Raw genomic sequence first — 518,084 nt, 5'->3', positions numbered from 1 at the left:
ATATCTTATAAATACTATTTAACTACTTTACTTTACTACTAATAGATAACTACTTTAATCTTATTATTAGTTATATTTACTTAATATTATTAATAAGCTAGTATTAGGATTATAATATAAATTATAGTTAAAAGTAATTATATATATTATTATATATTATAAATTTAAATATAAATAACTTTTAAAAATATTTTAGATTAGCTATAGGTTAGGAAAAAGATTTAAAATTATTTAAAGTTATTAAAAATTAAAAGTTTTTAATTAATTAGTAAGTTAGCTTAAGTAGAACTAATAATAGTTAAAAAGTTATTTATATAGAGTAATTTTATATAAGGGCTTATATATAATTATATTATAATTATTACTAAATAATACTTAGAACTTCTTAGACTATAAGGTTTATTAGTTCTTAATTTACTTTAATACTGCTGTTTAGGTAGGGGGGAGGGTGGGATAGTAGGCTGCTTATACTATTAAAAGTATAGTAGTATATAGCTTTATTATAATAATTCTTGAAGAGCGAGTGTTTAATATAGCTCCTATTTTTGTGCAGGCACACCCCTGTAGTTAGAGGTGGAGGTTAATCTGGTACTTGGGATAGAAGAAGTAATAAATAAAGTAGATAAAAGAATGGAAATTGCGGGTCTGCAGCTATGCCCGGCCACACCCCGCCTACTGATATCTATACTCTTAGCCTAACTAGTCAGCTAACTTGGTCTAAATTACTCCTCTTACATATTGAACGCATCTACCTCCTCCGAAGTAACAACCGTCAGTGAGGCCGTCACGCTAACATCATTCTTCAACAAGATCTGGGCGGCGGTCTTCTGCTCCAGCGCGCCCGCCTCGATGGCCCTCTTAGCAGACTGGTCGATGGAAAGACCGTATTTGAGGATCTCGCCTTCGATCATCTTAGACTCTGTCTCGGCCCTGCGCGCGCGGTCCCTCAGCGTGCGGAGTATCTCCTGCTGCTTCTCTCTGACCATGTTGGCAACCTTCGTGGCTGCCTTGTCCGTGTAGGCAGCGAGCTCCGCCTGCAGCCCGGGCATCGGGTCGTTGCTTGCGGTGCCCTTGGACAGCTTATAACACAGCTCTACACCCCCGAGAATGTGGTCACGGTGCACGATTGAATACATCTGCGCGATGTCCTGGAGCAGGGAGAAGTATGCCTTGATCTGCAGGGTGGATGTGTAAATGGTCTGTTTGGCGATGTCGTCGATCCGGAGGACGCCGGATTTCATGGCACGCAGGGCCGCCTTGCCCATCTCCCTTTCGAAAGTCATGGCCCGCGGCATCACTACGTGCTCTATGACGGTGTTCAGCATGATGAAGAACTGCTCCAGCTTCTGGACCTCGACGATTAGGTCAACCAGAACCAAGATGCAGTCTCGCAGGACCTTCTTTATCTCCTCGAGCGTCTTGCCCGTGGTCTGCAGCTTGTGGAGCTTGCTCTGGATGCTAGCCATAGCCTTTGCCGTCTTCTCCTGCTTATCGACTGCACCTTCGTACGCCTTCTCGGCATTGTCCAGGGCGGTCTGCGCAATCTGCACCCCCTGCATGGCCGTATCCAGCTGTGCCCGCTGAGCTGACAGATCGGGTGTTGAAATCTGGACGTTGCCAAACGGCTGTGGGACGCTCGTCGAGCCCATGGCTTTGGCTGAGGCCGCGAGCTCGAGCACGTCGTCCCGCGCAGTCTTGGTCTTCACCTTCCACTCCTTCACCACCGTTCCCTCGGGCTCGGTCTTTGCCGTCATCTGAGTTTGCTTCCGGAGGTGTTCCTGCAGCTCTGTGGCCACTTTAATGAGGGCATCGTACGCAGACAACAGCTTCTTGTTTGGTGCCGTGTTGGTCACGTCAATGTTTGTCTTTTGTCCCTTGAGGGTACCCAGAATATATGCCAGACCTTGGGGGGCACCGGCGTCGGCGTCGGCGTCTTTGCCCGTCTTTGTTGTGGTTTCCTTGAATTTATCCCAGTCGATGGAGCCCGTGTCGCCGCCCATGTATTCCCAAAAATGGTTGACGAATACGAGGAAGGCTGCGGCGGTAGCATAGGCTGGGTCATCAAGTTGCGGCTTCACCTGAGGCTTGGAGCTGGGGGCGGACGTGTTTGCGGCCGTACCCGCCTGCCCACCGTTGGCATTGATGCCAGCTAGAGCTGCGGCAGCAGCAAGGGGGGCGGTCTTCATCATGACCGCACCGCCTATTATCGAGGGTAGGGCCTGCGCGAAGCTCGTGACGGCCGACTGGAGCACCGACGCCCAGGGGCTCGGGACCTTGTCAATCATGGTATCGAGGTTCTTTTGTTGCTTGTCGACGTTCTTGGCCGCCCGAGTGACCCGCTTCTTGGCGTTTTCAAATGCCTCGCTGGCGTGTTTCTCTTCAATCTTAGCCACGGCCTCGTCTATCCGAGTCCTATCAGCCTTGATGGCCGTTTGCCCCGATTGGTTCTCGGTGGCCACATGCAGCTCGTTAATCATCTGTCCCCACTTGGCAAAGGCAAGGCGCATCTCGGACGAGAGTCTCGCACACGTCTTAGCATCGCTGGAGAAGTCGTCAAGGGCGTCCTTGAAGTCTTCATACGCGTCTGGGTTGCCAGTGCTGGGGCCCAGCCGCTTGAAGACGAGAGGAATCCTCTCATCACAAATGCGCCTGCTCGTGATTTGGAGAGCATCCATGTTCGCGCCGGCAACGGTGAAGGCATTTCTGCCCCCGTTGTTGCACACTGCCAAGGAAGCGCTGCTATCAACCCTCCATTCTCCTCCCAGGGCACGAGGGAATGTACGTACCGTCAACGAGGCATGACCTGAGCGTTGGGTTGGGCACATTGGTCATGTACTTGAAGCCACCCTCCGGCTTGGACTCGGACAGCGAGATCTGCTCAGCCGTTGGGTTTGCAGCCGCCAGCCAGCAGGAGCCCATCAGCGACAAGGCAGTTGGTGCGGCGCTCAGGAGCTCTCCCCAGTTGTACTGGAAGAGCGTAGTGCCCTTGAGCTCCTCGACAAACTTGTTCGACATCTTGGCTCCATACTGCTCCCGGATGGTGGCTGTCTGCACCTGGCTGATGTGCTGGAGAGCGCTGGATACCATTGTGACGTGACCTGTGAGATCTCTGCTCGAAGATGGCGAAGTGGAGGAATCAAAAAGGCAGGATGTACTAGTAGAGCTTCTTGGAGATGCGTGTTGTTGTGAGAGGCAGGTTGGTATCAGGTAGGTTGTGGTAATGGTGGTGGCGAAGAGCCTCCTTCATATGCGCGAAATTGGCCGTCAACCTCGCACCTGTCTGTCCTCATATGCCCCCTTCTCTTCTCCTCCCACTCTTTTCCGCTCCCCGCGACTTTGATCGCGGCATGGGCGCTTATGAGGGAATTCATCACCGCATAGCTAGAAGTTATGTGACTGGCTGAATTTCTGTGCTTGCAGGACGCATTACGAATTCATGACGGACCAGTCAAGGCAGTGCGTCCATTTGGAAGGTATCACCGCCAGAGCAGGTTTAAGCAAAGTTTGGCGTGTGCAGGTCCTCGGAGTTGTCTCCGCCTACCTGCAGCATCATGGGTGCCCAGCGGCTCCCATCAAGCCACACCCGCTAGACCGAGGACACTCTCCCCCTCACTTAGGTACAGTTGCAGCATCGGGTCGACCAAGTTGGTCGTATTGATTCCTAACCATCGGAAGCAGAGCCGAGATCGCCCGCACTTACAGCATCAGCATTCAATCTGAGACCATCTATGACCAAGACACATCGTCATCCCCTGGCCAGCGGTGTTAGCCGCCGCATGCGATTGGCGACCCCGTAACTGCACTGCAGTCTGATTCCAGCTGTTGACCAATCCTCCCCATAGGGGGCAAGATGATTTGAGCGTCTTGCAGTTGCTGAAGTGGGCGGGTTGCGCAAGTTGTCTCCACGCCGACATGCACCAAGGTTAATCGAGATGGGGCACCCTTTGTCTCCGGCCCACCGTGCCAACAAGGTCAGATGAGTACTTCTGTGTAATGGAAAACCCAGCATGTCTCTACCTTACAGGGTACGCTTCAAAAATGAAAGACTGTCCGCCGTGCTTACGTGCCCGTCGCTGATTCCACTCCACTTGATCTCACCATCATCGAAACCGCTGCTTGCTACCTGCTACCTGCCTGAAGTTCAGTCATGGCTGAGAAGATAACCGAATTCCTCTTGGACACAGCCCTCACCCTGGGCGAGGGCATCATAAAGGTGGCCGCTCCCGAGATCATCAAGGCCATCGATGCAACAAACGATTCGATATCGAGCCAAACCCTTGATTTGGCCAAGGCCCTTGATCTCAGCGGGGCCTTTATCCCGGGCAATCCTCTCGCGTTCGGCCCCGCCCTCAAGCTGGCAAAGTCCCTCACATCGGTCATCGCGGGAGATGACCAAAAGGAGGTCATTGACGCGATAGGTGCGCGAGACACCTTATTAAGTTTGCTCCCTCATGAGAATCCATTCGCTGACCAACCCAACCCGCACGCCCAGAGTGGATGGAGAAACAGGCAGCACCTTTCATGAATCAGGCCGACGATGTCCTACAGCAGATGGACGTCATCATAAAGACTAGCGAGCAGCTCGAGCGTGAGACCCACGATAAAGTCCACGAGGCCGCTATCTCAGCCTACCAGGCTCTCGACGATGCCGTAGCAGGTCTCCTGGCCATCCAACGGGGCACAGCTCGTCTTCAACGCGTCGACCCTGGCATCATCAGCAAACTGGACTTGGCCGCGGAGCGCTTCGGCTACCTGCACAAGGTCGGCGACACCAACGCGTGGAAACTTGGCAAGGATGCCTCTGCGCTCATGTCTTTCGGTGACAGCACCAAAACCTTCGCCGAAACGCTTCAGCAGGAGAGGAACAAGCTACAGCGGCAACTCAAGGAACACAATGACACCAGGGGGCGTCACAAGGAGCAGCTGAATGCCCTCAGAGAATCTGAGGAGTCCTTGAGGGTGAGAAGGAGGAAGGCGGTCGCTGAATTGGAGGACGGCTGGAACCAACTCGCCTATATCTTCGATTCGTCTCCTAAAAAGAGATACGAGAGGATGATATCGGAAGCCGATCAAGGCTTGGAGAAAAACGCGTCCTCCCAGAGAGAGGTTAACAGCAAGATCCAGGGGCTGCACCTGCTCGACACGCTGATCGGGTGGGCTATGAGAGCGCTGGATGTCCTCACCGCATCGGTCGCCCGCATCGCCCAAGACTTCCAGGCTAAGTTTCGCCGCATCCTAATGGCCCAGCAGATTTCGGACCGCCTGTTTGCGGGCCTGCTCGGCATTTCCAACGCGATTCACGATACCAACTTCCGCACTTCGCGGGACAACTCACTGCACGTGGTGGTGAATGTTTTACGTCGCTACCACGAGCTCCGGGCCGACCATGGCGCTCTGGATATCCCGGGCATAGCTGAGCGGCGAATCCAGCGGGCCATCTGCGTGAAGCTTGGGGAGGGCGGTGTGAGGAAACTGATGGAACCGCCCGCACCCGTTGACGTGAACGATCCCATAAATGACATGTAGGGGCCTGAGGATTATGTATTATTAGCTTAGCTGCGTAACGTACTTGGTACCTAGGTAGGGACGTCAAGATTATTCAAAAGGATTTATACCACGAGTTAATATAATCCTGAATTATACATGTAGTCCACCACTCAATCAAGGCCCGCTTGAGCATTGCTAAGCACCCGAAAATCAATTTTACAAGATGCGACTGATGTTGACAGCTGAAACCAAGTGGACAGGCGACTTTTCAGCGCGATTTGCTGCGAGACTCGCCGATCCTAAGTCATCTCCGCAGGTATTACTTTACTCTGCAGAGGTGATTGCTTACTTTGGCACCATACCTGCGATAATAGCACTCGCTAATAATAATACGCAGCTACTCAGTGCCGCAATTGTATACTATTGGTTCCACTTACAGCGAATATTTTCTCAATGTTCGCTAGGTCGCTAGACACTTGAGCCTGGTGATCAAGTGACATAACCTCGGCGTCAGATGGTCCTAAAACTTGGAGGGATGGATTGTTATGCTCCTTTTCAATTATATCTGAATTTCACGTAACGAGGGTAACGCGCAGGGCAAAACGTGCTAGGGTAGAAAGCGAGTAGCGAGCTCGCGACAGACACTAAGGCTGATGTGAGATAAGAGTTCCGGGGCGATGATACATGTCAAATGTCATTCTTTGTTTGTGGACTGTGCGGGTACCAACCCGCCTAAATATCTAAAGAGAGTCAGGACGATCTAGGCATCCCTACAAAGGGAAAATGTGTAATAAAACACGACAGGGAAATCCTCACATACCTCCCCACTATTTGCTATCCCTAGCACGGGGCGCGCCAGCACGTCGAATTCCCACAGAACCTCAACAGCAAGTTACTACCTATCTATAGTACGCCGCCCGTGTGGGTAGCATGACGCACGGTCTGCCCGCGATGACTGGTGCCCCACTTAGCGTCCTTGGCAACCTCTCTACCCTGTTCATGGACCTATATGGAAAGGGGGCACGACTCCCCTCCCGTACTGTAGCTGTAATGTTTAGTATTTCGTGAGGCAGCGGTAATAAAGCGTCGCCACTTAGCTGATCGGCTCGTTCGGCTGCTGGACTCGTGGCTTGTTCGACTAGTGGGCCGCTAGAAGTCAGGAACTCGGGAGTCTCAAAGTTAAAATCGCCATGCAGCCAGTCACCCTGGTTGACGAACTTTTACATTTAGGCAGCAATCATTACTCGCCTGCCGATGCTAGATAGCATGTAGCCACTTCTCACAGAGTTTCAATAGGTTTTTAAAGGCTTCTTTGAGAGTCTATCGTGCCTTAGTCAGCCTTCCTAATAAACATCCACGTTAGTAATATATACTAGATAAAGTTCTCCTAGTATATATTGCTAGCACCCGGCATCACCCGCACAGACCCCATCAAGTGCGACCGCATACTCATTTCCCAGGACTACAGCTGCCATGAGACGTGACCCCGCTTTCACTGGGCGGGTGTGCCTAATCAAGACCAGAGCGCAGAGGACGCAACCATGACCCAGATCCACCGGATTGGGTTCACTCGACGAGCCGACGGCTGCGACAAGGGGGGCGGGCCGGACTGAGACAAGTAGGTGATGTGGGGTCAGTGAGGAAAATAACTGCAGCTCCAGGCGATACTGATCCGTTGCAAGGCTCTCATTTTTCGTTCCCTTCCCTGAGAACAAGCAGTTTGTAGGCCGCGAAACTATGCTCATAGGCCTACGAGACGCACTGTTCGACGATGGCGGTTATCGGACTCGGTGGGGTGGGGAAGACGCAAGTTGCGCTGCAGATGGTATTCTGCACCAAAGACAAGCCTGGCTGGTCGGTGTTGTAGCTGCCGGCACTGAGCATAGCCGGATTCAAGCAGGCGTGCACGCAGATAGCCGGGAAGCTGTCCATCCTAACGTCTAGCTAGGAGGATGCGAAAGAGTTAATGCGAAGCTACCTTGATTCAAATCGATCCGGCCATTAGCTTCTTATCGTTGATAATGCCGATGACACGCACACGGTATTCGGGGCGGGGGGCACGGGAGGGATCTTCCGCGGAACACCAACGGCCGCATCCTGTTCACCACGCGCTCGAGGGATGTAGCGTAGGCCATCGCAGATGACGCTAGAGATAAAATACGTTAATGGATTACGGTAATGAATGGTAAGCTGTCAGAATGTAATAAATAACTAGAGTATAAAAGCAAGAAAGAAAATTATGAAGAAAAGAATACAGCTATCAGCAAATCACTAACTACATCCCAGATAGCCAAGGCTGCTGGCTGTAACAAGCATTTGATAATTAATGTTCACTCTAACCTGCAACTTGGACCTCTACCAGGCCTAGAGCCTTCATTACCTAGCAGATTAACGGTAAATTATTCTAGTCCCCCGTCCAACCCAGCCGCATCAACCTCTTAAATTATCAATACCCTTGCACCTGCATTGTAGGAAACCATGTTGTATCTTCATGATTCTCTGTTTCGCGATTGATATTTGCATGGCATGTCTTCTGCCACAACCTCCCCTCGTTATCCTGCCAGCGCCAGTCGATTGTGATATGGTAGCTGCCGTTGTGCTCGTGCGGATTTCCATCATTATTACTATTCTCCAGTTAGTTTCTTGTAGGACGATGAATTAATTAAGCTCCATACCGGTAATGTGGCCTTGCTGTGTCAGGAAACCAACCTGCCCGAAGGGCGATCTCTTTAATATTCCAGAGCCCTTGACGGTCTAGAACCATATTGTATTGGGGTACAGTGGAATGAAGTATATGAATGGAAAAGGCGCCAAAGGTGAATGGGCACTGTGAAGCTGAAAATGCCTTCTGCTAGGAGTGTTGATATCTAGTTCAACCTGAACCTTGCAAGGCATGAAAAGCTTCTATAGCTAAGCTTATAAGCTTTCCTGTCGGCGACGGGAGTACTGCTCCTCGAATGCAACAAGAAATCGCTGTGCTCTCTTTAAAATACAGAACAACCCTTCCATTATGTTCTAAAACAGCGCATAAATGCGGAGACTATAGATTTCAATTGGTAGTACCTATATTAGGCACGTTAATAAAATGCTCAGGCTTGATCGAGATTGGGCCGCATGAAGCTGAGCGCCTTGTATCGGTAATTCCGGTTTGCATGTTTCACTCAGGCTGCTGAAGATCCTGATCAACTGTGTCTCCGGGAGTGTGAGATGCGTAGATGAAGGTGGGAGGGATGACAGCCCATCCTGCTTGACAGGTCAGTCCTCAGGACATTCATGGCCCCCTACAGCAAACAAATCAAACTAGAAGGGGCCTAGCAACTACCTACACCCCTCAACTACCTAACCAAAATCGCCCATTAACAACTTCAAATATTAAATAAAAACTAACTGCTAAAATGAATCCCCAATTTAAATCTATATTACGTATTAAATTTTATTTCTTCGTCTTGTGTCTGCAAAGCCTTCCACGTAACCTTAAATGCGTTGTTGACATCGCTGTCGCGAGCGCAAATTCACTGCCAATATGATTTTGGTGGGGCTACTGGGTAGTTACCGGGCGTGGGTAGTAGCCCAGTAAACCCTTCTAGCCGTAAAATTAGTGGAACATCGAATACGTGGAGGGTGCTTGTTGCTGAATAGATCAAGATGCAGCCATGAGTTGCGCCAGTCGCCAGGTTGGACCGCAAGCTAATGGACATGTGGACCAATGGAGCACTCTTATCTTCCCCCCTCCTAGTCCAAGTTGCATGCTACTCTGTCACAAAAATTTGACCGAGGGAGAATCGAGGACCCTCACTTCTTGCCAGCATCATGATTTCCCGACCTTGGTGTAGTTGGTGTACTTGGTGTATTGATGCCTTGCCTCCTGGGCCCAAACACCACGTCATCCCAACCATCCATTGATGCGGAGTGAAGACAAAGGGCTTTTCTTGTCCTCACTCCAGTTCTCTCTCGGCCTCTTAGAATGTGCCCCCCCTTTGTCTGGCGGTGGGATGGTCAACACTCCATCATGAAGCTTTTCAGGTTTCGAGCTGGTGTCAAACGGGATTGGGTGGCTGCCACCATGTTGTAAAAGAAAGGAAGGGTCGATTCGTGCCCGCAGTTAGGTTCGTACGCTGCGTTCCTACCCAACAGACCCCCCCCCCCCCCCCCCCCCCCCCCCCCGGGAATGTATTCCTCCTACACTCCATTTCTGGGCTGCTTATCGTGTGTCCCCGAATATTGATGGGTGTGTGGCCCCCCTTTTGTGTTGGGTCAAATTTCAGGCAAATTTATACCTAACAAGAGACCGTGGCACGCGGACGGTACGGGAAGCGAGACAACCGCAGGCAAACGGTTGAAACGCGTGGACTTGGGAATGCAGGAGGATACTATGGCGGCCAAGGAGATTTTCGACTAGCGCAACTCATCACTGGGCGGAGAGCTATGCTCCGGAGCGAAAGTACTCCGGCATTTGGCGATGTGACCTGGGTTCCCTGCACCTGCTTCCAGAGCGGCCAGAGTGCTACATTGCCTGTGTTGATGGTCGGTCGAGACGAACATGGGCAGCGAGCAATGAGCCCTAGCAGCTCAATCGTAACTCGCCAATCCCCTCTGGTTATTCGTCCGTTCGGCCTTCATGCTTGGATAGCTTACACATGCATCTTCCTGACATAGACGAAGTAGTAAGGCACAGAGTATGGTTGGGATGAACCTTCCTCATCATATCCATGTCACCCTAGCAGCTCTAGTATTACATCGCTCTCCGTGTTCTCCAGGGCCTCTCTTAACGAATCCAAACACCCCTTCGTTGGGGCATGAGGAACGTGATATATGGCAATCGAAGGCAGCGCCAGCGATCGTCTGCATGAGCATCTCTAGACCAGTTTGACAATTCTTCGTTAGCTTCCGCTACGCTTCTCGGACCAGGATCTGAGACTGGTAATCACGGTGTACAGTGATGTTCCGTTGGAAAAGCGACTCGCTATTCAATCCCGGGAATATCCAATATCGTCAACGGGTAATTCTGTTGGATTCATGTGTACCTGGATTTGGCCCTTCTAAGTTAGGCTCCAGTTAGTGTCAGACTCCAATTAGTAGTCGGGCTCCAGTTAGTGGTCGGCTCTAGTGGGTAGGCTGGAGATGTAAAAATTATCCGCTAGAAGGGCGAGTTTCGGATCAGTGGTGTGTCCGACAGGAGAAGCTATAAGAGTGAATGGTCGCCTTAGAAGCATTGTCTATATTATTATTTCTGCACGCAGCTGTGCCTCTCCCAGGAGATATTCGGCTCCAATTGAGTTTCCACTGGAGCTATAGTCACAATGGCAGATGATCAAGCGGCTATGGGTGATAACTCGTCTGGCGCTCTTCTCCCTGCTGAGGGAACCTTCACGGCTTCTGCACAAACTGGAGATCCCGCGCCACCGCGCCTGGTTCGCGTCCATCAATATGACCCATCTACAAAAAAGATTAAGCCGGAATGTACAATTAAGCTACCTCCTGACTCTGATAGCTTAACTCTCGCCTCTATACGCACAGAGCTGGTAAAGGCTAAGAAATTCAAATCAAACGAGTAAGAATCCAGAAACACGACTGGGTGCCACTTTCAAGAGGACCGAAGCTTCTAACACCAAGTGATCAGTACGAAGCCGTCATTCTGCTCTGAAACAGGAAGTATACTTCCCGACGACATGAGTATCGACGACTACCTTACTTCAATGGGTGAGAGGTTCAAAACTGTAGAGAATAACGACTCGTTATGGTGTTTGAATCTTGTTACCTTTCGGCATGACACTTATATACCCGTTTCAGAGTCTATCTGGATTAGGCGCCAAGAAAACTGTGTGCCTGGATGTGTACTTTAGTGAAAGGGAAGCAATCGTAACTCCTCTTGACGACAAAGTCAAGGAAACTCTCCACAAACCCTTAGTCCTGAAGCCTGCGGTAAGACCAAGTGCCTTATTCAGTAATGAGAGATCTGACCAGAAATAGGAAACACCTCGTCTGCTGGAAGCAAACCCCGCCAAACACCTCGCTCCTTCATACCAACTCATCGAAGGAGGGTCGAAGACTCCATCTGGGCCCGTATCGTAAGTAGAGTGGGTCCCAAATACTAAAGCATTCTCTACTCTCCCCCCCCCCCCCCCCCCCCCCAAAGCAATTCTCTGACCTGCTGTAGATACGTCTCCCAGCTCACTGAGAGTGATTGGCAGTTCATCATCGCCGAAAATCATCTGATGAGGGGATATAGCATTGCCACAGTATCGTCCAGCGGTAGCCACACAAACAAAGTCGCACACGACGGTATGTACTTGCCTATCAGTGAAATAATTATATGACATAAATATCTGGAACGAAGTGGATAACTGTTGTACAGCTTTCAAATTGAAGGAACGCGGGTTCAGACCAGATCAGATTCCTGATGCATGGGGCCGGGGAACCGTTTCCGACGCAAACAGCAATTCATCTAACCAGAAAGTACGTACAACGCCATTCGTTCCGAGTTGCAATGGATTTTAGCGTAGCTAAGTGCTGTCTTCGCAGATGTTCAGAGTTCCTCTATACAGCGTAGATAAAAACTCCAACTTCACCGCTTTCGAGACCAAGAATGCGTTGGAGGAATCAATGGCGGAAAGCTCCTTCTCTATGAAGTCCATAGAGATAGCATTGTAGGTATTCCTGGATCATTGCCGGAAGTTTTTTGAAGGGAAAACTAACATGTAACCGGCGAGCAGGGGTGGTAGCTTACTTGATGTCTCTGCGGGTGTGAGGCTTGGTCTTGACAAAAGCCACACAAATCAGACCGCGAAAACGGACTCAGAGCAGAGGGCAAAAATACATGTGGCTTTTCTTGTGCGATATATTACCCAGTTTTTACCATTCCCATCCCATACTACAGGCACTGACTGGTAACAGTATCCTCGAGTTACGGTTCATTTGGACCCAACCATCCTTGACGTCACGGAAGAATGCAAGGAAGATATTTCTCAAGTGCACGACAGTGAAAGCTGGCAGAAATTCTCCAAAAAATATGGTGCGAATCCAGTTCCCACAGTTAAAACGGGCGTCTAACACTTGGATAGGAGACATCTTCGCCTCTGAAATTCAGCTTGGCGGCAAGCTCCATTCAAAAAGAGAGTCTAAATCAGTCAGTGGAGAAACAATAGAACAGAAATCAGAAGCACTGAAAGCGGGCTTTACGGCGTCGCTCGCATCTCATGGTTTCTTTTCTTCGTCGACCGGAAGCTATGAGGATCAGAAAAACAGCAAGAGTAGCGGGTTGAAATCAGACCTGGAGAACTCGATGAGCTGGAAAGCCACGGGCGGAAACACGTTATTGGGCGATACGTGAGTCACATTACATGACTTTCTGGCAGTTACTTGGAGACATAAAAAAGCTAACCAGCGTATCCCATAGTCCTACACAATGGTGCCGGAGCGTGGGCGAATATCGAAACTGGAGCGTGATCAATGTATGTGATTTCAAGCCTTTGAAACTGTTAAGATGTTAACGGCCCCTCTGGGGAGCGATAGAAAGATGGCGTTCTTCCCCTCTACAAGGTCATCAGTCAAATCCCGGGCTTCGGGGATGTTAAGGAGAGATTCGAACTGAGTGCGACGAGCCGATACCGACCAGCAAGAAAGATCAAGGTCAAGTATAAATTGCTGCAAGTAAAGACCGGGGCGCCTTTGTGTATTCGCAGGAATGACGACGCCCTTTGTACGTAGAGCCCCTTGCTGTGTCTCAAGAATCGGCCGCGTTTGCTAACTCTGGGGGGAAACAGTTCAAGAGATGTCAGATGTCCTCCTATCTCATCATAACTTTCCGTCCTCCGAACGAGAGCAAAAGATTTTGGGCGAAGTCAAATCCTCGAAGTCTTTCTTGTGGTGCGACCAAAAAGCAAATCTCAATGATGAGGGTAATCTGTGGACCAGCATAGCGTATGTACCTAGAGGATCAGAGGATGCGGTGAGTCTTACTTCTCCTCTCCTCCTTTTCCTTCTCGCTTGCCCTGACAGCTGATATTAGTTGTATTATGACGAGCGATATCCCATGGCCATCGCAGACGGAAATGAAGAGGTTGTTACCACACCGTGGTGGTTTTCCAAGTATTTTCTCCACCTGACAGGTCCAGGCAAAGGGTGTGAGATCAAGTTTCTCAAGCAAGGTTATACGGGTAAACGGACACCTATCAAATGTAGAGACAAGGTATACCTTTTATTTCCAACCACACGATTTCCCCTATGCGAGAGTGGATGGAAGAGGGTTTGCGGCTCACATCGTTCAACGGGCTTGGCTATGCGGATTGTAATGATGACGGCGACCTCCAAGAGTTCGAATTTAGGTTGGAAGAGATTGATGAGTGTTGAACGTGGCAATGATTTCGAGGATGAGATGAACATGTCAGAATTAGATTCAGGATTCTTAGGGAACGGGGAAGCGTGAATGCAAACTGCTCTAATAGCAAGAGTGATATCGTTAGATTGGAAAATCTGGACTGGGAGTGGATTTGGCGTACTTAACCTTTGTCCTCCATCTGGCGGCTAGGTATCGGTTTTGAGAAGACGTTTGTCCTGTCGGAAGGGGTGCGAGTACCGATGTGGGTGGCAACGTTGCTTATCGGCCTCGGCGTTTAAAAACTATTATTACTTCTACTCGAGATGAAGGTGCCAGAAGCGGATGTCCTTTTCTTTCTTTTCTTCTTTCCTAGACTTTTTTCAAGCCTTTTGTGTAATAAAAGTTCGAAGTCAGTTCCAGCAATACAACAATTTAGTTTTGTTTTTTCAGTCTCCTCAAATATTCCATAGGTCTGGCCAGATCTGATTCTAGGGAACTAGAGCTTATTCGTTGACCAGCCTAATGTTCCATTGGAAGACCCCCCCATTTGTGTATTCGCCATTGTTTCTGGTTGATCAACTATCGACGGTTCTGTCAGGCAACTTGTAGCCAGGCGACTTCTCTAAGGGTCATGGCTGATTACCATCGGCCCTCTCATTCTGTTCTGTATTAGCCCGTTAAAATTACTACATCTCTCTTATATTTGAACGTGTGTGTTTGCAGACACTGCCGATGTTACTGCTTAACTGCCTTCATATCAGAGACCTCATGACATTTACACGAACTAGGCCTGTACTGATTTAGTGTTAGGATCTTAATACGGGCAGAGCAAGTATTAACTTACAAGTAAATAGAAGATATTTGCGTAGTAAAATATCTAACCTGACCACTTAAGTCTTGCTAACAATAGCTTGATGATGATGTTAATTGCGTCTACTTGGACTGGGAAGGGTGAATGCTTCAAATTGTTTCTGCCGAAGTTAAAACAGCGCCAATACTTTACGGGAAGAAATTAATAGCAATGGTCAAACCTCAGTAAAGCATCGGATGTTCATGAGAGCTAATAGTTGAATTTTACTACACAAGGCGAGGCAAAAACTGGCTAAATATGTGAACCTGGACAAGTGATCAAAAGCAAAAAGCAGCTTCAAAAACTGAAACTGTTCAATCGAGTGCGTGCATGAGCATCTAATGTGTCTCTGGGAAAAAACTGACACGAACGACCTTTCCTGAAACCAATCAGAGATCTTCTTCGACTTCTCGCATTTTGACGCCATTAACAAAGTCGTTCGTCGCAGACCGGCTCCTCATATGTGAACCACTGCTTTCAAGATGTCAGTGTATGCATGACTCCAGAGACAGTTGCGAAAGTACATTACCTCCTCTGGCTTTGCCACCGGTATGTTTGGCACCTTTCAAGCCCTTTCTCCAACCTTGTCTTCTCCCCCTCAAGCCTTTCCCGTTTTCGCGGAATCTCGGGAGGCTCTCCAGCCAAGGCCTTGATGGAGGCATCGTCCATCCTGCTGAAATGTAGCTTCCAGTCGAGGATCTTGGGAATGTCGCGGATAAGCTGCTTTTCCGCTGCAAGAATAATTACGTTTTCGGTAAAGTGTTTAAGGTGGTGCTGCCAGTGTATATATTGTTAGCCTCAGCAGGTCCTGGGTGGGGTTCAGGCCGAGACTTACGTCGTAATACACGATCATATTGTCAATTGTCTTTTCGAGAGCAAAATAACTACCATCATTGCCATCCTTTCTTAGGACATTCTTGAGGTACCTAACATACTTCCGACCATATTCTGGTTTGGCGTGGATCTCTCGCTTCATATCAGCGGAAGCAAGAGACATCTCAGGGTTGGGCTTCTTCGAATATTACTCCACTTCCAACTTCGAGATCTGGTTGTTAAGTCGAGTTCTGTATCGAGTGTTGGTATCATGCTCGATTTCGTCCTCCATCGCGATCTCGTATTCACTAGAGGAAGGCAAAATCTCCTCGAGCTTCCTTCTCAGAACTTGCTCCTTTTGCGCGAAGAATAGAGTGACGTAGTTAGCCATTATTCTATCAAATGTGGCAGGATCCGACCCTAGAATATGACGGAGGAGCTGTTCGGTGAAGATTGTTGCCACATGAACCAAGAGATGAAGATGATCGGTCGCCAGGCCCTTCCACGCGGTCGATTGTTCTGAGAACCTCCCCAGTATGGCAAAGGGGTTCGTCTCCCCTGGAAATTCCTGGCCGCGGTTCTCCACTACTTTGGATGCCCAGTGCTGCTTCAACAAGGGTTCTGTAATTTCTTCTGGGTCTTTGAGATGAATGTAGAACTTTTCGATCAGATCCGAGTTAATATCTCCAGCCGGTGAGTAGTAATACCCATTCGACGTTGGCTTTCCGTCATCCCATAGAATAGAGAATTTGTGTCCTTTTTGTATGCATCACCGCAGTGAATGCTCGGTTTAATTCGCGGACAAGCGCGCGCAGTTTCCTCACGTCCAGGCTCCCACTATCTGGATGGTCAGTCTGTTGAGTTGGAATTTGGAAGAAATCCCTGTTCAAGTAGCTGCCTTGAACCGCCTGCTCGGGGGTGCGTTCGAAACTCGTCACGTCGTGGAGATAGTCTCGGGTATCCAAAACGTCGACTGGTGATGGTCCAAGTTGCTCAAGTGCCGCAGTTCTGTTCGCGATCGCTTCCTCAATGTCGCTGATTACGCCTGGGATCGAGAGGGAGATGTGCTCGAGGAGGAGTCGGTTGAGCTTCTTGCGAAAGTTGTCGATGCCTTTGTGTTCAGCAGAGTACTCTCTCCAGGCGCTGTTGCTCAGGAATTCGGACTCCTTCCGATCCCTATCATCGTCTGAGCAGCCTAGTCTGGCTTCCTCCTCTGACAAGTTCCTGAGGACATGCCAGCCGAGTTTGAGGATGAGCATTTTGTCCTCTCCTTTCGCAAGTTGCAAGTATAATTGTGTTGCTGTATGGTCGTTCTCGATGCGGTCTGCTTGAGTGACAACACCAAGGACTCGCGACAGACTGGGGTCAACATTTTTCTTGGCCAACACGATAGCCCCGTCCATCTCGACGTTTGTATTAGCAGATACGACGGCAAGGATAATGCTTCTCTTCTGACTCATGTACCTCTCAGCCAGTTGGAACGCAACCCGCCCTCCTTCTCGAGACTGCCTTAGACTCTCGCCGGTATACAGCCCCGGAAGGTCGACTAAGGTAAGATTGGGAACATTAGGAGCGAATATCTCTATTCTGAGGACATGGTTGTAAATTTCTCGTGTGTTCTCGTTTATCCCAATCTCTTTCTTGGCCTCTTCAATTGCCTGTGGGGTCTCATCCTTGTTGGATCGAGTGGGGAGCTTTTTCTTTTTCACATCCTCCGGAATGATGGAAACCTCTATCCTCGTCTCCTGGTCGGTGCGGAGTGCCAATTCCATTGGGAATCTGGTACAGACAGCAGAGCTCGTGGGGAACGGGACATGGGAGAGAGCCGAGAGCACTGAGCTCTTCTCTGAGGATTGGTTTCCGGCTACAATTATTTGGGGGAGATCGACGATCCTACCAATGTGGAGGGAATGGAGATCGTCAATAGTATCGAAAAGCCCCTTTTGCTCTAGATGAAGTTCCTGAAGTGCCGGAACTGTTGAGCTTGGCACGGGTCCTGGGGACTCTAGGGCTGTCAGAGAGAGTGGAACAGGGCTCGAAAGGGTAGAATATACAGGTAGTAACTGTATTTGTGCGAGATCGACGATCAAAAATGTGAACGAATAATAGAGAAGGAGAGAGATTCTAGAGGATTCAGAGCTCACGGATGAACAGGACAAATATACCTTTTTGAGAGTAGCATTTGAATCTTTGATCAATCCTCTATCTCTGCGGGCATCCATTTGCAATGAGCACAACTATCCACCCCGTGCTCGACTGGGCTGTGAAGCCAATCACTGTGTGGCAGAGGCCAACAGAGCGAGCAGAGACAATACCCTACTTCTTTTGCAACACAAGGGGCTGCGTTTACATCCGGTCTTGGCCAGGCCCACTCGCCCTTCCAGGACACCCGCATGAGTGGCATTGCTGCGAGGAGGAGGAGCATCAATCTCACGAAGCGCCGGCTAGGGGAATTTCCAGAATTCCTAGTCACAAATGGAGGATATTCTAGGGCCATTCAATAAATTAATTTATTCCTCGTCTATGACGCTCTGAGCATAGGTCACCCATGACGGCCGGGCCAGACCGGGCAGAACGGTGCATGCGCTGCGCCTTGTTTCAGGTCATGCATGTTGGTTCTCCTGTCACGTCGACGCGGACAGCGTGCCAGTGGTTGAATCGCTCTATCAATACAGTCGGCAATGAGTTGCGCTTACAGAATAAGAGGTTGATATGGGGATCTTATTCTAGGAGACCTGGCTCACATGTATAGGGTTAATAGCTTGTAAGTAATGAATAAGGAGTTCACGGCGAGGCCAAGGCTGTTCAGGATGAACAGGGCTGCGCTCGGTAAGGACATAACATCTAGTGAACAGCAGCGTGAAGCGGCCGGTCAGTACCCGGATTATGATATTCACGGCACCAGCTTCCAGGCGTGGCCGCCCCATGCCCTCCCCAAATCGCCAGTCTCACCTCTCTGAGTGCTTACACTCGTTCGACCACACTCTCACAGCAGTTTCTCCAACGAGGCCACCTCACCCGCGCTTTAGCCTTGCCTGGCAAGGGATCGCCGAGAACAGGCAGTGGGTATCACACCGCACGTTGGAGGTCATGCCATGTACACCTCTCTCGTCAACAATTTGCTCGATCATTTCAAAGAGAAAGAGAAGAGGATAATCTGATACTGCCTTTCATTTTTACCCCGTTAAGTCGCTGGACCAGAGGACAAGAAAAGCGCGCAAGATGAGAAGAAACCTTTGACCGGAGAAACTTAGCCTACTTCGCAATATTTCAACGCTTCAGATTGTTTGACTCATCTGATACGAGTGGTTACATATGATTTGAGTTTTCATAGGTGCTTACGCGGTTGCTAGTGTACCCGGCTCGAAACTTTTGTCACTAATCCTAATGGCGTATCTCTCGCCCAACGTGAGCCCGTTCAAGTTGGATCACTATTGCGGGGGAGGGCAGCCCTATTCGAAGGCAAAGAGAATCTTTAGACGACTGTTCAGGCCACCAGAGATGTAATCCAGAATAGGCTCAATGTAACCATCTTCGTCGTAAACAACAACGGCTATACTACCATAGCTTCGATAGAGGCTGCAACGACATGCAGCCGTAGCAGTATCTAAAGATGATATATTATAAGTTTATAAATTTTAATGTTATAAACCTAAAGTCCAGAACAAATACTATTCACCTAGGTTCAGCGAAGTCTTCTTTCATTGTCGATCTTTCCTCGTCGGCAGTACGACTAATAAGATATTTAATAGAGGTGACCTGGCTGGCCATACTGCAAAATTTATTACCGCTTTCTCATGGCCGCATTAATCGCAGCTAGATTATAGTATCAATCCTCTCCTGTCAGGTCGATGACGTCGCCGTCAGTGACTTTTCGCTTTACTCCTATGATAGGAGGTAAACTGATAGAGCTTGACCTCGGAAGCTGCCCCGAGGACGACGGCAAATCCCTAGACATCGGGTCTAAGGAGTTAGGCACGAGAAGCCTCGAAGGAGACACCTTTGGGCGTTTTGTGCTAACTGTAGAACAAGCTTGGGTGAGCACTTCGAATCTTCTGATGCTATTATAGCTATCGCCAAGGAGCATCCTCAACTTGGTCTGGTTGAACGTCTTGAGCATCTGCTCTGCCTTCCCCTTCCGGCTGGTCCACATCCGCCGCTCTTGGTCGTTCTTGGCGAAGGTTTTAGTGACGACGAGGGTATATGGTGATCCCCGCCGCTCCGTATTAGTCGAGCATTCTCCGCTGCATAACTTCGAGCTGAGATGGTTACGGCGCATCTCATTCATAGTAAATCGGCCAACCTTCTGATTGGGATCGCAAAGGAACCTGTTCAGAGAAACACAGTCGGCACAGCGTGGTTGGCTACACCTCACGGCGGGCCGGACGAGGTTGGTCTCTTTTGAAGGTTGAGCCCCCACGTACTTTGTAATGTACGAAGTCAGAATCGCCGTAAACATCTGCTGGAACATTGGTGTCGAAAGGGGGATTGATCCAGTTTCGAGCAAAGGGACAAGATCTTGTAAGAATGGGACCCAGAGCTCGTGCATCTCCTCGGCTGGGATCAGTTCTGTAGTTTCCAGTCCGAACTTAAGGCAAAAGTGCTGAGCAATATCAACTCCCATTTCTGGCATCACTAGATGACTTACAAAGTCGACGAGAGAGCAAAGAGTGATGCTGTTGCTGTTCGAGACAGATCTTGGGAGCGGCGTGCCGAAGTTGTATGTATAGGAACTATCCATCTTCGGGACTTTCAGAGCAGGCGGGTTGCCCGAGTTGTACAAATTGCACACGTTCATGTCGTTGATCATCTTCGAGGCAATGGCTTTCCAGTTTTCCAACATTGATGTGCGCAAGGGCCATCCTGCCTCCATGTGATGATAGAGCTCATTCAGAAATGTAATCGTGAATGGAACGTCTGTCGATTTGGTCTCGACCAGAGGGATGACGCTAGTTTTGCACAAAAAAAGAAAAATTAGCTTCCGAAAGACCAGTTGACTTCGTTCAGGAAAGGGAGATGCCACCTAAGGGCACCTGACATACCTTTGATACATAATGGAATCGCTTGATTGACAATAGGCTTTCACGCATTTCATGACGTGCTTGCCATCGTCTTCGCAAAGAATGGTTGACCGCGCGTCATACAATGCTTGGCGCAATACACCACACGCCCACTGCCGAACCGGGACAGCCAGCGAGGCAGCAGATGGTGGCGGCGCGACGACCATGAGGGACGAAAGCCGAGATTCGAGCTGTGGGTTAGATAGGATGGCGTAAGCAAGGCTACGAGACATTAGCGAGATCCACTGGTAGGCGGCGCTTGGTAAGGATTCATACCCGTCCTTGAGCCGGTCAAAGGAACCTGGCGCTATCTCGATGCGATGACGCACCGATTCAAAGAAAGTCGGAGGGACGCCGTCCAAGTGCGAACTCGACAAACAACGCGCAATATCCTCGAACATCCCCCATTCCTCAAGCTGAATCGCAATCATTAGAATCGTCATCATAGATGCTCCACTAATACGACGCATAGACATCTCTTTCAAGGCATCAAGACCCCATTGTTTTGAAGTCGGTTTCTTCGCGGCCCTTGCAAAGTACGAAATAGTCGAGTGAGTGTTATTACCAAGCTCAATACGGTGGTGGTTGGTAGTACAGCCCCAGAGGAAGCTGAAGGTAGCCGCACGACGGACGATGACCACAGCCTTTGGAGACGTAAGTCTATGCCCGGGTTGCCAGATGATGGGGCGGAGACGATAGAACTTACCGCTCTTCGATACCAGTTAGTCTCCGTAGCTCCCTTTTTAATGATTGTAAGTCACATGGTTACTAAATCCCTGGAGCTGCGCTTCCGTACTTACCTCGTTACCAGTGAAGCCGGACTCCTCGACATCGTCAGGCTCGTCCCCAAAGAAGTCGGTTTGTAGCGCAGAATCCTCGACCATCTTGACACCAGACAATACTTGGTTTCCCGATAAATCCACGAGCTTCTTGATGGAATATATAGACTCGATGTGATCTGTTGTACGATCGGGAGGGTTCGCGTATGCCTCAGAGTCGTCGGAGTCATCATCGTCGCGCTCCTCGAAGGCATATCTGTAATGGTAATCATCATAATCCCCATAAACCCCGTTACGCTCCTCTTTCTCGAGAACGGCGAGGAATATGTCAACAGGAAGAGATTTAGATACAGTGGAAAGAGCGTGGACTCGTGCCCTGTCTACCAACTTCATCGCAGCAAAAGATATGCTTTCTTCCGTGTATTCATGCTCCAAACCATAGTAGAAGTGGTCAGAGTCGCGGTCAGGGTCTAAGCTGAGGTTGAAGGAGTCATCTTCACACGCCATATCCCCAGCGTGCAGGAGCCACCGCCGTATTGCATGGCGGAGTGCTCTTTCTTCTCCAACGGCGAGTCCGGCCGTTGGCCGCGCTGCCTCTGGGGGTAAGGTGAGATTGTACGTCAGAACCCATCGATATCCAGAGACGACCGAGAGCACTTCGTGGGACACGTCGGAATACCAACAAGCAAAGGACTGTCGTGCGCTGGAGGAGCTGAACGTCATTGTCTGGCCCGCATGCTTCACGACGATCCGGCCACCCCGATGAGTAGATGGAAGACAGATAACAAGGGTCCCGAACATGCCCGTTGCTTTAATGGTGCTTCAGAGGGCCCATATTAGTTCGGGTGGGTGAGGTTGAGTGTAGTCAACTTCCGAGGACGATTACTCACTCAGTGTGCCGCTTAAACATGGCTCCAGTCTCGTAGATTAGCATCTTATATAGCTGAGCTTCGATCGGGGACTTGATGCCGAGCATCTGCTGAATAGTGCAGCTTAGTCGCAGCAGAAAGCGGCCCCACGAAGGATTCTTGAACTTGACCATAGCTGCATCCAACTCCCAGGTATTTCGCACGGAAGTGTCGACAATTGTCTCGGTGCCCTTACCGAACGGCGCCTGGCGTGCCTGGGCAATCAGCTGTCGGGCCTGTCCCTCGTCAAGCGGGAGGTCAATGGCGCCGACACCTTCCACCTCCAACTCGGGGTCCTCAAAGTCGTGATCAGGGATGGCCCCAAACGCAGCAAAGTTTCCGGGAGCCTTGATGTCATCTAACGCGTCGAGGAGGTCGGTTTTGAGCCCACCGTAGAAGCTTAATGTGCTCAAGTCGCTAGTGGCGCTTCCCCGACGGGATCGTTGTCCAGCGCCGGAGTCCGCAGCTACTTCGCAACCGATTGCAGAGTCCCCCGGACCGCCGGAATGAGGCAACGACATTCTGTACAGCCTGCGTGCTATTGTTTACACTTTGTTTAGGAGATTGCAGTTGCAGAAAGTAATCGATAGTGATTTTTACCTAAACGGAACGACTTATTGATCCTTACGCGTTCTAATACGCGTCGATTTTCAGGGGTCCCTGGTGAAATGTTATCTCGATGAAACTTAAAATAGTTAGCGCTGGTATAGGTTAAGTGGTGTCTGGACTAACCTCATCCAATACCTGTGTATTACCTAATACGTCCTTATTCTATTTCTTGTCTGCTTCCTCACGGCGGTTGTGCTTGTGAGAGTAAAAGTATATCTAATAAATGAATGGCTATGAAAGAAGAGACGATAGGTTACTTCTCGACTTAAATCTAACTGGTTTCGGGAAAGTAGCCCTCTAGAGATTTAAAACCTAGATAATATAGAACATTTGTCATTAGATCCCTGTGTACTGACCATGAAGGCCGACATGCTAGCTAGGAGCCAGATATTATATGAAGTTAGTAAAGATAGTTATATAGCTCCAAGAGTGTAATATATTGTAGCTATATAAATTAACTAATAGATGACTGGCTTCAAAAAGAAGGAAGAGTATCAACTTAAATACTAGACGTTTGCAAATATTAGATCCAGGTTCCCCGGAGTCTGAGGTTGACGCTGGAAGTCTGTACTTACATTCTTATTCGAAATTCGGGCTCTTGGTTAGACGTGTATGTAATGCGCATGGTTTTAAAGCATAGTCCAATCCCCATATGTTAATAGTGGACGGACAGATAACTATAATACAAGATCAAAATACGGTTACAATTTCACAGCAACTATCTTTTCCCTGCTCCTTTAGTAGGCACCTGCGTTGTTGGACCGCTTACAATTATCCTCTCTGGGAATGGCTTCCCCACATCTGCTTCTAAGCAAAAGTCCTCGCTAATGTTTTTTGCGTGCGTCAAATTCCACTGTAGCGCCAACCGAATAGACCTAATTTTGCTCGCGACTTGTTTAATATAACTCCTCGCTGCGGCGAGATATTACCCCATCCATCATTGGCATTCTATCATTTGTCAAGGGAGTGCCTTTTCGTGATGACCGACTTTAGTTTAGACGGTTTACTGACTATTTCTGGTTGTTTTATATATAGTCATCTTCCTGATGCTGTCCTTGAGGAGATAGTAGCCAGGTGAGTCGTGGTAATAGTATTCCTCCGATAACCACAGCCCTTACCCTGACTTTTGCTTTTCCTGCTCCGCTTCTACTTTCTATTTTCCATTTCTTCCAGAGTTATTATAAAAATATCTTGAATATTTTTCGCTGGAGGATTTTCGATGATAAATAGTAGAGATAATTAACAATCTGAGAAAGCGGCTTAGAAGTAAACTTGATGAGAAGGCCTCACCGCAACGTATTTAACCCTCCAATGTACCACTACAAGTGGCGAGTAGGCCAACGAACCACAGGATCAGGTATTATTTTAGCCATCTAAATTCTAAAGAACTCTCTCGGCCCGGTCTACTCCTTCGCAACAACTAGGATATCCAATGTTACGGCTTCAGCTTGCTTTTTCTTTCCGTGTAAGATAGTATATAAAGGAATAAAGACACTACCTTATCCTAGCATAGTTCCATTTCTTCCTGGATGGATTTTCCAAGATGGGCTCAATGAGACAGACTCACATGAAGTCATCTATTTGTGTGGTGGCCTCCTTAATTTCAACCTCACGTGTCTCCTTGTCCAACTGGTCTTTCTCACAACCCTCGAAAATGCCTCCCTGCACGCGTTCCTCGCCACCGCCCCAGAAAGCGTCGACTTCCCCAGGCACTTCTTCTCCAAGTATTTTCTTCCTATCCCTCGTCTCCCATAGCACAGGGTCATCAAACAAATCCGGCTCTCTTTCTGCCATCTTATCCACGATCTTCTTTGCCTTCTTCTTCTGCTTCTTTTTAGAGTTCGAAGTCTTACTGACCGGCTTTGACGTGGGCAAGAGAGCCGTGTCAGTGGCTGCGCCGCCAGTTGGGAGTGGACCGGTCTTGGCTGTGCGGGGTGGAATAATCTTCGTTTGCTGCGTCTTGTTGATTTCGTTGCTCTTTAGTTTGGACGCCCCTTTCTTCAAATTTTTGTTACTCCCACAATGAGGCTTGGCGAAGATATCGTCGAGGAATGGCTCGTCGTAGTCTACATCTTCGTCATAGTCGCCCGAGAAATTGGCTTCAATATCGAAGACATCTGAGTCGTGCCAAGACTTCATGTTGTAGACCGCGTGCAATGAAGACCTGAACTTTCCGGATTTAGATAAAAGACTGGGTTTCGATAGCGAGGAAATCCTCCTCGATAGTGTCAAGCTGACCCTTGAGCTTGGCTGTGCTCACTTACCTTTTCAGAGTCGGGGGATTAATAGAATAGACTGTTACTACAAAATGACGGGGTATTCTTGAGTTCTAGGAACTTACACAGAGTAGTCCGCATGTCGTCACCCTGTTGTCTTCTTCTCCCTCTTCCGATGTCGGAGCGCTGCAGCTTCGCATAGGATTGAATTGCTTTCTTCTCCGACGCCGCGCCGAGAGAGTGGTCAGGTGCCGGTTAACGCCGGCGAACTGCTTGGGAAGCAGTCCTTGGGGTACCAGAAGCGACCCGCGCGCACAGGTGAGGCAAGACAGGCGTTCCTCAACGGGAATCATAATGTCGGCCATTGAGTTTGGCCAGACCGCACAGCAGGAAGTCTACTGCTTTGAGGGCTTTTATATTAAAAGTCCACATGTTTTGAGGTTATTGACCAGCGGTCAGCGTGGGCAGCTCTTGAGAGTAGTAGACTGGCAGTAAAAAAAGGATGTGTGCACTCTGGTGTTCTGGGCCAGGTGGCTGGAAGCCAAGATTCTAGTTTGTGGTGTCTCAGATGAGCAGGTGTCAGACAACAACTCGAAGCAACTGGCCTTCCTGTGGAAGATCTATTATGTGGCGGTGGCTGCACGTGCCTTCAAAGGCGGACAGTTCTAGAAGTTGAAGGCCACATTCAGACGACACTTACTAAATTACTGTACTTCATCGATGAGCTCGTCTATTTGAAGCTTTTCTATTCGTACGACGCTGGACTGTTTCGTATCTTATGTATTCACATTCAGTATATTTATAGATACTTATCACTGTACATCGCGCCATTATTTTCTAAGAAGGATATGATAGCCTCCAAAGGTATCCCTCTCCGCATCCCGGTTTCGTCATCCCACGACGAATGCAATCCGACCAAGTTTCCAGAATTCCAATCGACTAGAGGTGCTCCCGAATGCCCCCAATACGTCCAGCAATCATGCATCAACGCCCCTATTTCCGAGTTGTCTTGAAGGTCCTGTTGGGCGTATCCCCGAAAGCGACCGGCGCTCACGTGTAGGACGTCATAATTCGTCTGGATCCCCGGTTCTGAAGCTTCGAGGTCTTCACTTCCTGGATGGCCTATGCAGGCTAGCCGAGAATTCTTGGTGGGCTGTACGGCGCTGATGGGAATGAAGGGGAAGAGGATGTCATCGTTCTCTCCCAAACACGCAGAACCGTCCATCTGGGCAGCGACGACATTTAGCAAGGCAAGGTCTCGTCGGGAATCCCACGCCACGCAGGTCGCCTTAACTACGCCCCCTGACTTGAATAAGAGCCAGTGGGGCTTGGAGGAATCTAGCTCTTCGGGTGTCTCGGCTACGCAATGGGAGCACGTTAGGAGCAGGCCCCCGGACGTGATGCAAACTGCCGTACCGCCTTCTTCTTGGGCGAAAACAAGCGTTGCATCAACTATCCGCGAATGTCTTTCGAAGCCTTTTGGTATAAGGAGGTCATTTGTTTTTAACCACGACTGTTTCTTGAGCAGGAGACGATGGTCGTCGGTGGAGAGCTTCGTGATAGTACCCGTGAGTTTAGAGGCGAGCGGAGTTACTATGCATCCTTGGGTTGTTGTTGGTAGTCGGGAATCTCGGCTTTGGTCACTGTGAGTCTCTACGGGGGCTGGCTCACTGGATTCTTTTGCCGCTTCCTTTGTCTGAGATCTTGTTCGCCTCGGGGAGAACACTGATTCGACCGACGTTCGTGTCATTTCTTTACAGCCTGTCGGGGAGTGTAGTCCAGGACTGCGGGGGCAACGACGCGAGATTGCTAATTGCCTCTTCAAGGGTATTTCTGAGTATTTTAAACGCATACCTTCGTATATCGCATACGGCTTAACTACATGTTGCCTTTCGCTAAAAAAGTTCCGAGGAACACCTTACAGTAAGATGCTGTCCAGACAGACGCTAGAACCTCTAATTAATTGATATCAGTATCGAGAATATTAAAGCGGGATACTACCCGCCCTGAAGAATGGCCAATAGTCGGCACTCCCAGAAAACTGTCCAAAGCTCCTTGGCAGAATAAAGAAAAGCAAAGGACACCCTCTTCTATCTCCTTGATCTGGAAGTTCTCCAGTCCCCACGACTTTAAGTCGATGTTTTAATTAGGGAAGAACCGCCCTGTGAACCACCCCAGACCAAAAAAAAAAAAAAAAAAAAAAAAAAAAAAAAAATGGTGACCGAAAAAATGCCAGGACTGGAAGACCCCTCCATTTCTTCTTCTCCTCCTTCTTCTTCTTTCTCTTCTTCATCTTTTTTTCTAATTAGCCTGTGCTCATCCTCACTGCCCCTTGCATCTTTTGCTCCTCCCATCAATTCGCACGCAATTGGTACCTTTTCGTCAACCATGAAGACCGACCATTGAGACACTCTCCCTTGACAACTACACAACAATGTCGCCAGATTGTCAGCCACTGCAGGACAAGCCCCCAGTATCTCCCGGTGATGGCGACCAGTGGCGCTTCAATTTTGCCCTGGAGATGGCTCCCTGGAGATTGAGCACATCTACGACTACGAGCCTGGTGGACACCACCCTGTGCGCCTTGGCGATACGTTTGGCGATGCTGGTCGATACCGAGTCATCCACAAGCTGGGGAGCGGCGGCTTCGCCACAGTCTGGCTGTGTCAGGACATGACGGTGACAGAGACGCCGGGATATTGGGCTTTGAAAATTGTTGTCGCCGCGCGCCGACGCATCTAAAGAAGACTCCCCGGAACTACGCATGGGTAAATCAATTAAAACCCTGCTCGGCACTCCGGACATTCACGATAACAAAATATCATCCATTCTCTGCCTTCCCTTTGACCATTTCGAGTTTAGTGGGCCCAATGGCTCTCGCTATTGCTTCGTCTACCCCGTCCTCGGCCCAAAAGCGTCGCTCGGGATGTTCCAGTCTCCGAGGGAGAAGAGGGATCGCACGATAAAAAACATCTATTATCAACTTGTCCAGGTTGTGGACTTTCTTCATCGTCGAGGAATATGCCATGGAGGTAGGTTGCAACTCGACCCGCCCTACTCGGCGTGTTGGCTAGGAACTAATTGTCAATAGACATTACCCCGAGAAATGTCCTTCAGTACATTCCAAGCCTCAATGGTTTATCGAAGTAGAGGTGCTTCAGATTTTGGGCCAGCCTTCCCGCAATCCTGTCGTCAAAATAGACGAATCTGGAGAGGATGACTCTTCACCTCCGGAGTATCTTGAATACCCTGTCGACTGGAATCGTGTAGATGTGCGATACATCACTTCTCAACCCGGTCTCATCGACTTTGGCGAGTCTTTTCGCGTATCCAAAGCCTCCTCAGTCTCTCGGTACCCCACGGCCATATCGCTCCCCTGAGTTAATGCTGGACATCAAAGCTAGCATTGGCTCGGACGTATGGGCCCTAGCTTGTACACTTTTCCAGATCGGCACAGGCCGCAAACTATTCGAGGCCTTTGATAATGAAGACGACGACTACCTCGATAGATCGTCATGGTTCTCGGAGTTATGCCTGAGCCTTGGTGGTCATCGACCTGGAGTAAACGAAAAGGCTATTTAAAGACGAGGGTGGCGAGTTTGGCCGTGTCATTCCGCTAGTGGAGGAGCCCGAACTCCCGCCGAATGTCTCCATCCACCCATCAGTGGCTCCTGGCGCCCGGTCATTGCATGACAAGCTTGCGCCTGGTGTTTGGTATATGGACTCGTTCTTTCCTGATGACGATTGCCACCGCGATATTCCGCAGCGGGAAATTGAACTTTTCGCCGACTTGCTAGGGAAGATGCTGCAATACAGGCCCGAGGACCGGATTAGCGCAGCAGATGCACTGAACCACGAATGGTTTATGATGTAATGCATGTTAGGGTATAGCGTGTTAATTCGCCACAAATATGTTAAGCATTTCACAACTAGGAGAAATGAAGAAAAAACTATGCTCGAGCCCCATTTGCCCACGACTGGAGTACAGTTGACACATGTGCAATAAAATGGAAAGCCAACAGGAGTGATAGCATTGTTTTACCCTTGGCTAATCCGCGATCGAAATGAATAGAGAAGATCAAAGACGGAGCCAGGCTAGAAGAGGCTAAAGTCAACATTGAATTATTATTAGCAAAGACTAAACAGCGCAACATCTAAAACTCTACCAATACCAGAGGAGAATGTATAAAGGAAAGGGTAAGCATAAACATTGTAAATAAAAAGAAACGGAAGAGAGAAAGCAAATGAAGAAAAAAGGGGAAGGGCGTGCCAAAATTCCAATCACCCAAGCCTCCTCAGAACCATCCAAACCCTTAATCCACTGCTCCCACTCAGCTCCTCGGCACATCTCTGGAATGCTCTCACAATTCGCCTCGCTCCCGCCTCGCTCAAGGCGTCTGTCCAGTAAGCGAATCCGGCCTTGATATCGATGTTGGTTTTGCCGTTTCCACTTCCGTTATTTATGATCTGCACTCCCACGCTCATGTCGTACTCGTTCGGATCGCGGTAGCCGAGCAAGCGGAGCGAAATTTGCTTGTCCTCGCTACGGAGTGTATCTTTTCGCGGCTTCCGGGGGACGAGATTTGCGTTTTTCTTTGTGTTGTTGATGCGAAGTGGTGCATTGTCGGCCCTTTTCATTCTTGGTGGTGCCGTGGCCGCTCTGCGATCTTCGCCGATACTCGGCCCTGCTTCCAAGTACTGCAGGCTCATGACGGAATTGCAAAGCGCCAATTTCCCATTTCTCGACTGAATGGTCTCAGAATCATTTATTTCCATCTCTTGCAGGGCCTCCGCCAACCCCGAGTGATGCTGCATTGCCTCCAAGACTTCGCCCTGTGTCCTTCGCAAGAGTTCACCCACCCGCGTGGTCGGGTCGAACTTAGTCCGACATAACAGCATGCTCGTCATCGGCCCGACCATGTCTTCGGCTCCGGGTACTGCGGCGTCCCGGTTCGCTGTCATGTACCCGAAGAGTGGCACCTCTTCCGAGCGCATGACACACTGCCGCAGCACGAGACCCCAAACAGTCTGGAAGAAGGTCGCGATCGTGACGCCATGGAGCCGGCAGAAGATTGGGATTGCTGCGATGAGGGCGGGATTGAGAGTAATGTTGAGCGACCTATGTTCACCTCGAGGTCTGGACACGGTGCAAAACAGGCGTGATGAGGAGCTAGCGAGCAAGTTGCGCCAGTAACTTACAGAGGCGGGCGTGCTTTGCTTCTCTAGCCAGGCGACGTAATCACCAAAGTATGGGGCAGGGCCCGATTTGGCGGAAAGTCGTCCGCCATACGCGCGGACCAGATCGCGGAACAGGATTGTGGTTGACATGCCGTCCACGAGCGCGTGGCTAATCTCGAGCTTGCACGCGACTTTCCTGCCGTCCGCCGTGACGAAGAGCGTAAAACGCTGGTGAGGTCTCTGCTCGCTAGTATTTCTAGCACTGGAGTGATTGCCGAGAGATTTGTAGCTCTTGATGCGGTCCCGTAGATCGCCTTCATCGGCGCAGGTGATGACGGGAATGTCAGGGTCATAGGATGAGAGTACGACTTGATCATAGCAATCAGGTCGCGAAGCGCTAGGGATAAAGACGGTGCGCATGATGGCGTGATGATTCACTACCTTTCGCCACGCCTGCTGTAGTGATTTGACATCAATTGCGGCTTTGAAGGGGCCTGTTTGTCCGGCTAGGATCTGTTGAAATACGTCGACTTCGTACAGGCCTCGCTTCGGACTCTCTTCTTGACTGGCGAGCATGTGTTGTTGGAGGGGCGTGCAAGGGTAGATATCTTGCACATTGTTCATATTAATTCCGCCCTCAGCGAGGGTCTTCTCGACCGTGGCCAGCCTCGCCTCGTCCAAGCCTGGGAGCAGGGGAAAGTCGCTGACGGTCCGCCTCCGGCTCATGCAGTTCAGAGTTTCGGTAGCCCGAATTATGGCGTCCTGCGCTAAGGTAATCCACTGGTGGATCTTGTCCTGGTGGCTCATGTTCTTGTTGTAGGTAAAGACGACGCGGCCCCGACCATGAGCGACAACCACGCTTATGTCGATAAGAGCAAACCGCTCCAGCTTACCACCAACTTGATTTAGAGCAGCCGAATCTCCGGCCAAATCAACCTGGCTGAAGAATGCATCCTTCGTTTCCAACTGTTGATACTGTCCCAGGTAGTTGAATAACAGCTCGAGGCGAGAATCATCTCCGAACTCCTGTCGACCGTCTTCTGTCAGAAAGCGGGAGCTGAAGTACGGCATTCCGTTACCAGGTATCTTGTGCCGCAGGTCTTTGATCATTCGCACATTTTCGACAATTTGCGGCGAAGGCGAACTTAGGTAAACAGGGCTTATCGTCGTGAACCAGCCCACAGTACCATTCGGATCAACGTCGTTGTTCCATGGCTCGCGTCCATGGCCCTCGCAGAACACTGGGGGCATCTGCCGATCAGAGAATACGTCATGGAACGAATGAACGATGGCGGCCAGGATAATGTCCACTGGCTTGGTGTTGAGCGCCAAGTTGCTAGACCCAAATAACTTCGTTGTTAAGGTCTCGTCCAAAGTGAAATCTTTTGTGGTGACATCGCCAAATACGTTAGGCCGACCCTCCATTCCCCAGTATACAAAATCGGCAGCCGGGGCCTTGAAGGGCAAGACCTCATTCGTCTTGAGTGACGTGGCGTGCTCCTGCTGTAGACGCAGCCACGTCTGGAAGGAAAGCGGGGGCGCCGACGACAAGGTTCCGGTGGTAAGAAGTTCTTGGAGATCATTCAATATAATCCGCCATGATACCAAATCGATTACCAGGTGGTGAGCACCGATAAATAGTAACTGCTCGTTCTTCTCTTGGGTGATTTGGAACAGGTGGGCAGCAAAAAGAGGCCCGTTTCGAATATCCATGTCAAGATCGTTGCGTTTCTCCAGGATTTGAGGCACCTGGCTCCGTCCATTGACCTCGTCCACTCGGAAGCTGTATGACCCTTCAATCTCAGATATGATCGTTTGAACCCATGTACCGTCGGAAGCCTGGCTAAATCGAGCACGCAGCATTGAATGGCGGGACACGAGAGATCCGATGGCTGTCTGGAGGTGCTGTGCTGTTACTTTTTGGTTTATCCTCAAGACAAAGCTCTGGGTGAAGTGTTTTGTTGACTGAGCTGTGTTAAAGAATAGCTTCTGGATGGGGGACAGTCCAAATGGCGCTCCAGCAGGCTCCGGCGAGTGCGTAGCTAAGTCGGGACTGGTAGCCTGGGCTCTTGCGGCTAGAGCCATCAAGCTCTTTGATTTAAGAATATCCTGGATGGTCAGATTAATTCCCTGTACTCGAGCCCTGACTCGGAGCTGCATGGCAGTAATAGAGTCACCCCCTAGACTCAGAAAAGAGCGCCCAAGACTGGGGCTTTGAAGGTTCAAGACCGAGCTGACCAAGCCTTGCAAGACTTGCTCCTCCTGGGTCGATGGGTGCGTGCGAACATCCCCATCTGCATTACCTTGGAGTAAGAGCTCATAAGTTTGCTGGCCCAGTCCTTCCAGCCATTCATTGACAGTTTTCCTATTAATTTTCCCGTTCATGTTCAATGGGATGGCCTCGACACTGATCCATACAGAAGGGACCATGTAGCTGGGAAGGCGATCTTCCAAATCTTGGCGAATGTTGGAAACATCAACGTCTCCGGCTCCTCCCTCGAGACTTCTCAATGGAACCAGTTTTGTGATACTGCCATCGAAATGCTCGTTGTCGGTGTCGGTACTGTTGGGTTGTGTTAAGAGGCGATGGAAGCTTAAGGTGGCCACGAGCTTGTCCTTCAATGGTCCGGCACGAGGAATCCGAGCCACAGCGTGACGAACATGCGAATGTTTTAGGATAAGATGCTCGACCTCCCCTAGTTCAAGGCGTTGACCATGTAGCTTGACCTGATTGTCCTTCCTGCTGACATACCGCAGGACGCCATCCTCATCATAGCGGGCGAGGTCACCTGTCTTGTACATGCGACGAGGCTTGTCGCCACTATCGCCCAACCCCTTTTTGGTGATCCACTCGGGGTCCAGGATGTACGAGGCGGCTGTCTTGACTTTATCATTCAAATAGCCGCGGGATACCAAACCGCCTTCGACGACGATTTCTCCCACACACCCAAGAGGAGTAAGCTTGTTGTGGTCTTGAGGTTCGCAGAGCCACACGTGGCACGCCATGGTGTTTCCAAGTCGCGCTGGCGATGTCTCCATAGTTGTGGGAGGTGTTCCAGTGGCGTATATGGTAGTTTCTGCCGGGCCCCAGATGAGAATAAGTCTCAACTTGTCAGACCATGTCTTGATATTTTCTTCGGTCGGTGCCTCTCCACCCAGAACAAGGGTGCGGAGTGTAGGGACCGAACCGGGAGAAACCATTTGCGCAACCGTAGGTGTTAAAAACATCCAGTCCGCCTTATATTTCGTGACTGCGCCGGAAAGATCGTTGATCCGTTCTTCTTCCGAAGGAATGCAGACCGTTGCCCCGCGCTGTAAAGTGGTGAAGATGTCGGCGCAGCTGATGTCAAAGGTGTAGGCGGCAAATTGGAAAACTCTAGTGCCCCGGTTGATACCTAAATGGACTCCATGGGCTCTGGAGCTGGTACAAAGGTTCCGGTGTTCGACTACTATGCCCTTGGAGCGGCCAGTGCTGCCAGAAGTGAAGAGCACATACACCGCGTTCGAAGGCGTGACCTCTGGTAGTTTCGCCTCCCCCTGACACATATGATCACGGATGGCCTGTTCATCGACAACCACCGTATCGATAACACCGTTGAATGACGTTTGTTGTTGTCGTGACGTGATCACAAATTTAGCGTTGGTGTCTTCCAAAACCTCCCGACTCCGGCTCAGTGGTTGGGATATACCTAGCTGAGCTACGGCTCCTCCGGCCTTGACAACGCCCATCGCCGCAACAATGGCCCACTTTGACTTTTCAAAGCAGACGGGAATGATATCTTCTTTCCTGACGCCCCGTAATACCAAAGACTTGGCGAGATTCGTGGAAAGATCGTCGAGTTCCTGATATGTCATATCGCCATCCCAGCCCGAAATGGCCGTATCCTGAGGGTGAAGGCGGACCTGCTCAGCAAATACTTCATGAACAGTTGACTCGACACACTGCATGTCGTCCTTCTCATTCCAAGATTGGATCTTTGAAACATCTTCGGGACAGATCATGTCAATGTCGGAGAGCAGCATAGTAGCGTTCCCCGTGCAGAGTTGCCGGGCGACGTGGCTGAACTGACGGTATAATCTCTCCATCTGCCAGGCGTTTAAAACAGTGTCATCGTATCGAGCTTCAACAGTAACTGTTTCATCATCCCCAATGACGCACTCCATTATGACAGCATACGAATCAAAGAAACCCTTCAGGAGTTGCTTGTCTTGAACCTCAACAAGGAAATCGTCTTGGTTCTTCTTGGAGCCCTCCTGGACCTCAAAGAGGTTATTGAACTCCAATGAGCCATATACTTCGGAGCCTAGGCGCCTGAGGGATTGAAGGCCATGATGTTGAAAAGGAATTAGGGCCGCAGAATCTTCTTGGACGCGGTTCAAAAACTGTCCCACAGATTCGCTATGATCAAGCTGTATCCGGATGGGCACGGTGGTGAAGGTTGGTGCCATCATGTCCTCGATCCCTGTAACAGGGACATTGCGGCCTGAGAGTGTTTCTCCGTAGACGATATCATTGCTTTCCATGTATCTCGCAGTCTGCCGATCTGAAATTAGAATCACAAAGGACAAAGATAGAGGGAGAATTGATGCCAACTTACAACCAAGCCCCATGCAGCTCTCAGTATGGTTGCTTTTAAAATGCCGGTTGCCTTATTGTGTGGCATGGTGAATGAGTCGATGAACTCTGAGTTCGGTTGGGCTTGATACGCAGCCGATGGGAGATGTGGGAAACTAGAGAGCGAGCCACTGCTCAGCTTTTCACGCCAGAAAGCATCAGACTGGCTTGCATCGATGTTTGCGAGATAGTGGATGAATTTGGTGAAGGTCGGACCAACTGGGACCGGCTCCCCACGGTAGAGCTTTTCGACCGTAGAGAGCAGCCGCGCGGCGCTGAATCCATCGTACAAGGCGTGGTGAGAGATCCAGACGAACTTGCGTGATCGAGTGGAGATGGCGTATGAGGCGAGCGGCTGTCCGTACTCGACACGAGATAGACCGAATTGAGCCAAATAGGTCTTGACGGAACCGTTAATTTCACCCCAGCCCAATGGTTCACTGAGGACTACTTGGAGAGATTCCAAATGTGGTCCTAAAATTATTCTTGTCCTCAGTATCGGGAACATGTCCACTGCCTTCTCCCAGGCTCGTTTAAACGCATCTAAATCGACACATTTGGGAAGAGTGAATATTCGAGTCGCAATATAAGCGCCAGGAACGCGCGTTGAAATCGCCATCAACCCTTCTTGAAGAGGCGTGCAAGGATAAACATCCTGGATCATGTCCTTCTGGACACCGCACTCTTCGGCAGCATGATTGACTATCGTGGCAGCGTCTTCGCGGACGAGGGAGAATGGAAGGATTGGCTGGTCCACATCAGTTCCATCACGTTCCAAACGCGTTGCCATTTGGTGCAGACACGGGTATCGGAAGATGTCTCCGACCGTAAGGCACCTCCTAGCCCGGCGAGCTGCCGATGAGAGCGCAATGGCTCGAATGGAGTCACCGCCCTTTTGTAAAAAGTTGTCATTTGCCCGGATAGACTCTGGGGAAAGACCAAGTACTTCACCCCAGAGAGCCCGTAGTAGCAGTTCCGATTCCGTCGAGCAAACTGTCCCGTGGTGGTCTTCTTCGACACCTGCGCCCACAAGGCGATATTGTTCAAGCTGGCTTGGAGAAAGATGGGCGCCCGCTTGCCGAAGCGTCTTGCGGTCTCTCTTGCCAGTCTGTGTGAGCGGCATTTCTCTCAGGGCGATGAAGAGAGATGGCACCATGTAAGGCTGCAGGACGTTGCACAGAGCCAGACGCAGGTCGAGTAGGCGACGCTTCTCTTCGGCCGAAAGCTCAGTGGACAGCTGAAAGTCTTCCTTTTTCTTTTCCTTGCTGTCACTAGAGCCCAGATTAATAAAGGCTGCTAAAGCGGACTTGTCCTCGTCCCCGCCTTCATAGACTCTTTCCACGACAACAGCATCAACTGGGAAGCCATTCGCCACAATGTGGTGTTCGACCTCGCCGCACTCGATTCTTTGGCCGTGAATCTTGACTTGGCCGTCTTTGCGTCCAATATAGAACAAAGTGCCGTCAGACTCGTAACGAACTAGGTCCCCGGTCTTGTATATGCGCATGTCGTCAATGCCTAGCCGTTTCGCGAATTCCGGATTGCCAATGTAGGCCTGAGCCGTGATGGTGGTATTGTTGTGATATCCTCTTGTAACAATGGGTCCCTCCACGCAGAGCTCTCCGATGCAGCCAATGGACACTAGTCGGTTGTGATCGCTCTGATCAGTAATCCACGTTCGGCAGCCTAGGCCTACTCCTATGTTCTGAGGTGAGACACCGGGCACCAGGCTTCCCATGGTCGTCAAGACACTGCACTCGGCCGGTCCGTAGGACTTTTGATAATGTTAGCGTTGTACCCTTTACAGAGAAGGGGTGGGGTGGATGGACTCACATTCATCAATACTACGCGGCGACTCCACCGTTCGTACAGGTCGGGGCGTATGGCCTCCCCACCAAGGGATAGGTGCGTAAGGTTAGGAACCTCATCCGGCCTGAGTATTGCGGCGGCGGTTGGCACCATGGTAGCCCAATTGACCTTATACTTGTTAATAGCCCCGGCAAGATTACTGAGTCTTTCTTCCTCCGAAGGAACGCAAACGCACCCTCCTCTCATCAGGGTGATGAAGGTGTCTGCGTTAGATATATCGAACCAGTGGGCCGCAAACTGGAGCGTCCTTGTCTTCTCCCCTATTGTCAATCGTGGTGCTTGATAATGCTGCATGGAGCAGAAACCGCGGTGCTCAACCGTTACACCCTTTGGCTTTCCTGTTGAGCCGGAGGTGAAGACGACGAAGGCTGAATTATCAGGGCGTGTGGAGGATCTGACAGGATCTGCAGGAATTGGAAGTCGGTCAATGGTGTTCTGATCTACAATCACAACGTCCGGAACGACTCCTGCTAGTAGCGGGGCATGCTGAGGCGAACAGACGACAATTCTCGCGCCGAGATCACCCAAAATTCCCTCCATCATAGAAGCGGGATATGAGGGATTTAAGTGGGTGTATGCGCCACCTGCCTTCAACACAGACAGCATGGCGACGACGTTCCACTTAGACTTCTCGAAGCAGAGGCCGATCTTGGTTTCGGGGCCTACTCCCAGGCTTTGAAGGTGAGATGCAAGCTTAACAGAGACATGATCTAGCTCCTTGTATGTGAAGTTACCATCCCAGGCACACACGGCGTGAGCACCTGGTCTCTTCTCGGTGCGGGCGGCGACGACGTGGTGGATGCAAGCGTTGATTGTCTCTGGAAGCGCGCCGTTCCATCTCATGATTTCGTTCAAATCCCCTGGGTTAACCACACCAATCTCTCTGAGTCTTGTGTTCAGACTGCTACTACACATCTGCCGAAGTGTAAAGTCGAACTGACGGATGATTCGCTGCATCTGTGTTCTCGGGATGATCGACTGGTCATATTTGACCTCCAAGTCGGTGGTACCGTCGTCGCTCATGCAACATGACATTACCAACGGGTAACTGTCAAATTCGTCGAGGTTTCTGGGGACGACTTCCATACCATCGAAATTTTCTTCATTACTATCCGAAGTTGAAGGTTGTATGACGAGCAAGTTTGCAATATTGTCGATCGCGGCGCGCGCGGTTTCCCCTTGTGATCGAATGTTCTGTAACCCAACCTGCTCGAAGGGCATGATAGATGTGGCCTGGCTATGCAAGGTAGAGAGGAATTGCTGGATAGTTGTTTCGCCGGTGACGTCGAGTTCAACTCTGACGGGGACCGTGGTGATGGTAGGTCCATTCATACTGGAGATGCCGGGCACTGGCGCGGTGCGACCAGACAAAGTCACTGCGAAAACAATGTCATTGGCTTGGCCGTATCTCGAGATGACGGAGGCCCAAGCCGCGCGAAGGACGGTTGAGGCAGTAATATTCCCCCCCTCGGGAGTAAGGCCCTTCACCTTGGCTGAAACTCGGCTTCTCAGTGTTTCATGAGTTTTGGGGATATACCCCATAGGGACCGCCGGGAAGCTTGTTGGAATGCCCTTCTCATCTGGGAACTGAGACTCCCAAAAGGCCCTCTGCTCACTCGAATTCCTCTCGGAGAAGTACTTGATAAACTCCTTGTACGGGACGTGCTTGGGTAGACGTAGGTCATCGGCCAAAGCACGTTGAACTTGGTCAAACGTGATCGCAGCACTCCACCCATCATATACAGCATGATGGGCAGACCACACGAAGTAGCGCTCCTTGGGGTTATTGACCAGAGCAAGTCTCAAAAGTGGACCACCGTACGTAATTGGAGTTTTCATGTCCTTGTCGAGATACGTGTCGAGGCTCTCATCCGTTTCACACCACTCGAGATCTCCATCGAGAACCGCTTGCAGTGTCCCGGCGTCATTAGTGTTGACAATCCGCGTGCGGAGGATCGCTTCTGACGCAGCAACCCTGTTCCATGCATTCTTGAAGCGAGAGGTATCAAAATCGTTACTCGTCAAGCGGAACACCTTTTGTGCCTTGTATGCACCCCGGCCGAGGCGAGTAGAAAGAGCCATAAGGCCTTCCTGTAACGGCGTGCAGGGGTAAATGTCGATAACTTGATCATCATTTACGCCACATTGTTGCGCGACCTCTCTCTTGACACGATGCAGTGACTCGGGGCTTAGATGGGAGAGAAGATCAAAAGGCTTGGCCTCTGTTGGGTCTGCGCCTAGGATTCCATTCTCCCCTCCCTTGACAAGGGTTAAGGCCATATCCGACAGCTTCGAGGACTTGAAAATGTCGGGGACGGTGATTGTCAGATTGCGCATGCGAGCTGCGGCAACCAGCTTCATAGCGCCGAATGAGTCACCGCCGATATGGAAGAAATCGTCGTTTGCTCCAATATTTTCGATGGGCCTGCGTAGAACTTCACTCCAGAGTGCCTGAAGAACCATCTCAGCTTCCGTCTCGGGCTCTCTCTTCACGATATCCTGAAGCGAGTAGCGCGCAATTTGGCTTTCAGAGAGGTTCAAGACCACTTCGCGGATCCGACGGCGGTCAAGCTTTCCGTTTCTAGTTGGGGGGATTGTGGAAACTGGGATATACATGGAGGGAATCATGTACTTTGGTAGCCGGCTTTGCAGGGAGCTGCGTAGTGTCGCATGCTGGAGTGATAGCTCGTCACTGACGTCTAGTATCAGAGACTGGGGATCGGCCGGGGACGCTGAAGCCAGCGTTGATTGCGGGTAACATAAAAACGCAGCGAGTGTCAGGCTCTTGGAGTCGGCCTTGAGCGGAAACCCATCAACAACCACTGCTGCCTTCTTGCCAAGATGAGATTGAACTTGATAATTGATCTCGTCAAGCTCTACACGCTGTCCATTCACCTTTATCATCGTGTCCCGTCGACCTTTTTCTCGAAAGTTAGCAAGGAACTTAAGAGGAAACACCCTGCCCCGCGGGAAGGGGAAACAAAAGGAAAAAGTAAAGAAATAGAACGCACCCATGATGCTCAGGGTACCGTCAGAGTTAAAGCGACAGATATCGCCGGTTCTATAGAATCGACGGTTTAAACCAGGAGTCATCGCTTGCGCCCACTTGGGGTTGTGAACGAAAGCTTTCGATGTACCTTCCGGGTTGTTTAGGTAGCACCTTGCCAGTTGGGGGCCCTCAAGTAGAAGTTCTCCAGCGGCCCCGAGAGGTACCAATTTGTTGTAGTTGCTCACATCTACAACCCAGGCTCGACTGCCATACGGCCTCCCGATGTTGGAGGAGCTGGAATTAACAGTCAATGGCGTGCTGACAGTCACCGTGACGGCGGTTTCAGCTGGGCCATAGCCTGAAAGGGGGAGGTAGAAGAATAACTGATTAGCATCTAGCGCGCATAAATAAGTGGGAGGGAAGCAATGAGCTCAGTCGCCATACCATTCACCAGATCCCCAGCTCCGGCCCAAGTTTCAACCGTCTCTCTGTCCATGGGCTCCCCGCCGCAACTAATGAACTTCAAGGATGGAACCCGTTTGGGATGCAATAACTTGAGAACAGTCGTTGTCAGGGCTGCCCAGTTAGCGCGCAATCGCTGTATGGCACTTCCCGGGTCATTGATCCGTTCGTCTTCCGATGGAATGCACACGCACCCCCCACGCTGCAAGGTTACCAGAACATCGTGATTCGAGACGTCATAGGGATAGGCTGCAAACTGGAAGACGCGGGAGTTTTGATCCAACATGAAGGGAGGACCCAACAAGTCTGCCATAGTTGACATGGACGAATGCTCAAGGGCAATAGTCTTAGGTTTCGCAGTTGTCCCCGAGGAAAAGACGACGCATGATAGATTGTACGGCCTCACCTCGGGGCATGGAGGCCCATCCTTGGTTGGCAACCGACGAGCAAAATCCGCGTCGATAACCACAAGCTTTTTCACTCGGTCCATCCCCTTGACGAGGTCAGCTGTCTCGGGGCTAACGCAGATCACCGTTGCGTTGACATCAGCCACGAGATTCTCCAGACGATGACGCGGGTGAGTCGGGTCGAGACCGACGAATGCCCCTCCAGCCTTTGTGATGGAAATCATGGCTATAGCGGCCCAAGCCGATTTGTAGAACACATAAGGAACGATAACTTCTGGACCAACGCCTACGCTTCGAAGGTGGTGCCCAAGACGAGTCGTAACATCGTCAAGATCTTTGTAGGTCCATGAGCCATCCCATGCACAGATAGCTTCAGCTTCCGGTTGGATGCGTGCATTTTTCTCAATGTCGGTGAACACGAGACGGTTAGACGTGGGGAGAGGCTCCCCGTTGCCGTTGAATTGCAGCATTTTGTCGACGTGAAACTGGCTTACCAGCTCTGCCTCTCCAATATCGATGTCGGGATGGTGAACGATTGTGCTGAGTGCCTTGTCCAATGCGCTAGCAATACTGCGAACTTGTTCCCTCGTCAAATGATCTGTCCAGAATTGCATCGTGACAGCGAGGGTACTCTTGAGAAGCCCAACGTCCAGACTCAATGCATACTCGGTCGGGTCGTGAGCTTTAAGGCTCTTAATTGCAATCCCTGAAGCATTCAGCTCGGGAACATCATCATCCCGATGGAAAGACAAGATAGTATTGAATAAGGGACTGTTTCCCAAGTCAAGAGAGCGTTGTATATTGGCCAGTCCGCAATATTGGTGAGGCAGGCTCTTGATAAAATCTTCAGCGGTTTTCTGGAGCACGTCGGAGAGCTTGCATTCGGAAAGGTCGAGACCGCACACCAGCATGGTCATAAAGGCACCTACTCCGTTCTCGATACCGGGCAAACTGGCATCTCGGCCGGATGATAGGTATCCAAAGGAGACCTTACTTGACTCGGTGTATACTTTCAAGACCATTCCCCAGGCTACTTGAAAGAGACTAAGTGGCGTAATATTAGATCGTTCACAGAAGGCCTTCACTTCTTCCGCAGAAAGACTAATGTCAACTTCGAATTGGCCCACTGCCTTCCCACCGACGGGGCCTTCGAGGGGGGCCAGTGCTGGAAATAGACACGGTAATTGGCCTTTGAGCTGTTGTCGCCAGAAATCCCTTGCCCCAACGTCGGGTTTGCTCTTGATATACGCGATGTAGTCGCTAAATTTGAAGCGTGGCTGTATAGTCAACCCCCCTTCGTAGGCTAGACATAGATCGCGGACGATATTTGCAATAGAGCTCCCATCAACTATTGCGTGATTGATCTCCAGTTGGCAGACGAGCTTGTCAACAGCGACGCGGCAAATAGTTAGACGATGCGGTGGTTGCTGGCTGCGGAAAGAAATCGGCTTTTGGCTCTGGAAAGCATGGGCAACATCCCGTTCATCGCAATCCACAACAACAACGTTGGCAGAAACGGATCTGAGAACAAGTTGATCGAAGACACCATCCTGGGCCGAGCTCTCGACGAAAACGGTCCGAAGAGAAGAGTGCCACTGTACCACTCGCGTCCAAGCTTCGGCGACGTGCTCAGCATCGATAAGGTTGTTCGAGCTGTCACGGGGCACGATTTCCATTTGATGCCGGTATTCATAAACGCCGTCACCAGACAGGCTCTGACTAACCAGGAGCCCGTGCTGCATGGGTGAGCAGGGGTATATGTCCTCGATGTTCTCTAGATCCTGGAAGCCGGACTGAGGAAGTCGATGTTCCAGGAGATTGCTCAGGCCGTCGTAAGTCATCGACAAGAGGGGAAAGTCAGCTAGGGTGAAATCGATGGGAGCAGTGAGCATTCCCACAACAAGTTTGTTTAATGCCTGTTTCGTAGCCTCGATCCACGCTTGGATCCTGTTTTGATTCCTCATGTGCCTGTTGTAGACGAAAGTGTACCGCATCTCTCCGTCTATCACTTCCGCTGTAATCTCGATCAGAGACAATCTGTCGACGTTCTTACCGATGTCGTCAGATTGCGGGAGGAACGAAGGGCGGACCTCCTGTCTCAATATCGCCTCCGGGCGATCAAGGGCTTGGAACTGTCCGAGATAATCGAAGGAAATCTCGATTGAGTTGTGATCCTGGAACTTCTCGGCGGTGCGTTCGTTGTAGAACCGCGAGGCAAAGTATGGACGTCCATTACCGGGCACTCTGTGGCGGACATCCTTGACCTTTTTCAGTGTAGCAACCAGGGCATCCTCTGCACCTGTTGTTGCGGTTATGGCTAGAGGATACATCGTTGTAAACCAGCCGACAGTTTCGGACACGTCCAATGCCGGATCCCAGGGTTCTCTCCCGTGACCCTCGCGAAAGATGGCGGGGAGCTCTCTATCATCAAAAACTTGAGCAAAAGAGTAGAACAAGCTTGCCAATAAGAAATCCAGAGTCTCGGTACGTAAAGCTCTATGCGGCTCGCCGCCGAGGAGCAGGGCCGTCGACTCCTTGTCTAACGTGAAGATCCCTTCACTGGTTTCAGACAGAGGATTAGGCTTCCCGTCCATTCCCCAATATTGGAAGTCTGGCGAGGGAACTTCGAAAGGCAGTGCTTCATCCGGATCGCCGTGTTTAGAAGCATGATCGGCTTGCAGGTCGATCCAATTCTGGAATGGGAACGGGCGCTCCGGCCCAAGAGAACCAGTGGCGAAGAAAGTCTCTAGATCGCGAAGGAGAATCCTCCACGACACCCAGTCGATGATGGCGTGGTGCCCTACCATGAAAAGGTATTGCTGGTTGTCCACATCTAGCAAATCGACGGAAAATACAGGCCCTTTAAGCCCCAATGTTCGCTGAGATAACATGCCAACAGATCCCGCATCCTCGATTGATCTGAGATCATGAAATTTGAAGCGGTAGGATCCTTCTGCTTGAGATAGAACCCTCTGGGTCCAAACCCCTGATTCCGACGAGAAACGGGCTCTAAGCATCGAGTGCCTCGAGACAACGGCATTCAGCCCGGCTTTGATGACTGACCGAGGGATGGTTTTGGTAAGACGGATGAAGAAGCTTTGGTTAAAATGGACCTCCGGTAGCTCCTCGTGTACCGAGCGGAGTTTGCTGGCATACATACGCTGGATAGGAGATAGTTGGAATGGGTGATCGAACTTTTCGTCATATGAGAAGGTTGATTTCGTCACACGACCTGCGCTCAGCGCAAGTTCTGGAATGTTTCTGCTTCTCAGGATGTCTTTGACTGTCACAGAAATTCCAGAGTTCCTGCACTGGGCCATGACTTGCATAGCACTTATGCTATCCCCGCCTAGGCCGAGGAATGGTTTGTCAAGTGGAATAAGGTCAGCCGATATGTTTAAAACGCGGCCGAAGATGTTGCGAAGTGTATGGCCAACCGGAGAGAGTTGTGCATCATTCGTCTGGATGTCGTCCAATCCAATTAGACTGTGATAGACATCATCATTCATATCCGCTAACCAGCTCTGAACATATTTGCGGTCCAACTTGGCTGAGGCCAGGAGAGGCCAGGTTTCAACGACGATCCACATCGACGGAATCATATATTCAGGTACGCATTGCGCCAGATGGTTCCGAATAGCCTCCGTCTGAGACTTGACCCTCGAACCGGTCAAGATGTTAAGAGGAGGGTTGGCAGCGCCCGGTTTGGCCTCCTTGGAGAAGTCTCGGAGTGACAAGACAGCGACGAGTCTGTCTTTGCACGGGCCATGCTTTGGTAGGCTTACGGCGATGTGCTTGGCATGTTGGTGCTTAGATATGCTGTGCTCAATCTCCCCTAACTCGATCCTTAATCCTCGAAGTTTAACCTGCCCCACGGGATGTATTAGTCTCCGTTGCCGAAGTCGTATCCCCGATATGCCAGGGCATACTATGTGTCACGGCGCAAAATACGTACCTGGGTGTCTTTGCGGCCAATGAAATGGATCGTGCCATCCGAGTTAAACCTGGCCAAATCACCAGTCTTGTAGAAATGGCTAACACTGGCGTGTCCTTTGGCCCAGTGCTGCGTCCAGCCGGGATCCTTGATGAAGTGCTTCGCCGTCTGCTCCGGATTGTTCAGGTACCCACGAGCGAGGATGGGCCCAGATATGAGGAGTTCACCCACAGCACCAATTGGGACGAGTCTGTTATGATTATCGGGTTGGACAATCCAGGCAAGCCCGCCAACACTCCGGCCAATATTTGCAGGATCGCTATCGGGGGTAAGATGGGGATCACCAGCTGCGGCGATAGAACACTCTGATGGGCCATATCCTGCATTGGGAATTAGCAAGGGTAACACGCGGCAATGAGAGCCGAGTTGATTGTTCTCGCAACATACCGTTAACCAGCTGCAAATGTGCAGCCCACTTCTCGATGTCGGCCTTGTGAAGTTTCTCTCCTCCCAAAATCAATGTCTTAAGGCTAGGAACTTCGTAGGGTTTGACGAGTTTGACCAGCGATGGCGTGAGGAACGCCCAAGTGATCTGGTAGCTGTTTATGATAGAGGCGAGCCCCTGTGTCATTGCCGCGCTATCGGGAGTGCAAACGCACGCACCGGAGATCAAAGAAGTCAGAATCTCCAACACGCTCACATCAAAACTGTAAGATGCTAGCTGCATGACTCGAGTTCGCGGGCCCAGATTCGACTTAGCAGCATGCTGTAGTGCTCCGGAAAGGAAGGCTTTGTGGGTGATCAGGCAACCTTTGGGTTTACCGGTGGTCCCAGAGGTGAAGACGACGTAGAGGAGATTCTCGGGCGAAACACCAGTACGTGGTGAGGCGCCAAATTCTCGCAGACAGTCGATCAATTTGCCATCGATGATGATGGGTCTTACACCCATGCTCTCCCAGGATGCCGCGTGGTTCGAGTTGGTGAGGATATAGTCGCCGTTGAGTTGGCTCATAATTTCTCGCCTGCGGTTGGCGGGATTTGCCGGATCAATAAATACCATTGCCCCGCCGGCTTTGATGACGCCCATCAGCGCGGCGATGGCCCAGCATGACTTGTCGAAGCAGAGGGGTACCATGGACTCTGGGCCGACACCTTGGGCAACCAGGTGGTGTGCAATCAGAGTAGAGATACGGTCAAGTGCTTCGTAAGTGAAAGACCCATCCCAGGCGTCCACGGCCGTCTCAGTCGGCTGCATAGCAACCTGGCGCTGGAAGAGTATATGGGCACAACTATTGATAGCCTCTGGTGCTTGGGCCTTATTCCAAGTCCATAGCTATTTATTTGATATCCATGGTCAGCTATAAGCCAGTATGTTGTAACTTGATGGGCGTGATTTATATTGGAACGGAGTTGGGGGATGGAACGGTCATGGATATTATATATACCTCTGCTTTGTCGTGGTCGCTGACGATATCAACCGAGGCCAGCATCTTGTCTGGCGTTGACAAGATAAGATCCATAACATGGGCAAACGCAGCGGCCAATCTCTCTGCCTGCTTTCTGTCGACAACGCCTTGGTCGAATTCCACAGCGCAGTCGAGGGATATTTCTGGAAGACCGCAGACTAATCCGGTCAAGTGAGGACCACCTATGGAGGTTGTGCAACACGGATCACCGCTCTTGAACACGGTTACCGTATTCAGGAGAGGAGAGCGCTGCAAATGCAAGGGATCAGCATCGACGGTTGAGGTTGAAGTACTTACCTGCTTCGTGCCACTCTGTACGCGTTGAAGCACTGAGGAAATCTTCGATGTCCAGTCAACGGATGCTTCGCAATGCTGCCATTTCTGGCTGTCATCGGTGATACTCAGCGATGGGAAAGCGATACGTTCCTCTCCCGTATAGCTCCAAAGCACAATGGCCCAGGCGGTGTTTACAGTGACCATGAGATCGAGGCCTTTGCTTCGACAGAAGCTGTAAACATGGCCAATTGGCCAAGTGCGAGGCGATCGACAGGTACTATACTCCATGATGAAGTGGTTTGGATGTATTGGGAGCTATGCTGATTGGAAGAATGAGCTGTAAATGCCCGAGTAATTGTAAGCTGTAATAGCGATGGAACGGTCTTAATAATTTAGTGATGAGAGCAAATGCGTTATATTCACAATTACCAGCGTCAGGGCTTTCGGATGCTATAAGAAGCTTCTTGAGGGATTGAAAGGAGACATGTTGCAACGTCAAGCTCTTATCAGGACAATATAATTCTTCACAGTCCAGCCTTCCCCATAATAATGTCAATTCGCTCGTTGTCGCTGGCTATATTTAGATTAACTAGATGCATGCTCGTAGGATTTAATTTAGTAACCACAGCCCGTATCATTTCTAGTACGAGCTGCCGTCGGCCTTGAGGGATTCTGGAAGGATCAAGACAGCTCGCATTTGATTTGAGGTGCGGTTGTCAGTGGCTGGGAAGGTGGTGCATGATGCCTTGCATATCTTTATCTTCACATCGTTGGTTAGCATCAATCCCGTAAGATCTGCGCCTCTGTCATGAGTGGCATCTAAGCTTGTTGGGCCCGTTGTGGCAGTCGGCCCGTGGGGATGGGGCTTGGGTTTTAAGCCCTGGTGCAGCTTCATCCCTCACAATGCAACCCGAGCTCTCAGAAAGTCAGAGCCTTCTGGTTTTCCAGGGTCCCGCCACATTCTTTTCCACATTAAGACACCTGAAACAACATAAGAATTAGGGCTGACAACAGAGCCCGGGCGCATTTCCGGCCCCCAACATCACGTAAATGTGCCGATTCGGAGCTGAAACGGAAAATAGTAGTAACGAATCCTTGAATCCTCTCGTATTGTCGAATCCAATAGCCCGTAACAGGAATCAAGAGACGTTCGGATGCTGAATCCTCCATCTGCCAGATCACGGCATTGCCACAACGCCGCAGCGGTTGACGTGAGGTGGATAGAGGTTGGCATCTCACAGATGACGTTCAGACATTGATAGATATAGATTACTTGATATGCACGATTTCAAGGTCTAGACTTCCCTGCCTGCTCCCGAAAGGCAAGCATTAGATCTCATGCATACCATGCAGTCGCCTACTGAATTTGTCCTTACAAGAAATTCTCGAGAACTAGCAAATATGGACACACTTCAATCCCCCAAATCCGCGATATCACAAATGAGTCCAAGCCCGCCGGCTAGCAATAAGAAATCTGGACGTCCACCCAACGAGGCTTACATCAAGCTCATGAGACCCGACGAAGACTGGAGAACAATGGCCGACGCTGCTGAGCGGAGAAGGATACAAAATCGCCTAGCCCAGAGAGCGTATCGTACGCGATCACCTCCTTGGTAAATTTATCCGTTTTCGTCAGTCACATGAAATCTAACATTTGTAATAAGGGCGCAATCTACGCGAAAAGAATAGGGAGGTGGAAAAGCTAAAGAAGCAACTCCACAAACTTCAGGGGACGACAAAGCCCCAGAGGAGGGATTCCGCAAAATCAGATTCTACGGGGCCTGTTTTGTTTGAGTTAGACATGGACAACGGCGCAGATAGTGCAGAGTCTGGCTCGTCAGCGGGTTCAGAGGCGGCGGGCTGGGGGAGTTACTCACTGTCCACGGCTATCGATCTGGTTGAGCCGAATGCACCCAGCGATATGAATTTCATGTTTTTCGACTTTGCCACCGACTTGGATGGTTCGAGGTCACAATCGTCGGGAATCCAGTCTAGCATCGATGCTATGGAATCGGAAGCAGCCAAAGTGACCAGTCGGAGCAACACGCCAAGAGGACATTCGCCTCATACCGCGTCATTCGAATCGGAGCCAGAATTAATTACATCCTATCTTAGCACGCATCTTGGCACGGAGATCCAAGGGCCCCTCAGCTATTCCGGATCAAATTCAGGCTCAGTCGGCGAGTGCTTCTCGCTGGCATATGCAAGCCCTGGACTTGCGCCTCTACCATCGCCACCTTTCCCATCATTACCCAGCATAGGGTCTCAATCTCCAGACCCTGACGCATCCATGAACCTGAGTTCGTTGGGCATCGAAACTCTGGGGGCAGACGCAGGCCCGCTCTGGTCGCCTGACGCGGATGCTTCCCTGCTCCATTTTGCCGTGGCCGGGGGCGATATTGAAACCCTACGACTTCTGCTCAAGCACCAGCCTAACATGATAGAAATACGCGACTCTGGTGGATATACGCCAATTCAACGCGCTATCATGATCAGACGTCCGGACATGGTGGCACTTCTCTTAGAACATCGGGAGGCTCTCGTTGATGGTGGCAGAAGTTTGCTGGTGTGTACATAGAGAGGAGAGGGAACGCTGAAAGAGTAGGATTTCGATGTTATTGGCAGGGTAGTAATGATATTAAAGGGAAGGTAGTTGAGCTCAGATAGGCAATGACTGGCGGGCATGTAGGGAGAAGAGAATTAAGGTATTATATCTGGCGGACTAATATTTTCAATTTTCTACAGCTTAGGTAATATATCCTGCCGTTCGTGTATTTTCGTATGGATGACGAGTATCCCCAACATTGTCACACCCTTTTGTTCCTCTTTTCTTATTCTACATGTTCGACTTCTTCGTCCTTGGGATTTTTTTTTTTTTTTTTTTTTTTTTTTTTTTTTGGGTGCAAATATCAAGTATGGCACCTGGAGAATAACAATAACTCCTCATGTCACTAAATACATAGGTAACTGCTCTCTAGTTATAAGGTTAGACAAGGAAGATAGTGTGCGTATGAGAGGCAAAGGAGAAAAGTGCATTGAGAGTATATCGTGTTTGAGTTTCAAATACAAAGCTCAACGATCAAGTGTATATAATGCGTGGATTCTACTATCAAAACCGAGGGAGTGGGCAAGGCGAAATCTGATGTCTCAACAAACCACCACCCACATCCTGTTGAAACGTGCTCGTCTGCCAAAAGACAACTATAAAGCCCGCCCCCTCCCTTGTTCCTATCATCCTGGGGGCGGGTGCAGATACGAAGGTATGGGGCTGTGTATCCCGCATTCCTCCACGAAGAGATCTCGACTTTGTCAGTCCGAGACTCCGACACACATCAAACTAGGAGCCCGGATTTGAGGGCTGAAAATCATGTGCATCCTCCTCCAGCACGCCGAATCTCTTCCTATTTTTAGATCAAAAGTCACGTGTTCCTGATACTCTCTCTGTTCTCTGTGAGATTTAAAGGATGGTCTTGAGAATCTATTTCGCACCCCTAATTTCATATTATGAAATTCTGGCTCAATTTTCCAGTTACTAAAATTTTCCTAAATTTTGCTTGATATTTTGGTTCCTATAGACCTACGGTTTAATACCGCGTGTACTTCAGAGGACGGGATCGACTCTACTAACGAAGATGCACTAAAACACTAGAAGCTCCAATTATTTTCAAGACGCGTTGTTTTCCATCTCATTTGACAAAATCGGCGGAACCTATCCTACCCCTGCCAAGATGTAAGGTGCGCAGAAGGGTCAACGCTACCCAACCGCTGCTTTGTGAGACGCTGACTTGTATTTTTCGGACCTAAACCCTTTGATCCCAGCGGAACTGGTGAGCCCCATCGAACCAACACTCCCTCCAGATCCAATTTCCCCCTTGTCCTACCAAGCAGTGGATGAAGCCGTGCACGACGAAAGCAATCCAGATCGGCGACGCCACAAGGTATGACGCCCCAATCTTCTTTCGCCCGCAGTATCACAGTCCTCCTTTTCCACGACCGGGATCCTGACTGCATGGTCTTTCTACATCGGAAGCGCTGTTTTCCCCCGCAATGCCACGCCATTTACGAAGTACGAAGTACGAGGCTCATGGAGTGGAGTCCGTGAGGACGTAAGTGCACCGTAATTTCAGGCTGGATTGCTGTTTGCTGCATGGAGGCGCAGGCTCCCTTGTTGGTTTGACGATCATGCTCACTCCACCAAATCGAGATTTCATTGGTTGTATTACTGTGTTGTCTGATCCCGAAGGATTCGGGCTCATCTACGCCTCAAACATAGGTCGGGGCTGGACTGTAGATATGGGGGTGGCGGGCGGCTCGCATTTCATTACTACAGTTACCAAGTTTGTGTTGAGTTAAATGTGACAGAGGTCAAAGGTGGTGTAGATTTTTTCGCCGATCGAATCCTAACATATATCTTCTCATCCTGCAAAATTCCTATTCCTCCATTGTTGTTAGTTCCCTCGTCTCTTTTCTTCTTCGACTCTGCCCAACGGTCGGACTTCCCATTCTCAAATCCGGTTGCTTCTGTTCTGTGCTGCTTCGAAACTCACGCCGCCCAATTCTCGAACGCAATCACATTTCTCTTTGAAGCCTCCATCCGCTCTTACGCCCGCCATGGTCGATCTATCATATTTACCCGAGCCTCTCCGCGACCCCAACAACTGCCAGAAGGATCTTATCCCCGGCTGGTCATACTCATATGGTTATCGACCAAGCTTGATTGCCGGAATCATTTTTTGTGCCCTCTTTGGTATCGCGTTGTTGGGTCATGGTGTGCAAGTCGTTCGTTTTCGACGATGGACGTCGATTCTTCTTGCAATCGGAGCTTTGAGTACGCTTGTTCTTGCCTGACGTGCCAGTTGACCACCCATCCAAGATGACGCCGCTAACACGTGTGTTAACCATTCGTAGCCGAATTGATCGGATGGGGAGGCCGCACTTGGTCTGCCGAATGCCCATATAACCAAAATGCCTATCTCATCCAAATCACCACGCTTATTATCGCGCCGGTGTTTTTCACGGCTGCTCTATATGTTTTGCTTGGCATCCTAATCAAACTATTTGGGAGACGGTCGAGTCTTCTTTCGGCAAGGATGTATACCATTATATTTTTGACGTGCGATGTCATCTCCCTTGTGGTTCAAGTGAGTTGTTTCCTTACAAAACATTTTTCTTCGTCTGTATCCTCAGAGCTGGCGACTAACGTGTGAATCCAAACTAATAGGCCGTCGGTGGCGCAATGGCATCCATGGCTTCAGGTGACAGAAAGGACCCCCAAGTAGGCACCAATATTATGATCGCAGGTGTAATCTTCCAACTAGCCGCCATGACTGCCTTTGCCGGTCTTGCGCTGGACTTCGTGCGCCGATCGTACCCGATGGGAATCACAAGGCAATATCAACTTGCTCTCGTCGGTTTATTCATCTCTCTTGGAGCCATATACGCCCGTAGCATATTCAGGGCAGTTGAGTTGTGCGAAGGGTGGACGGGATACCTGATGCAGAACGAAAGGTTCTTTATTGGTTTAGATGGCTCTCTTATGGTCATCGCTGTTGGCGTCTTCTTGGTCCTCGATCCTTCTCGGCTAGTCCCCAAGGACGCCACCAAGCTCTCGAGGTCCAGTTCGATGGAACTCAAAGCTCCAGAGGCATTTTAGCTCGTCTAAATATCGTTACAGAATCGGACCGGAGTTCATATACTGAAATTTCGGTTTGAAGCAGCACATTGGACTTATGGACTCCACGGGCTCTGTCGTATTTGGTAAATTGTGGCGCTTTGGTTCTTTTTATTTTCACTCCAGTTAATATCAATATTTATTAAGGGCCGGCATTGAGAAGCACTCCGGAACAGGCGATAGTACGTGATGTTCTCAAGAAACAGTAAACGAAGATAGTGTGAATGCTTAGAAAGGAAAGAAATACGAAGGTAGAAGAAGAATGCATATATGAAAAGTCCCCAGTAGAAGGACCTATTTACGGAAGTGAAACGTCAATACGGCTACAACACAGCACTCAGCGGTGCACCATGCAATTTTCTTCCACCCGAAAGTCTATAAAATCGTCTCTCTTTGTCCTTTAAGCCTCTATTTAAATGATAAAAACATCCAGAGGTGTTCGCAAATAGTCCAAATGATTGGGAGCCGCGGAGGTACGAAAATAGCATCATGTCTCTTCAACCTATCTTCCTGCTACGACCAAAGAGTGGAGAGATAAGGGAGAAACGAAAAAAAAAAAAGAAAAAAAGAAATTAACGGAGAACCAACCCAGAGGGGAGAAAAAAATCTAAAAAGACCAGAAACATCAATCCCTAAAACCCCGAACCGTTCGACTAGTAACTCTCACGCCTGGAAAACTGTAGCCAAGGCCCATTCTTCTGGCCTGCAATGTGGTCTCTGAGCTGATACTCATTCTCACGGTGTCGTCCATATTCGCCACCCTCGGTGCCCCGCCCGAGACGTCCAAGCGGGCCATCAGCAAACTTGAAATCGCCCAAAAACATCAATGTCGCCATCACGAGCGTTATTTCGGTGTAGGCAAGCCCCTTTCCAAGGCAACTTCGGATGCCGGTGGAAAAGGGGATAAGAACGGACCTTGCGCGGTCGATGCTCTCGCGCGCGGCATGGGTCTCCAACCACCTCTCCGGTCTGTATGTGAACGGGTCTGAGAAGCACTGAGAATTATGGTGGATGGCATAGGTACCAACACCAACCTCCATTCCGGCCGGAAGGAACTGCCCGTCGACGGTAGTGCCTGCGGATGATACGACCTCACGCACAAGGGCTGAACCGACAGCTGGAGACATGCGTAAGGCCTCGTCGATGCAGGCACGAAGGTAGACGCATGACGACAGATTAGCGGCCGTGATATCGCTACGCGAAGATACCTTAGCTCGCACTTCCTCGGCAACCTTGGCGTATGCCACGGGGTTATCGGCGAGGTAGAACAGAACAGAGGCGATAGTGCAGGCCGAGGTGTCCGACCCCGCGACGACGAGTGTCGTACTCTCACTCGCAATCTCATGAGGTTGGAACTCGCCCCCGGTCTCAGGGTCCCTGGCCAGTTCGAGCCTGGAGTATACGTCCGAAAGCTTTTGCGGGGCTGTAGAGGTGGCACTGCGGGTTGCTGTCCTCTTTCCGTAGATACCACAGACATTACCTTTGCTCAATTCCATGCGGTCCTTCACCAGGCGCATGACGAAATTCAGAAAGCGGTTGCGCGCCCATATGGCTTCGGGAAATAGGTGTTTGTCTAACCTGAGCCATGACAAGCCGGGAAACTGAACGAGAGCCGCCATGCGCACGTTGTTCTTTTCGATCATCTCGGGCACGTAGCGGAAGCGCTCATTTCCAAGAAGATCGTAGTGGGCACCAAAGATGATGTCGGCCATCATGTCAAAGGATAGATAGTTGCACCACTTGGACATGTTGAGAGGTTCACTCCACGCCCCGTGATCCTCCGGCAGGACAATACGGCAAAATTTGTCGACGTGGGCGGCAATCCTTGGTTCGTACTCGCGCTGAGCTTGGCCGGAGAAGCCCTGAGCCATGATGCGACGACGACGCAAATGGTCCTTGCCCCCACGGTGGGTGAATGTGTTGGCGGCCTGGTGGCTCATGATGTCGTAGTGCTTGCTCTTGAGAAATTTAGAATGAGACCTGGCACCGTAGATGTCCCGTACGCCAGCCGGTGTATTGACCAAGAGCTGGTTTGGGCCATAACGAACGTAGTCGCCTAATCACGTCTGTCAGCCACCACCGTGAAACAGATTTGCGTAGCAAAGTCACCGACCATATTTCTCATGACATTTCCACATGTCAAGGTGGATGTCTCCCTTCCAAGCATGGTAGGAAGCGCGAGCAAATGTAAATTTGGAAATAAAAGGGCCGGGATACTTGGCGAGAGGATGGAAAAAGGCCGAGTAGATTGCCTTGACAAGTATCTAAGTGATGAGCGACGATTAGCATACTGGCTTCTCGATTATCACTACTTATATTAGCATTCTAATAAGGTGCATCTTCTTTCACTTACATAGAGTAATGCGGCGGTCGCCGGCCCGAGAAGAATGAAGTACATGGTGGCTTCACGATGCCGTGCTCTCAGTATTAGAGGTGAAGGTGAATTATTAATGCCAGATTAGAATCCTTGCTTGATCAAATATGTGTTATTTGGTACTTGGTGTTTAACGTTGTGTTTTGACAGTGGCCTTTGTGCATTTATCAACAATTCAAATGTCCATCCGAGGGAGAGAAATGACGGCAAGTATTACAGTAAGACTTCGCATTCTTGCAAACCAAACCGCCAAGCCCCCGAGCTCCGTGAGCTTCATGGAACGAGGTTTCTGGCTGCTGTGGCGCATGCGGTTTGATTGAAATATTCCTGTCATGCATTCTTACTACTATTATACACGATCCTACGCTACCGTAGGGTCACCCGCTTGATGTCATTCAGATACGGCAATCGGAAGGAATAAACTCGTCCGATGCTGTATTGCGGCTCTGGGTTAAAGATGCAAGAAAGTCCTGGACTGACGCACATGTTGTCGAGTTTTATTGGAATAGTAAGCACCATCACAAAGTAATTCCCAGTTTGATTGTAAGTACCCCGCCTTGTTGGCTTTGAGGTCCTCTTGGGCGCATCAAAGTGTCCCTTGTGGAAACACTGTTAGTGCGAGAGGTGGCGCAGAGAAAGGGGAAAGAGAATAATAGAGGATAACGAGGAGAGGAACTGGATAGTAGAACGAAACCACGCCCCGCCACGTAACCTTCGCCGCTACCACCCGATCAATCTGGACTGCCAGAATGATACCCCGAGTTTTGGTGACAGTGCTGCATCGACCACCTAGAAAATCTTCTCAGACAAGCGTTCAACCTTCCTCCGCACATAGGCCAGTGTCGTGATTATTATAGATCCTATTACTACTGCAATTATCGATTTCTTTCGAGCGAGGCAGTGTTAAAGGAACGAGATGATTATGGGGCTCTTCGTCTTGATCTGCGAGGGATTTGTGGGTATTATTTATACTTGTAGTAAGATAAGTCTACAGAACCTGGAGCTGGGCTGTGCTAACTACAAGGCAACAGGACTTTCCATGAATAGCAACGGCAGTTTTCAATATAAAGTATGCCATCTAAATTTGATGTTTGAATTCGGTGTATCGGCCTTGTCGTTCAAGTCTCTCTTAATTTGTCTCGGAATCAAACTCAAAACTGTCGCCATCTTCAATGTACTTCCCTTCACCGCAAGACTCTACAGCTTTCTACATCAGCCTCCTCCTTCGCAAGTACCAGTCGAAGTCTTCAAAATGGTTCCACCGAGTCCCCAAAAGAGTATAGGTAAGTAGGCCGTTGCAACAATCGCCAGCACGGACAGTGCTGATGGGAACTATCAATGTAGATTGGGCCAACCTGTCGCCAAAGCAATACCTTCCCCTCAATGGTCATATTGAAGCTCGCTTCCGAGCATCCACTGGCCAGTGGACTGCTCCCACACTAGTCGCCGGCACTGAAATTTCAGTATCTGGTCTCAGCCCTGGGTTGAACTATGGCCAGCAGTGCTACGAAGGTCTCAAGGCATTTCGCACCATCGATGGGCGCATAAACGTGTTCCGACCCCAGTTCCACGCCTCGCGAATTCGGCGTTCGGCCGGATCCGTGTGCCTCCCACCACCGCCCGAGGATCTATTCCTAGAATGTATCCGACGTGCGGTGGCCGAGAATGCGGAGTACGTGCCACCATCCGAATCGGACGCTTTTCTCTACATCCGCCCGGTTCTTTTCGGTGCCTCGACGGGCCTTTGGGGTCCATGTGACGAGATCATCCTGGCGGTCTTTGTTCATCCCGCAAAGCCTCAGCACGGCGCGGATGCGGTCGCAGGCGTTGTTTGCGATGAGTTTGACCGGTGTGCTCCGCGAGGCACGGGCAGCTTTAAGGTCGGGGGTAATTACGCACCAGTGGGTTACCCTCAAACTGTCTGTTTCTCCCTCTCTTCCTCACTGACAATACTTGAAAGGTCTGGAGGCATGTGGCAAAGGCCGCATCGCTGGGATATGGTATTATGCTGCACCTTGACAGCGCGACGCATTCGTTCGTTGAAGAATTCTCGACAAGTGGCTTCCTTGGTCACAGGATCGGGGAAGATGGCCAGCACATCCTTGTCATCCCTGCAACTGAAAATGCCATTCAGAGCACCACGAGCGATAGTTTGGTGAAGATCGCTGAACAGGCAGGATGGACTATTGAGAAAACCAGGGTGAGTAGCGAACCTTTTAGAACCTCCGTACCGACAAAAAAGTTGTGCTCTTCGAAAATAGGGGGAAAGAAAATGAATTACGCTGACGAATGGTTCTCAGCTTCCCTTCTCCTCGATCCGCGACCTTGACGAGGTTATATCCTGTGGCACTGCTGCCGCCGCGACTCCGATCAAGTGTCTTGAGAGGCCATCTACAGGAGAGAAATACGAGTTTGGGCCCTCATATGAGAATTGGAAGCTCATGCAGCTCGCGAACACTTTGACCAGCATCCAGCGCGGGAGGGCAGAAGACAGAGAAGGCTGGTGTTGGGAGATCACCGGATTCCCCAGTCAAACAGAGGCTGGGGATGAAAATGCTCAGTTAACTTCCACCAGCTGGTCCGGCCTCAAGTGGGACTTGATTTCGCCGATCAAAATGCTGCTCCCTGTTGCGGGACTTCTTGGGCTGCATCAAGGGATCAGTGCAGATCTGCGTCGCTTTTGGAAGTAATGGGGTTTGGGAAGGGTCGCTTGGGTTGGCTTATCTATCGAGCTTTCATTGAGGTTTTCTTTGTTTTCATGCGGTCGATGTACTTCTTCTAGTTGATAATACATTTGAGAAAGGTTGATTCTACGAGTACCAGACAAGACGCGTCCACCAACCACTGAGGACAGATGAGGTGATAAACGAAGACGGAATAGAAACCAAGAGGGAGGGAAAAAAATAGATAAGGATAAAGGAAAGGACATATACGGCATTCACAATCCACCTGTGATTCTCTTCCAGGTCGGGCCTCTGATCTTCTCTCTTGGCGGTCATCCGCGGCAATTGCAGGAATCTGCGCCCTTCAGCAGGCCCCGAAAATCCGACCTCACACGACCATCCTCACTTAAATCGAGCTCGAGACAGTTCAACGTAACATCACACCGACCGTTTGTTCCCTTAATCTTCCTTTAATTACCAGCCACAGGCTGCCCCCAAGAGAAGAAGTGAATTCAAATGAAACGCTCATGGCCTTCCGCATCCACTTTCCACAACCCCGAACACATCGATTGTAATCTACAATCCGCTAAAGCCTACGAAGTACTTCTATTCCAATTACATTCAGCTTAGCCACCCTCGGAATTCAGGAACATCGATTCACACATTTCGCGACCGCAATGCTCATTGTTCCAAATTAGTCTCGGCGTCCTTCGGGTAGGATTCTACAAAGCCTCAGGCGCAAGCAGTTACCCAATGACCAATCCAACGAGGTCAGCCGTAGGATTTGGTGTAAGGATCGTCGGTCCGGCCTTTTGATTACATTCTTCCTATATAAGTCACCCCTTTCTTTAGTAAGGAATTGTTGAGCACAGCCTTGGGTGAATGTGTGTCTGTCCAGACACGCATTGGCAGACTAATTCAACATTTGGAATTTGATCCAAGGATGCTTTATTTGAGCTCAAGTGGCAGACAATCAATACCGAATTTCAGATTCTATGAAGCAACTTATGACTTCTTTTTTTCCTTCGCCCGGTTGGTGATTATTGTCTCAATGGCCGCCGATTCTACCAAGTGCTCGATCACCACTTTGGATGGGTTCGGTCCCGCAACAAAATGCCCTGGTGCCTTCGATTTCACGTTGTTGTTCGAAGAATCTATCCTTACGATTGCACCTGCTGTAATAATTGTTGTAATAACGAGCATCTTCTACCTAAAACCGCTATTATTGAGCGACCGGAAACTATCGTGGACATGGCATCTCAAGATCAAACAGGTGAGGCAATTTTTTCGTCTGCGAAACTCCCTACCTAGCCCCTCATAGCGCGTCGGTTAGGATCCAGGTCAGGCTTAAGACTAATAGTTCCTTAGATTTCATGGACGCTGTTAATTTTGACGAACGCTGTTCAGCTGGGTAATACCGCAAACCCAGCGACACCACGGACCAAAGTGTCGATACCTGCCTGCGTTCTTGTTCTTGCCGCCCACATAAATCTCGCAATACTGTCCCATCTGGCACATTTACGCAGCGTCAGACCTTGCTCACCGATTCTACTCTTTTTGCTCCTGACCTTGGTGTTCGATGTTGCTCGCTGCAGGACGCTATGGTCTGCGGAATCCAGCCAGCAGACGGTGGCCATCCTCGCCACCAGTGCGGCGGTCATGAAGGGGGTCCTCCTCACGATCGAATCGGTAGAGAAACGGAATTTGCTACTCCCGTCCCGCCGAAACGTCCCACCAGAGGCTACGGCGGGAATCTTCAATCAGTGGTTTTGCTGGTGGATGAATCCTCTCCTTCTCTTCGGTTATCGCGGCGTGCACTCGTTGGAGACGCTTTTCGAAGTCGACCAGGACTTGTCTGCCGAGGGGAATTCGGGCCTGTTTGGTCGATGGAACTCATGTTCGTCTGCCCCATCAAATTCTTCGTTTCGTGGATCAACTGTCTCCGGTTCCAGTTTTTGTTAACTCTGTACGACAGGGAAATCAAAGCAAAAGGCTCACTCGCTGCTGCTGATCACCTTGCTTGACAACAAACGGACCATGGGCAAGGCCATCATTCCACGATTATTTCAGACAGGGTTCACTTTTGCTCAGCCATTCCTTGTTCGACGAGTCATTGAGTATATCGAGGATCCGAATGGCTCCAACACCTCGACCGTTGGGACTGGTCTCATATTCTCATATTTAATAGTCTATGTCGGGATCGCCTTGGCAACATCGTTGACGCAGAACTGGACTGTTAGGCTGGTTACACGGATGAGGGCCGGTCTTGTTGGCCTAATCTACTGTCGCACACTCGAGATTAGATCCCTCGCCGTGGACGAGGCGGATGCAGTCACACTCATGAACGCCGATGTGCAGCGGATTACCACGGGTTTCCAATCTTTTCGTACGTGTTTGCACGCCCTGTGAATTTTCCAGAGGTTAGTATCGAATTCGCTAACGGCTTTAAAACCCATAGATGAATTATGGGCGTGCCCCATAGAAATAGCGCTGTCCATCTGGCTGCTTTCAAGCCAGTTACGGCTTGCGGCACTCGCACCTGCGGTGGTCACAGTGGTCTTCACAGGCGCTGCCATCAGTGTGGCCTCCAAGGCCGGGATCACTCAAAAGGCGTGGCTAGATAAGATCCAGTTGCGAGTTGCTGTGACCGCTTCTCTTCTACGCGTGATGAGCTCTGTCAAGATGACAGGTCTAACGGAAACACTCAAGCGAAAGGTCGATAAGCTCAGGGATGCAGAAATCGACGCATCGTTTAGTTTCCGAGTGGTCCTGGTTAAGATCGTCTCTCTCACGTTCGCCTCCACTGCTATGACGCCGGTTGCGTCCTTTGGCATGTATGTCCTCCTGCAAAAATACCGTGGTTATGCGATATTAGACACCGCCGGCGCCCTGACGACACTTGCTCTACTGCAACTTTTACTGGCACCCGTTTCCATACTCATTGATACGCTTGCTGGCATCATGGGTGCGGTTGGTTGTTTCGAACGAATTCGGAATTATCTCAACACAGAGACGAGGGTGGACAGCCGGGTCTATGGGAGCTGTCAAGGAACATGGACCAATTACAACTACTCGGGTCGTTTGATGCGATCTCTCTCATCAAGAAGACAGGGCACCATGGAAATGGACGGGATTTATTCGTCCTACGACCCTTCTATACGAGACTCTGCAGTTAATGACATTTATGCGCTGGGCTGTTCCTTGCAGCGCCGAGGTGCTGTTACATCTCGGAATCGAAGCTCGATTCAAGTTCACCAGGCCTCAGCCAGTTGGAAAGACACTGCCCAACCCGTCTTGAAAGACCTAAACTTCAAGATTCCCGATGGAAAGCTGACCATGATTATTGGCCCCGTGGGGAGTGGGAAATCGACTTTATTGCATACGCTGCTCGGAGAGACTCGGAGTAACGGGGGTTACATCCACGTTACATTTGAAGATGCAGCGTACTGCTCGCAGCGCCCGTGGATCTCGAACACCACCGTACGCCAGAACATCCTTGGTGGCTATGAGTTTGATCCTGGATGGTATTCCAGCGTGGTTCACGCGTGCTGCCTCGTGAAGGATCTGGATCAGCTGCCAGATGGCGACCTTACATCTGTCGGAAGCAACGGTACTGGCCTCAGCGGCGGCCAACAGATGCGTGTAGCGTTGGCACGCGCCATCTACTCAAAGAAGAATACCATAATTATGGACGACGTGCTGAGCGGCCTAGATTCGACGACCGAGGAAGCCGTGTTCTCGTCAGTGTTTTCAGCCAGCGGTTTGCTGAAGAAACACAATATAACCGTCATCCTGGCGACGAACGCCGTGCATCGACTGCCAGACTCGGACCATATAATCGTACTAGACCAGAATGGAACCATAGCACAGCAAGGCTCGTTCAGAAGACTTTCGTCGCGGCCAGGCTACGTCTCCAGGCTCGACCTTCAAAAACGGCCTGATAATCTCTTTCAACAGCAAGAAAAATTCGTTTTCCCCGGTGAAGTGCAAAAGGCTTTGGGCAAGTCCCTCCCGGAGATACCTACGAGGGACGCTTTAACCGGGGACATGAGTATTTACAAGTACTATATCGAGAGTTTTGGTTGGGCACGATGGTGGATACTCATCACGATCTGCTCATTCTACGGATTTGGCGTTGTCTTCCCTCAAGCTTGGGTTCAGTGGTGGGCAGCGTACAACGTACGCCATCCAGGCGAGAAGATTGGTTACTACGTCGGAGTATATTTCTTGCTGGGAGCTCTGGCAATAGTGTCTCTCGCGGCGAGTTGCGGGTATGTACTATGATTTATCGTATCTGCTGGACGGCTTATTATGATTTGCACCAGATTTGCTAAACTGAAAAGCAGGTTCCTCGTCATCAGCATTGCCCCCCGGGTGGCAAAAGCGATGCATTCACGCGTATTAAACACCATCATGAATGCACCGGTCGCTTTTTTCACTCAAACTGACGCCGGTTCGATCACGAATCGGTTCAGCCAAGACTTGGACCTCATAGACATGGAGTTACCGGTTTCCTTAATTCACACACTGCTTACCGGATTCATATTGATCGCACAGTCTCTGGTTATTGTATCCACTGCAAAATACGCCGGCGCGGCCTTGCCAGTCTGTGCTCTGGCCGCGTATATGACCCAGAAGTTCTACCTGAGAACCTCGAGGGTGTTGCGCCTGCTAGATATAGAGGCCAAGTCTTTGTTGTTCTCCCATTTCTTGGAAACACTTAGCGGGTTGGTGACCATTCGCGCCTTTGGATGGGGAGATGGTTATCTCAAGACCAACGAGCATTTCATTGACATCTCCCAGCGTCCCTTTTACCTTCTTCTATGCGTCCAGAGATGGCTAGGGCTCGTCTTAGATCTCCTAGTGAGCGGTATTGCCGTAGTGTTGGCTATCATCGCTGTGAAATCCCGAGGCGAGGTCAATCCCGGCCTTATGGGTCTGGCTCTTCTTAACATCGTCGGCTTCAGTTCCATCCTGAAGCAGCTCATTGCCAACTGGACTTTGCTGGAAACGTCGACAGGGGCCGTGAGCCGAGTCAAGAGTTTCACGAAGAGCGTTGCCTCCGAGAACGCCGAAAGTTGTGAAGGAGGTGGGGACCTGCTTTGGAACTGGCCATCATACGGACGCATCGAATTTAACGACGTTACCGCCACCTACAACATTCAATCGGAACCAGTCCTGAAAGGGGCATCTCTTAGAGTCGAGCCTGGGCAGCGTATTGGTATCTGCGGTCGGAGCGGGAGCGGTAAGAGCTCACTAGTCGCCACACTCTTCCGTATGACCGAGATCACTCGTGGATCCATCGTCATTGACGGTCTAGATATATCCACCTTGTCCCGCAATGACGTTCGGCAGCGCCTCAACGCACTGCCCCAGGAACCCTTTCTCCTACCCGGTACGATACGCGAGAATATCGACCCTCTTGGTGAGCATGATTCCAGCTCCATTATAGAGATACTTCGGGAAGTTGGAATCTGGGAATTGCTCTCAGATGTCCCTGGCGGTTTGGACGCGACAATGCCTAGCAATCTGTTATCACATGGACAAAAACAGCTCCTCTGTCTGGCGCGGGCTATGATGCGACGATCGAGCATCATCGTGTTAGACGAGACTACATCTTCTGTCGACGTCGAGACTGAAGCTCTGATCCAACGCCTAATCGATCGGCGGTTCCAAAACCATACCATCATCGCGGTCGCTCACCGCCTAGATACGATCCTCAACTTTGACCGTGTGGCAGTAGTGGATAAAGGCCGAGTCATGGAGTGGGATGAGCCGTGGACGCTACTGCAGAGCGACTCTATGTTCCGACGGCTTTATATGGATATGAAAGGAATAAGAGACGAGGAAGATGTTTCTTTCTTGGATTAGGCAACGCAGTGCTGATAATACGGCAGTCGGTCATACCAGGGAGTCCGTGTCCAGACCGGACTGCCTTAGTATAAGACCCAAAAGAGTGTGGAGTTCCTCCTTAACAGGCCAACAACAGACAATGAAATGCCGCACATCTATAATTAAAAGAGTATAATTATCGCATTTTAAACCGGGACCCTGGTATCTTTAAATTTCAAATTGTTCTCATCTATATAGAACCGGTAAAAATATAAATCGTCTTAAAGCACTACCCCCAGGAGGAAAGTGGTAGCTGGACGAGAGGTGCAGCGAAAAACAAGGGGCTCTGACTCTCTCGTAACGGCCGCCGTCTCTATTCGTGTCGCGTTAGGATCACGATACCCATTTTGCCGCCATCCTTTCGTTCAAAAAGGGGCATAAAGTATTGGAGTGAAGTGGTGATGATAAACTACCCAAGCCCGGATTACCACATGACCGCGCCCTTGAACTGCTCCATCTTCTTGACGTTGATGCTCTCCCACATCAACGTGCTGGCCCAAGTGATGCTGTAGAGGGAAGTGGCGGCAATCAACATCAACTTCTGTGTGGCGCCGTAAGCTTTGTTGATTCCGTCACGTGTAGGGGTTCCGACTGGGTAAGATGCTTGGACGTCGATGCTGCCGTAAATGGTAGTCAGATCAGGTTGGGCCTCAGCAGGCAGATATTTGGCTAGCTTCTTGGGGAAGATACCGGTCCACATGGCCGCCGCAACTGTGGAGCCGATGCTCTGCCCCATAGCCGCCACCATGCCCTCCATGGCGAGGATAGCTGGAATGTCGGAGTGCTTGGATACGGCCATGACGGTCATCTGCTCACAAATGACGAGAGTGCCACCGCCGAAGGCGATGAAGATGAGGCACATGACGGCGTATCCGATATTCACATCAGGTTGGCGGAAGTGAATCATGAGACCCACGCCGAGAATGGTCATGGGCACTCCGAAGAATACAGCAGGCCACTTTAGGCGACCGTTGTATCGGATGAAAACACCAAACAAAAGAGACCAGAAGGTGCTGCCGACGGTGTAAACGTTCATTATGTATGTGGCATCCTGGACATCGGTGCTGAACAAAACGATGAGAACCGAGAAGAAGTAGTTATCCCAAAGATACCATGCGGTGTAAAGAGAAGCCATCATAGTGTAAGTGAAGAAGACGGTCCTGTTCTTGATCAAGCGCCAAGGAATGAAAGTAATGGGCGCAAAGAACTTTTCCCAAATGATGAAAAGGATGATCAGGAGGCCGCCAAAGATGATAAAGCAGATGATCAAAGGTGACTTCCATTCCTTTTCCTGGTATGAGAACAAGCTGAAGGACAGAAGAAACAACCCGATGCCCGCAGCAGCGAGGATAATGCCGATGATATCGAACTCCTTGGCATAAAAGATGATGTTGGCGATGGGCCCGCGACCATGAGGTTTGACGTTAACGAGGCCTTGCTTCACGGCCTTTCGCTGATTCGCGTAGAAGAGATACCAGAGAGGTGCACAGACGACGGGCATAATGATGGCGAAGATGCCGTACGCCCATCTCCAGCCGATGCCACCAGGGGCAATGATCTTCTCACAGGCCAGACCGTAGACCCACACCGTAATGAGCCAGGGAGACGAAGCGTATGCGATCATGAAGGCTCGGTTCCTGAGTTTTGACGTGTCTGCAATGAAGATGGTAATGGTAAAGTCGAGCCAAGAGTATCCGGTATAATAGAAAACGGTGGCTGCCGCATAAGTTTCGACGTTTTTGCAGGCAGCCATCATGATGAGACCAAGAGTCATGGAGCCAACGGCAAGGACGAAACCCTGCGGCCGTCCAATGTTGTCGATGAACTTGGCATAGGCCAGTTTAGTCAAACCAGGAATAAGGCCGGAGATGATACCCGTCGTGGAAACTAGCGAGTGTGCGCCGAAGGAGCTGGTGACGTAGGTGGTCAAGGTACCAGCGATGCCAGACGAGAAAGCGTTGAGAAAGTTGATCAACCAGATACTGTTTTTGCGAGAAGTTAGCAACTGTTACGGCGCCCAGAGCTCCACGAACAGAACATCTTGATAAATGAAATCTAAGACAATAATAGTCCAAGGGCTCGAGAAAGGCAAGCGGACAACTCACAAGAGATAGGCGGCAATCAGATGGTTCCTCGTCCATACCTGAAGCGTCGCTTCGGCAGCCTGGACACCAAACTGCAGATCCCGCTTCTCGCTGGTAGTGGAAGTATCCGAAGTCTCGCCGCTGTCTACATTCTGGCTAGCATTCTTTTCGCCGTCAAAAGCGGTCGATTGGCCTTCAAAATCAGTTTGTTTGTCGGCAATCTCGGGCTTGTCGCTCCCTGCGAGCTTCGGCCCAATAATGCCACGGAACTTCAGACCCATTGTCGAGTGTTCTCCTGTGTATACCAGTGATTGACAATAGGGGATGGGAGGATAAGAGTGTGAGAGGTGATAACCACAGGAAACAAAAGGACAAGAGGATGGGATGATCGTCGAGAGACACTGACCCTAATAAATGCATCGAAAATCAAGGGTCGTCGATCTGCACCCACCGCCACCCCAACCAAACGCTGCCCCCCAAGAGGTTTTTACCACACATTGGCTATGTCGCATTTCTACTACTAGTTCACGCTCACCACGGTGGTCTTTCCCAGTCTGGAATTCAGAGCCACTTGCCGGAAATCCGGCACTCTGACCCACCGTGGGGGCAAAGACCGATCAAGTGGGTTCCAGTGGGATGAACATGCTGCAAGCGACCCTCTTTCTAGAAGACGCCGGGCTGGCCAAGACAGGAGGAACAGATGCAGTGGCCCAATGGTCGGGCAGACGTTGTGGATCAATACTTCGAGTGGACGTGGACACGCTCTGCGAGTGAAAAGATGGCCGGACCCAGCAAAATGGGTTACACTGACCGAGAATGCAGCGGGCTCATCCATGATTCCCTCTGCGTAAGGAAGGAAAAGAAAAGGAGAAAGAGCAAGAAAAATACCTGTTAACGCCGCGTGGCGTGGTTCCGATGGTCGGAGCCATTTCAGATGATCAGGGTCAGAGATGGATCTAATCAGATTGATTGAACACAAGAAAATGTTTTCATGGCCTAATTTCTCGAGTTCTTGCGGGCAAGACCCCTCTTCGGGCAGGGCAGCTAGGGTAAGTGGTGGAGTTGGTGGAGTTGGTGGAATCGACGACGTTACATAGTACGACTACACAACTCTACATTATTGATCAAAATCTCGTGCACTCCGTAGGGTAGTGCACGAAGTAGTGAAATGTAGTGAAGCGTACACTACCAGGCGTGATAGTAAGGGCATCTGGTGGTGCTGTAGTGGAGGGTAATGCCGTTAAATGCACTATTATAGGGTAGTGTCCACCTCACTAACTTGGCTAACTTGGTCACTTCAGGGCATTTGATCTTGAAATCTGATAAGATAATCAGTACTACGTGTCCCCCGCAAGGACTCAAGTTGTGAAATTTGGTACCCACAACGACACGGGACCGGTCTTTTGATGACAAGTACATGTGTACTTTTTGGCAGAATGCTCATAATAATTGTACCTCGGTACCTTTGTACAATTCCGCGCAACACAATTTGAACAGAGGCCAATCGATCTCTTCGTTGTCGCACGTCAGCGGACTCAAAAGACGGATAAGCAGTTCACTACTGCACCCCCACGTTTCATTTCCGCGAACGTAACGAGATCGCGTCCAAATCACTCAACAGCGGCGTTTTCGGCATTCGATCGGGAGTCCTGGGGTCTCTGGGAACACGCTGCCCAACTCGGCCCGGCGGAAATGCACCAAGAGACGAGCCAGTCTTGGGTCTCGCCTTGCTAGTTTATTTCCCGCAAAGTGCTGCGTCACACCAGTACACTCAAATTTGACCAAGTTGATGAAGCTCCGGCATCTCTTGGAACCCAGCAATATTGTCCGTTCCCAGCGCAGATAGAGATACCCTTCTGGAAGGGAGGGGGAGCGTCAATAGGATGTGCTTTTTATTAATACAAAACATTAGGTCACGGGGCCGTTGGCATCTGCGAGGTCCAGCTCTGGAACTACGCAAAATGGAATTTTGAACCTAACATAGGTATTACCCCTCTCTTAATTGGTCTGATTTGTTCGAAATCGATCCATATTATGTTGAAGACGCGTATCGCAAGGGTTTTCCCCGGGCGCTTCATTCGATACATGGTGCAGGGGGCCAGGGATCGCCAATGCAGGCCAAGAGCTTACCTATATACATGTAAACGCAAGTGGTTTCGCGATCGGGCCTTACCACTTGCACTCGACTGCTGAGAAAGTCAAGATGATATACGCGTCAAATCTCTCGCCATTACCTCTCCGGTTTCTTGAAGCGGCAGTATATTCGGGATTTGTGGCTTTCCTATACTTTGTCGGGACAAATGTTTGCTACTGTTTTAAGATGTGCTTCGCCTTAGGCTAAGGATCTGGATCGATCTCTGCCAAGCAAGCCCTCATACTTTATTACGACCTCCTAAACTGGTCTAGTATTCCTGAAGTCGTCATCATCTCGTAGCTAGCCCCAATTGTATGATTGTGTGCCGCGCGGAGCCATCAATCGTATCTCTATCCTTATGTCCGAAGAATCACTGTCCACAAGGATCTGTGTTCCAATCCCAATAGCCCCCCACATATTTTTTTCATCTTTTTCCGCCCCTCTTTTTTCTTTCGTTCCACCCGGTATATCAACTCCTGGAACAGGAAACAAATCTTTGAAGGCGGAACCGTAAGGGGTTAGGGGAGTCGCTGTTTCCGGTTTGTGCAGAACCCGGTTAACAACGAGATCCCATTGGGCTATAGTCTATGAGGTGTTAGAAGCAGTCTAGAAATTCAAAGACAAATTGATGTCGTTTTTGATCTGGGCCCTGAGCTTATAAAGAGCGCCGAGGTGGCTAGTAAGATGGTGTTATGCTATGGCCCTGGCCATACGATTTCAGGAAGCCGATTGCCGCTTTAGAGAGATGATCGGGGATGAGATAAATTTTAAGCACTTTGACATCACTCTACGAATTTATCTCCATTGGAAACACAGCAGTATATTCAGTGCACGGTTAAGTGAAGCATCATGAGAGCCGAGTCGCCCATGGTTCATTCAAGCCGAGAAATCCGTCAAACCGACGTGACCTGACCAGTACCATTGCAAATCTCTTCATGTTAAATAGGGATGTCCAAGATTCACAGGTGGGAATGAGGGAGGCTCGGCTGCAAGAGAGTTTGGATCCGCTGGTGGTATAGCTGCCTGAAATTATGTTTCGTATAACACGCTTTGAAAGCGCAAAGCTTTGTCGATGTGTCAACAATATCTAACTCTGTCAGTCCACGTGGGCTAGCAGGAATCCAAGCAACCGTTACAAAGGTACGATATCTACCAAAGAGGCTATTGAGTCTCGAGATAGGTTGCGTATGCATCGAAGGCTATTTTTCATCTAACGACCGTCTGTTTTGATGGACTGTCTCCTGCTCTTACTTGTTTGGTGCACTAATACCGCTTTTGATTGGCCACCTCAACTCGGGACATCAGGACATACCGTTCCGGTATAAAGTTCACTAGACGAGGTGCCAGAGCGAATCTTGCGCGCACATGTTTGTCTGTTGAGATTTATTCGCTTAATAGACGAACTGATGGGACCGCCCATCCCCAAACACCATGTTGAGGGCACGGAAGAGAGATATCATTGAAATAAATCCCCGCATCAGCTTCCTTACCTGGTCCGCTTTCATCAACACAGAGATACCTAATACGAAACTCAAACACCTGGTCATTCTACCTTTCCCGCTACGATGGTCACGATCTTTACCCCCGTCATGGGCTTAATATGCGCGTCCAGCGTTTTGATTCTGATAGGTGCCCGTGCCGAAATCCACCCTCTTGTTGCCGCCAATCGATATAGTCCAGAGCAATTACACCTTATCGAGTTCGATGACGAGGCCGACACCCTTAGTCTCTCGAGGACCGTGGATGCGGGAAATACGCATGTCTGGATGTCCTTGAAGGTAAGACGTCTGGTGCTCGACGTACCTTACAAGGGCCGTATCCGACGTCTGGATGGACATGCCTACAATGACAACACCCGAGGCTTGATGTGATTGCTAATTAGAGTTACGCGTAGCACGATGGGCAAACGCTCTACGGTTCTTCAATGGAAAATGGGCGACTGGTTAGCTACAACTCATCCTCACTCGAAGCCACAGGAATCGTTGAGACTTGTGGAGCATGCCAAGGAAGGAACTCTGCGTACAATATCCCCAGTCCCAGACACCCCTACCCTGTCTTTTCTGGGTCCCATGGAAAATCACCAGGGTGCGCGATGTCCTTTTCAACTCAAGACGACGGATCGCTTGCTGGGCATATCGACTCATGGCCCTACGAGATTGCCTCTAGTGCCCATGGATTGGCTCTTCATGAGGCAGACGGGAGACAGCTTCTCTACACAGCAGACATGGGCACGGATTCCATATGGATACACTCAGTTGACGAATTCGGACGCCCGACCTTGGTATCGCAAGTCAAACTCCCTTGGCCAGGAAGCAAGCCACGGCATTTAATAGTTCACCCTCAGGGGACATTTGCCTATGTCGTTTTGGAAATTGACAACAGTCTCCTGGCTATGGAATTGGACAGGTCTGGCTTTCCCGTAAAAGACATCGAGTGTGAACCTTCTTCTCTTATTCCCGAGGGTGAGTTTCCGTGTCCAGAAATTACGTTCATCTTCGAATACCTGACGCTCGGTTCCTATCAAAGATGCACTCAGCTCTAGATATTGGTCTGCGGGTGTGAGCTTATCGCCGAATAACAGGTACCTGTGGACCACCACTCGCGGCCGAAATGGCACTATGGGCTACGTATCGTGCTTTCTTCTGGATTCTAGAGGTGGGCTTTTGAAAAGAATGTTTACGGTCTCTTCAGGGACCGCAGGTACCATCTCCAGTGCCATATCGGCGGCTCCATGGAGTAATGAGTACGCCGTCGTATCTGATGCACCCGGGGGTTATGTCGAAGTGTGGAAACTGGAAGACCCAAAGCAGACTGACCTTGGAATTGAATATGAGGCGGGACGTCCAGTCGCTAGAATAGATATCCAGTCTTGCTGCGGGCATGCGTTGTGGCTTCCATGATTAGATCTTGGGAATAGTCCGACACTAAGAGAGATTCCATGTCGGTGAATTGTGTCTTATTTCGATTCGCGGAAGCCAGTGGCTTTTGCTGTGATGAATCAATTACGAGGAAGACTAGGCCCTGACGAAGTTGGTGGGCTTTCCGATCTTAAAACAAAATTCAGCCCCCATAATGCAATTCCATTCTTTAACATTAATATCATCTTTTTTTGCGTCATCGTTTCATCCATAACTTCACATTTCGAAATTAGAAAGGCACCGCGTTGAGGCGGTCTTCGCCCGTCTAGGCTGACCGACATCCAAGCATTAGTAGTTTTCGGCCGGGACAATACCACTCGAAGAATTTAAATAGTGATCAAATTATTTTCGATAGAGCTAATGGAGTATGAAAGTTGGGACAGTTCGCCAATAGTGCTTCACTTCGGGATCAGCCCCAAGGTGCATGTAGCCGCTAGGCTATCACACCCTCCCTGAATATAACCAATCTAACCTCCGACATCAAGATGTCCCTGACCTCATCCGTGCACCCAGTTCATGTGCATGTAGTATTCAAGGTAATGCATGACCGCTTCTTTCCAGGCCTGTAGCCTCCATGGAAGCTTAGGCATAGTTCCCTTGTGCAAATGGAACTTGACTGCCGTTATCGTCATCCTTCTTGGTCTCGAGTTGTGGTAACTCTGTTCCCACCATGGCGGTAGATGAATAGTCATCCTCGCCGCTCAACTCTTCCAAGGTCCTGCGCGCGGTTTCGGGAATGAGGAGCGTAGTAAGGCAGCCGAGGAGCATAAATAGGGCGTAAATCTCGAGGACATGATCCATCCAGGGATTGGGGTTCTCCGGGGTACCGCCATGGGTGCGGAGGACGGAGATGGCGCCTTGGCCGATAATGGAGCCAATCTTCCCGGAGGCGGCAGATATACCGTGTGAAGTGGATCGGTAGCGGGTCGGGAACACTTCACCGGGGACGATGAAGGTTGTCGTATTAGGCCCTAGATGAAAGTTATCAATTAGCACGGGAACTTAGACACTCATCTATGGGATTGGGTTCGTAATGAGCGGAGGCTAACCGAAGTTGAAGAAGAATTGTGCGAGGACGTAGATGGCAAGCAAGCCATTCGACGAAATGTGGTAGTAAGCAAAGCCCATAATGATGAAAAGGACTGTGAGAATCAAAAATCCACCCATCTGGATCTTCTTTCGTCCCAGGGTATCAATCGTTGCGACAGAGACCCAGTATCCAGGAACAGCGCCGGCTAAGACGATGATGACGTTTCCGACTGCCGTGTTGTATAAATACTGGTACACGTTATGCGCGTGGCTGGTCGAATAACCAATAACGCTGAGAATGGTACCGTTATTCAAAGAGAGTCCGTAGAAAGCAACGTCAAGGCAGAACCATGAGCCGGCGGTCCCGAGAAGGAGAAGGTAGTTCTTGCGTTGGCTATAGTGGCGGACGAAATCAGACCAACTGGCTTGAGGGATCTCGAGGGTTTCTTTTGCGGCCTTGTGCGTTGTCGCACGAGCAACCTCATCTGAGTAGCCCTCGCGTTTGCCGCTTATATAGGCCTTGACGTCTTCATTTGCCTTTTCCACGTCACGGGCGACATCAAACGTGTAGCGAGGCGTTTCCGGAATAGTAAGACGATCTAGTTCATGGTAGTTAGTAGCAAATCAATAGCAAGGGAAAATCTCAGGTCCACCTAACGCACAGTAGAGGGCGATGCAAGCAGGGACAGCGCCGAAACCAATCAGCGTTCTCCACATCTTGTCTACAGCGACTTGACAAGAGCCAGTACAATCGATAGTCTTGGCAGCAGTTTCCAGCTGAGACTTGAAGCCAAGGGTTACGAACAGCATCACTAGAGCAGCGACGAGCTGTCCAAATCCCTGCATGGCGAAAACAGCAGCCATCATAGCTCCTCGCCATTTAGTGGTGGCAAACCTAGAATGTAATGGGATATTCTTAGAGTCGTTGTCATAGATGGAACCCGTTACATTTTCTACTCGGCAGGCACTTACTCCGAGGTGATGATGGAAGACAGAGGATAGTCACCGCCAATGCCCACACCCATTATGACTCTCCAGAAGATGATGAGGCCGATGATATTGCAGGAGGGTGAGCCGCTTGTCAAAGCCTGAGCTAGTGTTGCAAAGATGATGATGATGAGTTCCAAGCCGTACATGCGTTTACGACCAACCACATCGGCAAGCCAACCGAAAAGCAGCTGGCCGACGACAGTACCGGCGGACGTCGATAGCTTAATTGCATTGTCTGAAGAGGTAGGCATGCTACCCTTCCCGGGGAAATAGACAATCCCAAGCATGATGGTCAACATGGACACAGCAAAGATGTCATATGAGTCGGTAAAGAAGCCAACGCCTGCGACCACACAAGCGCGGACATGGTACCAGCCAAACGGAGCTCTGTCGACTTCTGCGAGCGCAAGTCGACGGCGTTCGTTCAGGTCGGCAACGTGGGCGAAATCGTTATGGAAGTTGTGAAATGCATTGTTTCCACCAGAGGTCTTGGCCACAGCTGGCTTAGCCTTTGTGGACATTGCGCATGTGCCTAAATGGAATGAATAGAGGGCTAATGAGACAATGAGGTAAAACTAATAATAAAAAGTCTCACTGGGGAAGAAGCAGAAGGAGAAGAATGAGAAGGATATTAAGGAGACCCTAAAGCATCAGGTCAGATATAGAATCGAAGTGATATGAGAGATTGCCAGGCAAGGCGAGGGAGGTAGACCCGTTTTTTTGTACGAGGAGGCCTTTCAGTGATTGCCTGGATGTATATATCTTCACCATCTCCTCTTCAAATTCCCCTTTACCCTTGAAAAGCGCACAAACCCACGTTGGATTGGAAAAGCCCTTCGTCTTGGCTGAGGCATGCTGAGCCAGCATTGCTATGTTGGTACAAGTGGATGGTGTGAGAGTGACCACCATCTTAGGCCTCAGATGTTGCTTGCTAACCAAATGAGTCCACCGAGAGCCTATTAAAATTGGGTCCAGTTGACAGTGAATGGGATTTCGTCTCAATCATAGATGGATGGGCGAACATGGTTTCGGAAACCGGCACCGAGGAATACATTTCGAGATCTTCCTCTCGCCAAGCATTCGCCAAGCATTTTAAGGCTCTGGCAGCACGTGTGTCCTTGCCGTGCCTGGAAAGAATATCTCAACTAGCTCTCCGCAGGAAGGATGGGGGAGGATGCAGTGCCGCCTCGTGCCGCCTCTGCCGAGTTGCCCAAATGTTTTGCTCTCCAATAAACGTGGGCACATGAACCCCTACCATTGGCTGGTTTAGCAGTGGAAGCGCTCACCAGAAAGCTTGTTTTTTTCCCAATTGCATGGCGAGTGGATCACTAATTATCTGGTGTTCGCACCAACCCCAGAACCACGCGTCGCTAGTCCAGACCAATACGAGCATGGGTCCCCCGAGCAAATTGATCGCAAGATCAAGTACCCAATTCAGCCACCGAGCTGCCACAATATCCCTCGCCGAAATGAGGAAGTTTTAAATCTCGTACCCGGGTAATGACGAAATTCAAGTCTAAGCGAATCGTACAAGTCGAGGCTGTGTGCCTCCTCCGAGACCTCTCTATGGACAAGCACGGATATCGGCTTTTTATTGTTTTTTGTTCTCGTCAGCACAGGCATCTTGGTTTCTCACCCTTTCTCGTCCTCCCTCTTTCGTTCTCCCTCTCCCTCTGTTAATTTTTTTTTTAAAAAAAAAAAGATTTCCTTTTGAGCATACAAAATCACCAGAAAGAGAGTAATGGCCATCTTCGAGTCGATAGGCACTTCCCAGACGGCAGCAACTTCACTGGATGGAGCGAACGACATCAACAAGATTCCCCCATTGTCTTTCCAGATCATCACCGACGAGGATGAAATGATAGCGGCCCTACATCTGGTTGCGGACAGTATCGCAGAGCAGCGACAGGTAGCCGCCTCGGCGATCATATTTCATCCTGTTTGCGTGACGATACTCCTCGTGGTATACACCGCCGTCTTCGGTCGGGATTACTTTCGGCGCGATCTTGGGACACTGGTACTTGTGTCCAGTGGCATCTTGATGACGTACTTCCTGGCGGCCAGGTATATGGCCGGTTCATACATTCATCTTGCCGAGAATTTTAAATGGAGAAGCTGGCTCATGGGCCCCGATGGCATGGACACTGTTATCACTGCGAGGTTCGGCAATGAAGTGATCGGGACTGTGGTCATTCGGTTAGACCCACAGGGGTATATGGATGAGAGAGGAAATCGCAAAGGCAGGGGAAAAGGCATCATTCGAGCATGGACTGTCAAAATGCGGTATCGACGGCGAGGCATCGGCACAGATTTACTCACCACGGCCATTCAAGTAGTCGAGGGCAGATACGGATGTCACAGCATTGTCGAGCTTGCGAAGGACCACGCAAATAGCGATATCCCCATTCCGGGCCTATTTTCCGGACCGTTCATAGCACGGGAGGCCAAAGCCGCCCTGATGCTGGAGCGCCTACAGGCAGTTTCGAAGGTTATCCAGGTGCCGACAACCTGAAGAACACCTGAGACACATGGAAACTTTGAGCGCATTCTTACTCTCCGTCCTACCTACTCAGATTCGACAATGGGAAAAGCGAATTCGAAACATGGGAACAAGAGAGGGCCGTTTATCAGGTAAGCTAAGCTCCGGAAACTCCCAAAGCCGTCGAGACTTGGGACTTCTTCTGCCCGAACTAACTAGCATTGGCTAGCGATCTTAACTAGATTCTCCTTTACTGAGAATCCATTCTAAGTATTACGTGCGACCACCATTACCCTCGTCGAATTACCTTCATATTGTGTATACGTATTAGTCAACGATGGAAGAGTACGACACCTTTCTATTATTAGTGCATACTAGGAGTTATACCATATAGTATTGGTGGTGTTAACACTCGCCTCAGTTGGTCATATTGTTCTATCCCTTCTTTGATGGTAGAATTTAATATAGATACTCCGAAATATACATCTATTTATAGGATAGAGCGTGACACACGGGCTTTTGGTCACGGCTTCCCTGTAGCAGGCCGTTAGTAACCAATAGTCTCCCCCTAAAGTGTGATATTACGGTCAGAGCTGCACGGATCTGACTCAATACTTTGAAGATAGCATGTGTTAAAAGGGTGGAGTGAGATTTTCAAGTCGCTAAGACCGGGGTTATAATATGCGTTTGTTGTCATGTTATAACTATACGATATAAATCCCTCCCTCGCTCGCTTTGCCTGCAGACACATCTTCTGCTTCTCTTGAGTCCGATTTCTATCTTACTCGCGCTGCAGTGTCAGCACGCCAGGCCGATATGGCAGTTTGCCATAGTCGCCGCCACCAGAGCTAGGGGATCGCCCTTGGTAGAGCAACTCAAGGTTACATGGATCAACCGTCATTGTCTGGTCAGGGTTTCGGCGAAGTAAATCACCGTGACTGATGTCGTTGGTCCAGGTAGCCCCGCTGTTAGCCTTGCCGGCGAAGGGCTGGCTCTCCGATGTGGCCTGCGGTGTCCACTCCCCGCCGAGTCGATCGGCCGTGAAGGAGCGGAAATACCGCCCTTGTCCTCCAATAGACTCGACGATCATCAGATATTTCTGCTGTCCTTGTAGCGTGTAGACCTGAACTGCCTCGAACAAGTTGTTCGTCGTGTCGCTCAGGATCACTTTCGATTCTCTGCCAAAGTCGCCAGGGAAATTTTCGATGGGCATGCTAGCTCGGTAGATCTTGCCATTGTCCCCTGCAAAGAATAGATACATGGTTGTGTTGTCACCAATAACTGTCTGGTCGATGCAACCGGTACTGGATCCGGTGATGGTTCCAGAGAAGAGAGGTTTCACCGCTGACCACCCATTCGCATCGGTTGGGTCGTTTGACGTCTTGTAAGAGAATGCGGTTGGGCCCCATTGATAGGCGAGCACCCAAATATCCTTTGGGGAAAAGTAGAAGAGTGTTGGCGCGACTGTAGCCCCAGTCATCGCGTTTTGTGGCGCCGTGGCCATGTCAGACCAGTTGCCGAAGAGGCCAAAGTTCATGGAGCCCCAGATCGATCCCGTGTCGTGGAAGGTTGCATATACGAGTATCTGGTCGTTGTAGCCGACGGCGGTAAAGTCTTTCAGCGAAGCCCATCCCGTCTTCGGCTCGCTGAGAACTTCGGTCGATGTCCAACGGTATGTCGACGGAAGATCGCAAGTTGTCTGGGCCGCGACGACGGCCGCCGATACTATCAGCCAGAGGCTGGCTGATAGCAGATTGACCCTGGATTTCATACCAAACATTATGCTGCAAGGCTTTCCTCTCTTGTCAGAAGGGCACCCGGAAAGAGAGGGGCTAGCTATGACGGAGAGGGGTGTGCGTCGGCCGGGGTGGAGACCCGCGAAGTTTATATATACGTCTGAAGCTAGTTGCCTCCGAAAAGATGCCGCACACACAGCTCTCGGCTTGGGCAAGAGTTAGTTCAACACAGACACATTAGATCAATAGAAGCTGAGCTCTAGTCCTCTTTCTTGTCTGGTCGACCAGCTCTTAGCAACTCGGCGGATGTTTTTTCGGACTTAATACATTAATGAAATATGCTCCAACGACAATTCCATATGCGCACCAATCCGATATCTACATACACTAATTCAATTCCACCGTTGTGCCGGGATTTCGTTTAAACTATCGCCGTGGAAATTGTCAAGAAACACATGCAGAGCGCAATTTCCTATCGGGATGGTTCTGCTCGAACATTTGTCAAGTAATTTCTATCTAATCATGTCGATTCTCGACCAATAATGTAATAGTCCCCAAAATAATAATATCCGCATCCTGTATCTAACTGGAGCGGGTTTGACCGTTTGACAGCCGTAATAGTTCCACGAACTGGATTCATTTGCAATGTATGGGTATGGAGTAATGCGGGGAATTGCTACCCAGGTTCGGGCTCTTGTTTGTAAAGTTACCTCAGGGAGGAGGAAGTTGACCAGTTTGACTCCCGGGCCTGCGTAAACTCTGCCGTTGTATTGCCATCGGTGTAGAATATGGAACTCTAGCTGGTGGCTGGAAATGATGAAGAGGGTTCGAGTCTATCCCGCCTCCCAAAACCGTTCCAGGTGGCAAGAGGTCGGAATACATCACGGAATTCAAGACTTCGTTTTCCAGTCAATCTGGCATTCAGAAGATGCGTCATCCGTAGTCGGAGCTGGTACCCAAGAGTAAACATGATACAGATCCGATGTTACTGTTCACGGAAAAAAATATCCCTTAAATATTAATTAAATCTAGCCTTTACTGTAGTGTCGAGATCTATTCTGATATGGTTACGGACCGCTTTCAACACGCCCAGAGTGGGAGCTAAATGCAACTTCATTTCCCCCAGTATCCGTCAATCAAGCCCTTCTCGACGGCTGCGATTTCCAATGCAACAACGGAAGAGTACTGCCGCGACCAAGAAAAGGTACCACACATATACCAAAATCCCGGAATACCTGTCGGTCGCCACCACTGCAGAGAAAAACTCGGTTAGCATGCGATGAGTATTTTATGATAGAAAGGAAAAGTTAAAACTTACGCCAAGGCGTTCCAACTCCTCGTCAAACTCCCCAAACTTGGATGCCTTCTCCCATACCTTGTCCCCCATGAGTTGCTTGAGTTGTACAGTGGCTGGCTCAAATCCCGTGGCTAGAACAACCACGTCGGCATCGACTTTCCGCCCGTCTCCGAGAAGTAGGCCCTCTGGACAGAATTCCCTGACACCTCCTTCGCACATATAGACCTTGATTCGGCCGTCGAGAATCATGGGCGTAGCACCCTGGTCAACGTAAAAGTGCCCACCCTTGAAGAACAGGTAATCGATAAAACTCGAGCCGTCCTCGCCGCGTTTCAGAGACATCCCTGTAGCTTCAAGCTTGTCCAAGAGCTCTGTGTCGTGCTTAATCATCATTTGCGTCATCTCGTAACCAAAGACTCGGGCGACGGCGGTAGGGATGGAGCTGAGGATGAGGTCTGCTTCTTCGGTGCTGACGCCAGGGGTGGTAAAGTGGGACAGGTGGTACTTCTGAATGGCCTCCGAGGAGAAAGACCATGTTGGCTGACGCTGGATCATAGATACGCTCTTGGCACCATGGTTTACAAAGTCCTGGGCCATGTCATGGGCAGTCGTGGCGCATCCAATGACGGTGACGTTCTTTTTGTTAAGATCCGGGATGTTGCTCGCAGACTTGTGTATGCCAGCATGGTACGCCAGACCCTTAAACGAATCGCGACCTGGGAATTCGGGAATGACGGGCTCCTGGCCGAACATGCCGAGGCACATCACCACATGGTTCGCTTGTATCACACGCTTGCCCTCCTTGTCCTGGACGTGAACAGACCACTGGCGGCTCGATTCGTCATATTCGGCCTTTTCGGCAGCCGTGTTGAGCTGAACCTCGATACCCATGAGCTTCTCGTAATGCTCCATCCATCTAGTGATGTGTTCCTTGTCTTGCCAGTGAGGCCAGTTGCTGGGGTACTTTAGGAAGGGGAAGTGGTCTCCATGCATTGTTGTATGAGTGCGGACACTGTCGTATCGCTCCAGCCACGCGTTACCTACTCGAGGACCCTTCTCCACGATCATGCTCCGCACCCCTAAATGTTTGAGATGTGCGGCGAGCGAGAGTCCACTTTGGCCTATACAATTGAAATGAATGTTAGCGCCACGGAGGGCCAAAATGAACGGAAAGAAAACAATGAGAAGGGGGGGAAGGGGAAGAAGAATAACAAAAGCTGATTCCAGCTCCTTTTCTCAAATTCTTACCTCCGCCAACAATCAAGACTTGTAGGTTGTCCTTCGCAGGCGTCGCAGGTCCATTGCCATTTGTCGCGCCGTTAATCTGAGACTGTACAGGCGCTTCCTGGCTCTTCAGTTGCTCCAGCTGGGTCATAACGGTCCAAGCTCTCCATATCGATGGGGCAATATTTGCTAGTCGGACGAGTCCTTGACCACTGCCATATTTAGTGTCGAAAGTAAAACCTGCTTGTATCCATTGCATTCCACCCTCTTCTTCCAGCTTAGGCGCCAGGCCGCCAGTTTTGATAGCTTTCAGATGGCCAAGGTCCGTCTCGGACTCTTTCAGAAACTTAGTAATGGCCTCTAAGCCGCTCTTGCTGTGGAAGTCCCACGACAGAGCGAGGACGTCCCTCCACCAGGACTCCTCAACGAAGAGATCCGAAATATCAGAAAGGTTCTTTTTCTCCAGTCGGTGCTGCAGGGACGCCAGCCAGATGTCGACAATCACGGGAACGGCCTTCTCGTCAGGCCTGACCCCTTCAGAGAGGGATAGGGACGGAAGGGCCGCCGCAGGAGGGAATTCGGACATTGTCGAAAACAAAAAGTAAAGGCAACAAGGGAGGGAACTTTAATCTCGGAGTCGAAGGTTTGCGTGCTTCGATGGCGCGACGATAGAAAGTAAGAAGCTGTTCATGCGGTGTATATAGCTGCATGCATGTCGGCTAGCGGTAATATTCGGCAAGATTAAGTAGATAAGTGCCGGAAAAAGAAGAGATGATATCCAACATAAATGAGCATCGTAATGTAAAGTCTCTTAACAGATTCATACCCTCTGCCGACTTAAGCCTCCTCTTTGGTACGGAGCACGGGGAATGTTCCCCGCTGCGGGGTTGGCCGAGCGCAGTTGGAGCATCGGCAGAGCACTCGAACCGTTTACAATATTACTATTATTCGCGGCTTACTCAATCATCAGTCAGTCCGATTGCGAATACAACGTGAGACAAATGGTACGACTGGCATGTATTCCGAGGGTTACTCCGAAGCGAGCTTCCAAGACATATCGATAATCCGATGGGGGGAAAGTTATAAAACGACGCTAGACTCCCTCGAGTGGTCGAATTTCCAGTTCAAACTCCGAATCCAATTCCACGGACTGGGAATTATAGGAGGCCAATCAGGGAGATTGAATTCTACCCCGGATTTCAAATTTAGGAGCCGAAGCGTGGGTCGATCAGAGCTGGCTGAGCCCAAGCTCCATGGGAGTGGGCTGGAGCTGTCCTGAAGTTGTGGAGTGCACGGAACTAAACCCGTACTGGCATGGCACACGGACACGAACCCCGCAACCAATAAACCCAATCAAGTAAGGCTGTCTTTGACCCCGGATTATAGGAGCCGACCAGGGTCTGAGTGTCAGATCTTACATTGAGGAGGGTTGAAATAAATACCCGGGACATGTTGCATTTCCTTTACGAAGGAGCTTCTTCACGCGAGTCGATGGATCTCACTTGATTCATCAACTTTTTCTAGTTGCCATCCGGCGGTATTGCCATTAACCACGCTCAAGATGCATCCTGACGAATCCCCTGGTAGGCATTTGGTGCACAGGTAGATGCTTATTACTCAACTCTTCATTATTCGGGAATCGGGGGCTAATTGGTAACCCAAGCCATGCTACTGAGGGCGATGTGCCCGGTACCGTGAATTTGAAGGCGGCCGGTAAGTGCATAGTAGCCCAACACTAACACCAACTCTTGAAGGCAGAAAAGCTGACCCGACTTGGTTCTAGAGGGCGATGACACTGCCTATGGGCAGGCCCTTTTCCCCGTCCCTGCGAATGATCCAAACGACCCTCTCCAATGGCCCTCGTCCAAGAAGCTCGCCATCCTAATCACCTGCTCTCTATACTCGTTTCTCTCGAACTCGGCGTTGCTTGGGCCTTCGGTCTATCTAGGCATATATGCTGAAGAGTTTGGCATAACACCAAATAAAGCCGCCGGTCTTATCAACTATCCTAACCTGGCTTTTGGTTTTGGTTCGTGAAAACACAGCAGATTCGGAGTGTTAAAGGGTTTTGCTAACGTCATCCAGGGTCCCTTATTTTGGTCCCACTCTATCACAAGATCGGGCGTCGACCCGTTATGCTTCTCTCTCTCGTCTGCGTATGTGGAGTCGCCTGTGATGCCCTGTATCTCATAGTCCGGCTAACCGTCCTTCCCAGTACTGCGCTGGCCTCATCGCGGCCTCCCAAGCCACGACCTACGCTGGGTTGATGGCTGCTCGTGTTGTTCATGCTTTAGGCTCCGGAGTCTGCGAAGCTTTACCCGTGCAGCTTGTCAATGACATTTTCTTCCTGCACGAACGCGGAACCCGCCTCGGCATCTACACCGGTGAGGAATATGAGCAACTAAGACAAGAGTCCATCCACATCTCGCATATGCTAACGGCCCTGTCCTCACAGTGTGCCTTTGCTTAGGCTCAACAGGCCCGCTCTATGCAGGCTATATGCTGGCGGGTGGTTACGAGTGGCGCCTATTTTTCTACGTCGAATTTGCCTTCGCCGCAGCCCTCTTGATCTTCGCCTTCTTCGTGGTGGAGGAGACCACGTACCATCGCAAAACTCCCCAGGATTCGTCGTCCTCCGATTCGCAAACAGGACAGATGGTGGAAGACAAACCAGCCGCCATCGTGACCGAGGATGTTTCCGAAATCCCTCCACGAAAGACTTTCATCCAAACCCTCAAGTTCTGGGGCACATGGGAGAAGGACTCGCCGTTTTTCGTCATGATGATCCGCGCATTTTCTTACTTCCTCATCCCTCACGTCCTCTGGGTTGTAACAACCTACGGTATCTACATCGGCCTTGGTGCCCTAACCTTCAACTTCACCTTTCCTCTTAAGATCACCGCTCCGCCCTACAACTGGTCTCAACTCAACTCTGGCCTCATTACCATCTCTACCGTCATCGGTTATGGGCTCGCCTTCCTCTTCACATCTTCCTCTGATCGCTTAGCCGCTCGCCTCACACGCCGCAACAACGGTATCCGCGAAGCAGAGATGCGACTGGGCGTAATGCTCCCGGCCATGCTTCTCGCTCCAGCGGGACTCATCCTCTACGGCTTTAGTGCCCAACGCAACCTGCATTGGATCGGCTATTTCATCGGAGTGGCCATGAATCAGTTCGCCAGCTACTTCTACTTCACGTTTACTTTAGCCTACGCCATCGACAGCTACAACTCCAACATCAGTGAGATGCTCATCGCTATGAACCTTGGTAAGCAGGCGATTAGCTTCGGCATGGGTATCAACTTGTTGGAGTGGATCTTGCAGCATGGCTATGTTGTTATGATATCGGGCGTGTTTTGCGGGATCGTGCTTGCAAATAACTTGGCCGTGATTCCATTTATGCTTTTTGGAAAGAGGATTCGCAAATTTATGCACTCGACATTCTTGGCCAGGATGCACCGGGAAAGCATTCGCGAGATTGCCACGCACTAAGCGAGGGACTAGCAGTGGCCTTGTACAAAGTAATACTCCACTGGCGGGAGATTGATAACTACTACCAAATCGAGTTTAATAATGTTAATATAATATCAATGGCGCTTCCTTGCTCAAGTGAAATAGAGGAAGGATTTGCATGTAGGCGTTTCCTTCGCATTCGTAGATGTCAGGCCCAAACATAGAGCAGGGACGGTCATGATGATCCAATACTTCATCATACCTTCAAAGGGACCAACTCTCCCGAAAGGAATAATACGCTACCATACAGTACCCTTGCAACCCCCGAGCTAATTTGTATCTCATAGTCTTTTCAGTCTTTATTTAGAATATATAATGTTCAATCCTAACCTCACGTTCGTGACGTTTTCTCTCACGTCGCGTTATTGTTGGACATGGTTGTCGCTAGCCGCGGACGAAGTATGGTTCACGCCTCACCAATAGCCTGGGGATTTTGAATTTCCAAATGTGCAGGCGCGAATTTTGCAGTAGTTCGAGCCGAGACTGGTACATACGAACACAAAGAATTAGGTCAGTATCTAGAAGATCACTGTCCAAACTCGTCACTCCAGCCCAAAGCACCTCTCACTACTCCTCTTGTCATTACCCCACCAATGTGGCATCGACACGACCTTGCCAGCGCCAAAGAATAAGAAGATGAGCAGCATGTTGAAGTTGAAGCCAGCGTCGAAGGCCGCGGCGAGGATGTAGTTCCAGCGGGCCCATAGAGGATAACGGTACCGGTAGGCCCAGAACATGACGACGAAGCCGCCGATGAAGCTGCTGAGGAAGCCGGTGCTGATATTTCCGTACCAGCGAGACATGCACGAGAAGAAAATCGGAGTGTTCCACAGATGGAACTTGTACCGAGGGAAGGTCCGGTGCAGGGCGAAGACGAGAAGGGGTGCGAGGAGGCCAACAAGGAAACCGTATGGGACAACCTTATAAATTGGCTCCTTGAACAGGCGAATGGGTCCCTATATACGATGATCACTATTAGAACCATAATACAATCTAAAGTGTGCCGGCCGGTTGGAGTCTAATACAGTGAAAGACAACGGCGACGCGCTTGACAGGTTTTATGATATTATTTGGTTAGGAGGAGAGAGTGAGGGCTTACCAATAAAACATATTGGACTGCCATGGTCAAGTTGCTAGCGAGACTTTGCCCCGTCCATTGGTGCGTGGGGTCGACAAGCTCCCCGGTCAAGTAATCCCTCTTTGTATTCAGGACCCATCTAACTACTGCATAGTTTATTGGGATTCCCAACAGACTGCCAAACCACTGGGCGAAAAAAACGGTCTTTGGAGGGCAATGCTGTACCAGAGTCAGTATGCTTAGTGGCGTTGTCCGGAGAGTTTCCATCGTTGGAAAACCTAAAGCTTACCATGTAATGCCCGAGCTTTTGGTCCTAAGATTTAGTAAATTTGACGTTAGCCGACTCCATACAGAGATAGATGTGCTCACCTGGGTGTTCTGCATGGCAATTCCGACTTGGCGCCTGCCAAGTATCCTGATCACATCACACCAGTCCCTGACCGCATCAAACGTCTGAGTGGAATGCACCAGACACTTAACGTAGGATTACACATACCTGGAGAAACCATTGAGCACGATACCAAGCGTTGCCTGCTATGCTTCCGTAAACAGAGGCCCCGGTAGGGTTCTTATGACCATGTACTGCATTAACCATCAAACCATAGAGGAGCTCATTCGTTGTCCCAACTTCGATCTGAAAATTGCTCAACGCGTAGAGCCAACCCATGGGCAGAACGATGACAGCGCCGGTCCCAACGGCAACAAGCAGCGTCCACCATGGGATAAATAAACTGTTGGTAGCGACGATGACAAGAAGAGAAATAAATGCGGCCGAGAAAAGAGTCAGATACCACCAGAGTGGGACGTCATCATAAGCGCGCTGCAGAATGCTGAGCTGGTCATTGTACTGGTGGGCAATAGACCTGGACTTGCCCCGTGACCGCGCCCGGAGTTTGATAACCGCATCTTTGATTTGTTTGTAACCGAAAAGGCCAATCCAGACAAGCGCAGAGGTGTAGCTGGCATAATCGAAGAACATGCTGCCTTTTGGTCAGCAGGTGACAACTCAGGGTGGGTAAGGGGTTGGACTCACTTCCATCGAAGCTGCAGACTCGCGTACGGCGGCCCCAGTTCCTGGTAAGCTGTTTCGTTGAATGAGACGTCGGGAGTCAAAAGTTGGGTCATGGGATAAGAAGTCCCATTCTCTATCCCAGTGTTAGCGGCACTCGTAAGGCTAGGATCAAGGCATAACCACTGTCATCCACCCACTGTCATCTCCGGAATCAGAGAGAATGAAATAAGGAAGGCAGCTAAAAAAAAAAAAAAAAAAAAAAAAAAAAAAAAAGAAAAAGAAAAAGAAAAAGACCACACACCTAGGAACAACCGATTGGACATCAATTTCTTGTCCCACTCTCCAAGTCCCTTGAATTTAGCAATTGGGAGCAGAATCCAGCAGTTGACGACGAAAGCGAGGAACATCACCACCTGCGTCCACCACGGCGTGAGGAACAGAGAAATGTACGCGGCGACGCTAGACCAGTCCAAGGAGAAGTTGAGAACGCCCATGCCACCAAAGCCAGCGCCGACAAAATTGGCAGTCGGGTTATTTGGGGCGAACCAGCAAATGACAGCGAGACTGCCCAGCATCGGGAAAACATATTCGGGAAGGAATTGCCAGAGGATGACAGCGAGTAACACCCACCAAAAGACGCGAGTCTGCTTTCTGGATAAAGCTGTCGGGTGCGTGCGCTGCTTTTTCTGGGTCTCGAAGAGGGCGGTTTGACAAAGACTGTTATACCGGTTTGTTTGTCAACCTGGTGATCTATCCTCCGATCGGATGATAACCAAAATACTCACGCCTGGAACCACGGGTAGATGGGGTCGTAAATTAGGAATTGGCGGGCAATCGCCGCAAAAGAGTATCCTGTCCAGACGATACCCCACATGAAGAAGATAGCCACTGCAGGGTTGATCCGCTGGCCAAAGTACAACTCGGCAATCGAGACAGGCGTATAGCCCAAGTTATAGGTGGCACCAGACGCTGCAGTGATGGTGATGAGGACGTGCTCCTTGACGCTGAAGGGACCCGGGTTCGTGTTGAAGCCCCACTGGGTGAAGGGGATACGGACCTGCCGAGAAGGCAGCGCTTTCGCCCACCAGTCGCCGACGTAGCTCGAGGCGAGTTGTACAAAAAAGATTGAATAGGGAGCATAAGTAGTACGGTAGTGGCTCATCTGACTGAGAAAGGCGCCGGGGACAACAAAGATGATTGATAGAATAAAATAGCGGAAGGTAAGGGTCGGCAGCGTTGGGTCATCATGTAAACTCACTACGCGGCGCACATAGGGCGGGATATCGCGAACACGAGGGTCGTCCTCAGAGAACGCAGTTTCTCCAGAGGAGTCGTTATCATCGGTAGTTGTGAATAAGAATGGGGGCTTCTCGGACATAGGAATATCGTCTGCGCTGTTCTTCTCATCATCCCTGTTGGCGGCGGAGGCGTCGCTGCCGATCGGCGACGTCACCTCCCGCGGGTCGGTCGAGATTTCTTTGCTGTGAGTCGCAGTCATGGCGAAGCGTGGTCCCCACAAAAATTAAAGAAGCTTTTGCTAACGTCCAGGCAAGGCCTGCCAAGACGGAAGGCTCGCATGGCCCTTTTATTATTTCGCAAAAGTTACCGATACTACAATTATCATCGGTTACAACCGCAACTCTTGGTCCCGCCCTGGCACGAAGGGCTACCAGAAAGGGCAGGTGGTTATTTTGACAACCCCATGCACGCTGCAAGGAGCGATGATGTGATCAGAACCGCGATCCTATTATTACTCTGTCTGACCATTGATTCGGGCTGTTCTCACGCAACCACCCGGATATTGTGCCGAGCGGCTAGAACCACCGACCACACCATTGATCAACGTGAAAACACTGCCTGTCGCCAGAGAGGATCTCGATAACGTCATTTGTCCAAAAGGGCCCGGGAAAGAACTTTTGGTGCCGAGAAGAACTTTTGGGGTCTATTTAACCAGGGAACTGGCGCGGAAAGAAGAAATATTGACGGATCGGTCCACATGGTCAAGTCCCGGAGCGACTAAAACATTAGCAGTCCCGCCCTGTCAATACTGCATTAGTAATAATTCTAATTTTATAATGTAATAGCGGACTCCAGCTATTATTCGATGTTACTCGACTGGCACGAAAAGGCTGACTGGCATCACGAATGGAAAAGGGATCATAAGAGGAAAAGTTGGGGATGCTAGTTTCGGACGAAAAGCTATCCGCTAGTTTGTTCGGTTTGCGAGGGCTGATCAGAGTAAGGAATGGGTTTCGAGGTGGATACGCTCGTTCCGCCGAGTTAGTTAAGGAACTTCAGCACAGAGAGGATCCCTTTGGCTTCGTTCCCGACTAGCTTCCAACAGAACCAGCGCTCCTTTAGCTCCCAGCACTCGGGCTAGGCTTCAACAGGCCTGCTTCGATTTCAGACTAAGACGTGGTCCACCACGGCGAGAAAAGGTAGAGACGTTATCCAGCCAAGGCCAGGGGGCCGGGTGATGATATTGGCAACTTGCCAAAGCGGAATTTTACTAATTTTACTAATTATCTCATAAGAAAAAAGCACGATTTTCATGTTATCGTCGAACGGATGATCGAGTTAATGGCATTATCGAGCCCCTTGACGTCTGGTATTGACTTCATATTCGACCACCTACGAGAAATGCCAATAGATTCGGGCGCGTCCAAGCTGACAGATCAGCTCAAAGTTACTCCTTTCCCACGCCCCCACCCGGCTTTTGTGCATACCAGAAATAATAGTTAAAGTATCGATGTACCTCCGTGTCCTCAAGGGCCTTCCTCGCCATCGCCAAGACCACTTGACTTTCAACTTGCGACATTCCCAGGGCCTCAAAGGGCCGCCCAGCAAAGGTTGGCATAATGTCGACTACGGCAAGCTTCTGATACATCCCAACGAGACGGAGAGTCTTGTCCTTAGCCCACACGCCGATAGGTACTTTCTTCACGTGGCACTGTATGTTTTCAAAGCCGGCGGCGCGCAGGAGAGGTTCGAGATTCGCGGGAAGCGTCGTGTTCATCCCAAAGGTGGAAAAGGCCTCGCCGGCAAGATCATACATTCTTTTCACGGGATCATTGGGTAGCATGGTACCGTCGTCGCAGAAGGGGGCGCCGTGGAGCTCTTGAAGTTCGATCCAACCACCGGGCTTCAGAGCACTAGAGAAGAATTAACGCGCCGGATATTATTTCAGGAGGAAAGCGGGCTACGTTACTCAAAAGCATTCTTCAAAACTCTGGGCACATCTCTCAGGATGATGACCATGAACCTGAAATGAACAAGGTCGCAATCGCGTATCAACCAGTCCAGTTCACAGTCATCTACAATGAAGTCCACATTCGGAGGGACCCATAGAGGTTGGATAGGCGATAGGTCGATGCCACGCACACGAGCACTGGGATACCTATCCCCGGCTTTTCTCGGGTGGTGCTGGTTATTATTATGGATAAGAAGCGGATGGCGGGGACCGTTTCAGCTGTCACATACCATCGATTGCCCATATCCCTTTACCACCGTCAAAGGTTAGCAAAAGTTACAATCCCCTCACCAGGAAACAGGAGGGGGAGACGATTGAAGAAAGGGTTAATCCTATACCAGTACCAGTGCCAATATCTAATATCAGTTGTGGATCATCACCGATCGGGGCATAATGCAAGACCCCGTCCGTAAGCTCAAGCATCATTACATGTTTCATGTCTTCCCGATTCTGCTCAATATCGTCGTTCGGTACTGGATACCGACTGTTCTTGAAGGAATGGTAGCGTCGCCCATGTTCGTACGTATGCGCATAGACGGTTGAAGTAACTGACGTTGTCGCAACAGATGAGACATCGTAGCCTTCAGCCAAAAATTCGTCTTCTTCCCCAGGCTCACTCGCAGCCTCGATTGGGGGAAGATCCCGTGAGGAGTGGATTGACTCTCTGGCAGGGCTATCGTCTCTCTCTGCGACTTCAGAATCGGCAGGCATCGCGTTAGTGTCGACGCTAGCAAATTTAGCGTCTCTTTCGGGGTTTTGGTTCGACAGGGGTTGATGCTAGGGCGGGCCGCCAGGTCGTTTGGAAGGGGCCAGGCCTGTGGGATGGAGTACTTGGTCGTAGTGTCGAAGTACTCTCAACAGAGACTATGACGAGTTCTTGTAGATCAAACGCAACGAGAAGAGCTGAATATCGTATATTTCAAGACTACGCGGTCTTTCTTGTGCATCAAGCGTGGGTAGGATTTCGTCCCAAGTTTATGCCCCTCCTCCTTGATGGGCAGATTTGAAGGGCTGGGTTGAAGCAGCCTCGGTTGTATTCATTGTATTCACGTGATATATCACGTGCATCTTCTCAACTCAGTGTTGAAAACAAGGTTAATCTAGTGACTACATTCCGAGAGCTCTACTAATTCTTCTCTAGTACATCCCGGCCTATGCGACCGATCCAACGATGCGATATGAGTTAGGCCAATTTCCCGTGTCCCTTCGTGGCCATCAGCATTTTCCCGACAGTCTCGATGTTAAATGAGCGCTCAGCTTCTTGCAAAGACTGCTCCACTGCCTTTGCACCCCGCTCAATTAACTCGGCATCGAACGCCGACATAACCTTCTCTCTCGCGGCTGGATCTGCGCACTCAGACAGTTGGAGGAGGGCCTGAACGTAATTCTTGACGTCCTCGATCGCGTGCTGTAATCCTTGGCCGCGGTCTTCTCGCCCCACAAGACCAACCCATCAGCGACGCACTCGAGAATTGTCCCTACATATTATTGTCCAACTTACATGGTAGCATTGGGTGGGCAGCATCGCCCGCCAAGGTCACTCTACCGGACCGATTGTCCCAAGGAATAGGAACCCAGTACTTCATCTCATCAATATTGCACGGGCTGTGATCAGGGGTCCCATCGATTGCCGACTGGAACGGCTCGCAGAGATCACTGGTGTTCGCCTTGATATAGTCAATGGCCTCCTGGTCTCGTAAATCAACGGGTTCACCTCGCCATATCTTGACCCAGAAGGTAGCCCAGGTCGACATATCGGCAGGATCATCAACGTACATGACTGTTGTAAACTTGCATGTCAGAGTTAATGTCTCGGAATAATGTGCTAGCACGGCGCCACCGCCAACGCAACAATAAAACGCGGAATATCAGGGTGAAAGAGCAGGCTTGCCTCCGCATCCAGCAACTGCATCTGTGCCCATCATTATTGCTGCCACTGGGTGCGCATCCACAATTCGCTTTATCTTCGCGACGTCACCATCGTTAATGATGCCGGTCGCGAACATCAAACCCGAGCGCTGAGAGCGAGCAGCGTCATGCCCCAAGAGTAACTCGCGAACTGTTGATGACGTGCCGTCTGCGCCAAATACGAAGTCCACATCGACGCTATCTCCATCGTGAAAGGCAAGTTGCACGGAATCCGCAGTCGACGATAGTTTTGTCAGCTCCTTGCCCCATCGAATGTCAATTCCTGTCATGAAAACTTCACGAAGTCTTTGACGTGTAATGCGTCTCGCCCCCGGCGTCGGACTCCTAAATAAAATGTCACCCGTGACGCCGTTGAAACAGGGCAGACACTCGATCTCTTCGTTGAAATCCAAGTGTGGGTTGCAGACTGCGCGAGGGAAACTCTGCCAAACTTCGTCGGGAAGGAGATTTCGCAAGATGGGCAGGGCCCAGTGGATGAGGATGGTCCAGTCACGGCTGCGGATGTTGGAGTTTACCTCTCGTTCGAAGACGACAACGTTGGTAAAGCCATTCTACTTGACGTATATTCCTGTAAGCTTCTGTTTTGTTCCAGGACACATAATACAAGCGAGCGGGGTACGATCTTGGGGCTCTAGGACCTTTTTCAATGCCTGCGCGGCGAGTAGTCCGGTGATACCGGCGCCGATAATTGCAACTGGAGAGCTCATTTTATGACCCTAAGAGAGCTGTTCTGTAGAAATGATACTCACGGGGCAAGCAGTCTAAGAGAGTATGATCATTTGCGGCATTAGGGGGGAACTAATTCTAGCGCCAGCGCGAGTTTTCCTCCATTTTTCCCCACCTTTTGTGCCAAGCAGAAAATATGCATTGGGGTATCAAGCTAACCCAACGAAGCGCATCGTCGTTGCGACTTCTGCAAGTCGTTTCGGGTGAGAGGGACCACGTGATGTGTTGAAGAATCACATGAAGAGCTTGATGAAGAATGCAGTGCAATGCAGAATCTGTGAAACCCACATCCAACTCGACAATAGAAATAGCACGTTTTTGTTTCGTCAGTCACAAATGTTCCAAATTACAAGGGACAGCATATTAAACTCGGAAGATGCTTGGCCTCGTGCTCATTCACCCTTGCACGTATCATCAGTGAGACATCGATCGATATCCTGCCCGATGTCTTCCTACGTCCACATCGTCGTATTCCGGCGAACAATCCAATTGATAACCCCAACTGCAAAATCACCCCTCTTCCGCATCACTGGCTCGATCCTCTCTTTAAACTTCTCATCGGTCACGTACCTGGAGGCTGTGAGCCGGCACACGATCTCGCGAAGGGCAATATCCCCCTCAACAACCTTCTCGTAGAGTTCATCCACCGCGTCGGGGAAACCCTCGCTAGTGGCGTAACACATCTCTGCCGCGCGGTAGAATCGATCACGGGCTAGTAGGCGGAGGGAGGGGACGTCGTAGACATGGGCCATGATGTAGACGCGGAGGTGGATAAGGAGCTCCGCGTCGAGATCTCTAATGTAGACCTTCGCATCGATGGGATCACCGGGAGAATTAGGTAGCGGGGTATCGCTGGGACCAAAGTCTTCTGACTCCTCTGCTGGCTCGTCGGCGTCTTCCTCTTCCTCTTCCTCCTCGCCTTCCTCATCCCACTCTTTTCCGTCCCCTTCGTTATCGTAGACCCCGGGTTCTTCATCGAGGTTTTCGGCGACCTCCTCAGGGGTCATCTTAGATGTTTCCGATGGCTTTTCTGGGTTTGGAGTGACCCCGTCATCGTAGTTGCCTGTGTACAGAAACTGGAGGAAGCGGCGCAGGGTTTCCGGATCATCCTCTGGAAGCTGTATTACCCCCGTTGAAGCTTCCTATCATGCTATTACTTAGCCTGCACGTTCACTCAATTAGGAGTCTATGGGTGGGGCATGGTACTTGGAATTGGCCCGACAGCGCACGATCAAAAAAAGGTGACTGAGGACATACGATGGCCCTGTGTGCTGAGAAGGTTGTCTCGCCGCAGACAATCTTCATGTCAGAGAATTTCCCAGAGAGGTACAGCTTCGAAAGAGCCGCAAAAATGCACGTCGTGCGTAGGTGATCAACCGGGTCGTCATCAGGATCGCGATGCTCCGCACCCGTGGAAGATGGTGCCTGTGGAGATGGGGGCCGAGGCATCCTATATCGGGACACTTCAAGGTTGGAGCTTGACACTGGATTGATGAGTTATGATATAAAATGCAGAGAAGGGCCTGAAAACGCGGCCAGATGAAATATCCTGAAGAAGCTGTTCGGGATTGAGTCTGGCGCTGGAGTCGCGTCGCGTTTCGAGAGCCTTCAGGTGCTGCCCAATCGGGCTTAAAACGATTCCCCCCCCGCATTCCAACGGTGGCCCCGGCCAGGCTTCACTCCTCACTCTCCGCGATTAAAGGTTGGAGGAAAAAAAGGTAATAATTCCAAGGTATTTAATTATTTAAGTAATTTGAAGGCTTGGTATCAAACGACCGATCATTTTACCTTCTTCCTTGCTTCCAGCGGATGCCAAATATGCAGTTTCAAAGGGAATTGCCTGGGTATGAAAAGGTAAAGTCAAGAAGAATTTGTTCCCACAAAAAGCACTGAATGAAAATAAGATCTAGGGACTGGAGTACGCTGCGCGCTTCTCGATCCGCAACCAAAATTTCTCGATCATCCATATTCCCTAAGTCGTCCAAGATACGCACATTAGCTGTCGAAAGTTTAAATCACCAGTATCCCATGTTTAGGGAATCTGAACCTACAAAATTCGTTATTTCTGCCGGTTTCTGCGCGTTGGCAATAGAAAAGTCGAATCGCCGAAATAGCTGTGGCGCAAGTCAGCACTCGTCGGAGGATCAGGGAAGTCTAAACGCCGGATCCTTACCTCGACAAAAATCTTGTTGAACTCCATCAAGGCAACAGGCCTCCCCAAACACTGATACTTGCCGTAGTGGAAGACGAGATCAACCGTGCTAGTCATTTTCGCCAGTCGAGCCTGATCCGTCTCCTCTAGCCAGCGTTCCGGTCTGAAGACATCGGCATCCTCGCCGAAGATGGTTTTCGAATGATGGATGCTAAAGGCTGACGAGCCGATCTGGGTGCCAGCTGGAACGAAAATGCCATGAATAACGTCGCCTCCAGGAGGCACCTGCTTAAAAAATGGACCCGAAGCGGGAGGGTTCATACGTAACGCCTCCTTAATCACGGCTTGGAGATATACGAGGTCCTTCCCCTCCGAGTTCTTGATGGGTGACGAAATCTTCGCGGCTGCTATGGCGTCGTCAATTTCCTTCTGTAGCCTTTGATAGGCGCGGGGGATCGTAAGGAGGTTGAGTAGCACAATTCGGATAGTTGTCGCTGATGTGTCGCTGCCCGCCATCACTTGGAGGAGCGCCTCTCCTGATGCTTCTTCCTGCGTAAGTCCGTGGCGGATGAACGAGCCAAGCATGTCGAATTTCTGCTCGGCGCCAGGCTTGTAACGTTCCGCTACGGCCTTGTTTGTCACACTATATCCAGAGACAAGATTGGTCAGATTGGCTTGTTAAAACAGTTTGTGGGATATTCCAAGGAAGAAAGGGGGGAACGTAGCAGAAGAAATGATAACGTGGGGATACACGTACCCTATGAATGCCCCGAATCCAACCTTATCACTGGCCTTGGGAAACAACCCCCGAAGAAGTCGTGAGTGAACTATCCTAGCGAGCCAAGGTACGTGGATGATAACTATCATCGGAGGAATAAAGGCCTTCGTGATCTTGATGTAGTCAAATACGTCATCATCCTTCTCTAGGAAGCCAAAGGCCTGCCCGAAGGCGAGGTCGCTGATGACATCGAGGGTGAAATACTGTCCTTTCTCGCCAAAGTCCATTGGACGATATTCTGTACCGGTTGAGATGTACTTCTTCTCGATGAGCTCGATGAATTTGGCAATCTGGGTATCAATGGTTCCTTCCATCGAAAGGTTTTCCTTGCCAGAGTACTAATGTATTTTTTGGACCCTGTTAGCTTCCACGGGTAGTTCCGCATTCTGTCAAAGGGGTTGGCAAGAGTTGAAGTTACCCCGGCAGCCATTTTGGCACGCAGTTCTCGGTGCGCGACTTCGTCCCGCATGGAGACTAGGTTATCCCGGCTAGGATCTAACTTTTGGGCACCATGCCCTAATGAATGATTGTTAGATCCAAAAGAGCACGAATGCCGCATGACGTCGATATAAACTTACAAGGCCCTCGTGTGTAGGGCGACCTCACAGCCATCATCTTCCGTAGCACCTCGGGATCGTCTGTGAGTAGTTCATTTGGTCCGATCCGAGCCAGCGATCCTGTCAGCCATTAGCGACCATTCCGAAAAGCGTGATAGGGTCTCGGCCGAGATTGGCTGCACTCACCGTATTTATCCGTCACTTCCTTGAAAGAATCAGGCGCCGCCCCGTCGAGAGTCACCTTGATCATCCAATAACTAGATAAGCTGGCCCAGAATGGGCCTGGGATATGCGATAGGCGGTACCATTGATAGACCACGCGGGCGGAATACGCCGCGACCAGCAACCCCAAGAGCCCACCAGTAGCTGTCGCCTTCGGCAGCTCCCGCAGTGAGGAGAGCGCCGATAGGACGGACGTGCTAATGGACGACTGGATATTCATGCTTGTGTTCTTCTTTCTCTCTCCTGTCGTTTTCACGCTGTCCCGTCCTGTCTCCTCCCCCAGACAATGGGTTGGAGGTTGATTTTGAAGCAGCTCAAATCCACAAAGCTTCGGTTTTTGAAGCAAAAGTGGAGACGAGAAAGGAGACAAGATGAGGGAGGGGTGGGGTTAAAGACGTTGGCTGGGCTACTCCATTGTCTCATTTGATCTGTCCGCGCGCGGAGGACGAGTTGGCCCGTCCCGCTGGGCCTTCGACTTTTGGCGCCATTCTACAGACTCAAAGAGGAATGTATTGATAGGCTAGCGGTGTACCCGTACCTTGTCCTCGGAGGCAAAGGATGGAGTTGGCAGTAGTGCCGAATTCCGTGGTGAGGATGTAACTTAGAATCTTACGTAAATATTCTCATTCGACGTATTCATTCAACGAATGGGCAGGTTTCTTCGTATCCATGGAAGGAAGGAAGCCAGGCCGCAAGGGTCCTGGATGACATTCATGTTCTGTCGAGAGTATCCTAAACACTATCCTGTTCTAGGATTAGTTCGGCCACATTCGGGTGGTCTTGGTCCCGCCTCATCCTTGTCATTTTCAAACTAAGGACTTGGCACCTATCAAAGGCGTTGATAACAATCTATTTTCGTCGATCTACCCGCGGACGAAAAAACACCCCAAGCCAAGAATGGAACCGACTTGGTCTTGAGGTGCCAAATCGCATATTCTGAATGGAATTTGAGAAATCGTGTCTTTCACGCAAAGGTTTGGTAAAATAGCATTATCGACATCCGATATGACTCGGGAGAACCGTAATACATTCCTTGTGCTTCTGTTGAAACGCCGTGACGCTTTCCGTTGACGTCCGCCAGATCCACGGTCAACAGCTCCAACATGGAGTGGCACTTCGCAACCCCTGCTTCATTTCAGATCCCAGAGCTCCGTATCCGGGTTGCCATGTCAGAGGACGCATGCCATGCCTCAGCCAGTGGTGTATTTCTATAACCGCTACCCGATAATAGCAGTCACGAGACAGTCAATCAGTTCAGTCTACTTCCAGAAAGATCACGACCACGAAGGGCCCGCAAAACTCGCTCTCAAGTCAAGCATGGCCTTCGGGGATTGCTACTTTCAAGAGCAGAGACGATGGGGATACCGGGTGTGAAAAGAGTTGAGGTTGCCGCCTTGAAGATCGGAACTCGCTTATTAAGGAGGAGAGGGATGTATTGCTGCAGTGACTCCAGAGCGCTCTCTGGATCATTTAGAGACTCGACAGTCTCCTGCATGCCTTTTCCTTAAAATTACCTTGTATTTATTTGTGGACCAGGTAGGCTATAGCTTACTCACGGTTACTACTAGGGATGAAGATACCAAGATGCAGTTGAAAGTACCAAAACGCTGCTCTTCATGTCGTCGCTACCATTATTTAGAAGTTGATGTACACGATCAAGCCGCACCACGTCGAAGGGCCGTCATATTTGCATAGATGATGACACGCAACAGCCAATATTTCCAACGGCTGAGGGCGCCAACATAAATCTTCAAGGCGTATTATTCTCCAAATTCTTCCAACTAGATCCCGGCCATGACTGGCACTGGAACAGAGGTCATCTGTCGGTCAATATAGCCTGGGAATCTTCACCTGTTTCCAAATCATTTTGTTCTTAGGAAGATTGGATTAAGACTATGAGTTAGCATCCTCCTCCTGCGGTATTCCGCTCGACTTATAGATCTTCAAATTCCTTCTTCAACTGTCTTTCCAACTTTTCCCATTGGCCCCTTACTTTGTAAGCCGAGGTCCAGTAGTTGCTTTTACTGTCCTTGCCAAAGACGAAAAACCCATCCGCGGGCTTGACAGGCCCGTGGTTTTCTTGAACATATCAAGGCCTGCAAGGAACATTGCCGCCCTTGGGACCTTGCGTGCTGGTGCAAAATCAAGATTGAACAGACCAGCTTTAGACCAGTTGGAACTGCCGATCTGGGCCATGCCGCCATCGCCAAAGATAATGATTGGCAGGCCAGTGCCAGATGTCCGCACCATCGAGTAGTAAGCTTCGTGCTGAGCCCGCGTCCCCTGTTGATTAATTGCCCGCCGCACCTGGCATGCAAGCCAACTCAGTGGCTTGCTAGCGACGTCCCCTGCGCTTACAAGGATGTTGGCCCAGCCAAAGGCATTGCCAACATATGGGTTTGTAGCAGAGTTGGGAATGAGATCACCCTCAAACGCCTTGCGAAGGGACATGGCGATGGATGCAGCAACCTGAGAGTGACAAGGCGGGGTTAGAGTGTCCTGGGACCAAATGAGTTCTTAGTTGTCAATACATACCGTCCTACTAGGGGTCATGCCCATGGATGTGACGACGGAGCGTATTGTCCAAGCTGTTAAGATATCATTTCCAGTTAGGAAAACCTTGGAGGCGTCCTCACCGTTCTGGATGGCCGAGGAGCGAAGCTCCTCAAGTGCTTTTTCCAGCTGTGGTCGCCAGTATGTCTCAGGAACGCAAACCATGCGGTTCTCCTTGGCTCGGAGGAGCATATCAATCCCATATCCCAAGCCCCACTTAATGATCCACCCACTCCAACTCGGCGATCAGTAAGGACATGTGGCTCTGTGGCGGGCCGCGTTCCTTGGGCCAGTACGTCAAACGGATCCGAATCGGGATTGCACGGCGTGGGGATCTCGTCTTCCCTACCCCAGAGCATAGCGCTCTAGCCCTCAACAATGTACTGCATACCGAGTGCATCAAAGGCAACATGCTACCATTGCAGCACCACGATGGTCTTATCGGTGAAGGAATTGACACGCAGTCCCAACACTAGCTTGTCGGAGGCGAGGTAGTCCTTGATGCCGCCCGGTTGATAACCAGACTCCCATGCCAAGTCCGCGAGGTCATCTGGATCACCAACAACAGCCGGGCGGCTACTTGGTTTTGGAATTCGAGAGGCCGCTGGACGTGATGCCGCAGATACGCCGTGGTCGACATGAGTAAATGTTATTGCGGGTCTCTCAGCTGTGAACTCTACAGGAATGTGCCATTCGATCTTGCCGGAAGCCTGGTACATACGGCGGTTCTCGGTTAGGAAGGGCGCTGCCAACGGTAGTTTTGAAAAGAAACGTGAACCCCAGGAGAGCTTACATTCTTCTTCAGCCGCCCTCCCAATCTCTCCCATCCTTTTCGTCTAACTAAACCTTCGAGTGACAGCCGGAGCTTTTCCGGGTCAAGCACATTGTCAAACACGAGCGATACAGCCATGTTATTGCCTTGAACGAGAAGACTGTTCTCGAAAAAGTGGAGCGGTACCACCCTGTCACCAGGTCGCGGCTCCACGACTTGCCGACGCCTAAGGAGAGTATCCATTGCAATGCTCAGTTGTTCGGAAGGTGGTATTGGTCTGTGCCTGCCAGCACGAATGAAGGATTCAATGGAAAATAACCACGGAGGATCACCAGATTGCCAGCACAAGCGCGGGTGGAAAACCATCAATATAAAAGTGCAGACCCGATACCTCGCCGCTGAAAGCATATTCCCGTCACACAACAACAGCCTGAGCCCAATTACTTACCGACTTACCGAAGTCATTACTCCCTTAGTAACCCCTGCCCCAGTGGGCCGGCTCAGAGGAAATTCCTCCGGACGAAACATATCTTTCAAGGTTGTACCTCAGTAGAAACAGACTTATCCAACATTGGTTTCGAACATTAATTCGTACTTGTAGTTTGCAAAGGATGCCTGGCCAGGGGCGTCGTGCTGCAGCATGTTTTGTTGATATGTAAGTAGTGCCATCATACCATGCGCTGTGTATGACTTGTCGTTTTCAGTTCAGGAATTCCCCTTTTTAATTCACGATATCGTCCTCCCTCCTACCTCGGTTTACTAAGGTAACCCATGCACCGTAGTATGTTACAGATGATCTCGCGAGCAGTGACTAGGGGGGTTGCATAGAGAAGGAGCATACTCTGGTAAGTCACTAGACAATTCGGACATGGTCTGCACCTTTAATTTGTTTTCTGCGCAAATTCCCCGTCCACGAGAGACTAGTATATAGTGGGTGTTAGGTACTATTAGATGTTGTTTTACTTTTGCCAGTAGTAACGCGAATATAAGAAGATATCACTACTTCCCATTTGACTCAAGAGCATTACTCTTAAGTACATAGGTTTGGTTTTTCCGATGACTTTGCTGCGCGAAGCCGCATCACATCACCGACCATGGATCAGCTCGCGATGTCCCCCACCTAGAACCTATAACTCTATATAGATTAGTACGGCGATCGCATTCTACGTCACCTATTTTGTAGCTACTATTCTCCCTAGACTTCGTCATTTCCAAGCTACAAAGCTCGTTAAGAAAGTAGAAGTTGCTCTAAGTAAGTTTCTTAGGAGTTAACTTCTAAAACTTTAAAGGCGATACTCACAACTATATCCATTCGTTAATATAGTCATTCTAACACTCTCTTACGGGTGTACTCTAATATATTTCGTAACCCTAATCAATCGTGAGTTCCACGGCGCTGCTTAAGACAATTCAAGATACTAAATTACACTAGTAATAAGCCATAGCTAAAGAAGGCATATTAGTTAACTAACTATAGGAGATCTCATTAAGTTCAAAAAAGCAAGCCGCCCGGAAAATAATACGGCAAGTGTCCTCATAGTAAGACAGCAGACTAACAGCAAACAGGGCTTACTTCCCAACACCTTAACGTACTTAATAATACTATCTATCACCAAGACGGCCATACTATATATCTTATATTATATCGACCCCTCCCTTATTTATCGCTCCACTGTTATAGTTATCAGCATCGCTATTTTTAACTATACTCTCGTCTTAACTATTATTACCAGAGGTCTATACAGCCCACTAAAGCAGAGAATATTAAAGTATTTAGAAAACATAGCCCTCTCCTAGGCTATTACAATCCTAATACTAGCCTATTAATAGTATTAGGTAGATATAACTAGTAATAAGATTAAGATATTATCTATTAGTAGTAGAGTAAAGTAGTTAAGTAGTATTTATAAGATATAAGTAAGAAGTATATATTTAAGTATAGAGGTATAGTTATATTTAAATTAACTACTAGAAAGTCTTAAAAGATAAACTAGATATATAAAGTAAACTATAGCTTATATAGACATTTCCCTTCTAAGCTCTCCTATATAAGTTAGTTTTTAAGTTAATTAATTAGTTACTTAGGTTTATAATCAATTAGTTACTTATTAAGTTAACTAATTAGTTACTTTTTAGTAAAAGCAACTATATAACTTATAATTCTACTATACTATACTACTTCCTTATAACCTAGTTATAGCTATATTATAATATAATCTCCCCTCTCCCTTAGTCTTTATCTTTAAAGACCTATTAATTCTTAATTTCTTTTCTCTTCTATAAATATACTTATACCTATTCCTCCCTTATTTCCTTAACTATATAGAATTATATTTTTAAATCTTATTTCTCTAGAATAGTTATATTTAAAATTAATTAAGAGTATCTAATATAGGCTATTAATAATATTCTCTCCTAATAATATCTTTTTAAAATACCTAAATACTTATTTTACTTTAATTCCTATACTCCCTATAAGTATATAGTCTAAGAAAAGTAGTCTTATTATAAATACTATATCTCTTTTTATTAAATTAACTATAATACTAGGGGAGTTATAGATTCTACTTATAAATTTTCTCCTTCTTTTAAGTTTTAGTATTTTATTAACCTATTTTTTAATTAATTAGCTAGAGTAGGAGTAGTTCTACCTAAAGTAAAAAGAGAAGGAGGCTAAAGTAGATATTACCTACTACCTTATTATTCTTAATACTACTATATCTTATACTAGTTATCTTAAAAAGGAAAAAGAACTTTATAAGAAAAGGGTATTAGAAGTTATTTATCTAAGGATAGAATAAGTTACTAAAGAGGATATTACTAAGAATGTTATATCTATTATTCCTAAATTAAAGATTAACTAAAGCTTCCCTTTAGATCTAGTATTATTAGATCCTTTAGTTTCTTTAGGTATTTCTAGTAAAATATAATAAGAAGTTACTAGCTCCCTATTAAATATTTAATAGGCTTTTAAGTATTTTTACTATATTTAAAGTTTTTCTATTTAATTAAATATTTAACTTCTTTATTATCTTCTATAGAATTAAAAATTTTCTCTAGCTTCCTATTAAATACTTAACTTTCCTATTATTATTTATTAAATTAAGGATTTTCTTAGCTTTTTAAATATAATAAAAATATTTAGTTAAATAAAAAGTTTTAGAAGTTAATTATAAACTAGAACTACTAGAAAAAATAAAGAAGAACTAAATATTTTTATTATATTTAAAATTTTTTTATTTAATTAAAAATAAATTAAAACTATATAACTAAGTAATAAGTTAGATTATAAGAAATTAGGACTATTTTAAGTTAAATATTAAGTACTTCTTTATTTTTCCTTTTTTTTTTGGTTTCCCCATTTCCCCTTTTAAGGGTTAGTTCTTTAATTTATTTTTAATTTAGGGGTCTCTAGTTTCTAGTTTTTTTAGGTATTTTTAGTAGAATATAGTAAGAAGTTACTAGTTCCTTATTAAATATTTAATAAGGAACTAGTAACTTCTTACTATATTCTACTAAAAATACCTAAAAAAACTTTATAAATAATTAGTAGAAGAGCTATAGTTTATCTAGTAATAAATAAAATATTATATAGAAAATTAGATATCTTTTTATTCTTTTTAATAGTTCTAGTTTATAATTAACTTCTAAAACTTTTTATTTAACTAGAAATAGTTTTAATTTCTTATAATCTAATTTATTACTTAGTTATATAGTTTTAATTTAGTGGTTTTTAGTTTTTAGTTTCTTTTATAGTAATTAGACCTTACTTCTTTTTTTAAGAGTTAGTTTTTTAACTTATTTTTAGTTTATATAGTATTTTATTTATTACTAGATAAATTATAATTCCTCTATTAATTATTTATAAAATTTTTTTATTTTATCTACTATAAGGATAGTTTATTTAGCCTAAGTTTTAATTTCTATTAGTTTAAATCTAACTTAGAGTTTAATATTATAGTTTATATAAAATAATAATATTTTTATACTTTCTAATATATTAGTATTATAGGCTTTCTAGGTTAAAAGTAATAGTAATATTTAATTATTTTATTCTTAGTTAATATAGTACTTTAAGTATATTTCTAATATCTAGTTTATTTACTTAATTTACCCTTATATTTCTAGGTAATATATTATAGACAGCTTATAATTAATTCCTATTCTATCTACTAGGCTTTACTAGAACTTTAAGATAAATAGTAGTCCTCTATTAGAGTTGATTTCCTCTAGTAGATTATAGTTTACTATTACTATTTATAGGAATAGTTTAGCAAACTATAGTACTTATATTACTTCCTTATAAGGTATAAAGTAGGTATACTTTATAAGTTAATCTACTACTATTATAATATTATTATATTTAATTTTTATAGTAAGGTCTTTTAATAGTAGTAGTTTAATAATAAAGTTAATTGTAATCTTTTACTATAGTACTTTTAAAACTAGTATTAGCTATAGTAGTCTATATAGCTTATACTATAATATTTTATTTTATATATACTGTTTATATATATTAGTAAAGTATTAAAGGTTTTTAGTATTTTAATTTATCTAGTAATTTCTTTTAAAAATCTAAAGGGTTCTTTTAAAGTTTAGGTAGCTATATAATATAGACTTATATATTCCTTTAAAGATATGATTAGTAAGGCTATTAGTTACTATTATTTTTCTATTTTTATATTATAGCTTATTCTTCTTTTTTATATTAAAATAGTTTAAAAAGTCCTTATAGTAATATATTTTATATCTTTTCTATTTTTCTTTAATTATCTTAAAAAGCTCTAGGTCTTATTTTATCTAATAGCTAATTATAATTTACTATAAATTACTTTACTTATTATAGTATAATATTATTTAAGCTTCCTTAAGTATTTTCTAGAAATAGTTAAAGTATTAGCTAAGTATATTAGCTTATCTATTCTCCTTTCCTTTAATATATATAATCTTAAAGTTATATTCTAATAGTTTTTTAGTTTATTATATTTATTATTAATTAAATTCCTTAGTTATAGTAAATCTTATAAGATTTTTATAGTCTAAATAGACTATAATAGGGTATTTAGTACCTATTAGGTAATACTTCTATTCTTTAAATACTTTAATAATAGCTATTAATTTCTTATTAGGTATTTTATAGTATAGCTTAGGTCTACTAAGTTTTTTTAATATAAATACTATAGGGTAGAGTTTACTATTTTTATCTTACTATCCTAGTTATACTCTTAGACTATAATCTAATATATCTATTTCTAATTTAAAAGGTTTTAAGGAATCTATTTAATAAAATATAAGTTATTTATATATAGCTTACTTAACTTTTTAGAATACTTTCTATTTTTTAAATCCCTATTTAAATAGATTATCTTTTTTAGTAAGTTCTATAAGGACTTATATATTAGTATTATAGCTTTTTAAGAATCTCCTATAGAAGTTAAAGAATTTAAGGAATCTTCTAACTTTAGTAATATTTATTAATATTAGCTATTCTAAGATAGCTTTAACTTTTAATTTTTATATTTAGATCTTTCCTAGCTAGATTATATATTTTAGGAAATCTATTTATTATTTATAGAACTTATATTTAAATAGTTCTATTAATAAGTTTACTTCCTATAACTTTTAAAAAACTTTATATATATATTCCTTATATTCTTTAAGAGTATTTAAATAGATAAGGATATTATTAAAATATATTATTATAAAGTTATTTAAATATTTTTATAGTATATAGTTAATTATTATTTAGAAGTTTATAGAAATATTAGTAAGTTTAAAAAGTATAATTAAGTATTTAAAGTATTTTAGGTATATCCTAAAAGTAGTTTTCTACTTATTACTTTTTTTAATATAGATTAAATTATATATTCCTTTTAAGTTTAAAGTTATAAATTACTATATTCCCTAAAGTCTATCTTATAATTTAGAAATTAGAGGTAGTAGATATTAGTTTTTAATAGTAATATTATTTAGCTATTAATAGTCTATATATATTTATAATTTACTATTCTTCTTAAGTATAAAGAAGATAGGGTATCTAGCTAGTAATATTAATAATTAGATATATCTTTTCTTTAGTATTTTTTTAATATACTCTTTTAAAGTTTAGAATTATATCTTATTAAAATTATAGATAGGTATAAACCTTAGTTATATACCTTCTTTTAAAAGTATCTTATAATCTTACTAGCTATATTCTAGTAGTCTAGTATCTAATTCTTTAGTAAATACTTTACTATATTTCTAGTATTTTTTTAATATATACTATAGTATTTTATCTATTATTAGTTTAATTTTAAAGTTTATAATAGTTTTTATTATATATATTTATTTATATTTTCTTTCTTTTAATAAGTAATTTAAATCTTTTATAGTAAGTATTTTAAAATAGATTATTATTCTAAAAGCTCTTAGCTTACTTAAAGATAACTTTTCTAGTTAATATTTTTTAGAGGCTAAGTTATTTCCTAGGCCTTGCTTAGTCTTATCCTAAGTAAACTAATTAGTTACTTAATTAATCTATAAATTTCTTATTTATAGTTATAGTATTCCTAGTATAATAAAATAGTTTACTATCCTAGTAATATTAAAAGAGATATTATTAGTTTTTCTAGTAATAATAATATAGAGGTATATAGTCTTAGTACTTATAACTTTACTTTTATATTTAACTAGTATTTTATTATATATATTTAGGGTATATAGTTAGTTCTTTATAATCTATAGGAGTTCTAATTTATTAATAATTATAAGTAAGATAAAGTTTCTTTATACTCTACTATCTATTAGGGCTATAAGTTTTTAGCTTACTAGAGTAACTAGTACTTTTAGATAGTAGATCTATTATCCTTTTATAATATTTATTTTTTATATATCTTTTAGGGATCTTAATCTTATTATTTAGGTAACTTCTTTAGTAACTAATAGTATATTACTATATTATTATCTTTATAAGTTAACTAGTTATTATTATAATTTCCTAATTTCCTTATATTATAATTATAGTTCCCTTCTAAGTTTAGCTACTTCTTCTTTACTATTAATTAGGTCCTAGGCTAGCTCTAGCTACTTATTAGTTTCTTTATTAAGTTTTTTCTTAAGTTAATTAAGCTAGTTAGATATATTATCTAGTAACTTTGTTTTATATCTTAACTTAGGGTCTTTTAGGGTTTATATATAGTAAGTCTACTATTTAGTAGTATTTTATAAGTTTATTAAATACTATATAGTTTTTTATTCTAGTTGCTTTAGGTTTAATTCTTCTTTTATTACTTTAAAAACTCATTAAAATACTTCTTTTTCTAGGTTTTTAATAATTCTTTAGAAGATTTTCCTTTTTTCTTTCTTTTTAAGTATATTATAGTAGCTAACTAGTAAAATAGTAAACTATTTCTCTTATTCCTAATTTATTTACCTAGATCTTTCCTAGGACTTAGTTAATTTTTTTAATTTAATAAGCTTTTCTTTATTAAAACTAATATATTCTTCTAAGTTATTAATTTACTATTAGAATTCTACTTGTAGGTCTTTACTATAGAATATCTTTTCTAACTAGTTAATATAATCTAAGATATTAAAAATAACTTTTTATTGCTTTTTGGTCTATTTTTAGATATTGTAGACGTCCTTTTCTTTTATATTTTACTATAGGTTAGCAATTTGGAGGGTGTAGTGTAGTTAGTTAACTTATTTCTATAGGTTAATTAAGTTACTTTTAATATCTACATTTTACTCTATTTAGGTAAAGCTTTTTTTACTTATTTCCTCTTTACTTTCTTTCTATACCTATTCTCTTTTTTCTATAGCTTTAGATTATTATTATTTTCTTTATTATTAAACCTATTATTTATAGTCTTCTTATCTATTATTATAGATTTTATATCCTATTAGTAGTTCTAATATATTCTTCTATACCTATACCTATAGATCTTCTAATTTAAATCTATTTAGGCTAAGTTATTTAATAAGTTTAATATATAAAGTTATTTTTCCTTTAGACTTTATAAGTTCCTTTAGTTTTAATTTATATATAGGCTATTATAGTAAATATAGTATTTAGTAGTGGTAATAGTATATTTTATTAAAATGTTACTTATAGGATAGGTCTCCTAGTACTAGGGTTTTATATTTTTCTAATAGGTCTTTTATTATTTCTTTAATATAATTTTTAATTTTAGGGATTTTAGTAGTTTCTTCCTATTTTATTATTTTAAATATTTATAGTTTCTTAAGGTACTATCCTACTCTTTCTTTCTTACTTTAGTAGATAATATACTTATTATTATAATATATAGTCTATAATAGGGATTTATAATTAACTATATTAGTTCTAAATTATTATATCTTCTTTTTTAGTACTAGCTTAAATCTAACTTTTTTTTTATTAGGCTTCTTATAATTTAGTTTAGGCTTATACTTTATTTAATATTCCCTTATATAATATCTAAATTATCTATATTTATAATATTTACTAATTTTATTTTTAAAGGATTTAAAAATAATATTCTTATTATTAGCTTCTAATTCTATAGGCTTTAAATAGGTTTTTTATAATATATTACTATTATTTCTCTTTTACTTACTATTAGTAGGGGCCTATAGCTTATAGGCCTTTATTATAGTTATATAGCTATATTTTTACTATTATTATTTATATAGTTAATTATTAATTTTAATAGCCTTTTCTATATATTTATTTAACTAAGTAAGTTTTTCTTTTTTATAAAGTTTATTCTTAATATCTTCTTTAAGTTTATTATAGAAGTAAATTATTAGGGGTTTATTTCTTTAGTTAAGGTAAGTAGTGATCTACTTAAACTTAATTATATACTTAGTAATAGATCTTTTCTAGTTTAATTTTTTAAGTTATTAAATTATAGTTTATTATTTATCTAATTCTCTAAAAGCTTTCTTTAGGGTTTCTTTAAATATTTTATAGTTTTTAAAAATTTTAATAGTTTTAGCTTATTATCTAATTTTGTTGTTTTCTAGATAGTTTTAGAGGGTTAGTTTAAACTAAGTAAGTATATTACCTATAAAGTACTAGGCTATAATAGTAACCTTATTAGCCTTAGTATAGAATTATTCCTTATAATATTATAGAAAGGTTTTTATTTAAATTAAAAACTTTTATAGTTCTTATTAGTTCTTTTTATATTTCTTAAGTATAGTAATCTTAAGTTTAGGTATTATAGATATAGTAGGTATAGGAAAAGTACTTTTTCTTCTAGTTATAATATTAGCATTTAACTATTAGATTATCTAATCTAACTAGATAATTTACTACTTAATTTAAATATTAATATCTTATTACTAGATAGTAAAGCCCTTAATATCTTTTATCTTAGTAATCTATTTTTTAACTTTAGTATATACTTCTTTAATAGTAATAGTATAATTATAGTTATTATTAAAGTCTTTATTAATTTCTATAGTAAATCTAGTTACCTTATATATCTTAACCTTATTATCTAATTTAGAAAAAGTCTTTTCCTTTATAAGTATTATAATTTCTAGATATTAATATTATTTAATAGAATTACTTACTAAATAGGAATAGTTAATATATTATAATCCTAATACTAGCTTATTAATAGTATTAGGTAAATATAATTAGTAATAGGATTAAGGTAGTTATCTATTAATAGTAGAGTAAGGTAGTTAAGTAATATTTATAAAATATAGATAAGAAGTATATATTTAAGTATAGGGGTATAATTATATTTAAATTAATTACTAGAGAGTCTTAAAAGATAAATTAGATATATAGTAGAACCTATAGTTTATATAGACATTTCCCTTCTAAGCTCTCCTTAGATTATTCTAGCTTACTATAATCCTATATAACCTAGATCACTTATAAATTACTATAAGTATAGGTAATCTATTATTTCCTATAATCCTAGTATAGTTCTATAGTTTACTTTTTTCTACTAGTCTTAACTACTTAGCCTTCTATCCTAACTAGATATAGCTATAATATAATACTTCTCCTTTTTTAATCTTTATTTTTAAAGACTTATAAGTAAGCCTTTTAATTATTAGTTTCTTATTTTATAAGTTTTCTTTTTTTACTTCTTTAAAATATTTTATAATTATTACTATACCTAATTATACTTATAGATCTCTTTCTAAATCTTCTTATAACTATTTAAACTTAGCTAATATAATTAAATTATTAGATACTAAAACTAAAATACTATATATATATTATTTTAAAAATAATAAAGTATATATTTAAGTATAGGGGTATAGTTATATTTAAATTAATTATTTATAAGTTTAATTTAGAAATTAGTTTTTAAAATCTTTTATAGGAAACTTATTTAATTTTTTAATATAATACCTTTTCTTAGATTAGATTATATAAAATTATAGTAAGCTAAGGTAATCTAGGGAAAGCTTAGAAGGGAAATATCTATATAAATTATAAATTTTATTATATATCTAATTTATTTTTTAAAACTTTCTAATAGTTAATTTAAATATATACTTTTTACTTATATTTTATAAATATTATAATTCCTAGATATTAATATTATTAAAATTAATTAAAAGCTTTTAATTAATTTTAATAATATCTAAGCTATTTTAAAATAGCTTAGATATTATTAAAATTAATTAAAAGCTTTTAAGATTAAAAAGCTTTTATATAAAGCTAGTATTTTTAAATACTATTTTAAAATAAGTTATATAACTTCTTTAAAAATATATTTTAATATATAAAACTAAAGAAATAGGAAAATTTATAATAGCTTTCTTTTTAGTTTTTAATTTTAAATAGTACTAGCTATTTAAGTTTATATAGTAATTTCTAAAGCTTAGGAGAAGTTAATAATATCTAGCTATCTTTACTATAAGATATATAATATAGAAAAAGTTAATAATATTATTATTAAGTAAATTAGTAATATATTAAGTAAATAAGTAAAATTAAAAATAAAATTACCTAATTCTATAAGACTTTTTTTAAAAGTTAGTAATTACTTCCTATAAAAACTATAGAAATTTTATAATAAAGCCTTATAATAAATCTTAATATATATAAAACTAATTTAACTAGGCTAGTAATACTTTAGTATTAGTAATATTATAATTTACAAGTTTTTAATCTAATAGAAGTAAAACTATATAAGTTTACTATTAAAATTTTTTTTTATATTTAAAAAATTAGAGCTTAAATAATATAATAATATTAAATAATATTAAATTTTATTTAACTAAAAGTATAAGTATTTATATAGATAATATATATATATAGAGGGGTCAAGGTCGAAAAATTTCAAAAGTTACAAATTCACTACAGGCTTCCATACCCGACCAAGACACAAACCCAAACCCAAGGGCCTATAAATAAGATAACCTATAAGCAGCCCACCTATTCGTTCATAATTTTTTCTAACTAAGATAGATAAAGCACTAATTCATCTAAATAACTATAATCTACAAGCAAGTAAAACACCCTTCCTTTTATATTTCCCTTAATATCTATCCTCTAATATATCTCCTAAGTACGGAATTCAGTTATCTATATAAATATTACTATCTTATCTAAGTTTTATAACCCTTCTCCACAAATCTACCTCCCATCTCCCACAAGTAAGAAATATAATTATTTATCTAATCTATAAACTATAAAATAAAATCCTACTTATAAATTTTCTTTAAGCTTTTTTTAAGTTTAAAGAAGTAAATAAAATAAATTAAGCTTTTAATAACTTTATTAAGAGAATAATTAGGAAGAAGCCTATAACTATAAGAAACTAGATATTAAAATATAAAGATAAGATCCTAAAGGGAATCTTAAATATAGTATAGGCTAAGTGCTAAATATAGAAAATTATTAGTTAATAGATATATAGCTAGTAATTTTACGTCTTATTACATTTAAACTAGTACTAGATTAAAATTTTATAATAAAAAAAAATAGTTTTACTATAAAACTAGTACATTATAATTAAGAGTACCTTTACTACTTCTCAGGCAGGGGTAACTATTATTAACCCCCAGTATTACAATCCTAATACTAGCCTATTAATAGTATTAGGTAGATATAACTAGTAATAAGATTAAAGTAGTTATCTATTAGTAGTAAAATAAAATAGTTAAATAATATTTATAAGATATAAATAAAAAATATATATTTAAATATAGGGATATAATTATACTTAAATTAACTACTAAAAAATCTTAAAAGATAAACTAAATATATAGTAGAACTTATAGTTTATATAGACATTTCCCTTCTAAGCTCTCCCTAGATTACCTTAGCTTATTATAATCCTATATAATCTAGATTACTCCTAAATTACTATAAGTATAAGTAATCTATATTTCCTATAATCTAATATATTCCTATAGTTTATCCTTTTCTACTAACTATAACTACCCAGCCTTCCTTTCTAGTTATATATAGTTATAATATAATACTTCCCTTTTTTTAGTCTTTATCCCTAAAGACTTATAAGTAAACCTTCTACTTATTAATTCCTTATTTTATAAGTTTCTTCTTAATTCCTAAAATATTTTTATTATAATTATTACTATACTTAATTACAATTACAAATCTTTTTCTAAATCTTCCTATAATTATTTAAACCTAGCTAATATAATTAAGTTATTAAATACTAAAACTAAGATACTATATATATATTACTTTAAAAATAATAAGATATATATAATAAATAAAAGATCTTCTTATTATATAGAATATATATAGTAAAGTAGATTATATAATAGGGTTTTTATAACTTCTACTTATAAGTTCTTTATTCTCTCCTACTTCTTCCTAATTACTAACTATTTTTCCTAATTACTTATTTCCTATAAGAGTAAAGGAAACTAAAGAAGGAGGAGGCTAAGGTAAAGGAGGTATTATTTATTCTTTAGATATAATTATTAATAATAGTAAACTATCTAGTATATATCTATTAGATAAAGAAGAATATTAAAGTAAAAAACTCTAAGATATTTAAAAAAGAGATTTAGAATTTAGATAAGGAGGATAATATCTACCTTTCTATCTAAAAGTCTTATATAGTAGAGGATCTTTAGTTTTTTAGAGTTTCTAATTTTATTAACTAGTCTTTATTAGGTTTAGGGGATAATTTTATAGATTTAAGTTTTTTAGTTAATCTAGGTTCTTCTAGTAGAATATAGTAAGAAGTTACTAGCTCCCTACTAAGTATTTAATAAGTTCCTAAATATTTTTACTATATTTAAAATTCTTCTATTTAACTAAATACTTAACTTTTCTATTATTATCATTTATTAAATTAAGAATTTTCTTAATATCCTAAATATCTTCTTTAAATTTAATTATAATAGACTCTTTTATAAATATATTATTATATACTAATTTAAAGAATATTATATAGAAAATTAGATATTTCTTTATTCCTTCTAATAATTCTAATTTATAGTTAACTTCTAAAACTTTTTACTTAACTAGAAATAATCTTAATTTTTTATAATCTAACTTATTACTTAATTATATAATTTTAATTTAGAAGTCTCTAATCCCTAATTTCTTTTATAGTAACTAGACCTTACTTCTCCTCTTAAAGGTTAGTCCTTTAACTTATTTCTAATCTATATAATATTTTATTTATTACTAAATAAATTATAATTCTTTTATTAATTACTTATAAAATTCCTTTATTTTATCTACTATAAAAATAGCTTATTTAGCTTAAGTTTTAATTTCTATTAGTTTAAATCTTACTTAAGGTTTAATATTATAGTTAGTATAAAATAGTAATATTTTTATACTTTCTAATATATTAATATTATAGGCTTTCTAAGCTAAGGGTAATAGTAATATTTAATTATCTTATTCTTAGTTAATATAGTATTTTAAATATATCTCTAATATCTAGTTTATTTATTTAACCTACCCTTATATTTCTAGGTAATATATTATAGATAATTTATAATTAATTCTTATTCTATCTAATAAGCTTTACTAAAACTTTAAAATAAATATTAATCCTCTATTAAAGTTAATTTCTTCTAATAAGTTATAATTTATTACTATAGTTTATAGGAATAGTTTAGTAAACTAAAGTACTATTATTACTTTATTATAGGGTATAAAGTAAGTATACTTTATAAGTTAATTTACTATTACTATAATACTATTATATATAACTTTTATAGTAAAGTTCTTAGATAGTAGTAGTTTAATAATAAAGTTAATAGTAATCTTCTACTAAAATATTTTAGATACTAGTATTAATTATAGCTTTCTATATAGCTTATACTATAATACTTTATTTTTAGTATAGTATATATACTATTTAAAGATATCTTCTATTATTATAGAACTTATTTTATAGTAATAGAGTTATTTGAAAATTTATTATATTTACTTTAGGTTAGGGTACTTATATAAGGGTAACTTATAGATTCCCTTAAAGATATCTTTAGCTAGTTATCTAAATACTATAATTTTTCTATTATATTTTTATATTCTATATTTCTTTTTAATATCTAGATAGTTTATAAGCAACTTCTAGTATCCTAGGTCTAGGCCTTAATAGTAGTCTTTAATTTTCTAAAGTAATTTAGGTTCTATCTTAATTTAGTAAATAATTATAATTTATTATAAGTTTTCTTACTTATTATAATAAAAAATAGTATTTACTTCCTTAGGTATTTTCTAGAAGTAATTAGGTTTATAGCTAAGTATATTAGCTTAGCTATTTTCTTTCCCTTTAATATATATAATCTTAAAGTTATATTCTAATAGTTCTTTAGCTTAATATACTTATTATTAGTTAAATTCTTTAGTTATAGTAAACTTTATAAGGTTTTTATAATCTAAATAGATAGTAATAGGGTATTTAGCACCTATTAAATAGTATTTCTATTTCTTAAATACTTTAATAATAGCTATTAGCTTTTTATTAGGTATTTTATAGTATAACTTTAGTCTATTAAGTTTCTTTAATATAAATACTATAGGATAGAACCTACTATACTTATCTTGTTACCCTAGTTATACTCCTAAGCTATAGTCTAATATATTTATTTCTAATTTAAATAATTTTAAGAGGTCTACTTAGTAGAATATAGGTTATTTATATATAGCTTACTTAACTTTTTAAAATACCTCCTATTCTTTAAGTCTCTATTTAAATAGATTATCTTTTTTAGTAAATTCTATAAGGGCTTATATATTAATATTATATCTTCTTAAAAATCTTCTATAAAAATTAAGGAATCTAAGGAATTCTCTAACTTTAATAATATTTATTAATATTAGCTATTCTAGAATAACTTTAACTTTTAATTCTTATATTTAGATTTTTCCTAGTTAGATTATATATTTAAGAAAATCTACTTATTACTTATAGAATTTATATTTAGATAGTTTTACTAATAAGTTTATTTTTTATAATTTTTAGAGGACTTTATATATATACTTCTTATATTTTTTAAGAGTATTTAAGTAGATAAAGATATTATTAAAATATATTACTATAAAGTTATCTAAATACTCTTATAAAATATAGTTAATTATAGTTTAGAAACTTATAAGGGTATTAGTAAGTTTAAAAGGTATAATTAAGTATTTAAAATATTTAAAATATATCTTAAAAATAGTCTTCTACTTATTACTTTCTTTAATATAGACTAGGTTATATATTTTCTTTAAATTTAAAATTATAAATTACTAAACTTTTTAAAGCCTATCTTATAATTTAGAAATTAAAAGTAGTAGGTATTAGTTCTTTATAATAATATCATTTAGCTATTAATAGTCTATATATATCTATAATTTACTATTTTTCTTAAATATAAAGAAGATAAAATATCTAGCTAATAATATTAATAATTAGATATATCTTTTCTTTAATATTTCTTTAATATATTCCCTTAGAGTTTAGAATTATATTTTATTAAGATTATAGATAAATATAAACTTTAATTATATACCTTCTTTTAGGGGTATTTTATAGTCCTACTAACTATATTCTAGTAGTCTAATATCCAATTCTTTAGTAAATATCTTACTATATTTCTAATATTCCTTTAATATATACTATAGTATTTTATTTACTATTAGTTTAATTTTAAAGCTTATAATAGCTTTTATTATATATACTTATTTATATTTTCTTCTTTTTAATAAATAATTTAAATCTTTAATAGTAAGTACTTTAAAGTAGATTATTATTCTAAAGGCTTTTAACTTACTTAAAGATAACTTTTCTAGTTAATACTTTTTAGAAGCTAAGTTATTCCCTAGGCTTTACTTAGCTTTATTCTAAATAAACTAATTAGTTACTTAATTAATTTATAGGTTTCTTATTTATAATTATAGTATTCTTAGTATAATAAGGTAGTTTACTATTCTAGTAATATTAAAGGAGATATTATTAATTTTTCTAGTAATAGTAATATAGAAGTATATAGTTTTAATACTTATAACTCTACCTTTATATTTAACTAGTATTCTATTATATATATTTAAAATATATAGCTAGTTCTTTATAATCTATAGGAGTTCTAACTTATTAATAATTATAAGTAAAATAAAATTCCTTTATATTCTACTATCTACTAGGGCTATAAGTTTTTAACTTACTAAAGTAACTAGTATTTTTAGATAGTAGATCTATTATCTTTCTATAATATTTATTTTTTATATATCTTCTTAAAATCCTAATTTTATTACTTAGATAACTTCTTTAGTAATTAAAAGTATATTATTATATTACTATCTTTATAAGTTAGTTAATTATTATTATAGCTTTTTTATTTCTTTATATTATAATTATAGTTCTTTTTTTAATTTAGCTATCTTTTCTTTATTATTAATTAGGTCCTAAACTAATTTTAGCTATCTATAGGTTTTTTCTTATAAGTTTTATTTAATTTATTTAATTTATCTTACTAAGTTTTTTAATTTAAAGTCTTTTAGAATCTATAAGTAGTAGGTTTACTATTTAATAGTACTCTCTAGGTCTAATAGGTATTATATTATCTCTTATTTAAGTTGTTTTAGGTTTAGCTCTTTTCTAATTATTTTTAAAAGTTACTAAAGTATTTCTTCTTTTAAGTTTTTAATAATTTCTTAGAGGATTTTTTTCTCCTTTTCTTTTTTAAATATAATATAATAACTAATTAATAAGTTAGTAAACTATTTTTCTTATTTTTAATTTATTTATTTAGACTTTTTTTAGAATTTAGTTAATTTTTCTAATTTAGTAAGTCTATTTTTATTAAAATTAATTTATTTATCTAAATTATTAATTTATTATTAGAATTTTATTTATAGGTCTTTACTATAGAATATCTTTTCTAGCTAATTAATATAATTTAAGGTATTAAAGATTATTTTTTATTATCTTTAGTTTTACTTTTATATATTATAGATACTTTCTTTCTTTATATTCTATTATAAGTTAATATCTTAAAGAATATAGTAGAGTTAGTTAATTTGTCCTTATAAGTTAATTAAGTTACTTTCTATATCTATATTTTATTTAGCTTATATAGGGTTCTTTTTACTTATTTCCCCTTTACTTCCTTTTTATATTTATTCTCCTCTTTTAGTAGCTTTAGACTACTACTATTTTCTTTATTATTAAATTTATTACTTATAGTCTTCCTATTTATTATTATAAAGTTAATATCTTATTAGTAGTTTTAGTATATTTTTCTATATTATTTATTATTTTTCTAGATAGGGAATATTCTTTAAATCTTCTAACTTAAGTTTACTTATACTAAGTTATTTAATAAGTCTAATATATAAAATTATTTCCCCTTTAGATTTTATAAGTTTTTCTAGTTCTAATTTATATATAGGCTATTATATTAAATATAGTATTTAATAGTAATAGTAATATACTTCTTTATAATATTACTTATAAGATAAGTTTTTTAATATTAAAGTTTTAAACTTTCCTAATAATTCCTATTAAGTTTCCTTTATCTATTCCCTAATCTCTAAAATATTAGTAATTTCTTCCTATTTTATTATTTTAAAAGTTTATAGTTTTTTAGGATATTATCCTATTCTATTTTTCTTACTTTAGTAGATAGTATAGCTATTATTATAATATATAATCTATAATAGGGACTTATAATTAATTATATTAGCTTTAAACTATTATATCTTTCCTTTAGGTATAGGCTTCTAATCCTTCTTTCTTTTATCTTAAGATTATATTTTACTTTTATTTTAGTATTTCTATATTTAATATTTATACTTATTATATAGATAATATTTACTAATCTTATTTTCTAGTAACTTAGAAATAATTCCCTTATTATTAGCCCTAAGTTCTATAAGTTTTAAGTAAGTTCTCTATAATATATTACTATTACTTTTTTTCTATTTATTATTAGTAGAGGCTTATAGCTTATAAGCTTTTATTATAATAGTATAGCTATATTTCTATTATTATTATTTATATAGTTAGTTATTAATCTTAATAGCTTTTTTTATATACTTACTTAGTTAAGTAGATTTCTCTTCTTTATAAAATTTATTTTTAATATTTTCTTTAAATTTATTATAAAAGTAAGTTATTAGGGGCTTATCTTTTTAGTTAAGGTAAGTAGTAATCTATTTAAACTTAGTTATATATTTAATAATAGATCTTTTCTAGCTTAACTTTTTAAGTTATTAAAATATTAGTTAAGTTCTCTATTTTTTTTATATTAATAACCTATAAAGTCTTTAACTATCTTTATTTTAATAATTTATTTTTTAATTTTAATATATATTTCTTTAATAATAGTAATATAATTATAATTATATTATTACTATTAAAAAAGTATATATTTAAGTGTAGGGGTATAGTTATATTTAAATTAACTATTAGAGAATTTTAAAAGATAAATTAGATATATAGTAGAATTTATAGTTTATATAGATATTTCTCTTCTAAGCTCTCTTTAGATTACTTTAGCTTACTATAATCCTATATAATCTAGATTATTCCTAGATTACTATAAGTATAGGTAATCTATATTTCCTATAATCTAATATATTCTTATAGTTTATCCTTTTCTGCTAGCTATGACTGCCTGGCCTTCTTTTCTAGCTATGTGTAGCTGTGATACCTAAGAGGGCTTTATTTTTATAAAAATATTCTAATTTCCTTCTTTTAAGGGAGAAATTTTACAGCCTACCCTATGCTAAGGGAGTATGTTACGAGTTTCTACTGTATCTGCTGTTTTGTGACTGTGGCTGTACGTATGTTGTATTAGCGGCTATGAAGAATATCTTATTGCTTGTTGATATGCTTAGTCTCGGCGCTGAAGTTCAAGACCGGTAATTTCTCGGTTGTTTTGCTGCTCGGGACGCCTGGGCATTTGCTTATTCAAAAATACCCTACCTGATAAATTCTTTAGACTATTAATGTTTCTGATCGGCGGAGCAGCTATTGTTCAAGTGGAAAATTGGTATTGTGGGCCCATGGGTGGGTTGCTGTTCCGGGGATAGAGCTCGGTGTGGTGGGTAAATACAATTGCAGTTTCAAGAGTGGTGGAATTAATGGGAAAGTGAACCTGCGTTAGCCTAGGACAGAATGTTCTGTAATTAGCCCTAGTTGAGAATGTGGGGTATATAACCCGCTATCAGTTGTAGGTTATATACCTACAGAGAGTAAACTTCATTTTACGCTCAGATCTCAATACTTTGTCCTCGTCCGGAACCTGATAAAAATTACTCAAGTTGCCCATCATTTTTCACTCGACGACGATTTTTGGTCAACCGAGCCAGAGTTCTGTGCGCTAAACCACAGTTCCAAGCGATGACGCGATCCCGAACGGCCCAAGATAGCAGTCTTAATAATGGTGCAGTCGTAGTCGACTGTGTGATTATAGGAACAGGTCCAGCGGGAGGGGCATTAGCAGCTTTCTTGGGACATTATGGTTCGTAAAGATCACAGAATGTTGAAATTTGTAGCCGCTATATTAACGAGATAACTAGGAATCAAAGGTCTTATATTCAGCAACACTTCTTCGACAACAGAGGCGCCTAGAGCCCACATAACCAACATGGCCACCATGGGTGAGAAAACTTTTACCAAGGTGCCGAGCTTGGTTTGCTAACAAAGGAACCAGAGTGTATGCGGGACATCGGGCTTGAAGAAGAGTGCCGCAAAGCGGGGCTTTCACAGGAATTCATGACTTATTGCCACTGGTCTGAGAGCCTTTCTGGGGAGGAGTATGCTCGAGCGCCATCTTGGGGCACTGGTCCAGCAGCGGAGGTGAGAAAGACGCCCACCACCCTTCCGGGATGTAGGTCTGTCGGCCGCAATATTGACAAATCTGCAGGCAAAATATCATGCCGCAAGTCCATGTGCGCCAATGGACCTGGCACAGACACTTCTTGAGCCTATTTTGAATAGGAAGGCGGTTTCAAGTGGCTTTATCTGTCGCTTCAACACCGAATTCATTGGTTTTGAGCAAGACGAATCAAGCGACTTGGTGCACGTATTGGTCAGGGACAAAGTTTTTAGTACCGAGCACACAGTTCATTGCAAATATCTGTTCGGGGCAGATGGTGCACGCAGCAGGATTGTGCGACAGCTTGAACTCCCTTTAGAGCATGGCCATGGAGCCGGAGTCGAGGTATGGAACTTGCTCGTTGACGCGGACCTGTCAGACCAGATCAAACATCGGTATGGCAATTTACATTGGACCTTCCAAGAAGATCACCTCACTCCAGGGCTTGTTTGGATTGTCCATCCTAGGATGGTGAAACCATGGAATCAATGGGTGGTTGGGTTCTTTGTTGCCCCCGGTTCTTCTGCTAAAGCCAGCGCCCCAGCTACTGAAGAAGACTGGAAGTTGAGGGTGTCAAAAGCTTTCAATGCTTCTGTGCCCGTCACGATCCGTGATGTTTCCAGGTGGCAGCTCAATCATGCGGTGGCAAGCCAGTACTCCAAGGGGAGAATTTTCTGCTTAGGCGACGCTGTCCACCGCCATACCCCTGGCGGGGGTTTGGGTTCAAATACATCCATTCAGGATGCATATAATCTCGCATGGAAGGTTGCCCACGTTCTTCAAGGCAAGTACTTTATCCAGTCATTTGGCCACTGCATGTCACAAATTAATATCGAGAATAGGCAAAGCCAGTCCAAAACTGTTAGAGACATACTCGCAAGAAAGACAGCCAGTAGGAAAACATGTTGCCAATAGGTAGGAGTCAGAAATGAATCTCTTCTTGACCGTTAGCTAATTCTGCAAAGAGCCATGATGGCCGTGGATTACCATATGGAAATATGGAAAGTTTTAGGCTTAGATCTCAAACCTGATCTCACCGGGTTGAAAGAGAGGATCCAGCTATTGCGAGACGAGAGCAAAAAAGGCCACGAGTTGCGGGCTAGATTTCGGAAGGCTATTAAAGAGACGGGATATGAGCTTCAGGGCATCGGTATTGAGATGAACCATCGCTATACGTCTGACGCGATTTACATTGACGGGCAACAAGCGCCGCCAGATTTCGACGATGTTCTTCGCGAGTACAATATGACGACGTTTCCAGGAAGCCGCCTGCCTCATGCATGGCTGAACAAGGCGATACCGACAGAGCCTATCTCGACTCATGATCTCGCCGGGAAAGGCCGCTTCACGTTATTGACAGGCATAGGTGGAAGCGAATGGAAAGCAGCTGCAGAATCTGTTGCGACATCCTTGGGTGTAGAGATAGTTGCATTCTCAATTGGTTTTGGACAGGACTACGAAGATCCTCTTTTTGATTGGGAAAGTCTTCGCGAGGTGGAGGAATCTGGCTGTATTCTGGTCAGGCCAGACAGGTACATCGCGTGGAGGTCTGAGCAACTGAAACCAGATTGTACTTCGGCCCTTAAGGAAGCTATGAGACACGTGCTCTTGTTGGAAGATTCAGGGGAGTAGCATAATACGGTTCAGAATGCCCGAAGCGATGCTTTTAATTACATAGTCAGCTTCGGTCGGTTCTCTCACTCAGCGTTTATTTATTAATTGATCGATCAATCGATAGTCCACCTTATCCCATGTTCTATAGCACATTTTTGCCCAGTCCACATGCGATGTGGACTCATCCAGGAGGAAGAGCAGCATAGGTTGTTCTATTGTTACGACATTCTGGCCATTCAATTCAAGAGGTTTAAGCATCAAGAGCCCATCCGCATGGGCCTATTGCGCAGCCGCGTCAATTCCATACCGCAAAGCTCTGCAGGCTCTTTCCGAGGGCTATACTCATGTGGATGAGTGGGATAAGCAAGTTGACCAGAGTGTTGGGTTTCAGTAAGAGAATAGAAACTAAACTTTCTGCGTCTTAATCGTTGCCAAAGATGATTATTGGAAATACTTCTATTCAGTTGCTATGAAACGACTGAAAGTCCTTGGTGCTCACGAATTCTCCTTGCCAACAACGATCGCGGACCGTGTGGGCATGCCGGTCGCCAAGTCCGGCATAGTGCATCTTCGCCCACGCTTCAAAGACAAACGGTCAAAAGTGTTCTCTCAATCCGCACTAGACTGACTAGTTATTGGGGGTATATCGGATCTCGTCCCAAGCATCAACCACTGATTTAGTCCCAGCCTCGACAGCCCAGAACTTTCCAATTCGCTTAGTCTCATCTAAGAGGTAGAATACGATGTACTGCGCGTTGATAGCCTGGCCTAGCTTGGCAGCGGGGAATTCTTCGCTAGCCTGAAATATATTGGGTCAACTTACAAACGAATGACATCCTAGGGGCGAGGGTAAGGGGCAGCAGGAAAGAAACGAGGGCGTAACTGAATCCACAAACCCAGGTAGATAGGGGTATACTTACAGGCCAGTCGTGTTTCGGCACAAAATAAATGGTCACGTGGGCTGCAAGACCACCTTCGTCCAGAACCACGTGGTTGGGATAGATGTGTTCGTTCACGTGTTTCCTTCCCTCGACAAAGAAGCCAGTGACTGGCCCTTTGCCCACCACATCCAATTTTTTACCTGGAATGATCATGCAGACTTCGTCGCCATACCACTGGGAATACAGTTCAATGTTCTGGGTGTTGAAGTCCTTGATGTACCGGTCGAAGTCTGAGCGCGTCTTGATTTCGAACCCCATGATTGCGTGTATAGGAAGTGAGGGATGAAGACGGGTCAGTAAGCGGTTGGCTGGGACATAAGTGATAGGCAGGGAAGTGCGTGCACTGGGATTTAAATTGGCGGTCTCATTTTGATGTTCCTTCGTCCCCAGCCGTCGTTCAAGTGGCATGGCGACATCGACAGGCGTTTCTTAGAGCGGAGACGCTTCTGGCCGAGGTAGATAGCCGTCACTTCGGTGGGGAACGGTGGGAGACCAGACTAAGTGGTAATTGAATAGGCGGTCTGCTGTTGAATGGTTCGCAACCGTATATTACAATGACTACGCAAAAGTCCACTCCTCGACCCCCACCTCATCACATCGCCCGCGCCAAGGCTCTACCGCCTATCAAACCACAGGCCAAGTCATAATATAGGACGCCCACAATAACTTTAAAAAAAAAAAAAAAAGTTGAACATCTGCTTTGGAACTTTGGAGGTGATCAACTAGTTAGTGGTTCTTTTTGGTATAATAAATCTGGTCAACAGTTACGTGGCTATATTGTGGGACGAGCCATGCCAGGGAGCGGAGGTTGATCTAGTGTTCATAAGGGTCTTTTACTCCCGCGGTGCCAGTTGACTATGTGTGAACACTATAAATCAATTGAGATTATGAAGACGGAGACAGAGATCGTGGTGGAAAATGAGCAAGGCGCTAGTCTCCCTTCGTCTACGTGACCATCATCTAGATTCTGGTTCCGTTCGAGCTTTCTGGTACGTACAGTTAGTTACTCGTGTTACGCACCCACCAAAGGGGGGTCCCCACCCAAACGCAAATTTATTTTCGAGGTCACTTTACAAAAAAGACATCTATAAAAAATATTATAAATAAAAAATAGAAATAGTTAAAATATTTTAATAAGTACTTAAGTAATTATCTTAAATATATTTTTATTTTATTTTACTATATATATTTATAATATAATATTTTTAAAGAATATTATTTTAAAATTTATAGGGGGAGGGTAGCACGAGTACTAAAAGATAAAAATAGCTTTAGGACTAGGTTAATGTGATCTTTTTAATAATACTCATCCAGTGCGCCAGTGTTGCAGCTACCGGCTACCGTTCGTTAACGTAATTATATATGTCTTGCCAATTTTTCATTTGGCTTTGACCTCGCCTGTCACGGCCACACATGGCCAGACAGAACGGCCGAGCGGTCAAGGCCGGCAGAAAAGGGTAAACTACGGGAATACGCCAGGTCACGGGAGTAGCAGATCACCCGTACTCACGGTGATCCGGGAGTGATCCGGATCGTACAGGATCACGGTGAGCTAAGGTGATCCAGGGAGAGCTTGGAAGGGAAATGTCTATATAAACTACAGTCTCTACCATGTATCTAGTTTGTCCTTCGAGACTCTCCAGTAGTCAATTCAAGTACAACTACACCCCTACACTTGAATACGCACTTCTCACCCATATCTCGTGAACACTGCTTGACTGCCTCACTCTACCACCAACAGACAACCACCTCAATCCTGTCACCAGTTGTATCTACCTGATACCGTCAACGGGCTAGTGTTAGGATTGTAACATCGCCCACAAGCATCCCATTGATAGCCCAACTTTTAAACACCCACCCATGGGGGAGGAAATTGTCTCCACCGCCCACTTTTGCGCTTTCCGGCGGGTGGATAGAGGCCAAACCCACAGTGGGACGGACATCCACAGTGGGACACCCACAGTAGGACAACCACAGTGGGATGTAGGTGGAACCAAAAAAGTTCCCCATGGGTGTGTTGCTAATTTGAATTGTTCAACCATCCTCGGCGAATACCAGATTTTCCCCGGGGTCATCGCAGGACCTTTACTACCTATCAGGATAACACCACTTAGTTTCTTTGCGGGTGAATAAAGATTATTATTGTGAAAAGCGCAGGTCACGACATTTTATATGCTTGCTCTCCCATCAGCCAGCCGCATGATCAGACGACACCACGAAAAAGTCTCCGGATATTTTAATCAAGACATGATTGCTGTTCCGAAACCGCCATCGTTTCCGTTAAGGGTTGTCGTCGTCGGCGCAGGCCTTGGAGGGTTAACCTGTGCGGTTGTGTGTAAAAAACATGATTTAGATGTGGTTGTTTTGGAAAGGGCGCCGCAAATTGCTGCCGTGAGTTCAACAATAGCGGGCCATTTGGCAGTTCACCACTTCTGCAGCGCTTAGGACATTCTTCTAACTGACAGAGAGTCGCATGTAACTACAGGTAGGAGCAGGGATTCAAATTCCACCGAATGCGTCTCGGATCATGAAACACCTGGGCCTCTTAGAGGAATTATTGAAAGATGCTGTCAGAGTTGATAACCTAGAACTCCGTCGATACTCGAATGGGGAACTTCTCTTGAGCCGTGAATGCGGTGAGAAGGTGGAGCGAGAGTACGGGGCTCCTTGGCTGTATGTGACAAGGCTTTATACTTTCGGATAACTGGACGCTGATCATGATAATGAAACATAGGGTCGCACACCGCGAAGACTACCACCGGATATTATTGGAGCAGGCTAGAGATTTGGGGGTTGAGATCCGCCTTGGGGCGGAAGTGAAAGACGTCGATTTTGAGCAAACTAAAGTCGTTTTAGTGGATGGGGAGATTGTGTCTGGAGATGTAATTGTGGGCGCGGATGGTGAGTACCTCTGATGGATCAGGATTGGGGCGATGAACTAAGACATTTGGCAGGGCTGTGGTCTCGTTTTCGCGACCTTATTCTTGGGCGACCCTCACCACCTGTAGAGACAGGAGATCTAGCTTACAGAGCCACATTTCCGACCGCAATGCTTCAATCCTTAGGTAACAAGCGTGTTAATGAGTTCATTGGGCGCAACATACCCTGTGTCTGGATAGGACCGGACAAACACTGCGTCCTATACCCGGTTCGAGGAGGACGGGAGTACAACTTGGTGCTTCTACGCCCTGACAACCTTCCTTCAGGTACCCGGCAGGCCAATGGAGATTTGGAAGAAATGAGGCAAACCTTCCACGGATGGGATGAAGTTCTGACAACCATGATTTCCTGTGTTCCCCGTGTGTTGAAGTGGAAGCTTTGCCACCATGAAGAACTTGATAGTTGGTGCCGAAACAATGTTGCTATTCTGGGCGACGCCTGCCATCCTACCTTGCCATATCAAGCGCAGGGTGCCGCAATGGCCGTCGAAGACGGCGCGGTATTGGGTTACTTGTTAACAAGGCTATCGGATGACTTCAGCCACCATGAAGTTTTGCAGAAGATACCCTCAATACTTCAACTATATGAAAGCCTCCGCAAGCCTCGGACTACTTTGAACGTACAAGGGGCTGTGGCCAACCGAAAAATGTACCATATGAAGGATGGTCCGGAACAACGTGCGCGAGACGCCGACCTTCGCGCCGTCAACTGGGTCGACCCCTCTCGATGGCAATGGGCGGATACTGCATATCAATCGCAGCTATTGGGGTTTGATGTCATGGCGGATAGTGCGCGGGAGTACGGGAAATGGAAAAGTAGCTTCGTGTAGTATAAATGAGTGCAAGAACTTCATATCGGAAGAGAATATTATATTGAGATCAAAGCGAATAGTCCAGGCATGCTCTATAATTTTGATTTGGCGTGGTATCGATCTTTCTACATAAAGCGCATTGTACACATTATGGTGAAGGGCTGAAGGCAGACGTATATTCAATCCCACTGGGCCACGGACAGTCGACAAGATGCTCGGAGAAGAGAAGGAACGGAACAATCAAACAACCATGGGAACAACAAGCGGGGCGGCGGGCCGGTGGTAGAGCGGAGCATGCGGGGTGTAGGAGGAGGGATTGAGGGGTTAAACTACGACAAGAACACTTTCATGATGAACCTTCCCGCTGCGATATTTTTCCCTATTCTAATATGATCTTTTAAAGATGGAGGAGGAAGAATGCGGGTGACGCAATCGTGGCGTGTAATTAAAAAGTGATCGAAACTTTTTGGGCCCCACTGTAGCATTCCGGGGATGTTTGAGGTTTCTCAGGTGGATCCCGCTCTTAACTATATATATAGTTAGCATCTCTCAGCAGGAATTACATAGGCAAATAGTGTGCACACGAGAGATTTGCTAACATTAAAATTTAACTCTACCAGGAATCATCATGACGGTTTCCACCTTCATTCGCTTCCAAGATGACAGGGGCATAATTCACTACGGAGAGCCCTCCCAGAGAGACCTTGCCGTCGACCTTATAGGTGCAACGGTCAAGCTCCTGGAAGGAGATCCCTTTGATGGCGGTTTACGTCCATCTACTGCAGTGGCAAAAGTAGCCAAGGTAGGTGAACACGACGCGGGAATTCCACTGATACCGACGGTGTCATACTGACAACGGATGGCCGAAGGTTCTGTGCCCTCTTGAGTCTACACCAGCCATTCTATGCATCGGCCTCAATTACAAGGAGCACGCGAAAGAAGCTAATCTGACAATCGCCCCGTATCCCGTGGTTTTCATGAAACTCCCGACTGCGCTCGCCGGTAAGCTATTTATACAGAATAATACACAGAGCGAATGCGCTGATAGGCACGAACAAAAGGTCCGTATGATGATGTTCACGTCCACCCTGATGCCACGCCCATGCTGGACTATGAGGGTGAGCTGGTGATCGTGATAGGGAAGGACGTTAAGAACGTCTCTGAGGCTGACGGTCTCGACTACGTACTTGGCTATACGATTGGGAACGACATCAGTGCACGGAACTTCCAGCTTCCCGACGTCAGCGGGGGTCAGTTCTGCTACGCTAAATCTTTTGATGGTTTTGCGCCCATTGGCCCAGCAATTTGCACCAGAAAAGCAGTCCCGGATCCTCAGGCCTTATTCTATACTACCCGTGTTAACGGGGTGAAGCGGCAAGAAACCTCGACAGATGACATGATTTGGACTGTCAAGCAGATTGTTCATCATTTGAGCCGGGGAACGATGCTCAGAAGGGGAACAATTATCATGACGGGGACCCCTAGTGGTGAGTAATATAAGGCTGTTTTACAGTGAGCCAACTAACCAACCCATTCAGGAGTGGGGCTGTTCCTGGAGCCTAAAGGCTTTGTCCAGCACAATGATATCATGGAGGTGGAGCTTCACGGATTTGGAACACTGAAGAACAAGGTCATTTTCGAGTAGGGTGCTTCTGCGAAGGCTTGGTCCTACGTCTCGTCCGAGATTAGGCGAAGGAGTGTAATAGAAAAAAAATAAAATAAAATAGCAACATCAGAAGCTCTGAATAAATGCCTCTTTCAGAGCTAGAACTGCGTAGCACCTTATCACTCGCTGCACGACTGTAGAATCGGAACGCCACTACACGTATTCATCTTCGAACTGGTTACCTACAAAACACGTTAAAGTGATAATGAAACGTGTAAATGGCACGAACGGTTTGCTGACCACCTCCTATTGGCAAATATGAACGCCACCTAACTCACCTGGATCGCGCCTCGTCGCGCTGCCTGGCCTTTGCCCCTCCCCCTCCTCTTTTCTACAAGTACATTGTCTTCCATTCTCTTTTAGCATGTGATGGTGTTTCTGCAAGTGTGCAAGTTCAGCGGGGTTAATAAAAGTAATCACCGCTCCTGATTCCCGACTGCTTAGAACGCAATAGTGGGCGTTTAGTTCCAGGTGGAACGGAGCTGAACAATCTTCTACATCCTCTGTACCTCGATCACAACGCTCAGTCCGGACTCTGGAGGTAGTAGCCAGGCGAAGGGCCGAGGGCCGAACCGTAATTGCGATCCCCGGATATAAAAAGAAGCTAGACGCGGTGAGGGGATGCATACCGTATAGGAGAATAGCAAGGCCCTTGCCCTTGCCAGGAATAATGTCATTCACCTCCAGCTCTTCTTCGTCATCCTCCTCCTTGTTCTGTGGCAGTAGCGACAACTCTGAGATGAGTCCCTATCGGTTATTAAGAAAGAATTGCATGGAGCTGGTAGTACGTGGCAATCAACTGCCGTCCCGCTTTCTTAGCTCACCCGAGGGTTCCTCGCCTACCCGGCATTCTCCTGCGGCCCAAAATTAAAAGTTGACAGGCCCTCACGTCGTGTGGGCTCCCGGATGACATATCGGCCGGAGATGGGCCTGTGGAATACCGGCCTTTGCGCGGCTGTGACGTCGCTAACCCTCTGACATTCTTGGTATGCACCTGTGGAAAGTCTTCTGGTGCCCAAGTTCGCTTTTTCCGACAGACTTCATGGAAGGAAACCTTGGGAATTGACATGATGATACTAGGTGGACACTAAGAGAATTCGAGTTATATTGCGGGCATGGTTAAGTCTGGACAAACTTGAGCGGCAGCAATCTAGGGACTCTTCAATTACAATTGCTACCCAGGCTTGATCTCGGCCCAAGATCGGTCCCGAGAAGCCGCCTGGAAGACCTTCCCAAGCCCAACGCGCTCCCAGACACCCCTCTCTATATCTCGTTGCAACAGCAGCACAAAATACAAATCCCACTCAGACTCATCTCGCTCCTTAGGGATGTAGTACGTCCAGACCGGGCACTCTTCCTGCGTGAAGCACTCCGCACCCGATAGAGCAATAAACTGGAAGACGTTACCCTGGCGATCGCGAATCCACTCCTCATCGAGAACGATGGCACCGCACCAGTCGCTCGGCTTGTCGAGGATGTCGCACTGGCACAGCCCTGTGTTTGTTGGTCTGACGCTACTCTCGAAGTTGCCGTCACGGATGGTGACGTGGAGCTCGGTGCGCCAGGTTTTAAACTGGAGAATAGGCATGTATGTCATCCGAGACCCCTTGCCCATTCTATTAGGGCTTCTACAGCGGTCCGTGGGCGGATCCCGAGCCTTGTCGCGTATAACCCCAAAAGGGTTATCGGGAAGAATCGCCTGAAACATGGGCGTTTTCTCATCATGCATCGCAGAGACGTCCGCTCGAATGTGTCGGCCGTATTTGTCGTGTCCGCCATGGATGTCTTCAGGGGGATCGACCAGGGTGACACGGCGCTGCCTCTTAAAATCAGCTTCCCTTTCATTCCTTGACATGGTCGTTCCATTATTCACGTATGCCGAATTAGTCACACGCTCAAAATCCATATTGCTTCTATCACTGGGGGGCCCTCTCCAGGAGGTTGTGTTCCAGCGGTTATCTATACTGAGTGTTAACAGGGCTGTGCTACTCTGGATTTCTAGGGCAAGGGAGACGAACGATCTGGTGGAGACATGCGGGGACGGCGGGTTATATGTTCGCGATCAACATGTTGAACGACACGGCCGCTGCTAGAGTGACTGCGGGAGCGATTGCGAGAGTGACTGCGAGTGCGACTGCGACTACGAGAGTGAAAATGGGGTCAGTTTCCGCCTTTCCACAACCACCACCAGAACCGGAAGACACCAAGGACTTCTAGGACTCTGACCAATAAGTCTCCGAGCCGCATTAGGCGTCTATCGGGTGGAGACTCTAGCCCTCTAGGTCGGGGCGGGGATACATCACGATAGTGGTAGCGCAGCTCGCCAAGGTCGGGAGGCGGAGGCGGAGGCGGAGGCGGAGACAGTGGACGGATGAACAGTGGCTGGGCATCTTCTATGCCTGGGTAGCCCATCCATCGCTCATCCTCCTTCGTGCCGGCGCGGTGGTTAATTATGTATTCGTTAGTCTTGTGAGAAATCATACCCCACAAAGGCCGCAAGTGTCCTGTCTCGTCGCGAATATGCCACTGGATCCAGGTATGGTGAGTGAGCCAGTCGCGCACATCGACCAAGCACCCTTCAAGCATGCTCGACTGATACTCGCTCTTGCCGTTCATCCAGCCTGACCAGGACCACGACGGGAAGTCATTCCCCCCAAAGGACTCCTGCTCGACCTTGCAGATGCAGTTTCCCAGGGCGTCTTGCACGCATGATGTGCCAGATCCCGACGGCGTTCTGGGCTGTCTTCGTCGGACCGCCTCCAGAGGGCTCCAGAGGACGGCCAGGTCGAAGTGGGAAGTCGGCAGACCGAACAGCGCCGGAGCTTCCATATATTCCTCCAGAAGCCATTCTACGCCTTTAAAGGCGGCTAGGACATCCCGTGGCTTCGTCAGCTGGCGCCCTGTGTACATGCGAATGTACATCAAATAGAGCCAAAGCGGGCGCTGCTGTAGTTCGCGAAGCGTTCTAAGCGGTGAGTTGGCTTGATCCAGCGACCAGCCTTTCCTGTTCCCGTCCGAGTAGATGTCCTGGGACATGCAGGTGGTGCGACACTGGAAGAAGACACGCCCCTCAGCGAAGATGAGACAGCGGCGAGAAAGGATTCGCTCCTGGAACGTCCACGCGCGTGTATCCCATTCCGAGTCGCTAATCATGGCTTCAAGCGGCCGCGTTACCATGAGGCGCAAACCTTTGCCAACATCGGCGCATATTGGCCGTGGATCGTCAAAATCTCTTGATGCTTCCTGGCTGCCGCCAAATGGACCTGGATCCAAGGCTCGCAAGATTGGCTGCGCCGCACGTAGACCTGACGAGCAATCGCGTCCATCAGCTGCACAGATTGTGAACAGAGCATGACCATAGACTAAATGCATAGCTTGGGCGTTGAGTTGCCACGAGCTGTCGCTGTCCTGAACAATACACAGCGAGTCAATCCACAAGTAGCGATAGCCAAGTCGGCTCACTAAGAGGATGCTGTCCTGGATTGTCCGCGGTAGCTTCTCCCACGCCGTCTCAAGACCACCATGTAGGATATGGGTCACGATGTTTGCCCGCTTCGTAACGTATGGCGGATCATCGTGCGGTTTCCGACCCCACACATAGCTTAGCGCAACATAAGGCTCTGGTTCTCCGTTGGCGCTGATAGGTAGGGACTTGAGCTGCATGTCGGCCACATCAATGATGCCAAAGTAGGTCTCTTCGATCAGCTTCCGGAACTCATCTTGACTGTCATGCGTGTGACGACACTCATCGCGATGGTCGTGGATGCAGAGATCAAGCCAACTCTTGATGAGGGCCTGCTTCTCCTTTTGATCACCGAAATCGCGTCCAAGGAAGAGCGTCTCCCGCTCCCATCTCGAAATGGCGTCCGAATTCGGCCGCAGGGCGTCCCTCGGCGCGACATAGATCACATAGACCTCCTGCGTATGACCCAGCTTCTCGTTCCAGGTGAACCGGATCCGCCTCGTGCTGTTAACAGCAAAGGCAGACCGCGAGTCGGCCTCCCGGCCGTGGACCTCCCAGCGCAGGGAGCACGAAGTGGTGTCATCGACTGCTGTGCTTCCACTGTAGCGCTCGATCGCGCGGAAAACAAGGTCGCAGAACGCGCAGTTAACTCGGCTCTCCTGGAGTTCCCGCAAGGTTGCAAAGTTCTTCAGGCTGGCGCCCGAGTTGAGGCGAAAATTATCATTCGACTTCCGTGGCTCGTAGCCGTAGCGATTCTGGACTATATCCACGACAACTGTTGGCTTGCTAACAATGAATTTGTCCAAGCTGAAGCCGACGCTTATGCACCGGTCGCAGAGCGACCTCTACTCGATGAGGTAACTTATTATTAGTGTGCCGGTACGGGGTATGATGAAGCAATCCTAAAGGTCAGTTCTTACCTCGCCATTCTGTGTACTGTCGACACCGACAAGTGTCAGGCTGGATTTGTCTTCAGTGTCTGCCATGTTGGTCAGATGAAGTGAGAGGAAAGATTTAGACTCAGCCTGCAGGTGAGAAGCTGAGCTATTTAAATGCAGGCTGGCTGCCAGTGTGTAACGAGGACCCCGGCCAAGAGTCCTCTCCCACACCCTGTCCAACTACTTGGTAAGGCAATTTTTATTCGTATAACAGGAAAGCCCAACTTGTACTTTTCAAACATCACTGTAAAGAGCGGAGTTTGCGGGTGTGTGGCTGAGTCTATCAGAGGAATCATCTCAGTGCATGGCACCACTAGGAATCGTAACCAGTTCGGGTAGCAATATTGATTTGACTCCCAGCTCCTGGTGGTTGATTGGTAGCCTGCCTGCCTGCCTGCATCTGCACGTCTGTAGCCACGACGCTTCTCCATCCTTGGCGGGCGATATTCTGCGCCACTTTTCCGTATTGGAGTTTTCTTTGCGGCATGGCGCATTCTTTCCGACTCTTTAGCCCTGTCCTAGGCATTCGCTCTGAATCCTCATCCCTCATCCCGCCGAAATAGTCCCAAGTCTAGTCTTGTCACGATTCTATCTACTACGCTTTCGGACAAAAAGTATACTGAGGTCGAAGGACCTCGCGTTATGTGTCGCCACTTCCGCGCATAGACAGATCGTACCGTTAAGGTTTCTTACACGGCCCTTGCTTTTTCCCCTCCCTGCTTCTGATTCTCCGTTTAATCATTGGGGCCAGCTCTTGATACCCCCTACCAGCCATGCGTCTATTGGATACCGATCGCATCGAGCTCACAGAGTTCGCAGATGACAGTACCTCCCCGTACGCTATCTTGTCCCATACCTGGGAGCAAGAAGAGGTTATATTCCAGGATATGGAACAGGGCAGAGCAGCGAATATGAAAGGTTACGACAAAGTCAAGAACTCGTGCTCTGTGGCTCGTGAGAACGGGTACGACTACATCTGGATAGACGGATGCTGCATTGACAAGTCGAGCAGCGCAGAGTTGTCTGAGGCCATCAACTCTATGTATCGATGGTGTCAAGAAGCCGAGGTCTGCTATGCGTACCTTGCTGATATCTCATCAGTGTCACAATTCACGCAGAGCAAATGGTTCACTCGCGGATGGACGCTGCAGGAGCTCGTCGCACCCTCCAACATGGTATTTTTCAACAAGGACTGGAAAGGATTGGGCACCAAGACAAGCCTCGGAAAGAGCATATCAGAGCGCACTAGAATCCCCCAAGCCATTCTGGATGGCACCAAACACCTCAAGACCGCCAGCGTCGCGCAGAGGACGTCGTGGGCGGCGGGTCGAAAAACTTCAAGGATAGAGGACCAAGCCTATTGTTTGATGGGCATATTCGGCATCAACATGCCTTTGCTCTACGGAGAGGGCGTGAAAGCCTTCCTCAGGCTCCACGAGGAAATTATGAAAGTCTCGGATGACCACAGCCTTTTTGCGTGGAGACACCCTAAGCCTGCCAATGGCTCCGGTGGACTTCTCGCTGTTAGCCCTGATGCCTTCAAGCACTCGGGGAGCATCATCTCGTGGAATCGTCTCACCCCATAAAACAGTCCGCTCACCATAACGAACAAGGGGATTCACATGGACGCGCCTTTCATTGCGGAAGGTCCGCGTGGAATGGGCCTCATTATTCTAAACTGTACCGAGATTGGCATGCAAGATTACTTGATTGGGATCTACCTCCAGGATTCGTTCCTCACCATGGAATATTTTGAAAGGTGTATTATGCCTGAAGAGCTTAGGCTGATCAATCTCAAACAGTTCAGCCCGTCGCAATATCCGACAAGAAACCTCTGCATCAGGTTACGAGACCAGGCTTCGCTATGGAGAGCTGTTTCCCCAAGCCAAGAATTACAGCCAATGCATCTAGAAAATAAACTGCTAAGGAGCGTCATCTCCGGGAATAAAGAAGATATTATATCCCCTGAACAGAGGCTCTCCCATGCCGCGTCAAAGGGTGATGATGACGGTGTAAGACGACTCCTAGCTCTCCCCAACATACAAGTTGATTTCAAAGACGGCGAAGGGCGGACTCCGCTTTCATTTGCTGCAGAAGCTGGGAGTGGACGTATTGTCAAGTTGTTACTAAATTTTCGTGAGGTCGACATCAACTCGAAAGACAGCAATGGATACTCACCCCTCGCATATGCGTCGGCTCGAGGTCATGAAGACGTTGTTTGGCTTCTACTAGGTCGAAGCGACATTGCGATAAACACTACGGATATTTCGGGACGAACAGTGCTGTCTCTTGCTGCCCGTGGCGGACATGTCGCATTGGTTAGCCAGCTGCTGTCCCGAAGAGATACTCGAACGTATCTGAGAGATGGCAAGGGCCAATCAGTGCTTTCCCATGCAGCAGAGGAAGGCCATGCAGTCATTTTTAGAATGCTTCTTAGCTCGGGTAAAATTCACCCTGATCTAAAGGATCAAGAAGGGAGGTCCGCTTTGTGGTACGCATCCAAGAATGGCCATGAGAGCATTGTCAGCATGTTACTTGAAACTGGCTGGGTTGATCCTACGTCGAAGGACAAAGACGGAATCTCGCCGATCTGGCATGCGGCTTCCAACGGGCATGGCTCAGTCGTCAAGCTTCTGCTTGCAAACCACGCCGATGTCGAGGGATGCAAACATGGCCGAACACTTCTCTGTCAAGCTTCCGCCCATGGACATGTGGACGTCGTTCGGCAGCTACTCAATAGTGGTGCAAATCCTAACACCCCTGATGGTGATGGTGGAACTGGGCTCTGGTACTCTACTGTGGGAGGCCATGAAGCCATCGTCGAGCTGCTTCTTGAGTTCGGTGCAGACCCGGACCCCATATTCCACTCAGGCCAGAGTCACCCGTCGGTTCTATGCCATGCAGTCAAAAGGGGAGACGATACTATTGTCAAGCTACTGCTTGACAGGGGTGCAAACTCGGTCATAAGAGGCCACTGGATACGCAGGGCTCTCGAGCTTGCAAGCCAGAAGGGATTTGATACTATCGTTAAGATGCTACTTGACAAGGTTGCGGACGTGGGCCTGGGCTCCCGGGCCCGCCGGGAAGCCCTCAGGCTTGCAGCGTTAGGGAGACATGAAACAACAGTCAGGTTATTGCGTGAAAAAGCCTCGAGCTGCGAGAAAAGAGATTGCGCTATTGTCCACGCGCTGCCAATTTCCCGCTAAGATAGCCACGGAGCTATCGATAACTTACTGGTCGAGTCGGCCGACAAGCCAAAAAAAAAAGCCTATCAGACGCGATGCACTCATTCGGGCTTCCAGGAACAGGGATGAGCCTGTGGCAAGACTGCTGATGGACAATGGACAACGTGGACGAGATATTTGATGGCTGGTACGTCTTAGCAAGTACTGTGGGGCCGGACTGCTGGGCAAGTATCAAAACTCTGATCGGAGTGCTTCATGGGTACACTGATATGGTCGACGAGATCCGCAATCAGATGTCAGTTGGGGGGATCGGAAAGCTCGATCAGCTGTCCAGAAGCAAAAGATCAACGCTCTCTGGTGCGTCGTCAGTGATGATGACGATATCTTGGTCTAACTATTCCTCGACCGTGGTACTGACGCAAGGGATAATGAAGGGTGACAATTATCTGCTGAGCTATGCCGCTTCGAAGGGCCGTGACCCGATCGTTCAGCAGCTCGTATCGAAGGGCACTAATGGGGAGGCTAAGGACACGTTTGGCAAACACCGACTGAGAAGTGGAAATCCTACAAGAGGCAGGTTCTGATTTTAGTAGTATTAGACAAGACCTATTAGCTCTCTCTGACCATTTTGGTGTAGCGAAAAGAAAGAAGGAAAAGTTCAGAGTTGTACAGCATCTAGAGTTACTCCCCCAGATCGCTCGGCAGGAGTTGTCGGGGATTCTTTGACGGACACATTCCGCATTGTGAAAGGCAGCTCGGCGCAGTGGCTACGTAAGACTCAACAGTCAAGTGACGCTAGCCGCGACACTTAAAGCAATTGATGCATTTGATATCTTTTGGTTCGGCTGTAGCGATCAGGCGGGTTACTTATATTCGCATCAGGGACAGGGTACACGCGTCCTCCATCTTTTATTTTGATGGGCCGGGGACGTTCTCTAGAAAGAGAAAACAGTCTATTTACAATCCATTCTTCTCGCCCTTGCCCCAACTCGATCACAGTCAGGGCTTCACCACCCTTGGGCGAACCATTACCCTAAAATTCTTCGGCTTCACAAACCAGTAATTCTGCGTTTGCCATCGTCCCTTGTCGCATATTTCCATTTCAAAGTCCCGAATGAGTCTCGGCACTAGCTTTGACATCTCCAACATCGAAATATGGCGTCCAATGCAGGTTCGGGATCCTAGACCAAACTGAGCGAGAGCTGTTAGACACCAAAGAAAAATACTAGATATTCTCGTGCGGTGTGTCTGGGGTTGGAGAGACCTACCGGCATCCAGTGACGAGTCATTGCGGCTACCCTCTCCTTGTCTTCTTGGAGCCACCTATCGGGGTTAAAGACATCTGCGTCCTCGCCGAATATGGACTTATTGTTGTGCTCGACCCAACTGTTAATTCCCACAGTGACCTACAGAATCATCCAGGCATCAGCGACGACAGAAACTTTCAAAAGAGCAAGGGTGTATGGTACATACCCCCTCGGGGAAAAACACTCCGCTAATGGTTACACCGCCCTCTGGGACAATCCGTTCAAGCGGCAAGCCGGTCGCCGGGTGCATTCGCAGAGCCTCTTTGATAACTGCCTGCAGATACGGCATGTCCTGACTTTGGCTAAAGGTAATGTGAGGTGAGGACTTGTCCTGTGGGCAGTGCTCGTCGACCTCTTGCTGGAGCCTCTTTAGAACGTCCGGGTTGCGCAGGACGTAGTACAAGATTGCGCTCAGGCTGATGGAGGTGGTATCGGACCCGGCAACCATGTTCGAAGTGCATCCGGCCAGCGCGTGGTAGCTAGTGAAGACTTCGGGGTTTTCTGCGTGCTTCTGCATAAACTTCGAGAGGAAGTCGAGGGTCCCTCCCTGATCCCCGTCCCTGGTCTTCAAGCCCTCTTCTGCTATTTGAGCTTTGGGCTTAGCTTGGTGAGCAGCCATGCAATCCTGAGTAAAGTTTAGGATGAACTGCCTTCCTTTTCCTCGGGAACCGGCAAGCCAATTGCGGATGTTGAAAATGATGGGATGTAGCCAGGGATACACGCCCACGAGAGTGGCGTAGGCGAGATGATCCTCGAGGTTCCGCATCACATCTCCGACATCCTCTCCGAAGTCCAAAAAGCCCATTCGCTTCGAGTAGGTAATCATCCCGATGACATCAAAGGCGTAGCATTGAAGCCAGTGTCCCATGTTGACGGCCCCAGCCCCATCCGAGCCGTCTTTAGCACTCATCTCCTCGAGCCTCTGGCAGAGTAGGTCCGCGCAGTCATCGACGTACGATTCATAGTTGACGAGGGAAGACATACTATAGGTATTCTGGTACTGACGACGGTTGAGGGCATAGCGCTTTGGATCGCGGTCTCCGAAGATGTTCCAGGCATCTGGGTGGGGATTTGACCATGTTTCGTACCACGAAGACTTGGTGAATTTGCTTCCGGTGCCGTAGATGACCTTGGCTGCCATGGGATCGGAGATGCTGTACCTATTCACGCCATATCTAACAATGGCACCTTTGACAAACCGACAGCATTAGCACGGAATCGAGTCATGATTATAGAGATGGATAATCGTAGCAGAACGCACCGTGCTTCTTGTGAAGCTCGAGGCTATCCTTTTCGAAATGACCACAGTAGATACGGAAGGTGTACCAGAGGTCTGTAAACCTCGCGAGGAGTGGCCCAGGAACAGACGCTAGACCAGAAAAGAAGGCGCGCCAGATGGACACCACAAACGCACCGGCCCCCAGGAGCCCTGGCACTATGACTGACAAAGGAAGATTCTGCATGATGATAGACTCTGGCTGGGTTGAAATCCTGTCCCAATTTAGACTCCTCAACCTTTCTACCGGAGCGGCGAGAGGGGACCTCTCGTTTAAAATGCCAAAAATCCTTTCCTTGCTCGGCGTTTCCAATGTGCCGTCCCGAATTTTCGCCGGAAATCTTAACGACCGGTTGCGACGCAAATCCTCAAAAGAGTTTGCGGGGAAGCAATCAGATGCCCGCATCTACCGAAATCCACCTCCTCTGTGTGGGTTACAAGGCTACAACTGTACATCCGCCCTCTTCGGGTTCGGGTCCGAGTGGGGCCGCCATGGCAAGACGAGCGGGGAGATAAGGGGAAGGCGCTAGGGGAGTTTGGGGAGTTAACGGATGCTTCGTCTGCCACCCACCTCGAAATATTGGGTTTGTGCAGTCTCGGCAAATGTTCAGCAAACCGAGTTTAGATTTAAGATGTGGGGAAAATGCCGAAGGATATCCAAAAATGGTCAAGTCGTTGACGCTAGCTGCTGCTTAAGGTGCGGAGCTGGGGTATCGCTGGCGACGTGCCCAGACATGGAGTAATCTGTAGTAACAATCTGGGGTAACTCTGGGGAAGCGATGTCTACTCCACAACTAGGAAGATGACCGCACACCTAGAGGGATAGGAGGGATAAGGCTCAACATCCAACTACCGAAAGGGATCCTGGGCGAAGGAAGCTGGTGCAACCATGCATCCGACCCTTTGCGACGGAATGTGAGTCGCAGGAGATTTGACTGGTTAGGATTTCAAGCTAAGGACGACCCTAATCCTTGCAAGTAGTGGGGGGGAAACGATACTCATGGGGTTTCGTGGTGAATACCTTCGAGCTCAGACGTAGGATGAATGAAGTATATAAACTTGGAGATGAAAGCTGCTTTCCTCCAAAATGTGGAATACCCTCATCGGGCTTCCAATTTGCAAGCAAAGGCTTTGATTTCTCCATCTTGACCAAATTTTTGCATCAACTTTGAGACGTCCCGTTGCCTAGTCCAATGATGGAGAAAGAGTCGAACCCGGCCGTTGAGCAGTACGAGTCGGTGCTTGCCGTGTCCGCTGCTGGGAGCGCCAAAGAGGCAGAATCGTGAGGAAACCTCAATGACCACACGCCACCATCCACACAGCTGTACTAACGAACCATCCACCTCCCTCTAGAGCCGTGTCGCCGTATTTGGACCCCGAGAAAGAGAAGAAACTTCGGCGAAAGATCGACTGCTACGTTGTACCGCCGGTGGCCTTGTTGTATCTCTTCTGTTTTATCGACCGTGCAAATATCGGTGAGCAGCTTGCTCCCGTAAGACTCTGCGACGTCCGCCATGCTAACCACCTTTTTGTTCCTCCACCCTAGGCAATGCACGACTTGCGAACTTCGAAAAGGACCTTGGCCTCAAGGGACAAGACTACAATATGGTTCTATCGATATTCTACATCTCCTACGCGCTCTGCGAGATGCCGAGTGTATTACTTTGCAAATACGTGGGACCTGGCTGGTTCTTACCCCTGACAACGTTGTTTTTCGGTATCGTTACCATTGGCACGGCCTTCTGCGAAACCAAGGGGCAAATCATCGCATGTCGATTCCTCCTTGGAATATTCGAGGCCGGCATGCTTCCAGGCGTCGCCTACTATCTCTCACGTTGGTACCGTCATGCTGAGCTCTCATTCCGACTAGGCATGTACATGCTCATGACTCCCACTGCCGGAGCCTTCGGCGGCCTTCTCGCCTCGGCTATCCTTAGTCTCGACCACTTCGGATCTCTCACCGCCTGGCGCATGATCTTCGGAATTGAAGGCATCATCACCACCGGCCTCGGTTTCATCCTCCTCTTCCTCATGACCGACAATCCCTCGACGGCCCGCTGGCTCACTGCCGAGGAAAAAGAACTCGCCCTCGCCAGAGTGGTGAGCGAGCGCGTGGGCCAGGAAGAGGTCGTCGACAAGATGAACTTCGCGAAGCTCAAGAACGGCATTTCGAACCCCATCACCCTGGTTACGGCCTTCATCTTCCTTTGCGGCAACGTGGTCGTCTTGGGAATCTCCTTCTTCTTGCCCACGATCATCCGCGCCATCTACCCTGGTCGAACAACAGTCCAGCAACAGCTCCTCACTGTGCCGCCCTATGTCGTGGGCGCGTTCTGCCTTCTGACGTTTTCGTGGATGGCCACAAAGTACAATACGCGTCAGATCTTCTTGTTCATGAGCGCTCCCACTGTCATGGCAGGCTATGCCATTTTGCTCGGCAGCCAGAATCCAAACGTGCGCTATGCGGGCGTGTTTTTGGCCGCCAGCTGCGCATTCCTCGGTGGCTCCTTGTCAAACGCTCAAGTTAGCGCCAACACGGTTTCCGATACAGCGCGAAGCGTGGCGATTGGAACCAATGGTAAGGAGAATCCGATCTCTTGCACCTTCCCTGCCCTCCCTCAAAGTACTTCGTCCATTGTGCTAACAGAATTCACTAGTCATGATGGGCTATTTTGGCGGTCTGATTGCTACATGGACCTACCTTCCTTGGGATGGCCCGATGTACCCAATTGGAAATGGTCTCAACTTGGCTGTGTCGGGTTGTATTGGTATTGCTTCCATAGCAGGACTCGTCTGGATGAAGGCAGATAACAAGAAGCGTGATCAGATGGCGCCGGCTGAACGGGAGGAGCTTCTGGCTGGGTTAACCCACGAGCAGATTGCGGATCTCGATTGGAGACACCCCGATTTTAGGTGGAATCCTTAAGCACGCAGGCAACAAGGCGGATGACTTGCTGTCAAGGATATGTATTATTCGGAAACAGTGGATTGATGGCGGCAGCCTGTAGTTATCATGGAGATTATCCTGGTTTTTTAAGTTATCAATTTCTTCGATCCAGCCAGGAGGTGGGACTCAGACAAGATGATCAATATCCTCGACAAGTGACAAGACTCATACGTGAATCGTGAGGTCACAGGGCTACCACGAGGTTGGGAGTTACTGCTTATGATTCCAAAGGAGCGGCCAAAAGAGCTGACCCTCGTGCGTGGTAGTCTCAATACTTGAAAAACAGGCCATGCAGGAAAGGCTCTCTAGCACGACAAAGCAATCTACAGTCTACGACAGTCTAGGCGTCCGGTCTGCGACTCGATCAGGATGCAAGTGACAGATATGATATCAATTATGATGAGCTTGCCGACCAACACCAGCAACAGTTTGGGGTGATATTTGAATAAAATGGTAAACACTGACTCAGTCTCGAACTAGTGGGACAGTGGGACAGTGTTTGAATTGGCCTCGTAGGAGGCCTTCGCCTCACTGCTCTACTGATGTAATTTATTTCAAAGAAAACATGTACCCTGGTCATTTCTGCCTGTACTGGCGCTGTCGCTCACTTCTTCTCCTCGGCCTTGGCGGTAATAAGGGTCAATTCCGAGAGCTCCGGGCCAGCCTTGGTGTATACAAACTTGGAACCAACGATTGGCGAGTCATCCGTCTTCCTCACATACGTCGCCAGATCAGCATCCCCGACCTTTTCTGCCTTGGTCATGCCGTCGCCGAGGTAGTCAAACCTATTCCCGAAGGACTTGATTTTGAAGTCCTCGTAGCGCACTTCCTTCATCGTCTCGAGGTAATGCAGAGTGCTTCCAGGCCAGAGCGCCACGATCTTACCCCCAATGGTATTGCCCTTGTACCACGATCGACAATCTTGCTGCCATACGGTGCGCTCCATGTATTCATCTTTGTAGGCGATGAAATCGTCGACGGCCTCTTGGGTCACTTCGATGGCCTTGATCGCCTGCTGCTGGATTCGCGTGATGATGCGGCAGATGTAATCGGCTTGGGCTGAAACGGCCTTCTGTTAGTCGCAGAAACTATTGTCTGAAAATCTGATTCCTTCTCGAAATTGCATCGTACCTTCAATCCCTACCAGTACCGGTCCGTTTCCAATGGGGCTGTTAGGCCCGAGGAACATGAAGTAGTTTGGATACCCAGGCGCGCTGACGCCAAGATATCCCTTGGGTTCGTTCACCCAATCGTCCGCGAGATTACGGCCGTGGGGTCCGATCAGAGGGAAGCGAGGCTTGAAAGTGGTATCGAATCCGGTCTAGAAACGTTTTGGTTCAGTATATATTAGAATTTTGGAAACATCGGCCATGTGCTGTATTAACGCGGCCAAGGGTCAAAACTGACTGCGCAGATGAGAACATCAACTGGATGCTCCTTTCCATCTTCTGTGACACAGCCGTTTTCGGTGATCTTCTCAATCTCTCCGTAGATGACCTTGGTTTTTTCGTGTTTGAGAGACTCCAAGTATCCAATGCCAGGAGTGAGTCTATGTAGAGCGCCCTGTCAATATTCAGTCCGGTCAACAATGATCCTTAGTGGATGCTTACCGACGACAGCCAACTCCCCACTCAGGGATCAACTTGTCCTCGAGGTACTCGTCCTGCAGCTTCTCCTTCATGGCGGCAATGAACGACTCATGGGCAAACTTCTGTGCCGGAGTGTTGTCGATGAACAGCGGGAACGTCTTGTTGGCGTTATGCTCGAGCCACCGCCTAAACGTCTGAAGCTTGTCGGGGTCGTTCTCGAATTCGGCCCTCTCCTCTTCGGTGAACTTTCGAGCTTCAAATCCAGCAAAGCCCGCCACGGCGACCCAGGTCGGCTCGCGGATAAAGGTCGTACACTTGGCGACGTCGGGGAGAATCGCTGGCAAGATCTGAATTCCCGATGACCTACAAGATACTTGTCAATGCAGGGTAAAATGGATAAAAATAATAGTTATGCCACATAGGGAACTATAAATACCTACCCGTTTCCAATGAGACCGACATGCTTTCCCTTAAGGTCGAGCTTCCCATCCCATGCAGCGCTGTGCACCAAGGGACCCTTGAATGATTTAAGGCCAGGAATTCCGGGCCATCGCCAAGCATTAAGGATACCTCCGGCGTTGACGAGGACGTCGCATGAATCGTGGATGAGTTCATGCGTAGTCGTATCTTCTATCTTAACCTTCCACTTGCCCGATGCCTCATTCCACCGTGCACCGACGACCTAGTATTCACAATTAGCCACCAACTCTCCATGTTGCGGTAGCAGTGCGGGAAGAGGCGATGTTGAGGTCTCACCTGGTGGTTAACCTTGGTAACCTCGCCCAAATTGTAGCGATATTGGAATTTCTTAAAGTAATCAAAGATCTCGGAAGAGGAAGCGTACGAGCTCGACCACGTGGGATTGGGGTCAAAGGACTGTTTTGGTGCCGCAAGTTAACATTATTAGTCCGCGCCATATTTAAAGTTTCGACGACCCGGAACACACCCAGACGTATGTATGAGAAGGATTATCGCAAGCGCAACCCGGATAACGATTCTCGTACCACGTGCCACCGACATCAGAATTCTTCTCGTATATCTGGAAGGTGACGTCGTCGAAGTTCCGTTGAAGCTTGTAGGCCATCAGCAGACCGCTTGCACCAGCACCAATGATGATAACCCGGATTGGGCGATTAGAGTTGATAGGGCCGGACATGTTTCGTTATTCTCGACTACTCAGACGAATCAAATTGTTTTTTAAGGTGGATCAATGCAAGATTAAGTCACTGACGATGGGAATACTGGAAAGATCGCTGAGCGAGGAAGTGATTGATATTATATCCAAAAGCTCAGTTCGGATTGGAGATCAGAGAGCGACGCCGAGACACGGCCCGGCGACGGATATCGCGTTCTTAGCTCCCTTACCTCAACTATGGTTTGACGTTATTCAATTTCTGCTAGGAAGTGCATTGAGACCAGACACTTCACACAACGGGCTAATCTGGAATGCGCTGACTCGTACACTCCCACAATTGCTCGACTTGCCACGGGACTTTCCCATCGGCGCTAGATGCATCTGAGCGTAGAAGGATATTGGCATTTCGATGAGCGGTCTGCTGACGAAGACGAGTAGTCCAGTCTGGGCTATCAGGGAACCGCCGCATTTCTGAGAGCGCTGCAGTTTAGAGTCTTGCTAAACCCCGAATGTGGCTGAAGTGGACGACGTCGTCCACCCCAGATATCATTTCCGAGCTAGTTCTCCGCATAACGTGGCCCTACAGCACGCATGGTCTAAGAGGGTGATTTCAGGGAACTGTAGCTTCTGTATTTTATTCTGCTTGGACTGTCATGACTCGCCTTGTTCTTGTGTAAAGCCCAAAATCCCCAGACGGCGTCTTGCATCTGGAAGAGGCACATCTGAGCTCTACGGACAGTAAGAGAAGAATTAACACCACGCCCTGCTTAAACATAGTAGACCCAGGCTAAGATGTGATGGGTCTCCCAAGGGGATGCTTGAATTCGGAGTTAAGCTTCCCGATGACTAGAAACTGGTCACAACCACGCGCCCATGGAAAAGATTTGCCCGCTCGCATCAGGTCCAGCTTTGCGAAGTCATGTATAGAATATTAAGTAGTCTCTGGTAGGATACTGTGCTTGTAACGAAAGGCGATGCACTCTGCCATCTCATCAGGCCATCCCGGAGATGCCCCTTGCCTCCTCCCCGACTACATCCCACCTATCCCTTCCCCACCAGGTTTACCTGCGAGGCAGCTGGCTAACAATACAAACTAGCATCGTCAGGTGCTACCACGGTCGATGAAAAAGTAGTCCTTCATGTCGAATATCTTCCAGGCACCAGCAACGTCATCATCCTCGCTTCTCCTCTCCTTTCTCCACGACTGCACGGACACACCCACGAGCCGGACTGACTGACCCTTGACGATTCCGATCGATTCAATATCCCCACCAGACCGGAACTCGATAGTCATCTCATGGGCAACGAACTCGCGTGATCCGGTTACACCCCGTGTGTAGAAAGTGACATTCTCGTTATCTGTGACGAACCCGCCGAAGAACGGCCGTGTACCAGCCTTGTCGAGATCGATCGCACGCATCACTGGCGCGAATGTGTAAGTTGGCTATTTGTAGAAGATGCCTCGCATACCCACTCACAAAAGTCGCTGACTTTAACATCCTCGGCAAACAGATCCATTATTACTTCGATATTGCCAGAGTTGTATGACTTGATAAGGGCTGAAGCCCGCTCCTCAATAATGGACGGCATCGAACAGTGAATGTTAGGTTGGTCGCGAGGGGAATAGGCAATAGATTGCAAGGTGGTGGGAATATTTAGCTTTAGGTACTGTTGTTCTAGAGGGTTGAGGTGTTAACAGATCGACACTAGCATCATTATATATATAGGGAAAGGGCTATCTAAGTACTCGTTCACCGAGGTTTGTAGTCCCTCATCGACGCGTAAGGCCGACTGTCGTTCGCCCAGTGTCTCCCTTGTTGGCAGCCTATGCTCACGCGGGGCCGGCGGGGCCCGAGCCTGGATTTCTAATCCACCACCGAAAGATGCTTCGGCCCAGACGATTTCGCGAATGAAAATCCACGGTATCTTGTGACTCATAGTTTACCAAGCTTGTAGTAAGTCTGCAAGAAGAGTGATCACCTTCCCCCCCTGGCAACTTCAAATATGTCCTCAGTACTGCTTTCAGTGATTAGAAATCAAAGAAGGAATCGTGGATCAGATATGAGGCTCATTGGATAATGAAGGCCGGATGTTGCTCTACACCAGCAACAGAACTGCCAAGGTAGAAATTCATTCACTCAAGGTAGAATAGGCAGCCACAGACATGTGGCACGAGTTCCGGACTCGACTATCCCGACTGGAATTTCCCATTCAACAGGTGGCAGCAGGCATACCGAACCGCGTCATACAGGCAGGCTTTCTCCTATCCGCCCAAGAGAGTCTGCGACAACTTGAGACGGACAGCAGACTGGACATTAAGCCCCTAGATCAGAATGAGGGTGGCAATACCATATTCACCAATATTGGCACTCTAGATTCCATCGAAAGCTTTCCTTCGGGGCCAGGGCATAGGAAAACTGTCAAAACCTGGTATATTAACAGGGAGACGCGATCTAGATGATTCGTGATGATATGGAAGTTAGCGACCATAACCACAGGCTACCGACCATCCGGAAAAACTGGGTTTAACATCAAGTACATCACCAAACTAGGGAGTCAATTAGGGAGTCAGATGGAGTCTTTCTCTCCTCTTCACCCAGTCCTATAGCGGTTGGTTTAGGCGGTGCTCGGGATCTGATTTCCAAAAGTCGTGCATCCGTACATGATACTGGCCGGTATGCAATAATGCTATTGAATGTTAGTCCAAAACAAGTTGTCGCAGCTCCAACATTCGCTAGTACAAATGAAAGTCTAGAATCTGAAAATGGATTATGTTTTTACCCGCCTTTCGTCTTTCATTTTGTCAGGATATGCAACTTCGGTCCACCCTAAGCCGCCGAATATGACAGGCACCGACCCTGGCTTATGTATTGAACAGCATGAGTCCATTCGAAGGGGGCCGGGAGCAGGAAGGGGGGGACTGTACCAAATCCTAGAGCGCTGGCGCGTGGAGGCTTGCCTAACTCCGAATGTGGGGAAGTGGACGACGTCGTCCTCGCTTTGATCTAGCCCTTGAGCTAGTTTCCCCGCATAACGGAGATCTGTGGCACACGCCCTCTAAGAAATGATATGGGAGAACTCAAGTTTCTGTCTTCTACTCCGCTTGGGCTGTCCTGACTCGCCCCTGTCTTCTGGAAAGCCCGACATGACATCCTGGAACACCATCTTCCATCAGGAGGACGCACACCTAAGTTTTAGGCAGTCAAAGAGGAATTGGTCCCCCGATGGACTCGGACTTAAGGCCCACTACGATGGTCCCGAGCTGACATTCTCCAAAGCTACTCGCAACTCATTTAAGACACGCATTTTCACAGTTCGAAAACTTTCAATTTGTACATATTTACGCTACAACGAAAGGAGACTTGAAGGACATCCACTGCTGCCATCCCATCTACAATCGTAGTCCATCAAATCCAAGACACTGATCAACAAGCACAATGGCCGGAAGAACGCCCCAGAAATTCCAAATCCCGACTCAGCTCTTCATCAATGGCAAGGTACCTGCATTTTTCCCAGTTATAACGGCGAGGAAGCTACGCTAGCCTTCTTTCCGCTAATAACCATCCCCTTTTAGCTTGTTGATAGCCACTCCACAGAGCGACACGGTCTCTACAACCCGATCGACGAGACGCTTATCACCGATCAAATCCAATATGCGGTTGCCGAAGACGTAGATGCTGCTGTGGCCGCTGCCCAGGCTGCCCTCCAGGGACCTTGGAAGAAGTTCACGGCCGCCGCGCGAGGAGACTGCCTCTTGAAGCTAGCCGAGTTGCTGCTCGAGCACAAGGAAGAATTGGCCTGGCTCGATGCCACACCCATAGGAAAGCCCGAGGCGTTTTCCAAAATGGAGGTTGATATGGGCGTCTCAATCTTCAAGTGTAAGCAAAGGCGTACACATCCTCACGCATAAATTATTGATCCGAACGCGATTCTAACCGAGCATTGGGTCTAAAGACTATGCCGGCTGGGCGGACAAGTACGTCGGAGAATCCGCACCCGCCCACGACGGATTCATGAAGATCGTCAGACACGAACCGCTTGGTGTGACTTGCGGAATTAACCCGTGGAATGGACCCATCAGCACCATGTGCCTTAAGCTGGCCCCGGCCTTGGCAACCGGAAACGTCATGATTCTCAAACCTAGCGAAAAGACTCCGTTCGGCACCATCCGATTCGCCGCCCTCGCCACAGAAGCTGGCATCGTCCCGCCCGGAGTCATTCAGACCTTGCCTGGCGACGGGAAGACCGGTGCTTTGCTTTCAAGCCACATGGGAATCCGCAAGATCAGCTTCACCGGATCCGTCGCAACGGGTAAGCGGATCCAACAGGCCGCGGCCGCCAGTAACCTCAAGAGAGTCACCTTGGAGCTCGGTGGGAAGTCCCCGTCGGCCATATTTGATGACTGTAACTTTGAAAATGCCGTTTTCTGGAGCACATTAGCGATAACCCAAAATACCGGCCAGGCCTGCTTTGCCGCCAGCCGGCTTTACGTCCAAGAATCGATTGCCGGAAAATTCATCGCGGCGTTCACGGAGGCGATGAAAAAGAAGATCGAGGGCCTCGGTACCGAGCTCGGTCCCCTTGCCGATGCGTCCCAGCTACAGCGCGTTGCGTCGTTTTTCGAGCGTGACGCTGGAAAGACGCAGGTTCTTGTCGGAGGCAAGAGGCACGGCGACAAGGGATGCTTCTGGGAGCCTACCATTCTCTTCAACCCGGACCTAAACGCCGAACTGTACCGGGAGGAGATTTTCGGTCCTGTCGTCTGCGTGCGGACTTTTAAGGACGAGGCTGAATTCCTGCGGTTGGCGAATGATAGCGAGTTTGGCCTCATGGCTGGTGTCTTTACTCAGGATATTAACCGGGCGATGAGGTTGGCTGCTGAGCTTGACAGCGGTGTCGTAGGTATCAACTGCGTAAGCTACATTAACCTGGAGGCACCGTTTGGAGGGACTAAACAATCGGGAGTTGGGCGAGAAATGAGCCATTATGCTTTGAGAGCGTATACCGAACCGAAGACTGTCCTGATCAAGTAAGTCTCTCTTCAACTTCTTCCTTGGCTTCTCTCCCCACCCACCAGTGTAAACGTTGGCTTTGATGACTGAGTACGATGGCATTTTCTAGTATGAACTATTAAAGACTACGCCTTGGAGGAGATTGAGGATAACGGATCTGCCTGTCCCTCGGTAGTTAAAGTTTTGATAGCGACTTGAATGCATTCTTGTATGTGTGAGAAAATGCCGTTCATGAATTAAATGTGAATTAATATGCGAGAATGAAAATAATAGTAATAGTAGCAGTCGAATTGCCTCTCCTTTACCAGAATTCTCACATCTGACGATGGCCAAACGGGTGAAATTGAGCTTCGCAGACGATCGGACTCGGATCATCGGGATAGTGTCACGGCACGGAGTGACCGCAAGGCAATGGCAGAGCAAGTGGAGCACCGGGATCACTATAGAATGCCGAAACCAGCATGAGATGCAGCCAGCATCCGAGCCAGGAGTGGCTTGAGGTAGAGAACAGGCCAACCAGAGCATGCCTATAGAGCTGAAGACTTGCCGAGTTGACGCGTAAGATAAGTATAAGACAGGTCTAGACCAAGCAAGCTGAACGGGAAAGGAAACTTCTTTAGGAAAGAGAGAGATTGACGGGAGGTCTAGGAGGAACTCGGTCAGGATATAAGAGGGAGACTTTCTGTAGGAAAGAAGGGGGGAAGGAATCAGCGATTAGTGACACTTTAATACTAGGGCTGCACTTTTACCTCTACTAGTCCTACAACTCCCCTTCAGTCTGTCTCACGAGGAACCTTACAGATAGGTAACAGGTACACGATATCCCGTAGTAGATTATTTAGCTTCACCATGTTTCACAAGGCACAGGTTCTCATAAACTAGTAATATGCTAAAGAGGCAAGACTGCCCCTCGTTCGAGACGCGATCTGCTAATCTACTCTCGACATAGAATTGGAATAGTTGACTAGAAACTGGTCACAACCATGCGTCCATGAAAATTCCCCGCTCGCATCAGGTCGATCATCTTTGGGAAATCATCCAGCGAATACTCGGTAGTCTTGGGCAGAATATTATGCCTGTGAGAAAAGGTGATGCACTCCGCCATCTCGTCAGGCCGCCCTGACGATGCTCCTTGTACTCGGATGAGGCCCATGGCAACCTGCATCGAAGTGACTGGCAAGTCGCCATTCGCCTGTATGTTGTTATTTCGAGTTTAATTGCGAACAAGATGATGTTATTGTGGTGGAATGGGAAGAAATACTTACCATGCCCACAGCCATCAACAGACCGCCGATCGCCAAACACTGCACTGCTGAGGCGTACGCAGCGGTCACACCACTAAAGACACATACCGCAGGAAGGCCGCCCCCAGTGACCTTACGAATCTCGTTGGAAAACTCGGGATCACGAGTGTTGAAAGCAGCTACCGCACCAAGGTTTAGGGCATCTGTTAGTCGCGCATTGTCGATATCGATAGCGATTGGCTTGAGGCCTAGCTTCTCGGCATACTGAATGGCTAAAGCACCCAAAAAGAGCGGCGGTTAGCAACAAGTCTCCCTTCTCGTATACCGCGAGGCGTATTAAACATTGGATTGAGAGGATTTACACACCAAGGTGACCCAAACCACCCACTCCCATGATTCCAATGTAATTCCCTGCCTGCAGGTTGCATTTCTTCACGCCATGGTACGCCGTTAGGCCAGCACAAAACAAAGGGGCGGCAGAGACAAGATCCATGCCATCAGGGAGCTTAAGCGCAGAACGGGCGTCGACGGCAGCGTACTCGGCAAAGTATCCATCGACCGAAAAGCCTTGAAGTGAACCCTTAGGGCAGGCCATCTGTATCACGCTGCAGGCCGGGCAGGAGTCTAGGTATATATGTGAGGCCGAATATCGTTACTCTCGTGTGAGGCAGAGACTATTTTCCCACTTACTGCAATAGTCTCGATAGAGCAGGAATCCGACGGCGTCACCTGGCGCGAAGCCGGTTACATCACTTCCCACCGACTCCACAACGCCGGTGGCTATGTAAAGCGCGTTAGTAGTAGTATATCTCCTGACGTCTTGTGTTTTGACACTCACCTTCGTGCCCGGGAACGATGGGATAACTGGGGGCTGGTCGCTCATTGTCAAGGAGAGTAAAATCGGAGTGGCAGAGACTAGAAGCCTTGATCTTGACGAGGATGTGGTTCGGAGCTGGCACAGGTTTTGTTGTGTAGCCAATCTCGAGACCCTTCTCAGGGCCATAGAACAATGCAGCCTTCATTTGCGTCATGATTTTGGAATTTATATCATTTTCCTTCCGGCTCGTGTTGATGCTGTCTTGCTTAGAACCACATAAAGAAAGGTGTCTGTAGGGATATTAAACACCACAAAAGAAACTCGTCAAGATGTAAGTCTATCCTTGGGAAACCGCGCATTAATTATGATATTTACTGCTGCCCCAACGATTAATGGATAGGGGTCCAGATATCACGGTTTGGCTTCTGCCGAGGCGAGAATGGCTTGGCCAGCTATTGGGCGAGTCAACGGTCTCTCCAGATTCCGGATCAACGGCTCTACGAATTAGACTCTAAATGCCGTTTGTGGTGGTGGTCAATCGAAGATCCATGCTGGTTGACTCACCTCGCCCAGCCCGTCTTTCCTCGTCTGGTTCAGGTCAATTAGACTGTCGGCCTTGCTGAGTGATGAGAGATCTTGCTCCGAGTTATCCGGACAGGGGGGTGACGCACGAAACGAGGGACCGTGTGGTGTGGCGTGCCTGTTCAAATGCTGGACGACGTCGTCCACAATTAGCCTTGCGTGCGCATGATCCAAATCGGCAGGCGGGGCGGCACTTCGGCATGACGACGGATCCCCGCAGGTTCCCCGGATTTTGCAATGCGGATTTAGCACATCACTTAATATTGAAAGCCAGCCCTCCCTACACGGTGTCAACTTTCTATTCTCTCAGACTTATTCCGAAGCGCAGCGGGTGCATGTAGGCAGAATGTGTATGGGCCGGTCATGGCAGGCCAATAGGGTCTACACTGTCACCGGTCGTCGTTTCTTCCGAATTCCTGTCACGATTACATTCTTGAGGCGGACGCACCTAACTTGACGTTCATGTGCAGCGTTGCCATATTTACAACCTCGAGAACTCACGCATCCACCCTGATATTTGTACGATAGTTAAGGGCAGTAAGTCACAAATGTTTTCTTCCGCAGCCTTTGCGGCTTGTCAACTCTTTCCTCAGACGAAGGGCTCGGTCGACGGGAGGAGAGACCCCAAGAGGCAGACGTCCGTCCTCATTCTGTGTATCCTCACCTTAAATCCTCAGCCCGACACATAAATCAATCTTTAAGTATTCGCACCCTTACGCACTGGGTCAGAGACGACGCTCGGCCAAATTTGACTAATAGCCCTATTACCGAGGCTATTTGACAAGCTCGAACTCAAGATGCGTATTCCACATCCACGGACCTCACGACGTTAGGAGATATCGAACGCCTTGCCGAAAGGCCTCATATTACTCTCCAGGCCTATCTTCGGGATAGCCGCTACTTAGCCGGAGCTGGAGATCCGAAGATCTAGCACACGTCTGATTAAATGAGAGGAACTCTCGCATTAGCACCTGTGACCAGTCCACTGCGTGCAACTTGATTACGATCAGTTGAGAAGGCCCGCGTCCGGTTATGATTGCAACACTGTCTATTGGGCCGGCTAGTAGCTGGCCGGTACTAGCTGACATTAGTGGTTGATATTAGACAGAGTATTGAGGATATCTCAGAGAAGATTGATTCATCACAGGTCATTTGAATATCGAAGTTCCGAAAGGAAGGATACCCGGCCGCGCCGGATTTTTTTTTTTTTTTTTTTTTTTCCTTCTTTATAAACACAAAGAGAACTTAGGTGAGCGGCAGGTACAACTTGCAAAGACACTCTACAGGACCTTTCCACTTGCCCATGAATCCTGAATCCATGACCCATAACTTCAGTTCCGTGTCCGCACAATAAGTGCGCCCACAATGGGTTGAAGTATAATATCCAATCGATACAGCCCTTCTAAATGTCGTCATCGACGTGTGAGGTGGCTCACAGAGCTCCGCCTCAAGGTCTGTGGCAATGTCGGATTTCGGAAGTCCATTTGTTAAAAAAAAAATAATAAATAAATAAATAAAAAAAATAATAAAAAAAATAGAAAATAAAAAAATAAAGACTCATGGGAGGACAAAGTCATGTGCCGGGATCCGGGATATGGCCGGAGTCCCAGCAGTTGGTGGGTCTGTGCGGTATCCGATTTCATAGAGGTGAACGAGGTAGAGATGGTGTATTGATTCAGTGGAAGTTCGGGATGAGAGATTCTTGTTGGGCGAATCCAACAGCAGATTTCATAATGCAAGAAGGAATGGTGTGTGGATTGAGTAAGAAATCGGGGGGCGAAAAAGACTTCCCTCGGCGGGATGTTTTTCGCTTCAGCATGGAATTTCAGGGATCAACGGTTCTAACAAACTGACATATCCCGTGCGTCGCCGAGACGGAAGGTATTCACAGATGGATAGAAAACCTCCAGATTTGCCCATCCTCAAGTGTTCAAGCTCCACTTACATAGGCAAGGACGCACACATAAATCAAACAACTGCTTTTAGTACGCTCTTACACGACAAACTGTATTTATACCGCATGCAACCTGATATGACACAACAACTTCAGTCCCATCCCAAACCACCGAGTGAGCGGAGGTAACGGGCACTGACAGCTAAGGCATTGAATGGCATGCCGGGTCTCAGCATCATCAACACTATCAGAGATGGTGGGGGTTATTTGACCCGGTCGAACGGAGCCGGATATTATCTCACCTCGCGCTTTGGAGATGGCGCTGCGTACATTGAGTGTCAGTGAGAGACAGATGTGCTGGTCAGTCGCAACGACGCGCACGTCCTTCCACGAATAAACCCGAGGCCCAGGGAGCTGGGTTATTTCGCCTTCCCCGAACCATCCGGTTAGGGGCTAGCAGGGGGAGCGTTCCATTTTCGGCTTAACCTCAGAAGCTTCCCCGCACTCTAAAGCCCTAAATAGTGCAGTGCATTCAGGCAACTAGGGTTCTCCGACCACTCAGACTCGATTACCCCGGAGTTGTGTCGAGTTTATTTGTATCCCCACAAATCGTCGAGCTCAACCTTCATTCTACGACCCCACCTTATAACTCGAGACCGACTCTCGACACTCTCGACAATCCTCCATTCTGATCGACAAAGCACACCCAGCCATGACGGATCCGCAGACTGGACTAAGCCCAACACCCAAGAAGAGGGTTCGCACCAAGGCGCAGCTGGAAAGGAAGCGTGCCAGGGATAGGGAGAGCCAAAGGGCCAGCCGAGAGAAGAATCGACAGCGCATGACCGTGATTGAGAACGAACTTGCAGCATTAAGGGCTAGATATGATGCGTTAAAGACTATGACAGAAAACCTAGTTGGCCGACCCATTGACGAGTCGACGCAACCGCTGTTACATCCCCTACAATTAACACCAGACTCAGACTCGAGCGCATTTCCGGTCGTGGCCGAATCGGTGGCGTCCAGTGGAAGTAGTACGGGCTTCGAATATGAATTCTCTACTGCAGCGGCTTCCCAATCAGGGACGTTAGAGGAGGAAGTTCAGCTCCCCTATTATCCGGATATCGCGGATATACTGAGCCCCGAAGCACCAGAAACGACACTGCAGACGATAGATTTTGGAGAGGCCAAAGGAAGCGGCAGTGGCCGTGACGATGGCGACGGTCTTGATAACACTATGACATATGAAGAAACCTATATACCGGGTGACTTTACGAGCGACGTAATACCCAACGACTACATCCATCATGTGCTGGACGCGTCTTTAATGATACACGCATCATACCCTCTCCCTCCCGCACACGCCGACGCCTTGGCTCTGGACAAGCTGGTTGCTGATCCTCCCCTCTTCCTATCCCCCACCATCTCTAGCACAACGCAGTTCAACTGTCTGTGCTGCTTCCTCAATCACGTTCACACGGAATGCTTCGAGCGCGAGGTGTCTCAGCTCCTGTTCGAAGCCCACATCTCGCGGCTCGGACAGGCTCGCAACGTGCCGAAATATCCTCGGTCACCGTCTCTGGCCAATCTATTATTGATTGACGTGGATTCCAACCCAATTGTCCGGGTGCTTGGCAGGCTCATGCGACGGACGAGCCCTATATCATTACCAGATTCTATAGCTATTTACTTTATTCTTTACAGGCTACTTCGAGTATGTGAAGCCCACCTAATTTCCTATCTTTGGCCCCGACCCTTTTCCTCCGCGATTGGAAAATTCACAGGCTGACATCCTCGATCTCACGTATCCAGTGGCATATCGATCCTATGATAGAAACATGGCATGATATCCCCGAGTGGTTCCGACCCTCCGAGCTCCAACGGACTCGGCCACATCCCGTCAGCGTAGACTTCATCGCCTGGCCGCTCCTCCGGGACTTCCTCGTCTCATACCACAGCCAGGTCGACAAGGGCGGACTCGGACGGGATATTTCCGACGCCTTGACGGTGAACTGGCCAGATGAGGAACAACTCATCGTTAAAGACCCCGAAACGAACATTGCTGTGCTGAATCCCAAGTTTATTGAGCATATCTGGCAGTTTTCAAGTTGGCGTATGAGGAGGCTTTGGGCTCAGAGACAGCCGAGATTTATCGAGTTTGTGCGACTAGTGGAGGAGTGAAAACGGGATGTGCAATGCTAGTTTGGGACGGTTGGCGATATCGATATCTTGGGTTATTAGCTGCGTTGGCGTATCTAGTGTTCATTTGCCTTCTTCCTGGGAAGGTGTGTACGTACGTCCAGTATAGTTTGGTCGTGAATCCTACGATAACTTGGTGATGAAGTTCCCAATTTTTTAAGAATTGGAACCTAGATAACCTGCAAGATAGGGTTGGAGTAGTTGGGTAGCGTTACCCTATTATTTTGCCCTAGCGGTAGTCTGACAGTAAGGCGGCCATTCCTCGTGGCAGACTCTAGTATCGTCGGACCACAATACGGTTTGCCTAAACCCAACACTCCACTACTGGTGGGGGAAGGCCTATTTCGTGCCCGAACCCGTTGGCCAACCTCTCTAATGAGGTCAGAATGCGTCTCCGATGACTTAAGAAAAACAGTGTCACCGTCCATCACAAATTGTCCGCCCTTGCCAATGACCGCCGAGAGAAGTTGACCTGGCCCGAGGAGGAGAGTGTCGTCGCCGTGAGGAATCTAGTGTCCGGTAATCCCCTCCTCGGTGGGTCTCTTTTCGACACCACCTCTGATAACCCCGCAGCCGTAATCTCGGACGATCTTCTGAAGCTACAATGGGACTTGTTGAGAATAGCATCGCTCTGTGGAGCTGCAGGCTGCGGAGGCAGTTGATGATCCATCCTGGAATCCAGACCAATTCGGCGGTCCAGGTCTATATGGTTTGCCGGTGTTCGAGGCGGATGTACTCTCATGCGAGAGCTACAAAGTGGGCGTTGAAACCTTAATTTGGTCGTACATGGGGGGATATATTCCGGGAATACCTGATACTAATCTGTCGCCGGATCCGTATCATACATGCTCAACTGGTACAGCTTCTCCACTAGCTCCAACGAGAGGGTTCGCCCCTGAGACCTGGCAATGGAATGAGCCGTCCTCGCCAGATTTGTGATTTCCCTCCCGTTAAGCTCGTACTTCTCCGCCAGGGCCTCGCACGCTCCGTCGTCCAGCTGGTCCAGATCAGCACCCCCGGCGGCGGCGGTCTGCAACGCCGTCTGCCAGATTTTTGCCCGCGTCGGCGCGTCGAGGGCCGGGTACTTGATGCGCAGATGGATGCGCGACATGAAAGCTGCGTCGAAGGCGTTGATACGGTTGGTGGTGAGGAAGATGACGCCCTCGTGGTACTCGAGTACGCGCAGGAAGACGGACACGAGGCCATTGCGCTCGACATCGTCGAGGTTGCGCTTAGTGAGGAAGACGTCGGCCTCGTCGATGAGGACGATGGCCCTCCAGGCTCGAGCGAGGTCGAGTACGCGCTGCAGTTTGCGCTCCGTATCCATGAGGTTACGCTCGAGCTCGCCGGCCCCGACGTAATAGAGAGGCAAATGAGCTGCCTCGGCAATCGTTTCTGTAAGGATGGGTTCAGCCCAGATAGTAAGCCTCTGCAAGACAACACTGGCTTGGGAGTTGAGCGAGGTTGGGGCGTACCTGCAGTTAACGTCTTGCCTGTTCCTGCCGTTCCGTACAAAAGAATGACCAACCCCTTGCCTTTTCTCGATATCATGTCCCGCTCTTTCTCAGATCGATAGTGATGAGACACCAGAGACTCAATCGTACTCTTGGTCGACTGCTTGAGCTGGAGTTGATGGAGAGGATTCTGGATCCACTTGATTGGCGTCACCTTATCTACGAGGAAGAAGGCCCACATCTTGTGGTTGAGAGAAAAGCCCCTCAACCGAGCTGGAGTTAGCAAAGCCTGGTCATCTGTGATTTCGTAGTCCTCGCTATTAGTATAGCACTTCGTTAGGCTCAGAAACTCGGCGCTCGCTTCGTGCAACGGGTCAGGGCTCGGGCTACGTGAACGCCTCCGAAGTTGGGATGCCTGCCAGGTCCGCAGCGACGGGCTTGACGAACGCCTGTGGATTTGTGGTTGAATCGGACCGTTCGTGCCGTATAGAACCGTCGCAAGTGCATAATTCTCTTCCGCATGGGAATTGTAGTCTAGAACAACCCTTCCGTCTACCTTAAACCAGCCTAGGTGTTAGAAAAAAAAACGACAGAGACAACATATAGTGGACCATACATGGATGGGTACAAGTTCGCTCATATCTGCGGCTGCCCTAAAACTACTTGTCGTTTCTTTGTCCATCCATGCGAGTCCTGTTTTCGGATCGAGTCAGCCTATGGCTCCTGCTCAGACAGGATAATACCTGGCACAGGGTAGGGTAAATATACCACAATAATCCCGATGGGAAAGGTGAACGCACTCGCGCCACTTCTGCCCTCTTTCAATAAGAGTTCGAGAGATGGCTTCAGCGTCTGGTATCAAGTCGAGAGGAAAGACTTCCAGTTCGGTGAGCTTACAGGCCCCTGGAAACTCGTCGATTCGCAAACTTGACCTCGACGGTCCGAATGAAATGCCATTATAATCCCAAGACCATGTCCAGATTTCAAAGACCCTGCGACCTTTTTCCACCACTTTCGTCTCCGTCGTAATGACGCGGCGACATTCCCTGAAATGGTCCGTCTGGTGAACCACCAAAGTCCCTGGCCGGAAAAAAGCCCAAAGGAGGTCAAAAGTCGACAAACTTGACGGCGCATAGATTTGGTACTCCCTCTCCAGCTTGGCGAGGTTAACATTCATAAATTGCACCAGCTGGGTCATGTGGGCCTTTTGGTCCGGGCCTTGCGTCTTCGACTTCGCGTACTCTCGAATCTCCTCACGGTGTTGAAAGAGTGCCGCGTACGGCTCACGGATAACAATCGGTGTGGTGGCAAGATTGATGTAGCTATAGTTGACCAGGAGCTTCTGCAGAGCCTTTTGGATGAACTTGGACCGTATCTCGAGCTGGTTGTAGCGCCGTTGGCCATCCTCCTGGAGTTTCCGGCGCAGAAGGAGTGCGTAAGTTCTATAGGGCTTGTCTCTATCACCTCCTTTGGCATAAAAGCTGGTTGGTGTGACGACAGGCTCTCCGTAGGATCGCTCTCGCTCTGTTATATCGATGAAAGCCGCCTTGGAGCCTTCGTTATCTGCGGGTGTCATTGGGCCGAAAGCCCCCTCATCGTCGGATGTATCGGCCTGCTCGTCCGAAATGCTTGGGGTTGGTTGGCTATCGGAATCATCTACATGGCTCCTGATAGAGAGGAGTTTATTGTAATCGGAAATAGACATATTGGACTTCAGGTATCCTGCGCTTGTAAGTTTTAGCTACTCAAAAAAATTGCGAAGTGATGCTTCTGTCGTGAGTGTCGCGGTTTCCGCAATTGTGACATCCTCCAAGAGGATTACCTTATGAGATCTTCTAATCATTTGAGGGAAGCCAAGCCCCCGGGCAACTTTCAATACAGGCTTGGCGACGGCTTCGTCCGTCTCAAGTTGCGTGTCCTCGATGAGTTGGTGGCCTCTTCATTGGATCAGTCGGCCGCGATAACCATCCTAATCGAGGACGGTGACAAGCTGTCGGCAGGTTATTGGCCATCTAAGGGGTTCCGCCTGATTACGAAGTATGTGGCGCAGCGCTCTCGCCGGAGAACTGGCATAATGGCGGCACCAGACGTCCCCCCCGGCGAGAGCGTACTAAGATGAGCTGCACTTGTCCAATCAAGCCCTGTCGCGATGAGTATATGATGGGCAGGGCTACGTCTGTCCGGCGTTGTGTTAGCCACACACTAAACAAAGCTGGTTCCCTCCCCGGCTCTGTCTAGTCCGGTGAGTTGGCCTCAGGAGGTAGTTTCAACCCAGCATAAAACGGTCCGTCATAAGGAAAAGAAAAGAAAAGAAGGGAGAAAACCCGCCGCCTACAAAATCATATTTCTTCAGCATGAATAAGTTGTTTAGAGCAACGCGACTTGGAGATCCAGAGAAAGCGGCGATCGATGGAGGGGTGGTGGATGCATTTGGGTCTCAGTTCCACCTGGCCTCACGCCATGCCAGCTCTCCGCGGAGAGGTTCGAAGCATGTTCGAAGGAATTTGGTCTCCAGAAGCGACAGGCCTTTCGACTTCAATGAGGAAAGAATCTTCAACATAACACAAAACTATAAAAGATACGAGATGGGGACCTGCACGCTCAAGGACCTCAAAAAATTCGACGACTGCGAACCGTATGGCGTCCCAAATGAGGAATACGTCAAACTTCTCCGCAAGGAGATCCGAAAGCTAGTTGAATCGGCATCTCGAGAGGAGCCTTACCTCTTTGACAGTAACGGCCACCTCCAGGGAGTATCTTCAGGCGACTTCCACGATATATCCAATATTGTTGACCAGGTCCAGTGTAACTTTGCCATCATTTCCCATGACAACTCTCAGATTGCTGTTGAAAAAATGGGGGCCAACAGTCTGGCGGATTCTATCAAACAGTTCAAATTTTCAAGGAAGGTGCTGCTGCGCCGATACGCTGCGGATGAAGATCAAATCGAGGGTAACCAACCCATCCTGCTTGAGCCGCCGTCCCGGAATCGAGAATTGTACCACGCCATGGTGGACTACGTTTTAGGCACAATTGCGAGATACTGGGTCCGCTGTGCAGTTGGGAGATACTGGCAGCAAGACATGTTTGCCGTTTTGGCAGCTTGGGCAGTAAAGCTCAAAGTAACGGCATACGACCCAGTTGAAAACGCCCGGATATCTTTGGCCACCGGAGAAGATATCCTTGACGAGTTTGTGTCGGGCGGACTTGTGCCAAACGCAGTATCCGTGAAAGTGAAAAAGGCTGCCAAGGGAAAGAAAGGCTGGGAAGAAGAGATTTTAGCGCTCAACGAAAGGGACGACCTTACGTCCCACTACTACATGGAAAAGGAGTTTTTCCGGGGGGAACTTGAGGCCCTGTTCTACTCAGTCGTCGATGGATTGGCCGAGGACAAGAGCCGGCGGTTCAAGGGTCCCGTTGGGGGGTTCGAGAGCTGTCAATTGGTCTACCGAACCGGATTAAGCGGCTTCACAACCTCAGTCAGCAACAATCGGCGAGGCCACCTCAGTTGTACCAGCGAGCGCATGCAGATTTCATTCATTTACAGCGGTGTGCTGCTAATGATGACGAATCTAAGGGGTGTTATGCAGCGGGAAGCGATCGGTCTCGCTCGACGCGAGGTCGGGGCTAGATTCACATGGAAATGGTACGACGAGGGGGAGACATCGATACAGCCTGAAGGAGCCTACGATCTTACGAACATGGATGATATTGTAACCCTCGTCGTCGCGCAGACGCTCGCTACGCCAAGCTCAGCTGTAACAATGGCTTCGGCGGTATATCTTGTCTCGACCTTGTTCGAACTCGGGGCAGAAGACGACGAGCCCATCCTACAATTCGAGCCTCCACCGCGACAATTCCAAGCCGTCTTTCAACTTGCGACCGAGGAGTTCCGGCGCAATCAGCAATCCTTCGGGAAAAGAAAGTACCAAGATCCATTCTGCCGCTCCCTGTTTGAGGGCCCATTGAAGCATGGAATTCGAGGTAAGGTCCTACCCCCCAAACCATATACCCCTCAATCTTACTACTGTGACGTGCGTGTGACTTCGTCCATCTGCTAATGCCACCGGAGCAGCCGGGACCAACACGCTGCTCCCAACTGATTCTGATGCGGCCAAAGATAGTCGGGACGTCCTCGGTGAATACAGGCGGGAACAAGAAATTATGAAAAACTGGGTCATTGACGAGTTTTCCATCACAATCAACTGCCGGTCTTACGTCGTCAGCGTCATACTCGGTGCCGCTTTACTTGTCTGCGGCGCCATGGCAGTCCCGTTCTCGGTCGGGGCGAAAATCAACGGCGTAGACCCTTTCCAGATCACGTCCTTCAGCTGGCTTCTCGCAGCATTCCTCGTCGTGCTGGCCAAATCGCGCTTCGTCAACCAGTGGCCGTGGCACGACTTTCTCCGCGGCCGTATCGTGTGCTCTAGCATCAAGGAGGTGCAAGACGTAAGCGGAATCCCCCCACAAACTATCCTCCTGTACCTTCTCCATGGCGAGAGCGAGACCATACTCAAGACTAGAGGCCCGTACAACGCCCTGTTTCGACAGGCTGATGAGGGGAGCGGCGGATTTTCTATCGACGTGCCAACCACTCTGTCGACTGTGCTGGCTAGCGGCTTTATCGTCCTCAAAGTCGTTAATGAGAACGGCGAACACCTGGTCTGCATAGATATTAGAAAAGATGCCGATGCGCAGGCGGTATTTCAGGATTCTGAGGAGACGGACAAATATCTCTGCTACAAATCAGTGGATGAGGATGAGGCAGAGGTCGAGGAGCAACACGTCGAAGAGGAAGAGGAGCAAGAGAGGACTGAAAGGGGAAATTCAAAGGGGAGAACAACAGGAAGTTCTCTTAACCGAATGGAAAGGCCAACATTGCTACTTTTCAGGGAAGTGATTGGGTGGAGAAAAATCTTGGGGCTTTATGTACGTGATGTTCAGTTCGGCTAATAATCTCGAAGGTTACTCTAGGCCTGTAGGGAGTGCCACTGGAGAGTATTCTTGTAATAATCAAAAGTTCTCGAGTAGATCACATCAATAACGTCGGCAACTAACAGCAAAGTCACAATCAAATGCCAACTACAGCGGATTACAGAAGCTAGTATAACCTCTTAAAGCAGTTGTCGACACCCAACAGGCTGGGTGAGGCGGTTGTAGGCGGTAGGTAATAGAAAACTTCCCTGAGACAGGCTATCAGTAGTAAATAGTCAGGCTAGATTAATTTACCTGCCGCGGCCTGCTTTTGAGCCGGTGAACCCGGCTCGGTTGACTGCTGCCATGTTGCACGAGTGTCTACATAACAAGGCTCCATCTCGACCACCAGCACTTGCTACCCATTCAACGACGCACGTGACAGACCGAAAGAATGCTTTTACCTCTTTCATTTGTGCCTCCGGCGTTGTCTGCCTTTTCCTCTGTGTTCGAAGGGGGCGTCAAGGAGCGGGGTAACTGTTAGGCATCAACAAATCTCTAAGGAACGCTCTTGGACCTGGAGTGCCGGTCTCCTTCATCATCACCGATGAGCTCGATCCAGAACATCAAGCGCGATCACCACGTCCTGTCCTCTAGTTCCTACAAGATACGCTCTTGTGATGGCCAGGCCATCCACCCATCTCCCGACCGGGGGTAATGTGTCACGGGAACACAAGTTGGCTTCGAGAAATCTACACAGCCTCGGACCCGGAGCTAGAGTATGCCCCCGGTCGCCACTTCTAGAGCGAATCTCATCCTGATGTCTTACTCTTCTGGAATAGCATAGTTGCTGTAAACGGGATGAACACGGTGAATAACAGCAACCATGGAGACAACTCCTGGACCGACCTGGAATCCAAAACTCATTGGCTGAGGGATATACTCCCACATGAACTCCCAAACGCGAGAATACTGTTGTATGAATACAATGCCAACGTTGTGCTGGAAGCATCCACGGCCGGAGTCGAACAGCAGGCAATGAACTTGCTCAATTGCCTGAAGGCGGAACGCAAGGTCGGTTATTGTCCATTTTAGTTATGAATGGTTTGGTCTATCCCCCCTCAAGATACCCTGGCTGACGTTATTGCTTCCCACACGGTAGGGTAATGCCATGACCCGTCCCATAATATTCATCGCTCATTGCCTCGGCGGTATCATTGTCAAAAGCGCTCTAGCGTTGGCATACCATGGCGACGGCACCTACGCTACCACTTGGGTGTTTACCTACGGCATTCTCTTCTTTGGAGTACCTCATCGCGGAACAAAGGCAGCTACGTGGGGAAGGATCGCCGCCGATATTCTTCGCCTCTACACAGGAAGTTACAACGCATCCTTCTTGACCAGCATAGAGGAGGGGTCTGCCTACAATGAGAAGCTCAACGAAGCATTCAAACCACTGCTTGGTGCCTACATGTTCTGTAGTGTCTGCGAGACGATTGGTGAGCCAGGTGTCGGCATAGTAAGTCCCCGTCCACTGGCCCGAAAGCGATGGTGAGCAGTATCATATAACATGTAGCCAGGTTGTTGAAAAAGACTCTTCCATTCTCGGGCTACCCGACGGACAAGAATGGAAAGTTCTATCCGAACCGAAGCCATACTAGGATCTGCAAGTTCTCGAGTTCTGAAGATCAAGAGTTCAAAAAGGTCATGGAACCACTCCGGATTGCTGCGAAAGCGGCTACTTCATCGTTCGACTACAGCCCGACGCGTAACGTGCGGGAAAGACTGTTGGGCGAAGAGCTACTTGGCTCAGAGGGTACGCTTATTCCCCATCAAAATACAACCCTTACCAGAATAGGCCATATGTATGGTAGCGCCAACACTGTATAGAATTTCCCGAAACCACCTCATCCTTAGAGGCCACTGCAAGCTAGGTGGAGCAAGCCCTCATGAATACCGACCATCTGGAAAATGACCTACAGATGCTGGAAAGGTCAATGGACAATGAGAAGTCCGTAATATACACGATCCTGAGTTGGTTTGTGCCCATCGCTAGGCTTCTTCTCAGCCCCTTTTTCTTTAGTGCAATAGCACTACCCACCTTCCTAGCCTTCGGCGGTGCACGCACATTCATGGAGAAGCATGAAGAGGGGCTGCAATCCCAAAGGCGAGTTGTGAGGCTCCAAGAAAAGGCTATTACTCTTCTCGACGATAGGCGGGCCTGCGCTCTACAGGCCATCGCCATGACACGATCAACAAGGCATAGCGTGCCTTCTCTGACGGTGGAGATACCAGATCCATATCTTGGAGCACGCCTTAACAATCTTGAGATGAGGCTTCTCAAACGCGTGGAGTGGATTCTTCGAGAATTACAGAGCCGAAACCAAAAGCTCATTGAAAAACAGCAGGATCTGAGAGAGGCCGAAAAGTTCAGAGATAACGCAGAGGGTAAAACTGATGAAGAGATATTGAACATGGCCAAAGAGCAAGTGCAGCAGTTTCAAGCTCGCCAAAATAGTTTACCGAGCCCCGAGAAACCGCCGCGCGAGGGCTCGAGCTGCCCATGTATAATTCTTTGAAGGAATGGGAAAATGTATTGACGCTTGTTCTATCTTTTTTCACCACGCAATGAGGCAAATTGATGGTCCTCTTTTGAAGGTTATTAAAACTGTATTTTACCATGTTCCCTCCATTGCCCGGACGCCACCTGTGTAATGATTCCCACATCGTACAGGAACTCTGATGCTCCTCTTCGAGGATCCATGTGTTTACTAGCCTATCTTCGAAACCATTGACGGCACCGTGACCTCTGGTCTCAGCGTAAGCTTCTCAAATGATCCACAGCCACTTGGCGTGTTTGCGGGTTATGTACTCGAACCCTTGGGTTTCACCACCATCTAGCTAGGCCGACCCTGATCATGAACCTAAAAAATCTCGGGGAGAACAGTTAGAACCTCACGCGGATCTCCGAACGGACCTTCACCACAGTACCGAACCCATCTAAAGATGCTATTATTCTTAGTGTTCGATAGGAAACTTCCTGCACCATCCCACTAGTGTGATTGCGCCGATTTTCAGTGGGACACTTGCCAGGACGGATACATATACACAATTTTATCTCGAGAGGCTACTTCTGGGTGATGAAATTGTCAAGATGCTAGCCCACGATCCTGCGGCAAGGAGACGGGAGCTTGAAGAACAAGGTGTTCTCTGGGTTCACCGGAGGAGCGGCGCAGTGCGTTTCATCACTTCGTTAAGCAGCCTCCGGTTCCCGCCCTGATCGAAATAGCGTCCGGGCTTCTTGCACTCGATGGTGGCGGTGAAGTCCTTGATACAATGGAAATGGGGCGCCGTATGGGTCGCAATGCTGTTAAGATTCTTTACGATAGGCGGCAGGCGGCCACGCTTGCAGAGGTGGATGTGATGTCTCTTCCCTTGAAGGTAGATTGAAGTTTTAAGGTTGTGCCAAGGTGCCAACCGCAGCCGAGGAAAGCAAAATTGCAAACAGGATCGTACTGGTGGTGTTCTCCCAGGGTGGGGCGCCCTGCGCTGGCTGCAGCTGCTCCCGGAGTGGAGGATGAATCAAGTTTAGAAGCTGTCGTCAATTTCCCGCTCTTATGACAGATGTGAATTTTGCAATACAAAATAGTCCCGGATCCGGAGGTAAAAGGTGGCAGACAGGATGCCTCAACTTGTCGTTTCTAGGGCAGACTATTCTTGACAAGGTGCGAAATGAACTTTGTTCAAGCGAGCTAAGCCAGAAACGTAGCATCAAACATCTTCCTTGGTCTAGTGGTCAGGATACCTGCTTGTCATAGAACAATTCGCAGGTGGCCGGGGTTCGATTCCCCGAGGGAGAGTCTTTTTTCTTTTCGTTTTTTTTTTCTTTTTTTTCTCTCTTTTTTCTCTTTTTTCTTCCTTACCTCCCAATTCCTCTCTCCTGAAGCACGAACGACACGATCCACAAGCCCAGTAAATACGATATACGATTGAATTATTCAGATGACAACTCTTGTCTTGCTCTTGAGCCGTTCCCCACGAATGGTTCAATTTCTTCCCCGTGGATCGTCTACAATAGGCGAGTTTTGCTCCAGTGGACCTAGCTTCCAGTTGTCATGAGTCCTGAGGTCTGGAGTTCCCCTGTTCCGTCAACTCCAGCGGTCTGTCAGAATATTAGAAACACTCTAACACTGAAGGCACTGCCTCTGACACTTGTGGAACTGGTCTGAAGGAGAGCGGCGCAAGAGAGGTACTGGCCAAACGACGGGTTCTTGTGATTGCCCCTAACATTTTCAATCCCGTTGGTTGCCGCGATATGATCCCACTCGGGTTTCTCAACAGACTGGGATGAAGTAACCCTTTGAGCTGATCATCGTCAAAAGTGGGGAAGGCCCAAGCCAACATCGGGCTAACCCTGGCCGAGAGTCATGCTCCGGAGTGGAACCTGAAGCAACCGACTGGTATACAACTGTACACGAGTACTGCGGGAGACGTGGTTTTTAGAACCAGGGGATCGACGCTTTCAAGGCGAAAGGGGATGGTGCCGGTGTCGTCCAAGGCTAGACTCGCAAAGAAAGGACATTTCTAGGATTCCCAGGGTAAAGGCGTGCTTTCAGTTTATCAATTTTGCAGGCGGCTTATTGAGGTGAGAATTCTAAATGCGTTAAGGATATTATTATGTTGTGCCTCTGGAATCGGATATGGTGTCAGATTCGGATTCTTCGTCATCCCGACGGACACATTGGGAACGCAACTGGATCAAGAATTCACTCGAGCACGAACATGGTCGAGTAAGTATCGTAATAGCTGTATACATACGAAACGCGAGGGGTTCCTTTCCAGTGGAAAATACTAAAAATAATAGCATGTGGCTAGCTGTGGATGTGAGCAGTCTCCACCAGGTGGTCGATCAGTTCTTGTTTATATCCCAAGCCCAACATATGGACAGAGCGGAGAACACAGCATGATTCTTTTCGCACAGAAGTAGCTTTCGGGAGCAATAAAACAGTGACGAAGTTTATAGTTTCGTCAACTAGTACTGCATTGTTTTCTCCACACTCACAGCCGTTGACGGGAGCAGACATGTCAGTTATGATGCGAGTAGCAAAGGGATAATCACCCACCGATTCACCAATGACGAACTACCAAAGACAGTCCTCGAAAGCAAGGGTCGGTTCCTAATAATACGTGCTCTGAGCGAAATCTTCTTCATTGGCCTCGGTTCAGCAGTTTGGCCGTTTGGCCGCATATCAGCTCGCCTCTATTTGCTGCCGTCAGCAATAATCAGCTGCAGCATAACTGCATCGGCACTCGATTACTCGCAACTCCAAGTGAAAGCAATCAACTCGCACGAGCTTAAAAGGGCGGGAGTTACGCTGCAACATTCCATTGCAATATATTAGTTTGAGCGCTGTGACGACGACCTTCAGCTCGCCGCCACAAGCCATGGCATCGCTTTTTGGCTAATGATCATCAGCCTGGGCTCCATGACGGAAGCGACCACATTCCTCATCAAGAAGTATAGGATGATATTTGCTGAAATTACGAAGGGTGATCGACTTCGGGGTGGAGAGAAGAGCAGAAGACGACAGCTCGAGAAATATGGTCTCATCAGTCAGAGTAAGTGTCACATCGAGGGAGAGAGCGTGAAAGCGGAGGAGAGAAACTGAAGGTGGCCTAGATGATGCTCGAAGAATGGACGGCTTCAATCGGGTGTCGATGACCTCAATAGAGAAAGAGACGAGAGCTCGAATATAAATATGCCACCAGTTCCCCTCGATGGTTCTGATATCCTGACCTCCCCAAGGCAACAACCTCGAGCAGCTCAAGACACAAGTTCTGCCAAATCAAACTACTCTTCTGAATCCCTCTCTCCTCAAAACCAACAACTCGCAATGTCTGGTGTACTTCAGATTTCTTTCCCCGCGGGCATCGCTGCCATCAGGAACAACTCCAGCCTCCGCGTCTATGAGGCGGCCCTGGACGGCGGTGTCCGTGAGGCCCAGTATGAGGGCCGCTGGGCCGGCGGAAAGCCCGACAACGTGATCGCCACCGGCAAGATTGGTACTCCTATCGCGGCCACCTCTGTTGGCTTCCAGTACATCCGCGTGTATTATGTCGGAGCCGACAACAAGGCACGCGAAGCCTGTTGGGACGGAAAAGGATGGTACACTGGCGCCTTCGTCAAGGACGTGGCTCCGTACTCGTCCATTGGTGCCGTTTTTCTTGGCAAGAACATTGTCGTCCGCGTTTACACGCAGAATCACGACAATACTATCCAGGAGTGGGTTTGTAAGTGTTCCTTCACTTAGTTTCGGTTCCACTCAGATTCCTAGACGTCTCAATGCTAACAGACTCTTTTGCTGTTTTTAGGGGATAGCCCTAGCACTGGATGGACTGCCGGAGCCAATTTTGGTGCCGCCCTGCCTGGCACTGCCATTGCTGCTACTAGCTGGGGCGCTGGCCCCTACCACATTCGGTAAGTGTCTGTTGCGTTCACACAAGAGTGACCATATATACAATTTGAGCAACATACTGACCTTGACTCGTCTTAGTGTCTACTTCCAAGACACCAACCGCAATGTCATCGAAAGCGGGTGGGATGGGTCAGGATGGTACACCGGCGGCCTGAAGATTTCCAACCAATCCCCGCGGGCCTCCCTTGGCGCGACTTCGTGGGGCGAGAGCGGAAGCAGCCTCGGTATCCGCCTGTACTACGCCACGCAGGATAACTTGATTAAGGAGAAGGCGTGGGACGGAGGCGGAGGCTGGTACGATGGCGGCTTCCAGCAGCGTTCTATTCCGGGATCTCGCGTGGCGGCGATTCCCCTCCCTGTCCTGCGCGTCTACTTGCAGAACGGAACTGAGGTTTCCGGAATCACCGAGTATGCTTGGAACTCTGGCTGGGTCGTTGGGCAGGCTGTTCTGCCCCCTGCTTAAACCAGCTGTGGTCTAGATTCCAGAGCTTTGATACACCTTCATTTCAGGTTGGACGGTGACGGGGATATATATTGATTCAATGATTTGAATAGTGTGTTATACAAATTATATAGCACAATGATCATCAATTCGCTTGTACGAAGCGACACTAGCTCGCAGGAGCAACGCTCAAACTACAATTCATCGTGAAATGCAAGGCGAATACATGAAGTCCAGGCCACGACTTCATGACTCCGCCCCCAGCTCGTCACAAAAAAAGACGCCCGGTACCTATATCTCATCTATCCAAGGTGAATTATAGGCAACAATAAAAACAAGCTAACCGCGTTGAAGGGCAGAAGAGACTTAAGCAAAAAGAGAAAGAGGAAAAAAGAAGACTTCATGCACTAGCCCGGAATCGAACCGGGGGCTAGTCGAAGCTGCACGTCAGATGGCAACGACCAATTTTACCACTAAACCACTAGTGCCTTCGATGTGTTTCGGCCCCATATGAGTGCTGAGAAAGGGTTGAGGGCCGGATGGGAACACAAGGGCACAAGAAGAGAGATGAAGTAGGAAAGTGGGAGCGAAGGGAGGAACGTTACCGGTGTCAGTCTGCTTTACCCTCGCGTGCTCCCAGCTCCCAAGCGCTCTCCTTTTCTTCCTCCCCATCATCTTAGCCACTGCTAAGGTTACCTTAGTTTGTGGTTGGCTGGCATTATAAGGACGAAAGTCTGCGCTTACGCTTGTATTCTTTGGGTTCTTTTTCTACATTTCAGTTGGGCATTGCTGCGAAAATTGTGAAATACCGATACCATGGTCCATGGGCACCCGGGGATGCTGCATTTGGAAATCATGCGATCCATGTCTAATCCACAGGCGCTAGGATACATAACTAATATACATGGTATTGTACGCACTCCAAGGCCGCCTTCAAGCGAGTAAAGCACAAACCTAGCTCTCTTCGCTCTCCCACTCATCGTGACTCTCTGTCTCCCTCACTCGTGCTTCGTTAAGCATGAATCCTTCAACCTCATTGCTCACAATCTACCAACATAACATTGGATCCAGTCAAACAGAAGCAGTTACTGACTCGCTGCCTTGCACTGATCCTTATGTTCCCCCGAACCCTCTCTCTAGTAGTCGCGGGAACAGTACATCGCCTGCTGACACTTTGCACATCTCCTCAACTTCCCCCAACTCTTCACCTTCGTCTCATGACAAACAAAGCCCCGCTCTCAGACAGGACCACCGAGGTCCTCGACGAGAGCACTGAAAAAAACTGGAGAGATTGCGGCTCGCACGGCGAGTCTAGACACACGATCCCATTTAAGTGGATCAACTTTGAAATCCGGAGGAAACACACCGTTCCCGCATGTGCACAGCGTAGGTTTCCCCGGATCGACGGATAGTGGAGCTCGATTCCCCGCGGCGATATACTCGCAGCTGCCTCGATGACTCCAAGTCCTGCAGCGTTCAACAAATGCGGGGAGGAGCTGTTTCCAGAGGTGCATCACTTCCGCATTCACCATGATCTTGCATAACCTGCTTGACTTCACCATAGCCAAAGCCTCACGGATAACCGGCACCAACTTGCCGGACAGCGCGATAACGCCCAAATCAAGAACGACAGATCGGTTTGCAATATCCAGGCGCATCGCGGACACAAACAGGAGGATGTGCACGTCACCGTTACCTGAGTCGCAGATCCCAAACAAATGAGCCTTTCTGCCTCGGAGCCCGGTAAACTGCATTAGGAGTGAGTAGAGAGAGTCCTTGAAGCTCACTCGGATCCGTTCGCCTTTCAGGGCTTCGAGTTCCTGGTTCTTCCACAAGCGGCGCTCTCTTGCCGAGAACATCGTGAACGTATGACCAATCAGCCATTCGAGCTTGTCACGTTGGGAAATGTCGATGACGGGGAGTGCTTGTAGATTGACGTAATGAATGTTGCGAAGGACGGGTGTTCCGCCTTCAAAGGCGATGGGGTATACATAAGCCGGTGAATAGAATCGAGAAGGCTCAGTCACGACCGGGCAAATCACCTCGATGCAGTAACATCTTCGCAGAACCCGGCCCTTAGAATTCTTCCAGATGACGGGCAACGGGAACGTAATGTTGATAAGTTCGCTGTCGAGAGAAACCTGAAGCTGAACAGGAGAAGTAGCTGCAAGCTTGACAACACACCCAGAGTCGAACAAGTCCATGAGACGGTCTGAGATGACGCAAATACCTGCCATGAAAGATGAGAGTGCTCTGGATTTATCGTCGATATTGACTAGTATGGAGGTCACAGCACCGGGATTTAGGCACACCGAAATCATGTCGTTTCGGTTTAGACCCGGGATAACTGGCGATCCGTTCTGGTTTGGAGGGTTGCAAGTGATGTAGGCACGGTTCGCGTTGCCTATAGCAGTCGCAAAAACAGCCAGAGAGGTTGTCTTCAGACGGTCTAGAGGCTTGTCCCCAGTCGTCACGGTACTCCGCAAATCGAGCGATACCATAGTACTCTCAGCTTCATCGAGTAATAACGAGCGGGTCGGCACCATGAACGACACGAATAAAGACGATTTTCCATGCCAACCGTCAGGGTCATTGGCGATGTGGATAGCAAAGTCGTTGCTGTTCCTTTTGCCGGTGGTAGACAGCGTTCCAAACCCGAGCTGAACGGCCGCAAAAGCATCGTGCCATCCCTTAGCCACCGAAGGACCCGGGCTGTGGAGGGAGCCATGGACAGGCACGCTCCCGATATCGACGGGGTCGTCATGGGTGGAGAGTGGTAGAAAGGTACGGGGTATTTCCAGCGTGACCTAAACCGTTGGCGGTATATCGACCCAGCCTCTAAGCTACCTGGCCCCTCGCAAAGGCTCCTTGCCGACGATGGGGTAGACTCCAGGGGTATACAACTGCGCCGAAAGCTCCTGCAGATACTTCGAGGCTAATAGGGGGCACTTTGAGCTGTCTTTGATCCGCTCAGTCAAAAAATCCACGAAGTTCCCCCAGCCAACGATAATAATAATCCTGGATTGTATGAAACGGAGAAGCGAAACGTAGCTTGCCCGGTGGTAAGAGGGTTTAGACAGGGATTGAGATTTGTCTAGGTTCATCTTTCCCGACATGTCAGCCAGGTTTTCGTCGGGTAACATTCGAAGGTAGACATCGTGGAGCAAGTCGGCAAGTACGGGTGCATCAAATTTTAGATATTCAATCGACGGGGAGGATAACGGGAGATGGCTCGGTGTATCGGGTCTCTTCCAGCTAAGTCTGCTCTGCAACTGGTGGGACTTGGAGTCAGAAGAGTCAGCACCGGCCATGACCCTCATCCGGCCCTCATACGCCGCAGACGTTGGTGACGTGTTCGTCCAATACTCTACGGGAGATAGTCCCAAAAGGAGTGGCAGCATCGGGAAGTGGCCGCAGAAGAGAGAGTCGTAGAGATCCCGCAGCGAGTCTGCCTGCCGGGTCAGGGTCTCCGTATAGAGAGTAGCCGTCGAATCTCCACGAAGGAGCGGAGAGGTGGCGATCAACAAGTTAATGGCCCCGATGTCGTCGATGAGGGTTGAAGTATCGATGATATCGAATAAGAGCGGAGCGGAGCCCAAAGGGCCGTAAGTTGCTTGATCGAGACTGGTCGGCGTCATGCCTAGACGGGTACGATATAAGTTGCCCTGTTCGGTGCGTCCGGTGGCGCGGAGGGATTTGAGTGTATGGCAAAAGTCAATAGCCTCTCCCGCAAAGAACCGTAGGGTGGTGGTGTTGGCGGCGCGCTTCCTAAAGGAGCGGCACCACGACGCAAACTCCGCGCGAGCACCTTCCACGACCTGTTGCAGATGAGAGGTCTGACGGGGCACCATTGAAGACTCGGCGAGTGGGGTTTCTGCGAGTGCAATGTGGAAACCAAGGACAGGATTGAGGGAGTAGTGCGGGATCACAGAGGGATTGGGAGTCGTAAACGAAGGGTTGGCGATGGTTGCCTTGGAAGCAATCTCGGCATCCAGGTCGGTTGTACCGTGACCCCAGAAATACGCATGGAACTTAGCCACGTCGTGGTCGGTCCCCCCAACAGTAAGGTCGGACGAGCTCTCTGCGCTCGGATTTTGGAGGATGCCTTCCTTTTCCGCCAGCTTCCTACTCTGCTCAAGACTGGTCTTGAAGAAATCCTCGAATGCCGATCGATTCTCGGGAAGACTCTGGGAGGCGTAAAACTTCCATACATTGGTCACGCCATCGAGCGTTTCAATGTCACAAAATATTATCTGCTCTCCATATTTGGAGGATCTCCATGTCTCCACGGAACTAGAAAGACCTAGAAGCTTTTGTACTTGGGCTCGGAGTCGGTCGTGGGATTGATGGTCGAGGTAGAAGTGGTAATAGATGTTCCAAATGTCACCACTGCTTTCGTCTTTGACATCATCGATGATAAGCGACAGGAGAAGGATGGTCCTTGCTGCAGGATAGAGCAACATTGTTAGAGTGGTGACAGTGTATTGTGGAAGGGAACAGGAGTGGAAACAAACCGATGATCGAATCCTCAGCATCACAGCAAGTGATATCCAACGGGCGGTCTATGGTTAGAGTAAGCAGAAGCCCATACTCGATCTTCCAATAGGAATAAGTTGGCTGACGTACCATCAAGGCGGGAGGTGAAAAGGATATTGCGAGCATCACCGCATCCAAGAAGTAGGATATCAGCAGACTTTCCCAGAGGTAAACTCTGCGTCAAACTGACAGCAGGTGTGTTGCCAATGGGGTAGAAAGAAGAAATGAGGTGGGCATAGGCTGGAATCGACATTGTCGAAATAGCTCTTTGCAGAGCAGGAGATGGAAAAGCGGAGGGCGAGGATTTGGAGATGGTGAGATTCGGTGGAAAGAGATGGTTGGGATGGTTTGAGAGAGATTCTTGCGTTTGAAAGAAGTAAAACGTTCAGGACCCAATATCAACATGAACTTTTGGAATGTGCTGTTGAATTTGGATGGAGAAAGAGTCTAGTGGAGCAAAGGAGACTTGGATGGATGCTTTAATGCTTGATAGCTTGAACCCCTTGTGCACTTTCACATTTCAAGATCGCTGCTTCCAAGGATAGACAATGAATCATGAATACATATATAGGATATTCCTTTGCTGGAAAGGAAAGAGATACCCTAGACAGTAAAGATGTCTTTACTGAGATAGAGGGTGACCACTGTGACCAGTGTTAAGTGACCATTAGAACTGACAATGCTTCTAATATCAGATTGAACATTGACCACCGAACTACAGCAAACAATAGTTTCCCTTTATCCCCCCTTACTGCATCAAACATACCCGAGAATGAACCGTGGTTGTTGTCGTTCTCTCCATCCGGTCCTCGTGAATTCGTTTCTGCATGATTACGTCTCATTTCCCAGCATCATGTTTCCTCGACGACAGAGTCATGAAGTACGTAGTTCGGTCGCACAGCGGGGAGCGCCAGCTGCATTCCTGTAAGCACAGCTGAGCGCAATGGCCATATAATGGCAGTTGCCGTTCCCGTCAAGCGACGCTGCTCACGGCCCCCAGAGCGTCTTTTTGAGATGATTTAACTCAATCGTAAGTGCGCCAAACGGGAGTGCCAGAAGTCACCGCAGCCGTATCTCTCGAGGCTAATGATCGATATGAACGTTCCCTGTCCACCTTCGCGGAGCTTTCTGACGATCCAACTGACGGGCCATGCCTTGCCCATCAGAACGACCGGCCCCTTCCACCGTGGGTGACTACTCGTTTTCAGATGTATGCTCACTCAGCCTCGTAAACACCTCAAATTCCATCCTCTCGGCCGGCTTTGGACCACTCATAATATCCCTAATCATATCACTGCCGGGTGGATAGTGACCTCGAATACGTGTTCACCAGCCCCTCTCATGTTTGCCAGAACAGCTCGGTGGAAATGCCATCGAAGAAGTTCGTCAACGGGCCGTCGTGGGTCGTCTAGCAATCGGCGGTCTAAGCTGGTCCCGGCGATTCCCCACATATCTGCCTCGAAACACGTTGCGGTCGATTGCCCTCGACGTTGTGCGAGATTTGACAGGGGAGACCCCAGAATCAAGAGGGGTAGCTGTTGGTGATTTCTTGCCTATTCCCTGGTTGTTTTGCTGAGATCAGGATGGTTGTTCAGTTAACTTCTCGCGGACATGAAGGGTAAATTCGGGGAAAAACAGAGAAATGGCAACTAAAGGAATGGAAGTCGCAATTGAGGGCTGGTAAGAAGGGGGAAAGAGCACCTTCCTAAGTTTTGAACTCTAAACTCTTGGGGGGATAAACTCTTGGAAGCGGGGAAGGAGAAGGGGTTGGGAAGGGGCAACGGGGAGTGGACTACGTCGACTCTGAAGGAACTCACCAAGATAATACCGATAAGATGAGAAGAAGGTAGCACAATACTGGATATCAAATTATCAATAAATCAAATCTATCTATGTGAAAGCCGTTCCTTCCTGCCATTCCGTTATCGACTGATCTATCCCTCCCGATAACACCTGCCGAGGTACCCTTTTTATAAAACGAGCTGAATCGACGCAATAACTGTAATTAAAGCTGATATAAATGTTGCTGGAAGAGAGTAGCCTGTTAGCATCCCTTTGTTCACGACTGTCGTAAGAGCAGGGCCTCCTTCTTCTTTTGGAATAGGTATCGGTATGGCACACGAGCAACTTCAATTGAATAGAAAGAGAAAGGAGCTTACCAGCTTCCAAAGTCCTCGAACCCCCATTCCCAAATATGCGGTCAAGATCCGACTCATCCGAGTCATCAGATCCACCTTCATCGCTATTTCCCCCTCGCGCCGTCGAGGTTGGCGCAGTTGCGCTCGCAGTCGCTGTGATCGAACCCGAGGATTGTTCAACCGCCTTAGCCCCAGGAATGAGGTCGGGGCCGGGGATGTCGTAACTGCTAAACGAAGTGTAGAGGTTGAACTTGATGCCGGGATCCTCGCTGGTGTAGAGTTCCGTGCCACGCACACCTTTGGGAAGGTCTGTCCCAGAGCCAGTGATGCGGAGGTTGACGCACTGGGGATAAGCCTGGGCACCATTTGTTTGTCCGGCGGTATGCAGAGCGATAATTTCGTGTCTGAGGACGTATTCCCCGGCGGGGATGCTATCCGGGATCTGAACTAGCCAGCTGTTGTTGTTCTCGACGAGCTGGTCTGATCCCCATTTCCCCGGGTTGCTTCCGGACACGAGGCCAACTTCGTCAATCTTGAAAAATTCAAGCTTGGTCTTGTCAGCGTTCGCACAGCCGCTCGAGCCGCAGGATGCCAGGTAGTCAATCACGGGCCCATGATGGGATTCTGGCCAGGTGTTCCAGGTGATCAGTATCTTGTCGCCTGCCGCGACGGTGGCGAAACCCTTAGCGGGCTCGGCACTCTTATGGCAGATGATATCTGATGAGCCGAAAGCCGAAGGTTCGATAAAGCCGTTGTCCGTCTGCTTTGTGGCCCAGCCTACTACAACTGGTGGATCTTTCCGGTAGGGAAAGCTTGTCGGATCATAGCCTTCGAATGAGACGCCGTCGACGACGATGTTGGTGACATGTCCATGACCGAAAACTCTGGTAGCTAGCACGGCCGCCAGTAGGGCGCGATGTAGGGTAAGAGACATGATGATCCGCTTCGATTAGACTCCTTCGGGGAATGTGGGACAGAATCAACGGGTAAGATGCCTTGGTCAAGCGAGGAGGAAAAACATCCTCTTATGGAGGGGATCTCGAACCCATTTTCCGGGTAAGGTGATTAAGGCTTAAAAGTAAATGCATAAGAATATTTTTCTCCCATTCCCTTCCCGTGACGCAAATTCAGGAGGTCCAAGGCAGGTGGGTGGAAATTATTGGACGAAGAAATTCATGCTTAATTCTGACGATATCACAGATATTATATACCAAATACTGGGAATGTCGGGCCACGTCGATCTACTGAACCGTTGACAACGACAGTGGGGGGCTTATTTGTCGCATCGCATGAACAAAAAATAAGGAATCATGAAGAATTACTTGCCACGTTGGCTTGGCATTTTAAACGGTGGGAGTGGATATTCGGCAGTGACGGAAGGGGAACGGCGCTGTTATAGGATCTCCAAATTCATGCAGAATCTGCATAAAGTCCGGGACCATGGTTCCATTTGATGCCCAGCCACAATAGCAGAGACCGCGTACCTATTTTCAGAGGGATTTCAATCTAATGGACTCTTTATGTGCCACTTAAATGCGGTCAGAAGAAGCTTATTCGATGCAAGGGCTTCGCAATGGCGATGAGTGCATGTCTGGAGTTGTGTGCCTCAGGGACAACCGCGCATAGCCAATTGTCCCATCACAGTCCCGGGGCATCTGATATTCTGGGGACTCCTTCCATTGGTGGCAATGGTACAACGATGGCACCTTTGGGAGTTTTACATTAAGTGCACACTCCCCTGCTGGGGAATAACATCTTAACTATTTTCGGGGTATCTGCGCATGCACCTAGGGGGTTTCCGTACGGGCCACTAGAGCGATATCCATACTCGTTCTATCCATAGGTTTTGTGAGCTAAACTCTGATAGACATCGACAGCGATGGCAAAATCAAGTTGACTGTTCGTACGTCACCTCTCCCTGTAGGCGTTCAGTCGATCGCCCTCCTCCTACGTCACTTTTCGGCATTGCTCGATGGCTCGCGCATCAACGGGGTGCAATGCCATTCGCTAGATACTGAACCTGCCTACCTCAGCACCCAGACCCAGCATACCAGCGCCCAATAATGGGCGGCTGAATTTCCTGATCCATCGTGCCGAATGCCAAATGGCCGGGATCCTCAGCCGTCCCGTTCCCGGGCGATACGATGCCCCATTTCAATTCCTGGATAGACATATTATACAACATCCGTGTCCGCCTGTCCTCCTCCGCGTCGCTATCATCTCGGGGCTCACTTTCAAGCAGCCTCTCGCTCGAAGATGGGTCAATGTCGGCCAACTCCACCGACTCTGTCGGAATGCAATGACAAGCCGCCGACATGACCGCAGAGCTACTCGCTGCTACGACCATGTTGCCGGGAATTTCAAACATGCCGAGGATTGGCGGTATTAGTGCCAGGAATGTCCCTATCCCGAAGGAAATTAGCGTCGCCCTGGTAGAAATTCCCACTCCGGCGTTGGCAGAATCGCTGCCGTGGTATGGGGGGATTGCGTTCCAGCCTATTTCACAAAATTAATATTCAGCTCATCGTTCTCTCAGTCCCCAAACCCTACTTATGGATGCAGTTACGTACTAGAATAAGTCTGCTTATAACTAGCATTTGACACTAGCCAATGCAATGTTCCGCTAACGACAATGAGAGGAATAGACCATCGGTAAGGTAGTTGCAGTCTATAAGTCGACTTTTGGGACCCCTGGGGACGTGAAACTCGGAGTGGTCGGAACGAAATGCTAAAGTTGGCCCACTCCCGTTCAGATATCATCCGCGTAAACAAACCGTTAAACGAGAAATACGCAATCGAAAGTCCTATCTGCGGCAGATTCACGACGATCGTTGAACCTAGGGGCGTGTCGCTCCAGGGAAGGAACGACCGGTAATTCCCGTTGGCGGCGTTGGGGCCGAAGACTGAAGTGGCCCTAATCACCAGAGCAAGGAACAATAAAAAGTCAGCTTGGATCTCATGGGTGTTCACTGCTCACGCGAGTAGAATACTTACCACGGTTGGTAACTCCACGCGACTAATGCCTGCTGAAGTGCCACGCCCAACATGAAGCATATGCAAAAATAAGAGAATGCCCAAATACCCCATGGGACAGCAGATCCCAGTCGGCGTCTCTCTGACTTCCATTGTCGCGGTCCTCTAACCCATATCCGCCGTTCATCTAGAAGAGTCTTGGAGGACAGCGGTCTCTTACTGGCCCAACACATGTTTTCGGTATTCCGATCCGGCTCTTTGATGAAAGACGCTATCGCATCTCCTGGAGTGACGAGGGGTTCCTGTCGCCAAAAAGATGTCAACGTGACTACGCAAGTTAACGACTTGACAAGACAGAAAATGCAAACGAAGAGAAGAGCAGCGTTTTGCACCTGCACCTCACAAGGGGCAATGAACGGCTCCATCAGACAGTACTCGACCTTAAGTCGGGGTTGACCGTCCTTGATACGCAAAGGATCCGGAGTTATCAGACTTGTGTCTGGGTCTAGCCGGGTCCTATTGTGAACCCAATTCCACGAGTCCCATATCTCGAAATCCTCTGCGCCTCGTGCGCTCCTCTCTTTATGCCGTTCACCAACCGACTGATCTGTACGCTCGAACAACTCTATGGACCACAGGGGGTTCAGGGAATGAGGCGGCCATATCACGTCCGAGTTTTTCCATCGATGGAAGTCAACTCGGATTTCTGACGCATTCCAACCCGTTGTCTCGGCATCACCTTCGTCATGCGCGATCATCAGGACGTGGCGATACGCTATTAACGCTTTCCTCGGGTCGTCATAAACGGACAAGCAAGAGCTCAGGTTCCTTTTCTCCCAAGTAGAAGAGTTAAAAGCTACTTCGGACAGAAAATCCGTCGTTCTCAAGCCAAAGGGGACATCTGTGTTGAGCTGATGATAGTAATCGTCTGCGGTTGCGGGATACGACCAACTTCCACCACTGAGGAATGAATCCGATGCTATGATGAGCAAAAAGTTTGTCGAGGCTCTAGACTCCGTAACGACGCCGTTGAAGAATAGGTGGAGCGGGACTGAGCTGGCGCAGAGGAGTAGCCAGAACAATAGCTTCGGCACGGGGATGAAGGGAAGGTTCCTGACGGATTGGACGCCAATCTCAAGGAATCGAGCGCGACGGTGTGCCTTGTCGATGTCCTCTCGTGTAGGTGAACATAGGATCTGCATGAAGAAGTTTGATGAAGCCAGGACGAGGGTGGCAAGGGCGTTAAGACCAACGTGAAAGATGATGTTTTTCCGGTTTGCTGTTGGGCAGTAACCCGAGAAGTATAATACCGAGTCGAAGATTGAGGGCCATCCTGAGCCTAGGCGGAAGGCGGAGATGAATAACAGGGTGATCAAGATGATAGAAAGAGCACAAATCAGTGTTGTGTTTATGACACCCGCATTCCGCCATCCGGAGGGCAACCGTATATTAGGAATAGACGTTGGCTTGGCCATCATCAAACAGCACAAAAGATTCTCCTGAACGCCGACCAGAGAAAATGGGGCACCTCCGCGGAGAACTACGAGCGATACACTTAGCAGGACTCCGTTGCATCTGCTGGGGTCCCTATCCTTTATTATAGACTTGTCGATAAATGCCAAGAAGTTGCGCTAGTGTAGCTTTGCCTTCATACACACTCACAGGGCAACGTCCGCCAAGAACAGGCAGGCTTTTCACATCCAATCAACAACCAGCAGCGTCATTCTCCAAAGCCAAGCTGAGCTCAACATGTCACTTGCACAAACCAAGACGAATCGGCCATGTGCTGTGCAGTAGAAGGAATTACGAATCCGCGCAAATCCAGCCGGCTTGGCAAAAGCCCACCAGCATAGGGCTAGGTGGCATGATCTCTATCAGGGTGAAGACGACAGAAATACGGTATAATAAGACCTGAGGGACAGTAAATGAGGCAGGCTCCAATCACCCAAAGCTCCTGGATCTGTTTGACCTCGGTTCGGAGGTTGGTTGTGCCTGTGTGACCGGTCAAGGAGAGTCCGTTAAATGGCGTCCAAAAACCATGCCACGTCTGTTTCTAACATCACTCTATTCTTTTTCCTTTCTAATTGCACCCTTTTTCGGATTTCATAATTATGTGTCTTCTTATTGTGATTATTCCTTGGTATGTATATTCCTTTAATCAGTCTAAAATATCTCGATCTCTAATGTCGTACAGACTGAGATAGCGTCAGCGGTGATCTCCACTTTGATCTTTATCACTCTTTCGTAGATACACAACCAGCAAGATCATCCCCGGATCGTTATTCAAGAAGGTATGTATGAGTACAGTTTCCACTTCGCGTAGGCACTATCCAAACTGAGCTTTAACGACACGAACCCGAACTTGATGCAAAGCGAACCCTTCAGATGAAGAGGCCAAGTGCGACAACCGCGGCGACTCCCGGCCACGACGCAGCGACTTTCCAACCCGAGTTCTCGGTGCTGGGTGCGCTAGCGCTAGCGCTGGTCTCTGCGCTCTTTTCTCCCGTGGCGGACGGCGTGGTACTAGCTGCGGGCTGCGAGTCGCACTGAATCGAATCTGCCTCGGGAAGAGGCGTAGCGAGAGCAATGGGACGGAACCGCAACAATTCCGTATCGAGAGGTAAAGATGTGGTTACGAGATTAGTTTCGCTGTTGGCATGCCCGGCGTTAATTACCACACTGCAGGCTCCCGTCGTGGCGGTAGGACATCCCGTCAACTTGCAGTCGATTACATCCGGCAGTCCCCCGTAACTGATTAATCCAAGTTAGTTAGCTCTCCGAGTACTAGCGCAAGGGGGTGATGATATGCGTGGGCCGCTACTTTACCCTATACTATCCGTCACCGCTGCCGAGGTGAATCTGAATGCTGCGGAGGGCGGGCGGTTAACATGACGGACAAATGTTGATATTTTCTTACGGGGCGGTCGGGGTTCTCCTTACTGCTCTGGCCGATCGTGAAGGGGACGACAACACACTCGGTGTTATCTTTATCCTTACACCGCATTTCAACAACTGTCTCTTGGTTGACCTGCAGCTCGTTGTGTCGGAATTAGCAAGCCGCATCCGAAGTTGAATCATCATCCCTAGGCGGCGGGCGGGCGGGGTAATAATTATACTGACAATCGTTTTAATGACTAGTTCCTGGTCTGCGTAAATATCCTCGGTAGCGGCGGGGTCCATCATGGGAAACCACAGTTGCTACGGGTGAATGTTAGCAATGCGGGTCGTCGCGCGATTCCTCCTCGACCGCGATTCGCGTCTGGTGCTAATGAAAGTTTTGTACCATTGTCGTTTGCTGGGCGAGTACCACAGGTGCGACCAGTGCGCTGAGAGCCGCAAGAGCGGCGGCGGAATTGTGCATGCGCATTTTCGGGGTCGAGTTTCGGTCGTGGGAAAGCGAGTGGATCGGAGATTCTTTCGTTCACGGGAATGAAAGAGTAGTACGAAGTAAGGGGGGAAGAGGGACTCGAAGGCTTTTATTCAAAAACCCATCCATCGTGCGACGCCCCAGAATTATCAAATTAACAATTTACCACGCCGTCGGGACCCGTGTTACATTGGATCATTAATCCACTAAACACCAGAGAACAACGCCTAAAAACGAAGCATAATTCCACTTATCGTACTGGTTGTGTGGCGTGTGTGGCTGGTTGCGGCACCATCCAAGTTGCTGTCTGGTGCATTGTGGCTTGCCAGGGGTAAACAATTAAGTTTACGAATATTACGTAACTACCTCGGCACATTAACGAAGCTGTGGCACAAGCGAATTTTTGTTGCCCGCCAGACATTTGATGCTGTAGTGCTGTGGTGCAGCTTTTCAGGCGGTCCGCCGCTGAAGATGCCCCCTACAAACCCCGAGTTGTAGTTCATTGTAGAGGATGAGAGGTTCTACTCTAGTACTTAAACAAGGGAACAGTGAACCCTTAAACAACATTGAACCCGTCCCGTCCCTTCCAATCCCCAAGTGACATCAAATGTTTCATCCGCTATGCACCTTGGCTAAGGCTGACACGAAACAACTGGATGGTACACAAAGAGAACCGTCAAGCTAGAGGGGTGTATAATGCAGATGCAGGTGTAAAGCATGCCAATTAGGCAATCGAGTCGGGTCTACGAATGGAAATGTGAAGACCCAATCAATTCCTTTCATGCCCAAAAAGGGATTTTTTTTCTTGGGGGGAGGGACGTGCATCCAATCGAGGAGCAGGGCAATTGGGCAATCTAACCGTCACGAAGAGTCCACGATGCAGATGAGAGGGCCGTTTCAAAGACACGTAGTTAGGCTGGGCAAGTTGCCACCCAATCTCCCTGATGGCGGCGAGAGTGGAAAGTTTCCCTCTTCCTTTTCTCTCTTTGGGGAAGAGTTAAACTTCAAAATCAAGTAACCTGGTCGATTCTCGCCAGTCGGCACTCAACATATCGACATCTCTTCTTCTTGAAAAAAAAAAAAAAAAAAAAAAAAAAAAAAAAATGCAGCAATTCAGCACTGCCTGGATCTTTAGTCGTGAGGCCCAGGAACCGATCCACCCTCACCTCAACATCACAAAACGCGAATTCCTAGTCCTGGTTACCGCAGGACTTGTGGTTTTCCGATTCTGCCCCGAACAGCTCAAGATATATCGCGACATCCTTGCCATCATATGCTCCATTTACTTATCGTCCCTTTGGTACGACTTTTCCGCGGATATTCCTCCGTGGCTGCTCAGGATCGCCGGGATTGTGCAACAGAGCTCTGGCACGTCTCCCGAAGTTCAGCCATGGGATAACTGGTGGAGAGATATCCGGAAGGCTGGAAGTGAAAGGACCAAACATTGGAGGTACCAGCTCCAGCATGTTGCGTCTCGCCTCATTGCCGCTATTCGGATCTGGATGGACTACTTAGTTCGCTGGGCCTTTTCTTTCGCTGATCCGCAACTTCGACGAGGTATTATGCCCCCCCCCTTTCTCCTTCTCCTTAACATAGTACCTGTGAGAAAGCCAGCATTAGTTCCTAATTTAATCCAACGTTCGCGATAGCAGGGCACTCCGAGAAACCACTCCGACCCGATGCGTATTACGGGATACTCATCCGATCACCGCCAGTCCATATGTATGGGCCAATTAGCGACGGTTTTCAAGTTCCAACCGCCGTGATCCCAGAGCCCATATCGTGGGACACGAGCGACACATCCCAGATTCCCTCCATGGATTCGTCTTTGGCTTTCCGAACACACCTCACGTTTGCGCTAGTAGAGGCGTCGGTGTGGACCTCGTCTAGAATGACATTATCCCAAAAGTTGATGTCTGCAAGTTGTTGGGACATCTCCGGAGGATTCAAACAGAAACAGCAATTTACCTGGACTCGAGATAGAGTCAAAACCACCATTGGTATTAAGGATCTCGGGCTTGTCAACGATGGGACAGACCCCATCAGCAGATGCCAACAATGTACGTATTTATTCTGCGTGCTAGCCTACAACTCGCCCCATCTGCATCTGTCCCGGAGTGTCCACCGAAGCTAACACGTCTTGAAACTTCCCTCAAAGACTCTGACGTCATATGGAAGGACTTTCAAGGAAACTACATGTGGATCTGGTGGAACGACGTAGACTACGCGCTAATTCTAGCAGCATTGGTCATCGGGCCCCGATCCTATTTCCCGATTAAACAGCTGTTCAAGACGTTCGACAGACTTCGCAAGACTGAATTGACCGGTCCTAGGCAGGATAGATGTGCCACGGCTACCGCGGCTGGCGCGGGGATGTCAGAACTTGGTACGTTTGTATCAATGGCATCAGCAGGGATTCTTGCTCCCGTTGCGCTGCCGCTGATGGCTGCCGGGACGGCCACCTTTGCATTCTCTTCTTTGATCAAGTCTTCTATTTCCTCGGGCGAACGCGGGAAACAGCAGAGGCGCGACGAGGCATGTCGTCGTCTTATCCAACATTATCCCCAACTGGAAGCGGTTTTGGAACGAGGGTCCTGCAGTTGAATTAAGAGCAGGCTGGGGTTGTGCAAGGGGGAACTGGGTTACTCGAAAACTCAAGGCGCATGGGGGACATCGGCCTAGTTATGTTTACAGCTCTCAAATGACAGGCCCCAGAATACATCATAATACATCATACATAGGAAGAAAGACAGCCCGATTTGCACAAAGGTCTAACTTACGCAAAGTAACTTAACAGGGTATTATCATTTCATGTCTCAACTCCACTCCCCAGGCCTGACATCAATCTTTGATGTAGGAAACAACTAAAGACAATAATACAATAAAAGAAGAGAAGAGAAAAACAAAGGGGAAGAAGAGACACACAAACCCTGGAGACATCCTTCTGCATTTTTCCTCAAAAAAGCAAACAGTCAACAGAGGACATAGCCGCTACACCCTGCCTGGCCCATTTCTAAAGGCTCAAGTGCTGCTAAGAGCTTCAAAATAGTGTATGAGTCTAATGCTCACACGACATGGGATCCGAATCACCCTCTCGAATGCAGATCAGACAGAGTCGGCTATCCTTTCGGAGACGCTCCAGTGCCTGGTAGATGGTGAATGCGATTGGCGCTCCAACAGGCTGGTATGTATCGAATGCAACCTTGGGATCCTGTCCATCATAAACAATCTGGAGTATATCCCTGATGATGTCTAAAATTGAGACTTGCTGGATTCGGGGAAAGGTATATTGCTCCTGGAGTGCTTTCAGGGCATCTGCTTTGAGTTTGTCACAGGGGCAGTTTTCCCTCCTGTCCACCAAGGTTATGAGGAGTTGGTGGAGGTCGATTTGGAGCTGGGCTCGCCTTTCCTCAAGACCGTCTGCCATTGTCGTCAGAATCGAGCAGGAAAGATGGGAAACAAAAAAAGAGGAAAAAAAAAAAAAATAACGAGGGGGAAGACAGAATTGCAAAGAGGGAATCAACCAAGCTTGTCGATAACCAGGAAATGACTCGAGGATCTTACTTACGGACGACTTGCCAGGGGAGATGTACATCCAGGACTTTGAAATCGACAATGCCATGATAATGATGCGCATATTCTAAGATCAACTCCGAGGAAATAGTTTCAAACGCTTCGGAATCGTTGAAGATATATGCCGCTGCTAATAGCTCCATGCGAGCCCTGGGGTGCATGGAGCCAGCGCCGCGGCTCCTCAGCCATTGCCGCGACGCCGGCGACAAGGCGTTTCCCATTTGATATTTGTGGGCGACAATGGCCGCTTCGAGGATATCGGCCGCACTTGGCGCGCGATGTCGGTTCCTAAAATGGATCACGTCGAAAATGAGGCGAAAGCCGGCAGGGTTATCATCGTGAAGTATGTATTCGCCGTGGTCAGACGCGGAGACGTTCCATCCGTCGTGAAGCATGTCGCGGAAGACTTCGGAGGTCATTTCCAGTGTGGCCGAGTGGGCGCGAAAACGAAGCCGGCCCGGGCCCACCACCAAGACCACATCACCGGTAGGAGAGGACTCGGCTACCTCGACCATCTTGGCAGTCTCATAAATGAACGGCATTGTGATTATGAGTGACGATGTTGTAGTGGCTTCGGGGATCGTTGTTGACTTGATTTGTTTTTTTGGGTGATGATCAATAGATCGAGAGATGTGGAAAGGATAACCAAATTGGGAAATATGAGTTGCAGGGGGAGAAGTAGTTTGGGAGTCTGGATGAAACAGAGAGTTGGGAAGAAGAAGAGATAGGAAGACTTGGGAGACTTCGCGAGGATTTATATGTGTTCTCTCCACGCGGCGATTCACAAGATGTCTTCCATTCTGGACTCTGGAGCAAGGATTCAATAGAAATCTAAGATCTGAGCAGGGAAGGAACGGGTTGAAGGTGAATACTCTGGAGCTAGCTATGGGTTCCTAATTAAGAGAAGAGCACACTGGAATCTTGAATACGTTAGTCGCTGGATCCGTCCGGCGTCTGTATCGTCAAGGGCCTCCGATCTCGCATGTGCTAGTAACACCGCACCTATTCATTTACCTTTCTACCAGTAATAACCCATCAATGCCAATGAACCATGTCCTAGTGCCAGTGCCGTCTGGAATCGACGTGCCTCCCTCTGCCAGTTGCTGAGGTAAATCCTTCATCTAGGGCCACAAGCGGAACCCCAGTAATCCCCAAATCTCTGGTCTCGCCTTCCATTTCTCTAAGTCCTAGTTCCAAGTTCCATCTAAATATTACAGGTTCCGTTGGAGCTACAGTTTGCAGTTAGCAGTATCGAAGAAAGAGAACGATTTCTACGCGTAGCACAATCCCGGAATCACAATCTGACGCGGCTTCCTCGGCACAACTCCAAGCTTTGAGATAGCCAGGTAAAGAAATGAAACCGTCAGTCAGGTTAAGCCACACGCAAACAGCACTTAGAATATAAATTACCGTTACCCCAACTTTCCCTATCAAGCTGATTCGCGTTTATTTTCTTTAATTTACTCAATTGCTTTTCTAAGCAACCCTTCGAGGCGTTCAATGTCCTCTCGCTTCGTGGTCTGGCTCGCCATCATGTACAAAACATTCCCCAGCACCCTGCTATGAACGTTCCAGGAGCCATCTCCACTCGAAGAAACTCCCTTCGACAACGCCTCTTGTACTCTAGCCGCAGAGTTGCTGGTATATCCCGATACGGCATCCTTCATGTATATCGCGAGCACCGAGCCGAGGGCCCAAACTCCAGATACTTGAGGTTGCTTGGAAACCTCGCTGACAAAACTCTCGGACCAGGCGGACCAGACCACCGGTTGGCGATGTCCACTCTGTCCTTTCTTGGAGGCTTGCCCCGAGGCCTCCTTCCATGATTGCTTCGCCCAGTCCCAGGTACTCCCCTCTTCGATCCTCCGCAGCTCTTTTACGGACTCCAGTGCGACCTGACACCCGATAGGATGCGCGGTATAACTATGGCCGTGGAGAAGCGCGTCGGTCTTGTCAGTGCTCTCGAATGCCTTGAAAATGCTTGTCGAGGCGAGCGTAGCGCATAGAGGGACCAATCCACCGGTCAATAGCTTAGCGTGGACAGATATATCGGGGCCGACACCGAGAAACGAGGAGCTCGAGAGCGGACCAAGGCGAGTGAGGCCCGTGAAAACTTCGTCGAAGATGACTGGAAGGCCCGTCCAGGCTTGAGGGTCTGGGTCCTCGGAAGTCGGACCTCCTTCGCTGAAGATATCGGCCGAGTTTCGAACCACGTCGACGAATGCCCGTTGGAAGAGAGGATCCCTGGATCGAACGTGGCGTAAGTCTGGGAGTGCGGAGGAGATGGCAGGAGAACTTGGAAGCATTACTTACACCATAATCATCCCCCCGGCGCCAAGAACCAATGGCTCCATCACGAGCGCACCAAATCTACGTCCCTCTCTAACCAGCCTCTCCAGAGAGGTACGGATGTAGCTCTCATAGCTTCGGTATACTTCAGACTGCCTTCGTCGATTAATGTCAAAGATCTCCGACATTGAGCCATACTCCTGGGTTGCTCCCAGATGTCCTTCGAGGGACCTCGGCACTTGCACCTGCCAGCTACCATTGTCACATATCACGGTGGGATAGTCGAACCAATAACCCTTTCCGTCGTACCACTCCACCTTTTCGTTATACACAGAAGGCTCAGTCGAATCCATGGCGCCCATCGTGTCACCATGATAGCTACCCCTCAAACCAAGGACGTGGAGTTTGTCGCCAGATTCCAAGTTGTACCTCTCTCGCGTGGCTCGTAGCGCCATCTTCACGGCGACTTCCATGCCCGTACTTCCGTTATCCGAGTAAAAGACCCTCGAGAACCTGGGATTGTTCATGGTCTCCAGAAGCGTTTTCGCGAGCTCGAGCGCGGGTTCGTGGATCGTTTCGGCAAACATGACGTGTCCGTACCGACCGGCGGCGTACGAGGCTGCAAGCGTGAGCTTTGGATTGGCGTGACCGAGGCCTTGCGTCCACCAAGAAGCGGAACCATCGAATGTAGGTTGCAATAACGACTGGCTTGACGGGTTACTGGAGCTGTTGGGTACAAGAGTCTGGAAGTAGTCGCCATGGGCGGAGGTTATTGTTGTAATGCGCGAAGGCGAGAGACGACCGTGTTGAGTAAACGGGTACCATATCGTGTCGTAAGCCTCGCTCGCCATCGCCTCGATGCGTGAGATCCGGTCTTTGTGACGGCTTTCGAGATTGTCGACGACGGAGCGGGCCTTTTCCGTAGAGCTTGCTTTCTCGTAGTACTCGATCATAGCAGCGATGTCTGAATCCCTATCCGATACTCTGAGCGGTGGAGGTAGGAAAGCCTCCACGGAGATTCCATGTTCGCCGGCAAAGTACTCAGAAAGATACGAATGGTTGTCGTAGTGGCCGTTCTCAAAAAGCAATACAGATTCGATGTCGTAGCCGCGGATCCGTAACGACTCGAATGCTGAGATGGTTTGCGAAATACCTCCGAGCTTGGAGTCGCCAATGAGGACGACGGGTAACCGAAGTGGCGCGTAGAGATCGGCTTGTGTGGTTCCTGAAGGACCCGGGGAATGAACACCGCCGGCTGTTTCGAGGAATAACCAGCCAGGGCCGTCTAAGGCGCGACTTGCGGCATGATGGCGGATTGTCTCGAGGACGACATGATCGGCGGGAGTGGACTACGGGAGAGAATGAGAAGGGGTGCGATTCAGAGAGGAGAGGGGCATCTGGGGGGTTAAGATACCTGCTTTGATATCGTAGCGGCAAGATGGGGACTAACGGGATCTTCAAACTGAAATAGGGTTTTTGTCGAGGTCTGCGAAGCAAACTTCTTGATATGGCTAGGTCAAGTTAGGGAGAAGAGCGTAATTATTATCATCACGAACATTGGTAAAAAGGAAAGAAGTTCTTCTAGCACGGTCATTGTCAGTCGCATGAATGTTCAGAGACGGGGCAACATGAGATGGCGGCGCTTACACCCGTCATCCGCCTCGTCTACTGAACCGGTGGAAACCGGCTTTAGAAAAGAGATTTGTTCATCAGGTCGGAATCTCCGGCTGGCATTGCACAGCAATGTAGTAAAGATAGTTTTGCCAACGTCGGTGTTGGCACCAAAGACCTGGTAAGCCTTGAGGGAGCGCCACAAAAGCACTCCAACGGGGGCCATTCTCGCTATACGTCAGTGCGTCCTCCGTCCGGTTGTGCACCCCGAACAAAAAGCATTGTTCAGTTGACGAACGATGGAGAGAAGCAGTTCGCTCTCCACGGGTTAAGTGAAACGGGGGCGGGGTTAAATCGGCATTAAAATCTCTGTTCCTGCGTCGAGTCACATTAATCCGCTTTCAGACTAGCTCGTTTCTCCCCCACGCTTTACGCTTTACCACCGTTTCTTTCCAGACCGACCTGAGCCGCGGATAGGAATATTGAAAGCTTATTTTACCCCCGCCTACCTCGGAACAGGGTCAGCAATAGAGCCTCAACCTATTTTCCAACCATGTCTCAAGTGAAAGGGCTGGAGAAGACCTTTCAAGAGATCCTGGCACGCCGGGAGGCGAAGAGCCGACTTCGCCGTCTTACGGTGGTTCCCCCCAATTCCGCGGACTTTTCGTCAAACTCATATCTCTCCCTGTCAACCTCCGAGGATGTCCAGCGCGAATATCTCCAAAGGCTACAAAGCGAAGTCGACGCCGCCACGGCATCCAGCAGTCATGGCCAGTCTGCATCCTTGCTTGGATCGGGAGGATCGCGCCTACTGGATGGAAACTCATCTCTTTCGGAGTCACTGGAGCGTGAGATAGCTGCGTTCCACGGGGCAAAGGCCGGTCTCTTGTTCAGTTCGGGGTTCGATGCGAACGTTGGTCTCTTTAGCTCTGCTCCTCAGCCAGGAGATGTCATTGTCTATGATGAGTTGATACACGCCAGTGTGCATGACGGAATGAAGTTGAGTCGCGCATCGAAGAGAATCCCCTTCTTGCATAATACTGCCTACCCACGAGAGACGGCGGGTGGTGTACAGGCGGCATCGTCAACCACCAACTTAGCCTTATCAAGCATTCTAGACACTCTGGTGCGAGAGAACGAGGGTATCAGATCTGGGACAAGAAACGTCTTTATTGGGGTAGAGGGCGTGTACAGCATGGATGGAGACGTCACCCCCCTAAAAGAAATTGTCGAGTGTGTCGAAAAGCTACTTCCCAAAGGCAACGGATACATCATCGTCGATGAAGCACATTCGACGGGTATTATCGGTGAACGAGGTCGAGGGCTAGTTTGCTCCCTGGGGCTTGAGGACAGGGTCTGGGCGCGGTTGCACACATTCGGCAAGGCGATGAGTTGTGCAGGGGGTAAGTTCAAGTTCGGAGCTATGAAGTGTCGCCCTTATCCTCTGATATTGGAACGTAACTAACTGTCCACATCAACTTGCAGCAATTGTGCTATGTTCCCCTGCCACGAGAGAGTACCTGGTTAATTACGCTCGCACCTTCATCTACACCACTGCTCCTCCCTTTACTACCCTCGCCAGCATCGAAACGACGTACCAGTATCTCATGAGCGGCAAAGCTGAGCCTCGTCTCAAACACCTGTGGGATATAGTCGAGCAAGCTCACACATTACTTCTGTCCCTCTGCGAACGCTATAACCCCGACCCAAGGATCCTCTACGTCAACCCCAGGAAACCCGAGTCGCCCATTATTCCTGTGCTGACATCCCGTCCGCGAAGTCTAGCCAAGTATTGCCAGGATCGCGGCTACATGATACGCCCTATAGTTGCGCCTACTGTTCCCCTTGGAAAGGAACGCGTGAGAGTTTGTCTTCACGCGGGAAATACGTTGGAAGAGGTGAGGGGGTTATCAGAGGCTATCGGGGCTTGGCTCGTTCTGGAAATCGCCAAAAAAGGTGGACGCGGGAATGATTCGGCCAAGAACAGAGAAACCACATTTAAGCCACGCATATAACTGTCAAATACGTACATGAATTGATTTCTTGGGGTCTACAGATCTCGGCTATCTTGAGAGCCATGGCCCATGAGGATCACTTTCAAGATACCTTCCTGCTGATAATCCAGAACGTCCGCCCCTTTTCGCAACCCCTTTTTTTCTTTTTCTTTTTTTTTTTTTTTTCTATGCCCGCCCTTTTTTTGTTTCTTGTCTTGTTTTAAAAGTCCATTCTTAACTCAACCTAGAGCTTTTCTTCCCTTAGGAACGCCGACGCGGAAAAGGCAAACAACGAGGAACCGATGGAAACTAAATGTGACCATTCGAGACCGAGAATGTAAGACTCGACGATGGCATCATAAACGCCCCCGGAAACTTGATCAAGGTAATCAATATTCGAGGCCGCGTTTTCGATAATCTAAAGAAGAGGGGATGTGAGCATTTTCTGTCATACGTAACCGCGGCATGTGGGAACTTCCTACCTCGGCTCGGACAGCCTCGGAAATATCCAGCGAGATGAGCAGCTTGTCCAATTTCCACCGCACTGTCTCCATCACAACGGCACTGACTATCGCCAGTCCCAGAATCATGCCGAGCTGCGAAGTGAGGTACATCCCAGCTATCGCGGGCGCCTTCTTCCTGTGGTCGACGGAGGCTTGAATGGCCGTGAAGATGGCGGTCTGGGTGATGCCCATGCCGAACCCGCTAGGGATGATGTACAGGGATTCGAGGGTATTGGTGTCGCCGTGCCAGCGTACGAACAGGAGAAAGTAGGAGAATGCCGACGCGAATGTTCCCATCATGAGGGTTTTTTTATAATGTCCGGTTTTCTTGATTATTATTCCTGCGACGATTGCTCCTAGAGCGTTGCCCATTACAGCTGGGAAAAGATGTGCCCCAGCTTTGGCGTTCGACACCCTCTGGGTGACTTGAAAGTAGATCGGAACCGAGAACATGAGGCCTAATACTCGTTCGTTAGTAGGTGGCAGGCTCGTTTGGGGTGGCGTCGGCCCCAAGGTGAAGAAGACAGACCCAACTGTGCCGCGGTCATTGCGCCGGTGATAAAGTAAGAGTTCACTATACTACGCTTCTGCAACAGCTCCAAGGGGAAAACTGGCTCAGGAGCCCATTTCGATTCCACCGCAAAGAAAAGTAAGCCGGCGATGAGAGACGTAGTGAAAATGAGGAGGATGACAGGATGCGTCCAGGCGTATGATTTCCCGCCAATATCAAGCGGGATCAAGATAGCTAGGATCGTGATGGCTAGGAGGAATGCACCGAGGAAATCGATCCGTGCCAATGAACTGCGACTCTCCTGTTGTGGAACTGTTGAAGGGGGAAGGTCGCCGTTTATGGCATTGGCTTCTGAATCATCATCAATGGGCACGGTGTCTTCAACGATGTCCTTCACATGGACGGTTGGATGCCCCCGTGGGAGGAACAACCAACTCAGCAAGGTGGCGAGGAGAAAGATTGGCGCCTGTCCGGTAAAGGACCACCGCCAGCCTATCGTGTCGGCGAGAAATCCGCCTACGGGTCCTCCCAGACTTCGACCAGTAGTGGCGGCGAGGTTGAGCCCGGCCTGCCATGCTGCGACATCTCGAAGTGGGACAAGATCTAGTCTCAAGTTAGAAGAGGGTGCAAGCGAAACACGGATGTATAGATGGGAACCACAAACCTGAAATCAGAAGTGCTGCTACTACACCCATGGCAGAGCCCCCTGCACCCGAGATTGATCGCCCCAAGACCACTTGCCACATGGACTGACCAACGCCGACAAGAGCACTTAAATGCAACTATTAGCGAGCTGCCGCGTTCCATTCAGACTAGGTGGGAAATACTTACCAACCCACGGCAAATAGCGTATACGACAGAGCCAAAATTGGCCGGCGCCCAAAGATGTCGCTGAGCTGGCCGCTCTATTTGGACCTTGTTAGTGATATGTCCCTGTAGGGTTCGGCCCATAGTTCATAAAGGTGTTTAAAATGAGTATGACTGACGATGCTCTGGCATGACGCGCCAGCAAGAGCGAACGAGGTGAGAAGCCAGCTCGACGCCTCCAAGTTATTAAACTCGGACGCTATTGTCGAGTGCGTCGCAAGCACCAGAGACCCATCGGCGTTCGCAGTAAACATTCCCAGTATCAAGATGGCAATAACCTTCTTGATAGGGTTCAGACTCGTCCCATCATCCTTCTGGAGGGCCTCATCGTCTTCAGGATACTCCGGGGGGTCTGTATCGGGAGTAGGCGGTGTGACTTCAACGTCGTTAGATTCGGCCCAGTACCAGGGGATGAAGGCACTGCTTTCCGAGCTGTCGAGGCTGGATATTGTAAGGGAGCTCTCACTTGATGAAGATGACCGGAAAGACCATAGGCGATTACGGGTCTCATAGGAAGGCAGAAGAGGCGTCCTCTCACCTGCGCCTGTTGCACTCGGCCCCGGTTGAGGGTTGAGACTCCCTCTACGCTCTCCCATGTTGTCACTCGGTAGCAGATGTCCGATTCACAATGCAGCAAGGGAAGAGAAGGCGAGAAATTCCAAAAATCAGCACATTGGGAGGACGCTAGGGGGGGCATGCCAGGTAGGGGAGCAGACCTTGACTAGGCGACAGGAATGACTCTCATTGCTGGGTCCCGCTGACCGGTGCTTCGTAGTCATCAACTCCAACTGGTTGGTGGGATCCGAAATGCGGACTCTCTAGCACCATCACCCTTGTTCAATTAGTTCAATTGGCTTGCCAGGATATAGAGGAGCGGAATCAGATTTCCTTCATAGCTCCATTCTAAGTGAGTCAGTGTCCCAGTGAACAAGACTAGTCGTATCCAGCAACAGCGGCTCCTCTCGTCCCGTAGCATTGGATTTCCCTGCCTCGGCCTCGCAAATCCCGGTGCATGTCTTGGCGAATGCAATCCTTATCCTGGCGAACCGGGGTCCGGTCCATCGCGCCGGTTGCGCAATATGGCGACATATCTTGGCCCCACTCTCGTCCGAAATGTCGTCTTGGGCGGCACGGCAGGCGTGATTTTCTGATCACATATTATCATCTTCTTGAGAATGGATTTGTAATTGTTCGGCGTAGTATTGATTACAATTCAGTTTATTGTTGGTCGCGGGCGTGCGGCCTGCATTGGTGCGTTGGGGAAGCACAGCAGCATGCCTTCGTTGTCCTTGCCCACCTACTTCCATGCGGTAGATCATGGACGGGAAGTCAATGGCCTCCGGAGATAACCCCCACGTCATCTTCACGGCAGTTGGCGACATATCTGGTTCGACATGCCGATGTCTGGGGGTGGAACATAGAGGGGAGGGGAGACACGCGAAGTCCAATCTCGGGGCGATGAAGGGGACGAGAAGGTTTCGGGATATCTGCATATCAGTCTATTCATATAACCAGTCATGTATTAATTGAAGCTCAAGGCTAGGGAAAGTGTCAAGCGTAAGTCCCAGCTACGACAGCCGTTGGGCCCTCAAGACCTTTTCAAATGCTGAAAGAAATCTTTCAGGAAATATGCCGAGCGCTTTGCATGGCGAGTCTTCTCGGGGCTGTCAAAATCCACCCAAGTGACCCCGAATCTGGCCGTGTACCCTAGAGCCCATTCCCAATTGTCCAGCAAAGACCAGGCGAAATACGATTTGATGATAATTCCTTCTTGACACGCCTTGGCCACCTCGGCGAGATAAGATCGGTAAAATTCTATGCGGTGGGGATCCTCGAGGATGTCGTCCGGGCTCCTTGGTCGAAACTCAAGCTCCCCTTTGGCCGTAGTTCCATTCTCCGTAATGTAGATAGGGACGTGATAGCGGTTCCAGATCCATCGTAGCAGGTTTGCCCAACCCCACGGGGCAGTCCGCAGCCAGGGCGTATCGCTCTCGATCCCTCGCTCAACTCCCGCCTTGTTCTGGTCAAGCCTGATAACATTGCCGCGGAAATCTCCCTCCTCGGGGGATTCGTTGCGGTGTTTTACGAAGTAGGAGGTGTACGAGTTCATCCCATAGAATTCCGAGCTTCCTCGCACTAATATTTTTTCCTCTGGTGTAAAATGAGGCAGGCAGTCGCCGAGCTGAGCTCTCATTGATGCCGGGTAATCGCATTCGCCACTTCCGAAGAGCGGGTCGGCGAACCATGCAATTTCGAATTCGGTTGCTCGTTGCGCGGCTTCGACGTCTCGCGGGTCATCTGCATCCCAGGGCTCAGACCAGCCGCCGTCTAGCGTGATCATAATGTGGCCGTTTTGCGTTGGCTGAAATTCACGTTTATACATTGCACACACGTGGCCGTGGGATACTAGCTGGGTATGTGCGACGATGAAGGGCTCCGTTGGGCTTATATGCCCGGGAGCGTGTCTGCCTTCGCCGTGTCCCGCACGAGCAACCAATGCCGGCTCATTGTACGTGATCCAGTGCTTCACCCTGTCTCCGAAGCGCTCGAAACAGACTTGGGCATAACGAACAAAGTCTGGTGCGTATTGAGCTTGATCAAGCATGCCACGATATCGCTCGTATAGGCTGCTGGGTAAATCCCAATGGAATAGTGTAACGAACGGGGTGATTCCGTTCCGCAAGAGTGTGTCTATGAGCGTATTGTAGAATGCGATTCCTTCTTCATTTACTGGGTCGTCCTTTCCACCGAGCGGGATGATGCGCGACCAAGACAGGGAGAAGCGGTAGGCAGTGACTCCGTATTCCTTCATGCGAGCGATGTCTTGCTCATGGAGCTGGTACGATAAACATGCATCGTCAGCGGTGCTGTTGTCCTTGATACGTCCGGGGCTGTGACAAAACGTGTCCCATATCGATTGGCCTTTGCCTCCTTGGTTCCAGGCGCCTTCGATCTGGACTGCGGAGGTCGCATAGCCCCAATGAAAACCTGATGGAAGAGATCCCTTGATGGACGGATCAAATTGTGATTCTGAAAGCGGCTGCATTTTGTTGTATATCTTGGCTTGATGGTTGGTTCTTTGAAAAAGGTCTTTTGAATCCAAGAAAGCAGAGAGATAGAAGGAATCAAGCGCCCATGCTGAAACGCTTTCAATTTATATAACGAAGAACTATGAAACAAGTATTTGACAGATCATTTTCATTCGTCTTTGATCTCGGTCATCACTCTCCCGAAGCCGCAACAAGACGTAAAAACAGTCCCGAGCCAAACGGGATTTTACGCCAAGTTTCCTTCTTCGACCATTCCGGGACGAGAAAGAGGTTTCATCGCCCTCCCTCCTCACCGCTTACACCCAGTCACTCCAAGACGAACCCCTCCTATAAACAAGGCCATCTTTCTCAAACTGCGGTCCCTCGGATTCAACAATATATCCCAACTCACAACGAGAGTAAGAGACCTTCGCCTGCTGCTTCTCGTAAAAGGTATCAAAGCGCGGCGAAAGCGCGTCCCAGAGAGACGCGACGTTGCCCTGCGGGTGAAGCGCATCCCACGGCTTGGAGCAGGTGATGCCCTTGCAGGACTTGGTGACGAGGAGTAGCGAGTCGAGGCGAGCTACGATTTTGCCGATTGGCAAGCCCAAGAGAGTTGTCACCTTGGAGTCAGGCCTGAGCAGGTTTTGTATTTGTTCGGGATCCGTCTTCGAGGATTAGCTTTCCTGTTCCTCAGGTGCTTAGTCAGGACAGTGCAAAAACTTACATTCAAGTCATAGAGCTCATGCTCGTTCGTGCACCACACAGAGTAGTACAGATTATACTCCTCCGACACGATACGAATCGCCTTGTATGTGTTGTTCAGGACGAGGGATTGGTTACGCCCAAAGAAGCCGAATTTGCCTTCCGCGGCAGCAATTCCCCAGAATTCTACCCCAATGTGATCATGGCGAGTCTTGGCTGCGTCAGTAAGTCCCTCCTCCGTAAGGGGGATGGGGATGCCGTCAAAGTCGGCACGGGAGGGTCCTTGGGCTAGTTTGACGATGGTGGGCGTCAAATCGGCGTGCTGAGTCACAATCTCGGATACTTGGCCCTTGGGGACTCCGGGTCCGCGGACGATTAAAGGAATGTTAATGTCTTCTTCGAAGCCGCACTCCTTTCCGGGCTGCAGCCGGTGGTAGCCAATATGGAAGCCATTATCAGTTGTGTAAAAGATGTACGTATCGTCCAAGATACCGTGGGCGTCAAGCTTCTCGACGACGGAGTCGACGAGCTCGTCAACGGCTTGGAGAGCCCTCAATCGACTACGGTAGTAGTGGTCGTTGAAGGCGACGTTCTCCGGGCTCTGCTTTGGCTGCTGATAGATCCAGTTGGCGCCGGACGGGAAGTCGGGATTGAAGTTGGCCCTTCGGGGAACGACGGCGTCAGGGAACAAGTGAGCGTGGCGCTCAGCGGGAATGGGTGGTGAAAAGTAGGCAGATACATCGGGTTGGTCAATGGGAAGAGAGAAGGAGTCGTTTTCGTTGACCAACTTGCCCAAATTAACATTTGAATGAGGCGCTACAGGTGCGATCTGTAAAGTTTAAAATTCAGTACTTGTTCTAAATAACTAGACTCTTTTACGCTTTGATAAGTTACTCTACTTACTCCGAGGAAGAACGGCTTGCCGCCAGCCACGGCCTCATCTAGAAAGCCCAGAGCTTTGCCGGCAAGGACATCCGTGCTGTATTGGCCTTCGTAGCTCACCGGCGGATCCTGGTTGCGCTGGAAGGTGGCATTAAGGTACATATACGTGAACGGATCGAGAAGGAAGTCGGAGCCAGTCCATGCCGCTGGATACGGGTTGTTGTAGTTGTTGACGTCGTGAGCATTGAAGAGCTTGCCCGTATAATACGTCGCATATCCCTGATCTTGGAGGAAGGTGGGCAAGTAGTGGTCATTGAGACCCTGCGCGACGAACTTGGGGAATCCGCCTGTAAGAGGGGTGAGTCGATTGATATTCTTTTAAATTGAAAGATTTAAAGAATAGGGCGAGGAGAAGACCAAATACCTACCGTGAGGAGGCGAAACGTCGGTAACATTGGTATTATGAGCAAGCTTTCCAGTCCAGAGGGTCACTCGAGCAGGACAGCAAATTGCTGTCGTGCAAAAGTGCTTCTTGAAGAGTGTGCCTTGATCAGTGAGGTGCTTCTTGATGAGAGGCAAGTAGTCTAAGGAGTCCATGTGTAAGTCCTGGTCATCAGTCAGGATGAAAACGATGTTGGGTCCCTTTCCACTCGGACCGAACGTTGATCCTTCCTGGCCCAGGAGGATCTGGTCGCTCTGGGCACTGACACCCGGCAAAAGTGAAGGGATGGTGGCCTGCAGCAGCAGCAGGCCACATGAGAGGAGTGTAGATTTGATTGCCATGGCAGATTAGCTCAAGGAGAGGAGTGAATGAATCACTGGGTGATGAGGCGTGAAGTGGGATCAAGGTCGTGCTTGGAGCTCCCCCTCAAGGTTCCAGTAGATTTTATAGAAGGTGCCCATATGCAACAAAGCGTCAATGCTGAAGAGCGACATGTCGAACGGAGCCAGGGTGCTTCTTCCGGGATAGTCTTAGTGTTTGGCTGATGGTGGGGCGCTCTTGCCTTCCTCTCCTCAGGGTTGGTCGAGAAATACTGGATTGTTACATATATCCCATTACTGAATTTCAAGCCACTCTCGCTGGGACAAGGGAGTTTTAACACACCAAGTATCCTAGGGGACCCAGACTGGCGGAGCCATCCCATCCTGCCATCCTTCCACCCGTCCCAATTCATCGGTTCTGTCCTTGAATCTACAGACCCGCCGAGGAGATGCTGTATTCTGAATAGCCACATGCAAAGGTCAAACTCTCCGCGTTCAGACGGTTACCTTCCCCTCGTCAGCCAGGCGCCTTGAAGAAGCAAACACACATGATCACTAAATCCGTCGCGCCTTGCGTTATCCTGCCATCCCCCTTGGCGTTAAGGACACACCCCTCTTTCTCAAGGCTTTGACGACGGCAGGATCTACGGGGCCCGATGATCATCGGAAAGGTGGTGTCTACCGGATATTTTAGAGCCGACGTGAGACACGTTACCGACAGAACGGGTCAGGCGGTTCCGACAAACACAATTTAAGTTAATTCCTTCCGTGGAGAGTCTCGTGGACATGGATGGATGCGAAAGTGAGATTGGAATATATAATCAATCGTAGTTTCCCTTGATGTTGGGTGGAGCTCTCCACGACCACAGAATCCTACCTCATGGAACATTCCCAGGAGTCGTGTGGGTTGCTGAAAGAGTTTTGCAAACTACACATATCATTATAGCTGGATTGAATGTGAGTATCGTCTTGGACCTTTCGTCTCTCGAGAAAGGAAACGCAAAGTGATGATATTGATTCAGAGTTCATTCAAAATTGCACCACTACCCCGGCTGTCGAATAATCTAGATAAAGGCACAGACTTCGATACTTGAATGGCATTCCCATTAGAACAAGGACTTGTTCACCGGTGTCGGCCGTCAACTCGGAGAGCATTCGAAGTTGGGAACAGGGGCCCGAAGTCTCCAAAGGTGGGGCCGATGGCGTGCTCTACCGCTGCCGCTAACCAGCGGCGGTAATCTCGAACGACATTGTTGACAGAGACATGGGGAAAGTCCACGCATGCTATTGGAGAGACTCTGGGCTCATTTTATGGCAAGAAATAGACCCATCGGGCACCCTGGGGCCGAAGAAGCGATGAACGCGAGGTATTCGATCATTCTTGCCTACCATCGAGATGCGGAAGGGTGCTGGGGATGAAGTGAATACGAGAAGATAATTTTCAATAATGATTATTTACTGTTATTATCAATAATTCAATAGACATTCTTTGGCCCGACTTATTGAACATGGGGTACTGAGTGAGGCCTTTCTAACGAGTTCATTTTCAGTTGCTGAAGGTAAACTACCATTCATGGCGAACCTGCATGTTTCGCTACCACCTGGTTGTCATGATACATAGTTCCATACCGCCTATGCTAGCCTCAATTCAGTCTTTCCCTCCCCACGTTTTCCCTTCTGCCCTTCCCACCCTTTTCTTCACACATGTGCCGCTCCTCCTAGCCACGGGGCGCGATAGGCGTGGCATTGGAATGTCGTAGCCACGCATCCGGCAAGGTCTCGTCATTTTGTTGTCTCCTTTCTCATCGTAGAGAACAGGGCACAGAGCCGGGAAAAATACTCTGGCCCGAGGAAAAAGATGACTGGGATAAGCCCAAGTAAGCTCCACCAGATATCTTTGCCCATCGGGGAGAAAAGTAGTACTGCCGAGACGGCAAACAAAATACCACCAAGCCCAACAGATAACATACAAACCGGTGGTAACCCCTGCCTATTGGGGGTACCGCTCGGCCGCAGGTCGGCTGTCGAAGACGGCGTTCAGGTGACCCTGGATAGACGGGTAACTGGGCCGATGTATAGAAGCAAAGCAACTTTTGCTAAGATGATCCTCGTCTTTACTGCTACCTGAGCGTCCGCCCCTGTTGTCTCAGGCCGGAAGAAGAGACACGCGCCGGTTCCGGCAAGTACAGTAAGCCAAGCCGTTGAAAAACACCAGACAGTTTATCTGGGGGCGGGGTCATGGCAGGGGACGGGGTGGGAGGAAAAGATTCGCGAAGGAGAAACAATGGCGGGCAGCCTTCCTCAATTTGTCGGGTTTTGGAAGCGTTCGGGGCCCGGGGATTCGTGTGATCGGGGTTCAGAGGAGCACAAAGTGAGAATGTTGTGTTCGAGCCGGACGAGTTCGGATCGGATGTCTCGGGGTCTTAAGGGCGGCGTCTTCTTGCCCGGCCCCGGAGCTTTTGGGAGCGTGTCTAGGAGGATCTCCTCGTTGGCCGCGGGGTCACCGTTCTCCTGTCTGATGGTCAGTAGGTAGCAGACGAAGTGGAAGAGCACTGAGGCATCTTGGAATCACAAACGGGCGAATCAATATTAGGGACGGCAGAGCGGAACGATAGATATCATCGATTCAAAATTGGGTTTGCAGCGATACATAGCAGAGCGAATGCTGGAAATTGGGCGCGTTTGATTTTGTCTTTGGTAAATGTTGCGTAGAAGATTGAAGCTCCCATTGAAAGGGAACCGAAAAGACGGGTGGATCAGTGCAGCCTACCTACACACTACACAACATTTGTTGGTCATGACAGCTCCTGCTCAAGTCCGGAATTCATAGACGTAACTCCTTCTCCCAACGCTCGCCTCAACCCAGCTCTTTCCCTCTCCTTCCCATCATTTGCCTCCCACATGTGCAGATACCGCCACATTGAAATGGGACCCACGCCCGAGGCAGGCGTGACATAGGAATATTACAGCCATGGCATTTCGTGGCTGCCCGTTAAATATCACGTTCGCGCGGAGGAAGGCGAAAAGGGGACCTGGATAATGCCTCTTTCCTCCGCAACTCGATGAAGACCCGATGAGATTAATATCTTAGAGCACCTTCCACTTACGGTACACACTTGATGAGCTTGGTTGACTTGCATATGAAGTACCTTGCAGCAAACTTGGGTGGGAGAAGTAAGAGGACGGACTGAGCTAGTCCCGTGAGGTATCGTGCCTCGATTGGGGTATTCTAAACTTCTTCGGGGATAGACAACATTGAATTCAACCAATTCAACCTTTTTTTCTGCCGCCAGCTGGAAAGTACTCCAGCTCGAAGCTCGCCCGTGCCCCCAGCAGTCAAGCACTCAGAATTTGTAGTCGTATGAACCAAAAGTGCACTCCTCCCCCTCGTATTGGGACAAAAGAGAGCCAACGCGCCAGTCTTCTCGGATTCCCCAATAACCGGGAGAAACGTTTACCCTCCATCTTTCATCGTTGGCTCTCTTGCCATCACCAAAATCCTGCCACCGAATCAACACCACCGATTGTCCCCCGAGTTCAGGTGTTTCAACTTTCCACACCATGGATTCTGTAAAGCAATACTGACAACTCTTGATAGGTATGCGACCATCTCCCCACCCACACTCCGTGGAAATACATCCCATCTCATGAGACCAGAGGCATAGATGCCGCTTGAGAGTGTCACCTGCTCGCTGTTCCGCCCTGTCACGGTACATATGGGGATGTATTGTGGACCATTCGGCATGCGGACATATGTTCCAGAGGGGGTAGTACCCTTGTAATACGTTTTGAAAGTCCCTAGCCACACTTGCAGGTTCCCCTGGGGGTTCCTGGGGTTTAGAAAATAGGTATATAGACGTTCGGAGCATGAGGTGCGCGTTGACTAGCTTGGGTTCTTGGCGAACCGCGACCCCAATATCTGGTGCACCAGGAAAACTATAGGAATACTTCATGGTACCACGAAGCATATCCAGGGGATAGTTATTCCATCCGTGCCGTGAAGATCTTGTGATTGCCGCCAATGTGCCCCACGGGAAAGATAATGGGTACTGCCTTGGCACAGCTTCAGAGGCGAGCCTCGCGTGTTCCTCAACCCCAGCGGCCCGGCATCCCTTCTTCTGCCCAGTTCGAATCCGATGTTTGGGGAGACTGGGAAGATGGAAGATCTTGCAGCTGGAGCAGAGTATATGATCGGGTAGGACTCCATCTCTCTCCAGCCGCTCTAGAAGATTCCACTTAGCGTCGGCGTTTAAACGGAGAGAGTCGAGACCGAGCATTCGCAGGGTTGTGCGACTAGCAAGTGCCAGCGCTGCTTGGTCCTGACGACAAAGATGTTCTGTGATGGCTAGTATGAGTTCGAGAGGAAGCCTGTCGAGGGTAGGAACACCTCGTAAGGTATGTAGTAGTCGCGGAAGACCGGACTCTTCGTCGGCCGGGGGACTTTCATGGGGCTCTGAGACACTGGAAGACATAATGTCTGACATGGGTTGGTTCCCTCCCGAGCGAATTCGTTCTGCTAGTTGTTCCTCCAGGTCTGGCTCAGTGTCGGCCCCTTTGTCCTTTTGCTGTCGGCGCTGGCGCCGAATACGGCCATCCAGCAACCGGAGTAGCAAGGAATCCCGTGCTTTGGTGACAATGCGATCGAACATTTTATGGGATATTCCCGGCGAAGGAAAGCCTCAGTGGGATGAACTTGTGCCGTGGATTCAGAGGCGTGGGGTCAATATTTCCTGGTCTGGGTCGTCATATTAATCGATGCTGAGCGTTTCGAGCCCATTGATCCTGAGAAAAACAAATAGGTTTTAGACTTCAATGAATCAGAAAGCATTGGTGTAATATATACTCTAGTCGGCCATCGCTTCATCACATGCAGTGTTAACCTTTGAGGCCGCGTCGAGGCCTCCTAGCCGCCCAATTGAGGCACTGAATCAAGAGATATTGGGATAATTAACTCCTTGATTCACTTCCTCCTTGAGTGCGGTACAATTCTTTTTCTATACAACTTACAATATTCATACAATCAAACAATCCCCTCGATTCACCGTGAACTTCCTCGTCCATGTAGAGACACAGAGATTGAGTAAATGAGCTTAAAACTCATGTGAATGCCCGTGATGGCCTCTTATTCTCCGTTCCGCGCTTGCTCTCATAAAGAGCAACCGCCAGAAGTCAATTAAAGGCTTAAGCCCCCCGACCCGGACGACGGACTTGTGTCGCGGCGTCCACTTTCGGCTCCGACTCCGGGAGAACCCCACCGCGGTGTGGTGGGGCCGCTTTCGGAATTAGGAGCCGCGATCTTCAGTTCATTCCGCTTCTGCCAGCATCAGTTTAGTCACGCCACCCGGGAGAACTTCGTATTGCATCAAAAATTTGCTGGCTGCTGTACTTTGTATGCTGCGCCCATCGCCAAATCGTCTGTCCTGAAAATTCCGTCCTAAACTCCGGAAATTAAGCAACAACAAGGGTCCAGAATCCCCAGAGGCGGGGTTCGAATGACGTGCTCGCCAATAAACGCGCCTGTCGTTTCGATTACTGCCAACCACCTTTCGACGGCCTCATTTGCCATTGGTTCCGCATTCTAAGCTTAGTAGAAGATAAAGGCTAGAGTCTTAGCTCTCGACTATGGGTCCCTGGATCCACTCCCCATAGCAGGTCCGTATCGGGAACGGGGTGCAAACGCCATCAACGCTAGGTATTAACACCCCGTTTACCATCCGGATTCGGAGGATGCTCCGACCCCAGAACTGGATTCAGGTGTCCTACTCCTGCTCAACTGTCCATGCTCGCCAATCTCGGCTTTGCGTCTCGTCACCACCTTGCCGTCTCTTCCAATGAAGATGCCACATTCGGAGATAACAGATATGTGCCTCACTAGTTCCATGTTGACTATTCCTGGGTTGCATGGAGTGGGGGTTGCCTGCCCTCCCCTGTCCCTGTCCCTAGTCCCGACCCTTGACGAGCGACCTGTCGTAAACACCTCCCCACGATGGCCCGCGAGTTGGAGGAATATCCCGACCAACACCACACCACAGGCTCTTCCAAAGGGAGAAATCGAACGAGTCTCGCTAATAAGACACATCTTCGCCCATGTTCCCTCTCGAGCACACAATCTGCCCGCACACTGGCGTCAGGTTGCCACCCAAGTCTCTTCCGGGAGAACGGGGCGTAAGGCTCTCCCGGTACCCATACCCCTGGGATGTCCTATTTGTAAACACTTATCCATGCATGGGTACATTATGTTCGAATCTTAGATATCACCTCTATCTGCATATCTTCCAAACGGGGCCCGTAGGCATGTGTATGTGCCGCTCGTCCTTCAACGGCGCCAAAACCCATCATCTCGGCTACAACAAGATGCATTTCATTTGTATGGACAAAAATGGCGTCATCGAGCAACTTCCCAAATCACGAACTGGGTTTTCCCATGGATCTGGATCCCGCCATTTTGGCTCGGTTGACTTTTGCAGGCTGAATTGATCGAAAGAATGCCGATAACGCTTTTCTGTCTCTCGGGAATATGCGTGTGGACCCTGAGCTTTTGTCTTTCCCCTCCGAATCTGTCTTCGCTGCTGGCAATAGATAATATCAGTCATATATCTTTATTATAAGGGAGATTTCCAAATTTTACCTTACGAGAATCTTATCGATTCTACCTTCCTACGTCTCAAGGCCTGACAAAAGAGGGATGTGCTCCCGGCCTTAAAGCTTCTTTATCTGTCACTATTATTATAGCTTACGGCCGACTACTCCTTTCTCTATTGGCTTACACAAAAAAGGACCAATATGGCGACCGTCATCTCATCGATCAAGTACGGTGACTCTTTGTCCGACGCGGAATCAGTCGAGAAGAAGAACGACTCTACCGTTGAGGTCGCTCCCCTCGGGAAGCCGTTCAATGACACACGGCGATTTTTCTGGGAGAAGAAGATCAAGAGTGAGGATCTAAATGCCATTGCAACGCAGCCAAGTGTCTATGACAACCCCGTCTTGGCAGAAAAGTATCAGCCTCGTGCGGACTGGTACGGATATCTTGACCTTTACAACCATTCGGCCAATCTTTCTAACTTCGTTTTAGGGAGAATATCCATCGTTTTGATCCCTCTGCGCGATGGACCTGGGGAGAGGAGACTAAGCTCGTGCGAAAGATTGACTGGAAGATCATGATATGGGCGTGTATCATGTTTGTTGGCCTGGAGATTGATCGTGCAAACCTTGGTCAAGCGGTCTCTGACAATCTCCTCGACGACTTGAAGCTAACGACGAATGGTGAGTGAGATGTGGTCAATTTTAGAGCTACGGCAGCTGTCCCGTGAGTGAAGATCATACTGACTTAGTCCTTCTCTAGACTACAACCTTGGTAACACAGTCTTCTTTGCCTCCTTCTTGTCGGCTGAGTTGCCGTCTCAGCTTATATCTAAGAAGCTTGGTCCGGATCGCTGGATTCCAGCACAGTTGACGCTCTGGTCCATTGTTGCCGCCTGTCAATTCAAGCTCTCCGGCAGGACATCGTTCCTTGCCTGTCGTGCCCTGCTAGGTCTCCTCCAGGGCGGTTTTATCCCCGATGTAAGTCAAGCTTCCGCGCAACGGTATCTACGACTAAACCCATACTGACCACTTCTGAAGATCATCCTCTATCTCTCATATTTCTATAAACACCATGAGATGACTCTCAGACTTGGATTTTTCTGGCTGTCCATGACCGTCGCCGACATCATCGCCGCTCTTGCGGCTGCTGGTCTGCTCCAGATGCGCGGTGTTCTCGGGCATGAGGGATGGAGATGGTTGTTCTTGATCGAGGGTCTCTTTACTTTGGTAATCGGCCTGATCTCGTTCATTCTGATGCCACCCAGCCCTACCCAGACCGCCAGTCGGCTTCGCGGCAAGAAGGGCTGGTTCAATGAGAGGTAGGCAGCCGAAAGACCGGCTATTCCCCTAATTATGAGTCGAAAATTAACGTGTCTGATACAGGGAGGAGGTCATCATGGTCAACCGCATTATCAGGGATGATCCCACCAAGGGCAGCATGCATAATCGACAGGCCATTACCCCCAAGCTGCTGTTCAAGAGCATCTTGGATTTCGATCTGTGGCCCATATACCTCATTGGTCTCACTTTCTTGGTACCTGGAATGCCACCAAGGCAATACCTCACTCTGTCGCTAAGGTAAAGTGATATCCAATCCAACTTATTAAACTATAAAGATGCTAACAGATGCATGAAGACAAATGGGCTTCAATGTCTTCCAGACGAACTTGCTCACCATCCCCGCGCAGGTCCTCGGAAGTAAGTAGCAGCTTCTTATATATCTCTAGATATCATGGTTTTTCTTTGGCATTTCCAGCGCTAACACCAACTTAGTCATTACAATGATGGCTCTGTTATGGGTCGCCGAACGCTCCAAGCAGCTTCTACTCTGGTCTGTTCTACCCCAGATTTGGAGTCTTCCGCTCTTGATCTGGCTGCGCGTGGCATACGATCCCATAAAGTCGAGGTGGACGACGTGGGGAATCCTCACTCTCCTCATTGGAAAGCCACTATGTAAGTTTTGCGGAAGTCGCAGTACCTTCGTAGAGTCGGAAATCTAACGCGCTGCATTTTCTAGCACACGCCATCCAAGTTGGCCTCGCTTCCAGGAACTCCAACAGTGTACGCGGCCGAACGGTCTCTGCGGCCATGTACAATATCTTTGTTCAGATCGCACAGGTGATAGCCAGCAATATTTACAGAGCCGACGACGCTCCTCTGTACCGGCGGGGAAATTCGATTCTGCTGGGATTGGTGGCGTACAACACCGTTCTATACATAGCTGCTAAACTGTACTACGTGTGGAGGAACAAGTCTCGAGATAAGAAGTGGACGGCGCTCAGTGATGACGAGAAACTCAAGTATCTTGAGAAGGAAGCGGACGGTGGAAGTAGGAGGTTAGATTTCCGCTTTGCCAGCTAGATAGAGTAGGATAAGGATGTGCCGAGCTGGGAGCCCAATTCGAGGAGAACTGTGGCAAGGGTGAATGATCAGATTAGTCTGTTGATGAATGCAACTGCAGTCTAGAGAACCTTGATTACAATTTAACCAAAGCTACACCTGCACGTTGGTAGTTGAGCAGGATACTGCGCGTTATAATGATCGCGGCGAGTGGCTTTCAATTTGGAGATTGCCATGCTTTGTCTCTTAGAGAACGATAGCGTCATAGGTCTCCCTAATGCCCCCCTCATTTGGACGATAATAGATGCAATATCCTTCTGTGACAGCTCTCGTATCAACTTGCAGTTGCCATACCCCCGTGTTCGCAACGCCAAGATCCCTTTATCAGATCTCATTACAAACCGGTTGATAATAGTGTGCCTGCCAGGGGGACCTTGAGGTGGTAGGCACATGGTGACATATCTATTATTAACCTCACTTCCATCACCGATGGCAGAAGATATCCCGGAAGAGTGTGGGGTCGACGCCGTGTGTGTGTTAGCTAGCCGGTGGCGTCATCAATAATGAGGGTGAGAACATACCTCTACACCCCTCCATCTCGCCAATGGAGGGGGTTACATTAACCTCCCCCATTGATTAGTTTCTCGGCGGGTAACTGTAACCGGGGCAGTGGGAGAGGGAGCATCTCGGGATTTCGACATCTTGCGCAGATATTAGTGCTCTTGGGTGGACGGATACAGGAGTTAGAAACATGCCTAAGTCCGACAGAAGATGGTGCCTGGCTCTATTTTAACTGCGCTGGAGATCCCGCTTCCTGATTCCTGTGTGTTGCTTGTGCAAGTTCAACATCACTCCTGATCCAGATCACCGACGTGAGCAAGAAATCCCCAGCGAGCGAAACACTTAAAAACGGAAAAATGGCTCCCACTGCTGTTGAGACGACCCCCGACACCCTCCCCACGGTCGTCAAGACCCTCAAGGAGGAGGCCAGCAAGCCGCAGCCCCTCAGAACCACTGGCGTCCTCGACCAGTATGAGCACTTTGATGTCACCACTGTCATTGGCCGTGAATTTCCGAAAGCCAATCTCGTTGAGTGGCTGGAAGCTCCCAACTCTGATGAGCTTATCCGTGACCTCGCCATTACCAGTAAGCCATAGCACAACCCCTCATTTGACGGCCTTTGGCCGGGACGCGTATCCACTAACACCACGCAGTCTCCGAGCGAGGAGTCGTCTTCTTCCGCGCTCAAGATAATCTCACCAACGAGCTGCAGAAGAAGCTCATCCTCCGACTCGGTGAGCTCACCGGTCGACCAAAGACCAATGGTCTTCATATCCACCCCCTTCTGAACTCCGAGCGTGAAATCCTCGGCGGCGACGACCTCGAAATCAGTACCATCAGCTCCGTTCAGCAAAAGAAGTACTACAAGGCCAACTTCAAAGAGCATTCGAGCCCGAAACGGCAAGCCCGTGCGCAGTGGCATAGTGACATTGCTTTTGAGCCCGTCCCTGCGGACTACAGTTCTCTTCGCCTCGTCCAACTACCAAAGACGGGCGGTGGTATGTGGTCATCGTTACTGCGCCGATCCTCTGTATATAAACTAACCTGATGATCGTTAGACACCCTTTGGGCTAGCGGGTACGACCTTTATGATATCCTCAGCGAGCCTTTCCAAAAGTTCATCGAGACCCTTGACGTGACGTTCGAGCAGCCCGGCTTCGCAGCGGCCGCTGAGCGTAACGGCTTCAAGCTCTATGACAAGCCTCGTGGTGCCCCCGAGAACGTCGGCTCAATCCTCAAGGCCATCCATCCCGTTGTGAGGACCAACCCCGTGACAGGATGGAAAAGTATTTTCCCGGTAGGAGGTCACGTCAGCCACATCAACGGCGTCACTGAGGAGGAGAGCCAGAAGCTCCTCGACTGGTTCCTTGACCTTCTTCACAAGAACCACGACCTCCAAGTCAGGCTCAAGTGGCAAAACCCCAATGATATCGGTACGTCTTAGAATGCCAAAATTACTTCTATGACTAGAGAGCTAACACGTTTGAAGCCATCTGGGATAACCGCAGTGTGTTCCACACTGCTACTTTCGATTACGACGAGCAAGGCGATCGCTTCGGCAACAGGGCGGTTGGGTTGGGCGAGAAGCCTTACTTTGACCCTAACAGCAAATCTCGCAGGGAGGACTTGGAGGCTAGGAAGGCCAGCGCTTGAATAAATTGATGGGGTGGGCAGAGGGTGCTCTGCATGGAGTTTGGAGTGTGAGCGAATACCCAGGGAAGTACTGGGCGTGACGCATATGTGAGCGTAGTTTCCCCATAAATGGTCTTCAATAAAACGAGATTGGCATTCCATATGATGGTAGTACTCTTGTTATTGCCATGCATGTCGTCTCAGTCTGCCATTACAAGTAGATAAGGTTGAAGCATTCCCATCGCGTAGTCATTTCTAATCTCCACTCGTATAGAGAGTCTCGGTTGCCTTTGTCTTGTTTTCTTTTCATTGGTCAAATACACAAATAAAGGATGGCGTATGCGAAACCTGGCGGCAGTAGTCTAGCCGGATATTCAGGACGGCGAATAGTCCGAACTTTTTCAAGAAAACTCCTATAATGGCTTACACTTCTTCTCCAGAACTAAAGTGGTTCCCAACATTTTGCAGCATTGACCTTCGAACTGGTGCTAAAGCTGCGCAAAGGCGGCATCGCCCAAGCAAGGATAAGCAGACAGAAGGACGGCAGAACTTGTCAGCCAATCTGTGGCACAGTTGTCTAGATTTTCCACATATATTGCCATATGTATACACCATCGCCTATGAAATATCTCCTTCCAAAAAGTCTATATATCGATCGAACAGGGTAGAAAATCTGCGATGGTTTGACCGATGGGAATAGATTTCACAGTTTCCGTCTGGACACCACAAGACGTGGCAACTCGCATCATCCATATTCAAACCGTACGAATCTGGGTCTAAAAGACCGTACCACTCCACCGGCACCTTATGCGCTGATGCGTACTCGGATATTCGGAACCCGATCGACTGCTCGTGAGAAATGTGCAGAGCCGGACATTCCACACACTTTTGGCACCTCTCCACCGAAAAGCCGAATCTTCGCATCGGAGAAAGGGAGCTCCCGCTCGAGACGGAGTGCGGGGGACGGGCGGCGCCGCTGGGAACACCCTTGGGGCCGGGCGTAAAGAGATTCAATCTCGGTTCAACTCTGCAACTTCTCCAGCCGATGTCAGTTGTGGGCAAAAGCTTCCAATTGAAGCGCTCCCGGCCACGGTATCGAAGGCAGGCGCAGACGTTGGGATCAAAAGCCGACATTCGAATGGGTAAATACGCATTGGGCTCGGGAATTATGTATTGGCCGGCATCGACGTACAAAGTCTCGATAATCTGCCTCATTTGCGTCGTGGAAAACCCCTCTTCTTCAAAGGTTGGCATCCTGAACGGTTCCAGGGAGACGTGGGCGTTCCATGTGATTGTGAAGGTGGTCGTCCCGAAGTCCTTTTCGAGAATGGCGTGAATTCCGTTGTACTCGTCCAACCCGCCACTGTCGCATGTGAAGCAATGGCTCGGATCGCTGCACAGGGTGACGCGGAAACACTTTTGTTCACTTCTCGCCTGCTCGTCAATCCATCCCCTGATATCCGCCCATCGGAGAACTGCATGTTGGCAGATGCGCATGTACCCTTCGTGGGCGAGGCAGACGCGTTTCTTTCTCCCCGTGAAATTCGTGAACCTCTGGGAGGCTGAGAAGAAGAGGGCTGATCGTTTCATCTCGCAGGTGTTGCAGTAGAGCATGCGGGTCATCAGAGTCTTGAGCTTCGAATTCCTGTCGCCTTGAATCCGTGCATTCAGACAGTCGGGGCAGAATTTGTCCTTGTCGATGAGAGACCGGAATCTTTCGCATTCGGCTGACGACAGGATGCACGGCGGCGTCCAGCTCGAGAGGTCGTCCTCGGCCCACGGAGGGTGGTATTTTCGAAAGCTGGGGGAAGAAAAGAGGATCAAAAAGATGCGAGAGGTCTGGCGAAGACACATGAGGCTGGGAAGATCCAGATATTCCATAATGTCGAGGAGTACTTCGTCAGGTAGTCGGCAAAGCGGGGACTGGGTTAGATTATAGTACGCGGGAGCTACGATGGGATCCATCCTCCGGGGAGACGAATAGCCGCCTCCCTCGCTTCCGACTCTCAAGTGAATTGGACGGCAATCATGTCCAGCATCGGTGCTCTCGGTCGCAGCCGGGGCACGCGGCAGAGCTCTGCGTGGCGGTTAGGATTCGTGAACATGCTGTCAAATGGTAATCAGCTGGCGGGGAGCCTGACTTACCTAGAATCATTACGGTCTCCAGCTTGCCCTCTTGTTCTTGCCGATGAGAGAAAGGCTTTGAGATCCCGAGCCCAGTGCGATGCCATTTTCGTTTCGCCTCGAAACATCCATTTCGGTGATTAATTTAGAAATTCCAAAATAAGACCCGGAGGCTCTCTCGATTTTGCGTTCTGTTTCCCCCCTTTTACACAGCCCCCTACATGTACGAGAGGCGCTCCACTCCTCGAAGGATCCCAGCTGCAGCGTTTCCTTGGCCAACTGAAGTGGTCTGAACGTACAGTACGAACAACGCACACGAGATCCGACCAAACAGACGATGTCGCCAGCTGCAAGTTGGAAGGCTTGCAATCCCTCACGTCTCACGTGATTAGTTACTCCCCGTCTGTTCTTGGCGTCTCCACCGAGAGCTCTTGCAACACGAGAATGTGGCTATTTTAGTGCTCCCCACAAGTCTGGCTGAAACAGACAGAAATTCGAGGTCTCAGGTACAATGACGTCAACTCTCGGAACATTTCATTGTTCCGATCCGGTAAAGGTCCCAAGCTCCAAATTATGTAACCGATCCACTCAACACAACAGTAGAATCGGCGCCAGATGGCAAGACTCAGGGCCAGGTGCATTCAATTGCAGGCGAACAACCTCCCCCAGCTTCTGACACACGACATGTATCGAGATGTCGTCAAGCCAGGTCGGGTGCCAGTTTAGCGGGCCACGCTGGGGAAATGAGACTCAGGGGAAGACGATCAGATTGCCGATCGCCGCAGCTCTTTTCACAGTTCTGCGCACCAAATGATTAAAAATCTGACGGGCTCGGTCACTGTTGCCGAGATCAGGGGGAAGCAAAGTAGTCCGTGGCATGAAATATGGCAATCCCCCCGCTTGTTCTTACCTGCCATTGCCAAGTTTTCGCCTGTTGTTGATGCGCGGGCGGTAACTTCTTGCGTCTGATGTTGGCGGGAGAGTTGACGCATTGATGGGTCTCATCCCAATTTGTGACAGGATCCATTGACCCTGGGTTGAAGGATAGACCTGGTTCAAGCAACGATCTGTTGATGAATCCGATGAATAATCACTTGCGACTGTGAATACAAAAGAGCCGTGTCGTCCACGATGTTGAGTTGTCTGCCTCTTCTTTCTCACCAGCCCAGTCTCAAAATCACGTCCCATCATTTAAACTCTACTCACGGCCCGGTGTCGTTCAGTCTTTTCCCTTCCATTCAAACAGACCAGGAGTCCTTCTTTTTAATTAACTATTCAAAATGGTTCGCATCACTCTCTTCGCTACTCTCGCTTGTAAGTTACCTTTTGACCCAGGCTCCTTCGTCCTTCGGTCTTCCATTACTAAGCGTCACGTGTAGTCGCCGCCACCGCCCTCGCACAGGCCATCCCCAACAACGCGGGCGCCAGAAACGTAGGAAACGGGCAAGGACAGCAATTCACCACCGGCGGCTGCGTCGCCGACGCCGACTGTCAGGTAAATACAGGACTCCCAAATCCGCTCTCGTTCCTATCTAGATGCTGAACAGCGCCGAAGGAAGGGTGTTGCGCAAATAACGGTCAGGGAACTGGCATTTGCTCTGGTATTGGCGCCGAGTTCCAGAATGGCAAGCAGGGTTGTGGCTTCGTCGATCCTAACGCCGCTGCTACGATTGAAGCTGCCCAGGCCCAGGTTGAAGCCCAGGGCTTTTAAGTGATTTCTCGAGGCTTGAACCTTAAAAGGAGGAGGGCCGTCATCATTAGGGATTGGACCGAGGAGTGGGACACAGGAGACACAACATAACACTCAAAGCAGCGTACATTTTTGGGGGGGAAAAGCTCTTTATTGAGATGAATTACATATTTCCCTAATCCTGTTTTACGAACCCGTCTTAATAGGGTGTAAATGAATGTAACGTGTCTGTCAGGTAAGCTGTTAAACACCTGTCAAGGCGTCGACCTCCTGAAGAACCACGAACCACGTATCTTTGCCGAGTTAAGGAAGACACATACGCAGCCTTCCTCATATCCCTCAATCCTTGGTGACCTTGCCCAAAACTCTAACCACCGATCCTGCCGGCTAAACCAGGTAGATAAATTGTATGTCGGGGATGGACCGCCGGTTGGGCGACAGCTTGTCGCTGGACCTGAATGGCGTAGTGCAAACGGCATCGGCCATCATGACGATGTCCTCGATTAGGCCCATCACAAGCTGGAAGGGCGTGTCATTTAGCGTGCCCTCGGGAGTGGAAGGCTCGATCTCGCTAAAAGGAGATGTCGCCGGGGGCAAACTTCCGAAGACCTTCGTACGATGTACTTCTGCTGAAGCCCCCTCTTGGCGTCGCATCCCGGATCGTTGTCGTCGACAATCGTCCTGGCCGGACTCCATTAAAAAATACACTCCAAGTCTCGGTACTGTCCACGGTAGCCCATTTTAGATTGCACCCCGTTTTCATGCGCGATCGCCGCTCCTCCATCAGCGCATATGCCTGGCGTCGGTCCCCAAACTCGGGTATTGTCGCGGAGTGGGCGAAGTATGGGCATCCTCCAGGTCTTGGTAGTCGAACCCCTATCCATGCTTCAATCTCCTTTAATTATCTTAGGGATGCGCACCCAAGACTTCGACCACCCGTCCTAGGGGCCGAAACTGGTATGCCCACGATAGCCCGGTAATGGACTGCCGGAATGGATCTTTCCGGCACCCATTCCTCTTGTAGTACCGGAATTGCTCTGCACTAAGCCGCAGCGCCAATCGAGCCCGGATGGTCCACGGCAATTTGTTCCGGATGTAAGCAAACCGAGAACAAGCAGCAATAAATTGCTGTTGTAGCCGTTGAACTTCTTGGATGGCGCCAACGTCGCCGACACGAGATTGTTCCACGAGAGGCCAAACTTGACGACAGTACTCGGCGACTGTTTCCAGGAAGATCGGCAGATGCGCGTGCTTGCACGAGTTGAGGGCATGTGGCACCAGGCCAATATTATCAACCCAGTGAATCATTGTCTTGCCCTCGTTGCCAATGGAAATCGGGAACACAGCATCGCAGGTGATCTGGGTGGGATGACGCATCTCGGGCACCTGTTGGATCACCGCGCCCGAGTAGGCGTTCCGGTACCTGTATCGATATTGGCCTTCCAGCTGCCGCGGAATCCATTCCCCGCCAATGGCGACCAATGATCGGACGTCTGCCAGTCTCTCTGGTGCGATGGATTGCCTTTCCCGCCTCGCAGCGCGCTCTAGGCTGAGAATGGCTCGTCGTTGATTTCCAGAGACAAACGACTTTTGCAGGCATTGCTCACATGCCCGAAACCCGTCTAAATCCACTGCCAAGAGTGAACAGAGGGTATTTATGCCGCATCTGCTGCACGGATGGCTTCTGGGCGCGGCCATACTCGGCGTGCAGTCGCAGTGGCCCGGGGATTGTGCGCCGGTGCGGATTCTCTCATTAACTTCGTCGATAACCCTGGCCACGGCCACGCAGGTCTTTAGGAGATCACTAGTCTCCGACCACATCGAAAGACAACAGTCTACAACAGGCTTTGTCCACGCGTAATCAGGGGATCGGATCCGCACCTGGGGCAAAGGATGTGATATGTCGGCGCTCGGTGCCTTGCCAAGTTTTAGATTGATTGCGCTTCTAGACACCTTCTCTTCGAGGATGATGAGAATCTTGCCGTCATACTCCTTGCGTTCGGTCATGTTGCATAATCCGAGCATCTTGACCTCGCGGGCGATGCGTGCCCGCGCTTCCTCGGCAGACATCACTGGGCATTCATGAGGCCATACGCCGCACAGGTACCACAGGAACCTCTCCTCTCGCTGGAGTTGGCTGCGCCGACGTTGATCCATGTCGATTTCCGGGAGGATGACAGACGTGAAATACCCGTCTGGACCAGGGCTTTCTGTAATATTGCCCCCATTCCTTGCGATAATCAGGTTTCGAGGCTTGGGCGGGTCGCTCCGGATTTGGCTCTGTTGGATATCACACTGCACCTTCTGAAAAGACTAGGTGGCAGGGTCGATACGTCCTAAGACAGCCCTAACACACCTTGTGTTTCGCCTTTTATCGCTGACCAGGGTAATTTGGGGGCCTCGGACAGGCTTTTGTGGTAATATGCTATATTGGGCCGCGTTGAGTAGGAGATTCAGGGTTGGCCGTGCTCTCTTGATATTTTGCGGACATGAAATGGTGTCAATATACTGTTAAGAGCATCGACCAGCTTGCAGCAGACGGCGAAAGCTTCTTCCCGAGTGTAAGCTTCCGGATTGCCATCATTTGGCTGTCGCATGGGAACTCGGCAAAACATTCGAGATGTTCCGGGTTTCTTCGCCCGCAACTCCCATGCCCGCGGCGCGCATTTCGATTGCCATGCCACAGATGCGACATCCGGTTCGTAGTTGCGTCCTGGCTGTATGGGAAGCTTGTTGTCGTCGTATGCAAAGGCAAAGGGATCATGATTATCGTATTCGACCGACTGCTCGGGTGCGGCTGCGGTTACACGCCTTAGGATTGTTGCTTTCTCCACAGCTTTTGCGACACGGCTCTCGTAATATCCCACAGGGCGAGGTGGTCGGAGTGAGCGCATTCAGACGAAACGCGCCCTTTTCCGAGGACTGCCTCTCTCGGGGTTGGTAAATGGAAGAAGAAGAAGAAGAAATGAGAGCGGCCGGGATGCTTCAGTGGTATTTATAGGAGAAGAAATCAATTGATGAGTAAGATTCTGCACCTTCCCTCACGGATGGAACTTGAATGTGAATCATACTAGACATGAGCTCCTCCCTCAGTCGGCAGAGCATATGATCTTGGGGTCAATATCAGACAATAAATGTCCAATTTGAAATCATCGAAGAGGAAACGACAAAGGGAGTCTGAGGACACAAGGGGAAGGATCTTTGCTCTAATTAGATCCGAGGCAGGAGCGACTTCGAGTGTGGACTCGAGAGTCGAGGGCATTCACAAAATTCACGAAGGACAGTGACTTCCCTTTTGGCACTCTGCTTGTTGTCACGTCTTGTTGTCACGTCTTGTTGTCACTTCCCTTTTTAGAAAGAAATCAAGTATTTAATTAGTATATCACCCGGACCTTCCTGATGCCACGCTCCAGGGTCCACATGTGAATCGGAGAGACAACACCCTCGCCGAAGCTCCTTCCCTCCGCATCCCCCGGCAGAATCCTGAGCCAACGGGTTTTCCTCTCTTCTCGTGTCTAGAGATATTTACTCTCTTATCCCTCGAGCTCTCTTTTTCTTCTCCCCCGCAACATATCTCGCCTTCGACATTGTTAACAGGAGGACCAGATATTTCTATCTATATATAATCCGTCTCGTTCAGGTGTGCCAATTCTTTTGCCGCGATGTACTTTGTTTTTCTCACGCATCTCTCCGCTTCTTAGAGACAAAATGTCTGACATAAAGAAAAAGAAAAGCCGCCTAAGCCTGGCACGCACGACTGTGCGCTAGTCTTCCAGGATGGTAACAACGTTCGCATCGTCGGTGGCCAGGAAATCGGATACCCGACGAACCACCGTACGCAGTTCTGTTGGTCAAACCAAGCGAACAGGCGGTCTTCTGTTGGCATCCGAATCCAGTTCCCAAGATTGCCCAGCAGCGCTGTTGCCTTCGCCAACGTGGATGGTAAGCCAAGCGAGTCTCTCATCGATGTCATCATTGAGGTCAGGCTCCATGTTGGCACTTGGGCCTCCACCGGGGAGGTGGTATCGGATAAGCTGCTCGCGGCACTCCCGGCCTGAGAAACCACCAAGGCCGCGAAGATGTGCATCTTGAAGTTGAAGCTCAACGACGGTGAAAAGCCATCTGTTGAAGGCTTCGGCTTCACGTTCATTGGCAATCACGAGAACAAATGTGAATCATACCAGACATGAGATCCCCCCGTGGATTGGCAGAGTCTGTGATATCGCGGTCAATTAATAATATCAGATTGTCTAAATTGTCCTGGTTGAGGAAACGATAACGGGTGCTTCAGTCCTTAAGTGGAAGGCTATCTAGGCTCGTGAGTCGTCAGATACGAAATAGGAGCTCGAGATCGGGATTCGAGTGTCGACTCTCGAGACATTTACAACAAACATTAACTCGCTTTGGAAACGGTGCTCCTTTGTGACTTCCTTATTTGAATGTAATTAAAGATTTGATTGGTGCTGTCTGTCGGACCTTCCTCCGGGTCGCGTCTAGTACCTCGCGCGTTAATGGCCACGTGATTCTCGCGGCGTCGCGCTTCTCGTGCTTTTCATGCTCAGGGCATGATCAGTTTTCGAGGGATTGGTTTTCTTCTGTTTCTTTCTTCCCAGTTTTCAGAAATCGTGAGCTCGCCTGGCCCTGTCGCTGCTGTCCCTCTTCGCGATCAAGAACTTTCCCGCCCCCCAACATCTCTGGCCCATCACTGTACGCGAACCCAGCTTCTCTTTTCCTTCCAGCCCATTTGCGGTGCGAAGCTGTATTCGTTCTTCCGGTTGCTAATTCGCTGAATTCACAGCTCACTCTTCGGCGTGCTTGGGTTTCTGCCAAGCGACGTAAAGACAGTGTACAATCGGGTGCCGCCCTCCCTCTTCGACACGACATTCCCACCCATTCCTGTTTGGGTGAGCACCAACGGGTGCCGCCCGCGCTCGATAACTGGCCAAGTTCTGCCCTCTCTCTTCGACACTCCCACCCCTCCCCGTTTGAGTGAGTACCAGCTGGTACCGCTCGCGCTCAACAACTGGCCGTGTTCTGCGAAGGACCGGCCGTGTTCATTCAGGTCAGTCTCTTTTACTGTACGATCAACTTGAATAGTGCCCCTCTAACTTCTACAGTATTCTAGATCCGTGTCCCTTCCACCCCTCCCCGTTTGAGTGAGTACCTACTGGTACCGCTCGCGCTCAACAACTGGCCGTGTTCGTTCAGGTCAGTCTCTTCTACTGTAAGATCAACATAGTGCCCCTCTAACTGTTATTCTAGATCCGTGTCCCTTCCTCTCCCGCCCCGCTCAAAACACCAAGCGGAGTCCTAACTAGGACCTGCACCATTCATTTAGGTTGGTCAATTCACTATCGTCGCTATTTGATCTGTTGCGCTAACGCATATCTCCGCCTTTTTTAGCCGATATGCCGCCCAGCATGACTAGGCAAAAGGCCAAGTCGCAAGAATGCGCCCTACTCTACGACACCGACTCGGGATTACGTCTCATAGGGGGCCAGAAGATTGGATATCCCGCCAACCATCGGACGCAGTTCTATCATGTGCACCAGGCGAACAGGCGGCATGGAGTCGGCATCCGAATCCTGTTCCCCAGGTCACCGGACAGCGCTGCTACGTTTGCTAGGGTGGATGGCAGCCCCTGCGCGGCTCTCAGCATTGAGATTAGATTGCCCATTGGTACCTGGACCTCTACTGCCGATGTGGCGTCTGACGAGCTACTCGCTGCACTCCCACCCCGCTCAACCACCAAGCCTGCAGAGATGTGTGTGTTGAAGTTCAAGCTCCACGATGGCGAGCAAGCTGCTGTCGATGGCCTCGGCATTCCTTTCATTGGCAATGACGAGGATGATGGAATTGTCAACCATGGCCATCTAATGGGAGGCGTCATGTCACTACGGGACATATGTGCGCAGACAGAGTTCACGCTTCTGTTCCCTGGGCTTTTCCTTCTCCCGAAAGGTCGTACCAGTTTCTCGAAAGACTTCCCCAATCCCATCCAAGATGTCTTCCCCTACAGCGCAGGGTACGTTTATCTCGCCTTTCCTCGTCTTTCACCACTAACGTGTTTGCAGTAACTGGTGTATGCCCCGGTATCGACAAGAGGTGCCCAAGTTTACCAGAGACCACCCTTACGCTGCGACATACAAGTTTGACAAACATCGTGATTGCATGATAAGCGTATCCCAGGGCGCGGTTCAAGAGGTGTTCTACTTGTCTGAAGACGTTAGGGAGATCAGGGAGAAGGAGGTCCGATGCATGTTCCTTCGCACGGGTAATACGCCGGACAGTACGGCTCCAGAGTTTAACGTACTTGTGTGGCACAATATCCATGTATGTCGCCATATCATACCTCTTCCTGTATTCGGTTTGCTAACTAGACTCTAGGACAACCACCAGCTCGCTCCCTCCCTTCTACGGCTTCTGTCTCATGACTCCCCTCTGGCTCTTGCCTTCGCGCCCCCACCGCCTAACATGATTGACGATGATGAGGAGCAAGGACCTCTGGACACAATGTTCTGGGAAGCTAGAAAATTGCCCCTTGAGGACTGGAAGTTTACCCGCTGCGATCTGGCGCTGAGGATACGTCGGCCCCGAAGGAAAGACACCAACTTTGCGGCAACGAACATCACCATCCCGGCGTACGACACCTTTTCGGAAGCGAAAAGATTCGAACATCGTGTGGATGGCAAATACTACCTCAAATTCGATGCCGGCTTGCATATCGCTCGCCGTCGGGTCGAAGGAGTGTACAAAGCCCTGGAGCAGGACGAGATGTTCGAGAACTACATCCCGCATCTCCTCAAACGGGACTTCCAGTCCGGCTCTGGTTTCCAAACCTTGTTGAGCGATCACGCCTAGGGAGCGGACGCTCGTCGTGACGACCCAGACACTGCCTCGCGGCCACTAACCCTCCCCCACGTCGACTTCATCAACCATCTCGACGAAAAGACCCGCACTGCCATATCCACGAGGATAAGCGACGAAGCTCGCGAGCGGTTTGCAAGATACCTCGAGGTCACCCGCTTGGGCATCATTGCCATCATCGGGTTCGCTGGATCAGGCAAGACTGAGATGCTTGCTCTTACGGCGTGCTTGTTCATGGCGCATCCTGACATTGGCAAGATCCATTGCAGCGCCCCGACGCACGTGGCAACAACCAACTTCGCCGAGCGCCTTCACCAACTTGGAATGGCCATTGCTAGCGAGACTGGTTGCTCCCCTCCTCTTGTGGTTCGGGGATATGCCGTTCAAACAGAGGTTTCGGCCTTCGTTAAGATAGCCTCGGGCAAGTCTTGTGGAGCTGGTGAGGACATCGTAGACCCCTACCGTACTGGGAGGTGGTCTCTGAAGCTGTCGCCCTGCGAGTGGTTGCTCAAGGTCATGGGTGCCCGTGATTTCCAGCTTACGGCTGATGATCCCAAGTGCCTACATGACCTTCGAGAGCAGGTCGTCGCCGACGCACTATACGAAGGCCTTCGGAAGTTTGCAGCGGGTGAAATCTCCTACGACGAGTTCCAGTCTTCTACGCCAGCGGCATCCCAGCTCATCCTAGACCTGGTGAAGACCATCATCATGATGGCCGACGCGGTGTGCACCACGCCCTTCTGTTCCAGCCAGGATCCCTACTCAAAGTTCAACTCGAACGTGGCTAAGGGTATTATCCTCGATGAAGCTGGCGCAATGTGGCAAGCAGACGCTCTTCTGGTCTGGGGCCGTGGGTGTCGCCCCTGCGCCATGGCTGGAGATCCACGCCAGCTCCCTCCAGTGGTGATGTCTCACAACGAATTCCGCAAGGGAAAATGCGAAAATGCATTTTCGGACCTGGCAAGGGTGTCCCAACTGGAGCAGGTGAGGCGAAGCGGCTGGCCGTGCTTCGTACTCAACGTCCAGTTCCGGATTGTTGAGGGCTGTTTCGACCTGGCCCGGGATGTGATCTACCCCGATGTCGAGGGGTTTGCCTACGCCAGCCAAGTTGCCGTGAGGGCCAATCCTCTCTTTATGGGGGTCGAAACGTGGGTGCGAAGCACCTTCAAGGCGCCGGCTTGCCCACCGAACAAGATTCTGCCCTTGTTCTTCGACTGCGCCGAGTCGAGATGCCGACAAGATGACGACACTCGCTCTCGGTACAATTTGGGCCAGAACAGGGTCGCTGTCGCCCTCGTCGAGGCCTTGCTGACGGCTAACCTGGGTCTGACCAGCTCCGACGTGGTCGTGGTTACGCCCTACAGGGCGAACCTGCACCAGCTCCAGAAGAAACTCAACGCCCACGACAACGCCGCCTGCAGGGACGTGGCGGTGAACACGGCCGACTCCTTACAGGGTAGAGAGGCCATGGTGGTCATCTTCGTGTTGTGCGTGACGGCGGAGACGGGTCCGTGCTTCGTGGCTGACCAGCACCGGATCTGCGTCGGGGCTACTCGGCAAATTGGCGCCTTGTTCGTCGTCGGAGACCTCCGGACACTCCCAGGCCGAGCATACAAAGACCCGAAGAAGGAGATCTTCTGTCGTTTCCTGGAGTACTTCCGCCGGACGAAGCGGGTGGTCGAACTTGACTCTTCTGGAAACTTCGTCGGCTCGGGGCTGCGTCTCGGGAGGTCGGGGATTGAATCGGGCTGATCGGGAAGTTGCGGCCGTGGGGGTTGACTTTGCGGGGTGGTACAGGTTCGAGGTGTTGTAGTTTAGCTGAATTGATGCGTTTTCATTTATTGATCCCGTTGTAACAAGTGTCTTGGCCTACGGTATGGTCTTGAAATAGAAGAATGATCTGTTTGGTAAGTTGGTAGAATGTTTGCTCGAGACCCGCAGGTTTGTATGACACTTCCTCGATGACCCCCTCCGCTAAACTCTCTGACCGACGCTCTCTCCAACACTCTCTACTTCCTACGATTTCATACTTTGTCCCTAGCCTCCAACCCCGAATTAGTGTGCCCTTTATCCTGTCTAGCAGAAGCTTGGGGGTTTTACCGCGTCTAAACAGGGTCCCCCCTTTACCACACTCTCAGGCCAGAAGATAAATCGCCAAACCCAAAATTCGCCGGCCCGATGTATGTACCGCTCCATTTTCTCGTCAAGAAGATAATAAGAGATTAAATTCAGTTCCGCGGAATCAGAACTGACGGTAGGGGGGTTATAAAAACAGTCTCGATCTTTTATTTCAGCCGCTCAATGTTCTCCTCCCTTTCGCTTCTCGTAGTAGCTTCTCATAGGTGTCTTTAGCCTTCTTTGCGAATTTAGTTAGGTTATCCCCGTACTTCTTTTCGAACCGCCCATCGAAGACCTCAATGCTAAACCAGCCCCTGAGACCCGTTTCTAGGACCGCCTCCACTACCTGTGCAATCGGCAGGTACCCTCCGTCGTAGGGTAACGGCCGGTAGGAGCGGCTCCATCCCGCCCGTGATGGTAGCCCTGATTCATCGAAGTCATTCTTCATCGGTGGTGAGATCCGATACGCATCGCTGATCTGCACGAAATAGATCTTATCTGCAGGCACCTCGCGGGAGAGCTCTTGCAAGCTCTTGTTGTATCTCGTATCGATTGTCTGCGAGGATATCCCGGACATTTCAATTTGACCAGATCCTGTCCTCGGATCACCCCATTCCCCTCCCGCCGTCTGGAACGTGTTGAGGCAAAGACCGATATTAGGCCGGTCCGCCTGCAGGATGAGGTTCCATGCTTCCTTCCAGGTCGACGCGTGCGTTGCCCAGCACAAATTCCCATATGCTAATTTGAACCCTTTTTCGTGCAGCATATCTGCTAGCTGCGCTAGGTCCGAAGCAAGCTGTTCGATGGACGACACAATGCCCCCTGCATCAGATGAGCCAACCAGAAGCATATCTGTGTCCACGGCATCCATGATGCGGATCCAACCGCGAGCGCGAGCAAAGGCTTCCTCCCTTTCCTTACTTCTCTCGGGCCATCCTTCAAAGTTTCTGAATGACTGCAGAACCATTATCTTCAAGTTATGGTGTCTAACCAGATCCCCCAACTGCTGGCCAGCTTCGCAAAGCGCGTCATAGTCATTACTGGCGATGTCACGGTTCGCGTGAGATTGGGCAAAGGCGAGCAGGTCTGGGAAGGTGAGCTCTATCCCGTAAAACCCTGCCTGTGAGAGTGCTTCTATTTTCTGATGGAAGGTATGTTTGGACAGGCCGATGGAGCTTGACGCCATTGAGAGGCGCCTGTTCAAGGTAGGTACCATGATGACTTAGGATCCCCAGAAAAGTAGATGTTTCAATCACAATTTTTTATCAACGGACAATACAAGAAGTTCCCTCTCGGAGTAGTGTACGGAATGAAGTAATTTGGGAAACTCAATCTTGCGTCCTCTCTTCCAACGCGGCGTTTAGTCTTTATGATCTGATATAAATCGGTGATGTGATGTAACATGTAGCAATGTGGCTTGTGGATGGTTCCACTTAAGCACTACGGTGATCGGGCGAGGTAAGCGTGAAGGAAGAACGGCCATGAGAAGGAATATAAAGAGTTGAGTTCGACGCTGTTCCAGATGTTATGAGGTATTGACACGACTAATTGAAGTGTTGTTTATTAAAGCAGACCTCTTGCGCAAATGATCGTGTTCATGTTAGATATCCAGGAAGCAAAACATTAAGCCGCGATGATGCTACGTAGACTACTAATAGAAGAACTGGAATGGGACATATGGGAAACATTGGCGTATCGACACCCCTCATGTTCGCCTGAAACATGGTTCACTTGAACCTGCACACAGCGATGGCAACCAGCAGATCAAAAACGCCTATGCAAGGAAGCAAGCGAATTGGCAAGCTCAGTATCTCTGCGGATGCAAGAGTTTTACTACTCTGACCTGGGACAAGAAAGAGTGACCAAGAGGGTAATATTCAGGTTAATACAGGAGACCTAACACTAAAACGGTTCAGAAAAGACAGACCCCATGAATATAAGAACAGACGACCGTCATATCATCCCCGTATTCATATTTCACCTCCCGTATCCTAATTCCAATCTCATTATCTATCGCACCGAGACCAACTTGAGGAATTCCATCAAATAGTAGGTCCATAGACGAAGACCACTAAGTAAACAGGCCGCTTAACTGCTGTGGTGTATCTAGTGTCACCATAGATTTTTCGAGAAAACAGGGGGCTGGGGGAAGGGGAGGCTAAAAACTCACAGCAAGCCAATTGTGACATCACCCTTCACACGAGCATAGAGGTTGATCTCAGCCTCCAAGTCTAACTCAATCTTTATCTTCAGGCTGCTTTCTTCGGCATCAGACTTCCCGCGGTCCTTGATACGGGTCTTGCGAACACGCTCTCGGCCGGGCTTGCCGGCGGCAGGGTCGGTGTAGTGCATAGGAGGATCGTTTTCCTTCTTGCCCTTCGTAAGGGCCTGGGGCTGGGCCCCCTGAGACGAAGTCTCGTCGTCGGAGGCTTCCGAGACTTGCAGGTTCTCTGGTTGCTTTTCGTCGCTGGACATTGCGGAATTTGACTTTATGATTTGTTTCAAATGCTAAATGGAAAAAGCATTGCACGGAAGCTGGGGTTCGATCGATCGAATAAATATGACCTTTCTAACCCATGCAACAACCCTCCACTATGCTCTCTCTGGGCGGACGGATGCGAACAATGTCGATTGCAAGTATGACTCTTCCACAACGCGTCAATGACGCCAAGTGGTAGTGGTAGACGGACGAAATCTAGCCGCCTACGGCTTCCCATCCTGCAGCTAACATCAGGATCGGCGAGGATCTCTTTACAAGGTTCGCATCGAATTTTGATCGGACGACGAAATACCCACGTACGAGGATACTTTTGTCCTGTTGATTGAGTTTCATCTTGTTACGGAACTGCAAAGTGATGGTGTGAATGATGTCATGTAATCCCCTGCGATGCACAAACCAGAACAGCTAACTGGGCAATGGCGGAACGACCGGAGAGGAGTCGTAAGGCTTTCGTTAGGCGTCCCTGAAGATCATTGCTATGACGGAGCTGCGGCACTGTGATCCTCTCATAGCGTCAGTATGAAAAGGTGGCAGAGCACCCAGGTTCCCATTGACTCCCCCTCAGGGGGTCCTCACGGAAGACGTTGGTGCTACCTTACCAGGATGTGACGTCAGCGATTCTAATAGATCGGAGGAGATTCCCCGGGTTTAAGGGTCCGACGGGTATGAACTCAAATATTGCGTCGCCCTACACGTAGCTTGGAATGTTACATTCGGGAGCTTCCGCACTTTATTCCCTGGTACAGATCTATTGGAGATTACACGATGCTGTCCTCTTAAGAGGTCAGGGCATCTCCATCACGACTGAAAAAGCCATGCTTTCACCCCAATTAGCTCTCCTTCTCTTCTTCTAGGAACTAAGACGGTATCTTCTAGTGACAGGACGCGTTGTTAAAACTATGACCGAAAGAATACTCAGCTGTCCTACTCAGTGGCAGCTTCTCTGCTCACCCCTTTACCTCAGAAGACCACCCCCAATCCTGAGTGAACGCGTGTGAGAGACACGAGAGCCCTTAGATACGCGTTTAAAGACGTGTTTTTACTTTCGAGGTCGCGTCATCAAGTCGTACCTGCCGTTCTGTCTCGATGATCTAATGTGAACCCTGAGATCATGTGATGAAGAAGATGTCAAAAAATAAAGCTTTGGTGCGAATTCCTCACCTATTCCATCGTCTGTCAAGGCATTCTACGATATCCTGGCAGCATCACCGTCGATTTTGGAATCGCCGTCGCCTGCTAGAAAGTGTCTTTATCCCATCCCCTTCGCAGCCATTCCTCCTAGTTTCCAGAATGAACATGGCCTCTTCGAGCCAACAGATTCCCTTCTCAAAGGAGGTTAAGCAAGCCCACCGCCGAAACCCGCGTCTGATCGAGGATGCCCTTCGCTCTCTCTCCCAGGACCAAGTCGAAGAGGAACAGACGCTGGACTACATCACCGACTTGGACATGAGACGAGATCTGTTTGAGGAGGTCCAAGCTTTTCAGAAAACGAATCATCACCTTTCTCCCCTCAACTGTGCCGCATTCGCAATTTTAATGGTTGCTCCCATTCAATACCTACGAACGAGGTGGGATAGTTTGAAAACCAGTCCAGACCCTCAAGCCTGCATGCAAGTGTGGGTAGAGGACCTATTGAAGTTCTCCCCGGATGCAATTAAAGACTGTATGTCATACTACTCAAGCTATTAGGATATAGATATGTTCAGTATTAACTCACTTTCCCTTCTTTAGTTGTGGTACGCGGCGGGCAGACTCCAGGCGGAGCTCCACACGGGCCCGCTGGTGCTGGGGGTCGCAGTGCTGCCGCTGCAAAAGAGGCATGCCTCCCAAGTCGCCGAATCGTGTGCCATTCGCTGATCTAGAAGCTATTAATAGTGCAAAGACAGGGACGATAATCGGTGTATCTTCTCCGGCGCGCCTGACCCCGAGGCGGCGCACATTTTCCCCCACGCCATCTTAGAGAAACGGAAATTCGAGAATATACAGAGGCTACTGACCATGTTCTGGGGCTTTCACGAAGCCCGGAGATGGTCGCAAGCGTACGAAAGCCGAAACATCGCCGAATCCGCTCGCAATCTTCTTTCCCTCACACCAACGCTACATAAATGGTTCGACGATGCAAAAATGGCCATCAAACCCCTTCGCCAGACCAATGACTCGATTGTTCTTCAAATACATTGGATGAAGGAAACAACCTTTAAGCCGTCAGATAGCCTGCCAAGACGCAGCATCAATCGGATCTTGGAGCAAGAAGGTCTCTTGGACAGGCCAAGCTGGGGTTCGAGGCGATTTTTCCGCCCAAGTGGTCTCCCACTGATGACGGGGCAAACTTTTACGATCACGTCCGAGGACTCCGACCTTCCGGATTTTGATCTGCTCGAGCTGTCTTGGAATCTTTTGCGTGTAGGCGCCTTATGTGGCGCTGCGGAGGAGAGAGACGGAGGAGACGAGGAACAGTTCCCTGGTGGCGATGCGGCGGAAGTCCCTGGCAGTGACTGGGGAGAGGGCTTGGAGATGGAGGGAGAAGATGAAGCGTGGGACGACGTAGGAGCAAGCTTTAAACGGTCGCGGTAGAACGGTAACCGTGGGCTCGAACCTGGCCGTGGCACCAGAATGGAGGTCTAGGGCGTATTTTATTTCTTTTTATTCTTTTGTTTTCTACTCATTAACAGGGAGATTCCCTGAATGGCATGCAGCTGAAGATTCTTCGTTTCGTCTCTCCAACTGGTAAATCTCTCCTCAGATCATCAGAAGAAACGCTTCGGCCCCTAATTAATAGCTCTTCTTCTCTTCTTGCAAAAGTGGAGTGAACAGTAGACTGATAATAGATTCTGGTAGTAAGTATCATAAAACGGAGAATCAATGTTTTTCCAAAGTAGGAATATACTCACCGAGACACGCAAGCCAATGTGTGTCTAGGCAATCAGGAGCGGCTCGTTCGATGATAGTCTTGATTCGTCTCCAGTCTAAAATTGGTCGAGGTACCATTGCTATCCTCAACCGGGCTCACCAATACCGAGCCACCCGATCGAGGAAGATCTCCCGCTCACTATTGCGTAATGAACGCTGGAGTAGCAGAACTATGCTGCCCTCCATTACTATCACCATAACTGCTTGTTGCCTTTACAAATCACAGTCCCGATCTACAGTTGGGAAAGACGCATAAAATCATTCAACTATTAACCTACCAGTTCCGTAGCGTTGGATGGGTGGAATTTTGGCATCAGCCACTGATGCAACATTACCGTTATTATGCCCCAATACTTCATTCCTTTCCCTGCCTTGGTCTCCTCAAGCCTATTTTTAGACACCAGATCAAAGAAACCCAATGGCAAACGAAAATGGGAATCAATCCTCTATACCGAAGTTCTTATCCCTACCGCTCATTCATCATTTCCATTGAACAAGAGTCGAAATGGTCTTAGGAATTCTTACTGCTATTGCTGCCTGTCCGGCAATCGTTGGGACAAACGAAGCTATTCAGATGACCCAGCGCAACCAAATGAAGCAGATGCACCGCGAGCGAAAGACTAATTTGGTTGTATCGTGCAACGACCAGTCGCCCCAAGCTGGCGAGGTAGACGGTCATCTCGTCGTCCTAAGAGACCACAAGGCAAGCAACTTGATCACCTCTTCTCTTTCGTTTCTAATCCTTTATAGCTATGGATAGCCACCCGACACGAAGACGATAATCATGACAAGCCAGAAGGACATCCCTTTGCGGGCTACTATCTTCCTCACCCCGTTCACAAATGGGGTCGCAAAGGTGACGGCTACGTCTCGACAATCATGGACAACCCTCCAATACTCAACTGGATATACGTGGACAAGGACACGCATGAGGTCAAGTACGGGACCAAGTCCGAGTCTGACGGTCACAAGCTAGGGCCTTGGAGCTGCACTCCTGTTGACCATCGGGTTACGTTTGACGAGTGGGAAGGATTCTGTGCCGTCGAAGAGTCTCCGGGACACTGGGCGCTGTATTTCGATGTCGATGATGATGGTTTAGATGGGAGGGTGTCATTGACGAAGGATGTGTTGGAGGTCGAGCTGGTAAGGAGGGAGATGAGGATACCTCCGACGAGAGAGAAGGATATCGGGCCACAGTAACAGGGAGGCACACTGTCCGTGCCAGTGAGGATGTGTTAAAAATGAGTGATGTTAGATTGATATCCAGTTCGTCAGAATGACATTTGTATCGAGACATGAGTTGGCAACAAGTGGGCAACGCACAAGTGAACTTCATTGTGGAGATTGAGGATTAAACGTGGAATACGACTCCGTATTACTTACGAAGTACGGACGGTTACAGGACGCCGAAACCGAACCCTTGTCTTGGCGGAGTCGATGATGTGGGGGCACCCGGGAATGCAACCATGGCGAGAGTGAACCTATTCCCAACTTGGGCAAATGGCCCGCGAAATGGCATATTTATTGGCTAATAAGCCGAATGCCAAGGGATGAAGATTTATAAATATCAGTCATATGCTTCCGAAATCCCGCCATCCCAACCTTTTCCGATTTGTTCCAGTTTTTGCCTCGAATCTTTACCATAACACACGAGTGAGCGAAATTACTCAACTCGTGCGCGAGCTCACGAGATAATTGCGTTGATATATACATGACCATCGCCTCGAGTCATGCAGAGGACACCTGCCTAAAAAACCGCCTCTCATCCGACGAGCCCGAAGCAAAGCTTCCACGCGATCCTAAGAACGAAAATGAAGCCGTAGAGATCAAGAAACCGTCGGCTTCCGCCGACACCCCCTCTTCCCCCTCCGCAGACGCCACGCACGAAGAAGAACGGGAGACATACCCCGAAGGCGGCCTGCAGGCATGGCTCGTCGTATTCGGCTCCTTTTGCGCCATGGGCGCCATCTTTGGGCTCGTTAACTCGGCCGGCGTATTCGAGTCGTACTTCCAACGCAACCAGCTCAGCAACTATAGCCATGCGAACATTGGATGGATTTTCAGCTTGTACCTCTTCCTCGTATTCTTCATCGGGGTTCAGGTCGGGCCTGTCTTTGATACCTACGGACCCCGGGCTTTGGTTGCCGCTGGAAGTTTGGTAACTGTTACGAGTTTGATGCTGCTGAGTCTTTCAAAGTGTGAGTGATATACGAATTGTAAAAGACCACAAAAATTGCTTGAATTCGCCTTCTAAATGACTTCACCGAGGTATAGCATACTACCAGATCATGTTAACCTATTCCGTCCTGGGTGGCATCGGTGGCGCTCTCCTCAATGCCCCAGCCTACGGTGCCGTCGCGCACTTCTTCAACGAACGGCGGGGTCTAGCCACCGGCATCGCATCAACAGCTGGCGGTATCGGTGGGATCGTCTTCCCCCTCCTGCTTCAATTCCTCCTCGGCGACAACGGCGTGGGTTTCCCCTGGGCCTGTCGGATCCTCGGCTTCATCTTCCTCGGTCTCTGCGTGCCGGCCAACTTATTCATCTGCAGCCGACTTCCTCCCAAACTCGGTCCTGATGGGCGCCCCAAGGTGCAGTCGGTCTGGCCGGATTTTACCATCTTTCGAGATCGGGGTTTCGCCATGGCTACACTGGCCATCTTCTTCATGGAATGGGGCCTCTTCGTGCCGTTGACCTACATCGTGTCGTACGCGGTCGCACACGGCCATTCCGAGTCCGACAGCTCCAAGTTGTTGTCCGTCCTGAACGCTGGCTCGGTCGTAGGTCGGTTCCTCCCAGGCCTCTTGGCCGACAAGTTCGGCCGGTTCAACATCATCATCCTCACCAACGCAATGTGCGCTGTTAGCGCCTTTGCTCTCTGGCTACCCTCGGCGCATTCTGGAGCCGTCTTGATCGTGTTTTGCGTCTTCTTCGGGTTCGTGAGTGGGAGCAACCTCGGTTTGTACCCTGTCTGTCTGGGCCAGTTTTGCGAGTCACAGGCGTACGGTCGGTATTTCGCCACGGCGTCTATGATGGCGAGCTTTGGGACGCTGACGAGCCTGCCCATCGGTGGATCTCTACTCGGACTTGGGGGTGCGCGGGGATGGAACGCGTTGATTGCCTTTTCTGGCTCTGCTTACCTTGGTGCCTTGGCTTGCTATATCTCTGCGAGGGTCGGTGTGGTTGGGTGGGATGTTAGAAGGAAGTTCTAATGCGATCTGATGACCTCACCAGAGCCACGGAGTCGGGTTAAGCCTATGTCCGAGTATAAATCTCGATTGTATATATCGACGACGCAGTATATTAAACTCTGAGAAATACATATGCCTCCGTCCCGATATCTCCAGAGAGCCAAGTGAAGCGATCGGTCCCCTCAAAGTTGAAGAGGAACGTATCGGCTTGATAGAAACATAAAAATCGACCTCGCCTGGCGGATTCATTCAAGGATATCCACCTAGACGTAGACAACCTCAAAGTAAGCATGGAAAAGTGTTCTGTTTTTCTGGGGTGAAGGGAAACTTACCACGTAAATGTATCATAATGGTAATGCCGCAGCTCGTAAGTCTCGACTTCGTACCCCATGAATGTAATGGTTAGGCCGTCCTTCTCTTTGTCAAGCCGGATGTCAATCTTGAACGGCGTCCTGTCGTGAATAAACAACCCCGTGTACGCTTCAAGTGGGAAAGAGGGCTTCGTATCGGACACACGTCTTTCCTCAAGTTCTCTTCCCAACGAGGGTATATGATTCAACATTTTGGATGCGACTTTTTCAGCATACTCCTCAAAATTGTGTCTGGTCGGCGGGTCGAAAATTTCCTCTATGATCATCTGCGACATCCAATCCGTACCGTCTCCGAGCGGCGACGCGTTAGCTAACAGGGATACCACTGTGTCCGTTTCCGGGATCAAAGCGATGTTGGAGGTAGAGCCAACCATCATGCCCATGTGGTAGAGACATAGATGCGAGGGCCCCCCTTCTAGTACATGAGGCATTTCGCCAAAGTCGTTATTCATGCCAATCATACCCAGGGGCCCTGGAAGCTGACAACGGATCCAGCCACAGCCGTACGACTGCTCCCGAAGAATGGACGACTTTGCTGGCAGGAAGTTATGAGGCGCCACAAGGGTGGTGCAGCGAACGAAAGGGTTACCGGGCGTAGTCGTTTTGCCTGACAGGGGCTGGTCTTTGATAGCCTCGAGGTATTTGCGGTAGAGGACTAGCATGTCGTCGATGGTCGAGAGCACGCCCGAACCGCCCTCGGTGAAGATTCCGGCGCCAATGGTGGGCTCCGGGACGCGCACTGGAGATCTATCTTCCAGCATGGCGTACGAGAGAGCGCTGTTGTCAAACGGGATGGAGTCTTGCATTTTCGTACGCTTTAGGCCCAACGGGTCGAATATCCGCTGTTGGAAGAACTGGTGCAGAGGTTGTCCCGACAGCTTCTCAATCACCAGAGTAATGACTCCGTATCCCCAGTTATTATAACTGAAGAAGCTCCGAAAACTTCCCGCGCGAGGTGTCGAATTCCAGAATTTGATGGTATCGCGCTTATCGAGAAGCACGATGTTATTCCCCTGCCAGGGAAGACAGCCTAGAGACTGATGTCCTGAGCGCATGGACAGTAGGTCTATGGCATTGATGTCCCGGTCCATCTCGTCGGATCCCTCGGCAAACTCTGGAAGGATGGACCTGATGGGTGTCTCCCAGGTAATTTTGCCATCCTGCACCAGACAAGCAAAAGCGGCTGCAGTGACGCTTTTCGTCAGCGAGTTGAGGTGAAATACGGTGTCGGACTCAGGTAGTAACTTCTTCTCAACATCGCGGTAGCCCAAGTTGATTTTCCACACCTCGACTCCTTTGTGAATGACCCCGATCGAACAGCCGGGTAGGCCGGTGATGGCCACAATCTTGCGCAATCGGGGTTCTAGCTTCTGGAGCCTTTCGACCAGAGGCGTCGACCCTTTGGTGGATGGATGATGGATCTCGTGCTCCGCTCTCATAGTTCTTAGCAATACTTAAGCTCCCACTTCGGACTGCAGTGAATGACGATACGGTGAATATGGCAAATGTCTACTCCGTGTTGATTGTCGTTGTTCGGGATCAGTGGCTGCAGAGATATCTCGCGGGCGGCAACCGAGAGTCAGAGAGAAGAAAGTGCACTCTTTGCCCTTTTAAAGGCTTCGGTACTTATCAGCTCGAGTTCGTGTGATCAAAACCGGAGTAAGGGGGGAAGGGACAGAATCTAGTGATGGAATTCAGACCCCGCACGGGACCTTCTCCCTTGGATTGAATATGGCGCACGAGTACCTCGATCCTATGAGCGACTACCTGCCAAATCTCCCTGCATTCACAGGATTTTTGGCAGTTCTATCCAGGTCCAACTCATATCCTATTGCCCGTGCTACCCAGAAAGTTTCGACTCTAAGAGTACGCCGGACTCAGGACGTCGCCATGTGCACCTGGAGCCCCGTGCTCGTTCTCCACCTCAGACGTGTTCCCGGCGCGATAAAGAATATGTGCCCTTCATTTACAGAAACCTCTCTTCCGTCGCCAGTTAGGATTCCTCGTCCCTGAGTTACGATGGCAACACTAGGGCCCTCCTGTCCTCGGATACACTCTTCCGAGTTTCCCCCCAAATCTGCTCTGAGCATGGAAAATTCCCTGATCGGAGGCTCATAGATAACTGTGTGTCCCTCAGCACCATCCTCGCAGCGCTTCGGGCGGAGGGTGATATCCTTCTCTGACAGCGAGGAGAAGGCCAACGTCTCGACGAATAGATCAATGTTATCACGATCAGCCCGCGGATAGAACCCGCTATTTAAGACATTGTTGGACCGTGCCATGCACTCAATGATGTCACCAGACAAATACGCATGAATCCCATCAACAGGGATAAAAAGCGCATCTCCAGGCTCAAGAACCATATAATTCATACACAGAAGGGCGACCAGGCTCCCCGGATCGGTAGACCCGTACTGTTCTTGCAGGCGCGGAAGCAAGTCTAGTATGTAACCCTGTTGATGGACATGCTCCAGCTCGCTCCTCGGATGTCGCTTCAGATTTTCTTCGACTTCCCGCACCAACTTTTCGTCTGCCTTTAGGAGCCCGCGCACTACTTCTCTCAGCGTGTTGTTTGTCCAGGACGTGGTACCTTCTGGTATAAATTGGCGAAGAGCGGGAATGTTGAGGAGTACGGAAATAACAGAAAGCGGTTTCCAGCCGGCGAATACTTCGAACTTGGAGAGTGCGATGGCTATTTCGGGTTTGTGGTTCGGGTCGGTGAATCTCTTGGGGTCGCACTTGTGAAGTTTCTCTGCGAGAGCTTTGTGTGGATGAATTTGGAGTGGGAGCGCTTGAGCAATTGAAAGTATCTGGGAGTGCAAACAATTAACCCCTACTGCTATCCAGGATTATCATACCGTAATAGGGCACCAGCATCGTGGCCTACTCACCTTTGGGAGAAACGGGAGTTGCCCATCAAACTCTTGCGCCACATGCTTGCCCAGAAGTCCGTCGGGGTCCGTCCTTAGAATATCCGCCAGCGGCACACCAGACTCAACCCACTTGGCCGGAAAGTCAGGATAATCACCGAACCACATCTCTGAGTACACTTCACCATCGTCAATTTCGAATCCTGTGTCGGGTGTGTTTGCGCAGAGTCTCGCGGCCAAGGAATCTGTTCCTTTCTTGCCCCACGGATAGTGGTTGCATGAGCCGGCAAGTTGGAAGATGCGTGGCGCCATGATGAGAATAATTGTGCGGCAAGGGCATGAGCTGGGGGTTGAGAAGGTGAGAAGGTGAAAAGGTTTCGAATATTTGTTTAAGCATTATGTTATTATTCCTCCTTTTCAACGGTCTTCCGCATCAGTCGATATGGACGTCATAAGTACGAGGCTTCTAGTTGTCCTGTTCGGACGCGACGTCATTATCCGATCAGCACCCGGAGCTCATCCCCCTTAAGTCGTTGGCCTTCTTCCGACGTCGCTGCCGGGCTAACCCTGCTCCCCAAGGCCGAAAGATCTAATCTTCCGTCTTTGCCTCATTCCACTGGGCATAGCCACCAAGCACCAAGGCCTCGGAGTGTGGATTTCATTTACCCGCAGCAAGAAGATTTGCACGTTGCTCTTGCAGTTACATCGTAACCGTGAACAGCCCTTGGCATCTCCTTTCAACTCCGCAATCCAATCACATGGATGGATATTTATCCATGATTGGCCCCATGGCTCCCGAATCATTGAAATATAAACGGCACATATTAAATATTCCGAACTCTCCGCATTTACTTCTTCAACGTCAGGAAATCTACACGCTAATAATTTCCGGGCTTAATGTTAGGATCGCATTGTCATCCATAACTGAATCGCCTTTTAGACAAGCAATTAGTATCCTCGCAGTGGCTCTTATGCAGCTGCGTCGATTCGGTACCAAGATGCGAGTCGGTCACGTCTTAAATGCTGCAGCGATCGTTTTACAAGTCGTCTGTGCCGAGGAGCTGGGCTTGCGACTCGTCTCCTTTAACATCCGCTACGCGGCGACGTCGCTGTCCACAGGCGAGCGCCCTTGGTCGATCCGGCGACCCCTATTAGTCGCTCAGCTCTCGGGCACTATCGTTGGTGCTCCCAACAACGCCCCGACCGTCATCGGCTTGCAGGAAGTCCTCCATCAACAGCTCCTCGACGTTAAAAGCGGACTCGGCCCCGAATGGGCTCATATCGGGGTTGCCCGCGATGACGGGAAGCAAAGCGGAGAGTATTCTCCAATCCTCTACGACGCTACGGTTCTCCGGCTCCTCTACACAGAAACTAAGTGGCTGTCACCCACGCCGGATGTTCCTTCATTCGGGTGGAACGCGGGCAGTCGCCGAGTCATCACCGTGGGTGTCTTTGAGGCCATTGAGACCGGCTCAAAGTTTATAGCCAGCAACACCCACCTTGACAATGCGAGCTCCGAAGCGAGGTCCAAGGGTATTCGTGTAGCGTTGGACTTGATAAACCGGATTCAAGCAGAATGGGGACCCCTCGCCGTTTATCTGACAGGCGATTTCAACTCCCCTCCGGGCGGGGATGCCTATAGCGTGGTGCAGAACGATGGGTACCTCACAGAGCTATACACTCTGGCCAACGACTCAACGAGGTTTGGGCCATATGATACGTATACGGGCTTCACGAGCCAGACGGGGAGCAGAATTGATTTTATATGGGTGGGGCCTGCTCCCGAGAGCCTCTGGGCCGTCGACAGGTACGAGGTACTGCAGAATGTCAAGGATAATGTATACATAAGTGACCACAGAGCCGTTGTGGGGGATGTACGGCTCAGTACCTAGTTGGTAGTATCAATGGTCAGACGTGAATTCGAGTTGTCGGGGGCCGAGCACCTCCGGGGCGAGTTCTTCACCTTCACCAGATTGTTCGTACCGAATGTTCCACGATGTAGGATCCCTTCCAGTCGCAATATTAAGACGATGATCAACTTGGCCAGAATACTACGATCCATGCCCAAGTATTCACAGCCTTGGCGCAGTTTGGGGCATACCATGGAGCCTAGGTGGTATATGTAAAAGTTGGGTATTATTAAACAAATCCGAACACTAAATTCATCTTGCCACTTCTGCCTCCCCCCCCACGCATAACGTATTTCCTGCGAGCAGAATGGGGCCCCGTCTCGCCTCCAAGTTCCCGTCCGGCATCATCACGAATATGTGGCGCCTTTGTTATCTCCCCCGACAGAGACGACCTGAGCCGACTTTTAGTGGAGGAAGATCACTTCTTCTTCGCATTCGTCACCAATTCGTCATATCCTTCCTTGACCTGTTCGGGCGTGAATTTTTTAGTGTGGACCGCGATGACAAAGTACCACTGATACAGGGACAAGATCCTGTGCACGATGAATTAGCTTTGCACAAGTCTTGCAGGAACGAACTAGGACACGTACAAAGCGCTAAGACCGAAGCACCCGGCTGCGATGCAGATGCTCTCCGTGCCGGACCTCGCAATTGAGGTAATCTCGCCCACCAAGCCACCCAGGCGACGACGCTCGAGATAGGAAACGCCTTCCTTGTCGTTGCCGTAGAGCATGGCGAACATGAGGACGGGCCCCACTATCCACATGGCGGTCGAGATGCCCAGGATGATGATGTACCATTTTGGCGTTCGAGGGTTGGTCGCCGAGATAGGGTCGACGGGCGGGCCAAGGAGGAAGAAATGGGACGTGGCCTAGAAGAGAAAATGGGAGGAATTTTATCGCGTCAGTTATCGGCGGCAGCTTCGTCGTTATCTAGACAAAGGGCGAGGCAGAACATACGAACGCGAGATTAACGATGGCGGCAGGGCGGACAGGACCCTCTTTCACCTTTGCGACAGCGGCGGCGGACAAGCCCAGGATCACGATTGCGCAAATCCACTTGCCCGCAGCGGCGTTCAAGCCATTGTCGTATAGCTTTTTGATTGGGTTCTTGGACTTCGGCTTCTCGGCAGACATACTCGTAGGGTGATTTGCGCGAATGGAAAGAAATTTGCGACGCGATTGTGTCTCCACAGTCCACACAGAATCGAGAGCGTGGGGGAATGTGCCCAAGACGCCAAACTTTGGGGACTCGGCAATTCTCTTGCAAAAGAGAAGCCGGCTGCCCTTTTAATTTTAAAGTTGGTGGCACGATGCTAGAGCAAGGATGCATGTCAGACGGACAACGAATACTCCGATTGCCCAGTGAGGAGGGTTGCATCGGATACGAGATTTGGCTTAGGTGTGTCTGTGAGGCAGCCTCCTGAACGTCGATCAATCGGTCAACCGCACAGTCTGCTCCATTCCGGCAGTGGCATTCCTGAGGGTTGTTGTCGAGATCCCCGGTGCTGATGTCGTGGACTCTGATATCTCCACTTGGCACAGAACGTCACAAGTTCACAATCGGAAAATAGTTTCTAAAATGATATTTAACGATTTCATGGGATTATTTGCTTTCTTGGACATCATATACTGGACATTGCACGGAACTTTGGCGACCGCTCAAATATATTATAAAACACATGGACGCAATCCTCTAAAGCCTAGGATTTCTCCAGCTTGAACCCGTTGTGTTCTAATCATATGTTCCGAGGGAGAAGAGCAGATATTACGCAACAGGAAAGGGGGCGAAAAAAAAACTCTTTATCTCACATAATTCACCTTTGAATCGATCGAGATGGGGCTCGTGATTTAAACCGTCTTTAAGATATTTCTCAATGAGTCTCTGCTAACTCCACCCAACCGCCCAGAGCAGACCCCACAAGCCTCGAAATTTCACGTTGCGTTACAGCCCCCCACGAATCTATCAACATCTCTTTAAACCTTATGATATCTGCTTCTCCTGCGCCCAGGATATGAAAGTCAAAGTGCCTTTTAGATAATTTCCCTTTAAAAGCCTTCTAAACATATTCTATCGGGTTCAAATCAGGTGAAGGCACAGGCCATGGGATTGGGCGAATTCCGTTTTCACAAAGCCAAGTCTTCGTATAGTTCGCTAAATATATCTTCGTGTTATCTTGTTGAAACTGTTCCTCGCTGTCATATATTGGTAAAAGTCCTTCTTGTAGAGCTTTTATATAGCTTTTCGAACTGTAGCCCTTTTTCTTGGCTTCTTGGTTGCGTTCTATAAAGATAAGGTCGGATTTCTTATCCCTTGCAATTGCAGCCCACACCATGATCGAGATACGCGGTTTTCCATAGGTTTTAATATTGATAAACCTTCTTTGGAACTTCTGGTATGGCTGTCGGAAAATGTAAATGTTGGGTGCGTTCGGACTGTTCTGTATTGAACACTCATCTGAAAAAATAACCTACATTACTTTAGTATAGAAAATACCCCTATTTCAACTTTATATACCTTCTTCAATTCTTCAATATGCGACTTCCAATAGTGTACAAAAGTAAGCCTTTCCTTTACATCTCTTTTCGTAAGGGAAATCTTATATATAGCCTTCCATTTGCGTGTGTAGTACTTCGGTAAACTACGACGTAAGGTCGAGACTGATACAGAGAGGCCAGACTCAGCGCGAACTTCATTCCATGTGAGAGAAGGATTCCGCTTCACAGTAATAAGAGCCTTCCGCTTATTGGAAGGTGTAAGAACCTGAGGATGGCCTTTTCGAGCTTGTGACTTTAAGGTGTGGTGGGTATTCCAGTGGTTTATCGTGTATGTGATACTGGAAGGAGATGCGTTGAAGTCTCGTGCAACTGACTGCTAACTTTTACCGGAGGATACTGCAGCGAGTATTTCAGCGCGATCCTCAGGACTTAGTTCTTCTTTTCTTCTGCGATTTCCGCTTATTGCAAGCCCGAATTGGCGTATTTCGGGCATCGCAATGGTAGCTAATAGCCATTTGAAAAGGATGGGCTGGGAAAGAGGTTGGGGAGACGTGACGCGGAAGTGGGGCAGTGTTCGAATACTTCTGATTGGTGATTGTACTATACGGCGACCCCAGAGATCTGCCTCCGTTGCGTAATTCCTTCATCCTGCAAGGGACAGGGACAAGTCCGCGTATCCATCTTGATTGATAGCTGTCAACAATTCAGTGATAGCCTCCGGTTGGATTGGGAATAGTACCGTATTGCAGTTCTTGCGCGTGGAAATTGAAGGCCCCAAAGGACAAGATTTTCATATTGGATGTTTTGGATTTATGGTAATCGTTATGACAGTGCTTCTACGTATAAAATTAAATGAAACCTCCGCCTGACCCAATCACAGCTGGGCCTATCAGTTGGATAATCATCGATCAGGTCGCCACGGATTGGTTAACAGCTGATGGCCCGCTCCAGGAACTCGCGGCACAAAGTACCCAGCCAGACAAATCGTGGAGGTGAGCCACAGCCTCCGCCCTCACTAATTCTCCAGGCGCGGTTCCGTGACTCCACCATTTACATCTCATGCTTTTCCTCCCAGGCCGTTATCTCGTCAAACGCCGTGTGGCGCTCCGGCACGTTACGGCCTTTCTCGAAGCCAGGGCGTTTCAAGAGCTTAAACAACCACTTTTCCAGGTGAGGGAACTCATCGAGAGGGACGCCGTCCTTGTCTAGAGGTGATAGCGTCACCATGATTAGTTTAACAGAATAACCTAAATGATGTGGGTAACAAAGGGGAAATGGCCTACTGTGAGAGGAAACCCAGCCCCAGCAGGCTATATCGGCAATGGTGAGGCGGTCACCGACGAGGAACCCGTGAGGAGACTTAGCCAGGTGGGTATCCATGGTGCGATAGAGGCGACGGGTCTCATTGTCGTAGCGGTTAATGGGGTACTCAATCTTCTCCGCTGCGTATCCTGGAAGCATCCAGTCAGCATCTGAATAGTCAAATGATCAACACTTTCTCAGTAACCAACTCCTAAAATGCTCCAGCTGTCCTTGCATAGGGCCTAAGCCACCCATCTGCCACATGAGCTAAACAACAGTGTTAATCCCGAGGCGTAGTGAGGCATACAGATGTCCACAAACATACCCAACTTGTTGTCTCCCAGTGTTCACGGGAGTCTTTTGGATACGAGACCTTGTGATCCTTGTCGTAGCGGTCAACAAGGTACTGCATGACGGCTCCGCTTTCAAAGACACGGATCTGCTTCCCATCGTCGTATGTATCCGTGATTGCCGGGATCCGGCCATTAGGGTTGATGTTGTCCAGGTACCATGCCTCTTTCTGCTCATTCTCTCTCAACTTCATATGGTGCAACTACCCGAAGGAAAAAAGCGTGTGTCAGCTTCTTGACGTTCTGTTTCCACCCATTATAGAGCACGGTCTCCTCGCACCTTGTACTCAAGCCCAAGCTCCGCAAGCAGGATCGGAACCTTGATCCCATTTGGGGTTCCCGCGGTGTAAAGCGTAATGTCAGTCTTCGTGCTCATACTGAATGGTTGGGTTCTCTGCCGTGTAGAAAAACGTGTTGTATTGACAAGGGTAAGTGTACGAGGCGCAAACTGCAGTCGACTGCGGATGGGGCTATTACTTATAGATAGCATTGTCTGTTAGGCTATTCGCTTATTCGCTTAGTGATGATGCCGCACCACCACCTTGTGATAATATTTGTAATCGGCATCAGCACAACCCAATAACTTACGTTTCAGGATCAGGACAATATCGTATGAGGGACCAAGCCGGGCCGTGACTGTGTAAGGGCTGAGTTGCTAACTTATCAAGGCAGGTATTTGCGGGTGGACTGGACTGAAGTGGCGGCCTACAGCAGGGAGAGCAGGGGGGAATGGAATACCGACGGCTTTGAACGGGACTGTAAAACCGGCACGGGTGATCTAGACTTAATGCAGGATTTCATTACATAAGGCCAAGACAATTATTAAGCAGGAACGACTCGAACGAGGAAAAAAGATTCCAAACCACTCAAACCATTCAAACCAGTCGGTGATTCCAAACCACTCGGTGATTCCAAACCACTCAGCTGTTGAGGAATTAATCCACTGCCGTAGACGGTGGAAGCGGCAATTAGTAACATATGACGCAGTTTAGACCTTCATCCAGTTAAATGCGAACCAGTACTTAACCTGGCCACGGTCCGTACGATAGCTATCAACTTCACTTACATCAATCAGCACAGTACCCTCCAACTTACTTCAATCAGCACAGCACTCCCCCATTCGAAGAATATTCACCATTCATACAATCCATTGATCGCATCATGGCTACTCCCCAGGTATGGGAAGTAATTCCGAAGTCTCTCTTCGTAGACCCTGACACGCAATAGTTCACCCTTTACACCGACTCTGCCTCTCAGTGGGCTTATGTTGCGCATCTCGCAATTGACGAGAAGGGATACGCGCCTAGCGAATACGAAGCCAAGCAAGTGGGCCTCCGTAAGTGAATCTTGGGAAACGCATATACACAGTCCATTCCTAATATATGGCGGTAGTCGATGGCGAGAATTTCTCTCCTTCATATGTCAAAATAAATCCGAACGGCACCATTCCATCCCTAACCTCGGCTTCTCTCGAAAAGCCTCTGATTGAAAGTGCGGACATTGCGAAATATGTGGACGCTAATCGACCCAGCGGCCCTTCTCTATTCCCAACGGATCCCGCGCAGCTTGCCAAGGTCGAGGAGCTCATTGCGCATGTTCATCAGGACAAACTTTCGACAAACCTTGTCCTTCTACAGGCCTGCGATGCGCAAGAATGGGAGGCAAAGAAAGCAAGTGTGGTGAAAGATTTCCTTGGAAATCGACAAGAAAAACTCGTCAAGTACGGTGCCGCGAATCCGGACGTGCCATTATATGCTATGCGCACGCCTATGAACGGACACATTCATGGTCTCTACACTGCCTCCGAGATTGGACCCGAACATGAACAGTTCTTCAAAGCTACGGAGAAAGGCTACAAGGACTACGCAGCGGGGCTCAAGGAACTTGATTCCATGCTGGTACTGCCCTTCGCAGCTGGCGATCAAGTTACGGCTGCGGATTTGCACATTGTGCCTTGGTTGGCTCATGCCATGTGGGCTGCTGGTGGGAAAGGAGTTGGCGAGTTTGAACCTCTCAGGACTCTTATCAGGAAATCTGCCCCCAATTTTGATTTTGGCGAGAAGACCAAGATATGGTGGGCCAATATCTCGGCGAGGGAGAGCTTCAAGAAGAATTATCCCAACTTGCACTAAGCAGTATGTTTTTACAGGTCTAACATATTTAGTAGATGCTAATGAAATATTTTCTTCTTTTGCTATTCAAATTAGCAAATGCGAATAAAAGTATCTTTGCGAAAATTTAGTCTTTAGATCTCCTGGGTCATACTTGTCCCTAGAGCGACCTCTCAAGTTAAGGCGCACACAGCGCAACAGAGGCTATCTAGCGAGGAAGGAGATAAGATAACTAGCTGGGCCATTGCACAAGAAGCTCCAAGACTTGAGATCTTACAGGATTGCTCAGTTCGACTCCGATTTCCTCAACCCGAGCTCGCGGAGGCACTGGTGCCTTTCGCCGACACACGGCAACTCGACTTCAAACTATAGTAGTGTCGTGTCCATCTTTATGCTTCATTACATTCTTGCAGCGTCGTACTCTCACAGGTGGGCCGCAGCTCTATATGCTGGCATGTAAGGCTTGCGAATAGTAAAGGCACCTCGGCGTTGGATGGTGGCAGGTGAATCACTTTACGATGCAATAGGCCCGAGAGAACGCAACGCGCGGGCCAGGTTTTGGTTGGCGCTACACCAGCCAAACAAGGCCCTCAGCATCCCGCGACCCCTGAAAAGACGCGCCTCTATCGTTTCCAAAGAGCCTCCCCGTCCCCAACCTCTTAGTAGGATATAGTTGAAATAAGTGCGACTGATTGGAGATACAACGCTCTAAGCCCAATGCCAAGAGATCCAATCCGGACTTCAGTTCCTGCCAGAATTCCGAGTTCAAGGACTGCCCAGACTTAGGATGGGTGAGAAGAATCTCCGCTACTGCCTGGAGTGTTGACAAGTGAATCCTCGACTCTCCCCAGTATACCGTCGATGTCGTAGGGCTGACCGCTAGCTCCTGGATAATCCACAACCGGGACCAGTATTCCTTCCGAAACAGCGGCCACAACTCTATGTGAATCATGTCGCGCAAATGCTCCTTGCCAAATCCGAGTTCATCCTCATCATCGGAATCTGTCCAGTGATACTGTTCAAACACTAGGTCATCGATATCCTCGACCAGTTTCATAAGCTGCTCATCTTCGTCCTCCGCCGCTGCCCAGTTACGACTTCGGACCCCAAGAAGCTCCTCTAAAACTTGTTTCCCATACTGTCTCAAGACCTCCTCGCAGTGAATAAGGCGTTCCCCCGGTTGCCGAAGCCCAAGAACCTCCAGGTCCTCGCGTTCCTTCGTCCAGACAGTCACAGCGAAAGATCGGCCGAATATCTCCTTTACACGCAAGACATGGGCATTCCGGTCAACGACGTCGGCCTGGTTGATGCACAGGGCGTCCACCCAGAGTTTTATACCCAGCCGGCACTCGAAGCTTTCTCGCAAGTCTCGTAGAGCCACTCCCAGATGTTTATTAACAGCCGTGGCAACACCGTCCAAGAAGACTGTGGTTTTCTCTCCCGTACAGTCTCCCCACGTATAGCTTAGGCAGATGTAGTCACCCCAAGTGAACCTTGTGACGATGTCGTAGATCTCGCGCTCGGCTGTGGCCAGCGTGAATTCGACCCGGTCGTTCCAGGCTTCAGAGAGCTTGGAGATGTTCATGGTCGGTGCATTCTAGCCGCGAAAGGAGACATATTCGTGCTTCCAGTCATTTAGAGATGCGTGGTGTAGCCTGAGACGTATTGGGCCAGGTTCGGCGGTGTTTTCGAAGGACGGCACGCGAATTTCGTTCTTGGAGATGTCGATGGGACGGTATTGATTCTTTGCTTTCGCAGTCTGCCCCAATTGCTCATTGCTTCATTGCTGGTGGACATCGTGACGAAGGGCCGATTCCCCGAACTGTGATGCATCGGCGAGCCAAATCATACCTTAGGAGCTTCTCGTGATGATTGTTATTAAGTGGACTTTTGATTAGAAGACGCTGTGCGGCATCAAGTTGGGCGCCATGATCGTGGCTAGCACAAATGTGCGACTCTGGTGGGGATGGAAAAAGTGGAAGAAAAATGGAAGGAGGGACGGGAGGGCAGGTGGGTTGAATGACACCTTTCGAACTTTTGTTAGGTATTACTCCCTCAGTACCTCGCCAGTACAAGGCAACCCACAACAGGATACAGGAAACAGGCCTACTCCGCAGTACTAAAAGAGTTAACTCAAAAATTTAGCGACACCCATTTCGCCTTCTACTGATATGCTTAGAGTTTGACACGTAGCCTTCCTCAGGTCGTTCAGAGCCACTTGGGAATTGAAGGAAACCTCTCTCTATTGAACCTTTTGTTGAGAAAAAAACTGCCGGCTGTCGCCATCCTCTGCCATGTTGATACGCCTAAGTTATCCCAAGCTGGTGTCCCATGACACGGTTGGCCTAGATATTCCTTGGTTTAGAGAAAACCGCGATCTTTTGCTTCATCTTGTACCTAGAGCCGACAACCGGACGAGTCCAAGAGTTAAGATTCTGGCAACAATCTACATAAAGAGAAATTAATCCGAGAATGCCGGGTTTCGGTAGCAGGAGCCAAGTGTGAACTGTAGCCAATTACTTCGTCACTGTAGAATAGAATTCTGTGGCATTGGTCCTCGAATGGCTCACGCATTCCGGATCCTCTTGTGAGCTTCTACTCTGCTCTCTGGATGAGATCTAATGTGGCAATATAGGAGGGTTTTGTCTGAGGCGATGCAACCTTCTTTCCCTATTATGACCAACATCTAGACGAACAATGTCGCACTCGTCTCTAACGGTCGAACGAGGGCAGTCACAGTCGCAGAATGACACCAAGTTGCGAGTTGCTGCGAATACATCGTCAATTGCCGGCGGTACCCCTTCAACGGAGTTGGAATTCCCAATTTCTAAGGCCAAAGCACCGCTTAACTCGGTATCAGTCAACGGCCGTGTAGAAAATAGGAGCCATGATAAGGCCCTGATCGCCAGTTGGATGAGTTGGGATGATTGGGCTGCTATTGACCGCAAGATGTTGTCAAACTGGGTCTCGTCGATTTCGAACTCAGATGTGTCCGAGTGACCGCAGAAGCAGTCGTCTAGCGAGAAATCGCGATAAGAATCCATTTTCTACGCCCCAAACAGAATTATTTGGCCTTATGGGGGAAATGGGAAGACTAGTCCAGTGCCTCGAGTCCGCACTTTGAGGGACCAAAAGGAAAACGACGACAATAGTGGCCACCCAGCCTGGTACCGTAGCAGAAAAAAAATCGTTCATGTTACACAGGCTTCAAATCTGCCCTTCTAAGCCATTGCTGTCCAATCAATCCTATCACATTGCCCAACTCAATGCTTGGAGACACTTCATCGGCGACGGTTTTGAGGATAGATTCGGGGAGCTCCGCCGCGAATGTTTTGGTGCGATCGAGTGCAAGGAAGTATGCAAACTAGGGCGTAAAATCATCCTGTAAAAATGACTCGGAGACTCAGTTTAGGGAAGAGTTAAGACTTCAGAGCAGCGTCTAATCTCCGCTGTGCTTTCTCTACCATCGTCTGTCTTCCCGGAAGCAAGAGGCGGAGCGCCTTTACGACTTCGCTAGCCCGGGATTCGGTTGCACACTCATGATTTCGTTTGTATTTCCATGACATGTGAAATGTGCGCACCAGCAAGAGCTCAACCTGATCTGCGACAACGATAAAAGCTCGACTTGATTTGCGCAAAGTATGTACGGAGTGGCGGCGGGGGGACGAACGCCGGCACCTGTAGTTCACGGAGTAATGCAAGTCACGTGCCTCATGTTGCAACGAGCCGGAGCTCTCCGAAAAGATCATTGGTTTGTGGATATTTATTTCGGGCGGGCGATGATTCAAGCACGACTTCATCTCTAGCCCTTCCCTCTGCCCAAGGCTTTAAGCTCTTAGACTTGCTCAACGTTCTGAGTCGGTGGCCACCTATGTAAGCAACAGCTCAAATTTTGTATTTTAACTCTAGAAACTCCAATGCATTACTTTTCAAATTTGTGCCTAGAGCTTGAGAGGAGCTGCAGAGGAAGGGGCAGTGGAATATATTTCCTCGGATGACAAACTGAAGGGAACAAAATAATTTACGATCTAGAAGCTCCAGACACTATTGTTACTGGTAAACCAATGGTCAATGGTCTCCCTAGGCATAATGTTCCTCTGCTTTCTCGAGATGGCCACCTCCTCCGCCCTCACTAGAACACACCTTTCCAATGATTCCACCCCTAAGCTCATTCTAGCTGACTCTTGTCCTTAGCAACTTCTCCCTGTCCAAACTCCCCGTCTAGCAGGTGCTGCAGCTCTTGTCACAGCAAGCATAGCACGACTTATAGCGGGCCCCTTCGCAGGCAATGAGGCAGCTGCTGTTGCCGTTGCAAGACTTGCAAGCCTTGGTAACAACTGACTTGCAGGCTTGCTCGCAAGCAACTTGGGAAGGACCGTTTGGGCATCCCTTGGCTGTAAGCGTGAAAGAGTCAGCTTAACGGCAGCATAGGTTTGACGTTCAGGCGATATCTGAGACAGCAATCGAGGACGTACCGGCAACAATGGTTGCGAGACCGAGGATGGAGAGGATGGCACCGGGCTTCATTTTGGTAGGTTGGTTAGGGTTTTTTTTTTCGGTTTGATTGAGGTTCTAATAACTTGAAGAGAAAGGAGCTATCCGAGGCGGCGTTTGTTGATGGACGGGACGATTTCTATCTTGTCGGTCGGGAGGTCTTGAACCTTTTATATGCGCTTCCAAGTCGCTCTCCCTTCTCGGCCTTCGAATTTTGAACCTGCCGGTGTCCTGTTCCTGATTAACCGGCTCACACCTCTCTCTCACGCCATTTTTCTTCTCGTTGAAGCAGTTCAATATGTTCTCTTGTCGTTAACCACAGGCGAGATGTGGAGCGCGTGTGTAGTCAATAACATCAAAGGTCCTTGATGAGACGCTCCAACCCCGCGAGGTCGCATTGCCCGAGCCCTGCAGCTTGCCATTGCATCCCAGTAATACCGGGCCGTGTCACCGATCGAATTAACGCAAGGAGATAGGATGAGAAGAGTGGAAAATAGAATGCGGGGAACGGAGTGGAAGCCGGGGTAGTTTAGCTGGGAGGTAATCATTTGAAACGACCGAGTAAGAAGGTGGGCTTAGAATCTCTCCGTCTGACGGGACACGGGAGCTTCTCCACGGCTCGGTTCCATGACCAGCAGACACCATGAAGATCCCGGATTTTCACTGCAACTCAACTCAACCAGTGAATCCCAAGATAGTGAATCGCCGACGGACCCTGGATCTTACAAGGTCTTCCGGGTGTCCTTTTGCTTTCCGCATGGACATGATCGCGGGATGGATTACTTATTGGTGGAAATTAACGCATGCGAACTCGAAGGAAGTCCTCCTTGCGCCTATTTGGCCTCGACCAACAGCATGCTTATTCTTATGGTGGCCACGAGCCCCACGGCGACGCGGGACGGAATTCCTGTGATTTAAAAAATGACCAACTGGTTGGCTGGCGCAAGGGCTTCTGAACATGCCCATTTCCGTCGCAGCTATTCGGCAGACATAGACATTTCAGATTAGTGATATGAGCCCATGTTGATGCATGAACTCCCACCCAGAAGGCGTTATGTTCAAACATGAATTTCGGATCGCAGATAGAGTTGAAAATCATGCACGTTTACCCTCCTAGTCCACGTCTCTAGATGTGTATCAACCTGACAGCCAGCTTTCTTGTTGCCCTTCCAAGGGCCGCAACACGTGCAGGGTAGATCGTTCTCGCCTTTGCGGTCCGGGGCCCACCTTTACCGCACCATCGTAAATTCGAGTATTTGGGGGATTTCGCTCGTGCTCATTAAGGTTGCGGGAAGCAGCCTGACCACTCGGTGCATAGCGAGTTGTGCGTCGGTGTTTGGGACTTGATGCTTCGGAAGCGGTGCCCTCGGGCCACTTGGTACGTTTCCGCGACGAGCTCGCCGCCGGGTATTGCGCGTCTATGAGTAGTAGATATCTTTGTCATTTAGCTGGCGCTCTAACAGTCAGTACGTTGTTACATAGTCACAGACTAGAGGATTACTATGAAACTACTAGCAAATTCTGTTGGAACCAAGGAGAATATCGAGACTGCCAAGTCCAGTGCTAGAATGGCCTCTTCGGGTAGTGCCCGCCGCCAAGTAGCCAGTCTGTGTGCCTTCAAAGAGCAAAATGTTCGTTGGGTTATCATATACAAACACCAGGTACCGTTCAAGCAGTGGGGCCTTGTTTGTTTGCCGGGGAAGTGTGAGGCTGTGCAGATTACATTGGATAACAAGAAAGGCTGAGCGAAGAAGAAGTGCAGACGGAGCACATCACATGTAGAGTTATTATCGCTGTATCATGCAACACTATAGGCTCGAGATCTTTGCATTAGATCTCGCAGGAAAGTTGCAGTTCATAAAGAGGTGGAGAAACAAGGGAAGACGGCAAGGGAAGGCAGGAGAGATGACATGGGAGCAGACGCCAATGTAAGCTTTAGGAGCATAACCAAAGCACTCGACCTTTACCTAAAACTCTCATCCCAACTCTTTATCCATGAAATTAGTACGTGTATGAGATGTTACTCTGCAATTTCAGATGCAGGGAATCTATCTTGCCAACAGGTGCTACATCGACCCAAACAACATCTCCTATGGTGTCATTTTTGGCGGTAAATTCAACATCAACCAGTGTAGAGACCCACGTTACTCACAGATCCCAACATAGAGATCACAAGCAAGTCCCATACTTCGTATTCAGCAGTCAGCATAAGTTGTTTTAGTTCCTCGGGGCTCACGGCGGCGGTGATGTGTTCCTGAATATCACCCTTGCAACCAGCTTTACGCGCGAAAGTTAAGCCAAAGTTTATTGGTAAAGCAACTAGTCTCGTATATGGAGTGGCTGGCCTTCAAAATAGCCGCTGAGCATTCGATAGGCCCTATTCCTCCTGGACTTTGACAACCAGTTTCTTGGAGACCTTTCCGTCTTCCAGCTGTTGGATGCCAGCAATTAGCTTGTCCCAACCCAAGCCATCAACTAGCTCGTACTCGAGCGGCTTGATAGTCCCTGCTTCAAAATGCCCTTCCAACTGGGGTATCCAGGCGGCGATCTGGCTGGAAATAGTTGAGCCGAGATCATCGTCGAATTTACCAAGACGCCCAAGTTGAGTGCGGTACTCCTTGATTGACGGCGGTGTCTTGAAAGGCGACCTAGAAACGGCGGGTTAGCAGATAACCAATGCGATATATTAGGGCTAGCGAAACTCACCAGTCATCAACCGAGGAGAAGTATTTTACTGGCTCGGTCGAGGCCGACGAAAGAGCAGCGATGGCGACGTCGTAGCCATGGGCAGAAGCATCGAATACACGAGCGAAGGAGCCTCCCGTAATCTTTTTGATTTCGGCAACTTGCTCGTCTAAAGACGCTCGGCCATCGAACGTTGCTGCTCCATGGCTAGCGGGGATCTGTGAGGGTTTCGTAAGCACCATGGCCATAATGGAGGTCTGGGATCTGCACTCATACCGATGCCTTTGACGGACTACAGGAAGCTAGGACTCGGTAGCCACAGATACTGGCTAACTGTTCCACCTTATTGTCAGGAACAATTGGAACCGCCCTGGGGAGGTGGCCGGACTCACTTGGACTCCGAATTGCCCAACGCTTCCACTACCCCCCAGTACCACGATCCATTCATCCCGCCCTGGCGATCGAGTTCCGGGTGGAGGCAGGCTTAAGTCGAACCCTGCGAGGAGAGCCAGGCTTGCCGTCTTGAGCCCAAATGTCAGCATGTTTAGAACGGCACGCGAATCGGGATACTGCGTACCAACAACCCCGCTCCGATTGTACTGGCTTCCTCATGCGAAAATTTTTCGCCCTTCTTGAAGACGATATCTTCGTCGACTATGAACGTCTCTTGAAACGGTGTATAGTCATTCCTACCGATCAGTGCGCAGCCATACACATAGTCGCCTTTTTTCAACCTGGTGCTGTCTTCCCCGACCTCTGTTACGGCTCCGCTGAAATCGCTACCTAGGACGGCGGGCCAGCTCTCCACCAAAATCCCAAACTTCTGCTGCATATTCTCGCTGAGAGAGAATTAGCGTGTGTTATGATGGCTTGAGTGGTACTGACGCTCACATGGGATTGAGGCTGACGACCAGGCTCTTTACGAGCACTTGCTTCTTGCCGGGTGTAGGTTTAGGAACGCTACCTACTACAGCAAAGGGCTTCCCGATCGCCTCGACTGTGACACCTGCTTGAGTCGCCATGATTATATCGTCTCAGTAAGGTGCGTTGAGAGGTGGTGAAGACGGAAGTTTTTCTCGTCGACACGAGAGCGAAAGGAACCCCTTATTTACCTTGCGTCAACGAGCCTACTGCTCCAACATGCTAAGTCGTGCAACCCACCAGTTTCTGAATATGGTGTCCGTCTCAGCCAATACCGTGGTTAACCCCATAGTTTCGCTGGCACCATGACATCTCTGCAGGCAGTTGCTCCATTACGTGGGCTTCCGACGCCAATCAGAACAGAAGGTTCGGACTGAAAATCACCCGGTGATGACGATTGAGGACTTTAGGATGTATCTTGATAGGCTCGTGAAGTGTCAATATGTGCTTACATTGCGTTAGACCATTCCGGCGGGTTCAGTACGACGCACACACACGGGGACCGCATCTTTTATTGGCCGGGCCGAAAGCTTCATGGCCGTGACAATATTGCTAGGTCGTTCCCTTGCGCCAATAACGAGTGATGTTAGCTACACTAGATTAGGACCTGTGAAGAACGCGAAGAGCGTATCACAAGGAACATCTTCTAGGCGGCCGAGAGAGGTGCTCGCGGGATTCTACGGCACGCAACTTCATTCTTGGCTCTACTTGCCCTGGCGTAGCCATAATTACCCAATCAAGCGGTTGATATCATAGCACGGGCTCTGCCCCACCAACTCTGCGCGGGAAGCAGGCCCCATTCTCTCTAGGCCTTAGCAGCCTTTGCCTGGTTTCTCAGGGCCATAATCTTGGGATGTCTCCATCGATCGGGCAGTGTTTCCTCCTAGTCTGCTTGCTTCCGCTTCAGCAGACGCTAGGATTAGCAGTTACCGCTTTCGTTTATCACCTTGAGCCTCTCGGGTTGGGGAAAAAAAAAAGAAGTGCTTAAATAGAACCTGTAATAAATCAACTTTTTAATCGTCTGCCCTAAGTGGGAAAAAAAAAAAAAAAAATTAAATACGAAGTACGAAGTAGTTTTACTCTCTTTGTCTACCATTTGCATTGATACACCCCAAGACGACTGCATAGCCACAGGGCCTTGGCACCTCTCGCAGCTCGGCAGTGACATCTTCACTCAGGGCGGATCCAATAACGATACTTGTTTAGCGCCACACAACCCGATGCGGAAAAACGAACTCTTCCCGCATTGACACCTGAGAAAACGATGACATTGGCAGCCTGTTCTGAGCTGAGTTCTTTCTACCTTAGCTCGTCGGATGATGCATAACTCAAGTTACGACCCGGTCTAAGATGATAATTGTCCTCGGCAGGCAGGAAGATAAAACCCCAGGCACGATGCCATGACTTGACTCGCAATCAAGGCTATCCTCCACAGACTAAACGACAACTTACACGACGCTATGGATTTCGTGCCCGATTTCTTGGCAAGAGGCGCCTGGGTCAGCCCTCTCCTCAAGGCGATTCTGGTGGGTTTTGTCTGGCCGAACGACCTCCTCTTCGGCATACTCCAATTCCCTGTATGCTCGCCGAAAGCCTTCGCGAACATTATTGCGAATGTCTTCGACAAAGTGTCTACCGGTTTCGTGGACCAGTTATACCTTAAGTACGACCCGGAGTACAACTCCTCTGTTGCCAGCTTTGGTATCTACGCCGGGACTCTGCTTGCTCGCCGGCTGGTGACCCTCGCCTGGCGTATCACGAAATGTGTAGTCTACTACTCGTGGGACTATTTTCCAGTGTTAACCCTGACCGGCCTATTCATTGGGATGTCATGGCGTTACAATCCATTAGCTTTGAGGGGAATGACTAAGGCTCTATTTGACGCGATTACCATTTGGCCCATTACAGGTCTGACGGCGCTGGTGTACGCTGCTGGCATAGCCGCAGCGTGGGCATGGAGGTACACTGTAGCCGCTGTGAGGTCCATTAACGAAGTCATCTGGACCTCAGCCGCACCCTATCAAAAAGAATTCGCCGGCGTGCCGCCCCTGGCGGCGTTCAACTATTCGTCAGCACCAGATTTCGATCCCGCCACTGAGATACGCCTCTTGAAACTTCACCGAAAGTTCCCTTTTCTCCAACTCTCCGCCGAGCTCGTCTCGTGCCCTCTGCGCTCTGCGCCTCCCTACCACGCCATATCGTACGTTTGGCGCCATGGACCCCAAGGTATGCGCCACATGTCGCTCAACGGAATGTTGTTTCGTGTCCGCGGAAACGTCCATGACATCCTCGTGAACTGCAGCTCCTTCTTTGGCCCCCAGCTAGTCTGGATCGACTCCATCTGCATCAACCAGGAAAACATGGCCGAGAAGACACTGCAGGTGCGAGCCATGCAGGAAATCTACTCCAGAGCCGCTCACGTGCTGATCTGCCTCGGCGGTATTTGGGCCTCTCCCGCGCTCTCTCTGGTTATGGAGCTGCAGATGCTGAACCGTGTCTGGGGCAAGGACTACGTTGTCGGCCATGTGGCGGGCTTTTACCAGCGGCGGAACGTCGACCCTTACCTGTGCACACGGGTGAAGGCCCTCACGGACCTCCTGCAACATCCTTGGTTTTCAAGGGTCTGGGTGGTACAAGAGGCGGCCGTGGCTTCGCGAGTCACCTTCTTCTACGGCGGGCAGCCAATCCCGTGGATGGATCTGTACGGGTGGCAGGAGATTCTCTGCCATGGCCCAGTACTTTCGTTGCTAGCGGCATTCGTCTCAGGCTCTGGAGAAGCGATGATATCCGCAGCGCCAAAATTTCTAGGATTTCTCAGCCTGTCCTTTATCGTGGCCTATAGGATAGAGCTCTCCACGTTCGGTCCGGCGCGCCTAAGCCACGTCCTCCGCCTCTTTGGCGAGAAGGAGGCGACGTGGGACAGGGACAAGGCATTCGCTTTGATAGGAATGGCAAGGGAGAGCGCGGATCCAAACTTGAAACAGCTTATCGACTACGACCGCTCGGTGGAAGATGTGCTGTTTGATTTGGGTAACTACTTGCTTGATGTTGGGCAAGCCCTCGAGGTGCTCGACCTAGCTGGGCTTCGCCAGCGCGACCGCAGCCACAACTTACCCTCGTGGGCGGTCGATTGGACGGCAATACGGGCCGGCATGCCCCTGAACTCGACATTCAACTCACCAAACCTGCAGTATCACGCTGCAACAAAAATGCCTGCGAGGGTCCGACGGGGCAGCTCGCGGCATGAGATGGCGGTTCGCGGACAGTGTCTCGACCGGATCGCCTGGCTCGCACCACTGCCAGAGACATGGAGCAGCTATTCTACGGGGGTAAGGTTATTCACCTATTCCGAGGAAGCCCTCTCCCTGGCTAAGAAGCACGCTCTGGACCCCTATCCTCACTGGAGAAGTGGGCAGCCTCTGGCGGAGGCAGTCTGGCGCACTATGATCGGTGACAAAACCCACTCAGCACGCCCCGCACCAGCGTCGTGCCGTCAAACTATGAGCAGGCTTTCAGAGCTTATGCGAGACGTATATGGCCACTTCGGTCTAGACTTTTTAAGCTTCAGCGCGGAAGAGCTGAAAACCGGCCTTGGAGTGACAAAGGAGCAGCAGGCGGAGATTTCGAATGCCCTCGATGAGTTTCAGGGAATTGACTTCCTCTGGGACAGCGGCAAGGGCTCTAGCCCGCTCGTGTTTTGTGTGACTGAGAAGGGATATATCGGTATGGTCCCACATGTGAGCAAGGTTAGGGACAGCCTGTGTCTAATATACGGCGTCCCTGTCCCTTGCATATTGAGAGTCTTTGAAGAGGGGTGTGGGGTACTGGCAAAGACGAAGTATCAACTGCTTGGGGACTCGTATGTTCATGGTATCATGGATGGAGAAGCTCTAGGCTGCAGTGAAGAGACCGACTTCATCTTGGTTTGAACTGTCAGTTGTACTTTCATCTTCCATTAGTATTTCTATCCTCCACCTATATCTGGAATTATATGCCCGCTTGCGATAGCGTCAAGCATATCCTAAATATTCCACCAGTTGAAGAAGTGCAAACGGGTAGCGGAGCAGTTAAGGTGTAAGTATTGTGTCCTTTGCCGCTGGAAGTCTGGCTAGACTTTGCCCCGAGGTAGAGTTCGGGGAAAAAGTGGGCGCGAGATCGACCGAAATAAAACGGCGTTGGGAGTTGATTTGATGGAGAGCAAGAACTGCAGCGATCAAGATGTTCTCTGTATCCATCTCAAGGGAAGGAAATATAGTGTGCACGAATTTCCAAGACCTTGCAAGTAGCGGATATTCTAGGATCTATGTGCAGTGCTCACCCAAACCTTTTATTTCCCTTACTAAATCCAGCAATTCGATATCCTTGTACAACTTCCTCCTTTCCAGGAATTATAAGATGGATGTACGTGTTGGTCCCATCATTGCTCTCCGTTGGTTCGACTCTCACGTCCTCACGTCGTCGTCGGGAAAGGGGCCCGCCTATGGAGAGAACGAACTTTTGATAGTAAAAACCATGTAGATAGGCCTTCCATCCTGCTTCAAATTTTACTGCTTTGAGCTTATTCCATGGATCTCAAGCAGGACATGGAGGGCTTGGATCCACCGCGCCCGCAAGATCGAGTCATACTTGTATCGATTGCCCTCTCTCCCCCCTAGTCACACAGCTTTGCTCAGTCTCTGTTCAGGGAATTCCCAGGGAAGCAGCTAAATCTGGTTAGGTAGTGCTTCGCAAAATTCAAACCTGTCCACTTTTCATGAGGGAACAGTCTTAGAATTAGGATCCTAGAAATAGTGCCTCCAACCCTTCCGCTTCCACCCACTTGTTCTCATAAACACTAGCTCACGCTAGACAGGCCTCGTACCCCGGAAAAGACGCGCCACGGTCGCGATAGTGCCAGCTCCCAACCTGGCCCACATAAAAGCCTTTTCTGGCTCCTCCGCCGTCGTCGAAAGGAGAACGAGATCCTACAAAGTAGTAGTAGGTAAGCCAGTCCACCTCTCATAGTCACTAGCGTAGACTGTAGAAGGCGCAATTGTGGGTATTTTTGTTAACTCCGGTACAGTTCCACATCAGTCCACATCGGGGGCTCGTGTCGTACCCAGAAAGACACCCAGGATTCCTTTCTGTCAAGGCCAACGGGGCCAATTTTATGGTCGAGGGCCTGGTTTAGCCTCGAATAGAGCCCCCGTGATGTGGGTCTGAAGAGTCCCCGGCGGTTTCCTCGCCAAACTTAAAGGTACCATCACAAGATCTCTGCCACTCCAGTTCCTTGCACAGTAAGCAGAAAGCTATGGTGTCACCCCTCACTACTTCGTACCGACAATGCAATTATACCTAGAGGTACGGCGAAGCTTATAAAAGGACATAGCATGAAGGTATCCCAGGACGCCTTTCCAGGATCCTGACCGAAGCTATACACGATAAAAATCTAGAGTCGTTAGGTTGTGTTGACAAGCCGATAGAAGCCTAAGGAGAAGAGCTTCCTCTAGATGGACAAATTCCAAGCCAAGAGCTTCAAGGGGTGGCGCGAAATCTGAAAACTTGTTGAGATGCCGACCTATCAGCGATCCGGCAGGGTGGGCCTTGACTGATATACCATTCCACATGAGACGAAGTGTCCTTAGCTTGGAGGCCGAAGTGAGGAGATTTAGCATATTTGCAACGTTGTTGTCGCCGCCGTTAGCAGCGAATTGAAGAACAAGCTCCCGTAGATGGGCTGTCCAGTTACTCTGTACTGAAGCGAGGGGGTGCGCGAAATCCCCCCCGGTGGATACCAATCAAGCTGCGAGTGATATGTATCCGGAAACATTGAATACGGGGAGCATTAGGGACCGAAAAGGCATGGAGAATAAGCTCTACCGCGTCTGCCGAGGTTAAGCTCTGCTTATAGCCTCCGCTGTTCTGAGGAAGATACGAGATCCTAGCCCTGTTGTCCGTAACAGTGAGTGTCGCTAGTGCAGTTTGGGAACCGTGATAGCAGATCAGCGAATTGTTTAATAAGTTCGGAATCGGTATCCAGGCATCTACTTGCTTGGCGTGGCTGGTGTTCGTCATCGCGAAGGGCGATTTCACGCGAAAGTTTCCACGCGTTGCCCCTGCCCTCCCAATGGCCTACCTGCCACTCGCGTGCAGCGAGCCGGAAGGCTTCGTGGCTCGCCATGTCGGTCATCCATTCCAGATTAGCCCTGCTAAAATCAACCCTGAGCTTAGGGAATGCGGTGGCCCCAAACGCTGCTCTGGATCTCTGTTCGAGCTGCCCACACGTGAGGCGCAACGGGTGGAAGTTGGGCACATCAAGCAGGCTGAATATTATGTGAAGGACATCAGGGATCAGATCGGCCAACATCCTCGGCGGGGGCTTAAAGTTGATGGTTGAGGCTCCGGCATCACCAATATGTGGCAAAGACGCTCCTGCTAGATCGGCAGTGTACGGTGAAGTTGTCGACTGATCTAAGGTGTTGGAACCTAGAGGACATGCAAGGAGGGAAAGTAGTTGGGTAGCGTTATCCTTTATTTTGCCCTAGCGGTAATCTAACATAAGGTAATGTATATGAATCTTGTGCAACCATACTCACTCGGCTCTAATCGTAGGACGACTCTGTCCGAAGCGCGAAGCCATGACGCGAGCCCCGACCTGCACACGATTCATTCCAACCATTCCCAACTGTCACGCAGCATTGGCCTGGGTTCCCAGCATTTCCTTTTCTCGTCGCCGATCTTCCAGAGAACCAAAATATAGGTCGGCATATGTCTCCAGGTTTTAACGCGGTCCGCGTTAATCAGTTCAAGGTCTTTCCTAGAGGAGTGGAACCCGGAGATTTTCCAGGCAACTCCGAACATTCCAAGAATGTAACGTTCTGTATACACGGATTTCCCATTAGCCCTCGTACAGTCTCCGTATCTGGTATTAACCTTTTCCTTGTCGAGGAGGTCGTCTCAGTAAGCTGCTGGATACCTTTGACGCAGCTCTCGTCAGTCGATACCTTGCCGCGCTTTTCTTCCCGTGAATGTTAATAAAGGTGGAAGCACTTCCTCCAGCCTACGCAGCGGTTTTGGCATCCTTCACATCCCCAGTCCCTGGAAAAGAGTATAACGCTTTGCTGTGCTCTTCATCGGAGAACGCGATAGACGTCGGCATCGGAGTCATCGGAGCTGTCGGAATAAGAGCCTAGTTCGCTCTCCTCCTCAGAGAAAAGGTTTTCCCCATTAAACTCATCGCCATCAGGCACCACGACTACCTTCTTTCCCGTCTTCTTTCTTTCGGCTTCTCTTCCTTCTCATTGGGCTCGATAGGCCCGACTACCTTGTTCTCCCTCCCCCCCCCCCTTTTGTTCTCACCCTCCCCGTCTCCTGGGCCATAGTCTGCCACCTAGATATCCAAATCCTGGAGCTGCCCTGTCCTTGCATCTGCTTCCCTCTCTTCATCTCTTTTATTCAGCGTCTCCTCCAACCGCCCGATCAGTTCCTTGTTTTGCTCATTTTCCTTCTATTGTCGCAGGAGTTGCAACTTATGTTGTATCTGCTGTTTGGCGGTAGAGATTGGTGCGACATCATCAGGCTCCCTAAAATCGAGCTTGCTGCTAGGAGTAGATCTCCCGTCTGATCCAGGCTATGGCAAATCAACTGCCAGGACGCTTCCTTTCATCGGCAGAGGTCTCTAGGTGACGGAGCTCGGCCACGGCCCCGTCTTCAAGTACATCAAACTCGGCCATTGTGGCGATTTGATGACCTACGATGACTGTTGAGTCTTGGAGCGCCTCTCGGAGGGTCATTTGTAAAGAGATGTCAGCTCCTGCATCTACCGCGCTGGTGGTTTCATCCATTCGTCGGGAAAAGAAAGCTTTGGTCATGCAGAGCATTTGCCGTTAGCCTTGGGAAATATTGGTACCTCCGTCCGTGTTTTCGATCACTAACTCCGTTCGTGGGGAGTGTTCTGTAGTCAAGGCTGTGAAGGACATAGACAGAACTTTAGAAGTCCGTGGCGAGAGGTAAGACAGCATATCGTTGCTGCATACGTGATTAGGACCCTACCTGTGCCAAACACCCCACCGAGAGGAGCTGCTGTGAGTAATTCCTATTCTCTAGTCGCGCATCGTTCCTTCATAATTCGCTTTAGGCTTTTTTTTTTTTTTTTTTTTTTTTTTTTTTTTTGGTGGAAGAACGCCCACCGCCAGTTAACGCTACCTCTCTGTCTGCCCGTTTTGGAATGACAGGGAAATCATTCACGGTGACTGTGCGTCCACTCGCTGTTAAAGAATTCCTAAAAGGCTACTGTAATTCAAACGTTGTCCGATGTGCTCTTGAAATGGCGCCGTTTGTCTAGGCCACCGTAACGTAGAGCCTTTTGGGCGGGGTCAAGGACGGTAATATTTTGATTCCATCCCAAGATATAAGGCATCAACTTTCCGAGCTATTTTAGCTCTCCAGGTCAAGATGCTTCGTTTCCCTCCCAAAATAGTTAACAAGCTTCTCCGAATATCTGATGTGTACTCCAAAATGGACACGGGCCTGCCATCCCGCAAGCGTTTGCGACGGACTACTAGAAGCTGCTACCAATGTACGCATTACCACTCTGGATGATATCTGGATGGGGCCTGGAAAGTTCTTTCACTCTGACTTTCTGTGCTAACCCATGGTCACAACCCTACCAGGTAGGAAACGCAAAGTCAAGTGTCAGCTCACCGACGAGAATGTCGAAACCTGCGCTGAATGCTTAAAGAGTGGAACGCAGTGCACTCTTCGACCGCTTCATGCGGAGCCGGATAGCGAAAGCCCTCCACAGGAGCTTGAGGTGAGGCTTGAGCGTATTGAATCTCTCCTTAGAAAGCTGGTTCAGACCCACGAAGGATCCCAGCTGGCTGCAGTTCCTGATTTACTCTGGAACGAGTTTGTATGTTCCCCAAGTAAATTTCCATTGTGAGAGTCTAATTCCCGAGACAACGGCAGTTGCTTCATCCGCCAGTCGATGATGGGACTCTTCCTCCCCCTCCTCTCGTCGACGACCATGGTGTTCCCATGCCCATGCCGGCGGATGAGACGGATGCGAAGCAGTCGCTAGTGGCGCTTCTGCCATCTGCACAAGATGCGGTTGCTATTGTCACGAATACTACCGCTTGGCTCTGGGGACCGGAAAATCCTCGTGGGAGCGTTTTGACGCCGAACGATACCTCCCAGCTCCTCGAGCATGCCACCATTTCGAAAGGCAGCGGAATACACATCGCCAAAACCTTACTATTGTTTGCTCTGTATATGCAACAACTCCCTGCGAATTTCGATGTACAGTTTCTAGAGTCCCAGAACGTCGAAGGGGCGATTAAATTGATTGTCGAGAGAGTCAAGTTATTCATCGCATCCCACGAAGAAGAAGTCTGCTCGGTAGACGGTATAGAATGCTTGACTCTGCTAAGTTCGATTCAACTCAACGATGGTGCAATTCGACATGCGTGGATGTCATTTAGGAGAATCCTGGACGTCTGCAGATTAGTAGGGCTTCAGAACAGCTTCTCTATCTCTGCCCGCAACTCATCTTGCGCAGGCCTTCACCGACGCCTGTGGCTCTCGACTGTCTGTGGCGACGTCTATTGCAGTCTTCTCCTCGGCCTTGAGCCCGGGCTTGGCGTCACACCGTTTGGTCCTGACAACGAGGCCTGGGAGGATCCCCTTGCTGACTGTGAAGCAAACATCCAGCGCCGTATTTGCCTAATCGTGGCGCGCATCGCACAAAGAAATGCAGTTGGACATCATCAAGATCGCCGCTCCCTCCGAGAGATAGATGACTCTCTGGACAAATTACAGGAGTCTATGCCGTCATCTTGGTGGAGAGCCCCATCATTCCGTCAAGATCGCTCTCTTGACTCAGGGAAGGAGCCGAATCGCCTTATATGCCAGCTGTGGTTTTTCCAAGCGCGAATCTATGCGCACATGCCCATTGCCTTTGGCAACACTACGAACGACCCATTGAACAACCTTGAAAGCTGCATGGAAGCATCCAGGATTACTCTCCATCGGTACCTTGGAGTACAGCACGCCAAAGATCACCTCTCTCGATGCAGATCTGTCGATCAGTCGGCATTTGTAGCGGCAGTAGTTCTTCTTCTTGCTAAAGTACACAAAATGCACTTGACAGGTTCCACGGCGAGATACGATTCGGACCGTGCTCTCCTTGAGCAGGTCATTGACTCATTTGATGCCACCGGAAAAATGTGCAGAAGAGAGCATGTAGCAAGGCAGATCTCCGAGATTCTCTCCTCCATGCTGGGCATTGTGGATGCCGACTCCCTGGATGCCCTCTTCACAGCGAGTAACCCTCCTGATCCTGACACTTCCTTCAATCCTGGGCTCGAAATTGAAGGGACTTTGGGCACGGCCAGGATTGGGATGGAAGATATCCTTGTGTCTTCCATCCGGCCTGCAATTGACGCGCAGAGTCCAGCCGCGCGACTAATCGACCTATGTTTCCCGGTGAAGAAACCGGCCCCAGGCATATTAAACACAATTTAGAGCCAAACATATGACATTTAATGGGTCCAACTATCCGGCTATAAGATTATTCAATTTTCCAAACCCAGTTGCTATCTCGATTGGGAGACTAGCTTGGGGGGGGAAACAACCTTATCCTCGTCCCTCATGCACATCTGCTTGGGCCCAGACTTAGCTATGTTGAGACTTTAATAGCTCCCTCCCCTTTCTCACAATGCGCGCGTTTTCAATAATGGAATCCTCGCCCTCACCATCGATGGCAAGATACGTCATGAACGCACCCAATTCATCACATCGGACGGACCAATTCTCGCCCAACACGACTCCCATCCCGGTAACCATGCCCATCGCACTGTTAATTTTCTTAGGGACAACCCCTCCAGGCTTAACGATGAATGTTTGCCATATACTGGCATGACTCTCTGCGAATGCCAGAGCTCTTGTCTCGCATAATCCCTAAGACAAAGTTAGAATTGGAAAGTCCACGATAGATCGGAACCATACCTTGATCTTGCGCGGCTTTTCCAGAAACAGCAACTTCTTCTCTTGGTCCTGACGGACAAATTTGCCGCTTAAATGTACGTATCTAAATCGAGATCGAGATGTACTGGATTTTGTCTGCAATACTCGCCCCATACTTTCCAGGAAGGCGAGCGGATACTCCAAGTCGGCAGTGATGCTCCCTGTGTACGTTCCCATGGACCTTCAGATCCAATTAGTAAACAAAGTGCCCAGCTTTGATCTTTGAAAGCCTCCCTCCCAATGCAAGCACTTACCAAATCATTCCAGCTGCGTCTGCGTGCGTCTGCAATACATCCTCCGACCACACGGCGAAATCCTTCACCAAGACGCACTCAAGCTTCGGATGACCAGAGATGTCGGCGGGCAGATCCCGACGAACAAATGCAACGACACGGGAGATACTTGGGTGGGCCAGACATTGAATGAGGGCTTCGCCTCCAATCATTCCGCTGGCGCCGACAATGAGCATTTTCATGGTGAATAAACTTACGGGTTAATAATAAATGTCGATAAAGACTTCAAATTGAAGGTGGTGCCCGAGTTATATGTGATTCGCGGACTTTGGACGATGACCCTGACGGAATCTGATGTTTATAACTGATCATTGTCGGCCGAGTCGGCCGAGAGATCCATTACGACAGAACTAGCCAGGGCAAATTATTACCTTTATTATTATATATCCATGCACATTGCTATACTCCGCAGTATCGACAAGTGTGATCAGCGAGCACCTAGCGTTTGCCAGACTGAGGTTGGACCTATGTTCTATCACTTTTTCCTGTTCCTGCTAATAGAAAACTTTGTGCCACGCACATCGAGGCTTGTTCTGGTGTGTTTGAACCCTATGCTTTCCACGCCTGCCTCCATGGCCATCTCAGCCAGTCGTAGAAGTTGCTCGTCGGTGCAAGGTGGTTGCGGAGTAAAGTCATTTCCATTCCGCTCCTCAATCGTGATCATGCCGGAGAATCCGTGGTGCCGTCTCTGTGTCTCCAGGGTAACTTGCAACAACGTTTCTGATTGAGAGTCACCTAGTGGGAGTTTCCACGAGGCCAAACTCGTCAAAAACCTGTTGTCCTTGTACCGGAATTCATAGTACTTCTTTTCCACCGCGGCTTGGCTCCCTGTAACGATCTCCCAGGCGCTCTCGAAATCAGTCTCTCCGAGGAAAATGCCAAAAGCAGAGTCAGCATTAGTGTGAGAGTAGACAACGCCCACTCGATTTCCGTTCCATAACTTGGCAGAGATGGTACCTTCGACCTCAACCGTGGTGTTGCCAAATATGTGCGTCAATACGTACCCAGACTCGGGACCGGGGAGACCACGTATACCAAAGAAAGTTGGTCTCAGTTTCCCCCCAAGAGAAAAGTCATTGACAGGATCGTAAGGCTTAACCAGGATTCTCTTCGTCTCTGTATTTCTTTGCCACTGCTCTGCCCGAAGCAACAAGAGTCCGAGGCCTGCATTGGTACGGTGGAATTGATCGCTGCCTTCGGAGTGATCTAATGCGAGCGTTATCCTCTTTCCAGTGCTGTCCTGGCAGCTGAGAACGGCGATTAAACTCTCTGGAGGCGTCACCGTTACCCTAGGTCCTAGATCAGCGGAAGCCATAGGCTCGTATAAAAGCAGGCCGTATTCTGGACTCAATGTTAGGATCGGTAAAGTAATTTGAATCCCTTTATTCGTGAGGAAGAACGGCGATTCGTGTGTCCTGTCTTCGACCCTCCTCACATCCCTAGAGCCCTCAAAACAGCTCGGCGAGGGTGCCAATAAGCCGGATTTAGCTGTGTTTTTCATAGACCACACGAAGATAGAGTGGTCGTCAGATCGCCGCATTATCTCCTCTTGAAGCCGGATAAATGCCATCTTCCCCTCTCCGTATAGCAAGGGCATGTTCACGCTAAAGAGTCCCAGCAAACAGTATGCCTCGTCCTCGATCCGGGTGGTCTGGCGTTTTGCAGCCCATGACATACGCTGAGCAACACTATATTTCGATAATTTGCCATCGAAGAATACGTCGCGGTCAATGCCAGTACCTGCAGAGATCTCGGCGACAAGATCATCCCGACTTCCGAGTTCATCCCATTTAGAGCCGAAAAAGACTACGAGTGCGGGGGCGATGAGCTCTTGAAGTGTCCAGCCGCGGGTAAACCACCGACTCCGACAGAGAAGAGATGGATCTTCCTTGACTGATGTCGCACTCAAGTCTTCGAGATATGCGTAGCAGACAACCGATTTATGGTACCAAGTGAACATGGAATTTATCGCCTCGGCAAGCTCTGTCGAGCTGGTTTTGTCGATACAACAAGTGTCGATCCACTGAAGAAGGTGTCAGACCTACAGGAAGAAAAAAAAAAAAAAAAAAAACTAAAAAGGAAAAAAAAAAAAAAAAAAAAAAACTAAGAATGGGACCGAGACTGAGACGGCCACAGCTCCTCGGTCCCAACCAAGCGGAGCTGAGACGACTTACAACGTATTCTAAGCCATCGTTCTTTGCTTGTTCGCAACACCCTGCGATCTTGGAGTAACCGTTGAGAGACCGAGCCCTGCCGCCCTCTATATCCTGCAGCAGGACCTCTTCCTCACCCCATGTGTGCGACAGGATTGCGTATGAGGGAGTTTCTCGGTCACTGAATTCTTTAATCTGCAAGGTACGCACGTTGAGTAACCTCATTTTTTTGCTGGGGGAGGGAGTCGTTGGGAAGAACAGGTCGGAAAAGAAATTATCGCGGGAGTCGAGATGCGGGGTTTTGAGGCGCAGGGGCAGAGAGACCTGGCCAGGCTACATCTCCATCCCACGAGTGGCAGCGACCCGAGAATGCCCTGCAAATAGAGGGAGGTTGGCTGTTGAAAGCTCGGAGGCTTGATCGTCTTGCCTTTATTTCGATGATATTCAACTTCAGTGGAAGGGACCTAGGATAGCGGGCCAAATCCAGGTCCTCTGTCAGGTAATGCTGTATTGATGCAACGAAGGATTGTGCAGCAAATGTCTCTCCTCAAAACTGAGGGCCTCTAGGAAAAAGAATGGTATACTTAGGTGTTACTGCTTTCTAGGAAATGTGCGCAGTGACATCGTGTTCGTACGACGCCATTTATCTGCAACGTCCATCAATGAAAGGGGTTTTCTTTTGATGCCGTGGAGACAGGGCAATGAATGGGCGCCAAATCTATTGACAGACTGGTCAGGTCCCTGAAGGGTATCACGACGTTGAATGGAGATTAATGAATGGTTTCATTGTAACTTTTCAATCGTTCTTCGAACCTCCACGTTGCCTTCCACCGTTCATGGGCGGCGGGGCCTCGGTTGTCGGCCCAGGTCTTGGTTCGACTCGGGCCACTAGGGATGGGATTCCGAGAGGAAGAGAAAGATCGAAGAACTCCTAGAGGAAAATGTCCAGTGATGTTGTGTGTGGTTGTGACGATTGGAAGAAATGAGGACCAGACCGGACTTACTCCCCAGGATTTGAGAGTGGAATTGCACAAATGAAGATATCTATTAATTCCTGAAACCTGTGAGATCCCAATTCGTAAAAGTTCTCCCGCTGGCCATATTTAACGCTAAAATACAATATACAGCTAATAAAATCAGCCTCCGTGGTCCAAACAGAGCACACGCCTACATACACACTCGCTCTTCCTACCACCTTTGCGTCTGCCGCGCATGTAGCTCTGCCTCGTCTTCTTCCTTCCTTCTCTTCCAAGACTTCATCCCTATAGTGATGAATACGAGCCCGTTCCAGAATCCCCTCAGAGAACCAGATATCGCGACGGCGAGCAGGAGGGGGTAGGACCCAAACGTGGGATCGATAAAAGCGGCCACACGGTTCGTCGATGGCGCGACCCAGACCGACAGGAGGGCCAAGAAGAAGAATAGAGGCATGAGAACGTACTGTCTGAAGGATAGGGAAGATCGTTGCGGGATAAAGTGTCGGGTGGGGGTGGTGCTCGAAACGGAACATAAGGAAGTCGGCTGCAGCGACTCGTCGAAAGATTGGGGGGTATATACGCGCTGCGGACCGGCGTGGACGTCGACATCGACGGTGACAGCCACGCCGATACTGGAATCATCGTATGTGGTGTCGGACTTTGGTAGGACGGTATTGTCCATGTCAAACTGAACGAGGTCGGTGGTCAGTGACCGCAAGGCTAGTCTTCGCTTGGCGATCTCGACGCCGACCATGATATAGAGGACCATCGTAACGAGGATTGACGACCTAGAGGGATGGGTTTTGCCACTGTTAGCGAGGTATCACCTACGTGAGATGCGGGAGGAGAGGAGAACACAATCACATACCATATAGTTCCGTAGTAGCAGACAATTCGGAATAACACCCACTTCGGGGCAATTGCACACCAAAGCTATCAAGGGAAATGCCGTCAGCTCCATGGCCACCACCAGGTTTTTTGGGGGGGAAGGGCATACCGTAACACTACCATACATTGGACCCTTCTCGTCTGTCCGGATGAAGAGGAAGACAAGGGCGGGAACAAAGGTAATAATTGTAATGCCAACCATGTATTTCCATTCGAGCCTCTTTAGAGAATCGGTATCATATCGATGGAAGACGATCAGATAGACGTCTATGGCCATAACGAGGGTCCATAGCACGTCTGCAACAGGGAACCTTGGGCACGTGGGTGTTAGCAACAAGCCAAGCCGCCAAGAGGGTTAGGTTAAAGAAGAAGAAAATAACACGAAAAAAAAAAGCTTGGCTGCCCTGGACTACGCCTGGCGCCTCGGGAATGGAGTTTCACAACATGGCCAAGAAATATACGTACATCTGATTCAGAAAACCCTGGAACTGGCACAACGCCGAAGAATTCCCATCCTTGTACCCGCTCGTAGAAATCATCGTGCACGTCACGTCGAAGGCGTTGAAAAAGGCGTTGATGAAGATGAGGCGATGCATCGGGTTGCGAAAGTGACGCGACATGTAGAACACGGCGATGATGGTGATGACGCCTATCGCGGACATGGTAGAAGCCGTGCGCATGACGATCATAAGATCGCGCAACTGCTTCGGGGTGAGGTCGACCTCACCGCGTGTCTCGAGCATCGTATCGTTTATTGCTTGTCGTCTTGTCTTGGCGGTTACGGAGGCTCTGTTGTTGTAGTTACTGCCTCGCGGCTAAACTGCCGGGGCTGAATTCCCATTGTCATCGATCGATCGAAGGAAGGGAAGAGCAAAGCAAAAGAGAGGCGAAAACAGTGGCATGCAAATGTGAGGACATGTAGAAGCCGTAATAACATGTCAGAGTGGATAGTATTGGTGGCCATTCGTGGATTTGCAAAAGTTGGTGGTGGATTGCGTGCTGCCTCCTATTTCGTGGGGGAGCGTCGGGAACTGGGGCCCAGAAGCCACAAAGGAGCAAAGAGGCGTGGGGGTTGATCTTCCCCCGGTCTTCTCTCGCATGGAAATGGAGAACACAGGAGCATCTTGGTTTCACAAAGATGCTGTGGCACTGGCCAAGACAAGGCCGCTTTTTTTTAACGTTGGAACCCTCTTGCGCCCTTGCCATGCTTCGAGATTGTCTGAAGGCAAGGAAAGGCCTGGCTCAGAGAGAAGCCCGCCGTTGGTGGATCGGACTTACACTAGTCCCAGAGGCTTCAATGTGCCGCCGTGGCTAATCATCATCATCAATCACGTCGATCGATCGCTGATCCCGTACCTAGCTGGTCCGCATAGCTTTGAAAATCCGGCTGTCGAATTGCTCATTTCTTGCATTTCAGCTGGTGATCGACAATCCTAGCGGGCATCACGCGAGCTCTCCCCACCAACGTGCCAACGAGACTGGACTCGGCATACCCACAGGAACGCATCGCGACGTCGACCCATTTTTGTCCCATTGCTACGGATCCGACGGGCAATATTCGGTGGGGGCAAGACCAATAAGCGTGTGGGGAGCCATTAATGCGTCATGAGGGCTGAAAGTGAATGGTCCATCGAAGGTGTTGCGTCTTCCAAGTTCCAGCAGGGATCGGATTTCCCGTGGATCTTGGCATCGATCCGCTTCAACGCATTGCGCCAGTTGGGGGCAGGTGCAATTTTAGCTTTTCCATAATTAGGCAAGGATCCGAATCCCTCGAATAGGCTCGAACAGGCTCGAGCAGGGGGGGTTCGGGTGGTACCGAGGTTTTCAGGCGTATTAGGGTTGAGGTTTCCATCCACCAAGACGAAAGCAGAAGGACAACGGTTTCAGGCATTTTCATACGAAGTACTAAAGAAGTCTGTGTGGCAAGATCCTGCACGGTCATGATCACTACATCTTTCCCTAAGATGGCGCACAACACGAGTTACGTGCTCAGCCTCAACACCCGATAGACCTGCGCATTTCACGGCGGGTGAAAAAAATTAATTTCGCTGTTTCGCTGTTAGCTCATAGTGACAGGGAGTGTTCACGACTTATCAGCCAATACTCCTTGCTCATACAGCACTGAGCCAGCCAAAAAAGGCCAGGAAGAGCCACTGACAGCACTTCCCTTTCGAACCAGCCTGTTGCCCTTCGCTCTCAATGGGCAGCTTCTTGTGACTTGGGAGCCTGCCACTGCATCACGCATCGGGGATGTGAAAGGAGCTAACAATGTTGCCAGCGCTCCATGAAGTCAAAGCCTCCGCCTCCTCGTCCTTGCCATATCCCTCCGAAGGTTGCAAGTGGACCATTTTCTCAAGTATGGATTCAGCTTTTGACGTTGCATCCAGCCGTGTGACTCTAAGGATGCAAGGGGGATAGCTTGGCTGCGAAGGGCAATACAACCTCTGAGCATGCACGGAAGCCCCGAAGACTGCTTCCTTTGTGGGTCCATGAGTCTCTTGGTCCTGTGCTCAAAAGGTTAACATCCTCCTTGGCCTCGTCAGGAAGGTTAGGCTCAGGCCCGCTCGGAATGGCCGAATTTGGTTAAACTTGGGGGAAATTTTTGGACAGCTCATTTCCAGGTTGCGTCAAAAAAGTCCGATAAGGCAGCCTTCATGGACTCTTTGGCTTTCGGCAAACAGACGTTGGTATACGGCTCATACCAACGATCTATTGATGCAGTCTGCCAAGTTACTCCCACGCCGAAACTCTTCGTGGGGTATGATGCCCAGAGCGTGAGGAATCGAGAACTCTATGGGAGTGTGCTCCTACTCGGTAGGTGGTAGATGGCATCCCGTAAGGGGTATTCTTTCCCCGTCTCTGACCTATGACTTTGCTTCTGAGGGTTAGGGTTACCATCGCGGCTCCACATACGAACGCTCTCCGACACATTTTATCCTGCCAATATTTTCGAACGTTGCATCAATGTACTTCATATTCAAAGTATATACGGGAAGATGTCGAATTCCACTTTCGCTATGCCGTACCCACGCTATGCCCTCGCGCATTGCCTCCTGCCTTCCCACCTCTCACATTCTCCTGCCTCTCAAGGGAGACACTGGCTATACCAGTCGTTGGACTTGGTGCAGGTTCCCTGCGCACACGTCGTTGGTCCAGTCCAGCCAATTCCACCACACTGTCCATACAGAGCGGCGCCGCTGCCACCACCGGTTCCGCTCGTCGGGGTAGGCGTCACGGCAGTGCTCAAGGTCGTTGGGGTCGGGTTGCCGCCGCCGTTGTCGCCGCCACCAGAGCAAGTAATGGGCCTGGGTCCAGGGATAGAATAGGCCCTGCCTCCATTCGTGGGCTTGCCCGTCGCATCGTAGATGCTCAACAAGATACCGGGGTCGGTGGCCGAGTAGGCACCGGGGAAGCTGACGGTGTTGCCCGCGCCGGTGTTGGTGCCGGATCCGGTGACGCGGATCTGGGCGCATTCCATATAGAACTGGGCACCGTTGCGGCCGGTAGCACTGTGGAGGGCGAGAAGCTCGACGCGCATCAGGTAGTCGCCCGGCGCGACGCAGGATGGCATGGTGAAGTAGTGCCAGCCGTCGTTGGCGATGAGGCGGTCAACGGCCCAGGTGGTTCCAGTGAGGCCATCCTCTGCGACCTTGAACCAGCTTAGGCCCGTGGTTCCAGCGGTGGCAGCGTTGTCGACCTTGGCAAGGTAGACCATGATGGGGCCTAAGAAAAGGATATTAACATCGACCGTGACAAGATAATCCTAGGTTGTATGGATTTGTTTGACATACCCTTGTGCGAAGATGCAATGGGGTTATCCGGATCATTGCTTCCTTGAGGCCCACCGATGATATGCTGATAACGGGCACCAACCTGAGCTCCAGCGGGGATGGTGATGACATTGTTGTCCTTGTATTGGAGGTTCTTGTTGCAGGCAAAGGCTGCATCATTCACATCCTCGATCGGGAAGTTGGATGAAGGAGCCCTGATACCGTAGAGTAGACCCTGATCGGCTCCGTTGACTTTGACATTCTGGAAGATGGCATGGGCGGAGGCCGCGCCTACGAAGCTAAGGATGGTTGCGACCCTCATGTTGGCGAGGTTGATCTGCGGCGGGGTGGACGGAGATGGTGATGGCGGCAGCAATAGGAGGCAGACTCGTGGTTTCTACAAGACAAGATTGTCGTGCCGAGCAGCGGAGAAAACATTCTTAAATAGTAATCGTAGGGAGGAATCAACGAACCCCGGATTTTGATCTCGATCTCCATTTGAAAATAGCCATCTGCATGCCTTTTCATCTTGAACCCTTTTCCACCAATGGATCCTCACCAGCAAAATCTCGAGGCTTTCACCAACCAGTTCCAGACCAACTTTGGCAGATGAAAAGCCGGCTCTTGGCGCGACTCCAAGAGCCGGGATTGGCGGCTTCGGAAATGTTCCGTGTTTCAAGCCCCGGACGGACATGAGCACTCCACAAAATCCCACCTCCCAAATACCGCTCGAGCGGGCCGATTTCTCCATCCCCTTCAACAGAGTATGGAAGTGATCCTCGTTCATTCGTGGGGCAAGTTGGAGAGAACTTCCAGAGAGACGCGCTTTCAACCCATCGCTCCTGTCCCTTATTTAGAATATGATCGGCATTTGTCTTTAGAATGAAACCCGAACGACACTTGATCCCATGATTATTTTATTTTATTTTTTTTTTTACCCTTTTCTTTTCGAATTTTATTTCAGCTCTCACCTTTTGGGAACTTGTCAAATCTAGTTGCAATCTATTGCGAACGATGCATCGGTTGACTTGCCCATGCTTGCATTTGTCCCTCCATACCTTCGTCAACATAGACTGTGATTTTCATGTCAGCTTTTTCGATGGGAACTGATGAACTTCCAACGTTATAATTGTCATCAAGATTGCTTCCGTTCATTGCGTCTACTTCGTAGTATCTGCTTGATCCTGGTGACCCTCTTCGACTGTGTTGTACTAGAATTTATTCAGATAGGCGTGGTGTCCATTTCCACTTGGGACGGAGCCAAGGCGTCAGAGGCTCAAAATCAGTGGGAACCATCAATCTCTCTATGAAGAGAGGATAAGAGCATGAAAGATGCCGCCGCCACAACCAATCGGCAACTCCCGATGTCACCTGTTCGATCCAAGGATTCGACGCTCGGGATTCATCATAACTCCCTTTTCTGCTCTCACCGCTGCATCTTTCCCCGCTTTTAGTTTGCGTCTTTTCCATCTAGATTTTCTTCGTTGTTATCGATAATATTCCTACTCTTTTTTCCTTTCTCTCGGACTTCATTTCCACTCCTTCTCCACTCCATGCCGGGTCCGGGTCCAGCGTTCATCGGGACAAACAACTCTTCAATACATCCCACCACAAAATGCCGGCCCATAGACAGTTCTTCGCAAATCTGGACGAAATCTGCTCGGCTGCATCATTCGTCACTGACCGCCCCAAAGGTAGTCGCCACCCACGTGTGCCCGAGGCAATCTACCCAGTGGATTACGGCTTTCTCCAAAATACGGCGGGAGGAGACGGGGAGGGCATTGACGTTTTCTGCGGGAGTGCAAAGGACAGCGGAGTAGTCGGTGTCTTTTTGACGGCCGACGTAGGGAAGCGGGATGTGGAAGTAAAGGTCATCCTCAACTGTACCCAGAGCGAAATCGCAGAGATTCAACACCTGTTACATGACGTTTTAAACATTGGAGGCTGCCTGATTCCGCGATACCGGTAATGACCAACGCGGCAGGCACTCTTGCATTCAGCTTGCCGCTTGGCTTCCGTGTCCTTCGGAAATACCTGGACACGTCTCCGCCCGTTGGCGTCAACTTCTGGATCTGTTGTTGACTGGGCGACATTGCCTTGACCTTTTCTCTCTCGGTACTAGATATATTAATTAAATAGACACTTGCGCATTTCTCCAATCCACGAACTTCATTCAGTGGTATTTTCCTTGAATGTATGTTGCAGTTGTGGTACGTATGATCTCGTATTTCGTTCCCGGTGCTGACGCGCTTCGATGTTAGGTCCCTCAAGCATCAGGATCAGCATGGCCCTTATAATCACCCGGACCTCCCGGAATCTCTCAAGGGCCACCCCCCCAACCCCAAGGGTCTCGTCCTTCACCACCAAATCACACCAGTTTACCCTCCGGTTATAGTCATGACATCACTGAGAGTCCTCATCTGCGGAGCAGGCATCGCCGGACCCGCGCTAGCCTTCTGGCTCAGCAAAATCGGCTGCGCCGTCACGGTCATCGAGCGCACATCCACAGCCCGACATGTGGGCCAGCAGATTGATATCCGCGCTCAAGGCGTAACCGTGATGCGAAGGATGGGCATCGAGGCCGCGGTGCGCGCCCGCGTTGTCGACGAGCGGGGTACGCAGATTGTTGATCGCAACGGCAAGCGCAAGGCCTTCTTCGCCGCCAACAAGTCAGGCAAAGGCAGGCAAACAATATCCTCAGAGTTTGAAATTATGCGTCGCGACCTATCAGTTATCCTTTTCGACATTACCAAAGATAAGACGAAATATGTCTATGGCATACGGGTTCAGTCTTTTGAGCAACTGGGCGGCGACAAGGGGGTGCATGTGAAGTTCTCAGATGGCACGGAAGACATCTTCGACCTGGTAGTAGGCGCAGACGGTCAAAATTCCGAGTTGCGAAAGTTGCTCCTTGGTCCTGATACGCCAGACCCTTTTTATCCATCGGGCACGTTGATGGCATGGGTAACTATTCCATCAGTCGAAGGCGATCCAGATACTTTCACCGGCTGCATCGCTCCAGGTCGGAGAGCAATCGGGACCCGTGTCGGTCGACCTGGATGTCAGCAACTGTACCTTATGGCCGTGGCCGACGACCTACCGGAAGGCCATCCGTTGAAAGCCACGTTGAGAAATGGCAGCACTGTGGCGAGCCAAAAGAAGGCTTGGGCCGACTACTTCGAGGATGCGGGTTGGGAGGCGTCCCGGTTCACCCGCGACATGGTGTCGTCACCTTTGGCAGACGATTGGCATGCCTGCGATGTTGGGCAGGTGAGGATGGATTCTTGGTTCAAAGGGAGGGTCGCCCTGGTCGGGGACGCCGGCTTTTGCCCCTCGCCAGCTACCGGCATGGGAACCGCTTGTGCCTTTGTCGGGGCATATGTTCTGGCTGGAGAGATTGCCCGAACCTGCGGTCTCACCGCCGAGGGAAATGCCGACGACGTGGACGTCGAAAAGGCCCGTCAGCGTGTCCCGGCTGCCTTGCAAGCCTACGACCAGAGACTGAGGCCTTTTATCACCAAGGTCCACAAACGAGCACACCGTGGAAAATTGCCGAGCTCAGCGCTGGGAATTTCCTTCTGGTACTTTGCTTTAAGCTGCATCGAGACTCTCAAGCTCGACAAGATCGCCAGTCGCATGCTTCCAGACGATGTTATTGGGTGGAACCTACCTGAATACCCCGAGCTTGGAACAAGCAGATGAAGAGCTTGTTTTGCTCGTTGTACATTAGAACCACCAAGATGGAACCCTCCCCCACCCCTTTCCCTTGACACCACTCGCCAACTAGATGATATCCCTACTCATAATAAACACGAGTTCATTACTAATTCTTTATATAAACCTATAACAGTTGAATAAACATATTCGTTAATTGTTGCAGCGCGGTTTAACGGGCTGAGCCGCATAGAGGGCTTGGCTTCAGCAAGAGCCCAAGCTAGGGACGCAAGCCACTTGCTGCTACGATCACCAGCGGCGCAGCAACAGCTCAAGGGTATACGTGTAGGTGTAATAGAATACCAAGAAATGGCTGGCTTCGCCGCGAAAGAGAGCTGAGGGTACTTAAGTAGATTCAAGGAGCAATTCTAGACAGGCACGTGGCGCTGGAACTGACATCTTTTGGTCTATTAGGCTAAATGCTTGACATGACTCAAAGACTCGCGATTGATTTTCCAGGCGCACCGCCACTGTAGAAATGACCCTGCGGCAAATTGTGGTAGAATGCTTGATGAGGGGTAAGAAAAGAAAAGGTATCCATCCTCAGAATTAGGAGTCTACCACCGAATCCAGGCTGATTTGGACAGACATCGAGGGTCCTTGCAAGTATCAGAAGTCTGCATTACAGCCATGGCAGTTGTGAGTTTCCTTATTTCAGACCCCAAGACCTATATAACAATCCTTGTAGGGTGATCAAACGCTAAGAGGCGAATATGAACCGATTACCTCCCACCTCTTCCCACCAGTCTCCTCTAGCCATGTTATTTACTGGACAAGGTCTCCTTTTGGTAGAGGGCTGATCGAAATAGGAGATGATAAGAAAATCGAGCGTGAGGAGGTAACAATTGCTGGATACTATGATGTCCCAGTAAGCATGGCAGTGGAAGTTTAGGAGATGGAGGTTAAATTCGTGAAGCTGGATGATGGATCATATCTGCACGAACACATTCCAGAAACGCCCATGCCCACGATCTTCGAGGTGGATAATAACCTCAAGCTTGGAGAGACTTCGGAAATTGAGAGTAGCATTAAGTACCACCCTTTGTATATCCCTTGTTATAGCTTCCTCCTCACCTTTACCAGTATCCACAAGAATGAAATGGTAACGAACATTCTCCCTAATCTTTAAAGCACTCACGGCTGTGGTGTAACGTTTACGCCAAGACGATCCCTTAATCCTTCACCCTCCTCCAATCTCTTGCCCCTTGCGATTGTGAAACATGACTCTCTCAATCTCAGACTTGGGTTACATAATCAACCAAGCTATCTTTGAGTCCTCACGGGCATCAACACAACAACCCAACCCTCGAGTAACAAAACTCTACCCTTTGACTCTATGATACTCATTCCATCATGACTGAAATGCCTGATGACCAGCTACTCACCTTGCCAGACGGACGCCGTCTTTCATATGCCGTCATTGGTTCGCCGGGCTCTCGCCTATCTCCCATATTCTACTTTCATGGATTCCCCGGCACACACTGCGAGGCATTCACACTCCATGACGCGGCTTCCCGAAGAGGTATCCAAATCATTTCTATAACGCGCCCCGGTTACGGAGGATCAACATACCAGGACGGCCGAACGATACCATCCTTCGCCGACGATGTGCTCGCAATTGCCGACCACCTTGATGCCCATCGGTTTGCCTTGGCCGGCATGTCTGGTGGAAGCCCATACGTTCTCGCTTGCCTGCGCGCTATTCCACGAGAGCGGCTGCTTGGAGCTGCTATCGTCTCAGGCATGTACCCAACAAAGTTGGGCACAGAGGGGATGATGCTTGTGAATCGTGTGCTGCTAGCTGTTGCGCCCTGGGCCACAGGCTTCGTATCCATCGTATTCGACGCAGCAGTAGGGCGGATGACTCGAGGTGACCCCGAAGACTATAAACGGGCTATGGTGGACTCCTTCAAAAGTCGCCCGGCGGAAGATCTCAAGGCACTTGAGGCGAATGACGGCAGAATGTTAAAGGTGCTAATGAAAAGCACGCGGGATGCGCTCCAGGATGGGGGCAAAGGTTCGGCTTGGGAGGCTCGGCTTCTTGGAAGTGACTGGGGATTTGAGCTTGGGGACTTGAAGGTTGATCAAGGCAAAGTAGTGCTGTGGCATGGCGGGAAAGATATCAACTGTCCCCTGGCTATGGCGAGGAAGGCAGCAACCATGATTGCTGGCGCTGAACTGCGTGTTTATGAGGAAGAAGCCCATGCTAGCCTTCTTGTTAATCGGATGGACGAAATCATGGATACCCTCGAATCGTTTTTAGGACCGGCCTGATTTTTTTCTCTCTCCCTCTCTCCCTCTCTCTCGTTATATTTGCCTATGTCTCACACCTTCCACGCCACCCTTGTCCCTGTCCCCCCGAAAATCATACTTTCTTTTTTATTCTTTTTCGGCCGGCCCCATTCGGAAACTACGATTTATACCTGTTAAACAAGAGCCAGGTAGAGCTCAGGCACGACTCGTCTTTCCAATCCGGGTAGTCACGTGTATCTGCGGAGGGGGACTTGGGAGTTTCCATTCGCCATCTCTTCGTTTTCTGAGGCTAGAGCTTTGTCAAGAATTATAAAATCATCCATTTCCAGGTCTCCTTCAAGGGCTCGTGTATACAGATGTTCCAACTCGGCCTGGATTCTGATAGACTAGTAGTTGAGTCGATAGCAACCAGCGAGTCCCTGGTGTCGTATGTCTTTTTTTTGCCTCCCTCTTTTTTACTACAGCCTCAATTTAGAAACACTTTTTGTTTCTCCTTCGGAGAGTGAAAAGTAATTTAGATATCTAAGATAATAGCCAAGTGGGTTAACAAATTCGGTCGCACGACGAAGACCTCCGTCGTATGGCTGGGCTCCTCGTTGGGCTTCATATCCGCCATCATCAACCACCGCAGGCTCCAATCCGAGGAAAGAAAGGAAGTCTTCCGCCTCCAAAGATGGAGCGCGCTCTGGAAATGTATGAGGCATGCACCAGGTCTTTGTGTCACCGGCGTGTTGCTAGCTCTCAACTTTGGCCGCGTTTTCTGGGACGCCAGGGGCATTTCCGAAGACGACCTCAAGTTCCGATACCTGCTTCTTCGAGGCGGTGCCATCGCGTTTGGTGGAGTCTTTGCCAGTTTCCAGCTCACGGATCTGTCTTTGCTCTGGAAACCGCCGCTCTGGGCTGTGGCCTTCTCTGGTGGAGCACTGATATAACGGGCGCCATTCCTGTTGTTACTGCTCCTGGCGCTTCTTATTAGTGCAACATGTGGTCCATCTTCAGCTGTCTTATTGCTGCCATCTCTGGACTGGGTAGATGATCCCCTGCCGAATCGGCCTGCGGTTGGCGGCGAACCGCAGCGAGATATAGACAAATTTGGGTTCTTCAGGTCGCCAAAGAGGATAGACTTTGGTCACCGTCGCTAACGACGTCTCGAGCTACTGCACCCGGGCCGATCTCCCGAGGGAGGAAAGGGAGTGCCCCACCGTCGGGATTTTCGAGATTGAAAACTGGTGCAGGACGTCTTCAGGTCTTCAGATAACGAACATATCCATAGAGGTGGGTTCTGGTAACTTCAGACGTCTCGAAGATCTCAATGGAGCTTGACGGAGTGCGCCCGCATGGACGTAGATGACACTCTAGATATGTTGCGACCGTACTTTGGTGAGCCAAAAGTTCAATGCATCCCTTTTGGCCCCAGAGTCAGATCATTAATCGCGTTACCGGGAGGACGAGATTTCCCATCGCGCCAACTATTCGCGGCATGCAAGGACGATTAGAAATCCACTTTATTCGTCGATGTCAGTGACAGCCTTGACAACTCGTTAGCGTGGCATATCCTAAAGTTCCCCTTGAAGCAGCCCACTCCGGTTTATGAGAGCTCTGGAGCGGAAGGAGAGCCGTACTGGATCGGGAGCGTTCGCATTCCTGATAACATTACGATCGGTGATGTTCAGTTGAGACCAAATGGACTCAATATGGAGTGTGTTCAACCTCCAGATCTCGGCGAGGCTACACCATCGATTGCGGCCGTGATTATGTCCCCGGTAGCGGGGAATCCCACCGACATGGAAGCGACTACGGCCACTTGGTGCTGTGCTATCTACGCTGGGTGGAGGCCATTGTCTTCCTACGTCAGCGCCGACGATCGGCTCTTCCATACACCGGACGTTTTAGATTAGACATTGGTCATCGCTCGATGGGTGAAGGCATCTCGCATTAGCGACTTCCGCAGACATATCCGGTTGACCTCGATTGGGGGAAGCGGGTAATGCCTCCTGACACCGCCCTAGACGCGCCGTTGAATGCAGCGGTCGAGGGCCTCGATAGGACTGCAGGGCCGGAGAGTCCTGGATTGATGAGCTACTCGCGATCGCGATCGCTGACGCACTATCTCGTATCGGTACGGGCAGCGCCACCAGTTGTCGTAGGAGAATATCTTCCCCGCGGAACCAAGGCAGGCCGTACGACGCATGCATGGGCCACTCTAAGAACCGGCTTGCCCAAGGCCACTCTCGACACGCAGGCAAGCCTGGACGACCTGGTCTCGAATCCGGAAAACCATAACCGAATTTGAGTACCGTCGCCAACGCTATGGCTACGTCTATTCCATGGAAAGCGTAGGAAGGCGGCTGGCTGCGACCCTTCTCCTGGGACACGCACTACTCGCCATAGGCTACACTGTCATCCGAGTTTGGACGGGATGGGACTCTCTTCCCTCCACGAGATCTTTGCCGCTGCGATTAACACGACGCCGACACGTACACTGGAAAACTGACGGCATTGAGCCATTGCCTTTCTGCTGTGTCTTACCGCTCTGGGCCTGCACAAAGGTCGGCCCGTGATACGCAGTTTCGGCCCTGGGCAGCAGCCAAGGGACAGAACACCATCACGACACACTTGAGGGTGGGTAGTCTTGTTCTCTGCAGTCCCTAGTAAGGATAGACAATTGTGATTAAAGCAATCTACCTTCTCGTGATTGTCTATTTTTTTTTCCTGTTTTTGCTCCTATGTCATCCTAGTAACCTCCGTTCTTATCTTCATCCGAGGGATGGATGGATCCAGGAATTTCTCCGTACGACTCAATTTCATCCATGACATTGGTCAAAATCTTCAGTCCTTTCTCCAGCTCCTCATCACTGATGGTAAGCGCCATGTGGACACGAATGGCAGCCTTGGTAGGGTAGATGAACAGGCCCTTCTGCCAGGCAAGCCGGGCAATGCGACGAGGCGTCACAGTTCCATACTTTGCCTCGGTAGCAATACTCATATCAGCACCACGAGAAGTGACGAACTTGATCCAGGGGTAGTTCCATTTAGATGTGGTTTCCTTCCACTTGGCCTCAATGGCAAAAGCTTTCTCTGCCAACTTTTCTTCGTCGTAAATTTTCAGAGCTGCAGACGTGGCGGCAATAGCTGCGGGGGCCATGGTGAATGTACCACCAGTCTGGAATGCATGAACAAGTGACATGGCCTCGTTATTCCCAAGAACGTAGGAAGCTGGAAAGGCTCCTCCGGTGATAGATTTGCCCAGGGTGATCATATCGGGCTTGTTCTCGGGGCCCATCCAATCGCTGCAGAGGAACTTTCCAGTCTTTGCGCAGCCCATCCGAATTTCGTCCGAGATGAAGAGGATGTTGTACTTTTTGCACAACTTGCGGACGCCAGTGGCAAACTGGATCTCTTCCTCAAAAGTCCTGACCACTCATCAGTCAGTAAAATGTCAAGAAATAGGCTGCGCGTAAGGTAATTGCTAAACCAAAACTCGCGGGGATCACGGCGACATGTCCGTAGGTTACGAAATTCTCGGGGAACTAACGGTAGCTTTCCATGGATACACTCCATAATGACGGCACACACTCGGCCGTGGAACTCGCTCAAGACGGCTTCAAAATCTTCTACATGACCGTAGCGAAGCAACTCTCCCGTCCGAGGGTGGCGGTTGGTGACAGTCTTGTTGAATGCGGCGTATCCTGGCTCATATTAGCACCTGACCCATGAATATGGCCCTCAAACTTTATTACCTGCTTGGCTACCGGGGTTCATAATAGGCCAGATGCCTGATGTCAGGCCATGGTAATTGTCTGAAGTTCCGAGAACGAGCACGTCCTCGGGGGAGATTCCCTTGTGGGTAATTCCCCATTTCCTGGCGATCTTGCAGGCAGTGTCAGCTGCTTCAGCACCTGAGACCATGGCAGTAACTTTGTCGTATCCAAACCGCTGGCATAGATCCTTAGCTAAGGTTGGCCATCCGACGTAGTGAGTAGACATGTTCACAAGAGTAACTAGACAATTGGGACGTAATTAGATCCATGGGCTGAAATGAGATACCTGGTGACTGTAAATACGTGCCTTTTCGCATAGTGTCCACAACAGCCTCGATAAGCTTAGGATGGCCGTGGCCTATATTGGTTGCGCTGAACATGGTGACGAAGTCGATGATTTCTTTGCCATCAACATCCTGCCAGACAGCAGTAGGAGCTTGATCATTAGGTAACGAAACAGACAGCATGAGCCTCGGGGATGTACTTTGGTTCGACTTACAATGAGCGTGGAACCCTTGCCAGAGACAATAAAGCCCGGTGTAGGTGCGAAACCTCCCACGGAATACTGATCCTCGAGCTGTAAGAGCTCTTGGCTCGAGCTAGACAAAGGCTCGCCGGTCTTGATGGACATTTTCCTGACTTGGGCGGGCCGCCTTCTTTGGCAGTAATGCAAGACGGAAACAGAATGGGCATGTCAATGGTTGGTTTTTGGGCCTATGAGAGGTTGGGAATCGTTAGCAGCTGTTCTATTACTTATATAGATTCCTTCCGCCATGCTACTTACTAAAATAGATGTACTCTCTCGAGGAATGGTCGGACGATGGTCCCCTGACCCATGGAATATAGCGCGGTTATCTAGCCGCGTGAACCAATATGCAGCAAATCAAAACGAAGATGCAATATTGAGCGACACGGACCCACTGATAAGAGCGCTTGTTAGGCAATCTCGCTTCCCCTGTATCCAGGATCGAAGGGCCGAAGCGGGGAAGCAGATGCTCCCCAAGCCATGACGGCAAGAGAGTTGAATCCAATTAGACAAAATTTAGTGAAGTCCTTCTTCGGGAATAGGCCCGGAAAGGAAGTAACTCTCCGACATGTAGACAGCACAGACTAATCGCTCGAGTCCATCTCAGCTTATTGCAATCTTCACCCTACGGAAATCGCACCGAGTGGTAGTTTCGAGTAGAGGATAGTCTTCAAATCAAGTCCGTTTGTTGCCTGCTTCTTACCATTCAAACTGTGCTCTTGGCGACTCGGCTGCACAATTCATGTTGATGGAAATGAGTAATGATTTCCTCGAGTCGGAATCTTCTCAATGCTGTTTACTTCATGACTGGCAATACAGCTTGATGTATGCCTGAGTATGGCGCCGTAGGGCCCCCCTGAGTTTACCGCGGTTAAAGAGCGGCTTGGACCCGCCGCAGTTAACAGATATCCTTCGCCTTGACGGCTATTTAGGCTAAATATGAAATACAGGGGCATTCGCTTGGTTATCATTGACATATATAGGTGGCATACGTGCCTAACCGCGCTAACCGCCCGCTAACCGCCCCCTCCTTTTATCCCCCTGGTATAGCCTCCAGATATGCAGGATGGCCCATCCTTAGCCTTATCTGTCTCTAGGCAGTGGATCCCCGAGTGAGACGCTAAACTAGCAGGGTTCGTCGATTCAGTTATGGTTGTTGAGGTGAGATTCGGCTGAACCATGATCGTGGCGATGTTGCTGGCGATGATAAAGAGGAGCAGTGGACCAATTCAAGAATCAAACCTTTGAACGGTTGGCTGTCGTAGCATTCTTTCTAGAGGTTGGCTTTCTTTTACTCTTTCCTACTACGGCCTCGGAGTTTTCCCACAGGCTCCTCCAACATGTCATCTATCAAGATTTGTGATGTCTCTACGACAGAAGGTCTTACGGCCATCGAAAATCCTCATGAAGTGGTCACAAGACTCGTGAATGAGGACAAAACACGATGGTACCGTAAGGAGAATCTTAGACGCCTCTACTTGTTCCTGGTCCCCTCTGCAGTTGGCATTGAGATGACTTCAGGCTTCGACGCTAGCGTCCTAAACCGTCTCCAGGCGGTGGAGAAATGGAATGAATGTAAGCACCTCTGGTCCTTCCTCCTTTCAACCTACTGGTACTGATCACTTAACTATCCTCGCGGGGCCATCCTTGGCATAATTATGGCCATTATGGCTGTTGGATATGTAGTAGGAATCCCATTCGTTCCATTCTGCAATGACCGCTGGGGTCGTAAGTTTTATATCATTCTGGGATCTGCTATTGTTGCACTCGGTGTAGTCTTGCAGACGGGCGCTAAAAATCGTAAGTTATGGATTGCTATTTAAAACTCGGCCCGCCTACCCAGCACGAAAAAGAGATGCTAATCCGTGTACCCTTCTCTCAAGGTGCCATGCTGATCGTAGCGAGGTTCTTCGGGCATACCATTTGCCATTACTGGTGCCTCTTCGCTTCTCGCCGAGATCTCGTACCCGAAAGAGAGAGCAGTGGTTGTGGACTTGTTCCACGAGACTTGGTACGCAGTGCGAATTATCGCGGCGGGCATCACTCTGGGAACCTTCAACCTGCCTAACCACTGGAGCTGGCGGATCCCCACGCTGCTACAAATCTTTCCGTCGGCGTTGCAGGCCACGTTCTCTGGTAGGACAACTCCTAAATCTCAATTCTCCCAAATGCCTAAAATGCGTATGAGGACCCAGTTAACGGTTTTTCGTCGTTTAGGTTCGTTCCCGAGTCACCCCGCTGGCTGATCGCAAAGGAGCGCTACGACGAAGCCCTCAAGATCCTCGCTACTTACCACGCCGAAGGTGACTAAAGCTCCCCTCTCCTAGCCGCAGAGTTCCAAGAAATCCGAGCCGCGAATTCGACTTGAAAAGGAGGCAACCGAACAGCCATGGATGGAGCCCTTCACGACAAAAGCTAATACCCAACGCGTCTTCATCGCTATCGGCGTCGGTCTCTTCGCCCAATGGTCAGGCAACGGCCTCACATCGTACTACCTAGCCAAAATCCTCGCGAGCATCGGAATCACCAGCCGCCTCGCCCAGAGTCAGATCAACCTCGGCCTCATGTGCTGGAATCTCATCACAGGCGTCGCCGGCAGCATGGTCCAGCATTAGGCGCCACGTCGCACGCAGCTCCTAGCTTCGTTTGGTGGCATGACTATCGTTTTTGCCCGCTGGACCGCCGCATCGGCCATGTACGGCCAGGACAACACGAACACTACTGCAAGCAGAGCCGTGGTAGCATTGATTTTCGTCTACTACATGTGTTACGATATGATTATGCCCTGGCTTATCTCTACACCATGGAGGTATTCCCGTACCTGCAGCGGAGCAAAGGTATGGCCGTTATGCTCATTGTCAACCGCGTAACGTTTGCGAAGTAGCGATTGGGTAGAGTCAGTAGAGAAGCGGAGAAGATCAGAAAATACTGCAATTGACTGCCAGTATTTATATACATGTATCGAGAGGATCCTGGAGCTTGCGCATTTTGACATACATGTGGTTGAAAGGTATAATGTAACAGGCAGATAAAAAGGTTACGTATGAGAGTCAATGGTGTGTGCATAGAATTGATAGGGCGTAATGGTAAAGGGTTGGAAGAAGCATTTTCTCTAGATCTACTTCGTGCCCCGGGCATCAAGGACCTCTCTTTATCTTCTGTGACATCGAAATGGGTCTATACATCATGGGAAAATGGCTATTTACAAGCACGTAAATAGGAAGGTGGCCCAGGGAGCCCTAGACGACGATCACCGGGTTTGAGTCAGATATGATAATGTAATGGCATACCATTCGTCCACCGGACTCCCGCCGTCGGCGTTAGGAGCTCTTATGAATCAAGTAGTGGAAGATGTGGATTCGGACATCTTGGAAAGCATTTCAGTATTAATACTAAGCCAGTGATATACCTAAATTGTGCCCTTGAAATATTCTTGACAACGCCCACGGCCCCTGGCCGCTCTCATTACTACCTCGCAATAGAGCCAACGCATTCATGATCCCCTCGATGTTTCTAAAGCCGATCGTGTTGGCCATGACTATAAGTCGATTTTGGACCACATCGTACTGATCCTCGTCAGTGATACACGACCCAATTACCGCGATCGGCCAGGGGAGAATCGTATCCAGCGGTCTCCCAGGCGGCAACTTGTGCAGAAGTGCTAACCCTTCCTGGACAGCTGCAGACACTAGTCCTTGGTAGTAGCTCTGAGCATTCGGCGCAGACTCGACGAGGCGTGTGTACAGATGAAGCAAAAGCGCCTGCTGATATAGACGACCAGCCGTGGCCTGCTCCGGCGTGGCCTCTGAGGTTGGTCTCCAAGACAGAACATCGACTTGAAGTTTGGCAAAATTGGCAAATACCTCGTGGGGAAAGCCCACGCCGCCATTGGCTTCCTGGTCGGCATGAAGGACCGCGTCAAAATGTATGATGTCCGGAATAAGAAGAAGGAGCTCTAACCAGCAACCGCATAGATTCCCAGTATAACGCGACTCTGCTAATCTTCTAGCCTCATCCTTAATCGCAGTGGGCAACTCAAACTGCGCCCTGCCTTCGGGGTTCATGCAGAGTACGGCTACAGTTGATGCGTAGACGTAGTACTCGACAATGAAATCCCGAAAGGCACCAGATATCTGTTGTCTAGCATATCTTAATGCCAAGGGTAAAAACTTGTGTGCAGCCTCAAGATGACTGAGGCTGATACCTTCTTTATCCCCTTTAATCGCCTACGGACGAACAGATCAGTCTTAGGATTTGGCAAAGGCAATGAGGGTAGAATTAAGAGCCGCAGACCTCTGTAAAACATAATACCAATGCAGATATTCCAACTGTATGAAGAGTTTCGCTCCCAGATTCAGGGCTATGCATATACGCTGCTCTTCGAAAGAGGGACAGGGACTTGTAGTAGTGCTTTTGAGCAGTCGTAGCAAGTTCTACGCCGGCAGTTATTGCTCTGTGCAGGGCGCTCTGCGTAAGGATGAGATTCAGGAGAAGGTCGTCGGATAGGGCGAGTGGCACGAGGAAAGTCAGGAAAGGGTTCGATGAGGTGAACCCAGACCACATGCTGGCAGAGGTCTTGACGAGGTAATGCCCAAAGTCATGGAAATCCTGGTCGGCCCAAGACGACATGTGGTTCGGGAAGAACGAAGGAGAGGCCCTGGGCTCCCCGAGCGGAGTGTCTTCGAGGGCTTGTAGAGGTTGCGATACCATGAGTGCATGGTTGGCAGATGCATCGGGCACATGGCCAGCCAGCGCCGGATCAGGTATTGTTTGTGGTGAGCGAGTTGGACAACGGATAAAGGAACCGTCGCTGTGGTCGTCGACTATTATGTGGGAAGATGCAGGGGTTGTCAAGTCCAGATTGAAGACAGCCGCATCCCACGGGGATGGGTTCTGGCCTAATGGCGAGTTAGAAGCAAGTGGAAATGATATGAGGTCGTGTTGCCAGTCGGGTGGGACTTGGGGACTGGGCTGGCCATGCTCCCCTTCGGAGCCTCTGTCTCTGAACTGGAAACTAGAGCCGCCAAGGCCGATGGAGACTGGGTGGGAATTGGTGTTTGGCCATGTGCATTCCAAGAAATTGCGCTCGCAGCCGCGGCAGACGGGTTTCGTCTCATCGCACTTCTTCTTCCGCGATCGGCACTTGAGGCAGCCCGTTTTTACTCGTACGTGCTTTGGCATTTTTGCACAGATTGGGGTAGCATTTGACGCGGCAATATCAAGGGCAGAATTCGACGCAGCAACATCAATGAATCAATGGATCAATGGCCGAGAAGACTTTCGACTGGAGGTTCATAGCGTAGGTGGCGAAGATTCTCTGGTCCATCCACGCAAGATAACGGGGCAGTGGGGAAACATCAACAAATGCGTGCGTGAAGTACATAGGTACATGAGCAGGGTCAATTGACAACGGCACTTTTCAGTGGGGGTGAACCTTGTCGGCCTCGAACCCTTGCCAACACGAGCTGACACAACACCAAACACCTTCGGCATAAAAAGTCATTAGCGCCACATGTTCCCACCTGTCCAGTTCCATTCATGACCTCTGTCTCCATTGATCTTTTCTACTGCGCAGTCCACTACCACAGGCTAGCACAGTCTCCGAAGACCGAATCCAATTAGCATCGATTTCTATCCCCATCTCCGGCGCCGTCCTAGGCACGTATTGCTAACCCCAGATGCCAAGATCATGCCAGTGACACTTTTTTGGGGGAATACAAAGGAAACTCCTCTGAATATGGGTCCTTGTACGAAAGTAGATGTCTTCCGTTTCGGTGTGCCAAATGCCTTACGATAGGCTGGACGAGAAAATTAGGGTGGCATCAATGGATACAATAAATCCTCGGCTGGAAGGTCAAGCTAAGACGGCTCTTAAATGCAACACCACCATCGGGAGATGGTCGGTGAGCCGATCTCTTCACTGGGAATTGGATCTAGCAGCACCTCGCCATGATAACAAACAGTACGAAGTACATAGCGTGGTAGGACCACTGCATTACTCAGTATACGCACTGCATTATATGGCACGTCCATCAATGCGAGTGGTCGATGGGGTCAGAGGTGGATATGAAGCGGGGTCTCCGATTGCTCATTCCCAGTGCCCAGTGGTTCCATTAGTTTTCTCTGGCTGAATTCGTAACCGCGGTGCGGGCTAGCGTCGTTCGTCCATCGCCATATCTAGCGGAGTCCATCATCGACTCGGATGTACTGGCCAGGCATAGTGCTCGTAAGCTAACCCTGAATGCTACGCTCAAGAAGGGAAGGGCTCAAAATTAGTGTGTATTACTTTACACGTCCGAATTTGGTCCTACGAAGTAGCTTATATGGAAAGGTTGTAGTTGTGATGTGATGTGATGTGGTGTGGTGTGAAGGAACTGGGCATTGACACGTTGCAGTTCTTTCCCAAACTGTCGAAGCAGAGCTACTGACAAACCGAGGTCGAAGGATTTATGGCGATATTCTGCAGAACTACCAGGAACAGAGCAACGAGGACCAATTCAAATTCCGTATTATGAGCAAGAAAGCCCGCGATTGTTGCATAATATATGGTTTGTTTCATGTCACTCAACGCTGATGCCTTGTTGATGCCTAGACTTGGTCCGACATTAGATATCGACAGGTCGTGAATCTGGGTTACTCCAGTATCTTTGTTTGCAACTTGTACCGTTGTTTACAACTTGTACCGGAAGCTAATAATTTCCTTATAAGTAAGATCACGGAACCCGTCTGCTTCTTCATCCACCTCGCTTGTACCCAGATTCCGGCCCGCGGCTGCAGCTATCTTGTTTAACCAATGCTAATATGAACCATTAGATTCTCCCATTGTCCAAACTAATGATTCTCCGTCCTGACGTTCTTTAAGGCTGACTACTCGTCGATACTCTTGTTAAGATCGGGCTGCAGTCTCTGGAATGGAAGTTTTCTACCTTCTATGCGGCTTGGCGGTGCGCCGAAACTCCTTTTTCCTGGGAAGTTGGAGGGACGCCATGAGGCGGCTACTCGTGTTGCTGACGACGCCGTTACCATCGGCACAGACACATCGAGTATGGGCAAGCAGAATAATAGGGAAATGTAAAGGAGAGCGGAAACGGCTTGAATGCGGTAATTGCTACCCTCAAAAACCCAACTTAGAACGCAAGCTATGGGTTCCGGGTGTGGCGTAGTTTCATGGCCGTCCTTGAGGCATGTAAAAGAAGCCCGCCCCGTTCAGATTCGATTTCGGCTCGGAAAAGATCGGTTCGTCGTGGAATTGTATGTGCCCTCGTATGCATTTACTTGTCGGCTGCGCCGGTTTGGAGATACGTATTGCGATATTAACTGGAGGTGTGAGAGGTGATTCAGGTGGGGTACATCTAGTCCTATCCCAGCTACAACGACAGCAAGCATAGTCGTAATATTTTGGATACTTGATATTCTCGGTACCCACGGTAATATCACTGTGGCTAACTCCATAATAACCGGAAATCACCGTGACTCCTTAGCATTGACCTGGATCTGGGGCTATCCTTCCCTTATCTGTCGCCACCTTCGCTCTTCCTAGAAGGTAGCCTAGCCTCGACACGAGTATGAACCGCCATCTTCTACCTACCCGAGGCCAGAAGCTAACGCCCCGTTCATCGGCAATTAGTCGGAACTGTGGCTTACACTTTGGGCTATATCTTTAAGCGCGCTTATCATGAGCCACCCGTCCCTAGTGCGGTAAAGTAGATAAGTAGACCTAGATAAGACAGTCCTGGCTCGTTGATATCTGGGAAATGAAATGATAACAAGAAAATTTCTAGGAGACTCTTTAAGCGCCCTTATCTCTCTGTTATTTCTTCGGAATAAAGCTGGTGTGTCTTTCACACGCTTCAACTCCTGGCTGACTTATCTAGCCGCTAGCGTATCGCTTCAAGCAGCCTCGTGTAGGCGCGGTTATCACATTCGATCTGACAATTGGCAGCCGATATCCGCGTAAAAAGCCAAGCATAGCTAGGTTACGTAGGGCCGAACGAAAGTGGATGAAAATACAAAATCCAATGAGTATAAATAAATGAATCGGCCATCACCACGTGCTGCAGATGAAGTGAAAAACAGCTAACCCAGAACTCAGACCCTGGAACACGACTGACAGCCCCACTTCCACGCTCCAAACCTGCAACAACAGCCAAACCTGCTTGCACAACCAAGTCCCATATACCTCTATTTAAAGCACCCTTCTATTGGCGACTATGCCTCCCACGGTCAGTCTTCAAGACTCGCCGCAGCCGGCCGTCATCAAAGAGACGGACGACGATCGGTGCCGGACGGTACCCACGGTGCGTGTCTTTGAAGCTAAAACCGCCCACATCGATGATGTAGTTGCAGCTATAATCGTGGCAGGCGGGTGTATCATCCGCGGAGCCGCCACACCCGAGGAACTCGCTGATATCGAGCGTGATACTCGCCAATTCATACTCGGAGATGGGGATTGGAGCGGAGAGTTCTTTCCAAAGGAGACGAAGCGCGTCATGGGTCTTTCAGGAAAGTCCAAGCCCTTCATGACAACCGTTGTACGGAACCCACTAGCACGAGCGGTCTGCGATCGCCTCCTAACTTCGACCTTTAAATGTTGGATCGGGTCGGAATACAAAACTTTTGTCAGCAAGCCACAGCTCAACAACACCATTATCTTCAGCATTGGCCCCGGAGCACGGGCTCAAGAATTACACCGGGACGACATGATTCATCATAACGTCGTGAAACGCCGAACGCCGGCGGAGTATGAAATCGGACAGGATACCGGGATAGGATATTTCGTCGCCGGCAAGAAGAGTACACGAGCGAACGGCGCAACCCGCTTCATTCCTGGATCACACCTCTGGGATCACACCACGCCTCCCGATGAGAGCCTCGCATTCCATGCAGAGTTGGAGCCAGGCGATGCTTTCATTTTCCTCTCTAGTTGTTTCCATGGGGGCTCTGCAAACACTACGCCCAATGAGGAGCGTCTGTTGTACAGCTGCTTCTTTACCAAAGGCTTCCTACGCCAGGAGGAGAATCAGTATTTGGCATCAAATTACGAAGAGCTCGCGTCAATGTATGATGACGAAATGTTGGAATTGATTGGCTATAATCTGAGCCCGCCATTCCTTGGATGGGTCGATCTCAAGCATCCACTCGAACATCTTAGGGGTTCATCCGGATTGAAAGATCTGTACTAGTATAAGATACAATAGCGCTTTAAGTGGTTAATACATTCTATCTCATTTAGCACTGGTTCCGAAATTAACTGATGAAGTTCGCGATAGCAAGCGTGGTTGGGGCGGTTTAGCAAATGCACAGATCCAGTGCAAGGCATGACCACCAGGAGGCTTGGACTTGCTTCCATGGCTGCATTCCTAAAAGTGAACCGGGTCGCATACACAGGGTCGATAGTGGAGCGAGTATTTCAACTTGTAGTTAGGTACGCAGTACCTCTATAATCTCTATTACATCGAACATTCCATGAAGGACGATCGACTGGTAGGTTCGAGAGTCTCGAATATTTGCTGCGGTTGCACAACGCGTTGAACTTCCGTTTTGGCCAGTAGGTCGGGAACGCTCGCCGCAGGGCAGGATAGGCCCATACCACATCAGTCACCTGGAGCCCGCCGGAAGTAAAATGGAGCTTTTAAAGAATTCCTCAGTCGAAGATGGCGTGATAGAAGGGGCAGCGAAGGGGAGCCAGGTCCAACCGTTCTCCAACTTTCATTACGCATTTGCTGCTGTCTCATCGAACAAATGGCTGCACGAATGTCAACGCAGCTATCAGGCTCTATCGAGGAGGAGATGCCCAAGGATACGAATAAGGGCATTGGTACAGATTATACCCACCCTCATTCCTTGAACAGCGGCGTTCCCGTGGACAGCATCCAGCCGCCAAAGGTCGGCGGAGAGGTTTCCGTTGACGAAGCCGTCCTTGAAAGGTATCTCTCAGCTGAAAACCAACGACGTTAGCAGCTGGGGAATCTATTAACCATTGTAGCCTTTCCGATCCTTGGGACGAGGTTGAAGTCGGCACATCATTGCGGCTCCTCTGTTTGGGCGTTAACTATGAAGCTGGTTACTGAGCTTCCGGATGGGTCGACAAGACCTTACTTTCTGAAGGCATGACTCGTCTAAAACCTCGGACGGTTGATATGTCCCCTTGTGACCGCAAATTAATGCCGTGGTAATCTACTAGGTTATCCCCAATGACGATCCTGGGAAGCACATGAGCGAAGGCGAATTCGAATTGCTCCGCGAGATTCATAGAGTGGTCCCATCATTCGTTCCGCAGGTCTATCATTGGGATCATGTCAAGAAGGGTGAAGGATACTTCCTCTTTGCTGAGTTTAAACAAGTTGGGAAACAACCGCCGGATCCTCCCAAGCCGTGTCGAAGACTTGCAGAACTGCACAAGAATTCCAACTCCACGACCGGCAAATTTGGCTTCCACGCCTACCGCAGGATATTGGCTAGGAGGACGCATGGACGGTGATGTTTTCAAAGGTTCTTGCGCGAGCTACTGACGTAGACGAGAAGAAACATGGGACTTGGCCCGAGCTCAATAGCTATCGGAAACTGCTCTTCGGCCGAGTTATCCCGCGCTTATTGCTTCCATTAGAGAGCGAAGGATGGTCTGTAGAGCCGTGTCTAGTTCACGGGGACATGTGGGATGAAAATTGTGCTGACGATATCAACGCTGGTGAACCCTTTACATTCGACGCCGGGCCACTCTATGCCCACAACGAATACGAGATCGGAGATTGGAACCCGCCAAGGCATCGCCTCAGCAAGAGGACCTACATCCAAGAATACCAGAAACACTTCCCGGTCTCCGAGCCAGGTAACGTTTTCCTTTCCGCGCCTCATTATGCAGTCTAACTGTTATGCAGTTGAGGATTGGGACGATAGAAACCTGCTATACTCGATGCGTTGGAACATCTCTTGTTCGACATTGATCCCCTCGAGCGGCCAGAGACTTATGTAAGCTTTCATATTTTTTTCCCCCGCCAGATTGAACGCCTGCAGTTATCAGCTCTTGTCACTAACACCCTCACAGCGTCTTTGAGGACATGAAAACTCTGTGCAAGAAATTTTGCCCAGGAGAATTTCAAATGGTCGAGGCGAAGTTCAATCTCTTGGAATGGGCAGACCACAATCTAGTGTGACACATGGGTTGGGAACTGAGGAGCCTGACGAGCAACACGAGAAGGAATCGTTCTGGCATTGGCAAGATTTCTTGTAGTAGTAGACTGGCGCGATGTTATAGCCTCTGATTCTATCCTCTATTTGGGCCCGTCGCTGGCCACGTTCAACAACAAATTATGTCCACCTCATTTCCCCGCCACATTCCACAGTGTCACGGCCCGGCCCGAACAATTGTCTCAAGTTGAAGGGTTCAAGTTACTTTTCTGATATTATTAGCCATCATGAGGGACAAGTACCTGATCGGATCAAATCATATATGACTGTTTTATTCTGCCCCGAGCGGGGTTCGCAGGTCCCAATTATCATCCCATCCACTTCAGATTTATTAAGTTTCATCTAAACACCTCGTTTCGTATCCATCCTGTTCGATTATGGAGGAGAATTCATCTCAATTTTCGTTCCCCCCGTTCTCGGATCTGCCCCTGGACCCTACTGGCCCACCAGGAAACGCCTGGGGCCGCTTCGGCCGGGATGATCGTCTGGGAATGTTGAACCTACTGACGCCTTCAACCGTAGCCCAGGCGGCGGCGGAGATAAGGACTGGGATACGGGTGTCCCTAGACTGGCCACTGTCTAAACCGAAATATCCCGGCTATGGGCGGCCGCAATTCAGACACGAGATAGTCAACCGACCGAGGGGCCCAGGCTTGAGGGTGGTGAATGATGACATCTTGACCTTTAATACCCAGACGAGTACCCAATGGGATGGGTTCCGCCATTTCGGTACGGTATCTCCATTTTACATGAACTTTCATTAAGGAATAGGAACTAATGCAGTATTCACATGTGTCAAGGCTATCTTGATCAGAAACGTTATTTCAACAATGTAACCCACGACGACGTGATGTCAAGCCAAGTACTGGGAACTGATGGTAGGTCTAGAAGTACTTTCTTCCGCCCTCTCATTGTGGAACTGACCATTTGTAGCTTGGTCGGAGTCTGGGGGAATTGTGGGACGCGGTGTGCTAGTAGATTACGCCTCGTGGGCAGAGGAGAAATCCATCCCCCTGAAGCCATTCCAGTCATTTCAGATCCCCTTTGCGCATATACAAGATCTAATCATAGACCGCGGTATCACATTCCAACGGGGAGATATCCTCTTCCTTCGAACGGGCTTCACATCGGCCTATAACGTCCTCACCGAAGAAGAGCAAAAAGCAATCCTCCAAACTACAAATTTCAGTGGAATAGAGTCGTCAGAGGCGACTCTCCGCTTCTTGTGGGACCACCAATTTGCTGCTGTTGCTGGGGATGCTCCCGCATTTGAGAGGAGCCCACCAGTCGGTCCGGACACGGACTACAAGTATATTCTCCATGAATGGCTGCTTGGAGGCTGGGGAATGCCAATTGGTGAGCTATTCGATTTGGAAAAGCTGAGCGAAACTTGCAAGAGTCTCCGAAGATTCTCGTTTTTCCTCAGTAGTATGCCTCTAAAGGTAAATCGCGTCTGCTGACTCTCAAGGTGTTGAAGTGGGAAAGGGAAAAGCTGACTTGATCTTAGGTTCCTGGGGGAGTCGCTAGCCCTGCCAACGCCGTCGCGATTTTTTAATCATCTCGGTCAAGTCATTTGTCTCCTGTTCGAGGAACGACTGTCATCAGGAGGAAAGATCAAGTTGTTGGAAGAGGTAATTGAAGAGAAATGGGGTCAAAGTGGAAGAAGATAGCATTCCGTCCGATGTTGAAGCTCTGTACAAAGGTACCTTGGTGATATTACGACATTTTCCCAACCATGGATGCTCTGATCCTGAGGCTCCCTTGTTCAATGATAACGTCGACAATTTTCGCTTTGACTTTTCACTTCACCTTGGTGATTTAAAACGATCGGCATGATTCTGATCGGCCTTGCAGGATCCCCATCATTCGTGGCTTTGGCAGAGACGAGATCAGAGTGAGACTTGTCAGCGAGAGAAAGAGTTGGGCTCTCCTCGTACGACTCATCATCTCCCTCCGCTTTCTTCAACGCATGAACTCTTCGATTCCTATCTCGATTCCCAGGGTATATCTAGAGAACGGATTCCCGGGATCAACACGAGATGGAGCCCCAGAACGAAGCCCGCTGCTTTCCCTGCCGCTGATGCCCAACGTGTCTTACGCCTTCGCCACCACAAGCAGTGCCGCTGCCAATTCAAGTTCAACTGAGTCTATTCAGGCCTGTCAAAACCCCAAACCAATTAATTCAATTCACATATGCTGAAAACTTGCAAGTTTCTCTGGGTGGCCGTGGCAGGGTATCGATCAAGTTATGGGAAGCTGACATAGATGCTTCAAACCGGAGGACGAAAGTGGGCTCATCTCGAACTGAAACAGAATTGATTCACAGTAACACTATGCAAGCTATGTGCCATTTTATGCATATCTATAAACCATCGGTGGAGGTCTTGGCACTTGCCCACCTGCGACGAATCCATAGTTAGACGGGCCATATCCCGGCAGATTGTTACTCTGTATCCGCCTCCCACCCCGTCTGCGCCTCTTCACATATGACTTGATTCCACAAACCGCAATGAGTGCAATGATAAGGCCCCCGATAGAGGAGGAGAGGCCAATGACAAGGGCCCTGTTCTCGTCAAGCCAACTGCCCCCCGAGTCTGCTCCTCCGCTCCAGTCGTCTCCATTATCGGAAGAGTCTTGATCATCTGCGGGACACTGGCTTGACGACCCATCACAGACCTCCTGCTGGTCGCCAGACCCGGTACTAGCTCTGCAGACTCGCCCACTCTCGGCAATCTGGCACTGATCAGTACAGCAGCCATCTGATGCCGGATCGCACACCGCGCCGCTCCGAAGCTGGCACGTTGAGGGATTGCAGCAAGAGTTTTCAGGACATCCTTCTTCGCCCCCACAGTCGCATGCCTCGCCTGCTTCAACTATTCCATTGCCGCATTGGCTGTCGTTGATGTCAGGTACGTCGGCCTCACTGACAAGACAGCTTGTATCTATCAGATTTCGCCCGATAGCTGTGCAGATGGACCCGATTGTGCAGGGTGAGAAATTCCGAACGCTCCGTCCGGTACTAGGATTCATGAGATACTGCCCTCCTGCATCACAGGTAGACTCGCTAAGGGGGCAGCAATCAGACGCGGTGCCGCCGCTGCATGTGCTAGATGTGCAGTCGTGGTTTGCGCCAAAGTTATGTGCCAGTTCGTGCGCAATAACCTGCCACTCAGCATTGGTTCGGACGACGACGTTGGTGGACGCTTCTCTGCCTCTGCGAGAGGAGCTCGACCCAGAACCGCAGGTGTTGCCAATCCAGGCTATTCCAACGGTTGAACCACTGTTGCAGGCGGTCAACAGGGTCCATGCGGCGTTGCTGTCCCGGTATTGAGCCCTCCATTGGGTGAACAGGCCGAGTCGCTGTGAAACATCAACACTTGCTGAGCAAGGAACGTTCCAAGGATTGGCGCTGGATGAACTTGACGGACAAGAAGCGTCGCTGATGGTCAAGTTTCGAATTGCTAGCGCGATGTTGAACGTATCTTCGTAGACTTGGGAGGCGACGTTGATTTGCGAGATGATGTTCTCCCGAGCATCGTTCACCGATTCGAACTCTGCCGTGTATGTGCAATCTGTTGCGACTCCGATCATCGCCACCAGTCTTTCAGAAGGACACCCATCCGTCGATCCAATAACGTCTACCGGATCAAACCAGCCATTCTGTCGGCGGAGATGAGCATGAAGGCCGTCGTGCGTGTGTTTGTCCACAAATCTCGAGTCGAGCGGGAAGGAGGGCTGACGGAGACTGTAATTCTCCGATAGGCAGAGCGAATCGTTGGTAGCCGATCGTGGAAGCATTCTTCCGTCATTCATAACCTCTGATTCCTTCCAGACTATCATATGCGGCGAATCGATCTTGGGGAGGACATAATCCGGTGAAAGCTGTGAAGTTCGAAAATTGGAGTTGAGTGCAACGTGGTGATAATCACCGTCGATGCTGAAGACGCCCTCGAGTAGATACTTGCCTTGTCGGGGTTTGACCATGACTCGGGCCCAACCTGCCTTTCTCCACCGTCCAGCTTCGCCTCTGCGGATAAGTGTCTCCCCTTTGTAAACAAGTGGCAAGCCACCTTGGCTCACGAGTGCGTTGGATAATCCGTCGGGTCCAACATGCTGAACGTCTGTCTGATGGAGGATGAGGTTGCGAGTTGGCTGCAAATTTAACCGGATCTTTTGCTGTTCATCGGGTAGGTTAAACTCGACTTCGAAAGTCGAGGCGGCGTCGAGCCTTTGCGGGTTCCGAGAAAACTGTAGATCTACGACGACTGAGGCTTGTTGGATGGCGTTTCTAGCGATGGATAGCGCTGAAAGTTCTGACATTAGATACATGTAGTCCTCTTTGCCAGTAGTCTCGCAACTTTACCTTGTACCTGCAGTTGCGGGAGAAGTAGACAGTAGAACAATATTAAGAGCTTCATCGCAAGGTGCGTCTGTACGACCGACGAGACTCCGTTTGCATGGCTGCAGGCACTCGTGCCACCAGGAATATCGGGTAGTTTTTAAATATCTCCGACTCTGTTCAAAAAGCATCTTGAAGAGAATGAAATGCTGGACATGTCCATAATCGAGTGTTTGCGCCATGACGCACCAGTCGGCCGGTCGTCTTGGCGTCTTGCACTGAGTTGTACCAAGAAAATGCTGAGCCACCTAGGCCTCGTCACAGCTGCAGGTACCGCCCGACGGACTTAAATGTGAAAGCCATTCGACGAGACATTCATCACTTTGATAACGCTTCATGACCTCTATGTCCTCGTTGTTGATACCCAGAAAACCCTACCTTACGGGGATTTATAAACTACAATTTACTAGTCATTATTCTTTCTACCTAGCGGGGGGGGAAGAAAAAGGAATATATGTAACTACGCAAATTCCCTGAAAGGTGGATGGCCCTACGTTGACCTCAACTCTCTCCCGCATTACTGACCAGACCATGATATTCCACCCTAGAAGCCGGTCTCGATTTTCGATCAGATGCTGACTGACCAAGCATTATAAATCCGATATCCGATATGTCGGTGTCGCCAGCGCTGACGTCTGCTCGTTCTTGGACACGTGATATGTCTGCGTCGCCAAGGCTGGACACCGACCGAATTCCCCTCCCATTTGGATGGACTCGGCCAATTGACTTATATCTGGGGAACTGTGGTAGGACTGCAAGCTTCTTGAAAATCGGTCAGTCAATGTAAGTGAAGATGGTGCCAAGGGTCTAGGTCAAGGAGCATTGAGGGTGTATTAGATCAGAGTGAGGCCTCCCTCCCATCCTGCTAGCTCAGATTGGTCGGACTGGAAGTCTTCGTGACAGTCTCTTAGTTTAGTTTAGTTATTCCCCGCACCCAAAATCTGGAAAGCGATGCCGCGTCATCACGATGCTGCCATGTCTCGTCATCGAAGTGGCTGAGCCTTGACAAACCCCGCATGATGCCTCAAATACCAGGCATAAAACAACATGACATCCCCAACGATGCATCAACTGATCGGAGTGGAAGTGAAGTCTCCTTAGCAGACCTGTTATTGCGCGAGATAGTACGGGAAAGGACTTTGTGAAAAGAGCGAGCATCTTACCAAGGCGCTAGGTTGTTTTCTTAAGATGGATCTATCAGCTTTATCTAATTTTTACTTGCTCTCCTCCAAACACTTCAACTTTAATAAGATCGATGAAAAATATCATCAGGGTCTTAACTCAGAGATGTCTCATACTTAGAAGGATTTTATCGATTACTTCTTCTACTATAAATATATAGCAACTGTCACAGGCCGACTCTTGTGCAGACCCAAAATGTAAGGATATACTGTGTATAGCTCGAGGAAAAACCAGTGTCACTAAGAATCGAATTCAACCAGAAGTCAATTAATGATGAAAACTTCAACTTGCCCTAAGAATGACTTGTGTGCTGTGAGGACCTCTTTTTCTCCGACCGGGCTCCGACCAGGCGGGGAATGGGCGATCGACTTTTTGTGAAGATTTTATTATGTTTATGGTTAGTAAGTTTATGCTCTGGAAATTTGCATCTTGAGTAGTAACTATTAAGCTTGGCTTACGCCTGAGTTATGATATGACGTCGGACTACCTTTCTCGTAGGGACTCCGGCTCCGATTTATATTTGATGTGAAGTGGGGAGGAAAACATCCGAGAAATCGAATGGGGTTGTTGGAGCTGGGAGACGCGGAAACTCCTAGTCATATCTCATTTGCAGTCCGAGGAGTTCGTGCAATCCCATGCTTCATCCCACAGCCAAGCCTGCTCCATCACATATCGATGTAACCCGTATGCACAAAACGGGAATAGATTCAAGCCACCATCAAAACTTTAACTTCGAAGTCCTGAGGCACAACTCGATCCACGTCTCCACTCGCTGCGGCCTGGAATCTTAGGCAGAATAACTGGGATATGTTCCGACGACCGCGGCTTAGATTGTGGCTGTTGTGGCTTGGTGTCAGACGCGCTGGATTGGGATGACCACAATCGCGACAAGGGGAGTCGATCTCTCCCCGACGGAGAGTAGCTCCTCTCCCAAACCAATCTTCCCCGTTCCTGCCTCCAAATGGCGTCCAAGGCCAACAATTCAGCCGGCCTGCGAGCCGTTCGCTCCTGCACGGAATGTAAACAAGCCAAGGTCCGTCATGGCACTAATTCTTCCCCGCAAACAGCTAAGGATCCTGAAGCTCAATCGGTATTAGCTCCGGTGCGATTCCAAGATAAAGTTTCCCAATCCCTGCACGAGATGTCAGTCCCGGCAGCTGTTCTGCAGAGTCGATGCGACATTCCAAAGGACGCCTGCCCGCAAGTAAGACGTACATGTGTGCCCAGTCAGCTACTTGAATAACGGACACAGACTTCTGACACATTTTTGTTTTGGTTATCGATGTAGGAAGCTCGAGGCTATGAGCAGAGAGCTCGAGGAGCTCCGGAGCAAGCGTGACAAAAATGAGTCGGCGACAAAGACTGAATCAGGTTTCGAGACGAGCCCTTATGCCGACGAAAGCGTATCACCGGAGAGCTCCCCGAATGACTTTGAGCTAAGTGTAGAGACTGTAGTTCTATTCGATACCTTTATTGAGTCGTCATTCGCCATTGATTGCTTTCAAGGGTATGCCTGCCTCCCATCCCCACCTATCTATATCCGATTTGTCGTTTTGTCAACCAGCTTAACCGATGACTATTAGATTCGCAGAACTGTTTCTGCCCCAATTTCCGCTCATTAGTCCCATTTCTATCGAGCATATTTATACACATCAGCCTTTTCTATTCTGGACCGTCCTCATCATCGTCTGTTCACACTTACCGGGCAGTCCGTACGACACGCTATTCGCAAAGCTCCACAACCCCTATCGGCGATTGCTGAACCAAGAGATTCTGGATACCCCTCTGCCTCTCCACAAAATCCAGGCCCTCTTATTTCTGTGCGTTTGGCCTCTGCCAGTCGACTCGCAGCCCAAGGACCCCAGCTGGTTGTATGTCGGAATAGCGATCCAGGCGGCTCGCTTTATGGGTCTCGACCGCGAACAGCCCACGCCTTCCCTCCGAAGTGTTGGAGTGGCTTCTGGCACGGCGACTGCGCGCATGAATACGTGGATCGGGTGTTTCTATGTTGGAACTGCGTAAGTATATGATTCCGTGATCATGAGAAGGAGCTCCTCTAACACAACCTCCATCCTAGCCTAGCCTTGCACCTAGGGTTACGCCCGCCCATTGATTCCGAGTTGGACTTTGTTACCATCCAAGCTTACCTCGATAAGAAAATTGTGTCTCACCGATTCGCGGCGCATGTCAAGATTCAGATTATAGTATCAAAGTTCTCAAACTTGTTGGTGCACGACGTTGACGAGGCTACATCCACTTCGCTAATGCGACTGATGGATACGGAGTTGGATTCGCTGAACTCGTCTTTGACTGAGGAGGATAACGAGGACGGATATAAATTAGAGCGCCACATTCTGGTCGTCAAGCTGCACTTTTATGCGTTTCTGATCACTAAATTTCGACGAGAAAGTGTTGCCCGCGAAATTATGCTGAAAACCGGGCTTTCCACTGCCATCCGAATTATTGACATTTCGACGCAGCCATTGCCTGGGAGTGGCTGGGGCAAAGGTGACCCAGAATGGATACGGAGGAGGAGGACACTACCCAAACACTATTATCTCGGCCTTGCTTTCGCCACCATCTTCCTCATTAAGTTCTTCCATCTTAACAGCGCCGCTTCCAAAGAAGAACGACAGTCGGCAGCGTGTCATATTGGGTTGGCTCAAAACGTTTTCAAGACTTGCTCCATAGACCCCATGGACGAGTATGGCAGAGCGGCGAGGGTGTTCGAACTGCTCGCCCAGCTGACAGCCGATCGTGTTGATGCCGCGAAAGTCCGACTGACGAATCGCATGGGCGTGTCAATTGTGTTGGATGCCATCACTACGGCCTCGGAGATCCGAGGCCAGCCCACCGAGATTGGAGAAAACCAGACTCTGGACGAGGTAAAGTCGGGTATATCCGGCCAAGTTGGAAATATCGATCCGCTGCAGGGAGTTGAATCTTTCATGAATGACCAGGATTTCATTGGGGGTTTTTGGGACGATCCTCTTATGGGTATGCTAGATATTCAGTCGATACTTCCATTCTCTGAGTAGCAGTCATCCTTATTAAAAAGAGAGAGAAAAGAAAGGGAAAACGCCGCTCCCACCTAGTATAATGCGGTAAAGATGGTGTGAACTTGATGTGATGTTGACGGTTAACCCACGCAAGAACAAAGCCTGCCCAAACTATTATTACACTCAACAACTATCTTAACATTTGTCAGTTTCTTCGAGGCTACCAACCGAACCATTTCCGCCATGATGGGAAGGCCTTCGCGGCAGCCAAAACCGTCAGGCCCCAGAGGGGCAACAGCAATTTGTTCCGAGAAACACCGAGGACAGAATTCCTGGACGGTTCACTCATTGTCTGCGGATGTAACTTTAGATTAGCTAGACCCAAGTGCTGTTGTGACCCGTGGACATCATTCTCCATAAAGCTACCAGCGGGTGCCTTTCTCCCACATCGCACGCGTGGTATAGTAACCTTGAACGCGAGTGCCGCGTCCATGAATCCAAGCCATATTATGTCTTTCGTTGGGATTCCGAGGGCTTTGGCGACGTTTTCTGGAGATAGTAGTGAGGAGTTTTTCACAGTTTGATATGCCTCTTCGGAGGTGAAGAGAGCGTCGATGGTGATTTCGTAAGGGCCAGCGTTCTTCGACCGGAAGACATATGTTAGGTCGGAAAGTGTTCGTGGTGAATTTCTCGACACGATTAGGTCGCTCGCTAACTGCTTCTTTACCGGAATCGGCGGGGGATTGGAGAGGGATTCCAGACGTCGAGCAATGCCGGCTCTGAAATCCTCGTCGGATGGTACTCTTCTTCCCTTTCCGATGATAGCCACGCTGCAATGAATCAACGGACGATGTGCAGCGGCTTTTGTAGCCTTCAGGCGCTCTTCTCCTGGTTGGAGGTCCATGAGGTGGTATACAGAAAACTTAGCACATGGACCAGTTTCAATCTCCATCTTTCCTCCGATGCCAAAGGCAAAGTTTCCTGCTGTTGCTTTCTGCCCCGGATATGGTCCGTGCTGCATGCTGCATCTTAGACATATATCAAATTGAATTTGGCAAGAGGTAACGACTTACGATCATGCCCACTCGTGCCTTAGCAGCAATACTAGTTGCTAGTTGCTGGGTTGGCGCGACAGCTTCGGCGACGACGAAGACCTCACCTGGACCGTCTGCTGTCCTCTGTCCTTTCCCGTACAGGTGGAAGTCGAGGTCCCATTCTCCGATAATGTCTGGATGCTGTTGGGATACGTATTTCCGGACATTGGCTAGCAATTTGTCGATCTGGTTGATTAAAATGTCTAAGTCGTACGCATAAGTAGGGAGCAATATATTGTCGTATAGCGTCTAAACAGAGACTTACAATCCCGAACACTACCCAGAAATATAGTTCGATATCCCACCACACGAGCAGCCTCGAGTTTGAATTGGTAGGGCAGACCCTGTGATTGCAGGGACCTGAACTGGCTGCCACGAACTCGAACGGTTCTTTGGTCTTCCAGTTGCTCATATTTGGACTCGTTCAGATGAAGTGCACCACCTGGGCCACGCAGAATATCCGGCCGTCCGTTCTCGTACAGGGCATGTGCCGCGACTGAGTAGGGCGTGCATCTCGATTCGGGGGCAGTTGGCCGCACATCAAAGACTCCGGTCGGGTACACCGTTGCTACGGCGCCGTGGGACTTGGGCGTCGAGCATAAACCTCCACATTCCATAATCTTCCCCATATGAAGGAAGCCACCATATCGGGAGTGAATCTCCTCGGCGTTAAGATTGGGGTATTGCCTCTTCAGCTGAAAGAGCGAATAGGCAACATATGGCGCTGGATCATAGGCTCGGCCGCCGATGATGACGTCAAAGTCAGGGTCGGCTTCCATGACGTCCAGGAAGGGCTCTGGTCCTATCTGTGCTACAACTCGAGGTGAGGTTTCGATGTCCGCTTCTGTCAAGGCTGGGACACAGGTTCCACATCCTGTGATCTTCCCAGTGTCGAGCCTCTCTCGGATGATAGCCTTATCGATGGAGGAGAATATCGAGATGGTCTTGAAACAGTAGCATCTACAATACTCGCAATGTTAGGATGCCGCGCTGAAACAGAAAGGACCTTTCAAGTGCAAATTCTCTTAACTGACTCGTTTTCTACCGCAATCCTATCGACTATCTGTCCCATCAGCCGAACGTGTTCGTCTGAGCCGTCCCCACCAGCAGAGCTAAAGATCAGAGGCACTCGATACGTGTGGACAAGCCTCAACAATTTCGTCAAGTCTTCGACGTAAGCAGATTCCGGACATGTCATGCTTCCGAGGGCAAGCTTTTCGGGACCGCTGTCGGTCGACCCTGAGTCGAGGATGATGGCCGTCGGAATTCCTGTGGCAACCAGTCGGGCGAGTTCGCGTTCGGTGATGTCCTCGTGGAAACCGTAGCCCATGTTGCCAACGGGGGCTATGATATGGCACAGGGGTCGTAATTCAACATCTTTGCTAGACAATGAGCTGGACATTTTAACGCCACAATGGAAATTTGAGAGAAAGGCGAGAAGGCGAAAGACGGTAAGAGTAATATCGGAAGGAGTCTATATGATGGAGGGAGATGCGGTTAGATGCGATATCTGAGATTCAATTCTTACTTAGGGAAGGGTGAGGGATATGCTTTTATGTGTTGGTGCCGCGAGGGAGGACCGTTGAAGCGGCGGGACTGGCGGAACTCCCTGACGTTTGTCCGAAGCAGATCTTGGCCTTCTCAGAGCTGGTGCCGCTCTCCGACGTGAGGTATCTGAGTGGTGGAGTGAACCATTCCGCAGCCTAGGATGAAGAGTCTCGTGTTGACGTGGTTCGAGCTTCATAGTACATGAAATGCCTTGGCTTGATGATCGAAATTCGCATCCTGAGCCGAAAAGCGCGTTTGGTTAACGAACAGTTGGCGTAGGAGCTTGTCGGCACGCAAAGGCGCATTTCGCTCCGAAGGCCGAAAAGCGCTCTAGGCACAGAACTAGTCTAAGGATTGCCAGGCTACGCTGTAACTGTCTTGGCGTTATAGTACCGGATATATGAATGGAGATGTCAAGTTCTGTATCGTCAAAAGGGCCGGCTCCTCTTGGGCCTCCCCCGCGTCTGACTACTGTCTAGCTCCTATTACAGGGTCTATCACTCGAAGCCGCGTGTGCTTGACGCGGACTTCACTCGCAATTCGGTCTCTAAGATTGTCCTTTATTGTAAAAAAACAGTTCCAGTTAAAGGGGAGGATTGTCATTAATAGTTCTCTAGAAACCGTACCAAGATTTCTTGTGAGAATTACCCGGAGACAGCCACAGTACTAGAGTCTAAATAGAACGTGTGAAAAAAGGAGATATAATGGCCCTCAGAAAGTGCCGCTTGCTGTTCTGCCTCGGAAAGTATTGAGCATTGTTCGAAATGCAAGGGCGGCCGAGACTGCGGTCGGGCAGGATGCGTCAGACTTATAATATGAAATCCATGCGAGACGTCAGCTTTACCCGCGCAGGTCCCGACGACCTGCGAAATCCGCAAATTAGCCCACTTTTCAGCGGCCACCGCCGCAGTGGCTTAGCCCCAGAGCCTGAGCACTTTTGCAAAGTTTCATTTGTATTGACGATCCAAGCCGAACGAAGTTATGGGACGCAAAGTTTCCTGGCGGTCACGGTCGTCAACATGCCTAGTGATGCGACATTGAGTCGTGTCGTGTCGTATACTGAGGCCGCGTGCGGTGAAGAATGCGAGGTTCGCCCGAGAAGCTGTCTGGAGTCCTGATTTAAGCCCGTTCTAGATCTACTAGGCTAACTTTTACGGTTGTCTGGGTTTTTGCTCTATCATGATCTTGTCCTTGTACGACATTCCGCAAAGCCGCAATCAGGGGGCTGACTCGGACTTTTGCTGACCGCAGCCAAAGGTTGACTTCCGGAGGCGAATGCCCCTACCCAATTCCGCGCAAGATCTCTCCTCGGATCTAGAAGATATAAGAGTCCCTTGTGGATAGAGAGAGTCTCGGAGTCTCTTAGTTCATCGATCAAACCCACTCTATTTTCCGGCACGTTATCTCTCCTTCATTGAATCAAACGACGAACTCTACGGGCGCACGCAGCTCCAGGAATTTCCACAACTCCCACCACGCCGACATGGATAGAATCAGTACCCGAGACATGGAGTTGACAGACACGCACCTGTGTCAAGCTGACACGAAGACCGCCTTGCTCACCTCAACCACCCCCTTGGATGAAGAAACCCTTACCAATGCTCATGCCACCTCATCCACAACTGGCGAAGAGAACCTGCCTCTCGGCCAGGCCATCCGAAGATATCCCAAGGTTGTGGGCTACTGCTTAGCCCTCACCATCATCGTTGTCGGGTGGGGATATGACCTAGTGCTCATCGGTGCTATCGTTGCCGTGGACCCTTTTCAGCGGGATTACGGGGAGATTTTTGAGGGTAAACAGATTATCCCATATCTATGGCTATCCCTTTGGAATGCTGCCAATCCGATGGGCATGGCCATCGGGTCTCTCTTTGGTGGATGGCTTCAAGACCGGATCGGCCGTCGTCTGAGTCTCATGGTTGGAAGTTTCATCTGTGCAGCTGGTGTCACCGTCATATTCTTCTCACATCTCGCGACCACTATCACGGCTATGCGAGCCGTATTCTTCATCGGCAAGGTTGTCCAGGGTGTTTCCATTGGCAGCCTCAAGATTACCGCGTTGGCGTACATGTCCGAAATATCGCCGACTGCTCTTCGCGGCTCAATCATGGCTCTGATCCCCACTGGCAACCTTTTGGGCCAGCTACTCGGAGCCATCGTTGCATATGTCATCAACGATGTGGAGGGGAACAAAGGTTACCTCGCAGCCTTCGGCTCTCAGTGGGTTCTGGCCGTCGTTCCTTTTGTTCTATTCTTCTTCATACCCGAAAGCCCAGTTTATCTTGAGGAGAAATGTCGGTCGGAGCTGGCTCTCAAATCAGCTACTCGACTATACGCCCCCAAGGCCGATGCAATAACAGCGCTAGATGCCATCCGACACAACATTATCGAGGAGAAGGCCGCTAGTGCTGATGCAAGCTACATCACCTGCTTCCGCGGCGCAAATGCGCGGCGTACTTGGATTGTCATCCTCGCAAACCTCCTTCCCGCTCTCTTTGGACTGGACCTCCTAGGCAAGTCAAGTTACTTCCTCCAAGTCATCGGTATGGACTCGGGCCGCAGTTTGATGATTCTTATTGGAGGCATCGTAGCCGGGACCGTCGCAAACGGTATCGGTATTTGGATCCTATCGAGAGTCGGGCGGCGAAAGGTGACCATCATCTCCCTCGGCGGTGCAGCTATTCTCTGGGGCTCTGCTGGCGTCTCTGGATTCTGGAACACCCCTGCCGTCCCGTATGTTGTCGCCGGCCTTCTCATTGCTGTCATCGTGGCCTGCGGTATGGGTTGCTGGCCAGCGGCATACGCCATCATGGGCGAGGCGAGTTCCCTGCGGTTACGTGCAAAGACACAGGGTCTTGGTGGCGTTGCCCAGCAAGCCTCATCTGTGGCGATGAGCTTCGCTATCCCCTACGCTTTCAATCCGGATGCCGGAGATCTTGGCGCCAAGTCAGCTTTTGTCTACACCGGCACTTGTTTGATTGCCGTCGCGTTGTGCTGGTTCGCGCTGCCGGAGATGAAGGGGAGGACGCCTGCGGAAATCGACACAATGTTTAGCATTCGGCTCCCTACGAGGAAATTCAAGGGCTGGAGGGGAGGTGAGGAGGAATCTAGGTAGTATTAGTTTCCCCGACACTGATTTAATGACGAAATTGATTTCCATATTCTCATCCTCTCGCCATCACGAACTTGGTTAGATCGGATTCATTGGTGAAGTTTTTGGACACAAAGCGAGATCAATCTGACTAAGCATCAGCCTCAAGACTCAGGGGGACCTTGATTCAACTCGAGTTCCCCCCCGTGAGACTCGGAAAATTTCACTCATTCACTCAATCACTAGACTCATTCTCGAAGATGGCTAATCTACCTACGCTCGTCTTTATCCCCGGCTCGTGGCATAAGCCCATATGCTATGACAAGATCATTAAACTCCTCCGAGAGAAGCACAAGTTGAGATGCGTCGCGATCACTCTCCCTTCGACGACAGGGAACCCAGACGCGACCTTCAAAGATGATATCGATGCTGCCCGCGCCGCAATTTCCAGCGAAACGTCCCGGGGACGCGACGTGGTAGTCATTGCTCACTCCTTTGGCGGCATGATTGGAAACAGCGCGGTCAAGGGTTTCACGCGACCAAAGGATACCCCAGCGAGCAGCGCTGCTCCGACATCAGGCTCGAACAGCGCTCAACAGGTTGAGCAATCTCAATCGCCGCCAACAACGGGCTATGTCGTCGGAATCATCCTCATAGCCTCTGGCTATACCATGACAGGGGTAGCCTTTATGGACCCCGCCTTCGGCCATCCGCCTCCAGCCTGGCGCGTCAACAAGGAGACTGGATTTGCCGATATCGTCACTCCTCCCCGTGAGCTATTCTATCACGATCTGCCAGATGATGAGGCGAATTACTGGGTCTCTCAGCTCACCCCCCAGAGCCTTAAAACGTTATTTGAGGGGAGAGAATACGCATATGCCGGTTGGCTCGATGTACCCTCATGGTACATTGGCACCATCGAAGATCGGGGTTTGCCAGTGGTGTTACAGCGGGTCCAGCTAGCCATGGCGAGGGAAATGGGGGGCAAGATAGTGCATAGGGAGATGCAGACAAGTCATTCGCCATTTTTGAGTCAGCCCGAGCAGACGGTAGGGCTGATAGTTGACGCTGTCGAGGCGTTTACCGGGGAGACGGTGGCAAAAGAACCTGCGGGTGTACGAAATGAGGTTGCCCTGCCGGAGATCAGAGTCCTGCAGCCTCTTACCTGGTTTAAATATGGGCTGCCCTACTTTTTTGGCCGCATCATAGGAAGAAGCATTCTTATCGTTGGCTGGGTTAGGAGGTTGTTTAGATCTGCATAATGGAGACAGGGGGATGCTGGTGGATTCTATTATGACGTTGTATGCAAACATGTACCAAAAGATACCAAACTCCTCTCGCATTTAATAAATATATCACCATCTTCGCTCAACCCCAGACACCCCTACAAACCCAGCGGAACCTAAAATATACATAGACATGAGTCTTATTTTCAGGAAATTCATATACACTTCAAACAAAACCAAACGACAACGAATAAAATACAGAAGAAACGCCCATGAAAAATTCCAACCTCACCACCCCATAAAAGCGAATACAGAATTACAACTTTGAAGAACACACCTGCCGCGTCATTGTGTAGACACGCGTCCCTTACAATCCACCCAATCTTCACGATCCCACCTTCCTCTAGCTGAGTTCATGCGCCGCGCGGAACTGGAGTTTGGGTACAGTTCTCTCAGGACGAGAAACTTGGCCTGCTATCGCCAGTGTCTGCATACCGAGGGTTGGGAAGTCGAGAATATCTTGCAAAGTGAGTTGCAACCCTGCCTTCTCGCACAGCATTCCCAGCTCTGCGGCCTTGATGGAATCCCCTCCCATGTTGAAGAACGAGTCATTAGAGTGAATGTCACGCGGTGGGTTGAGCAATTGCTTCCAGAAGGCTTTGACTTGCGATTCGAGAGATTGCAATGCCGGGGGAGTTTCAACTCTAGCTGGAGAGGGGATTTCGGAAGTGCTTGGCGGGTCGACGAGCTTGAGGCGCTTAAGGCTGGGCTCAAGGGCCCTAATATAACCGGAAGGGTCATCATTCATATCTCGGAGGAAATCCAAGTAGATCGTCATGACGGCCTCGGCTCCAGCTGGAGACAGGGTTTCAGGGCTGTAAGTGAAACGGAACGACGAGAATCCCTCTTTGTTCGGCCATGCCATCATCCAGCAAGCCCCAGACTGCAGTAGGCCACCGCCATACACGGCGCCTCCCTTAACAGACCAGGGCAAGTGGGAATCATCTGAGGGAGGCTTCGGATCCGGGATATTCTGGTACTGGAAGATTGTACCGAAATTGGCCAAGGAATTGGACCACACTGACTGCTTGATAATACGGCTGGTTGGAGTAGCTTCGTACGGCATGCAATCTATCATCTGACTCTGCATGTCCTCCACAAGATCAGAGACGACCTTATCGGGAATAATTGGAATTCGGGTGGGTATAAAATTGATACAGGGTCCAACTACGTCTTGGGCGCCGCCAAAGGGTGCGAAGCGTCCCGAGACGAGGTTCCAGAACGTTACGTAGGAACAGTCTGGCAGGTGAGAGTGGGTGAGGAAGTTCAATGTCAGAGCCCACGCGGATTTCACGAGTGCACCGTAGTTGTAATTAGACAGTTCGCGATCCTTGTACTTGAATGGGATCGTCCGCATGATGCTCTCGCTCATCACTGGTTGTCGTGTCGTGGGCACTCGGTCGCAAATTGTGTTCATTGGCGAACACTCAATCGTCTTTCGCCAAAAGTTGTCGGTCTCCTCTTCCGAAATCTTGAGAGAGTACTCGATGAAAGGACGAAGGCCGGGTGGCTTTGTGGCCTGGTTGAGGATGCCTAGGTAAGCTAACCGGAGATCGTTGAATATTGTTGCCAGACAGAATCCATCATATTGAGCATGGGAGAGACCGAGCATTAGTGTTCGTGCACCACTAACTGGGTCGATGAAGAGCCGGAAACGGGTCAGGATCTCGCCGAACTTGACGGGGTGAAGAACCTCCCGATCGATAATGTCGCACTGCTCGCTCGGTACATTACGGCAAACGAGGACTTTGGAATCGATCGATGGGCTTGGTGCGTGAACAACCTGGAAACATTTGCCACCCTTGAGATGGAAGCTCGTTCTCAGGATGGAATGACGAGCGACAAGAGCACAGCAAGCTTCTCGTACCTCGTCAATACCGACGCAATCGCTCAGCTCAAAGAAGAACCATCCGTAGTAGGAACGAGGCCACTTTAGACCCTCGATAAGGAACGTCGTCTGAGTGTCTGAAGCTGGGTAAGCGTCTTCAAACTTTGCTCTTTCTACCCAATTGACGAGCTGCTTGAAGTCTGAGTTTGCGGTACCAGAGTCCCCATCAGATTCGACGGGTTCTGAGACCAGACTCCGTGTGAGCCCATTTCCATTTGTTGCCGTCGAGTCGGTTGTTCCTAACAAACAGCATCGTCCGGCAATCCCACGCACTGATCTTTCTGCGAAGATGTCGTGAGCAGAAACGTGGATTCCTCGTTTGCGAAGTGCAATGACTAGCATGATCGCTGTAAGCGAGTCTCCTCCAAGTTGGAAAAAGTCGGTTTCAGGTTCGATCTTGCAATCCGGATCTTTGTGAAGAACTTGGATGATAGCCTCTTTGACACCTCCCTCCGCGTTTCCCATTACCTGATCTGCTGCTGCTGCTGACGGTGCCTTGCCGTTGGTGCCGTTGATTCTACCGTTGGCCGTACTATTGATAGCCACGACTCGTTGATACTCGTCTACTTGGCTGCGGTCCAGATTTTCGGCAGATAGGGTAAGCAGTTTGCGGTTTGTCTTGCTAGACGCTGAAATGGGCCAGTCAGAAACGGGAAGCCAAAGTTGTGGCACCATGTAAGAAGGGAGTTGCTTGTCAATGCACTTCTTGACGTCTGCAACAAAGGCCTTGAAGCCATCTGAGGGTTGACAAAAGATGGATCCTTCCTTTCGAGGAGTATGGTAGGTATCGTTGGCCGAGAATTGAATAAAGGAGGCGAGAATTGGGATCTCATCCCGCTGGATCATGGCCACGGCAACGCGCTTCAAACGGCTCGCCCATTGCGGTAGAGCCTCTATCGCCGTCTCGATTTCTCCGAGCTCAATTCTGAGCCCCCGGAATTTGACTTGCGTGTCCTCCCTCCTTCCCACGAGTTCTACGTGTCCATTGATGTTGAACCTGGCGAGATCTCCTGTCTTATACAGACGTCGTTCACCCGTATTGGCCAGCCAGGGTACATCTGTTAGGAATGCACGGCGAGTTTCTTCTGCCCTGTTGAGATATCCTTGCGCAAGTGTCTCTCCGGTTACTATCAGTTCCCCGACACATCCGATGGGGACAAGGCGATTGTGATCACGGGCGTCGACGATCCATAGTCCAGCGGCTAATGGTGTTCCCACATCACCGACGGCAGATGCTTGGGTAAGCTCGCCCATGGCGCATGCAATACCAGCCTCGGTCGGCCCGTAGGCATTAACCATGTATTTCACAGGCGAGTCCTTGCCTCCCCATTTGCGTAGCAACTCACGGTTGGCCATTTCGCCACCAATCGCGAGTGTGGTCAAGCTCGGCACTTGGGCCGGATCTAGCAAATTGGCCACGGTAGGCGTCAAGTCTGCGAAGTTGATCCCATTTTCCCGGATGTAGTCTTCAAGATCGCCCACTCCCAGCGTCTCAGATGGGACATGCACACAGCCGCCGGAGGCGAGGACAGCGAAAATGTCGACCACGCTTGCGTCGAAGACATAGGAGCTGAACTGAAGGGAGTGCCGTGTATTGTCATGTCTGTAGCGCCTCGCGTGTTCTAGGATGGACCAGCTGGCGGCTTTGTGTTGCATCACCACGCCCTTGGGAGTTCCAGATGTCCCCGAGGTAAATATAACGTAGGCAACGTCGTTGGGGGATGACTTTCGTAGTTGTTCGCGATAAGTGTTGGTTGCCAGTGAGAGCCTCTCCGTGGTTAGCACAAGCTTCTGAACTGGGAACTGCCTCCGGTCTTCCTGTAAAGGCGATGCGACGACGACACGTGCATTAACTTCGTTGATAATCCATTGCATACGAGCGTCAGGGTGATTTGTGTCAAGCGGGACGTAGCCCGCGCCGGCCTTCATAATCCCCAAGATGCCGATGATCATTAATTGGGATTTTTCGGTACAGATGGGCACGAAATCCCCTGGCCTGACACCGTAATCACGTTGCAAGATACAGGCCAGGCGGTCTGCAGCTTCAACCAACTTCGTGTAGGACATTTGGCCATCATGGCAGTCGATAGCAAGCTGATCCGGATACTTCTCCGCGGCCCTCTCCACTAAATCATGAAGCTGCATGGGAGCACCTTGGTCTCGAGAATTCCATTCGACGACGCGTTGGAGGTCTGCTCCTAAGGCAAGCTGCCACAATACCGATTGAACAGATCCCTGCCCGCCTGCGTACTGATGAAGGGCGCTTATCATTTGTTGGAAATGTTCAAGGATGTGGGTGACCTCGAGCTTCGATAAAAGTACCTCGTCGTAGGCCGCCGAGACAGAAATCTCGTCTTTCGCCTTGTTCTGCACGCACTCGACAACGAGACCAAAGGGCTCTTTAAAGTCATCCTGGATCTCAGAATCCGTTAGGCGCTGTAAGCCCAGAGGTAGGGAGTCGCTTCCGATCTGGTCCGGTTGGATAACGAGAAGGTTTGCAGATGCGCAAGCGTCACGGGCGGATTGGTTGATCTCTCGAATTCGGCCCAGGCCGAGGTGCTCAAATGGGAGCATATCGAGCGCTTGATCTTGGACTTTTTGGAGAAGGCTAGTCACGTCGGCATCAACGTCGAACTGTATCCGCACGGGCACGGTAGCGATCGTCGGGCCAATAATGGCGTCAATCCCAGCCAGGGGAGCAGTGCGGCCAGATAACGTTGTCGCGAAACAGACGTCCTTTTCAATCCCGGACGAGCGACTTCTCATGGCAAGAATCACGGCCCAAGCCGCGCGAACAATGGTTGAGAAGGTGAAGGGACTCGTCGAGTCCCATATGAGAGAACCGCTCAATGTTTGGCTGGTCTTGGAGCTGGCCTGGGGAACGTAGTCTGGTGAGGGAAGTACGGGGAAAGGCTCGGGTTGATGTCCGTTTAATTGGTCTTCCCAGAAGGAGATGGCTTCAGAGCTTTCAATACGCTGTATGAAATCGACAAACGCCCTGTACGGCGGTCGAGCTCTTGGGAGGATCGCCGTTTCGAATGCATGCTGTAGGTCATCCCAGAGCGCCGCAGAGGAAAAGCCGTCAAATACGGCATGGTGTCTCCACGTTTCAAAGACGAATCTCTCACCCGAGGGCCGGAGCCTGTATCGAACAAGAGGTGCACCAAGCTCCATCCGCATAGCCGAGTCCGGTTCACTATCATCATCTATCCACTCGCTCGGACAGTTCGTAACCACTTGCATCAGGCGCATGCCCTTGGGGGTCGAGACTGCGCAGATCCGGGTGCGCATGATAGGATTGGCTTCGTGGACGAGCTGCCAGGCATTCCGGAATCGAGAAATATCAGCAGATTGGGGGATAGTAAATTTGCTGTGGTCGATGTAGGACCCAGGTTGCCTCAGGGTCGAAGCCATTAATGACTCTTGAATCGGGGCACAAGGGTAAACTTCCTCAATGTCGTCAGGGGACAGGCCGCAGGCTTCGGCGGCTTGGAGTCGCAGCTTCTCGGTTAGGGGCGCGTCGTTCGTGATGGCCGTCTTGATATTGCCATTTTGATTCTCTAGTTTGGCCACGCGCCGGTTCTCCTCGACGTGGCGAGCCATGGCTTCCAATTGAGGGATGCGCAAGATATCCGCCACCTCGAATTTGAACCCGAGTTCACGACACAAGGACGCCAGACCGATGGCATTAAGAGAATCACCACCAACGCGAGTGAATTGAGTGTCCAATCCGATAAGTTTGGGGTCGATCTTGAGAACCTGCGCCCAGAGTCCCTGCAGAATCCGTTCGGTAACGCTTGCGGGCTGTCGTAGAACTGCTGGCGCAGCCTGATATGGCAGGATCTGTTCCGGTGTCAACTTTTCCCAAAGGGTTTTCAACGCTTTCCGGTCGGTTTTGTTACTGAGCGTGAGAGGAATCCTGGCCAACGGAAGGTAAACTCGCGGAACCATGTACGGCGGAAGAACACCATCGATGCGAGCTTGTACGCCTTCGATAATGTCGCAGATATCGCCGGATGGAGATAAGAGTGGACTACCGTTGTCGGACTGGGCCTGCTGAGTGATCCTAAGGAAGGCAACGAGTTGATCGGAGCCGCCTTCTCGAGAGGCAACCTTGTCTACCACAGCTGACACCACAGCTGGGCATTGTTCGAGGTTGTATTCAACCTCGCCCAGCTCAATACGGAAACCATTTAACTTGACTTGGAGGTCACGCCTTCCAATGTACGTTATGGACCCGTCGGCGTTTCTGGTAACAATGTCACCGGTGGCGTATAATCGTTCTTCGCCCGGCCTGACCCACTGATACTGGATCCCGTCGATGAAGCAGGCTCGGGTGCGGGCTTCGTCCTTAAAGTATCCCCTCGCGAGAGTAGGTCCCGAGATCAGTAACTCTCCAGGGCAACCAACAGGTGCGAGAGATTCGTAGTTTCCTCGCTCCACGACCCAAAGATGCGTTCCGATGGCGAATCCGATGTTGTTCGGGTCGCAGTCGGTCTTCATATCAGGGTTTCGGCATGCATCAACGCAGGTCTCTGTTGGACCGTATGAGTTGATCAAGCACACGCTTGGGCTCCATTCACGCAAAATCGACTTTGATAAAGGCTCTCCACCCGAGCGGAGGGTCTTGAGTGATGGCACCAGGCTCGGGGACCCAAGGAGATTCTGGATAGTTGTCGGCGTTAAGAACGCTAACTCAATTCGACAGTCGTTGATGAAGCCAGACAGATCTCCGAGCCTTCTCTCAGCAGAGGGTATGTAGAGGCATCCGCCGTGGAGGAGTGTCAGATAAATTTCTATAACATTGACGTCGAAGGTATATGCGGCGAATGACAAGGTGCGGGTTCCGACTTGATAATTCATTTTGATGCCATTCACCAGCGCAGTTGTGGCTAGAGCAGAGTGTTCAATCATGACACCCTTTGGGGTTCCTGTGCTTCCAGAGGTGAAAAGAATGTAGGCAAGGTCCGAGGGCGACCGCGAATCTCCATGTGAGCTTCCCATCAAGGCATTCTCAGTTTCACCAGATGTCGAGGGCGCCGATTCGTAAAGCTGCTCGACGTCCCAAAAAGCAGCCTCGATCTCAAGCGATTGTGCTAGTTCGTAATGATCGAATGTGCACAACACGATCCGAGCTTCGGTTTCCTTGATGAGGAAGTGGAGTCGTTCTCGGGGCGCATCCGTGGGTAGGGGGACATAGGCGGCTCCCGCCTTTAGAATCGCTAGCATAGAAGCGATCATAACCGAGCTCTTGGTCATCAAAAGAGGCACCAGATCACCACGGCGAACTCCGAGTTCAGATCGGAGAATCTGTGCTCCAGCTGAGGATAATGCATCCAGTTGTGCGTATGTCAGACTTGCATCTGGACCGTGGACAGCGGGTAGACCACTCCATTGAGATACATTGGTGGTGAAGATCTCGTCTACAAGTCGATGTGAGGCCTCAATATCTGTGCTGTTCCACTCTTGTTCCTGGCTAAGCCTGTCCGAGCCAGAGATACGCAAATTCCCAAGCTTCACAGCGCCGCTGCTACTTAGCTGGGCCAAAGTTTGAGAAAAGTGATACGCCATCCAGTGTGCGTCGTCTTTAGAAGTGACACGGTCGTCGTAAATAATAGACACGGTAATCTCGTCCTTAGCTGTAGCTTGAACATCGACTATGAGACAATCGGAATTGATGAAACCCTTTGCTAGCTCAGCCTGGGAAGTGAGGAGAGCGGCCGGATTGTCCGCTGTCTCATTGGCCGCTGGGGGTTGAACGACGAGCATAGAGTGGAACTTGCATGCTTGGCTGGCACTCTTGCTCACCTTGCGGATATTAGACAAGCCGTATTGTTCCCATTGTGTGGCCTCAAAAATCTCGCGCTGAACTTGTTGGAGATATGCTTGCACACTCTGCTCTTTGGTCGGGCGTAATCGACGAGGTATGCTCGCTATAGTTGGGCCCATTAGTGTATCAATGCCAGGGATGGGTACGGTCCGACCAGATCGGATGACGCCAAACAAGACATCTTCGCAGTCGAGATACCGTCCGAGTAGTGTGCCCCATGCAGCCTCGGCAAGAACTGCCAAAGAGTAGTCGGTATTGTTCACAGAGGCGGTAGTGAAGGCGTATTTCTGGTTAGTAGAGGAGTCCATGCTTGACTGGGCCTGGGGAAGAGGTGCGGTTTGGGCATCTGCTAGCTGGTTCTGCCAATATTGCCGCGCATCTGGGCAGTTGTAAATCTGCAATGAGTGGCGTACAAAGCTCGCGTAAGGTTGTGTTAGCGTGAAGTTTGAGTCGCCTTCGAAGTAGAGCGCGCGGAGATCATCTTTGAGTATGTTCATGGACCAACCGTCGAATACGGCGTGGTGTTGCGTCAGGACCAGATACGTGTTGCCTTGGGCGCTGAGAAGTGCACACCTAGAGAGCCTAGTCCCGTACTCTAAAGGAACAAGGCTGTCTCGAAGCAAAAACTGCTGCAAATCATCCGTGGAAGTTTCTTGCGGGGCTGCGTCCTCCCGAAGGACAACTTGTAACGCTCGATAATCCTGATCCAGTATTATTCGGGCACGGAGAATGTCATGTCGTTTCCATAATGCGTCAATAGAACGAGACACTTTGGAGACGGATACCTGCGCTGGTAGACGGAACACTTCTTGGTTGAGGAAGGCACCCGGCGTTTTGGCAGAGGCAACCATCAGGTCCTCTTGAATAGCAGTACAGGGATACGCGTCAATGATGCGGTCCACAGGAACATTACATGCAGCGGCCATGCGGGATAGCTGGTGAGGGTCTTTGCTTGATGCTGGAAGCAGAGAAAATGGCGCAAGGGGGCCATGGTGACCGTTGACAGCCACTGGAGAAGCCTTAGTTGGCGGACCCTCCGCGCTTGCCGCGAGATTCTCGAGAGTTGTAGACCGGAACGCTTTGGTAGCATCGATGTTTAACTTGCGCTGGCGGGCAACTGCCAAGAGGCGTATCATAATGATTGAGTCGCCGCCCAGCGATAGGACCGAGTCATCGAGGCTAATTTGATCCTGCGGGATGGACATGACTTCTTCAATGCTATCAAACAGCTTCTTTTGGGATTGAGTCTGCGCTGGGCGTCTTTGAAGCTTCTGCCGGATTCTGTATTGGTCAATGGAAGACTCTACGGAAGCTCGAAGTCGGCGGCGATCAGTCTTTCCCGATGTTGTCATCGGCCAGCTGGAGCAAGGGACGTAGACGGACGGAATCATGTAGTCTGGAAGAACCGATCGAAGTCGGCTCTGAGATTCAGTCACGGCAGATGCGTCAATCTGGCTTGGGGCTAGCGGACCCGCGTATGGCTCGGTGCTGCCCTGGGACATGAGAATGAAAGCCACGAGGGTGGATTCTTGCAGGACTTCCACTACGCAGTCAGAAACCCCACCGCACCTCCTGATATGCCATTCAATCTCAGAAACGTCAAGCCGTTGGCCATGGATCTTAGCTTGGAGGTCTTTCCGACCCAAGTACACCATTGACCCGTCATGGCAGTAACACGCCAGATCTCCTGTTTGATAGTAGCGGACTGGCGACGTGAGGCCGGGCCAAGGAGCCCATGGGGGATTAACGCCAAAGACGTGTCTTGTCAGGTCTGGTTGGTTGAGGTAGCCGCCGGAAACGGTTTCGCCACAGATGACTAGCTCTCCGACGGTGCCCACTGGAGCTAGTCGGTTCGGATCGTCGGGAAGGACTAAGAACATAGCGCATGCGGTTGCCTTGCCGATATTTCGGGGACCAATTTCGCTCAGGTCAAAGTTTGTGGACGAGTGTACAGCTGCTTCCGTCGGGCCATAGCCATTCATGATCTGAACACGGCGTGATACGTCTCGGGAGGTCCACTTTTCGATGACCTGGGTCGAGGGCGGCTCTCCAACGAGCATCAAACATTGGACTGACGGTAGCTGTGCAGGCTGAAGAAGCGAGGCCACCGTTGGGGTAAGAATCATGTGAGTGACTTGAAGCGAGTTTGCGGCGTGGCCTAGAGTGCCGTCGATGCGTTGATTCCGGGTCGGAATGCAAACACAGCCACCGGTGATGAGGGTGGCAAATATTTCCATGAGGCTGGTATCGAAGGAACAGGATGCGAATTGGAGCATTCTCGTGTTCGTGTTCAATCCCATGTTCTCGCTTACATCTGAGAGGGACAGGGCAATGGCGCTGTGAGGCACCACCACTCCCTTTGGCGTGCCTGAGCTCCCAGAGGTGAAGAACACGTACGCAATGTCCGACGATACGGGTACCTCGCTGATGACGGACGAAGATTGATTTGGCATGCCGTCTACATCATGGAGCATCCCGTCGAGCACATGGACTTGAAAATTAACAAAGGTTTGGACTTCAGAAGCCTCTGTCAAAATGAGCGCATCCCCAAGTTCTGCGAGGAGAGTGTGCCGCCTATCAGCTGGCACCGTTGGGTCGATTGTCACAACGGCTTTGCCGGCCTTCCACGTTGCTAGCGTAGCCATGACCACAGACGCAGGATCTCGGTGACAGAGAACGACCCATCGCTTGTCCCACGCATGTCTTTGGATAGCACCGGATAACATCGTAGACTCGGTATCTAGCTGCCTATACGTTAGTTGTCGGCGAGGAGCATCACCATCTCGTCCCATCAGCGATTCCACGGCGGGAGAATCTGGTTGTCGGAGCGCCTTTTCCTGGAACATCTGACAGATGTTCCGACCCGGGGCTTTGGGCGGTTTAGGATTCCACATCGAAATCTGCTCCTTGTCGAAAGCGGTAATCAGATTTAGTTTGGACACTGCCCTATGCGGCTGTGAAAGCTCCGCAATAGCCTGGCTCAACTGCTGAATGAACCGTGTCGCCTCAACTGAGGAGAGGCAGGCCGGGTCGAATTCTACTTTTAGGTCCACGCTTCCTGTTGCGGGGTTGGCGTGTGCGATAATCACAAGCGGATACTCAACGTGCATGGAAGACTCGTCGTCTATGAGGTTTCCGATGATATCGCTTCCCTGCTCAGTACTGGCGAGCTCATCAGATCCCTGTTGGAGCACAAGTAGAGTCCGGAATCGGGCGGCATTGCGAGGGCCTTGCGCTGGCAATTGGGCAATATTCTGTAGACCGTAGTGCTGATGTTGGCGCATATCGACTACCAGATTTTGGACTTGTTCCAGGAAACCCGATGCCTCTTGCTCCCGAAGTATGGCAACGCAGATGGGCACGGTCGACAGCGTAGGTCCGGCAATATTCTCCAGCTCGGGTATATCACGGCCAGAAAAGGTCATTCCGAAGCAGACCTGATCCGCGAAGCTGTAGGCCCCGAGGAGAAGGGCTGTGGCACCAGCGACCAGGGTGCCGGCGGAAATACCGCACTTTTTCGTGGCTTCGAGAGTAATAGTTGTAGTCAGGCGGACATGTTGAGTTGCCCCGACCCGAGCTTCGTCTTCGCAGGGTGGGAAAGTAGCCAGAGGAGCGTCATGGAGAGTCTTTTCCCAAAATTCGCGAGCCGCCTCCGAGTCTGTAGATTCAAGATAATCCACAAACTTTCGGTAAGGCACAGCTGAATTCGCTGCATAACCGGGATGGGCATAGCGAGAATTCACATCTCGGAGCAGGATCTCTATTGTGGGGCCATCATATAACGAGTGATGCATCTCAATCCGCAACCGTGGCCGGCCAGGTGCCGATGTCGTGTCGATTTGATATTGGAAGGGACCCGTTGTTTTCGCGTCGCTGGTCGAAAAGGATCCCTTGCGTACGACCTGCATCAGGCCCTGGGTGGAAGAGACGAGGCTGGTTCGTAGAATTGGGGTGTCTAATACGACGCCTTCAACGGCCCGAGTAAGTCGAGAGACATCGACACTCTCTCCCAATTCAAAGGCCATCTTAGCGCTGTAAGTGCCTTTGCCCTGCATTGACACTGCCATGAGGCCTTGTTGGAACGGAGTTGCGGGATAGACGTCCTCAATCTCGTCCAAACCCAAACCAAATTGCTCTGCGACTTCATTCCACACATCCTCAGACACTAGAACACGAGTCATATTTGCCGGTTGAGTTTGCCCATCGACACTGCTGCGTTTGTCTCCATTGCCATTTTTTCCTAGCTTATACCGAGCAACGGCAGCCAGGTCCTTTAGTCGCGGATGACGGTAGATCTGCTGGACGGTTATTTCCAAGTTGTGCTCCTTCGCCGCGCTCACAAGCTTCATCGCAGAAAACGAGTCGCCACCGAGCCGGAAGAAGTCCGCCGTCACTCCAAACTCTCCACCGGTAGGGAAAACCTTCTTGAAGACGGCACTCATGATTCTCTCCATTGGCGTGCTCGGTTCGATGGCTTCCGTATCATCCTCAACCTCCGCCTCTTCGTCGTCAGACATGGCGAGATTCTCCAGGGGGACTTTCCGCAACTCATCCCTGAGTCGCTTGTAGTCAACCTTATCCGACATCGTCGAGGGGATGTAACTGACGGGGATGAAAAGGCTTGGAACGTACGCCCTAGGCAGCAGCTCCAGCAACTGTCGTCGGCCATCGCCACACATCTTGCGGAATTCCGAGGTCCAGGAATCGACGAGAATTAAGCGCTCTTTGGACTCGGGAACGGCGCTAGCCGGGACAAAGGCTGCGAGTTTAGAGATGCCATTTTGGTCGACAATGCACTGGACCACAGCCGAGGCAAAACTATCACCCAGTTTCCGCAAGCGATGTTCTGCCTCTCCTGGGTCGACGCGAATGCCGTTAATCTTGATCATGCGATCTCGACGACCTAGAATACGGACGGACCCATCTAGTTCGTACCGTCCGATGTCTCCCGTGAGATATACGCGAGATGGCAGAGGCGATCCTTCCAGGAGAGGCAGATCAACGAATTGCTGGGCTGTGAGGGAGGGATTGTTGAGATAGCCTCTGGCGAGACTGTGCCCGGCAATAGCGATCTCGCCGGCACAGCCAAACGGTGCCTCGTACAGGCGGCCCGAGTCGTCGCGTCGGAGAATCAGGTGCCACCCCGTGACATTGCGGCCAATGACGCCGGGATCAGAATCGATGTCTTGAGGTTCCGTAACCGTTGTTGTGATAGCTGCCTCTGTCGGCCCATATGCGTTGAGAAGGCGGATCCTGGGCGCCCAAGTCCGAATAAGTCCCCGGTTCGTCATCTCCCCTCCCGTCATGATCGTCTTCAAGCTCTCGCCATCTTCTAATCGGATCAGTCCCGCCATTGACGGCGTCAGGATGGCTGAGTTAATTTTCATTTTCCGGACGGCTTCGGATAGCCCGTTGAGACGCTCATCCTCGGTTGGGATGCAAATGCAAGCCCCCGATATTAGGGGAATAAAGATGTCTGAGATGCTAACGTCATAGACAAAAGCTGAAAACTGCAGGTGGCGATAGCCAGGCTGGAGGCCAAAGACTCGCGCGAGATGGGTAAGACTGGTGCTCATGGCTCGGTGTTCTAACATGACGCCTTTGGGTGTTCCTGTGCTGCCGGATGTGTACATTAAAACTGCCAGGTCCGATGGGCGACCTTTCCTTGTAATTTTCACACTCGACGTGCGAGTACCCGAATCCCTGGGATTTAGGTGGGTTTCATCAAGCGCAATGAGCTGCTTCCCAAGGCTTTCGTACTGACTCTTCAAGCTGGTCGAGCAAATCAGGGCAGAGGCTCCAGCATCGTCGACAATTCGCCGGACACGCTCAAGTGGCCAACTCGGGTCTATCGGCAGGTAAGCTGATCCAGTTTTGAGGATAGCAAAGATGGCTACGACGGCCAGAGCACTCTTCTCCATAGCAATCGGAACCACTGCGCCTTCAGGAACATGGCAAGACTGAAGGAGAAAAGCCGCCAGTCTCGTGGAAGCGTCGTTTAGTTCTTTGAAGGACAAAGTCTTTCCCGTGGAACTTTGATACACAGCATTGCTGTCAGCAAACTTGTTTGCACTCATCTCCAGCAAATTGTGTAGACAGACATCGACTGGAGGTCCGTAAGCATCCGCCCACTGCCGCAAGCGGGAAGAATGATTTTCGGGTGTCATTTGGATTTCCTGGACTGTTGCCTTAGCGGATAGGTTCGTTAGGCTCAGGAGCGCCTGGTTCAAGTGCTCCATGATGATCTGCGCATGCTGGCGGACGATGCAGGCAGGATCGGAATTGCAGTTAATCAAGACCCCCTTGTCTCCGGGAATCAGCTCAAGAGAAAATGGAATGCTGTCTGCTAACCCGGACGTTTGCCCGTGGACTTCTTCCCAAAGACCAGTACCGGCCAGACGTTCGTCCTCGGGCTGTACAACCACGAGTGTCTCTAGATTGCAGGCGGCCTTAGCTCCCGGGCCACAATTCTTGATGCGCTCAAGGCCAAACTGCTGATGGGGGCCGATGGCGAGAATTTGGGCGTGAATTTGCTGGAAGAAGTCTGCAAGGCTTCTTTGGCGATCCACTTCAGTCCTGAAAGGCACGCACGCAAATACAGGCCCGATCATTTGGTACACTCCATCGACCGGCGCCTCACGTCCAGCCCGGATCAAACCCAGAGAAACGTCATCGACGTCGCTATGGGTGGCGAAAATCAACGCCGTGATACCATATAGGATGACCGCTGGGGTGACTCCGAATCGGGTCGCAAGTTCCTTCAGGTCTAGGGTCACCATGTATGTCTGGTGATCCGTAGCGTGGACTTGGCGATGCGAATCCTGCGGCTTGGACAAGAATGAGTCGGAACCGCTCTCGCCGAAGCCTTGGAGGTAGTCAGTCCAGAATTCATGCGACGATTTCTCTAGGCGTTGCTGTTCTGTGAGGTAATGGCGCACGTAGTGTGCATAGGGAGGAGAGTCTGCTGCGTTGACGGGTTCGTCAAAGTAGAGCTTCTTAAGCTGGTTGAGCATCAACGAAAGCGACCATCCATCGATGATGCTATGGTGAATCTTGAGGTGGAACGTCCACCGCCCTCTCTTCTCATCCCAGCGAGCCAGACCTCGGCACAAATCAGAGCCCAGTGTCATCGGCGCCTCGTAAAGCGATTCGCTCCAGTCGCGATGATCGCGTCGAACTTGGACTTGCAGAAGCTGCTGTGCACTAGCGTCCCAGATGAGGCGATTCCGAAGCGCGGGATTGAAGTCTAGCATATCATTCCAAGCCCGCTGCAAACGGCTGATTTCGATATCCCTGAGCAACGTCCAGCTGAAAATACAGAGATAAGATCCCGGGCATTTGATGTCCAAGGCCATGAGTGCTGATTGATACGGGGTACAGGGGTAAATGTCTTCAACCGATGCAAGAGCTACCCCACAACTGGAGGCCGCTTCCTCTATCAGAGGGGCCAGAGGTCTGCCGGGAGGCGTCAGTTCGAAAGGACGATAGGGGGCAGGCGACAGCGACTGAGCTTCGGACACCGTCAATCCGCTGGCTACGTGGCGACGGACAACTTCCTGAATGGTTTTGGCGGCAAAGATATCAGCCGCGTTGACAGGGATATTGGCTTTTCGCGCGCCGTTGGCCATTCGAATGACGTCTAGAGAGTCGGCTCCGAGGTCCGCCAAGGAATCAGTGACCTCAATGGTAGCAACGGAGCGCAGAAGAACCTCGGCCCATACTGACTGCAGACACCGTTCTTCCGCGCTACCAGCGCCACGACGGTCGTCTTGCGAAACGGCTCTATATTGGTCTATGAGAGTACGGAACATGTCTTCGCCCAGCTCTTCCAGCCAGGATTGCAAATGCAATCGATCAATTTTTCCACTGGACGTCAGAGGTATTTCATCGATAGGCCACCAAGTCTTGGGTATAGCCATAGGCGGGAGTTGAGCTGACGTCGTACTCTGGACTCGATGGAGGACAGACGAAATCTCCCTCGACGGCTCAAGAAGCCGAAACCGTGGCTTGTTGGGAGGTAAGAGAGTGTTGTTGGAGTCGGCGTCTAGAACGAGAAAGGCGCAGAGGCGACCAGACGACAACCCCTGTCGTGGCATGAGAACCACGCATTTCCTTGCGTCCGAGCAAGATATAATAGAGGCTTCTACATCGGCAAGGTCCAGCCGTATACCACGAATCTTGACCTCTGTATCCTTTCGACCAATGAGTTTGATGGTGGAGACGCCTGTCGGGGAGACATGAGAGAAGCCCAAGTCTCCCGTTCGATAGAACCTGACACCATCGATGGAGAGCGTCCGCTCTTCGGTGGCTGCGCTTTTGGATAAGTAGCCGCGGAGGATCTGGGGACCAGCCACACAGATTTCTCCGACTTCGCCGGCTGAGACGGAACGGGTCTCACCATCAGCCAAAATCCGTACGTCCAATCCCGGAACGGCACGACCTACACACCCAGCATCGATGTCTGTATTCGTACTCAGGTCTTCGACGGTACAAACAATGGTCTCAGTAGGGCCATAAGCATTGAACAGGTGGACGGCATGTCTCCATTTGTCGGCAAGTTGCTGGGGCAAAATCTCACCGGAGCTCGCCAGTACACGGAGATCTGGCACTCCGCTTGGATCGATTGTTTGAATGACCGTCGGCGTCAGCTGCGCGTAAGTCACGCGTTTCCTTTTCAGGAAGGCCGTCATATCCTCCATCATGGCCTCTCGCGGCGCCATGATGAGACAACCGCCGCACGCAAAAGTCATGAATAGATCCAGACCAAAAATATCGAAGGTTGGCGCTGCGAACTGCAGCGTGCGCGTTTGTGAATCAAGGCCAAACATTTTTGTGAGCTCCAGGGCGTTGTGCCTCACAGCACGGTGCTCAATCATGACGCCCTTTGGCGTACCAGTCGAGCCAGAGGTGAAGAGAATATGGCAGAGATCGTGTTCCGACCGACCGGCATCAATAGTAGCATGGTCGGGGTCTTCGGTGGAATAAGCACGGAGCTGTCCGTGTTGTAGCAGCTTATCCAGTGACGTGAATGGAATGTCGGCCCCCGCATGTAGGGCGCTTGAGGAGGCGGAGCCTAGGAGGAGACCGGCATTGGATGACTGCAGGATGTATTGGATCCGATCTGCAGACGCATCATCCGGCAGCGGGATCCATATCATGCCCGCTTTCAAAACAGCCAGTACGGCTATGACGAGTAAGGGAGATTTCTCCAGGGAGAGTGCCACAACACCCCGCCCAGGAGATAAAGTCTCGCGCAAGTACCATGACAGTGAGTTGGACTGCTCGTTGAGCTCGCGATAAGTGAGACGACCATGGGGGTGTTCTAAAGCACAGCTCTCTGGGCTCTTACGAGCTTGATTTTGGAAAATCTCATGCAATAGCATATTGGTAGGTTCGTCCATATTGGGTCTGTAGTAGAAATAGTTGAAGTAGGAGGAATAATTGATATAAAATTCAACGTCGATGCTCTGGTCATTCTAGTTCCGACATCAGAATCAAGCAACTCAATCTCTAGAGCTGCCCTCGATAATAAGGATGTGAGATCTTGGTGTTTTTGACATGTACGAAGTACATCGAGTCCACATGAACTCCGCAGGCCTTGCAGACCAGGAGAAAGGAATTCATCAGCTCGCCTTTCCCGGTTTCTATTATGGGATCTACCATTAGTTTTCCGACTGAGCCGGATCAGGCAAGCTAAGTTGATGAGAAAAGCAAACCGCAGGAGACCCGTCGCATGCATTGCAGATCCAGGGTAGCGACGCCGTCGTGATTTCAGGCCAATATTGTCAAGAGAGGCGGAACATGGCGTAAGAATACCCGGGCCAAGCTCTCTCTCCCTCTCGGTGCAACCAATGATGTTGATAAATAACGGTGTTATTCGCCGAGTGCCTCCGTCTACCAACATCATTTTACTTCACGAGCTTAACTCCTACAACAAACAAACACTTTATTGAAATTGTGCGTCCGCCAAGTAGAGAACCCTTGGCTCCATTCACTATGCTCGACCATCTCTCAACTCACCTGAACGTACCACTGAGTATCGTGCTAATCGGCTTGATATTCGTCCTCAAACGTCTCTATTTTCACCCCCTAAGCAAATTCCCGGGACCTACGCTCCCATCATTGTCTAGCTTTTACCAGTTTTACATTTTCTGGACCCGCCGGGAGGGTGACTGGTACAGCGAGCTTCACGAGAAATACGGTACTTTAGCCCACTTCTAGCACCAGCCATGCCATAACCCGCCCCTATCCTTCCAAAAGGTCTGTCCCTGTGCTAACTTGGGTTCGTTTTACCTTGTAGGCCCAGTAGTGCGATGCGGGCCGAACCACCTATCATTTAATGATCCTTCTCTAGTTTCGATCGTCTATCACAGCAAGGTCGACAAAACAGGGTTCCACCAAGAGTTTTCCTGTCCTGGTGCTGTCTTTAACCAAAAGTCCCATGCAGATCATGCAGCTGCCAAGCGTCGCTTCGGACATGCCGTAAGTGGCGACTGAATATCCAAACAGAAATAAACAGACTAACCACTTCTTTGGATGGCAGTATTCCCTGCCGCGAGTTCGAACTCTTGAAAGTGCGTTCGACGATCAAATTGCCAAGTTCATCTCGAATCTCAGCGTCGCGGCCAACGAAACGCCAGTGGTCAATGTGGGCCTGTGGATCATGTAGGCGATCCGCTCCGCTTGTAGGCGTTTCAGCTACGCCACGGCCAGAAGCTAACGTCGGTTCGTCCCGCAGGTACTTCTCCTTCGACATAATCACAGCTGTTGCCCTCGGTACCCCAGTGGGCTTTATGGACGCCAAGGGGGACGTTCGTGATCTTATTGCGAACATGGAGGAGACAGCGGGTTTCCAGCAGCGGCTCTCCCTCTACCCGCCAATCGGGGCATTCGCACGAAACAATCCATTGGGACGCCGCCTGTTCGTTTCGACTGTGGATGATCAGCGGGGACTAGGAAAATTCATGGCGGTGAGACAGCCAGCCACAACACTAATAGATCTCGGCCGACGTACCTGAACTAACGGGAGATTACACAATTCTGCATTCACTAGGAAATACGAACCGTTGTTGAGCAGCGCCAATCAGGTTCTGGCAAACCTCAATATGCGAACTCACTGCTTGATCAATGGCTCGCGTCAGCAGGGACGGATGGCCAGGGAATCCCGCGGCAGGAGATCGAAGACGAACTCCTCATGGGCATGTAAGTAAACAAGACCAAATGACTGTCCCTGTAGTTAACTTCATTACTGAGCCCATGTCGTCGAGGACATGGGTAAAGGAATTTGAATGTTATTGACTCGTCGGCTCCAGGATGGCCGGACCCGACTCCATTGCCCTCATGACGACGAATCTGATTTTTCTTATTGCCAATGACCCCTCGGTTTTCTCCAGGGCCCAAGCAGAGATCGACAATGCATACACCCAAGGCCGCCTTTCTGGGCCCGTCCCCACCTATGACGAATGTCGTAACCTACCTTTTGTGACTGCCTGTGTTAACGAAGGTCTGCGCTACATTGCCTCCACTTTCCCCCGTCGGAGAAGTTCTACACGACCCCTGCTCCTCGATGGCAAGTACGTACCTGCTGGGACTTCCATCTCATCAAGCGCTGCTTCTATTGGACGCCACCCGGCCATCTATGGAGATCAAGCGGACCAATTTCTCCCGGACCGATGGCTGGACGCCTCGCCCGAGCAGCTGCAAGAATGGGCCCGACTCGACGTCCATTGGGGAGTGGGCGTGCGTAAATGCCTCGGAAAGCACGTCGGGCTGATGGCCCTGTACAAAACTATCATCATGGTATGTCTTGGTCCCCCGCTCCATTTACTACTTTGAGACTTTGTCGCCGTTGTCGTTGGACGATTAAACTAATATTCCCCGCCCTTGCTCTCTTTTAGCTCATTCGGGCGTTCGACCTGCGGCTAGAAGCCTCGACGTCGATCAACCGGTGGAGCTATCCGTCATCAGAGAAACTTCTCATTACGCAACGTATCAATTAGAAGGATGGCAGTGGTAGAATCTGGAATTAGACCGACCAGCACCGGGCCTCTCATAATCTAGGATCATCATTCATTGAGAGGATGAGGGGCAATTCCAGGTACTGATGGGTCTAGACGCTGACATTGGAAGCTGAAGGTGAACCAACTAAGCTGGATAAACTACTCAATATCAATATATTACGTCTAAGCGAAGTACGGACCCGGCGTGGACCCTCAAAGGGGACTCCATGGGGGGCTACACTGGAATGGAAGTTTTAGGGCAATTTAAAATGGAGAGAATCTAGGGACTAATGTATAGCCAATAGTATAGCCTAGAGTTGAGGTCTATCAACCCTACAGTATCTCTACGCCCCCAACTAACGAGAGGTCAGAGCTGTTGCTATCCTGGGACGTTGGACAAGACGTGAAATACTAGTCACAAAGTGAGGTAGGAGTTAAGAGCTCTCCGTTACTATTTCTGTATCCTGAACCTTGCATCTCGGCGCAGCTAAGCTAAGACATGTTGTCGATCGACCCTCTAATGAGGAACAAGTACCACCCCAGCTAGCCACACGAGTGAGTTGAAGATGAGACATGGAGTAATTAGTCCCCGTGCCCGTACAAGGTATCCCAAATCAGCATGCCAATCGGGACTTTAAGTGACAACAAGTACGAAGGTACAGTTCCAGGACGAGGAAATAGGTCAAGATGCAGTCAAAGCCTGGAAGCTGAGCACAGCCCAGCTTAAACATTATTATTGGTCCTTTAAACCTAAATCTGGCATCGTACACTCAGAGCTTAACACAAGTCCCTGGCTGCTCAGGCCAACATGATCCGTACTACAGTTTGTTTGGTAATTCGGCCACCCTCGCGATATCTAATATATAAGATATTGTATGTTTTCCTATGGCATTGATTGTTTCTAAATCTCCTCCTGATTAGATTCGCAGTGGGCTTTTTCAGCGACCACAGCATTGCCATGCCGTCGTCTACTATCACCCGCCGGCTCTACACGGCCGAGATGAGACCAGACCTTTGGCAATTCCTCGACGACCCCGGCCATCCCTTGAACAAGGCATGGCCTTATTTCCTCGACCAGGACGGCACCCAGAAACATCTCTCAACTAGACTCTGCGACTTTGTTAGCCTTCGAAAGTTCCAATGTGTTGTTGTGGAGTACAACACGGAAACGGGAGAAGAAGAATTGATCGCATGCAGCCGGTCCATCCCTTTCTACTGGGACGAACTCGACGAACTCGGTCCATCCAATGGACTTGATACTCACCCCGGCATTGCGCACACTCTACCAGACGGCGGCTGGGACACAATTGTGGCGCGGGGAATCCGCCAGTACATGGAGACTCATCCGGATGAGGCATCTTCATGGCCCTGGTCCTCACCCCCTGTCATGACCCTGGACCAGAAACTAGACCGGCTCCGATCATCGAACTCAAAACCACCAAACACACTTTGCGCTCTGTCCATTACCCTGCGAGCGGACCGAAGACAGATGGGTCTTGCGGAGCGCATGATAGAAGAGATGAAACAAACTGCGCGGAGGGAAAAACTGAGGGTCGTCGTTGTGCCGCTTAGGCCGACCAGGAAGTCGGCTCACCCAAACGTTCCGATGGAGGAGTACGTGACTTGGACTCAGGCGACCAAAACAGAAATGCCATACGGCCATGATCCACTGAGGCTAGCCTTTCCCAGTTCTGAATGGGAGACTATCGGGGATGCGTGCGGTGACAACGCCCTGCCGTTCGACCCCTGGTTGCGGAAGCACGTGCGTCTAGGGGGCAAAATAGTGAAGATCGCTCCGAGGAGCATGGTCGTCGAGGGAACCTTGGAGGACTGGAAGAATTGGACAGGAATAGATTTTACGTTGTTCTCCAAAGACGCTAATTATGCTCAGGGGCGTTCGAAGCGAGGATGTCTGGAGATACACGTCCCCGGTGGACTGGTTGGCGTAAAGATTTACCCACGGAAGCAGAAAGCAGTTTATATGGAACCTAACATTTGGGTTTACCACGAAATAGATTAGACTATGGTCGCTGATGGATAGTGACAGAGTTGTTTTGGTTTGGATTCGAGGCGAATCATTGTTACTTATGGATCAGCATTCCGTTCCCATTTGGCAAGGGCAAGAATAACTGGAGTTTCCCTTTATGCGGGAAATTTATAGGTAGACTTACTGAAGGAAGCCCCTCACGTCTTCGAGTCCGGTGATCACCCCCATCGCGGGCGCTGCTGCTGAGGAATACCATGGAGTCTTTATAGCCCAAATTGTTTATTTTAACAGATTTGAGGGGGGACTTTTCAGCGTCTCACAACTCACAGAGCTCTATATTCTGTATGAGTACTCTCCTCGCTGCGTATGGGACTGCTAGTGATCCAACTAGGACTGCGCCGGAAATGACAACCTTCTCACATTGGCACATAGTCTTGGAGAGGTTAACATGAAATGGAGAGTGCTCAACTGCTTCTGTTAGAGAGAGTGAGTGCTACAAAGGGCAATTGGCACGCCCCCTGGGGCTATCGAAGGGTCACAGACAAGCGGTCATAGTCTACGGACATTTGCCATGGACCTTCCCAGCATCGGTCGTCGCTTCCTTTGTACTAGGCCATATTATTCAGTAAGTTCATGTCCAATGGAAGCAAAAATTCCCATCCAATGTTGGGGGAAAGACTACGTGCTGGGATATTTCTTTCATCCAGTTGCGGAGTGGGTGGGTTTTGTCTAGATCGATGGCACTGGATGGATCGAGAAAAATCCGGGCGCCTTCTTGCCAGCACATTAGAGAAACATGAGTAATAGGGATGTTATTGAAACTACAAGATGACGGATACATGCTTGGGTGGCTCTCGGAAGACCTGATCACAACTGTTGGTCATCGGCATTTCGTTTTGTGGTAATACAGACTCGGCTTTGGATTTGAGTCAACAAGTGTCAGCCGCTCTCCTCTCCTGTCTGCCCAGCATAAATTAGACGACGACGATTATAATCCTTCATATGGTGCGATTCGTCAGCCGTGCAGCCAGAGTAAGGCAAGATGGGGTTTAGGGGGTGAAAGTGAATGTAACATCCTCTGGAGGAGGCGGGAAATATGATGGAGCCTTGCCGGAGGAGCCGTACACGAACCAATGATCGGCCAAAGCTTGCACAATTTGCACACGGCATTGGATCGACGCGGGCCCATCCGTACTTATTAGCCAGCTAGAACCAGTGGAAGATGGGGACGACGCATAGGCTGTAATAGCGTCGCGATGTTGCATCAAGGATTTTGGGATTCTCCGGAACCCCCGCTCCGCGAGCTCAACCGAGGCAATTTCCCGTTGCACGCCAGCAACCGCTTTGACACCGAGTTTCTTCACCAGCTTTGCTTCGCATTCTTTGAGGAAACGGCCTGGGCAACCCGACTAACAGAACGAGTATAGGACTCTCGGTTAATAGTAATTCCTCGTCCGGCTCACTCAATCCGGCCCCAATCCGAGATAATGACAATTTGTCATCTGTCGCCATCCTCCTTCTCCTCTGGTTCTAGCGTAGTTGCTCCATCCTGTGCCCTTCTTCAAAAGGCGCTCATGGCCGTGTCGCTAGTTTTGCTTTTTTGCTAGATGCAAGTAACAGACGGGCACTTATCCACCCAGGCAATATGACAGCCAGTCGAGGACAAGAACAATTTGGTATCGAGCTCGAGCTCATTACTCAAGAAAATAGCTCCACAAAATCCCGGGAAAAGATACCAAAGACGGGAGGTCAACCCAGCATCTCAGAGCCCGACGGGTCAGTGCAAGTCCCCATTTCTTCCGACGATGCGTGTTCCACAACGGTAACAACCATGAGTGCGACCAAAATCCGGGGCATCACCGTGATCACAACTCTGGCTGGTGTATCGTTCCTCAATACCATGGGCTCGGGTATCCTAATCGCCGCTCTACCGCGCATCTCCCGCGATGTCGGTCTCCCGCAGGCACTGATCCTTTGGCCTGCTGTCGTGTATGCCCTTGCCGCGGGTTGCCTGCTCCTCATTTTCGGTGCCGTGGCCGACGTCATTGGTGCAAAGCTCATGTGGATTGTTGGGAGTTTCTTATACTGCGGCTTTACCGTCGCCGTTGGTCTGTCCCAGACCGGGATACAGATCATTTTGTTTCGGACTTTCTTGGGCATTGCCATCGCCATGTGTCTTCCCACGACCATGGGGCTTATTTCGCATACCTTTCCCAAGGGTACGTGGCGGAATGTTGCGTTTGCAATGAATGGGATGGGGCAGCCCCTGGGGTATGCATTGGGTCTTGTCCTTGGTGGGATATTCACCGATACGATCGGGTGGAGGTGGTCCTACTATATGATGGCCATTATTAACTTCGCACTATCTGTAGCGTCTATCTGGTCGCTACCAGCTGTTCACCACCGCACGGAAAAGAAATGGACCCGCAGGCTTGCCGAGGATATCGACTGGGTAGGAGCTGTTCTCGTGAGTGCCGGCCTCGGCTTGTTGCTTTATATCTTAGCAGTAACAACGAGCTCGTATACTAGTATCACCAACCCGCGAACTGCTAGTTTACTGTCTGTCTCGATCATCCTCTTGATACTGTTCCCACTCTGGATGGATTGGCAGGTGAAACATAGCCGACCGGCTCTCATCCCGAACAAGCTCTGGAGGAATCCTGCTTTCACTTCGATTTGCGTATCCGTTTTCTTCTGTTGGGCCTCCTTGAATGGCATCGAGTACTTCTGCACACTTTAGTAAGTCTCCCCTAGTTTAGATTCATGGTCTTGGAGACGTTGGGAGTTTGAATACCGAAATACTGACTCTTTCTGTCAGCTTCCAGGAGGTAGAAAGCATCACCGCTCTCCAGAGCTCACTACGATTCATTCCTCATCCAATTGTAGGAACGATTGTCAATATCGCGACAGCCTACTTAATTTCTCGCGTCAAGGTTCAAACTCTGGGTGTCGTATCAGCAGTGGTAACAATGATCGCGCCTATACTGATGGCGACCATCAACGTTGGCGAAAATTACTGGTTTGCTCCTTTCTGGGCATTGGTCCTCTCCCCAGTCAATCCTGATGGTGCGTATTTCAATCGCAGCTTTCCTAGGACATAGTATCCGCAAAGGCGCAAGCAGCTAACTCACGCGTTTTCCCTCCAGTTCTCTTTACCGCCTCCAATCTCGTCATTTCTGACGCCTTCCCCTCCCACGTGCAGTCCCTGGCAGGAGGCGTATTCAACGAGGTTGCGCAATTCGGTAATTCGGTCGGATTGGCCGTCACCGCGGCGATAGCTGCTTCAGTAACGGAGCATTCGTCGCCAGGTGGAGATGATAAGGCGGCACTGATGAAAGGCTATCGTGCGGCGTTCTGGACTATCTTCGCGAGCACGGCTGTCGTAGTAGTGGTCACATTCTTTGGATTGAAGAGGGGAGGTACTGTCGGAAAGAAGGACGACTAGGGTTGGTGTTTGACACTTGATCGATTCAAGCCTTGTAATTTCCCTACCTTTGATTTGGTCCAAAAATCTCTTACCATCAATCCTTATCTCAAAGTTACTTCAAGAAGCATGGGTTGACATCGTGCAGATGCATGGACACACGTGGAGCCTCCCTGCATTCGCCTGCTCCACTTCATGGGTCGTCCATCCTCGTGAATGGACTCAAATTCACGTTACGATCATTGCGGAGTATTCCGCACCGAGAATGAGCTCAATGGTCGGCCGGAAACATCAGTGGGGCTGTGGCAGTGACCTTCGGCGATGCGGAGCATATTGAAACACGAATTTTGAACGACGGAGCGTGCTCATTTGATCGGTTGGTTGAACATCGGGAGCCTCCCGAGAGAACGTCTCGTATCTCGTATCCTGCAAGCATTATTCCCGATCGAGACTAGAGCCGTAGTCAGAAGGACGTCCGGGTTTTTTGCGACTTCGGCGTGCGTTCTACGGACCCAGTCCCGAGTCGGACCGACTCTAACCTCCCTGGCCTGAGATCCATCCTATCGAATCCAACTACGCAGTACACCGTACCCTACTTGTGGAACTATCGTGAGTCTTGCAGTGGCTTATAAATCGTAGTTGAGGGGTCTGAGATAAGAATAACCTGATACGCAGTGTGGCCCCAGTTTGGCTTTCGCTTGTTTTCCTCTTCTCTCACGCCGCACATTTGAATGTAAATCATGTTCGAGCAACGACAGCAAACTCGCCAGGATGATCTTTTCCAACCGCCAGTGCAGCTAGATCTTCTCCGTCCCGAGCCCGCCTTACAATCCCAGGACCCTTACGATCATGATGCTGGCAATCCGCCCGAGGGAACCCAGACTTTCAGTCCACGGACTGCGGCCAGCTTTCCCAAGGCAAAATTCTTAGCATCATTCTGGGCTTTTGTGGTAGCTGGAATGAATGGTACTATTTTTCATGCTTCTGATTTTCGTTTTTATTTGTCCGCCTCTCATACTGTAATGCGAAGGTATTTGTTTATATCTCAATCTCGACTCTGAGCTAACAACCGGCAAAACTAAACACTAGATGCCGCAACTGGAGCCTTGATCCCATATATTCAGGCCACCTACAATATTGGTACCCTCTTTGTTGCCGTCGTGTATCTTGTGAACTTCTCCGGTTGGCTTGTAGCCGCTTTTACAGTTGCCTATGTCGCCACCCGCCTCGGCATGGGTGGGACTTTTATTGTCGGAGTAGCCTGCCAGCTTGTCGCATATGCCTTGAATTTCTGGAAGCCTCCTTTCCCATTATTCGCGTGCTCCTTCTTCTTCTCCGGCTTGGGCGTCGCGTTCCAGGGCGCTCAGGTGAACACTTTCGTCGCCGGCCTTGACAACGCGCATAGATGGCTCGGACTTGTCCACGCGGCTTTCGGGTTGGGTGCCTTCATTACGCCACTTGCAGCTACGGCCCTTGCGTCGAGGACTGCCCACTGGCATTATTATTATCTCGTCCTGTTGGGATGCTCCTTTGCGAATCTTACCCTGCAGTTCTGGGCTTTCCGCAAGGAGTTATTTAAGCCGACCGGTATTAGTGCATCGGGAGCCACTCGTCAGCTGAAGAAAGCACTTTCGCAGAGAAGTGTGTGGATGTTGAGTTTGTTCTTCTTCCTCTACGTCGGGGGCGAGGTTACTGTTGGAGGTAAGTAGTCAAGTTGTATTGGACCCCTCATAGGCAACTCCGTGGTTTCCCTTTCCTTGTCGTATTAGCTCCCCTGTCACCTCCGACTCCACGAAAAAAAAAGCCCCTGCGGCTGGCTGCTGATTCTTTTAAAGGGTGGGTTGTATCCTTCCTTATATCTGTTCGGAACGGTGTCCCCAGCAAAGTTGGCTACGTTGCCTCGGGGTTTTGGGGCGGTCTCGCTCTCGGGCGAATTGTCCTCGCCGATATCACCAGCAAACTGGGCGAGCGCAACATGATCTTCGTCTACATCCTCATCGGCCTGATAATGCAGCTCATGTTTTGGTTCATCCCCGACGTGGTGGCCAATGCTATAGTCGTTAGTTTGCTTGGCTTCATCATCGGGCCGTTCTTCCCGGCTGGTGTGTCGGTCATCACGAAGCTGTTGCCAAAGGACTTGCATATAGCGTCCATCGGTAAGTTAGCATGTGTCAGGAAGGAAAACACTCCTACCTCCCAGACATTTCGGAGCTTCCGGGGGCTGACATTGTCTATACAGGCTTTAGCTCCAGCTTCGGGCAAGCTGGCAGTGCTGCGTTTCCATTTCTCACGGGAGCGATTGCCTCCAAGGCTGGCGTTGTGGTCTTACAACCCATGATGGTAGGGCTTCTGATTGGTATGTTCATCTTCTGGGCTCTCATCCCTGGTGTATGGAGGCCGGCAGAGTAATACGCGGTATGTATGGTATAGGTTTCTCTTTGCTATAAATACCCTTTTCTCGTCGCCCAGGGCTAGCACGTTGGAACAAGCTATTTGAGTTCTAAGGAATGCAGAATAATACACAAATTCTATTCCATGGCTATAGGTAGTAAACCTGTGGTGATTGATTCTTGGTTAAACTGAATAAATGCATCTAAATCTAAAATAAATATAACCAATATTTAGATGGTCTTCCTGGAAAAACACGACGTCTGACACGCTTCAAGATCATCCCTTATCCTACACCTTTGGATCATTGGCAAAGAGCGGAAGGTCAGGCTCGCAGACAGTGCCAGGCTTGGGAAGCTCGCCATTGTCGAAGAAGTTTTGAATAATCTCATTTGTGCACTTCGACGGCTGGGTAAGAGAGAGGTGCTGTATTCAAGTGTCAGTAGACGTTTGTCCCGTCGCAGGCCATAATAATTGGAAACTCACGCCGAAACCGTTGTGTTGGAGGACAACACTACCCTCAAATCCTGAGCTCATGTTTTGAGCCGAGCGAAGAGGCGTGATCGGATCATAGGTATTGCCAATGAAAAGGATGGGATTCTTGGTCTTCACGTGGAAATCTCCTTCGTACCGCTCCTTCGCCTCGAATGGCCACTGCGCGCAAGCGTAGACGTACCATCCACGGCCGAAACCTGGGAACCACTTGCTCGTCTCGTGGAATTGCTCTTCAATGGGGTCAAGCTCCACTAAGCTAGACGCCCGCGGGATCTTGTCACCACACCTAATGCCGAGGATGGCCTCGGCTTCCTGGGGTATGCTCGGAGCGTCGGGGCTTAGGAAGATATCGACGGCGGGTGCACCATCGCCTTGAAGCAGACCAGTCAGTGCGATTGAGAGATTCTGGTATTGCCCAGGCCGGTACAAGGTGCTCAGGACCAACTGGTTGAGAATCGAGTAGTCGATAACGAAAGGGGGAATAGGGGCCGGCGGATATAGGGGAATCGGGTTGTACTTGAGGTCCTCAAAAAATGTGGCGAGGCCTTCTTTGAGGGCTTCGGCACTGTCGAACTGGCGAGCAAGAGGGCACTTTTCTTGCTCCTCGAAGCAAGCCTCCAGGAACGCTTCAAAGGTTGCATCGGACGAAGACAACATCTCCGGTTCACTAAGCGTTTGAGTGTTAGTTTCAGCTGAGTCTAACAAGAAAAAGCCGAGATGAATTTGCCATACCCGGATGAATGGTAGTACTCGTGAGAGTTCATGACACCGTCGAGAATAATTTTGTCAACTCTATCAGGGAACATTGCAGCAACAGTCGCGCCCAACGCAGTGCCTCCCGAGATGCCTTGGAGATTGTCAGTCAACTTCATACCTGACGGTTCGTGGGTAATTCACTTACCCCAATACCGCAAGCCATCCTCGCCCAGGGCGTCGACGATCTGAATCATGTCCCTCACGGTAAACGCCATGCCGACGAGGCCACCGTTGGTCTTTTGAGTCTCGCCACATGTTTTGGCCAGAATGGAAGCTTCAGCCCACACTCTTCCGGGACTGACATCCGAAGCGTCGGGGAGGCCCTGAGCAAAGGTGGCGCCGAGGGTCTCCGGCTCGAAACAGGCGAACCTGAGGGTGTTTCCCGTTCCCCTACACCGACATGTTAACCCTGATCAGAGAAATTCTTCTATTTAAATCCTCATCCTCTTTACCTTGGATCCCAACTGACAAGATCATGGTGTCCCCCAGTAATGCTTGGTTTATAGGTCAGCTACATATCGAACACCTGAAAGCCGGTGGGTTATTGATGCATGTACTTACGCGCTCTGGATAGGAGCATATGAAATCATGCTATTGAGGCCATCTTGACCCGGCCCGCCAAAGTTGAGCAGAATGGTGCCTTTGGATGGCCCGTTCTGGGCGGGGTACTTTATAAGATCGAGCTCAAGAGTCTGGTTGGAAGATTTGTCGGTGTAATCGAGAGGCACTGCTAATTTGGCACATGTAACGGGCAGGCCTTGTGTTTCGATATTGCATGGTCCCCATTCGAGCTTAGTGGCCCTTTTACAAGGAGGAGTACGAGGGGTTGCCAGGGCACTTGCGAAGAAGGGTGCCGTCAGTCCGAGGAGGACAGAGGCTTTGATTGAGGTAGTCATTCCCAATTAGGCAGAATGGCTCAAGGCGGGAAAGGAAGGGACGTGACGACAAAAAGTGATAATTAATAGGGTTATAGATGAAGGGAATGAAAGCCTGGGCGTTTGGGAACAGAGGAGGAGCTGTCCATCCGTGGGCCGACATGGAAAAACGACTAGAAACGAATCTGTTTTATATCCATAGCTTCCTTGAATACCAGGACTCGACTTGACATTTTCAACTTCCTTGTACTCGGCTCACGCCAAGGTCTGACCACAGGCAGTGAGATTATACTCTTCGTTCATTGGGTCCAACTCCGACTGCACTGCCAAATGCGGCCTTGGAATCTTGGGTCGGCGTTTGCGCAAGGTGTAAGCCGGGGAATAATGCCTTGCCCTATTATGCACCTCGCGATTTTGATGGAGGTGATAATCACAGAAACCAAGCTAACCGAAAAGGGCCAGATGTGCCGCTCACCAAATCTCTAGCACCGCCCCAATCCCGGACTTCATCTAAAATCGCCCCACCACCACAGCCATCCTTCAATATCAAATGACGATGACCTTCGGGGAGGAAACTGCCAGTGGCTGTAACTGGCTGGACACCGACTCAGCCCTAAATTCCAGTGAACCTTCGATCCTATTCTTACACAATGTGGCGTCACGTTCCTATTCATTGGTTCGCGAGATCATGTTTTCATCGACCGTAATCTGTAGACCACAAGATCGGCGAACTTTATAATATTCACCCAATGCAGGAAAACGCGCCGCCAGGCTCTGTTTACTCTACGTAAGTACAGAGCTTCCAGCGAGTAGCACATCGAATCTATCATTCACCTCACCGGACACGCATGAAGCAATGAATCCCACGCATCGTAATCCATGATTTTTAGTCCTGTACGTGTGGAAGGGAAAAAAAAAAACATACGATTTGTTCTTTTCAGCTTTTATATTTCTGCGCCTTCTTTTTTTTCTTCGTCCGATTTGATACAAGCGAGACAGCTATTATTCGGAAGCTAGCTCACGTCGATATAATAATAATAACGCCAGCTCCGCAAAATCTGGTCTATTGAATGTCTCGTTTTCCCTCTCTTCTTGCCTTCCACACAGCACAATTACCTAGCCGCACGAGTTCAGCCACGAAATTATTCATCTCCTGTATATATTCGATTTCTTCAGGGCTTAGTGATCTCGTGGATGTGTTCTGGAATATACTGACCGCCGAAGCGAGTATTTCCTGGTCTATCTGTGTTTGCGGTAATAGAGGGTGGATAACTATGTTGACGAATAACGATAAGGCGGCCACGGAAGGATAAAATGCTACCCGCCTTTTAATAACACAGTTAGCTTCTAGTAACCAGGGACCAAGGCAGTGAATCCGTGTATATCTTAGTTCATAAACAGCAGTAAGCTGACCAGACTTACCAGAATGCTTCCTGCTCAAGGATGTCAGGGTTTTTGAGCAAAAGCAAGGTTGAGCGACTACCCTCTAAAGCAAGGTCAAGGCTCGAGTGAAAAACGCTATGAAGGTCATCAGGTATAGAGACGCCTTCGGCGTAAGCTGAGCCACATCTCCTGACCGCTGTGTGGATAGCCATGATAAGGTAATGATATTCCAACTGCAATTTAATACAGCATCTGCGCTGCAAGGTGTTCATGGTGGGTAAAAATAGTGTGGAACCGGAGGACACTGCAAGTTTAGGACGAAAATCTACCGGGATAGATAATCGCCAATCTTCAAGTTCGCCATCCAGCTGGCGAATACGAAGTAGACGCTGGCTATCATCTACTCTGAAGGAGTTAGATGAATACAAAAGTCGACATACTTTCTCCTTTACACGGCTCAGGTGAATGTCTTCGACAAGAGAATTGAGTCCGAACCCCCCATCAACAGAATTGCTCATCATGGAGTCTTCATCTAAGCTCGGCAAGTACTCGTATAGATGAGAATGGTTATCTGGGGGAGTCAAATCGCAGTAGTCCTCCGTGAGGAGGGGCAGTTGCCCGGAGCGAAGTGAAACATCCTTATCGAAGATGTAGCATTGCCAAAAGAGAAGTCTAGTGTGATGAGTCTGGCGTTCGCTAGAGGAGATGGTAGAGTCATATGGTTTCGTAGGCTGGTGTAGGTGTCCATTGAGGCCGCAGACAACACGACAAGCAGCGGATAGCAACGCAGTAGCATTCTCCCATTGACCGGTGGATGTCCGATATAGGTACTGTTCTTGATGTGAGCCATTTCCCAAAAATTGCACAGAAGAGAAAAAGGGAGAACAGAACAAAGAAATAAGAAGAACAGGGAGACCTTACTAGCATGAGTACTGCCTGGAGGGTTTCCAAATTTTCTTCCCCGACGACATATCCTAATAGGCGTTGCGCATTATCCGGACACACGGGGCTACTACTAGAATCGGAGTTTTCGTCAGAGCCCGCCAAACGAGGCATTATGGCAAGGGCTGCCAGAACACATGTCCTGGCCGTGACTTGAGAGTGTGACAAAGGCGAACCATCGGGTACGTCATATGCTCTTCTCATAGTCTCCTCGAATAGGACAGGGTCGACGAGAGGGTAAAGGAACCGTGAGGTCGAGGCGAAGAAGGTGTCGAGAATGGTTCGCGCCAGGTGCTTGTCCGGTAGTCTACAAAGCTCCTGGAATGAGATCTGAGGGGAAGACATCGCAGAAACCGGCACTGACTTGGACCCGAACAGTTCAAACCTGCCTAGAGAAGCATCGCTGCCTGTTCGAGACTCAATCCATTTGTGGCCGTTGTCAGAGAGAATTGGCATCCCCCTGTGGTACCAATTACGCCCTAAATAACGGCCTACATCACGAAGCTGTCGGCAAGACGGATTTAGTGGAGCATCGATATTATGCAGCGGTATGCTAGGAGCAGGCGAAGACTCCGAGAGGGATTGTGGGCGATTAACGAGGCTTGTTGGAGTTGGGCCTTGGAGACAGTCTTCTTGTTCGATTGTAGCAGTCGCCGGTCTGCGAGAGTCGTTTGAGGCTTCACTCTGAGATCGATGAGATGCCAAAGCACGACTTAGAGCGTCCTCGAGGGCCTCGACCCGACGAGATAACTCCTGCACGTCACTCGACAGGATATTACTGACAACACCAGGTAAGTTGCGTATTTCTTACGGGCCACACTTCGCACGAGAGTATGAGCTTACATGTTCGTCGTATTCTTTCGTGTCTCCCTAGTGAAGGTGCAAGCTAGGTCGTGATGAGTACACCATTCACAAGGACTCGCTGGATTGGAGATGTAACATTGAATCTTGTTGGCGACGACGCATTAGGTGATTAGTTCTAATTGTTTGGTTGACTCGGATGGTTTGAATCGTATGACCGAACCTTTCTTTTGTAACAGACGTCGCATGCTCGCTTGGGGGGCATGGCGATAGCCTGATGAGTCCGTAAACTCGGTCACACAATGCCAATCGTGAGAAGAGTCCTGTACGGCCTGTCCTTAGGACTCCCGAGTCCCGATCAGAGTCAGTGAGATTTGATCAGGGAAGGCACGTTCTGTCAGCAAACGGAGATCGGAGTGGAATATCCCGCTTACATAAGAACAATTGTCTCCATATTGAATTAAAATGCATAAATTGCTCAAAAACTTCCATTGCGCATCATTTCAGGGAAGACAATCGATCTTATGTAAGCGGGATAGCTTCCTCCGAAAGCTCCCCAAAAATTCGTGGCGATCCAAACGCCGATGCCCACTGACGCAGTTCCTCGTTGCCGGATATGAGCCCATTGCCATGCATGAGCAGATTCCGGTTCTCGGGGGAATTTCTCAGGTATTTTCGTAGAATTTATATATAAAGCATGATGTGACCGCCCTGCCTGTCTATCCTCCCTCGAGGCAGATTATCACCGCTCTGTATTTTCACTTTGGTTCTTCCACTGCAAATATCAAATCTCTCCGAGGATGGCGTCTATTTCGAAGTTACCCGTCGCGAGATGGACCCGTATTGCCGCGAGCGTACGTCTCTATCGCTCATCTCAGGCTGTTTCTGTAATCCACCAGAAGGCGTATATCTTCGGTGGTGAGCTCCTCCCCAGGGAGCCCGTCGACAACAGAATCGATATTGTAGAGCTTGCCGAGGGAAAGGGTAAGTCAATTGGCTTATTTTTCTTTTGACCGACGCTAACATAGGAAGAGCTAACGCAGTCCAAGGATTCGGTGTTCAGACTCTCCCGGAACCAAGCGAAGGTCCTACCCCTCGAGTTGGGACCCCGAGCACGACTATCGGCCAAGGGATATACTTGTTCTCAGGTCGTGGCGGCATTGAAATGAAGCCTATAGAGGAAAACGGCAGCGTCTGGCGCTACGATGTCTCCACTGCCGCGTGGGAGCTGATCACGCCGGCGGACCCCTCTGCACCCTTCCCGGCTGGGCGGAGTTACCATTGCATTTCCTCCAATGGATCGGATACCGTCTACATCCACTCCGGCTGCCCAGAGCAGGGTCGGCTTAGTGACCTATGGGCTTTTGACATCTCCAACAGAACTTGGAGAGAACTGCCGTCAGCCCCAGCACCACCGAGGGGCGGCGCTTCGATCGCCTTTGCGAACGAAAAGCTCTACCGTATCAATGGGTTCGATGGGAAAACCGAACAAGGTGGCTCCATAGATGTCTTTGACGTGGCTGCAAGTGCCTGGAGTAGCATCAACTACAAGCCAGATGGTACCGACGGCCCGGAGCCTAGAAGCGTCTCAATCCTGGTACCTGTCGTCGTACAAGGCCGTGTGTACCTGGTCACCATGTTCGGTGAACGAGATCCCAGTTCGCTCGGACATGCCGGTGCGGGCAAGATGCTATCTGATGCGTGGGCCTTCGATATTGAAAAGGCAGTGTGGCAGAAGCTTGAGATGGGGAAGGATGGTCCTGTTGCACGGGGATGGTTTGATGCCGATGTGGCAAAGGATGAAGAGGGCAGTGATACAATCGTTATTCATGGCGGCCTCGGCGAGGACAACAAGAGACTTGGAGATGTTTGGACGTTGTCATTTTCTGGGAATTAACGTTGTATCTCAAAAGCCTGATAGGCCAACTCTAATCTTACCGTTGGAGCTTTTAATTTGACCCATTACTAGCTCTTGGAAGTGTGCTCATTCCCATAATGTAGTCTCCCAATCATCTGAATGCTGGAAAATACGCTGTATCCCATCTGAGCGGGGTGGGTTATGAAAGAGAAGAAGAAAACATGCGATGACACCCGTTTTATCTTCGGAACTCCGAGTTCTCGCCGTTCCATCCATGAGCTTCGGACAGGGGCAGTATCAATCCAGAGGCAAAAAAAAAAAAAAAAAAAAAAAAAAAAAAAAAGGAAAATAAGAAACGCAATATGTCCTTTGCACGCACTTTTTGTTCTTTGTCCAAGAGATTCGATGCTCTGGGCAGCGCAACGATGAGAAGAGATATTTCTAGCAAGAGGCTGTCCAAGAAACCGAAAGGCTCAAATTTCGTTGGCAGGCATCTATTGGATGCCACCCGGAACGCGCCGATGTCGATAAGTCTCTCGACGAGGAAGTGAAAAGGCTCAAAGGCCTGAATCAGACTCGGTGGATCATAGATCATCCGGACGTGGTTAATGCTTCATGGCTAGCGTGGGCTGTGCAGTCCGAGAAATAAGGTTTTAAATGGTCCCGGGTACGGCAGAGAGTGCACCTCTCCAGGAAAACGTGTCATTCTAACTCGACAATCGGAAGAAATCGAGAAGGCTGGACATGGAAAGGCTTCCTCGGCTCAGGTCTGAGCCCTCATCGACTCTCGGGTCCCAGATCTCGCGATGCCTCCAGATCTCTCCACTCCGATGCCATCCACCTCCCGAAACCCTCAACTTCTCATCCTGCCGTCATACTTCCGGAAGTTCCGAGTGCGGAACGGTCCTTTCCTCCCAATCCACACTCGCCTAGGCATCCCCCAATTGCCTTTCGAGAGAGGTCTACGGTCTAAATACTTCGTGTGTTCATGAGAGTCTTCATGTTTTCCAAATGTACGGGTCGACACAAAGCTGGGCCCAATTCTACATCCCAATCGAAGCTTAAATCTCCTCGACGCTTTAGAAACTATAATCCGTTCCTATGCTTTTGGATCGCATCTACACTCATCCATGCTCCACAGTACGTCACTGCTAGTTGGTTCCTGGTGAAGAGACCTCTGATAGAAACAAGGATCGGACGGTGATGTGTGACAAATGGGGATAAAATGGGTCATATGCCTCGGTATTTGGAATGATTACAATTTTAATCCAGACGACGTCTTGGAAGGTATCATCCTGCGATTGCAGGTAGACAGCCTTAGCAAAGCTCATATAATGTGACTTTTCCCATGTTTCACTCTACCTTTTCTCTGCTAACCCAGAGCATCTCTAGTTTGTGGGTCCAGGCACGAAAGGGGATCAAAACTCACGTTGCAGGCTCAGCGTCGAAATCTCCCGGCAGGTTGGAGTAAATGTTCCGCCCCTAGCTTAGTTCTGCATCAGCTCCTGCCCCTAGTTGGGGTAGATTGACAAGAAAACTGGTTCATGTTGGCAAGCACGAGCCTGGGTTCGCAGCCTTTTTCTTTCCTCCATCCCATCCCACATCCATCCAGGTGGTAAGCCTAGTTGCCAAGCTAGTAAGTTGGCGCAGATCTTCAACGGAATAACTTCGTGAGCTCCACCAAACGCATGCAACCCCCATCTTTGTCCGTCTGTTTTGCGACGTGGGGCGGTGGACCTAATCCCAAGAGGGCAATGTTGCAGCGTTAGTGGTACGGGGCTGGCTCTTTCACCATTTGGTTCCCGAAAGACGCAATAGTTATTAGCTAAAAAGAATATGAGTTGAAACGTGCTAGAAATATTACCTGCAAAAAGAATATAAAACTGGTAATGGGAGTTGGGTCGATTCCAGCAGAAATCGGCACTTGAACCTGCCTGTTGGTTACATTGCGTCACGTCCTCTCGTCTCCCGATTTGCCCAATCACCATCTCACTCTCACGCTTCAGCCATGATTCCCGCCCGTGCCACTCAGCTTGCCCGAGGGTGTCTCGCTTCTCAGAGGCGCCTCTGCACCAGCAAGACCATCTCCGGCCTCCGCCAATTCTCCGCAACCGCAGCCGCCCGCCAAAGCATCACTCTCCAAGTTACTGGTCGAGGCTCTGGCACCCAGCAGACCGTGAGCGTCAAGGACAAGCCTTATACCTTCCCCACCGATACTTACGCCGTCCTCGGCGGCAAGGACGAGGCTCCTTCTCCCGTCGCGTACTCCCTTGCCAGTCTGGGCTCGTGCAACCAAGTGACCGGTTTCGTCGTCGCCAAGGATCATGGCATCAAGCTCGGAGAGTGGGAGGTCACCGTCCAGGGTGTCCTTCCTACGGCGGTACTGGCTACCGGCGCGCAGGGAAACCCTAACTGGGAGAGCGTCACCCTGAAAGTGAAGGTCCAGACTGATATCACGGGCGGAAACGAGGATCCCAAGTTTAAGCACTTCGTCTCCGAGGTTGACCGCCGCTGTCCTATTTCGCAGCTCTTTAAGCGAAGCGGCGTTGTTTTCAACAGTGAATGGACCAACTTGCCATTGTAAGGGGTTGTTAATTGGGGTTCGAATGGGAGGTGGGATTGGGAATATTGGTGATTGCATGAGCGGAATTGGTTTGGGACTCTGGGGTGGGGAATCATTGAATTTCATGTATTATTATTTATACGCCGTACAACCTCTGCATCAAATCGGAGATAATTATTCGTATGCCTTGTGTTCCCTAGATGACATTGGATCACGCGCCAAAACTCGTTTCTTTTCGGACAGCTGAATTGCAGCTGAATTGAGCTAAACTCGGTCGCGATGAGTCTGGTTGAGCATGATTGGAGGCGCGCGAGACGAGTCCGGTCCATGTTTGGCATTCTACTCCTGGACTATTTATTTACTTCATTGCGCTTGTGTTTCCTCGTCTATTTCGGCCAGACGACACGGGCTTCATGCCCAACCGGGTTCTGATAAAGTATTCTTCATCTGCGCCTCTTCGTTCTCTACTCTGTTCCCATCAATTTTCCGAACCAGCTCTTCGAACGAACGGAGCCTACCATCACCGAAATACCCTAGCTTTGTGATATCAGCTTCTCATGCGATGAGCGTATCGCCGCTATCCGCAGTTACTACCAGTTCCTCACTAAGATGTATCTCGATGAATCTATAGTTATATACTTACTACTAGAGGGGTGGCCCTTTGATGTAGAGGCCCTTCGAGATTTGGGCAAGTTAGATGAGGTTATCATACTTCTTCGCCACCTGCTGTACATGCGCGAAGGTCCCGACGCTGCCCATGCAGATGCTGCACCCCAATGTCGTTTCGCTGACTGGCAAGATTTGGCCCAGTGTCTGATGAGAGGGCACATCAGTGCCAAGGATATTAGATTAATATCTGAGGGATCTGACCACTATAAAATTATACCTCCCTACGTCGTCAGTCTGATATGTGGGGGTTGCGACAACTGTGTTTTTCTTCTTGATACTAAACGAGGGACTGTCGTGTGGTACGAATGTCCTCAAGAAGTTTGGCAAAACTCTTCATGGGAGGGCGTCTTGGGTTTCCCCTCGGGCTACTACGAAGACACAGACGAGGACGAGGACCAGGATAAAGTAGAGGATGAAAAAGAAGAGAACGATGAGGACAGTGATGGCGAACAACCCGATAATGAGGAATGGCTTGGGTGTTCCAAAGCCTGGGCCGTGGCCGACTTCTTTAACCTTCTCCAGAATTTGTTCCGCGACCTCAAGTTCGTACCAACCGACTCCCTCAATGTACGGGACGTTTTCACTATCTACCCTCCCAGCTTCGACGGAGTGTTACCCATGATTCAGGAAATCCACTGCCAGCACGGATGGCCAGATCTCTAATCTATTTAGAAATAGAATTGCCTTAAGGCCATTTCGAAAGCAATGAAGGGGCGGTTTCCTTGATTGTATTATCAACCTATGGTGTTCTGCATACTGCTGAATTTCCAGCTTGGGTAATAGATTTTGTGAATATTCTGTCAACCCCTGCAGGGATATTTATTCATTCAGCGCATCAGTTTGTTGGGAGACGGTGTCCTCATTCATATTCGGATCACCCGGATACTTAAACGCTTCCACCCTAAATTCATTTGCTAAATATTTGAATATTGTTTCTTTCTTTGCCATCCACTCGTCTTTGAGTAACCCCATCAAAACTCGCCACCTGATAACCCCTCGTTGCGGGTGGGATCGACCCAAGAAGCAAGGGTGGCCGAACTATTCGTTTACGTGAGAACCCCTTTCGATTTCCAGTAATGCAGCCGGGAACATGACTAGATGATCATGGCTTCTCTGCTGTCAACTCTGACGTGGCTTAAACTGAACGAGGAGGGGTCTGAGCTGCCACAGATGAAAGATCTTCATATCCTTATCCCATTCTATGCACGAACTGTCGAGGGAGATGTCGAAGTGGAACAGAATTTTCGCCATCAACAGCTGAATTTCTCCCAATGCGATGCTATAGGTAAAAAGATTTTGCCTTGGTCAGCTGGAGCTCAACGGGGTGGTACAAGTGTCCGAGTCTAGGAGCGATACCTTTTCCCAGCACAGGCTCTTGGGCCAAGCTGGAATGGGTGAAACGCCCGACGTTGGTCAGATGCGAAGTTCGGGTCACCTGTCCATCGTTCGGGAAGAAAGGCCTCGGGGTCTTGGAAAAAGTCGGGATGGTGGTTTACGGCATAGGGTGGCACTCCTACCCTAGTCTTATTACGCCGTTAGTTCTCGAGTAGCGCAAGCATATCCGAAAAAAAAAAGGAGAGAGATCTTACTCCCTCAGGTATCATGATTCCCGAAATAACAATGCCCCCTTCAGGTACGACTCTTGACTGCGTTGTTGGGGCAGCAGGGTGAAGACGCATGGACTCGTTGACAACGCCGGTCAGGTACTTCATCGCACCAACTGAGACAAAGGTGATGTCCTTGTCATCCTGGCAAGCGCTTCGCACCTCCTCGGTGGCCTTGCGAAGAGCGGTGGGATTCTTGAGCAAGTGATATATAGTAAAGGACGCCGTGGTGGATACGTTCTCGCTTCCGGCAATCATGAGTGTGCCGTAAGTTGCACGCACCTCGGCCATACTCATCTGCGTTGTAGCTTCGTCATATGGGAGTATGTAGCTCATGAAGTCGCGACCGGTAGGAGGCTTGTCTTCCTGCACCTGCAACCTCGCACCGACGCTCTCCCGTGTGAAGCTAGCATGCTTGACTTGCTGATCTGTCAAAGCCTTTGGAAAGAAAGGCTTTATGCAGGACGTGAGATGCGGAAACTGTCGTGCTGCGTTGAAATACGTGATGAGGCGCATCGTGCTTCCGAACAAGCCGTCGAGCCACGGATGCGGGCGGCCGTTTTGCACACTGCCAAGCTGCCGGCCGAAGATCAGGTCCGCAGTGATGTCAAAGTATAGCATGGCAGGCCATTTCACCATGTCCTGGGGCCCCTCATTATTGCGAAGCTTCTCAATTAGCTCACCGACGTGTGCCATGATGAGGGGTTCTTGCTCCTGAAGAGCCCTCGTTGAAAAGGCTGGATTCAAACGTCGGCGAAACCTTGCATGCTCGGCCGGCTCAAAGCTTGTGATGATATTGTATGCGCCCTCGCTTCCAGGAGACATCGCATATGGGTCTTTGGTGAGAAGCTTCTGCTTGGGCCGGATCTGGTAAATGTCTCTCCAAGCATCGGCATCGCGGAAGGAGAGCATATAGGGGAGCACCCGGACCACGTTGCCATATTTGTCGTGTAGGTCTGCGAACACGAATGGCAGGCGGCCAGTAAGTTGGTACCACACGTATGGAATAGGTGTTGCGCCCCACCAGAACGGACCGGGGAAACGGGCAAGTGGGTGAAAGAAGGCGTTGTACACGACGAGGAAAAGCAGGTAGCATGCGTACTTCACGTCCCGTTAGAACTGATTTTAGTGTAGCTTTTGGTTCACTTACAGATGCCAAAAGAATGGACAAAGCGCCTGTAAGTAGGTTGATGTTAAGTTTGGCTGTCTTAAATTGATCCATGATGGCGATTGCGAATCCTCTCAGCTGCCGCCGGTTGTGTGTCATACATAGTAACGATATCTACATTTCGTGCAGTTTATGATGGCATCCCCGGAGTGATGGCGTCCCCTTTTCTAATGTACCAGTACAGGTAGTCTGACAAGCCAAGTACGTTAATAGCCATGCCTTACACTACCGAGTGTCGAAAATACCTGACGAGCCTTGGTAGGTAAGGTGTAACCCTACCTGCGTATCGGCTGTATGGAGTCAGATTGGGGTCAGCCCTACACCAAATAACCGGAAGCTGGTCAGAAAATTGCAGCATTACTCAGGGCAAGTAAGGCGTCTGACATGACGAACCAACAACAGAACACGCTGCTCTCGCAGCTGGATAAGTATAGGTACGTGTACACCCGACAAAATCGGCAGATAATGGCACCACTGCACGGAAAGACACTCAAAAAATGGCGGGGAAAACAGTGTATTTGGTTACTGGCGCAAATCGAGGTACAAGTCCACCACTACTACACCTCGCCGGGGTGCGAGAGTGCCTGTGGAGAAGACTGACATGACCGCACAGGGCTCGGCTACGCATTGGTATCGGACCTCCTCCTACGCGAACACCATGTTGTCATCGCTTCGACTCGTCATCCTACCATTCCTAACGCCCTTGAACTTCTTCCACGGCATCCATCATCCTCCATCGTACATTTGACGGCCGAGGAGACTTCTCCTAGCAGCGATGCGTCAGCGGCGGACGCCGCGGCCGGCGCTACGAAACTGTTGGCTTCCCTTTCGCTAGCTGGACACCCACAGATCGACCATATCGACGTCGTAGTCGCGAATGCTGGTACCTCGGGAATTCGCCAGTCCATTCTCGAGACCAGCCATGCCAATCTCCTGGAGTGCCTCCAAGTTAATGCTCTGGCACCTCTCCGCCTGCTACAAACTGCCTGGCCATTGCTGCAACGTGCCAAAACGCCCAAATTTATCTTTATTGGAAGCGTGGCAGGCAGTGTTTCGGGGGTTGATGAGACCGGAGGGTGGTCCAATGCCGTCTACGGAGCTAGCAAAGCTGCAGGCCATTATCTGGTAAGGAAGGCTGGAAAGGAGCTAGAAGGCCACCTTGCGGTTGGTGTGATACATCCCGGGTAAGTGAACAAATGCCTCTACAATGTACGAGTGATGTGATTGTACGGAAAACCCAGCTAATAGCTTATGTTTGGTTTAGATGGGTGCAAAGCGAGACGGGAAACAAGAGAGCCGTTGCCCAAGGTTTGGAAAAGGCCCCGGTAACTCTGAAGGCGTCGGTGGAAGGAATCCTCGACGAAATAGCACGGATGGCCCCAGGGAAGGATGCTGGATTTCGCACCTTTGATCACGGTAATATTGCGTGGTAGACTGTAGCTAGATATGTTTCAATCTCTCTACATACATGGACTGTGTGGGTACCTAATGAACGTATAAACTATAATTCCGAACCGAGGACTTCCTCCACCGCTCCTTTTACACGACTGACGATCAAGTCAACATCTGCCTCGGCAATGTTATAAGGCGGTGTGATGGTAATGTGATCGCCAGCAATGGTGTCTGCTGTGCCCATGCCTGCATTGAGCGCAGTGCTCCACGGTTCCTTCAACGCTGCCCCCTTGATGCGACCCGCGACGCGTTCCTTGAGAGGAAACGGCTCCTTTGTTCCACGGTCCTTCACAAATTCCACGGCCCACATGAGTCCTCGGCCTCTGATATCACCAACGTGCGGATGTCTACCCAAGGCGGCCTGCAGTCCCCGTCCTAAACGATCTCCGGTCGTTTGGACATTCTGGAGGAGATTGTCACGCTTGACGATGCGCTGCACGGCGAGCGCAGTAGCGCAAGCCACGGCATGCGAGCTGTATGTGTGCCCGTGGTTGAAGAAGCCAGAACCGGCTTGTATACCGTCGACAATCCTCTGGCTCATGAGGAGCATGGCGATGGGGGCATACCCGGCTGCGAGGCCCTTGGCGACAGTTTGGATATCGGGATGCAGGTCTTCTTGCTCCCATGCATGTGTTGATCCGGTTCGGCCCATGCCACAGAACACTTCATCAAGGATCAGCAGTGCCGAGTGCTTGTCACATATGGCTCGGACTGCTTGCCAATACCCGGGTGGTGGGTTAAGACAACCAAGAGACTGGCACCATGTCAGATCGAACCCGGAAAGGTAAGGTATGCGCTCGGATATGGAGTATACTAACAGTGCCAGCTACGGTTTCGGCAACAAATGCGCAGACCCTGCCAGGGCCAACACGCTCGAACTCGGCATCTAGCTCCTCTGCAAGTCTGGCGACATAATCGAGTTCGGTCTCGCCAGGATACATTCCTCGATACGCGTTGGGCGTAGAAACAAAGGACGCGTTGTCGTTCAACATAATGGCGTCGAACGGCCTCCGCACAGCAGGCTTCGCTGTTAGCGCTAAGGAGCTAAGTGTAGTACCATGGAAAGCGCCTTTCCGTGCAATGAAGTGAACTCTCTCGGGCTCTCCTTTCTCGACGAAGTACTGTCTTGCGAGCTTCAAAGCAGCCTCCACAGCCTCGGAGCCTGTCGACATATTAATAGGCGACCTTACTTTAAAAGAGATAGTAAGTCGGTGTTATGCGGGCGGCGTACCTGAACTCACGATCGTGGCTCTTGCCATGACTCCATTGGTCGAGTTCACCACTTCTTCAGCCAGATCTTCGGCAGCTTGGTTGGCAAAGCTCAAACTGTGGCAATACGACAGCCGGTCCATTTGCGCCACTACGGCATCCCTTACTTCAGTGTTGCCATGGCCAATGCAAGCGACGCCTGGCCCTGCGCTCGCGTCCAGAACCTTCTGACCATTTTCGAGAATAAGATAGTTTCCTTTTGCTGAAACGACCTTGGGGTTGGGTGTTTGAATGTTCGGGTGAAGGATTTTGCTTGCAGTCGATCGGTTCTTGTTGGTGCCGTTTTGCTGAACGACCTGGAAGATGGAGCCCATCGTGTAACGAATTTGAAAGTATGGTGGATTTACTGGATTTAGTGTTTGTGGCTAAGATCTTTTCCTAGCTGTGGCTTCTACACAGCCTTACAAGTATACTTTCATTATTCCATTTCACATTTGGTAGAGTGAGCCAACAAAGTAGTAAACCCAACGTGCATTGTTCCGTGCATCGTATCATTGGGTAGACGGCGTATGTATGCGGGTAAGAATTGGGTCAGAAAATGCCAGAACGGCACAATCCGTCAGAGCCCGGTACAGTCAGAATGTAGTCAGAACGTCTAAGCACGCAATTCCCATGTCCACCGCATTTCCTCCGCTTCGGGGTGTGTTCGTTCCATCAGATCTACCGAAGCAGCACTGGGGTTTGCAAGCCGCACTAGCAGATCCAATCTGGCACACCTCTGCAGAAACAAACTCTTTCCCAAGCAGCTGTTAGAGCTTAGGCGGTTTACCTAGGTAGCTAATCAGCGGGCTGCTATTGTTAAAGACATACACACAGTTCGGCCAAGCCTAATCCGGGGTATTCTAGAGTGCATCTGGGATCTGGATGTGGCTACCTGTAACCCAACATCTTTCAATCTTTCTATGCTCCCTCTGATATCCTAAGTCCTTAGCCCTGGCACAAGCGCTGCGTCTAATGGCGTCACAGTTGGAGGCTCCCGCTGAAGACAGCGAGGGGGCCATCTTGGATCGCCAATTAAACGGCCTCGAAGGAGAGGAGGCGAGGAGCAAGAATGTATTTGCGTATGCGACATTCGAGGATAAGGCCATTCTTTCATTCAGTTCCATTTGCGCGATTATTGCTGGCGCCCTGAATCCTCTGGTTCCCGTAGGTGCCCTGCTTTCCTTCCAGGAAGACTTTGCCCTGCTCGCCTTGCTTACCCTCCATCTCAGGTCATCTACGGTCTCCTTGTCGGTGTGTTCAATGGCTTCGCCGCAGGCACCGTTACCGCCGCCGAGCTGCGGTCCAAAATCTCAACCTTCAGTCTCTACTACGTCTATCTCAGCCTAGCTCTATTTGTCCTCACATATGTATCCACCGTTGGATTCTACTACTCTGGAGAGCGCATCGCTCGAGCGCTGAGAACTGCATACCTCTCGGCAATCATGCGCCAGAATATGGCCTTCTTTGACCTGCTCGGCCCAGGCGAGATAACAAATCGCATCATGTCGGACATGGGCACGGTCCAGGAAGCCATTACAAGCAAGGTATCAGTGACCGTGAGCGCCGTGGCCCAATTTTGCGCCGCATTCGTCATCATCTTTATCCTGTACTGGAAGACGGCACTCATTATCAGCCCCTTCTTTGTCACCATGACTGCGGTGGGAAGCGTTGGTGGCGCATACGCCATCAAGCATCACAGGAGGGCCATGGAAATTTACGGCCAGGCTTCCGGGATCGCCGAGGAGGCTATTGGTGCCGTAAGGCATGTCACTGCCTTTGGAATTCAACCACTACTCTCACGGCGGTATCTCTCCATGTTGGATGAGGCAGCCAAGGCAGATGCCAAAGGCGAGAACATCGTGTCGGCCATTATTGCTTGGTCAAACGCCATGCCATGTCTCATCTACGCACTTGCTTTCTGGGGCGGCGCCAAATTCCTAGTCAAGGGAGAGGTCTCCGTCTCTGAACTTACGGCCACAACGCTGACGGTGGTTATCGGGGCCTTCGCAATCGCTAGGATCGCCCCTTCAGCTCAGGCGCTGACGTCGGGCATCGCAATCGCCGGTGCCGTTCTGAAGACGATCGCGAGACGGTCGCCCCAGGACCCGTTGCTGGCGACGGGAGAAGAGCCGGAGGCGGTGGTTGGAGACATCCGGTTGGAGGGTGTCGGGCTAGTGTATCCGTCCAGAAGCCATGTCAAGGTATTGAAGGACGTAACTCTGTCATGTCCTGCAATGAAGAAGACGGCCATCGTGGGTCCATCTGGAAGTGGAAAGAGTAGTCTCGTGGGATTGATTGAAAGATTTTACGAACCGACGAGTGGCCGAGTCTGTAAGTCGCACCCCGGAAGGTATGTCTCTAGAGACACGGCTAACAATCCTCGTCACTGTCTACCGACAAACAGTGCTCGACGGTCGAGATATACAAGGTTTGAACCTTCGCTGGTTGCGGCGTCAGATCTCCCTCGTGGATCAAAACCCGGTCCTCTTTAATGCCTCAATATTGGAGAATATTCAGTACGGATCCCCCGAGGCTTTGAGTCAGTCGTCCAGAGCCAGAACCCAAGTCCCCGAGCAAGTTATTGAGGCTGCCAAGAAAGCGAATGCTCACGACTTCATCACGATGCTCCCTGACGGTTACGACACTCAGGTGGGGGAAAAGGGTCTCCAGCTCTCCGGAGGCCAGCGACAGAGAATCGCCATCGCTCGCGCATTAGTCAAGGACCCGAAGATCCTCCTCCTCGACGAAGCAACCTCTGCATTGGAATCAAAATCTGAAGCATTGATACAAGCGGCTCTAGATGCCGCGGCTGAGCATCGTACAACTCTGGTAATCGCACATCGACTGTCGACTATCCGCAACGCTGACAACATTATTGTGCTTTCTGAAGGCCAAGTTGTTGAACAAGGAAAACACGAGGATCTCATCGCCAGGGACGGGTTGTATGCTGCCTTGGTTCGGAAGCAGCAGATTGAAGAGACGAAAGGAAAAGAGATTGCCGAGGAACGCACCTTCATAGACGAGGCGGAGAAGGACTCGCCAAGTGTGTCGATCAGTCATATGGATGAGAAGATACAGGCAGACGAACATGTCCACCACTCGACCACAATGGTGCCTGCGGAAAAGGCTGGGGAAACCCTAGGTCGGCCTAGCGCAAGGCAAGTGCTAGCTTTCATCGGGCGCAATAGCAAGGTTGACTGGAAAGTACTGCTCCTTGGGCTTCTCTGTTCTATCCTTGCCGGATTGGGCATTCCAGTGTACGTTCTCTCACGCAGTTTCAACATTAGCATCCCAACATATACCACGCAGCATTGGCTAACCGTTAATCGCAGGCAGTCGGTATTTTTCGCCAAACTCTTAACCGCTCTCGGTCTGCCACCTCCTCAATATGCCGATCTTAAGAGCGAGGTCGCCTTTTGGTCCGGTCTATACGTCGCTATAGCGGCCACCACGTTCCTCTTCTGGATGGGTGTTGGGATAACCTTATCATACGCGACTCAGAAACTCACACGCCGAGTTCGCGAGGCCTGTTTCAAGTCTATTATGACGCAGGACATAGCCTTCTTCGATGAGGCGGGTAATGCGCCTAGCGCACTGTCAAGTGTCCTCTCCAAGAGCACGAACGACCTTGCCGGCATCGGCGGACCTGTTCTTGGTGGTATACTCACCTTCTTTTCGACAATCGTTGCCAGCATCATTCTGTCGCTAGCTATTGGATGGAAGCTGGCGCTTGTATGTACTGCTACTATACCAGTCGTGGTGGCCTGTGGCTGGCTTCGGCTGCAGATGCTGTCGGCATTCGACGCCAAGATCCGACAGAGCGGACTCGATTCGGCGGCATATTCCGGAGAACTTGTCCGGTCAATCCGAACAGTCGCCTCCCTCGGACTTGAAGAATTCGCTCTGGAACGGTACGACGGCTTCTTAGCACAGCAAGCAGCCAAGTCTCTCCGCTCGATACTCTCCGCCTCTAGTCTCTACGCCGCGTCGCAGTCTCTCGTCTATCTCTGCTCGGCGTTGGCCTTTTGGTATGGTGGAACGCTCATCGCAAACGAGGAGTACACCGTTTTCCAATTCTACATTTGTTTTGTTAGTCTCATATCAGGGGCGCAGATCGCCGGGTCTATATTTACTTTCACGCCCGATGCGAGCAAAGCCATACATGCAACCGGGGATCTACAGCGCATCCTAAACGCGAACCCGAGCATCAACAAGACATCATGGAGTAGGCCTGCTGCCGCGCAAGAGGAGAAAGAAAAGGCAGGTCAGGAGGACAGCCGCGCTTGTCAAGTTCAGTTCGAGAGCGTGTCATTCAGCTATCCTTCTCGGCCCAATCGGCGTGCTCTCGATAATTTTAACGTTCTAATCAAGCCCGGCCAAACCCTCGCCCTCGTCGGTCATAGCGGAAGCGGGAAAAGCACGTGTATATCCCTGCTAGAGCGTTTTTACGATCCGGATCACGGACGGATTCTTGTTGATGGGCGGGATGTCCGGAACAATGACGTGGACAAATATCGTCGGACCATCGCGCTTGTCAGCCAAGAAACGTTCGTGTTTTCGGGTACATTAAGGGAGAATGTGGCCATCGGACGGGCAGGGGAGGATGTGAGCGATGATGATACCCTTGCAGCGTGCCGGCAGGCTAACATTCTGGAATTTATCGAGTCTCTACCGTGGGTGTTTCTCCTAACTCTCTACTTTATCTTGTGAAACAAGGTACATTTCCAAAGTATATATCTGACACGGTGGCTTTAGGGAAGGTCTTTCCACCCTCGTAGGGACGGGCGGCTGCATGCTCAGTGGCGGGCAGAAGCAGCGCATTGCCATCGCGCGTGCCTTTCTCCGAAAACCCAAGATGCTGCTGCTCGATGAGGCCACCTCGGCACTAGACACCGAGTCCGAATCCGCTGTTCAAGCGGCCCTGGATGCCGTCAGGAAGGGCCGGACCACCATCGTAGTAGCGCACCAGCTTCGCACGGTGGTGAACGCCGATGTTATTTGCGTGCTGCAGGATGGAGCGCTGCAGGAAATGGGGAACCATGAAGAGTTGATGGAGAGGCGAGGGAAGTATTGGGAAATGGTTGGGATGCAGAGTTTACACTAATGCACTCATGTCGTCTTGGAGGGGGTTAATATGGTTGTGTCAGCGCTAAATAGCATCAATATAACGGACTTAGTAGGTTAGGTATGAGTATAGTTGAATGCGTCCTGATTTTTCTGATTTTTGGTTTTCATTTTCGCTTTTTTTTTTTTTTTTTTTTTTTTTTTTTTTTTGGTTTAGAACTAACTACTACACCATGCACATCTATCTCTGTATGTGGACTCGTGGAGAAAACCAGGGCGTCGGAACCCGTTTCAAACAAATGAAAAGCGAACTTCCTCTCTCACCTGCCTCGCAAAGTCCAGCGCTTCCTTCCTTGAAGTCCTCGAGAAAACATTAAAGTAGGCCAAAAAGGTGTTGACCCCCGAGCTCGGATGCGGCACCTTTTGGCCACGCCTGACCAGACACGCGCACCGACTGATCTGTCTCGCAAGGTCTGGCCTTCGGACCTTCAGCTCGGCACAGATGTCGTCCGAATCAAAGATGCCTTGGCGAGAAGGGGGATAGTCAGCCGAAATGAAGACCATGACGCATGTGTACTGGGGCCCATGCTTGAACGGTCGAGAGAGAGAGCGAGCGCGGGACTTGTCGCCCACTGCGATGAGCATGGCCAACCCCCAATAGTCGATACCGTAGGTTGATTCGATGATGTGTGCGCCCGTCATTCCCAGAGGCCGTGGATTGATTTCAATAAGCCAGGCGGCGGGGGGCTCCCCATTTGCAGAGGCCTCCACACGGCGCGCATGCAAATCGAGAAGTCCGTCCTCCGTCGTGTAGTAGTCGACCGACGAATGTTCCACGCGGCCTTCGAGATGCATAACTCCATTGCGTAGACCTAACTTGAGCAGGGTATCCAGAAAGCTGTCGCGAAGCGTATTGATTTCCTGGGAGGGCAGTGCCGACGGATACACGCTATTCAACTCGACAAAGGTGCTCAGAGAGCCCGTGGCATCGGGCCCGTTGGAGTCGGCGGTCTTGGGAAAATCGTCGCAGGCCTCGAAGAAGAGGATTTCGCCATCCAACAAAACGAAGTTTGCGTCAACTTCAGGCCCTGAACAGTATTTCTCTATCACAAATTCGGATCCGTGACGAGATGTGTCGATTGACTTGACGGCTTCTGCAAGGTTGTCGAGGGAGTCAACACGGAACACTCCCTCCGAGCTCCAGCCATTGCAGGGCTTGATGATAAGGGGATAGGGAAGCTGTTTTTTCCCGGCAATCTCGAGAGCTTCATCGGCACTCGACGCCAGGTAGGCCTGGTGCCCGGCGAACACACTGGTTTGATATTTGTCCGTGGCAATGCGCAGCGCATCCGGCGACACCGTCTCAAGGCCTAGTTGCTGCGCGGCTTGGGCAACTTGGACCACGTAGGAGTCGCAGAAGGTTACGATGCCGTCAACGGGCTTGCCGTAGGATTTGACGGCTTTGACGATTCGGTCGCCGAAATCCGCTTCTGGTGGGTCCGTCAACCTCGTGGGGATAAATGCCTCACGCCAATGCGCGTACTCCGGCCCTTCTAGCCAGTGTCCTGCGTTGTCGAGGACGACCATGTTAATCCCAAGTGCGATCGCTGCGAGGTAGATACCTGGGCCCGTGCCACCGTTATCAGGGTGCGCTCGACTCCCCTCCACCAATACCAACGTTCGCCGTCGGATTTTGTCGGGCGATATCCAGGGAAACGAGAGTCGATTATCAAGTTCGGATTCCACAGAGAGAGACAGTGCGTCTAGCCCAGAGTCCGAGCTACCGTCTGCATCGTCGCACAGGATCAAGCCAGCTGTAGAAGCGGCGAAGAGCGCGCCGAGGTTGTTGGACTCTGAGATATGGGAGCCGATGTAGCTCTGGTGAGGCTCTGCAAAAGAGACTGCCGTCTGCACAAATCGAGAGTCCCTCAGACGAAGAGGAATTATGTCGGAGCGCACAATGTGTCCCTCTTGCAAAGGGACGATAAGTTTTGCAAGGCGTCCGAAGCCCGTAGTGGATGCGACCGTGGCACGAAGACACTGTAGAAAGAACTGGAACGCTTTGGGAGAGCCAAAAGATTCTGCTTTTCCCGGGCTTCCATCGTCGAGGTAGATAACATAGGCGCTCTCGAAGTCGCCAATACTGTTCTCAGGGATCTCGGCCTCGCTTGCGGAGGAAACTTTCTTGAAAATGATGTCAAGCGACTGCCAGGCGTTTTCCGTGATGTGGCTTTTGGAAAGATGCCACGAAAATTCCCACAATAGCTCTATTTCACATTAGCCAAGGACTCGAGGAATGGAATATAGTTGAACACAAGGTGCTCTTCCCACCTCCATCTTTTTTCGCCAGAACTTGAATCTTTCGAGGAGTCATCATTCAGAGCACTCAAGCGTCCTAGTCTAATAGATTTTGGAAATGAAGTGAAAGGGACACTAGAACCGAATCTTGGGATTCCCTCGTCTTTTCTACGGCCTTGGGGAAATAGTTCAGCACCTCCCCTGCACGTAGTTCGTCTGTTTTTATCAATAAGAGAGCTGGAAATTAAGCAGTGGACAAGAAGCAGACAAGATCGTTCTTTGACTGCCTCCAACACCGACTGTGCGACCCTCTCTGACCCCGCGTCTTGCTCCTCTCCTCCCTCTCCTCCCTCTCCCCCACGGTTCTCATTTCTGACTGTGCTCCAACCTACACGTGGCCACGCCAGGCCGGTGGAGAATAATATGAGGTTCTTCTAAGAGTGTAATACGCCGCGGGGGCTGACTCACAGAGTCTCATGCAATGGCATCGGAGGACCAACGTACCAATGTCTGCAAACAATATGGCGGTGTTACTCGATGGCGCCACGAAACATGCCGGCACTCGAAATCTTCCTAAAATCGCTTTGTCGTTGTCTGCTTGGGAACGCGTATAGCATTCATTCAAGTATATATTATTGTTTAACAGCTGGCCATGTTAGAGACGGAGGATGAATCTAACCCAACAAAGTTCGACAAGTCTTCCAAGAGTATTAGGATACCTACTTCAACTCTAAGCAACTCTACTTTGACTTCTATCTTCCGTAAACAATGCATTCCACCATCGTCGAACAACCTGAAAGAGAGCTAGCGCGCTTTCTGCTAGTCGGCGTCGGCCCTCACGCGAAGCGCATCTACATTCCACACCTCAAGACACTAGAAGCGGAGGGCCGAGCAAAGCTCGTCTGCGCCGTCGACATCGAGCAAAATACGGAACAAATCACGGAGCTCCGCAACAAGGTCTTCCCCGGGACAGAACTCTTCTTCGTCCCTTTCTTCTCCGGGCCCATGCCAAGCAACGTCTCGGTCATGTTGAAGAACCTGGCGGTGCGTCTCAGGATCGACTGTGTGGTCATCTCGACGGAACCTCTGGCCCACAAGGCCTACGGTTTGTGGGCCATTAGCCAGGGTCTGCACGTTATCATGGACAAGCCTATTTCCACCAGAAAGGAGACCGTATACAACTTGGATCAGGCGTTGGGGATTGCGGACGACTACGAAGACTTGTTGAACGCATATAACGAGCTCCAGAAGCGCAAGCGCACGTTTTTCCTCATCACCAGCCATCGCAGGTATCATCCTGGCATGTACCGCACCTTCGACATGATCCAGGAAATCACCGAGAAGTCCGGCGCACCGGTCACAAACATCATCTCCACCCACTGCGACGGTATGTGGCGGCTGCCGACGGAAATCATTGACCAGAAGTACCACACGTTCAACAACGGCTACGGTAAAGTATCGCACAGCGGCTACCATTTCCTCGACATGGCGTACCGATATGTAAAGGCTGGTTGGACGGCAGACAAGAAACCCGACAGGATCGAGGTCGTGACCAGCTTTATGACACCGGCTGGGTTTCTGAAGACGTTCAACCACAACGATTACATGAACGCATTTGGACGCAAGGAATACGGCGATTCATGCAAGTACGCGGATTGCTACATCGAAAAGCTCTCACCCACGCTTGGGGAGATCGACGCCGCTCTTCAGATCTCCTTCATCCAAGACAATGAGCCGATATGCCTCGCGCAGGTTAATCTCCAGCACAACGGCTTTACTCGTCGTAGCTGGGTCACCCCGGGGCAAGATCTCTACAAAGGCATCGGTCGGGTCAAGCACGAATTCCACGAAATAAAATCCGGCCCTATGCAGACAATCGTCATCGACTCGCGGCAAGCCAACGACAAGCACGATCGATCCAAGCCCAGCACCGCCAAGATTGGTACCGACAATCACTTCGAGGTCCACGTCTTCCGCAACTGTGACCTCCTTGATGAGCCAGAGCCGCTGGTCAGCTACTCTGTCGCCGACCTCGACCGCCATTACAATTCCAAGCTTCCCGGGATCTACTCGGAGAACGTCAAGCGAGGAATCCTATGGGAGGCCTTGGACTTCATTGAGGGTAAGAAGCCTTTCGAGGACTTGTTGTCCAACTTGGAGGACCACAGTGTTCCAGCAAACGTCATGAGTGCTGTCTACGTATCGCATATTCGACGCACCCAGGGACTTAATCCGGTGGTTAACATAGACCTGACGTATGATGGCGTTGTGGGGCCCAGTGAGTACCACCCTTGTTTGAGCACGGAATGATTCGAATAATGACCAATGATTATAGATCGTGGCTCCGCAAGAGCAAGCATCCCGCGCGATGGGCCTGCCCTTACCCACACGTCGACTACCCCGAATGGCGGTAACATTTCGGAGACAGCGTTTGGAAATGGAGACAAAACAAAGAGCGCAAACGGAGTCTCGAACAGCAAAACCGGCCTCGATCAACGTGCCGACAGCGACAAAACCGCAGCCGCGCTCCTCGAAAAGCTCAATGGGACTAGCCCGCTTCCGCCCCGGCAGATCTCGGCAGAGGTTAAAGGTTGAAAGTTTTAGGTTGATCATGAGGGAAGAACGTACGTAGGTACCAAAATACTAGCAATTTCGTGGAATTAGGTAGTAGATACGTCTGATATGAACTCAACGCCGTCTCATTAAGCTACCTCAGCCTCTGTAAAATTCAATTACAATTTTGTGGTCTGGAGTTCTACCGGATCTGTCGAGTGATATTCACTTGGCAGGCCAAGCCAAATCTTCTGTCTCGCTAAATAAATCACAGAAGAACCTCCCAATGACACGTTCGCGAACCGGAAAGCCTCCGGGACTCCCAGAGAGCAGCTTAATGCCCGAGTTATAGGTAGAGATGTGATGCAACCTGGGAGGTCCCTGGCATAACCGACTTACTCCGAAAGCTAAGCGTACAGCCGTACCCCTTGTCTTATTCAGGTCTCCGTCAGATGCGCACAGTCAAAGTTTCTGACTCCATCCTGGCTAGGGTGGACGGCACGGCCCGGTTTCTGACTGTACCCGGCCGATCTTCATCCAGACCCTCAGATCAGTCTGATGCCAAGGATGGTTGTATGAACCGAGGTCCTCCCGCACAAAGTCTGCGTCAGCAGGGATTGCCAAGTTAGAGCTTATTCCAACATCGTACGACCAGGGCTGCCCGCACAAGGAGTCGCTGCGACTGAATCCTGCCACCTCAATGAGTCGTTCTGTGATCCCACTCTATCAGCACACATGACAATGAAATTACTGGCTTAACTTCAATCAACAAGCCTACTTCTCCTGCATCGTCTGTCGTAAGACTGCGACGCTGTTGTCGGGCCTACATCCCCCAAGAAGTCATGCATATTCCCAATAGGTTTCTACAGTCCGCATATTCTCCATGTTTTTCTTCAAGCACGTCAGCGACCTGCAGAAAAACTCATTTTCTACAACCGGTATCCGTGATTTGCTGATTCGTACCGAGATCCCCGGCGGCTCCGTTGTAGCTTCCAGAGGTCCGAGTCACGGGTCAGAGCAAGTCTCACCGTGCTGCGGAAAACTGTGCCGTGACCTGATACCACCTGCGAACTACAACCCGCCACGCATCAGAACTTTGTAGAGTTCCTATTCCAGTTCCATTTTATGTGTGATGCTGTGGCCAAAATGCACTCGTCCGTCTCAGTGTCATTTGTGTCTATGTTCGAGGAGAGGCGGAAGAGAAAACGCTGGCATTTTTATGCAAACTCATTGTAGTTGAAGATTGAGTCCTGATAGCCCCCCCCCCCCCCCCCCCCCCCCTTAAAAAAATTATCTGATATAATAGGCGGTCAATGCATATCACTGATATCAGGGGCCGAGAGTTACAAAACTATCTCTGAACTGTTACACCTATATGTACAACCTACTCTTTTAGAGTTACTTAGTCCTTCTTAAGTCATAAATGGCCGGTTGGGTCATGTCAACGATTCTAGCAACTTCTCTGTTTCTAGCGCCTATTTTCCGTTTCCAATTATTTCCCATATTCCTGCTTGATGTTTCAGGTCCGTACTGGAGCTACTGCTTAACAACTTCACGCCAAGGCACCGTTGCAATATTTTGTACAGTTTCCCCCGCGTCACGCTTGCGGGGCAACAAAGTATTAGCATCAGGGCCAGTGACTTCTGGAAACCATCCTGCGTTTCTGCGTACCCGTTTTCCATAGTCAGCAGGGAGGAAACCAGTGACCATAAGTTCGGCGCCTAAACGTCGAGTCAGCTAAAGTTCTTTTTCCTGCTCAAGCGTTTTCCGAGGAACCTGACCTCTCGTTGAAAAATAGCAATAATGAAGGCTGCCTGCAGACCTTCGTCCTCCTTTCCGTTCTCTGGTCCGTCGCATTTCTCGTGTTTGTCTATGAATTGCTGGAGCGTGGTGGAGGCTACCAGCTTCTTCCGCTCAGCTGCTAGTATGCTTTCAGCGGACCGGATAATCTCGCCTTTGTAGCCCTGTGCCTCCCACTCAGTCCAAGACGGGGCGCTAGTTCGCAAGTCGGACAGGATTCCAGGCAGCTTTCGATTTCGGCTTAGGTGCTGCGAGCTTGCGAGTCGGGGAAAGAGGCGGAAGTCCGAGGTGTAGTAGTCTGATATTACGCTTTCCGGGCCGTCGAATCCCGAACGATGTATGCTTTCGAGAACATATGCCAGTCTTTCGGGAAGTGGTGCATTCGTTTTGGGCTGCCGTACTCCAGATGCGACATGCGCTACGCCGTTCTCCGTCGTGGGAGACTCGATTTCGGACCTTAGGAGCTCCAACATGCGTGGGTCGACTGGGCTGGGCTCTCCGTTCGGTGAGGCAGGCGGGTCGAAGGCAATAATATCTTTCGTGTCCCATTGTAGATCGTACATAACATCCGGGTTGCGGCCATCCAAATTAGGTCGATGTCGTGGAACTTCGGACACTTGCTCGTGTCCTCTTCCTCTTTCGCCTACATGGTCTGTATGCCGATTAAAATACGGAAAACCCATATGGGCACGCAATACTAGGGTTCTTTTCATACCTGGTCTCGGATTTTCATCTGATTCATCGTTCGAGGTCACGGGTGCATCTCTCGGTGAATCGCTTGAATGTAAAGAAAGTAAGGATGGTAGGCCTTGACCAGGCATTTGGGCGTAAGTCATGTAGTCCATCTGTGAGAACGGAAAGATGTCGCGCGAGATGGTCGATGTTGGAGAAGGGTATATGGGTTGATTCGACAGCCTGCGTTTGGCATCCTCAGCAGTTCGTTCGGCTAGCTGATGTTCCAGCTTTTCTATTCGTGTTTTGAGGTTTTTTCCTGTCCAAACATCAGTCACATCCTCTCAAGGGTAAGGCAAGCTTGGATTGATGTAGTACGGTGATTCCTCTGCGCTATTCGGTTTTGCACGCGTTTCCGAGCTTTTGGATCCGCAATCTCGGACCAGTCGTCATCATTGGAAGCCATACTTCGCTTTCCCGATCAGACGCCCTTAGACTCGGGTAGGACTGGAATGATGTATTGTCAGAAGGGGAATGCGGTGTGATCGGTGTAGGTCTTCCCGTGACATACACGTAGAGACGAGCTTAACTGGATAATCTGCGGTGATGCGTACAGCAATGGGAACAGGGATATGATACTCGAAAAAGCTTGGCTGATCGGAGGTAGCTAGCTACCTATAATATGTGATTACATTCACATCACGGATTTATGGGACGCTGCCAGCAAGATTTCAAGCGAGATTGGTCTTCGATTTTGGGAGAGAGTTCCTGCTGGCAGCATCCGCAAACAGCTTAGGCTGGAAAGGACGGCATTGGACCTTTCGTATTATATACGTCCGGCTGCTCCCGGGTGGCTTGAATTCACAGATTTAGAACATAAGGACCTTTGCTTTCTCCCCTCGTTCATGCTGACAGCTTACATTAGCGCGATCAGAGGAGCGAACTTCAACGCAAATTTCGTAACCGATCCAATAACATCGGACGGTCCGAGCCGACCGTTGGGGAGGACTGCAGATCGCCCTGGTTGAACGGTTGCCAATTGGGTCTTAGTGGTGCGATCGACCACCCAATGTCGCCATTGAAACGTCGTCTTCCAAATACTACGTCAGGGGAGAGATGGGAACTAGAGTGGATTGAGGATGGTTGAGAAGGAATACGCATGCAAGTAACCCTGCCCCTTCATCCTTCCCGCTTATACCCACGCGCCCCCCGATACAACGCAGCGGACATCGACAGCAGGCATCTTCCGAATCCAGGCACTGTACATTCAAGAAAATGTTCGCGGGAGTTAACATCGGCTGCTGAAATCTACATTATCACAATCGATGCTACTTCTTAAGGAGATCCTTCCTGTCTCCGCAAACGTGACCATTGGTTAAACTCTCTGTCTGACAATTCTAGGGCCTGTCCTGCAACGCTCGAACTTTTTACGAGCCCCATATGCTCAAGAGCCGAAGGTATTTGATATACGGCCCGGCCCACGGGCTGTCAGCTTACGTACAAGATATTACAGAGGAGACGTGTATCTGCGGGAAGTCGGTGTGAACGAATGTACGTAGGGTGTTCCTGGTAGAAGCCACGCCGATGATCATGGCAAAGCCACGAACCAAAAGCACGCTAGATTTCGTGTAACCAAAGTAGGGGACTTTTGAAATTGTGGTTCTATGGTGTGAGGGGTACCCGGGCGTAACGGCCGTACCAGTATATCTCGGTGCAGTACCTCGACCGAGCTTCGGTATTCCGGGGTATCCGCTCGGTATTATTATGGTATTTCTGTCTCCTCCCACGCGGGGGGCAAATTCCATTCCGCTGGCAATTCCGCGAGCAAATTGTTACCGTGGTTGGCTCACCGGAGCGATGCGTGAGGAATAAAGCATGTGAAAACGACTTGGTGTATAAGGAGTCATTTATGAAGTCATGATCTCACTGTGAGCCTCGTATAAACAGGCATTCCAAATACACCCTTGAGGTAACGTGGAACGACAACTAAGAAAGGATGGCTGCCACGAGAAACTTGCGGAACATATACGGAGACCTTTTATCATCTCATTACTTCCTCAACTTCACCGGCCGCAGAGGATGGATTACAATAAATCTAACTTCTCTTCTTGATCTGGTCTGTTGGCGTGGAATTCGAGATTTGACGCTCCTTTTCCATGGTGGGGATACTCCCAGGTTGGCCTTCAGAAATATTTGTTTTTCCAGCGTCCCGCACGATGAAGGCGGCAGTTCGTTTCGGTCTGCTTTGTATTCGAGAGAGTATCTCCGGCCTAGAGAAGTGAGAACAAAAAGTTCTGTTTCATGGATTTTCGAACCTTGTCTAGAATTGACTATATTCTCAAGCTTTCTAGGAGTTCAGAGGGCCTCAAATGGAGAGGAATAGAAGGGTATCAGCATATCCCCCCATGCGTCTACTCGGATCTTCGCAACGACGGGACCTAGAATAGGCGGACGAGTCCTGGGAACTGTTGCCTTCTTTGAAAGTCTTTTTGTGGGCGTAATAGTTAACTGAGGTAACACGGACTAATGAGTCGACTACGAGCGCGGTGCTTCATTGGCTACAATGCCACAACATCAAGGGGCAGATACGAGTCGCATATGAAGAAAGTCTAAGGGGAATACCGTCCTACTTTCCGGGTGGGCGTCGCCTATGAAGATGAGAAACGCATGGATGTTGTTTGCTATTAGCAGACACCACTTCAATTGAGGATGTAGACTTCCGGCTCGGAGGGATCTCGGGGAAAGCGGATAGAAGCCATAACACCGTCCCATCCGTTCAAACACTAATCTGGAACTCAAAGTCATAGGGTCGGTCATTCACATTCTCTGACCGGAGAGTCAAATAGAGTCGTCTGCGTAACCGCGAAAAGGATTATACCATTTTGGAATGGCCTCGGCATCTCCTCGATTTTCATTCCTTTTTACGCATTTCTTGCGCGAAAAGAATGCAGTACTGATAAGAATGAAAAAGCAAGAAACACAATAAAAGTACAAAAACGATCGTATGCGCTGTAGATCGTATGCGCTGCTCTGGTTGGACTCCGAACGAAGCGATTCTCCGCTGGACACATAGCTACGAAAAATACTTTTTTCCTAACTTTCTGAGCGCTTTAATTGACCGCTAGGTTATTTGATTGCAGTGTTGGTGCTTGAGCAGCCCGGTTGGGAGTTTTTGCCATATCTTCAAATATAAAGCATATGGCAAAGCCCCGCATGTAGTCGAGGAAGGCGCGGAAGACGCTCCTTTCATTGGAATTAGCGCTGCATACGAGTCTCTCCAAGGGGAGACTCCTGGCTTTTGCTAACATACCCCGTAGCGAGATATTACCCTAAACACCCCCGCGTTACAGCTGGTGGGAATGCCGATAAAGATCTGGACAGCCTGGCAAATCCATATAGGGAAGGTTCTCTGCTGAATTCAGAGCGATTGATAGTGCCTTCGGGGTTCATCAGGGAGGGATAGTATATCGCTTCCTCTTCTCCACCGCTTCCCTAGTGGTGTGTGGAAGGCTGTTACCAAAACCTGGGCCTGTCGGCAGTACACAAGTTGGGTCTGCAGTCCACGCATCTACCCTCCTCTGAAGAAGAGAATCCAAGATATCCGGGCATTATTGCCTACAGAAGGCTCCTGAAAAAAGACTCATGTGTCCTGTACTTGGATATCCTTGATAACCGGGATCCTACCAGCCCCCCCACCATCATTATTTCGAAGGGGACGGCTGATACCCCTCGAGTCCTCGTGAACCGTCAGCTAGTTCTATTTTCAATCCCGACGTCCGCTTGCCAACGGAGTCTCAAACTACATTTTCTCCAGAGAGGCCACGCAAGTAAGACTGATTTCACCATATGCTATGATAAGAATTTATATAAAAATGTCAAATCCTCTAAGCATTGCAATATTCTCTTCCCGACTCCTCCGAAGCGGTTGATCTTGATCAAGGCATCATGACCAAGAATCCCGGGTTTCGCTCTAAGCCGGCTCTTTTTCTATCTGGAATGTGGCAAGGTTCTCCACACCTCCGTTGTCGTCTCGGTGGTAAATGACGCCAGTGTTTGTTTACATGTGTGGATGTAGGGGGTTGTCGCCGCTCACCCTTTCACGATTATAGCCATGCTGTAAAAAGTGGTCAGGCTGTTATCAAGGCCAAATAAAACTTCACTTCTTGTAAGTAAAATCCAGCACGTGATATATAAACGCGCACGTTAGAGATTGGGTAATAAAATATACGGTTCGAGCCTTATGCGACGCCACCTGCCCTCGCTGGTAGAAAGTGCAAAAGCTTGGGCATCAGTCCCCGTCTCTGGCTAACTCCCTTCACCACGCTCGCTTAGTACCAGCGTGTCAATCGCAAAGAACATGGTAATGCGCGATGGTAAGTGTTGAGGCTATCTCTTGCAGATATTTAACGCTTACAAGTGACCAGCCACTCTACCAGGTATATCCTTCGCCCGGCGGGGAAGCAACAACTTCAGCTGCCAAGGTGGAGTACGGTGTCTCTCCCGAAACCCCATCCGCTGTGATCATTCCGGACTGATATCTGCGCCGGTACCTAGCTTAGTTGCTGTCCATGGACTGAATCCACGACATAAAAGCGCGAACAGTCATGCCTGGGATACATGGCGAACGCCCCCAGGCCCAAACGGGCGCCTTTGGCTGCGAGACGACCTCCCCCCGTCGATACCAGACTCCCGCATATTCATTTACGAGTACGACTCCGCCGCAGCTTTTGGAAAAGATAGAAGTACATTTGTGGATAAGGCAAAGATGCTGCTGGAAGAGCTGGCAATCCAGCGCAAGGAGGCGGATACGCGACCGCTCATCCTCCTAGGCCATAGTCTAGGGGGCCTTTTGATTAAGCAAGCCCTTTTCCTCGCGTATTGCAGGCGCTCGGTTAGGGCGGATGGCACTCCCGGAAAGGAGGAGGGCTGGAAGTCAATTCTCACCTCCCTTTCCGGCCTCGTATTCTTCGCGACTCCTCACAGTGGCGGAAGAAGATCTCTAGTGAGTCTTGGCCGCATAACGTCGAAACTCGCAACTATCCTCGGAATCAAGAAGGGGGACGATCTTTTCGACGTCCTAGACGAAGACGGCATATTTTCTAGCATTATGCAAGAAGTGTGGCAGCCATACATGGTAGAGTGCAAGATCCTGTCATTTTGGGGAACTTTTGATCAGGTGAGATACACTTGGACCTGAATCGCTCCATCATGCCCCTAGTAACTGGGATTTAGGTCGTCTCCAGAAATAGCGCCCAACTTGGTCTCCCAAGTTATCACGAGAAAGTGGTCTTTCTCCGAGCAGATCATAGAAGAGTGTGCAAGTTCGGCTCGAGTACTGACGACAGAAATAACTTCAACCTCGTCCGGAGTAATATCGAAGAGCTGTACGAAAGGGCATGTATTCGTGGTAAGTGAATGGGACTGGCTGATTTTTTCCGTTTATCTAGGAGTCAGGGCGACTAAGGGTTTTTATGTTAGTGTCCCAAACACACCAGTCAACTCCCACGATGCCGCCAAAGCCAGGAATAGACTCTAGCCCCACTTCATTAGCTACACTGGAGGAGCAGAGCCGGAGAGAATCGTTGCAGCCAAGAGGTATGTGAGAGACACAATTACCTTGTACTAGTTATCCCACACAAAATTCTTGTTAGCTAACACATGGGTAAAAGACAACATCTTCAAGGAATCTTTCCACCGCGATCTGCACCTCGGCAAAGCAAACTTCTTCCAAATCTCCGTGGGGCGAGAGGCCTGCCTCAAAGAGATGCACGAAGTTTTACGCAGCGGCCGAGGAATCCAGACGAGCCGGAAAACTCTAACTTTACATGGAATGGGAGGAGTAGGGAAGACTCACGTGGCCATCCAATACGCTCGAGAGCACCAAAACTCCTTCACCTCAGTGTTTTTCTTAGATGGCTCGAGCGAAGACTCGTTGGTCCAGAGCTTCGCTAATGTCCATCGGTGTATCGGCGAACGCCGCTTAGTTGAGAACCCATTAAGCCCTCATGTCAGCCACGCGGAGTTGAACCCTCGCGATCTCGCCTTAGAGGCCCTAGAATGGTTCAGCCTTGCCGGTAATACTGAATGGCTTCTGATCTACGATAATGTTGACCTCGGTCCGGAAGATCCGGGCGGCTATCGTCTTGTGGATTATGTACCATCTAAGGACACGGGATCAATCATTGTTACCTCGAGATTATCAACGCCACCGATTGCTGGGCACACACTCAGGCTCACGTTGCTGGCGCCTGCGGAGTCATCCCAACTACTTTTCAAGACAATGTCAAGGCCTCCGAATAATCCTGACACTCAGGGTACAGCACAACCAATCTCCCCGAAATACACAACCAGAAAATGAGCTCCCTGCTAACGTCACCTACAGAAGGTGGTAAAGAAACAGAAAAACTCCTCCGCGAGCTCGACGGACTGCCTCTCGCCATCACACAAACTGGTAACCTTTTGAAGAATTTGAATATGGACATCTCAAAATACAACGCCCTTTATGAGGAGTCTAAGCAGACAATGATAGACTTGCTCAAGCCGAAGATCTTACTCCCGTGCGAGGAAGACACCAAGTCTAGCGTGGGAACAACTTGGCTTACCTCTCTCCGTATTCTGAGAAGTAGGGGCGCCTCCAACTATCACAACCAAGGGGGGCAATACCAACTGGCGGACAAATTGCTGCACCTGCTGGTCTATTTTGACCCCTACGATATTCGGTACGAGTTCATTGAAAAGGCTCAACTTTCCGACCACGTTCCCGCGTGGTTCCATCGCATCATTCGCTCAGAGGCCGAATTCCTCACGATTATGCAGATTCTGATGCACTTATCGCTAGTATATGCGACAGATACAAGCGGGTGCTTCTATATGCACAGACTTATGCACACATGGCTTTGTACCTACATTCATTCCAAGATCGACGCCGACCTGCTGAATTTAGCATTGACCGCACTGGCTTGGAACGTGCCACCTCTAGATCTAGGTAGGGTCTTCACGCCTAAGCTGATTTCGCATGCTATCAATCTTCTCCCGCGGCTTCTCGAGTCACAAGTTCCGCTGCCTCCCATTGTCATTGGGAAGTTAGATGACGGGGCTCGGCAGCGAGTCGAGCACATTCATAATTTCCGGCGAGAACGGTGGACTATATATCTTCCCTTGCAAAGGGTTTACTCTTTGTTCTGTTCAGGAGGCAAAGGGAGGGATTTGCTGCAAGTGGTCGATACAAATCTGTCTCTACACAGGGCATCCTCCTCACCAGTCGATATTCTATGGGCAGCCAACTTGCATTACACCAAAGCGGCTATTTTCTGGGCTATGGAGATATTTAACGAATGTCGGGAAGCTGCATTGACGGCACTCCAGGGTTTCGAGACGGTTGATGATACTTACGGTATATTGACCACTCGTAACTTGTTGGGTTGGAGCCTATATACAACAGGAGAATGTGACCGAGGCATGGAGTTATGCGAAGACGTATTGGTGAGATGTCGCGCTAAATATGGCTGCTTCGAACATCCGACCTGGGCTGTGTTTTGCGCAATCATCAACGGACTACCAGAGACGTCACCTCGAAGAGTCCGTCACCTTGAAGCTGCCAAGGCCGAGGCAGAGTTAATGGCTCCTACTAATCGAAATGCACTCGTTACTCTATACTGGCTAGCTATCTGTCCTCAGTATCGGAAAGGAGATCGAGTTGATGAGGCGGAGCGGATTCTGAACACAATTCTAGCACATTCGATCGCTCTTGAGGGAACACAATCACCTAGCGCCACGTCTCTGCACTATCAAATCGGGTATTTCTACCACCGGACGGGTAAGCTGGAACTGGCTTGTGCCCAGTATAAGCAATTTCTTTCTCTGCAGATATCCAGGTACGGCGAGGCTCACGTCAATACTGCACGGGCTCGCGCGGTTCTGGCGCAGGCGCTTATGGAGCTGGGAGAGTTTCGAGAGGCAGAGGGATATCTGGGTCTCGCTCTAGACGTCCTAGACAGTATTCAAGATGCGGACGAAGATGTTATTGCTCACCGACGGACTATGCGATCTCTACACCAAGGATGCCGATCCGATTCTTGGCCGGCACCACCGGTTTTGGCATCATTCAGTGACAGTGGTGGCTGGATTGGTATGGGTATGGGGGCCGGTGGTATTTTTAGTGGTCGTCATCCCTGGACTTATAAAGACATGACTGCGTGTTATCATCACCCTCGGGATTCTGAAGACATGACTGGTTATTGTAAATGAGGCAAGTAAGTTGAAGGGTGCACTTCCAGCCCTCCCCATTCTGCCCCCTGTTCACATAAAAAACGTCGATTTGCAGGCCTGTATCTCCACCAACTCTTTATAGATTTATATAAAATCAAAAATACAATCAATTGGTTCTGAATGAGGTCAGGACCAGGTTGGACATTACATCCCCCGGCAGCAGTTCTGTAATACTGGCCAGACGCGGGCCGGGCCACTGACCCGCATGGGGCCGTGGGCGTATCTGTAGATATTGTACGAGGCCATTTTGATTGACTGAAATCGTTGGACAATGGAGTGGATGGAACGTTGCCGAGTTTCTTCGGATTTTCTGCGTCGCTGGGTTGTTGACACTATCCTGAAGCTCATAAACACCAGACGACGATGCTCTGGCCAAGTCCTGTTATCTCGAATACTCTGAAGGGAGCTGGATAGGCCGTCTTCAGAGAATATTAGATCTACATGCATTAAAGACTCACGGCGGTGAATGAAGTTGATCTTGAAGTCTCTTCTGCGATTGAATGATTGATATTATGAATCGTGATTCTGGACACGGCTCGGAAACATGCCCCAGCACTTCTGTGTTTGTAGTGAACCCCTGTCCCATTGTTGAATGAATCACCCAACACCAAGTGGTTCAAAGATAAGTCGGAAAGGAAGACTAAATGGAATAGTCTTCTATTTAGTGCAACACGCGAGAAACCCCACAGTATGATGCTATATATGCCCAGTCGGAAGAAGCAGGTGGCATTCTCTTTGGTGCGGTTCCTCGGGCCCTTCTCTAAGTGCGGGAGCCATGAGCAGGTGAGTCGATCATTTGTATGTCTAGTATCCACAAGGCCAATTCCAGTATCAACTTTAAAGTTGCGAATCTTTACTTCTCCGAGTGGGGACACCGCCCGGTTTGCAGCACTTGGGGCCGACAAAAACTATCTCGACGCGTAATAATTATTACGGAGGCAGAGCCAGGCCGTGCAACCATCCCTATAACGACAGCCCACAAACTCAATTGGATCTAGTAACTGGTTGATCTTATAGCGTGGAAAGGATCTCGTGAGTGGAAACGGGAAGGGACGAAACGACAGAAATCGGATTGGCCTTGTGCCATCCAAGGATCTATCTCCCTAATACCATGTAGCATACGCAGCAGAGGGCCGTCAACATACTCGTCGTAGATCTGGAGTCCTAGACAACCTTTGAACCATTCTCATTAGTGCATGGCCGGCTCAATCGACGCCACCCACTGGCAAGCTGTTGTCACATATATACATTACCCACCGTTTGAACATGGCCATGCTATCCTAGGGAACGACGTATTGAAACCCTGAAGAGGAAAGGGAAGGGGAAAATAGTCTCAGTGGGGTGACAATTTCCCCGAGAGAGCCCTTCCGTCCGTGAAGGCTGGTAGCACAAGAAATTCGGTTATGTGCATCGGGACCCGACAAAAGGGCCAGTGAAGCTAGGTGAGTTTTACGGAGACAAACAAATCTCATCCCTTGCATCCCTCTGGAATGTTGGCCTAGAATTGACCAGAACTCCTGAGCTGTACAATTTTGGTGATAGATTCCCGACTCGCCCGGGGTATTTCCACGTGACCGCGATGTTGCTTTCGAAGCGCTAGGCTATCATCACTCGCGGAGTTTTAGTTGCACCTCACCTCACTTCTCTCCCCAGCAAAGACATACACACCAGGCCGCTCTGATCCTCGACAAGTTCTCGCAAAAATCTATCGCCGCCACGATGAAGTCTCTCCCATTTCCCTCCCCAACTTCCATCACCGTCCTCACCTTCGGCATCACATCCTTCGCACTCGGCATCGCCACAATTGTCCTCCCACCTGCCTCCATCCTCGAGACCTTGCAGGTGTCCCCGGATGCCCTCCCTGCCGTGCGGGCAAGCTCGCTGGCGGCAACCGCCATGGGAATCTACTACACGCTTGCGACGTACCAGGGAAACACGGCTTTCTTCGCGTGGACGGTACCGATGCGCCTGTTGACGACGGCTGTGATGTGGAATCAGGGGTGGAAGGGCACGGCACTTTGGGAGGGTGCTGGGGCAATATCTACGGCCGTTGCCCTTGCGTGGGACCTTCGAGGAGGCAAGTCGGATAGTGGAAAGGGAGGAAGGAAGACTGAATAAGCAGTGGGAAATGCGGAGGTAGCGGAATGGTACGGTGCTGGCAGTTCATTTATGGTCACCAATGGTCCGGCCCAAGCAACGTTTGTTGGCACATCTTTCAACATTGAGTCATTGTCCATGATTTTTGGACAAATTTATTAGTGGTATTAACTCTTTCAAATGCTTAATCTTTGTTCTTGGGCGATTGAATACTTTCCAAATGCACACCCAGGATATCATTCATTTTCGGAATGACGCGCTCATTGTTGACGCTTCAGTGGTAAATCTGGTAAGCCTCGGAGGGCCATGCGACTTCGTATTCCTCCCTATGGGTACAACGCTAGGTTGAGCTGTTCAGGCAGGTCCCGTCTCCTACTACGCCAACATATGGGAACGTCAGGATTATTGAGGATGGGTCAGGCATAGCTAGGATGAAGCCTCAGTTCACCCGAATGGGGTCTGGATTAATCAACGGAGCAAGATTATTTCGAGGACGTGATAAGATGTCGCTGAATGTCCGATTGTCTAACTTCTGCGAGTGTCGTGCGTTGGGTTGTCAGCGGGAAGTTCAACCGGCTCCGTCGTATTATGTAGTTCGGTAGGTAGTTCGGGCATTGTCGCGATCGGGTTTCCCGCCAGTTCCGCCCCAGCAGCCTTTTGCTGCATCTCCCCATATGGTGTTAGGCCTGCCGGCGCGTTTCTACCGGCCGCCGCGAGCCGTCGCCGCGAGCGCCAGAAAAGAAACAGCGCGCCGAGAAGACCTAGCACGACCACGGGGACGACGACAGCGATTGCTATTGTCGCGCCCTTCGACAAACCTGAGCTACCGCTGTCTTCTCCTCCCCCATTCCCACTTTCTATGGGGGCAGTTTCGCCAGTATCTGTGGGAAGAAACTCCGAGTTCGTCGCGGACTCGAGATCGGAGCTCTGGTAGACCATTCGTACACCAAACGCGTTTAGGCCGCCGGGGCTCGTGAATTCGCGCTTGAGGGTGCTCGTAACGCCATCTTCGCTCAGAACGATTGGAAGCGATGTCGGTTTGGGCGCGATCCAGGTGCAAAAGAGCGTGGACCACACACTTTCCAAGCTCGTCGTCTTGACGCAGGAGAGCGTGACGTCGCTGTTGTATACGGGGCAGCATGTTACGGTGGTGATGGACGCGACGCCGGTGTGGTCATGGCACGCGCTGACGTAGCCCGACGGACATACGAGGCCGGGTGAGAAGTAAAAAGTCGGTTCGGAGGAGAAACCCTCGGGCATGCATGTTTTTTCGATGTCGAGGACGGAGAGGAAACCGGAACGGTAGATGTTGGAGCAGTCGGCGGGGCGGGAGAAGGGTGTGGTGAGGGGGTTTTCGGCGAAGGAGGATACGACGGTCGTCATGGTGGGCTGCCGTCGTCAATGCGATACTCGTGGGGACTCATCAATTGATCTCGGTCTCGATTCCGTTTGCGATGGTGCACGGCTGGGTATCTCCACGCACCTCCAACAAGCAGACACAGATAGTGACTCGAATGAAAATGACACATGGAAAAAGAAAAAAAAAATACCCTAAGAGAGAGACCGCGAAATCATTAAAGATTCCCTGATTAACTGTGGGTCTCTCTCTGCGTCCGACACCCCCTGGCCAAGGGACTTTGGGATCTGGATGGGGCGGAGTAGCGTTGCAATCGCCTCCAACCCGTGTCGATCGGTTGAACATGAGTCGTCGATTCATCCCCATTAATATTAGATTCGACAGCGTTCCCGATCCTTCGTAGGTCCTTTGTGTCGTCAGCCACCAGGAGTGGAGAATGCAGGCTAAATCTGTGATCCTCCATACATCTGCGTCGTCATGTCTGGGAGCTTTGCACAGGAAGGCAAGCCACCTCCTGAACAAGCATCATCCTGCATACGCAGAATACCTCAGGTTTGGATCAATATTTGTCGGGTTGCCTGATACCAGAAATCAAGAGAAACCAACAACTTTTTCGCGGTACGGCTGATCTTTCTTCTTCGGATGGCTGGAGGAGCCCAGATTTCAGAACCCGGCGCTTGGGGTAGTTTACTTTTCACCAAAATCGGGGGCCCTACAGGGCTGACGACTCCCCAAGTTGTGGCTGAAACATTGCCTGGGGTCTTGGCGACCCTACAATGGTCTGGGCACCTTGCGGATATTTCGGCACTTGACTCTCGAATCGTCAATGGCAATGGGCGCCAAAAACTATCTACAGTCGTGCCTTCGACCTCTCAAAATAGATAGGATCACAACCGCGAAGAAGTGGATATCACCATTTGTAACCAGGCATGAACATCGAAGTCTCCCGAGCCTCTACACGCTGGGCTTCCCCTTAAGCCAGACCTTGACCACTTCATCCGCGCCTCAGTAACAACCCACCTCCAAAGACGGATCAAATGGCTGGCAGCATTCCGCATTGGAACCACACTCGAATCCCCCGCTCAAGATAAACTAATTTCGCCATTCGAAGCCCGTTCGGTCTAGCTGGCCGATTTAGTTTCAACGGATCTGCAGCAGCTGTTTTGCCAAATCTCCTTTTTGCATGTGCCATCGCCAAATACCATCACTCGAGTTTCGGCCACATCAGACGGGTGGTTAGTGTTGTCGCTGGTTGCTGCACTGAGCCCGTTAACAATACCAACTTCTAGCAGGCCCTTATCATTACCCCTTCTACCAGAGGGACGAAAGCTATGCCTCTTGGTAATTTCGGAGCGCGGTTTTTTAAAACATCGGAAGCTGTGAAACAGCAGAAGGCAGATTCCTCACCGCCAGGGCTGGACCACGAAGTCCATGAAACCTACATGTTGAAATATTTCCTGGAATTCTAACTGGAAAAATTGAATACGGTCCTATAAGTGTATATATTGGGAGAAAAGTGGGTGGACTTGGAGACCTCGGGTAGCACTAGCACTGAGAATTTAGAAAAAAAAGAAGTCCAAATATCGATCATGTCCTTCCGTCCTGGAACCAGTTCGTCGCAATGGGAGGGAGATCGGGGGAGGCTCAACTTTCAAATTCGCAACCATATCATTGCCGAGAGAAGTTGACACCCTGCCACACAGCTGCCATCCCTCTCGACTATGTCTCGAGTCGAATAATTAACTCATCCGACTGTGAATTCGGTCTTGAAATCATGTCAACCACGGCGCCAAAACGACTCCGCTTGGGGCACAGCTCCTGTTGCTCCTGGCATCCTCCCACACCAAACCGGACGAGGAATTTCTTGCGATCCAATTTGTATGGCCAATTTCATGATGGTTTACCATTCCGCCCACAAAATCCATCCTACGAGCTGCAATCCCATCATAACGATTCCCAAATCGAAACGCCACACTCTTCCCGCAGACGACTCAGCTCTCCAGTTCGCCCTCGAATTCATCCTCCACTGAATTTCAGTTCCATTGACAAACGTAAAATGCGGCATAGAATTGTTCACTGGCGAAGCTAGAGATATTGGATTATACTGGCTGCCAAGGGCCTCGCTGCTAGATTCCTCGCCACCAAAGTCGGACTGATCCAGTCGGCGACCTTCGAAAGATATCGTAGCCGATACATATTCTGTTGAAAGGGTTAACCTCATAGTGCTGGTGGTATTTGTGAAATTGAGGTTGTAACCAAAGCTGGTTCCTTGATCCCTATGTCTCAGTTAGTCCTGGGTAGTCGTTGAAGTATGGACAGCCCAGGAAGTTTGAAAGTTCCACGAGCCATCAGTCGGTTCAGCTTCTTAATAGAGCGGCATTCGCCTTACCAATTGATCGTGTTCCCACCACACATCCGCCTCCGCGAATAATTGGACGGCAAGTCCACGTTAAATTGATTCCAGTCGACCGTTCCATTGCTTACCCAGGTATTCTCATCCCCCAGCACCGAGTAGAACGGCCCTGACTCATTTTCGCCGATTGACGCTTCCTTGACGACGGACACGGAGGCAGAGTTAAGGTCTAGCATCTGTGCGGGAACGTAATACCATGGCCAAAGCTCAATAAAACCACAACGTTCGCCCTCATCATAACAGATGAAGTACGTGGTAGCGAAGCTAAGGTCGGAGAGTCGAGAGGGAACACCGTCCGGCCCATCAAGCGTCAACTCAAAGAAGAATGGGTTCGCGTCCCACGGCCCATTGATGCCAATTTTCATTGAAGAATTTCTGAGGTTCGAAAATGAATCAAATAGCGGCTTGCCGCAAGCCGAATCGTTCTTTGCGTTATACTCGAGCGATCCATTGATCGTCCCATTGTAGAATATAAATTGAGTACCGCTCTCTGCGATGGACCTAGAGACAGCCCAAACGAGGGACGAGGGAGAGAGAAGAAGCAAGGAGATGACGATAATTTCACTCTTGGAAATCATTATTCCTATTAGTGGTCGGGAAGAACGCTGAGAGCCTCGCTTTGATCTTGCGTGGGAGAGTTTGGGCAAATAAATAATAATAATAAATAAAGGGTCGATTAGTGAACAAGATGGACCTGCATAGCTGGTTACACAGTCACATCGTCACATTGTGGCCGAATTTGTTTCCGGGGGTTCAGAGGTGAGTCTGAGAGATCAGATCCGCTACCTGACATATCTCAACAAGCACTAGACAGGTATTTTCAAATACAGAATGCTAGAAGATATACCTACCTAACACCTGACCTACAAAGGTAGGATATGCCAGGTGGTGGCAATGATCTCTCGAACTAACATTTAAACCCCCAGAAGAGGTTTATTACGGAGTACACTGGGAAGATGTCTTGGCGAATGCATGAAAGGAGTCACGAGTCGCCGTTGGGACCGTAAGACAGGACGAATTATTATCCGAGACGTTTGTCGTCCTCTTGACCAGCGACCGAAAATCGAACAGATACAGGTCGAATCAGTCCCCCCTTGCGCCGGGATCTTAACCATTAGCATGGGGGGTCATCCTAACCACCCGACATATCCTGGATCAACTGTTAAATGGGTATATCCTCTAATACTTTATATTTAGAAATACCTGTTTAGCCTGTAATTAGATATGTCAGGCGGTGGAATAACCTCTCAGATCTCTCCGACTAACGTTCAAAATCCCGGTATAGGCTTAGGCTATGTAAATCGCTGCTTGGATGATCACCTCTGGTTAGGGGCGGTCTCTTCACGGGCTGAACGGACGACGCACCGGTCTTTAATTCTGAGTAGCCTCAAATTCTAGCTAGTCGGTCTTCGCCATCCCTTTCAAAAATCCACGAGAAGGTCGAAGTTCCCCCAGCCGGCCAAGGCGCACCTTCAGGCCAAGTATGAATCATTCGAAGGGTCTTGAGGGACGTGCTCTTCCTAGTGTTTGGCGACCTGACACTCGGTTTGTCGACGCTACGGAATGAGTGGCTGCTTGTGGGATGTAACTTGGGTAGAGGATGCCTAGGACCGATTCTCACCCCCCCCCTTTGTCAGACGGCGAGCTGGGGCTGCTAAAGGTTACTCCCTGGCAGGTAGAGTTGCCAGGATAGCGCTCCCAATGCCCTGATATAAACCTGTCAGCGTGATTCGATGATTGAAATTGCTGGAGATGACTATCCGTCTTAGTGCAGCCTGGACATTCGAGTCTTCATGGCGTCCAGCGGACACAAGAGTAGGTCGACAGCGAGGGCAGGTCAGATATGTGTGTCAGGTCGACTAAACCTGGTGTAGTCTTACGGAGGCTATCACACTGTTCGTCTCGCTACTCATCCCGTGTAAATGCATCATTTTTCGAAGGGCGCATTAAAAATATGGCTAGCCTGGGCATGCCGTCGTTTACGTTCATGCAGAGAGCTCGCACCGCGGGACGGCGCTTCCTTCGAGCCAAAAACGTCGCTCTGCGACATGGAAGTCTATCTTGTGTTGTCGTGTTTCTGCTTCATTCTTTCAATCACTCCTCCTCCCTCTTTCGGTTCGTGTCCTCCCTCTAAAACATGCATGAACTGTTCTTTTAGAATATGGACGTATTCTATCCTACGCACTGCAAGACCAGGGTTGAGCCGCTTGACGTCCAGTTCATGTTCATAGTGACGAGATTCTCCAATCCAAGCATCATCCCTATATAATTCAACAGTGCCTGACTCCACCTCAAACCATCTGTGATGTGTGTCGCTCAGCTATCTGAATCACCGCCGCTCACAGACTCATCCTCAAGCAGCGCCTGTCTCGCGTTTGTCAACTAACGTTCCGACCCCGACTCCATTTTTCCCTCAAATCATACTCACACTCGGGTGATGAGTACCTCTCCAGATTCTTCTCCTCTTTGGGCCGGACATAATGTAGGGGTACGTTCCTCTCCACCCCCTCTTCGACGAGGAGATCAATCATTGAGTCCAGCCCCAGCGCCATCGCCACGGCCATGGCTCGACCGCCCGTCTCAGGCGTGTTCAGAATGGCGCCGTTGGCCCTTAAAAACCGAAACATATCCACATCCTCATGGCGCACAGCGCTGACGATGGGCGGATACAATCCCTCGTTGACATCTGCACCATACTGGACAAGCATCTTCGCAATGGGAACGCTGCCAATCTCCGCAGCCGCGAGGACGGGGGCACAACTTGAAAACCACCAACAGGGCTTCAAGCCGTGCTGAAGCAGGATTTCCACAATCCGTTCGTGCCGCCCCTGGATCGCCATGTTTAGAGGATTTGATAGCGGGCCGCGGAGCCGGGTAGAAGGCTCTGAGTAGCAGTCGTCAGGGGTTCTCACACCGAGGTCTAGGAGGTACCGAACCATATCGTAGCTTCCTAGAAAGGCGTGGAGTGCCAGCTCCTCGTTCGGGGTGTCTTTGAAGATGTTGAGGCGCTGCTTCAAAGTCTGCATTCCCAGACAGGAAAGCATCTCCTGCCCGCGCTTAAATTCCTCCGGCCAGCGAGCCGCCGTGGCTGCTCTTTGAAGGTTAATTCGTAGGTGAGAAAATCTGGGGATGTCGGTCCTAGAGAGCTTCGAAGGGTATGCTTCGAGGACGAAATTAAACAGTTCACGGCTCAGGGCTCCATTCCAGGCTTCCCTGACGAAATACCGCCAGCACATTTCATCAGTTGGCGTTTCTCCCTGGAGGGAAGGCCACACATCGACCGCGAAGCCGATCATGTCGAGGTCATGGGTGGCTATGGCGGCTCCGAGAGCAGGGCCGAACACATCGCTCCGTTGCTTTTGCTCCTTGTCCTCGGCCACGCACACGCCCGATACCAGTTGCTTCACCAGTGGCTTCTGCTTGAGATACATGGCTGCCACAAGCAGATCAGTTCGCCGATCGGCTTCCGATGAGACTTTCCAGTGTACATTCGGGGCAAACATGGCCGGTAACGTTTTGGCGTATCCAGTCCGCGCATAACGCGCTGCAAGTTCACAAAGGGGCACCAAATACTTCATCACAGCGTCCTTTCCCACGTCTCCGCTATCTCTCCGACATATTTCTTCGGCGGTGAGACGTACGTGGGACAGGAGTGAATGGGGGTAAACTTCACGCCACGCTTGGTGAGCGATATACCTGTGGATGTAGTCGAGCCAAAAAGGGCGACTTGGTCCTTGGCGATTGAACAGTTGGTAATGCTCGACTCGGAACACACTACCCAGGATGCGCATGCGTAAGATAGCATCGTCTATTGCATCTCTAAACTGCCCTGCGCGACGCCTTAGCTAACCTGCGAGTGAAGTGATCCGGGGCCAACCCAGCCAAGAGGATGAGAAGAAGGGAGAAAGAAAGGAGAGATCGGATAATAACCTACGATTCACAAGTCTAAGTCTCATCACACGAGTAAAGTGCCGAGATAGGACGATGGCATCGAACAATTCATCTAATAACTCTGGCGGGAGGTCAAAAGGGGACGGCATGTCTTTTTGTGGCGCTCAGCGGATTGAAACAACGATCAATCGACAGTGGGTTTCCTAATTTGGACTCTCAGAGTATAATAGCAGAGGGATAGAGGACTTAATCTGCTGTGAGGATAAAAACTGTGGAGGGATGTGCTTTGCCTTCATCGAATAGAACAGGAGGTGGATTTGGGTGAGAATAAAATTAACCTCACGTGTGGCTGGACTGCCCACCGCCCTGGTCCTGCCTAGAGGGAGAATTACCACTCCGATTGGGGGCTAAAATTTGCGCTGAGCCAGGCAGCTCTGAAGATTAATGCGGTTGTGACTCTGTTCGGTTACCGTCATTGATGTCTGCCTGGTGTTGATCCTTCCCCGTATCCCCGCCCTGAAACTCACCGTCAAAAGTGCAGTCCGTCGAAATCTAGATATAATCCCAGCGAGGGCTGGGTGACTCTCGTTTGCTTATGACTACCTGCGGGCATAGATAGCGGATGCAAAATTGTGCCAATCTACGAAGTAGAGTCAGACCAATTTGTATTTGATTATCTGCTGTTTCGTGTCTCCGGAGTTGTGTCGCCGGTCTGGCCCAAAACCCGGAACACCCGCCGCCACACCCCGCACGTCTCCAGTTTAACGGGGGACTTTCACGAGCGGTGGTGTGCGAAGTGAAGGGGGCTATTCCGGGTTCGACGAACGAGCGGGGCGCTCGGCGATAGAGAATCTACATTGTACTTCCTCTCCCATTCGAGGGACAGAGTGCCGAATTTATTTAACTAGTGATGGTACCAGGATACCAGGACCTAGACAAGACGCACAGCTTTTTTACCAGCATCTCAAGAAGGGTGAGGAATCAATCTGAAAGAAAAGGAGGCCTAATGGCACCCTGATCTTCCAAATCGACCAGTATTCGCGGAACCATCTCATCCAAGCTCTATGGCCTTTTTGGGGTTTTAAAATCATTGTTTGCATGCCTGCTATTTTTAGGAATCGGCTCCACATTACAAACTACATACCTGGAACTCAGAGTTTGTGTCAAAGACTAGGTTGAGATCCGGGGGGGCAGGGCTGATGCGGAATCTCGGGATCTACATCGTTTAGAATCGCAAGGCGGGATTTACTAGAAGGGACCCGGAAGTGTGCAATGATCTACATCGCCTGGAAGAATATAAATACATGCCGCGGAATGTTTTCCTCGGGCTTAGTCCACAGAGAAACGGCAATCGTGGTCATGGATGCGTACAATAATTCTCTTTACACTCGTTAAAGGTACAAAAGATTTTCGTTTCCGTTTTTTTTTCCCCCCTTACTATTTACCTTATCCAACCCCGAGGTCCCGCCCAAGTACCCTTTACCATAAAGTTGGAGTAAACCCATGGGAAGAAATCCTTCTTCAAAAAGTAAAATGGCCGACGTGGAACTCCTTGGTCGATGCCGAACCAGCCGGCAAAGGTCTCCTTTGGCTCGCCGCCGTACTTGAACTCGGCAAGGAGTACCTTGCCGTACTCGGTCAGCAGGGGACACGAGGTGTATCCGTCGTACACCGACTCGACCTCCTTGCCATCGACGGACTTGAGGACATTGGATACTAGGACGGGGACCTGCGACGTGATGGCCGCGATGGTCTTGGAGGTGGGCAGGTTGGCGGAATCGCCCGCCGACCAGACATTGGCGTACTTGACGTGTCGCAGGGTGTCGGGCGCGACGTCAACGAAGCCGGTTTCCTTGTTGGCGAGTTCGCTGTTCTTGACGAAATCGTAAGCTCCCATCTTGGGAACCGCGTGCAGGAGATCGAACTTGCGCTCGACGCGCTCCTGCTTGCCGTCGACGGCGTGAGAGAAGACCGCTGTGCTGCCGTTCACCTCAATCAGGTCGTGTTGGAAGAGTCCCTCGACGCACCTCTCCAAGCGTAGTGCGTTGAGAGTCTCGGAGTACTTGGGCACGCCGAACATGGCGCCCGCTCCGGTGGCGAAGGTAATGTGGATGGGCGAGCCCTCAGGGCTGTTAGGGCTGTAGAGACCCGCTCGCTTCCAGTGGTCAAGGGCGAGCCACATGGCCTTTTGCGGGGCGCCGGCGCACTTTACGACGCCTGTGGGCTGGGTGAAGATGGCATTTCCCTTGGTCAGGTTCTTAATGGTGCGGAAGGTCTTGTCGCAACCCTCGTAGCCATAGATGGTGGACACGGGAGCGTTGGGGTCGGCAAGGGCTTCAGGCAGGCCCTTGATGCTGTCGTAATTGACCTTGATCCCCGGCACGACGACGAGGTGATCGTAGTTGAGTTTGTCACCATTGTCCAAGGTCACAGTGTTGTCCTCTGGAGAGAAGGAGGTCACACTGTCGTTGTAAAAAGAAAGTTTGGAATCAATCAAGTCCTTGAGGGGTGTCCGTAGGTCCTCCTTGTTCTTCAAGCCACCGCCGACCAGGGTCCATCCCGGCTGGTAGTGGTGCCATTCCGCGGGATCGACAACGGCGATGTCCCCCGGAGCGAACTTGCCAGATCGGAGGAGCTGATGGCTGATCGCCAAGCCCGCGCTGCCGCCGCCCACGACGACAATCTTGTGGCTCTTATTGGAGATCAGCGGGCTTTCTGTGGCGAAGCCCCGAGTGAGCGGCACGGACAGCGACGAGGTGAGTCGGCGACATGCCGGGGACCTCGTGGCTGCGACCCGAAGGAGAACCATTGTGGACTGAGAATGAGGTAAATAGGACTGAGTGGGGAGGGAAAAACGACGAAAAAAAGAATGATAATGAATGGGATGGAGAGAGAAAGGAAAAAAAAGAAGGAAAGAAAGAACAAAATTTGGAAAGGTAGTTGGGAAATTATCTATAGACACGGGGCGGATTCTACGAGCTCGAAGCGAGGCACACGGGGCGGGATTTTACCTCCATGGGTGGCATCAAAGCCGGGCCAGCCTTGGCTTGCCACACACTACGCAGCACACTAGCATTGCACGCATTGGTACGCAAGCAATGAAACAAATATAGATTAGAACGGGAACCGCCCGGGCTAGTGGAGAGCGGGAGCCGTCGAGCTAAGTGGCAAATTTATGCAGAGAAGGTTGATGTTTGAGCCAGTGTCAGTTCAATGTTCCTGAACAAGGGGCGGCTTCGATCCGGACACGCGGAGCCGCCATTCCGATCTGCATCGCTGATGGATATCATTTGACAAGGGTCGTTGAAATTTTTTGATTAGTGAACAAGGGGGCCACTCGTATTTTCAGGGTCCTTGGAGCTTGGTGCTTGGAGCCGGGGGTGATCATTTTTTTTTCTTCAAGTTTTTCTTCCGTCCCTGAGGAGACAGCGCGGAAAACTTGCTCATCGTACGATCTGCCTAGCGGAAGCTTGGGCTTTTAAAAAGGATGATCGCCGAACAAAGTAAATAAAGAAGGTGTCCAAAAAATATCATTGGCTCCTCTCCGGATTCAACCGAAGTTAGAAGCCAGATCGACGTTATTTCGTGCAGAGTTATGACCCCCCCCCCCCCCGAGAATCCTGAGAATCCTGAGAATGGACAGATAAAATCTGGGGTCAACGCTGTTTCGCCCGTTTCGCCCTGGTGGCGAAGGGACCCGCTCAACCCGCTGAGCCGATCCGGGGAGTTTCTTTTTCGGCGACCACAACTTCGGCGACCATCGGGAAGCATCGGGGGCAACCTTGGCGGAAAATCTCCGAGAGGGAGAACGGGGATCATGGGGCCATCATCAGATCTCATGAGATCCCATGGCATTGCTAGAGAAAGCCTTCGTCGCCGATAAGAAGATATTAATTTCAATCCCATCGTCAATGCGTTCAATGCGTTTCGTGCATTCCCATGCGTCCCCTTTGAGATTCAAGTTGCTCTCTTCGCCGAAATTATTAATTCAGCCACCCATCATCGTCACATTGCGAGGCGTTTTGCTTGGAAATCGCCCTCTTTCCTCGCCTTTGCTCGCCGAATTGGATCGAATTGAATAGAATAGCTCAAGCTCGAACATTTAAGCTCAGAGATTCAACCTCTTTTTCATCCTTCACGATGCAATCCCTTCGACGAAAAGTAACTTCGAATCTCATTGCGAGGCCATCGGGACTAATCTCAGCTTCGCCGTGTAAAGTCTGCACACAAATTCACCCACTCAGGAAAATAACAACGACATCACCAGCAACAACAACCGCAACCAGAACAGCACCAATCATCCGCACCATGTCTCTTACCAGCTCTGTTAACGGTTCCCAGCAGCCTGCTTCCGCCCCAACTGCCACTCCAGGAAGCAGCGCCTCATACAGCACGCACGCTCCCTTGGTTCAAGAGCCCGTCATCCACGACATATTCGAAAAAAAGACCAGCACTTGGCAATATGTCGTCGCGGACCCCAACACTCTAAAGGCCGTCATCATCGACCCTGTCTTGGACTACGACCCTGCCACCCTGACCGTGTCCACCGAGTCTGCCGACGCTTTGTTGGCGCTGGTCGCGGAGAAGGGCTACAAAGTCGAGAGGATCCTCGAGACGCATGCCCACGCTGACCATGTAACCGCTGCATCCTACCTCCAGCGCCGATTGGAGAAGCAACAAGGCCACAGGCCTCTCGTTGGCATCGGCAAGAGGATTGTTGGTGTGCAGGAACTGTTTAGCCAGAGATATGGCGTTCCGGAAGAGGAGTTCAGGACGGTTTTTGATGTTTTCTTCGATGACGACGAGGTGTTTGATATTGGCGAACTCAAGGCTACGGCCATTCACCTGCCCGGACATACCCCGGACCATCTAGGCTACAAGATTGGAGGTGAGTAAAGTCGGGGGGGATGCGAACGATTATCTGGATCATAGACTGACAGTGAAAAACGACAGACAATGTGTTTTGCGGTGATTCCGTCTTCCACACGGATATCGGCACTGCGAGGTGCGATTTCCCCGGTGGCAGCGCCGACAATCTTTTCCTCTCCGCGCAGAAGCTCCTCAGCTTGCCGGACCACGTCAAGATCTGGACCGGTCACGACTACCCTGCCAATGACCGCAAAGATCCCGTCGCCTGGCAGTACGTCAAGGACCACAAGCAGGAGAACAAGCATATCAAGGAGGGCACCACCTTGGATGACTTTGTGGCCATGCGGAAGGAGCGAGACAGCACGCTGGGAGAACCGAGGCTGCTGCACCAGTCACTTCAGATGAACATTCGGGGAGGACAGCTTCCCCAGAAGACGGCTTCAGTGCACCGGCTGATCAACGTGCCCTTGAAATTAAAGAACGTTGAATGGTAGAGCTGGCCAGAGCTTGGAGGAGTTGACGGGCGCTAGCAGGAGCGAGCAGGAGCGAGCTGAGCAGCGGAGCGGGTCGTTTATGTGGTTACAATTAGCTATCTGCGGGCTAAATTGATGTACTAAATGAATGTGTTAGCAATTTCGAGCTTGTTCAATACAACTGTCAGTCAACGATGCAAGAGCGGGATCTTGTGAACTCTATTGTCGTGGCCCATTCGAGGGTTGTTAACGTTATGCAAGACGACAGGGCTGGTTATTATTGACATCAGAGGACGGATCGGGAATTCCTCGCATCAGCCCAGTCAAGCTCTTGGGGGGTTCGGTTATGCACTAGTTCCGGGCCCCTGTGAGATTCTGGTACTAGTTTACGAAGTAGATTACGTAGTTTAAAAGTTGAAGCCCTGAGCTGGAGCCTGGATCTGAGAGCTGAGGTCCTCCATGATTCCCCAAGTCCGAATCAAATCCGAACAGAGTCACGTGATGAAACCCATCGGAGTTTGCAACAAGCCCCGATGAACGCGTCATAACGTCAGAGCGGTCGCATTCCACGTGATCTGCAGGCGACTTATCTCGAAGCGGAAAGAACGGCAAGACATGGGTGGTTCGCCAAGAGATATCGGACTCGGATTTGGAACAAGATCAACTCCAACTCCAAGTCCCGGCCGAGTGGGTCCGACTATCTCCCATGTGGTTAATCGACCGCTGCTGTGGGGACCAAAAGCTTCTTCCTTGCCTTCCAAGCGTGCAAAAAATTCGTGTTGTTTTGTCTTGCCTCCCATCAAGCCGAGGTTCAAAGCTTTCAGCTCGGATTGGGTGGGCCAGACAGGTACTTTGCGCACCGCTTTGTACCTTAAAAAGGAGTAATATTTAGCGAGGGCTCCATATGAGCTCCATATAAAAGGAGATAACGGAGTGGATGAATCGGATTCGGGATGTTGCGTGGGATGCGCCTGCCAATGCCACAGATCTGGGTTTGCATCGCCGGTTCCATGGTTGTATCGTCTTGGATTTGAAAAGCAGCCCTACCCAAGGAGCCAAGATCAAATCCGTCGGGTTGGCTGCATCTTGTGCCCGTCCTAAGTAATTATTAATAGAAAAGGCCTTTTGAATCAATCGGATCTGACGGCCCCTGCGAGATGCTACGAGATGGGGGGTGTGTGGCCTGTTTCCGCCATTCCCCTTGCCATCTCTTGTTGGTCCGTTGGTGGTGAACATAACGCATTAGGGAATTAAGGCCCCTCATCCGTGTGTCTCCGGGGGGGCGGACAATTTAAATCCGACGGGTTTGATCGCGGGATGCTACGACATCACATTCTTTTTCTAATTTGCTATTTTTCTACTTATTTCCTTTATTTTGTATACATGTAGTCGAGATCCCATCTTGCACGTACCCCTTACCTTTCTCCCATTCCTCTCCTTTCATTCCGTGTCCTTTAATCGCCCAAGGTAAAAGTTCTTGCGCTTGATCTCGCACATCGTCAAGCTTCGCCAACACTTGCAAGACTCACGATCCCGCCCCTGGACAAACCCCCCTTCCGATCCCGGGCATGGCCCCCCTCGTCACCACAAACGGGCTAGCGCCCAAGGAGAAAGGTGAGGCTCCGGTTGATGAGCCGGTCGCCGTGACCAGAATACCCGTTTGGCGCATGGTGTTCGATCACGCAGGTGTCACCGACGAGGTCGCCAACTATCCTTTTCAGGGATCTGGTACAGAAGAAGACCCCTATTTAGTGACGTGGATTCCAAACGATCCCAGGAACCCCATGCTCTTCAGTGCTGTCACGAAATGGACACTCACTATGACTGTGGCTTTTACCACGCTTGCTGTAGCGCTGGTATCCTCGGCGTACACGGGAGGCATTATCGAAATCATGCAGGAGTTCCACATCAGCAGCGAGGTCGCTACTCTAGGCGTATCCCTCTTCGTCCTGGGTTTCGCCATCGGCCCCGTAGTCTGGGCTCCCTTGAGTGAGCTTTTCGGCCGACAGATCCTCTTCTTCGGCACCTACCTTGCCCTTACCGCCTTCAACGCCGGCGCCGCGGGCGCCCACAATGCCGCGACTCTGCTCGTTCTCCGGTTCCTCGCAGGAGCGTTTGGTTCATCCCCGCTCACCAACGCCGGCGGAGTCATCGCCGACTTGTTCCCCGCCTCCCAGCGCGGTTTGGCCGGTGCTCTTTTCGCCGCCGCGCCCTTCCTTGGCCCCGTGCTTGGTCCGATCACCGGCGGCTTTCTGGGAGCCGGCGCGGGCTGGCGGTGGGTCATGGGTTATCTCGCCATCTTCTCGGGCTTTTGCTGGATCGTCGGCAGTCTCCTCGTCCCGGAGACCTACGCGCCTGTGCTGCTCAAGAAACGGGCTGCCAAGCTGTCCAAGATGACAGGCAAAGTTTACAAGAGCAAGACCGAGGCTGAGCGAGGCACGGTGACAATTCGCCAATCGTTCGCGACTGCCCTCTCACGACCGTGGATCCTCTTACTCAAGGAGCCGATTGTTCTCCTCCTTTCCATCTACATGGCCGTCATCTACGGAACGCTCTACATGCTTTTCGCCGCATTCCCTATCGTGTACCAAGTAAACCGGGGTTGGAGCCAAGGCATCGGCGGTCTTGCCTTCTTGGGCATCATGGTGGGAATGATAGCTGCCATCACTTACAACTTGTTCGATAATAAGCGCTACATCAGAGTCGAGCGTGAGCACAATGGATTCGCGCCGCCCGAGGCTCGTCTTCCCCCGACAATAGTTGGCTCCATCGCCCTCCCAATCGGCCTTTTCTGGTTCGCCTGGACGAATTCTCCGAGCATCCACTGGCTGGCCAGCATCGCCGCCGGTGTCCCGTTCGGCTTCGGCATGGTCCTCGTCTTCCTGAGTCTCATGAACTACCTCATCGACGCCTACACCATCTTCGCCGCCTCCGTCCTCGCCGCGAGCGCCGTCCTGCGATCTCTCTTCGGCGCCGCCTTCCCCATGTTCACGAGGTACATGTACCAAGATCTCGGCATCCACTGGGCGTCGAGTATCCCGGCGTTCCTGGCCCTCGCCTGCGTTCCCTTCCCGTACTTGTTCTACAAGTACGGCGCACGCATCCGCGCCAAGTGCGCATTCGCCGCCCATTCCGCCGAGTTCATGCGCAAGCTCCATGCCGCTGCTGCCGTCGCAGAAGAGCAGGATGAAACCGCCCACCCGTCTGAGGACGGCGGCGAGAGTGAGCTTTCTCGACCTAGTTCGCGCGGTTCGGAGAGGACTCTTTCCCCATCCATGGAGGCCGCAGAAGCGAGACGGATGAGCCGCGCGCGTTCTCGGCCGTCTGTGTCTAGCCTCGAGCGGAGGCAAAGCCGGCGGTCTTTCACCTACGATGGCAACCCGTACAATATTGATCGGGTGAACACGCACGAGTCTGACTTCCACCTGCACTCTCCGCACAGCAGGGAGGGCCACGCCCACCATGCCCACCATGAAAGCAGAAAGTCCTTGTCTTGAGCGGCCCTTCGAAATTTGGGCATCCGGCGCGGCCACTTTCCGTCACTACGTTTTATTATTCTCACTCTCCATCAACACTATGCCTATAGATTTTTTCAGTTTCCTTTCGTCCATATTATCGTCACTCTCCACCGTCATCAACTTTTTCTTTTATTTCCTATTAACACTCATAATTGCATGGGCGGGTCATAATTCAGTGTGTACATACATCATCTCGATACAAGGGTGTCCATCGGGGACCTCGGAGTCACGGGTATAGACTGGGTTTCTTCTTTTTATCGTCAACAATAATATCTGATTTACATTACCTACGCTTTCGAAACCGTGAGGCTCCCAAATCGGGTACGAGCCTGACATGCTCTGACCGTGTTAACAGTATTTTTTGGTCTTGTTTTTTTTCCCCAACCACGTATGCAGTCCGTGATGGGGCCATAAATTTCAGAAACCCCCGGCTCTCCCGGCCACCTTTACGCTGAGACATGTTTTGGAGTCCGAAGAGGATGTTCCCATAACCTTGATTTTGCGTCCCGTGCCCTTGGACAGTCGGTTGAGCAGAAAGAATCTCCGTGTTTGCAGTAAGCACGGAACGGATTTCAATCCTCCCTTCAAATCCGGCTGTCTGTAATAGCTCAGCACACTAATTACGACGGCTATGCGGGGACTGCCAGCAGACTGCCAGCGACTTCCCAGGATTCCGGTCCTCGCATCTATCGCGTTTTCCTGCTCCTATCCCCGTCAACCGGTGCCTTTGCGCAGCAATCCTTCAAATATGATTCTGTCATTTGTGAGCATGCACGAAGTATTAAGGAGAACATTGGAAGGATGCAACTCTGGAACCTAACGGCCGGTTAATGGGGGTTAGGATGCCGCCGTATTATATGCCTGGATATTTGCCCATCGAGCGGTTTTCTGACACCACTGCCGTATCTTCACCAATCATCGAATAAGATCATGATCCACCTATTCGTAGATTAGAACGGCGACCAAAGCTCCATGCGTCGCGTCTTACGAAGTACGGGAGGATCCCTGCCCAAACCAAGAACCCGGCAGGTCCTAACCAAAATTGTCAGGTAGCATTCGGGAGGGCTCTCGTTTACATAGGTACTTCGTAGCGTATTCTACTCCGGCTTGGCACATTCTGTGCAGGGCAAAGCCTGCTGGATAATTGGCGAATCGTTACCTGGTAGTCGGAATGAAAAAGACCTGAAATTCGAAAGGGCAGGATTCTTAGCATGTTCTTCCGTCGCGTCTTGAAGAACCAGTGACGCTTCGAAGGATCCTTTCTGCCATGGCGAAGCGTACTCTCCATTAATAAGCGATGTTCTCCACTGGCGGTACTCCGCCCAGTGTGTTAAGGCCGTAACCACGTCGCCGAGTCCACGCGACGTGTGTAACATAAACATAAATACAAACACAAACACACACATATCCGTACACAACACCTAAAAGTTACAGAGTCTCGCGGACATCATCATTGATCATTGTACCAGTTTGAGCAAATTCAATTAAACTCAAGTGATACACAGTCAGCCCGCCTCACACGAAGGAGATGGCTGACCCTGCGGATCTCTTTGTTACACTGCCATCGGGATGTCGAATCTGCTACCGGGTCTATGGTAACCTGTCAGACCCAGCGTTCCTTATCGTCGGGGGATATGGGCAGGCCATGACGCAAAAGACGGGAGATTTCGAACGACTCCTCAACCCGCCAGACAATCCCCACTGCATCATTCGATTCGACCATCGGGACACAGGCCTCTCGTCTGCCTTTACTAAGCCGGACGATGACACGCCAGTATATACCCTCGATGACATGGCCGGCGACGTCCTAGGTCTCATCAAACACCTAGAGCTCAAGAGTGTCCACCTCGTGGGCTCGAGCTTGGGCGGACCGATTTCTTGGCTCGCCGCTAGCCAGATACCCGACATTGTCCGCAGTCTGGCGCTCGTCGTCACGAGTCCCGTCGGACGTATACAAGATTCCAAGGACAACCTCCCGCCGCTCCATCTGGAGGGATCATACTTGCTAGGTGAAGCATATGACCCGCCTATTGACCCAGACGACGACGAGGGTTGGATCAAGTGCTACATGGGGATCGACCTCGCCCTCTCGACGCAGCCGCCCACAGAAGAGGAGAGGGCCGAATCGAGGAGGGAATCAGAGATCACGTACTACCGACAAAAGGAGAGCGGGACCATGTGGAAAAGGATGAACCATTCTGACGCCGCGGGTGTGAGATGGCCTCGGGAGGCGCTCAAGAAGATCAAGTGTCCAACGGTCGTCATTCACGCGGCCAAGGACCAGATCTTCCCGTTCGAGCACGCCAAAGCTCTAAGAGATGATGTGGAAGGAGCAACTCTGGTGGTGATTGAGGACTGCGGACATGAGATGCCCATTCGAGCTCGGCCGCAGATGGCAGAGGCGATTCTTGCGAACGCGAGGAAGGGAGAGTAGGCTGCGGATACTGGTATTTGCTACGAAGGTTCTGGGTCATTCTTTTTTAACCCTTTTCCGCGTTGGGTCTCGCGGGCTTTCGTTGAGTATTTTGACACACACGTCAACATCCTCGGTGTTAAAAAAAAAAAGTCACAAATTGTTGAGAAGTGTTGCCCAGCTCAAGTTCGGTTCTCTGCTGCTTAACCGCGGTAGGTCTAGATTAGGAACGCATGGTGATAAATCAAAAGTTGTTAATGACATTACTTGACTTGATATAACAACATCAATATTAGTGAGTGACTGTTACTTGTTTAGCTCAAGGTTTTAAGCTACAGTGGGCTGTGAACGCCAGGGCCTAGAGAGGTGCCACTGTTTGTAACAAACCACCTCCATAATTCATCTATCTATTCAACGTCGTAATTCCTTGTTTGAGCTATTAAGTGAAGGGATAAGGATACAAGATAGAGGAAAGCCCATTTCTCTTCACGAAAGCTTCGCCTTGATGGCAGGAACTGCTGCAGCCGCGACAGCCACAGCGCCTCCTCCTACCTGAACCGCGCCTTGGACAACGGCAGCCCCAATACCACCCATGCCGGCACTCTGAAGGGTTGCGAAAACACTGCCAGCGGCCACATTTCCGATAGAGGCCTGAGTTCCGGCGGCGATGGAGCCTGGAGGTGTAATGCGTGTGAGCTGTGTGTTATGATTTCAAGTCATAAACGGCGTCCAAAAGCTCACCTGCTGTAACTCCGTCGATACCAAAGCCAAGAGTAGCTAGCGCCGGAGCCGCCAGAGCGCCTGGTGCAACGACTGCTGCTGCACCGATAGCGCCAGCGGCGGCACAAACCGACAGTCCAGGGTTGGCGGCAACCCATTTCGCTGCCTTGGACCTCTTCGTCAGAATATAATCATATGCCGTGGGAAGAGGGATGGGAAATTAGTACCCCTGAGCTAGCTATGGGAATAGCTTGCGCCACCTCCATCGCTTTTCCTGCCATGGGGCCGAGGGCACTAATCGAAACGGCAGTGATGGCACCTGTAGCATCGCTTGCTGCCTTGATAGGTGTTACGAGTGAGTCCAACATTATGTTGAGTTCTGGTGTTTGAGCGGGAAGAAAAGAAGAGATGGAGGGGGAGGAGTTGGCGAGTTGACCCCTCTTTGTGCCGTCATGATCATCCTGTTTTGTCCGTTCTGTTGGTTAGGCAGCCACAGCGAAGCCTCATCTTTTGGCTTTGAAGGCCGCGACCAATCGAACGTCTTTTGTTCCACGCAACCGCTTCTGCGACCAGACAAGGACCAGCCAGCTCTCCCGTTCTCAGAGAGTTCATCACCTGAAATCGGCCAAGTGGAAATGAAATAAACAAAAACCAAACGAAGAAAGACTAAAAAAACAGCAAACTATAAAATGGATGAAGAGAGACAGACAGTTCTACACGGGGTTATTTATAATTGAAGTCCTGGGTGAAAACAGAAAGCCGAATCCACTCCGCCAGGTCCACTGACTGGGGTAGGACGCCCTGTGACAAGCATCAACCTTCGCTTGCTGGGCGCTTTGACCGAGAGTTCGCCAAGCAACTCGGCGTCGGGCCAGCCTGTTGGTGTATCCAAGACACAACCATGGCATTTCGCCCCTGGACAGTGGACACGCGTCTGTGTCACTAATATCTCATTCAGAAATCCGCTGTTGGACTCCGCTGATTTGGACAGCTCCTTTAGTCTTCTTCCACTATCAGCGACGTCTTCTCGGGGCTAGAGTAGAGCACAAACCGGCACCAGAGGTCTATATCGATTGGAGCATTTATACCGTTCGGCGCCGGCTGGAATAGGTGTTGATCGGCGAGAACGGTCGATGGTATGTGACCCACCCTGGGAGTGCTATTACCTGACGCATTTGGGATTTGTCCAGCGATGCTGCCATCGTCCTCCTCACTCACAACCTGATCAACCGGAATATATCTTTCGGACGCGATACACAGGACCTTGAATCGTTTTGGGAAGTGGTGGAGAATGAACGGAGAGTATTCATCGTTCTCCATGAAGATGTGATGGGCTTCGCGAAGGAGTCTGCCTGCATTATCCCAGTCTTTAACCTCCGTGCTGTGCGCCGCGTACCACAGTATACGATGGAGTTTGATCTCGACGCAGATTTCATGTTCCATAATTCGGTCGCTGTCCTGGAATGCCACCGTTGCAGCATCATATCGGCCGAGGGACGAGAAATAAACACCCTCCAACGATCTAGCCCTGCCCCGGCGCAGGAGTAAGAGCTCCTGGCTCATTTGCCCGCCAACCGACTCGGACATTTCAAAGGCGCGGAAGCTACTAAGGAGCTGATCCGGCGACCTGCTTTCCAAGTGCAGTAGGTCGGATAGCCTACTTCCCAATTGTGGTATGAGATCCAACGCTTCTTCCTCCCGAGGTTCAGTTGGGTCGAGGGGGATGGCGTTCATGTTCACCGGACTCTTGCTTCGTAGAGACGCAAGGCGCGCGTAGAGCACCTTGATCATCGGGTGGCTTTCACCGAGGACGGGCTCCCAAATCTTCAGGGCCCTTTGGCGCACAAGAATGCCACAGAAGAATGCCGCCTGGAGCTTCAATGATGTGATTGACTTGCGGATCGTCTCTCGGCGTTCTCCTCGCGGTGGGGTTGCGTTATACTTCTCGACTCCTGTCTTCGGAAGCGAGAGAATATATCAGCAATTCCAGTGACAATTGTCTACGGGCAGCCCGGATGGTGGGTAGCCTCCATAACTTCGACGCCGAATTGCGATACGGGAATAAACCAGGGATTGACGCTAGACCAAGTGAGCTCCCTGTATCTCTGCGCGACTCTTTGATAGTCACTGTTGAACAGCCTGCCTTAATTCGCCTTTCAATGCTGGAACACGTGTTGGGGTTGGTGCGCAGTGGGCGAAGAGGGATGGTTTCATCATTGTGAGCCTCGCTTGTAATGTCTTGCATAATCTCATCGAACTCCTGAATCCTCTCGCAAGTGATTCGAGTCGTGTCTGGGCTGGTCACAACTGAGTGCTGACCCGGCATATAAGATGATGGAGTGCGATAGACAACATCAGGCGGCGTGCCTGTTCCCACGTTAGTCTTCACGGACGGCGACACCAAAATCAACAACATGCTGTTGAGCATCTCCTTCTCTATTTCTCGTGCCATGCTCCTCCCAAGGAAAATGCAAAGGTCGAAGTCGCCCAGAGCCTCTGAGTCTTGCCACGCCGCGGAATTACTGGAGTACCCTCTCTCTCTGGGTTTAATTACAATTTCGAGATGGCCTCTTAGTTTCGTCTGAGAAATAGCTCTAAGCCCAATTTTTTAGGTAAGGAAGCGCCTACTTCTCTGGAATTCGGAATTGCTACACCAATTGATAGGTCAAGAGTGAGGCCGTAGATGGACGGCCACCGGTGGCAGTATCTAGGCCTCCTACTAATTTGGCAGTAGGCGTGATACTATCCATAGAACTGACAAATTCTTTTTCGTCCGGGGGACAATTTAGCAAAAATAACATGCTTGACGTCTAGAGAGATACACCAACACGAACTAACATAGGTACTAGGTGCGGACAAAGATTGGAACTGATGATGGTAACCAACATCCCCTCTCGGTCCTACGGCACTTATATCTCATGTTATTATTCAGCGCTTAGTCCGTAGAATAAACTGTACGTCGGCTTCCATCCTCCTAGATGTCTCCTTCTTTCCATTGCTGTTTTGTGCCACGGTGTGCGTGGCATCAGATTCGTTGTCGGAACGCACAGTGAAGGATCGGAATGAGAGGCCAACCCCCAAGTCATGAAAACAACCATGGCAACGCCTAGTGGCAGACGAAATGAGTCTCATGCAGGAAACATTTGAGCAGATCCCTTCAATACAAAAGAGGCGCTGCGTTCCTCACGAAGATTGATTTTGTTTAACAGATGGACGTCGGCAGGCTTCGGCCGCACAGATTCGAAGCCTGCCCCCATCGCAATTCTTTCTTTCTTTCTTTCTTTCTCTTTTTTGTTCTTTTTTTTTTTTTTTTTTTTTTCCGCTTTTTTCCGCTTTTCCCCTTCTCCTCTACCTCTGTCCACAACCTATAGCTATGCTCTCATGGCAACATGCCATACCGAGCTTATGAAGTGGTAGCAAATCTACTTTTGCTTCTAAGTATCTGGCCATACTTGAAGAAAAGCCACGGAAAAGGCATCATAGCGACTGTCAAGAAGGCTAGCAGACTTGTAGCCCAATGGTATCCAAGCCGATCGTACAGGGGAATATGCACTAACGGGAAAGCAGCTGTTGTGCATTAGAATTGAACAAGCCGGATGCACAGTCAAGAATGAGGGACTGCGAATACACACCGGCAATGAGGGCTCTGAGGAAAGCATTTGAAGCAAGTGCCGAAGCAGCATACTGACTGTAGGCTTCGACCTGTGAACATGGTCATTTATCAGTTTCGTACGTCCAATTTTTGTTTGATTTTGACTTCGCGAATGAGCATGAGGAAGATTTTGTTTACGCCGACGTACAAGGTATGTGAATATTCCATTATACACTAGGATTATCCTATCAAGGCAAGTCTATGTTAGCAAATACTCCCAATCTAGACAGGTAGCAACAACAAGACGTTTTAGGGGAACATTTACCCGCTGCCGAAAAACATTGTTCCAATGACCGGAACTATCCAGTGGATAGAGGGTTGAGCGGTCCACGCAAACCAGAACAGGCCGATGGGAATCAAAACACAACCAGCAATAACTGGCGGTAATTGGTACTCTGGCTGGCTGCGGCCAGGCTCCCCTCCGGTTTTCTCACTCCTTTCTAACAGTCGCTGACGAACGCGGACCCAAACGGGGTTGGTAGCCCCTGCGATGAGCATACCAGCAACAATGCCGAGCCAGGTGAGACCGCACTGCCAAAGGTCCATATCATAGTTTTCACGGAAGACCTGAGGAAGAGCAGTGAAGAAGAGATAGAGAATACCCAGCAAGAGCGCCGAGTAAGTGTCCAAACACAAGCACATGGGCTCTAGAAAAAGCAGTTGAAATGGGCGCATGAGGGTAAGCGCCACCACTCGTCTAGCATCCGTTCTAACCGGCCCCCCGCCTGGCGCATAGTAACTATTGCCATCGGTTTCAAGTCGAAGTTTTCGTGTCTTGGTTTTGAGGACAACGGGATGATATGTTTCTGGGACGAAAACGATGATGGCGATGAGGAGTGCACCTGACCAAATTAGAATGATGTAGTAGGTCCATCTCCAGGAGAGATAGTAGTTGATGAATCCGCCGATCAGAGGACCACTTGAAGGGCCAACAAAGGGGGCCAACGCGACGAAGACCATGGGCTTCTGTAACCTATTCTTGGGGAAGATGTCCGACACGGTACCACCCGAAACAGACAGGAAGGTACTTCCAGAAAAGCCATGGAAGAAGCGAGTTACGATCAATGTGGCAATATTCTGTGCAACAGCGGATGGGATGGTCCATATCACGAACATGGACCAAGACGTAAGATAGATAGGTCTTCGACCATAATGCTCGCTCAATGGGCTTGTAAGCAAGGGGCCACAGGCGAGGCCCAAGACGAACGTGGAAAGCCCAAAGGCAGAGACGAGGCGACTCGCGGCGAAATCGTTGGCAAGTTGCGCGTAGGTAGTAGTATAGATTGAACTGGTGCAGGTTCTGTGAAAAGTTAGCATCGCCCAAAGACACTTTACGTATTTCCCTCTGGGTTGTGGTTGTAGGGGTGGCTGTTCTCTCCTCCCCCGAGTGAATTCGGCGCTTACTCACACACAAAATGTTGCTGTACAGATAATCGCCACAATTAACCACTTGCGAAAGACTGGAAGGCTCCTCGGGGAGTACGGGTCGTCGATGTCTTCCAATCCAACTTCGACGGCCTCATCACAGGTTCTCGAGGCGTCTACTTCGCTTTCTTCTTTGATGCGCCAGCTCGCGGGCGGACTGGTTGTCTCGTGGCGTGTTTGACCATTAACAGAGGTACCTAAAGAGATTTCCGTGCCGGGGTCATTGCGATTGGATGCCATCCTTAAAAGTCCATCCCGTATTGCCATGAGAGGAAAAGTTAGGAACACCGCCGGGAGGATGGACCGTTGGGCGAAGGGATTTTTGGAATATTTGTAAGTTGGTTTAGTTTCCTATTTCAGTCGAGCTCTAAAATACGAGCAACGAAAGGGCAAGAGACCGAAAACCTGTCGACGTGAACTGATCTAACTGTTAACGGATAGATCGTCGGGGGATTTTCAAGGGGCTCCTCAAAACCCCACATTTTTGCAAGAAGCCGAGGTGTTATGAATTGCCAATCCATCACTACAAGACCCCCCTCAGCTCTCACTACTTTTACCAAATTCCCTCTGCAAAAATTCCATATCAAGGTTGCCTTCCAAATACCCAAGCCAGGCAGAGTCATATACGAATTGGTCGGCAGCCCCCATGAAGTAATTGGGATACGCATTTGCCTGGAAAAAGTCAGCGGTCGCGCCGCCGCTTGTCTGGTCCCCAAGAAGGCATTCGCCTGTCATGTCTGGGATCCCAAGGATGGACCCAGGCGGCGGCAGTTGTGATTCCAAAAGCGGCGAAGACAGCTGGACGGCAGAGCTCGCATGCACGCCAATCCCATCGTCGTGACGGCTTGTCATCGATTGGCAAGACTTTAGGGAAGTAGAATGTTGACCGAGCAGTCTTTGCAAAAGGTTGGAAAATGACTTTACAACCCACATATTTACGGGCCAGATTTTAGCCAGCTCTGTTAGAGCCAATATGCACTGTCGGGATTTGTTCTCGGCCAATTGTCTCTGGATGGCGTTCTTTTGACTCGTAGACAACGAGTAGATAGACAAGGCGCTAAATAAAGCAGGAACGCTTGATGGAGAGTCAGCGATCGAATCTCAGACCCCCGGGGGGGGGGGGGGGGGGGGGGGGGGGGGGGGGGGATGATGAACCGTACAAGTGGAGTTGTGAATAATGCATTATGCCTGCGGCGAGAAAATCTTCCGCAGCACGGGTGATGGCGTCGGCCGCTCGTAGTGCTCGTCTGTCTCTCTCGGCGTCGGGAAACGGTTGAGATGCCGTACCTTTCGGGCGGAATATAAGAATGCAAGCGCATCTCCACTGCTCGTTAACACTCGTCTACTTCGTACGTTGGGTTGAATGCTTACTGGTACGAGATATCAAGCATGGCAGCCCAGAATGACGCGTCCGCGGAGTCACCCACCAGGTCATCACACGTGCGTCTTGGTAAACAGGAATGCCAGTTTTGCAACCTGTGGAGGCAGGAGGTGGTTTCGTATTTTTCTAGCGCCGGCCGACATGGACTAAATTCACCAATTATGACATCCCCGACTGTGCAGGCACGCGTGTAAGCCAACGCTTAGGATCCCAGGGTTAGAGGCGAGCTCACGTATGGTTGACAATCTGGTAATCTCCATGAAGTAAGAAATATGGTGAGCCTCCTGTGCTGGCACCAATTCGTCGTCGAACCCCAAATCAACCATAAGATCGTTCTTATCCGGGGGCTCGTTATCACAGTCTTCGTCTCGAATGCGACAGGGTCGGCCCAATGCCGCGGCGACATGTCGATCGCGGATCTATCGGGCCAGTCAGTACCTGAAATAGGACGGCAACGTCGGACAAGGTTGGTTGGAGAATATTGGGGAAAATGCCCACGTAGATCGACCACCAAATCCTCTTCCAGATGGATCTTTTTCGGGGACTCATTGCCCGTCGAGCTAGACTACTTGAGTTAGGGAAGCCCACCTTCCAGAACAAGAAATAAGGGGAGAGTTTGACTGACGATCGATGCATCCCTAAAGACTGCGCCAGAGTCACCGCGCACCCTTGCCAGTACCAAGAATCCTTCTGGTCATTTGGCCCGAGCCACCAGAAACTGAGTAGATGAAGTGCTCCAGCAAGGATGGTCTCGTCCGTTTCATTATCAGCATCATACAGCACCTTCACACGGACGTAATGGGCTTTTCTAGCCTCCGTGCGGTCACTGTACCCTGCTAATTGGACCAGACTCTCTGGGCCGCAAGTTAAAGCCACCATATAGATGGCATGGAGTAGCAAGGGCGAAGCTCGACCTTGTTTATAGAGCGTGGTGAAGCTAAGCCTATCGATTACAGGATAGGCGGGGTGAAAGTGTTTGAAGAAGGATCGAACTAACTGGTCGCTTACTCGTCGTTCCGGCACGACTAGAGCATCCTGTAGCGATACGGGATCGCCCAGGTCGGACTTTAGGGGTAGGGAGAGGCTAGGATGGTCTGTGTTGTTGGCGTGCAGATGCCCTAGCTCGCGGTCCTTGGCATGGCGAGCCATACGAACAATATACGATAAAGTAAGTGAGTTCCCGAGAGGTGGCGATTGTCCATCTATGCCAGCTTGTGGACCGACAGGCTCTGCTTCGGAAGAGAGGAGTGCTTGCCGGTTCTGAGCGGGAGTGCGTCCATTGTTTTCACGGACATGAACAACAGCTGTCGGCGAGGATTCACCACCATCGTGATCGGGGATATTGCCCGAACCGGTGGCCAATTCTGAGGTCCGATGGATATTATTTGTGGCTGGGGCCGATCGGCGATGTGAGGGCTTATCACGCGGTTTAGCGGACGTTTGCCGAGTCCATCTAACGTTTATGTTTCAGCAAAGGTATCCGGATTTGTTTATAGGTGGATCTCAGAAGCATGCCTCCCCCTTCTCGATTCAATTAGCTCACAAGCTGTTTGCCGAGTGCGACAATGCCAACACGGTATACCGTCAGCTGCATCGCATTTCACCCTTCGGGCATGGCAAGCCTTGCAAGCAATTCGGGCTCGGCGGATACTCGGCGTGGTAATGGGGGATTGGTCCATTGTTTAGTGGCGTCACTTGTTTCTCGATCCGGACGTGCTCAAGAAAGCGAGGTCGATGTTTTCGCGAGGTCTTGTGCGTTGTGCGTCGTGCTCCAGAGGACTTGAAGTCGGAAAGCTGACGTAATGCCGAGCCAAGACACCTCGGCTTCTTGCCAATCCCGAGAGAGCTTCGTCAAAACCTCACTGCTTCCTTCAGAGTTCCAACGTCCTGCACTCCAATCGTTAGGTCCGCAAATCACACCGTCACCCGTCATGACCATGGACTTGGCAAGTAGCTCTGCGGAAGCCGCAGCATGGAAACACCGGATTTCCACGAGAGGAGCGCACGGCCTACTTTACGGCGATGTCTGGGGCCCGAGAGAAAAGTCCATGGGAAATCCGTGGTCGCCAACCAATCCGGACGGGACGTAAGTCAAACAATGCCAATGCCGTACCTGGCTTAATGGTGTGGTACTGATTTTATTAACAACATTAGTGTTATCCTCCGGCTGGCCGAGAATAGTCTGATGCACCAGGAGATCGGAAGTTTTATCAAGGAGCAGGTGTGGCACTCCGAGTGAATAAAAAAAGACAGCATTCTTACGATTTAATATTATTTTTTTGGCCGACCTACATAGATAAATATCCTACCAACCGAACATTTGACGTACAGCACCGGTCCCCGCGGGTCCCGCCGCCTTCGGCATGCAGCAGCGGCATTCTGGACAGAGGAGTTTAAGCCTTCCATCCCCATCGGAGTAGACAACATCTTCGTCACTCCAGGCCTGGCAAGTGCCATCGATGCGTTAACCTGGGCGATCTGCGACGAGGGAGACGGCATACTAATTCCGCAGCCACTTTACAATGGGTTTGTGATTGACGTCTTTAACCGGAGCAAGGCTAGAGTCATTGGAATTCCGTACAGGGGTGTTGAGGGCTATTCGACACTTGACGATCTCTTCGGCCCTGAGGTAAATGAAAGGGCCGTCGAAGCTGCCATTCGCAAGGCTAAGGATAATGATATTCGGATCCGAGCGCTGTTGATTTCTCAGTGAGCTACTACTGTCACTTGAGGAATGTGTCGGACCAATTGCTGACGGCTATGATAGTCCTCACAATCCGCTGGGGAGGTGTTACGTTCGTTGACTTATTGAGATCCGATTTAACATCAAATCCTAATCGCGATTATAGCCTCCCGAGACTTTGACTGCATTCGCATCAGTTTGTGGACAACACGGTTTGCATTTCATCTCCGACGAGATTTACGCGAAGTCCGTTTTCCGTAACCTCGATACTCCCGGCGCTGTCCAGTTCGTGTCCACGCTGTCGCTGGATCTTGAAGGTGTCATTGATCCGGCCTGCCACCATGTGCTCTACGGTGCTAGCAAGGATTTTTGCGCCAATGGCCTACGACTGGGCCTTGTCTATACTCAGAATGAAGGAATCATGGGCGCGCTATCTAGTATCAGGTTCGCATCTCCCAACTCGTCCTTTTCGGTATAACGTTAGTCTGACCTATTCTGAAACTAGTATGTTTTCGTGGTCGACGCATTTGATTCAAGATATGTGGGCTGCCATGTTCCGAGACCGACAATGGCTGCAGAGCTTCATGAAAAAGAAACTCGAGCTCATGACGGAGAATTATAGCATTGCAGTCTCCTTCTTCCGCGAGCATGGTATACCTTATTTTGATGCGTGAGTGCCAGGGTAGTGGGAAGGAATTTACCGAGATAATTATTAGACTAATGGTTCTCAAAGGAACGCCGGCCTTTTCATATGGATAGATCTTCGTCGTTTGCTTTTTCCATGCACGTCATCGTATGTCGCCGACTTTAGCGTTCTGAGGGTCGGGTCCTTAGAGGACGCTATTTATAAGGAGCGCGAGCAGAGGATTGCGGACATGTGCAACAAGAATGGCGTTATGATTGCACCAGGTCAAATATACATGGCAGAAGAATATGGCTGGTTTCGAGTGACATTTACAGTTGGCAGGGAAGCTTTGCAAGAGGGCTTGAATCGGCTATGGGTGTCAATAGAGGAGGTAAATAATCTGAGGCTGGAATGGACATAAGAGCTTTAGAGCGAGTTATAATGCTGGCTCTTTGATGTTCCAACTTCCTCATGCGTTGCTGAGAATAGCAGCGACTGACCCGAATCCTTCGTGCCCAAAACAAACCTCTCCGTGCCTGCTGCGTCCCATCTCCTTCTCCACTCCCTCAGATGCTTATTGTCCCATAGGGCCTGGCCTGTTTATCTTTGTGAATATGGCATGGTCACTAGGTCGAAGATGAGGCTTTTATTTCGTCAATTCGGGCTGCTGATCGGGAATCATCTGGCCGGCCATCCATGTCCGTTGTCCACCTGTTAATTCTTCCAATCATGGCGTAGAGTCGAGCTAATTAGACTGCAGCATGATTGAGATATTTTACGAATATTTCTCCGAGTCTTTGTTTAGGCTTGAAGCTACAATTGAAACTTAAGCCGCGATCTACTCCAAACAACCACAGCTTTCCCCAGATCGGCTCCGCTGCGCCTGCAGAACATTCTAAGCGGGTTAGATCCGGGGGAGATGCATGAGGAGCGCCTTGGATGGAACGAGGGCTCGCGGACCTCTAGTACCTTCGTAATCGTAGTTGCCCTTGAGGGAGGCCTTACTTTAGGAGCGTCGTTGGGCTTGCGTTAAGCATCAAATGGAATATTAGGCGGAATGGAGTGGGATTAGACATTATCGTCGCAGAACGGGCGAATACACCAGTTAGATGTTTGCGTTTTATATTCATGCAACGTGTAAAGATCTTCCTCCTTCACAACTTTGAGGTAGCTCGTAAGATCTACTTCATCACGGACCCTCTCGCGTTCGGTATATCCATTTCCGAAATACTCGTGCCGGTTTGCCTCAGCACCGCGCCGCCGCTCGAAGATGAAATCCTCCCACCTCGGGTCCTTGAGAATGTCCGCACGACGATAAAACGAGCCAGGCCATGATACTAGAACTCGCGAAGGGCCGCCATCCCTCTTGAACCAGCTGTTGCGTTTGTCTGTGATGACCTTTCCGTCAAATGCCCCGTTAACAATACTGTTGAACTCTTTCGTGGCGTTGACATCTGGGTCAAGGGAGGCATATGACTGTGATTGGACTTTACGAATGCATTTTGCGATATAAGCCGCTGTGCCCTTGATTTGAAGCGGCACACTTTATAGGACACAGCGAAAATCAGCCAGGTGGGCATCCTTCTTCGCTCACTGCACCCTGCTTTCTTGCTGCCCCCAACTCTTCATGAAGCTTTGCCGTCAATCTTTTCAGAATCCACTCACACTCGCCTATACCGCTGACAAGAGGGCTCCGAATTCCTACCCAGCTCCACTTCTCCGCTGCCTCTACCATCTTCCCTGCAGACGGGCCCTGGCAGGGTGCCTGTTGCTGTTGGTTATGTGGGTGTGTTGCGTGCGTCTCCGGGCTGCTCTCATCCTCACCGATCAGCTTCAGGTACCATGCCCACTCCGCGAACGAGTAGCACTTGTTTGTATCCTGCAGGTGGTCGTTCATCACTTTGGCTATTTCCGTGATCAGAACAAAACGGTAATCGGCTGGATTGCACGGCAGTGGCTGCGTGGCGTCTCGGGTTGCTGGCAGATGGCTCCGAAGAGCTATTCCGTTCATGGTCGGGTCACTAGCAGTCCTAGTTAGTTCCAATTCAAAAGGCCTGTACGATGATGATGGTGAAAGGAGCCTAACCAAGCATTCTGCTGCTCTCTTTGCCAACCCTCCTCGTCATTCTCCTCTTGGTCGGTCGTACGGTCGTCGTCACCGAGATCGACAGGCAGCGCATTGCTGAAGAACCCGGGAGGTGCACCGCGGAAGTGTTTCACAAAGAGTAGCACCGTATAGAGTTTGTTAATTATTCGCTGAATATCTCTCTTGAATCCTCGATCGCTGGGTAGGATGGTGATATTACCAAGCTGCAGCGTGGCATCTCGGACCACCTTGACGACAGTGTTCCCGGCAGTAGAGATTAGCACCGTCATGGTAGGCAACGCAAGCAAGGCCCAAAACACAAAAAAGGACTTGCCGCCGTTGGATACTGGCGTGCGATCGCCGTAACCGATAGTGGTGAGAGTCACGAATGTGAAGTAGAAGCCGTCAAAGTAGGTCCAGTTCTGGTAGGGCCGTTCGAATTCCTGAAAGACCTTGGCGCCGACGAGCCAGAGTACCAACCACGAGCCGGCGGAGACACCCAAGGCTAGCCAGCGCCGCATGACAGAAGCTTCCGTGAGGATCCTGCGCATAAGGTTGAATTCTTCCCATCGGCGGCGATACTCTGCCATTTTCTTCTCCTCAGGCGTGGCGTTCGCGTAATCTTCGTCTTGGAGGGCGCTCAGAGTGCGATGTTCTCCCTTGCGGACTACTTGCTTCACTATCTTCCTGCGCTTCTTCTCGACCAACCTGGCATTCACTCGGTGTCGACCACCATCTATGACCATGCTGCGGATCGAGCCGATGACCAGACCTAAGCTGATAACTCCGACAAGGGCATAAGGAATCAAGAGGGCACGTCCCAGGGTCGTCGTGGCGGCAAAGTCGCCGAACCCGACGGTGAAGAGGGTCACATTAGCCCAGTACACGGCATCTAGGTAGGGCCAACCTTCGATGGTGGAGAAGACGAGGGCACCAACTAGTAGGTAAAGAAGGAACATGATCGTCTGGAGCATGAGTGTTCGTTGGCTCATGGTCAACATAAAATCCTTCGCGTAGTGGCCAGTGTAAGCGCCGTACACGGTAATGACCATAAGAGACGCCACCACAAGATAGAGTATTGCTGCCCATATACCATACCAAAAGGCCTGAGACAAGACGTATTCATCCTGTGGCTCAATGACAAGTGGTCCTGCAGCTGTGGCATTGAGGGATGCTAGACATATGGCGGAGATATACCATCCCACAATCGTGATCGGCTGAGCGACGGAGAATCGAATTCGTCTAGCCATATTGAGAAGGATGAAGATGTTGGATATGATAGCGACGACAAGTTGAAGACTGTTGACAATAAGAAGCCTGACCAGAGTTAGAATGTACAATCTTCGTGGTTGCTTACGCTGGGGTATAATGCCGCCCATTTTATCAGTGACTACATCCCATATATTTTTTTCCAGAGCATGCGCAGGCAACTCCAACAAAAGTACCAGACATACCATTGCGGGTCATTTACAAATTCCGCACTTTCTATGTTTCCGCCTATTATATGTTGCCGCCAGGGTTGGACGAGGGCACAGATACTGAAAGCCGAGGCTACGGGGCCGAGTGTGCCTGCAATCATGGGAAAAGCTGAGGATGCAAACCACCATCGACTGTGAAAAATAAGGTTGTCAGCTTCGGCAGGCTTCCTGCCGGTCAAGACGCGTCCTTACCTTGGGGCTAAGTAAGCCTCCTTATTGCCATGGCCGAGCCACTTATCTCCGGACGGCAGGTTTCCCTCGCAACAAGGCGGGTCGTTTTCGTCCCCACGGTTAGGGCTATCCATGATGACGCTGTTCGAATGTAGGTTTGCCATCGCGGCGTTGAGTGAACAAGGTCGCTGAATCTATAACATCGGATAGTGAGCTTGTAGCAATCATGGCCAGCGAAGGGAGACACTGCAATTGCAGAAATGGCGGTGTTGTGAAGCGTGGAATGACCGGAGTCATGTCCTAGCGTATTTTCCAGCACGGAACATACTTAACTACCTGCCCAGGCTTTGGACGCGGCTCGCAGCAGTCTTGGCGGTGCGGAGCTTTGAGCCTCCATGTCCATGTGCCAACACTCCAACTCGGCGATGTGACGCCCTGGTGGTCTGGTTGCCCCCTGCGCCAGTGGGGTGATGCAAGCAGGACTTGGCTTTAGAAGTGTGAGCTCTGTACTTGGTCCCCCCCTGTAATTCTGGCCCCTTGTCATGTACCACCCACTTACCGGTCCCTACAGCCTACAACGTGATGTTGAGGAACGACATCGCTAAGACTACAATCACTGCTCAGGGCGCGCTTACGGGGTATTTTGAGTCTTATGATATTCTCCAGGGGCCTTGTTCAGTGGCGACTTTAACCTGACAAGGGGCCATTATTTACCCCGGCTACTGCGTACTCCGTATACGGTTGCGCCAATGGCCTGAGAAATCGCCACACCCCAGCTATCTCAATTAATCTAGATCACCCTAAAACCAAACTAGCGCATCTTTCTCATTTCCCTCCCGACCTCAGCAGACCAGCTTGGCGTCGGCCCATTGGCCCTCCACATCCGAGAAAAATTTAAGGCCTCTGCATAGCCACCTAACTACCCGGGATCTTTTCATCCTCATGTGTCTCGTCTAGCCCCAGCACATCGACAGTCGACAGCGCCATCAGCACCAGACGACTACAACAGTTGAATCCTTGAAGCGTTGCCCAAGATGCGGAAAGTGAAGCCCAACTTCATCACTCTGCACTGTAGGATCCCCGCTGCCTGACAGGCGGACCTGGATCACCAGCTGACCATGAGCAGATGGTTGGATCATGGCTTGCGCCCTCATGGCGTTTCCAGTTCTGTATCCCTATGGCAATCTAGACGCTGTTGACGCCTTCTTCTTTGGCGCCAGCGGATCTACGGAGTCAGGGCTTAACACGTAGGCCTAGTCGTCTCTGCCACATACGTAAGAATATACTTGATTAATGACATAAATGCAGCGTCGATGTCAAAGACCTCAAGACATATCAGCAGGTCTACATATATGTCATCCCAACCATCACGAACATGGTTTTTATCAGCATTGCTGTCGTTGTAGTGCGCCTCTACTGGTTCCGTCGCCGCCTGGGGAGCTTCGTGCGCACCTACGACAGACATGATGAAGAAGCTCGCCAGGAGAAACGATCGCTCGACGAGGAGCAAGATGCTAAACAGCGCTCTACAGACCCTTCTATTAATAGTCCTGCTCAGCGGCCTACAGACCAAGAGGGCGCAGTCACTTCGGCCCTCGATGACACTGACCTGAGCCTTCCCCTTGGGAGACGCACTGCGATTACCTTTGACGGGAGGGTCGGTGAGCCTTACCTGCTCCGGCAGGAGCCTGATGGACAAACTTTGCATATCCCTGGACCACGACAGCGCGACGCGGGACAGCCCCTAGTCGAGATTAGCACCGCCTACAAACGAAGACGCAACAGCGATGACGTGGACGCCATCAGACCAGCCCTGCAACGAACTTCCAGTGCGCTGAGTAGCGTCAGTGGCCTGTCTCGTCGTCGTCCTTACAAATTCAGTGCCAACCAACCCGCGTTAATGACCACCCGCTCCCTCGAGCGTGCCGCCACTTCGATCCTTGCCTTGGGACATACCCCCCCTCCCCCTAAACACAAGTCTTCCAGTGTACTACCCACTGAACCCAAAACGCTGGATCTCCCACATTTGACCCGCCAGGTTACGGTTGGGAGAAACTCCCGGTTTTATAACCTGACTAGCACCGATCGTGAAGTTCTTGGCGGCATTGAGTATCGCGCTCTTAAGCTACTGCTTAAGTTTATACTGGGCTATTTCTTTGGACTTCACCTCTTTGGTGTCGTGTGCCTACTTCCTTGGATCCACAATGCCCCCCAAAAATACTTAGAGTGGCTCGAAGAGTGCGGCATAGGGAAAACCTGGTGGGCTTTCTATTCCGCTCAGACTATGGGAAATAACCTTGGCTTCACTCTTACTCCGGACTCAATGGCAACTTTCAAAGATGCGACATGGCCAATGCTATGCATGACCTTTATGGCTTTTGCAGGCCACACATTCTATCCCGTCTTTCTCCGTCTTGTTCTCTGGTCTACATCGAAACTAGTGCCTAAGGACTCGGCTATCAAGGAGGACCTACAGTTCTTGCTCGACCATCCCCGCCGGTGCTATATACTTCTTTTTCCGAGCAAACCGACATGGATTCTCACAGGCGTATTGTTCATTCTGAATTTCGTGGATGTCCTCTTAATTATTGTCCTCGACTTAGACAATCCGGCCGTTAATGACCTCCCCATGGGACCACGCATTCTTTCCGCCTTGTTCCAGGCAGCCTCATCTCGTCACTGTGGCACCTCGACTCTGTCTCTAGCTTCTGTCAACCCTGCTGTGCAGTTCAGTCTGCTTGTCATGATGTACATTGCAATCTTCCCTATTGCGATCAGTGTCCGCGCCTCCAACACCTACGAGGAGAAGTCCCTTGGCCTGTACGAAGCTGAGCAGAGCCCTGACGAATCCGACCCCAAGACCTACATCAAGGCACACATCCGCAACCAACTGTCCTTTGATCTCTGGTATATCTTCCTGGGCACCTTCATAATCTGCATCGGTGAGGCTGGACGGATCATGGACGAGAGCGAGCCTGCGTTTTCCGTGTTTCCCGTCATTTTCGAATGTGTCTCTGCATAGTAAGTTTCCCACCCCTCATTGAATTTGGCCGCGATTACTCACTTAACCCTGCAGTGGCAACGTCGGGCTGTCTCTGGGACACCCGGCCGTCTATACCTCCTTTTCCGGCCAGTTTACCACATTTAGCAAGGTAGTACTCTGTCTCATGATGATTCGTGGACGCCACCGCATGCTTCCCTACGCTCTTGACCGTGCCATCATGCTACCCAGCGACTCGCAACTCACCGAGGGGTTCGACATACCGAGTGAAAGCGACGACGAGGCCACAGCCCCGGAGGAACCAGCGAACTGTTCACTGCAGGCAGGAACGGCTAACCCTCATGCAAGTAATCGGTCCTTTCCATAGTTGATAATTTTACTAAATATATCTTTAGGGAGTCTGCACGGACCCAAACCCCCCTCCAACCACATGCGATCAATCTTGATGCCACGTCTCCTGGAGAGGCAGGGAATACGGTGGATGGTCATGGCTGCCTCATGATCATCGTCGCGCTCAAACGGAAGATGTGTTGCTGATGGGAGGCCATGGTACACCTATGTCTGCTGGTTTTCGCTTCGGGGTGCAATGAAGGATGTTCCCGACAGTTTCTCGGCGTAAACGCCGTGGTTAGAGACTTGGGGCGAATTGACCCCGATTGGGCGGGTATTGGGAATGGCTTCAGTCCTACCCAAGAGTGTATTCAGGTCAGTATGTGTACGTCTCTTCCACGGGGGTGGACTTGGGAAGCTGTGGCAGGCGAGGGAGGGCCGACTCATGGTATGGTGCAAAGCTGTTGAGGTACTGGTACTTCTCTGAGGTCGAAAAGTTAGTGACCGGCATGTTTGTAGTAGGTGCTTGGTGAAGAGTGAAGTTTGGAGGGTGGCGACTACGACGGCCCTAGGAGGTATCAAGATATGGGTGCTGATAGCCTTAGACGCTACCTTGCCACCAAGGGACCATATCAGTCTCCATATATTCTTTTGCCTATTTTGATTATACCCACGGTGGGCTTACGGGATCATGAAAATGGCATGAGGTCGAGTATTGATAATTGCCATGGAGAGAAAAGGGTGGTCATCGAGAAGCGACTTCGGCGCCAGTCACTCAGCATACTAAAAAGCTCTCGAGGTCGACTTTCCACGCCAGGAATATACCCCCTCCAAGTAGTATCTAGCTTTGTCTAGTCCCTGTCGGTCGTGCATCTTCCGCTTTGATGCGTGGCGTAGTGGAGGCCTGGAACCTCATTGACCTCGTTCATTGGGATAATATTGGTTGGAGTTTAGAGGCACCGCTCGGAATTCGGTTGCTGGTAGTCGTAGTTCCTTCAGGTTAATGTGGAGGATCGATTAAATATCGCTTTCGATCGATACGAAGACCGATATGTTGTCGTATGGGTGAAACGAATGCTTTACTATCATATGGTAGATGGAGAAGAGATCGACGGAGGTGCTGGATGCTGCCGACAGGGTCCACCATGAGTCCTACGAATCTCCGACTAACGAATGACACAGGCGGACGCATATGCGAGGCCGTTGATGTATCTCTTCACCGCTTCTGGGTAGTCATCTTGGTCGTATATGTATGGCTGCCTTGAATAGCTGCAACGCCACCGTTCCGGCCTAGCCAACCACAATGGGACAACGGCTTCAATCTAGTACTAAATATTCTTCGTACCTGGCGGGTTTCAAACTTTTGGACTGCGTGCCAAGACAGCCACACCTAACCACTTTTTGTTGGCTCCAGCGCGGCGGACCACTAACGTTCCCGGAATGACATCGGGACACGAGCATGCCTCGACTATTAATTTACTGGACTTTTTCTACGTTTTGGGGTCAGCGAATCCTGTTTTGCTCGACTTCTTCCCTCCAGTCACATTGAGCTTTTCTGGCTGAGGTTCAGCTAAGGACGGATCAACTATAATCGAAACGGTAAAGGTCACCAAGCCATTCAATGGTAATGCTGCTCTCACATGTCTTGACTTGCCTGGCAAGTGTTGGTATTTGCTGGGCTCAGGTGAATTCCAACGGATACATCCTTGACCAAACCACCCCTACCGAATTAGAAAGCTGCAATGGAGGTACAGCATTCTCAGTTATCTCACAAGAGACTTCATGAATGTTTTGCTGACTAGATCTGTAGCTGGTGAAAGAGCTCTACTGTGCGATAATAGTATCAACCACGTCGTATGCAGCGAATTGAAGCGGGAAGGCGACCTCCTCGCCGAGCTCTACGACGTCCGCTATAATGGAAGCCTGACATTCACTGTCGGCGGCGGATGTCCCACGGCAACTCGGACGACTGACTACATCTACCAACTTCGCATCGGCAATGTCGGCCCCATTCCCGGAACTAATGTCTCTCGCGAGCTTTGGGACGATAATCCCTTTTGGATGGGCCTCTATGTCCACCGCCCTACCGGGGTCGCCACATCAGGCGACACCTTTGGGCACATGATGATGCGGTCGAGCAGCAGCCTGTACATCTACAGCAAGTACTGGCAGCTGAGCGCCTCAAAACTGGGCGACGGCAGTGGGTATTCGGTCAGCGGAGAACTTGTGGCGGTCCACTGGGCGAGGCAACATGAGCTGGATTTCCAGTATAAGTGTGGCGGCCCGTTCCAGAGCTATGGGGAAAGGGCAGAGTTCATGATAAAAAACTGCAATGCCGATAGCGCTGTTGTAAATGGCACGGTGAAGAAGGATAGCGCGGAAGTGACTTTTTATGTTGTGCCTGGCGGAGACAAGCATGATCCGGCCGAGTTCTCGTTTGCGTTCAGCGGGGAGAGGATTCCGGGGCCCGAGCTAGTCTTGGATGGGGATGCCCCTGCGGCGACGGGCGCTTTTGAAGGCGCAGAAGAGGTGATTGCGGAAAGCCCGTTCAAGGACGGATCTGGGACGGAGGGTCGGGGCGGGGGCGAAGATAATGGAGGATTGCCGAGTTTCCGTTTGATAGCAACGACTATCTCTGTGCCAGTTGTGGCAGCCATTGTTTTCTTGGTGGCAATATAGGATACTACTGATTTTAGGTTCGTGAGCGGTGGCCCTCTAGCCCACTCTAGACCAATGTTCTTCAAGCTTATAGTGAAGCGGAGAGCTAATACGTCTGGCAAACCTCCTTCTCTGTGGGGCCTTACTATTCGTACAACTGGCGGAAAGCATCGACCAACTCCACCTTTCCCCGAACGGTATCCTCCCCATATTCAAAATCTCCCGACATGATTCCACCAGGCAAAGCAGCCGCTGTCATATCGACAAAGTCTTGCACGTGGGCTTCCGGGACTTGCTCTGCGAAAAACCCGCCAAGCTGGTCCCTTTCAACCAGTTTCATTTCTACTTCTTTCCCAGTCACATCTTCCACGGCTTTCTTGAGGTCGGTGGAGCTGTAGTGCCTGGGGCCAAAGAGCTTGAAATAATACGGGCTCGGCTTGGTCGATTCCGAGAGCAGCGAACTTGCGCAACATTCGCTGATATCCTTGAGGCTTACCTAGAAGAAACGCTCAGTATAATTCTCTGCTGTCTCTAAGTTTAGGCAAATCACCTACCATGGGGACCTTGTAATCGGCGGGCGTCACCCATGAGTAAATCACAGGCGAATCCTCCTTTGCCGCCTCTAGGGCGTGGTTCCAACCCTCTTGAAAATACCCCGGTCGGATGATTAGTACCTCGGGCGCAGCGTCCTCGAGGATCTTGTCTGAGATGTGATTCAGTCGCAAAACGCCCTATTTTCCCGTTGCTTGTTAGAAAGATGGGATCAAGGCAGGGAATGACTGTCCATAGTATGAGCCATACAATACTGTGATCGTACTGAGATCCTACGGAAGAAAACAGCAAAAGCCTTTTGACGCTCGGGGTCCCTTGGATGGCATTTTTGACACTCGTTGCAGTCTGGGTGGCCCACTCGCTCTGATCAGTTCCGTCGTAAGTAGGCGGCGGGATGTAAAAGACGGCATCTGAGCCCTGGAAATCAAGACCGGCTCCGGTGCCGACATCGCCCTTGACAGCCTCGAAATTCGTGTTCTCGAGAAATTCTGCGGGAGCCTTGGACGGGTCGCGGTAGATCCCGCGAACAGAGGGTTTGTTCTCAGACTGCAGAAGCACGCGGATTGTTTCTCTCCCAGCCTGGGTAGAGGCGGGCACAACAGTGATGTGAGTGGGCATTTTGAGACGTGAGGTTCGGACGTCAGAGTGAAGGAGAGAGATATGAGAGTTCGAGAACTGCGACTGGATCTAAACGCAAGGCAGTCGGATTGTAGCTACTATGTCTGAGACGAAACTGGCGGGGTTAACAGATATTTATATATCTCTTGGCTCCTGTATCAGCTGTGTGTGCCGTCCATGCCTTCGTCTATGCATGTCTTGTCTAGAGACCAGCTCAGACCACATCGTCATCAGCGAAATGATGGAGATGGCAAAGAGATCAACAGCCAGCTTAGAAATCAGGAGCGACGCATCAATCCTTCGCGACGAAGTGGTCCAACAATATGAACATTATAAATCAACTCTGCCAGCTAAATCTCTCTGATGACGCGACATTGCTGCGTGCCAAGCCGCTGATGAGTGAACAGAAAAATAAAAATTTCAACAACTGCGGGGCGGCGGCGGACATGACTGAAAAATGAGCTCCGACGGGTGATCTGATTACGCCGGAGGATATTAAATGCTCGCTCTCCCCGGACCCCGCGGCCTCCAGCTGCGGACCTCCGCCGTAAAATCGTGATCAATATTCCGCGACTTTGTTCCTCGTCCCTTTTACGCGCAGCCTCAAATGCGTTTGTTCGCCATTGGAGCTGGATTCAGGACCAGGCTCGGGATTGAGAGGGAATCGCTGCCTGGAAAGACTCGAAATGGCAAATTCATTCAAAACAGGCCATGGTGGACAATGGCAGCATTGGATTAAGCTGAAAATGGACGAGGTTTATTATTGGTGCCTGGCCGGGCTGCTAAGTGGAGGCGGAGTCGAGCTGAAAACCTAAGCCACGACGTGTTCACTTCACTGCAGTCTCCAGGCATCGACTTATCTCAACGACATAAATAACGTCGCAAAGTTGACCTTTAGCGTCGATAAACATTCAAATGGAATCGTGCGAAAGCTATTCGCGAACTCACGGCTGTCGGCTATCTATCGAACTCGAGGATCTGCGCGCTCCGAGATGGGTGAGTTAAAGTTTAGACCTGGGCGACTAAATAACGCTAACACATCTGCGATGGTCCAGCTTTCCAGTGGCTATTCAAGAGGAAAGAAGAACACCGAGGTCTCCTTGTGGGCCTAGATGCCTCGGGGAAGACTACGTTGTTATACCAGTTGAAGCTGAGAGAAGCTGTTACGACGATCCCCACCATTGGATTCAATGTCGAGACAATTGAGCACCCAAAAGGAACCAATTTTACCCTCTGGGAAGTCGGTGGTGAGTACGCGCCTTCTCTCTTTCGGGATATGGTCTCCCCTCAAGACCACCTTGGCTGAGAAGCGGAAATCAAAGGTTGCAGCCAGATCAAAAACCTTCTTTACCACTACATCCAGCCAGGAACATTCATCATCTACCTCCACGATTGCTCTGCCGAAGAGTCATGGCAACAGGAGTCGGTGATCTTCCTCAGGGAGTCTATCGAAATGTGGGTTAGCAACGGATGCGGACATATCTGCGTTGTGATGAACAAACAGGATAAGTTGGCTCCTGAGACTCGCGAGTCCGTCCTGCAGGAGAAATCCGAATTGTTCGAAAACGTCCTAAGACCCCATAAGAATTCAACGGAGTGTCGGGTCTTGCAGCTTCCTGGGCTGAGTGCACACACTGGAGAGCGCGTCTACGAGATCCTAGACGAGGTGCATCGGATGATCGCTGGCAAGGGCAAGACGGTGACGCCTCCTGCCCAGCCGGTCCCTGTGGTGGCCCAGGAGCCGACGACCGAAGAGCTGATGCAGAGGATTTCTCTCGCCAACAGCAAAATGGGCAGCGCGGACGAATTTTGGCAAGCGTTTCTGAGGGCGGATATAGAGTCTTGGGATCACCACACTCACCTTCGAGCGGGGTATGCGGTGTTGATCGAGGCGTTTTCTCGAGGCGACAGCGTGCTCAGGTCGGCCGAGACTTTCCTGGATCATCTGGAGAGGCTGAAGTCAACGAATCCGGACAAGTTCAGAAACACGGCCCACAAGTAAGGCAGACAAATGGTCACTCTTCTTTGAGCTTTTGGTAACTGACTCGGACACAGAACGATGACGGCGTTTTGGCTCTTCCAACTCCGTCTTGCCGCCCTGACATACCAGGCCGACAAAGGCGTTGAAAAGGCACCCTCTCTCGCCAACTTTGGTGCGGTGCTGCTTCACTCTCCACACCTCATGAACACAGGTCTTTGGAAGAAGTACTACACAAAGGATTTGCTCTTCAGTCCGAAGGCGAGAGAAAACTGGTACTTTCCAGACATTCAACCTCTCCCGACTAGCCTCCCCAAAACCAAAGCACAGCCCCAACAGGAGCAGGAGCAGGCAAAGCCCGCATCTGAGCGCCTCCTCAGGTTTGCCTTTATCGTTGTTCAAAAAATCATGCCGACGAATCGTCGCCGCGGCGAAATCATCGGATATGCCCTAGACGCGCTAAAACAGCACACCATTCGCGAGCGAGCGAAGAACCCTCGAGTCGCACCATACTCACTGACTCAGGCATACTTCTGGATCCAAATCTTCCATCATGCCAGAGTATCTCTCGAAGCAGCTGGGGAGAAAAGCCTACCTGGACTGCCTACCCAGATCTCGGCGCTTAGCTTTGAAGCTTTCAAAGCTCTTCTAAACTTGAAGGGAGATGAGTGGAAGCTCCATTATTCACCTCGTGTGTGGAACAGCATCCCAGCTCGAATGGAGTTTCAGATCCCGGATCTCAAGCCTTTGCCAAACGCCTTGATCGTGCCGCCGCCATCAAACATCGAGCTGGCACGTTCGAAAATGTTGGAGTCCATCCAAGAAGGTGTGTCAATTCGACATGAGATCCCCCGGGACGAAGACTTGGTGGTTATGGCAGCGATTCTTGTTGGTGAGGTTGGCGCGCTCGAAAGTAGTCCTGAAGAAATTAAAACTCACGGCGGGCTCCTTGCCTACCTCTACAGCCGGCTTGTATCGGATGAGGGAACTGGGGTTGACGTGGGTGAAGAAGGTAGCCTAGGTGTTTCGTCAAGAGCTGTCTCGGTTGCCTTAGAGCTGCCTGGTCCATACCTCTCTGGGATCACTGGCAAAATGTTCTGGGTTCAACAGGTCATTGCAGCTTCTGCCAAGGCAAAGGCAGCAGGGGATCAGTTGAGCTTTTCTCAGTTCATAAATGGAGCTCGCCACCTGGCGCATGAACAGCTGCCGTTGGTGTACTACTCCCAAGAACTATGGGAGAGTAAGGAAGCTGACGATGCCTTTGTTCCGCCGGACGTTAGGCCATTTCCTGCTCTTATCATCCCAGCAAAGGAGTAGCTTAATATCGAGTCCTCCTGAATCCTAGGATGTCAATTTATCTCCTAGTAAACAGCCGACTTAAAAGGTGTAAAGAATCCTGACTGTCAATATCATGAAGTATACAATGTGACCTGAGCATCGGCTCGAGTTTGGGTCGCGGTTGTGTGGGCGTGTCGCCTTAGTCAGCTGTCAGCACAGAGGGATGAATATATTGCATCAAATCCTTCCCCTCTTCTTCCGTAGGCAACAGAATAAGTTCTGGTGTTGTGTGTGTTTCATCGTTTCCTAACCAAAGTTGAGAAAATTTAAGATGCGTGGCTTTTCAATTCACGTTGTAGCTGTGGCCCTTTCCCTCTCTATTGCTCCGGGACGAGCGATTGGAAATGCGCCACCCCAAGTGCCCTTGGCCGCTAATGGCGGACGGCCTCGGTCCAGAGGCAATCCTCTCAACAACCAATTCAAGGAATACATTGACTTGGTCAGAGAGGACTTGCACGTTCCTGGGCTCTCGATTGGAGTCGTCGACGGAGATGAGACATATTTGGAGGTATCATCACCCACGTTTTTCGTTTGGGGCATCGTTGGAACTTGGCATGCGTCGAGCTGACGTGAATAGGGTTACGGCAACGCGAGACTGGATCCCGATGTTAAAGTAATACCGGATACCCTCTTTTACATTGGCTCCATCAGCAAGGCCATTACTGCTGCCTCTCTCCTTTACGTCCTCGAATCAACGACCAACACCTCGCACCCCGTCACCCTGGAAAGTCGGATCCATGATCTCATCCCGGATGACTTCATCCTCTCCGACGAGTACGCTACTTTACATGCGACTCTAAAGGACGCGTTGTGCCACCGACTTGGCTACCCACGCCACGATATGAGCTACGGTGGGCCGGGATTTACAGTCAAAGACGCCGTCAGACTGCTCAGACACTTACCGATGACCAAGGAGCTTCGGCAAGAGTTCCAGTACTTTAACTATGGGTACATGATTGCCCATCACGTCGCGGCAACCCTCTCTGGGAAACCGTTTAGTGATATCCTCCAAGAGGCCGTTTTCGGGCCCCTTGGAATGTCATCGACGACTGTAAACCTTAAGCATGCGACGCAGAACCTTGCCATCGGCTACGGGTTCAATAATGTGACGAAGCAGCTGCACGAGCAACCTTGGTGGGACACTAACCTCATCGGCCCTGGTGGAGTCATCACGAGCGCGAGGGATTTCACCAAATACATACGAGCCATGATAAACCAAGGCCTCCCGTTGTCCAAGGATTCGCAGGATGCCCTCATCACACCGCTTATTGTTGAGAGTCCGCTAGCCTCAGTGCACCAGTCCCATGCTCTTTATGCTACTGGGTGGGCTGTCACTTACTATCGAGGTCGTCGGCTCATAACCCATAACGGCGGTCTCCCCGGATTCACGGCCATCACCGGGTATCTTCCGGATTATAAATGGGGCGCCGTGGTCGCGACGAATGGAGATATTCATGGGACTTTTGCTTCCGAAGCGGCTTTCTACCGCCTTCTCGACGACTTTCTCGACGTCTCGTCTCATGACCGGACTGATGTCATTAGTCAATATGATGGGTATATGCAAGGGAAGTACAACAAATACGTGAATGCACGGGAGATATTTTTCCCGGATGTCCCAAAGCCTGGCCTGCCGCATGCGCTGCCCCTGGAGGAGTACTCCGGAACGTATTTCCATCCGGGATACCGCAATATCACCTTCGTGGTAACGGACCCTGCCGACTACCTACCCATCGCTGAAACGACCAAAAAGGTGCTCCATGGTTCGAATCAACATGAATGGAACGTGGTCTTTGACCTGGAGCATGTCTCAGGGGAACATTTCATCGCCTTCGCGAACTCGGAAATGGGCTCACCTATGTTGCAAGAGGTCACTACTGCTGAGTTTGTGGTTGGGCCTGACGGCAAGGTTTCTCGCCTGGGGGTCGTAATCGAGCCTGCCCTGGCGGAGAATATTTGGTTTGATAAGATAGTCTGAACCCCCCACATGGAGATGATGATTTCACTGACTCTTCCGTCCCAACAATCTGTATTCTGTGAGATGGAGTTTTCGTCAGCTCTACGGAGGGGGCAATTGTATTGGCCATGCCTGAGTGACTTCTCGTTCGGCAAGGAGAGCGGAGCTTAGAGCTCGAAGAACAATTGATCCGTATACCGCGTATGAAAGGTCGTCTCTGCCAAGGTAATCATGCATCTATTGTGTACAGCAAGAAAAGTTCTGCAGTAGCTTGCCCCTGTGTTGCCAAGAACGGCGGGAAATGAGCTGGCATGCCGATGTGGGCCGTAGGAGATTGCTGCCCTTCGCGTCCGTGGGGGCGTACCAAGAGACGCTCGAAACGGATTGTCACCTCAGGCAGGTTACACCACGAACTTTCCCCTTCTCACTTTTCCAACCGCCCACTTCCAACTTTTCTAGCACCCGCCTGAACTTTATGACTTCGTTGTCCAAGCGGAGACAGCGAGAAAGACCGACACTTGCACGATGATATTCTTCCCACGCCATTTGTTCCTTTACGTCGCCGTTGCCATGTCAACCGTGACGGCGGACGAGCTCATCTCGCTCCTCGGACCCGCGGTATCACCAACAATTTCGTCCGACTTCTGGGCTTGCGCCACCGAGAATATCGATCAATACTTCGAATACCCCCAGCCAACTGGTGCAGTCAACTCGGCTCTACTTGATTACGGCGACGAGCTCCTCAATCGCTGCACACTTACCGGGTTTGAACGACTTGACTGTCCCTTCCCGGAGCATTCACTGTGGTGCGGCTTCACCAGCGTCGCTCCCTCTACGATCCTCTCGGATTACTCCGCCTACGGCAGCCAAGCCTCGGAATGGTTGGCGCAACACAGTGCGAGCGCGGTCACCGTCGCAGAGGAATGCCCATACACCTGGTGGAGGTTCGCCAGCGATCCCCTTGGAGCGGGAAGGATGTTAAATTTTACGATTGCGATGGCTCATTGCTATGCCAGCGCCCAAGTCACTGGAGAGTCCACTCTTCCGGCGGGTACAACCGGTCCGACAGGTACTACTGGGAATGGACCCGAGGAGACATCGCCCGGGGCGGGCGCAGAACGGGAGTCTTCGTCAAGGAGAGGCGATGCAGTTGTGGATTGTTGCAGCTCTAGGGCTGGCCGCTGTCGCTTTGGCGTGAATTTAAAGGGGCTGGTAGTACGCATGCGAACTAATTATAATACCAAGATAGAACAAACTGTACCTCAGTATTTTACCTGTACCTAATGATATAAGACTTCCAGGACGCACGACCGCCTGCAGTCGCGTAATTCAGCCGACATCCTCGACCCGCCACTCGCTCCCTTTAGGATGTTGTGAGAGAGATCGTCGTAGCTCACCGCGCTGGTGCAGATTCGGGGTTAGAGAGGTGCGTCGGCCGCTGTCAACGTCGATGTTGGGTTGAAAGGATGGACGACGCAGTAACCCGGGACTTCACTTCATTTGGTGGCGTTTTCACGCGACGAGCTGAAGTCTTCCAAATAACAAGATTGGCTGTGAAAAACGAGGAATCATCCATCGCCTAGCATCCGTCTCTACTCTCTAGTCTAGAGTGGTGTCTCAATATTTGCTCTGGGTTGCGTGGGTGGCTATGTCATTTAGTTTTGGGTCTTGAACCTGTCCATTGATTATTACTCGAGACCGAATCGGACTTCAAAGCTATGTGGTTTCGACAGTGGCATCCTATTACTGGCTGCACGCCCGCTTTCTCTTCGGTATAATAACCTCCTCCTTCGCCGTCCGAGTGTTGGACCAGCTATAAAATACTTTGCTCTATGTAGGGACCTGGAAAACGCACCTGCAATATATTATTGTCCCGTCGATGGGAAAATGGTGCCCGGAACAACGCCAACGGCTTTGTCGGCGCGCGCTGGATCTCGACACGTCTAAGGAATCGAGAATCAATAAACCAAACACTGATGACGGCTCACGAACTCTCATGTCGGTTGGACAAGGACACATATCTTGGAAAAGGGGGAAAATTGCACATCGCCACCTGATTTGTGTTTTTCTTTTTTATTATCAAAGCCACCATGTTGAAACCCGTTATTGTCCTTGTTACAGGTGCTTTTGGACTGCCTCAATTTTACGACGGAATTATGGTCCTAGGTCTAGCGAAAAGGGCATTGAGATGCGTGTCCCCCACCTCACTAGCGTTGGTCTTACCACCGGTCCGAGACCTAGATCGTTACCAACCATGTACGATGATGCTGCATCGATTGCAGCAGAGATTACGCGACTGGCTGGAGCGGGCAAGGACGTGGTCATTATTGCCCACTCTTATGGCGGTCGTCCTGCGACTGAGAGCATCAAGGGTCTCACCAAGACCAAGAGACGTGTCCAGAGAAAGCCAGGTAGAGTTATCAGGCTTGCTTGCGTACATGGCCGCGATAGTTCCAGCTGTTGGAGTCACCGCCAGTCACGCAATACACGATACCCCCGTAGAGAACACGATCATGATGAGCCTCGGATGTTAGTGCATACTCTACCTTGTCTCTTGCGCGCTTCTCCCCAAAGGAGAGCGCGAGGCGTGGGCAGTCAAGTACCCGACGCACTCCTCGGCCAGCTTTGCGGATGAGTCGACGCATGCCGGATACAAACATGTCCCAATATCCTATCCTATCTGTGAAGAGGATGCGAGCGTCTCCGACAATGCGCAGAGAAAGGTGACCCAAATGGTGGAAAAGGAGAGCAGGAACAAGGTCAATGTCACGTCTATTCAAGCGGGGGCACGTTCCGGTGTTCAGGGCTTCGCAGAAAGTGATTGAGTGGGTTTCGAAAGTAGCCACGATAGACCATCTCGGATGATGAGTTGTCCCCTGCCTTTGGGCATGTTTAGGGTTCGATCAGCGTGTTCATTTGGTCTTGTCACTCTATTGGACTGGATGATAGTATCGGCCGAAGAGCAAATCGGTCATATCCTGAGCGTTATCCGTTCCAAAGAGCATAGGGAACTATCAAGATTATTAGTATACGGGGCCAGGCTCCTGTTCACCTATGATTCTAACTTACACTGGTTTCCTCGTTAAACCAAGGTCTTGGATCCATCAAATATTCAAAGTCATTACTCTCACCGCACTTTGCGACAGGATTAGTTGACTAGTTACACATCCTACGAGATACTAATGAGTGCTTACCGAGAGAGTCTGGTCATTTTGAAGATGTTGTGATGGAGCGCCACGCATGGCCATGCTATACTCGTGGAGACTTGTCTTTAGGGCATCGCCCATCGCCTTGGTGGGGTCTTCGCCGTGAACTACGGCCTTAGCCAAGCTCGTCGCAATATGGAGCCAGCTGCTGATGCGGTGACCCTTTTCATCCGTGCCTAACACTGCCCTAAACGCTGCAATGCTCTTCTCAACAAGGTCGATCAGAATCTGCTGCCGCCCTTGATTCCACTGGGCCGTGGCCATTGGCTGGGTTCCATCCGCCATACTTTGGTACTGTTTCGCCTGAATGAGCAGCTCGCGGGACAGGTTTTGTACGCTCCCAGCCAGGTTGGTTCGACAGATGTTGGCCAATATGTCGAAAAGCCTTGGTGCCTCTTCCCCACCGGCGTCATGTGGTGAAGAAAGTGCTTTGGACAGGACGGTGACGGAAGTCTCCACGGTGACTTGGCGAGAGTAGAGAAACCGTGGGTCGTAGGTGGCCCGCGCGGTATGGGTGTGGTGAAGGGCTATTATCGCTTTATATATTTGATCATCGAGGAAAAACTTCCGACAGTCGTTTGCCTCTCTGCCCGAAACTCTCTTCGCTTCTTGAAGCAGGCCGTTGAGCTCCGAATCAAGCTTAAGAATCGTTTCGTAAGGTGTGTCGAAAACTATTTTGTTGCTTAGCCTACACACGCGGTTTCGTAGTGCCCAGGACTTTGCCAGTAGGCGCTGGGCGGACACGTCGGTTAGAGAGCTGTCCGATTGAGGAACCGGCGGCTGCTCCATGTTTTCTTCGAGCTTCTCGTCATTAATATTTGCAGGGAGGCCGCAATCAAAGTCGTCTGCGGAGAAATGTTGAGGCCGACCATGGTCGAAAGAGAGCTGCAAGTCGAGTTCCAGAATGGTATACCACATCCGCCTGCGCATCTCGGCCCAAAAGGGCGAAATCTTGGGAAAGTCTGCCGGGTCTCTGTGTAGGCCGGCAGCAATGGCCATCCGCATTAGGGCCCCAGCGGAGAGCCATGAATTCTCCGATGCAATCCATTTCATCCCGCTGGCGAGAAGCAAGAGACATTGGACTTGCATGCATGCAATGGTCGCCTGTGACATGGTATCCTGCTTTTGGAGCCACGCCCGGACAGCATCAATCCATTTTACTGCCGTATCCTTGATGCCCACGCCCTCTAGGGCGCTCTGGGGTGCGAACGCGGAGGCCACGGCGCATATAGCTAGGACGGATGCAATGAACGAACTTGGAGTAGTCTCTGGCTGCTCCCAAAGTTGAGCGTAGCGTTTGAAGAACGCGGGGAAGTGAATTATTCTAGAACAGAACTCGAAATTTTCGCGATAAAGGTTCACTAGCCTATCAGCCTGTTCTCGCGCGGGCAGTAAAGCGCTCAACTCTCCAGCTTGCATCTGGTCTGATATGGGTAGGCCCCGGGGCTGGTCTGCACGTGCGGCAGGGACCACGCAGTACAGCGTCGGCACCTCGGCTTCTTTGGATGCGAGGAGGAACCTGATGGCCTCGGGAAACTCGGTTGGGTCAGCAACAGGAACATTTAGATGGGAGTGAGACATCTTACCTCGTAAATGGTGGCAGAACCATGGCATCGTCCCCAATGTGTCGTCGGACCACCGTTTCCTCCACGAAAGACTTCCTTTGGCATTGTCATCATGCGACCTGAGACAGGCTCGGGGAAGCTATCTGTCCCGCGACTTCCATTCCATGACAACTGCAGCGGTTGTGAAGGTTGAGTGTCATTATCCCGCTCTGCCGAGAGCGGACGCGGCTCGGTGTTTGACACTTCAACAGCAGAGGTGGCGGTGAGCGGCGGCGAAGGATTCTGGGCTTCGGACGCGGCGACAGAGCTTCCGGCCGCTTGGGTCGGGGGCGGATTGGCTCGGAAAACAACTTGTCTGGGACCCGACGACACACTGCGCTCACTAACCATGGGGGCTTGGCCAAGACCGGGTCCGTAACGGCATTCGTCAACACTCCCGAGTTTGATACAGTGGCCGCATGGGCGCTCCCGGTCACATCGGATTTTCCGGCGCCGACAATGTTGGCAGCTGTGCGTTACCTTCTGGCGGCGTTTCTTAGGGAGCATTGCAACGCTGTGAATTGGTCAGTGTACTTGGTTGGAATGACCGAATGAGAAAATCTGGCCACGGGGATGAGTGCGCTTATTATCCCAAAGGAGTTATGACGGAGATTGGCGTGATTTTGATATGAACGGACAAAAGAATAAACCAGGGTTACGTAATTACCGAGTACTCCGTACAATACGAAGTACTATTCCACATGATTGGTGTGCCCCTGCCCTGGTTGGTGCCCCTTGTTGAATCCTCGACAGACACAGAGAACCATCTTCGAGAGTTTGGCTTTCTATACGAAGTACCAACGAGTTCATTTATAACCCATCAAGCGTCGGTAGTTGTGGAGGCTGGTGTTGCAAAGGAGATGGTTCCCGTTGGAACCAGCAGGGAGCGGTTCATCCCAGAGATAGCGTTCTGAATTACGAAGTACGAAGTACTCATATCATATTCACCCTTCTTCGATGGGTATTCCCAGAGTGTGGACATTAGGATTACAGCGTTCTCAGAGAATCGGGGCTGGAGACCTCGACCCAATTCTATCCTCCGTGGGTTCTTCTAATTTCCTTCCCTGTTCCGGGCCAAAATGTAGCACTATAATTCCCTTCTCTTATATCAGCCCCTTGATACTAGATACATACGCCACTTGTTCTTATCAGCATCATCCACAGTTTCTTCTTGCATTACTAGAAGAGGTGAAGCTCGGGTTTAAGTTGCAGAATCAAGTCCCATCCGGAGCATAAAATCCGCTAAGTCCGAAAGGTGTCAGTGCCGTCGGTCGTCGCTGGCACGAGGCCACGTTTCATGAAATCAATAGCAGATGGCAGAATAAAACAGAGAGGATCAGGTCTCCAGAGTGTTGCAAGAACGTTTTCCAAGCTCATTGTGGTAATATTAACAGTTACAGTGAAGAGTCAAGACACAAACATATCCGATCCGCTACCATGAGCTCTGGAAATGCAACGTCCCCGAAGCGCCTTACATGGCTTATAACGGGTTCATCCTCTGGCATCGGCCTTGAGCTTGTCCGTCAAGCCCAAGATAATGGCCATTTTGTGATCGCCACGTCGCGCAACCCGAGTCGGACCCCGGAGCTTGTATCTGAAGTGGAAAGCAAAGGTGGGCGCTGGATTCGTCTGGATGTGGACGACTCAGAATGTGCCAATGTTATCCACGACCTGGAAAGAGATGGTTACGCCATCGACGTACTAGTTAACAATGCTGGTTTCTCGATTCACGGGGCTGCGGAGTCGTTCACGGAGGCAGAAGTCCGCGCGCAGATGGAGACATTGTACTTTGGCCCCTACCGCCTGACGAGGGCAGCCGTGCCCTACATGAGGAAGCGTAGGTCCGGGATGGTCACTCAGATCAGTACCGGCGCAGCTTTAGAAGGACGCCCGAGCATGGGCATTTACGCCGCGAGCAAGGCTGCTTTAGAAGGTGGCACCTGCCAGCGAAAAACTCCAGTTATGTTTCGTTATTCTAACCACGTCTCTCTAGCCGTGTCCAAGGTTTTGGCGAAAGAAGTAGCCGAGTTTAATGTTCGAGTTCTCGTCGTGCAGCTTGGCTCTTTCAACACGAGCATGCCCAGCGCAAGTCGCCGATCCGAATTTGACGCCGAATACTCCGGAACCATGGTGGACAAGATTACTTCGATGGTCTCCGTCGATGGTACTCTGAAAGCTGTAAACGACAAAGTCAAGGGTGCCAGGGCAATATACGAGGTCATTGTCGGGGAAGGCGTTGGTAAAGGACTGGAAAGCGAGTTTTTGTTTCCTCTTGGCCAAGACACACTGGTAAGAATAGGAGAGGTCCAAAACCGGCTTCAACACTCCGTTGAAGTATTTGGAAATGTCTCCAATGATGTACTATTGGTAGAATAGTGCCTAGACGGGGTAGTTATTTCTTTAAGCGTCGGATACTCGGTAATGCACTTGAATATTTTTTGAACAGCACCCAGTCGTTCCAGAATCTAGCTGTTGACCCGACGGAAGAAGGTGGCTTAGAAATTGAAAGCTAACCCTAAAAACTTCACGATTGCTATCCCCGGCAGGGGCAACTATGAGCAAAGGGGACGGGTGTGTAAGTGGAGGCGGAGGATTGGCCATTGCGTGCTTGTTCTCCGTCGAGCTCGAGTCCCAGTAACTATGGGGTTGCAACGACACGGGAATTGCCTAATTAGGCCAATATCCGCCCGACGCCAGCGGCAGAAGAAACTACAAATACACGCAGATAGAGCAAGACAAGGTGCTTTTTCTCTCTTCATAGAATTATCTGTCCCAAAAAAGAAGAAGAAAAAAAGAAAAGAAAAGAGATAAAAAAGATAAAAATAAAAATAAAGGGAAAAGTGTTGTAGTTACTTCGCAACTATGTCGGGTAACCCGTCAACCACGCCTTCGTCGCTCTCCGGATACGACACGAGCACGGAACAGCCCCCTGAGCCGAGTACACGAGAAAAGACGGGCATTGAAACGGAAAACGTGCGGCAACTGCAGCACCATGAAATAGATTACCCGGAAGGAGGACTGAGGGCCTGGTTATGCATCGCCGGATCGTCAGCCATCATGTTTTCCACTTTTGGGTATCTTAACAGCTGGGGGTAAGCCTTCCCATATTAGATCCGACAATACCCGTGCGACAATCAAAGTTGACCTCCCCTCCCACATAGGATATACCAAGATTACTACCACAGTCATCAACTCCGAGACTACTCCCAATCAACAATTTCGTGGATCGGATCAGTTCAGGTCTTCCTCCAGTTTGCTGGAGGCATTGTCGGCGGACCCCTTTTCGATCGCTATGGTACCATTGTTTGTTTCTCCTCCTAGTTTCACATCAGCTCATGTCCTCAAGCTTACATGTGGCGCAGCCCTTCTTACCAGCTACGGTTGGATATTTTCTATCCATCGTTTTCACGAGTCTCTCTAGCAAATACTATCAGTTCTTCCTCTCGCAGTCGATTCTCGGAGGGCTATGTATTGGTGTCATGTTCACGCCATCGATAGCCATCGTGCGACATTATTTCCACAGAAGAATGGGTGCTGCCATGGGCATTGTGGTGGCCGGTTCGTCGATTGGTGGCTTAGTTTTCCCCATCCTTTTGAATCGCCTGCTTTACCACCACAAAATCGCCTTCGGTTGGGCCGTCCGCGCCTGCGCCCTCATTGTCCTCGTGCTTCTGTCGTTCGCTATACTCGTCATCCGCCCCCGCCTGAAACCGTCCAAGCACCCCTTCGACTTCAAGCTTCTCAAGCGACCCGTTTACATCCTTGCAGTTGTAGGTATCTGGCTGATGAACTGGGGCCTCTATGTGCCCTTCTTCTACCTGCCCTCTTTTGCGCTCAAGGTGGGCATGGACCCTCAGCTCGCAAGTTACATGGTGGCCATTCTCAACGGCGTATCCTTTTTCGGTCGAATCTTCGCCGGCCTCGCCGCTGATAAAGTGGGCCGATTCAACATGCTCACGGGAATGTCACTTGGATCCGGCACGCTCCTCTTCTGCTGGCCAGCAATCCATACCAATACGGGCATCATTATCTTTTCTGCTTTTGTCGGCTTCTTCGTTGGAGCCATCGTCTCGCTTCTCTCAGCATGTGTCGCCCAGATCACCCCGGACCCAAAGTACGTAGGTGCTCTGACTGGCTTCTCGATGATGTTTTGGTCTTTTGCTGGCCTAAGTGGCCCACCCATCTCAGGTGCCATCATTGGATCAAATGGCGATTTCTACAAAGCCGGTCTCTTTGGAGGGGCGGCTTTCTTCGCCGGAGCCATCATTGTATTCGCGGGACGTCTCGTGGCACAGCCCAAGCTCGCGGCACGGTTTTAGACTGTTGGTATTAGAAAGTCATGGTACGCAATACACAGGGAATTCCTCGAAGCGGCGGTATAAAAATAGATATAGATATAGATATATAGACTGAGGATTAACGGCGGTTTCGGCGAAGATTTGTAATTGATAACTTTGTTCGGCTTCGCTTGTTGAAAAGCCCATCTGCGAATCCGGGCGTGCCAGTGGCATCCCGCGTGAGAATGATCGTTTGAGCAAGAAGCCGCAAGAGATCGGAGAAGCTCAGGTAGACCCCATTGGTGCTGATCTCCTGATCGATTAATGGCATCTTCAACGACCATTTCTATAGTGAGACAAGCCAGGGGCGATCTTGGTCGGGTGAGCACGCGGCTTCCTCTTCCTCGCACCAAACGCACTTCTTCCGCCCCTCTCACACGAAGAGGCATGGAGGCATGGGAAATATTCATGCCAGACGAAAAACAAGCTCCTACATATTTGCATATTATGATCTCGTCTTTCATTCCTAACTGATTGCTGGTTGATGGGTATTGTTCCTCGGGCAGATCTACAACCTTGAGCTGGATGCACCGACGACCTTGTCCTTAAGAAAGATGGGCTTAGCCGTGGTAAAGTTGGGGATGGCGCCAACAACCAGCTTCCGTGGCCTTGTCAGCCATGACTTCCCGGAACGCCTCGGGAGACTTCCACCTAGTGATGGCTTGGATCTGGTACTGCTGGCCTGCATCGAATTCCAAAACTTGCCAGTTGAGGAGTCCGAGAGGGCCCCACTTCTTGTGACTAGACGTGTAAGCTGGAAGCGTGAGGGCGATGAATGAGAAGAGCTATTACCTACCTCTGAGCGGAGGCGCACGGAGATTTACGCCTCTGATAACACCTCCTCTTCTTCCATCGTGAATAACCGTCTTCAGTGTAATGGGTAGAATACTAGGGAAACATCCTACTTCCAGACCTAGGTGGCCCCGCAGTACATTTGGGTCGAAAGAGACGGAAGCACTGATAAAATATCGGAGAGTAGTCTCCCAGGCGGCTCGGGACCGCTTCTGGCTTTCTCTAAAAGCATACCACGAGATTTTTTCTTGCACCAAAGCATTGAACCGCCGCCGAGTGCTTCTCTGGGGGCCCTGGGCTCCTCTTTCAGCGAGACAAAGTACACAGAGCCGCCTTGTCTCTTACCCCAGCAGTCTATTCTGAGCTTCTAATGCTCTCTGAGCATCTAGGTTTCCTTCAACAGCAGCCACGTCCGCCCTTTTCCTAGCCTCGAACGTCTGATCGTTCCGGAATACCCGCCTGTGGTTCATTTTCAAGCCTTGTCACAACTCATATTGTCTCTTCGTTTTTACTGAGTTGTTGGGCTTCTACATCGTGACTAACAGCAGTCTTCAGTTGGCGGATGGCATTCATGTTTCGGCGCTCAATACGTCGGCATTCGAACCCCCCCATTTCTTCCCTGTCCTGAGATTCCAGGTTAGGTCCCTGTCCAAAGACACCGTCACTGATTTCGGACAGCCGTGGTGCGGATCGCCTGCCCAGGTTGCTCATGCTCGACCGACGCTTCGGCCGCCCAGCGCGGGATCTGCGTCTCGATGTTGAGCACAGAGTAATAATAGAGTTTCACGTTTACCATACAAGAGTCTATTTAATCTTCTTTGTCCTCTTTTAGAAATCGCCCATGTTTCTCGATGATTGCATCAATTTCAGTATTGGACATCCCATGATGTGTCTTGACCCAGAGTCCTGCATAGTCGTATTGATCCCACTTCCATCTCAACCCAATGACGGGACTGTCCTTTTGATCTGCGTCTTCCCTCAAGAAATTGAAGACGCCAACCGTCCAAAAGTCCCAATCGATCATGCCCCTTTCGAGCTTTACATCGTGCTCCAACGGGAGAAAGCTTAGGGAGTCCGTATTGAAAGGCTCGAGCTCACATCTCGAAGCCTCTTGGCTGCCAAATACTACCGCGAGTCCCGACGAAGAGTTGCCACTCTCAATAATGTCGATGCGGCAAGAACCGAGCCCTAGATAAGAGCCCACGAGCTCGCAGGGATCGGCCTGGTAATTCGATACATCCCGGTGCTTCTCCCAGTCTGAAATCATGGCTTCATGCATCCGCATGCGTTCGTCTCTTGACATCCTAACCGACTACACGAGGTCGACGTGTGGTTTGAGGTCAAATAGAGCCTGGATCAAAATCTCAGCCGTTGTCCCGGCAGCATCCCCAGCATCGGCCGCATTGCTCAGGGCCACTACTGCGGAATGGGATTCCGGAATGACGTATGCTGTCGCAACAGAACCGTTGGTGACGCCGTTGTGCCCGTAGAGTATACGAGGTTGGGACTTCTTTCCGATGATGTCTTCCTTCCTACGCACGGAATTGTATGACAGCATGCCGAGGGCACAAGTTGGGATTGTTGTCCGAAACCACCCTAGGGTGTAAGCCGTATTGTTTGCAAAACCGTCGTCGCATGGACGGCTCCACCACGAATCCCACAGGCTGAAGATGTTTGAGAGCGGGTTTTTCACAACTCCATTTGGAAGAGGATGGGGCGGCTCAACCTCTCGCTCTCGGTCATAACAATTCATGACGGCGGCACAGAATGTGAGCATATCGTTAACGGAACTGCGAATCCCCATAGAGGCGAGGGAGGGACTATATTTCTCGGTTGTAATTCCGTTGTTTATCTTCGCCCAACTCCCATCCACTCTTTGGACATAGGGATACGCGAGGTTGTCGTTGCTATCCACTTCCGACTCCGTAAGGAGTGTCTGTTTTAGCCCGAGCGGTTTGCAAATTTGTTCTCTCATGAAGGCGGAGAACTTTAAACCGGAGGCGGCTTCTACAATCTTCGCCAGCGATCCGAACGCGATATTGCTGTAGAACCACCAATTGTTGAATCTTTGACCTGATTTGTTCGATGTTGGGAGGGAGTTGATGATGGAAATGTGGTCCTCGTCTTTGGCAGTTATGGTGCCTCCGGGCCCGTTAAAGGCCATGTTAGGGTTTCCTAGGCCAGTGGAGTACCTACAGAGATCGAGTATGGTAGCCTTCTTTCCAATTTGAGGATCCTCAACCGGATCGAAGTCCGGAAGATGCTGGTGGATAGTATCAGCTAAGGAGAGTTTGTTACCGACCAGTATGCCGACGGCCGCGGACGTGAACAATTTGGAACAAGATGCGATGAGATATGAAGTATCGCTGTTCGCCTCAAGGTTCTCCTCGATATCTCTGAGGCCGATGCTCCGGCGAAATATGATCTGTCCCTCATGAATGACACCCAGAGAGATGGATGGTGCTCTGCAAATTTGCTGAACTTCAGATATCTCCCTCATTGCAGCCTCCAACCGGCTGATTGCATCTCTAAAAAAGGGGACATTTAGTCAACGCCGCGGCACTGGACAGTGTCGACTTACCCTCCATTTCCCGGCGGCTTCAGTTGGGCAGCCATCCTTTCTCAGAAAGGAGAAAGTAAAAGTAGCTAATCAGCAGATCCGAAATAAATTCTGTCAAGCAGTGAGTGTTCCCGAAGAACAGCTCAACCGTGGCATGCCCTATATCGTAACTCTGACAATGAGCTCCTCCTCGTGCGGATGAACAAATCGAACCATGATTTGGATGGGGGTGCTGAGTAAGATACGATGTCTGACTTCGACACGGTTCGACTACTTAGTAGTTTCTATTATCCGGGATGTATTGACTGTTCCATTCCCTCTTCGCACAATTGTGCGAGGAGACGAAGGGGAGAAGACGACAGAAGACGAATAGAGAAAAGGATGCTTGAAAAACCCGCACTTCAGAATTACGCAAGAGGAATGCGGTTGGGCGTTGTTTCTTGACTTTGGGGTTTCACAGCTTCAGTCGGCTCGTATTTAGCCAAACAACTGGCTCTACGTAGCTAAGTCTGGGTGTCATGCGTAGATGAAATGTCAATAAGCGTAGCCTGGCTTCCATTCTCTGATACTCCAGAGTCGGTTGATGATCTCTCCGCTAGATACGCTTAAACTCGGTAGCAGCGAAGGTCTGTTTTCAATGACCAGTTGCCGAGTGCGTGATCTATCCACCAAAAGTCTCTAGCATATAAGGAATCCGAAACGCCATCACTTCTTTCTCTACCTGCTTTCCTGTCGCCATAGCCTCTTTCCAGCACTTGAGAACACAAATCACGGGTAGGCAATCTGTGTGGTCTACTTCGTATCCTAGCTAGGTATTAACAAACATTCAGGTCCCCCGCTAATCCAACGGGTAATTGCCGGCAAAAGCTCGCCGCGAGTCACCAGGAAACACTCGAGGTGATCACTGAAGTCCTTGAGTGGATAGAGCGCGCCTTGCCTCGTTTTCAAGAGTACTTGAAAGAATTCGGGCTTCGAAACATTACTGGGACGCCCTCGTTGTATACTACGCAGAACTGATTGCGCACTACCAAGACTCAGTCAAGTCCCTTCGAGCTTCTCCATGGAGTGAGTAACCGCAAGCATTTTGCCAGGGAGGAATCTATCGAGTTTTCTTTTATTGTTTCGCTCGTGTAGTGTTGAGCAGTCTCGATGCAAAGCCGTATGCACACGTGACGTATTCAATGTCCAATGTTCTAGTCACATGACCATAACATGTCTGATTAGTCACAGGAGCTCTTTCCAAAACAAACAACATGTGCAACGAATTATGACGCCATGGTTGTCTGATGCTCTCCGGTCTCCATCCGAGCTCTCTTGACTCCTCCTCTTGGGATCTCTATGAGCCTCCCATCAGAATCAATTGGTCCTCCAAAATTAAGATTTGTCACCATTCACACGCTGGTCGACAGAGCTCGTCCAGAATCTTGTGCATCGAAGTGGAGGGAACCTACACAGAGCTCTGAGCTGCGGATCTGTTTCGCACGAGTACACGAAGTCAGGAGCTCCGCTTAACGGCCTCAGTCCTAGCTACACTCACTCCTTGCCCGACACCCTCAATCGAGGAGCTGCGCCTATCGTCATGTCCGAGAAGCTTCCTCTGCTGCAGGAAGAGCCTCGGCCGTTACCTGTACGGCGACGCTGCCGTCGGTGGACAGGCATCGCCGTGGTTGCAAGCGCGGCAACGGCCTTTACCCTCTTGACGAATGGACTCCCCAAATGTGTGATTCCCCTGTTCGTTTCATATCAGGACCAGAGCTGACCAGACACCTCGCAAACAGTTCCCTCATTGAACAGCGACTCCTCGAACCTCTGTCTCTCCCCAGCATGCGTCCATGCCGCGTCCGAAATCCTGTACAACCTTGCCCCCAATCACGAGGACCTCGACCCCTGCACCGACTTCGAGCAGATTGTTTGTGGTGGATGGCGTGACCGTCATGATCTTCGACCCGATCAAGGAAGCGCTTTCACCGGCACCATCATGGCCGAAAACTCCGAGCTGCTGCTTCGGAATATCCTGGAGGCTGATTACCCCGAAGAATCCATCCATTCGTTCTTTTCTCCGGCCCGACTGGCCTCGGCCGACCAAGAGGAGGACAAGGAAAATTTCAAGAAGATAAAGGCTGCGTATGATGCTTGTCTTGACGAGGACGGCATCAAGAAGCTCGGAGATGGTCCCTTGAATCACGTCCTAGACGAGATTAAGGGGATCTTTTCCTCTGACAAGTCCGATTATATTAAAGATGCCGTCCTATTCCTGGCGAAGCAGGGAATTGCTGCCCTCGTTGACTCGGGTACTGGTGCCGACGACAGGGACCCAGACAGCGTCGTCATCACGGTCTCGGCGCCTTGGAGAATCGGCTTACCTTCCAAGGAGAGGTATGAAGATGACAACCTGGTTGAGAAATACCGAAATGTCACAGTCTCTGTCCTGAGTGCCTTGTCCCCGGATACCAATAAGGACGTCCTTTCGCAAGTCGTCGACTTCGAAAAGAAGCTCGCTGCCGCGTCTCCGCCAACTGAAGATCGTTTGAATGTTACAGTACGATGACCCTTTACTAGTTCCACGAATTCCAAGCAAACTAATAAGCAAACAGAAGTATTATAACCCGATGGATATCGCCGATGCTGCAGCTCTCACCCCGGAGATCGAGCTTCAGGCGCTCCTTTCAGAGCTCTCCCCCAAGGACTTTACCATCGACAGAATCATTGTCGCGTCACCAAAATACCTCGAGGCCCTCTCGGGTATTCTTAAAGAGACGAACAAGGATGTCGTCGAGGCCTATTTCAAGTGGAAGACCGTTCAGTCGTTGACCTCCTTTATCGAGTCCGACTCTGTGAAGCCCTACAAACGGTTCCGCAACGAGCTTTCGGGAAAGGTATCTATTCACTTCTAATGATCACGTATTCTTGTCCCTCTTCTCACATATGATTCTCTAGGATCCCGATTCCGCCCCGGATAGGTGGCGAACTTGTGTCCGACACATTGATGGTGGTCTTGGCTGGATCCTCAGCCGTTTCTTCATCGAAAAGGCTTTCTCGGCCAAAGCTAAGGAGTTCGGCGACACCATTATCAAGGATATCAAATCCGAGTTCATTAACAAGTTGAACGCCATCGACTGGATGGATGACGAGACCACGAAAAAGGCCATCAACAAGGTCAACAACATCATTCAGAAGATTGGTTATCCTACGAAGAGTCCGGACATCCTCGACCCTGGAAAGCTCCAGGACTACTACAAGTCCGTGGATGTGTCGTCCTCGGCTTACTTCGATAATGCCATTTCCATGAGCAAATTCGAGGTCGAACACGCTTGGTCTGCTCTGGGCAAGCCCGTGGACAGGGATGAGTGGGGCATGACTAGTTCCACGGTGAATGCCTACTACAATCCTCCCGGGAACGAAATCGTGTTCCCTGCAGGCATCATGCAGTTCCCCGTGTTCGACGTCAGAGTCCCAGCTTACCTATCTTACGGGGCCTTTGGTGCCGTCGCCGGCCATGAACTGAGCCACGCCTTTGACTCGACGGGCAGGCATTACGATCAGAACGGCAACTACAGCGACTGGTGGTCGGAAAGCACTGTCGAGGCATTCGAGGAGAGGGCCCAATGTTTCGTCGACCAGTACGCCAAGTATACCGTTCCCGGTCTTGACGGCAAGCCTCTCCACGTCAATGGGCGCCTTACTCTCGGCGAGAACATTGCCGATGCGGGCGGACTTTCCGCCGCCTTCCAGGCCTGGAAGCACCGTACCAAGGATGAAGGGGATCAGGATCTCCCGGGCCTATCCTTCTTTTCGCATGAGCAGCTTTTCTTTGTAAACTACGCCAACTGGTGGTGTGGGAAGATTAGGACCGATGAGGCCGTCGATCGCATCTACACTGACCCTCACTCTCCGAAGTGGGCGAGGGTTTTGGGAACGATGGCCAACAGCCAGGAATTCAAGGAGAGCTTCCAGTGCAAGGATAGAAAGCCAACTTGTGAGCTATGGTAAACAATAGGCCCTGTCAGATATGGGGACGTAGCAATCCTTAGCAGTTATCAATTGATGTGTACTCTAAACCGAATTGACGTTATCCCGTCTCTTATCCAGGCAGGCCCGACTCATACGGCTGTGCCTGCCCTACACTCGCTCAGTTTAAGGTGGCTTTACAGCGGTTGCAGCACCTATTCCTGCGAGCTCCTTCGCCAACGCTGTCAAGTCCTTACTATTGATCGGCGCCGCAATCGCCTCGAATTTGTACCCGGCAGCCGTGACGGCAGATTGAAGAAGGTCGATACGTTTTCCTTTTGGCACGATGCCGAAGAACTTGGTCGAGGTTGGTGAAATGCTAACGTCAACTATATTGCCGTCGATCAAGATTGATGCCAAGGACCCGTCCGCGTTAGCCGACAGTCTTTCGATGTCACGCTGGAGCTGCCCGCCATCTTTGAGTTTCGCGAGCTACATCCTGTCAGCAATACGTCTTCTAGTTTCCCTGGGTAGGTGGATTCTTCCACACTCACATCTGCCTCCACTTCCTGAACCGTTCTCGTGTATGGTTTTCCCAACCTCTTTGCAATATTCCGCTCGTCTCGCCAAGTATCATTCGCAAAAGCCCTAAGTTCGAGCCTTTCACCTTGGCTCAATTCCTTCGAGCCGATGAGCAACTCCCTTGTCCCCTTCTTCCCGGCCTTGGCCTCGAAGATGCCAAGAATATGGAAAACATTCCCGTCGCGGTAACCGACCATGCCGTCCGTCAATTGAAGCGGCACTTTTTCCGAGGCGCTGCGGATGGCATGGCCGGGGACATACTCCAGAACCTTGCCCTCAGGCACAGCGACACCTAGAGCAAACCCGACCTCTCTCTGCCGTAGTTGTGGGACGATGTGTGCCTCCATTAGTTCCTCAAGAAGTTGACCTTTGACGTGGGATTCGTTCGCCCCTTTTTGGATGATACGCTCCAATGCAATTTCATCGAGAACGGCAAGCGACGGATGTTTCTGGGACAAAACCGCCCAAGCAGCCTTAACCTCGACGGAGACGCGCGAGGAAGCAGTCGTGGCCGCCTTGGTGAGTTGAGGAAGAACGCCCTTGACCTCCTTGGCCAGTGTCGCCTCGAGCCTCCCACTTTTGAGCAGGGCCTCCTCGCTTTCTTGAAGGACTTTGAGAGCGCCTTGTCGCTCGGTCGCCTGGCCGGAGAGCCTGATTGCCCTGCCCCATTCTGCCTCGGATCGCCCGTACATCCTGGCCAGCCTGGCCTCGGTGTAAACTGCCTTACCCCCCTTGAAAAGACGCCCGGCAGCAGGGAGCAACACCGTAGCGACTAGGACTCCGCGCTCGAGGTTGCTTAGCATGACTCCAGAGAGATCTCTCCCTTCCCACGCCTCATAAAGAGAAATCGCACTCCCCAATACGGGTACGAAGCTAAGTGCTAACTCGAGTAGTTCGCCGACTTCGTCGCGCTCGATTTCAATCTCCTGCGTGTACTTGAGCTTGGGGAATGCGATCACAGCCTCGACCAAGATCATCACATCAGGTCGTTCGGAGAAAAACGTTTCCACGATGCCGCCCGCCGACTGTCGCAAAAAAGCCGGCGTCATCGTTCGCCGGTTCCACCAGTCGAGCGCCTGGTCCTTGATGACCTGGATGAGAACGCGGATCTTTGGATTCGCCTCCCAAACGGTTCTCACGCCGGTCTTCCTATCGTCCACCCATTGAATGAAGTTTATCTCTCGTTGAGCCCAGCGGTTCAGGAAAGCTTCGAAAGCTTGGAGTTTGTCGAAGTAAATGCTGGTAACTGCGGAACTGGAGGTCTCGTATGATACCTTCACTAGCGCCCTGTCGTAGGCTCGGTTATACCAGTTTACCAGTTGCTTGTTGACGTGGCCGATTGGTCCTTTGCCCCCAAGAAGGAGAAGTTTAAGACTTGTGTTGAAATCGGCTTCGAGGATTGATGCGACCTCTCTCTGGATGGCAATACCCTTTGTGTCAACCGACGCATCCGTCAACATCTCGATGAGTCGATTCTTATTCCACCTCACGAAACGAGCGAGATCTTCTTTTTTCACTTCTTCTTCGAAAGCCATTTTGGATTTCTCTGAGACACGATAGTGGGTAATGGACAACGATAGAGATTTGGATATGACAGTTGCTCGCTGGAGACCTTCGGGGACTCTTCCCCTCGCAAGAGATCCCTATGAAGCAAGAAGTTGGATAACTGGCAGCAACCCGTCGTGTTATGCGTCACTGCCGAGGCTCGGCTGGTCTTATGCAAAGAATGTCACCATGTTTCGCTTTCGGAATGCAAACGGTCAATATTACCTGCATCAGGCGTATCAGGAGATGCCTGCTTGAGGCGAATGTCGCAACCCTGTCACCATTGGCCAATTAAACCATCCTCGAAACCCAGCTTAAGACTCCATCCATAAGCACATTCCCCGCGTGCTGCGGCTGATCAGTCAGGTGAAAAGCTCTCACAGCAAATGAGCTCCTCGGAGTTTCGATTTGGAAACGCAACACAAGAGCTCCGCCAACCACGAGAGTTGGGAAGGTCTTCATCTGGCCATGCTGACTCGATTGCATCATGAAGTTCGAGGCAGACCGTTCGAGCCAGGGGCATGGAGGATGTCACTAGAGGTGTCACTAGTCGCCACCAAGGACCGTCCCGCATTCTGCTGTCTGGGGAGTGGGGACGGTCTCGGCCTGGGGAAACTCATGATCCTACACCCTGTAAGCCAGGAAGCAGAGGGAATGAGACAGGACCTGATGATGATTGTACTCCGTATATCTCACCAGCCTCCTCTTAGCATAAATTCTCCTAGTTTCTCACGCTAGTTCACCCAGAAAATAACTCCCTCGCCAAGTCTAAACTATTATCTCTACCCTGATCGGTACTGCCATATCCACAGCGAATATGACAGAGTCGTTGTTCCGACTCCTCTTGATTCGGCGTATGTTAATTCTGTTCGCAGCCTATGAAGAATACCCGTCACTGATCCATTTTTCTTCTTGCACATAGCTCCTGTTGAACAGGATCCCGAGGCCCCGAGCATTGAGCTTGCACAAAAGTCGACATTCCAGACCGAGCTTGCCATAGCTCTTAGTGCAACCGATGCTCGCGCCGAAACCCTCAAAGTTGCCCAAGCATTCATTGAAGGGAGCACTTTCATCAAGAATTTCGGTGCAAATGAGCTTGTAAAGTCTCTCAAGAGGCTCGGCGTCCTGTTGGACGAGGCAAGCTTTGGAAATGATTTGCCTGCTGCATCAGTTCTTCAGTTTACCGAGCAGGTCTTTGGGGTTCCTGCGGCGGAGGTCATCGAGAAGCCCGAGTTCGTGACCCTCTTGACAGACCTGAGAGATGTCATTGTCGCTGTCAAATTTGACCAGGCACGTTTTTTGCCGGTTTTCTCCGTGCCCTAAGATATAGAGACTGACTTTCTTCTAGGGTTCTCACTCCCTTCCGTTGGAAGAATACGTCAATCTTCTCCGTGACGCGATCCTAATCCAAGACGCGGTTGCCAAATCGGAGCAGAGCAGTGCCCTTGAAAAGAAAGTGATTACGCCCGATACTGAAGTGTCTGCTCTAGCAGTGGTCCTGGCTGTTCCCGAATGGCAAACGCAGACCGTGTACAAGGTGGGAGATCAAACAACATGGAACGGTATCACCTATGTCTGTATCCAGGCCCACACTTCGGTTGTAGGCTGGGAGCCTCCGCGGACTCCAGCTCTCTGGGTCCGGGCGACAATCGAGGATCCTCCTGATCCGACCCCATCCGGACCCACCAATGTCTTCAATCTGAGGAAGCGCTCGCTCCTGCTGCCAAACGAAAAGTCACTCACCTCAATCATTGCGGCTCCACCGGATGAGGGCACGCCCGATGGTGATAATGAAAAGGAGGTGGAAAGCCTCATCAAGCGTCACGGCCAAATCAAATCCGCAATCACTGAGCTCACCAGCATTGACACGGCCCATATCAAAACGAGCGTGCAAGAGAAGGGAGACGCAGTGGATGTTCCCAGCAATCTGTCCATCTTGAAATCATTGTCAGCGCAAGTCCAGTACGCTACCGACTTGCGGGCCGTCAATATTGATCAGTTCCGTGCAGCAGCGGCGAGGTCTGGTACCAACCCCACGAACCCGTCCATACTCGCGTCGGCCACGGCTACGGATGGTGCAGAACCCGGCAGGGATCCGCTAGCACTGTTGGACACTGCCGGTACGGCTTCTGCCGTGGGGTTGGTGCAACAGATCGCCAGTATCGCTCCTGCGCTCACAGGAGTCACTTCTTTTGAGCCAAGCAACACGATTGATTCGGCTCCAACTCTGACGGACTCAGCACCTCTTTCCACTGTTACCCAGGGTGTCCTGACATCATTCGACATTAAACCGTCCACAGTAGGGTTGCCCGGTAAGCCAGCCCTGCACACGATCCTTGTTCCCTTCAACGGATATAACGTTCGCTAACCCCCGCTTCTTATTTATCCTTTAGACGTGGTTAAAACGCTACGCTCTGGCCTTTCTAAAGTGGAAGGCGACCTGGCAGCACTTGTGCCCTCGTTTGAGACCACAAAGGTCACCTTCATTGCTGGAAAGGCAGTCGTTTCCAAGGAGCCGGTGCCAAGCAGCTACAGCAAATTTGCTACTGGCATAGATTTCAGAAATATAGCCCCCAGGGCCCCTCAAGTACCAATCCGTGGACTCGACACAAGCGACACCCGCATTCCCAAGACCAGAGGCAAGATTAGCAGCGTTGGTGTGGGAGACCTCATAATCGTTAAGCAGCAGCTCATCGGCTACGAGGGTGCTGATATCGCCCACATTGAGAATGTACTCAAGGGGGAGTCCAAGAAGCGAGAGCACACATCCACCACGCGGAGTGAGACTGTCGTGACTACGGAAGAAGAAACGACTACCGAAGACTCGCGGGATTTGTCGTCTACTTCGCGCTTTGAAATGTCGCAAGAGACCTCATCTACCATCAAAGAGCAATTCGACGTTAAGGGCAGTGTTCAAGTCACTGCCAAATACGGACCCGCTGTCGAATTCACGGCCAAGGCAGAGGGTGGATATTCAAGGTCCAAGGAGTCTGCTACGAAGTCGGCGTCCAAGGTCAGAAGTCCGAAAGTTCCAGAGTTCCAAACTTGGCGTATTATCTGTTGGCTAACTCCGCCTAGTTCTCCCAAGACGTGACCGAGAAGGCATCGAAGAAAGTTACCGAGCGAGTTCTGAAGAAGCAGACTGTCACCAACTCGGTAAGAATAATAAATCCGCAAATTTCATATTTAGCTTTCCTTTTTTTTGTAATTTTTTTTATCATGTCTTTGAGGCTTATGGCAAATGTGATGCTAACACCCGCTATAGTCCGAGGTGGTTGAGATCAACAGCCATGGAATTGAAAACAGCACCGGGTCGGTCAATGTCAGTGGCGTGTATCAGTGGGTCAATAAAATGTGAGTCGACGCAAGCCTTGGAAGACGAGACGTGCCTCAAGTTGGCCAAGTTGCGTTGCCTGCTGACAGGAGTGGCTGACCAGCTACGAGGCTCAAATGTTCAACTATGGTCTCCGTGCCCTCTTGTAAGTTCCCAGGACTTTACCTGATACTCCTTCCTTCTTTTGTACCGCCCGTCTAACGCCATTTCCAGCGATTTCATGATTCCGGAACCAGGAGCCTTTACTATCGATACCATGGTCAAGGCCGCAGATTCAGCCGCCGCCTTAACGAAGCCCACCCCGTTTCCGCTCGGCCCGAGCCAAATCCTTGAATCGACCTACGAATACTGGGTGAAGAGCTACCAGGCAACGGACGTCAAACCCCCACCGCCGGACTACGTAACAGTGTCGGACACGTTTAGCGCGAGCGACTTGGGGGAGAAAAACAGCGCCAACCACACCGGAACTATCGCCCTGGATAAGGGCTACGAAGCTGTCCACGCTAGGATTGGCGAATCGGGAAGCTTCTGGACCGACGGCCATTCTGTCACCGTCATTGTCGGCAACGCAACGTCGAGAACTGACACCGCTGGTGTGAGGACGGTTACGCTAGCACGCCAGAGAGGTTCCATTCCGTGGGCTGTCCACACTTTCCGGATGTCTTCCACGACGGTTACAGTCGAGATTACTGCTTCTATCACAGAGGACGCTTTCAAGGAATGGCAGGCGGATACGCACGCGAAGCTTACGCAGGCTTATCGGGCCCGACTTCAAGAGTATGAAGAGAAGCTTGCTACCCTTGAACTTCAAGCAGGCATTACGATTCAGGGAAGGTAAGTTAAAATGCGACCTCTAGGACTACCGAAACAACTTGAACCTCAGACTAGTTTTCATTCGCGATTCCGTTCAATACTAACACTTGTCGAATTCGTCCAGGAATCCCGCCAGCAACGCAATCACAGTGAAGCAGGAGTTGAAGAAGAATTGCATCTCCATAATCACCGGGCAGCACTACGATGCCTTCGATTCTATTTCTACTTCGCAGTACGGACCGTTCATCAATCTTGATGAGGCCGAAGCTGAAGGAGAATACGTGAGATTCTTCGAGCAGGCCTTTGAGTGGGAGAATTTGAGTAAGCCGTTTTCCCATCCCATTCGTCCTGCCTTTCAAGAAACTGAACAAGCTATGCTTCAGTGTACGTGTTGTATCCCTATTTCTGGGGCCGAAAGGGAAAGTGGGCGGAGAAGCTGGCGATCGAGGACAGCGATCCCGAGTTTGAAGAATTCCTCAAAGCTGGATTCTGCAGGGTTCAAGTTCCTGCTCGACCGGGCTTTGAGGCCGCTATCGATCAGTATGTCCTGCCCAATTTTACTCCTACCTGTAACATACTAACCACTCCCTTCAGCTTCATGCAATTCGGTGAATTGTGGAACGGCGGCCCGTTACCTGCAATCTCAAGCCCGCTCTTCCTCCCGATTGCGGATGAAATCGCCGAACGTGCCCAGAAGCCGGGCGATGAGATTCCACAGGGAGATCCTTGGAAGGTCAGGGTTCCCACTTCGTTAGTCAAGTTGCGCCAGGATGACAAGTTGCCTAAGTGGAAGAAGGTGGACGGGGAATGGGTGCCGGATGAGGCTTGATAGAGAGAACGGAACGGACTAAACAAACCGGTCTGCTGGCGGAGATGAAAGTTATGTTCTGCTATATGTGAGGTTTCCTAAGCCCCGAGTACCTGATGTATTTCGTCGTAACTATGCTACAACGCGGACGTTTTTACGCTCGAGTGCTCCTGAACGGCAGCTACGTGTCTAACGAGATTGGGTGACCTCCGATGCAAGATGTCCCTTGGATCTCTGGAAACCACTAAATCCGACAGGTATATACATACAATTCGATGTTGTATTTGGGAAATAGGCGTTTAACTTTCCAGCAGCAGTCACTGATGATATCACATCACATCAGGAGTTAAAATCAATATCGCACTGTCTTCGATCGCGGAGAATAAGATCATGCAGTTGGAGATCCGGAGTCCCGAACAGTTTCACTGGGGAGCATGGGCGGCACTGCGATTCCGCAAAAGCAAATACCCCGGCCGACATCTGACAATGGGTCGAACTGAGCGGATGTCCGTTGAACTCGGCGAGTGGAATTAACCTTTACGTTCGCATGAAAGGTGATGTAACTATCAAGGAAGCCAAGGTATAAAAGCCTTCGCGTTCCGCTCTTCAGTCCACGTTCTGATTTTTTTGATTTCTGATCAACATACTCAGTCCACCTTAACCCTACGAACGAATCTCCATCTCATTTCCAAGGCCCACGACTCCACGCGCTATCGGACTCCTGGATAAAATGGCCAGCCGCGAACAGAATCCCCCCACCGGCGAGAAGCAGGCTCCCGTCGAAAAATCGTCCTCGGAGGGCACCCCTCACCACCAAGCTCACTCTCCTCCCTGCTCCCATTGTCACCAGCAACCGGCGGTCTCTCCCTGTTCCGCCCATTGCCATCATCCCCGTCCCCAAGCTTGTTCGCCATGCCACTATTCCCACATGACTGGGCCGGCCTGTGGAGCTGCACAGTGCCCTTGCCCTCAGGGAAATGCACATGGGATGTGGACAGCGCCGGCACCTAACTGCGGATGCGGACCGAGCTACCATGGACACGGACATGGACACACATGCGGATGTTGCGGTCGGCCTTGTTGAGCTTCGAGATGGAATTAATAGGATGTCGACATCGGGCTTAGGGTGATCAATTGGTCAATACTGAGAGGCTTCAGGCAATCTGATGATATCTTAAGATCGGGAGAGTGTCTACATCGAAAATAGTACATGTAATTAGAGAGATCACATTCAAGAGATACTAAAATGAACGTTCATTCGCAACTGAGACGGTGAATCCTCCTGTTCGGAATAGGTCATACTCAGTATGTCGAGATATATGAGTAGGTATTAAACCCTGGATGTAATCTCCTATCCCTAACTATACCGGCTATTCGGCAGCACTTTCTCCCTCTTCTCTGACTGACCGTAGGCAGGCCGAAGCACGACTTTGCCACCTTGGACTTCAAGAAGATACCTGTCTTTCAAAGATACTACACCGCCCACCCCGTCCCGAGAGCTCTCCGGTACACGGTCGGGAGGGACAGGACTCTTCAATGCCAAGGCCAGCAGTTCCGAACTTGATGACCACGAGGATGTTGTAATGCCCGTCCACATTGACCACACGATATACAGAAACGCGATGGCAAGGTAGATCCACATAACTACTAGAGACCCGAAAATCGATGTGCCGTCATCTGGGGGCCTGCCGTATCCATACCCGGTAACTTTTACCGTGAGATGGTATTCGCTCGCTCCCCGTCTCTCATCCTCGGTCGTAGTATACGCAGGCGTGACCTCTCCTTTGTCTCCATATCCTTGCTTCGGACCCGGTATGAAGCCTCTCCACCAATTCCTTTCTCCCACCCCTTTCATTCGACCCACTTGCGCGGCGTGAGGAGCGACTCGGATAAGGCCGTTAAGAAGCATAACCGAAATCACCGACTCCATGTGGTGGGTTTGATTGCTTCCGCCATATGGATCCTCTGGCCTCCATAGCGAACTCGCTAAAGCCATTTCCTCAAAGACTGTACGGTCTTCGAACTGGCTGACTCGAGGGCTAACGTAGGCGGCAAATTCCGGGCGAATAGACGTTACATTCCATCGAGGACTAGGCTCGTCAACCCAAACACCGTCAATGACATCCTGAACCTCCTTGTCATCGAGCTTGACTGCATAGCCCCCAATAGTATCGAAATAAGTGATTGGTAGATATGTTGCTGCAACAGAACACCCATACAGGGCTACAGTGGTTTTATCAGATGGCCTGGGGATGGCGATGGCAGCAAGCACAGAAATGCGCTTACGCTTAGGAGTGGCTTCCAGCCATAAAAGCTGGGGTCGAGCAATACCTGACAGTTTGTCGAACCAGGAGGCAAGCTCACTAGAGTTGACCGCAAATCTTGATCTCGCCGACTCCCTCATCTCCGGGAACATGTTGACGGTTGCTGGGTCCGGCAGGGCTTCCATGTCTACCCGATCGAGCCAGCATTTGGTGTGCGTGACCGGAGCAGGGGCAACCAATTCAAGGCGATCGGTAGATCGAAATCGATACTGTTTCCTCTCGATATTCTTCTTGACATCTCACGCACGCAGGGCAGCATCATTCCACCACATCCCATTCACGCTCATCGCCCGGCTAATAGCGACGTGGGGAGCGGCAGCCACGGATTTCCCAGGATACCCCGAACTTGTTGCGAACCCTGTTGGTGATTGTTATCCCCGCCTCTCCTCCGCCTACCCTAAACCAGAAGAAGTTGCCCACATCCGGAAGCCCCTCTCGTGGGGTATCTCTGTGGGACAGAGGCACTGCAAATATGTCTCGGAGTCCTGTCCAAAACGCCGAGGGACATTGGTCATGACCTGCGACCTTGCAAGCCTCTCCCAGTGTATTCGAGCTGTTCACAACGCGAGGGAAAAGCTCGGCTCTGGATGCATTGATCCAAAGAGACGTCCCGCCAACTGGCCAGGATGCCATCGTAGGGGCAATCAAGGTCGCAACGGCCGGAGCAACTGCGAGGGCCATACCGACGCCAACCACAATGGAACCGATGAGAAGACAACGAGCCTTCTTGGAAGCAAAATCACCTCTGAAGAGCGCCATGAACTCTTTGGACCAAAGGAAAGCGGCATTCCCAATGTTTGACGCCGCAGAAACAGCCGCAAATGGCACACCGTCTTTCAAGGCTAGCTCTCGGCGGATCAGGGTGAAAATCATGGACGTGAGCGAAGCCACAACGAAGAGCTCGTATACTTTTGCGACGATCTGAAGCCCGATTATTTTGGAAAAATTTCGGTCACTGTCGACGGGGAAAGTGAATCCAGCGGAAGTTCCTCGGATGGTTAGGAAGGTTATGCCGATACTCGTGGCGATCGGGATGAAGTGGAAACCGATGGCTAAGAACGCGGCCCGGCGGCTTTTGAAGATGGCGACGCGGCTCTGGCCTCTTGCGATGTCAAGAAGGCTTCTGAAGCTTAGCTGTTTAATGGTGTTTTCCCAGATGTCGCGCCATTTCGCCCTGGCGTGAGGCTGGTCATTCCAATGTCGGTGAAGATCGACTGGATCACTGACGTTTCCGGTCCTCAGACTACCACAACCGGTTGATCCAACATCTGAATTCCGGGATGGTTCTTTCGACGTGGTGGCAGTTTCCGCGGCGGATGGGGCTACCTCTTGGACGAGCTGCTCCTGCCCTGCCCTATCTTGCTCCTCAGGCTCAAGTCGCGTTCCAGATTCAGGGCCTGTAGCCACCGCCAATGTACCTTCGTCTCGAGGCGGTCCTAAGAGGCCGCCATCACCAAGTACTTCACGGATGTTAGTGCGCTCATCCATTGAAATTGTGGTCGTTGGTGTTCCCTCAAATCGGGAGAAGGGAATCCGCAAAGAGGAGTAGAAACCATTGAGTGCTAAGAAGGACTACCATTAAATAAAACAAGACAAACTTCTCAAGACAGGAAACCCACAAGCCGGATAGCGGGCTGGAATTACAGAAGTACAGCTCCAATTATCCTCCTCTTACGAAAGCCAGGAGTGAACCACCTTGGGCTTGATAATGCGGCAGAGTTTTCAGCTCGTTACGCCACGGCGGTAAACAATCATACTTCACTGGAGCCAATACGCCACACGAAACACCCTCTTAATTGGCAAAAGAGCTGCATTGACAGGCTGCAGTGGACCTGGGCGGGGAGGTGCACAGTCCCGGGGAGCGTATTTGGCTCTCTTGAGGCGGGTTTCAGGCCCATGGCTTTTTTTAAAGATTGATTGGAGTCAAGATTGTGGACATATTCGGGTTGAGTGAAGAGAGCTGAAAATGTCACCCGCTCAGGTTGCTGGCACGCTTCGTATTTCCTTAGGACGTTATGCATGATAATGCTCAATTTACTTGGCGTATATGGTTATCTACACATCGATGAAGGCAATCCGATATTTCCAGCGAGCTGTAGATCGACTCGGCTACCCTCTTGTAAAGAGGCGTCTCCTATGCAGCACTCGACGCCGGTAATCCCTGGCCCTGTTCGAAAGGGGTATAAGTCTATATTGAAGTATTTCGTCAAATAAGAGTAGTACATTATGAAGAGGTACCGATTGCCCGCCGGGCCTAAAGTGAGGGAAGTGTTGGTGTGGCAGATACCCGGCAAGCACGCCTATATATCCAGCATGGCCCTTCGGGGCTTCCCAGAATTTTCCTAGGCTCACTGACTACCCCGCGGTAAATCGATACAAATAGAAAACCCGCTGTCTCGATAACTTGGGATGGATTTGATAGGGCATTGATGTGGAGCCTCTGCTTCGGCGACTGTCCAAGGAGCCAAAACTTACAACGGTCGGTCCCCGAATCTCCCCTTAGCGCCGGGATCTGCGGTCGAGGCTAGACCACCCACCGTTCGCCATTGACATCATTATGTACGTCATGGTACCTCAGTAACTCGCACCCGGATCCTGGTGTGAGATTACCGAATAGGGCTAGTGTCGGGGAAAAAAGGAACCCGTTCATCTCAGGTCCTTGCACAACAGCCCTATTCGGCACCTGGGCCCTCGATGTAAACGTAGGATTCCATGGAACTCTGGCATGCATTCTCCGCCACCGACCTCCTTCACCACTGGTTTCGTTCGCTGGTGGTATTAACCTTAAAACAAGAAAGTCTCTTCGTGAATAATATGGCTCCAACTATTAAACTTCTACAGGAACACAGGAACTTAGGTTGTTCTAATATTTTCAGATCCCCTCGCCGTCTTTCCCTAATCTTACACCCTCACTACTTGTAACGAGGTACTCAATTTCTCCTCGGTTGAAGATCCCTAGAAATGGCCAGGTGTAAGGGCTCCCTGTGTGTTGTGTCTCCAGCCCAGGCCCTGACCGAGCCCAAGTGCCTGACTGATTACAAATTAATCGATTTAGCTAGCGTCACCGAACTTGGCAATGATTCGTTCCCATCCTCTCGGGGATGGCACCAAGGAGGCGAGGACTCACAGGGAAAGGGGGGTAGACGGAGTGTACATTGTTAATGGAGAGCTAGGGACGGCTACCTGAATAACGGCTGTCGGTGCCAGCTGAGAAGCAACACCACCAGGGTGACGAGCCAAGTCTGAGAGGTTTTCCGGCACTCCCCGGCCGTCCCGGCGCCTATTCGGCGACTGGCGTCTAGTCTTCCAGTAATCAGATAGCAATCTTAAGGCGGTCTTCTGTGGATCCATACCCCGACCGTTCGTCGCCAATGCCCTGTCAATACAAAGCCATCCTCCAGCTTAGCAATCGTCACGATTCTTTCGGCGAAGTTTTTCGGCGACTGGTGATCGCCACCCCACAATCTCCTTCCGGGGAATTTCCCAAGCCTTTAACTTAACTGTTCGAGATAAAATATAAATATGGGCTCGGATCGGATTGTAGTTGAGAGAAGGAAAGAGAGAAACGACGTGATAACTATTACGCATCTTATCGACTTATCATAGATGGGAATTTTCCCGAATCCGATACTCGATCCGGTACTCACACTTCACTTACACCTCCGCCAACCGCCTCGAACACCCTTATCGACAAAAGATGAGCAGTCAATCCGAACACAATGCATCAAAGGAGCATGCCTCCGATGATCTCGAGATGAATATAATCCCGAGCCGACACCTCGCCAACGATATCGTCGATAGCTTCGCCTGGAGCAACCTCGAAGTCGTCGTCAAAGACCGAGCCACCAAGAAGCCGCTTTCCATCCTGTCGAGCGCCGCTGGCATCGTCAAAGCAGGAGACATGCTTGCGATTATGGGCCCGAGCGGATCCGGTAAAACCACCTTGCTGAACGCCCTCGCCCATCGCGTTGCTGCTGCCGGAGCGACCACGACCGGAGACATACTTGGTAACGGGCAGAAGATGGGGCTCCAGATGACACGCGACCTCTCTACATACGTTGAGCAGGAGGATGCATTGATTGGTAGTCTCACGGTACGGGAGACGATGATCTTCGCGGCCAGGCTGGCTCTCCCCAGGTACGTCCCTCAACGTCCTACGCCTTTGGTCAGCGTTGATTCACTAACGAGTGGATGATGATAGCAACGTCAGCAAGAAAGAAACCTTCCGCCGCGTGGATGATCTCATCGCCAGCTTTGGCTTACAGTCTCAGGCTCATACAATCGTCGGCACCCCGATCAAAAAAGGCTTGAGTGGAGGTCAGAAGAAGAGACTCGGTGTTGCCAGCCGGCTTGTCACCAACCCAAAAATCCTGTTCCTCGACGAGCCGACTAGCGGTCTTGACTCGGCTCTCAGCCTCGAAGTTATCACTTACATCAAGGAGATTGGCAAGAAAAATAATGTGAGTACTACCCTGCATGCCAAGTAAGGAACACAAGACGAAGCAAACTGGAAGCTAACAAGCATGGTAATAATAGCTGGTCATAGTAGCTTCCATCCATCAACCTTCTTCATCGACATTCCAGCAATTCGACCAGCTCTGCCTACTATCAGGAGGGAAGACTTGCTACTTTGGCCCAGTGTGCGAAGCGCCGGGCTATTTCGCCCGAGCTGGTTACCCTATGCCATCCCAGACCAACGCTGCCGAGTTCTACCTAGACCTAATCAACACCGACTTGGATAAGAATGGCGAAGTTGTCCGCCGTACCGAAGACATCACCCGGCACTGGTTGGAGTCAAGCGAGCGCGACAACCTCGATGCAGCCATTGAAGATGCGAGAAATTCTACTTCGGTTGATCTATCTCAGCAGAAGATGGTAAAGCCCAGCCCATTGAAAATTCCCCTCATTCTCCTCCACCGCTCTTGGATCAAGTCGTACCGCGACGTCGTCGTCTACGGTATCCGCGTCGCCATGTACCTCGGCCTAGCCATCCTCATGGGAACTGTCTTCCTGAGGCTCAAAACGGATCAGAATTATATCCAGCCTTTCATTAATGCCATTTTCTTTGGCGGAGCCTTCATGTCGTTCATGGCAGTCGCCTACGTTCCCGCCTTCCTGGAAGACCTGCACACGTTTTACCAAGAACGCGCAAATGGCCTTGTCGGCCCGCTTTCCTTTTTAGTATCTAATTTCATCATCGGCCTTCCATTCCTCTTCCTCATTACCGTCGTCTTCTCACTCTTGGTTTATTTCCTTTCGAACTTTCGCCCAGATGGAAGTGCCTTCTTTAAGTTCGTTTTGTGGCTATTCCTCGATCTCATTGCAGCCGAGTCGTTGGTCGTTCTCGTCTCTAGCATTTTCCCAGTTTTTGTCGTGGCACTGGCCATCACGGCTTTCGCGAATGGACTTTGGATGTGCGTGGACGGGTTCCTCGTGCCGATGAGCATTCTCAATGCGTTCTGGAAGTACGTCTTCCACTACATCGACTATCAGGCCTACGTGTTCCAGGGCATGATGGTCAACGAGTTTGAATCCCGAGAATATACTTGCACGAAGTCACCCGACGGATACCAGTGCATGTACTACAGCGACCTGAACTCGGTGGGGAAGATCCGCGGCGAGGCTGTTTTGGAGAACTTTAGTATTAAGACGGGACAGGAGGGGACTTGGGTTGGAATCATCATTGGCATTATTGCTGGGTACAGACTTTTGGCCTACTTGGCCCTGCTTTTGCGAAAGTAGAAGCTTGGCTGCATGGGGGATCAGGTGGATGTCATGAAACTGCCGTCCACGAGGATGGATCACAGAAATTTTACACGGGGATGGTGTATACGAGGATGCGCCGAGTTGGGAACCCTCGGGGACAGAATGGGGTACTTCCGATGGGAAGTGATTTCAGCGAAGTGGGCAATATTAGTCTTTCTCTAGAGGTAATATTTGGGTATAAATCTTTTTAATTTGATATCGTATACACAATGTGGACTTCCGAGTCTCTGCGCTCTAACTCTGCCAGCTACTCATGACTGGCACGAGCAGTTCGGATTAGCGGTGTCGTGTCAGTAACATGTTTTCTCGCTTCTCTTCGCGAGCTCATGTGATGGGAGCTGCAGGTACAGGTCCAGTCCTACACCCCCCCAAGACTGCCGTTACATTTTCGGTGCCATGTAACCCTATCTGCCGTTTGGTGCAATTTTCCGAGTCTGATCCCGATGTTACCTTGCCAGGACCAGGAGATGGGCCGGTGCCGCCAGATCATGTGGCTGGAACACTGGATTTCGGAGCGTGCTTCGCTGGGTGTTTTCCGAAATCTGATCGATACCAAGTACGTAGATTCCTCAGTTCCCTAGACCGCGCCCGCCCGACGACCTGCAACGGAATCCTTGTGACCTAGGTCGCGGAACAAGTTGCTCATCTTGGGCAAGGTAAAAAAAATATAGCATCTATTCTCCCCGCATTTTGTCCGGTCTTCTCGAAGTTCGGTATAAACTCGTGCCTAAATCCACCTCGATATTAAGGTTTCTAATGGAGCCATCATCAAGCTTACTTTTAGTTAACCTTCACCTGTATAGCGCAATTTCTCGGTGAGGAGGTGAGGCAATTGTGATTTCCATTCCTTTCTAGATTTATTTGTCTTTCATTGATCAAATATTCCGCTTTCTTGGCGTACAGCAGCAGCAATCACGAGTTCGTGCATCGCCGTCTTGGCAATTATTTCACTTACTATTGAAAAATAATAAAGATGCCAAACCGGGATGAAGATATCGACAGATAGCCCAAGTATGGCGTACATGATTTTCAAAGGATTTAAATAGTTGTGGAAATCCCTCGCCTCGCAGACTCCTCGACGGACCCAGCCGGTGGACGCTCGGGACCGTAACCTGCCAAGAGACAAAAGTGCGTAAGCTCAATTCCTGCAAGGTACCGGGAAGTGATTTAATAGGGCTCAGAAGTACTCGAAGGCTTGAGTCAATTTACAGACTTCATCTATGCCGGCTATTTTAGCCGGAGTTGCTGTGCTAGGATGCAGAAGTGCTTAAACGAGCTCGGCTACTCTATCTGCCACGGGGCTAAAATGCTCGCAGTTGAAGAGGTTGCCGACCCACGTGGAACCTGGGGAATGGGCGATGGAACGAATGGAAGAAGAAAGGAAGAAGGAAAAAGAATGAATTCTGACCTGTCGTCCTGCGGATCGACAAGGTTGTTCCGCTGCGGGGAATTGAGAGGACCATCAGATGACCCTAGACTGGATCGGTCCATCAGCGTATGCGCTGAGGAAAGCGTCTCAGTCTCTCATGGCGGACAGGCCAAGGTAAGACATCGTTTTTTTCTAGGCATGTAGTATAATTTCAAACTGCGCTGACTTTCAATTTTGTGCACTGCAAATTCATCCAATCGGTAAAGTAGCCGTCCAAAACTTGCCCTCCTCCTCATTCTCGCGACAATACTGCACCCATCCATCAATCCGATCCGACTCGTGCTTGATAACCTGGCTGAAATCCACGTTGCCAACCTCGACCTTGTCCCTGTTGCAGTAGTATTCCCAATCACGTCTCGTCAGGTTTGTGCCTCCATTCTCGGTGGACTCTGGGTACTCAATCTCAAAAACGGGGATCTTCTTTCCATCAGTGCGGTTCTCGCCGGTAACGAAGGCCTGGAAGTCCTGGCAGTAGGCCTCGTGGACGCCGGGTAGCCGCCCATTTAGCCCTTGGCAGTCCTCCAAAACAGCGAAATCGACGATATTCACGAGGTGAGAGGCGAGGTGGTTGGCATTCTTCTGGCCGAACATGAGGGGGACGCCGCGAAGGGTGTCGATGCTGTGCGCATAATCGGCAAGTTCGGTCACGTAGGTGATGAGGTCATGTCTAGTTAGATTCCATCCAGTCTTGTCGACCCCTGGTTCGTCCCAATCCTAGATAGAACGTCAGTAATTTCGTTTAACATTTCGCTGTCCTGCATCGTTGGGAACAGCGAGGAACCAACGTACGTAGCCATCGATATTGTCTGCGTCAACCCCGTCACATCCAGCCTCGGCTGCCTTAACCAACCGCTTCTTCATAAATTCAAGAACGTCAGGACGACGAACATCGATCCACCATTCTGGATAATCTTCGTACGATTTGCCGATAGCGGCTTGGGGGAAATCGGTGTAATCCCTCTCGTACTGCTCAATGGCGCCGACATTGATATAGCACAACACTACATTGTCAACATCGGGTGCGGGCGATTTCTGGAGATCGAGTCAGTAGGTGGTGAGCGTAACGCATAATACTCGCGCCTTTCCCTAATGCGCCCGGATTAAAACATACCAGCGCAGGGATTATTTCGGGGTGATCCAAAGCATGGAAATAGTCGATATCCCAGACTTGGGCCTCAGTAGGGATCACAGTCGTTCTGATATCGATGGGCGCGTGAATCACGATCTGCCACTTGACACCGGGTTTCCAGTTCGAGGGTAGTGCTGTGGCACGTTTCTCATACGGCCAAACAGATGGCCAGGCCAGGGCCGTTGCCAAAGATGATGAAAGGAAAAGAGTCGAAAGCCTCATGATTAGACCTGATGTACCTCGTGATGATGTCTTATGGTTTCCTTTCTATCCGGAGTCGGTAGTGATGTTATTCGAGTTAGGGATATCGGCTCTCCAAGTTCTATGGTGTCTTATGGTCGTGGTCACCACGCCGCGGTCATTGTGGGCAGGGACTTGGTTGTTGTTATGTTTTCTGAACGGACTAGAATTGAAAGCCAATGGGTCGCGGGAGGAGCCGAGGATACCCCTCCTTCACTCCTGTTGCGATGATTCGCGAGAAGGGAGATGAAATTGCGTGTCTGAGCCGAATATTAGATGTCTCCGAGTCATGCGAATGATCGTTTTGTTTTCTGGTGCCCTGCCGCACACGACCGACAACCTCCTTCGGCCGCGATCCCGAACCTGAGGTAAGTCTACAGTTGCTTCCCCACAGACCCTTGAAGAATAATCGACAAAGGTAATCACATCAGACGACGCAGATCAGACGTAGGAAAAGGAACCGGGAAGGCAGAAAAGCCACGTAAAAACCAGGAACACGTCCCAACTCTGGGCCGTCTACGGGGGCGGGACACTGACCCATCTATTAATGACGAGATGTACAAGGACCAGTCACTAGAATCAGACTTTTTCGAGACCATAAGACGGGCATTCGAGCCCCAGCGCCCAGGCCATTGGGACGCGCGGCAGTATTGACATTACTGCGGCCCGCAATATAAACTGCTGAGAAGTCCGGCACTTCATCCTGGATGCTACGCCCGATTAGGACTGTATCTCTCCAATATTCTTCCATCCTTCGTGGAGGATGCCTTTTCCGGCACGGCACCCTCTACCGAGACCCAATTGCAGACGAGCCGGGGTGGGCGTGTGTAAGTTTGATATTATCCGGGCTTGATTGCTCCACTGCCTTATTTCTTCAATGTTCCGAAAGGAAAATTTTTTTCTCTCTTCTCTTTCTCAAGGAGAATGGAAGACAATAGCTATGGCTTCCGTCATTTTTTTTCTTTTTTTTTTCTTTTTTCTTTTTTTTTCTTTTTTTCTTTTTTTTTCTTTTCTTTTTTTTTTTTTTTTTTTTTTTTTTTTTAACCGAGTGGCCTGCATTTCCTCCGCCTGTCAAAACGCGGCAGCCGGAAAGGAGGGTGTGGGAGGCAATATAATATGTAATATATTCCGAGCACACACACCATTACCTCCAAAATGATCTAAGCTAACAGCAGAAATGGTCTGAATAGCCCTATCAGAGGAAAGGATGTAGAATTCGTTGTTCGAATCTTTGTTCTAGTTCTCATGGATTCGGGAGGGGCGGCAGCATCGGCACTCGGCTTCTTATGCCTCTCTATGGCTCCCACTAATACTGCATGCCCTTCATTGAAGCTCAGAGGAATCAAGAAAGAGGGGGCATGAAATATCGTGCGACGGTGGCAGAGTGGAATGAGCTTGCTCTGGTTATCTCGGCATCACGGCACATACCCAGAGAGTCCTTATCTCTAGAATTCAGTGATTCTCCTCGTAGAATCGAAAGGCTATGTGGGAGCCCGATCCCGCGGCGAATCTAAACACAGCCGTTTTTCCGTGAAAACGTGGTCGTTATAATCCCGGGCAACAGAGATGCAATCGTTGCTTCGACGCCGATTTCTCCGTGACGTGTCCGTGCCAATGCCGATATTGATCTCCTGAATTAGAGAGGAAAACTAATCTCTGTTGACTTTCGATATTTTGACGATGGCATCGTGAGCGGTAATCATGCGAGAGCCAACCGGGGCACATCTTCTTCAGAAGAATGGAGGCGACTCAACACATAGATAAGTAGCGCAAGGTGAGAATCTGGAGATACCATTCGTAGCATCAGTCACGGTGACCAATTGTCTGTGCTTGGCTTTTTCGAACAGCTATCGCATAGTGGCAAGCAACGAGTCTCCTTGCCTTGAGGAACCGGATGAGAATAATGATATGCACTAGTTGAATAAATATTCGACGCGAATATCTTGTTCCGCAATATCCTTATTGATCTAGAATATGGCGGAACCAAAACCAGGGGAAATCGACCGCATTGGAGGTTGACCATGGTGTCCAAATACTGATCATAGTCGGGAAGATCATTTTGTAAATTTTGTCGGAAAACAAGACAACATTGCTATGGGGCAATTTGATGAGTGAACGTAGAGGGGAAAATCGAAAGAGTATCCGACCTTTTGCTAGGCTTGGGTGAGTGCCTGCCCCCCCCCCAAGTTTACGCTTCTGTACTCAGAGACCAGCAAATTCCCATTCTTTACGGGTCGAATTCTTCGCAACACCCCCTAAATTGCCTTGTGTGTGTGTGTGTGTGTGTGTGTGTGATGAGCGGCAGAGAGGTGTAGGTTTCATCATTTCGAGTGAAGCTTTATGAGTTATGACCGACGTGGCATGGAATCCATGGTTTCCCTCCCAAAGTTTCATAGTATCCTTCAGCGGCGTATTCTTATCTGGTATAGAATAGATACTTGTAGAACCCCTCGACGAGAAACTGCGGCTATGTACCGGAGCGTGTTTACGCAAATTTGGCTTCAAACAGAGTGCTCAGCTACTCAGCCATACTGTCTACTAGATGAGGCGCATCGAGTTATTACCAGAACTCACCTCGAATCACGGCGCTCGATACTCCGCTGCCCGGAGCGGATTAGGTCCCTTTAATGAACCTCGACAACCATGTTAAACCTTTTGAATGGAGAGTCGATCGCGTCGAGAATGACAGTCACCAAACTCTAGCCAAAGCGTTGAACCACTCTGATCTAAATGCGCCTACATAGAGTTTGCAAACGCACAGGTTAAATGCCCCCTCTCTCGACTTTCTCCTTATTTCTCTTCTTTTCCCCCCTCTTACTTCCCCATGGGATATTCCTTTCTATCCTCCTCCTCATCGTCTTGGTTCACTAATTGGGAAGGCTTGGTTCAACGGAAAGAAACTACTTGGCATACTCCAACGTCCGGGACTGGGTTTGCTGAGAAGTACATAAAATACAATGCGTGTGAAAATATCTCAAACAATGCCAAATTTATATGAAGTCTAACGTTGACTGTATTCTGCATTACATAAAACTCCGACCTGGTATTTACTAAAAGGTAAAATCTAACTATCTCAAACACACGCCCTGACCATGCAAAGGGAAGGTAACACATCGCCCCCAAAAGTGTTAGCCATCGGATTTCTCCAGCTGGAACCACTCATGTTCCAATGCCTCACTCGGTGAAATACGCTCTGAGGGAGAATACCGAAGCAATTTTGAAAGCAGGTCCGCGAAGATGGCAATCTCCTTTTGGGGTATGCTTCTTTCGACGCCCTCGATGCTGTTTTTGTACTCGTAGAAGAGTCCTTCAGCAATCGCAGCTTGGAGAGATCTTGGATATGACTGATCGATAACGACCCTGGGTATGTCCGCGATATCTCCATCACCATATCCTGTCCTTCCATTCTCCTTTGTGTTGTCGGCAGCCACAACGAGTCCATTCGAGTCCGTGTCATCTTGGAAATAGCGCTTTCGCGCTGTCCAAGTCTCGGACCACCACGGCTCCGGCAGCTTCTTGCCACCAGGAAGAGGTACTCATCTTGGTCATCGTCAAAGCTGTCAAACAACTTTCTTCCGGTCCGGGTTTCGAACAGTGTGCAGCCCAGGGCCCACACATCACATGATGGGCCTACTTTCCTTTCCAAGCAGTATTCGGGACTAAGGTAGACTTGGGGGATGCCTAGGTCAAGGGTCGGAGTCGAAATCTCGAAACATTCGCCGAAGTCAGTGATGCAGGCTTTATTCTGGATGAGGTTTGATCCTGCCGCGCTTGATGCCACGTCATCCCAGTCGATTGGGTAGACGACATACTGGGGAGCTGTGGGCATATCATGTGCCTCACCAGAATGCTTGAGAACTTGAGCAGTTTGGGGGGGACCGAAGATGGCAAACAGCTCTTCCTCGTTAAGACCGTCGAGCCCAGAGAGACGGAGGAGGATATTGGCAGGACGGAAATCTTTGTTGAAGATGTGCGTGGTTAGAAATATACTGGAAGAAAGACAAAGCCAGGGTCGGTCAGAGGGGTGAGGTGGATCTAACGACAGGTACGTACCACCATGGCATATGCCATATTTATGAAGCACAGCCATCGCAAGAGTTGTCTGAAAACAAAGCTCCCTCAATGGAATACCCGGGTCTTCCAATTTTATAACGTTAAAAACCCTAGATACTCGGGGCCCCAGAACGGGATAGACGAAGACGTAATGAATGCCGTTAGGCCCGTCGATGTCGAAGCGATCGAGAGGGAGGCAGAAGTGCTCAGCCGCTGACTCTTGGCCAAGCCCCAGTTCGATGAGCTTGTATATACGCAGCTCGGGGCAATTCGGCGTTGAACCCTCAGCCATGATGATCTTTAAAGCCACATATCGAGGGTCGGTCGAGGAGGTATCGCGACAGAGCCATACATTCGCATACCCACCACTGCCCAGCTTGTGAAGGACTTTGTAGCGTTGGTGGAGCAAGTCTCCCAAATGGACAGGGTGATGGCCCCCTGCCTCGTAGTCGTAGGCTTTCTCGAGCCCAAATGGTCTCCCGTGGATCCTGAGGTCGTTCGTGGGAGGATTAAATCCATGATCATCTTGGGTGACAAAACTCATATCGTTATTCGGCATTTTTCTTCTTTTTGGGGGTCGTGAAGCAAGAAGAAGTAAACTATTAAGGCCTGTCAAGGGTTTCAATGATGCAAACAGAATTTGGGTGAAATATAGAAGAGATGGAGCGGGTAGAAGAGATAGAGAGGCAAATGCGGTTTTCGAACAGCGGAACAAGGGAAGACGGAGCACGAGGGGTAATTAGGACGCGGAGAAAATGGGAAATGCAACACAACATAAAGCCTCCCTCTCCACCACTCGCCATCAGGCCCCATTCTAGCGGGTTCCCCTTAACACACAATACCAGCGATCACAGAGTACTGAGAATGAGACAAGTGTCATCGGCAATAAAAAATAAGGGCGGATATTGAAAATAATGTGTAAGGTAATAGCTAGTGGAAGACTATGTGCCATGTACAACACAAAAGATAATTAACCAACGAAAAAAGAAGACACACGAGGCGAGAAGTGAAGTAGCGCGCATCGACACCTAGATCATCCCCAGGAGAAGGCTATAATGTGAAAATTATCAACTCCACATATTAGACGGCAGATTTGTCGTTGCTGGGAACAGAGGAATTGATATCTTCGTTATGCTGAGTAGCCCGGATCTCCTTCTCAACCTGATCGAGGTCAATATGGACAACGGCATCATTGCCATCGAAGATGCGGGAAATCTCCTCGAGGGTAGGGCCGTTCGTCTCAACGTAGAAGAACCACACAAAGACAAACTCGCAGCAGTCCCAGAGCGTGTAGAACAGCAAGAAATTCCAGTGGTTGGGGAGGTTGTCCCAGGCGAGGAGGTTAGTTTGGTTTCCTAGTGCGAGGATGGCCTGGGTGGTGATGTTGACGATCACCATACCCTTGGCGCGGAGAGCAAAAGGAAGGACCTCGAGTGCGTAGGCGACTAGGAGACCAGAGAACCCAATATCATAAAAGATACCAAACAACCACATGAATACAATCTGAGCGTTTCCGGCTAGCCTGTTGGACTCATCCGAGTTCTCGTATATAGCACTAGAGAGAGTCCAGCAAGCAAATGAGACAACGATGCCACTAATCGCAGTAAGAAAGAGCGGTCGGCGGCCTATCTTATTAACAGTCAGGGCAGCAGCCACAGCAACAAGTAGATCCAGGATAGTTTTGCCAGCCGTGAGCTATCGAAAAAAAAAAAGAGCGTTATCAATGAGGTCTGATTCTTAATAATGCTCTTTTAGTGGTTAGGGTTGAATGGAGTAACTTACACCCAGCTTCTTGTTCTCACCACGGATACCAGCGCCTTCGTAGAGATAGTTAATATAGTTGGAGACAAGAGCGTTACCTGAATACTGTGATATAACACCAAGAGAGATGATAATAGCTAATCGCCAGCGGTTGCCCTTAGTCTTAAGGAAGTCAACATAGTTGGTGGTTCGGTTCACCTGGGTCTCCATGGTAATGGTCTCCCGAATCTCGCGGTACTCAAACTGGACCGTTGGGTTATTAACATCGCCACCACCGTGATGCTTGACAAGGACCTCGAGGGCCTTGTCAGCCTTATCCTTGCTAATGAGGAAACGTGGCGATTCAGGAATCCACCAAAGACCGCAAAGCTGGAAGAGTGAGGGAACAATCTGTATGAGTGTGATGGACCGCCAACACCAATCATTATTAATCTTCGACGTTCCCCAACCGACGAGAGAGACAACTATAAATACCATTCCATTAGCAAAGCTCTGAGCTGACAAAAGGAATCCAGAAGGCAGCGGCACTTGTTGAGCCAGGAGAAAGATAGAAGAGGGTTCGACATAACCAAGCTGAGAAAATCATAGTAGCAGAAAACTTACTAAGTGCACCTAAATTCCAGAGGCAGTTATAAACAGCAGTGAGAGGGCCACGGTGCTGAGGATGGCAGATTTCGGTAAGGAGGAGTGGCGAGCACATCTGAGAGAACGAGTTGCCGAAGCCGAGAATAAATCTTCCGGCCATCCACACTAACCAAGATTCCCAGTTAGCTTTTTCGTTTCAAGAAAAAGGAAAATGCGTTGGCTATCCTTATAGAAGCTGGATACCCACTTCCATAACTATTGCAGACCGCAGAGACGATACCACCGACAACCATGATAACACAGCCGAGCATGATAGTGGGCTTTCGACCGAAGAAATCAGCGAGGTAAGGGGTTATAAAGAAGGAGGTGATGGAGCCGATATTGAACATGTTGATCATGATACCGAGCTTGTTAGCATCGGCTCCCCACTCCCCCTTCTCGGGATTCCAGATAAAGACCTCGTTGGCCTCACCATTCTCGACAGAGAAGTACTTCTTAAACAGATCCATTTGCTGCGCAGTGTTGGATAACATGCCGTCATATCCGGTGGTGGCCGATGCGACGAGGAGGAATACCGTCATGATATACATCTTCCTCAAGTGCGGCTCCTTGCGCCAGTTGACGCGCTCGAACTGGGGGACATTAATGTCTCCGGCGCCGAGCGCCTTATTAGCGATTGCGACCATGTATGCGGCTGCTTCGGTGGGAAAGGGACCAAAAGACAATAGATTATCTTCAAAAAAAAGAGAGGGAGAAGGGGATATCAATCACCCGCAGGTGACGTGTGGATGAGAGCAGAGACCGGGGAAAGGGGATTCTTTTGAGTTATATCCCAATCAAGGAATGACCCAACTGGTGGGCGACTGCTCGGTGGAAAGGACGAGAGACTAAACAAGGAGGATGGAAGGAGGATGGAAGGAGGATGGAAGGAGGAAGGAGAAGAGGGAGAGCGTGGATAGATGAGTCTAAGGATCAACTGCTTTTATGGAATCTAAAGCCTCAAGGCTTGGCCTAAATATTAGCAATAGAAAGACATTTGGGGCGGTGGAATCGAGTAACACATCTGAACTGAACAAATGCAGTAAGACGTCCACATGGGCCATAACAGGTTGTGCAGCAGGCGCGGGCTGCGGTTTGCTGGTGGCATGAGGACGTATTTTGCCTTTACTGGCTGTGTGACGCCCTTCATCGTAGTGTTGAGACTGAACTCTCCAGGTGCATCCCGACAAAAGTGCAGGCTCTCGGTAATAAGATCTAGATTTAAGCAACATTGTACGAGGGTAGATGCAATATAAGATTAATTGGATCAGAATATCGTTAATTCGTCACTTACATCTACGTTGTCACTGAATTGGGGGTTAGGGCTATCTGCGCGACCTGTTTCCATTATGTCCTAAAAACCTCAGGAAAGAGAATTCCCCTTAATACGACCTAATATGATTTGTCTACGGCTCGAATAGCGCGCCTTAAAGCGGAAGATCAAGCTCGGTCGTTGGGCAGCCGGCATGATAAAAAGAAAAAAAAAGAAAAAGAAAAAAAGAAAAAAAAAAAAATAGACCCTGTCTAATCTGTCAGCCCAGATATCGAACGCCACATACGAGGGGTGGTTCGGGTCCAAGCATCGTACGTCCACGGAAGCCTTGATACCGAGTGATAAACCAGGGAGGTGGGGAATTAGAGCAAAGATGTAGATAAACGGTTGACTGGGAAGGGTGGTATGTAAGAGCCGTCTCATTTGCTGACGTAGTCGTGTAGTAGTTGCGTAGTGCAGAAACGAGTCGCGCACTCCCTTAGCGTTCCAGGATGCCTATAATAACCATGACTTGATCGTGACTTCCCTTGGACTGTCGCCGATGAAGCGCGACAACCAATCCCGTCCGTCCTCATAATTGAATATAATTGAATATTGGTAAGCGCCAAGACTGCCAGACGACCACACCACACCATCCCCACCTCCCATGCTTATTGTTGTTTGTTCCTTGCCTGGACCCTTCGAGCCGTGGATCCCCCAATATAGGCCGAAGGTTTACGATGTACCTAGCTTGGTGAATGACTATGGACACCATCTCAGCCCATCCATGGGACGCGTCGCAGATTCTGGGGGTTTCCGGAGAGACGCTCGTGTGAAAATGGAAACACCGGCAGATTATCCTTCTTCTTATGCCACGAAAATTGCATGCCAAGGCGTGCCCACTCCAGGCGACTTCGCGGAGACCTTTGTTTTGTGGGATTGGTCAATCTTTTGACTGGCCAGAACCTGCATTTCCCGGGAGGCAACTACATCTACCTTCAGCCTCAGGCAGAGGGAGGGGAGAATCTGCGATACGTGCTGCACTACATACAAGTGTATTATAGGCGGGAAAACTATATGGGCAAGAGCTCGTTTGAATAGCACATTGCCCATGGACAGTTTTCCTCGGCCGGAAACTCGCCAACTGGACATGCACCATCAAGGCTGAGCAAGGCCTGGCGAAAGCTGAGCTCCTCTGGTGGTGGGGGGGCGGGGGTGTAGCTGTCGGTGCCGGTGTTTCTGATAATAGGCGTTGGCGGCAACTTTTAATTCCGGCGAATGACACTGTTCTTGGCTGGGTATACCCAGAGTTCCATCTCCCCTCCAACCGGGCGCAGGCGTATCCAAACAACTCCTCCGACTTTACCCAACATCAGCTACACCACTAGGTGCCTTCATTTCAGGGTCAAACCAAGTTGAAGGAAGCCACCCCAAGCTCCCCAAACCTCCAAGCGAATTCCTGCCAAAGTCCGATTGCAAACCAAGAGATGCCGCCCGAGAGACACAAGGTGGACCCTGACGACGAAGTTAGATGCGTCGTGACCAATCGACTGGATATTGAACATCGGATTAGCTTCCGACTAATCCTAACAAGCATCGGCTTGACTTCAAGAAGACCGCAACCGGAGATGACTATGTCCATTGAAGCGCTTTTGGCCAGCATCCCGACCGATCAACGTGGAGACATCGCAAAGGGATCAGAATGTGCCGAAGCAATGGCCTCAAGTGCTGTCAAGAACAAGTAGCAGGCGCATCACATCAGATCGATTTCGTGGAAAATCCACACATAAGAACACGCATTAATCAAGCAACCTGTATTAGCAAAACGATATTTGTACTTGAAATAAAGAAACCAACTACTATGGTCGTAATTAACTTGCTAGGATCTTCCGTCCGCCATTAATCCCAGGATATGAGGGGAAAGTGCAGCGGCGATAGAAGCCGGAAGAGGAAGAGGGTGACGAACAGGAGTATGATAGCTTCCAGGGAGAGAATGATGGAAATAATCAGATCGATAAGGAGGCATGTCGTCAAGAGAGTCCCACGCCGCGTACCAAGGCCAACCTCAAGGAGAATGAAGCGAGCAGCCGTGCAAGCGAAGATAATGCCAACTACTGCCGATGGGACCTTTCGAGACGGCACCTTACTTGTATACGCTTTGCGACTGCGTAACAACTCGACTTGGGTCATGAGTATAGTGGCATGAACTATGAAGCTGAGCGAAAGGGCGACCAAGTCGAGATGAAAGCGAGCATTCGCGCGAGATGGGGTTGGATCCTGACGGATAGTCATGGCGGCTTCGCTCAGACACAGTATCAACCAACTGGATAACACACTGCCGGGAGTAGTTTTTGTTTCCAGCGCGTTTTTGGTTGGGTTGGAGGACTTACATCGTCGCCAATGCGAATGCCGCCCCTGCCCAAGAGCCGCTTGCCCGAGAATGGCCGAGAAGAGGAAGAGGTCTTACAAAGATGATAACTGTGTTACACACATTGAAGAAAACGCAAACGCTATAGATCGCCGTAGTGACCTCTTCAGGCTGGAAGTTGTATTTCGCCATGATGGCAGCAGCAATCTCCGCCTCCTACAAAGACAGCAACGAAAAATGGGGATATCTAATGATTACCTGAAGATTAAAGAAATGCGGCGGACGGGCCGCAATTTAAAATGCATTTTGTGCTGGGCGATTTCGTATAATGGGTGCCAAGCCAAGCCAGCCACGCGACGAAATCGATAAAGGAGGAAGTAACAGTATCATCGCATACCACAGGGGCTATGACTTGTCACGGATGACTGGCGACCATTGGTAGGATGAACACGATAGGAAGCGGAAAGTGCATCACTTAAGGTAGACTAAACCATATCTGGACGCGAGCGTGGCTCCTTCAATACAACGGATTAAAATTAGTGTTAAAGAATTCGTTTGTGCAATTGTGAAGGAGGCTCTGGGACAGCAAATTCCCGCGGCTCAATCCTGCCATGTTGTACACCAGTTTCAGGCTAATCCATGCGGAGAGTGGTTTTGCTAACGGATAAGTATATGTCGTGTAACGACACAGTCTTAGGTATAAAAATAAAAATAAAAATAAAAATAAAAATAAAAATAAAGATAAAAGAATAATTTTTTTTAAAAAAAAGAAAGAAAAAAATCTCGCATGTGCACGTAAAGTACCCATCCTCCCCCGCACCCATGAATTAGGCACCCAAATGTTGGGCAGGAAGCGGTGCATCTGAGCTCGCTTGCGATGATGTTGTAATTTCGCTCCACGAAGGTGCCCGATTGTCAACCGAGTTTCGTTCCTCACAGACGAACCGCTTTTGATAATACCAACTGACATATCACCTATCAGGTGTGAATACGAGCGTTATACAAAATCATAATTAAGAATGAATGGTGGTAAGGGACCGGACGAGGCGCTATTAAAGGCCCTGAAATCTGGCAACATAGACTTGTTCAAGTCGAAACTCAACGAGGTAGTGGATCCGAACTTGCCTGACGACAGAGGTTGGACGATTCTGTTCTACGCTGCGCATCAAGAACTGTTGCGGAGAAGCCGACGGAGACCACCGGGCCCGTTTAGGCCAGAGTTTTTGGATTCGTGTCTGGAAAGCAATAGGGTGGAAATAGGACACCACGATAAAGATGGTCAGACCGTACTTACTTTTGTCTTGCGTTATGGTCGCGACGACCCAACAGCGTGCCTTGACATAGTCCAGATATTGCTTGGGTGGTCCGGGATTGCCGCGAAACTCTTAAATATCGGTGACACAGACGAGATTGGTCGAGCTCCGCTCTCATGGGCGGCGGAAAGTGGTGACCCGGGACTATCCAATGCGTTAATCAATCATGACGCTGATGTGAACTTTATTGATAACGAGGGTCGAACACCACTGTCAAGGGCAGCCGGAAGGAGTGCAGACCACGTTTGGGGGGCTGTACATCCCAGTGTTGAAGAACGGGAACTGCGGGTCGTCATGTTGCTGTGCGACGGGGGAGCCGATGAGTCCCTCAAGGATCACAGCGGTCGAACACCGTTAATGAGGGCTGTGGAAGCGGGCCGTATTCGCGTCGTTGAATATCTTCTCAACCGCCAAGACATTCTTGACCTTCTCAAGGAGAAAATCGATGACAAAACTTCATTTTTGTCATGGGTGGCCGGGACAAGAAATGACAAGATCATTAAATTGATTCTCCGAAAAGTCAATCTTCCTCGGCTCTGCAAGTTGACGGCACAGCAAAGCCCGGAAACAATAGAGCTGCTTTTAACCCTAGCCGCTTCAAGCACGCCATTCAGCTCTCGAGCTTCGACGATCGACGTGAACAAAAGGGGGGACGACAACTTAACAGCACTACAGGTGGCTGTAGGGGAGAAAAACCTCGCCATGGTAAAAGTGCTACTCGGCAAAGGGGCCGACTTCATGGTGCTCAACGGCTATGGCCGTACTCCTCTGCACGAAGCCGCAAAGATAGGCTCCACAGAGTTAACTACCCTATTGCTTACATGTCGGGGGTCCGGTCTAAATATTGATAGCACGGATTATGCGGGCGACACGCCGTTAAGCGACGCAATGCAGTGCCAGCAGGAAGAGGTGATCGACATTCTGCTTGAGCATGGTGCATCAATCGACAGCATCAGCGCTTGTGCCTGGACCCGCTCTTATAAGGCGTTGTCCGAGCCAGCCATCCTACAATTATCCGATGCTTCAAAAAGTCGAGCTGGGGGAATTGCGTCTCAGAAAGCTAGTCGGGGCCGGTTGCGGAAGAAGCTCGAATCCCTTCCAAGCCGAGAAGAAAGAGCATTTGAGAATCGAAACAAACTCTTGTACGTGAACTAGTCGGGAATCTTCCTGATAAATGGCATACAGACATGGGACCTTAACCTTGCTTGGCTAGTTTGACACTTGCCGGTTCACCGCAATCTGCAATTCCCGAAGAGCCTAAAGTAAATTTGGAAACCCTTGGCTCAAGAATAGAGATTAGAGAACATCCTGAGCAGGACAGAACGATGATTAAAGTGGCAACTAATCTGCCAACTTGGTCATCCGCAGACGGGATCGGATGGCGCAACTGCCAGATTGCGTGGGAAGTAAACGTCAATAGCAACAGCGATGAACGAACCACGCACTTTTTTAGCATGTTGCCATATGGTTGGGTCCCAGCCAACGACTTCGCATTCCTCGAACTCTTCTTCACCCACCTGCAGGACTCTTGGGAGCGTGCATGCAAGAATCTCGAAAACCATCTTTCAAAAAAGGCGAGTTCAATACCCTAGAAAGTCGCTCTTCACTATAAGCCTCCCCTTTGAATTGCTAACAGCTCCTCAAGCGCGGCGAGCAACTCAAAGAAAAGGGAGCGGGTCCTAAAATCATAGAACATCTTGTGAAGAGCGCACGCGACATCGCTGAGTTGAGAGAAACTCTTGGACCGCAGATCGAGAGCGGAAACGAGATGCTGAAAAAATATTGCGGAAGCATCGCCAGAGATTCGAGGGAAAAGTCAAAGGTTGAGGCGGTACTATCAAATTTCTCCGAGGCTGTTAACGGGCGGCTGAAGCACCTAGACCAAGTCGTCAGGGACCTCTTGCAGATGGTATCCGATTCCCAATATCCCTATGCTCTCCAGGTATCACCAACCACCACGCTCACTGACAAATAAACCATTGAAGGAATTCGCTTGGGTCTCTGTAAACGAAGCCTTCCGGTCTACAAGTCTGGCAACGAGCATGAAACGACTCAATTGGATCACAGTACGCGCGGGCCTTTCCTATACCTTGATGCTGAGAGACAGGTGCTGAGCGGATCTAGTTTATCTTTCTTCCCGCAATATTTGCGTCAGTATGGGTTCCGAATCATTTCCTCCCCTGCGCACATATCTGCTTTTGCCTAACATCAGCTCGATGGCTATAGAGTCTGTTCGGTATGAATGTCAATCTACTTGCGAATAATCCCGATTGGAAGTGGTATCTGTTATTCGTCAGTATGTTGTTTGCCGTCACAATGATTGTCTGGCTTGTATTCAAATATTTCACAGTAAGTTGACGTATCCGATCCCGTCTGTCGAAGGCTGGCATAATAACTTAACTACAGATTGAGAAATTGATTGAGAAACATATCGGGAAACCAATCGAAGAATTCTTCAAATGGATAGAGAGTGGGAGAAAGGACACCGCAGCAGACACGCCAGTTTGAACATGGTTGTGAATAGACGACCCAAGTAACATCTTGCTCGTATCGTTCCGGAGGAAACACAGACGAAAAGAAATATTGGGGTTAATATACCGTATAGCTAGGCCAATAACTATTACCAAACGGAATGGGCGGCTATGTCGACAGATCAATCGGCGACATTGAAAGCCATTCCTTGGTACTCCTGATAGTAAGACTGTCTTTGCCATGTAAACAACGCGGTTGGCCTGCGCCCTTCAGTGAGCGTGTGATCCGAATCTCTCACCAGATATCCCTGACATGCTCGGATCTAATCGGGACGCGACAACCAAGGGGGTCGACGGACGTGCCTTAGCTAGCTTTTCGGCCCTGCGTTAGCGAAAGGAAGGCAGTGCGCTAGTGGTGCCCACAATAGGTGCATCCTGGCTTGGCAGTCGAATAAAGTTTGTCCTTGTCCTTGGGTGAGGGCATTTCGCACTGACAAGTCAGGGAAGCCACCCAGCGCGGAAATAAAGGAGCCACCAGCACGCGCCATTTCTAACATAAGCGCGCCTTGATAGGATTCTGACCAAGACTTCAGTTCTTAGCGCTCACTGCCTAGCCAAGACGACAGTCCGGCTCGGCTATCCATAGAGTGGCGCAGTCGGAACCGCCGGATACTGCCATCAGAGTCCAAACTAACCGAGGCGTCATTAGACCCTGAATAGAATTTCTGCAAGACTCTGGTAGCATGCCTTTCGGGCCAAGAACTTACAAATACACAACGGCTGAGGGAATTACAAATGCAGGACGGAGGGAGAAAGGATTTGCGGGGCATCAGCGTTGGTCTTGGGCAACAAACACTTCGCCTAATATCTGAGGCTTAGATGTTCTTCAGATTCCCAGTCTTGGCTCGGCTCCATGCCCGATTAGATCCTCGGCCATTACAGTTTAAACGCGTCTGACCCAGCTTAGAGTCCATGGAGTCGGAGCGACCAGTGCAGGGCTTGGTGGGGCTGGTTAGTTTAAGGCGCAAGATCTCACCCGAGATCCAGAAGCTTCGTAGATGCTTACGGTGATACTCGTTGCGTCTTCATCTCACCCAATCTCCACCTCTTCCACATCTTAGTGATACCACTGATGCACGTAAGATCACAAGAACCGCATCAACCAGCTACATTAATCACGCAAGTAGACTACCGTTTGAAGGAAGGTCGAGCTCCTCACCATCGACGGCACGAGGTATTCTCTTCGACCGTGACTTGATTAGCATCGAGGACTGGTGACAGTTGGGTAGTAGCAGAACCATATTTCCGCGTTCTTCCTAGTGTTATTTTTTGTCGTCACATTTCTATATTGTATATTTTATCAAAAAATTCCAAATCTCCTGGTTACAGAAACCCTGAGAGACGGGTGAGATCGGCGACGAAGTCTATTTTGGGTGCAGTTGTCAGTTCTTTGCGCCACCGCCGAGCTTGTTTTCGCGAGTGAACCAATCACCACTTCTGGCTCACTTTAGGCTCAAGGTAAGCAGTAAGAACGTTGTCTATTATAGTTCTTAGAGGCAGTGCCGTCTGTGTCCTGCTCATGTGGCATGCCGTGAGAGGGCCAAAATGAGAAAAACAACTTGTGCACTTAATACAGTAAGGCTCAGCTCCGCTGACGAGACAGTTTCCAGCAATGTTTTTATTCGTTAGAAATCCGCAGCTCATAACGAGTGAGATTCAACTGGCGAATAGGAGCGCCGAAGCGAGTTCTAGACGTCAGCATTAGTCTCTTTCCGGACCGCACGACCGGAGCGCTTGGGGGCCGAAGAAGCGTGGCGGAGCTCACAACCAATCCACGGAGTCGGTGCCGGAAGCGTGGTCATATTTGGTGGATGCGCTAATTCCGGAACTTGAAGCTTCCTAGAGCTAAGGTGAGTGAGACTGAGAATAGATTTCGGTTGTTCTCACGAACTCACCGCTGGCTGGCGCAGCGTTAGAGTGCTATGGCATCAGCTTCACGAAACGTCCTCCGAAGCATAGCAAAAGGCGAGGGCTGTGCGACAACGATGAAAGTATAAAATGAAGTTCATTTCTCGACATTTCAAACATGTCCATATTGCCTATTATCAAACAACATAACTACAAAAACACAACAACTATTTCCTAGCCTTGTCTCCTTTTTCCTAATTTCCTTTGTCCGTTTCTCATTTCCTAGTCTCGGATCTCTCTACTTTTCTCTTCTATAATTAAAGAAACCTTCATTTTGATAAACGCCACAAAAATGCAGTACTCAGCTTTCTTCCTCACTCTCCTCGCCGCCACCGGCGCCATGGCCTCCCGAAACTCTCGCTGGGGTGACAGGGCGGTCACCGTCATCCTCCGGGACAGCGCCGAGGAGACCGTCACCTTCCGCCGCGAGCCTCTCCATAACCCCGTCGCTGCCCGCCCCAACCGCCAGGGCCCCTTCCAGGTGGTCGAGCTTTCCGTCGGAGCCGATGTTACCAACCAAGCCCTGCGCTGCCAAATCCTCGACGAGAACTCTGACCCAATCGTCGTCCTCCGCGGACAGAACACTGACATTACCTTTTCCGACGCCGACGGTGGCCCGTGGACTCTCCGCAAGCCCTCTCTTGTCAGCAAGGTTGTCTGTGACCCCGACTTTGAGAAGATCGACCCCACCGACGAGCGCCTCCAAGTCAGCGTGCTCCTCCAGAGCCAGGCCACCGAGACCGGTATCAACTTTAGTCTCTCGGGTGTCGTTCAGAACGCCGTCAACGTCGTTGATCAGACTGCCTTCGAAACTGTTACCCTCGACGTCACCGGCGAGCTAGTCGATCCTGATCTCCGATGCCAGCTCATCGACGCTACCGGCCAGAACCCCATTGTTGTCAAGCGTGGCGAGAACGTTGACGTTACCTTTGGTGACGGTGACAAGGGCGAATGGACTCTTCAGCCAGCTCAGCCCGTCAAGCAGATTGTCTGCGACCCTAAGTTTAAGAAGGGATCCGTTTAAACACCTGTTCAGTCTGGCGCGCACCTAACTTAGACGTGGTTGGACAGACCGGAATGAGGGGCGTTGAGGAATCGCATCTGGGGGGGCATTAGCGTTTAGATTTTGTGACTGGGTTCTTATTATTCTCTGATTTCTCTGGTTGTTTTAGTCTCTTATCTCTTATAGTCATTCTGTCACAGTCCTTTCTGATAATTAGTTTAATTCTATTACATATCGCTATAAAACGTGTAAACTTCTGTCGTGATGCCGTAGGTATCTTCAAGGTCCGGGACTCATGGTGGATGCATAGGCCCACCAAGGGAGGTGCTGAGGTGGGATCCTCGACGTATAAGCTACCGAGCGGATCCGCAGAAAGAGGCTATCATATTGGGTGTATTGATAAGATTTTTCTTTTCTTAAAGGGAGTACTCCCACTCGAGAAATATCCCCGTCGGGATTACCGAGCGCTGATGAGCTTCGTAGAGAACTATCTTGATCTTTTCCGCCCCACCTCCTCACTGCAGTTGAGTGGCTCCATAGTAACGGATCGACCCGGCCCTTCCTCTAGCTTACTATGGCACTGCATGGACTCATTATGCTTCTCCCACAGTTCCGCAGGATCCCAAGCCCACCACAACGCACATCTCTACATCCCTCCTCCCTAAATATTGCTCCACATCTCTGGTTTGGACCCATATCAGTGCCCAGTGTATATGATCCAAAAGCATCCCAGTATAGAGGGAAGTCTAGGCTCGTAGACGTCGACTACGAATGCGAAGACTGTTGCCGATCCTGTCCACAATGAGAGGTCAACTTTGTCATTGGTCATAGCACGGACCCAGACAATGTACGGTGTCTGTGCCGCCACGTTGTAACACCTCAGGCTCCAAACGCTACCCTTTCTAGATGACAAGGGACTATAGGCTTTAGGGGGCGGGGCACCTGCGGGCTGTTTTCGCAATCCATACATCACTGATGATAGAATTGGTTTACTCTCAGGGCCGATATTCGGGCGAGAAGTTCGTTGTCTACTCACTAGCGCGTCCCTTCCGCGCTACCGCTGCGTATTCCGGAGCGTTTCCGATAGGAGTCACGACACCCATGGAGGCCTCGGCAGGCGGCCGGACTTAACACTACTCGTCGATCAAGGCTCAAACAGTAGCTCCTAGACGTAGCACACTTCACTTTCCGGGTCTCAACTATATCATCTTATATCCAGATTCCCATACCTGAGACAGCCACACGCTGAAAACACCCAGTGACAGCACCACTTAGCATCTAAAACCCAAACCTTCAGAGATGGCACTACATAGCAATCTCCCCGATTTTGACTCATTGCCAGAAGTCAAGGGCTTGCCAAAGGGCTGTGCCTGGGGCCTCTTCGATGAGAATGGCGAAAAAGACCTCCTCGGGTGTATCAACCTTCTTACAACGGATGTCGTGAAAGAAGCACTTAAAGAGGCTCGCGATGGCGTCTCAATCTCCCTCAACTGGGGGCTTGGCGCCCTCAAGACTCCGGCATTTAGTCGCCAAGGCCTCGAGCGTTCTGTTATCGACTTCCAAGAGACCCCCATAAATGCGCATGGATTCGACGATGCGATCAGCTTCAACACGCAGTCTGGTTCTCAGTGGGATAGCCTGGTTCACGTTGCCCATCAGCCGACCGCTCTGTTCTACAACGGCTGCAAGCCCTGCAAAGACGCTTTGCTCAACGGAGAGGACAAGCATTTGCCTACCCTCAACCACTGGCACGAGCGTGGCGGATTGGTAGCCCGCGGCGTTCTTCTCGACTATCGCGCCTACGCTGCCGCCAAGGGCATCGAATACGACTGCTTTTCAAACCACGGCATCTCCGTCCAAGATCTTGAGGCCATTGCTGAGTATCAGGGAACGAAGTTTAAGCAGGGCGACATTCTCATCGTTCGGACTGGTTTCACGGAAGACCTCAGTGCAGCTGATGTCGACGAACAGAAGCGATCGGTGGGCACGCACCAAGCAATCGGCGTGACGGGCAATCGGGAAACTGCAAAGTGGTTTTGGAATCAACACTTTGCGGCTGTGGCTGGCGATGCTGTTGCATTCGAAGTACTGCCGCCACTTATTGAAGAAGAGGGAAACAGACCTGGCACAGTCGCAGATTTGGGTAAGTGCTTCACTTGAACTTCAAGTCGACAATTACCCTGGGAAGCAGAGAAGTCACCGGCTGACACACTCAGTTCTCCATCAATATTTCCTGTCGCTCTTTGGCCTGCCTATAGGAGAGCTCTGGGACCTCAAGGCTCTTGGAGAGCATTGCAAGAAGGTCGGACGCTATGAATTCTTGTTGACCAGTTCGCCCCTCAATATTCCGGCTTCTGTCGCGAGTCCGCCGAATGCCTTGGCAATCTTCTAAAGCGGATCGCCGAGGCAGAGGCGACAAGGGCGGATGAACCGGAGGAACAAGGTTTTTAACAAGGGGACGCAAATTCGGGATTCGGGGTTTGTCCCATCAGACGATTTGGTTTCATATTCAAATCAACATCTTGACTAACGCCCCTTCCACTAGATATGAATAGATGTCGTTTACCAAGTTAAATTTCTTGTATTTTTAAGGTGATACCTATTGTGAATCTTAATTGAGCCATCACCCATAATTTAGTAGCCACGGTTGGTTCCACTCGTATCCGCACTCTCTTGTTGCCACCCGTCCCGGGACTTATCCCCTTCACTCCATATCAAATCTTCCTGCCCCTGAAACGTGCTTTACTCCTTGGACATGTCGTCAATCCACTCCAGCGCCACTTTAGGATCCAGGCGGTTCCTGAAATCGGGGTCCACGTACACATTCCGCACAATCCCCTTTCCATCTACCAGCAATGTCGCGGGCAGGGACATCTCGTACGAGTCATCGCCGTTGGACTTCTTCAAGTCGATCCCATGACCCTCCATATAGGACCGAAGCTCACTTTGACTGTGAACAATCCCCAACTTCCTTCCGAGCCCATTTCCTCTGTCTGTCAAGACATGGAACTTCAAGCCAAGCTTCTCCTGGGTAGTGAGGGTGTTATCGGGAAGCTCGGGTGTAATGGCTGCCAACTGCACACCGCGAGCTTCGAAATCGGCGAGGTGCTTCTGCAAGAAGGATACGGCGACGTTACAATAGGGGCACCAGCTTCCGCGGTAAAAAGTTAGGAGGACCGGGCCTTTGGATAGGAGCGACGCGCTTGAGACTTGGTTCCCGAGCGCGTCGGACAGAGTGAAATCGGGAAGTTGAGAGCCTGGTTGGACTGCGGTCTTGGGGTCAAAGGTAGTTTTAAGCGTCTCCAAGTATCCAGTGGCAATTTTCTTGACGGATTCCGGAGCCTCCGAAGCGAACTTCTCCGCGATGGCGCTGAGTTGGGTTTGCTGATCCATATTGGCGTAGAGTCTGGGAAGGACTTGTGGATATTTGAGAAAAGAAATGGATTAAAACGTGAGGTTCTTTAGTCGGTCTACGATCTGTCTGTGACGCTTTGTCCATTTCTCAGCAGTTGGAAAAGTTCAGTTTCGAGCTTTATATACAAGTTCGGTTGGACTAATTCGGATGTTCCTCCGACCTGGAGAATCTCACAATTCCGTGTTCTCCTTCGAGCTTCAGCATTGGTAGTATTGCCAAGGTCGTCATTTCGTCCGACTCGGCCGACGAGAGACTGTTGGACTAAGGCGTGGCTTGGGGGAGGGTTGATGGACAGAGAGATTCTTGGCAGATGGATGCAATGCTACACTAAGTCCCGACACGGTTAAGCGTAACATTTTGAAAGGGAAGAGGTATTAATAAGGGGCGATTTTGTCCGAACTGGTCCGGCCATTTAAACCTTGTCTCAGATTTACGTTCGCCCGAGCTTGTCCTGCACCATTCGCAGCAAGGACACACATTCTCAAAAACACCGAGTTCGAGCGAATTCGCCCTCCAAGAGAATCGGATCTACTCCCTTTTGAAAATATGCATCCATCCATACGGTCATCTGAATCCCCAGTGACAGAAGCCCGAGCGCCGAAAAGAATGCGTCTTGGGACGAAGAGCTGCCGGGAGTGCCGGAGACGCAAAGTCCGATGCAATTTCACGGATCAAAGCCTCTCGTGCGATGGCTGCCTGCTGCACAAAGTAGCCTGTAGACCACAGGGCCTTGGAGATGGCATAATTGAGTTGCCGCAGCCCATCAATTCCAATGAGGATCTACGCGACAGGTTGGACCGCATAGAAAGCCTCCTTTCCGAGCTCTGTGACCGGGTAGGTCCGGACATATTAAATAATACTTCGGAGGGCCCTCCTGAGATTATCTCGCAACGCATCCTGCAAACCAGCAATACATCCTTATTAGAAAAGCCTGGCGGCGCCGATTCTGCCACTTCCCCTTGGGAGGCGGAAGCCACAGTTCTTGGAACAGGATCCGATATATCGTCGCGAAGCAAAGCGACATCATTGCCAACCGACGTCGACTTTCCACTGCTGAGGCTCCTGAAGGCCTCTCTGGTGCTTGACCACATAGACAGTTCCGAAATTTCACTGCATGGAATTACGAAGGCTGGCGCTCCACTACCGTCGCTCAGAAGGCTCCTTCGTCCAACTTTTCCCCGGGGCGCCTGCCTCACCCAAATCCTCTCAGAAACCCAGCGTTACTGGGCCTTGTGGCCTATTAGTCCCAATGGCCCCCTGACCTACCAAAGCGGGGAGATTATCGGGCTCGTCGAGGCAAAAGACTATCTCACAGACTCACTGAACTCGGAAAGCGCCCCTGTCCTCGCAAAAGCGGTCTTGTGGCTTGCACTCTGCGTCCAACAACTTCCGAAGGTTTTTCGAGTGGAGTCGATCTCCGGCCAAAGAATTCCACCGACAGATGTCGTGAACCATTATGTCGAAATATCAGAGAGACTTCTCCACGTGATGACGGAATCACAAACCGATGACATCGTCGGTGTGGAGGCTTTGGTACTTCTTTCCAAGCTGTATCTCAATATGGGGCGGCCTCGAGCCTCGTGGTTACGCAATCGACAAGCTCTCGACCGTGCCATATTCTTGGGTCTTCATACTCCAGGCAAAGAAGGTCAGAAAAAGAAGCTATGGGCGATATTATGGCAAAACGACAGGTTCATGTCAGTTATCTTAGGCTTTCCCTACTCGGTCCCTCGCGGCCATCCGAGCACGTCAGAAGAATTACAGGGTGACTCGCTGGAAGCTAAGATAATAGGCAAGATATCGGCAGTGGCGGCCTCTATTAGCGATGAGCAGCAAAGCATTCTCAAGAGCTACGCGACAGTTTTGAGGCTGGACGAGGAACTCCAAGAATGCAGGAGGTTGATTCCCACGGACTGGTGGGGGATGGACCAGCAAGGCGTTCTAGGACTTGGCCAGTTCTTCGGACGCCAGGCTCTGAAGCTCGCTGTCCATTACATGTCCCAGTTTTTACACCTGCCGTACATGTTAATGGCATCTGACCAGACTCGATACGAGCATAGCCGGCTGTCAGCGCTCGAAGCAGCGCGTGGGATTTCAAAATGTTACCGGGGAATCAGGAGAAGCGACGGCGGAAATTTGATTATCTGTGATGTTATGGACTTCAAAGCGTTCAGCGCGGGCATGGTCATGGCTATCGACCTTCTCAACCAGGCTCGCCAACGGCGGGAGAGGCCGGCCGACGATGATAGCTGGAGCCGAGATTGGGTTTGTGTCAAGTCTCTCGTGGCAGATCTCGTGGAGACCGCTGAGGCCTTGGACTGTTCTGTCGCGAGCCAAGGAGCTCAAACACTGCAGTTCCTTTACGACGTGTGCCACGGGACTTACAACGGACCAGAGTCTTATGTGGCATCTATCCCGTACCTAGGGAGAGTGCGCATCCGACGGCCTTCAGTTCCGATCCCAGGATCTCGACAGGAGTTGCAGAGCGACCTCGCATTACCACAGCAACCCCTGGGTGAAGTTGAGATTACCTCCAATTTCTTCGACCTGTATCTCCCCCACACATCCCAAGTAGGCGACGAGTTGGCTGCGAATTGGGCTTCTCCACCCGAATTGGATGAAAGCTTTGACTGGACGGGTTATTTTAGCTTTCCGTAGGTTAGCACGCGAAAATGACTTGAATAGTCCCATAGATGAACAAGTATCAATCGATTCCAACTAGCATTTCCACGTAACTAGGGCCCAGAAGGATGTGCCAAGATATTGGCGAATCAAAGGATCTACGCCGCTCTCCAATTTCCCAAAATGAGTCCTACGTATAGCTAGCTGCATGTACTGACCAGTGGAGTTGGGGATCGGGCATTCACAATACTGTCTTCCGCGGCTGTTGCCATGTTTGCCCGCAATGCACCATCGGAGCCGAAGTGAGGGGCTGGAAATGCTGGTGGGGGTGTGCGGAGTAGGCCTTGAAAACACTTGCCGATGGCCTGACCCGCAAGCACGCTATTATTCGCAAGATGGTCTCCGACTCTAGGCCCAGATCAGTTTGGGGATGAAGAGAAAGCCCCCGCACTTGGGGGTTCAGCGACAACATCAACCTCGGGACAAAGCCATGATCCTAGAGGACCCCGCATTGTGCCTGGAGTATCTAGGGTTCGATTCGATTCTCCCCTTCTCTCGTTCCCATTACCAATCGGGTCGGGCTTGCATTGATCACCGAGATTCGTTCAGCTCCCAAGCTAGCTTAGTGTGGGGTTTCCGCTAGTTCACTGGAATGGGGTCATGCGTTGGTACAGTGGGTGTAACTCTCTCAGAATGAAGTTAACAGTGGGGTTCGGATCCATTGATCGGTCTCGCTTGGGTCCCTTAGCTCAGGGCACACGGGGAATACCTCATCGTCGTCAATTTCCAGAGTTCTTGTCAATTTCGGAGAGCCATCTCCGTAAAGGATGCGGGGGAGGGTTGGGGTACGTAGGAGAGGGCTAGAACAGGGAAGTCTTTAAAGCATCGCGAATGTCCCTCTTCACCTCGCCCTTTCTTGTACTTAGGATTGTACACCCTTTACCGAACCGCGGAGTCTTTTGAGCCTCGGAAATCGCGAAATATACCCCTTCCGTTTTTTTGACATCTTGATACCCTTTCCTATTTACCATGTCTGACCTCGATAAGCTTCTGGAGGAACGCGCCGCTCGCGGGTCCAACGCCATCCACGGCTTCGTTGCTGCTGCGGTGGACAAGAATGGTTAGTAAGGAATAATGTGATGATGTGATTTGGCCAGAGGTCACAAGCTCAAGCCATGATATATCAAGCTGACTAGTAAACTAAAGGCAAGGAACTGTTCTTCAAGACGGCGGGCTACAACGGGGTTGGACCCGATGCTCCGGCCGTCAAGGCCGATGCAACGTACTGGATCGCTTCCTGCTCGAAGCTCCTCGGCACGATTGCCGCTCTCCAGTGCGTTGAGAGAGGCCAAATCACTCTCGATGAGCCGGTGGAAAGGATCCTGCCAGAGATTGCCGACCTCGGCGTTCTCGTTCCGCCCAAGGATGGCGCCGCGTTCGACCCATCCTTCGCCACCACACCCGCGACGAAGAAAATTACTCTTCGAAACCTCTTGTGCCACAATTCTGGTCTTGCCTACGATCTCTTCCATCCTACCATCGCGGCGTGGCGCGAGTCCCGAGGAGAAACCCCACAAGGGCTAACTGGTTTCGCTACCAAGCCCCACACGGTTCCTCTCTTGTATGAACCCGGTGACGGATGGACGTATAGCGGAGGAATCGACGTAAGTAAACTGATTCTCCGATCGACATCTCCAATTTTCCTTCTTCATTCTCTCGGTTGTCGAGGCCATCCTCCACTAACAATTCTTGGATAGTGGGCCGGCTTGGCAGTCGCCAGACTGAATAAAACTACGCTTGAAGAATACCTTCAGGAAAATATCTTCAAGCCCTTGGGTATTACTTCGACTACTTTCCGTCTGGAGAAGCGCCCTGACATCAAGGAGCGGCTCCTCAAGACTGTAGAGAGGCAGGCCGATGGCACGCTCAAGGAGATCCCCAAGCCCTGGCCAGATTATGCCGAGGAAGACTGCTGCGGCGCTGGCATCTACTCGACTGTGGGTGATTATCTCAAGGTCCTCGGCGACCTAGTCAAGGATCAGCCGACATTGCTGTCGAAGGATATCGTGGAAAAGGAGATGTTTAGGCCGCAGTTGGCGGCTGGCTCCAACGCCATGAAGGGCATCGAAGCCGCCGCACCCATGATGGCGACCATGACGGGAACGACCGAGACAACGGGTCTCAACTGGGGTATCGGAGGCATTTACACCGAGGAGGATGTTGGCGCGTACCCGAAGGCCAGTCTCGGCTGGGGCGGCCTGCCCAACCTCGTATGGGTGGCCAACCGGGAGCGAGGTGTCGCCGCATTCTTTGCTACACAGGTGCTGCCCCTGGGAGACAGCCAAGCAGGCGAGCTTGCAGTGAAGGTTTTGGGTGAAGCCTTTCGCCTGGCGTCGTCGTAACCTAGACGCAATTGATATAAAGCAATGAATATGAAGATCATGATGAAATAATGACCAGTTTGATTGCCCTCAATTGTCTTGCAGGACGGGAGTTTTCAGTTTCTCTCGTATTCCCAATCGGAACAAGGCCGAGTTAACACTGGCATCGGGCCTCAAAAATATTGGGAGGTGTCCGTTGCTGACGTGGAATTACTGATTTGGGTCCGTTCGACTTGATCGGCACAGAACCCACCGAAAATGAGAATAATTGAGAAATGATAGGTCGTTCAAAGAACGTGAGGAACCCCCTGGAGCCAGCCGTGACGACGACTCTGCGGCTGTGTCTGTGGCTGTGCCTTTTCCCACAATGCAGCAGCTTGAATTGACTGGCTCTTGTTCTTCAGCGTGAGATTCGTGGCGTCCAACACGGAATTTGGCACCGAAGATGCGAAACACTGAGCAAGGCGATGCATCACCGCCCTGTTTTTTTTTAATCTGTTGGCTCACGTGGTCGTCGTTGCCCGACCGATGGCCGGTGAATAAATCTCAGGGAATCCCATCGAGTTCTTCCCCCCGTCGCCTCTGCAATTGTGCTTCCTTTCGAGAACACAGATCTCCAAGTCTTGGTTCTTAATTCAAGTCGCAAATGGTGATCAGCAACGGGACAACCGACGATCCTTCGCAGGGTTTGGATCACCAGTCCAATGGGGCTGGCAACGGCGCAATTACCGGAGAGGTCAAGGGGCTCGGGGCCGAGACGCTTCGTATAGTACAAACTCGAATAGGCGAAAAGAAGAAATATACGATCCGAACGCATCTGGAGGGTGTTGACGGGTACAAATATCTCCCCGGCCAGCCACGGATCGCGCTCTCCGCGCCACCCGGTGCCGGTGATGAACTGGTCGAATACCTGCGCAAAGCACACCTTACAACCGAGCTTGACCGTTTACTGCCATTCATGAAATACATTTTCGTAAGCTCTCCTGTCGTGCAATCGTTGTCGATATCTCTAACTGCGTGGTTCATTTCTCACATCCGAACCCCAGGTTCAAACACCGTCTTTCAGACACATCATGCCACTGCACCACCAAGTAGCCCATGCTCGGGAGATTATTGTCGATGAGTACCCAGGCCTTCACCTTGTTTGGTACTACGGCCGAATCTTCATCAAGCCTATTCCCACGTACTTTTACTCTCCCGCGTTCTGGGATTACCTACGTAGCCTCCGCAATCAAGACGAAACGAACGACGAAAAGGAGGACATCTACGACGCCGCGATTGGGTTCATGCGCAGCTACTACTTTCTAATCCAATATGAGATCGACTTCACCAAAGCCTGCGAGCTCAAACTCATCCCGAAGCTTCCCGGTGAGGACAAGCATCCAACATATTACGAGTTTTGTCGATTCATGGATTACTTTAAGAAAGTGAAAGACGAAGAAACTTGCCGTCGATACCACTACGGCGAACTACGACTAACGCGAATCAATCGTACCTCCCTCTTCATAACCGGGAAACTGGCCTATTTCCACATCTACCCACAATGGGGATCCTACCTCCGCCATTTCCTTGCGCCCATCATCGTGGCGCTCGGTGGATTCTCCGTCGTATTAAACGCGATGCAAGTCACACTCAACGCACAGGAGATGCTCGGGAATCCGAGCGATGGCTCTCCCGGCTTGAGCCCAACCTGGACATACTTTACGAGGACGTCCTTGTATTTCCCCGTAGTGATAATTTCTTGGATTGCTGCGATAGTTGTTCTTGGCTTGTTGGGCGTTTTGGTTATGGCTTTCAAGGACATTGTGTGGGCGAGGACGACACGGAGGAGAAAGAAAAACGGTGACCGGAATGCGGGAGATCGGAGTCACGGAATGATATGGTGAGGGGTGGTAATATGGACCTGCTTGTTCCCCCATCTCTTCTCTCTTCAAGCAGCAGTATTCTCGGAAGAGTGGTGAGAGAATTGGTCTCCTTCGTTACTCTTGCGCCGCCCTCATGAATGAATAGAAGTCCGAATTCGAGCCCGAGAGAAAATATCAGCCCGTCTTCGGCAATTATAATCGTAGGAAGATCGCAGGGCCGAAAAGCGGGACCTCGACGAATGGGAGAGGTTCTACAACCTATCTGCTAGAGAACAAAATGGCTATTCCCCTGTCACTGTGCTGCATGGTTTAGCACTATCATGCTCCTGTTACTTGTCGAGCTGAACATGCAGCCTAGTTTACTGGTAAGTATTCGACTACCGCTTAGCCGACTAAGAAGCCGGCCTCACCAGCCTCTTGCTGTGCCTCTGAGTAGTAGCTTCAGTGTTCAGCTGTAGTAAAGGGATGGCTCTCTCCCTCGCTATCCCAACTTAATGGCAAAGATGTCTTCAGCACCCGACTGGTTAAGCGTTGAGCCGAAGAACCTAATCATCACTACTTTCAGAACTGGGCGTTTCCCTCCTTAGATAAGATGCAGCTGACCTAATTGGTGATAAAACGTGGGAAAATTCAGTGCGGCGTAAGATGAGAGCGAGGGATGCAGAGTTGCAGGCCAACACTTCCCCCTCAAAGTCTCCCAAAATTGTTAAGGATTAAGAGGTGATCTAGCAAATACACTATCAGAGCTCACATTAGCCCGTCGAAGGGCGTTGCTGACACAGTGACACCGCAACCCCCTCCTCAAATTTTCTAATTCTACTCCTGAGCATGCCAACAACTCTTCCATCTTCAACATCAAACTCAGGAAAATAAGCCGACTAAAAAATTATTCCCCGTATCCTCTCGACTGTGATGGCAACTGACGCCACTCCAACTCGTCGACCCTACACAGGATCCTGCCATTGCGGTGCTACAAAATACATCGTCTTCCTCACACTCCCCGCGCCAGAGCCAGTCGCCCGCGATCGGTCCAAACCACCCTCGCAGAGATTCTACCGATGCAATTGTACAATCTGCCATAAGGCGGGTATAATGCACATTCGGCTTCCCTCGGCGCCGGACGATTTCGTTTTACTCTCGCCTCTCGATCCGCTAGAGTCTCTCGGAGACTACCAGTGCGCAGCCAAGAGACTCCATTTCTTCTTCTGCAAGACATGCGGAGTGCGGTGCTTCAGCTTCGCTGGTGAGGGGGAATTGGGCGAGGTGGACTTGGCTGAACTGGGAGTCGAGACGGAAAGACCCGGAGAGCCGACCAAGCTCTGGCGGGCCAAGAAAGACGGTTGGGGTGAGAACACGAGAGTCTCTTATCTTAGTGTGAACGGACACACGATTGATGCTGGGCAGGGATTTGAGCTTAGAGATTTGACGGAACTGAAGCGAGTCGAGTACCTGAACGCTCTGGCGCCAGAAGATGAGAGCACGGATGACGTTCGGTATGACAGACCGCATTCCGGTGGCAGCTACTGAATTAAGTAAATGTATTGATTTATTTTCTATTAGTCTACCGTTTCCTCATTTGACATCCGCTCCTCAATGGCCGCCTGACTGATACAAATCTTTGAATCGTGAGTTCCTTGACAGCAACTTTGCCGGCGTATCAAACTCGGCCAATGTTCCATTATCTAACAAGGCGATTTTATCGTACTTCGTAATATGCGCCAAACGATGCATGATAGAAAGAACAGTATGATGAGCAAAATCCGTTTCTATCACCTCGTGCATGATAGACTCCGTCTCAGTATCGACGCTGACGAAAAAGGGGCCACGGTTAGCGTAAGGAAGAATAAGTTCGACGATAAGTTGACAACTAACCTGCTCGTTGCTTCGTCTAGAATCAAAATACGACTACCCCGAACCATTGCTCTCGCGAGACAAAGAAGCTGCCTCTGTCCGATGGACCACGAATTGGCCTCCATAGCCTTGTCAAGTCCTCCCTGGTCTTTGACAAGGTCCCATAACCGCAGCCTCTTGAGTGCTTCGATGATTTCATCGTCCGAACTCGCTTCGTAAGGGTCAATGTTGAATCGTATCGTCCCTGGCATGAGGAAGGGGTCTTGTGTGATGACATTCAACCGAGATCGCAGGTCTTCTTTGTCAAGTTGGGAAATATCAACGTCGTCGATGGTAATACATCCTTCCTGGAGCTGGATGAGCTGCAACAGAGCTAAGACAAGGGATGTTTTGCCACTTCCTGATCGGCCGCATACGGCAACCTTCTCTCCTGGCTGAAGATGTAGAGAAACCCCCTTTAATACTGGGGGTGACTCTGGTCTGTTGATTGCTAAGAGTTAGTTACGCACGATGAAAGGTTTGGGAGCGAGGGGGAAGTGCAAGCTTACGAATAGCTCGCCACAATTCTGGAAAATTTGATGTCTCCAGCAGAGGGCCACGTTGACGGAGGCGTGGTGACCTTCGTCGTTCCCCTTTCAGAAGGAGTCGAATAGGTAAAATCCTTAACTCGCGCCACGGCTCCGATTGAGGTTTCCAACATTGTCCAGAATTTGACCAACTGCGTTAACTCAACGTTGAAAGTCATGACCAAGACCAACGCAACACCAACTTGTCCTGGCTGGAAGGAGTCGCGCCACGCCACTACCGTCGTGACCAAGAGAACTGCGAGAATGGCGACGATTATATCGAGGACAAAAGCAAGGCATTGCTGAATACAGAAGAGGAGATATACTGGTCGCTGTGAAACGTCAAGCAGATCTATGCAGGTGGCTTCGAAGGCAGCGTGCCATCTAAAGGCACGTATCCCCGTTGCGCCACCAACAGTGTCGAGGAAGTGGGAATAAAGCGGTGCCTTAGCTTCAATGTCCAGAAGACGCATCTGCCGCGACGTGCGTAGGTAAAACTTTTGCGTAAAGTATACGACGACTGCCAGGAATGGTACAGCGAGCGTGAGGTAACGAGCATAAACGGATAGGACAACCACCTTGATGATGCAAAACGAGGCAGCTTTCAAATGGGTTAGTAAAGATTGCAAAGATGAATGGACATTGTATGGACCTACCTGACACATAATTAACTGCGTACATTGGGAGCTTCATGTCGATCAGGTCCATGTCTTGACTGAATCTATATTTCGAGCCATGGCAAGTCACCAATCAGCCCAAGCCGACGAGGTATTGCAAATCTAATGGCTTAAGCTTTTTCGACGTACCTATTTGTTAGGTTGCCAATATCAACCTTGGTGAAGAATTGGATCGGCGCCCTGGAATACTGTAATTAGAAACCGGAAAGGACTCAATAATCAGATCAAGCCAGACATACGAGACTGTCGATTGCAGCAGGTCCTTGTGGAGGCCCAAGGCACTGTTGTTGATAACGGGGATAACGAGGGACCTAGCCAACATGTTAGTTAAACCCATCAAAGCCAAGAAAGGATGCTGAATGTCACTCACCAGGCTCCAATGATCATTGCGATGACAGCAGCCACGCCAAACGCGGCATACACGCCTAGATACATTCCGACATTTTTGTTGGGTTCTTCTCTATTTGCCTTGGACCACTGGTCAAGCCATACCGCTTCTATAGTGTTAGTACAGGATTTCCTTAACATAATCCGGGGTTTTCCTACGTTGAAGCTCAAATAGGGTGGCGCAGATGAATACGAAGACAACGAATACTGTTGCGGGCAGGACGCCAGCGGCCTTGATGTAGTAGCGATAGACCGAGAAGTCGCCGCGCTGGCGTCGAGCGTCGGCTTCAGCGTCAGTTGCCTCTGTAATTCCGGCATCGGGGGTTGAATCTTGGCCTTCACTTGTCGGCTCCTTTGGAGTGCTGGAGCCCGTCTGCGGGTTCCTCCAAATGCTAGCCGTGTATCCGTCCCTAGCTCTGAGTTCCTCGATCCTACCAGCTTCAATGACCTCCCCGTCTTTGAATGCAATGACGGAGTCGGCGTACTGAAGCAAATAAGCTGTTGACCGTCAGCAATTTCTAGAAGATTTGGTTCTGTCCGGATGCCAGATTCCTTACGGCTGTGGGTTGTCGCGACGACACTTGTGGGGTGTGTTTTGAAAAGGCCCTGTGGTCCAAAGAGGGACTTTGAGATGTGCTCGACTGTGGTCGCGTCCATGCCACTGAAGACGTCGTCCAAGACGGCGACTCGGTGCCTCGAATACACAACGCGTGCCAGTGCCTAACAAATTCGAAGAGGTTTAGCATGACCTTGGAAAAGAGGGAAACTATTGAGGGAACTTCTTACGATTCGTTGCTTTTGCCCTCCACTCAAAGAGAGTCCGTTACTTCCCACGACGGTAGAATCGCCGAGCGGCAGCTGATTTAGGTCCTGTTCCAGCCCGCATGCATACACGACCGTCGCATACCAATCCTCGTCGAATTCAAAAGCACCAACGATGTTTTGCCGGACGGTTTGATTCCTCAACCATGGCGTCTGGGGACAGTATCCTGCTGCTGAGAAGTATTTGGTCATCTTTCCCTCGAAGACCACCGTTTCTCCGAGGATGCTCTCTAAGAACGTTGACTTGCCGCTTCCGATGGGCCCAATGATCATGGTGACTTCGTTGGCGCGTACGTTCAGATCCAACCGCTTGAGAACGGGTGGAGCTGTCTGGTCCCAACCTACAGTCTGGTTGTGGAAGGAAGTCAGGAGGAGATTCTCCTCAGGCTCACGATTCTCACCCTTAACCATGTTTTCAGTCACCTTCTCCGAATTTTTCAAACTCGTATCACCGTCGAAAGAGTCCGTCTTGGGCTTTCCAACGGCCTCCTCGTATGATGGGCGATTGCAATATTCTTGGAGTCGGTCGAAACACCCAATACACTGCACGACCTGAGGAACCGCCTGAATAAAGATCAAAGCGGGATTCGAGAGGAGAGAGATGAGTGTCAAGGATGTGAAGGCCTGGGCTGCGAGGATGGAATTATCATGCCGGGAGAGCGCCACGGCAACATAAACCGCAAAGGTTCCGACGGTGACCAAGCACTGGGGTGAATTTGCTGCAATCAGTTAGCGACATGTTCCCCTGGAGCATTTTCCGCTCAATCTGTTGGGTACGGGTGGACGTACAGAGGAACAACTGCCAGAGAAGAAGCTTTCGGAATTTGGTGGACGTAGCGAGTTCAAGTTCCCTTAGTTTCTGAATCATGCTGTACATACGATCGGACAGGCCAAGCATCTTGACGGCCTTCATGTCTCCCAGCATATATGACGTCAGTTTGAGCCGTTCCTCGACCCTCTCGACCCATTGTCGTTGGGCCTTCTTGGCAAAGGGGGAGAGGTAGAAGGTGGAGGCAATAAACACTGAGGAAAACATGGAGTTAGCCTTCACAACCAGAATCTACCGACTGGATCTTTCTGGGAGAGTTACCTCCTAAAATGACGGCGGGCACAATGCAAGCAATGAAGACTTGCCTCTCGAGCAAATATACAGCGATACAGATGTCAATAGGTGCAGCCCAGAGCTCGTGGATAAATCGGAATCCGTAGACAATTCTCTCCACGTCAGTTCCCATCAAGGTGATTGCTGTGATTTTGCCTAGATCAACGCCTCGAGAATGAACGGTTTGCCGGAAAGTAAGCGCAATAAGGCCGCCTCGAAGTCGGGTGATGAATCGATACGTGCGGTACCAGTAAATAGCCGTGGACGCCTAGCCAGTATTTGAACAGATAAGTCAAGCGGAAATAGCTAGTGGGAGAAAGTATGCATACGTACCGCGGTGCCGAGGTATACGAGGGCAAAAGCTCCAATTAGGCCTTTTCCAGACGCAGTCGTGGAAGTCTTATCTTCAACCCACTTTATGGTGGCAGTGACTAGGAAAGGGTTTGCAAACATGAAGCCGGAAAGGAAAAGCCTTGGGATAACAGCTGAGAGAAACGACCATTTGTATCCTTTGAAACAGGCATACAGGAGCATGTTTTTCTTGAACTTGTTGGCTGGAAGAGAAAAGAATTAGCAAATGGCTCAGAGACGTGAATGGGGACATTAAGCTTACATTTAGCCCATGAATTGGCGAGTTCTTGGTGAACAACATCGCTCGCAAGGCCGGGGTCTAGCTCGGGAAGATCCTGAACAGATATGACCTTGGAGTAACCGTCGAGAAAAGTACGCCGTAGCCATAGGTAGCCGACCAATTTCCAAAACCCACTGTAAGCTTCTGGAGTTCGCGGCTTGTTGGCACTTTTGGTCAACAGACGTTCCTTGCCGCTCGACTCTATAGCAAAGGACATGATTGTAAAGGCCAACACGAATACAAACGTGATAGACTCGGAGCGGGCTCCGGGAACTAGCCACAACGTCCTCGACCGGGCAATGCCAACGAGGCTCATAGCGGGCAAATAGAGCGAAAGCAACGTTGAAGGACGAATGGACCTATGGTGGTGCATGTAAGACAAGACTATAGCCGCAGCGGCCGACAATAGCTGCAGAATGTCGGCCGCGAGGGACATGCCCGTGGATAGGTCTGAATTCTGCACTCGAAGTGCGAGGAATGCGGTTTGACTCGCGAATAATCCGATCAATGCCACCTACGGCCTTGTAAGCACATGCTCCGTACTTTCGTTTCCCCCTCTTCATCTTCATTCCCTTCGCTCAGCAGCACATGGACCTACCATCTTGAGAGCTAGACCCTTGGATGCTTTGACAACGTGAGGTTGCTTCCAAAGTCTAACGCAAGACGCCAAGACGCCAGCCAGGAAAATCGCCGCCGGAACAACTGCGAAGAAGACATCCTCGAAGTAAATGGTGAAGTCAAAAGATCGACAGTTCGGATTAACTCGAGGCCCAAAGAGTCCATCGCTATTATTCGGACAAGCCTCCATTGTTACCTTTCAATCTCGGGAGGCTAGGCGCACGGTAACAATCCACGCTTCGCAGGGCAAGTGGAATTGACAATGGTGGATGTTCGATGAAGTTATAGACGCTTTAGAGACCCACAAACCCCAGACCCGAGAATACGATTGAATACGATAGCGCGCAATTTTGCTGGTTCCGCATCCCACCTTCCGGAAACAGTGTGCCAATCAGAGATGGGTTAATCTGGATGCCTAAGTTGAGGTTAGTCGAGAACTTTTGTGAAAGCGCTGTTGGGCGTCCTCAGCCAATCGTGGTGCGTTCGTTCAATTCGTTACGCAAACGATGCAGATAACCCGGAATACTGGGTTGAGTGGCTCCCAGGCAGTCGTTGTATTCGTCTACGCTCGTCGTCATCACACTCGAGGTCGATAGAGATATCAAAGAATTCAAACAAGTCTGTTCCGGGTCACGCATTTCCTACGGGAGTTGTGAACATGGAGAAGGGGACATCTAGCGAGCGGTCAATCGAACTGGCCTGCGCGGTCGGAGATTCCCGACAACCGGGAGTGATAATTATCGCTGGTAAGATATATCGGGGATGTCGTCCGAGGTTTCAGTGATACACCGATTCCATGATTGGCATATATTCCTTCGAGACAATTTGTTCTTCTCGGGCAACCAAACAAAGCACATAAGCAATGCCTCAAAGTCATTCCGACTCATGACGATCACAACACCTCCGGTTCTTTTTATACCTTCGCGTACTCGACCTGTTACTGCCGATAGAACTTTAATTATTATTCACTGTCGAGCTCCCATTGAACAGGGATGACTCAATAGTCCAGTTCGACGCGAGATAACAGCTTGGCAAGGGAGGAGGGGGGAGATGCAGCCGTACTTCCTGATATAGAGAACCTATTCCTTTTCTATCAAATCTCGTAGAGACTTGTCGGATCTGATATTATATTGTAGTCCTAGCCTCGTTATGCTAAACTGTTATACAAGCTTGTCATTGCGTACTCCTCATCGGAAGTAAACTTGGTTGCACTGGTCTGGGGCACAATCCCTGTTGGAGTTAGGCACCACATACATAATGGCACCACTATGTCCGTGAAGTATTTCATGTGTAATCTGCCTCGGCAAAAGTGTAACAACAGCGTCCTACCTGGACACACCTAGTATGGTCCGTTCATCGTCATGATACTTGTTGCGCTCCTGCCGCATCCCCAACTGTCCAAGAGCAGGTTGCTTGCGCCTCTGTAATCTTGGACGACGAACATACCATATCAGCACTCCTTAATAATTGAAAAAAAGCCACCCCCAACGACCAGACCGAACAGTTATGCCAACGGACGGCTTAATGAGGCCGCAGCTCATCCGTTGTCCATCGATAAGGGCTCGGATACGCAGGCGTCCATCCTTGATTCCCTCTCCATCTTCAAACGTAGGATCCCAAGTCCGGCTTTAACGTCGACTTACTTCGCCGACTCGGTGGTTCCCCCGACAAACACAACTAATACTGCTGCGTACGCAGCCGTCGCAGCTAGCAGCTCAATAGGCAGCTTCGTCGGAGAAAAGTACGCCGTCGCGATAGCGAAAACCATGGTGCAGACGACGACAGTTACCAAGCTCATCGCGGTACTTGGCACTAACACCATGAGGATCATCGGTACATTGAGAATAAGGACGCCGAGGATTGCCAAGGCATATCGCTGTGTCCTGGTTTTTGAAGCGGATGGATAGTCCCACGGGGCTCCTGGAAGAACGGGGTGCAACTCGCCCTCATACCAAGGAACCGCCCTCTCAGGCTGGACGCCGCTTGCCTTGAGATAGTTGAGCAGGTCGCGCTCCATGGGCCGTTCCGACTTGAGATGGAAAGGGCAGGTATCCCAATCGCGATATGCTAGATCTCGCATAAATTCACGCTCTCTGACCGCTGTGCCTGTGGTTCGATGTCAGGACTTTTGTCTCGGGAAAATTGAGGCTCAAGAAAACGAACAATATTCCTGAATAAGTGACGATAAAGCCTTGGAATTTTCATCGTCCATTTCTCCTTTTTTGAGAACGGTGGCAGTCTCGTCGATGATGCGTTTCCGTATGTAGTGCATGTTCATCCGATGGATAGCTGTCATATTCAATCTCTCGCCTTTGTCGTTCACGTAGAATATGTGCCTCCGCCCCGCCTCGACCGTCCCCAGTGCGATTGGATTCGTCGTTTCAACATTTTCCTCTTCCATGACCCCTTTGAAGTGTAAGAAGCGGGGGCTGTCTTTTTCGTCCGCGTCGTCGATAGAACGACAAGAGATAATTATGAATCGTTCAGATTTGTGTGCGCCCATGCGGAGTTAGGGGAGGGAAACATAGAGAATAAATCTACCCAACCGTTTCTACATAAGCGCCACGGATGGACCCACCTAAGAGGGAGCCGGCGATCACTCGCCGCACTTGCTGCAAATCGAAAAACGAGGCGCAGGCCCCCCATGCTTGGTCGAATAATGCTTCGCCGCGCTCCCTGAACCAATATAAATCTCAAGTTTGCTTATTCATAATCCTCAAGGATCGAAATCTCGCCTCGCCAGATGCATGATTGGACTAAGGCCCTGCGGAATAATGCTTCTACAGGGCTTAACAGTTGCGATTAAGCAGTTGTTGGCATGCGTGGATCCTGCCATGCGAGTCGGCATCTTCAACGAAGTAAGATCATAGGATTTGCTTGTCTTACCTACCAAAAATAGAGAGAAGGAAATAAAAATAAAAGTGAAAACGATAGCGAGCTTATAATGCAACCCCTCAGACCAGCAGGTGCATTTTTCAGTCCATACAATACTGGAGATATATAGAGGCCCGCTATCGAGCAACTAAGCTATTATGAAGACCGAGCTATCAGCAAGAACCTGGCATCCTAAAATTCCGAGCCATTTACCCCTTGATTAGGACGAAAGAGGCAATGCAGCGCGGTCGAGGCGCTTGCCTACACAATGAGTTAGCCCAATCGTCGAAACCCCTGAATCCGCCAGAGTTCAGTAGGAATTCAATCAAACATGAATAGCGCTTCCTAGCAAAAACAAAGTAGTTTACCAGTCCAACAGTAAGTGACCCTAAGCTAACTACAACAGCATGATCTGTACCATTGTGTTAGCCCCTTGTAGTGACACATTCCTTTTAGGCGAGGCATACTCATAGTCTCATCATTAACAGTTGTCGAAGAGGGAAACAAGAAGAATGTGGATGTGATCACCGTGAACGTAGCAGAGACAACGTTGGCAGTATAGCCGAGCCATTGTGGGAGACGAAAGGCTCGTGTTGATGGGAGCACTTCTTCACAACCGATAGATGTCAAAATACCCCAATCAGTCTCTGCCGCCCATACAGGCGTGTTTAACTTGGTATTGACTTTGGCAAGATGGGAGCTAAATAGTAAACCATTGTCTCTGCCCAGGCTAAGGGTTAGCATTGACGAGACTTGGAAACAAGCTACACTGCCGACTGGTAGAAGTAGCATGGCTACAATGGTGAATATAAGCGGCACTATAGTTGTTGGCGTTGCTTATCTCCAGATCTCGTAGAGTGGGAAGTTAGAAGGTGCGACAAAGAAGGCATCGAAGTCGGTGACACAGTAGAGTGAGGCTAGAGCGAAAGCAAGTGAAGTGACAAAGGAGACGGCTAGGGATGTTATCAAGGTGTACGGCACAACTCTTGATGCGCTCTTGACTTCTTCGACCAGGTGGACAGCTCCGTCTATAGGGCAAAATGCGATAGCGGGAGCTGATAACACGATCAGGAATTGGACTCCGCAGACCAGCCAGATACTTCTGTGTAGGACGTCCAGATAATGTCCAAGGATTGTTTTTAGGGCTGCATAGCTAAAATCGTCGCCGTGAAGACCAAGAAAGCCGCCAGGCTAAGAAGGACTAATAGGCAATCACATGTCAGCTCATCTCTCCCTCGGTCGAGTTCAGTGATAAAAGGCGGCAGTGCGCGGTCTTGTGGATGCCAGTTGCGCAAGAACTCACAGCCCAGTGAATAAAATTGTATTATTTTCTTCGCAAATTCGTTAAAAACAAAGCTGAAGACGACGACAGCTTGGTAAATCAAAAAGGTTTGCCAGTTCTGGGGCACAAGGCTGGGGTTTGCGTGGATGATCAGTGCAAATACGCACGCCGGGCAGCCCCGGAGCTCGCCGCAGACATTGTCAACCAAGCGAACCAGTTCAAGAAGCCACAGCAGTAGCTCTGCTAAAATATCCGTGACCTTAGAGTATAAGCTGGAAGCCCGGAGTTCCGGACCGCTTTGGCTCTGGATCCCCCTTCCCCGCCACCCTGTCGGCACCTTCGAAAGCCATGCAGGCCTAGTGCGGTGAGGGGGAAGTTAAATTCCTCCGGAGATGTAATTCTCTTCTTGATAGTAAGCTCGCGGCAGGAGCTTGGTCCCCGGAACAACGCCAAGCTGTGCAGACTAATCCTGGTTATTCTCATTAAAAATATTAACCGTTTAAATAAGGCGTATTATTCTTTTTCCATGCCTAACGCAGTGCCCTTGCAGCCAAATTGGCACGCGCCATGACCATCTCACCGGGTGACATAGAGCCGACCAAGCCGGTCTCTACCTCTGGCGTCGACTCACCGATTGGCGTTGAGCTGAGGAATTGGGGCAAAAGGAATTTGGCGCGACTTTGGCCATCTTTGATATTATGGGTGGGGCTCCTATTACAATATTGCCCACTTGATGGTAACGAGACGTCCGGCGAGAAGGGACTGATGTGAATACGATGATTCTCGCCACCCCCCACCCCTTTGGCGTACGGGTAGAGCCAAGAAGGTGAAGCAGGGGAAAGCATCTCTTTAGTGACGATACAGAGGCTACATTGCTATTCCACTTCTAACCGTACTAATAGATCTCGACCCCTTCTTTGAAACCCTTTTTTTTTTTTTTTTTTTCATAGTTGCAAGGTAGCAGACTCCCTGCGACCCCGAAAACCATCTCCGACAATTCCCTCTCTTAGCTCAAGTCTCAAAAGACAATTTCGGTTAATTCCCAATAATTCCCGACTTTTACCTAGTGTCTTCGGCTTCTCTTGGTTTTCGCTCTCTCTCCATTTCCAGGATGCTGCTGAAGCGCAAGCCATCAGGAGGCGCTAAGGGCGCTGCAAAGCGTCCCCGGGGACGTAACGAGGGTCCTGCTTCCTCTACTTCGTCTATCGGTTTTTCTACTGTCGATCCTGCCAGCGGCCCCAGTTCGTCTTCTCTGCTCGTTCCCGGCGAATCTGCCACTCCCCTGGCGTGATCACGTCCACCCGCGTTCTTCCGTAATTGCCAGACTTACATAGGTCAAACTCGACAATTGCCAGACAAGATTCAATGAGTTTATTTAACTACATAGCGCACCGAAGTCACGAAATACCAACTCTGCCTATTCACTATCCCACCGGTCTCCCGTTGATTATTTCTGTGGCGGATCGAATCTCAACCCTGCCATTACGCCGCTCCCCCAAGCAAGCGACAAGCGATCCTGAATATAGCCACTTCTTGGCTTCCAAGGTGCGACGTCCCCTGTTTTTGGCAGCCTTCTCTCTTTGGCGGCTTGTTGAATATAATTTGAGCTGAGATTCAAGAACGGCACTTCTTTAACCGACTCCGTCTTTTCGAGAGTCGGAACAACGCTCTGCGCACCCCGCTTCCGCATTTCCTTGAGCACTTGCATGAACAGCATAGTCGTAGTATCAGCTCCCAAGGTCCAAGAGGCATTTGTGTATCCAAATACGAAGAACAGATTTGGCACGTCCTGAAGTGCAGCGCCCTTCCAGACAAATTTGTCTGAGTAGTTAACCTGTTTCCCGTCAACGACGATCCTTATTTTGCCGAATAACAGCATTTTGAGGCCCGTTGCAGTGACGATAATGTCCGTGTCCAACCTGGCACCAGATTTGAGGATGATGCCGGTCTTGTCAATAGTATCGATGTGATCGGTGACAATATCGGACTTCCCCGTCTTTAGGGCGGCGAAAAAGTCGCCTTGAGGAGTGATGCACATGCGTTGATCCCATGGATTGTACGTCGGTACGAAGTGCGGGTCGAACGGTACGTTTTGGGGAAGCTGAGATTCGGTGCTTTTACGAAGGAGCTTCTTCGTGGCGTCAGGAAAGCACCTTGAAAATTTGAAAACTATGAGGAATCTGAGGATGTACTTCCACCGCAGGGCGTGGTACACCCAGCGAGTCGGGCAGATTCTTCTGATCATGTTGTCAACGGGGTCGTGCTCTGGTGTCGTGAACAGGTAACTTGGACTTCGCTGAAGCATCGTGACGAAGGCGGCACGGTCGACCAGAGATGGCAACAGCGTTACAGCGGTTGCACCACTGCCAATAATCACCATCCTTTTATTGTCGTAATCGAGGTCTTGGGGCCAGAATTGTGGATGAACAACCGTTCCTTCAAAATTCTCAATGCCGGGGATTGTCGAACGCTGTCCTTCCTCGTAATCGAAGAGTCCAGTGGCCACGAAAACGAACCTTGAGAAGTAAGTCTTCTTCTCCGTTCCAGGAACTATGACTTCAACAGTCCAGCACTGTTTTTCGGATCTCCATTCGATACTCGTAACGTAGTGGTGGTATTGGATGTGCTTGTCTATACCGTGCTTGGCGGCAACGGTCTTCATGTATTTCAGAATGGATGGCCCATCCGCAATCGGTCTCTCCTCTGTCCATGGGTCCCAAGAAAAGCCGAATGTGTGCAGGTCTGAGTCTGAGCGGATTCCGGGATATTGGAAGAGCGACCATGTGCCACCCAGTTCTTCTCGGGCCTCGAGAATCGTGTAGGACCACTGAGGGAACGACTCCTGGATCCTATAAGCCGCATTGATCCCACCAATTCCCGCGCCAATGATCAAGACGTCGACGCTGGGCTCTTGAGTCTGAGTTTTTGAAGGCATATTGCTTAACAGAAAAAGTAAAGGACGTGAAAGGATGAATGTCTTAGTTACGGCATGGGATGAGAAGAACAAGCTCAGTGGAGCAGTACTGGTAAAAGACGAGGGAGACTTTGCCTTTAAAAAGTGCAGTGAAGCAGTCGTCTCTTTTCCGGAAAGAGGGCGCACTCGGTAGTTTCGTTCATTGCTGCTGGCAAAGCGAGAGACATGGAGGAAGAGCTCGAGTCCGTGTTTCCGCAGTGAGGCAAAGAATACCGAGAGCTTCGGAACTAAAACTCATGAAATCATCTCACCGAAGGTCAACGACTTTCCGTTTGCGCAAATGGGACGAGCAGTACTAAACGGGAAAGAGGGGGCGGATCTAAACTAGGTCCGGGGGCGGGGCCCTCAACGGGAAAATGGGGGTGGGGTTCGGGTCCGGCGTGCAGGAGTGGGTCTTTGCGGGGGCCGCGACGGGAAGTTGGGGGTGGCAGGTCGAGTGGTGCGTAATCCTTTGCCAGGGTTTTAAATATCCTGCGAGATCAGATCTCCACCTGATACATCGCATGACAGGTACTAGATAAGTACTTTAAGATGGAAAGTATTACAAGATGTACCGGTTTAACACATGGACTAGGGTATGTTAGGCGGCGGCGAGGATCTCTCGAGATAACGTTTAAAACCCTGGTGCAAGTTTACATGGACCCGATGATCTCCGTCGGAATCGTTCCGACATACCGCAGACTCATGCCTCAATCACAAGTTTGTCACTGATGTCTCCCTCTTCATTTGACTAGGGTCACGGTCACCTCAAAAGACGACAAGCACCGCAGCGTCTTCTGTGATCATTTTGCCCTATGCTTTCGGTGACTATCAATGCAATCCACCTCCTTTATCTCACCACCCAGCCAGACATCAACAACCACCAATAGAGGATTCTCCATATACAAATAACAACACCAAAGCCACCGAGGCCCCCCCGCTCCCCCAAAGTAACAAGCAAGCTCCCACAAACAGGCCATTCCCTATCATGGCGGCATCGGGTTTTACGTCGATTTTCTCTCGCCTTTCTTCCTCCCTGGCGCCTCTAGATGGGAAGATAAACAGCTACCTTTCACTTATCTGGAGTGACCGAAACGTGGCCTCTTTTACGGCGCGAACGCTCAAAGTCTTGCTTGGCTTCTGGGTTGTTTCTCGCGTGAACCATGCACTGAACATGTGGGCACGGAATCACTGGTGTATTCGAAAATTAGGTCAACCGTGGGATTTCTCCGGTGACAAGGAGACTGCCGTCGTGACTGGTGGGAGCAGCGGATTTGGCCTCCTGATCGCCAAAAGACTAAGTCAACACTGTCGAGTTGCGGTTTTGGACATACAGCCACCACCAAAAGAGCTCCAGAACTGTAATGTTTACCTTCAGTGTGAAGCGGCGTCCCCAGAACGTGTTGGCTGACACGATTGTCCTAGGTTCTAACGTAACCTTCTATCGCTGTGACCTCACATCAGCACCAGCTATTCATGAGACTGCGGAAGCCATCCGCCGCAATCTCGGGGATCCTTCCATCTTAGTCAACAACGCTGGACTGGCGAAAGTTAACAAACTAATCGAAGAAGACGACGCTTTTCTTGAGCAGATATTCCGAGTAAATATCATCAGCCACTTTATCCTGATTAAGGAATTCCTCCCCAAGATGCTGGAACAGAAGAAGGGACACATTGTTTCCATCGCAAGCGTTGGGAGCTACATGAGCGGGCCTCCGCTTGTTGACTACTGCGCAACCAAGGCCGCCGTTTTGGCCCTCCACGAAGGTAAATTTCTGCGTATAACCTTCTCTGAACTCGTTTTCTAATAGTTGGTAAAGGTCTCAAAGGGGAGCTGCGACAGATCTATAAACCAAACGGCAGGTGTATTCAGACGACCATCGTACACCCAGCAGTGCATGCTACCGGCATGCTCAAGCCTTTACAAGCATCTTTGGAGGAGCGCGGTGGCCATGTATTGCCAGCGAGCAATGTATCAAATGCCGTTGTCGATCAAATACTTAGCGGTCGTGGTAACCAAATCTTTGCCCCGGCAAATGCAGTTGTTGTCTCATTCCTTCGTGTTTTGCCTGCCTGGGTACAGGAGCTGCTCAGAGATTGGGGGGTTGGCAGCTGTTAAACTTTTTACAAGAAATAATAGCACAGAATAATCCATGTCTTTTATCTTGCAAAACAAGTCTATGCCAAGAACGTGAGGCGCGACGTAGGTCAAACTGAAGCTATATGCTGTTGCACAGAACACACATTCCGGATGATATAAGAAGGTATACAGCTCCTCTTGTCTTGCGGTGTCTAACAGTAAAATAGAGGTATACAATTACAGCCGCTCCAACGCATCGCGTACGTAGTCCAGACATCTATGCAACCCGGGATTGGGGCTAAACCAAAATACATACTTTCTTCACTTTCAATGCTTCGGCATAGAGACACACAAATAATAGTTGGAAATCTGGTATGTGCCATTCTCTGCCCTCGAGTCCAGACAATTCCCCTCTCCTCCATCGACCTCGTCTCAAAACTACATTCCTGAGCATAGCAGCCGCTGCAGCATTTTTCAAACTACTCACCAACTTCTCTGTCAACGTGCCAGTGGAGATACCTTCTTACATGTCTCCAATTCCACGACAAGGTCCGTAGTCGATCGCCGAAGACATAGAAGAGGACAGAACATAAAAAGACTCCAGCAGAGATGCCCGCCAAGATTCCAAACACCTGCATGTATCCCTGTCTCTGGATCCACGGGTTTGCATAGAAGTTGAGCAAGAATCCGAATGCAGCTTCTTCGAAGTCAGTACACATTTGATCTTCCTCAACATCTCTGCAATTTGGGGTACGCACCTCTGAAAACCGTTTGTGTCACAACAACCTCCCCCGAGATGGGACGATAAGAGTCCAGAATGTATACCAACGAGACATTAGTCGCCTGAACTGTTGTGAATGCACCTTCATTGACGTCAGCTGGGAAGAGGGGTATAAATGGTAGTATAGTGCCTTACACAGTCCAATGCCAATCACGGGACATATCCAATGAAGCCCTTTAGCGACGCCCACTCCATACAGCATGCAGGACAAAGGTCCGGTTATCAAGGGCACTGCCATGATCGGCAGACGCATCTCTGGTGTTCGAACGCCTCCGTTTTTGATCGTTAACTTATCGGCGATTAGGTCGGTTATCCAACCGCCTCCCAGGATACCAATCAATGCCCCTACGATAGAAGATATGTAAGTCAAGCCTGATTGAAATGGCTGGAACCCGTAGGTGGCGCTGAAAGCCGATGAGAAGTTGGTTGATATAAGAATAACAACGCCGATGGTAACAGCATTAACCAGCGATGCCCAGAATACAGCGGGCAATGAAAGTGCAACGATAGGTCGGGATATGAGAGTAAAGAGAGATTCGTGGGTATAAGTTGTCGAGAATACTCTCAAGTCCCAATGGAACCTTTCTTTTCGGGGCGGACCCGTAGAGGAGGCAGATCTAATTGCGTCTTCTTCCTGAATCTCTGTTGCCTTCACTTCATCGACGTCATCCACGGATGTACTTGCACTTTGACGTTTCCAGTTTGTTTCGGGCAAGGTGAAGATGACGAGGATCGTGCAGGCTCCAATGAGAGCCGTGCATACCCAATAGATCATTCGCCAGGTATGATTCATCATTATCAGGCCCGAGATGACAATTCCAGCCCCAACTCCGCTGGTGAGAGCACATGTGTATAGTCTACGGAACGATTAGTACTCTTCGTCGGACAGCTTTTTTGAGAGAGAGGACGAGGGGTCTTGGTACGCACACCATCACCGCTCCACGCTGGTGAAGGAAAAATAGATCTGTAAGGACCAGAGCCGCCACGATCTCTGGTGCGGCGCCGGCACACCCGTACACAATCCTTGCGGCTAGTTCACTTGCGAAGGATTTTGCGCATCCACCCCAAATGGTTGAACCGGTCATGAGGAGCCATGCTGCAATGTAGACTGGGCGTCGCCCATACTTTATAGCGAGCGGCACCCATACCAAATTTCCGACTCCAATCATAAGTGAGGAGACGGTCTGGATATAAGCCACCGTCGATATATTGTCAATCATCTCCGATGGGTCCTTGGCGTCCCCGAAAAATTCAACGGCGATCTGCTCGATGGCGACTGCAGGCCCTGCGGCGACGAAGTTCACAAAAAACACACCGAAGCAAATGAGCCCGGCGAGATAGTATTTCTGGGCAGTTGGCCTTTGAAAGTCCGAATTACTCAGTGTCTTAAGGACTTTGATCGGTAGATCACGCACACACGTACCAACTGAGAGGATCATTGGGATCATCCGACGGGGCTGGAATTAGAATGATCTCGTTTGTGTCTTGATGCCGAAGCTGAACCTTGCCCAACATATGGGCCTTGTGTCCAGCAACAGTCTTTTTCTCTTTCGAGGTTATAGAACTCATGATGGCGCGCCTTTTTGGGGGGGACCGGGAAAATAAAATAAGATGGGCAGTATGCTTCTCGTGGAAATCCTGGAAGCCGTGAGTTTGGTTCCCCCAGAAGAACTTTGCCTGACACGAAGTAGACCAAGGGCGTGTGTTCCGCATTATATTTTATACTCGCTTCAGTCTTCCGTCTGCCTGTGTATTCTCCAGACTGGCCAGACCCAGAAGAGCCTAGCGTGGGCCAGGCCAGCTCTACAATAAGCTTTGTTGTCTGGGGAAGGCATCCGGGAAAGCTATTGGCTACCATCTCCGTGGCTTGGACTATCCATGCACCCCAGCATCGGTTCCAGTGCCAGATCTCGGAATGGTCCCGACTACTCACCGGGGCGCAGAGTCCCAACGCCAACCGCCTGCTTCGGAAATGCCATTCCGAGATTGGGCACCAACTGAAGAGGTGCGTGCACAGGTGACGCGCTCCCCCGCATTCCTAAAAGAAGGTATTCGGCAGGCACTGAGGTAGTTAAAGTTCTTTGGTCGCCAGGCCTTCTCCGCCCCCACTTTCCCGGAGCTCAAGCGGGCAACGGAGATGACAACTCCAACTACACCAGTCAGAGACGGATGGTGACATTTCTCCACATTTGAGGTATCCGGACTTGGCCCAATCTAGAGTTCCAAGAAGTAATTGGAAAAATGGCGACACTCAGGTGATTACCGGATCTCCCGCATCGATGATAAAAGCTCAGGATTGGAGGATCCCTTAGGGAGCGCGACACGGGGACCTGCCGATATTAGATACCGAGCCCTGGCCAAACTTCCAATTGCGTCGTGTTATTTTATCGTCGGATAAGTCTTAATTCCATTCTGTTAGTCCTTCAGGCGACTACACTACCATTCTTCTTTTCGTGAGAACAAGCATCTTCATTCCTCTCCAACCAAGGCCCACAGAATGGATGTCATTGCATCATTGGGAAGGGACGTTCTTGAAACCGTCGGCCAAACCTATGAGACGTACGGGAATATTCTTCGTCTACCAGCCAATTCTTCTGTCATCCACAAGACGAAAGTTACCTCATTCTCATATGGACAGCACCCACGCAATGTTCTAGATTTGTACGAGCCAGAGCCGACTACCCCACCACCGTTGGCCGGTCGAACACGGCCAATCCTGCTTTATGTCTATGGCGGTGCATTCATGTTTGGCGACCGCATTCTCTCGGACATACCGGGAGAGTTGGTCTACAGGAACATTGCTTCCTTCTTTGCCGGCAAGCTCGGGTACAACGTCATCATCATGGACTATAGACTCGTCAAGCAGGGAGCAAAATATCCAAGTGGTGGAGAAGACGTGGACGAGGCCATTGGTTGGATTTGCCGCCATTTCACAGAGGAGCATGACCTTTTTCTTATGGGCCACTCCGCTGGTGGGTCGCACATCGCAACTTGGATGTTCGCCGAGGACTTTCAAGACCGAAGAAATGTGCTTATTTCGGGCACAAAGGGTCCCAAATTAGCCGGTGCAATCTTCTTAAGCACTCCACTGAGCCTGACACCCGACCTCGAGGCTCTATTTGAGCCGTATTACGGAAAGGCAAACGAGTCAAGGATGAAACAACCGACATCGTTGATGCACGGGATGTTAAGACAAACCAACCCGTCACTCGTGGAGAAGTGGCCTCGGATCTTGGTGTTGGTGTCCGAACTCGATCCAGAGTCAGTGCACGATGCTGCTACGGGCTTCAAGAAGCCCTGGAGTGATGCTGGAGGTCGACTTGAGCTCAAGGTCCTCGAGCGCCATAATCACCATAGCCCGCCCTTGTCTCTAGGAACGCAAATTGAGGAGGAGGAAGCTTGGGGATATCTGGTTGGCGAATGGATGAAAACAGCTTCATCGGATAATGATTGAAGAACCTCGCTGTAATACATAGAGAAGTCAAACTTTTCGCCGCCATAATATTACGCCAAATTGAAAAAGAGAATGTTCTGTCCTACCGTGCAAGTCGCATCCCTTCAGAAACGTTCTTCCCCTAGGCCGTGACTTGAAATCCTCCGAGTATCTGCTCTACCCCCTTGGATTCTCCCGCTCGTTATATCCCTTAGCAGCTGTACAAGGCCGCTTGTAAGCAAACGAGGTGAGTGTTCGATATCTAGGCCCCTGTCAAACAGTGACTCCATCACCACTTGGACCACGACTTGGGGTGTCATCGGTGAGACGGTACAGGAAGAGCCCCGGAAATCATATTGCAAGGCCAACTTCCCCAAACCATGCTGAACAAAGCTTCCGGAGTGCGGAACTTCAGCACCGTTCAAGACCAGATCGTCCTCCTCCGTAACAGCCCCAATTATGCCTTCCATTTGATTTCGAAGATGCAAGTAAGCCAGTAACACCAAGCCGGCTTGGTAGGCTATAACGACTATGAAGCCGCTTAAAGGCCTCTCGACATACCTCAAATGTCTGAGGATCTGACCTGCGTGCAAGATTGCCTCTCGCGCGTCTCCAGCATGCGCCCAGTTTTGCATCTTTTGATATTTGTTCTGTGATTCATCGATACCATCTTTTCCAAACAGCAATTCCAAGTCATCAACAAAAACACTCAGGATCATGGATAGATAAGACGTTGTAAGCATTGACAGAGCATATGTTGCCGGGCTATGCCGGCACCGCACCCTCAGCGTGTTTTTTAGGTTTCCCAGAGCCGACGAGATATCCCTCTTCCAAATTGGGGTTTGCGGATCACCCTCGTTAATGGCACGGCTGAACACTCTTGATAGGAGGTGGTGGTCGACGATGAGGCCTTCGAGGAAGTGTGCCGAAAGTTTCATTGCGAACGCCTCATCGAAAAAACCGCTTGGAAATGGAGTGGTGGGCAATGAGGACAAAAGCCCGTTCACTGTTGGAGAATTTGTAGGACGCGTGGCGAGATATCTTTCTTTCCACTCCGGAGCTGTCCTGGCCATCCACAGAGATCTGGGGTGAGGTAGAGCAATACGAAGATCAGAGCTAATTACTGACGTCCTGGTGTTGAGGGCTGCTGCTTTCTGGTTCTCAAAAGTACAAAACCGTCCTGCGAGGCTGTAGAAGGCCAAAATATCAGTGTGCTGTCAGATACTGACGTTTCATAAGACTTACCGTTTAAATCCTTCGGAGGTTATCCACTGGTCCCATTTGGCCTGTAACTCGGCACCTTGGTCATCATATTCAGGTGCAATAGATTCACACGACCACTGGCCAGACCTCAAGTACCTTCCCAAAAACTAGAAGATCTTGTTAGTATCGCAAGGTTTCTATAGGGCCTTCATCAGAGTAAGATTCAACTCACACTAAGCATTATATTAGAAAGAGAGCCGCTATAAAAGAGGCAGGAGTTGTCACAGTTCCAGGAGTCAACCTCGAGGCATATAAGCAGAGCCTGAAGTAGGGGCAGCACTGTGAGAGGATCATCTTCGTCCTCGAGCTATCGACAGTACATAGTTGGCATTTGGTTCCGGATGAACGTGCAGAGGTAGGATTCTTACCCTCATTAAAAGTCGCCTTTTTATAAATCGACACACCTGGTATGCCCATTGGCGGAGGTATGGTACTTGGGTCTTAAGAGCGCTGGCCGCAAGGATCATGAACGTGAGATCAGCAGGTGCTTTTCGAGGATCAAATGTGGCTGTATGAATCCAACAATCCAATTTTCTGTTCTGCTTTCTCAGGAATCGGTCTGCCAGTATATCCATTAATGCAGTAGATGGAAATTCGGCACATCCTGGAAAGATTTCCTCGGATCTTTGCTCTCTGGCAACGATGGCTAGTAAAGTGTCTCGGATGCTCTGATCAAAGATCTGTGGCACCGTGGGCCACGCCTTTCCAGGCAGTGAGTTCATGTGCTCACTCTCGGAGAAGACCATCAAATTGCCGAAGAAGTTGGCGAGGCATGTCTCTTTATACCCTCTGGAGTACAGAGGGGATTTCTGGAACGCGTTCTGCGTTCCACCCGTGCCATTCAGGCTTCCTGATCCCTCCTCCATATGCCCGCCAAAAATAGTTGATAAGAATGGGCTGGGATTATTAAAGGACTGATCAAATCCGACATCCACGAGCAATGAATTTTCGTCGATTAATGCCTCTGATTGGATGATATTTAGATCACCACTTCTCGACTCTAGTATTCCACGCCTCATGGGCATTGTCATCGTATATTCGTCTGCGAATTGCAGTTCTGAGGTATCTTGTCGAAAACAGTCTAGACTGTCGTCATCATTCGCATCGTCCACGGTCTCTCGGGCTATCTGAGCAGAGCGATCTTCCATCAAGAGCTGCATGTTACCACTGTCGGAAATCTCCGTTCGGACCAGCGTTGTTGAGTCATGAGATCTCATTGACCCTACGGTTGTCATGGGACGGAAAACGTCGGCGTCGTCCACAGGCTGGTGTCTTGGATTTCTTAGGCATTCAATCCCGCGTTCTTGACACCGGCGGCAGGGCTTTTGATCGCCACACTTCGCTTTCGCAACAGCACATGCGTGGCACGCGCTGATAGTACGTGGAAGTGTCGGCCCTCCCTCTGCATGTGCAGGTTGAGTGGATTCAGGCGATTTATGGAGGAGAGAGTGCCGAAGCAGAAGATCCCTAGCAAAATCAGCCTAAATCCACCTTCGTGAACGGATCGTTTGCAGGTGGGAAATACCTTCTGAAGAAACCTCTCCCGCATACAGGGCATCTCAGAGGCCTCTGTAATTGATGAGAGCGCATGTGCCTGATGAGATGGTCGCGACGCGAATAGAGCTTGTAGCATTGGGGACATTGATGTTCTTCCATTGCTGGCTGCCGGCGGGCCCGCGCTCTCGGCGGGAGGTGAAGCATCTATCAGGGCACATCAGCGACAGATCAGTAACAGCTGCCAAATCACGAGTTAGCCAAGGATGCCAGTAGCCCAAGACTCTCAAGGCAAACGAGGCTGATCGCAATTTGGGGGTTGAGGATCTAGAGAAAGTTTCATTCTGAACCCGTCGCTGTCTCGGCTAAAGCGGGGCTGGAGATCGGCGCAGGGGATCGGGAAGCGCATAGTTGATCACGTGACTCTTTTGCAGCAAGCTATAGTTGTATGCTGTCTTAGCCAGTCTATCAAAAAGGGCAGAACAGCGCTCTGTGGGCTGGAGGCCAAAGATGCGATCTGATTGGGGTTCTATGGCATTAAACACCAATAGGCCGCTGCCATACCAGCTCAACACACATGCGCTTCGACGCGTACCAAGGACCCATTGCGTGATTAGCTTCTCTGACCTGACCCAAACAGGTCATCACAGGTCAACTCAAGAATCCCCTTCATAGACGATGAGCGCTAAATGACTCACGGAAGGGACACCCAAGAACTGAGCTAACCACAGCCATGGGAGCGGAGGCGGCGGCGTTGGATATCTAAAGGGCGGTCGGGAGTCAAGACAGACAGTCTCCTACACGGAGATGCAATTCGCCAACGGAAGAAAGAGTGGATACTGCGAAGTACGAAGTACTTACTGCATTCTTTAGCGAGAGTGCCGCAGTGACTGCAAGTGCCTTTTTTTTTTTTTTTTTTTTTTTGTCGTTGTTGGAGATCTAGCTCGACTGCAATTACGCATTTTCTCTTGGAGTAAGTGACATGCGCGGTTTCCAACCACCGGCGTCTAGCACAGAGGCTACAACTGATCTCTCGCCGAATGCTCGGGGAGGTGCGCAAAATTCACCCTTCCCATATGCAATAGTGAACAACCTTGAAAGAGCTTTCCAGGTAAGTGCATAGGTCGAGAATTTCTTATTTGGGGCCCCCTTTAGACGTTGCAGGAAATACTAGCAATCTCATAAGAGAAGTGTTATCAGTATGTCGAGAGAGAGACAAGCCAGCAGACGAGCTAGAAATAAAAGTTTCGGAATACTTGCTCGGCACCCAGCTTCTGGCCTCGGACAGAGGTCACACATTGCATTGCTTCGGGGGATGAAGATGGACTGACCTATGACCTGATGTCAGCCGGTTCTTGTTTTGGGGCTGGCTTCAGATTTTGCGTAGAATAAATCAAAAATATTAGTATAATCCTCTGAGCAATTAGTATTACACAGTCCCCAGTTAGACTCTAGCCTTATGCTGTAAACTGGTTCTATACTGGCAGCACGATGAATGCTATTCAAAGGAAATTCTTCAGTGATATTATCTATTACGCAAGGAAACGCAGAGAGGTCTCTATAGTGTTATTAAAAGAACCGTTATATCAGTTCGACATGCCAAAGGTGATGGCAAAGCGGTAATGGAGCTCGGCGCCCAAGACTTTTGCCAAGAATAAAAAGAAAGTTAAAATGTCCCGAAAAGGATTGAATTGAGCCGTCCCTGCTCCTCTCCCAACTCGAGAGAAGACCCTTTGACAGGCCCAGTGCCCATCTATCCATCGTTTTCCACCTTACTTGAGACGGCACATGCCCTCATAATCCCAGTCCTCACTTCCAACGCCTTTGCGGACAATAAACACGCCTCGAGGGTCCCACTTTTGCTTAATTTTGTAGAGACGGGAGTAATTGTCGCCCCAGAACGACCGCTGGAAATCCGGCTCCGCATCATCCCCCTCATTGTGGTACGAGCCCATCTTCTCCCCGGGCAGGGCCAAGGACTTCAGGATAGGCACTTGGACATTCGTGAGCTCATCGTGTATGGCTTGCTGTTCAGCAAGTGGAGTGCCCGTGTACCATCCCCGCACGATCATCATATGGCCCAGAGCCCGTCTCCATGCGGGGTTGACTCCAGTCTCCTTCTCGCCCGTGGCAGCCACCGCGCCTCCGCCAACCATGTTTCCAGAGATGGCTTCGTCCTGAGCCACTTTGATCTTGGAAAAAGCGTCGGCAATTGCTGCTGGGCCCCCGGGACTCTTGATGAAGTCTCGGGATACGAGGCGGGAGCCGATAATGGTCGATGCACCGCTGCGATCCGTCCCGGTGAGTGCTGAGGTGTAGAACGAGGTAATGCTGGGGAAGGTGGTGACGTTGAAGGAGAAATCGCGTGGCGAGGTCAAGGTTGAATTGTCAGCGACGCTACGCCATTCATCCTCAAGGGCGGACAAGGCAGCTCGGAACTCAGTAGTGGCGGCGCCCACGGCGAAACCCTTGAGATTCACGAGGGCGCGGGGTTGCGTGGGTACTCCGTCCACCGGGCTAGGCATGGCCGCGCTGGGAAACATGACCGAGGACAGCGAGGCGCCAAAGTCGTCATTGAGACCGGGCAAGTGCTTCCAGAGAATCTCGATCAACTTCCAGAAACTGGCGTCGGCTGTTGAGCGAGCAATGTCCATGTGGAAGTAAGTTATGGGGGGATTCTCGTGGGCCTTGAAAGTGACACTCGTGACGATTCCAAAAGTTCCGCCGCCACCACCGCGGAGCGCCCAAAAGAGATCAGGATTCTCGTATTGGTTGACGTAAAGATATTTCCCCTGCGATGATGTCAGTTGTTACGGGACAGAACAAGCGGGCCCGGAGTGTACCTACGTTGGCTGTCACGACCGTGTATTCAAGGACGTTATCGGAGCCTAAGCCCTTCCAGGGGCTGAGGATCGAATGGCCGCCTCCCTGTATGAACCCTCCCGCAGCTCCAACGGTACTTGAGAAGCCGGCAATTAAAGTAAGGTTCTTTTCATGGCAAAAATTGTAGAGCTGGAATAGCTTCACGCCTGCACCGATGGTGACTGCCGGTCCCATGGAGGGCGATTGCCTAGGAGCTCCACGAAGAGAGAAATCCGCGGTGTACTTGATATCTAGCATCTTCTTGGTGTGGATCTGGAGCGAGAAAGGTGCCATCGAACGGCCGCTAAAGTCATGGCCACTGTTCTTGACGACGAGTCGGATGTTATGCTTGTTGGCGAACTTTAGCGCAGCAATGATGTCTTCGGGAGTCTGTACGGCGACCGAGTAAAGGGAAACGCGCCCTTGTCCGCACTGGATGCTCTTGTCACTGTCGACATAACAGGTTTCGTTTCGGGTTTCCCAAGCCTCCCAGTTTAACCACGAACCGGCACCTATAAACCCACGGCGTTAGATCTGTGCTTGTCAAAATATGACCGGGCGGATAATAGTATACCAGGCTCAGCACTCCTGAAGCGGGCATCGTAAGTTAGGCCAGAACGCAATTCATTGCATCGTGCTTCATCGAACGTGGGCTCGTGGCAAACGTTGCCGACGGGAATAACCTGAACCAGTTGTCCATGAACGGATTGGTTGAGAGCCTTCCATTCTGCCGTTGAGGGCCAGCATGGTTGAGATGGGAGACAACGACATTTCGCATGGCAGTTGCCCTCTGGCAAGGCCTGCGTGAATGAGCCAACAATAGCGGCTAGTCCGAGGAGCCAAAAGCGAGCCATTTCCGAAGGTATTGGAGAGTGAGGTGTCGCTGCCCGTAGCGAGTCATGGCGAGTAAAGCAATGGCGTTCGAGGGTATCATGGGCACATATATATAGTCATTTTCGATCTGCGATTGAAGATCAACATGAATTATTATTAGTGTTTTGAACCAGATCGTATCTCGCAGCAAGTTGCCTCAAGTGACTATTCGGGTTCCTGAACAGTGGCGGTGCGATGCGTCTAACGCGAATTGCATAAAATCGTATGCTTCGTAACTCGCGTCTTGAAGCCCGAAATGGATAAACGACGCGTAAATCACAGATACGACGCAGAGCCCAAACTGTCCTAACTCAAAAGTCATCAAGGTTTTTCTGCCCCACAAGCAGATCGCTGTCCCCAAGCTTGGCAACTGATCGGCAGTGAAATGTCTTGGCTCGGACTTTGAATATCGCCGGCCCAAGCAAATGTCTTCAGGCCTTGTTAGGGCTTACGCCCAGAGCTCTTACATGTGCTTACGGTTCTGATGTCATCCTTTCGGAGCGCTCGCAGGCCAACTCAGCCGGGCGTTGTCACTGATAAATGTGTTGATGACGACCATCTTCATTGCCTCTCAATGCTCTCATGATCTACAAATGACAGGAGGGTAGGAGGTAGGTTTCTTCGTTGGCTCTAGCAAGAGACAGCATTCGAGTGTTACGCAAGTCCTGAATAGATGGGTCTGGCTGAAACTGCCAACACCTCCATTCTCAACATGCTGTCCATTCGGATATACGCACTGATGGTTTCCGAGTCCAGAACCTACGACGGATGAAGAATATGTGCCTAGAAAACCTCTAATTGTGAGACCTCGTGATTTGGTAAATTTTGGGCTTTGGCAACATCGACACAACAATTGACATCGGTCCCCACAAAGAAAATCGGACAACACTGGCACATCTGGCAATCAAGGTAAGATGACCCGGCATGACACCGAATACCAGGTGAGATGACAAAAATCAGATTTGCCAGTTTGAAGACAAACGTATTTCATACTTGCCCTGTTTCTCCTTCGGGTAGCCCCTCAGCTAGGCGATTTCTTGTCTTTCGAGGACGGGTAATTCCCGTGCTTGGGGAGTTAGTATAACATGATATTGGGCTTGGTGGCCAAGGAACTCCCATCTGAGGATAAGGCAGTTAAATGAACGAATGACAACGAAGCCTGGAAGACAAATATCGTCACGGTTCAACACAGATTAATGTGATGATGTTGAGCTTCAGCACTGTCCAGTAGTGCAAGCTAAAGTAGAAAGTTGTCCATTATATAGTTTCGTCCCTTCTTCTTTCATGACGACATGTAAAGGAGTTTCATTTGCATCACATTTAGTCCAAGCAATAAGTTAGACCCCCCCCTTACTGACCCCCCCCACTTTCTAACCCCCCAAATTCCAATAGCCTAAATAGCCACTATCATCTTCCATCTTCTATTTCTTCTACATTTCATCTTACTTCAATATATAAAGCTACTAAACTATCACTTTCACTATCGCTACTTCTAATAAAAATAGTTTCTTCTTCTAAATTATTTTCTATTAACTTCTATATATCCCTAATAATAGTAAACTTTAAATTAAAACTTATTTTAACTTTCTTCCTTTTCTTAAGCTTTATTACTATAATTTAGCTTTCTAGAGCCTAAACCCTAGCTTTAGCTATAGCTAATTAGATATTCTTTTTATTAAAGGTTTTAAAAATCTTTTAAAATAGTTAATATTATATAATAGTATATTAATTAATAAGATTAAATTAATATATATATTTTTAAAGATTTTTAGTTTTTTTTAATATTAACTATATTATAATAAAACTATTAGAAACTATAAAAAATAATTAGAAAATTAAAATAGATATTTAGGAAGCTTTAAAAATAGAAGTTTTATTTTTAGAAAGCTATTTTTATAGTAAAATTAGTTTTTAAAAAATAAAAAAGTTAAGAAAAAGCTTAGCTATATTTATAAGTTAAAGTTTAGATATTATAAATTTATTTTTAATATTTTTACTAATTAAGCTACTATTTTAAACTTTATAATAATAGAAAAATAAGTTTCTTTTTTTTATTATTATAAAAGTAATAATTAAGATTAGAAAGTTAATTTTCTTTTAATATATTATCTTTAAAGGGTTAAATATAACTAAATCTAATAGTTAGAAAATATAGGATATATATAAAAGTAAGAAAAGAAGGTAGATATTATATTAAAAGTACTTATATATAAATTTCTCTATAATATAGCTTTTATAGTTATCTAAAATAAGAAGATAAGCCTTTTAGTAATAGGCTAGCTTAATATAAGAAATAAAAATCTTTTTAAACTATTTTAAAATAATATTATTAATTATTTATTTATTATTAATTATTATAAAGTATTAGTTTTTAAAAGAAGCTAAATTTAAAGAAAATTATTATTATTAAATTAATTTTCTTTTAAAAATAACTAATAGAAAAAGAGCTTAGCTAATAGTTAAAATATATTTAAGAAATAATATTTATAATTAAAAACTAAATTATTTTTTTTAAATTAAATACTTTTTAGTTTTTTTAAAAATAAGTTTATTATTAATATAATTTTTTATTATTTTTATTTTATTAATATTTTATTTATTTTCTTATTTAATATTTTTAATATTAAGTAATTAAAAATATTAAAATTAAAGCTTTATTATTTTAATTATAATATTATTAATATAAATAGAATTAATAGATTTCTCTTTTATAATCTTAATAGATAAGTTTCTTTTTAAAAATCTCTTTATCTATCTCTTTCTAAGTAATTATATATTTCCTTAAGTTCTAAAGATTTTTTTTATAAAAAAGTAGATTTAAATATAGGTTAGAGGAAATCCTAGATATTATAATCCTAATACTAACCTATTAATAGTATTAGGTAGATATAACTAGTAATAAGATTAAGGTAGTTATTTATTAGTAGTAGAGTAAGGTAGTTAAGTAGTATTTATAAAATATAAATAAGAAGTATATATTTAAATATAAGGGTATAGTTATATTTAAATTAACTACTAGAGAGTTTTAAAAGATAAACTAAATATATAGTAAAACCTATAATTTATATAGATATTTCCCTTCTAAACTCTTTCTAGATTACTTTAGCTTACTATAATCTTATATAATCTAGATTACTTATAGATTACTATAAGTATAAGTAATTTATTATTTCCTATAATCTTAATATTCTTTTATAGTTTACCTTTTTCTATTAGTTTTAACTACCTAGCTTTCTATTTTAATTATATATAGCTATAATATAATATTTCTCCTCTTTTAGTTTTTATCTTTAAAAACCTATAAGTAGACTTTTTATTTATTAGCTTTTTATCTTATAAGTTCCTTTTTATCTTACTAAAATATTCCTATTATAATTATTACTATATTTAATTATCCTTATAGATTTTATTTTAAAGCTTTTTATAACTATTTAAATTTAGTTAATATAATTAAGTTATTAGATATTAAGATTAAAATCGTAATAAGATTAAGGTAGTTATTTATTAGTAGTAGAGTAAGGTAGTTAAGTAGTATTTATAAAATATAAATAAGAAGTATATATTTAAATATAAGGGTATAGTTATATTTAAATTAACTACTAGAGAGTTTTAAAAGATAAACTAAATATATAGTAAAACCTATAATTTATATAGATATTTCCCTTCTAAACTCTTTCTAGATTACTTTAGCTTACTATAATCTTATATAATCTAGATTACTTATAGATTACTATAAGTATAAGTAATTTATTATTTCCTATAATCTTAATATTCTTTTATAGTTTACCTTTTTCTATTAGTTTTAACTACCTAGCTTTCTATTTTAATTATATATAGCTATAATATAATATTTCTCCTCTTTTAGTTTTTATCTTTAAAAACCTATAAGTAGACTTTTTATTTATTAGCTTTTTATCTTATAAGTTCCTTTTTATCTTACTAAAATATTCCTATTATAATTATTACTATATTTAATTATCCTTATAGATTTTATTTTAAAGCTTTTTATAACTATTTAAATTTAGTTAATATAATTAAGTTATTAGATATTAAGATTAAAATACTATATATATATTATTTTAAAAATAGTAAAGTATATATAATAAATAAAAAATCTTTTTAATATATAAAGTATATATAATAAAGTAGATTATATAATAGGGTTTATATAACCTCTACTTATAAGTTTCTACTTCTCTTAAATTTATATCTTAACTACTAACTACTTTTTTAATTATTTATCTTCTATAAGAATAGAGAAAACTAGAGAAAGAAGAAGCTAAAGTAGAGAAGGTATTATTTATTTTTTAAATATAATTATCTATAATAGTAAATTATCTAGTATATATCTACTAATTAAAGAAGAATATTAAAGTAAAGAGTTTAAAGACATTTAGGAGAGGAATTTAGGGTTTAGATAAAGAGGATAGTATCTATCTTTCTATCTAGGAATCTTATATAGTAGAAGATCTTTAGTCTTTTAGGGTTTTTAATTTTATTAACTAGTTTTTATTAGGTTTAGAGGATAATTTTATAGATTTAGGTTCTTTAGTTAATCTAAGTTCTTCTAGTAGAATATAATAAGGAGTTATTAGCTTTCTATTAAATATTTAATAAATTTTTTAAATATTTTTATTATATTTAAAATTTTTTTATTTAATTAAATATTTAACTTCTTTATTATCTTCTATAAAATTAAAAATTTTCTTAATATTTTAAATATCTTTTTTAAATTTAATTATAATAGACTTTTCTATAAATATATTATTATATATTAGTTTAAGTAATATTATATAGAAAATTAAATATCTTTTTATTTCTTTTAATAGTTTTAGTTTATAATTAACTTTTAAAACTTTTTATTTAATTAGAAATAGTCTTAATTTCTTATAGTTTAGCTTATTACTTAATTATATAATTTTAATTTAGAAGTCTCTAGTTTCTAATTTTTTTTATAGTAACTAGACTTTATTTCTTTTTTTAAAAATTAGTCTTTTAATTTATTTCTAATCTATATAATATTTTATTTACTATTAAATAAATTATAATTCTTTTACTAGTTACTTATAGAGTTTCTTTATCTTATTTACTATAAAAATAACTTATTTAGCTTAAATTTTAATTTCTATTAATTTAAATCTTACTTAGAATTTAATATTATAATTAGTATAGAATAGTAATATCTTTATACTTTTTAATATATTAGTATTATAAGCTCTCTAAGCTAAAAGTAATAGTAATACCTAATTATCTTATTTTTAGTTAATATAATATCTTAAATATATTTCTAGTATCTAGTTTATTTATTTAATTTATCTTTATATTTCTAAATAGTAAGCTATTAAAAGTTTATAATTAATTTCTATTTTATTTAATAGGCTTTACTAAAACTTTAAGATAAATAGTAGCTTTCTATTAGAGTTAATTTCTTCTAGTAGGTTATAATTTACTACTATTATTTATAAAAATAGTTTAGTAAACTATAATATTTATATTACTTTATTATAAAATATAAAGTAAGTATACTTTATAAGTTAGTCTATTATTACTATAATATTATTATATTTAACTTTTATAATAAAGTCTTTTAATAATAGTAATTTAATAATAAAATTAATTATAATCTTCTACTATAATATCCTAAATATTAGTATTAGTTATAGTTTTCTATAAGGTTTATATTTTAATACTTTATTTTTAGTATAATATATATATTATTTAAAAATATCTTTTATTATTATAGAACTATTAGTATAGAATAATATTATAATTAGTATAGAATAGTAATATCTTTATACTTTTTAATATATTAGTATTATAAGCTCTCTAAGCTAAAAGTAATAGTAATACCTAATTATCTTATTTTTAGTTAATATAATATCTTAAATATATTTCTAGTATCTAGTTTATTTATTTAATTTATCTTTATATTTCTAAATAGTAAGCTATTAAAAGTTTATAATTAATTTCTATTTTATTTAATAGGCTTTACTAAAACTTTAAGATAAATAGTAGCTTTCTATTAGAGTTAATTTCTTCTAGTAGGTTATAATTTACTACTATTATTTATAAAAATAGTTTAGTAAACTATAATATTTATATTACTTTATTATAAAATATAAAGTAAGTATACTTTATAAGTTAGTCTATTATTACTATAATATTATTATATTTAACTTTTATAATAAAGTCTTTTAATAATAGTAATTTAATAATAAAATTAATTATAATCTTCTACTATAATATCCTAAATATTAGTATTAGTTATAGTTTTCTATAAGGTTTATATTTTAATACTTTATTTTTAGTATAATATATATATTATTTAAAAATATCTTTTATTATTATAGAACTTATTTTATAATAATAAAGTTATTTAAAAATTTATTATATTTACTTTAAATTAAAATATCTATATAATAATAACTTATAGATCTCTTTAAAAATATTTTTAACTAATTATTTAAATATTATAATCTTTTTATTATATTTCTATATTCTATATTTCTTTTTAATATCTAAGTAATTTATAAGTAATTTCTAATATCTTAAATCTAGATTTTAATAGTATAATAGTAAAAAAAGGGATATTAAGGAAAAGGGGGACATTTTTATATAATTATAAAGATAGGCTAGAAAAACTTTATTTTTTACTATAAACTATAACCATAATTATTTCCTTTCTTTCCTTCTTTAAAAAGAAATTCTAAAAGTTCTTCTTCTTCTTTAATAATTAATTAAGTTATATTTCCTAATAGTAATTAATCCTTCTTTTAATAGACTTTTTCTTTATCTTTTATAGATCTTATCTAATATTATTTCTAGATAGTTCTTCTATTATTTTATAAGTAAAGATATCCTCTATTTAACTTTCTTATAATCCTTAGCTTCCCTTTATTTAAAAGCTTCCTTTAGTTATAATATAGCCCTATTTCCTATTAATCAATTATTTCCAATATCTATTTCTATTCCTACTAGAAAAACTATAGTACTTTATATAGGAACTATTTTAGACCTTCTTAACTAACTATTTCTTTCCTTATTTTTTATAATATTATAGGTAGACTACACTACTCTATCTTATCTAGAGGTCTAACTAAGATCTATTTAGGGGGCTTAGAGCCTTATCTATAGGTCATTACTTTCACTACAGCAAACAAGTTACCTAGGCTAGAACCGGAAAATCGAAAATCAAACTAAACTAATAAAAATAAATATACCAAACGATCATGTTTCCATTAATCAACTACTTTCCTAAGCATAAAAACAAACAGACAAGCCATCAGTAGCCAATTACTAATAATACTAACTAAGCTAGATACTAGAAAGTTAAATTAAATTAACAATAAACTATATATACATCTTAATATAACAGTAATCTATAATAAAGGCATATACACTAAATGATCATATTTCTATTAATTAACTACTTTCTAAAATATAGAAATAAATAGACAAGCTATTAGTAGCTAGTTACTAAATACCTAGACTAGATACTAGAAGGCTAGAAGACTAGAACTCAGTACACTAGCACCCAAAGAATAAAGTAAATACATTAGCTAAAAGGAAACCTATTAATCAGCTATTTCTAAAGGTAGTAAGGTCCTAGGAGCTATTACTAAGCTTAATTATTAAGGAATCTAGATATAGTAGAAGTTAGCCTAACTAAAGTTTTTTTTCAACTTAATAGGAAAAATTAGAAACTAACTTTACTTAATTTAAAGAGCTTATTTCTAAATTAGTTAATTATTAAAAATTATCTAATAATAAATAATATATAATAACTAGAGTCCTTACCTAGCTAGTCCTATTTAGAATAACTTTATTAGTTAAATAGATATTAGTAATAAAGGCTTCTAGATATATTTTAATAGCTATTTTTTCTATATTAGTAACTAGGATAAAAATAAAGAAGCTTCTTACAAAATTAAGAGGAGGGAGAAAGTAAGCTCTAGTAGATAACTTTACTTAAGTCTCTTCTAATCCCTTTATAAAGTCAGGGGGAGGGAGGAAGTAGACTCTAGTAGATAACTTTACTTAAAGTTCTTCTATAACTTCTACTACTACATACCTTATAGATAAGCTGCCCTCGATTTTTTCAGCTTCTTTTTCTTCTTCTTCTTTATCTATTCCTATCTAATTAGGGGGAAATATTTAATCCCTTACTAATACTAAGGAAATTAATTCTTCTTCTATAGAAGAAGTAGAAGTAGAAGTAGTAGAAGTAAGCTAAAGTAGGTAAATATTATCTAACTATATTAAGCAATAGGTAGTAGACTATATAGATAGCTACTAGATATATTAATAGTAAGATAGGATACCTACTAAAAGCTAGTTTACAACCCCCTATAGTATTACATAGCAGGATACTTTTATTAAAGTTATTAGAAGGCTACTAAGCTTTAAGAGAAGTCTATTAGAAGTACTTATTTTAAGGGGAGGTGCTTAGTTCTTTACTAATAATAAGGAAGTTAATTCTTCCTCTAAAGAAGAAGTAGAGGTAGTAGAAGTAGGTTTTTCCTCTATAGAAGAGGAAGGTAATATCTAAATAAATTCTTTTATAACTTCTACTATTATACTCCCTAGATCCTAGCTGTCTTTACCTCTTCTAGCATCTTCTTCTCTTCTAGTATCTCCTTTTTTTCTAATATCTTTATCTAGTTCTTATTAGTTAGGGGGAGGTGCTTAGTCCTTTACTAATAGTAAGGAGGTTAATTTTTCCTCTATAGAAGAAGTGAAAGTAGAGGAAGTAGAAGTAGAAGAAGTAGAAGTAGAAGTAGAGGAAGTAGACTTTTCCTCTAAGGAAGAGGAAGATAATATCTAGAAAGATTCTTCCTTAACTTCACTTCCTACACTTCCTATACTTCCTACATTTCCCACACTTCCCTCACTTACCATACTTCCTACTACTACATTTCCCACTACCATATTTCCTACACACTAGCCTTCTTCATTTCTTCCTAATATCTTCCTTTATTTTAGTATTTTTATTCTTTTCAGCTAAGTTAGGGGGAGGCACCGGCACCTAGCCTATTACTATATAGGAGAAGTAGCTTCCTATTCCTATATAGAGAAACTAGAAAAGATTCTTCTTATATAGAGGAATTAGAAGAAGAGGAAAAAGTAGTAAAGGCTTCTTCCTAGTTAAGGGGAGGAAAAAGAGAAGAGCCACTTACTAATTCTACTACTTCTTCTACTTCCTAGAAGTTATAAAGATCTGCAAACTATTAATTAATAAGTTTCTACTTACTGAGTGTCTTCCTTTCCTCTACTTTCCTCTTTTTCTGTTTCTTGTTCTATTTCTTTCCTATTTCATTTCCTTTTCCATGACTTCAGAAAGTCATTTCTTCCATAGTTCCAGCAGCAATGACGTCATAAAGAAGTCAGCCAATCATTCCTTCATTTCATAGTTCCTAGAAAGAAAGAAGTTATTTCTTTCTTGCCTTCTTCCAGCTGTTTCTAGTAGCAGTTCCAATAAAGTGGAAATAGCTTCTTCAGTCATTCCAGCATGGTTCCAGCAGCCATTTCAGCTGTTTCCAATATTCATTTCTTCAGCCTGCGTTTTCCAGCGGTATTCTACAATTCCTAGCCACTACCAGCAGCCATTCCTTCAATGTTTCATGCTGTCATGGCTGTCCGGTCTTCCAATGTTTCTTCTGATGTTTCGCGCGGCGTTTCTTCTGATGTTTTATTTCTCCTAGAATTCCTTTAATAATTCCTTTAGCATTTGCCGCGGAATTCCTTCCACATCTATTCCTTCTGGAATTCCTTAGTAGAATTCCTCTGCAAGGTTTCCCGCTAACATCCACGATGTAGGAGTTCTAGCTGTTCTAATTTCAGCCATTTCTTGCCAATCAAATTCGTTCGTTTCCTGCTGTCAGCCCAGTTTATTTCCCACCACCGCAAACATCACCAATCAAGCCAGGAAAGCCAGAAGTCAATTCCAGCCAGAACAGTTTCCTTTTCTTCTAGTTCTTCTCTTCTCATTCTTCCCCATCTACTTATTCCATTTCCATTTCCCCAAACCCTTCCATTCCCTCCTATCATTCTAGTTCCTTTCCTCCCTTTCCTTCTCTTCCTTCCTTCTTCTCTATTCCCTTTCTTCTTCCTTCTCATCCTTCCTTCTTTCCCCTCATCCACTTCTTCCTTTCATTTGTGTTTCGAGTTCTTGCTCGACATGTAGAGCAACAACTCGAGGGGAGGCATGTGACGGTGAAAAAGGGGATATCGGGGAAAAGGGGGACATTCTCACATGACTGCAAGGATGGGCTGGAAGAACTTTATTCCTTACTATAAGCCATAACCATAATTATTTCCTTTCTTTCCTTCTTCAAGAAGGAATTCCAGAAGTTCTTCTTCTTCTTCAATAATCAATTAAGTCATATTTCCCAGCAGTAATTAGTCCTTCTTTTAATAGACTTCTTCTTCATCTTTTACAGATCTCGTCCAGTGCTGTTTCTAGACAGTTCTTCTATTATTTTGTAAGTAAGGGTGTCCTCTATTTAACTCTCTTATAATCTTTAGCTTCCCCCTATTTGGAAGCTTCCTTTAGTTATAATACAGCCCTATTTCCTATTAATCAACCATTTCCAACATCCATTTCCATTCCTGCTAGAAGAACTGCAGCACTTCATGTAGGAACTATTCTAGACCTTCTTGACCAACTATTTCTTTCCTTATTTCTTGTGGTGTTGTGGGCAGGCTGCACTGCTCCGTCTCAATAGTAATCCTTAATCTTCTATAGTAGCTCTAATTTTACTTTAACTTAATATATAGCTATAATCTATTATAGGTTTCTTTTTTTATTATAATATAATATTATTTATACTTTCTTTAGTATTTTCTAAAAGTAATTAAAATATTTATTAAAAATATCTACTTATTTATTTTCTTTTCTTTTAATATATATAATTTTAAAGTTATATTCTAATAGTTTTTTAATTTAATATACTTATTATTAATTAAGTTTCTTAATTATAGTAAATCCTATTTGCAAGGATGGGCTGGAAGAACTTTATTCCTTACTATAAGCCATAACCATAATTATTTCCTTTCTTTCCTTCTTCAAGAAGGAATTCCAGAAGTTCTTCTTCTTCTTCAATAATCAATTAAGTCATATTTCCCAGCAGTAATTAGTCCTTCTTTTAATAGACTTCTTCTTCATCTTTTACAGATCTCGTCCAGTGCTGTTTCTAGACAGTTCTTCTATTATTTTGTAAGTAAGGGTGTCCTCTATTTAACTCTCTTATAATCTTTAGCTTCCCCCTATTTGGAAGCTTCCTTTAGTTATAATACAGCCCTATTTCCTATTAATCAACCATTTCCAACATCCATTTCCATTCCTGCTAGAAGAACTGCAGCACTTCATGTAGGAACTATTCTAGACCTTCTTGACCAACTATTTCTTTCCTTATTTCTTGTGGTGTTGTGGGCAGGCTGCACTGCTCCGTCTCAATAGTAATCCTTAATCTTCTATAGTAGCTCTAATTTTACTTTAACTTAATATATAGCTATAATCTATTATAGGTTTCTTTTTTTATTATAATATAATATTATTTATACTTTCTTTAGTATTTTCTAAAAGTAATTAAAATATTTATTAAAAATATCTACTTATTTATTTTCTTTTCTTTTAATATATATAATTTTAAAGTTATATTCTAATAGTTTTTTAATTTAATATACTTATTATTAATTAAGTTTCTTAATTATAGTAAACCTTATAAAATTCTTATAGTCTAAATAGACTATAATAAAATATTTAGCTTTTATAAGGTAATATTTCTATTTCTTAAATACTTTAATAATAGCTATTAATTCTTTATTAGGTATTCTATAGTATAGCTTAAGTCTACTAAGTTTCTTTAATATAAATACTATAGGGTAAAGTTTACTATTTTTATTTTATTATTTTAATTATATTCCTAGGCTATAATCTAATATATCTATTTCTAATTTAAAAAATTTTAAGAGGTCTATTTAGTAAAATATAAGTTATTTATATATAGTTTACTTAGCCTTCTAGAATATTTCCTATTCTTTAAGTCCCTATTTAAATAATTTATCTTTTTTAGTAAGTTTTATAAAGGCTTATATCTTAATATTATAATTTCTTAAAAACCTTTTATAGAAGTTAAGGAATCTAAAAAATCCTCTAACTTTAATAATATTTATTAATATTAGCTATTTTAAAATAACTTTAATTTTTAATTTCTATATCTAGATTTTCTCTAATTAAATTATATATCTAAAGAAATCTACTTACTATTTATAAAACTTATATTTAGATAGTTTTATTAGTAAATTTACTTTTTATAGCTTTTAAAGAACTTTATATATATATTTTTTATATTTTTTAAAAATATTTAAGTAGATAAAGATATTATTAAAGTATATTATTATAAAGTTATTTAAGTATTTTTATAGGATATAGTTAATTATTATCTAGAAACTTATAGGGGTATTAGTAAGTTTAAAAAATATAATTAAGTATTTAAAATACTTTAAATATATCTTAAAGATAGTCTTTTACTTATTACTTTCCTTAATATAGACTAGATTATATACTCTTTTTAAATCTAAAGTTATAAATTATTATACTTTTTAAAGCTTATTTTATAATTTAAAAATTAAAAATAATAAATATTAGTTTTTAATAATAATATTATTTAGTTACTAATAGTTTATATATATTTATAATTTACTATTTTTCTTAAATATAAAGAAGATAAGATATCTAATTAGTAATATTAATAGTTAAATATATCTTTTCTTTAATATTTCCTTAATATATTCTTTTAAAGTTTAAAATTATATCTTATTTAAGTTATAGATAAATATAAACTTTAATTATATATTTTCTTTTAGGGGTATTTTATAATCTTATTAGTTATATTTAGGTAATCTAGTATTTAATTTTTTAGTAAATATTTTACTATACTTCTAGTATTTCTTTAATATATACTATAATATTTTATTTACTGTTAGTTTAGTCTTAAAGCTTATAATAGCTCTTATTATATATATTTATTTATATTTTCTTTTTTTTAATAAGTAATTTAAATCTTTTATAATAAATATTTTAAAGTAGATTATTATTTTAAAAGCTTTTAGTTTACTTAAAGATAATTTTTCTAATTAATATTTTTTAGAGGTTAAGTTATTTTCTAAGTTTTACTTAATTTTATTTTAAGTAAGTTAATTAGTTATTTAATTAATTTATAGGTTTTTTATTTATAGTTATAATATTCCTAATATAATAAAATAGTTTACTATCTTTATAATATTAAAGAAGATATTATTAATTCTTCTAGTAATAGTAATATAGAAGTATATAATCTTAATATTTACTATTTTATTTTTATATTTAACTAGTATTCTATTATATATATTTAAAATATATAATTAGTTTTTTATAATTTATAAAAGTTTTAATTTATTAATAATTATAAGTAAAATAAAGTTCCCTTATATTTTACTATCTATTAAAGCTATAAACTTTTAGTTTATTAAAGTAACTAATACTTTTAGATAGTAAATCTATTATTTTTTTATAATATTTATTTCTTATATATCCTTTAGGGATCTTAGTTTTATTATTTAAGTAATTTCTTTAGTAATTAATAGTATATTATTATATTATTATTTTTATAAGTTAGTTAGTTATTATTATAACTTTCTTATATTTTTATATTATAATTATAATTTCTTTTTTAATTTAGCTATCTCTTCTCTATTATTAATTAGGTTTTAAATTAGTTTTAGTTATTTATTAATTTCTTCTTATAAGTTTTTCTTAATTTATTTAATTTATTTTACTAAATCTCTTTATTTACTTAGTAATTTAGTTTCTAATTTAAAGTCTTTTAAAGTCTATAGATAGTAAGTTTACTATTTAGTAATACTTTATAGGTTTAATAAGTATTATATAGCCTCTTATTTTAATTATTTTAGATCTAATTCTTCCCTTATTATTTTTAAGATTTATTAAAGTATTTCTTTTTCTAGGTTTTTAATAATTTCTTAGAGGATTTTCCTTTTCTTTTTTTCTTTAAGTATATTATAGTAGCTAATTAGTAAGATAGTAAATTATTTCTT

The 518,084-nt window shown here is 49.1% G+C and overlaps 104 protein-coding genes and 30 pseudogenes across 104 annotated transcripts; 66 read left to right on the top strand and 68 right to left on the bottom strand.

The window, feature by feature from the left end:
- Positions 1 to 731: 731 nt before the first annotated feature.
- On the bottom strand, positions 732 to 3,087 carry SAPIO_CDS9298 (Uncharacterized protein; the record flags this gene model as incomplete). The annotated part of the gene is made up of 2 exons (XM_016790732.1): positions 732 to 2,722; positions 2,787 to 3,087. The coding sequence occupies 2 exons, from the start codon at positions 3,085 to 3,087 to the stop codon at positions 732 to 734; spliced, it is 2,292 nt and encodes a 763-aa protein (XP_016640035.1).
- Positions 3,088 to 4,147: 1,060 nt separating this feature from the next.
- SAPIO_CDS9297 (uncharacterized protein) lies at positions 4,148 to 5,526 on the top strand (the record flags this gene model as incomplete). Its single annotated transcript, XM_016790731.1, has 2 exons — positions 4,148 to 4,418; positions 4,493 to 5,526. 2 exons carry the CDS (start codon positions 4,148 to 4,150, stop codon positions 5,524 to 5,526), a joined length of 1,305 nt encoding a protein of 434 aa, XP_016640034.1.
- A 9,517-nt stretch (positions 5,527 to 15,043) lies between these two features.
- SAPIO_CDS9296 (uncharacterized protein) lies at positions 15,044 to 15,651 on the bottom strand (the record flags this gene model as incomplete). Its single annotated transcript, XM_016790730.1, has 3 exons — positions 15,044 to 15,125; positions 15,238 to 15,428; positions 15,490 to 15,651. 3 exons carry the CDS (start codon positions 15,649 to 15,651, stop codon positions 15,044 to 15,046), a joined length of 435 nt encoding a protein of 144 aa, XP_016640033.1.
- A 24-nt stretch (positions 15,652 to 15,675) lies between these two features.
- SAPIO_CDS9295 (uncharacterized protein) lies at positions 15,676 to 17,239 on the bottom strand (the record flags this gene model as incomplete). Its single annotated transcript, XM_016790729.1, has 2 exons — positions 15,676 to 16,188; positions 16,373 to 17,239. 2 exons carry the CDS (start codon positions 17,237 to 17,239, stop codon positions 15,676 to 15,678), a joined length of 1,380 nt encoding a protein of 459 aa, XP_016640032.1.
- Positions 17,240 to 19,296: 2,057 nt separating this feature from the next.
- On the bottom strand, positions 19,297 to 22,735 carry SAPIO_CDS9294 (uncharacterized protein; the record flags this gene model as incomplete). Its single annotated transcript, XM_016790728.1, has 7 exons — positions 19,297 to 19,795; positions 19,892 to 20,055; positions 20,116 to 20,416; positions 20,510 to 21,171; positions 21,234 to 21,266; positions 21,328 to 22,126; positions 22,197 to 22,735. The coding sequence occupies 7 exons, from the start codon at positions 22,733 to 22,735 to the stop codon at positions 19,297 to 19,299; spliced, it is 2,997 nt and encodes a 998-aa protein (XP_016640031.1).
- A 1,651-nt stretch (positions 22,736 to 24,386) lies between these two features.
- Positions 24,387 to 24,962, bottom strand: SAPIO_CDS9293 (annotated as a pseudogene; the record flags this gene model as incomplete).
- A 2,511-nt stretch (positions 24,963 to 27,473) lies between these two features.
- On the top strand, positions 27,474 to 27,781 carry SAPIO_CDS9292 (uncharacterized protein; the record flags this gene model as incomplete). Its single annotated transcript, XM_016790727.1, has 2 exons — positions 27,474 to 27,486; positions 27,537 to 27,781. 2 exons carry the CDS (start codon positions 27,474 to 27,476, stop codon positions 27,779 to 27,781), a joined length of 258 nt encoding a protein of 85 aa, XP_016640030.1.
- Positions 27,782 to 29,320: 1,539 nt separating this feature from the next.
- SAPIO_CDS9291 (uncharacterized protein) lies at positions 29,321 to 46,439 on the bottom strand (the record flags this gene model as incomplete). Its single annotated transcript, XM_016790726.1, has 9 exons — positions 29,321 to 34,753; positions 34,816 to 36,606; positions 36,666 to 39,619; positions 39,713 to 40,048; positions 40,135 to 44,425; positions 44,515 to 44,873; positions 44,941 to 45,826; positions 45,939 to 46,208; positions 46,257 to 46,439. The coding sequence occupies 9 exons, from the start codon at positions 46,437 to 46,439 to the stop codon at positions 29,321 to 29,323; spliced, it is 16,503 nt and encodes a 5,500-aa protein (XP_016640029.1).
- A 1,197-nt stretch (positions 46,440 to 47,636) lies between these two features.
- SAPIO_CDS9290 (uncharacterized protein) lies at positions 47,637 to 48,813 on the top strand (the record flags this gene model as incomplete). The annotated part of the gene is made up of 2 exons (XM_016790725.1): positions 47,637 to 47,829; positions 47,900 to 48,813. 2 exons carry the CDS (start codon positions 47,637 to 47,639, stop codon positions 48,811 to 48,813), a joined length of 1,107 nt encoding a protein of 368 aa, XP_016640028.1.
- A 2,033-nt stretch (positions 48,814 to 50,846) lies between these two features.
- SAPIO_CDS9289 (uncharacterized protein) lies at positions 50,847 to 51,888 on the top strand (the record flags this gene model as incomplete). The annotated part of the gene is made up of 3 exons (XM_016790724.1): positions 50,847 to 51,003; positions 51,144 to 51,376; positions 51,457 to 51,888. The coding sequence occupies 3 exons, from the start codon at positions 50,847 to 50,849 to the stop codon at positions 51,886 to 51,888; spliced, it is 822 nt and encodes a 273-aa protein (XP_016640027.1).
- A 671-nt stretch (positions 51,889 to 52,559) lies between these two features.
- SAPIO_CDS9288 (Cytochrome P450 3A31) lies at positions 52,560 to 54,304 on the bottom strand (the record flags this gene model as incomplete). Its single annotated transcript, XM_016790723.1, has 3 exons — positions 52,560 to 53,962; positions 54,035 to 54,170; positions 54,260 to 54,304. The coding sequence occupies 3 exons, from the start codon at positions 54,302 to 54,304 to the stop codon at positions 52,560 to 52,562; spliced, it is 1,584 nt and encodes a 527-aa protein (XP_016640026.1).
- Positions 54,305 to 55,532: 1,228 nt separating this feature from the next.
- On the top strand, positions 55,533 to 56,970 carry SAPIO_CDS9287 (uncharacterized protein; the record flags this gene model as incomplete). The annotated part of the gene is made up of 4 exons (XM_016790722.1): positions 55,533 to 55,563; positions 55,625 to 56,181; positions 56,241 to 56,480; positions 56,581 to 56,970. 4 exons carry the CDS (start codon positions 55,533 to 55,535, stop codon positions 56,968 to 56,970), a joined length of 1,218 nt encoding a protein of 405 aa, XP_016640025.1.
- Positions 56,971 to 57,994: 1,024 nt separating this feature from the next.
- Positions 57,995 to 62,814, top strand: SAPIO_CDS9286 (uncharacterized protein; the record flags this gene model as incomplete). The annotated part of the gene is made up of 5 exons (XM_016790721.1): positions 57,995 to 58,038; positions 58,539 to 58,840; positions 58,919 to 59,329; positions 59,402 to 61,214; positions 61,290 to 62,814. The coding sequence occupies 5 exons, from the start codon at positions 57,995 to 57,997 to the stop codon at positions 62,812 to 62,814; spliced, it is 4,095 nt and encodes a 1,364-aa protein (XP_016640024.1).
- A 445-nt stretch (positions 62,815 to 63,259) lies between these two features.
- Positions 63,260 to 65,200, bottom strand: SAPIO_CDS9285 (putative siderophore iron transporter protein; the record flags this gene model as incomplete). The annotated part of the gene is made up of 2 exons (XM_016790720.1): positions 63,260 to 64,817; positions 64,941 to 65,200. 2 exons carry the CDS (start codon positions 65,198 to 65,200, stop codon positions 63,260 to 63,262), a joined length of 1,818 nt encoding a protein of 605 aa, XP_016640023.1.
- A 5,353-nt stretch (positions 65,201 to 70,553) lies between these two features.
- SAPIO_CDS9284 (Inorganic phosphate transporter PHO84) lies at positions 70,554 to 72,511 on the bottom strand (the record flags this gene model as incomplete). The annotated part of the gene is made up of 4 exons (XM_016790719.1): positions 70,554 to 70,942; positions 71,021 to 71,599; positions 71,663 to 71,895; positions 71,973 to 72,511. 4 exons carry the CDS (start codon positions 72,509 to 72,511, stop codon positions 70,554 to 70,556), a joined length of 1,740 nt encoding a protein of 579 aa, XP_016640022.1.
- A 1,220-nt stretch (positions 72,512 to 73,731) lies between these two features.
- SAPIO_CDS9283 lies at positions 73,732 to 74,502 on the top strand (annotated as a pseudogene; the record flags this gene model as incomplete).
- Positions 74,503 to 75,250: 748 nt separating this feature from the next.
- SAPIO_CDS9282 lies at positions 75,251 to 76,249 on the bottom strand (annotated as a pseudogene; the record flags this gene model as incomplete).
- Positions 76,250 to 77,318: 1,069 nt separating this feature from the next.
- On the bottom strand, positions 77,319 to 79,312 carry SAPIO_CDS9281 (putative flavin-binding monooxygenase protein; the record flags this gene model as incomplete). Its single annotated transcript, XM_016790718.1, has 3 exons — positions 77,319 to 77,456; positions 77,524 to 78,623; positions 78,751 to 79,312. The coding sequence occupies 3 exons, from the start codon at positions 79,310 to 79,312 to the stop codon at positions 77,319 to 77,321; spliced, it is 1,800 nt and encodes a 599-aa protein (XP_016640021.1).
- A 975-nt stretch (positions 79,313 to 80,287) lies between these two features.
- SAPIO_CDS9280 (uncharacterized protein) lies at positions 80,288 to 82,218 on the top strand (the record flags this gene model as incomplete). The annotated part of the gene is made up of 6 exons (XM_016790717.1): positions 80,288 to 80,328; positions 80,390 to 80,439; positions 80,510 to 80,755; positions 80,812 to 80,882; positions 80,942 to 81,110; positions 81,182 to 82,218. The coding sequence occupies 6 exons, from the start codon at positions 80,288 to 80,290 to the stop codon at positions 82,216 to 82,218; spliced, it is 1,614 nt and encodes a 537-aa protein (XP_016640020.1).
- Positions 82,219 to 82,781: 563 nt separating this feature from the next.
- Positions 82,782 to 85,827, bottom strand: SAPIO_CDS9279 (uncharacterized protein; the record flags this gene model as incomplete). The annotated part of the gene is made up of 7 exons (XM_016790716.1): positions 82,782 to 83,195; positions 83,339 to 83,536; positions 83,607 to 83,630; positions 83,814 to 84,297; positions 84,351 to 84,462; positions 84,631 to 85,046; positions 85,115 to 85,827. 7 exons carry the CDS (start codon positions 85,825 to 85,827, stop codon positions 82,782 to 82,784), a joined length of 2,361 nt encoding a protein of 786 aa, XP_016640019.1.
- A 1,188-nt stretch (positions 85,828 to 87,015) lies between these two features.
- SAPIO_CDS9278 (uncharacterized protein) lies at positions 87,016 to 88,290 on the bottom strand (the record flags this gene model as incomplete). Its single annotated transcript, XM_016790715.1, has 3 exons — positions 87,016 to 87,481; positions 87,810 to 87,827; positions 88,103 to 88,290. 3 exons carry the CDS (start codon positions 88,288 to 88,290, stop codon positions 87,016 to 87,018), a joined length of 672 nt encoding a protein of 223 aa, XP_016640018.1.
- A 472-nt stretch (positions 88,291 to 88,762) lies between these two features.
- Positions 88,763 to 94,163, bottom strand: SAPIO_CDS9277 (annotated as a pseudogene; the record flags this gene model as incomplete).
- A 1,769-nt stretch (positions 94,164 to 95,932) lies between these two features.
- SAPIO_CDS9276 (uncharacterized protein) lies at positions 95,933 to 97,910 on the bottom strand (the record flags this gene model as incomplete). Its single annotated transcript, XM_016790714.1, has 7 exons — positions 95,933 to 96,250; positions 96,302 to 96,412; positions 96,479 to 96,625; positions 96,730 to 96,841; positions 96,914 to 97,241; positions 97,343 to 97,494; positions 97,864 to 97,910. 7 exons carry the CDS (start codon positions 97,908 to 97,910, stop codon positions 95,933 to 95,935), a joined length of 1,215 nt encoding a protein of 404 aa, XP_016640017.1.
- A 21,850-nt stretch (positions 97,911 to 119,760) lies between these two features.
- Positions 119,761 to 120,331, bottom strand: SAPIO_CDS9275 (uncharacterized protein; the record flags this gene model as incomplete). Its single annotated transcript, XM_016790713.1, has 2 exons — positions 119,761 to 119,931; positions 120,053 to 120,331. The coding sequence occupies 2 exons, from the start codon at positions 120,329 to 120,331 to the stop codon at positions 119,761 to 119,763; spliced, it is 450 nt and encodes a 149-aa protein (XP_016640016.1).
- A 4,121-nt stretch (positions 120,332 to 124,452) lies between these two features.
- On the top strand, positions 124,453 to 125,469 carry SAPIO_CDS9274 (uncharacterized protein; the record flags this gene model as incomplete). The annotated part of the gene is made up of 4 exons (XM_016790712.1): positions 124,453 to 124,626; positions 124,694 to 124,826; positions 124,886 to 125,311; positions 125,363 to 125,469. The coding sequence occupies 4 exons, from the start codon at positions 124,453 to 124,455 to the stop codon at positions 125,467 to 125,469; spliced, it is 840 nt and encodes a 279-aa protein (XP_016640015.1).
- A 1,195-nt stretch (positions 125,470 to 126,664) lies between these two features.
- On the bottom strand, positions 126,665 to 129,939 carry SAPIO_CDS9273 (uncharacterized protein; the record flags this gene model as incomplete). Its single annotated transcript, XM_016790711.1, has 3 exons — positions 126,665 to 127,449; positions 127,695 to 129,798; positions 129,874 to 129,939. The coding sequence occupies 3 exons, from the start codon at positions 129,937 to 129,939 to the stop codon at positions 126,665 to 126,667; spliced, it is 2,955 nt and encodes a 984-aa protein (XP_016640014.1).
- A 725-nt stretch (positions 129,940 to 130,664) lies between these two features.
- SAPIO_CDS9272 lies at positions 130,665 to 131,477 on the top strand (annotated as a pseudogene; the record flags this gene model as incomplete).
- A 2,780-nt stretch (positions 131,478 to 134,257) lies between these two features.
- Positions 134,258 to 135,846, bottom strand: SAPIO_CDS9271 (Uncharacterized protein; the record flags this gene model as incomplete). The annotated part of the gene is made up of 4 exons (XM_016790710.1): positions 134,258 to 134,278; positions 134,345 to 134,482; positions 134,550 to 135,571; positions 135,645 to 135,846. The coding sequence occupies 4 exons, from the start codon at positions 135,844 to 135,846 to the stop codon at positions 134,258 to 134,260; spliced, it is 1,383 nt and encodes a 460-aa protein (XP_016640013.1).
- A 1,009-nt stretch (positions 135,847 to 136,855) lies between these two features.
- Positions 136,856 to 138,585, top strand: SAPIO_CDS9270 (uncharacterized protein; the record flags this gene model as incomplete). Its single annotated transcript, XM_016790709.1, has 4 exons — positions 136,856 to 136,941; positions 137,013 to 137,134; positions 137,206 to 138,237; positions 138,317 to 138,585. 4 exons carry the CDS (start codon positions 136,856 to 136,858, stop codon positions 138,583 to 138,585), a joined length of 1,509 nt encoding a protein of 502 aa, XP_016640012.1.
- A 625-nt stretch (positions 138,586 to 139,210) lies between these two features.
- Positions 139,211 to 141,351, bottom strand: SAPIO_CDS9269 (uncharacterized protein; the record flags this gene model as incomplete). Its single annotated transcript, XM_016790708.1, has 7 exons — positions 139,211 to 139,665; positions 139,738 to 139,927; positions 140,014 to 140,155; positions 140,217 to 140,558; positions 140,636 to 140,877; positions 140,952 to 141,071; positions 141,142 to 141,351. The coding sequence occupies 7 exons, from the start codon at positions 141,349 to 141,351 to the stop codon at positions 139,211 to 139,213; spliced, it is 1,701 nt and encodes a 566-aa protein (XP_016640011.1).
- A 1,081-nt stretch (positions 141,352 to 142,432) lies between these two features.
- Positions 142,433 to 142,920, bottom strand: SAPIO_CDS9268 (Uncharacterized protein; the record flags this gene model as incomplete). The annotated part of the gene is made up of 2 exons (XM_016790707.1): positions 142,433 to 142,752; positions 142,809 to 142,920. 2 exons carry the CDS (start codon positions 142,918 to 142,920, stop codon positions 142,433 to 142,435), a joined length of 432 nt encoding a protein of 143 aa, XP_016640010.1.
- Positions 142,921 to 144,767: 1,847 nt separating this feature from the next.
- Positions 144,768 to 146,363, top strand: SAPIO_CDS9267 (Aldehyde dehydrogenase; the record flags this gene model as incomplete). The annotated part of the gene is made up of 3 exons (XM_016790706.1): positions 144,768 to 144,827; positions 144,905 to 145,208; positions 145,285 to 146,363. The coding sequence occupies 3 exons, from the start codon at positions 144,768 to 144,770 to the stop codon at positions 146,361 to 146,363; spliced, it is 1,443 nt and encodes a 480-aa protein (XP_016640009.1).
- Positions 146,364 to 147,306: 943 nt separating this feature from the next.
- Positions 147,307 to 148,617, bottom strand: SAPIO_CDS9266 (uncharacterized protein; the record flags this gene model as incomplete). Its single annotated transcript, XM_016790705.1, has 5 exons — positions 147,307 to 147,534; positions 147,608 to 147,858; positions 147,953 to 148,210; positions 148,277 to 148,366; positions 148,425 to 148,617. 5 exons carry the CDS (start codon positions 148,615 to 148,617, stop codon positions 147,307 to 147,309), a joined length of 1,020 nt encoding a protein of 339 aa, XP_016640008.1.
- Positions 148,618 to 151,591: 2,974 nt separating this feature from the next.
- On the top strand, positions 151,592 to 153,060 carry SAPIO_CDS9265 (uncharacterized protein; the record flags this gene model as incomplete). The annotated part of the gene is made up of 2 exons (XM_016790704.1): positions 151,592 to 152,593; positions 152,692 to 153,060. The coding sequence occupies 2 exons, from the start codon at positions 151,592 to 151,594 to the stop codon at positions 153,058 to 153,060; spliced, it is 1,371 nt and encodes a 456-aa protein (XP_016640007.1).
- An 835-nt stretch (positions 153,061 to 153,895) lies between these two features.
- On the bottom strand, positions 153,896 to 156,237 carry SAPIO_CDS9264 (uncharacterized protein; the record flags this gene model as incomplete). The annotated part of the gene is made up of 3 exons (XM_016790703.1): positions 153,896 to 154,553; positions 154,607 to 154,849; positions 155,660 to 156,237. The coding sequence occupies 3 exons, from the start codon at positions 156,235 to 156,237 to the stop codon at positions 153,896 to 153,898; spliced, it is 1,479 nt and encodes a 492-aa protein (XP_016640006.1).
- Positions 156,238 to 156,357: 120 nt separating this feature from the next.
- SAPIO_CDS9263 (uncharacterized protein) lies at positions 156,358 to 159,485 on the top strand (the record flags this gene model as incomplete). Its single annotated transcript, XM_016790702.1, has 3 exons — positions 156,358 to 156,569; positions 157,111 to 158,516; positions 158,608 to 159,485. The coding sequence occupies 3 exons, from the start codon at positions 156,358 to 156,360 to the stop codon at positions 159,483 to 159,485; spliced, it is 2,496 nt and encodes an 831-aa protein (XP_016640005.1).
- A 1,132-nt stretch (positions 159,486 to 160,617) lies between these two features.
- Positions 160,618 to 162,025, top strand: SAPIO_CDS9262 (uncharacterized protein; the record flags this gene model as incomplete). The annotated part of the gene is made up of 3 exons (XM_016790701.1): positions 160,618 to 160,965; positions 161,040 to 161,262; positions 161,556 to 162,025. The coding sequence occupies 3 exons, from the start codon at positions 160,618 to 160,620 to the stop codon at positions 162,023 to 162,025; spliced, it is 1,041 nt and encodes a 346-aa protein (XP_016640004.1).
- Positions 162,026 to 164,228: 2,203 nt separating this feature from the next.
- On the top strand, positions 164,229 to 166,385 carry SAPIO_CDS9261 (uncharacterized protein; the record flags this gene model as incomplete). Its single annotated transcript, XM_016790700.1, has 5 exons — positions 164,229 to 164,236; positions 164,923 to 165,065; positions 165,270 to 165,737; positions 165,819 to 165,924; positions 166,001 to 166,385. 5 exons carry the CDS (start codon positions 164,229 to 164,231, stop codon positions 166,383 to 166,385), a joined length of 1,110 nt encoding a protein of 369 aa, XP_016640003.1.
- Positions 166,386 to 167,602: 1,217 nt separating this feature from the next.
- Positions 167,603 to 171,153, bottom strand: SAPIO_CDS9260 (uncharacterized protein; the record flags this gene model as incomplete). Its single annotated transcript, XM_016790699.1, has 4 exons — positions 167,603 to 169,171; positions 169,241 to 170,808; positions 170,879 to 170,926; positions 170,991 to 171,153. The coding sequence occupies 4 exons, from the start codon at positions 171,151 to 171,153 to the stop codon at positions 167,603 to 167,605; spliced, it is 3,348 nt and encodes a 1,115-aa protein (XP_016640002.1).
- Positions 171,154 to 172,870: 1,717 nt separating this feature from the next.
- On the bottom strand, positions 172,871 to 173,972 carry SAPIO_CDS9259 (Cellulase; the record flags this gene model as incomplete). Its single annotated transcript, XM_016790698.1, has 2 exons — positions 172,871 to 172,899; positions 173,060 to 173,972. 2 exons carry the CDS (start codon positions 173,970 to 173,972, stop codon positions 172,871 to 172,873), a joined length of 942 nt encoding a protein of 313 aa, XP_016640001.1.
- Positions 173,973 to 178,392: 4,420 nt separating this feature from the next.
- Positions 178,393 to 179,378, bottom strand: SAPIO_CDS9258 (uncharacterized protein; the record flags this gene model as incomplete). The annotated part of the gene is made up of 5 exons (XM_016790697.1): positions 178,393 to 178,762; positions 178,845 to 178,870; positions 178,929 to 179,039; positions 179,132 to 179,209; positions 179,295 to 179,378. 5 exons carry the CDS (start codon positions 179,376 to 179,378, stop codon positions 178,393 to 178,395), a joined length of 669 nt encoding a protein of 222 aa, XP_016640000.1.
- Positions 179,379 to 182,436: 3,058 nt separating this feature from the next.
- SAPIO_CDS9257 (uncharacterized protein) lies at positions 182,437 to 183,466 on the bottom strand (the record flags this gene model as incomplete). Its single annotated transcript, XM_016790696.1, has 2 exons — positions 182,437 to 182,798; positions 182,947 to 183,466. 2 exons carry the CDS (start codon positions 183,464 to 183,466, stop codon positions 182,437 to 182,439), a joined length of 882 nt encoding a protein of 293 aa, XP_016639999.1.
- A 945-nt stretch (positions 183,467 to 184,411) lies between these two features.
- Positions 184,412 to 187,077, bottom strand: SAPIO_CDS9256 (Bifunctional dethiobiotin synthetase adenosylmethionine-8-amino-7-oxononanoate aminotransferase; the record flags this gene model as incomplete). The annotated part of the gene is made up of 4 exons (XM_016790695.1): positions 184,412 to 185,195; positions 185,265 to 186,589; positions 186,655 to 186,751; positions 186,890 to 187,077. 4 exons carry the CDS (start codon positions 187,075 to 187,077, stop codon positions 184,412 to 184,414), a joined length of 2,394 nt encoding a protein of 797 aa, XP_016639998.1.
- Positions 187,078 to 187,404: 327 nt separating this feature from the next.
- On the top strand, positions 187,405 to 188,866 carry SAPIO_CDS9255 (8-amino-7-oxononanoate synthase; the record flags this gene model as incomplete). The annotated part of the gene is made up of 2 exons (XM_016790694.1): positions 187,405 to 188,254; positions 188,337 to 188,866. The coding sequence occupies 2 exons, from the start codon at positions 187,405 to 187,407 to the stop codon at positions 188,864 to 188,866; spliced, it is 1,380 nt and encodes a 459-aa protein (XP_016639997.1).
- A 223-nt stretch (positions 188,867 to 189,089) lies between these two features.
- SAPIO_CDS9254 (Major facilitator superfamily transporter) lies at positions 189,090 to 191,322 on the bottom strand (the record flags this gene model as incomplete). The annotated part of the gene is made up of 6 exons (XM_016790693.1): positions 189,090 to 189,263; positions 189,328 to 189,806; positions 189,878 to 190,462; positions 190,524 to 190,630; positions 190,691 to 190,764; positions 190,846 to 191,322. The coding sequence occupies 6 exons, from the start codon at positions 191,320 to 191,322 to the stop codon at positions 189,090 to 189,092; spliced, it is 1,896 nt and encodes a 631-aa protein (XP_016639996.1).
- Positions 191,323 to 192,314: 992 nt separating this feature from the next.
- On the bottom strand, positions 192,315 to 196,125 carry SAPIO_CDS9253 (Beta-apiosyl-beta-glucosidase; the record flags this gene model as incomplete). Its single annotated transcript, XM_016790692.1, has 5 exons — positions 192,315 to 193,684; positions 194,168 to 194,423; positions 194,483 to 195,289; positions 195,364 to 195,689; positions 195,771 to 196,125. The coding sequence occupies 5 exons, from the start codon at positions 196,123 to 196,125 to the stop codon at positions 192,315 to 192,317; spliced, it is 3,114 nt and encodes a 1,037-aa protein (XP_016639995.1).
- Positions 196,126 to 202,887: 6,762 nt separating this feature from the next.
- Positions 202,888 to 205,050, top strand: SAPIO_CDS9252 (uncharacterized protein; the record flags this gene model as incomplete). Its single annotated transcript, XM_016790691.1, has 8 exons — positions 202,888 to 203,123; positions 203,180 to 203,370; positions 203,450 to 203,667; positions 203,728 to 204,008; positions 204,073 to 204,267; positions 204,326 to 204,387; positions 204,463 to 204,642; positions 204,707 to 205,050. 8 exons carry the CDS (start codon positions 202,888 to 202,890, stop codon positions 205,048 to 205,050), a joined length of 1,707 nt encoding a protein of 568 aa, XP_016639994.1.
- An 896-nt stretch (positions 205,051 to 205,946) lies between these two features.
- Positions 205,947 to 207,243, top strand: SAPIO_CDS9251 (uncharacterized protein; the record flags this gene model as incomplete). The annotated part of the gene is made up of 4 exons (XM_016790690.1): positions 205,947 to 206,175; positions 206,244 to 206,588; positions 206,649 to 207,023; positions 207,080 to 207,243. 4 exons carry the CDS (start codon positions 205,947 to 205,949, stop codon positions 207,241 to 207,243), a joined length of 1,113 nt encoding a protein of 370 aa, XP_016639993.1.
- A 682-nt stretch (positions 207,244 to 207,925) lies between these two features.
- On the bottom strand, positions 207,926 to 209,453 carry SAPIO_CDS9250 (annotated as a pseudogene; the record flags this gene model as incomplete).
- A 1,173-nt stretch (positions 209,454 to 210,626) lies between these two features.
- Positions 210,627 to 211,057, top strand: SAPIO_CDS9249 (uncharacterized protein; the record flags this gene model as incomplete). The annotated part of the gene is made up of 3 exons (XM_016790689.1): positions 210,627 to 210,660; positions 210,726 to 210,841; positions 210,929 to 211,057. 3 exons carry the CDS (start codon positions 210,627 to 210,629, stop codon positions 211,055 to 211,057), a joined length of 279 nt encoding a protein of 92 aa, XP_016639992.1.
- An 885-nt stretch (positions 211,058 to 211,942) lies between these two features.
- On the bottom strand, positions 211,943 to 213,193 carry SAPIO_CDS9248 (annotated as a pseudogene; the record flags this gene model as incomplete).
- A 1,922-nt stretch (positions 213,194 to 215,115) lies between these two features.
- Positions 215,116 to 219,655, top strand: SAPIO_CDS9247 (uncharacterized protein; the record flags this gene model as incomplete). The annotated part of the gene is made up of 7 exons (XM_016790688.1): positions 215,116 to 215,206; positions 216,037 to 216,098; positions 216,299 to 216,374; positions 216,440 to 217,061; positions 217,111 to 217,369; positions 217,424 to 217,865; positions 217,926 to 219,655. 7 exons carry the CDS (start codon positions 215,116 to 215,118, stop codon positions 219,653 to 219,655), a joined length of 3,282 nt encoding a protein of 1,093 aa, XP_016639991.1.
- Positions 219,656 to 220,193: 538 nt separating this feature from the next.
- On the bottom strand, positions 220,194 to 222,496 carry SAPIO_CDS9246 (uncharacterized protein; the record flags this gene model as incomplete). Its single annotated transcript, XM_016790687.1, has 2 exons — positions 220,194 to 221,217; positions 222,192 to 222,496. The coding sequence occupies 2 exons, from the start codon at positions 222,494 to 222,496 to the stop codon at positions 220,194 to 220,196; spliced, it is 1,329 nt and encodes a 442-aa protein (XP_016639990.1).
- Positions 222,497 to 223,811: 1,315 nt separating this feature from the next.
- Positions 223,812 to 225,095, top strand: SAPIO_CDS9245 (uncharacterized protein; the record flags this gene model as incomplete). Its single annotated transcript, XM_016790686.1, has 2 exons — positions 223,812 to 223,991; positions 224,397 to 225,095. The coding sequence occupies 2 exons, from the start codon at positions 223,812 to 223,814 to the stop codon at positions 225,093 to 225,095; spliced, it is 879 nt and encodes a 292-aa protein (XP_016639989.1).
- Positions 225,096 to 225,936: 841 nt separating this feature from the next.
- Positions 225,937 to 226,631, top strand: SAPIO_CDS9244 (uncharacterized protein; the record flags this gene model as incomplete). Its single annotated transcript, XM_016790685.1, has 2 exons — positions 225,937 to 226,098; positions 226,182 to 226,631. 2 exons carry the CDS (start codon positions 225,937 to 225,939, stop codon positions 226,629 to 226,631), a joined length of 612 nt encoding a protein of 203 aa, XP_016639988.1.
- Positions 226,632 to 227,142: 511 nt separating this feature from the next.
- SAPIO_CDS9243 (Riboflavin transporter MCH5) lies at positions 227,143 to 228,643 on the top strand (the record flags this gene model as incomplete). The annotated part of the gene is made up of 2 exons (XM_016790684.1): positions 227,143 to 227,629; positions 227,706 to 228,643. The coding sequence occupies 2 exons, from the start codon at positions 227,143 to 227,145 to the stop codon at positions 228,641 to 228,643; spliced, it is 1,425 nt and encodes a 474-aa protein (XP_016639987.1).
- A 307-nt stretch (positions 228,644 to 228,950) lies between these two features.
- SAPIO_CDS9242 (uncharacterized protein) lies at positions 228,951 to 232,175 on the bottom strand (the record flags this gene model as incomplete). Its single annotated transcript, XM_016790683.1, has 3 exons — positions 228,951 to 230,420; positions 231,012 to 231,731; positions 231,885 to 232,175. The coding sequence occupies 3 exons, from the start codon at positions 232,173 to 232,175 to the stop codon at positions 228,951 to 228,953; spliced, it is 2,481 nt and encodes an 826-aa protein (XP_016639986.1).
- Positions 232,176 to 232,861: 686 nt separating this feature from the next.
- Positions 232,862 to 233,755, top strand: SAPIO_CDS9241 (annotated as a pseudogene; the record flags this gene model as incomplete).
- Positions 233,756 to 234,191: 436 nt separating this feature from the next.
- SAPIO_CDS9240 (uncharacterized protein) lies at positions 234,192 to 234,909 on the bottom strand (the record flags this gene model as incomplete). The annotated part of the gene is made up of 3 exons (XM_016790682.1): positions 234,192 to 234,306; positions 234,364 to 234,644; positions 234,733 to 234,909. 3 exons carry the CDS (start codon positions 234,907 to 234,909, stop codon positions 234,192 to 234,194), a joined length of 573 nt encoding a protein of 190 aa, XP_016639985.1.
- Positions 234,910 to 237,321: 2,412 nt separating this feature from the next.
- Positions 237,322 to 238,299, bottom strand: SAPIO_CDS9239 (uncharacterized protein; the record flags this gene model as incomplete). Its single annotated transcript, XM_016790681.1, has 5 exons — positions 237,322 to 237,476; positions 237,555 to 237,722; positions 237,783 to 237,840; positions 237,899 to 238,126; positions 238,204 to 238,299. The coding sequence occupies 5 exons, from the start codon at positions 238,297 to 238,299 to the stop codon at positions 237,322 to 237,324; spliced, it is 705 nt and encodes a 234-aa protein (XP_016639984.1).
- Positions 238,300 to 239,084: 785 nt separating this feature from the next.
- SAPIO_CDS9238 (uncharacterized protein) lies at positions 239,085 to 240,055 on the top strand (the record flags this gene model as incomplete). Its single annotated transcript, XM_016790680.1, has 3 exons — positions 239,085 to 239,099; positions 239,151 to 239,259; positions 239,316 to 240,055. The coding sequence occupies 3 exons, from the start codon at positions 239,085 to 239,087 to the stop codon at positions 240,053 to 240,055; spliced, it is 864 nt and encodes a 287-aa protein (XP_016639983.1).
- A 547-nt stretch (positions 240,056 to 240,602) lies between these two features.
- On the bottom strand, positions 240,603 to 241,619 carry SAPIO_CDS9237 (annotated as a pseudogene; the record flags this gene model as incomplete).
- Positions 241,620 to 246,905: 5,286 nt separating this feature from the next.
- SAPIO_CDS9236 (uncharacterized protein) lies at positions 246,906 to 248,235 on the bottom strand (the record flags this gene model as incomplete). The annotated part of the gene is made up of 5 exons (XM_016790679.1): positions 246,906 to 247,176; positions 247,235 to 247,431; positions 247,606 to 247,734; positions 247,791 to 248,052; positions 248,105 to 248,235. 5 exons carry the CDS (start codon positions 248,233 to 248,235, stop codon positions 246,906 to 246,908), a joined length of 990 nt encoding a protein of 329 aa, XP_016639982.1.
- Positions 248,236 to 249,594: 1,359 nt separating this feature from the next.
- SAPIO_CDS9235 lies at positions 249,595 to 252,063 on the top strand (annotated as a pseudogene; the record flags this gene model as incomplete).
- A 4,504-nt stretch (positions 252,064 to 256,567) lies between these two features.
- On the top strand, positions 256,568 to 259,619 carry SAPIO_CDS9234 (uncharacterized protein; the record flags this gene model as incomplete). The annotated part of the gene is made up of 8 exons (XM_016790678.1): positions 256,568 to 256,691; positions 256,786 to 257,024; positions 257,081 to 257,516; positions 258,261 to 258,595; positions 258,809 to 258,947; positions 259,049 to 259,079; positions 259,259 to 259,300; positions 259,403 to 259,619. 8 exons carry the CDS (start codon positions 256,568 to 256,570, stop codon positions 259,617 to 259,619), a joined length of 1,563 nt encoding a protein of 520 aa, XP_016639981.1.
- A 284-nt stretch (positions 259,620 to 259,903) lies between these two features.
- Positions 259,904 to 264,189, bottom strand: SAPIO_CDS9233 (uncharacterized protein; the record flags this gene model as incomplete). Its single annotated transcript, XM_016790677.1, has 6 exons — positions 259,904 to 260,769; positions 261,106 to 261,419; positions 262,774 to 263,346; positions 263,427 to 263,491; positions 263,556 to 263,757; positions 263,912 to 264,189. The coding sequence occupies 6 exons, from the start codon at positions 264,187 to 264,189 to the stop codon at positions 259,904 to 259,906; spliced, it is 2,298 nt and encodes a 765-aa protein (XP_016639980.1).
- A 2,342-nt stretch (positions 264,190 to 266,531) lies between these two features.
- SAPIO_CDS9232 (Glycosyl hydrolase family 61) lies at positions 266,532 to 267,538 on the bottom strand (the record flags this gene model as incomplete). The annotated part of the gene is made up of 2 exons (XM_016790676.1): positions 266,532 to 267,169; positions 267,238 to 267,538. 2 exons carry the CDS (start codon positions 267,536 to 267,538, stop codon positions 266,532 to 266,534), a joined length of 939 nt encoding a protein of 312 aa, XP_016639979.1.
- A 1,293-nt stretch (positions 267,539 to 268,831) lies between these two features.
- SAPIO_CDS9231 (uncharacterized protein) lies at positions 268,832 to 270,918 on the top strand (the record flags this gene model as incomplete). Its single annotated transcript, XM_016790675.1, has 2 exons — positions 268,832 to 269,181; positions 269,478 to 270,918. The coding sequence occupies 2 exons, from the start codon at positions 268,832 to 268,834 to the stop codon at positions 270,916 to 270,918; spliced, it is 1,791 nt and encodes a 596-aa protein (XP_016639978.1).
- Positions 270,919 to 272,283: 1,365 nt separating this feature from the next.
- On the top strand, positions 272,284 to 273,204 carry SAPIO_CDS9230 (annotated as a pseudogene; the record flags this gene model as incomplete).
- A 2,713-nt stretch (positions 273,205 to 275,917) lies between these two features.
- Positions 275,918 to 277,575, bottom strand: SAPIO_CDS9229 (uncharacterized protein; the record flags this gene model as incomplete). The annotated part of the gene is made up of 5 exons (XM_016790674.1): positions 275,918 to 276,596; positions 276,719 to 276,872; positions 276,924 to 277,136; positions 277,231 to 277,360; positions 277,444 to 277,575. The coding sequence occupies 5 exons, from the start codon at positions 277,573 to 277,575 to the stop codon at positions 275,918 to 275,920; spliced, it is 1,308 nt and encodes a 435-aa protein (XP_016639977.1).
- Positions 277,576 to 278,810: 1,235 nt separating this feature from the next.
- On the top strand, positions 278,811 to 280,085 carry SAPIO_CDS9228 (uncharacterized protein; the record flags this gene model as incomplete). The annotated part of the gene is made up of 5 exons (XM_016790673.1): positions 278,811 to 279,045; positions 279,247 to 279,270; positions 279,376 to 279,606; positions 279,666 to 279,773; positions 279,886 to 280,085. 5 exons carry the CDS (start codon positions 278,811 to 278,813, stop codon positions 280,083 to 280,085), a joined length of 798 nt encoding a protein of 265 aa, XP_016639976.1.
- A 587-nt stretch (positions 280,086 to 280,672) lies between these two features.
- On the bottom strand, positions 280,673 to 282,651 carry SAPIO_CDS9227 (uncharacterized protein; the record flags this gene model as incomplete). The annotated part of the gene is made up of 4 exons (XM_016790672.1): positions 280,673 to 280,709; positions 280,761 to 280,799; positions 280,918 to 281,619; positions 281,843 to 282,651. The coding sequence occupies 4 exons, from the start codon at positions 282,649 to 282,651 to the stop codon at positions 280,673 to 280,675; spliced, it is 1,587 nt and encodes a 528-aa protein (XP_016639975.1).
- A 3,029-nt stretch (positions 282,652 to 285,680) lies between these two features.
- Positions 285,681 to 286,652, top strand: SAPIO_CDS9226 (annotated as a pseudogene; the record flags this gene model as incomplete).
- A 5,174-nt stretch (positions 286,653 to 291,826) lies between these two features.
- Positions 291,827 to 292,641, bottom strand: SAPIO_CDS9225 (uncharacterized protein; the record flags this gene model as incomplete). The annotated part of the gene is made up of 2 exons (XM_016790671.1): positions 291,827 to 292,017; positions 292,086 to 292,641. 2 exons carry the CDS (start codon positions 292,639 to 292,641, stop codon positions 291,827 to 291,829), a joined length of 747 nt encoding a protein of 248 aa, XP_016639974.1.
- Positions 292,642 to 295,199: 2,558 nt separating this feature from the next.
- Positions 295,200 to 297,276, top strand: SAPIO_CDS9224 (uncharacterized protein; the record flags this gene model as incomplete). Its single annotated transcript, XM_016790670.1, has 5 exons — positions 295,200 to 295,257; positions 295,306 to 295,381; positions 295,527 to 295,745; positions 295,822 to 296,256; positions 296,316 to 297,276. 5 exons carry the CDS (start codon positions 295,200 to 295,202, stop codon positions 297,274 to 297,276), a joined length of 1,749 nt encoding a protein of 582 aa, XP_016639973.1.
- A 181-nt stretch (positions 297,277 to 297,457) lies between these two features.
- SAPIO_CDS9223 (Caib baif family enzyme) lies at positions 297,458 to 299,661 on the bottom strand (the record flags this gene model as incomplete). The annotated part of the gene is made up of 4 exons (XM_016790669.1): positions 297,458 to 298,252; positions 298,311 to 298,534; positions 298,597 to 299,291; positions 299,366 to 299,661. The coding sequence occupies 4 exons, from the start codon at positions 299,659 to 299,661 to the stop codon at positions 297,458 to 297,460; spliced, it is 2,010 nt and encodes a 669-aa protein (XP_016639972.1).
- Positions 299,662 to 301,386: 1,725 nt separating this feature from the next.
- SAPIO_CDS9222 (uncharacterized protein) lies at positions 301,387 to 304,232 on the top strand (the record flags this gene model as incomplete). The annotated part of the gene is made up of 2 exons (XM_016790668.1): positions 301,387 to 302,974; positions 303,217 to 304,232. 2 exons carry the CDS (start codon positions 301,387 to 301,389, stop codon positions 304,230 to 304,232), a joined length of 2,604 nt encoding a protein of 867 aa, XP_016639971.1.
- Positions 304,233 to 304,599: 367 nt separating this feature from the next.
- Positions 304,600 to 321,375, bottom strand: SAPIO_CDS9221 (putative uncharacterized protein NhNPS9; the record flags this gene model as incomplete). Its single annotated transcript, XM_016790667.1, has 2 exons — positions 304,600 to 310,809; positions 310,954 to 321,375. The coding sequence occupies 2 exons, from the start codon at positions 321,373 to 321,375 to the stop codon at positions 304,600 to 304,602; spliced, it is 16,632 nt and encodes a 5,543-aa protein (XP_016639970.1).
- A 595-nt stretch (positions 321,376 to 321,970) lies between these two features.
- Positions 321,971 to 323,973, top strand: SAPIO_CDS9220 (uncharacterized protein; the record flags this gene model as incomplete). The annotated part of the gene is made up of 7 exons (XM_016790666.1): positions 321,971 to 322,175; positions 322,422 to 322,456; positions 322,518 to 322,639; positions 322,713 to 322,944; positions 323,028 to 323,176; positions 323,287 to 323,773; positions 323,872 to 323,973. 7 exons carry the CDS (start codon positions 321,971 to 321,973, stop codon positions 323,971 to 323,973), a joined length of 1,332 nt encoding a protein of 443 aa, XP_016639969.1.
- Positions 323,974 to 324,931: 958 nt separating this feature from the next.
- On the top strand, positions 324,932 to 325,993 carry SAPIO_CDS9219 (annotated as a pseudogene; the record flags this gene model as incomplete).
- A 1,798-nt stretch (positions 325,994 to 327,791) lies between these two features.
- Positions 327,792 to 329,405, top strand: SAPIO_CDS9218 (uncharacterized protein; the record flags this gene model as incomplete). Its single annotated transcript, XM_016790665.1, has 5 exons — positions 327,792 to 328,179; positions 328,333 to 328,427; positions 328,572 to 328,699; positions 328,779 to 329,026; positions 329,107 to 329,405. 5 exons carry the CDS (start codon positions 327,792 to 327,794, stop codon positions 329,403 to 329,405), a joined length of 1,158 nt encoding a protein of 385 aa, XP_016639968.1.
- Positions 329,406 to 330,124: 719 nt separating this feature from the next.
- SAPIO_CDS9217 (uncharacterized protein) lies at positions 330,125 to 331,793 on the top strand (the record flags this gene model as incomplete). Its single annotated transcript, XM_016790664.1, has 4 exons — positions 330,125 to 330,334; positions 330,509 to 331,085; positions 331,220 to 331,540; positions 331,624 to 331,793. The coding sequence occupies 4 exons, from the start codon at positions 330,125 to 330,127 to the stop codon at positions 331,791 to 331,793; spliced, it is 1,278 nt and encodes a 425-aa protein (XP_016639967.1).
- A 270-nt stretch (positions 331,794 to 332,063) lies between these two features.
- SAPIO_CDS9216 (uncharacterized protein) lies at positions 332,064 to 333,919 on the bottom strand (the record flags this gene model as incomplete). The annotated part of the gene is made up of 5 exons (XM_016790663.1): positions 332,064 to 332,198; positions 332,259 to 332,934; positions 333,000 to 333,114; positions 333,169 to 333,413; positions 333,585 to 333,919. The coding sequence occupies 5 exons, from the start codon at positions 333,917 to 333,919 to the stop codon at positions 332,064 to 332,066; spliced, it is 1,506 nt and encodes a 501-aa protein (XP_016639966.1).
- Positions 333,920 to 337,824: 3,905 nt separating this feature from the next.
- On the top strand, positions 337,825 to 338,921 carry SAPIO_CDS9215 (Uncharacterized protein; the record flags this gene model as incomplete). Its single annotated transcript, XM_016790662.1, has 2 exons — positions 337,825 to 338,008; positions 338,074 to 338,921. 2 exons carry the CDS (start codon positions 337,825 to 337,827, stop codon positions 338,919 to 338,921), a joined length of 1,032 nt encoding a protein of 343 aa, XP_016639965.1.
- Positions 338,922 to 340,890: 1,969 nt separating this feature from the next.
- On the top strand, positions 340,891 to 342,777 carry SAPIO_CDS9214 (uncharacterized protein; the record flags this gene model as incomplete). Its single annotated transcript, XM_016790661.1, has 2 exons — positions 340,891 to 341,440; positions 342,431 to 342,777. The coding sequence occupies 2 exons, from the start codon at positions 340,891 to 340,893 to the stop codon at positions 342,775 to 342,777; spliced, it is 897 nt and encodes a 298-aa protein (XP_016639964.1).
- A 680-nt stretch (positions 342,778 to 343,457) lies between these two features.
- Positions 343,458 to 344,940, bottom strand: SAPIO_CDS9213 (uncharacterized protein; the record flags this gene model as incomplete). Its single annotated transcript, XM_016790660.1, has 3 exons — positions 343,458 to 343,637; positions 343,704 to 344,819; positions 344,869 to 344,940. The coding sequence occupies 3 exons, from the start codon at positions 344,938 to 344,940 to the stop codon at positions 343,458 to 343,460; spliced, it is 1,368 nt and encodes a 455-aa protein (XP_016639963.1).
- Positions 344,941 to 345,101: 161 nt separating this feature from the next.
- On the top strand, positions 345,102 to 346,319 carry SAPIO_CDS9212 (uncharacterized protein; the record flags this gene model as incomplete). The annotated part of the gene is made up of 3 exons (XM_016790659.1): positions 345,102 to 345,144; positions 345,500 to 346,070; positions 346,151 to 346,319. The coding sequence occupies 3 exons, from the start codon at positions 345,102 to 345,104 to the stop codon at positions 346,317 to 346,319; spliced, it is 783 nt and encodes a 260-aa protein (XP_016639962.1).
- Positions 346,320 to 346,387: 68 nt separating this feature from the next.
- Positions 346,388 to 347,921, bottom strand: SAPIO_CDS9211 (putative aminotransferase; the record flags this gene model as incomplete). Its single annotated transcript, XM_016790658.1, has 3 exons — positions 346,388 to 347,092; positions 347,157 to 347,500; positions 347,570 to 347,921. The coding sequence occupies 3 exons, from the start codon at positions 347,919 to 347,921 to the stop codon at positions 346,388 to 346,390; spliced, it is 1,401 nt and encodes a 466-aa protein (XP_016639961.1).
- Positions 347,922 to 348,561: 640 nt separating this feature from the next.
- SAPIO_CDS9210 (Multidrug resistance protein 1, 2, 3 (P glycoprotein 1, 2, 3)) lies at positions 348,562 to 352,693 on the top strand (the record flags this gene model as incomplete). The annotated part of the gene is made up of 5 exons (XM_016790657.1): positions 348,562 to 348,753; positions 348,819 to 349,920; positions 349,994 to 350,846; positions 350,922 to 352,262; positions 352,345 to 352,693. 5 exons carry the CDS (start codon positions 348,562 to 348,564, stop codon positions 352,691 to 352,693), a joined length of 3,837 nt encoding a protein of 1,278 aa, XP_016639960.1.
- Positions 352,694 to 352,944: 251 nt separating this feature from the next.
- Positions 352,945 to 355,321, bottom strand: SAPIO_CDS9209 (Uncharacterized protein; the record flags this gene model as incomplete). The annotated part of the gene is made up of 2 exons (XM_016790656.1): positions 352,945 to 354,920; positions 355,270 to 355,321. The coding sequence occupies 2 exons, from the start codon at positions 355,319 to 355,321 to the stop codon at positions 352,945 to 352,947; spliced, it is 2,028 nt and encodes a 675-aa protein (XP_016639959.1).
- Positions 355,322 to 355,719: 398 nt separating this feature from the next.
- SAPIO_CDS9208 (uncharacterized protein) lies at positions 355,720 to 357,546 on the top strand (the record flags this gene model as incomplete). Its single annotated transcript, XM_016790655.1, has 2 exons — positions 355,720 to 357,229; positions 357,287 to 357,546. 2 exons carry the CDS (start codon positions 355,720 to 355,722, stop codon positions 357,544 to 357,546), a joined length of 1,770 nt encoding a protein of 589 aa, XP_016639958.1.
- Positions 357,547 to 359,237: 1,691 nt separating this feature from the next.
- On the bottom strand, positions 359,238 to 360,125 carry SAPIO_CDS9207 (uncharacterized protein; the record flags this gene model as incomplete). The annotated part of the gene is made up of 2 exons (XM_016790654.1): positions 359,238 to 359,947; positions 360,020 to 360,125. 2 exons carry the CDS (start codon positions 360,123 to 360,125, stop codon positions 359,238 to 359,240), a joined length of 816 nt encoding a protein of 271 aa, XP_016639957.1.
- A 4,214-nt stretch (positions 360,126 to 364,339) lies between these two features.
- SAPIO_CDS9206 (uncharacterized protein) lies at positions 364,340 to 366,961 on the top strand (the record flags this gene model as incomplete). Its single annotated transcript, XM_016790653.1, has 7 exons — positions 364,340 to 364,349; positions 364,662 to 365,152; positions 365,209 to 365,383; positions 365,527 to 365,571; positions 365,646 to 366,290; positions 366,359 to 366,813; positions 366,956 to 366,961. 7 exons carry the CDS (start codon positions 364,340 to 364,342, stop codon positions 366,959 to 366,961), a joined length of 1,827 nt encoding a protein of 608 aa, XP_016639956.1.
- Positions 366,962 to 369,963: 3,002 nt separating this feature from the next.
- SAPIO_CDS9205 lies at positions 369,964 to 370,362 on the top strand (annotated as a pseudogene; the record flags this gene model as incomplete).
- A 504-nt stretch (positions 370,363 to 370,866) lies between these two features.
- On the bottom strand, positions 370,867 to 371,724 carry SAPIO_CDS9204 (annotated as a pseudogene; the record flags this gene model as incomplete).
- Positions 371,725 to 376,489: 4,765 nt separating this feature from the next.
- On the bottom strand, positions 376,490 to 377,614 carry SAPIO_CDS9203 (annotated as a pseudogene; the record flags this gene model as incomplete).
- Positions 377,615 to 379,443: 1,829 nt separating this feature from the next.
- SAPIO_CDS9202 lies at positions 379,444 to 380,811 on the bottom strand (annotated as a pseudogene; the record flags this gene model as incomplete).
- A 1,499-nt stretch (positions 380,812 to 382,310) lies between these two features.
- SAPIO_CDS9201 (putative Metallo-beta-lactamase domain protein) lies at positions 382,311 to 383,365 on the top strand (the record flags this gene model as incomplete). The annotated part of the gene is made up of 2 exons (XM_016790652.1): positions 382,311 to 382,890; positions 382,956 to 383,365. 2 exons carry the CDS (start codon positions 382,311 to 382,313, stop codon positions 383,363 to 383,365), a joined length of 990 nt encoding a protein of 329 aa, XP_016639955.1.
- Positions 383,366 to 384,912: 1,547 nt separating this feature from the next.
- On the top strand, positions 384,913 to 386,841 carry SAPIO_CDS9200 (annotated as a pseudogene; the record flags this gene model as incomplete).
- Positions 386,842 to 388,390: 1,549 nt separating this feature from the next.
- On the top strand, positions 388,391 to 389,296 carry SAPIO_CDS9199 (annotated as a pseudogene; the record flags this gene model as incomplete).
- Positions 389,297 to 389,761: 465 nt separating this feature from the next.
- Positions 389,762 to 395,924, bottom strand: SAPIO_CDS9198 (annotated as a pseudogene; the record flags this gene model as incomplete).
- A 2,460-nt stretch (positions 395,925 to 398,384) lies between these two features.
- On the top strand, positions 398,385 to 399,810 carry SAPIO_CDS9197 (uncharacterized protein; the record flags this gene model as incomplete). Its single annotated transcript, XM_016790651.1, has 6 exons — positions 398,385 to 398,539; positions 398,608 to 398,688; positions 398,785 to 399,162; positions 399,221 to 399,248; positions 399,303 to 399,580; positions 399,642 to 399,810. The coding sequence occupies 6 exons, from the start codon at positions 398,385 to 398,387 to the stop codon at positions 399,808 to 399,810; spliced, it is 1,089 nt and encodes a 362-aa protein (XP_016639954.1).
- A 1,019-nt stretch (positions 399,811 to 400,829) lies between these two features.
- Positions 400,830 to 403,097, bottom strand: SAPIO_CDS9196 (uncharacterized protein; the record flags this gene model as incomplete). Its single annotated transcript, XM_016790650.1, has 3 exons — positions 400,830 to 401,215; positions 401,427 to 401,782; positions 401,848 to 403,097. 3 exons carry the CDS (start codon positions 403,095 to 403,097, stop codon positions 400,830 to 400,832), a joined length of 1,992 nt encoding a protein of 663 aa, XP_016639953.1.
- A 1,433-nt stretch (positions 403,098 to 404,530) lies between these two features.
- Positions 404,531 to 406,999, top strand: SAPIO_CDS9195 (Low-affinity potassium transport protein; the record flags this gene model as incomplete). The annotated part of the gene is made up of 5 exons (XM_016790649.1): positions 404,531 to 404,567; positions 404,623 to 404,743; positions 404,805 to 406,517; positions 406,573 to 406,844; positions 406,893 to 406,999. 5 exons carry the CDS (start codon positions 404,531 to 404,533, stop codon positions 406,997 to 406,999), a joined length of 2,250 nt encoding a protein of 749 aa, XP_016639952.1.
- A 1,610-nt stretch (positions 407,000 to 408,609) lies between these two features.
- On the top strand, positions 408,610 to 409,506 carry SAPIO_CDS9194 (annotated as a pseudogene; the record flags this gene model as incomplete).
- Positions 409,507 to 409,630: 124 nt separating this feature from the next.
- SAPIO_CDS9193 (uncharacterized protein) lies at positions 409,631 to 410,655 on the bottom strand (the record flags this gene model as incomplete). The annotated part of the gene is made up of 3 exons (XM_016790648.1): positions 409,631 to 409,981; positions 410,040 to 410,216; positions 410,287 to 410,655. The coding sequence occupies 3 exons, from the start codon at positions 410,653 to 410,655 to the stop codon at positions 409,631 to 409,633; spliced, it is 897 nt and encodes a 298-aa protein (XP_016639951.1).
- A 992-nt stretch (positions 410,656 to 411,647) lies between these two features.
- Positions 411,648 to 413,950, top strand: SAPIO_CDS9192 (Uncharacterized protein; the record flags this gene model as incomplete). Its single annotated transcript, XM_016790647.1, has 4 exons — positions 411,648 to 411,651; positions 411,711 to 411,902; positions 411,978 to 412,653; positions 412,711 to 413,950. 4 exons carry the CDS (start codon positions 411,648 to 411,650, stop codon positions 413,948 to 413,950), a joined length of 2,112 nt encoding a protein of 703 aa, XP_016639950.1.
- A 292-nt stretch (positions 413,951 to 414,242) lies between these two features.
- SAPIO_CDS9191 (uncharacterized protein) lies at positions 414,243 to 415,946 on the top strand (the record flags this gene model as incomplete). Its single annotated transcript, XM_016790646.1, has 2 exons — positions 414,243 to 414,479; positions 414,549 to 415,946. The coding sequence occupies 2 exons, from the start codon at positions 414,243 to 414,245 to the stop codon at positions 415,944 to 415,946; spliced, it is 1,635 nt and encodes a 544-aa protein (XP_016639949.1).
- A 504-nt stretch (positions 415,947 to 416,450) lies between these two features.
- On the top strand, positions 416,451 to 418,750 carry SAPIO_CDS9190 (uncharacterized protein; the record flags this gene model as incomplete). The annotated part of the gene is made up of 3 exons (XM_016790645.1): positions 416,451 to 417,055; positions 418,092 to 418,336; positions 418,500 to 418,750. The coding sequence occupies 3 exons, from the start codon at positions 416,451 to 416,453 to the stop codon at positions 418,748 to 418,750; spliced, it is 1,101 nt and encodes a 366-aa protein (XP_016639948.1).
- Positions 418,751 to 418,855: 105 nt separating this feature from the next.
- SAPIO_CDS9189 (uncharacterized protein) lies at positions 418,856 to 421,242 on the bottom strand (the record flags this gene model as incomplete). Its single annotated transcript, XM_016790644.1, has 4 exons — positions 418,856 to 418,936; positions 418,995 to 419,060; positions 419,120 to 420,667; positions 420,718 to 421,242. 4 exons carry the CDS (start codon positions 421,240 to 421,242, stop codon positions 418,856 to 418,858), a joined length of 2,220 nt encoding a protein of 739 aa, XP_016639947.1.
- Positions 421,243 to 422,172: 930 nt separating this feature from the next.
- Positions 422,173 to 423,248, top strand: SAPIO_CDS9188 (uncharacterized protein; the record flags this gene model as incomplete). The annotated part of the gene is made up of 3 exons (XM_016790643.1): positions 422,173 to 422,668; positions 422,729 to 423,024; positions 423,189 to 423,248. The coding sequence occupies 3 exons, from the start codon at positions 422,173 to 422,175 to the stop codon at positions 423,246 to 423,248; spliced, it is 852 nt and encodes a 283-aa protein (XP_016639946.1).
- A 349-nt stretch (positions 423,249 to 423,597) lies between these two features.
- SAPIO_CDS9187 (putative Monocarboxylate transporter) lies at positions 423,598 to 425,054 on the top strand (the record flags this gene model as incomplete). The annotated part of the gene is made up of 3 exons (XM_016790642.1): positions 423,598 to 423,827; positions 423,897 to 424,038; positions 424,098 to 425,054. 3 exons carry the CDS (start codon positions 423,598 to 423,600, stop codon positions 425,052 to 425,054), a joined length of 1,329 nt encoding a protein of 442 aa, XP_016639945.1.
- A 2,122-nt stretch (positions 425,055 to 427,176) lies between these two features.
- On the bottom strand, positions 427,177 to 428,364 carry SAPIO_CDS9186 (annotated as a pseudogene; the record flags this gene model as incomplete).
- A 1,639-nt stretch (positions 428,365 to 430,003) lies between these two features.
- SAPIO_CDS9185 (Endothelin-converting enzyme 1) lies at positions 430,004 to 432,414 on the top strand (the record flags this gene model as incomplete). The annotated part of the gene is made up of 4 exons (XM_016790641.1): positions 430,004 to 430,142; positions 430,203 to 430,963; positions 431,019 to 431,300; positions 431,362 to 432,414. The coding sequence occupies 4 exons, from the start codon at positions 430,004 to 430,006 to the stop codon at positions 432,412 to 432,414; spliced, it is 2,235 nt and encodes a 744-aa protein (XP_016639944.1).
- Positions 432,415 to 432,558: 144 nt separating this feature from the next.
- Positions 432,559 to 434,489, bottom strand: SAPIO_CDS9184 (uncharacterized protein; the record flags this gene model as incomplete). The annotated part of the gene is made up of 2 exons (XM_016790640.1): positions 432,559 to 432,864; positions 432,927 to 434,489. 2 exons carry the CDS (start codon positions 434,487 to 434,489, stop codon positions 432,559 to 432,561), a joined length of 1,869 nt encoding a protein of 622 aa, XP_016639943.1.
- An 827-nt stretch (positions 434,490 to 435,316) lies between these two features.
- On the top strand, positions 435,317 to 439,475 carry SAPIO_CDS9183 (uncharacterized protein; the record flags this gene model as incomplete). Its single annotated transcript, XM_016790639.1, has 11 exons — positions 435,317 to 435,353; positions 435,422 to 435,774; positions 435,848 to 436,811; positions 436,893 to 437,512; positions 437,578 to 437,655; positions 437,765 to 437,853; positions 437,937 to 437,978; positions 438,047 to 438,667; positions 438,771 to 438,967; positions 439,030 to 439,186; positions 439,241 to 439,475. The coding sequence occupies 11 exons, from the start codon at positions 435,317 to 435,319 to the stop codon at positions 439,473 to 439,475; spliced, it is 3,393 nt and encodes a 1,130-aa protein (XP_016639942.1).
- Positions 439,476 to 440,811: 1,336 nt separating this feature from the next.
- On the bottom strand, positions 440,812 to 441,870 carry SAPIO_CDS9182 (annotated as a pseudogene; the record flags this gene model as incomplete).
- A 202-nt stretch (positions 441,871 to 442,072) lies between these two features.
- On the bottom strand, positions 442,073 to 443,266 carry SAPIO_CDS9181 (annotated as a pseudogene; the record flags this gene model as incomplete).
- A 2,209-nt stretch (positions 443,267 to 445,475) lies between these two features.
- On the top strand, positions 445,476 to 447,520 carry SAPIO_CDS9180 (ATP-binding cassette sub-family G member 5; the record flags this gene model as incomplete). Its single annotated transcript, XM_016790638.1, has 3 exons — positions 445,476 to 445,915; positions 445,980 to 446,238; positions 446,315 to 447,520. 3 exons carry the CDS (start codon positions 445,476 to 445,478, stop codon positions 447,518 to 447,520), a joined length of 1,905 nt encoding a protein of 634 aa, XP_016639941.1.
- A 1,642-nt stretch (positions 447,521 to 449,162) lies between these two features.
- Positions 449,163 to 450,324, bottom strand: SAPIO_CDS9179 (uncharacterized protein; the record flags this gene model as incomplete). Its single annotated transcript, XM_016790637.1, has 3 exons — positions 449,163 to 449,687; positions 449,763 to 450,005; positions 450,085 to 450,324. The coding sequence occupies 3 exons, from the start codon at positions 450,322 to 450,324 to the stop codon at positions 449,163 to 449,165; spliced, it is 1,008 nt and encodes a 335-aa protein (XP_016639940.1).
- A 3,146-nt stretch (positions 450,325 to 453,470) lies between these two features.
- SAPIO_CDS9178 (putative Protein kinase) lies at positions 453,471 to 454,954 on the bottom strand (the record flags this gene model as incomplete). The annotated part of the gene is made up of 3 exons (XM_016790636.1): positions 453,471 to 453,857; positions 453,977 to 454,299; positions 454,396 to 454,954. The coding sequence occupies 3 exons, from the start codon at positions 454,952 to 454,954 to the stop codon at positions 453,471 to 453,473; spliced, it is 1,269 nt and encodes a 422-aa protein (XP_016639939.1).
- A 521-nt stretch (positions 454,955 to 455,475) lies between these two features.
- On the bottom strand, positions 455,476 to 457,427 carry SAPIO_CDS9177 (MFS hexose transporter; the record flags this gene model as incomplete). Its single annotated transcript, XM_016790635.1, has 4 exons — positions 455,476 to 456,090; positions 456,178 to 456,620; positions 456,760 to 456,906; positions 456,989 to 457,427. 4 exons carry the CDS (start codon positions 457,425 to 457,427, stop codon positions 455,476 to 455,478), a joined length of 1,644 nt encoding a protein of 547 aa, XP_016639938.1.
- Positions 457,428 to 461,419: 3,992 nt separating this feature from the next.
- On the top strand, positions 461,420 to 462,868 carry SAPIO_CDS9176 (annotated as a pseudogene; the record flags this gene model as incomplete).
- A 3,576-nt stretch (positions 462,869 to 466,444) lies between these two features.
- SAPIO_CDS9175 lies at positions 466,445 to 467,176 on the top strand (annotated as a pseudogene; the record flags this gene model as incomplete).
- Positions 467,177 to 468,454: 1,278 nt separating this feature from the next.
- Positions 468,455 to 469,547, top strand: SAPIO_CDS9174 (uncharacterized protein; the record flags this gene model as incomplete). The annotated part of the gene is made up of 2 exons (XM_016790634.1): positions 468,455 to 469,298; positions 469,372 to 469,547. The coding sequence occupies 2 exons, from the start codon at positions 468,455 to 468,457 to the stop codon at positions 469,545 to 469,547; spliced, it is 1,020 nt and encodes a 339-aa protein (XP_016639937.1).
- A 350-nt stretch (positions 469,548 to 469,897) lies between these two features.
- On the bottom strand, positions 469,898 to 470,548 carry SAPIO_CDS9173 (annotated as a pseudogene; the record flags this gene model as incomplete).
- A 1,510-nt stretch (positions 470,549 to 472,058) lies between these two features.
- Positions 472,059 to 473,228, top strand: SAPIO_CDS9172 (annotated as a pseudogene; the record flags this gene model as incomplete).
- Positions 473,229 to 474,221: 993 nt separating this feature from the next.
- On the top strand, positions 474,222 to 475,594 carry SAPIO_CDS9171 (Beta-lactamase family protein; the record flags this gene model as incomplete). The annotated part of the gene is made up of 3 exons (XM_016790633.1): positions 474,222 to 474,312; positions 474,399 to 474,856; positions 474,950 to 475,594. 3 exons carry the CDS (start codon positions 474,222 to 474,224, stop codon positions 475,592 to 475,594), a joined length of 1,194 nt encoding a protein of 397 aa, XP_016639936.1.
- A 625-nt stretch (positions 475,595 to 476,219) lies between these two features.
- SAPIO_CDS9170 (uncharacterized protein) lies at positions 476,220 to 478,965 on the top strand (the record flags this gene model as incomplete). The annotated part of the gene is made up of 4 exons (XM_016790632.1): positions 476,220 to 476,546; positions 476,620 to 477,455; positions 477,752 to 477,803; positions 478,522 to 478,965. The coding sequence occupies 4 exons, from the start codon at positions 476,220 to 476,222 to the stop codon at positions 478,963 to 478,965; spliced, it is 1,659 nt and encodes a 552-aa protein (XP_016639935.1).
- A 29-nt stretch (positions 478,966 to 478,994) lies between these two features.
- SAPIO_CDS9169 (uncharacterized protein) lies at positions 478,995 to 483,790 on the bottom strand (the record flags this gene model as incomplete). The annotated part of the gene is made up of 16 exons (XM_016790631.1): positions 478,995 to 479,043; positions 479,144 to 479,245; positions 479,311 to 479,651; positions 479,706 to 479,769; positions 479,838 to 480,456; positions 480,512 to 480,576; positions 480,662 to 480,712; positions 480,772 to 480,843; positions 480,903 to 481,029; positions 481,079 to 481,417; positions 481,477 to 481,639; positions 481,706 to 482,460; positions 482,531 to 482,764; positions 482,832 to 483,111; positions 483,177 to 483,397; positions 483,457 to 483,790. The coding sequence occupies 16 exons, from the start codon at positions 483,788 to 483,790 to the stop codon at positions 478,995 to 478,997; spliced, it is 3,816 nt and encodes a 1,271-aa protein (XP_016639934.1).
- Positions 483,791 to 485,731: 1,941 nt separating this feature from the next.
- SAPIO_CDS9168 (uncharacterized protein) lies at positions 485,732 to 486,364 on the bottom strand (the record flags this gene model as incomplete). Its single annotated transcript, XM_016790630.1, has 2 exons — positions 485,732 to 486,198; positions 486,256 to 486,364. The coding sequence occupies 2 exons, from the start codon at positions 486,362 to 486,364 to the stop codon at positions 485,732 to 485,734; spliced, it is 576 nt and encodes a 191-aa protein (XP_016639933.1).
- A 3,331-nt stretch (positions 486,365 to 489,695) lies between these two features.
- On the bottom strand, positions 489,696 to 491,183 carry SAPIO_CDS9167 (annotated as a pseudogene; the record flags this gene model as incomplete).
- Positions 491,184 to 496,559: 5,376 nt separating this feature from the next.
- SAPIO_CDS9166 lies at positions 496,560 to 497,516 on the top strand (annotated as a pseudogene; the record flags this gene model as incomplete).
- A 4,508-nt stretch (positions 497,517 to 502,024) lies between these two features.
- On the bottom strand, positions 502,025 to 503,968 carry SAPIO_CDS9165 (FAD binding domain protein; the record flags this gene model as incomplete). The annotated part of the gene is made up of 3 exons (XM_016790629.1): positions 502,025 to 503,044; positions 503,100 to 503,626; positions 503,689 to 503,968. The coding sequence occupies 3 exons, from the start codon at positions 503,966 to 503,968 to the stop codon at positions 502,025 to 502,027; spliced, it is 1,827 nt and encodes a 608-aa protein (XP_016639932.1).
- Between the last annotated feature and the right edge of the window lie 14,116 nt (positions 503,969 to 518,084).

The sequence above is a fragment of the Scedosporium apiospermum genome (genome assembly GCF_000732125.1).
Source record: "Scedosporium apiospermum strain IHEM 14462 chromosome Unknown SEQ_SAPIO_0132, whole genome shotgun sequence".
NCBI classification, from domain to species: Eukaryota; Fungi; Ascomycota; class Sordariomycetes; order Microascales; family Microascaceae; genus Scedosporium; species Scedosporium apiospermum.
This window is presented reverse-complemented; position numbering and strand designations above follow the sequence as displayed.